The sequence below is a fragment of the Lagopus muta genome, chromosome 2 (assembly GCF_023343835.1).
Source record: "Lagopus muta isolate bLagMut1 chromosome 2, bLagMut1 primary, whole genome shotgun sequence".
NCBI classification, from domain to species: domain Eukaryota; kingdom Metazoa; phylum Chordata; class Aves; order Galliformes; family Phasianidae; genus Lagopus; species Lagopus muta.
In genome coordinates this window covers 78913464-79420545 of record NC_064434.1, presented here as the reverse complement: position 1 = coordinate 79420545, position 507082 = coordinate 78913464, and the positions used below count along the sequence as shown (strand labels likewise).

At 39.4% G+C, this 507082-nt stretch overlaps 7 protein-coding genes and 4 long non-coding RNA genes across 40 annotated transcripts; 5 read left to right on the top strand and 6 right to left on the bottom strand.

Annotated features, from left to right (window-relative positions):
* Window positions 1-8345: 8345 nt before the first annotated feature.
* Window positions 8346-16049, top strand: DLK2 (delta like non-canonical Notch ligand 2). Of its 2 annotated transcripts, none has more exons than XM_048935901.1 (6): window positions 8346-8400; window positions 10647-10748; window positions 11796-11859; window positions 12746-12876; window positions 13358-13502; window positions 13968-16049. In XM_048935901.1, exons 2-6 carry the CDS (start codon window positions 10676-10678, stop codon window positions 14743-14745), a joined length of 1191 nt encoding a protein of 396 aa, XP_048791858.1. In that variant the 5' UTR covers window positions 8346-8400; window positions 10647-10675; the 3' UTR covers window positions 14746-16049. The 2 variants fall into 2 exon arrangements, with proteins under 2 accessions (XP_048791858.1, XP_048791856.1); XM_048935899.1 differs by lacking the exon at window positions 8346-8400 and adding an exon at window positions 8598-8702.
* An 845-nt stretch (window positions 16050-16894) lies between these two features.
* Window positions 16895-36101, bottom strand: ABCC10 (ATP binding cassette subfamily C member 10). Of its 12 annotated transcripts, XM_048937553.1 has the most exons (25): window positions 35724-35819; window positions 34819-35011; window positions 32008-32920; window positions 31225-31368; window positions 30898-31093; window positions 28626-29994; window positions 27475-27702; window positions 27074-27230; window positions 26248-26387; window positions 25979-26058; window positions 25661-25832; window positions 24618-24716; window positions 24218-24407; window positions 23774-23851; window positions 23209-23400; window positions 22637-22772; window positions 22052-22247; window positions 21544-21887; window positions 21204-21373; window positions 20734-20894; window positions 20071-20324; window positions 19613-19758; window positions 19058-19155; window positions 18755-18867; window positions 16895-17389 (listed from the first exon to the last, which is right to left on the bottom strand). In XM_048937553.1, exons 5-25 carry the CDS (start codon window positions 31056-31058, stop codon window positions 17254-17256), a joined length of 4620 nt encoding a protein of 1539 aa, XP_048793510.1. In that variant the 5' UTR covers window positions 31059-31093; window positions 31225-31368; window positions 32008-32920; window positions 34819-35011; window positions 35724-35819; the 3' UTR covers window positions 16895-17253. The 12 variants fall into 12 exon arrangements, with proteins under 12 accessions (XP_048793510.1, XP_048793509.1, XP_048793511.1 ...); XM_048937552.1 differs by lacking the exon at window positions 31225-31368 and having other exon boundaries at window positions 31782-32920; XM_048937554.1 differs by lacking the exon at window positions 31225-31368.
* ZNF318 (zinc finger protein 318) lies at window positions 35905-66533 on the top strand. Its single transcript, XM_048937544.1, has 10 exons — window positions 35905-36359; window positions 41055-41200; window positions 46034-46673; window positions 47710-49137; window positions 50795-50894; window positions 51603-51889; window positions 54743-54946; window positions 55423-55522; window positions 56401-56519; window positions 56954-66533. Exons 1-10 carry the CDS (start codon window positions 36024-36026, stop codon window positions 60296-60298), a joined length of 6705 nt encoding a protein of 2234 aa, XP_048793501.1. The 5' UTR covers window positions 35905-36023; the 3' UTR covers window positions 60299-66533.
* Window positions 66534-68395: 1862 nt separating this feature from the next.
* Window positions 68396-84622, top strand: FAM98A (family with sequence similarity 98 member A). Of its 2 annotated transcripts, none has more exons than XM_048937572.1 (8): window positions 68396-68716; window positions 70987-71135; window positions 72654-72788; window positions 75565-75749; window positions 78137-78217; window positions 79517-79633; window positions 81582-81749; window positions 82700-84622. In XM_048937572.1, exons 1-8 carry the CDS (start codon window positions 68664-68666, stop codon window positions 83477-83479), a joined length of 1668 nt encoding a protein of 555 aa, XP_048793529.1. In that variant the 5' UTR covers window positions 68396-68663; the 3' UTR covers window positions 83480-84622. The 2 variants fall into 2 exon arrangements, with proteins under 2 accessions (XP_048793529.1, XP_048793531.1); XM_048937574.1 differs by lacking the exon at window positions 68396-68716 and adding an exon at window positions 69134-69882.
* Window positions 84623-92024: 7402 nt separating this feature from the next.
* RASGRP3 (RAS guanyl releasing protein 3) lies at window positions 92025-142575 on the bottom strand. Of its 7 annotated transcripts, XM_048937567.1 has the most exons (18): window positions 133117-133249; window positions 119648-119829; window positions 116775-116973; window positions 115227-115326; window positions 114587-114652; window positions 113203-113334; window positions 111816-111963; window positions 110686-110859; window positions 110163-110279; window positions 109589-109864; window positions 104380-104457; window positions 102323-102439; window positions 99972-100087; window positions 98763-98910; window positions 95483-95519; window positions 93946-94071; window positions 93199-93563; window positions 92025-92808 (listed from the first exon to the last, which is right to left on the bottom strand). In XM_048937567.1, the coding sequence occupies exons 3-18, from the start codon at window positions 116842-116844 to the stop codon at window positions 92800-92802; spliced, it is 2079 nt and encodes a 692-aa protein (XP_048793524.1). In that variant the 5' UTR covers window positions 116845-116973; window positions 119648-119829; window positions 133117-133249; the 3' UTR covers window positions 92025-92799. The 7 variants fall into 7 exon arrangements, with proteins under 7 accessions (XP_048793524.1, XP_048793525.1, XP_048793523.1 ...); XM_048937568.1 differs by lacking the exons at window positions 119648-119829; window positions 133117-133249 and adding an exon at window positions 142508-142575; XM_048937566.1 differs by lacking the exon at window positions 119648-119829.
* On the top strand, window positions 97729-109582 carry LOC125689866 (uncharacterized). The gene is made up of 3 exons (XR_007375434.1): window positions 97729-98727; window positions 103515-103792; window positions 104890-109582. It is a non-coding gene; the product is annotated as an uncharacterized LOC125689866 (long non-coding RNA).
* On the top strand, window positions 133352-156972 carry LOC125689867 (uncharacterized). Its single transcript, XR_007375435.1, has 3 exons — window positions 133352-133463; window positions 155681-155863; window positions 156557-156972. It is a non-coding gene; the product is annotated as an uncharacterized LOC125689867 (long non-coding RNA).
* A 160-nt stretch (window positions 156973-157132) lies between these two features.
* On the bottom strand, window positions 157133-338141 carry LTBP1 (latent transforming growth factor beta binding protein 1). 6 transcript variants are annotated; one of them, XM_048937549.1, is made up of 33 exons: window positions 337344-338141; window positions 337024-337094; window positions 322248-322536; window positions 289503-289678; window positions 275197-275364; window positions 255306-255530; window positions 252369-252646; window positions 241842-241944; window positions 237043-237114; window positions 224859-224981; window positions 223327-223494; window positions 220425-220658; window positions 218445-218467; window positions 217393-217492; window positions 216707-216805; window positions 212405-212530; window positions 211178-211303; window positions 210341-210463; window positions 206991-207110; window positions 202754-202876; window positions 200531-200653; window positions 196354-196476; window positions 193715-193840; window positions 186630-186755; window positions 184537-184680; window positions 179903-180085; window positions 178525-178611; window positions 175454-175582; window positions 174001-174141; window positions 171209-171379; window positions 161575-161697; window positions 159393-159542; window positions 157133-158173 (listed from the first exon to the last, which is right to left on the bottom strand). In XM_048937549.1, the coding sequence occupies exons 1-33, from the start codon at window positions 337763-337765 to the stop codon at window positions 158004-158006; spliced, it is 4965 nt and encodes a 1654-aa protein (XP_048793506.1). In that variant the 5' UTR covers window positions 337766-338141; the 3' UTR covers window positions 157133-158003. The 6 variants fall into 6 exon arrangements, with proteins under 6 accessions (XP_048793506.1, XP_048793502.1, XP_048793503.1 ...); XM_048937545.1 differs by having other exon boundaries at window positions 157138-158173; window positions 216707-216802; window positions 337344-338068; XM_048937548.1 differs by having other exon boundaries at window positions 157139-158173; window positions 220425-220493; window positions 337344-338067.
* Window positions 338142-338334: 193 nt separating this feature from the next.
* On the bottom strand, window positions 338335-338819 carry LOC125689868 (uncharacterized). The gene is made up of 2 exons (XR_007375436.1): window positions 338679-338819; window positions 338335-338582 (listed from the first exon to the last, which is right to left on the bottom strand). It is a non-coding gene; the product is annotated as an uncharacterized LOC125689868 (long non-coding RNA).
* Window positions 338820-341591: 2772 nt separating this feature from the next.
* On the bottom strand, window positions 341592-389698 carry LOC125689065 (uncharacterized). 5 transcript variants are annotated; one of them, XR_007375009.1, is made up of 4 exons: window positions 388674-389698; window positions 346095-346228; window positions 345311-345458; window positions 341592-341963 (listed from the first exon to the last, which is right to left on the bottom strand). It is a non-coding gene; the product is annotated as an uncharacterized LOC125689065 (long non-coding RNA). The 5 variants fall into 5 exon arrangements; XR_007375007.1 differs by lacking the exon at window positions 388674-389698 and adding an exon at window positions 379910-380030; XR_007375010.1 differs by lacking the exon at window positions 388674-389698 and adding an exon at window positions 379670-379895.
* Window positions 389699-390138: 440 nt separating this feature from the next.
* On the bottom strand, window positions 390139-494269 carry TTC27 (tetratricopeptide repeat domain 27). Of its 2 annotated transcripts, XM_048935837.1 has the most exons (20): window positions 493956-494269; window positions 491932-492109; window positions 487940-488069; window positions 481517-481657; window positions 478808-478910; window positions 474778-474942; window positions 469604-469740; window positions 466636-466748; window positions 461627-461693; window positions 440770-440883; window positions 423551-423646; window positions 421360-421482; window positions 413271-413498; window positions 409309-409407; window positions 408128-408180; window positions 404193-404358; window positions 398072-398269; window positions 394204-394315; window positions 393510-393610; window positions 390139-390383 (listed from the first exon to the last, which is right to left on the bottom strand). In XM_048935837.1, the coding sequence occupies exons 1-20, from the start codon at window positions 494041-494043 to the stop codon at window positions 390261-390263; spliced, it is 2535 nt and encodes an 844-aa protein (XP_048791794.1). In that variant the 5' UTR covers window positions 494044-494269; the 3' UTR covers window positions 390139-390260. The 2 variants fall into 2 exon arrangements, with proteins under 2 accessions (XP_048791794.1, XP_048791795.1); XM_048935838.1 differs by lacking the exon at window positions 491932-492109.
* Window positions 494270-507082: the final 12813 nt, after the last annotated feature.

Below are 507082 nucleotides of genomic sequence, written 5' to 3'. Positions count from 1 at the left end.
CCCTCTGTTCCCTCCCTGTCACTGTTTCTCTCACAAACATCTCCTGAGCTGATGTCCACGTGGTGGTTATTTGAGCCAAGTCCAGTAGAAATGGGAACAGCTGAGAGAAGTCCTGATAGTATTTCGATGATATTCCCAAATGTATCACATGTACACAGCCTTCAAGTCTGCAATCAGGTAGTGAAAGGCTCAGAGTGCTGCAAGCCCTGCCCACATGGTGCCCTCTCTTACACAATAGAGGACAGGTGCTCAGCAGACCCTGCTTCATGACCTTGGGAATACTGTGCAAAACCGTCTGCTGTGCACCCAGCAAGTACTGCCTGCACTGTGCCACGCGTCAGCAGGGATATTTCAAGAAAGCCTTCAATCCTTGTGCCCCCATAAATTCTCCCAACCCTCCCTGTGCTGGAGTCAGATAACAAGCAGGAGGACAATGGCTCCAAGAATCTAGACTGCCCATCTGCTCCCCACTTCCAGATTCTTGCTTCTGCAGCGCCAGCTGATGAAATTTTCATAGCTGATGAGGTTTCCCATTTCCACAGGGCCTTGCTGCCTTGGAGGGCTCGCAGTTGTGGGCTGTTCAGGTTTCCATGGGTGTGCACTGATGGCAGTGGTGATTAGAGTCCTTTCCTTTCTTAGAGTAGGATCACAGAATCATAGAGAACCTAAGACAGAGGGTCTATGAAGAGGACCTCCAATCTTTTTAGAAGTTTAGGTGAAATAAGCCCTGCTGGATGGAGAGAACTGAACTTTCAGATGGCCTCTGAAAACTTCTAATAAACTCAACTCTTTTCAAGATCAGATCCCAAGGTCAAGCAGCTAAAGGGAGACAAAAGCAGAACTCAGGATGCCTGAGACCAGTCACCTGCTCTGAGCATGAAGAAAACCCTGTGCCCAAATCCAGAAAGCTTTGACTACCAATCCCTTTCCCTCTCTGCCTCCACACACTCCACACTGCCTTTTCATGTATCTGGATGGCTTGTGAGATGGACTCACCACTGCTCTGAGCCAAGAGAAGTGACATGATGCGGAAGCGTGACGTTGTGTTGTATTATATTCATTTATATAACACTATTCATGCCAAAGTCTTGTTCTCTGCGAGAGCCAGTTGCTCGCTAAAGCCTCTGAAGCTCAATTAACAAGCATCAGGTAATTTAACACTTGACTCCCAATAATCCCTTTATTTTAAGGGGCCTCTGGCGGATGCTGAAGCTCTCAGTAAACAGTCCTAGAAATACATTTGAGATTCTCTCAAATACCAGTTGAATTTATGACCCTTAATGAAGAGCAGGGAGGAGTCTATTCAAAATACTTTCCAACTGGCAGCACTTTATATAGACCCCTGTAACTTTATAAAAGGAACCCCTGGAGGGGCAGGTGCCACCCTGCAGAGGGACAAATCCCTCTGAAGTGCCTATAGTGAAGAAGTAGACACCATAAATAATGACTCTCCACCAGAAGGCATGGCAATATTTGTCCCTCCAGGTTCTCTGCCAACCCAGGTCAAGCTGGGAAGAAAATGGACTGGGCCATCCTTTGGTGATCCCTGCCTGCGCGATGTGTGAAGTCCCATTTCTTCCTGCTTGGAGGAAATGAAAGGACCTCAGGATGCACTCACTTCTGTACAGCAAAGTACGACCAGCCTGGGATAGCCAAACACATCTGTGGATGCAGAATTGGATAGACAACCTCCCTGCCAGCATGCCTGGACAATGTACCTACCAAAGAAACACAGCTTACCAGTAAACTAACTGCTAGCAATATCTGAGTATAGAATTCAATCAATTCTTCTACATAAGAGTGGGGCTAAATTTTAATGTGAATGTGTGACTCTCCAAAATCACCTGGAATTTGTTCACGGACAAACAATCATCAGCAACAACAGCTAAAGAACAGAATTGTGCTGACTCAACCAAAACTGCTGTGTTTGTCTTACGGGGCTGCCTAAAGTCATCCACTGCAGATGGGATGTAATTGCATTGGGTGCTGTATAGTCAGAGAAGCAACACAATAACCTACTCTCAGGGTTTGAATCTCAAAACCTCTTACATTTCTCTCAAAGCATCTCTGGACACTTGGGATAAAGGATGAAGGCAGGGCTGAAGAACAACAGCAGCAAAGCACCCACATGGGACCCTGGCTCTTGATCTGCTCAGAGGCTTTGTAACATCATGAATTTTGAGCAGAGAGGGATGCACAGCTTACAGTGGTATTTTAAATGCATGTAAGGGCCCTTTTCCCTAACCTGTACATGTGATGAATGCACTTCCCCATTACAACTGCTTCCTGTGTATGTTTCATATATTTATATGTACATTGAAATATATATATTTATAAATTACAATTATATAAATACATATATTTATACATTATAATATACATAAATATATATATTATATTTATATATTATATTTATAGATGTGTTGAAAAATAAAACAAAAAATAATAAATAGATATCAGTGACCCCTACTGGCCATTTCTAACTAGCCATTACAAAGCACAGCTCGCTGTTGCTTCTTGTCCCCAGTGTCCCTTCCTGGGTGCAGTGACTGGGCTGCGGCAGCCCCCTGCTCCTTGGCCGACCGCTGGCTCTACACTAGGTGCTCAGCCACCTAGCAGGGCCTGCTGCCCACTCTGTGCCCAGCACAGTGCCTCCAGCTCCCACCATGTGAGTCTTCAGGGCTGTGTGGCCTCACCTCGCCTCACCCAGCCAATGCTTTCTGCAAAGCCTTTTTGCCTCAAGGGATGCCAGTGCCAGCACAGATGTACCCTGCAGTGGAGACTGAAGAACTGCCATCTTTTCATGACAGAGAATTAGCCTGGTGAAGGGGCAGAAAGAAATGGTGCCTGTGCCCAAGGGGAAGAGCAGCAGCTTAAATACAAGAGAAAGCCCTATCCAGGAACGAAGGCTGAAGTAACGGTGTCAGCCTCAGATCCAGACTCTAGGGCTTCCGAATCCATTCCCCTTTGTTGAAACTTGTTTAGCTTGTCATGCTAATAAAGGGTTTGAAGTGAACTGAGCTAAAAATATTGGGAGGGGAAGGGGGATGTCTCTTGGAGCAGAGCCTGCGTGGGGCAGCAGGTAGGGGTGAGGTGCAGGCCTAGGGCCTGACATGGCACGGAGCAGAGCACCCACCCGTACATGAGGGGACATGGTGCACACATCCACACCAGGGAGCTGGTGGTGGCACCTCCCTGGGGTGCACAGATGGGGGGAAGGATCCAGGCTCTCAGCCCTTGTTTGCCTCTGAGGGCACGGCAGGGACTTGCAGACTCTTCCAGGAAGAGGCACGTGGTTGTGTGCTGTCTCCTACGGAGCCTTTCTGCATGCCTGGTTTTCTTCTCCAGCTCAGAGGGACTTTTTTTTTTTTTTTTTTTTTTTTTTTTTTTGTGTGTGTGTGTGTGTGTGTGTGTGTGAATTCTGCAGCGCTGCCTTCCCAATGCAGCTCTCGTTGTTTATAGGGACGGGTTCAGGCAGGCTGGGGAGGAATTACCTTTCCCTAGGACACGCTTGGTGCTTGGCTGAGCACACCACTTCCCTGCTCCACGAGAGATGTTGAAGGCCAAGGAGACAGTCAGTCTGCAATTAGCCTCCCCCTCCAACCTTCATCCATGCCCCCCAGGGCTGGTAATTACGGACTCCCATCCTTTGCAGCCAGGGATCAAGTCTTTCGAAGCATGGGCTCTAGCTTTGTGAAATGACCTTGAAATTCACTGCAACGGACTCCTCACAGGTTTCTCTGCAAACACGGAGATAAGCCAACCTCTGCAAACGCCCAGGAGCAAGCTTGGAGATGAGCTGTGAGGAAGCTCCAAACATGCTCTTCAATAGACTCCCATTAAATGCTCGCGTTCTCCCAGTGAGATAGGGAGGTTTTATTGCTAGAGCTGCCAGCTGGAAGAGGACAGGACAGGGCACGGCTGGAGGTGGGCTTCAAGGCACCCTATGGTGCATGCCGGGAAGTGGAAGGCCTGGCAGACATCCTCTGACAGCTTCTCTTTAACACCTGATCTTTCCCAACCTCCCCTGGCAGTGGCAGGTTGCAGGGAGAAGGGGTGCACCTCCTGAGGGCTGTGCCCAGGGACAGCCATGGCAGTGGCTGTTGAATACAAAAAGGGAAGCCAAAGATCACAGGGCAAAACAAGATCCTATGCGGTGAACTTGTGGGGGCTTTCTGTAAGGGGACGGCTCAGTTTTTTGAGCTGTGGGGGCTAAAGGTGATACACTGTTTCTCCAGCCACTCTCCATGTATACCTGACTCCCTTCATCTTCAAGTGCATTCAAAGTTAATTAGTCAAATATATGCATACATATATTTTTTTTTCTGGTGGCTCTCTTCTGACTTCAAGAGAAATAATCAAGTTGTGCTCCAGGAATCTGTATCTCTCAACAATGTGTGACTTTTCCAGCCCCACAGGGCCGTTTTGAGGCTGACACATGGCTCTGAGCAGTAGGAATCATCTCTCTGAAGTACCTCATAGAGCTACTAAAGCAGCTGTCAAGTCCTTGGCCATGGTGACGGGAAAGGCTGGGCCACCGCTCTGTGGCTGCACTCCAGTGGGTGCATGTGAGTGGTGCCTTCTCACACTCAGCACCCTTCCTCTCCCATACACCCATCTTCCTGATTCAGGGGAAGGTAGAAGCCTTACTCCATAGCCTAGAACTCATCTTCAGCACCCTGGAGCAGGAGGGTTTATAGCTCTTTGGAGTTCATCACTCTTTATCCTTAATGTCTATATAAATGTCCAGTGGTTTTTGTAAGCGTACTGAACATCTTCTCCTCCAGCAATGATTTCCCTGAATGAGTACCCTTTTTAGAATAAAGGGGATCCTTCCTATCATTAATTTTGATTGTATTGTTTCTGATTTTGCTGAGTGTCCTCTCAGGCCACAAGGGATCCAAATGAAAAAGACCATCAAGACTCAGCAAAGTTCCCAGGGACTTCAGGGTCACAGGGAATGTGACACTGTGCTTGGGCAACATTCCTGAAGGCTTTGGGAAAACACAAAATAAATCCTGGGGTAGCCTACAGAGGCTGCCCTCACTGCAGCATTAACATGGAGGAGGGTGAATCCCAGAGCTCTCATGGGCTGACGCACCCCTTGCAAAGACCCCAGAACCAGGGGAATTGAAGTTTTATCTTAGAATCATAGAATGGTTTGGGTTGGAAGGAACCTTAGAGCCCACCCAGCCCCGGCACCTGCTGTGGGCTGTCACCACCAATTCAGCTGCCCAGAGCCCCATCCAACCTGGTCTGAGTGTCTCCAGGGATAGGACACCCGCAGTTTCTCTGGGGAGCCAGTGCCAGTGCCACTTCCCTTCCTGAAGCCATTTCTGATGGTCTCATCCTAGGAAGTTCTGAAGGGCTTTTGGAGCATTTATACTACAGCAAAACACAGGGCATTGTGGAACTTGATGGATTCACCAAAACTACACATCTCCCTGTTCTCCATCCTTCCCCAGATCCACCACCAGTCCCGCTGTTGCTGTTGACCACAAGCGTTGCTGTGTTTCCTTCCATCCACCCTCTGCAGGGTGAGAGATTACTGAAATGGTGAAAATCACACAGGAAGAGCCAGGAGCTCCTGCACCCTCGACCTTCACCCTCTCCCTGCCCCTCTCTTGCCCACCCCCTCCACGTCCCTACTGCAGGCACAAACACCTACTGCCCATGGAAGCTATTTCTAAGCAATCCCGGGCATCTGGAGAATGAGGCTCTGAACAAATATTGGAGTGTGCGCGTGCGGTGAGCACACACACACACATCCACACAGAGATGGTGCTGCCTCAGAGTCAAATATAGACCTTGGGGAAGGGGGAACAATGGCTGGGGTTGGGTTACATGGCTGCGGGGCCAGCGAGCTGCTGATGTTTGTTGTGGGCTGGGGTGGGATGGGAGAAACAAGGGGGGTGGCATGGGGGAGAACATTTGTTTTTACCCAGAGACCCCGGGCCGGTGCTGCACAGCAAGCGTTTCAATACAGAGGAAAGGTTCGCCCTGAGCCGCGGGGGAGGATGCTGGTGTAAGCTGGCAGTTCAGAGGTGTTTGCGGCCATTCTCCAGCTGCTTGTGCTGCTCCTCTGTCTCCCTTAAGGGACTGCAGTGGGCAGGAAGGGGTGAGTTTTCCTGGGAGTCTGCAAAGAGAAGAGCTTCTTTCTCTTCTTGCTCTGGGGAAGGTTCCTCAGTGGAGGAGAAGAGGCAGTATCACCCGCTGCTGAAGCCAAGCATCCTCACCCCTCATGTCCAGCTGTCTCCAAGGTGCAGGCTGCAGACACTGGAGGAAAAGCAAGCAGCCCCAGCTGGCTTTGACAGGTAACTTTTTCATCTCACTGGGAATGATGGTACAGGAGGGAGCCTGCAGCTGGCAGGCATGGGGGAGAGACACAAAGGTGCTGTGGTGATGGGGGATTCCCAACCCCACTCTGGGTCTCTTCTCTGTGGGGTTTCCTTCATTGAAGGGAAGAGCACTGGAGGGATTCTTATGGCTAGGAAAAAATCCTTCCTAATTCTGACCCAGCAGCTGTTCCATGCGCGACGCCCCTAGGGATGGCATGGCAGGGATCAGAGCATATTAGAGCCAGGTCAAAGGCAAATGCAGGAATCCCCTCCTCAAATCTCATACCTTGGGTCTGCAAATAGAGTCACTTTGCTGGAGTCATCATGGGCAGCCTGGGGACAGCCAGAGCAAGGCTCGGAGTTTGCCCAAGGATTGGACAAGAGCCCTTCAGTGATGAGAAAGGAGCATGCTTGGGGTTCGTTGTGCCTGGTGTGTCTATCTGCTCCGTTCTGCACCCACTTTTCTATGCTCACCCCTCCCTGTCTGTGGTGCTCACACCAACAGGAATAAACCAAACCCCAGATTCTTTTTCCTCAGATGTGTTCACTTCACCCTCTGAATCCCTGCCATGGTTTCCCTTCTCCACTCCCCTGCCTGGCATGCAGATCTCCAGCAGCCGATTTCCCCTCCCTAGCCTTGGCCACAGATTTCACCTCGGAGATGACTGTTATGGGGAAGCCACGTGTGTGGCTCAGCTCACTGCAACTCAATCCCACCTCCCCCTCCCGCACAACTCCTGTTGTGGATACAGATGCTTCTGGGTACCAACACACAGCGTCGATCTGCAAGAGTTTTTTATAATGTTCATTCAATCAAGGTTTACCTGCATGCAGGTATGGCCTCGCAGTGTGGTGCAGTGCCAGGGCAGATATCCACAGAAGAGAGTGAGAGCAGGATGGGAAACTGCAGGAAGCATCCTAGAGCTGATGCACCTCAGTCAGCATCTGAGCTGCAGGAGACTGGGACCTACCTGATCCTCAGGGCCCTTGGAGCAGTTCCATGGGGTGATCAAGAAAGGGGAAGGCAGGCAAAGAGAAGCACGGTGTTTTTGCCTGACAGGAAAGCAGAAGGGAGGCAGAAAGGAGGCACATGAGGTAGGAACCCATAGTACAGCTCCCTAGAGTTGTGCTGTCTGAACAAGCCGAGGTCTGCAGGCAGATGAAGTGCAGAGCTGGACTTTGGTGGGGCTATGAGAGTCATAGGGGTTGCAGAAGGTGACAAAGAGAGGGCAGGGATGTGGTGAGGAGGCAGGAACTGATAATACCCACACGAGTACCAGGAGCATTAGGTTATTCTTGCTTCTTGGAGGAAAATAGCACACTCTGGGGCCAATGGAGTATGGAAAAGGAGCGGATGATTTCTAATTAAGGATAGCTAGGCCTTGGAAGGTGGTGGAGTAATCTGGTCTGCCAGATTACTGCTCTATAGTGGCAGAAAGGCCATGCAAGGTGAGGAGAAGCACAGGCAGCTGTTCCTCTTAAGGACTTGGTTGCCCAGCCCCTCACACAGGGCTGTCTCCATGTTGGAGCATCGGTCTCTATGTCTCACAAGCAGCAGCAGGAGAAGCACCAAGAACCACAGCTGGGTGGGATGGCTCCTTCCTGGCAGCTTGGCAGGGTGCCTTCTTACTGGTGTGGTTGCCTCACGTTGTTTCTCTACTTTCGGACTTTAAATCGTGGGGCTTGAAAATGGAGGTGTGCTCAGTGGAGGGACCGGAGATGGCACAGAGGGTCTGGGGTGGCATTTTCACTTCTCTCAATATCTTGAAGCTTTGTGAAGCCCGGGGGAAATCTGGTGGGGTTTCCTGGTGCGTAGGCAGAGGTGCTGAGCGGGAGGTGACCAATACGGGAGCCCGGCATTGCGCGACTCCAGCTGCGAAGCCTCCGTGTACGGGGATGTCTGACCCTGCCCCCTGCTAAGGGGTTCCTCCAGGATCCGACTCCCAGCCCGGAGCTGCCACGGTTCGTGGGTCAGGGGGATCAGCCTGGCCCGCGCCGTGACCGTGGGTGGGTGGGAGTCCTGCGTGTGGCCGCCCCCGGAGGCAGCGGGAGCAGGGCAGGGGTGAGCGGGCAGGGCGGGTCGGGCCGAGCCGGCCCGGGGGGGCTGCCTGCGGTTTGGGGCTGCGGGAGGCGGGATGTCCCGGGGAGGGAGCGGGGATGTGCAGGCACACGCAGCCGCTGGCAGGCGGCCGGGGCGCACGGCGGCGGCGGCGGCGGCGGCGGGCGGAGCGGCACACGCGGCAGCTCCCTCCGCAGACCCGCGCCTCCCCAGCCCCGCCGCCGCCGCCGCCGCCGCCGCGCCGGGCATGGCCGCCCCTCGCCGCCGAGCCCCGCGATAGCCCCACGAGCCGCCGCGTCGCCGAGGTGAGCACACCGGGGAGGTGGGCTGGTCTCGCTGCGCGGCCCCCGCCGCCTTCCCGGGCGGCGGGGCCCGGGTGGTGCGAGGCCCCCCGGCCGGAGAGGGGGAGCAGCGGAGCGAGCGCTCCCCGCCCGGACCCTCCTGGGAGTGCGGGGGGATCCGGAGGGGTCGTGAAGCCGCGGGGTCTGAAGGGGCCGGGAGGGCTGAGCCGCTGCGGCGCGGCATCTCCCGGTGCATCCTGCCGTGCCTCGATAGCTCCGGGCCGGGGCACTGGGGAAAAGCCCTCGTTCTGAGGTTGTCCCCGGTCGCCTCCGGCGGTTCCCGGTCATCCGCGAGAGGGTGTCTGTAATTGCCCCCGGGGGGGCCCTCATGCCCCGGGGCACTGGAGGGAATTAGGGAAGAGAGAGTGGGCGCGTCCTGTACCCCAAGGCCAGGCCCGCTGACATCCGCGTGGGCTCCGGTTGCCCCCGGGATGCGGCCACCGAAGGCAGCACCCGGAGGTCTGGAGCTCGAAGGGGCAGCAGTGGGGAGCCTCGCGCAGCGAGCTTTGCAATGACGCGTGGTGATCGGCGGTCGGGCTTTCAACAGCCCTAAGGGATGGGCTGCCAACTGCTCACCCGTCAGCCCTCAATTATTTTATAAGTTTCCTAGGCATTGCTTCGCCCTCTCCTGAAATGCTGCAGCTGTCCATTACTGCCCAGCATTTCAGGGCAGGAAGCGCAGGACAGTCCTGAGAGCACGGTGACAAGGGGAGCACACAGAGGGAGGATGCTGTGATCCCTGCTGGAATTTGGCTGGGACACTGTCTGAAAATGCTGTGTCCTTTGTGGGCGATGGTTTGTTTGTGGCAAGATGCTCTTAACAGCATCACTGCTTTGGGCTCAGTGGGTGATTTTGTCTGGTCCACATGTGTCGAGCCATTAAAAGTGTCCCTAGCATCTTGTCCTGCAATGGATGTAGGTGTGGAGGTGACTTCTCTCCAAATCTGGAAAGTCTTCCACATAGCTATGGACCCAACGCAACCTTCTCTCACTTCACAGTGGGGCTGAGAGCAGCACGGCCTCTGCTCATCACACCCACGCAACTGGATGGAGCCTGCTCCATGCCACGCTCCTCACGGGATGGCTTAACCCCTCCCATCTCATTATAGTAATATCCTTATGATATCACCCTAGAATTTCCTGCCCTAAACAACCCCAGAAGGCTGGGAGGGATTGAAGTGTTTTTTGAAGAGTGTTTAATGCTACTTTACAAGGGCAAGAGGTGGTCAGAAAATCAGGGCTCACAGGTCTCTCTGTGGGGTGGCAGAAGGAAAGGGCTGCACCCAGCTAGTGAGCTGCTCGGGGCTTCAACCCTGGGGCCTATTGCTTCACCCCCTTCCTTACCAATGCTATTTTCCCTGGTGCTACTTACTGCCCTCTCACCACCAAATCCACCCCATTCCCTTCCCTCGTAATTGAGCCAGACGGAGCTTCGCATCTTAGCCACCAGCTTACGAGGTTTGCTTGCTGCAGGCAGTGAGTCTTTGAAAAGCAGCCCATGTGCTGTGAGCATAGGATAGATGCAGTGCAGGAACCTCACACCTCACTTAACACAGAGCTCAGGTCCCCTGATGCAGGGAGGGAAGGGGAAGGTCCCCTTGGCAGCGCTAGTGTTCATAGAGCCTTGAACAGAGCAGTGTAGCAGCCTCAGCTGCTGTGCACTCAGCACTGAGTGTATTTGTTTGGTCTCCCATATGCACGTGTCAGAAGGCTTTTATGTTCTTAGTGCTCCAACGTTGCATTAGAGGAAGGAGTGTGGAAGGACAGATAGGCGTGTGGTGAGAAGCCCATACAAAACCAGATGTTTCAGCTCAGAACTCCCAGGCAGTGGAGAGGAAGGGACACGTGAAGTGATGCTGCAGTGTGAGCCAGAGGCATTTCCTCAGCCAGCTCTTTTTGCCTATGTAGGTGTTCATCTCGGTGGGGCCACACTGACCATGCTCAGGAGCTTCTGTCTCCAGCTCATGTCCTTGCTTTGGATCCTCTTAGCCCATCACCAGCTTGCCCAAGGTGAGTCTCTGGGTCCTGCTCTTCTCTGTCCACCTTTCTAAATCCATTCCTGGCATGGACAAAACTCCTCAGCTCATTGTGCAAAATAGAGCTGGCCTGACATGGAAAACCAGACAATGCTGCTTCATCATCCATCACCTGGGAGGCAACTAATGGTGACCATAAGGCCCTGTTGTGGTGGCAGCTGGGTGGCAGTGCATGAGCAGGCGGGAGGTCCCAGTGCCCCACATCTCACTGTGATAGGCCCTCTGGGAGGGGTAGGGTGAGAGGGGGAGAAGATCCTGACCCCAAATGGCTAATCCTGGATCCCGTGAGGCAAAATCCTGAAGATTATCTTGCCCTACCCCCACTCCAGATAAGTGCTAAATTCCCAAAGCCATCTGCCAGGAGAGGTGCTCACAGGCAGGAGGGACAGTGATACCCAAGCCTGGACCGAGCAGATCCAGCACCACTGCCCTGGTTGGATTTGGGAGGCTCCTGCCTCATGGATGGAGGTTTGGGAGGCTCATGCCTCATGGATGAAGGAGCCTGATCAGGGCGGGCAGTCACTTGTTGGCCTGGGTGCACATTGGGTTCCTGTAGAAAGCACTGAGCAGATGACGGGACAGAGGGGGAGGTTGGGATGAAAGCAGACAAGGAGCTGGAGAAAGCAGGCTGATGTGGACCATGAGTGAGACGTGGCATGGCAAGGCCATGGCTCAGTTACAGCCTCTTTATGGTGGCCTTTAAATAAATAAGCAGAACTGGATACCTGCTCCTCAAGGTGAAGGGCAGTGCTCGGGCCCTGGCTGCAGTCTGCTGCACACAAACAGTTTTTCTCAGGAATGGGAACATCCCAGAGACACAAAGGACCCGTTCTCACTACTTCTGCCTTTGGTGCCTTTGTGCCCTGTGTGTGCCTGAGCCTTCCCGCCCCAATGGTCCAGGTTCTGTAGTACAGGCCATAGGGTCCCATTTTTCAGTTACCTGCAAGCCAGCAGGGCCAGAGCAGACCTGGGGCCACCCATGATCTCTGCTTAACCTCAGCCCCCTGTCCCTGCCTTGCAGGTGATGACTGCAGTGAGCACTGCAACCTGGCCCATGGCAGCTGCGACCAGGATGGGAAGTGCAGGTACGTTCACCTCCCTCGATGCATTTATCTTTCCTCATCCACACCTCAGCTTTGGCAACACCCCACCGAAATTGCCCCAATACCCAGGGACTTCTGCCCTTGTAGTTTTTAGGCTTTCTCTTTTGGGAAAGGAAAGCCGCTCACACCTTCTCTTCTGCACCACAGCCTGTGATACCCAAGGGAAGGGGTGCTTGCTGCCCACGCTCAGGTTTATCCTGAGGTTTATCTTCATGCTGTTTTGTTTATAGCTTTTGCAGTATCTGGTGCCACCTCCGCTCAGCCCTGCTTCCATAGAGATGCCCTCTTTTCTTAGCACTTGCTGAGAGCTGATAGGATGAGGGAAGGCTACTGGGACACCATAGCTTTGCTTGTTGGTAGCTGTGGCCACCACACTGCTCCTCTGGGGCAGAAGACTCGTTGTATCCTGTAGGGCTCTGTTTTCCCACCATGCTGCACCCATAAGCCTGTAGAGTCACAGAGTTGTAGAATATCCCAAGTTGGAAAGGACCCATAAGGATCACTGAGACCAACTCCTGGCTCCAGCTAGGACCATTCAAAATTCAGATCATACTTCCAAGAGTGCCATGACCACTGCCCTGGGTAACCTGTTCAAGGGCCTGACCACCCTCTGGTGATTAACGTTTTCCTAACACCCAACCTGACCCTCCCCTGTAGCTCAGTGCTTTCAACATGCTGGCCACATCATGTGAGAACTTGCATAGTGACCACCCACTCCAGTACAGGACCTCTCGTCCCATCCCCTGAGGCTTCTGGTGTTACAGATGGGGCTTCTCTCTGCCTGTCTGGCTGTGTGGTGGGAGATACACAGGGCTTGTTCAGTAGGTGCAGAAAAGCTGGGTGTCACAACGCTGCCCTGTCCCTTCAGGTGCGACCCAGGCTGGGAGGGCGAGTACTGCGAGGAGTGTGTGCGCATGCCGGGCTGCCTCCACGGGACCTGCCACCAGCCCTGGCAGTGCATCTGTCACAGTGGCTGGGCCGGCAAGTTCTGCGACAAGGGTGAGTCCCTGGCTGTGTGGATGGCTGGCTCTGCAAGGGACAGTGGAGCATCATCCAATCTCATTCCCATGCTGTGCTTCAGGGTGCCGTGGTTAAAGTCCTGCACTGATAGGAGGGATGGCACAGCCAGAAGCCACGTGTGGGATGCCAGCTTGGGCTGCTTTGGCTGTCCCCAGCTGCATGCTGGGAGCAGCATAGCACTGTATCCAAGTGCTGTTATCTGGCCTGACAGTGCAGCTCCCCCATGCCACCACCATGGTGAGCTCCTGCTGGCTGGCACGCACAGCACTGGCACATCACACAGGCCAACAAGGGGTCTTCTTGCCACCTCCAGGCCTAGCTTGCTAATGCCTGATGAAAGGAAGGAGGGAGAAGGTGTGGCCACTTTCCCATCCCCACTGGGTCTGGCAGAGTTTGGGAACTGAAGTGACTGCATTAACTCTCATTTCTCACTCACTCCACCTTTTCTTTCCCCCCTCAGACGTCCACATCTGCGAACATCAGTCCCCATGCCAGAATGGGGCTCAGTGCATCTATGACCGAGATGGGGACTACTCCTGTCTGTGTCCAGAGGGCTTCCATGGGAAGGACTGTGAGATGAAGGCAGGGCCATGTGAGAAGGCAGGGTAAGGCACAGCATTGTGATGACAGACAGCACTAGTTGCAGCTCAGCTTGGCTCGTTGTCTCTAGATTTCCATGCACTAATGGAGTTAAGCCAAAACCATCTTTGGCTTTAGTTTAACTTGGCATGCTGTAGTCCCGCTAGGGCTGTGATCTGAGCAGGTTCCCATCCCTTGTCAATGTGGATGCAATGAGCTGACACCAGTTGTGCTTTAAGGAGCACCAGGAGGACCTGCATCTTCCTCAGATCCTTGGCTTGCGGACTCTTCCCATTGAGCAGTTGCCCTGTGCCTTGGGGACATCCCAATCTTGTCACTATAGAGGCAGAAGCTTTACCACATCCTCCTTTACCGCATCCATCCACCTGCCCTGTGGCTTGGCAGCCAGCTCCAGTAGCGAGTTTCCATCCCCATGGCAGGGGGAGTCGCTTGTTTTCCAGGGCCACGACCTCTCTCCTCTCTCCTTGCAGGTCTCCATGCAAGAATGGGGGGCAGTGTCAAGATGAAAACGGCTTTGCCAGCAACTTTACCTGCCGGTGCCTCGCTGGCTTTGTGGGGGCTCTCTGTGAGCATGACGTGGATGACTGCCTGATGCGGCCCTGCGCCAACGGTGCCACCTGCCATGATGGCATCAACCGCTTCTCCTGCCAATGCCAGGTGGGCTTCGAGGGGCGTTTCTGCACCATTAACATCAACGACTGTGCCAGCCAGCCCTGCAAAAATGGGGCCAAGTGCTACGACCGCATCAATGACTATGACTGCTTGTGTCCGGACCGTTTCACTGGCAAAACCTGTGAGATCTCCATCCCTGAGCCCACCTGGGCTCCCCCCTACCATCCTTTGAACCACGAGAGCGGCTGGGCGATTAGGAGCACCACCAGCGAGATGCCTGAGGTGACACAGCCAGAGCCCATGAGGAGTGCAGTTACGGGGCGGCGTGTGGCCAACCACAGTGAGAAAGTGCCGGGAGGAGGGTTGTTAAAAATCTCTGTGAAAGAGGTGGTGACCCAAAGGGACTCAGGGCTGAGCGAAGCCCAGCTGGTGACAGTGCTGGTGTTTGGGGTGCTGACGGCAGTGCTGGTCCTCATCACTATCCTGCTCATCCTGAGGAACTGGCAGAGGGGCCGACAGCGGTCGAACTGGTGCCAAAGCCCTTCGCAGGCTGCCAGGAAGCTCCAAGATCAGGAGTGCCAGGTGGGCATGTTAAACTCGGTCCTGATCGAGCCCAGGAAAACAACAGAGCTCTGAGCACTCTGAGCCGGGCCCCTGCAGGTCATCATGCTGGCAGACCCCTCGAACTGCACCCCAGGCAGCTGTTCTGGTGCAAATTGGGCAGTAGGGAAAGGCTCCTCGGGCAGTGAGCACATCAACAAAACCCCACGGTGCTGAGCTCGGTGCAATGGGCCCAAGCCATCTCCACCCAGCCAGCGCCTGTGCGAGTGAAGGCAGGGCTGCATGGGGCCAGCCCTGCAAGGGAGCAGCATTGGTACCGCTCCAGTGTGAGCACTTGGAAATGGACTGGGACTGCTGGAGTGCTGTCTCACAAGCGTCTTCTGCTAGGTCCTCTACAACTCATCAGACTGGAACAGGGTCTCCCAGCTCTTTCTGGAGGCTGTAGTTTCAGATGCCGTGTTCCAAGGGCACAAGCAGATGTGGCCTTGTGGCCAGGCGAGCCACTTTGGAAAGACTAGAGATTGTTTAGGGTCTCCTGCCCTTTTTCTGCCCTACGTGATGCTCCTTCCTCTTACCATCAGACTTAGTATTACAGACATGTTCTGTACCTTTCTCCTGATGATCTGTGGTGTCTCCTCTCCCCACTTATGGAGCCGCCCTTTCTGGTATGGACACAGACAACAAAGCTCCTTCCCCAACCCAACGTGCACTTCTGCTTTACTGTTTGCTGATAGGGAAGCGCATGGCCTCTTCCCTGTGGGGCATCCCGGGCCTGAGCTGGTCCTTCTCATGTCCTCACAGGTGAAACTGGAGCTAGCTAAGACTGGAGATGTGCTGCAACTGGCTCAGGAGCAATACAGGATCCTCATTTCCCCTGCCAGTCCCTCCAAAGCACCCTGCTGGCATTAACCTCAAACCAGCCCTTGCAGAGTTTCTTGATAGTAACCAAGCTAAACTCCCTGCAGTGGATGTGTGGACAGGATACGGAGCCAATGATGACTGTAGGAAGCAGATACAGCACTGCATTCTCCTTGCTAAAGCAAGTCTGAGAGGCACTTAGCCTTGGTACCAGCTCTGCTCTGCCTTTTCTGGTCTGGTGTACAGCAAGCAGGGCCTCCCTGCCACAGTCAGGATTTTCTGTGCCTCCTCCTAGGAATGAGGGGTCAAACAGTGGAAATCTTAAAAAATAAACAACAAAACAACCCCTACTACTGGCCTGTAGGGTCACAGAACAGGGTTTGAGGTCATGTAGAAAGAGAGTGGCCAGCAGATTAAGCACTCAGCCAGGAGAGAGTCCTGGGAGAGGGGTCTGGGGCTTCATGAAAAAGATTATTTTTTTAATACATGAATGGATAATGTACCTTTATCAAATAAAACAATTACAAGCCCAGAAACTGTATTAGAGAATGATAAAATAATTTAGGTTGAAGGCATTTCTGTACATCAACCTCCTGCTCTCAGCAGATTCAATTACATCACGTTGCTCAGCTACTTGTCCTGTCCAGTTGTGAGTATCTGTATTTTCACCACTGCCTTCAAAAGTGCAAAACCAGACTGTGGCACGTGGATTGTTCTACCCAATGTTCTGGCCCAAAGTCATCATAAACCTTCTGTTGCCTGGAAGCCCTTAACTTTGCTGCCCTGGCATTGTCCTGCTGGGAGAAGTTCAGAGATCTCAGGGCCTTCTTGATCTTAACATGTCAAAACATCAGAGGCTGCTTAGCTTGAGGCCAGCCTTACCTGTCACTGAGCAAAGAGAGACATAACTGCAGTGGGTAGGGACCTGCCTCAGGACGGTAATATCTGCAAGGCACTGACTCAGTCTTGTCTTTTCCTTGCTTTCCAGCACTCTAAGTGTAAGGGCAAGATGGGAAGAGTAAGCTGATTCTCTAACTGAAAGAAGCCGTGTGTTTGTGCAGCTGGAAGCAGGGGAGGAGTCAAGGGGAGTTTCCCTACGAAAAATGGTGTTGGAATAAACTAGCCTTAAGGGGCCTTTAATGTCATTGCATTCTGGCCTTTCGGAAGGAAGGGTCTCTACTGCAAGCCAGAGAAAGAGCAGTAAGATCCCTGGTTGCAAACTTCTGGGGTGTCTGGAGAGGTCAAAGTTCCCTGGCTGTTCTAGGAAGAAGGAAGGGTTATGTTAGTACAGAGGGTACCACTTCTGCAGCTCACAAGCAAGTCTATGTCTGGAGGGCAAAGGGGAAAGAAACCCAAATAACACAACTTCACAAGAATGTTTCCATTTTATTCTAAATTGCATACATGAGACTGAGCCTCAGATTAGGAGTCACTGATTCTTCAGTGAGGAGTAAAGCCCTCTGTAATCTCAAAGGGAAGCTTTGGAGGGCAACAGTGCCCCACCAGCCAGGCTCACATGGCCCTAAGCACCAGTTCACTTTTCCCAACTATAAGAAAGGCCATGCTTCCATTCCTGAGATACACAGTCATTGTCAGCAGGAGGCAATGACCCCTCCTCTCACTTCAGCAGCTCCTGGCTCTGCAGGGATGGAGCTGGCAGCTGAGGCAAGAGGAAAGGCAGACACAGACCCAGAAGGACTGCCTGACCTCAGCCCCAGAAGGAGGTCACTGCTGCCCACTGTGCAGCAGGCGCTGAAACAAGGAGCCGTCCTTTTTGCTTAGGCAGGCAGGTGAGTCCAGCTCCACCACTCTTCCAGCCTGCATCACTAACACACGATCTGAGTCCAAGATGGTGTTCAGCCTGTGGACAGCAGACACCAGGACACATTAGTGGAGCTGAGGAGGAAGAACTCCACGCACTGCTTTACCTGCTGTCAAGAACAGGCCCAAGACATGCCCAGCACTAATATTCACAGAGCCTCTCCTTATGCACTCAGGGGCATGCTACAGTCCAGTTCACCAGGCAACTTCTGTCCACCACTGAAATACAGGATGTTTCCATCCTCACAGCAGAGTTATTGAGTTGCTTCTGTTTGCCCGTCCAATTAATGGCTCACTCAAAACCGAATGGTGTGGAACAACCACAGGTACAGAATCCCATCATTATTTCTCCCTCCTTAGTGCTCTACCCAATCTCAGTTCTAGGGGAAAAGAGGCTGGGGCCATTTCCAACCCAGTCTTGCTTTACCTTCTGTCACTCCCTCCTCTGCTGGTTCTCCTCAGTAATTGCTCTTTCAAAGAGAGCTTGACCACACCCCAAACACACTCCTCAGCCCACAGTGTGCTTACTTTTCTACTCTAGCTCTGCATTATCTCCCTAGCATTCAAATCCTATTCCCATCTCCTACCTCCTTATCTAATCCACTTAACAAGACCCACTCAATTCCCTTGCAAGGTCTGGCCCACCCTGCCTGTTATCCACCACTCCCACTTGACAACATCCCCTGTCACCTGCTTGCCTGATTTTTATTTTTGTGGTAAACCCGGTGCTGGGAAGCAGTTCCCTTTAGAACACCCTACATACTACTGTATGACCTTCCTCCAAATTCTCTTCCATTTGACAACAGTGGGAGCATTCAGGGCAGAGACCACTGCTTACCCATCCCTTCTCAGTATCCACAGCATTTGTGCTTTGCGCTCCTCTGTCACTGCTTTGACTCTTACATTAGATCTCTTGGCTGTGGAGCAAGCACTGCTGCTGTGTACTGTCTGGGGAATGTCCAGCCTGTCAGGGTCAGATGCAGGCTGGAACCAACACTCGGAGGACTGGAAAACAGAATTACTAAGTGCTCTACTTTCCCTGGCCAGAAGCTGCCTGCAGCCCTTCACCTTTGGTTGTCCTGCAGTGCCCTCTACTGAGCCAGAGCCACCTGCTTCACTCATATGTCCAACTGCTGTTTTTTTGTGTAGGGTATTCCCCCACTGCTCCTTGCCCCATTAGCCAGAACCGCACGCCTAGTTCACCCCCTGGTCCCAGCAGGCAATGCCCAAGAGAGCCATCAGCCATACAGTATTTCCCTCTGCTGTCACCCAGTTTCTAGGTACAGCATTTTAACCGCCTTGTTCTGCTCAACCTTCAGGCATGGCAGGCACAGCCACTGCTTCCTCTGAGGGCATAACACTGCGTCAAAACGAATTTACACATGGAGCGATGGTTTCTCCGTACCTGTGAGCAATTGTCAAAACAGTTTTGTCAGCAAAGCGCTGGCGGATGGTTTGCTGCAGCAGCTGGTCTGTCTTCTGATCCACACTGGCTGTGGCCTCATCAATGCACAACACCTGCCAGGGACAGAGTGAAGGGGACACCCAAACATCACTGAGGAGACCCCAGTCTATGCCAAGGGATAGTGTGACAAGGTAGCACAGGTCATCCATCACCACCACACCCCACTCCTGGAGCACCCTGCCCTGTTGTGCCAACACAGCCATCAGCAACTCACTCCTCGCTTTCATGGAGGCAGGCACTCACCTTGGCCTGTGTCAGGAGGGCTCTTGCCAGACACACCAGCTGCCTCTGACCCACAGATAGACTCTTTCCTCTCTCTCCCAGCTCACTGTCCAATCCACCTGCAGAGGTCAAACTGAGCAGTTATCACACCACGCTCTGTGTAGACAGCTCTCCCAGTCTGTTTTTTTTTTCCCCCACAGCACTCAAAATTCCAATCCCAGTCAGTCCCAAGCCTTTGAAATCAAAGCCTTTCTGCTTGGATGCAAGCAACATCTGCCAGAGACATGAAATGTGCTGCTAGAACCAGGGCTACGGCATCTCTGAGGCTCTGCCTGAGCATCCACTGGTGCCTAGGCTGATCAGCAAGATTCTGCCATCCAATCCACCACCTGACTGTTTCTTGATACTAAATCTCTGGAAATGTCACTGGGCTCTCATTGGTGCTAGTGGGGCCTCATCTAACCAATTCCCTACCACATCTACCTGATCCCTTTTCATCAACTTTCTGACTGGAAGCTTTCTTTCCTCTCCCAGTAGCAGGGCCCACCAATCTCTCCACACTGGCTCCAGACTCACCTATCTGGGTAACAGCATCCCACAGGTGGCACTGCTCTAGCACTTCATGGAGTTCAGCATCTGTCCATTTTCCCTGAGGGTCCAAATTCTCTCGGATTGAGCCACTGAATAAAAACGGATCCTGGGGGATGATAGCCAGTCTAGATCTGCAAGCAAAGGATAGCTGAAGTCACATGGGGTAGGTTCTGCAGAAAAGCAATGGCCTCTTTTTTTTTTTTTTCCCCCCCTGGCATGCCTTGGCTGCATATCTTAAAGACACAGAGATAGGGCTTAAGCCACATATTCAACTTGGTTTCCTCAGTACAGGTCTACAGAAACAACAAAGCAACTTATGAGAAACCACTACAGACAGAGTAAGCCTTTTCCTCCTGACTCTTCTTTTTGGTATCCAATCAGTGGCTTCCAGACCCCCTCCCCTCCACCCAGGCTGGCCCTTGCTCTGCTCAGACCCTCTGTACCTCAGCTCCTCCAAGCCCACCAGCTGGCTGTCAACACCATCCAGGAGAATACGGCCTGCTTTCAGCTCCAGCATGCGGAATAGTGCCAAGAAAAGGGTGGATTTTCCAGATCCTGTGCGACCCACAATCCCCACCTTCTCTCCAGGGTACACCGTGAAACTCACTCCATCAAGTGCATTGGGAAGGCCTGCTCTGTAGGCCAGGATCACTTGCTGGAATTCCACAAGCCCTTGGCTTGGCCAGTCAGCAGCAACCTAAGAGAAGCACCAGAGAAAGACAGAGGATGAATGTGACTGCCATCTTCAGCCCCATCTCCACACAGGCCAAGAGTCACACATCCCTTTGGATAATTGCTTGGCTTTTGAACAGACTGAAGGTGCAGCTCAGATCTGTCTCCTTCTACAACTTTTTTTCCTATCACAGTTTAGCCCTAACACCCCCTTCTGCTTTTCCATCCTTTTCCATCACTCTAGCCTTCAACAATTCCTGCCTGAGGTTTATCCTCCTGGGGGTGTATTGGTAAAGGATGAATAACTGAAGCAGATTCTCTGAGTGAGTGCTTTCCAACCACTCATTGGAACCTTTTGACCTTCCCCAGGAAGAAACCACAAGGCACAGGGCCAGCAGATGGGCTGATCCCTGAAAACATACTTAAGGTTTTACCTGGACCAGTTTATCCTGGGGCTCCATGGGGATGTCTGTGGTATATTCCTCTGTCCGCTCCACGCTCACCATCATGGTTTCTGTTGTAGTGAAGCTGGAAATGAGGCCTGAGAGCAGGTTTGTAACAGACAGCGCATATGAGAGTGCCAGGCCCACAAGTCCTGAGAGGACAAAAGCATACACAAGGATGTTAATGGCAGGGAAGGAGCTGGGATCTTGGAAGGACAAAGAAAAAACAACACAAAAGAAAAGAGAGAAGCCAACATTCTAGAGTCTGGGATCTCACTGTTGCACAGGGACGTGTAAAAGCAGCAACAGGAGCCAAAGCATCACAATGTGGGCAACATACAGAGTGACAAGGAGCAGGAACTCTGGATTTTACTCTGGTATACAGAGACATGCAACTCTGGGCTGAGAGGAATCCCTGGACCACAGTCTCAGGGAGGCGAAGAAAAACCCCGACAGCCTACCTGGATTTCCTATCTGCTTCTGGTGCTGGATGATGGCAATTCCTGCAATAGCTGTAATCACAGCAACTCCAATCATTTGCAAGCGAATGTCCAGCCACTGCATTGCTGTGTTGCTGGCAAAGAGGCAGCGCTGATTGTGTTCTAGGCGCAGCTCATTCTCCAACTCAAACCTGGTGGAAGCACAACAGAAGTTCATAAAGGCTGTGCACCACTCAGCCCTCATTGCTACTGCCCAAAATCATAGGTATTCCTACCACCATGTAACTAGCTCCATGTTAGGATGACCCTGATCTATAAAGCCAAAACTCTGCCTCTCTAGGTGCTCTTTCCTTCCACTCACCTTTGCGTGGCCCGCATGGCTCTAATGCTGCTCAGTCCTGAGAGAGTCTCTGAGAAATGAGTGTAAATGGGGGACAGGGTGACACTGTAAAGACGCTTGAGTTCCCGGGATGTGCGCCGGTAATAGCGTTGGATGGAGAAGTAAATAGCAGCCAGAGGAAGTAAGACCAGGCCAATCCAAGGGAGACCGTAAGTGATTATCACCAGCATGCCCAAAAGCCCATACATGTTAGCCAAGAAAATGTTAAGGATAAATGGCAAGCTGTCATCCACACAGTACAGATCTGAGGAGAAGCGGTTCAGGATCCGGCCTGTTGGTGTGGTATCAAAGAAGGTGACTGTGGCCTGGCAACAGAGGATTGAGAAAGCAAGTCAGCCAGAGGCAGCTAATCAGTTCATCAGATAAACACAGCAGAAATCTACTTCTCACACCCTTACTCCAAACCATTAAAAACACACCAGTGGAGAATGACTTGCAAGAACTCTGTACTGTATTTTCAGACCATTACCTTTATAACTCTCTGGAGCAGTCGTTTGTGAATGACAATGGCAGCACGGATAGTGCCATAGGCAAATAGGAAGGCCCGAAAAATGGTGAAGAGAGAGTTGGCCCCTGCAATGCCCCCATAAACTGCCAGGTAGAAATTCACATCCACCGAAGCATTGGAAGGGACTGGGGCTGTGTTCAGAACTTGAATGGGGGAGCTAGAACAGAGAAGGAGGAAGATTATGAATCTGCTTAGGTCCCCATGGCAGCAAAGTTACACTCAGGGCATCTGAACTGAAAAGCAGACTTGAGGGAAAATTGGGATACTTGAGCCTGATACTCTTTTGCCCTGCTGAGATAAATACTGACTACTTATGCAGCCAGAGGCCTTCCATCAGCCTCTGGTTACAGGCTCTACAGACACCTCATAAATTCCCTGTCTGGCCAGAGATTTCAATTTTTTTTTTTTTCCTTTCTCAAAGCAGTCTTACAGATCCCCTGCCTGCAATGAGATGGTCTCAAGAAGGATACTCACAGGAAATGCACAAAGGCAAAATGAGTAAATGAGTGTGTTTCCTTCAGCATCTCCCGCTCAGCATTCACTTACACAAGCCCAACAATGGAGAAGAGAAGCAGCTTTGTGGAAGGTAGGGAAGCTGAAGAGACCATCACAGATGTATTTGCTGCTTTGGATATGCTGGAGATCCAGTGTGAGAGCCACCAATCTGAGATATTTCTGGATGCTACAGAGAGAGACAGACTGCATAAAGGATTCAATCTTCAAGTCAGCAAAAACAAAGCAGAAAAATTGGAAGGGAAGCTGCTGGGAAATTTCAGTTATTGCGACTCAGCCTCATGCAGTCCCTGTCCTCATTCTGCATTGTTACTAGTAGAACAGAAGCAAGAGAACTGCCATGATCTGCAGCAGTGAAAGGAAACTGCTAAACAAACAGACACACAACTACAGCAGCAAATGAGAGGCCAGATCCTTTTTCCTTTTCCCACATAATTCTCCCCTCATTCCCAACATACTATACTAGTTTGTAGAAAAGGGCTCTTCTTGGTGTGGGGACAATGATCAAACCTCTTACTGTTTTCTTTCCCTGGACTCCACACAGCCAGGAAAAAAAAAGGACAAGAACATTTAAAGAGAGTTGTGTTCTTGGATCATTGTCTCACCTTGCATCAGGAGCAGTGAGAGGAGGATAGATAATGCTAAGCAGCTTCCCATTGCCAACCAATATGCCTTGTAGACCTGAAAATCCAGAGCCCCTTCTTTCTTTTCCTCCTCCTTGTGGAGGAGACATTTGTCCTGCAATGATTCTTCTGCCTCTGTCTCTATAACTTCTTCCTGGTCCTGCTCATCAGAGTCTGTTGGGGCAGAAGCAAACACAAAAGTCAGTGTCGTTGGTACCTCCTGCAGCTGCTCCTTGATGACAACAGAGCAAATCAAGGCCATGAGGAAGACTTATTCCCTCCTCTCTGCCCTTTTGCAATAGGTGCACCAATGCTGGCAGATTCCTATCCAGATCTGAGCCACGAATGGAAAAGCAGATCCAAACACTGTATCAGACCAATAGCTGATAGCCTTCTCTTCCCCTTTGAACACAATACCCATAGATCAGCTCTGCCATAGGTAGTGAGAGCTCTGCTTCAAGGCCAAAAGCCATCAAATATAGGTTCTCTCTGGGTGCTCGGATGATCCGTACTGTCCCAGCCACCCCCAAGCTTGCCAGGTGCAGACCTTTATCATCCCGCCTCTTGTTCACATCCTTGAATTTGGGGACAGATTCCACAAGAGGCAGAATATCAGCTGGTGGGCCTGCAAAGAAACACACGCACATGTTTCAGAGCCTGAGATAAATAGATGATTCTTCCTGATTATTGTTATGAAATGGACCAGGTTTGTTCTCATGACATTTCCTATTTTCTCCCACAGCAACTGCTTTCTTTAAAGTTCTTCTCCATCTATCCCTGCCATGTCCTTCTGTGTTATCAGCTTTCTATGTCTATATCTGTGAGTCTGTATGCTCCCTTCCACACAGTCTTATTCACTCACCTGCAGTGTTCTCAAACTCTTTATCGTTCCTTGTGTTCCCCTCTAGTTACTCCTACTCCCTAACAGCCATCTTTGCTCCAGCCACTCCAAACTGGCACAAATGGATGCCTGTGAAGACAGCCACTGTACCTGTCTTGATTATCCTGCCATTGTCCATCAACAACAAGGCATCAGCCTTCTCCAAAAATTCTGTCCTATGGGTGCAAAGGATTCTGGTCTTGTGTTGGAGAATTCCAAGAATGCACTTCTGCATAAGATGATTAGCTACATCCGCATCAACTGCAGCCAGGGGATCATCAAGAAGGTAAAACTCTTTTTCCTGAGAAAAAGACAAGAGACAAGGACACAGCTGTTGGCCCTGCCTGAGCAGGCAATGCTGGAGAAGTGTCTCAGCGTGGCACACTGCCAGAAACTTTAGGCCAGCATGAAGTGGTTTAAGGCATGCAGCCAGAGCACACTGTACATCTGCATGCTTCCAACTTTACAATCAACTTGGCACAAGGCACAGCAGAACTGCTTTGCTATTTACCTGGTAAACAGCCCTGGCAAGGGCTATTCGAGCCTTCTGACCCCCACTGAGTGTCACACCATTTTCACCCACCTCTGTCTGGTCACCTGCAGGTAAGACCTGAAACATTCAAGGAAATCCGTTTAAAAAGGATAGGAAACCACTGTGGACTAAAGATGAGAACACTGAGATCCCTCTCCTGACTCTGTCAGCAACTCTTTGGATGATAACTTACAAAACAATGAAACAATGCAACAGTACATACAGTGGTTCTGCAGGCAACTGGCAAGCTTGGTAGCATTCATGCCACTAGACTCTTATATTCCAAAATAGGTGGCCACATATAAACTACCCACTGAGTGGCTTCTGGTCCGAGACAACTCCAGAACTGTGCCCAAGGTTTATCTGGGAAAGCAATAGCTGTGCCTACAACAAAATAATGCCAGGGCCCGTTCCCAGCTTAGCAGGAAAAAAAAAAAAACTAAATTTCAGCAGCCAGAAATACTTCCCATAGGCATAGGCTACCACTTGTCAAATAAATACTTTGCCCTTGTACAGTACTCACTGCTTCTGCTGAAGCAAATAGGAGCTTTTAGTACCTGGCACTTCAGAAATTCTCAGTCTAGGTTTTAAACTCAGAAGAGGAGGCTAGCTTCTCACCAGGTCTAACAGCAAGTTTATTGGCTAATATAGCCACGAGCTTCAAACGTATAATACATGCATTATTGATGGAAGGACTCAGCATCTCTGATCCAAAAAAGCATCAGCTGCTGACAGATTCTGTTGAAAAACCTGGCGATGTTCTGATAAAATATCTTTCATCAGAATCAAGGGTTTTTGGCTTAGCACCAAGGAAACCATCCAAAGTGCTAACGGAGCGATCTCACATCTTAAAGAAAACTGGTGCTGAGTACAATCTCGGACTGTTAATCATAGTAAAGCTGAGTGACTGTGACACCGGAAAAGCAGGTTAAAGCCTGCAAGAATGAGAACTCCTCCCAGTGAATATCAGGCAGAATGTATGGCTGAGGAAGCCCAAGAAGTTTTGCAGTTCGGGCACTCACATTCAGGTCCTCAGAGAGGGCACAGGCCTCTACCACCTCCTCATACAGCCTGGCATCATATTGTCGCCCAAAAAGGATGTTCTCACGGACAGTGGCAAATTGGATCCAAGGCTCCTGTGTGGCCAGGCCAAATCCTTGCTCCAGGTCACAAATATACACTTGCCCACCCTGTCTGCAACACACCAGAGATAAGCAGAAAGACAGCAAAGGTAAACTGTCGGTAGATCGAAATGACCAAGAAATACAAATAGCACTCAATGGTCCCCTCCTGCCATGGTGTGGGAGGACCAGGCAAGGAGAAGTCTTAATATTACTTACTTAATGAGTTCTCCAGTGATAGCTGCAAGCAGAGAGCTCTTTCCAGATCCAACCTTCCCAACAACTCCCAGGAGCATTCCCTGTAAAGGGAATTGAAAAGGACCAACCTGATATGTTAATACACAGCATGGACTTCCTCCAGTCCATCTCAACACATTATATGTGTCCTGTACCACTGAGCCAAGAGAAATTCTTCACATATAGCTCGTAAAACCAGGAAAATGTGCCACTCTAGTGCCATCTTTGTTTCCTCCTGCATTCCTGCTCACCTTTCTCACTGAGAGGTTCTCAATGTGCAGTTGCAGACTGCCAGTAGATAAGGGCTGGCTGGTGCTTCCTTCTATGGCTGGCACCCATGAAAAATCTGCACCTCTTATATCTATGGCAGAAGCTGTTCCTGAAGTGCTACCTACAAGGAAGAAGTAGCATTACAGTGCGAATGCCATAGGGCAACAAGAACCTGGCATCATGAATACTATCAGCTTGGCTCCCAAGTGCAAGAGGCAGAAACAGAGCATGGCCAGAATGCCCTGAACCCAACCTCAGAATAAGAAAGACACTTGCTTACTGACTTGTCCTTAAACTTACACCTCATTTTCTCCAATCCTCCATTCTCCAACTCCCAGAGGACACACAGGCTGACCTGCTGGCTCTCAGTGAGACACTGTGAGGATAATCTGGTTTTATTGTTGAAGGTGAAAGACTGGCAGAGAACTAGCATAAGGCAAGGAAGGAGAAAAATGGAACTGTGATGACTCAGGAGAGGCACTCATGCCTACTTGCCAAGGCAAAATTGGGGTTTTTGATGGCTTCATTATCAGAAGACTTTGGATGGAGGAGGGAGCAGCTTCTTTTAAAGGCACACTAGCGGTGGGATTCTTTGAGGACAAGCAATGGCCTATGTTTGGTAAAGAAAAATGTTGTAGCCTTGTATTCTGTTTTTACAGAAATGAAGTGCCAGTACTCTGACAACTTGCGTGGTGAGTCATGGTGTGACAGATGGCTGCCCTCCAGCGCTGCCTTTCACACCTCAGCTCTCTGCTCCAAATGTCTCCTGCCCAAGGTCCCAACCCTGCCAGCATCCTTTGCCATTACCTAGGGCATAATAAGCTTCCAAATCCTGGTCCATGAGTTCAAGGAAACGCTGAATTCGATCCAGGGAAACTTTGGCTTCCAAAGTCCCATTCAACACCCATGGGAAGCTGTTGAGGGGGAGGATGAGCATCCCCACAAGGGCCAATGCTGTGAACACCTGCACGGGTAAGAAAACAACCATGAACCAAAGGCAGTACCTCCTCTGCATCTTGTATTCTCCAAATGGCTTCAAGAGTGAGAGCCAAAAAAAGCTATGGAGAGACACAGGGTGAGATCATTTCCTAGAAAAGCTGTCTCAGGGATGCAGTCCCACTGCAGATTGTCCTCTGCGAGAGACAAATTTGAAGCTCTACTACCTACAGTGAGCAGTGCTGTCAATTGGGACCTCCTCCTTCACTCACCTTTGTGGCAGTGAGTTGGTGACCCATTAGGACATAGGTGATGAAGATGACAATGGAGACAACAACTGGCAGTGCTGCCCACAGATAAACACACACAGCATCCAAGTACTTGATGGCTCGCAACTTCTGCAGCTCTTTAGCTCGGCAGGCATTTATCCTGGTGCTGAAGTGCTTCTCCCAGGCATAAAACTTGATAACACGGATGCCACTTAGGAACTCTGTCATTAGCTGCAGGCATAGAGAAAAAGCACACAGTATCTGCTTAACACACCAAATGCCAGTTAGGCATCTGGGCTGTGCTCAGGTTTGCATTTGACTCCTGCTTAAGGGCCAGGCTACAGATACCAGGAGCCATTTTTTGCTAACAGAAATATGAACTCAAGTGGCAGCTGCTGAGAACTTTGCTCTCATTCATTCCACCAGCTTGCTCAGCTACCTGTGCCTGAAAGGCTCACGAAAAGACAAAATACTATACAACTTCCCAGTTAGCCTGCGTCCAAAGCCAAGCAGGCTCACATCTAACAGCTCAGGTATCCCTGCAACATGTTCCCCTCTCATTCTTGCTCTCACATCAGCATGCACAGAGCAAGCTGAAATATGCCTGTGCCTGACATGAAAGAATAGCAACAAGAAAGATGCCTAGCAAACTCATCTTGAAACACCTGGAAGAGGTCCAACACATCCTGTACTACTACATGCATCTTCTGTCAGGAAGATAAATATTTCAGTAGTTCCAAACAGCTGTGGAAAAGCTGACTGAGGGTGCCAAACTAGAGTGAGATAAAACCACCACAGCCACAATCACTGCATTTGTCCAGACTGCAAGATACCTCAACCACTGACAGCATTACCGAAGTAATGGGATGGAAGCATCTCTAAAGGAAGCAATCTTCTGCATGCAGAAGAGGAACCTTGCAAAGGAACTTCAGTTTGCCCAGAGGGCAAAACAAGCATTAGAGATTCACTATCTTGCGGGTGGGGAATGTACTTTACACTGAAACACTTTCGAACCCCTCTAGCACTTTTCCCAACACTGATTATTCAGTACAGCCTCTTGAAATGCACAGCAAGTAGCTAAAAAGCCAATGTTCCAGGGACAAGTGGGGAGAAAACCTAACAACAAATTCATAAAGCCACCACCTTCCCCTCACCTTGACCCGTGTATCCTTGTGCTTCAGCATCTCTGTGTTGCTCATCATGATGCGGTTGGCTATGACCTTGTTGATGGGCACAAGCAGTAGTGCCAGGGCCAGGCCTCCCAGAAAGGCTACACCCACTTGCTGGTAGAGAAGATAGAGCGTAATGGCAAACTGGAAGGGCAGGCTCCACACCTCGTGGAAGCTGAGACAGAAGTTGACCAACCTACTGGTGTCTGTGCTCATGAAGTTGACAATTTCACCCACAGTGAAGCGGGAAAGGCTGGTGCTGCCAACACGTAGAGCCTTGCGGTAAATGGCAGAGATGACAGCAGCTCGCACCATCAGCATCACCTTCTGCACCTCGTAGCTGAACTGGTTCCGTAAAAGCGCACCCACAAAGGAGCCAGCAAAGAGCCCAAGAGCATAGAGCACTCCGTGGCTCAAGGGCTCCTGCTGTGACTCCATGAAGTTCACCAGCAGGTTCAGAAGCAGAGGGCCTGAGAAGCCGAGCAGGCTACCAGCCAGCTTGAGAAATCCCAAGGAGTAGAAACGAAGCCCAAACGCTGCATGAAGCACTGAGAGGAGTCTCACGGCCTCCTGGGCATGGTGCGACCTGTCCAGGGCATTGCTACTGCCACTGTCTCCAGCAATGATTGGGCTAGTAAGAGACACTGTCTCCTCCTCTACTTGGTGCACAGTTGCTTTCTTCTGCCAGCAGGCATAGAATTGATCGCAGACCCTGGCAGCCTGAAGCTTTCGAGGAAGCAGACAGACATCTTGTGGTTGGTTCAGCTTCCACTGATAGCCACGTTTCATAAGAGGGTTCATCCAAGCATAAAAGAAGCGTGAGAGCCAGCTCTCACCATCTTCTGCCACTCCCTGCTGATCTGACACTGAGATCCCTGGCTCTGAAATGAGCTGATCCTGCTGCCAGGAGCTGTTGATGGAGAGGAATTCATGCCTATCAGCAGCAGGTAAGAGATAGCCAATCACATACGTCAGCAGAGAGGCCAGCTTCAGACAGAGAATGGTGAACCTGGAGGAGACAGCAGGGTGGGCAGGAGACCAAGCTGTCCCACTTTGGCAATACCACACCAGTGTGATGAGGAGGGAAGGCAGTGGTAAGAGAGTGAGGAGAGCCAGGGCTGCAGGGCCCCTAGCAGAGCCGTGAATGGACCTGCAGAGCATGATGAGTGCGAGGCCGTGAGTGAGCCACGTCAGTGCAGCAATGCCACTGGCTAACACTTCCAGGTATACAGGGCCCAGCTCCTGCTGAGAAATGGCGGTTGGGATTATATCAGCAAGGAGCAAGCCAGCAAGTACAAATGACATGGCAATTCTGCATCTCCAGCCTCGCCTGTGAGACATCCCAGAGCCAGATCTAGAGGAGGAAAGAGCAGATAAAATCTTCACAGTTGATATTCCATCATGTCTCAGTCAGCACTCACCTTTCCTCCTCTGCTCATTCTTCCTTCATCCATTCATTCTTACTTCACCTCTTTTTATTCAGTTCCCTAGATATCTAACTTAGACTGTGGACATTGATGAACTAGATCAGGTCAATAAAAACCAATATCTGATCAATACCAGAGGTTCAGATGCTATAGAAAATAACTTTTCTCTACACAAATTTGTTTGCAAACTGATATTTTGTGGTCAAATGAGGCTCCATCCTTGAGGATTAACAGAAAAGCATATTTAACCTTTGGATGATCAAATTCTGTTAGATTTCCCTCATACTTGTGATACTTTCTCCAGAAAATTATCTTCTCAAATCTGCTTTCAATAATGCTGCCTAAGTAAAGTCCAATCTCAGTTGCTTAGCAAAAGATTTCATTATTATTTGGGGCCTTTCAGTATCAGTGAACATTGACATACTTACAAATTCATGATAACAGTAAACAGGAAAACTATTTTGGATTTAGCTGAACTCTTTATTACCTCCCATACATCTTCCGTGCCACCTTGTATTTAGATCCCTGTCAAGAAAACTTCCAGTTTTCACAACCCTCATTCACTGAAATTCTTTTCACTTTTCTCTGTTATTTTATTCTCAATACCCTCTGTTCTTTCTGGATACCTTTCTGCAAAGGATCAGTCAGAGCTAAACACAGTACTTGGTACTTGGAATTAGGACAGATACTGACAAATGTAACGGCATCATAACACTGTGTTTTTCTCTAATGACATACGTGGCACATTCCAGGAGAACTAATTTCCAGCCCTTCCATCCTGCCTCCAGTCCTGCCTAATAATCAAGTGCCAGACAAGTGAGTTGTCATACCTTGGAGTGCCAAGGAAGCAGGCGCTGACCGCAGCAAGGATCACATGAGGAAACACGTTCAGTGCCAGCTGATTAAAGCAATGGCCAACTCTGCCATGAACCCACACAGGGAGTGGATCTTCTGGGCTGGTCCCACACAAACCAGCCAGGATGTTTTCCATCCTTCAGTGGGAACTGAACACGAGAGATGGAGCTCCTGAGGTTGAAAAGAACAAACAGCATGAGGCACGGGACGAGCACAGCCCCGCTCAGGGTGGACTGTGATAAGAAATGAACATAGGACCAGAAACAGCTTCCTGGATCAGGCAGTCCAGGGCTATTGCACACCTGGTGTCTTATCAGCTGCCCTGCAAACCAAGCAAGCTCCAGCTGGAGCTACGCTGCCTCCTGCAGCCACCCCACAGCCTCACTGCTCTGGGAATGCTGTACTTGCTGCACCGCCAGGTCGAGCGCTTGCTTGGCCAGCTCATCCTGCCAAATTAACATCAGGAAACAGTGGCATGCTTGTATCCCGCCTCAAAATATCTTGAGCTGCTTAAACTACCACATACCAGTTATACTTCTACACATCCTCAAAGGGGCGCGGACAAAGGTGCTCCTTAAAGCAGCACGTAACGCCACGCACGCTCCAGCTCACACCAGCGTGCAGGCGGGCTGGGAAAGCGGCAGAATTTGGGAGCTCCGCGCTGTGCTTTGCAGACTGAAATACACGCGGGCCGTTTCGAGCCTTACACCGTCCGACCAAACTCAGCCGAGCACCGAGTCTTCCGGGCCTCCCCCGGCCCGCACCAACGCCGCTCCGAGGCAGGCAGCTCCCCCGAGGGGCCGGCATAGCGACGCGCTGCCGCCGCACGCCCAACTTTGACCCCTACCCCCCGCCGTACCTCGGCAAGGCTCGGCCCTCCCCCGGCTCCGTGCTGCCCACGTGGAAGAGAGAGGCAAGGGGAGCCTCGCGCGCCCCCTTGCGGTCCGGAGGACGCGCTGCTACCGCTGACTTCGCAGCAGGTGCTCGAGATACTCCATTTCCCCAAACCGTCCCTCAGTACTCCCTCTATTAGCGCATCTCTGACAATAATTCATCACCGGTCGCCAATTTTACTTTCAACTCACAGCTCGTCGGAAAGGCAATAAAGCATTCTCTGAGCTAGCAAGCGTTATCAGCGGGGTGCTGAGGTAGCAGAATGCCAGTGACATTCCTGTCCCGGAGCACAGAGCAATCTGGCCAGAGGAGTTAGGCAGCAGAGATAAGAGCACGTACTTGGAGGCCACAGTACTCTCTAATGATAGTTTCCTGGAAAGAAGTATGAGGAGACAAAGACATAGCAGCTGGCACCACCACAAGGATTTCTGCTGTGGGTTTATGAAGAAGGACAAAGCATGAGAAGACCCATCTGAGTGTCTGCCATTCCTACAGGAACCCCATACAAGTTCAGGAACTCCTTCCATGCCACATTGTTCTCTGATCTTCTTCTTGCCATGTAAGATTTATTTTTTCTTTTGGTCAAGCTTTACTGGTTCTCTGTCCTCTCTGCAGATTTCAGTACCCTCTGGTCTCTGTATCCATCACATCAGAAAACTGGCTTCTGCATGGAGACTGAAGTCAGTGCTCACAGATGCACAGACTTAGCTGGAATGAAGACTGTCCTATAAAGCAGCACAAGGCAACATTCACTCTACTATTCATTACTGAGAGTTCTTATTGCCTTAGAATATACAAATCCAAAGAGAGACAAAAATTTCTGCTCTGGTTCACATCAACTTCTTGACATAGCACTATTTTCCTGAATGTCTGTACAACATTGTTTAATTTTTGTCTTTGAGGATTCTTATTTCTTAAGGTCCTTAAAGTGTCAGAGTTGCAAGGCTGCCTTTTCATGTCCAAGCAAGATACTAATCTGTACTAGTTAGGTACCTTTGGTCAAGCTGTGGTTCCTCCCAAAGGCCATTCAGAGGTTTCTAGAGTAAACTTTTCTGTAGAGGCCTTGATAATTAGTTTACATCCTCTGCAGTCAAGGAAGCTTCCCTTCAAAAAATGAAATAAGCAAATTCTCAAGACAGCAAATAGAGACACAAGAGGCTGAAGCATGAGCTGCACACAAGTGAAACTTTCAGATTTCACAGCTCAAACATCTTATTTAAATTCCAAATGAAAAAAATAATAAACTTTTGTAAGACACCAAACTTTGTAAGACACCAAAGAAGTCCTCAGATACCAGGAAAAAGGATCATATTCTCTCCTTTGAATTTTTCCACCTGGGCTGAAAGACTATCAGCTTTCAGACGCCTCTGAGAATACTAATCCACACCAACTAATCTGAAATCACTGGTGCCTGCTCTGCCTAAGCACATTTAAGTAGAAGCAAAACCAGAATCTAAACATTCCTCCTTTTTATGATTCCTTTCAGCTATTTCACCTTCCTGAATACTGCTATGTGTTTGATTTTAGCATTAGAGGAAGTGCTGTATGGCTGCCTCACAGACCTATATCTATTCTCAGCTCAAACAAATGAAGGCAAAAAAACAGTAATTAAGATATGTCTTTCTCGACATTGTTTTTTATTTGTGGCCCAATCTGAATTAACATCAGTTCTGACTTGTTTACTCATTCATACACTGCTACTGCTGACTTTTCTTACTCTGTTGTTTCACTTCTCAATGTCATTTGCTCCTGTGACTTTGAGGCTTCACAAGAATTCAGACACCTTATTACCTCAACTTTGCCCTCAGCATCCAATTAGCTAGCACCTCACCAAGCAACAGCTAATTGCAAGTTCCTCTAACCAAGATGAGTTCTATAACTCCAAATCACAGTTTGGGAGCTGAACTGGTAGCAGAGCAGACTGGTACCTCCTTTGTCCAGTATGGGTCTGGACCATTCATCACAGAGTACTACAAACCTTTGAGAAGCAGGTCAACTCTGCTCAACTTTTGCCCTGAATGCTTTCTCTTGCAAAGAGCTGAGAACTTCAAATTTCCTCTGACCCAAACTTCAGCACTAATCTTAATTTAACTGAATCCTACCATGGGTGCCCAGTCTCCTTAAAAACTTGCTTCACTAAGGCACATGACTGTAAAGTGACACTACAGTAAATACAGAATGAGTTCAGAAGGTGTAAGGTTACATTCAGTAAAATAAGAGGGTGCTATAAAACGTTATTAAGCACAAGTCACGCATTACCCACCAATCAATGGATTTTTCTCATTTGAACTTGTTTTTAATGCCATAGTGAATATCCTGTTTACTTTTTTCCCTTCTCTCCATTCTTCCCTTAAGCAGCTTACTTGCTAACTTGAAGTTTTAGTGAAATTCTTGACCAGTTTGTGGCATCTGGATTCCTTCAAGTTCCACACAGCATTTAAATCTATCACTATAAACCACCAGGCTGCTCTTTAGAGCTCCTTTGGATACAAGGTCAAAAGCAAGCTAGCAAATATTTTAATGTTTTAGAATTAGTTTTAGAATTTAGTAATGCAAAGTAATAGCTTCCGCTATTGATTGGCATTAACTGAGCATATTTCCTTAGCGTGGTGGTTCAACTGTCCCCCACCTTTATAATAGGCCTCTCCATGCTTGGTGCAATTCCCTTCCTTACACAACAAGCCAGTCTTGGCAATAAAATGTGAAAGGTAGAGGACCAGCACATGAAGGCATTCCTTGTGCCTGGCCCCTGCTATCCTATAAACTGCAATAAGCAGCAGATGACAGTGCAAAGGCATCCCCTTACTATATCCAGGCACTTGCTTTTTCCTCCCATCACCTGGGAAGGATCATCTCCTGACAGCCCAATCCATCTGTACCTAGGTCAAAGCCTAAAACAGGCAGTGCAGAACTCATGAACCCAACAAGATCTAGGGGTTACATAACTGGTGAGAAGTACCAGAATATTTCTGCTACCCAAGGGGGCTGATAAGGAAAAGTACCTTACAAGAGTCAAAATAACTACTTATGCTTCCAAGGTAAGTGAAACCCTTAGAACTCTTCCTGGATCACAACAAGCTGTGATCAGCATCTCCCCCAGATTGGGGCACCTCTCAGGTCCTGCAGATCCTCAAGGCCATCCATGGATAGATACCAGCATGAAGTCATCCTGCTGTAGCCAGCCTCAATTAGTGCCTGTAGGAGAATAACAGTATATTGCAAGTATTTGCTCTAAATTTGAGTAGAAGGAAGTTTTAACTATAAGCTAAGCTCATTCTTCTTCCAGCCACCTCATTTCTTACATATGTTTTAATGAGACATTTGTTTCACAAGCATGGGTGCTGAGATATTTTACAGCCACATACTTCATTGCATCTGTAAGAGCATGCTTTGCCCCTTACACACACATCAAAGATACCCTGTTATTCAGTGTGAATCTTGTCATCCACAAATCTATAATCAAGTCACTCTTTAGTTATCACATATTTCACTAACTCACTTCATTAATCTTCAAAGTGATGAAGTTCTGTTAAAATCCAACCCTTTTATTTACCTAATGGCACCAAGAAATCTTAAGCTGCTGCTCAACATAACCGAAAGCCTATTCTTATTTGCAGTGACAACACCGAGCCTGTGTGGTGGAGCGCTCCCTGGGAAAACCCCAAGGCTGGGGAGTCAGCTGTGGCTGCGCCGACCCACTGCCAGCAGAAACGCACAGGACTACCAGACAGACCTCGACCCGCAACAGAACCCGCGCTCTGTTTAGCTGCTGCCTGTCGCAGGACATCAGCACTCCTCCTGAGAAATTTCTCCTCGTACCCAACCTGAACCTGGTGCGACTCCAAGCCGTTATCTCTCATCCTACCGCTGCCACCCGGCAAAAGAGGTAAAATCACGACACAAATACCTGAGCGCAGCGCCACCCCTACCTAGCGCTACCCGCCCCGCCGCGGGACGCACGTGACCGCTGGCTGGCGGCCGCCATTTTGTGTGGGCGTCCCCGGAGTCCCGCCTCTTGTCCCCCGCCCCCTGCCGCGCTCACCCCGCCCCCCCCGTGCCCGCGAGACTGGGAGGTGGGGGGGGCGGCTCGGGAGCGCGCCCAGAGTGGTCGGCGGCGCGCACGCGCGGGGGACGGGGGGGGCCCGGGTCAGAAGGAGTCGGGGCTCCCGCGCAGGCCGCCGGGACCCCCCGGGCCGCCGCCGCCATCATGTACCGCTCTGGCAGCGGCCGCTCCGGCCCGTCGTCCTCCTCGTACTCTCACCGGCTCAAAGAGAGTGGCTCGGCGGGGTCCCGCGCCTCTCGCTCCAGCACATCGGGGCCGGGGCCGGGCCGCGGCCGGCCTCCCCCGCCGCCGTCCCCTACCGCCGCCGCTACCAGCGCTTCGCCGCCGCGCCGCCACCGCTCTCCGTCGGGCCACCGCGGCGCTTCCCGCCGCTCCCCGTCGCCGCATCGCAGCCGGAGGCCGCCGTCGCCGCCGGGAGGAACGGGATCCGGCGGGACGCGGGGCCGCCGGGGGAGCGAGCACGGAGACAGCGGCAGCCGGGTAACCGCCGCTGGGCTGTGGGCGGGCTGCGGGCGGGGGGCGGCTGTCAGGCCTCGGTACCCGATCCCGGCACAGCAGGGCCGCGGGGCAGGGCCTCACCCCGTCCTGGGCCGGGAAGGGAGCGGGGCCCCCCCGCGTCCTGAGGAGCTCCGCGGGGAGATCGGTTATGTAAGTTTTAAATAATGGGTTTTTTTTCGTTTGTTTGTTTGTTTGTTTTCCCCCGTTATATCTCTCTTTTAACGGCCCGAGCCGTTTTAGCTAAGTCTGGAAGATGATGTGTTCACTAAGGGAAGGGATGCAGCTGATCTGTTTCCTCCAGCTGTCACAGTGCTGTGTTATTGTGTAAACCTTCTATTGATGGGAAGGTAACTTTCTTAGTAAGGTGTTGAGTGAGTGTTTTGTCAGAGCGCTTTCTGCTGTCACTGATGTACAAAGGAGGCTCTGCTATAGCTACTGATCTTGAGATAGGCACTGTTTTGTGGCTGGGGCTGCACCACCAGGTGTGCCACTCTTCTTATTCAACCCACGCAAAATCTGACGTGGATACGTGAAGCTGTGATATTGCAGCTGAAATTACACCACCTTGGGTGCTCATGGTTGTACCTTGTTTTTTGTAAATGGCATTCACTCACTCAGGCTGTCTGTTGCCTTTGGTGCAGCACTTGTCCAATAGCTGCTGTCTTTGTAAGTCATAGCTTTGCTGTGTGCTCGTGTTGCTCTGAAATAAAAGACTTTTGTACTGTGATGTTTTAGGTTCCCTGGTCACTTAACCTGGCATATGTACAATTAAATGGAAAGGTGCGCTTACGTTTTCCTTTTGCTCTGCAGTATATTCTGTACTCATACTTGTGTTTGTGAAGTTGCAAAAGTGAGTTGCTTCAAGAGACTGATTTGGCTGAAAGTTAATTCAGCCAGCATCTCTTGTCTGCTGTGACTGATTCACTGCATGGTAGGACCCTGAGAGAGCAGGATTGCCCTTTGTGATGGTGGTGGTTGTTCTTACAAGATTTCCTTGGAGCTGCATCTGTGGAAGAGATGGCAGGTGACTGTGGTGGGGGTAAAAGTCAGCTGTTGGTAGGTGCTGGAGTAACCCATCCTGAAGGCATGGAAAGATAATACTGTGTTTGACAGTGAAGCTGGGCTGAGAAGCTTGCCTCTGGCCATTTACTTTTAGGTGTTGTTCACTATTATCTTAGCCCTATAGATTGTTGAGGGAGTAGCCTTGCAACTTATCTTGCTAATGAGATCCAAGTGGAAAAAGCTATGTTTTTTTTAGTAGAATGTATTTTTCGTATGATTCTTGTCATTTTACATTGTAGCCTGATGTACAGTGACACGGTCACAACAGAGGCGATGGTAAATAGGAATACCGCAGTGGGACTTTGTAAGATTGGCATTATCGTCACTCAGTCTATCTTTTTGCTGTGTCTGCAGTAGGGTGGCAATGTGAATGGGCTGTCACAAAACTTATGATACAGAATGCATTGGTTCAGACTTGGAGAAATTTGAATCAGAAGTGTTTGATTTGCAGCTTCTGATTTCTCCTTCAGAAAACAAACAAACGAGCAAAACCTTACTTTATACTAACACTAAAATAAATAGTGTTTGTCAAGAACAGTGTTATTTTACACCCTTCTGGCTCAAGTTGCAGGAGTCATTGCAGCAAATTGTTACACATTCATGATGTTTTTCTTGCCTGTTCTAATTTCAGGGAGAAGGATTGAAAAAATGATGAATTCTAGAAATTAGGCTCCAGTAAATTAGCCAGTGCTGAATTGATAATCCCAGTAGGTTTGTTGTTTGTTTACAAGAACGCTACTGTGCTTAGGGAAAAAAACTTTCTCTAGGAGGCAGCTCTCACTGTATGAGTCAAAATGAGAAGATTTAATACAACTCTTTAACCCGAATCTGTCATGTGCTGAAGCACAGTGTAACTAATTCTCAAATATATAGCGTGATTATTTTTTCTGTTGAAGTTTTTTCTCTCCAAGAGGTGTTCAGCCAGCACTCCTCCTTATCTAAAAGTGATGTTAATGCATAAGATGTATGTCTGTATTCTTTTTTAGAAAGGCTATTTACAAATTCAAAGAAAGATAGAAGCTGGGATTATGCTGATGTTTTCCAAACAGTGGAGCTAAGTGTAATCAAAATAAAATCAACAGCAGATTCGTTGGGTCAGCATGCTCTGCTAAAGTTTTAACAAAGTGTTTCAACCTGTATGACTTGAGACCCCCTCCACAGAAGCTGAGGAAAAGTGGAGAGATACACAATAGTGTTAACAAGTGGCATTTTGGAGCTGTCACTGAGAGAAAGAGGTTTAAGCTGCAGTGAGGAAGGAGGACTTGAAGGAGGGGAATGTAAGTGTAGAAGATGTAGTACATGAAATGTAGACATTGATAGGATAAAGGCACGAGGTTGGAGAGTGGAAAAGTTACCATCCCTATGCTTCATATGAATTGAAATATAAAAGGAGCATCCTTTGAGATTTCTTGTTCCCTTGTCTTGATTCTGGGCATTGTGTTTTTGAGATGATGGGCATGCATTCCTAAGGTATCAGCATTGGTCTTGTGTGTAACAGAGATGCTGACTGTGTGTCAGATGCTGGAAGTGTGGATGTTGTAAGTTTCTTAGTAGCTGGGGTATGGGAATTGGAAGAGCAGAGCATGGAGTTACAGGTAAGGTTTGGGTGAGTACTGAAAAATGTAATGAGGGGAGAGGAAGGTCAGGGCTGTTCAGTGAGAGTTTGGCAGACTGTACATCTTGCATGGCTGACACATCGTAGTGTTTGTATTTTTGCCACTGACATGTGTGCTTGTTCTTTTTATAGTCTTTGTCAGCTCCTTCGCTTTTGTGTAAGAAAATTAGCTGAAAGTGAAGAAACGGGATATTTTGGGTCAGCAGAGAAAGAAGAAATTAAGAGCTGATATGCAACTGGTGTGTTTTGTATGGTAATGGTAACTGCTGTTCAAGAGCCCGAAGAGGAAGGGAAGAAATCACAGTGCTGGGCTTTGGTAGGAGTGACTGGTGGTGGCACTCCACCATGCAAGTGCTCTTAAAACTTGAATTTTTTTGTCATAACAAAAGGTTCAAATACCTTATGTACCTCCAGTGCAGTCTCTAGATGGTGGTCATATACATCCTGAATTAACTAAATGTAAACTATTTCCTTCCTTTGTCCGAAAGTTCCTTTACATAAGACATAATTGTCACTTCTCTGTCTCCAGTTTCTGGAGATATTGTCATATATGTGCCCAACTTACAGTGAGCCTTGATGGTGAAAAGGTGCCTTTCAAGATGATTGCATCTCCAGAAAGCCCTCAGAATTTAGTGTTAAACAGGGCACATTTGAGCCTTCCAAGTGCATTTGTGTGAGATGCATGCACCTTGTTTGTGTTGTATTTCAGCCTGACTGGTCCTGGATGGTGTTGTACTATATAAAAGAGCATATCATTAGGTTGTGTTCTGATCAGTGCTGAGATTCAGATTAATGGAGAAAAACAAAAATCAGTTTGATTTTATCTTAGAACAATGACATGCACAGTGAGTTCTAGTCCACATTTGTACTGCAAGTAAATTTTGTTAGATGAATTTGAGGCAATGCTACTTTTTTGTTGGAGGTTATGTAATGTTCTTCTTTGTTCTCTTGGAGGATTGACCTCAGTCTGCTGCACCTTCCCAGGGCAGACAGCATGGATGCAGCCAATGTAGTGCATCTGCAGCTTGCTACTGCTGTGAAAGCAATATGAAGCACATGAGTGGTTTGGCAGAACTGAAGCAGGCTCTTTGTTTTCTGTTAACAGGAATATAAACCACAGTTGTTTCAAAACACGGATAAAGTACCTCTGCTTTTAGTCGGCTTCTTATGGAACTCCCCTTACTTTGATCATTCCCAAATTTTAGTACCATGTTCTAAAAGGATACAAAGCACAACTTAACAGTTATGGCATTTGCTGTATTGGACATGTCTCCAAATGGAGATCTGTGCTGAGCAGTTAGCTCAGGTCTTCTCTGCTGTAGTTCTTTGAAGGATAACTTAAATGTGGTTTGGTTCTACTGGTGATAATGGGGTGATGGAGTTTCTGCAGCCACTGACATTTTTAGTATTAGGGTGTGCATTGTATATGTATTAGGTTAGTATTAGGTTATTAGGCTATTGCACTGAAAACGTCATGAGATGAGGAAAACTACTGAAAACAGCACTGTGAGGAAAATCTGTGTTTATACTGGTATATTCTTTGCTTCGTGCTGTTATTAGAGCTGGAAAGGGCCAGAAATCCAGGCACTTTTATTAAGATACTCCTGGCTCTGTTTTTATGCGCTGTTGGTTTAGCTGCTTCTGCTCTAATGAAGAAAAGAGCACAGCAGTGAACGTGGGACTTATTGAACTTATTGATTTTCCACTTTCCGAAATGGTAGCTTATTAAAGATAATCTTTTCCCTTTTAGATTATGTAAATATAGAGCTTATTGTTGGCAGTTGGGGTGAGAAATTAAATGCATTTAGTACCCTCCCTTTTCTTTAGTGACTGTTAGCAATTGAAATACTTGGAACAAATGCTCGCCTAGTTTTGTTGTTGTTTTTTTCAATCGATCCATCCACCCCACGTCTCATGTATTGAGCAGAGTCTCTTGCCTTTCTGTAGCTGAGATTAAAACTCCCTGATTGATGGGCTTGCACTCTTTCTTCAATTTACAGAGACGTTCACCGAGTCTCCGCTCTGAGTCTTCACTGGAACAGAGTTTGCGGATTACTGTTGGTAATGACCGGTATTGCATTGGCACACCAGAGAGAAGGAGGCTGCCTGATAGACTGGGCTCACCAATTGATAACCTGAGTGACAGGTATGGTCCTCCACAGATGGGAACTCAAGCGTGTGAAACAGTAAGAGTATGAGAATGGCTGTACTGAGTGAGGCCAAACATCTCATTGGCCCAGTAGTCAGTCTGTAGTGGGGACTGACAGCGAGTGTGTAGGGAACGAGGGTAACAGGGTAACATGTAGTGATGCCTCCTTAGGAATACTTCCCCAGTCTCCAGCATGTTTTCACATGGGGAGTTTCTGAAGAAGCATTGTTGCCTGTGTTCACATAGTCCTGAACTGAACAAACAAATGTTTGTTCTCTGACTTTTGTCGGCTGTTTCTTGAACCTATATCAACTAAAGTGCCTAGAGGATCTTGCAGGAAGGAGATGCTTCATTTGACATATCACAGCTTCAGTCACCTTCTGTTTCTTATGAAGCAACCTAGTTTTGACATAAAGTAAGGTTGTTTATGGATAGTGTAAATCTTTGATTTCCTAATTTACTGGAAGGAATAACATATTTTCTTGATTTTAGAGTGTAGTCCAGAAGAGAGCCCTAGCATAGCTTGTAGAAAGCCTATTATTTTGGCTTCAGAAAACCTGCGGAGGGGAAGTGAGCACGGTTATATAATCTCATACATGATAAAATGTTAGAATTCTTAGAGTTCCTTCATTGGAACTGAAGTGGAACAGTTAATGGAGAGAAGTCAGTTGTGTTATAAGTACTGATGTGAACACTGAAGTTTAAATATTAGTAAGTACTGTTAGAAAATCTTTGCCTGCAGTGGAAGAACAGGTAGAACCTGGCAGACGAAGTAAACTAAGATCATCCTGTTGAGCAGAAATTGTTTGCTTTACCTTGAGTTGCAAACTTAAAGCTGGAGTAGCTTGTGCTTGAGAGCAACCATACTGCAATTTTAAATCAAGCTCAGGTATACAAAACAAAAGGAACAGTAACATCACTTTTTGATGCAAATATCCCCCAGCTGTTTAAAAAGAAAAAGTAAAAAAAAGTGGGCAGAATAAGTGAATTTCCTGTCTCAAGTGTAAGGGTAAGTTTCTGCAGGTGCAGAAAAGCAAATGAGAGTTTAGTTTTCAGTACTGTCACTTTTATGGCTTTACTTCAGTTCTTCTGAAATCAGTTTTGACTTGTAAATTCCTTGTACGGTCTGCAGTCTTCAAAACAAGTTGAGTGAATATGCCTGGGGAGAGCACGGTGGTTGGAAGGAGCAGGAAATTGTATATAGGAGAACTGGCACTGTGCTGCTCTGGCAAATTAAAAACCTGGTGGTGGTAGAGTTGTCCCATTGCTTCGTTTTCTCCAGTGAGGTTTTATATGTAACCTGTTTTGTGGTTATACTTCCTGGTTAGGAGTAGCACAGCAGAGTTTATTTTAAGATGAGAAGGAAAATCACTACTGTGGGCATCTTTACACTCTCGATAAGCAAATCACTTTCACTTTATCTCTGTTACTGGATGAAAAATGGTAGCAGAGTAATTAAAGAAAAAAAAAAAACAAGGTCAGAGTCAACTCCTAAGAACGTACTGAGGTACTGAAGTGATGAATTGGAATAAGAAGTCAGACAGTGTAGATGTCAGTTTTTAAGTGACTTGCCATTTAAGCATATGTGTGCAGGAGCTCCATGTGGTTAAGTTTACTTTTTGTTTCATTTTGTATTTTACTTTATTTTTTCCCCTCTATACTATTTGTGTTGGCTGTGCTTGACTGAGTGGTACAACTGTCCAGAAGCTTAGCATGACAACATCTGTTAGCTTTCCTAAATCTTACTGCTTATGGTTTGCAGATTTATTCACTATTTGTTATTTTGGTTGTTGTAAAAGGTGATTGGTAGTTGTTTGCTAGGATATTGTATATTATGTATTTTTTCTACTTCTGTGTTACTGCCTTGGTTCAGAGACACTGACTTTATCACTGTGCTTTAGAGTGTGGCCCTTATTGGTGATCATCATTTGCTTTGATACTGGCCTCATCAGATTCTTACTGTACACACAATCCCTTCTCTTTCTCATTAAAAAAAAAAAAAAAAAAGTATTTTGTGAAGTTGTGTTTTTTGGATTTTGAAGTAATTGGAACAAATAATTCTGATTTTTGTTATTCTCAGTTATTTTTCCTACCTACTTGGGTTTGAAGCAATCACTTCTACGAAGGGTTTCAGAATGGCAGAAAGAGTCATTAAAATAAAAAGGAAATAAAATACCAGAGGGTAGAAATCAGGTATGCTTTTGGATTCTCCTGCAGACATAGATTTTTATGATGCCCTAGGAGAATTTCCCAGGCTGTGTGTCCATGTGCAGGTCCATCCTGAAACATCTGTAAGAATGTGTTCCAAGTTTTTATGGCAGCTGGCCTCCTGTGCATGTCTGAGTAAAATGGCAGAATGCTGCTGGTCTGTGACTTTGAGGTGACTAAAGCAGTTTGTCTTCTTTATCAGATTAATATTTTTTTGTTTCCTGGAATCTTGCTTTATCAAAGTGAAGTGTGTATCTTATTTACCCTCCCTACCTTTCATCTCTTTTTCTGTCAGTGTTGTTAAGATATTTATTGCTATCTGAGCTGGCATAAGCTATACAGAGCATCCACCAATTCTTTCGTCTGAGATTAGTGCTGGGGATTAGAACACATCACTGCAGAGAGTTGGTCTGCATTAAGCTGTGTTCTGAAATAGCAAATTTTGGCTTAATATCAGAAGTGACAGCTGGCTTGAATGTAAACAGCTCGTCGAACTTCCAATTCAAAGGCTGTTAAGACGGAGCCCTATTGGTTGCTCACAGCAGAATACCATTGTTTATTTCTGTTTCAATGTACATAACACAAATATGATAAAAAGTAAACTTCCTTACCTCAGTTTTCATTCTTTGAAGCATCATCTCTGTGTCGTCTATGGTCTGTTCTTCTCTGATACTGCGATTTCCAGTAATTCTTAGATTCTACAAGGGAAGGAATTGGGATGCTCAGCGTGGTATCCTCTGCCAGGGATGCAACAAACTTAGTAGACTTTGCTGACTGAAAATTGAATTATGTTTACAGAGTACATATTTCAAAGAGCTGTAGTTTCTATAAGGCAAATAAATCTTTTTCTCATACCTGCATTTAATCTTTGGGTTTTAAATCTGTGTCCTTGCTATTCATAGTGTATTTAGAACATTCTTTTTGTTTAAAGTATAGTAGGATTTGCTGTTCCTGTATTTCCAAAGAATGATTTAGTACTCTTTCCCTTTGTTGCTGCAGTCAGTGTGTTTGGCAAGCATGGGTGCAAACTATTTGCTCAAAAATCAACTGAAGGTGTATGGTGGTATACATCTGTTACTCGACCAGCATGTTTATGTATAGCAGGCTCTAATGGAAGCTGATGGTGACACTAAAGAGAGACATTTGCTTTTAAATAAATTGTTTTATGGACAGCAACATTTATGTACAAAACTTAGTTAGGTCATATGTAGATGTTTTTGTGCTTTTAGAAGAGTGAAGGTGTATGGTTTGTTATGGAAGAGGTAACATCTGATATCACAGTTACTGGTGTATGACATATCTTTGAAGACGTGTCGGGTCAGTAAAGCATCTAATAATTTAGAAATTGCTTTGCAATGATGCAAGTCAGAGATGTGGTGAAATTTCATGTTGGTTTTGTTCTTGAATATGCATGTGCAAACTACGAAGATAAAGAAAAAGATTTATCTTGTCACATTAGTTATTTCTTGGTCTGGTGACTTAAAAAATAGGGTCTGTAAATTATCTGCAGGATTGTTATTTTGGTTTTGGTGGATTCTTCACATTTATTTATTTATTTGTTTGTTTGTTTTGGAAATGTTGTCTCTTAAATCTGTTGAGGCTCTTTTCTTAGGAGGAGGATGAAGATTCAGGCAGGCATATACCTAGTTTATCTCATGCTGACATCTTAATCACACAGGGGAGACATTTTCTAAGGTTCTGTCTCATTGATTTCCCTTAATTGAGCACATTTGCTTCCCGTTCTTGGAGGATCTTGCTAGATTTTTGAAGTATCTGAAAATAAAGACAGCAGTTGGCAATTTTAAAGTGGTTTGTTTTGTTTCTGCCTGATGTAAATGACAATGGCAGAGAAGTTCTCAGGGGCTGAGGGGAAAAGGAGTTGGTTAAAATAGTACTCCTGATTGGAAGTGTCTGTTGGAGTTGGTCCAAAAAAGGACAAGCCAAGAATTATAGCTCACTATTTCCAGGTTGTGCTACTTGTAGTCCGCTGTGTATAATAATGCAGGGGCTGACACAAAGGAATGATGCTCTTACATTTACTGTTCCTGATTCGTAGATACCATGTAAAAAAAACTGTGCTGCTTTTTTAGGTAAAGCAGATTGTGATTTCGACAATCCTGTCTATAGATCTTTTGCAACAAAAGACATTGCTAGAATTTGTGGTCTTTTTCCACAACTGAAGTTAGAAAGAGGATCTGGTTACCTCTGCTAGCCTGAAACACATTGAATAATTCATATGAAATGGGACCGTAGCATCTTGCTGGGAGAGGTGAGGAAAGGGATTGTGGCCTGAAATACGATAGTAATGTTTGGGTTTTTTTTTGAATTTTGCAGTCTCTCTACAGAAATAAGTCCAACCTGTCAATTTTTCAAGGCTCAGCTGCAGTGTGAATTGAATTGTTTCTGTATTTGCAAGTGACTTCATAGGAGAGAAACATAACACTGTTAAAAACAGCAATCCCTTCTGTCCTCTGCTGCTTGAATATATAAAATGTTGCTTCTGTTTAGTGATGGAGATCACTATTCTGAATTTGATTTGGAAATTTCTTACTCTTGAGGGAGAATAAGACACAGTTACTCTGACTGAAGCACTTATGTTTTTGCTGTGCTTCTCTTATGCAGGGATGATATGGCTGATGGTCCCATATTCACCAGAGGCCTCTCAGGCCCTCGGGGCTTAGAGAGATACCTGTCACATGAAGATCAACCTTCAAGTCCCTTCAGCATGAGACACGATGAAGACTACCGCAACCGAGATGTTTTTCTTCATCGTTCAGATTATAGCCCACATTACGGTCGGCGAGAAGAGCTGCCTCGCGGATCTGACAGAGATGGTGACAAATTTAGGAAATCTTTCTACCCATCGAGACCAGATGAGAGGGGACGAGAAATAAAGCGTCCACGGTATGAAAAAGATGAGAAATTGCATTGTATGAGTGGAGAGCATCAAGGTTTCTCATCAGGAACACGAAACTATCGCAGACGAAGCCGCAGCCTTAGCCGCAGTCGAAGTCCAAGCCCGTCATACCTAAATGAAGAATTCCGAGAGCTTGACCGCGCCAGGAGAAAAAGAGAAGAGGAAGAACGTAATAGAAACTTGAATCATGATGTTTCAGACAGTGGTTATGTGATCCCAGGCTTGACTAATGCACTACAGACTTCTGAGCCTCGTTATACATATAGGCCTGAGGAAATACCATCCATGCCTAAAAAATCTATCTTGAAGAAGAGAGTAGAGATGGAAGTAGAGTCTCCTATTCAGGTTTGATCTCTGTCTATGTCTGTCTCCTCATTACTCCTTTCCAAAAGTCACTTCCTGATACAGATTTCAAAAATAGAAAAGTCAGATGCTTACATTCTCCTGTCTTGGAAAGGACAGGTATCTTTTGGTAGGCCTGTACAATTTAGAATTGCATTGGAAATTTTAAATGGTGAAGGCAATCAATCAAGTATTATATATGTATAAAATCTGAGGCAGAATGAAATGTTCTTGTTGAAATTTGTCCCAAAATGCTGAGATTGTGCTGAAAAGCTGAGTCTGAGCTGAGTACATGCCATCAGGGCACTGATAGAAGCTGACTGTCACAGTGCCTTTCTGCTTCTTTATAGACTAAAAACTGCCTGATGAATCCTCAGTGTCTTTGACTGCAAATTTCTTTATTTGAGTGTCCTTAATTTTTCTCTTTAGACTGTAGGCTGATGTTAACCATACTTAAATTGTATCCAAGCCATACCTCTTGAGTTTGAAAATCAGAGTATCAGCAAAGTTGGGACTGCTGCGGTAAATTTATTTTCTTGTGCTTTAGCACATTGCTTTTGGTCTGCTTAGTTGACAGTGTCATCTTTGTATCACAGGGCACTGAAGATTCTGCTCAATGCCCATGTCTATTTCATATGATATTAATTATGCATATCTGAAGAAGTGACTGGAAATATTCCCAGTACAGTTACTCTTACTTGTCTTCAAGTGTTATATCCTAATTGTCTGTGATTAAACTCAAAGCATAGCTGAATTTATGTCAGAGTGTTTCAGCTTAAAAGTTTCATTTATTAAGTTTGTCAAAAAGTTGGTTAAGTATAATTCTGATCTTGTGTGTTCTCTGGGGTGAGCTTTCATTGCTGGACGTTCTAGAATCACAACTATTTTTTTTTATCTTTATTTCTCTTTCAACTGTGAATTGTCTTTTGTAACTCTTCAAATATGATCTTGAAGAGAAATGATCATGTTCTTTTGTTCTACAAGGTACATAGTCCCCTCAGAGAGTGCTGTAGTAAACAATAACTTCTCTGTCTTTCAGCCCGAGGAGTTTTCTAGCAGCCCTGCTCCCAGCAAGGATCTTCCTCTTCTTTCTAGTCATTCACCTTTGCCCCAGAGCAACAACACAGCTCCGTTTTCCTCTGAAGTGGAGAACTTTCTCAAGCGATTTAACAAAGACTCTGTGATGGAGCCTGCAAACAAAGAGTTACATGATGGTTTATATGAGTGGAACCCACTTTCTGCGGCTCCCAAAGACACTTTTACCTATGAAGAGAAGTTTGGAAGCTTCTTAAGTCACAAGGAAAAAATAGAACCCAAATCAGAGCCTGCTGATCGCCATACTGACTTCCTACTGCCTCATGAGAGGGCCAGTCAGGATGGCAGTGGTTTCTCCCGAATTCTGGGCATGATGGCTGATTCTGTCAGTGCTCAGGAGAAGAGGAGGCGTAGTTTTCCTGACATCGAGGATGAAGAGAAATTTCTTTATGGTGATGAGGATGAAGACACTAATAGTGAATCACACCTTGTTCAAAAGCCTCCTGTGAGTTGTAGCAGTGAGGTAATGAACCAGAAGGTGAGCCTACCTCCTCCTTCTCCTGCTCCAGCTGTCAAGCTGGATCCTTTAGAAGAGCCTAATGCTGAGTATGCCAAGATTCATGACTTACTCAAAACCATTGGACTTGACATTGGTGTTGCTGAAATTGGGAGACTAGCCATTCGTACTCAGGAACGCCTTCATGGCAAAAAGTTGGCATCCCGTTCTCCCGATCGTCGCTCTTCAGATACTCGCAGAACAGACCGTTGGGACTTACGTCGCAGCCGAAGTGACACTCGTTCTCCAGAGTCAGGCCAGCAGCACTCAGCATCACCTCCCATTTCTTTCCAGCAGTCTAAAGATCCATCCTCTCTTCAGAAATCAGAATATACAAAGAACAAGCCAGGAGGACAGGACATACCTCCATGTGCACCAGAACAACCTCTTCCTTCCGTTTCTCTCATTCCCTCAGTTCCACCAGCTCCTGCTAGTTTGCCACCTACACCTACTTCTGTTTCCCAATACCAGATTCCCAACTATTCCCAGTTCACTACCACTCAGATGCCCCCAAACTATCCACCTCCCACACTGGCCCCTCCAGGATATGATGCTTATGGGCATTATATGGCTTATGCAGCTCCTGGCTGGACCATGTATCCCCCTACCCAGCAGCCTAATCCTGCATTGCCAGAGGCTCATGGGCTTCTTACTATGGCCATGTCAGCAAACCCTACGCGTCCCAACCTCCGGGTTATTGAGACAGTCTCTATGAGAAAGGATGCCGCCGATGTGAAAAGAGACGGTTCTGTGCTTGTTCGTGTCCCTACTACTCCTACTCATTCCAAAGTGCCCCTTCGTCCATCTTCACACCCTCTCAAAAGTACCCCAGAAAAGATATCAGATGAAAAAAATCGAGCCGCTCAAAAGCAGAAGGTATGCTGTATATTCTAATGTATCCAAATATGTCAGACTGCTTGCCTACTGGGCTAGAAACTTTTCCTCTTTAAATGCACTGATTTTAGCCTGAGTGGTTCCGGTTTAGAAGTAGTTAGATTTGCTTTTGTTAAAGATTTCTAGGCACCTGTCTGTTTATTCTGTAACAATTTAAAAAATATATTAAAAATCCCCCCAAATCACACATTAGCAGGTTATTAATTAGGGCCAAACAAAAGCTTACAGAAAGATACTCAACTTTATTCCACTGAGCTTTCGATATTCGAATCATTGAAGATTTGTAGGTACGCAGATACCTGAAAGGATGGTGTGAAAAAGACAGAGCCAGTCTCTTTTCCATAGTGCCCAGTGACAGGGCAAGATGGTCACAAACTGAAAAACATCTGAACATGGGAAAATGCATTCTTTACCGTGAGAATGACTGAGCACTGGCACAAATTGCCAAGAGAGGTTTGGGGGATAAACAAAGTTATGGTCTGATATATTCCCTTTGCTTTTAGTTTGAAATGATTTAAATAGAAGTATTTAGACAAAAAGCTATTTGAGCAGATGAGTACATTTTAACTGTTTGCAGGAATAATAATTTCTTCAGCTGATGATGTTGAATTTTTGTTGTTAATGGAACTTAGGTGCTTCTGAAAGAGCTGTTAGTTAAAGGTGTGGGGGTTTCCTCCTGTTCTGACATGCACTGGTAGCTCAGCTATGTGTCTTGGCTGGACTTCCAGGTCTTTGTCTGCACTATGGAGTTCTTTGGTATGGGCTTAGTCCAGTTCTTTGCTAAATGCCTTGGAACATGGCAACCTTTGTGCGTCATTTGATGCCCTGTGCTGCCAGAAAAGCCCAAATGATAAAATGGTGCTTTGATAATTTAAAAATAATAAAAATCCTATGGCATTCAAGAAGCTGCCTGGCTGTTGGTAGAAATTCTCCCATTGGTGTATGCAAGATTTATTCGAGGCAGGAATCCTGCCAACACTTACACTGACATAGTAGTAGTGGTTCTCTAGTGAGGACTAATTTTTGGATCAATTTTTGCTTGTTCAAGGGAGGAGTCAGTAGCAATGCTCATGAGTATTGTGAAGGTAAGAAATTGGGACTTGTGTCTTGGAAAATTAGTTAGAAAAAATTTAGGGTGGAAATGGAAAGAACTTCTCATGTTTCAATTCAGCATATTGGCTGGTTTTCTTCAGTGGGAGTCAGTTCAAACTAGTGAAAAGCAAATGGATGAACTCCTCCTGCTAGACTTGACTGAGCAAGAAACAAACTTCATACACGTTTAATTTCAGACACTGATGCTTGCAGAATGTTCTTGGTGATACAGTTAAGATCACATTGAGGCAGAATCCTAAATGATGGCTAAAATTGGGCAAAGTGAAATTAGGAGAGAAGCTGGTGGGCTGTAAGGTCTTTTGTCAGTTATATGCTGTCTGTAGAGGTTCTGTGTGAGTTTTGAAGAGCTGTTCAACATTAGACTTCATGAGCTCTGTAAGAAGATAGTCAGCCAGTCTCAATGCCTTGAGAAATGATCAAACCAGGCAGTTTTGACTGACAAACTGAGTTCTTGCTGTCTTTTCACAAGTCTGATTAACTTACGGTAGGTGGAAAAGGAAATCCAATCTTGTTGCAATCTGTTTAGGTGATAGAAGAGAGAGAAAAACTGAAGAATGAGCGAGAAGCACGGCAGAAGAAGCTTTATTATCTGAAGACTGAACTGGACAGGCTTCGTAAACAGCAAGGTATGGCACATCTCCCCACTTTTTTTTTTTTTTCCCCACCAACAGTACCTGCTAAAAGTGAAGACCAAAGTATATAGGCAGAACTCTTGAGAAAGCAATGACCTAATTACTATACTAAAATTAATTATGTCAAAATCTGACTGTTACGCTGAAGCAAACAGCTGCTCTTCAATCTTCTTTAGTAGCTTGGTAGGTTAAAAGAATTGCAGTTTATGTATTCTAGTGTTTTTTTAGAAGAAATGAGAAATAGCAACTGGAGACATGTCAACATGTCTTTTAATTTTTATGAGATTTATAATTTTTATGGAGAAGAACAAGTCCTCTCTATCTTAATAACTTATGTTATTTTAAAAGTTTTGTTTTTATCAGAAGTAAATACTTTCACCACTGGAAGGTGATCATTTCAGATTATAATGTATGATTAACATGAAAAATAATTTTGCTTGCTTGATCATACAGTAATTATTAAGTTGATTCTTTCTCTTGAGGACTGTGCTGCCTTTGAGAGGGGTGTATATTAAGAAACCCCTACAGAGGTAGGTAATTCAGATTTAGTGATGTATCTACGAGTTGGTTCCATCTTTCCCAGTAAAAATTTAAGTGTAGTATTTTGTATGGGTATTTTACTCGTTGCTGGAATAGTCATATCGATCTTAAGACAATGTTCTTGTTGCATTTCCGACTCTTCTGTTTCCTTGATTGGCTCAGGAGAGATGCTGAGGAAAAAACGACGTGAGAAGGATGGTCACAAAGACCCCTTGTTGGTTGAGGTGAACAGACTTCAAGAGAATATTATGAAGGAGATTTCAGAGCTCCATAAAGAATCTGATGCAGCAGATAAGAAGCAATCTGAGCTTGACAAAGTAGCACAGATCTTGGGGATTAACATATTTGAAAAACCCCGGAAACCATCTGTGGAAACCAAAGATTCCTCAGAGAAGAACAGCAAGTCAGAAAACACAAAAGGTCTGGAGAAGGCAACTTCTTCCAATAAGGTAAAATCTTCTAGGTTATATACTGATGATTTTTCCATTAAGAGAGGAGGGCATTGGGGAGCAGCTGCTCCCAAACATTCAAACCTTCAAGAAGGTTTATTTGATGGCATTTGTTACCACATCTCATATGCTGTTTTTGATTGTGTATGCAGGTGAGAGTAAATGTAATTGGAGTTTATATTTTCCCACGGAGTTTGTGCAATTCAGTACCACTTTCTGTTTTTTATCTTGATTTTGTGAGGTGTTGGATGGATTGAACAGGAGCATAAATGTTTGTAGCTGTTAGGTCTCAACTGCATATTGAGAACGACAGACTTCTTTTCTGTACAATATTTCCAGTATGGCCTGCCAAAAAGGGGTATTTGTCCAAGCTCTTTGTAAGTTTGGAGTGTGTCATTTTTCTCACCAGGTGATGATGTTAATAAATCACAGCAAGAGTTAAACATGATCGTCAGCTTAACATGATTATTATATATATGCTGTATGTTCTTTCTTAAGAAATGTGGGTGTGTGTCATGATGGTCTCTCTGACTTGGTCTCTGAGTGGTGAATACACTAGAAGAGGCTTATCAAGTTCTAGAATTTTTTTTTCACTCTGGAAGTAGTGTATGATGATAGTAGCATGTGAGAGGTTGTACCTGCATTCAGGACAATAATGATGTCACTTTCTGCTGTGTTACCAATTACATCACTGGTACAGATGGTGGGAGATAGTAGATGCTTTTTGCATACACCTGACTTTACAGTGTATTTTTTTTTCCAGAAATTAAAGTGTTATTAGGGTAAGAGGTGAATCTTGTAAACTTTTCCTTATGTTTCATCTTGGTCTGGTTCAGGGAAGTCATTAGACGTCTTTCATTTTAAGGCTTGTTTTTGCATTTTATTTTTGTATCAAAATCTAGTATCCACTTATTTTTACAAATCATTTGCGTCAAACACCACATGGAACAAATGAGTAGACAAGAACATCTGTTAAATCCTACATTGCATTAAGTTGTATTGCTTTCTTTTCTTGAGATAAAGTATGTGTGAATGTGTCTTTCATTATTTTAACTTCCACTGTTTACATTGTCTGAACACATAATGACTTGCTCCCTGTTTATAGTTCCTTATTTTAACATGGAACATAGGTGGCTGACCTTAGACTCTGAGATTCACCTTATAATTCTGATTGTTAACTTTCGTTTTTGTGAAAAGAAAGATAGTGCAGACTTTCAGATGCTGAGACCAGTTTACTTGGCCAATCAAGGGGCAAAAACATTTATGTTTTTCCGCATCTTTGCAAGCTGTTTTGTGGTCTTTTGCTGCTGAGCTCGTGTTTGTGTGTTGTAGTCACTAGTCTTGTGCTAAAAAGATATCCCTGAGCTTTACCCCAAGTTTCTGTTGATGTGGAGGTAAGATACCGTGATCTGAAAGTTGTTTATGTTTTGTTAATTGCAGAAGCACAAACGGGTTAGAGTTGGTTGTCATTCATCTATTTGACAAGTACTGTGTTTTGTAACGCTCTGGTTGAGGTAGTATTTTATAGGATACATATTGTATGGGTCTGTAAATAACATAAAAGATAGCACTTCTTAGACATCATGAACATCCTTCCATGCATTTCTTACTGATCGTAAGTTGATCTTCTCATTGTTTAAGAGAATGTCAGCTTTGCTATGTTCTTGCAAGTAGAATATATGCAAATATTCACTGGACCACTTCTTACTCTAAACCAAGAACTAAATTGTATTGGGATGTGGAAATTTCTGGAGTGCACAGTGGCAAGGATGTCTCTTCATTGTTTGTGTTACTGCTTGTGTTGCATGGAATGGTATTAGGAGAGAACCTGTGCCTGTTTATCAGAAGGAATTTCAAGTAAGATGTTGTTTGTTGGTTTTGAATCTGCTTAAGTAAATTTGTTTGACACCACTACCAAATTACTTGGAAATCATGCAACTGGCTTGGACCTGCTAAGTTTGGAAAGATGCTGTTCTTCCCAGAATGCCACACAGATGAGAAATAATAACATGGTGGGCCATTGTTACTTTGGAACGTAAATGATGACTCAAAATACACTTAGCTCTATCCAGTAGAATGATAATCTCAATTAGCAGGGCTTGTTCATTATTTGTTTCAGGGATTACTTGTTTTGCTGCTCACAGTGTTAGCATACAACAAGATTCTGAGCAAAATGTATTGATTTTGGCTACTGTCCTGAAAGGTCTGTGCATTATTGTATGGCATCTTTCTGTACAAATCAGTGTAAGTATCACATGCTTAAATCACAAGATGCTTTTCTGTATGTACTTAGGTAATTAACAGAACTTTATTACTGTTAAGCAATGAGTCCGTTAGAGAATTCAGGCGCTCTCAAATAATCTGATTAAATGATTGATTTAATTACTTTTAGTCAACTAATTTTTACTTCCTTTTCCATTCTACTTTCATCCAACCTACTTTTACGGTAACTTCTAGATGTTCCTAGCAGAACTTCTAAGTGCTTTTAGGTGTTGCAGGTACTGTTGGCTAGTATTATAAATTGAAACTATTGAGATCCTTGTGTGAAACCCATAAAATGGGAAAGGTGCATGCCTTAGGGGATTTGTTCATTTCGTTCCTTGATTACAACCTACAACCATCCAGCCATTACATCCGGGAGTCTTACTGGAAGTTCTTCACTGTGACCACGCTGCATCTTAATCGGCAATACCAGCTTTCTGAAAGAGTGGATTTAGCCTGGGCGCTGAAAAGCAGGTGATATATACTTTTTTTTGTGTGCGTGTGGCTTCTACTGGAGGCAAGATCTGAGTTCCAGAGCATTATATCTGTCCTACCTTGTCTTAGATAAATATTTCCTTTCGTTCAATTTAGGAATCAAAACCAACTAATGAAAAATCCAGAGGCAGAAGCCCAAAGCCGGCAGAATCCTCTTCACAATCCTCCAAACATCCTTTCCAGTTGGCCAATATTTATGAATATTATGATGCAGGGAACCACTGGTGCAAAGACTGCAACACCATCTGCGGGACCATGTTTGATTTTTTCACACATATGCATAATAAGAAACACAGACAGGTATGTGACAGGCTTCCTTCACTACGTGCATTTCATTTTGCTGTAAATATTAGCCCTGAAACATACATCACAGAACTACATTTTACAAGAAAAACTGAAGTAATGAACGCAAGAAGCTGTTTATCAAATTCAAAGATATTGGACTCAAGCAGTTTGTACAGCTACTGGTGTGTTTCGACTAGTGTAAGCGGGGCTTGTATTCAGTTCACTTGGGACCTAGTGTTTGATATTTTTGTTTTGTGTTTGCCTGTCTTTCGATATTGTTTACGTCTTACCCTCTTCACTGGTTATTCTCACATAAATTACAAAAAGGGAGGGAAAAGTGAAAAACCTAGCTCCTTTGTATAATTGCACATTGATTTTAATGTTCAGTGTTCTGGAAGGATGTTAAAAAGGAAAAAAAAAACAAACAACAAGCATAGTTGCCTTGCTAGTGTAATATGTGAGCCTGTATACCTCTGTCACTGTGCAAATAGACCCTGGATCCTTACAACAGACCTTGGGCTTCGAAGACCCAGAGTGAGACCAAACAAGACTCCATAAAGCGCATTGATAAGATAACTGTTCCTGCCAAAGGTATGTTAATTTTTTTAAAACATGAATTTCTTCTCCCTTAGCCCTCCAGCAGGTTCCAGTTACTCAGAGAAGGGAATTTCAAAACTTTCTGTAGTTACAGGAGCACATATAGATACTGTATTATTAGTAAATGGCAGATGATTTAATTTCCTGGTCATTCTGTGGAAAAGGAGCAAGAATGTAGGAAAACATAGTATGGTTCCTTCTTTTTTCTTTAGAATTTAATTCCTTATTTTGAATACTGGTTGAATGCTGGTACTACTTTTTTCCAATGTAGTCCTAAAGTTGTTTGTACTAACATATTACAATTCAGATCAGAATATGACCACAAAGTCTTGCTGTGTTTGAGCACATCTTGTGAAGTACTCCACACAGCCTTGTAGCAGACTCTTCCATTGAGCACATTTTGTGTAGAGGTGTCCCTGAAAAAGTACTGATGAGTACTTGGTAGGATCTGCAGTATGTTAGATAACTGCAGCAGGTTCTGCAGGCACAGGGATGCACTTTTACTAAACTTCAGTGTTCCTTTTATAAACCAGGGGTTTATTATTTGAGGAGACTATACCACAAAGATGGAAGATAGATGAAAACTACTGAAAGTATTAGCCTATTTGTATCGAGACTGGCTGTTACATTGTGAAGAGCACTGGTATTTTTGAATCACAATAATCAAGCTTCTTCACTCTATATTATTGCTCCTACTAGTGGTATTTACCATACTGTAAGCATAAAATCCACCAAATTCAGTTTCAAAAATGTGAACAGGAACATTGCTGGAGGTTTTGCTGTTATTTTTTGATGCACTTATTTGTCTTTGTTAAAAACTTGGCATCCTTTAAATTTTGCTTCCTCTGAGTGTTTCCTTTGGCCTTTTTCAGGGTCTGAGTTTCTGATTCCCATCACTGGTTATTACTGCCAACTCTGTCATGAATTTTTTGGAGATCAAATCTCAGCTGAGCAGCATGTGAAAAGTCATCCTCACAATGAAAAATATAAGGTTGGTAACTGACGTACCAGGAGTGAGTGATTCCTTTTGTTAGTTTTTATTTGCTCTATCATCTTTTCCTGAAGAATTCCATTTGACATGGTGTATCCAGTTATTTTTTACTGTATTGCAGTGAACTAACTAAGCAGAACTTCCCACTACATAGAGATTAATCTTTCCTCTGCATAAGATTAAATTGTGTTTAAGTACCAGTGTTGATTTTCAAACTCTACAGAATGACAGCACTGCTGGAAGCCACCACTCAATCTACATTAAACTACGGGATGTGGAGTTTGTGGCATCTCAGTTTCTCAGTGGGAAAAAGTTCTCAGCTCTCTCAGTGTTGAGAAGGCACTTACTTAACAAGGCAAAGCTGTTACAGAACTGACTTGATGTTATATTTTTCCTTGAAATAGTTGCTAAAACCGTGCCATTTATTTCCTTAGAAATACATAGATGAGAACCCGCTCTATGAAGAAAGGAGAAATCTAGACCGTCAGGCTGGACTGGCTGTAGTTCTGGAAACGGAGCGCAGGCGTCAGAATGAACTGAAGAGGAAACTAGTTGAGAAACAGAAAGAAGAGAAGGATGAGAAGAAAGCAAAAATAATAAAGAAAGAGGAAACAAAGAACACCCCAGAGCTTGGAGAAGGAGCTAGTGAAACTCAAGACAAAACAGATTCTTCTGGGCGAAAAATGGGTATTAAGCTTAAACTGAAGAAGGAAGAGAAGAAAGAGGACAAAAAAGAAGAAAAGAAGGAGGAATCTAAAAAGGAATCACCGAGTCAGACATCATTTGGGAAATTCAGCTGGAAAAAGGCAGAGAGAGAGGATAAAGCCCCAGGAGTAGCTATTCCAAAGGAGGAGAGCACGGAGGGAAACAAAGAGGAGAACAAGTTTCAGTCGGGGAAACTCCATGCCAAGTCCATTGAAATCAAGCTGTCTGGGAAAACTGTTATTCCACACACCAGCCCGTGGACACCAGTTGCTTATACATCAACGCAGTCAAAAATTCTACCCAACCTTCCAGTCCCCACTATGATTTTCAGGAAGTCTACTACTGCAACAGTTAGCAAACCAGCACCTTTGAACACTTTTTTATCCATCAAATCCTCTGGAGCCACCACCAAACCACTACCCGTGGTAAAAGAAACGAATGCAGATCTTCTGCTGCCTCCAGATATTATCTCAAAAGCTTTTGGAGGAGAAGAGGTAATATTAAAAGGGCCAGAGGAGGATTTGAAAGCGCCAGAGAAAAGTGAATCTTCTCAGACTTCTGATATACCGCCTCCCCCACCTCCTCCACCTGCAGTCCAGCCCACTGCTGTCATTCCTGCAGATGAAGTAGCTCCAGGTGTGTCTGAAAGTGAACAGACAATGTTAGCGATGCCTGTAAGGCCTCCTCCTCCACCACCACCTTCAACCGCCTTTAGTGAGCAGGCAAAAAAAATAGAGAAGCGAAACTCTTGCCTGGCCACTGCCAATGCTAAGGATCTCTATGATATTTTCTACAGTAGTGGTGGAAAGGGTTCAGCTGACAGCAAGCTTGTAAGTTCTACACTTCCAAATGGAGAAAACTCTAACCTAGCAAAACCTGCAGATTTTCCTGCGAACTCTAGAACAGACAGTAGCTTGTCCTCCTTTAAAGAGGACTCTCAGAATGTGGCTACTGAAGTTAGCCAGGCCCACTCAGCTGAGACAGGCTCAGTAATGGAGAAAACTGGTTTTCAGGAGACTTTAATACCTAATTTTGAGATGAGTGCTGACACTGAAAGTGGTATTCAGAAGGATGTAGGTAAAAAATTCCAGGCTCTTACAACAGATATTCAGATTAAATTGAAAGATGGGGATTCTTTACAGTGTAGTAATCAAGTAATGGGCAGTTGGATTCTTGATGAGAATCACGCTGAAAGGAATGAGAAGATATTTCAGCCTCAGCTGCCAGAAATGTCAGTCACAGAACTGCTAGAAGCAAAACCTGCTTCTCATATTCAGATGCCTGCAGAGAAGGGACTTGTGGATATAGCAAGTCAAGTGCAAGCAGGCAGCAAGGAGTTCTGTGATCTGCAGAGAACAGAGATCCAAGAGAGAGTTGAACAGGACGATGCAAATGAAATTGCAGTTAGTAACTCAAATGCCTCTGGCATTTTGGAGAAAGACAAAGAGATGAAAGACTGGGAAATAAAAGCAGTAAAGCCTGAGCTTATGCTAGAACAGATTGAAATTCAAAATCTGGGAGATCCCCATTTGGAAGAGGAAAATTTAAGTGATAGCTGTAGAACTGTATCAGAAACTCATAGTCCACACTTGCTCAGTGATTCTCAGAACATTTCAAAAGAAAAACCTTTACTAGCAGTACTGACAGAGCAAAATTCTATTGATGCCTCCTTAAAAGATGTGAACCCAAACAGTGTGGCTTTGGAAGTACCAGGAGTCCTTGGCAAAACTCGCCAGATTTCAGAAGCCCAAAATAAGATTTCAGAATTGACAAGAAGTCCTGCTGAGTGGGATGCTTCCAGAACCAGTAAAAGAGAAGAACAGGTAATGGCAACCAGTTCTTGTTCTGAAAGTGGTTGGAAATTATCAAACACTCCAAATGTAGAAAAGAAAAATAATTCTAATAAAATTAGTGCTTCAGAATTGACAGAAATAGAGCCAGAGACATCTCTTAGCAACACAAAATCTAGAAGTAGCACATTAGAAGCACAAGAAAAAGTTAGACCAGAACTGTCAGGCCATGCAGTATTAGATAAGCAAACCCAAAGGCAGGAGGTTGCTTGGTTAGTCAATGCCTGCTCAGCAAGCATTGTTGAACTCAGATCCAGTGTAGAATTAGTAGTTGAAGTTGAAAAGAAGTCACTAGGACACACTGGATCTGATGAAATGTTAGGTGATATTTTTGCTAAGAGAGATGCAAAAGAAGGAATGGCGGGTTTTTCTGATCTTGTTCAAGAGTCAGCAGTTGCTTTATCAGCAGATTTCAATCAGCATTTTTCAGAAGAGGCTCTCAACAAGCAAGCAAAGTGTGAGGCTGTAAGAACCTCAGCAGCCAATGACTTTAGTCTGAATACCACTCACTCAGGATTTAATACCAAGCAGTCTGAAAGTCTCTCTCTAAGTGTTAGTGAGGATAACAAGAAAGATTCCTTGAGATCAGAAAATACAAAATGCAGTGAGACCCCCTCTGAGAAAGCAGAGCTAGAGTTCAAAAGCACAGATTTTAATCTGGGAAATACTAAGACAATACATGAAGACATCAGTATCCTTCCAGCAGGAGTTTTAAATACGAATGTGAAAGAAGTTTCAAAACTAGAAACTATTGCATCCGTTAAACTGGATTCAAACAAACTGAGCAAGCTGGGCATTGGAAAAACAGTGGATGAAACAGAGGTTACTGATTATGCCACGCTTACTTCTGGTAGTTGGGAAGATAAACTTTGCACCCAGGTTTCTCAAACAGCTGCATCTCAGCTTGGATTGCAACCCTCAAACAATGACACTATGAAAGCAATCATGCCAGTTCCAGAAATGCAGGGCATTTCTACCATGTCTGAAAGCCTTCGGCAAGTGGAGGAGAGCAAAGGTGGTGCTGCTGAAATGCTATCACTGAGTTGTGATGGAGACAGCAGACAAAGTCCAGCATCTGGTTGTGTGGAAACGTTGCTTCCTGGACTCAAAGAAACTCATGGAAAGGAGGATGGCTTAGGAGGCAAGGGACTATGCGCTATCCAGAGTAAGAAGACTGAGCAAACAGAAACCACTGACAGTAGTTTGGAATCTACAACACATTAAGGAATGACTGAAAGCTTAGCAGAAAGCCCAGTGGGTTGAAATGAACCCAGGCAGCCCCAATATTTGAGGAGCCGGAGCCGGGATGATGTGTATGGGTTTTTTTGTTTGTTTTGTTCCAGTTGAGGTGTTTGGGCGCACTTTGCATCACAAAATCACAGAATATCAGGGATTGGAAAGGACCTCAAAAGATCATCTAGTCTGATCCCCCTGCCTGAGCAGGAGCACCTAGGACATAGTAGCATCGTAGGACACGGCTAAATTGGAACTTAACACCATCAGAAACCAGACACGTATGTTATTCTGTACATAGTCAACTGTGTAAAATGTTTTTTCATGTGAATTTTTTTGCCAATTTCTTTTCTACACTTCTGCTATTAAAATGGAATCTCTCGTTTATAATGCGTGCGTCTTTGTTGTTTATTTTGGGGGCTTCTGTTCTTTGAACATTTCTGGATGATTTCCCGCTCACCTTGCTTCTGTCAGTAGCATCGCAAGTAGTCCGACCTCTGGGACAAGCTCAAGAACAGCAATTTAGAACTTGAGGAAATGGAGACTTGCAGAAGAACTAAAACTGAACATTGTTTTAAACTGTAATGCATGGTTTTGTTTACTTTCATTGTTTGAAATGCAAGAAATGTGATTAATCTTTTGTTTGTTTATCTGTCTTTGTGATTTGTAATCGCTGCTGTGTTACATCTGTACTTAAGCTGTTCCATTGTATTGTATAAACACGTTTATGGATGCCACATCACTAATCAAGGGGAGAAAATCTGTCCGACTGGCTTTTGGAGAAGAAGACTAATCGGTAAGGCTCTGTGGCCTGACACCTGGACCAGACATATTGAGGTCACTTACATGTTTTGAAATGGGCTCTCTTTCATTGTATTGTGATCCAGTAACTGTTTGTGTTAAATCGTTTAGCAGCTGACCAGCTCTGAAGAAGTAGAAGATCAGAACCCTGGTGTCAGGAATTGGACTCGCTTCATGTGATAGAGACACATGCATGCCTACCCTGAACGATCCTAGAGCTAGCAAAAGCTCTGGAGTAACGGTTTTCATTTGTATAGCTCGTTAAAAACTGAAGTATTAAATGTATTTGCTTGGATAAATTGCACATTTTTATTTGTAAATGGTTTAAAAAATAAACATACTGTGTTCAACAAGACTTTTTTTTTTTTTTTTTTTTTTTTTTGTAGCTCTAGGAAAGTGCTTAATTTCAAGTACATTCTGCCTCCTGTGGTAGTTCATAAAATTGAGAAGCTGTAGAGAATGAAGATACTCCACAGTTAGCCTGCTCAGTAAAAACATGATTTATTCCCAGCTGAAGCCAGTGGAAGAACTTCTGTCAACATCATCGCTGGAATTTTGTTTGAAATCTTAAGCCTTTTGTAAAGGAGGGAGGGAAACAAGCAGAGTTCATTCATATGTCTGTAATCACTACCAGCACGTGAACTTTCAGAGGGAGGAAAATGGCATTTTTTCTTCTGTTTCCATGACTGTGTAAAGATATTAAACATTTTTCAGAGTTGTTATTGTGCTTTTTATATTAGAAATATAAGAGTGCAGTCTGAATTTGTAAAGCTAGGTTATGTAGTCAAATAAACCCCACCTAAAAACATAATTAAGAAAGGAGGAACTTTTGAGAGCGTTTTTGACTGCTTTTCAATTTTAAGCAGTTCCGCATTACATTTAAGGAGAATTTGTTAGTATCGTTGCCCTACTTTCTTCAAATAACCATTTGCTGTCAAAAACAAAGAAAACAAGGTTTAATCTGCTTTTGATAATTGGAAGTTCGGTGATGGGTAGAGATTGTTAAAACTCCATTCTTTTTTAAAGTTCTTTGTAGTTGTTTCTCGTTTTTCTATAAATGTCTGATTATATATCTGAGCTTGTTTGTTCACAGTTGACAGCTGAATATTCTACTTTTGTCTTCTTATCAGTTTCCTCAGTGAAGTGCCTGGTTCCTTGTAAATCTAACGTGGCAGACAGGGGATCTAAGGTTGCCTGCCTTGTATTGAAGGATGTCAGTGCAGGGAGGGGAGATAGGAAGGGAAGGCTGGTTGTTTTTTTTTCTTTTCTTTTCCTGCAGATCTGCATTGAAATGATGATGTTTTGGAATACAGACCAGCTGGCTGGTTTCATTTCTCAGATCCATTTTCAAGAAGGTCTCAGTATATGCAGTGGTAGAAAAACTCATTTGTACGATCTACTTCAGACATCCTCATTCAATACTGTCTTACCTGTGTGGGAAGTGCTGTTGATTAACTTTATTTTGGTGGAAAGGACATCAACACAAATCCAATAGCATTGGTGTTCAGCACACAGCTCTGCTGGCCAGTAATGAGGCTCCAAAGGAAAGCAAGAACTTTGCAAATGAGAAGGGAAGAGTCGTTAGCTTGTATTTGCCTTCAGCTTTCCAGAAGCTAAGTGTTCATTTGTTACAAGTTAAATAATACTTCTTTTCATGCCCTTTGGTCAAATAGTTGTCCTGTGCCTGAGTGGACTGACAGTATTCCACATTGAAAGGTTTATTTGTGGTTTCTTCTTTTTTTTTTTTTTTAAGGTAGGAGTACAAAATACTCCTAGAACTGCTGGGATGTGTAGGAACAAAATGAATGGTGGTAGACTGACATGTAGGCATATAGGTGGAGGTGTTTGTTGTTTTCATTAAGGTTTTGTGAAATGGCATGTATATATATATCTATCTATTTTGTTTATGTATCTATTTATTTATTTATTTTTGCTGTGGTTTTCAGAGGCATGCAGTAAATGATTATCTACCGTACTGGTCCCCTGTGCTGGCAGAGCTGTAGCATAGTGCACTGACTGGGAAGCCTTAAGTTCTAGGCTGGCTTTGGATGCTTGACTTCAGATCCTCAGGAGGAGGGGTGAGTTAATGGAGGGGAATTTATTTATGTGTTTGAATAGTGCAATATAACATGATCTCTCCTTCCTGGACTAGTTCTTTACAAGCTGCATAAGGGAGAAGTGCCTTTCTCTTGATTTTTAGAAAGCTGCTGATAGGAAATAAATAAGTCTACTTGAATTTTTCTGTTTTTACGCATCTTCAAAGCCAGCACAAATACCTAGTAAATTACAAGGGTGATGAATCAACTCCAGGCATTTATTTTATACTGCAACTTTTACTTTGCCATGTTGGAGGCTGGCAGAAAGAACGTTCTCTTGGGTGAAGTCTGTGGCAGAACAGTTTTTTTATTAAGAGGCAGTAGAAGAGTGGAAAAGCTGCTGGCATTCTATGTATTGTAAGTTATTTTTGCAGGTTTCTTTTAACATCTGTGGCTCTATTTGGAATGTAGAAACGGCCTTCAAATATTTAAATTTTGCTGAAAACTTTAAAAACAAAAGTTTTCATGGTTTAGACAAAATACTGTATGTTATTATGATTATTATTATTATTCTGGTAGTCCCTTGAGCAGGTAAATCTTGTTTCCAGCTTGCTGGAATCATTTCTTTGAGATTTTACTAAGCAGCGTATGGGCTTTTGGGAGGGTTGTATGTTTATTTTAAATGGCGACTCTGCTGGGGAAGTAATGTATCAACCAGTGTTCTGTTACTAGTTTTTTCAAATACGTGTCTATCTTACTGGTAGAAGTTACAAGTAGCAGATTGAGATATAGGGTCACTGCCACTTCTTAATTCTTGGTAGGAGCAGAAATAAATTAGTATCTAAGTGAAGCTGCACCAAGATCTTAATTTTTCCCCATTACCACAGATAATTTGTATTTGCCTACTTTCTTAGCTATTTTCTTAGACTGGTAAATCCCAAGTGGTTTTGGTTTTTTTTTTCCTTCTTTTTTTTTTCTTCAAAATATCAAGGGAAAGTAATGATGATGGAAGTTATTTATTTAAAGAGACAACTTTCCACCAACCCAGTACATCGCAAGGCATGCTAAAATTATACTTCTTTAGTGTAGTGAAAGGTTTAGAGTTGCAAACTTACTTCTTCTGAGACTATAATTACATGAGCAAGAATGTCTGCATAGCGTGTCGCAGAACACAGACATTTTTCCCCTGAAAAAATGCAGGAGATACCACTTGAGATAGGTTTTTCTGGGGCACTTAATGTAGTATTGTGTTGGTTTATTACTCTTTCAGAACATTACAGAAAGGCGAAGGGAGCAAAATCATTATCTGGGAAAGAATTCATTCCTCTTTTGCCCCCTACACAGAATAAGTACAAATAGGGTGTGTGACCACGCTGAGAATACAGAACAACTTGAAGAGAGATGCAAGTTTATAGTTGCTAGGCCACCTTTTCTGTTAACCAGCATAGATGTATTCTTGGCTGTAACCAACCTGAGCAAAATAAAGCACAAAATAAAGCAAAACAGCTACAGGCTGTTACTTTGTCTTAGAGTAGAAAATGAAGACTCTGTATGTAGTGTTAATTCTTGGGTTTTGGTTTCTGATCCTACCACCACTTCTTCTTAGGCTCTTCTTGGAGTGAGAAGGCTGAATACTTTTAAGTTAGCAATTCTGGTTAAGTTGCTGTAATTGTTCCCAGAATGCTCCTATAGCAACTGGGGATGCAGAGAGCTGAGCCATGAAAATTATTAGAGCAGATGTTGGAGGATGGTTGAGTAGCTACAGCAAATAAAAGCTGTACCAGAGCTACTTCATTTCTTTTACCAATAGGCTTACTGTACAATATTCAGTTTAGAGAGAGCAAAGCACATATATAAGGTATTGTTTTCAATTCTTAATAAAATACTTTGAGAAACTTATTTGTGAAGGAGCTTGAGCTAGCTTCTAAGCAGCAGTGAAATAGTTGAAATACAACCCTGTTAGTTTGATTGGTGAATGTAAAACTTGAAGCAAATAACATTTCAGTGGTAGCAGTAGCTGTGAAGACTAGTAAAAACACGCAAAAGCCTGGTAGCAGCTAGCCAATAAAGAAACAGTAGGCATGATCCTCACATCAGGAAACACATTAGGCTATTCATCTGTCAGATTTGAAAAGCGGAAAGAAAAGAAAAATAGCAGATGATCAGCTGAGAGGACTCGATTTCTATGTACTTGAAAGGTAGGTATCTAGAAATACCTGGTTTGCAGAAGAACAGGACAACGAAGTCCATTAGCAAAGGATCGTTGGTGACTGCTTTTTGTTATAAGAACTGAAGGCTTAATGCAATTATACCCATTTAATATGGTGCTTTTCAAGGACTTTGTACAGTTCATGTCCTTTGGCAGTTAGTTTCAAAGATTATATTACTTCACCAAGTATACAAGAGAGGTTTAAAACCAATATCTTGATTGTACCTCTAGCCAAAACATCCAAGGTAAGATTACAAAAATAATTCATCCTTGTATTTCATGCATTCAGTGCAACAAATGCAATGGATTCAATTTGGCTACTGGGGAGAAATTCCATATCTACGTTTGCTACAGTACTTTATATAATGCACATTTGATGTGTTTGGCATTTGGTAGAAGACAGATGTGGGCAGCCTTCTTGAGGCTGGCTGCAGTGTCTATAGAAGAGAGATCATCAAAGATATTAATATACCTGTTTTCTTCCTCTGAGGGTTAAATTTGTGTTTCAGAACTCAAAGATGTAAGATAAGGTTAAACACTGTACTTAAAAGGTTAGCATGCAAGACCAAAGCATCAAATGCATAAGTTCTGGTATCCTAGTTCTTAAAAAGCCTGGTGTGATACCTGCATTCACTGTATGTTCAACCATAGCTGTTTTCATTCCGTTTTAAGCTTCTTCCTGACTATTTTAAATGATTTGGGGTTTGAAAAATTTCAGTACAGATGGGAAAAGCATCAGAAAGGCCTCAGACTTGGGAAGATAACAGCCGAACTCACCAGATGGTCAGAAAGAGGGATTTTGCTATGAGCACTGAATTTGCTTTAACAAGCACATTATTCCCTTTTTTGGCTTTTGGTTAATTTCCACAGGAGCAGTGAAAATGTTATCTGGAGCTTCTGGGCTTTTGGAGTCTTCTTCTGAGAAGGTGGGTACACATTTGCATGCCTGGAATAGTATCTCTTTGCTTTGGTATGAGAGCACATTCTTTTCATTATTAAAATGGTTAATCAATGTTAGGATTTTCAGTATTCCTAAATGTTGAACGTGGTGTTCATGGGTCTGTCTGTAATGTAAGTTCTTTTGCCAGTGTCCAAGGAGACCGTGTATGTGTAGATACTTTTTTCTCTTGTTTAAACAGTACTATTTTAAAAACAAACATTAAACATTTATGAAACAACAGTGGACCCTGAGTGCTTTTTGTTTAAAAACTTTTCTCTGAAGAGGATGAACAGTGTGCAGACTACTTCAGGATTTAATCCTTGCAAGAGAAGGAGCTTGTTTCTGAAGCTTTTTGATTCACTAGGCTTTCTGGCTCTACAGTATCTCTTGGAAGAGCTGCTCAAAGGAGGAAAAATGGCTTTTTAAAACTACCTTAATACTTAATCTGGAATCTTAATGTTATTTTTGCAACTCAGCAACCGTGCTGAATTGCTCATGCAAACTTTTTTCCTCATATGTTCACAGAAGTCTTAACCCTTTCCACAATTACTCCATCTGAGAGAGATACTGCTGTGTTTCACCAACAAAAATGTCCTAGCAGGAGCTATCAAGTATGTAGAAGAACAAACACAACAGACAGCCTGATTTTTGCAGGTTTATCATTGTGGTTGATTATCCTAGAAAAAAATGTGTGGTTAATTTATTTACCATGTGCAGATACACTCATTCTGTTTTATCACTGTGATGAGAAAACATAAACTAGTTTGCTGCTGTTGTTCAGAGAAAGACAGCACTTCAGAAATAGTTGTATTCCCTACACAAGCTCCATGTCACACTAACGTGATTCCTAGCAGCAGTGCTAGTAAGACTTTCCCATCTGTATAATATGAAGTATTGAATGGTCCAGTCTCTGCTTGCTGCTGCATTAATTTGCTGCTGCAGAGGCTGTTTTGTAAACTTATTTTCATAGTACTGATATCCTGTAGTAGAGGAGTAACGTGAGGGTAGATTCAAACACCCTGTCTAGAAGAGATTGCAAGTACTTTTATCCCTTCCTTTAGTAACCAAAGCTGGAGAGCAGAAGAGATCCAGCTACTCTAGAACATGAGTTTATGTTTTTGCTGATAGTGTACAGATGGCCAGAAAACAGCAATTGTGCAACATCACCAATACCATCCTCTTCCAATCTCTGGCAAACTGGGATGAAGGTCCTTAGTGGCAAATTGAGACATATGTACAATCCCTGCAGTAACAGGCTTGGGCCTTGAGATGCTCAGTTTCTCCAGGATCTGGCCCCTGCACACAAGAGCTGCACAAAGAAGCTGCACAAAACCCTTGCATCAGTGAAGTGTCACAAGTCTTCAGCTGCAGTGTTGAACCTGGGAGGAAAGAAACAGCCCCCCAGGTCCCAGTCAGAGAATAGCTAAACAGAGCATCTCAGATGAATGGACTGAAGGAAAAGCAGGACATCTTTATAGACAAATTCAGCCTAGCCATGGTAAGGCAGCTTGCTGGGAGCCTTAGCTGCGTGAGCCAATTCTGTTTGAAGCTGTAATAGCCCGTGGCTACTCTTTATCATCTGTTATCTAACTAGAAGCAAATAAATGCTCTCATTGCTCCTTTCTCATTAAGCTGTTGGTCCTGAGGAGATGTTTCTCCCCTCAATCAGCAGTTTGACCTGCCTTTAATAGCAGAAGCAGCGATTAGCGAGTTAGCGATGAACTCTTTCCAGCCCCCTGAGGCACTTCAGCTCGGGAGGCAGCCCAGAGAAGGATGCTGGGAGTTGGAGTCCCCGCAGTACGCTCTCTCGCTGAGGCGTTTTGTCCCTCGTGCCGTCCCGTCTCTCTCCGCCCGGCGCCGCTCGTCCCAATGCATTCCAACGTGGTTCCGCGGCAGGATGAGGGGTCCTTCGTTCAGGGCTGCCTTCGTCGGAGCCTGAATAGAATCATTGCCTCCTCGGCTCCTCTCGCGCTTCCGCCCCACAAAAGCAGCCAGATGTTTCTCTCACACCCTCGTCTCCTTTGCGCACCGCGGTCTGACGCTGCGGGTGGGTGGAGAATGCCGCGGAAGGAGGTCGCGCCGGTCAGGCACATATTCGGACAGCCCGGAGGCTTTCCACCGCCTGCCCGCCTCCCCCTCTACCCTGACACGCCAACCCGGCAGTCAGCGGCGTAGCGGCGTGTGAGCGGCGTACGTGGGGCGGTGGCGCGTGCCGGGGGGTTGCTTGCCTCGCTGTGGTGCGCGGCCGTTGTTCCTCAGAGGGGCAGGGAACGGGGCCGGGCGGTTAACGGGTCTGCCGCGGGTAACGGGGCGCCGAGTCCAGCCGTCGTGCCGCTGTCGTGTGGGATTCCCCCCGCTCCCCGCCGCAGAATGGAGTTCGAGCTGCTGGAGAGCGACGTGCTGGAGTCGCTGGAGGACCTGGGGTAGGTGCGGAGTCCCGGGGGCGGGGATACCGGCCGTGCGCCCGGCACGTCGGGCCTTCGGCCGAGCTGCCAGCCCCGCCGGCAGGCCGAGCGGAGAGGCGCGGCGCCCAGCGGCGGGGCTGCAGCTGCGCGGGCGTTCTGGCGCTCTTCCCGCGCGTTGAGTTGTGGCGGTGCCGTCTGCTCACGAACCTCGGTGTGACTGAGGCCGGAGGAGAGGAGGGGGGAAGTCGGGGGGCAGGAAAACTCTTAGTTTTTTTGTATTTTGGACAAATAACGACAACCGAAAAACCGCTCGTGACTTAGCGCTTTTTCTTTGCTTTTTTTTTTTTTTTTTTTTTTTTTTTTTTTTTTTTTTTTTAAACTAATATAGCACAGGAAGCTTCTTTAGCTTAAACTTTTTATTCCAACAGAGTCTGTAAAGGTTATATAAATGTGAAGGAGAGCGAGTAGAGCGTGTCCTGCTATAAGCTTGCACTGCTGGGAGCTCAGGGAGCAGCAGTCGTGACTTCACTGCTGCTGGTTCTGTGCAAACAGCTGTATTTATTCACATTGGCTGTGTTCCCATAAATCACTTTGTTGGAGTGTGACCCGAGCCACAAAGATTATATTTCCAGGCTAAGTTGGTGATGATAGTTCCCCAGCTTGACAAATAGGCTTCTGTTTTGGCAGGTATTGCAGTGACTGAAATGTGAAAAGGTCCCAGCCATGATGCACATGACATGGTCAGCTTCTTTTTTTGCCGTATGTTTGAAAGGGTATTCCTGGCTTCAACGAGCAGGCAGACCTGGCAGTGTAGCACTACTAAGAGAATGTGGAGCACAGGCAGCTCTGGGAATGTGAACAGAAGTAAGAGGCTGCTCACAGTCACAAGTCTGCACATTGGACCGCTAGCCAAGGAGCTGTGTAGCTGAAATCATAGCTAGCGTCAATATTACAGTTAAGATGCCGTATCTATCAACAGAAAATACTAGCAAAAAGGACCTTTAACCTGAGAGATGTTTTAAATGCAGATCCTGCTGAAGCAAAAGGCCTGTCATCTCTTCATTTCTACTTGAATCTATAACTTGATGTTTCCACTGAGTCACGCACACTCCCATGTATGTGTGGGACAGGACTTAAACGTGCCTTGGTTAGTGTGTTGGAATTGTCTGCCCTGCTGTGGTAAGGTAATCTCACCACATTATGTCCCTGCTACAACTTCTCATCAGCTACTAGTAGGTTAACTCTCTGTCACTTGTTAAACTGCTCTGTGGGGGAAAGTTATTTCTGAGAGTAACTCCTTCATTTTGGTTGGATGCTAACAAACTGTTGTGAAGACACACCCTTTATGTGTGACATTAAGCATAGCAACAAAGTGAAAGTACCACTTAAATTTGCTCTTTGCGAGATGTTTTTCCACTGAGATTTGCCAAGAGTTGACTGAACTCACTAGGTTGCTGTGATGTTCTGGGTGAATTTGCTCTGGAAGCTCAAAAGAACGATTTTGGTTGATTATTCTTGCTCTTGGCAGTTTCTGTTTTGGGTATGGTATACAGAAAAATCCTATGTGTTTTCAGCACACTCTGATAAGCTCTGGCTTTGTGCTTCTGCCTGATTCATAGGGCTGTCTTCTCCTTACTTTTCTCTCTCCTCCAATAGGATGTTACTACACAGGTGACCTCAAAACTGATCTTCTGAAACTGGTTCTCTAGAATTGTGCTTTCTTATACATAGGCCTGGTTCTGCTTTATTTTATCATGCAGAGAACAGTGGTCTCCTGTGCATTTTTCTTGTACCCTTTTAAGAATGTAACATTCCCAAGGAGGGTATTTAGAATCACTTTGATAAGACTTTGTATCCAAGTCCTTCCCTACTTTAACACTTAATAGGAAGTGGCAGAAAAGATGCACCAATCTAGTAGTAGTTGTTCAACATGCTATAAAGCAGCATTCAGAAATGATGTTTCAGAACTGCAGTTGCCAAAGGTAAGTATAATGTCTCCAAGAGCTGGAGACAAAGAATTTGCAGCTGTATATGGTAGCCTTCTCCAGGATGAAGCACTCGATTGTAATGTCTTGTGACATGATCTCAGTGCCATTAAGCTAATGTACACAGACAGATTGGGCTTACTCAGACATTTACAGCACAGGAATTTATCTTGCAGTTTTAGATGTTCAGCATTTCATATCTGATGAGGGTGTAGCTCTCAGTATATATAGAGCATAAAATAAATGTGCAACAAATTGGTCGCTGTCAACTTTAATGAACTGTGCTTTTGTTTTGCTTGTCAGTTACAAAGGTCCATTGTTAGATGACGGAGCACTGGCTCAGGCAGTCTCTCGTGGAGCCAGTTCCCCTGAGTTCACCAAACTCTGTGCTTGGTTGGTATCTGAGTTACGGCTGTTCTGTAAACTAGAGGAAAATGTGCAAGCAACTAACAGTAAGTAACCGTAACTCTAGCACAAATGTGCACTTGGTGTGTGTTCTTGCCTGTTGTGTTTGGGTTGATAACTGCTAAATCTAATGTACCAGTGAGTACTGTCTGTATGCTGTCAGATTTTCGGTTGTTCTCCACCTCAGATTTCAGGCTTGCCTAGTAAGTGGCCCGTAGAGGCTGAAGTAATAGCAGGGGTCAAACAGTATTCTGGTAATAGGTTTGTTTAATGGTACAAATGTAGATGTTTCTTAAATTTTGGGAATGGATTTAAGGAAAAATTAGTTGTTTTTTATTAGAGGCTTATTTCAAGCCTTCTGTTTGTAATTAGGATGTAGGAAATATTTACTGTTCAAGGAAACATTCTCATGACTACAGCAGCTGTATTTTCGTGTTATTATTGGTTACCATAACTCTGTCCATGCCATGTATTTTTTCTCCCTTTATGAAATACTCTGCAGAAGAGAGTTTGCAGATGTTTCCTCCACCAAAATAAGAAACAAACCCCCATTTTCCAGAAACATTTTCGGTCAACAAGTTGTGACATTCTGTGGATTAAATTGTTGAATTGTTGTGATAACCCATACTTCTGATTTTCTAGCATATCAACCCCAAATGTGAATTTGGTTTTCAGTCTACTCGGTTCCCAAAGATAGCTGTCTTTTACCTCCGCATGCTGTTTTCTTTATTGCTCTTGATATTTGCATCCCTTCTTCTGGGAGTGTAATTGACTCCCTATCACTAATAACATCGCTTTTCTCCACCTGTAGGGGTGTAAGTTTCTTCCTGTACATCTTGTATAAAAATACAGTTTGGCAGTATTCTTAACACCTACTTCAAATTGTCAACATTTTATTTGTCATATATAATCAAGTCCTTCCTTCATTTCCCATGACTCAAGTTTAGCCCAGGACAGTCTGTAATCTGTGCAGTCTCTCTTCAAAAGAAGACTGTTACTTTATCCCTTTTATTTTTTTGCCCATAATTTGGCATGATAAAATCAGGCTTGTTTCACTAGTAGCACTTAGGTTGATACTTGTATCAGAAACAAAACTTTGGCTTAAATGACTTAATTGTTTTTAAAGGATTTTAGTGCAAAATAAGGTCAGTTGACAAATGCTAGTTGAAATGTTAGCATGTTAGGAAGTGCAAACATAAGCACTCATAAACCGTATTTTTCGTGACCATATGAGGCTTATTTAACATGCTTGTAGTGGGAGCAATTAGTCTACTTAAAATACCCTGTAAAATTTATGTTGTTTTTAGTGTCCCTTTTCACTGTACAATTTGCCAGCGGCTGTCTGTTGTAGCTGGGTTTTCAGTGAAAGGTAATTTTACAGTAATGAGGGACATCAAGCCTCTGAAGAGATTGTGCTCTGTCTTTGAAAAACCCTAAGAACGCATTTGGCTTCCATTGCAAGTCGAATTTTCATGTTAGAAAGCAACTGAAGCAAAGCAGTATTATTTTTAAGAGTTAACTTACTTTAATCATAGCTGTAAACAAATCGTTATTTTTCTTCTAAGGTCCAAATGAAGCTGAGGAATTTCAACTCGAAGTGAGTGGGTTGCTGGCTGAAATGAACTGTCCATACACATCGTTAACAACGGGAGATGTGACAAAACGCCTTCTTAACCAAAAGAACTGTCTCTTGCTGCTTAGTAAGTTGAAATTGCAAGTAAATATGGTTTCTGTGCAAAGACTCATATTCTTACACTTAGTGAGATGCTGTGACAAGGTGCTTTGTTTCCCGTAGTGTATAAAAGCAGCTTCCTAAAATTAATAATTATTTTTTCCCTGTAATGTCTGGTGTCAGATTATTACACTTCAGGGTCTTGTAAATTTACCAGTTGCTCTGTAGCCAGTGCATGAGGATATTTTACGTTAACTCTTCTTGCATTCACTAGCAAAAAGCTTCTCCTGCTTCTCAAAAGCTGCTCTGAAGTAGGAATCATGTGAGACTTCTGGCAGGATTTACCTACTGAGCTTTGTTCAGAAAGGACTAAAAACGTCCACTAGTATCAGATGCATCATCCTTTTAGTGCCCCCATCAGGATGACTTGCAAGGTGCAGTAGGACTTGTGTTTTCCTACACTCCAACAGTAATTGAAACTGCTGTGGAAAAGATCCCAGCTCAAGTTCTTTTGATTATCTCCCTTAACAAACACTCTCAATGTTACTTTCTGCTGCTCCAAAAGGAGTGAACGGTATCAAGAGTGATGTCCTCCTATCACTTTTCCATCCTGTGCATCTGAAAATCTAACTTGCTTTTATTCCTGTTCAGGAATTTTAAGTGTGGAAGAAATAGCACTGAAATTTGGAAAAAGTGTGTGATGTTGATGCACATTAAATAAATAAATAATAAAAAAATTGCAAGTGTCAGAGTTAAGAATTTTAATATTAATTTTAATCTAGTCTTAAATTCAGCATTTGTTTTGTTTCTTCACTTGCTGCTGATTCTATAACTATGCATAGCAGGAATATCATTCTACCTCCAGCTGAGATGTGGGGAATGAATTGCAGTGTAGGTTCCTGTATTGCAGCAGCTGGAGAAGAACAGGTAGTAAGGCTTAAATCTGAACTTGATTTGATAATATATTCAAAAATATCAGGTGAAATGAGGCAATCACAGCATTTAAAGTATTTTGTAGTTCAAATGCGTCTGCCCTTTGGCTTGTTCTGTGTGAGCTAAGCCTTCAGTAAATTTGGCTTGTGTGTGACTGGGCTTATCCCAGAGGTCTTCAGTGATGTACACGTTGGTAATATAAAGTTATGTTCAGAAGTTGCAATCTAGTGTTCCATCTGGCAGGAATACTTTGTTTACTGTTAAATGTGGATTTGAAATTGATGCCACAGTCCTGTTTAACATAATCCTAGTACCTAGAACTTTTGCACAGCTTTCATTACCTGTATCAAACTAACTTACTAGGTGTTCTTTTTTTATGTAAGCCATAAACTCATTTTCTTTTCTTCTTTTTTCTTTTTTTTTTTTTCTCCAGAAAAAGATTTATGCTCTGTGTGTGAATGCCAGGGTATTTTATATTTAAAAAAAAAAAAAAAAAAAAGCAAAAACACAGCATAGCTTATGTCAGTTGAAAGGCAGAACAGTATTCTTATCAAAAGCACCAGCTAAACATAAGTAGGACTGCCTCGGTGAGCAGCATCACTGGAATTCAGTGCAGTATTGGCATATGCAAAAAGAAATTCCAGTTTTGGAGTAGTAAGCTGGTTTTTTAATATTAAAGTTTTATATATCCACAAGTCTCTTTTTATCACTGTAGCGTCCAATCTTTCAATCCTTATTTGAAGAACTAATTATTTAAATTGATGTTAAAGACACCCAGTGTGATTCAAGACAAAAATATTGTTAAATATATTTGGTTTTTCTAATTCAGACCCTAAAACTGTGGAAGCTGCACCTAAAGGCTGTCCGCTAGCTTTTTATTACTGTAACCTACATCACAATGCTGCAATTACAGATGCAGACAATGTTCAGAAATCCTGTGATTTTTCATGGAATGGTTTGGGTTGGAGGGGACCTTTAAGATCATGTAGTTCCAACCCCCTGCTGCAGGCAGGGACACCTCCCTCTAGACCAGGCTGCTCACAGCCCCATCCAGCCTGGCCTTGAGAACATCTCCAGGGAGGGGGCATCTACAACCTCTCTGGGCAACCTGTTCCAGTGTCTCACCACTCACAGTAAAGAATTACTTCCTAGTGTTCAGTCTAAATCTACTCTCTTCCAGTTTAAAACCATTTCATCTCATTCTGTCACTACTTTCTTTTTTTTTTTTTTTCTTTTTTTGACAAAGGAGTTCAAATGTGATGATAGGCTCTCACAGTTCTAATGTTGGGGAGCCATGCATGCATTCTAGCTTCAACTTTATCAGCTGCTGTTTTCTTTTCTGGAATGGTAAACTTGAGTTCTCAACGGTACTTTAAAGAGTGAGGTTGTTTCTCCACTCTGCATCTTTCCTGGGAAAAGCAGAAGGGATTCATCCAGCATTTCACTTTTATTTACTCATGTCCTTGTATCATTTCCCAGAACTTGAAGCAGTGTTTGCATGTTCAGCTTAAAATGCATGTCCGAGTCTCTCATACTGCTTATTTTCTTGTTCCTAATCTCCTGTCCTTGCTGGACAAAGCCTGAAGGAAAAGAGTTGTGCACTGAAATCTGTAATACCTGTCAGAATTTTAGAGATTTTTTTTTTTCCAGGCTTTAATTCATTGCACTGAGCTTTTCTTCTGCTTACGTGTATCTAGCACTGGGCTTAGTGGTTGTTAGAAATATGAGCATTGTGTGGATACCTGAATCATAGTTTTAACTAAGCCATGCCATTTGCACATTAGTTGATTGTGAGCACTTGAGTTATGGTTGGTTCTAAAATATTTTCCTCGGCTATATCTGATGCTGAAATCTAATTTTTCTTGCCCCAGCATACCTCATCTCAGAACTGGAAGCTGCCAGAATGCTGTGTGTGAACGCCCCTCCTAAAAAAGCACAGGAAGGAGGTGGCAGTGAAGTCTTTCAGGAGCTAAAAGGCATATGTATTGCTTTAGGCATGTCCAAGCCTCCAGCCAACATAACGATGTTCCAGTTCTTCAGTGGAATTGAAAAAAAAGTAAGGACCAAAGGAACAAAACTAGAGTGCTTACTGTGTTGCTGTTTCAATGGAAAATAGTTCTGCTACCAAGGAGAGATTTGTCTCTCTTGAAATTCCAGAGCTTGAATTGTGGTGGTTTACTGGGTATGCCAAGAGTCAGAATTTGGAAAATGAGTTTAAAGGCTTTTTCCATGCCAAGGCATGGGGTCACGGACTACCGTATTGTTGCCTTAAAGGGTGAGGTGTTTCTTACTCTGCTCTAGGTTTTAATGTCATGACCTGTTGCAGGAGACAGAAAATGCTGAGCTTAGACCTTGGGAAGAATATTAAGGAGAAATCTATTACAAGATACAGACAGAAGAACAAACTTCTACAGGAACCTCCTGTTAAAAATGTTTAGGTTAAAAGGTGCTGTTGTAACTAAAGTCAAGTTTACTCCTTTTCCCTGAGGCTTTATCAGTTCTTGTGGTTCCATTTTTGTTTCTTTACATGTATGCGTTCTCCAGGTTGCTCTTTGTTTTCTTAAAGTTTTCCTTTTGGTCAAGCAATCCTTACAAAGTTGAAAAATGAAGTGGAATAGACTATCCTGTGTGCAGACACATAGCTTTTCTTCTGCAGGGAAAAACAGAACAGCAGCAAAGAAACTCTGTGAACTTTAAAGAACAGGCGTATTTATGTAGCTCCACAGAACACTCTCTGAGAAGTTAACTCTTTAGTTGCATTGCACTTAACCAAACTTAAGCAGCTGAAACCAGTGCTCCATTTCTTGCCCCCTACTCCCCTCAAGAAAACCAATCATTGGTTTGACTTGTTGAAGAAGGGAATGGTGATTTTTTTTCATCAGTCCAACATGTGGAATGGAAGCAGTTTGTTTTTGTTTCTGGTTTTGGTGTTGTCATGGGCATTTGTCAGTTAGATATATAAGAAATCTGTGCTTCCATTTTCAATGAAAGGTAAAAAAAATACTCATAAAAATGTACAGCGCTAACAAGCTTTGAGAGAGGCTGTAAAAATACAAATTATACAATCAGAATCTTTTAAATCTAATGCTTTGTTTTACCCTGTCACTGAATTTCCTTGTACGCTGTCTTGCTTTAAAGCCAAACTTGCATATACCTTGCAAAATCATTAAGGCTACATTAATGTTATCTTTATGATTTGTATCCATAGGTTCTGTTATTCAAACTGAACTGTCTTTACAGTTTAATGAAGTAAAACATTTAACCTGCAGATCAGGCTCCGAGCAATCTGATCAAACCCTGTTCATTGCAGGAGAGTTGGGCTGGGTGACCTTTAAGGACCCCTTCCAGCTCAAAAGATTCTATGATTCTGTGATGTGTCAGAAATACTGTACAGCTTACGGCCCAAACATTTCAGATGTTTGCAGTGTTTGAGGACAAAGTAAAGCTATCTAATTAATGGAAAACATCATTTTCTATCATTTTCACATTTCATTTCTAATTTTCATTTTCTAATGAGAAAATATTGAGTAGTTGAGAAGAATGTGAAAACTTAGTCAAGTAAAATTTTCACTTTAAGGAGATAGCTACAGCAAGAAATCACCCTCGTGTTTACTTGCTCTTAAAAAGGGAGCCTTGCAATGACAGTGCTTTGTACTGGAGTATGAAAATCAAGCTATGTTTTAATTTGTGTTTGGTTTGGGATACCATCTTTGTGTAATTGTCTTGTTGTTAATGATCCACCAACAACTCAGCTGTTCTGTTTAAAATGTTTGTTTAACAAATGGGACTCAACACCTGTTGGAAGACAGGGTCACCACACATGTTAAATTAACTGCTAGAATGAACAGCTGAAAAGGTTGAAAAATGTGGTTTGCAGTAGTGGAAAAGGGAAGCTTCATAATTCCAACGTACTTTGAATCAAAGTCTTTATCCTTGCTGCTCCATTTCTTCCTTACAAAGTCCTTAGGTTATCTTTCTCAGAACTTCTAACAATATTACCCACATTTTTAAAATCCAAATGAAATATTGAATCATATTGAATACTTCTTCCTTTTGATTGAAAAGAGAGGTCACTTCTTAGGTTCTGTTTCCTGTAGTCCAGACCTTTTTGATACAAACTTTCCTGTTTTTTCCTAATTCAGAGGATGACATATAGAGTATCTATATTCAAGGGGAGCTGTAGCTCATGGAAACTTATTATTTGAAGTGTGTATTTCTGTAATTCTTTTAATTTTTAGATAATTGTAGCCAGGACTGTCAGAGATAGTAAAATAACATTGCTTTGCAAAATAGGTATACTTTGTTCTCTGTCTCAAAGAAAACAACTTGATAGTGGAAGCTGCTTTGTTTTGTCTGCGACCATTTAATAGTCTTCTGCTGTAAGCTGAATCTTGAAAAGCTGTTTTTCAGGCAATGCTTACATTTTTGTATGTCTTCTAACAGCTGAAAGAAACCCTAGCAAAGGTTCCACCTAATCATGTTGGAAAGCCTCTCTTGAAGAAGCAGCTGGGACCAGCTCACTGGGTAAGCAGTTGCAGGTGTTAGAGCCTGTTGCCCTTGTTCTCTTATATAAAGATGAAAAGACAATTTTTTTGCAGTATTTTAAAATGTATGCTGATACAGTAAATCCTCAACAACTGCTGAAAGATCTTTCTTGAGCTCGTGAATCTGTATGAACAGATGTGTACAAATGTTTTCCAAAATAAGGGAGAAAGCTACTGTTTATGGTGGGATTCTCTGCTGAGCTGTGTGCTTGTGCCTTCCTCTCCTGCTGCTTTCCAGTGCTGGATGATGTAGCTTTGCTGAAATAATGTAATGCCCCTTTCTGTAGCTGCTTTTTAGCTAAGCTATGGGTCCTCCTCTCATTTATTTCTCCCCTTCTGTGCTGCTGGAGTAGTCTTTTTCCTTCATAGCCTCTTCCCCATGAAGCAGTGGGTGCACAGGTAGAAGCTGAGAAAGGCTGTACACCCAGGTGGCCGAACCATGATCATCTCCAATCAGGACTTGGTTTTGTCATCTGCTGCTCTAAAAGGATGTTGCCTTGGTGAGGTGCTGCTGCTGAGCAGCACAAAGCTATAACAAGACTGAGTCTCTTTTGAACCTCTTTTTCAAAGACTTGAAGACTTTCTATTTCCAACAGTCTATGTCCTCAAATACTTATATTGCCTGGGCTGAAAATGGACATCCACCACTTCCCTTCAGCCAGGCTTCAATCTGTACAAAAATCATCTCCTTACTGGAACATATTTCAACTGTTGCTCTGACTAGAGCATTGTGTGCTACCATGTGCATTTCTAGTGTTGGCTTCTACCTGTAGGGCACTTAGTTGTCGTGTCTGTATGTGTATTGTGTTTTAATCAAGATCTTCTTACAGTACTTTCCTTTTAGTGCTCTATCTTCAGCCTTAAGCTTGCTTCTTTTTAAACAGGCAAGGGCACTGTGGTCCCTAGGACATAGGTTGTCCTTGCATCTCCTTCCGTTTGTTGCATCTAGTCTTTTCTCACTTTCTGTCTCTCTGTCCTGGGAGTATTGAGAAATGCATCAACAGTGTGCAGCTTTATGTCTCTTATGAGCCACAGACAACTGTGTCTGTTAGAATAGTACAAGACTGAATATGGAGGTAGCAGCCTATGAAGCCTTTGGGAAAACAGTGTCAGCAGACATAGCTTATGTGGACCCATTTGACAAGATAGTTGATTGCAGGCTTAAGCCCTGGTTAATGTTTGTGTGTGTCTGGTACTCTTTTATCCATGTAATTTATTGTCTGAACTAGAAATGTTTTATCTCTAATCTATAGGTTATATTTGCAAATTTTTGTTTCAGGAAAAAATTGAAGCAATTAATCAAGCCATAGTCAACGAATATGAAGTCCGAAGAAAACTGTTAGTCAAACGTTTGGATGTTACTGTGCAGTCCTTTGGCTGGTCAGACAGAGCTAAGGTACAAATAACTTGCCGTGAAGTCCTGGTTTATGGTGATTCTTTATCTTAAGTAACCCTGGAAAACCGCTTTGTTGTTTTACCCTTGGAGCAGGAGACAACCAGAGGAGTTATCTGGTTTTGGTTTAAGTTTCATAAAGCATTTCCTGACAATGTAAGATGATCACCAAATTTTACTCAAAACTGATTTGTTGGATTTAAAAGCAGCATGAGAGACGAGAAGATGGACCATGTATAACATACAAGAAAGCCAGAAAGTACAGAAAGTTACTGTATGTACTGGCTGCTAGAAAAATAGTAACAAAAGATTGTGGATACAGCCATTTGCATTGAGAGGACCTGAGTGCAAATCTCTAAGTGCTGTGCGTGCAATGGTACAACAGCATCTTTCTCTTTATGACCCTTTAGCTTTGTGCTGTTTACAGTGATCAGATTTCCTCAAAGTGTCTGCAAGCACAGCTCAACAGATGCCCCATGTGAAAAGCTGCTAAGGCACTACTTGCACTTTTACCTCATGGTCAGGGTAATATTTTATATGCTGTTCTCATCTTCAAACTGTGCAAGTGGCTGTGACATGAGCTGTGTTTTCTCTAAGTAATGTGATTGTTCTTTTAAAAGTAATTACATGCTTTCCCTGTTTTCTATGTTTTATAGTTAAAAAAAAAAAGATGTATAAAGTATGTCAGGATCTTAAAAATGGTATGTAACTTCTGTTTTCTAGGGCTAAACCAAATCTGCTAACACACTGCTAGCAGTTTTGAGACTGAGGTTTGTTATTAGCCGTAGTTTGTGACCTAGAAGTGTCAAATGCTTTACTTTTTGGGTATGTGATTTATATAAAAGCAACTGCATTTTAATTGTAAAATGTGAGCTGTAAGGTAACGAAGTTAATGTTTTCCTTCACTTTGAATAAATGATTCAGTTGTAATGTAAAATACAAGCTCTTGGTTCTAAAAACTTACTCTGGAGCCGCTTGGAAATACATACCTCCCCTCTTATCAGTTCCAGTCTTCTCTTTTAGATGAAAAATAGAATTTTAGTATTTTAAAACTTGTTCTTAAATTCTTGCCCTGTTGAGAAATCTGTTGGAAAACCTCCTTTGCCTGTTCCCACTGCTGTCAATAGAGGTCCAGCTGTCTCTGCAGCCATTTTGGCTGAGTTTGGATTGCAACCTGTTTTATTTTAACTGCGTCCTCCATTATGCTTTAACCACACATAGAGACATAACTAACAAGTGCAGATTTCTGTTACCTCTGTCAACTGGGTAACTGCTATTGTGCCTTAAGGTATTTGAAATATAAATACTGTAATGAAGTAGAGGAAGAGAGATTAATTGCAAAGCAAAGTTGAGTCTGAAGATCCAGTTTCTAGTGTGGGCTGTACAGTATGCAAGACAGAACTGAACTGAGAGTAGTTGAGAGATTTAGTTATGCCAGTACCTCTTGATGGATTGACTCTGTGATGATGCTGATTGGAAGAAAGACTCCAAAAGAGTGATTGCAACCTTCTTCTAGTGATGCAGGGCTGGGGACTTGGTGATACTATTGTAAATGGAATGGATGTGGGGTAGAGATTTGTGCAGGCTTAAGAGGAGGGCTTGAAATGACTTCCAAATTTGTTCCACTTTTGGTACCACATTAGTGGTAATTTATATACCTATATGACCCTGCTATCCTGTGTTTGCCTGAGAACTAAGTGTGCATGTACTTGGTTGCTGTTAAGATTGTCAGAAAGCCAGTGTCTCTTCAGTTGATTTAGAGTAGTGTTAATATGACAAATGTTAGCATTAATTGTGGTGATTCTCGGCTACACAGTGATTGTTACTGCTTTTATATTCACTTTTTTTTTTTTTTCTACTTGCAGTGACATCTTTTGCAGTTGATTCTTCTGGTGAGATTGCTTTCCCATGTCTTTAGCTGACTGAGTTTTGTTTTTCTTTTCTTCAACAGAGTCAGACAGAAAAGCTGGCTAAAGTCTACCAGCCGAAACGTGCCCTCTTATCCACTAAGTGCACTATTTCTGTTGCAAATCTCTTGGCAGCTCGGCAAGATCTGTCAAAAATTATGAGAACAAGCAGTGGATCCATCCGAGAGAAGACTGCATGTGCCATTAATAAGGTACCCTTGGTGACAAGTAGCTAACATCACTTTTTCTGTCATGAATATTAAATTTACTTGAATGCAGTAAGAAATCGTACTTTCTTTTTATGATTGTAAATGGGAGTTGGAAATAAGGGATAAGAAACTCGACATCTGTGTACTCTAAATTGCACATCAGTGCATTACGAGGAACTGTAGCTTTACTTGTTAAGGTTCAGAGTGCCCCTTCTTAGGGGCGCTGGAAAAAAAAGGAAAGTTGAAACATTTGATTATTTTCAGCAGGAGTTGCCTGCTCTGTCTTATCAGCATTACTGGTGTTCTTGCATTGCTGTTGCCTAATTCTGTCATGATATCCAAAATAACACCTACATAGTAACTTTCTGTACTATATCAATAAAATCTATTAAAATCTTTTGAATGTGTCACAGGTCAGATTCTCCTCTGCACACAAATGAGAGATTCTAGTCAAGTGTGTACTTTTAGTAATTATATAGTAGAAATATGATTTGGACTGAACAGTTTCCGTGTTTCAAGAATTAGGTTTTTACAGGCTCACAAAAGTACACTTATCGAACTTGAAGATCAGGAGCTGTGCACCAAAGTGTACTTTTAAAATTGTGTATTCATACATGCTTTTCTCCATTTTGTAGCTCAGGTAATGTTCTAGTTCATTTAGAATGGAATAGTGGCATAATTTAACCTCCTACTGCAAATAATTTTTGCACCTTTTAGTGTAGTTGGAGTGTGAAATTTAAAAGGAAGGAAGTGGGAAGGCAGATGTGACTATCATCAGATTATATATACACCTTACTAGGAATGCGGCACTGCCCTGCTGCTGATCTGTATTCTGTTGACTTAATTCCATTATCAGTATTAAGTGTCTTTCAAGACAGTAACAAAAATTAACAAAATAACCTGCTTCTGTGAGATCGTACAACTCCTAAGGCAGTTTCCCTTTCCCTTTGCAGGTTCTTATGGGTAGAGTGCCTGACAGAGGAGGAAGGCCCAATGAAATTGAACCGCCACCTCCTGAGATGCCACCCTGGCAGAAAAGACCAGAGGCTGGTCCACAACAAAGTGGTGGCCGAGGAGGAAGAGGTGGCTACGAATCCCCATATGGAGGGCGAGGAGGTTATGACCATGGGGGTCACAGCCATGGTGGTCATGAGCGAGGAGGAAGAGGAGGCTATGACTCATCATATGGAGGACGAGGAGGTCATGAACGAGGAGGTCATGATCAAGGAGGCCATGATCGAGGAGGGCGAGGAGGACGTGGTGGCTATGATCATGGTGGCAGAGGAGGTGGAAGAGGAAACAAACTTCAAGGAGGGTGGACAGATGGTGGAGGTGGTGGCTACCAGGATGGCAACTACAGGGATAGCAACTACAGAGATGCAGGTTTTCAAACAGGTGGCTACCATGGTGGTGGTGGCGGTGGCTACCAAGGAGGAGGCTATGGTGGCTACCAGTCATCTTCATACACAGGAAGTGGCTACCAAGGGGGTGGTGGCTACCAGCAAGACAACAGATACCAAGATGGTGGGTCCCACAGTGACCGAGGGGGTGGGCGTGGAGGAGGCAGAGGTGGCCGTGGTGGTCGTGGTGGCCGTGGAGGTCAAGGAGGCGGCTGGGGAGGCAGAGGTGGACAGAATTTTAATCCAGGTGGGCAATTCGAGCAGCACTTCCAGCATGGAGGCTATCAGTATAATCAGTCTGGTTTTGGACAAGGAAGGCACTTCACAAGCTGAGGTTGCTAAAAACTTTTGCTTCAGCAGAGCTCAAATAATAAAAACCTGGTTTCAGAGTCTTGGTTTAATCACTTTTGAATCCGTACAGGTTTGTACATATGAGGCAGAATCTTTTGGGGTGGGATATTTTGTATTGAACTAAGTATAGCTTTCTATACTTTCCTTCCCCCCCAGTCTATCAGAATTGAATGCATCGTAACTACTCACTGCACTTCACTTAATCGTAAATTAATAGTCATGCTTTTTTGATGTTGGACTGACATCTGCTCAAAACACATTGATTCCAAAACTACCTGCTGTGTTTTGCTTGACGCTTCAATTGGAAAAATTATAAAGACTGGTCTAGTCAGAATTATATGTTTCAGTATACAATGGAATTTCTGCATCCCCTAGCCATTGTTCAGTTATATGACCTAAAATCAGTGCTAAATATTGCTTCTGGATTGCTGTCCTCTTCTTTTAATTGGAGTTGCACACATGCAGGTCCCCACAGCAATTTCCCTCTAACAGACAGGTTTGTTATCTATTATATGAGCTCTGCTGTAGATGTCATGTTTGGTAGCCTTATTTTCCATTAAACAAATTTTTTCCCACCTGCTCAAGTCTGAAGACTTACCGCCGCCAAAATCTGCAAAGATTATTTAAAACTAAGCTAAATTGTGAACTGGTAGTGTACATAGGCCTGTAGTTAGGTGTAGCAATTCAAACTGACCTGCATCCATCCAAAACAAGTTGCTCCTCCTTCAAACTTAATTTTTACTTGAAATCAGCTAGAAAAAAAAAAGGAAGACAAGTTGAAATTCTTTTATTTGCAAGTTAATACCACTGGCTCAGCAGATCTAGGGCAATTTGTTTTGGGGGTTGTCTTTTTAAAGAAATGCACTACGGCCTGGGAAGTTTAGTTCCTGCCTGGAAGAAGCCCTTTTATTATTGCTGCAGAAAATAAAGCCTGGCTGAGTTTGATGTTCTAATGCATTGGTTTGTTTTTTGTTTTTTGGTTTGTTTTTTTTTTTCCTTTACTGAAAGCCACATAATGCTTCTTGCTGGGTTTTTTGTGTACATAAACATTGTCAAGCTGTGAAAGAAAATGGCTGAAGGTTTGCTGTTGTATAAAAGGTGAGCAATAAAAGTATCTGTATGTTCCCCTTTGCTTTGGTTTCTTTTCCTTCTGGTGATGAGAAAAAAGCAGTTTCTACACTAGGTAGGAACTTAGGTATTTCTGATTGCTTCATCAATTTTTTTTTTGTTTTAATCTCTTAGGTGATCTAATCATCTCAGATGTACTGTGCATTTTGCCTCCTTAAAAGCTGTCAGGACAGGAGTGAGTGGGAGGAGTGGATCTTCATTGTTTTCGGTTTGTCCTCTTCCTTTCTGATTTGGTGTAGCAGCACAATCTCCCTTGCTGGAGGTTTCCATGTGAGCTAAGCTCTGCCATCATCAGGCTGTGGCTCCTTCCTATGCCACATGAACATGGTATGCTTCTGGGAGCTCTACTGATGCTGTCTGGGCTTGTGGGCAGGTTAGGTTCTTGCCTGGGTAGCTGTAGTAGAGACTAACCTGATGGCAGTCCCTGGGCTACTTGAAATATCCAGAAGTCTGAATTCTGTATGGATACAGATAGAAGTTCCTTGGATTACAGAAATAATATGAGCAATTGAGGAGTGTGTGCAACACTGGCCTTACTGAGATTTAAGCTGATCCTGTAAATAAGCTGATAAAATGTTATAATCGGTCTCCCTGTGTTTCATTACCTGACCGATCTGAAAAGACCCTATTTATTCTGTACTTATTCTGACCACTAGGTGCTGCTAGTGGTTCACAAGCAAGAAGTGAAGGTCTCCAAAGGCACTTGGGAATCTGTTGATGTCTATTGAAGGTTTTTTAATGCTTCAAACAAATCTAATGAGGCTAACAAGGGAAAAGTTTCTGTACTGAATTCGTGTCATTGGGATCACTGAAATAGATTGATCTGAGTGTAACTACAGTTCAAATCATAAACTTCATCTAAAATGAGTGTTTCTTCATGAAGGTGTTGGTTTCTTGCAGCAACATGCTACAGATAATGCATCTCTGTTGTTGAGAGAGTAATACCTTGTTGTGAACATTAGCTGGTGACTAGTTGCGTTCATGTAAGAATAATCAGTTTTTAATTACAATATTTATTTATTTTTAAGAAGTAGGATTCTTGCAGCTGGGATAGTCTTAGACTGATACAGATAGATTGACAGAAGTAAACAGCCTTTGTCTGGGAATGTAATGGCTTCAAGTTGGCAGATTCTGCTTTTTCTCATACAGCTTTTCATGTAAGGAGACCAGTGTTCTCTGTCAGCACTGCAAACCTGTATCTAGGGAGAGGGAATCCAGTAGGCTCTTTAGAGAGCCTCTGGTTGAGTTGCATCAGCACCTTCAGAGAACTTCCTGTGGCAGAGCTGTCATTTTCTCTGCATGGCTGTGACTTGCTGTACTGGGTGTTCTCAGCTCTGCATGCTGAGATGGTGTGGTGAAATGCTGGGGATGAGGCGACACAGATTCCCTTCCCTCTGGTTTTACCCAACTTGTTCTCAAAATACACAATTTCTCCTCCTTCTTCCAGGACCTAGGGTGAGCTTACCCCAATTTTACTGTTGTTTGAGGGGGAGCAATCTGTGGGGGGAGGGGGAGGGAAGAGGGTGAAAAAGGCAAAACAGGAGGCTTCAGTCTTCCAACAGGAAAGAAAATGCTTTGCTTTTGCCAGCTGTTGTTGTTTTCCTTACTCTGTTGTTTCCTCCCAGTGTGCTGTGACTTCTTTGTTCTCTGGAGAAAACAAACTTTGTGGGGAGAGCAGCCTTTATTAATGAAAGCAAACAGCCGCTGCTTTGTTATTGTCTGTATGATGCCCTGATAATGTTTTGCAAACATAATTCCTGCTATGCTGGAAGGAGTCTCGTGACTGGACGTTGGGAGAGCAGCGATGGCTTGCGGAGGTTATTGGGCTTCTGGTAGTTTAGATATACGTGCTGCATTTCATTGTGCAACGATCGAAAGCAGAACTCCAGGAGATCAAGAAGGCAACTAAGTAAGCAAGTGTTATGTAGTGGAACAAAATGTTTCTCCTTTAAAGATGGTCGTGTTTGACACTCCTCTTTTTCTTCCACAAGTTTTGGGCATTGTGCTCTGTTCTTCCCTTGGCCTTTCTTTTTCTCCAGTAGCTCTTATTCCCTGATGTTTCACTTGCATTGCTTTCCTACTGTCTCTTAGGATGACCCTCTCAAGTGTTGTCATAGTGCAATGAAATGACCATGGGGAGCAGGATGTAGTCCTGGACACACTCTTGCTTCCCACATTAGGATGTTGGTACATGTTCTATTTGCAGTGTGGTCACAGCTGGATTTTCCTTGCAGCTCTAAGAAACCAATAAAAGTTCATTCCTTATTGTGTGCAAACCTGTAATGCAGCAAGGGAAAGAACATCAAGCTGAGCTTTCACCTGCCCTAGGGAGACTTTTGTAGCTGTTTCCTGGCTGGTTTATCATTCAGGATTGGTGTTGGTTGACCAGACAAAGCCCTGAGGTGTGCAGCTTCATGGTGGTGTGTGCCATTACGAGTAGTGGCCCCAGAGGAGCTCCCTAGCTACAGGTTGGATTTCTCAGCTGTACCATACAGGTTATTTGTTCTAACATGATGGGGTCTTTATGAAAATGCTGTTCACTTATGAATTATTCAGTGCGGAAAGTGCCCCAAACACTGGGCTGTGTTTCTTAGCGCCTACTAAGAAGTCAGTCTTATCAGCCATGTACTTCAAATGGGACTGGGAAGAGGCGGGGGGCGAAGCAAGATTCTTGCCAGTATACTGGAGCATGAAATGTTCTGTGGTGTGAATGTGTTCCCTGTGATGGGTTGTGCACCTGGGAAATAAAAATTAAACACTGCTGATTGAGGAGAGTTGCAGAGGGATTAGATGGCTCTTACAAAGGCCTGACGACTCTGTCAGGTGTCCAGGAGACTTGTGTGGGTTCTGGGAGCACAGGTGTTAGCTCAGTTCCCTGTTAGGCCAATGGAGGCCAGCACTAAGTCTTGACTGTGCTCATTTCACGTGGCTTAGCCTTAGTTCTGCCATGTTTAAGACTGCAATGTTGTTACTGCTAAAAACTTCCAGGCCTTTAATCCTGCTGCCAGTTTTTGATCCTGCTATCTCTCATCTTCTGATTCCTTTGGGCGAAAGGCATGCTACAAAAACATGTCTGTATTTGAAGAAGTTGAGCGTGATTTAGCAATCTTGAACAAGGTGGCTTATGATCAACTCCAAGCTTAATTTATCAGTCTCTTAATGTACCCTTATGTTAGGATCACATCAGTGCTATGACCAGCAAGCAGTACGTGATGTGAATGTGAATTTGTTTCCTCTGTGCAGGCTCTCAAAATATTGATGTGTTGTTTTTTTTCTTTTCAGATAACGTGTTTTCAAAGGGACGTAAACTGAAAAAGCAAGTGCCATTGCCAGCTGTAAACATTGCCTTCTCCTCTCTTTGGCTGAAAAAAGTAGTACCTCTAATGACTAAACAAACAAGGTTAGAAGGGAAAAAATATTTTTTCTTTTGTGTTTACTTTGTGCTTTTTACAGCTTGGAGTGCTGTCAGTGTCATTGTTTTCCCCTTTATTGTCCAGTAATTTCCCTTCTCGTCCACGTGGGTTTTTCCCACAACAGAGGAGAGAAAAACAAGTACAGAAAGTAGGAAAACACTATTGTAAAACCAGAGAAAGAGTGAGTCTGCCTGTACTGTGGGCAGGTGGAAGGTCATAACTCGTTTTCACACATGAAGCAGAGATGAAGGTGATAAGGACTCTTTAAACTTTCCGGCATTGGCTTAACTCATGGAAAAAGCAGACTCTGGCTAAATAGAACAGTGCCCCAGCAGTAGCCTTTTGCTGATGGCTTTTCTTTCTCCTAAGACTGGGCTGTCAGCAGCTGTAAATAGCAATTTGGAGTTCAGCACAGATTTTCCAATGAGTTTAGCCTGAGAGAGACATGTTGGCTGCAGTGTTTATTTTGAAAATCCAGTTCAGTTGGTGCTGATAACTAAAAAATTTGTTCCAAAATTACATCTGTTTCTCTGGTGTCCCTGTGTTGGCGAGCTCTATCGGGACTCTTGAGAAGTACTTGGAGCTGTTTTCTGTGCTGTGTCAAAGCCCATCAGTTAGGCTGATGCTGAGTGAAGCAAACCTTTAGCAGATACATATATATATATATATATTTTTTTTTCTGTGATATTCACAGAACAACAAGCCCCAGTTTCTCCTGCCTCTTGTCTCCCTGAAATCTGCATTTGGATCTCCTTCCTTCCTTCCTTCCTTCCCCTTCCCCTTGGTCTCCATTGGGATCCCCTTCCATTCTTGGTGTCACGTAAAGAGGGAGAGCACTCCTAGCACTCTTCTTCCCACACTCAGTCTCCATCTGTCTGTTCTTTGTTCTCTGTGGTGTTGTTTTTCCTGTGTCTAAGTTTCCTCACATGTAGATATTTCACATAAGCGACACCTGAAACATTTGGATCTCGGGTCCCAAGTGGGAAGGATCCCCATCTGGCTGCTCAGGATGCCCAGGCAGGGCTGTTCAATTCCCTGTGGGGAAAGCACTGGTGGCTTCACCAGGATCTGTGTTTGCTTTGGCTTGTGCAGAGGAGTCCCTGAGCCATGGGGGTGACAGCTCACTCCATTTCAGAAATGTGAAACTTTAGGCAGCAGCTATTCCTGAACTGACTCTGCAGCTCAGATTTTTTTCCTCTGCAATAAAAGGAAAAAGGTCCACCTCTTCAAGTTTGTGCTTTGAACTAGCTTTGTTTAGCATGCATGTTATTGTCCCCTTTCCCCTCTCAACTTTTCTTTTCTCTGACTTATGCTGTCTGAGAAATACTGCTTTTAGAAGTTAACTAGTCTAGGAGTTTTATTTATTTATTTATTTTTAATGGAGCTGGAATTATTCCTTTAAAATCCAAAGGCTGACTAAGGTGTGGAGGAAGGAGGGGCACGACCTGGAGCAAGAGACAGCTGAAATACTGACATTGTTTTATGGTTCGCTCAGAGCTAGTTGTTCCCTTGACTCCTTACACAGCGGTCAGGGCTACTTAATAAAGCTGATGGCAAAGCTGAAACTCCTTTATTGATAACACAGGATGTTGTCTAGGTTTTGTGGAAGCACAAATTCCTGGTGGGTTTGGCATGAAGAGCCACATCATCTCTTACAGGGTCTACCCTACATTTGTATTTCTCACCTGCTCTCATTGCTTGTATTCTTTGTCTTTCACAGATAAAAGCTGTAAATACAACTTGGCATATAAGTAAGGTTTGGTGTAGTGTTTCTTCTTTCCATTCTTTCAAAAAAAAAATAAAATAAAATAAATCCCCCCTCTTTCCACCTGGAGATTGAGGCAGGGAAGAATGGTGGCTGAGGAAGTATCCACATCATCTGGATTCTTCTCACTTCAGCTACTTCATTAATCCAATGCACGTGACACTACTGCACCTTCTCCTTGAACTGCTCTCTTTGCAGATAGGGTTTCCAAGAACAGCAGAGGTGTATAGTGCAGTTGGGAATGGTAATGGCTGGCAGGTTTTGCCTTTTGTGAAATCAGGAGAATCAAACAAGAAATTCTTTGTTGCCGTGGCCCGGTTAGGAACTAAAGTTGTTTTTTGTGAGATGAGGAAGATTCTTGCCCCTGCTCAGGAGAAGACATTGACTGTACAGCAGGAGAGAAAAAAGACTTTTTATTTTATGTATTCAGGCTTCCTTCAGTGTGAAGAGCTTGTCTTACACCAGCTTCTTAAAATGTTTGCTCCTGCCCTGCGAGCTCTCCCCACTCTCAGTTGTTTGTAGTGGAACTAAAAAATCAGGATTCTGCTGCGAACAGACTGTTAATGCATTTTTTGTTGAAAGATTATGTTGACTGACAAGTCCAGCTTTTTTTCAGAGCTGGCTATATATATTTCTACCCAATGTCTTTCTTCTTAACACACTTGTTATTCTCCTTCTTGAGATGCTTAAAGCAAAGGGTTTCCAGCAAGAACCTCAAAATTCTCATGAGCCTTTCTTGGACATCCTAATGCTCTTCTTTGAAGGATCAGTTGTGTGTATGTGTGTGTGTGCGCGTAACCTGTGCTTGATCTACAACTTAACTCCAGCTACTGCTGCCCAAAGCATGTAGCTTCCCAAAGGTGCTGGGCTTTTAGGAGATGCATTGATTTGATTTTGCAGTGGACAGAAACTCAAGCAGTCTAATTGTGAGTGGAAAGTTGCCCAGAAAGTGAGAGCTGCTTCTGTAGAGAACGTGACTTTTTGCTTAAGAGCCAGTTTCTCTCTTGATGATGGTATGCATAGGAAAAATGTGTCCTTTAGAAAGCCTTCTTGGAAGGACATAGAACACCATGTCTTTTAACCAACTTAGACAAGAAGCCTGTAAATAGCTTGAGGAATTACTAAGGTTGTATACTAGAAAATTTCTTGTCTAACAAAGAAAAACAGATGGGGGTGTGGATTGTGGGCCTGACAGAATAGGAGAGCAAATACATTTCAGACCAAGAGCTACCACTGACTTTAGAAGCCTGTGAGAAATGGTCTGAGCATTGGCTAGAACTCTTGCATGACTGAAGAATGAGTGAAGAATGGAGTTTCACAAGAACATTTCATTTATGAAGTGTTAAAAGGCTTATCTCAACAGATCCATCAGCAACCTGGATAGCAACTGAATTTCTCTATTCAAATGTTCTACCACATCATTTTCATTGTGTGCAAGCTGTGTGCTGTAACGGTGCCTGAGCAGTCAGTGTGTGGTGACCCATCACCTGACCCATCACAGACAGCACAGGATGCATTTCTGCTAGTCTCTGCTCTTTGCCCACAGCAGGAGAGAGAGAGCTAAGGATGCTTCTAGCCCCACAGTTTGCTGTAGTGCTTATTTCTGAGTTTAAAGCAGTAAGAGCACATTCTGCATTTTCTCCTCAGATTTTTACCATCATTACTGGGAGGGGTGTGAAACAAAGGAAACCTGCACAGCTGAGCAGGCCCCATGTTGGCACAGCACAGTGTACAGTTGGATTACCACAGAGGAGTCAGTCAGGTTTGGTTAGGGAAGCCAATGGAAGCCCTCCTTCACCCTGAGGCCTTGACCCCTTGGTAAAGCATGCAATGACTTGAATTTTGTTGGACATCTTATCCTCGGGTTGCTTTGATTCAGAGCCTGAGTTCCCCATACACATCTATTTCTGTGGGGAGGCAAAGGGAGAAGAAGATGACAACTTATCTGCTAATTTAGACCATGCTGTTCAGGTATGAGCTTTGTCTTGGGCTTTATTTTCCTTGCTTTTTCCATGTGAAGGCTGTACTTTTCAGGCAACTTAATGCTTCTGAGAAATCCCACTTCAAACCTGCTTCTCCAGTCACTGCAGATGGAGGAGTTAGAGCCTACCTTAACAAACTAAATTTGGATATATGCTTAGTGTCATATTTTAGTCTTAACGTGTGACTTGCTATCCTGAGGAAAAAATATGAAGTATTATATGCACATCCAGACACATACTTAAAACTAAGACATTTATTACACGCTAATTCCACCCATAACCAGTGCTGGCAGAGAGGACACCTCTCCTTTGCAGTATCACCAAACACCTGCACGATGTCCTGGAACTTCCTCACTCCCAGCCACATGCTTGAAGGAGCCTCCCTCTGGTAACAGCTATTGCTGTGCTGGATGTGTGCTCATCGTAGCAATGTAAATGTGTCCAAAATTCAAAACCCCAGGTGTGCAAGGGATTTCACTGTAGAGGACTTTATGAAAGGAGTTGTGGGCTTTTCATTTTTGGTGGTTTTTTGTTGTTGTTTTTTTGTTTTGTTTTGAGATTTAATCAACATCCACACCTACTTCTTTCCTTAAGAGATCATTACAAGCCTCTGAAAAAGGAGTCTTATCAAATGAATGCGGATGGTTGGCTTCTGTCCTCACCGCTGTTGTTGCTGGCAGGCATGCTGAGATGATGCAGTACTTTTAAAGGATGCCAAATATATCCTCACTGGCATGGAGGGGAAGTTTCCACAAAATCATACAAGAGAAAACACTGAGTGCAGAGATCTGTTCTGCTGTGTCTGTGCAATGTTCTTCCAAATGGCTTAATCGTGTGCGAAAATAAATAGTGCTTTTTTTAACACCTATCAGCTAGGAAAACAGGGTGATGGCTGAATTTAGAAGTATGAGGTACAGGAAAATTTCCCATGACCAAAAGTGGTCTATGGCAGTCTGTCAACTTTTGCTGTATTACTATTGCCATCTCTGATTTTTGTTGTTTCGGGGTGAGCAGTCAGCTATCCTGTAACCAAAAGAAAACAAACACTTACATTCTAGCAAAAATGATCAATCAAAACATGAGGCCATGAAAGCACAAACTGTGCGTGGAAACAGGTGGAAACCAGGCCCCTAACCTGGACATACATGTTTATCAGAATGCTCCTTCTTATGGACCTTGTGCAGAGTACAAGAAGATTTGGCCAGATATGTTAATGGTTCTCAAAAATAAAAGATTCCAACTCATAACAGCACTGTAACTCCAAGCCAAAACCCCATTTGCAATGCTACAGTAAGTACAAGCCACTGTGTAAAAAAAAAAAATATTCTATGGGTGATTTGGTATTATGACTTACAAGGCTATGGTCTTATGGGTTAGCAGAATGTAATCTGTCCTGACCTCTGTTCTGCTCACCTCAGATTCCTGTCTTTCAGGAAGCGTTTCTATGCCGTTGTGCTCCAGGATGTGCTGAGGAGCCTCAGCATCTATGTCTACGTTGGCCTGCATGCTGGGCTTTTCATTCTCCCACTTTGCAAAGCCTTTGTTCTTCCCAGCTTTGCCGTGGAACTTGGACTTCATTTTTGGGAAAGTGTGAGACCCTGAATCACCCCAGCCCGGTTCGTGCCACAGCGGTTCCGTCTGCGTTGCTTGGCTGGCTGTCGCCCTCTGCAGCCGCACTGAAATCTTCCGGGAGGAGCCGGTGACAAGAGTGATGGCTCTGCCATCGAGGTCCTGCTGTTCTGCATCGACGCTGGGAAACTCAAACACTTCATCCTGGGCTGAACAAGAAGGTAAATTCTTTTCTTTTTAAATATTCTCTTTCAAGATCTTTATAAAGAGATATTTTAAAACTTGGTTAAGGGGAAGGGAGGAAGGGATTTAAGGGTTCAGAAGAAAATGTCTGTTATTCTGGAATGCTTATGGAAGCTTTTAATAGTCAGATCTCTTTCAAGACTAGACTATGTGCCACTGTATGCAATTGCATGATGGTTTGCAGTGGTGTGTTGGTACAAAGGGAAAATTACAAGTGGCAAATAAGGACACTGCCTTTGAAGAGTCATCACAGAGTCATTTATGTTGGAAGGGACCCTCAAAGGTTATCTAGACCAGCTCCCCTGCAATAAGCAGGGAAAGAAAATAGAAACAAAAGAGTGCTCTCACCTGGTGGCAGGGAAGGGCTGCTGGGCAGGGAGCCGTGGTTGCTGCCCACAGAGGTTCCTCGGGAGAATTTCCTGCAGGCAAGCACGAGTAGGTCCCTGCACTGCTTGTGGCAGTTGGCACCGCAGTCTGTAGGAGGGGGACAGTAAAGTCACAGCCACTGGGTGATCCCTCGGGGCTGTCAGCACGTGTGTGCTGGAGGGACTTAGCCAAACAAATATGGTTACAAAAGTGGATCATTTATTGTGTTTAAAAACAGTAATATTATGGCATTCTAGCAGCAGAAGGAAAGAGGGAGATGATATTGTCATCAGAAATGATGACTTCACAAGTGCACAAAGAGCAGTGGTTAAGAGTTCTCATTTCTCCCATCAGTTTGTTGCTTTGAGTGGCACTGAAGGACCCTCCCTACTGTGGTTTTGCAGTGGGTGGTACAGATGGGAACAGGCACTGGCTGCACTTGTTGACCACCAAGATCTGAGCAAGAAGCTCAGCTCTTACCCTCATGCTTCACTGCCTGTTAGTTTTGATTCTGCAGAGCTGCTTTTGCTCTCTCCTCCCTGGGCCGTGGTTACAAGCAATGATGCAGGACAGCACTTAGCTTTGAGATCTCAAGTTGAGTTTACAGAGCTGCTGTGGCAAAACTTTACTTTTACCTTCCTTCCTGCAGCCTGATGGTAAGAGCATAGCCCACAGCTGGCTCTGTTGTAGTTGCTCAGACCATGGGCAAGTTCCCCACCCCTGCAAAGGAGAAGTTCACGTGTGGGATAAGGAGACAGGAACAGGGAGTGTCCTAAAAAAACCATCCTGTCAATCCTTCACCCTTCTCCTAGGAGCCAGGCTAAGACTAACGGGAAGGAGCTTGCCTATAAACATGATCGTGAAGCCCCAGCATTGTGCATAACAGAGCTGCAGCCAGAGAAATAAATAGGGTTGGGCTTTTGGGGTCAGTGGACCACTACAGCTTTCTTGTTCTCATCTGCTTGTTAGTGTGAGCAATTAAAAAATTTAGTGAAGGAAAGTGACAGATATGAGAGTTCTGGGACTTTTTTTTAAGCTGAACTTCTGCAGAAGATCTTGCAATGACATCTGCTAGGCAGTCCAAGAATTAAATATTTGTTTATTTCTAGCTCAGCCACTGATGCATTGCATGGACAGCAAGCCTGCAGTAAGGCATGGGGATGTACATGATATGGACAGTGCTGCCAGCAGACCTTTTCCTGACCCCAGGGTATGTATTTCAGGATGTCTCCCTGCTAGGATAAGGACACTCGGCTTTCCAAGATGCCACTTCTTGTTGGCACAAACTGACACCTTGCAGATCCCTTGAAGATCCCAGGGGCTGCTGAGGGGGGGGCCTTCAGCACTGGTGTTCTCCTGCTACAGTGAGGCTTTGTGGGATGCAGCAACCACTTGCTGGTCACAGCCAGTACGGGCTACTCAAGCAAAATCTGGCTGCCACTTCAGTGAAAAAGACAGTTGACTTCTGCTAAAACCCACCACCTGAATTGTGAAAAATCCATGCAGTATATTTATTTACCTTTACATTTGTAGCCTTGTTTGATTATACCCCAGAGCTGCAAAGACAAAAAAAAAAAAAAGAAAAAAAAAAGGTCAAGGAATCAGAAAAGAAAGCCGGACGGAAAGCGAGGTCACAATGAGGAAGTACCAATGGCTACAGAAGCACAAACAGGATACAACTGCTCTTAACACCCTTCCTGTCAGGCAGACCTCCTCCTCTAAATGTGATAAGCCTTGTGTGGCTTCCCCCTTACTTCTGCCTGCAGTGGGACTACTGGAGAAGCAGCGGCACAGCTGATGCATACTGCCAGGAATGGGTAAAAGAATCACTGTCCTATCAGGCTTACCAAATCCAGCAAAGCACATTCTGCTTCTGGCTTGTTTTGAGCCATCTGAGGGATCATTCCCATGACACATCTGGTCTCCAGCCACATGAATGGGCCTGTACTCTACAAGCATGGCAGACAAAAACACCACTGGGGACAAAGTCACTCTGTGGCTTTGGAGCTGGTTCCCAAACATGGACTGATCCATTCACCTGACTTCTTCCAGTAAGAATGGTCGAAGCCCAAAACAGACAGACAATTCACTGAACTCCTCTTTGCCTCCTCCCAGAGGCTGTCCTTATTGAATGTTGGCCTTCCACATGGCAGCATGTGCGTGTTCTGCTTTTGGGAAGCTGTCACTGTGATGTGAACTTGGAAGTAGAGAAAAAGATCCCCTGCAAACTGTTATCTGCACACTCAGAAGAAAGGTAACTACAACAATGGCATTATAAAAACAAATATTTTCACTCTGAACAGCAGAGGGAGGAGAGTATAGTCCAGTTCTAAAGGAAAAAGATGAGAGACTGTAGTGTTTATTTATCCTGAATTCCCTCAAAACATAAATAGCGAGGGTAAGCACAACTAGACAGTTGAAGCTGCATGTGGCTCCTCTATGAAAGTATGCAGTGTGTGGGAGAAATGTGCTGAGTAAAAGAATGGCCAACAGGAAGAGCCACAGTCCATATGGAGCACAAAAGAAAGAGTAAAAAAAACCTGCATATTGTGTAAGACAGAACTGCTTGCGTTTTTCCAATTAGAGACAAGGATATTGTGTGGAACCATATAAAAAGCCTTGCTGAAGTCCAGGTAGATTACGTGAGTTGCTCTTCATCTACTACTGCCATCCCTCCTTTGCAGAAGGCCACCAAGCTGGTCTTTTCCTGCAGATGCTGTAGATGTGGAGCTGTGGTTGGCCCCTCCTGGAAAAGCCACCCCTGGCTATGCTTTCCCCAGCTCTTTGCCAGATCCACTTAATGGGGTGTGGATTACTTTTCCTGTTGTCAAAGCTCTGCTCTGTTCCCTCTGGAGAGCTTTCTCCTTAATGTAACACGAATCCTGACCTAAAACTTTGAATTCACCTGACACGGCTCTATGACAAAGCTGCCTTCAGCCAGGCCCAGGGTAAGAGGATCTGTGCAAATGTGGACGGCCAAGCTGGAGGGGATGGCTGCTCACTCACCCTGACGTGGGGTGCAAGTCAAGCTGTGGGTCGGAACTGAGACTGGTAGCGAGAGTATTGATTTCACTCTGTGAATGGCATTAGATTGTAGCTTGACCTTTAAAGTTCATCTTGTTTTAATATTAGATGTTTGACTGGTACTGCAGCCAGTGTGCTGTCACATCCATTCATCCTGCTGCACGGTCAGTTCACATTTTTTTGATGGTGAATCACTGCATCAGTTCAAAACAGTTTCCACCCATGGTTGGTTGGACAGTGCTGAAATGCACAACAAACACACAGGGGCTGGTGCCTGTCCTATCAGCCCAGCTCATCCACAGGACAATGCTAGTGAATGCAGTGAGCTGGCAGGAAAAATGACCTTATTTCCATTTCCTCCACCATCCCTTACTTATTTTTGTTCCTGTGCCAGTTGTAATCATGACGACATGGAAAAAGCCAGCAAGCAAACTGATAAGGGAAAAAAATATCTGGTAAAGAGGACATTGCAGGACACTCCTCAGCCCAACTTGGCGACGGAAGCCTTCCAAGCATGAACTAAGTGTCACGAATGCAATGACGTCTTCCTAAGGCAGCAGGCAGCCCAAAACAATAGGCTCAGGCCAGTTCCCAATGTTCTTTCTTCTGGAGTGGAGCTGCAGAGCCTGCCTGCAGGCTTCTGAATCAGCACTGACTCTCATCTCTGAGGCTTCTGCAGTTCCAGTGGAAATGGGCAGAATTCCTTCTTCCCCAGCCTTGATCAGCAGCTGCGATAGGGAACACAAAGGTCCTGGTGTGATGGGTGCCAAGCAGAAGTGAGGGAAAAGGGCCAGTCTGAGATGAGGTATGTTTTTGTACTTGGTGGTGCTGTCATTGTAACTTTCAGCCACGAAGAAGTATGACTGAGTGGGAAAGGTCACATAGCAGAAGCAGGATATTTTGCTGCTGCTATATGCAGCAGGCTAGCATGGAGCAGCAGGGACATGTTCTGGCTTCACACCCTGAGCTGGGCCACATGTGGGCAGAGAGCAGGAGCCCCTGCCCTGGTGGCCTCCAGCCTTTCTCACTCCTCTGGGTGGCTGCATGCAGATGTGCACAAACATGCACATCTGCTGCATCCATAAGTGACATCTAAACTATAATAATTCATGTTTCTGTATGGCACTTGAAGTGGAAAAAGTTGGGAGAGGTTTGCAAGCCACACAAGTGCTCACATTTTGTATACAGCACTCCAATAAATGGCTTCTTATAAGCCATAAGCAGCTTAAAAAAAACCCAAAACATTCAAAAGTTTCTCATGTTATAGAACTGCTGGCAGCCCGTTTCTTGACAAAAATAGAAGTTCTGTTAATTCAGTAGAGAAAGGATAAAGGCTGTTATGGCTGTTCAGAAAATTATGAGTGGAGGTATGATGCCATGTGCATGTCTTGAGACAGAATGGCTTTTGCTTCATCTACATCTACCATTCCAGACATCCATTTTCCCTGGAGTTTGTTTACATGAGAAATCAAGCTGAATTAAAGAAATTAAGACAAACCACGAGGCCATTCATACAGTCCCTAATGTCCCTTAGCTAACGTAGTTTATCTTTTTACCTGCAACAGCAATTCTTACAAATGTCAGTGTACAGGAACCACCAAAACACAAGTGGGTTCTGCAGCTACAACAGGAGGAAATACCTTGTGCTTCTAAATGCAATGAGACATTTGGCTAAGCTGAAGAAACTTCAACAGTGCATGGAGCCAGGTTCACCCCATCTACGCTGGAGTATAAGAAATTGTGAGTAAGATTTACGATTACAAAAACATACTTACAAAACCTGCGCAGTGTTCACAGAAAGTTGGCTTAAGATAGGTCATCTCCTGGAAGTTGTGAATAAACCCAGGTCCCATTTTACACTGGAACTGGGATTTAGCTCTCAGAAAATAAGCCATCATTTCTTCTTTGCTTATGAGTCCATCTCTGTTAGGAAAAAAGTAGAGTAGATCTGTTACTGCTAATGACACTGAACCCAGCAGTAGGTTCTCGCTACAAAAAGCATGCAGCACGCAAAGGATGTTCTTGGAAAATGCTAGAACAGTCCTGGCAGAAGAAACAAGCTTTCCCTTAGAACCCTTGTGGTTCTTATTCTTCATTAAACTTCAAACACCGAATTCATAGCATGGGCCTTGGTCCTTCAGTTGTTCAGGATATCAGAGAATTTGGTGGCACAGAGCAGGCCATCGTGTGAAGGAGACTCCTAAGGCCTATGGCCACCACTGCCTCAGCCAGCCGTGCAGAGCTTATAGGTTGGTGTTAGTCACCAGTCTACCAAATAGCAAATGGAGTGCTCGATGGCTATAGCACAAGAGGCCATGAGATATGGGAAGGTATCTAGACAGGACCTGCACGCTAAGTACTGGATCCAAGTTCCCAAGTAACCCAAGGTTTTACCGAACACAGTTCAACAAAACAAACAAAAAAACCTTTGTATGTTATTTAAACAGAGCTTTTAGCTACTTCCCAGGCTGTGAAGATCCCCAGCTCTGGTAAGCTGTAAGCCTTGGCTGGAGGCATTCAGCAGCCAGACGTATCCACAGATTCATGCAGAGCACTGCAAGGGAACAACAAACCAGGCAGCCTGGGGAATTCAAAATGAAGGGACTGCCCAAACACATCCTCCTGCTGCTCAGTCTTTTGGAGCACATCCTTACATCACAACTGACTCAGTCACACTCAGTCTTTCCCTTGGCAGACGGGGCTGCATCTATTTGAATAGATGCTTTTTAAAGCATCAGATAAAGTAGGACTCCAGTCTGGGTGAAAGTATAGGACCTACTTAACATAAGAAGTTAAATGAGAATAGAATTCAACATTCAGTGATACTAATTTCCTTAAGAGAGAAGACAGACATGAGAGGGTTGGAGGTCTGGAAGACATTGCCTCTTCAACATTTTGTTTTGAAGCATTTGTAAATTAAGAAAAGAAAAAAAAAAAAAGCAAAAAGAAAACAAACTAACAAACCAAGAGAGCTCCAAACTTACTGGTCTTTGTCCAACACACAGAAAGAGTCCAAAAAGGGGAAGTTTGCAGCTATACTTTCAAAGTCTTCCTGAGAAATGTAGCCATCATGGTCGTGATCATAGTTTCTAAAGACAGACTGGAAACAGAAGGAAATTATTGTCATACCACCCAGACTGTCCTGAATCTGTACTCTCTCTTCAACCTCAATCACATTTATATTAATATTCAACTTTACTAATCACATGTTCTATCCATTGTTTTATTCCTATCAATGCTAATTGGCACTTTAATATGCATATTTATTGGACTGCAGAGGGGAAAAAAAAGGCTAACTTTTAAAGAAAACTTGACCTCAGTATTTAACTACTGGAACTCCTCTACACCTCCTCAGTCATAGTTGTGCATGGTATTATTTCTTCTTTTTTTGGAAATGTCACTAAAATTCTGCCCCGTGTGACATACTCCCTTTGTTTTATTAAGAATATCACAAAAAGGAAACCAAGCACAAAACAACCCAACAGCAGATTTCTCATAGAATTGTAGGCATTTTTGGATTCACTTTGCCTTCAGTCAGTCACTTCTGCTCTGCCACAGTGCTGCCACAGTGCTGTTTCAGTCCTATTTTCTTACTAATACTTTGACATCCAGATCACAAGTACGTTCCATCTAACAACTACTTCCTCCCTCAACCAGCTCCCTCTGATCACAGGACCTCAGCTACACCAAGTAGAGATAGACATGGGACCAAATTTAAAGGATTGCATGAACTTTTGCAAGCCCTCTTTAGCTGCTGAAAAATTCCTATATCCTGTCTTACAATAATTGAGGAGATCTGTAAGGGACATTAAAGCATTTTATACTGAGACCAACACATTGAAGCACAACCCAAGGCAGCTAGCAAATGACAAAGACTGGAAAAATGCTGACAGTTGTACGGTGTGATGTGGGTCTCTTTGTGAGCTGTATCTATAACCAGTCTGTGTTTTAATTCTGCGAGACTCAATATCGTGTGTCCTGAACAAGGCTAAAGTTGTGGAACAGGGGCCTGCATTTCCCTTGGCCACTGTATGGGAACTGCTGAGTCACGGCCTGAACCTCTGATTGATCACCTGAGGCGAGCCATGAGTCAGCCAGAGGAGCACAGGTGAAGGCAACTCACTGTGCTGCCGGAAGGGGTGGAACCTGGCTGCACCCCTCCTAGACCTATTTAAGAGCTGGCTACCAGTGGGGAAGGATCTCTTCTGGAGATCCCCTCTTTTGGTGTTTTGTGGTGAGCTCAGCCGAAGGGTAAGCTCTTCCACTTATTCTCTTTTTGTGATCGTTGTCTACTTTGCCTAATTCTCTTGATTATATTGTGATTATAACATCTTGATACCTATTGATTATACAATTATATTGTGATTATAACATCTTGATATCTATTGATTATACAGCCACCATGTTCAGAAAAGATGAAGGAGTTGCAATGGATGTGGTTTAAACAAGGAGAGTTTTGGGTGATTTTTATCAACACATGACAATGGCAACAACAACATAGGAACACCACGTGCAGTTCTGGCATCTTTCTAAGAAAGAAGAAAACATTTTTCTGTTTTTTTGAAAGAGCACCTACAAAGAGGAAACCAAAAAAATATGTGTAGTCTGGTTGAGTGACTAAAGACTTTAATTTACCTTAACTACATAATCCCATTTATTGACCTCTAATATGGACGAGATCAGAATTTAATAGTTCCCCCCAGAGTTAGTTATTAATTTATGAAAAGCAGAAGGAGGTCTTGCTTCATTATCTACAGCGCATTCCTGGTTCCTCACCAAAAGTCCCTCACACGCCAACACAACAGGGTCTCCAACGGGACCTTCCACTATGTAGCTTTGTTTGCATCATTCATCATGCCTCCTTCATTCTGTATCTGCAAGAGTACAGCTGGAACTCTTTGTGACCTCGTACCAGATTTTCAAAGTGACACCAAGACTGTACTGTCTTTACTATGCATAATGCACTTTGGACAGCTTGGCCACCAGGCACTGACATACTGACACCAAGAAACCAGCCTCTTGCCAGCAGATAAGCACAGTAGAATGCTTGGTCCAGGGGAGGCTTTCCAGAGACCTTCTCTGGGCTTAGTGATGTGTGAGTCCTTGAAAATTTGCCATTTTTGCCTCTGGAAACCTGCTTAATAAGTGTTAGCTCTGATTTCTGGACTAAAATAGAAATAGTTCTGAAAGTATCAGCAAGAGCTCAAATTCATTAACAGATATTTAAAATTTATCCCCATCCCAATAATTGCTCAAAAACCTCAAATGAAATTGTTTACAATGATTACAGTATCAAAATGAACGTTCCCTTTGATGTATTCTTTTGAGTACTTACATCCACTAACTTTCTTATGTGCTTGTTGATGACGGTTGGGTCAGGCTTAGGTACCACTCCAGATGCCCACTCCAGTGGCACCACTGGTTTGCTTGGGGTTGTTGGGGAGGTAGGCTGCTAGGAGACCAATCAAACACAACGACGTTAGAATTTGAATTATGAAATGTGAGTTCTCATAACAAGCAGCACCATATGGCAGCACTGCAGCCAACTTCAACAGCAGTGAAACTTGGGGGCAGGAAGGAGAGTCTCTGGACACAATGAGAATCAGGAATAACATAGAAACCTACTCTTCTTCATCTTGAGAGAGCCCCGCCATCCCGAGAGGGAGATAAACAAGCCTAATGAAAAATGTTATATTATTGTGATAATAAGGATATTGTAGACTTTCACACTGAGATGAAAAAGGGTCACAAGGTCATACTATACTGTGTTTGATAGGAAAAAAAAAAAAAAAAAAAGGATGTGCTCTTGACTCACCATATTAGTGTGCTCAGGTGAGTTTAAGAAGAAAATAATCCCTATATCCACAGAACTGAATTCCAACAAGTAACACTCAACACTCAACTCATGTCAATAGCACTTATGGAACATTTTAAATCCTAAGATTAATGTCACCATACAGTGATGAAACAATCTGCTGGCAAATATTTTTGCTCTAAAAACACACAGGAATGCAGCAATCTTTTAGAGACAACGTGTTATACGATAACACACAACATGCCAGTATTGTGACATCCTTACAACTGTGGTTTGATGTGTTCCTTCTCTCAAAAAATATTTAGGTTAATGGGACTCAAAGAATTAGCACACTGGTGCTGGACTACTACAGACTCACAGAGAGCTCCTGCTGCTCTGAGTATACACAGTGGCAGAAAGAAACCAAATCCACTGGAGCATTCCTCTTTCTTCTGAACAATCAAACTCTCTCTCTCTCTCTCTCTATATGTATTTGGTGCCAACGCTTATATGATGGCATTGAAATCCTTCTTATACTGAAGCAAAAAATATCTATGCTAGTGCACCCTCAGTGGCAGAATTGTGCTGGGCAGAGATGCCCATAAGCCATTGGCTGTACAAGCAAAAAAAACCCAACAAACTAGGTAGTCCCTGGGTATTCACTGAACACAGCATCAAAGTCTCCAATAACAGCTGGGTACTCATACTGCTTTGTAATTCTCTTCACTTACAGTGGTGACCCACTCCTTCCACAGCACAGAGCTGTAATTGCCCAACTTTACTGGCAATGAAGGAAGCATGAGGGAGCCAGAATAACTGTGGCAAAGGGAACAGTTGTGGTCAAATTACATCCAATGCGGACAGGAGACTCATCAGCGAAATTCCAGGTATTCACACTGAATTAGTGCTGACTGTGGAACTACTCAATGTTGCCCATCATCCTCCATTGAAACCACACACATGCAGTCTTCAAGCTGGTCTCCAAAAGTGATGAACTATTCTTAAAGTCAGGTAAGTCCTATACTTAATAGCTAAGAGCTTTTGCATCCTTGTTTCTCCTTTTAAGAAGATACAAAAGTATAAAAAGCACTGAAAAGAAAGACCTCCCAGTACTGGTCTCCCCCTCTCACACCCCACTGTGCATTTCCAGCCACCCTTATTTTCAGCTGGTGTCAGAGTGAGAGCTCAGCTTGTGAGGATCATGTGCTGGATGTGACAGGCAGTGAGGGTGCTGAAATGCTCACAGGACAGAGGAAGTCCCAAAAGCTGGTAGCTGGAGAGAGAGCAATACTTTAAACAAAATGTCAACTATTAAGATGTTTACCTCTAACTTAAAAAGCATAATACAAAGTGTACCAATGCAGCCTTATCTTGATAGGCGCTTATAAAGGTTATCTTCACATAAAGCAGAACTCTGCTTTCTAGAGACTTCACTAAACTCTGGCTAGTTTCATTCTTCTTTACATATAGAATCACACACAATAAAAAGTTTAAGGTGAATATGAAAGAAACTGATTAATGGACATTCAAAAAATACAAAAAAGCTTCATGCAGAAATACTAAATAATATGAAAAAAATGCGGTAAAAGATGACCTACAGATTTGGAGTTCCTTGGTTCTAGCACCAGTGAGAGCTTGTAGATGTCATCCTCTGTGTGATAGAGGTCCAGGGACAGCTATGGGTAAGAAAGAGAGAAAGACAGTAACTTTTATTAGACAGGGTCAGATACAACAGGTTTGTTAGCAGAAAGATATCTCCCCCTGGTACTAAACACCAGAGCAGGTGCCCAGGGCCATGCCCAGGAGGCTCTGGGCAGCTTGTGCCTGGTGTTCAGAGGGAGCCTCCTGTGCTCTGGTTTGGCCCACTGTCTTTTTTACTGGTTCTGGCTCTATCCTCATATCCAAGGATACTTCAGTAGTCCAGTTTGGCCCATTCCTGGTCCCCTCATGCTGAGCAACACAAATTCCCTTTCAGCTTCTGTTTCTACGTAAAATTAAAGATTTTTCTTTCATGTACTGATCCTTTTCGCTAGAAGATTTGCTGAGGGAAAAGAAGGGACTTAAATACAGTGGAAGTAAAATGAACATTTTTGCTTTTGCTTTGGCAGCTGTGGTCGTGCAGTGGCACATGTCTGCAGTGAACTCTTCCTTGCTGAGGTGATCCCCGCTGTGGCCAGTTTTATGCAATGAGATGAGCATTGCATGCTTCCTGTGGTCATCTCCTTGCATCAATTGGCTTTGGATTAATTGGCTTGATTTGAAGTTATCATCCATCTTTCAAATCCCCAGTTAAGCTGGAATGTTCCACAGCAGGCAGATGGAATTACTACTGTATAAACAGCTGTAACAGATGATTATTTTCAGAGAACTTGAAGAGCAGACTTAGTAAGGAGCAGAACCAGGCCCAATAACCATCTTGCCTTAGGCAAGGTGATTACATATTGGTTAAATAAGCTGTCTTTTGTATTTAGGCTACAGTTTTGTGCCAACAGATGAAATGCAATGAGTCTTCTTAGGACAGCCTTTACAGTGGCAGTTTCCAGTCTAGTTTGACTCTCCTTGCTGTCCTGTTCTCCTTAGTAATTTGGCAGGGAGGGGTGTGAGGAAAGCAGAGGGGGATCAGAAAGGCATGGCTTTGTTCACATGTGGAACTTATTGAAGAAAAGTTGGGGAGGGTGACTTTCAATTTAGCTGTTTAGACATTTCTCATTCTCTTCACTAGACTGTACAAGCGATGGGGACTTTCCAGCCATTTGCATACAGTCTTAGAACAGGTTGGTTAAATAGCCATGGAGACCTAAAAATAGCCGGGGGGAAAATAGTGGCACCAAATAAGCTGTAACTCAGTATAAATCCACTGTGGACTAATGAAGAGACTGAAGTCCTCTTCCTATCCACAGAAAATGGTGGGACATTTACCCTCAGGCTTTTATTCATATAGTGAAATAAAAACAATGTGGAAATACTGCACAACAGGTAAGAAAATCATAGAACCATAGAATTGTTTCAGTTGGAAAGGGCACTTACAGGTCATCTAGTCCAACTCCCCTATGTTCTAATTATGAACCTGTCCCTAGAGCCATTAATCCTCTTGGTTGCACTGCCAAACTTGTGCTTAGGTTTGTTTTTACCACTTTTGCTTCTTTGTTCCTGTCAGAACGTAGAATGGGTGCAGTCATTGAGAACAGAGCAAGTGTGGGCAATAGCTCAGGAAAGGGCATTGAGGAGCACAGACTACGAGTAAGCATGTAACATGCTCCCAGGCAGCCAAGTCATGCTACGTTCAGGTCTCTTGCCCAAGTAACTTGCCCTTACTTACACACAGCCAAGTGAGAATTCACATCATTAAAGCTTGCTCTCAGCCTTTGCAGCCTCCTGCGCGACTAAACCTGGTGTTTGCCTCAATTGCCTACCAAACAACAAACCATTGCCTTATTTGCGGAGAGAACTCCAGTTCCCCCTGAAAAATGGTCATGCAGCAGCTAACACTGAAAACAGAGAGATTTAAATTCTCTTTTCACCCGTTCACCTTTATCAAGGAGTCTGAGGTTTACTACCACGTTCTCTGGCCCAGCTTTTAAGCCAGTAATCACTCAATAGCTCTTAACACAGCCTCCATGATAACCATTTCCAAAACACTTGAAAGGCTCAGCTTCTCCAAAGAAGACAGATTTTCATCACTGTGGAAAAGAAACACCAAGGCAAATTCCCATATGCCCACTTAGTTGATGAAATGCCCTTTTTATTGCACTGTGCAAGCTGTGGCCCAGGAAGCCAACACCCAGAGATGTACTTGTCATGCCAGCACAGCCCAGATTGGTGGCACTTGCTAAGTGTGATGTAAAAGGATGCAGCGCAAGGGACAGAGGCCAGACAAGAGATTTACACATTGCTTATCAGGATGAAACACCTACTAAAAGCTCTCCCAGATAGAAACGGCTTCTGCTGAGAAAACAGCAAAAGTAAACAAATAGCTGAGCCAGCTGATTGATGTACAAATGAAGAGCACAGCACAAACAATGCATTTACGTGCATTTACCAGTTTTGGAATTAACTAAAAGATGTATTAGAGCAGAAAGACATAGCAATAAACTGAATAATTACTTTCTCTGGCTCTGAAAACTGAGGTTGACTTTGGCAGCAAGGGAGGCTAAATCTGCTAAAAGACTGTTTGCACATCCCAAGGTCAGCTATTTTCAGCCTGCAGTTCTTGTCAGCTTTGGGCTGAGACCCCAGCTTTTCTTCTCTTTCTCTGACCCCAGCCTGTAATTTATAACTTTCTTATTAACAAAAGGATTGTTAGAAATGTTTCATCTGTCACATAAGTTTGTTAATACCGTTCAAGAGACAACTGTAAGTAAAGGGACTGAAATGTATTCATATGGTACAAAGGAGAACCAAACATAACTGGAACGCACTGGAAGAGAAGTTGGAATATTCAAATAGTATGAGGCCTTCCAAAACTCACATCCAGGTGGTATCTGATACAAATTTATTTCTAACCTTCCAGAAGTAGCTGTCTTAAGTGAAAACTCTTACACTACTCAACAAACAGACAGAATTACCCTGGAAAAGTCTTAGGACACCTATGGCCATTTTCATCACTACTGAACAGTTACAACTATGGAATCATGACAGTAGACAAAAAGTGGCAGTTAATTTTAACCCTGATCAGGCCTGGGATTAACACTGCAGCATGCAACTTCAATTATTTACAGTCAGATTGGCTCAACTATTAGAAAGCCAGCAGTGCAATATGAGGAACAAATACATCAGAGCATCATGAATGAAGTAGTACTCTTCTTATGCTCAATTACTCTTCCTGGTAAATGAAATACAGATTGGAAAAAATATTATATAAATATAAATAAAATCTCAGTTTGCTGAAAACAAAAGAAATATTTTTAAAATGGAAAAATGGGTAAAAAACAAGAACTTGTACAACGACGGATATCAAACTGCAAGTCTTAGAAAAATCTGATGCTTTCAGCACCTTTTGAAATGCAGACCGTTACCCAAAAGAGTGGCAGCTAATCAAAATGACAGCAGTAGTTCAGCTTCCATTTCTCACTTCACATTGTCTAATTTGTGCCCTTGGGTGCTCAGTTTCTTATTCCTCAGTTCTCTAAAATCTGATGTTCCACTTCCCCCTACTTGCAGCCAAATCTGTCAGAAACTGTGAACTCGAGATGAGAAACAACGCTCAATCCCTACTGAAACAAAACAAGATGATAAATATCTGTGTATGATCAAATTAGAGAGGCATTACCATGGGCTATAATGTGGCCCCTTCTCTTCACTGCCCCACCAGCTGTGATTAAGATGTGCTCCTGTTTGCTTCATATAAAGTGCGACAGAAAAAGTTTGTCCTATTCCTTAATGAAGTGACACCAGATTGGTAGCTCCAAGCTCAGGCTCATTTTTGTCAGTCACTGTACCTGATCAGTTCCAGAACAAATCCACCACAAAGTACAAACTCTGTATAATTTCTGATAAACGTATCTTTGAGCATTTTAAAGTAAAGTGAAAGGAAAAAATCTAAGCTCCTGCTCAATAGTGCTCACTCAAGGCATTCACATAGAAGGAGACGAGTAATGAAATTCATCTGAGGTCCATGACCTGACAGAAGAGAAGCTGGAATTCAGCTCCCACCTCTCCAGGCAGCAATGAGCACAGCAGTTCAGAGCCAAATTCATTCCCTGGCTTTGATCTAGCTTTTGTCTGTCATTTAAAAGAGACAAGAGAAATCTGGAGAAAAAGTTGATCTAGAAAAGTTCATGCTAGCCAATAAAATAAACAGAATCACTTGAAAAGTTCTCAAATCTATCTTATTCTGTCTCAGACAGACCTTGTTTGATTCTAAGTTTACTTAGAAAAGAATTCTACTGACTTAATGACAGAAGGCAGCTTCTCTTTCAGTCTGGATTAGAGATCTGATGGACAAAGTGAAATAAGAATAGAAACAGCATAAAATGATCACACATTGGGAGAGTCCTTTTTTCTAAAGTGACATCTTTAAAAAACAGCTCTCAAATGAGTAGATGGCTTGCTTTTATCTGCAACATGAACTGTTTTAACGAACAACATTCCTTTCCTCCAAGTTTCACTGCTCCTGTCTTTAATTCCAACTGGTTTTTGCCCCTAATCAAACCATGGTGCTGGATCAAATGCTGCTGCAGTTAAGATCAATGCTAATTTGAAAAAATGTCAGCAGAAGCAGAATTTGGTCAGTAGATTCAGGGGGCACGCTTCAATATCTTTTGAAGTTAAGCATCGTATTTATTATCAAATTACACTAATTGTCTACATATAAAAAAAAAGGGGGACTTAAAATAAATCCCTTTCAGCACTGACACTTGTGGATCTTTTTTCAGGAACTATTTAACATCATACAGGAATACATTTATTTACGGTATAGGAAGAACACTGTATAATTTACAAAGCACAGGGAGAAGGAACAAAGTTACTCCCAAGTTAGAATTTCACTGATGGAAGTATGCCAACACATAGCCCAAACTTTGCAAAAGCCTAAATTCTAAGTAGTCAGAACGTTTTCCTTTTAATACAGAAGCATCTCTCTCTCCATTATTTTTTTTAAATAAATGAATCAATGCAATTGTTTTCTGTTTCTGTATCCAGCCATCACATACTCTCTGAATACATTCACATCTCACATGGACTTGTTTCTATTCTGCGTTGCCTCTTTTTTAAAATAAAAAAAAAATGTTACAACAATGTACACTCAACTTTGTATTGGCATTCAACATCTAAATAACAGAAGTAAATTGGAAGTTGCACAATACTTACTGTTAGCAGGTTAATTAAATCCATATTAGGCTCTAAGTGATGAGAAGCAGTTTGCAGGGAAACCAGTTCGTTCAAGGTGATGGAAAGCTGCTGCATTTTCACTATGTTTACTTTATTTTCATCTATCCAGTCAGGAAAAATGACATGGACAGCAATCAAGTCTTTCAAATGAACTCCTAAAATAGGAATTTTGAAGCCAACACAGTCAGCAAAAGCCTTGCGGTAGTTGCAGTAGTTTCCATTGGAAGAGACCAGCTCTGTCATTTCATTCCAGTCCTACAAATAGCCAGAGAAGCAAGTTCTTGTGAAAGCATTCTTAGCATTTCCTTAATCTGTTGTAATGAGCATAACTTGTGGCTGAGTCAACAGAGTTAATTTTCTCTCTAATACAGGCAATCAAGCAGAGAATCTCTGTGAGTCGATTCTTCTCCGCTGAGAGAAGCCCAAGCCCAGTCCCCTAGGATACCCTCCCAGATCCAAGTATTGTGCTGGTGAGACCTGAACTGCAGAACTCATCAGACCTTCAAGAAGGGATGTTCTGCTCAATATCTGTACATTTGGTTGTCCACCATACCTTTGTGACTTCCGAAGACAGATGAGAATGAGTCTCTTTCAGGCGAGAAATAGAGCTATGGCTAAGACCTCCCACAACTGCCATCAGTGTGTTGAAGTTCTGGAGATGAAGGAGCTTCTGTAGAAGAGATGGATCATGAAAAAATAAAAATAAGGGTATGTATGGCAGCTATCCAGTATCACAGAAGACAAGCTAAAGGAAACGTCCTACCATTGCTGCATAGGAAACAACTAAGCCAAGGGATATAAGGGAATTCAGCAATTATTTTTTAAATTAGATTAGTTCCACAAGAAACACGTGATAATGACAGTTGGGAAACAGAATACAACAAAGAAAAAATACATTTTATTTTTTGTCTTCTAAAAAATGCAGATGTGCCACACCTGGAAGAAATAACTAGCAGTTATGTTGAACAGACTTTTCACTCAGGAAACAGCCCAAAGAGCACCCAGTTCACTTGTTTCCTGTGATCTCTATATTGTTGCTTCATATTGGAGGAAGGAGACTCATAAACAAGACATACCTGTGCAACATTGATAAACTTTGTGATCACTTCTGCCCTTTGCAGGGGTGTCGGCTTGCTGAGAACCATGAGCTGGACCCACTTGGAGATACCATTAAACAAAGCAATAGATCTCTCCAAAGTAGGATTGTTCTCCAGGCAGCCATGGATCACATAGCTTTGGTAGTCTGTGAACTAACAAGGAAAGGGAAAGACATTTTCAGTAAAGTGGTGGACAACCTCAGAGTCAAATTGAAACTTTGATATTTTTTCCCCCGTCAAAGCTGTTCTTGTTTAGAAAGTGACTACAACTGATGCTCAGCAGACCCTGCTGCATATCAGTACTTTCTTAAAATGTTTTCTTTTGTCTTATTTACAGGTCTTGCTGTATCACTTAAAACTTCAGCATTTGAATGCCAGGTAATACTAAGGCATGCATGATGAATATGATTACTACTTCTATGGAATCATTTTTCCCCACAATTTACTCAACACTTAAGACATTTTATTTTGTGCAGTTTTACTTGACATCCTCATACAATTATACTGTATAGGAATGACCTAGTGCTACAAGCAAGAAGCATATAAAAAGGAGCTTTCACTTCACTCCAATACCTGATCAAGAGCATTATTGATGTAAAGAGCAAAATCTGGGCGCTGCTGAAGTCAACAGGAGCTCTTAATAAGAGTCTGAACTGCAACTCAAGAAGCTAACTATACATCAGTTTTCCTATGTCTTCCTCCTACATCAACTGATCAATTTGTAGCACAAGCAGCTAGTTCTGCTAAATCTTGCTCATTCTGATATTGTTCATTCCTGTGTGTTCATGGATATCGTTCCACACAGATGGCTACCACTAGAATTAGATTTCCCGAGAACTTCTGGAAAGTATTCTTCAGCTCTCCATTAAATTTGGATTTTCAGAAGCTGATGATGGAATTTCAGCTTGTGTAGGGAGCTGTAGCAATACTAGCCAACACTGACTTCTTGGTCATCTTAGCTGCTAGAACTGCCTGCTAGAAGACAATATGACAGCATATTCTCTTACACAGTAAATGAAATGTAAAAAAAAATGTTTTGTTAAACAATATGAACGCCCTTTCCTAGGACAGGGTCCTATCTACAAACAACAAAGTTGGAGGCTTCTTACAGAAATTCTCCTAAAAGATTTATGCTCCAGAAAAGTGAGATGTTCAGCTAGTTCAATGGGCTCCAGATGATCAAAAAGTAGGCAGGCTTTTCCTTTCTTAGAAATCTTCTTCCTTTGTGTAACTCTTCTCATCCAGTCATAGGAAGGTCTGCAAGAGAAAATTAGACACAATCCTCATTTCTTTTTGGGGAGTAGCCATCAGTATACATAAAATAATCAAGAGATCTATCTGTGGCTTCTAGCGGACAACACTCAGCATAAGATAACGTTCAGATGTATAATGAGGAGTAAGGATTTCAGAGATCTCCTTTCTGCATACGATGCATGATATCAGGTTTCCATTGGAAGAAAAGGACAATGTACAGGAGGCTGTAATTCAAAAGTGCCTTGGAAATACAAGAAAAATAAGTCAAATTCTGAATAAGACCAAAAAAAAAAAAGCCACCTTCAATAACATCAAGAATTAATTTTAACTCTGTAAGACCACAAGTCCATAAAATAACAGAACGGTAGAAATGCCATCAGTTGAACAACCACAGCAAGGTGTTTGTGCATAACTATGTAAACCGTTTGCTTACAAGTAATGGAATAACTCCTACCCAAATACAGCAAAGGCACTTCATAGAGCAGAAAGAGGTTCCTAAGTTAAAATTTTAAAATAAGATTGAAGAGCTAATATTCATGTGATTTCACTGGCATTCGTGCACAAAATTTTGTAGACTTCACTGAGATTAGTTGGGCCATCCTTCCAGGTTGCTATGCTGATTTTTAAATAAGGAAAAACAATTTTGACTGTGCCATATTTTAAAAGAAAATCTACAATATCAGGTAAGATATAAGAGCCTGTTTGGTGATGTTTAGAAGGTAACTTCTTAGAAGTCATGGTAATAGTAGTATAAGCACTTCAATGCAAGAAAATTACACATGTCACTGCTAAAGATTATTGAATTAAATAATAGAAAATAGCACACAGAAAGGCATTGGAAAAAACAGGCAGGTTACAGATAAGAGAACAAAAAAGCTTCCATAAGAAAATACAAGATTTACACAATGTGCCAATCACTGCGTTACTTGTCATTCTGTATGAAAAGTAACAGGAAGAAAGTAATATTAATCATTTAATTAGCACTAGCTTTTTCAAAAGAATCAGGAAAATTATTTCTTTACCATTTATATTGAATACTTATGCACAGATAAGAGACTGCAGTGTCAAACTACGTGTAGAATTCCAAATTTAGACGGTAAGAGAATTTTTTTTTTTTTGTAAATGATTGTTTGCTTTCTCAAGATTAGGATGGCCCTTAATACTTTCATATTTTGGACAGAATTAGAATTCTGCTGCTACAGAGAACAGAGGTAAAGATGATAAAGCTCATGACATTCTTACATGCTGGAGATATCAATGAGATCGATGTGATCCTCATAGCCAAGCTGGCTGGCTAATTCTCGAAATTCTTCAGTCAAACGAATCAGCCCGAGATCCAAGTTAAATTCTGCAGGAAATTCCAGAATCCAGTATCTGAAATTGACATAAATAAGTTCAGAGACACCTAGGGATTCAGGTGTAATATTTAGTGGCTGTACAGAGATACTCACATTTTAATCAACAGAACTTAAGAATATTTCAGACTGAGTGGTTTTAGGGCAGAGAGGGTGTGCAACCCCAGCCTGCTGATGCTGTACTTCTCTCTGACATTAATGACAAAGACTTCAAAAATAAACAGTCACGGACCTAGAAAAACAGGGGCTGTACCACTGCTCTTTTAGTAGCTGAATCAACAGTCTCAGGTAACTCCAAAATATTCTAGCTTATAACTGACAACAGGATTGTTGACATCATGCAGTCAAATTATCATATAATTTCCTTCATTTAATTCACCACAGTACCATACAAGAGCACTCTTTTGAAATGTCAAATTAAAAGATGCATGGGGTGACACACAAAAGGCAGCCACACCACACCTACCCCAACTCACACTGCCAGGGCACCCAAATGACTTGCATTTGTCCCTTGTTTAAGTGAGACACTGTGCTCAGAAAAAGATTTTCCAGTGAAAATGAAAACGTGAAGTTAAAGTGGCAGCACTACCACGATAACCCTGTAAACAAGGCAATTCCTCTTCTATTTAAGAGGGCAGGAAAAAGGCTTTGTCAGTGCTACTTTCAGTACCTCTCTCCCATTCCAACACAGTGATATAATTTAGTCATTTGTTTGAGGGAAGCAGGTTGTAGCGTGTTAGCTTAAAAATTCATACTTTCTATTTTATGGAGAAATGCTCCTAACCAAGCACAGCCTAACCAGGGACAGCTTTCCTGTAGAAACAAAGTCAGAGACAATTAGGTGCAAAGATCAGAACAAATCTGATCTGTAAAAGCTTTGACATCTCTAACATACTCGTGTCATCATAAATTACGCACAGATTATTTGAACTGAAGCCAACAGCCCAGAGATAAACTTCCTCCACCAAAATAGATGGTATATGGAAGTAAAAAGTGTCACTGTTCTGTGTGGCACTGACCTCACCTCCCTGTAAGAGGTGTCATGCTCAAACACCAGGTAATACACGGCACAAGGTTTCAATCAGCTGTACAGTACATGCACAGTTACATGTCTTAAGCACTGGTTCTGCTGAAACCATTGTTTTCAGAGCACAGTAATTCACACTTTACTACAGACTAGAGATCAAATAAAACAATAACTTTTTTAAACATTAGGAAAATAAATTACAATTATAGTATTCACAGCAAATAGAAAACAGAAGCGTGCCTACCTCATGAAGTAGCAGATTTTTAGTCTGAATTCATTGCAGTTCTCCCCACTGGCATCTCTATATGTATTCTAGTTAAAGAAAGCTTTAGGTGACTTGATTCAGTAATGTGGTTTTTATCTACATCAGACAGTGACTCTAGACCAGTTGAACAAAACCAGTATTAAAAACTTTCCTTCAACAGACAACTACAGCATCATCTGATATTCATTCACTTACACAGTATCTTAAGACAACGACAATTTCTTGGCTGCCATTTTGGTTTTTGCCCTAGCAAAAATGCCTCTATTGCACTGTTCTGAGTACTCTGCTGAACAATTTTGAAGACACGTAGGTACTGAGCTACCACTGAAAGCTCGTATTGGTCCAATACCAGCCTGCCATTATAAATTTGAAAAATTATCTTGGCAACATTTTTCCATTTATTCAAAGATAATTCAAAGCATGCCTCAGCAAACTTGTTCTTATGGAAAATATCTACAACCAAAAGCCGAATGAAGCTCCCGGATTTCCATGTTTTAGGGTGAAAGAGTCAAACTCTGTTTGTTACTAATTAAGTAACAAATTTTTACATGCAGTGGCAGAAACAATCTGCTTTCAACACTGCAGTGCTGACTTGCAAGACTTCCTGAAAGGATATGTAGACAGAAGCTTGACAGCCAGCTCTGTGGAAGGCAGGTACCAGCGATGCATTAGAAGAAAGATTCTCGGCAAATGGCTGGAGCATTGATTTCCTCTGTCATCTGAAAAAGAGCAACAAGGGAATGAACTTCTTAGCTGCGAACAGAGAAGCGTGTGTCATTCAAGTGGAGATAAAAAAATATCAGAAGTTAAAATCTTGGGCCATTATTTACCAAACAGGACACAAAAGCAAAGCACACAAATCCTCCTTTAGAGGAAACTATTGCTAGACTGTAGTGCTGTAGGGAAAAGAAAGTCCAGACAACAGGCATGGACATGTCTAGCATATAAGCTAAATGAGTGCAATGAGACAGTGGGTAATACAAATAACAAATCTAAAGTTAGTCCACTGAAAGGGCAGGGAGATGGTTTATCCAAAACCACTTACAAGGTTTGTTTAGGTGCAGCTGCATATTAACCACTAGATTGTTTAAAAAGAGGGATCAAAAGCAACACTTCAGTCCATATGCGGATCACACCTCCAGCTGCTGTACAGACTCTCCCAGTTTCTGCAGTGTAGCCACTGAGGCTGTGGAAGTTACTCCCTGGCTGGTTGCCTGGCTGTTCACACTCCATAGCACCCACAATCCTATGTTATTTTCTCTCTGTTGCTATTTCAGTAGACAGTAGTCTGCATGTGTGTATGAAACAGGAACCACATACAGACTAGAGCTGTCAAGAGAGCATGCATACATAGAAGAGAGATACTACTCCCAAGAGACATGAAGTATATTGGTTCTGCTACCTCTCACTAGGTATACAGGACAGCAGGTCTGATCATGGTCTACAAAAAATGGATATACAGAGATGCAGTATGCTCAGGAGCCAAATCTGGCCCTTAAATATTTAATTCCTCTCATCTTCGGATGCTTCCTTCTCTCCAAAAGGGAAAAAAACTCCAAACCAACAGCCCTCAATCAAATCAAAGTCTATCTTGTGTTCCAAGAGACTTTAAATGTAGCTCTGTGAATTAAGAACCCATTTCAAAGCATATAAGTATATCCATGAACTATCTGGCTATAGGGTGACATAATTCTTGATTAATGGCACTGTGGATCAAGGTCTACTTCATCACTTCTTTCCTTCAGACCTGGTACACTACATTTAAATAAGAGCAAAATGATTACATGAGCCTTGAGTCATATTATTTCCAATTATTGCATGATGATTTGAAAAACGTTTCAGAGTAACAACTGGTCAGAAAAGCAGCTGTGTAACCACTCAAGACAATGCCAGAAATAACTCCTTGAGTCATTCAACTAAACATTTGTTTAGTTTTAAAACCACTATACACAACATTGCGCTTTACCTGTATTAAATTTTCTTAACACAATATGCATATGACTAAAATTCTGGCCTGCATAATTCTGGGACTAAATGAAACATGGAAAATTTTACAGAATGGAAATGTTTGCCAAGGGAAAGACTGCCTAAATCAGAGAACAGCAGGGGTTATGCTACAAGATGAATTCAAAGAGCAACAGCAAAGCAAAGTATTGAGAACACTTACCAAACATTTCAATACAAGCGTTCAAAAGCTCATCTAATGTTGCAGCCTTCCCAAGTGTGTTTGACCCCATTGTTCTTTAATCGTTGTCAAAAAATAAGAGGCATTTTCACCAAGTAGAAAAATGCTTCTTCAGTTCTTCAGCTGCACAGTTTTTTCATTTTACTGTTGGTTGCGTTCTTATCTGGGCTTCCAGGACAACCTGCAGAGAGAAAGTAAAGGAAATCATAGCTATATGGCTACATGAGAGAGTTATCAGGATGCAGCGTTTACAGTTCAATTCATCTTTTCTGCAAACTGTTTTTATCCCCTCACATGACACAGACCATGTGAAAGACTGCTGTAAGATTTCTATACATTCCAGCTTGTGTTTTTAAGTGTTTTCCAATTGTCCACTAGCACAAAACACATCCCTAGCAGGGGTCATAACACAAACCAGATGGCAAATGAGGACATGCATGTATGCTGACGCACGCTTTGTTCAGGTCATTCTGTTTACACTTGATAAGTCACTTTTTGTTAATAACGCTGCTTTTGTGTTCAAAACATAAACATTTGCTTTTCCTAAGGTTACAGGCCCATAGCTGATAGCTTTTTATGCTAATGGTTTTAATTGGCATAGGCCACATAGAATGTTTAATGAAGGTCATAACAAACACTAAACTTGGAGGCAATTTTTCAAGGAACCTGGAGATTGAATGCTACAGCTTTTTAAAATAGATCTTTCTATAGGAGCTGAGCATGCACAGAAGGCTGAATGTGTACAGAAACTTCTAGAATGTACCATACATCTACTATGCATTTAATTAGCAGATATCCATTTACGCCTGAAAGATGCAAAAAATACTAATCCGAGATTTCAGAAATAATTACAGATCATGTTTAAAGAGTTGGTATTTCAAAATAATTTAGTCGACACTTTAAAAATAGGATTGAGGAAAGCCATTGAAGATTCTTTCTATCCCTTGAAAACTGCTGCACATGAAATGTAGGAGGGGAAGTAATTTGATCAGATTTCTTTAACCATTCCCTATAACATATAGCACAGGGCAGCACCATCCCTGTCTTCTGTTAACAGCGTTAAGGCACCCTTATAGCAATCAACAAATAACACTCCATGTAGAATAGCAGTACGTTTATTTTCAATTGTATGACAGCTATTTAACTAGTAGATACCTAGATTCTAACACTACAGTCTACTCCCTATCTGACCACTAATGGGTTTTATGCTCATAATATTGCTAAAAGAAGGATGTAACATTTCCACTGGAGGAAGAATTGGCTGACTGGGGCTAAGCCACATATCCTCAGCTGAGCCAAAACATTATATCATATCTCTTGATCACAGCCTCCAACAACCACAACCATTACATCATTATTTGTGTGATTAAGCACTGTTGTTCTATTAGAATGAGAAATGTCTAGATTGTGCCATAAATAGTATCCAACCACAACACCACATCTAGAGATGGATGAGAAGAGCTCACTCAGCAGCTGCTCCATGTCAGAGCAGTCAGGTCCAACTGCTCCATAAAGGACCCAGTGTTGGACAGAGCTGAGCCATGAGCAGTGCTGGTTTTGACTCTGAGAGAGAAGATTTAAGAATGGGAAAAAACTGTTGCACTACAGCAGCTGGGAGAGAGGAGTGAGAGATGTGAGAGAAACAGCCCTGAAGGCACCAAGGTCAGTGCAGGAGGAGGGCAGGAGGTATTCGAAGGAGTTTCCTGCAGCCTAGAAGCAGCCCATGGAAGAGCAAGCTGTACCCCTACAGCCTGTGGGCACCACACGGGACAGATCTCCACCTGCAGCCAAGGAGGAGCCCAAGGTGCTGCAGTGGATGAGGCCTGAAGGACGACACAGCCCATGGAGAGCCCCTGCAGGAACAGCCCTGGGTCAGAGCTACAGCCTGTGGAGAGGAACCTGTGGCGGGGCAGGAGTTTCACCAGTCCTGTAGCACTTGCCTATGAACCAAACCGTGTTCTTAAGCATGTCATGCTTTATTTGATGACATTACCATTATGTGAGGCAAAATTCCTTAATAAGTGAAAAGCAAAAATGTCTGCAGCAGTGTGTCCAGAGGTTAAAAGTTTTTAATGGACTGACCTACTAAATGCAGACTCCCTTACAAGTCTCAACCTCACCACGACCACCACACTGAACAGTCATTTGAACAGAAAGCTTTCCTTAACATTCTCATGCAGCCTAATTGTATTTATTATTCAACATTTTGGAAGTGCTAAGATGACACTGGACTGTCCTGAAAGATATGCTTAAAATGAACATGCAGGCTGTGAGCTCCTGTGGCAGATGCAGTCAGGTGTAACGCCTTATTTTTTAAAAGAAACAGGATACACTGTCAGCTAACTTGTGGTCTCATGCAAAAGCATTGAAGGGCAAGAACAGAGCTGGGGGCACTAGTCAAGTTTTAACTGTTGGCTATTATTAATAGTATAAACAGAAGTCATCACTTTTATTGCTGGAGGCTACTAAGGGGAGGTCCTCACCTGGAAGCTGCAGGGGTTTAACATAAAACCCTGATGTCAAGCCAATATAAATCACTGCACAGGCACTTTCACATGAGTCCCATACAAGCTACATTGGTTACAGGTGCAAGCTAACCCAATAAGCTGGGTTTAAATAGGCTTACATTTGACAAATGGGGTAATATTTATTTAGCTGAACTGAATTAAAACAGCTTTTTAGCCAAACCAAAGTAAACGTAGATGTAACATTTTCCCCCATCAGTTAAAAATGTGTTATTTTTCTTCTGCCTAGGGACAACAAATAGAGCCACGTGTAAATAGTTCAACTTTGACACACAGGCACCTCTATGGGTCTCAGTAAACTTTCCAGAGACCTGCATACAGGAAACTCACATTCTTTACAAGATTAGGACACTCTTTGGAAGTTTAAGTAAGTTAGACTTCTCCTCTTCTTCCCCTCCTCAAATGAATGCTTGCATTAGATGATTTCCACCACCTGGCTGCTGGGCAGAAACTGCTGAACGTGAGCAGCTGAACAAGGAAATCAAATCAGTAGCAGTGCACAGAAAAATAAGCTGGAAAAAAAAAAATCAAGAATCTCATGAGAATGTTTATGGTAACTGCCCTTACTGCACTTTTTTTTGCTTTACCTTGTCTTGTTCACATCCATGGGAAGCTCTTCAGGACAGACCTCATCTACCATCCTTTAGATGGAGTGGAGGATCTCAGTAGGAGGCCTTTCTTGCTATTAGTCTCCAATAGATTAGTGCAAATACCATAATAGGAATCCAAAATGGGACACATAAGGCTACACCTTTGCCTACACTGGTGCAGTCCAGACATCTGTCTGGGCTCAAATTGACACATGTTGCCTAATGCATGGTTCCTTAAGTTTATGCTACCGCACAAGCAATTAAATATTTCTTGTAGGTTATCAGTACTGGTTTATTTATTACAGTACGTGCAACTCCATGTCTAGAAAACTCTAAGGAAGTGACATTCTTGGTCAAGTTTCTCCAGCTGACACATGCAAAAATTGTTCTAAGCAGGAAAGCACAGTGACAGTGTGGGCTGTCAGGCATCCTAATGCCACTGTTTCTGTCACAGTCCATGACTTCAAGCATCACATGCTTCAGAATGGCACATTGGCTTACCAATGACATTTGTCATGTGGCGTGGAAACACAGAACAAGGGGAAGATTGTTGCACTGCCCCTTGCATGCAGGATATGAGCCTTGCTGGGAGCAGGAGAGGAAAGAAAAGCAAATCTGAAAGTCCTGGGATCTTCCACTGTGATTCACCAGTATTTATTCACCTTTGCTACACACCTTCAGACAGTAGTAGTCCAATTAACCAGGAGATCCTTGATAATCGCCTTCGCCTTATTACTTTAATTCACTTTTTCTGGATCAAAGTGGAACTTCAAAATACACTAAACAGAATGTTTACTCCACCTTTCAAAGGAAGAGAGGACGGGACATGACTAAATGCATACTGCTGATGAGTAGCTAGAGCCAAACCTCATATTAACAAGAGACATCCACTGCACAGGGGATGTTAGTGATTCTATGCCTCTATGAGCTCTGCAGGATAAAGAGTCAACTTCTCCACTTCATTCACCTACTGCAAACTAGCCAAACTGTCCCCAGCTAGCAGCCAGGCACCCATATCCACTTGCACTCCATTCCCTGCTGTGCAGATTACACTTTCAGATTAGTGCTTTCAGTGAGATACTGAACAGCGTGGGAAGTCAGGATCAATGCAGAACAGTTTCTACCTGCTGCTTTTTCTCTTTCACTCTTGTCTTATGCTCCACTGTGGCTCTTTTATTGGCTGTAGCCCCTTCACAAGAGTACCGGCTCCATCATGAGCTTATCCATGGTCTCAGTTCTTTCAGGGATGTACCTGCTCTGCCACAGAGCATCTTCCAGTTCTCTAACCTTGCTATTCTCTCTGTTCTTTCCTCCTCTTCATGTTTTCTGTCCCTGCTCAGACTTTTTCCACCAAGAGCCTGGCTGATGGGCTCAGCTGTGGCCCAGAGTATGTCCTGGCTGGAACAGCTATGTCTGGCACAGGGCAGCCTCTGGCCTCTTCCTCCCACAGAGATCCCATCTGCAGCCCCCCCTGCTGCCAAGCCTTTCCATTGGCATCTAACACAGCCTCTAAGGGATGAGCTTTTGCAGCCCTAAGATAAGAGCAAGCAAGTTAAAAATTGTGAAATGTATTTCATTGTGTTCAGTTCTGAGAGAAGAGTCCTTTGGGCTAACTACTTTCAAGTCATTGCATGCCACTTAATTAACACAGATAGGTGTTATAAACAATTTGGAGGCTTTCTGAAGGAACAGGGGTTGAATGAATTGGACCATAGTTGAGAAACCAAGTGGCAATATAGATCTGCTCATATGCGTTACCAAACGATTAGTTCAGAGCCACGTAATACCTTGTAGACATTCATAAATTAGAGTACGGAGTACAATACATACTGACCTAAAACAAAAGAGAAGCTTACAGAAATCACGAGGAATGCTAATGGATAGTCACAGGACCAAATACTTTCAGTAATCAGAAAGTCACTTGATCAAGACCCAAGCTGCTTAGACATCATTTTGTTTAGCATTCTTACCTCTTACTGGGAAATGTAACCAAGATTCTGACATAACAGAAATAAAAATAGGTTTCTTCATATATAAGCTCTGTAAAATAATGGGTAAATTGATAGCTGGATTTCTAAAAACAAAGATTTCATTCTCAATTGCAATTTTAGTGTTATGCAATGTTATCTAGTATACAATTATCTACCATACTTGGGCTTTTTCCCATTCACTTCTCTATTTGCTTCTGCAATTTACTGTGTTGGCCTTTGTCTCTGTAGCTGTAAGTCCAGCTTATAACGGCAGTAAAATCTGAATGTGCATCCTTGAATTATTTAATGTGCTGGAATACTACCTTATTTCCCCTCTCCATTGGTCAAGGTACTACAATTGCCCAGGAAGGCATTGGGTTCAAAGAAAGATCCAAAAGTGGACTTTATTTCACCTTCAAAATGAAGAAAACTTCTAGCCACACTTCTCAGTAGATAGCCATTAAAAGGTGTTCTGCTGTACCCAGTAAAGCAAAAATAAAATTTCAAATATCAGACATTTCATTAATGTGCATGACACGAGGGGACAGAGATTTTCTGAGAATATTTGCCCTCCAGACATGTTAGAGATCTCCACCACCAAAGCATAACTCATCAAGAGGGGAGAGCTAACAGCACTAAGAATCCATATGCTTCTATATCCTTTTTTTTTTCTTCTCAGAAACTGAATCAGTACACTATCAGTACTTCTTACAAGTTATGTTTTTACTTGTATGCCTCAAGAAAAACTCTTAGCAATTACCTTTATTACTGACAGACTTGCTTACAACTTTTGACAGCCTTTTGTGAATAAGCTTGTTTTATTAACCTAGACAAGACAGGGGGGAGAAAAGGAAGCCTATATTCTTGACTGATCACACTGTTGTACGCTTTTAGCAGACTGGTTTTTCTTTTCCCAAGAGAAAACATTTATTTTAAGCTATTTTAAAACACATACAAGAAAATAATCATATCTTCAGTTTTGAAAGATAAAGGGTCAGTATTCATTTCCATTTATCTGTAACAAAATACTTTAATATTTTACCATTATTTACTACTGCCAGTTTTATTCTCTTAAAACCAAGCTAGAAAATCAGACAGACCTATTAAATAGCTCACTAAGAAATCCTAGGTCCTATTTTCCTATGTCTTCTGTTATATTCAGTGTGGAGATTTCCTTTTTCCCTCACTAGATAATTTTTTCTTATTTTTAAGTAAGTCAAAATTCTCATACAGTAGTACAGTCCCTGAGCAGTGTCTTTTATGAAGCTGTTATATCTTCCAAGATTTATGACAGGTTTAAGAGTCAACACTACTCCCAGTTTCAGGCTAGCATTCAAACAATGTTAAAGCAAAGGGAACTATAAGAAGCTTTAACTTTGAATATAAGTCAGTCAATTTGGTATCAAAATTTTTGTCTGACAAACCCATGGTTTCCAAAGCCTTTTTTTTTTTGTCCTTTCGAATAAGCTTTCTCCCTACACCAAATTTAGTAACTTCCAGTTATTTTCTTTCCCACTGTAGATGGACTATCTGTTCCTGGCTCAAAACATTCTAAAGCCCACACTGACAGCTGCATTGCAGATTGTGTGTATATATATACATATACACACACACACATAATGCTCATACATTATAATGATGCCAAAAGAATTACAGCCATTTATGGAGTATCTCAAGCATGTAAATCTCAGCAGAGTTGCAGTGGTCACTCAGACAAAGAGATTATTGCTAAGTGCCCTGGAAAGCAAGATGTTCAAACATATTCTCTCTCCCCTCTTCCATCTCTGCAGCAACATTGATATCAAGAGAAGAAATCTGTAATCACAGATACCAGTACAGGGAAACTTCTACACCCACCTGTCTCCCATCTTTCCCAGCATCAATGATTGTACCTGATTTTTCCCTCTTCTTGTTTCTGGCATTTTCCTAGCTGAAGAACAACTGCAGTTACTTTACATCTAATAAAAACAAGGCCAACGCCTTATGAAGAGATGCTAAGCATGCCTTTATTTTTATCTCTTGAGCACCGTTATCCCATACATCACATTTCTCCCTGCAAATTCACAACCTGTGCTCATCCCAGTGTGAGGAGTGATCTCCTCCTGTGAACACAGTGAAAATACGGGGCAACTTCAGAAATATCTTGACCACATGGCCTGGGAAAGTACTTACTAGTGTGCTAAATTGAAGGTAGCAGCTGGCAAAAAAAATAAAGGCAGGAAGAGGCGTTCAGGGACTTAAGTAAAAGGAAACTGGATGACTGAGATGGAGCAAGACAGTTATGAGGACAGAGGGGCAGGACAGGACTCTGGCTCCCTTTTATCATTTGGCTGTTACAATGATCTTATGCTGAAATCATCCTTTCCTTTTGCCTTTGATGTAGAGAGTAGTTCACATGTAACTGCTATTTCCCCACAGATATGCTAACAGGTCCCAGACAAGAAGAGAAGACTGAACCGGTTGCTAACAGTCAGTAAATCTTCTCATTCCCTAATGGCAGCATCCCATTTATTTAAGAGCAATTGCTCTTTGAAGAAAAAAAGCAAATCAAAATGGCACACAAGAAAACAGTAACAGACACACATGACAGCAGTCAGTAAGTGCACAATCCCAGGAACTCATGCAAATTGCTGTCTGTTCCATGCTCACGTGAACTGGGGATGCCTGCCTGCTACAATGCTGTGGCTCTGCACCCACAAAAGTTGATGACAACTCAAAGCTCACAATGAAGCAGGCGTGTGAAAAGCTGGTGGAATAAAAACACAGCCTGGAGGTCAGGAGGGATACAGCACCTTCCTTTGGCGAGCTGTCAGCAGATGCTGGACAGCTAAATACACAAGTGGTTCCCTACATCTAGGCATTTTCTGTAAGTTTCTCCTGGGAAGAAGTGGCAGAAGTGAAACAGTGGCAGGCTTCTGACTTCTTAATGGTGCAGAGAGAATAATTTAAACACAAACATATAGTGTTAAAGTAGTTCAGAGGTTTTAATATTAGTAAGCCTCTGACAGAGAAGGGCAGAGAAGAGACTATTGTCACTTCCTAGTGTGTCTGATTAGACTTGGAACTTATTTTCAGAGGTAACAAAGCAATGAGCAGATGACTGACTAAACACTGTTTCCTTAATGAGAAACACACTGGTTAGCATGATCCTATGAAGACATGCAACAAACTTCTCAAACTCTTTATGATACCAGAAGAAATCCACAGAGCACAGGATATGAGAACAGCATCACTACAGTTAATGGCGACAGCTATGCTTTTGGAACAGTGGGTTTTGTTAATAACCATGCACATTCCTAACAGGACAATTTGCAGCCAACAAGTTAAATATTTTATTTAAAAAAAAAAAAAAAAAAAAAAAAAAAAGCAACACAGGCATTTCTGATCAAAAGGCCTGAAACACAAACAAGCTCATACCTGTCTCAAATTAAAAAAGAGTAAAAAGCATCTTACAAATCCAGCTTTAATAAGTAACACATTCAACAAGTACCTTTTAACTTCAGTACGCTAAGTTCCTTTTGGTAATTAACTATTTATTATAACAAGGAATATTTAACCCAGGATTGCAGCTAGACAATTATCACCCCTCTTGAAGCCACAGATCACACTGCTACTATGGACTTCAGAGGAACACATCTCACCAGGAATTCCAAAAGAAGACTGAACTGGAAAAGGGATGCAGAGCCCAAATCCATGCTCCCTCTCACTTCCAGGACCATAATTCTCAGCCTGGTCTCTGCCTTCTCACCTCCTCTCACCTCTGCCTTCTCATTCTCCTTCCCACTCCATAGAACTTCTGGCCTCTTTCTGCTTTTTCAGTGTTAAAAATACCAAATGCTTATCTATGGCCTTGAGAAACATATCAGAGTCAGTAAAACCAAGCAGCTCCCCAACTGGGACATCATTTTAAATCTTTTCAGGATTTGTACACCAGAAACTTCTCTGCCTTGCCAATATTAGGTAACACTGGTCACACCTAGAATGCCCTTCCCATACTGAACAGGCACAGCAGCAATGCTGAAGCTCTCTAAGACCTCTGAACACATTAAAACTGTGAAAGACACAAGATCTGTTACTGTTTTTAGTGGAAGGATTGTAGTCCCCCACTTGGCTGAGACAACAGAGTGGATTTGCCAGAGTAGGTTCTTCCTGCCCCAGAACATTAACAAACAAAATTCCATATTAAATGAAATATCTTTGGGCTTTAGAGAGAAAGCAAGTAAGAGGGTGACTAATTAAAGAATACTTGTTCTAGAAGAGAAAAAAAATATTGCAAATTCTAGTTCTTGTTCCACTGCCTAGTTGAGATAAAAATATATGGACAGTCATAAGGGCAGAGCCTGGAAACCAAGTGTTTTAGGAAGGGTGGCATCTGTTCCAGGAAGTACATGCTCATGCGTTTGGTAAAGTAGAGCATGAGTAAGCAAGCTAAAGTAGGCAAGACATCTTTAACAGATGAGACTTTTTTGAGTGTTTTAAGGAAGATATTTCATGAACAGTGTGATAAAACCAGAAAGTCAGGGCTATTCTGATTTGAACAGAAGAAAAAAAAAAACAGCTGGTAAACTGACTCAAGCTCTAATCCAGCAAAGATTTTATGATGCAATTTGCACCACTGGCAATCTATTACATCATAATATCATGTGCACAAACTGCTTGTCTGCCTTCCCACTAGCAAAACCAGAAATTTCTGAGCAAGCTCTGGGTTCAAACACTGAGTTGCTGCAAAAAAGGAGTTCACTGATGCATGTTATATGAACCAGATTATGGACTGGGCTGAGCTAATTAAATGATGAGTTATGAATGGAAGCCCATCTATAATAACAATATTTCAGACTGAGGAGATTAAATTTGGTGAGACCAGAGCCTGTGCTGGAGAAATATTAAGCCTTTTCAAAGATTACAAAGAAGAATGTAGCATCACAACAAAGAAAATATGCAACCTTGAGTCATTTATCAAAGGAATCAATGTGTGTAAGCAAGCATGCAAATGTGCCCACTCTAAGTCAAATTCAATCTGCTTTACTGTATCATCTACTATTTACTCAAATAATGGACCCTAAGGCTGTTTTCTACTTGGGAATCATCAACAACCTTCAGGTACAGTAAGCAGAATACACATCAATAGGAATGGAAAATTCTTGTTCATCAAGAAGAGCCTTTTCCTGCACACATTTCCCATACTTCAGGTTCTCCTGCACAAGCCCACCGCCACTCAGAGTGAAACACCTGTTTCCATAGTAAAGGCTGAAAGAGAAGCAGTTTTAACAGTGACTGATGGAGTTGTATATGGAAATGCAATTATATTTAACATAACATGTAGTATAGTATGTATCTACTGTTATATACTAAGCTTGGTACAACCTGGGTGGTAGACTAAAGCAGATGTACTGTTGAGTCACCAATTAATTTTAGATGATATGGTTATTTTCTGTTTGCAGGAACTAAATATATTAGGTATCTGAACAGGAATAGCTCAAGTTTCACTAATTTTGCACAGTTTAGTAGGTCTGGTGTTATTCTTCAGCTACTGAAGCCTTCCTCACTAGCCGGAGAAATTCCAGATCATTAATAAAGATAATATGCACTAATCACAGGTGTGAGAATACAGTGCAGAGAGAGTCAAACCATTTCACCTATTTGAATGCGGTCAGAGGACACAGCAGCAAGGGGAGCGGCTACTCAGAGTGAGACAGCAGATGGCCACCAAAACAACCCAAGTAATTCTCAGGGGAGACCGAATTTTCTGCTGAGCAGTAAACATCAGTTGTGTGGGTATTTCCACACACCCACGCTGTGATCCTGACCACATACACACTTATTGTAAGGCAAACCTTCTGATGGGACCACTCATGACTTCTGGTCAGCGAATATCCATGTGTTTTCAGAATGGCCCCTGTATCTGAACTGGACTTGCCAAGTCAGTGTGTTGATCTTGCTTATAGCTGACGTTCTTTTAACTTCGCTGCAAGAAAAAAATTTGCCCCTGCCTCAGTGCTTCTGATCTGGTAATCAGGTGGCTTTCAGACAGGCCATTCCAGTAAGCAATTGAAAAAGTAACACTGCATTGACTATTCACATTGAATAGAAAACCCACACTGAAGACCAATGATCAGAAAAATCTGAAGACCTGGGATTTTTCTATCAGCTTTTTGATTCAAATGCTTGGGAACTAGATACTGCCATTCGTGAATTAAAAGAGAGGGTCAACATGAAAACATTTCTATCAACTCCAGCAATGAAAAGCAATTGCACTACAAACATGTTAACAGAAAGCATTCTTTGGAAGACGTTTGGAGTACCTATAAAAACGTTGCATAATCAGACTCAGACAGCTTAGCAAAAAAGAAAACCACAAATACCCCTACAGTATTTTTAAAGGTAGTTTCCTCTCTTTATTCAGGAACATCCTGGGAGTGGCTCCTGTGCATAATAGCATTTTCAACTACAGCGAGGAGCTGGCAAAACTGTGGTTACTCTAGATGTTTTCTTGTAGAGCACAAACATGCCCATTCAGAGAACTGCTCTAATAATTTCCTTGGAGTAAAGGAAAAGAATTTAATGGGAATCTTGAAAAAGGCTCTAAGTGATATGCATATGCACTGAACTTCTGCAGAGGTACAGAAATACTCAGGCTGTTATCAAATCTCCTCTACTGTGTAATTAAAAAAAAAAAAAATCATCCAGGATGAAGATTTCTGCTAGGTATCAGACTTTCTAGATACGTACCTATGTCAGTAGTCAGTCTAGATCTGTCAAAGGCAAATGCAAAGGCTGGGCACTTCCCATAACAAAGGATGCAGAAATCCAATCTGTGTGCTATATCATGCCTATGCAGAACTGCCTTGACTAACACAAGCATAATTTGGGGGTGCGAGTGTGATATTCAAAAAGCTGAGCACATGTGTTTCTGGGAGATCATTATACTAAGTTATAAAAGTTATAAAAGAGTGGTAGTACAGCGGCTATGTCTTTCACTCCAGTGTAAAATCAGTACGTGCCCCAACAGCATCCTAAGATGGGTACTCCAGTAACAGAAGTTGCAGCTGGAATTCATCAGAAAAGCCATAAAGTGAGAAAAGCTTGAAGACTGCAATATGCACACTCTGTGTTTAACAGTAACTATTGCTAAAAAAGTGGGCTGATAAGGACAGAAACAACTGCAGCCTTGAGAATCTTGTAATGCTGATCAAGCTTTCTTTACTTTGTGAACAGAGGGTTTAAAGGGTTAGCTGTTACCCTTGAATTTCATTCAAAATAAGATATAATAATGATAGCTGGGCACTGTAAATACAGCAGGGTTGTTTACCTTCAATTTTGCAGATCTCAGAGGTTATTTTCCTTTATTGTAAATAACCTTAAAAACCAATAGCATAGAGGCACAAAACTGAGCTTTCCTCACTGTTTCTTTGAGATAATTCAGTGTTAGCTTTGACAGTGTGTTTCAAGACGTACCTTATACTACCTGAAGTGAGCTCAGTGGTGCAGTTATAGAATTTTTACCATAAAATCTTCAGTAGTTTCCTCTTATGCTTTGCTCACTTCCCAGTGATGCCTGATAATAAAATCAGCTGCACAACATATACATGCAGCAGGTTTGTGATGCAGCTGTCGCAGGACCATATGGCTTTACATCAGTCTTTTGCACCAACCCTGGCACAGTGGTTGTTCTAGAGAAGAAGGAAAACAGGAGCAGCACTACTGAGCTACTATTTTTCTGGTGGATTTGGGGTTTAGCTTATGTTCAAAGCATGGTCCATCACAACAGACAGGTCCATGAGACGCCGCTGTAGCCAGCATCCCTAGAGGACTACAGGCTCCTGAGTGCAAAGCCAGGAGGCACCTCAGAGCCCCATAGCCTGCAGCACTCCTGTCTTTGCGTGCCATTTGTGTGGGAAGGCTGCAGTGTAACCACAGTCTGTAGTACTCCAGCTCAAGGTTCAAAGGCAGACTACCCTCTGATACAAGAACAGGCAGGAAGCCAGGCAGACTTCTGGTTTTGTGAACAATTGCAACTGATTGACATTTTCCTATACAATTTCCAGTTAAACAGTAAAGCCATAAACTATGGTTTAGAGGAGAATTAGAAGCCGTTAGGGAGAAATAAAAAATGAAAGTTCTCTTTTTGCGTGAGAAGCGAATGAGGATTATTCTGCTCATCTTTAAAGGACAGACAACATGATTCACTAAACTAGAGTTCCAGTGTTTACTCTTGATCCCATTCTGAAATGTAGGTCTTCCCTTCCTCAACAGGATCCCACTAGTCTCCCTTCTCCCAGCCTTCCCCAAAGCACCTGGCAACCCTCAGCCTTATCACATACCTGATGCCCCACTACCTGTTCATTTGTTCCAATTCTTTCTCAGTCTTACTCAAAAAAACAAAAACCCACACCAAAATGAAAAACCTCTCCACAATAACTCATCTCTATATAAATAATTGATCAAAAGTTCCTTTACGAATCCTGCAATTCTTGTATTTTTAAGCAAAACTTCAGAGCTTTCAAAATTTATCAGATGGGGAAATCAATCATTCATGAAGCAAAAGCATAAAAAATGCAAACATCTAAAAATAAAGTGAATTAAAAACCTGGAGATATTTAGGAGACTCACTCCCTGTTTTTAGGGAGGATTTTTTAATCTTCACAAGCCAGTTATGAGTTATTATCAACAATCAATTGTATCTTAATCAGTGCATCTTCACTTTTCTCCTGTATTTCTCTGCTACTACCTTTCTCTTTCAAAAAAAACATTTGTCTTTCAACCCCCAAAACTTGCCAGTCACAAGCAGCTTTCTTCAGGTTGATCACACTATTTCAGTCGAGTACATTTGTCAATTCCTTACATGACTATTTTTAAGCCAAATGCTGAAATTGCTGTATTCCCAACTGGCATCTTTACCTATTCACTAGCTCTACAAAGAAAGGAAAATTAACATTGATATTAACAACCTCTTCATAACATCATCTGTGTAAATAAACACAATTTTCCCTCCCCAACTAGCATGAGGAGAAAACACAGTACCTGTCTTGTTCCTGCAACAGCAAAAACAATACAATCGTTAATCACAGATCAAAAAAAAATAGACGTTTAGAGCATGAATGACTGCTTATCAATGAGGCGACAAAAAACACGCCTCTCTCTTAAGTGTTTTCACAAAAGGTCTCAGATGAAAATAGGAAAGCAGTGGTAGCTTAGAAAAAAATAAAAACAGGGAAAATCACTTACTGTACTTGGTTCTGCAGAGGTATTCAACACAAACATCACCCTTCCTTGTCCAGCTGCCAAGTGCTAAAGCATGAAATGAGCAGCTGTTTCCTTCAAGCTGGGGCTGTGTGTCTTAACTAGTCACATGCCCCTCCTGATAAATCTCACTGCTGTGCCAGGAGGTCAGAATCTGAAGATCATTATTCCCCCTATTAGAAAATCCTTTTCATAATAGCAGCCTTTGCTAAAACGCTTGACTGGAACGTGGCGCTATGTGTTCCATAACTTCTTTTTTCCCCCTTCTAAATGACTAACGCCCAACAGTAGATAAGTCTTAATCAACAGCAGGGGCAGTACGAATGGAAAGTTAAACAGATCTCTGTTGATTGCTTCAATTTTGCACCTGACTTTATGATCTGCTGCATTTAAATTCAGTCTTCCTGTCAGGAAGAGAACATTTTAAAGCACAGTGGTGTTCTTAACATCTTTAAGACTTGGTCTCTCCACTCATCACACAAAATAAGGGAACAATCACGCTTTCGGAGATTAGGCATATTTAAAGGGCAACATCACTACCTCTTATGTTTACATAGTAGAATGATGAGTGCCTTAATAACACTGCAGATAATTTTTATTTTGGTGCCTACTATTTTTGCAGCACAGCCCCATTGTGCCAGACATTGCCTGGTCACACAGGGATACCTCTTCTGGGTTGGGGGCTATCAGTCCAAACTGAGTCAACAAAATGGAAAACAAAAGCATCCTTATCCCCATGTTCCTAAATGTAGGACAAATGAAAGTGCAAATCTGAAGTAAAAAAAAAAAAAAAAAAAAAGACAGATTCTAATGGAATTTTCCAGGGAGATACGTGGCCATATATTTCTGAAATATAAGTGAGATTTTGGAGCCTAATTCCCTACAGCTTGGCCACATATTTAAATATATTCAGGTGTTAGAAGGTAAAAGCATGCAGTCAATGGAATTTTGAGGGTGAGATGCAGAACTCAATTTTCTGAAAAGTTGAATTTCCAACACGCATATAGGAAATACCAGGCTGAAACTCCAGTGGTAGCTTATATTGAAAAACCTGACCAGCACACTGTTTCTGTACCTCAATATGGGGTGCAGTAACGATGGACGGTATCTTATGGTTTTGCAAGTAAACCAGACCTTGCAAGATCACAGTCCCACTGAATTATAAAGGCATTTTCCTGAAAGACAAGCTCTGCTAATGGTATTGGAGAGCTGAACAAATTCAAAGGATTGCTCAGAGCCAAAAAGCTACCCATTTATTTCAATTATTCAATTTTAATTGCATATCTAACTGGCACATTTGTCAGAAATCAACAAATGCCCTCAAGTTACTGAAGATGAAAGCTGCAGGAAAAAAAAAAAAAAAAAAAAAAAAAAAAAAAAAAGAAAAGAAAGGGGGCAATTCAGGTTTCTTGCATTGACCCTACCCAGCTCTTCACATTATATAAGCTTGCACATGGTTATGAAACCACACAACCTTCCGTGCTGCCAGCACAGCCTGAAGCAGGGAAGAAGCCCTTGTGATTATTATCCATGCATTTGTGCGTCTCTTGTGGGTGAAACCACTGGGTTTCCTTGGAAAGATTTAATGAAAAGCCTCCTAAACCTTCTCATCACCCAGCAGCATGAAGGGGTAGCAGCCTGTCACAGGACCCTGTCTGTAGGTTCAGTGCTGCAGGAACCCCATGGCCACAGCCTCAGTCAGGGGTCTCCTAATGCCCTGAAACTTCAGCTGTCCTTGGCCACGTGGCAGGGTGCCTGCTTTGTCCTGGCTCATCTCTGCACCTGCACCCTGCTAACACGTGTCCACAACGGACAAACGAGAACGAAGCGTTAGCTCAGCGTTTCTTCGTAGCCAGGGAGACTCCTGGGTTTTCTCCCTAAGGACGGTTCTGGTGCAGCAGCCTTCCTCTCTTGCTGGCACCAGGGCAGAGGCTCTGGGATGCTCCCAGGCAGCCATTGGGGCTCTTGCAAACACAGAGATGTTTTTAGAAGGTTTTACCTTTCAGCCTAACCGAAATGGCATACTCGGAGACCCCTCGTACTCCTACGGTCCCTCGTAGCAGCAAGGAGCAAGGTGTTGCACGCTGGCCCCACAGCAGCCCCCAGCGGTCTGAGTTCCCCAGTGCAGTACAACGCGACCCACCGCAGCCACCTGTGGCCCGCTCCTCGGCGGCCATTTTCCTGCAGCCACCTGTGCTCCTCAATGCAATGCACCTGGAGCGCCGGGTCGGCCATCTTGTGCGGTGCTAAGTGGGGCTGGCAGGGATCGTCTGTTCGTCTGGCAGCTGAGCATCGTGCACGGAAAGCAAAATTACACCAGGTTTCAGCTTTGCCCTTGTAAGCAGGGTAAGTAAGCGTGGCATGAGGAGGGATGCTTCTGGAAAGGCAGTTCAGTGGCTAAGTAACTGATTTATCCTACTGCATGGTAGGGCTTGGCAATATGGCAGCGACTTGCTCCCCTTGGAAGCTGCTTCCCTCTGCCTGAAGACGTTGATCTGGCCTCTAAGTAGAGTGCCTCCATGCATGGGCTCTGTATGAGGTTTTTAAGCTGCTGAGGATGTCTTAAAAGAACGAAGGAGGTTGCAAAAAGGAAGGGTTTAAAAATGAGAAACAAGCCCATGAGGAATGAGTGCCTTTAAGTTCAGGACACTGGGAGAAGGATAATTTCAAAGAGGTACTCAGAGCTGTCCCTGCAGAACTGGGTGGCAGGCTACACGCCTTACTGGTTATGCCTCAGGGCATAGCCCATTGACCACATGAGTTACCTTTGGTAAATGCCATTTCATTCTTCCTAAACACTGCTGTCATTTGAGATCGAGATTAATTGAATTTTATACATGGTTTTATAAAAGAAAAGATCATAAATTTCATTAGAAAATTAATTATAAAATTACTCTCCGCTGATACTTCAGAAAGAATGATTAAAATGTGTTCTGTATAATGATCTGTCTATCTGCACATAGTGTTGTGATTATGTTGTTCATTTCATGGATTATGCAGTATCCACAGCACTCTTTCAGATCTATTCAATATTCGAAGTTATAAGGTAGCTAATATGGACACAGCAAATCTACAAAAATGGTGTTGTATTCCTATCTCTATTAGAGTACATCTTCTCTGTGACAAAATAAATAAATATGCAACAGTGTATTCAGTTTCTTCTTATGCTAAGAAAACAGCTCAAGGCTTGATAGAAAAGGATGTATTTTTGTTTGTGGTAACTGATGTTTTACGTAAAAACTAAGAAATGAACATTCCTCAGAGGTGCCATGAGAAATAGTGAACAGTAACAAAGAAGCATGGTATGAAATTGTGATAGTATGTTTCACAGCTGCCTTTCAACTGCTGTTACTGCTATCTGTTTGGATGTGCTTGCCTATGTTTTGCTTATGTGTCATTTCATTTCCAAATTTGGCAGTTATACAACATTTATCTCAGCATCAGTGCTTTGAAACTGTGCTAAATCTTGGAAAGTATAATTATTTTCTGAATATGGCAGTTACAAAGTGGCCTGAAAATACCTTTTTATGTTGGTGCGTTCTGCAGTTTGTTTAACAGGAATTAAGATTCTCAATGGACACAATTGTACCCTCTGAGAATGTGAGTCAGGTTATGCTAACTGCAAGTCTGCAGTATTGCATTTGTTTCTTAAATGGCTGCACTATGATTTGGCTGCTGTCTTTCAGAATATTTGGAATGTATAGCTAATAAACAGTGGCTCATTTTCTGGTCTGCCTCATTGCCGCAAGTACTATATAGCCTTCACTATCAGCAGATATGAATGAAAGCAGACCATGGAAGTGTTTACTAGACAGGATGTTTTATAAATACCGAAGTGCAATTAAAAAGCCTGCTATAAATAGTCTAACATCTCTCATGCTAAGCTGCCAGCTAAAGGGCATCTGAAGAACATCATGGAAAGGAAATTTTGCTGAAAATATTTTGTGTCTCTCAGCGTTCCTCTGCATTCAGTCAGTTTTAAGCATCTATAGGCAATGCTGCGTGCCTGGCAATCTGTGAATTCTAAGTTCTTCAACATTATGCTCAGTGCTCTAGGGGGCACAGCAGTACAGTAAATGTGATCTGTACCTCCCCTTTCACATGCAAAGATACACCCAATATTTATGTTGTGGCTGAGAAATTGAAGACAAGATTACGTCATCCTTGAGTCCAACTCTTGAAAAAGTCTCTTCTTCATATCAGCAATTATAAGTCATAGGTGGAGCCTATAGCAGTACCTGGAGTTGAGGTTGTGATTGCTTTTCATCAGAAAATGAATGCTTTTGTTTACTTTTTAGCTTATGATAATGTAGGAATATAAACTGAAATTCTCTGTGTTGCCTGAATATTCTTATGTGTGTTAATCATATGCACATGTTCAGCTTAGAATTTGCAGTTTGTGTACTTAATATCTGTGTACTCAGAACTGCAAGTTAATAGTAACTGTGTCTTAGCTCATGCAGTATTTTCTCTGAAGATGTAATCTCTAATCTCTTTTATCTCCCTATACAAATTTGGCATGAAACATAGCGGATAGTTTTCATTTTTCTGTACTTTAGTCCTGAGAAATGGGATGAGCATAAATCAATGTGTGAATAAAGTAACTTCTTATCCATGCAACATTTAACAACAACAACAACAAAACCCAAAACAAACAAACACACCCCCTCTCCCCCCGCCCCATACTCAAATAAAAAAGCAAACCCACATGGAATTGCATCTTAAAAACATCTCTTGATGTTCAACCAAGATGTTTGGGTAGACCAGGATGGAGTTCCTATAGAAAAAACACCAACTGGGCAACAGCATGCATATGAAGCATTTTAGTTTCAAGTTTCCCAGTGTTTTTAGCAAATTTATCTTTGTTAATAGATTCTTTGTTGTTTGATGATAAAATTGCGTAAAATTGTTACTTGTTAGTTTATCCATGATGCTTCTCAGTCAGCATTGTGACTTTCATTTTTACAAAAGCAGCATGAAATAGCTATCAGTTGCTGAGGATCAGCTGAATCAGTGTGCATTTCTATCGTTGTTGATTTTTTAAAAGCAAATGAGAATTTTTCTTTTTTTGTAATATCTAATGTAAGTACAGAGAAATACTGACAAATATAAATTGTTTAATTGAATGCTGAGGAGTAGTGGTGATGCCTTTGCCCAAGACATAGAGTGAAATTGGCCTGTGCAGTCAAAAGAAGCTCTGTGGGCTTCTTTGCTGGCAGTTAACAGTATCTTCACTGTTTAGTTGTTGTAGTTTACAAACAACAGAACAAAACAATAAAAGCTTTTCACTATCTACCTTATATAGCAGTCTGACTAGGGTGGATATACTTGTGTCAGAAACAGAGCTTGAAGACTGTGCTTCCTCACCTAGATGTGGTATCACCACTTAAGCACCAATCCATCATAAAGGGTGCTATTTCCAATACTACCCTGATTATTCTGACTGTGAAATTTCTAAACAGACTTGTGTGTTTAGAAGAGATTTGTGTTCTAGATTTCTCTGACCATCCTCACCCTAGGTGGTGTTTCACACAAAGATGGGGCAGTGCTGCATTGTTGAGTGCACTGCGGATAAGTCTGTTGCAGGGCAATGGTGAGTTAATCAGCAGCTTCTACAGTTTAAATGCTTCAGCAAGTGTTTTTTTTCTACATTGATCTAAGCAAGATTACAAGTGAACAAGAGCATGGCATCAGTATTTTTTTCTGAGTTCTTCATTACATCGTCTCTCAGATATGAAGCAGAATGTTAGTTGCATGAAAAGTTTTCAAGTCAGTAAACATATGTTAAGTAATACATTTGTTTCTATTTTACAGAAAGTACCAGCTTACTTGTCTCTCCTATTATAAACTGAACTGATTTCAACTTTGGCTTGTGTAAGTCACCTCTCAGTGTGTTTTTTTCACTCAAAATTTATGTTGGAAAGACTGCTATTCTACCACATCTACCACTTTTTATGTGAATCCCCATGTTGTCCATCTCAAACAATTTTTCCATGACTAAAGTACAAGGCATTTATGAGCTTTTTCAGTATACATAAGAAGTGAAAAATGTTTTTTTCTGTAGTGTAAATTTTGATGTATATGTTGACACCACCCAGTGATTCTTGGTTTATCAAGTTGATCTTCTCAGTGGGGCAGCGTGAGCTGATGCTGAGCACTGCTGAGCATCAAACTGAAACAATACCCAGAGCTGGAACAGACATCCCAGCTTGCAGATTTATGTAGTCCTTTTACATTGACTGTACAGGAGTGGAATAAGGGAGTCTGGTGAGAAACAAAGCTGAAAATCAAACCTCTTTCCTTCTGCTTCCTTGAAAGAACCTGAACAATTCTTTTTTTAAAATCTGTTTCTGTCATTAATAGTTAAAAACAAAACAGAACAGTAATCATGCATCACTCCTTTGTTATCAACAGCAATTTAAGCTTCTGCTTGCACTGTAAAATGAGGCATAGATCATAAGTGCCTAGCTTGGTAGAACTGACAGGCAGTCTTCACTAACATGTAGAATGTTTATCAAACTATGTTATCTGTCAATCTGTATGAGCTCAGTAGTGTTATGTGTGAGCATTTTGGAGTCTATGCTTCCAAACTTCCTGTGAGATGAGTGAATTTGGATCCATCTGTGCTTTCTGTATGTTATGATGTACCCAGTGCAAAGATGAGAGAGGCTGTTGCTTCCATGCTCGTGAGTTGAGGAGATCTGCTTATTATAGTCAAAACAGTTAATATTTTTGTATGCCAGAGTCCCTTGGGGCCAAGGTTGCTGTATGCATTACGCTTTGAATATGGGCCTTTCTCTGTTGCTGATGTTCCCACTTCATGTCTCTTAATGGTATGAGGACACTACTATGCTTTTTCATGGTGCTCAGGGATGTGATTTAGCAGAGGGTTGTTAAGTTGTGGTTGGACTTGATGATCTTCAGGGTCTTTTGCAACCTGAGCAATTCTATGATTCTGCTTTCAACTATTGCTTAAGACACTTAACCCTCCTACAGTGAATATCACAGAAAGATGTACAGTATCCAGAATTCTGTATATAAACTGTATTGCTGTATAAAACCATAGTGTTATGTGAAGATAGAGTGGAGGTTCCTTCTTTTAAGAAAGAAAGAAGGGACTAGCCAGGCCTGTGAGGAAGGTCAGTCTGTTTGGAAGAGCTCAACATTAGTTCACTGTCCTCCATTGCCTCTTCACATTTCTGAATTAAGGATTACTTTATTGTTCAGTTGAGTTTGAATGTTTTTTCTTCAGTTTTCCTTTCCCCTTTCTTAATGAGCCAGCTTATCTTTGAAGATCTATCTTTAGCCTCCTGAGATTATTGTGGTGCAGTAATAATCCAAAATAGCAGTGAAACATTTTATGAAACTCTATTGGAAAAATGAAGTATGCTAGGATATAAAGGATGCTGAGAATTCTAAGCCAACTAAATGGAAGCGTTGGTTCTTTTTCGTTCTTATTACAATGACCTACAGCTTTATAATGTACAATCTCTCGTGAATTAACTAGCTGGATAATGCCAGGGCCTGTTAGCTTGACAAAACGTTAAATTCACCACAAATGGAATTATTGTGTTGTGTGACTGAATCATCTTATAGAGCAGCTTTGCATCACACCTGGGTGTTCCTTTGTTTACGGTTCACTCCTGCTTTCTTGACCATCACTTCTTTGCAGCATTGGTAGTGGCCTGGCAGGTTTACATTTTCATATTCTTGGAGTCATGTGGTCCTGCATTACAGAAATGCTAGAGCAGTGCTGTATTTTATGTTGCACAGTTGGTTGAGTCCTTCAGTCACTGGGGGAAGTGACTGCACAGTCTGTTAGGGGACCACAACGAAGAGGAATACTTCTCAAAGCCAATGTGCCCTATCTATGCAAGAAGTGAAGGATGCCTACGGGGTTTTGTATTTGCAAGCTATTTGGAGAAGTCTTAGTGTATCATGTGGTGTTTTTGATTAAACTTTGCTCAGAACGACTTTTGCAAAGCTATATGTCAAATAGCAGAGTTCTGCTTTGTTTAGATTTCTGTGAATACAATCACTTGGGATGTATAAAAGCTTAAGCTTTGTTAAGCACTTAGTTGCATGAAGTGTGGGCTTCCCCATCCCTAGCTGAGTTTTCCACGTAGCCCTGGAGGCTGTATGTGCCATCTTCTCTGTTCTGCTGCAGTGTTGGACATCTTTGTAGTCAAAGGATCTTTGAATCCTGGAAACAACATTATTTGTGGGCAAGGTGTATGCAAGGCAGTCATCTTGTTCCTCCTCCCATTGTTTTTTTTTTTTTGTTGTGCATGTTGTATCCTTTGTGACACTGCTATGCTGTTCTATGTATATGGAATATAAAACCACTCTTGCTGAGGCTTGTAAAGGTGGTATCAGGTCAAGTTTCCCATTTCTTCTTGTCTTTGCTTCCAATACTAACTTGCTTTGTTTTGTTTTGTTTTGTTTTTTAAACTTGTGTTTAAGTTTCTGATAATAAGAAATTTGATAATTTCCTCTTGCTATACGTCTCCATTTGATGACTGCTGCTATGTCTTGTGACTGGAGAAGCAGACTCCTTATCTTGTAACAATATTTGCACATGGCCGTGTGGTAAATAGGAGAAGGTAAGACAAAAGATATCTGCACATTGGATAAGGATTGTCTGGTAAAGCCGCTTTTTCATTTATTCTTGTTTATGCAACAATACTTTTCAAGTCCACTAAAGGCATAGGTAGCTAAAGTTAATGGTAATATCCCTTCAGGGAGAAGCAGTCCTTCACTGACCTTCACTCTTGTGCAGAAGACTGGTACAAAGCCTGTGCACCGTTCAATTCTCATTTGAGCTGGGGGATTGGTGTCAATTCAAGCGGTGGTCACTGTTGTCAGTCTCCATTTGCATGTAGAACATCATGAACTGCTCCTTAAGCTTTTATCTTGAGTGCACTACATCCACATGTTCTGTTGCAAGCAGGCTAGTTTTTGAGTTTGGTACAAGAGTTATGGGAAAATCAGTGTACTGTGTTTGAAGTCAGACCAGATGATCTAATCACTCTGCCTGCCTTTAAATTTTATCATCCTGTTGAAATAATTTTGCTTAAAATCAATGGGACAGCTCATATGCTTAAATTTAAGCACCTGTATAAACATTTGCACGAGTCAGGATGTTATTCAGCACATAGTCATAATTTCTTTGATAATGCTTGAAAAAAAACAGCTTATTTTTTATGCTGGCATTTCTATTGTAAGTGTTGTGCAGCTGCTTCTTTTTGAAGAGCAATCTTGATGCTGTTGTGGATTCTGATTTCTTCACATGTTTTGGCTGGGCTTCTTTTCTGTGTTCTCTCTCCCCTACTTCTGCTTATTAAGTGAGACTGTACTGTAGACTGTATATGTGACTTCAGAAAACCTTTGTTTCTCTGGGTAGCTCAGTGCTTCCATGTCTTTGCTGGGTTGTTTTTTTTTGTTAGTTTGTTTTTAGTGTTAGTGGACTTGATGGACTTAGAGCACACAGCTCCCTGAGGTAAGAGAGCCTGCTGTAGTAGAATAGGGGCTTAGAGAGAAAAATTGGGTATACTATTGCAACTGCAAGAGGAATAACAAATCCTGCTAAACCTGACCTACGTACCTGGTTGTTTCTGTTACCCAAAATGCATTTTTGATGTCAGGTGAGTTATCCTTGAGTCAGACTGCTCTTTCCTGGGAAGCTCCGTAGCGCGGGGTGCCCACATTGATGGCAGCTGACTGGCATGCAAATGATTTCATACTTCAACCTTGCACTTTTTAATTAAACCCCCTCAAAATTCAGATTGCTTGTTTTGTCTCCCTGCAGGTAAATCTCTTTCAGAAACTGAAAGGAACTTTGCCTGAAGGAGGGCATGCTAGCATGCTATGCTCATAACTCAAACTGTAGCCTAAAAGGCTTTTTCTTGAAAATACCTACAGAGGCTCCTACTTGACTCTCATTAGATGTTTTATCCTTTACAAGGCCATGCTTATAGCCTCTTGGAAATGAGAATTACTGTAAATAATCGAGTACTTTGAAGTCAGACAAAGAGAAGCCGGATCCTTTCTGTGAGTGTTATCTAACATCTGTTTCATTGGAATTGCTGCTTGGCACCTCCTTGGATGCAATTTTCAGCTGAATGCTGCTGTTTACAATTGCCCTATCGCAGCTTTTCACCTACATGGCTGACATCCTGCCTTGCTATCTTCACTAAGACAGACTTCAAACATAACATCCTACGGGGATACAGTATAATAACTACTCACCGTGCTTCCTTTTCACTAGGGGCAACTTTTCACAATGAGCCACTAATCCTAAATAACACTGAAATAACACATGAATAATCTGAATAGCACATGCACAGAGGTAGTGTATTAACACAGGTGAGATTCCTAGAAGGTTACCCTCACAGCTAGTTCAAAGGCAATAAAACTTTGTTGCTGAAATCCTGAATCTGGTATTCTGCAGCTTCTATCCTCTCGCTTTCAAAGGGCAACTTTCCTTTGTTAGCAGAGGGCGTGTTTAAAATAGAAGAAAATAAACATGATCTTAAAATATTTTTTCCTCTTAGAAGCCTGTCTCGGTGATGCTAATTCAATTAATTGATATGGTCTGCAGACCATTGTGTCTTAAAATGAAGCTTTCTATGTATGATGCCACGATAGATATTTGTCTCTATCTGAAAATAAGCATATTACAAAAGCCCACTCGCATTTGGCTGTTAGTTTTAATTAGACCTCTGAGTGGTAATTACATGGTGTTACAAAAAAGCATAAAGAATGCTAGATATTTATATGTACACATGGGGTATTGTTATGCATTTACCCACATACCTAAATATGTGCCATAGTAAAGTCTGAGACTGTAGAGACTTTCAGTGCTTCAATTTTGGCGAAGTCCCTATCTTCATATATACCTCATGGGTCTGAGACTCAATTTTCACAACACTTTAACTATAAATTGTATTTATGTTTATACATTCATATAATCTAAATGAACACATCTTACATAAACATACGTTTCATATAATTCTCCCTCCCTCTCTTTTTTTCTAAATTTTTATTTGAAGCCTTACACAGAGCTGACTTCTTTGGGGCAGGCAGCTTGCATCAGTCTTTCTCTAGCACTTTGTCACAATGATAAGATAAATGAGATGCAGGTGAAGAAAACAGCAAGGAGATCATGTGAACATATGGCACGGGCATCTTTCACTTCAGGAATAATCTGAGGAATCTGTAATTGAATTCAGGTTTCTTTCTTTAAAAATTAGACATCCTGCCAAACCTTTATCTGAAAATCAGATACAGTTCCTTCTCCCAAGCTCGTGCTGTTTTCATTTACTAGTCCGGTCGCATGTGAAAAGACGCAGAGAATGCAGCCAGCAGAAATGCCAAAAGGAGACACTTACCTTAATCTGACAGATGTCTGACTTTCTGAGTGCTGCTTCAAAAAGCTCTTTGCGGCCACAGGGTTGAGATGCACAGGGTTGAGGTTATGTGCTGCCCGGTGGTGTCCCATCCATGGCTGCACCCAGCTGTGGCAGGGCCTGTGGAATGGAGCAGGGTCCTGCTGCGTTGGCTCCCAGCAGCTCACTGAGGCTGGGGCTCTTTTGAGCTCAATTAGTTCTAGATTGTTTGGCTAAATGGCAGCCACACTTCCTTCTATTCTTTCCCAACTTAGTTTTCCTGCCTCCAGTGGTGCTTTTTCCTTTCTTTGGTCTATAAATAGGCCTGCCACAGCACAGTCTATAGCAGTAAGGAAGGCAGGAAATGCGCTTAAACAAAGGAAAGATCTTAGGGTTGGGTTGTTGGTTGTGGGTTTGTATTGTTTTCTTTTTCTTCCCTCCCCCCAGTATAAGTAAAGGAATTTGATAAAGGTAGCTTTGCAGATGCAGTTGTCTGATGTGAGGTAAACACTTGTACTGAAGCACACTAGGATGTCATTGATTGTTTCAAAGGCCCTCTCAAATTTTAGAAAATAATTTCCAGTTTGACATTATACACAATTCAGATAATACTTACCTGGCTTTTTATGTTTTCCCTATTCCCGCTTTTTCTGCTGTCTGAATCTAGTCTGGGGTAATTGCTGTAAAAATAAACAAATCAACAAAACAAACCCCTTTCTGCTAATCCTTATAGCGATGGTTTCGTGTCAGCATAGCAGGGCACTCTGTTAAGATTGTGACACATGGTTCAGGGCTGGTGAATTAGTGTGGGCAGAGACTTACAAGAGTGATGTTGCTATGTGCAAAGTATTTCTTCTGGTTATGATTTGTATGTGAAATACATGCAAATCTTGAATCTTGCTAAATGTGATGAAAGTTAAAGACCTGTGGCACGTGACGAATTTAGAAAATATGATACCTTTTGTTTTATGTGTATTATGTGATCATCATTGTTATTTACTAGTATGGAGTTTAGGAATGAAATTGCAAATCTGTGGAAGTTTTAAGGAGATTAAATGATGTCAGATGTGAACGTCTGTGTTCAGATGTGGACTCCTCAGTGCAAAAGAGACATGGACCTATTGGAGTGCATCCAGAAGATGGCCACAAAAATGATCCGAGGGATGGAACACCTCCTGAAGGAGAGGCTGAGGGAGCTGGGGCTGTTCAGCCTGGAGAAGAGAAGGCTCAGGAAGACCTGAGAGCAGCTTTTCAGTATTTAAAAGGGACCTACAGGAAAGAAGGGAACAGACTCTTTCGCGGGGTCTGTGGTGATAGGATGAGAGGAAGCGGTTTCAGATTTAAAGAGGGGAGATTTAGGATGGATATAAGGAAATGATCTTTTACAGTGAGGGCAGTGAGGCACTGGCACGGGTTGCCCAGAGAGGTGATGGAAACCTCATCCCTGGAGACACTCAAGATTAGGCTGGCCAGGGCTCTGAGCACCTGATCCAGCTGTGCATGTTCCCGTTCATTGCTGGGGAATTGGACTAGGTGACCTTTAAAGATCCCTTCCAGCTCTGATGATTCTGTGATTCTGGACCAAAGGACCTTGTATAAATACAAGAGGATCTTCAGGAAAGTTCCTGTCTTACTGAGAGCTTCCCAAAGAAGCTAAGGCTAACGCTAAGGCTGCAGAAGCGGCAGTGTGTAAAAGCTGACTGAATGTGGAACAGACCTGACTAACTCTCTTTCTGAAAAGTTCATTTCTACAGTGTAACAGCATTCAAGTATGAAGTCGCTTAGCAGTATTTCACTTGTGCCTTTTTTTCAAATGGATTTAAAGCTTAAATCTGCTCAGTGAGTTGCTAGTGATTACAGACTTGAACTTGCATCACGTGTTCTCTGCACGCTCTGGTGCAGTCAGCACCAAGCACAACCAGTGCCCTGGAGAGGCTTAGTCTGGGTCAGCACAGTGCCAGCAGTGCCCAGCTGCAAAGCCTGCTTGCACCGTGTTTGAGGGCAGCCTTTCTTTCAAGCGCATGCACCTTGTCTCCATGCCAGTCAAAACATCTTGAAGGCATTGCAGATAGAAGGCAAGGTTGAAGCAGGATTCCTTTCCTCTGTCATTTTGACTTTGCACTTCTTAGCCACTGTGCAAACTTTTTCATTCTCACTTCATGCTTGAGGAGAGAGCCTGCCTTGAGAGGTCTTGAGAGTTTCTAGTTCAGAATGTCCTTGGGGACAAGGTAGCTCATGGAGCTACAAAAGAGCTAGGAGCTGGGTGAGAAAGAGATGCTGAGGGCAAACGTTCATAAGGTTCAGTCAAATTGCTCTGTGTCAAAGCAGAAGAGATATATGTTCTCCAAGCTCCATTTTTCCAAATCTTTTGTATGCACCAGACTGTAGGATAAATAATGGCTGTGGGAGTAGATGCAGAGCAGAATAACACTGTTGTGCCCCTTCCCTGAAGGAACGCTTTTGGTACTCTGGAATTCAAAGCAGCTTTCACTGCTCGTTTACACTTTGTGCCTTGAAAATACATGCATGCCTGCGTGTGTTGGGTATGTAAGCAAACTTTTCTTTTTGGGGAGTGCCCATATCCAGGGTCAGCTTGTTCCTGACATGAATTCTTCACAAGAATTAACAAGCTCAGAGTGAATGATCCAAAGGCAGTGCATCGTACTGGATGCCGTAAGGAGGCTTTATACAGATCATCTTCATTTCTGCCAGTGAGCAGCAGGACAAGACTCTGGAAGCTTTGATACAGTTTCCTCTGTACTGCTAATGACTGCATTACTTTAGCTCTGCACCTGGCTTTCCATAGCTGGAATGGTAACAATGGTATCCAAATTCCCATGAAATTGGAGTACGGGAGCTTTTAAGAACAGCTTCCAAAACAAAAAGCTGCAATATCTGAACCTTCTCCTTTCCTCCTATGCTGCCCTTCTTTTGTGCTGCTGAGCAGCGTTGTGTCATGCCCAGTCTTTCCACTGACATCAGTGGGGAATAGGTTTGACATAAAGTCCTGCTCAGCGTGAGCCAGACAGCGTTATCTAGTTTGTCACATCTATATTCATAAAATAGCTTGAATTCTTCATAGTGTTGTTTCTGTCCCTCTTCTTTCCTCAGCTGTCTCCTTGCCTCCATGTTTCATCACCTTATGGAGTATGTTGCAAGAAATTACATAATCTTCCCTGGTGAAGCTATACGGAGAAACAACAAACAGGTTTTTGTCTTTTATAGCTCATGTTTAGTCTACCTAATTTAATGCCATGGAGATCACTTGTCTCAGAAGCATTGAGTAAGTTACAAGGACGCTGATTTTTCTTTTGATTTCCAATCCTGTCAAACACAGATGGTCTTTCTGGACTGCAGTGCGGGCTGTGGGCCAGATCCCTCGCTTCCACAAATCTGAGCTGATCCGAGCTGTCTGGGGAATCTGGCCAATTGGTTTTAATGGATCTGTGACAGTTTACAGCAGCTGAGGATATGTGAGTTTAAGAGCCTTTCTAATTATAGCTTATGTTCACAGTATAGAAAGTTTATTGTTTTCCTCCCCTCCACCATTCAAGCAAGCCATCACAACATAAAAATATCCTGACTGATCTACTGCTTGCAGCTGTGGGGCAAGCTGAAGAACAGTTCATTGTGATCTGAAAAAAAAACAGTCAGGGAAAAGTACGGGTCAGACTCAAGCTGTGAGTCAACATACACATAGAGGGTAATGTGCTCATCGTCTGTCCTCTGTGTTTGTGGCCTCGTGAGGTTAGTGCTGCTGCTGCCTGCAATCCCTCATGCCTTCAGCTATTTGTGTGTCTTGGGTTGTGTGGTTATGAAGGGAGAGAGAGAGCAGAAGGCTGTTCTATTTCTCACCTTCTTGCTTATCAAATGCAGTGTGTTTCTCTGTACTGTGAACAAAGAGCATGATGGCAGCATAACAGTGAAGATTAAGCTTTACTGAAGAACTGCTGAAGTTGTTAAGGTCTAAACCCTATGCATGTCTCCATCTCTTCCCTGTGATAGATTGCTATCCAAACAATCAGAGGCTTAAAGCTTTTGGGGAGATGATGACAGCAGGAAACATTACCTCTGTGTTATGGACAAGGAAATTGAGTAACTTGCCAAAGGTCTCACAGGAAGTAATACTTTTATCTAGGATGCTTATTCTGCTAGTTGTTCCTTCTTTTTGTATTTTCTTTGTATTTTACTCATCTCTTGTTCCTGTTTCAGCCCCATCTTTCTATTCCGTGTTCTTTGTATTCTACCTCTGTCCTGTTTAGTGTATGTATAATTTATTCTGGCGGAGTTGATTTTTGCTTGCAGCCAGCTCACAATTTCATGTTATGTTCCCACTTGTAAAATCTTCATGCATGTGCCCTCGAGCTTTCTTCTCTACTTGTGAAAAGCTGCTATAAATAACTGCAGCATTACCACCCTATGCTCCAGAACCCATTTGTCCCTCCATCCTGGGGGTCAGCAGGTGGCGGTTCATTCCAGGGAGGTAAAACAGGGTGCTTAAAGCTTCAGTGAGTTCTAGAACTGTCAGAAATGACATCCAGTAAGTTCCTCTGTAAAGCCTGTGCTGTGCATCTTCATGTGTGGTTTCTCTGCTCTCCCGGCTGCTTGATGCCATGCTGCTTGTCCTCATTCCTGGCTGCATCCCTTGTAGCAGCGGGGTGGGCAGCTGCCCTCAGTATTGTTAGAGTTATCTCATATACCTGCTTACTGCTTCCATCTGCATCCATCGTATTTTCCTGTTTTATAGGTCACTGGAGAGAGAGCCTTTTTTAGAGCACCTTGCACAACCATGTGCCCTTTTTTGATTTGCATTTGCTCTGACTCAAAGGCATTAATAATGGTTAGAAGCCCTCAAGCTTTACAGACCCAGACTTCAGCTTGTAGCTGTTTAATCTCAAAAGCCCACTTTTCTACTCCTGGATTTGTTTTAATGTGTGTATTTTAGAATTGAAATTTCCAAGAGAAAAAGTTAGAAAACATATGGCAGTGACAGATCACTTCTACATTGGTGTAATGCACTGATAAAGGAGCAAGAATACATTATACAGGCAAGGCATCTGTAGCAAAAAGGCTTTTATTATGGCTTCCAGAGCCTGGGTGTCCACCGTTGTATTTACCCTTTGTAGGCAGGTGTAGATTGAGAAAGAACAGTCTTTTAAAATGTCTGAAGTTTACGTGCTTTGCTCTTAGGCAGGTAGGGTTAGCGTTTTTTTGCTAACTTCCTCTTGCAGTGATACATTGAGCAAGGTTAGTTACTTCACACTTAGGACTGTGCAAGTTTATTCCCCCTTTGCTTCTTTTGCCGCAGTTTAGAGGGTTCCCATCTTCTAACCAAACTTTTCTAGTTTTCAAGGAACCAACAGTCCTTTAGCTCCCAGTCCAAGAGAAGTACACAGGTCAAGTTGTGCTCGGCACTGTCGTGCCAGCTTGTGCAGGGCCCTGGTGAATGCCCTTTGCTGATGCTTGAAGTAGGGCATTCTGTCCCAAATGGGTCTTTGAGGCATAGCTGCAAGCAGCGCAGGTCTCTGTTTGAGTCTGAGTCATACTGATGAAGGTGCTCTCACTGGAGTGGTAAAACAAGCCCCGTCAGTCACAGGAACATGGACCTCTTTCTATCATGTGCTCTTGGAGTGGTTTTGTCCTGCATTAAGTGACATCTCTTCTTCAGTGCTAAATCTGTTGCCTGCACCTGTCTTGTTGTGCTGCAGCCTCCTGTAATCTTGCTAAAGGAAGAGTTGCTCTTTCCTGGTCCCTGCGGTGCTGGCATGTCACCCCCTGGCTGGCAATAACTGGGCCATTGGGAGGCCCAGAAGCAGGCATAGGGGCTGTGAGGTTTCTCCATGACTTCAAAAGGATGAGGATTACACCAGAGCTGTCTGTCCTGTAGTGTTGGGAAGATGAGTGTCTGCCTGTGGCTCTTTGTTCAGCATTCCTAGGAAGTGTTCCAGTGCAGTTAATGTTTTCTGTATCTGCTTGACCTGCCCAGAGGAGCTCACTTTACATGAGCTAGCCCAGCTGTTCGCAGCCGGGATAGGAATGTTGTTATGCAGGGAGATTAAATAGTTTATTTCTCATCCATCAGGATGAGGCCTCAGACAGCTAGTCAGCTGGGCTTCTAAGGTGACAGCTTTTACCTTGGGCTAATGGATGCTTTATAAATAGCCGTTGTTAGACACTAATTGCTCTGCTGGAACCTTTACTCGTTCAGCATGTTTTTATTCTCATTTCTAGCCCAGGCTTTTCACTGGCTGCCATCAGCAGTGTTCCCTGTCTGAGGCTTCACAGTTGGCTCAGAACTTCACTGCAGACATACAGATGGTGTCCTCTTGGAGCTATTTCTGGAGATGCGCTGTTATCCTCTGAGCTGCTGATTTTTATCATCATTCCTTAAACCCGAAGAGTGTGGCACGTCAGATGCTGTGCTGACCTCTAGTGACAAAGACAGAAGAAAAAGCGTCTGCTTTTAACACCTATGAATGCCAAAGCTTCCCCATAGTTCTCCTTTCTGCAGTTTGCAGCCCAAACAAATCATGAGGGTTTCATCTCTCCTTGTGTATCTCCACATTTTGATGATATGTGCTTATATTTCTGCCCAGTTGTTGAACAGCTGCTGCTGAATCCAGATCTGCTAGTTGTGCAACAGGAGAATTCTATGATCATTTATAAACGTTTATAACATAATAAGTTAATGTTTTTACAATCTGCTGATACTCCATTTATGGAATCATAGAATCCTTAAGGGATTCCTTAGGGGAAAAGACCCCTAAGATACTCTTATCCAACTGTCAGCCCATCCCTCAGTGCCACAGCTTCTATCCGCAGTTCCATCCCACACCTCCCTGGGCAGCCTGTTATGATGCTACAAGAAAATGATTTATGTAAAGCTAACTTAACTCCCATAACTCAGAGTTTGAAAACATTGATGTGAATCTTCCTTTTGTCTCTTAAGTACATGTATGCTTTAATTCACCTTTTGCATTGTCAGTGGGGAACTTGATAGGGTTTGGTGAGATAATATTTGTTTTGAAACACAGAAGAAATTTGTATTAGCAGATTGCTTCACTACTTCTAGATCTCTTTCAAAAGGTTTTAAACTTTTTGTGAGTTTTTTTTTCTATAAACACAGAAGTGTGTTTTTCTTTAAACACTTTATTTGGCACTGTTTTAAATTATTATTATTATTATTTACTTCTATAGAGTTAGGAAAATGTCTATCTTCCTGTTTTGTGAGCTGAGTTATTCCCTGTGTGAGTTCCCAGAAGTCAGAAGAATTGTACCAAAATCAGATGAGAAAGCATTAACACAGATCATCCAGCGGAGGGCCACAAAGATGGTGAAGGGTCTGGAGCATCTCCCCTATGAAGAAAGGCTGAGTGAACTGGGTCTGTTCAGCCTTGAGAAAAGAAGACTGAGAGGGGACCTGATCCAGGTCTATAAATATCTAAGGTGTGGGGGGCAGAATGGCGAGGCTGGACTCTTTTCAGTGGTGAGTGGAGACAGGACAAGGGGAAATGGCCAGAAACTGGAGCATAGGAAGTTCCGCACAAATGTGTGCAAGAACTTCTTTACAGTGAGGTGACGGAGCACTGGAACAGGCTGCCCAGGGAGGTGGTGGAGTCTCCTTCTCTGGAGATGTTCAAGACCTGCCTGGATGCCTACCTGTGCGACCTGCTGTAGGGAACCTGCTTTGGCAGGGGGTTGGACTCGATGATCTCTGGAGGTCCCTTCCAACCCCTACAATTCTGTGATTCTGTGATTAACAGACAGTGTTAATACAGAAGAAGAAAGAGAAGGAATGTTAGGGAAAATTTCAAAGAATGGAAGCTATGAAAGGAACGTAAGGGAACGGAGAGATCTGCTGCAGGGATCTTTTGGGCCTGCTCTAGATGCTGATGAGAACATGCACAGGGAGCCCTTGCTCAGGGTGCCATCAAGTGTCTTGTAGCTGTTTTGAGTTAGGTATTTAGACAGGAAAATACTTAGTATTAGATTTTCCTGGCTTGTCTTCCTTATGGTGCATGTTTGCGAGTGTTTTGTTTTAGTCTAGTATGTGGTAGATGTAACGTTTGTAGCTGGTGCTCAAACATAAACTAAGTTTTACGGGATGAAGTAAGGGCCAGCTTGGCTGAAAGCAGTTATTGCTGCCTTGTGGTGGAATCACCCAATACCAGAACTATGACCAGATGTTAAATTAATATGTATAGCTGGATGCACTGTGTTATTTCCTTCACTAGTGAAACCCTCAAAAACTTCTTTAGCATTAATCGACTTTGTTTTATATTCAGTGTAATGAGAATGGGATAGCATTGCAAGAAGCAGTGTAGTTAATGTAGTTCTTTTGTGTCTTGAAAAATGACTTCTACGCATGAGCAAATGTGAATGAAAGTTCCACATTCATTCAGCTCGCTGTTGGAAAAAACAAATGATTTCCCTTTCCTTTCTTACTTTATTTTTGAAACTTCCTTATCCTGTGTTTGCTGTGTAGCTCCATTTGGTGATGTTGCAGGCCAGAGTACGTTAGCTGCTAAAAGCATATTTGAAACTTCTTGCTTATGGTAAAAAAAAAAGGCAAACATGCATGTTGCAGCCCCTTGGGTAGTTTTGAGAAGAATATAAATATGATGTGATGGTGGTATCCTCTGTTTCTACGAGGTGAGAGAACACTTTGAGATGATGCTATATTCGTGACGGATGTGATCAGCTTACCTTGGCAGGAGATGTCTCAGCACCGGATTGTAGCTATCACTTTCACCACATGGCACATCTGTATTTAGGGACTGAAAACTACTTTGTGGATGCCTGTACCAGTAAACAGGAAGGAATTAGTGCATAGGAGGCTGAGACTTTGGTTGTGAGCTGATGACAGGGTAGGCTGGAGGGGAGGGAGTATCAATGGAAAGGAGTATCAAATGGGACAGAAAATAGGGCATGCTTTTGCGTATGGCTGCCTGCAGCAAGGAAGATGAGTATGGATCCACGGAACAGTGCCCACTTGTAGCAAAAGAGGGACCACTGAAATGACTGGAAAATTGACTTAATTTTAAGGTGGAAACAGACTGTCTTTGGCTGGGGATAGTGGAACAGGTCCTACCCACCCTTTGGGGCAGTTATCTCCTGGATGAGAAGTGGCATAAATGAAACTTCTATTGTGAAAAAAATAAAATTATTGCTTAGCTGTACTCAAATCTTTCCTGCAGAAGACATTCCTCATCAAACACTCATAGTGGGATTTTTCAGAAGAGATTGGCCCAGCCTTTGCTCTGCCACTGAACTCCATGGAGATGCCACAGGCTTTGGTGGGAAAACAAGCTAAGTCAATCTGGAGTGCTTTGGAAAGTCCAGTCTGGAATGGATCCTGGCAGCATAGCTAGATAGGGATTGGAGGTGATGCTGAAAATGTCACGTAGAAATTTTCCATGCTGGCTAACAGTATCCTCTTCATCCCCTCTGGTTTAGAACTAATGGAAAGCAGTGTGTGGAGAAGCATGACTTTCAGGGAAAGGAAAATCAGCATAGAAAGTAATAAAAATACCCAGATTTCCTCTCTCCTCTGTGCCTTTCGTCAGGACAAAGGCTTCACTGCAGAACTTTCCTTCTAACCTGAGATTGCTGCTTAACTCTTCATGTACATAGTGCTCCTTCAGGACAGGATACTGCTGAAGTGGGATGAGCAGGTCTGTGTCTTCCCCAGAGTGAAAGGCGGGCTCCTGGCACTTTCTCAGATGTGGGAGAGGAAGGGGAAGAGCATTATAGAATTATAGAATGGCTTGGGTTGGAAGGGATCTTAAAGATTATCTAATTCCAGTCCCCATTTCACATCCTTTCTGTCAGGTTGCCTGTCTTACATAGGGTTAGGGCACAGAAGCTGCTGTATCAGATCACGTCCTCTTGACATGGAAAAAATGTAGTTTGGAAGGGACCTCTGGAGGTCTCTAGTATAATATTCCACTTCAGGCACGGCAAGATTCAGAGTTTGGTGAGGCTACACAGCTGCCGAGGTGCAGGGCTGTATTTCCTGCTTGGTGTACAAACACAGTCTTTGCTGGCTGTGGAGCAGTGACCCAGGAGGCTCCAGGTTTTGTGGTTCTCCTGCTGTAAATGCAGTGACTGGAGCCCAGTCCTTGGCATTTTCCAAGGCTGCTGTTGTTCTCTAACAAGCTGACACTGTTGTCACTCAAAGGGAAGTCTTCAGCAAACTGCTCATTTTCCTCATTCACATAGATTTCAGATCTTCTGATAGGAAAAAGCCATACAAATAACAAATTATGATTTCAGGAGTGAAAATTATGATTTCATATATGGCAAATTCACCTTTCTATTTATTTATTTATTTATTTTGCTTGACTGGCTCCCTTGGCCAGCTTGGTGTTAGTCCCCACAGCAAGAACAAACTGCTCTTCAAAGTGGGTGGCATTGCTGAAGAACAATACTGTAGTCTCTTTAAGAGGCAGCAGTGGGGTTTTTAAGTTTGGTGTGTACTTTAAAGGCATGCTGTGGTACTGTTGGTGGCCAGGTCTGGCCCATGCCATGCTCTACTGGGATCTATCACCTTTCCCTTTGAAAAACTGGGAGGGATTGCCAAAGCCAGGATTCTCTCTGCTGCTACAGCTGCCATGTGGACATCCGTCCAGGGGCAGTGAGGGATTCAAACTGGATCACTGTGAGCTAATGTCCACAACAACTGTTTGGAGCCCTTAGTGTTTTGGGACTTCTCTTAGTCAGGAATTTGTCTATGTCAGTTGCCTCTGAGCAGCCGAATATTTTCATGACTGCCAATTTTGTCTGTTGAATTCAAGCAATTTTTCCTGCTGTGACAGTGTTTTTCCCAAGGAATATTAGGGATCACTTTGAATACTGTTTTAATTTTGGCTATTTTTTCAGTGACAAGCATCCTGACAGGAAAGTGTCTGTTCATATCTAGTGTCTAAGTGAAATGCCTCTGTCAGTGCCATAGTGCCTTTGTTCTCTTTAGCTCCATTATAATGCTACTGTGCTAGCAGAATTCAGTTTTAACCACATCAGCAATCTTGTAACACCACTTTTGTAGCAAGGAAATGGCTGGCTGGAGAAGGACTATATATTAAAAAAAAAAAAAAAAAAAAGAGGTTGATATGGGTATAAAAAGCGTTGGTGCCATTTGATATAAATTGTAATCAGTTCCAGACTGCTGCACTCAAACTTGAATCAAGGAATTGTACTTAGTGGTTTTTGTATTTTTAGGGTTCTCACCTAAACCACAGCCCTTGTAACCAGTAAATGGCTACAGCCATGGTGTCCAATCCCTCCTCTTAACGATGTAAAGAAAATGTTTATTTAACTATGAATTGAAATTGTATTCCTGAGCCCTGCAGCTTTTCAGGTGAAGTGCCAGAACCAGTCACACTACACTGGGGCAAAGTAGGTGGGCTCAAGGCCTGGGTTCAGATAAACTGGATTTCACTTAATTCCTTCAATTGTATTTTGTTTAAGGCATTTCTGAAGGCCTGGAGCCAGTCAACATGGGAAAAACACTGGGATCTGAATGGAATTTAGGCCGGTTGATATGCTTCTGGCTCCCTCTTTGTCTTAAGTCAAATAACGTGTAAAAAGAGGCAAAAGGAAAAGGCAGAAACATGCAGAAAGTAATAGGCTTGTGTAGTGTCAGCAATGGATAAGTGCAGATTTAATGAGGCTGTTGAACCAGAATATTTCCAAGCTGGAGGCATGGTTTGGGTCAACTGCTGCACCTTTGAGTCAGGCAGGGGAGATGGAAGGACACACCAAAACCTCTGCTGTGTACTGCTGATAACAGCAACAGATAGGCTAAGAGCTTATTGAGGCATGGGTTGTCTGGCTGGTTTGGGTTTTTTTGGACCCAGAGTGAGTGTGTGTCTGCCCGAACTTACTGCTACTGGTAGCTTTTAACCCTGTGACCAGTTTCAGCTATATGTTTAAGGAAGAGAGGACCAGAAGGAGGGTAGTTTGAGGCCTTCACATTTTAATGAACAGCTAGAAAGCAGTAATGCTTGCTGTGAGCAGGCCAGCTGTTGGCGTGGCAGCGGCTGCATCACTGCTCGTGTGGCCATCAGCCCTTCCAGCTGCAGACCTGTGCCTGGTGGGTAGGAAGATGCAAGGAGCTGGAGCTGGCCTGCTGAGGGGAGCTGTGGGGAAGGGCTGTAGGAAAGCAGGCTTTGTTTTAGTGTTTTTTGCTCATGGAATGACTTGGGTTTGTGTTTTTTCTCTGAAGTCACAAAGCGACTTGGAGTGTATATTGTTTGAGAATGGCAAACTCCCAGGCTATTCTAAACTTGTTGTTTTAAAAAGATGCAATAAATCAGCAAGGAGTCAATCCTTGGCTCAGAATTACTTGGTCCGCACAGTGTTTGTCCTGAAGCAAAGGCTTTTAAGGGTACTGAAGTTTAACTGTCATTTCCTTAGCTGTCGCACTGGGATTCTCCTGGGAGCAGCAGAGATTCACACTGCCATCCTAACTCCCTAACTTCGGGAGGGTTGGAGCAGTACTGAGATGTGGAAGCCTGAGGCTGCAGCGCTAGCTGTGATGGCAGCACAGGGGTGTAAGCCAGCTTTCACAGATGAGCCCAGCCCATTTCTGAGGCAGGAGGAGGCCATCCGGGGGAGAGAGATTGGGAAATTTCACGACAGCCAAATGCAGAACAGAATTCTTTAATCCAGATTTCAGGGTAACACCTTTCAGGAAGAATTTCTTTTAGCAAGGATTATCAAAGATATATAAAAAAAGAGAATATAATCTAATGTGCAAGTACTCAGCTCCTTACAGCATAGTTCTATAATGTGTTGATGATGGGAAGCTCCTAAAAGTTTGGGGAAAAGCCACAGATCTTCAGAAGAGTGCAGCTTCTTCGCATGTGAAAGAGCTGCTCTGTTCTCAGAAGTACAGCTCTCTGTTGTTACTGTGCTTTCAGTTTCTCCACTTTAAATTCTTGAGCATCCGTTTCAGGCACTTCTCTGCTTCTTGAGGATATGTGGATTTTCACAAAAAAGAAGGATGAAATAAGCCCCAGCAAAACTCCTTTCAATGAAAGGAAGGTTCTGGTAACCTTGGAGGCAGATTTGATCAGTCTATAGAGTTACATACTGGAGGGACAATGATTTAGTGAAACTGTTTCTGAATTCTGAATCCTGCTCAGATACAGAATGTGTTCTCTTAAATTTCAGGATGCCTCTTTTTAATGAAGTAGTGGACTCAGCTCTTGTGGGCAAATCATCATTGATAAGGAGAGAAAAAGAGACACAATATGTGAATTTTCAACTGTCATCACAGAGAAGAATTTCCATCAGTACCTTAAACAGAAGTTGACTGGAAGGAAGCCACAGCAGTATGTTAAGAGTTTTCAGTGGGTATGTCTCAGCTATAACTCTGTGTATTGGTTTTTGAGATTTTTGTGCATCTCACACTCTTATTTGAGAAAATCTAAGGAGATAATAGGCTGTAGGAAATTTAAATTTAAGCAGGACAACTATGAGCCCTTTAGCCACAGCATTTCCTAGCATGATCAGATTTTTCTTCTTTTTCTGTAACCACAGCAGGTAAGCAGGTAATTTTTCTTCTAATTTTAGATAAGCTGTAGCGTTCTTCTTCTGACTGAGGAGAGAGTCTGGCCCTCCATCCTTTTCCTGCTTAACTCCAGAATAAAGTTGTACATGTTTGATACTTTGCAAGTAGTCTTTTCCTTGAAGATACCTCCTGACATTTTTATTTGGGACAGTTTCCTTCATTTTTCATAAGTCTGATCTTAAATGTACAATGTCTCCACTTGTCCTAGTGTCAGACTTTGGCAGTTACAGAGGAGAGGCCCTGAGAAGGACCCATGCTTCCACAGTGAACAGGGACAGGGGCTTTAATGAGACCTACTGAGCGCTTAGTACTTAAAAGGATGCAGCATACAGCATTTTTAGTTCTGTGACTGACCTAAATATTGTAAAGTACTCAGACATGAAACAAGTGTTCCTTTTCTTTGGTGAAATGAGAAATAAAAATCAAATTTTCAGGCAATTTAAAAGTCTCATTTTATCCTTTTCCTCTTAATGCAGGGCAAGTCTGAAAGACACAACAAAAAATGTTTCATTTGGAAAACATCACAAGGACCTGCTGTAGGATTGCCAAAGTAAACTGTTTCATTCTAGAGGAGGTCGAAGTGAAACATCTGTCAGTCTGGTAATCTTTGTGTCCTTCCACTGAAAAATGGAGCCGATGGGAAGGTACAGTTCAGCAAGCAAAGAAAAGGAAATTCTCCCTCTTCTCTTAACTATTTCTGAAAACTGAGCCATCATAGTGAAGAGCCTGATTCGCAGACTTAGTGGGAATTACGCCTGAGCCAGGTAGCAAGAAAAGTTCCATGGAAGACAACATCCAAGTCAAACAATTTCTGTAGGTCTGGGTTTGAAATCCTCACCCTGCAAGTCTTAACTTCAGCCATCAGCTCACTCAGTTTCTGGTCTTATTAAAACAAGATGAGAAGAAGAAAAACAGCCAGGCACCTCCCTCGCACTGCTGCAATGTAAGTTAATTCTAGTACTGTAAACGCCCTAGGGTTACATTCATGTAACTTAAATACCAATAAGGGAAATAAAAAAGCCTACAATTAGTAAATAGCTTTTTCTAAAAAAAGGTGATTTTATTGAGTTTTAATATACAGCTTTAATATGTTAGGGTAATCATACAAGATCTCTCGTGTTCAATTTACACATTACAATACAGACGTGAGCTAAAATCTTTTGTTTTAATGTACAAAAGGAATCCAATGTTGTCCACTAGCAGCTTTGAACTTGGCAAGAAAGGTTCTAGAGACTTTAAGTGCAGTAACAACCATACAGAATACAAAATGAATACAAGGACTTTTCTCCAAGGTATATAAACATTTGAAAACAAATGGTGCCTGCTCCACAGGGCAGACAACTGGCAAATTAAAACAAGTCACTGACCAATGTTCCAGAGTAGAAGGAGCATTACCCTGTGTAACAGTTCTTATAAAATATCCTAAGAATATCTGTATCAAATAATTTGTACTGATCAGAAAAAAGGTCTGAGAAGAAACAGTAGGCAAGGAACTGAACAATCAAAAATGACATAGTAATATAAAATATTTCCATCACTATTTAAATGCCAAATTAAATCAAGCAATAGTAAAAACAAAACAGAAACAAAAACAACAACGAAGAAACAGAAAACTAAAGCTCTTCTGTTTAAAATAACAGCACTGTTTTTGCTTATTTTCAATGATTTTTTTTTTTTCTTATGAACACACTATATACTTGATTATTTCTTTCATACAGAGTAATGTGTCCATTTGGTTTGGTCTGTCACTTCAGTGAAGCTGACCAGCAGTCAGCCCATCACGTCTCACCTTTGACACATATTTAATGCTTTTTTCCCCTTATGTTCACTACTCTGGTGCCTCCTCTTCTCAAGTTAAATACTTTTTCTTCTTTTTCTTTATACAGTGCAGAGTATATGGGCTTAGGATATGGAGATTTTCCTCTACTCCAGTTCACTGTCTAGTTCTGAGTTCAGTGGTGTGCAGTAGTTTGGCTTGTCTGAAGGTACGTACCCTGGGAGACACAAACACTTGTACGAACCTTCTGTGTTAATGCATTTGGCGTTCTTGCAGAGAGACATCCTGTTGTTCAGCTCATTGCACTCATTCACATCTGCAAAAAGTGGACAGCAAAACACACGTACTTCAGCATGTAGGTAAAACATTTATTTCCAGCATTGGCAGGAGCAGAGTAGGCTGTAGGAGGACACTGAGAATTATGTATTCAGTTGAGATCAGGTGGTAATGGGCTAGCCCAAAAACTGTAACACACAAACCTTTTGTTGGGAAGAAGTGGTAGTTACCATAGGAAATCAGTGTATTTGAAAACCTTAAATTGTTACATTACTTAAGCGGTGGCACAAAACTTCAATAACCACTTACAGGTTTCCATTTGATTGCATGAAAGTAGCTTTATAAGAAGAGTGTTGCTGGTTCTTAGTATAATATCTGTATTTCAAAAGCAAGTATTTCAGGCCTTGCTGGTGCTGCCAACAAGACAGGTATGAACAGCAAATTACCTGTAGTCCATAATGTGCAGCATTTGGCCTGAAACATCCAGAGCTAAGGAGGCCAATTTGCTGTAAAGTTCTAAAGGTTACAAGGCGTGCAGGTAAGCTTACCATGATACACCTAGGAGACCAAAGCTGTGCGTTACACAGCACACTGCTGGCAGGGTTAGCACGGACACTGACAAATACCCACACACCCCCTGTGATAGGCTGTAAGCTGAGAAGTGCTGGTTGTTTTGCTTCATCTTCTACCTGCCGCTTCACCTTTCCCTGTTTTTTAATTGTATACACAGTCACTAGATGTCCTGGTTGTCTGCTGTGCAGATTGACTAATTTATGAGTGAGAGGACAGACTGTTTATTTTCACTGCTGAAATCAGTGAGAGTTAGTGGACCATGTCCTGCCAAATGGATATCTGAATATTTGGGAGATAATGCTTAAAAGCTGCTTTAAAAACTCGCTCCTGAAATTACTCTTCTGCTCTGGATCCAGATCTATTCTCTATTGAAAAAGCTTTGCTTTCCATGCTACAGTGTTGCATTGTTGATACAAGTTTAAGCTTCCTTGCACAAGGGTGTGTCTTTTCATTTCTAGGCTCTTAACTGAACACAGCTGTCACGAACTGAGGAACAGCACCGCAGTTACTTCTGTAGCCCTTGCAGTAAATCAAGATTAAATCGGCATATTTAATAGAACATCAGTAATCATCAGTATCCTCTTTTTTTTTTTCTTTTTTTTTTTTCTTAGCCTCTGCTTAGGTCAAGTGACCGAATAAAACTGACAGGCTAAAAGAAGAATAAGTAGTAAATACGCTGTGCTCACCAACACAAGTCATCTTGGCCATGTCCAGGTGATAACCATCAAAGCAGTCGCAGGTGTAGCCTTCCTGGACTCTCACACATCGGCCATTTTCACATCCGTTCAGAATACCACACTCCTCTGCTTGTAACTCCTCAAAGCTGTTCAGAAAACCTGAGCGAAGAAAGAATTACCAACAAGTAAGTTAGTTATTGCGCTGCTGAATGAATATATACACCCAAACAGAGTGAGACTGAAATTCTCTTGGAGGTTTGCTGGAATGTTAGTTGACTTTGCAGAATGTAGGTCAGCTTTAGCAGAGCTACACCATCTGGAGTCATAAATGCACTAGAAGAGTGCTCTGATGTTTCAAGATGAAAACTGAATGACTTAGTGAGTGCTGTATTTTAAAATTGTGTTTAAAAACCCGAGGGTTGGCTTTTTGGTTTGGGATTTTTTTTTATTTTTTTATTTTTTTATTTTTTTTTTGTAAATGAAATGGCATGCTTTGTCTATTTTTTAAAGGATAAATCAATGTTTTCTCAGTTGCACATTTTATTTTAATATTTAAGTATATCAACTTTTGTGTAAACAAAGGTAAGCAGTGGTAGTGCAGTCTGGGACAAAAGTTCTTTACAATAGTATTCTAGAAAAGTGAGGTGTGCTTATGGGGGAAAATACTTAAATTTGATTGCCTTAAGGAAAGTAAGAAGAAATCAGATACTGCTTTACTATTGTGGGTTTGGTTAATAACTCTTTGGCTGGTACTTCAGCAATCAGTGCCAGTACAAATACTTGTAATCTACCCGTCGTTCCATGTCATAATTCTCAATGGTGAGTAGCCAAAGGCTCCCTGTTTCATTATGAATTTATGTATAAAGAGGGATATGTATTTAAAAAAAAAAAAAAAGACATTTTTTACACATTCAGAGATTTTCTGTAAGACTGAATTGCTCCTCTTAGTTCTGCGTAAGTTTTTCAACCAGCTTTCAGTTCACTGAGCTGTTTGTAACAGGACTGCAGATGGCAGCCCATCACATCAAAAGGCCTTCTAAGGAAAAAAGCTGGAGCGTGCGAGACTCTGTTGGCCTACCAGCATAATGAATATATAGCACAGAAGTGGAGGTGAAACTGGGGCTGGAATGGAACAAAGTATAATACATCTCCCCATCTGTCCCATAACGTATGATTAGTAGAGTGAACGCACAAACCATCGGTTTATGTAAAACCTGGTTACTTATTCACTGTTACAACAGTTGTAACCAATTTGCAAAGCCACCTTGCAATATAAATTTCTCTCCCTTTCCCGCTGCTTGTTCTGTCTTTTTCTATACATTTCATCCCGTCTTGGTTCTCGGGTCTCTCTTTTCTCTACTGCCTTGCTCTTTCTACTCTGCCCTTTTGTACTATCCTCCACATATATCCTTCAACTTCGGCTATACATACCACTTTTCTGTGATGAAAACGTTGGACCTACACCAAGTGGCTGCTTCTGAAGAATATACTGAGGTCTGTAAGGATTTATTTCCCTCAGGCCTTAACAGGAAGCTGGGCCAGATCCATCAACAGCCTGGACATTCCTGAAGGACATCTGAGATGTTGTACACAATCCCTCACATCCTGCCTGCAGCCCATTCCTGAAGGTTGTATGCATGCATGCTCTCTGATCATCCTTTCTGTAGTTTCACTGCAGAGAGAGAACAGCTTGCGCGCTCTCCATTTCTTCCATCTGAATTGTGCTGGAAAATCATGAAATACTGGCATGGAGGTATTTTTTTCTTTTTCCCTTTTTTTTTTTTTTTTTTTTTTTGTGTGTGTGTGTGTATGTGTGTCTCTTTTCAACTAAATGTACTCCAAAGAACTCTGTCCCAAGCTCCAGTGGAAAATTAATTTGTGAGAAAGAAAACTGGCGCTCCTCTCTACCTTCAGCTGTAAATCTGTTGGTAAATATAAATTTAGTGCATTTGGCACAGAATGTTCTACTGTATTAAAAATTAAAATTGCACTCTGAGCCCAAATGGACTCTTATACAACACAGGCTCTTGAACCAAAACACCTGACTGAAAGCTAATGTCATAGGAATAAGTAAAAAATAAATAGGACACATTACTCAGAAGCAAACAGAAGAATAAAGCCAGCTACAGGGAAATAATCCAAGTTACAACCCTCATTTCAAGCATTTTACATAACAGAGAAACTTGCTTACGATCTTCAATGAAGTATGGATTAGTTTCTGGAGTGTAGTGCTCCTCAAAGTCAACCAAAGCATCTTGTCCATATGGCCGTCGAGATCCTGGAACAGGAATGTTGCACAGCTGGGCATAATCCTCTGAGGGGAGAAAGAAAAGAGGATATAAAACTAATCACACTTGTAACACAGTCTGCGTTGCATTAGTCGCAGTGTATTGTGGCACATATTAGCTGGAAATAAACTTATCTTCCTAGAAACACCATAAATCTGCGATTCCCACAAAGCATTGTCTCTTCAAGAAGAATGTCATTAAAATGTAACGAGCCAAATGCAGACTATTAAGTCATAATGGGATAACACCAGGGATAGATTTCAGTCAGTAACTGCACCAAAAGTTATGGGTCATGTTCTTCTGGTCTGCTCTTGCCTTGAGCCGAGGGATGCTGTGTGTCCCACTGCCAGTGCACCCCTGACCAGAACTAGCTATGCTTATGCTCTTTGCTGGTTTAATAAAGGCTCTCCCAGCCCTTGTCTGCTAGCAGAAGACATCCCAAAGGAAGCAAAAGAAGCTGTATTTCTGGCAGTGCCAGCCAACCTGCAGAAATCACAGAATAAAAACCCTTCCAAAATAGCATGCACTCCTTTGCAAACCATTCTTCAAACCACAGGCTTAATTGTTAATGCTGTTCAAGGTCTGCTTTGGCTGCAAACCTGACAGGGCAAGGGGAAATGTATGGGAGAAATAGCTACACTGAAATTCTGCCTCTTGAGCGAAAACATACCAAAGCAGCTCTTCATTTTAGGTGTCAGAGTCTGAAATGCTGGTGTACAGAGTTTGATCTTCTTTTTTTTTTTTTTTGATTTATTGTGCTCCCTCAGTTTGTCTCCAGTATTTTTAGTAAATGGTAACTTATTTGAGACTGGAAACTCTGTTAAAATCCAGTAATCCAGGTGCTCCCTTATGCTTGCTACAGACTATTTAGCATCTGTTTCTGTGAAGATTGCCTGGTGTTCTGAGAATCAGGCAGAGTAAGGACGGGAACGAAAACCACCAAAAAGAGAGAGAGGAAAAAAAGCCCTAAGTAGATACAAAATCCAAGAATTGCAGATGGTTACAAAGCCAGAAACCTCATGCTGTGTTGAACTGTCCCAGACAGCAAATAGTCGGATATATCCAGACTGCCTCCAGACAGCCCAGAGGACAGCCCCTTTTGCTGCTCAGCACTGTCTTCTGGTTTTCCTAGGTACTATCATCTCCTTCACATGGGACGGCTTCACACTGTACCAAAAAGAATAAGGTGCTCAAAAGTCTGCTTGAATCCTGTGGCCAGCAACTCGGCTCTTGTGAATGTAAAATACTATGCTGAGTGCAGAGCTTGTCATTGCATTTTGTAAAACTGCCACTGGGTTCCAGCCCACGTCTGCAGAATGCTACTTAGAAATCCTTCTAAACCTCAACCACCTTCTGCTCCAAGCACGAGGGTTTTCTCCATTTTGCTCCTTTATATTATATTTAGACACAGTACTCTGTATACCTGAACAATCCTCTCCTCCTCACCCAGGTAAAAAAGGACACTGCCCAACAGAGATATCCTATGGTACTCAAACAAAACACAGCCAGCATAAAAAAAACCTCGGTATATAATGTTACCTACATTCCTTAATGCACAGCTTCCCACTGAGTTACTATAATAACGAAAAGTTCTAACAGTTGTTACCAGAATCACCTTATTTTTTCCTTTCCCCTCATTTTACTTCAAAGTACAGGAACAGCTGGGTTGTCATCTCGGACTGACTCTTCCATTCTTTTATGCTGAACTACTGATCCTTTGCTGGTCACGTGAAATGTCTGCCTTTTTAGGTTTCATTATAACTAAATTAGCAGCAACAAAATGATGAAGAGTTGTCTTAGAGTTTACTGTAAGATTTGCATTTGTTACAATGAGTTTTAACTGTATCAATGTCTTCCACAAGGCTATACTTACAACTGTAATACGCTGTTAAACTCTTGGAGTCCATCATGCTTAATTAACCATTTGTTAATGCAATCTGATCTTTAATAGCCCATATATAACCTGTATATACAGTTCTAGTACAGAAGCTTGCAAAGCATTTAAGTAGTCTTAACTTCACAATGTATACATCTATAGTACCTATATAGAATGTACACGCTTGTTTTGATACATACTGTGATGATTTCAAAATTACCTATAATAACCTTTGTGTACTGTATGCTCTTTTTAATTGTCCAAGTAATAGTTGATTCAGCTACTAGATAAAACCAAGGAGAGCAACAGCAAGCCACCTAAGAAATCATAAGCAGAAACTCAGTACCAATAACCAAATGCACCATGTAGTCGTACTTGCTTTTCTCCCTAGGGAAGGAAAGGGTGGGCAGAGAGGAAAGTACAAAGATTGGAAGGCTCTTAGGAGGGACATGCTATGGAAAATCTTGAGAACTGGCGTTTTGAATCAAAGTTAGTTAGAGACTTGGATGCCTTTAGATTCCCTCTTTGGATGATAGAACAGCATGATAGTTACAGGATGATAGTTACTGCAAGACAGATGTGTATGTATAATTGTTGTTGTTTTAAACTTTTCCCCTTGCTATGCTATGTTCCTACAGTTCCAATTAAAAATATATTTTGGGTCACCGCACTGCGCTGGTCACAATTTCCCAGGGAAGCAATTTAAAACAAAGTGCTATAAGATACTTTGGTGAAGACATATGAATAGTGCACAGAAAGCTGCAGCAAGTGTACAAATGAGTGAACAGCATGATGCTGCCCCGGGGAGATGTCTGGAGGAGGATGACATCATGAAGGCAGGAGGGAGGCAGAGAACAAGGAGCAATCTGTAACAACCTCTGAATTACAAAAACATTTCAGCTGTCATAGAAATTAATGCTCGCTTTCAAAATAGTCTTTCATATAAAATGATGGAAAAAAGTGTTTTCTATAATCACAGTCAATGCTAGAACTTTTTTCACACAGATTCATTTTCTCTGCTAGCTCATCTTCTGGCTGCGATCAGCAATAATGATGCAACTACTGTTACAAGGGGCAATTAAAAGGAGTTAATCTGTGTTGCCTCATGTTTTTCTGTCTTTTTCTCACAACATTGATATGAAACATTGAGACAGCTTATTGTATAACATAGCAGAGCTATCATAAAAGGAAGCTGATTTATACTTCCAAAATCATAAAGGACATTTTCTAAGGCAGATGCATGCACATGAAACAAATATGTTATGGGATTACAGCTAGATGCTCATGCATACTGGCACAGATGTTAGCCATAATTGGTGGTGAAAGCTGGGCTGACAAGACGACAGAACATAAAAGGGATGGATGGACCGCTTTGAGATTCTTGTTAGCACAAATGCAGCTGCACATATAATTTGCATAAAGTTGTAACTGCACAAGCTTGTGCGGGCCTTGCTTGCACCTGGAGTCATAGAAATACTAAACTCTCTAGTCAGAAAAAACATTCCCTATTTCATGCATCTAAGACAAAATACTATATTAAAAAGGCGTTTCTTGACACAACCGTGATTGAACCACAGCCAGTCCTCCCTCCTGCCTATAAAGCAAGCTTTATTTCTCTTCCAGCTTCTTAGAACTGTCATCATTGCACAAACTAAAAAGCAGCCAAGGCTATCAACATCATGGCAATCCCTTCATGTTATTTAAAAATGCAACAGATCGACTATGGAAGACGTTACTGGGGGGAAGGACAAAGCCAACAAAACATGTATTACATGTAATGAAGGTACCTTCCCAATCAGAGCTTCTGGACATCAGTCTGAATAGGCTGAGTTTCTGCTGTCTCAGGAGATTGCATCACTTGTGAACTGAAGCTGAAAATATTTCTGTAGTACCTTTAGACTGTGCTCTTTGACAATTTAGATAATTTTATCAACATCTTTCACAAACAGATGCTGAGGTTTGTGGTAGACTGCACTCATATATATGCTACAACTCTTGGTACTCAAGAAAACATGAAGGGTACTAGGACTTTTCATGACAGAACAAGTTTTTGCATGAAGAAACTCTAATTGAAATTGCTGAGGAAAACTCTCAGTGGATATAAAGCTCTGGTTAAAATTGAAGGAAGTACCAACCTCATGATATTAAAATCTTCCTTATGTTCCTCATCTGAGGCTGCTCATATTTCCTAAAACAAGCTTTTCTCCTACTGCTTGTGGTAGATTGTTAAAAGTCAGAGTGTTTCTGCCACAGCTTTGCAAATGGCCTTCTGACTCCTTGCTGACTTACATATATGCATGGAATTCCATGAGCAAAACACTTCCAAAGTTATTCTACTACACTTCAGAAAAAAACATTGAAAATCATTGACAGAAATGAAAGCAGCCAAAAATCTGCACAACGGAGCACAAGACTTTAAATATTCAAGACCCAATCACTACTATTTTCTGTGCCCCAAAGGTAATTCATTTGTCCAGGATCCTTACCAGAAAGGAAGCAGGCACAATGCCATCCTAAATGGAAAGATGAACAATGATCTCCAGAAATCAATCCAGTGCCTCCCTGCTGATCTTTACCATCTTGAAAGAGTACAGATGGAAACTCATCGTTTATACACATTGGTTTCCCTTGTACTTCAAGATCTTCATGAGGGGCACCAGCCAGAACTCAGAGGGAACAACATGTTCTCATAATATGGAAGCTCAGCCCAGAACTAACTCAATGTTTACGAAGGATACACAAAGTTCCTTGCCACAAAAATGCAATCCAAATAATCTGTTCTGCCAGAAGCCATGAAGTTCAACCATCATGTGTAGGCATCTCCATGGTCTGCACCTGAGTTAGTCATCCAGTGCTCCTTCTTAGTCCACTGAAAGACATAACTACTTTTAGGACACCATCTCATTCTGAAGTAGATGTCTGGAATAGTTCAGACAAATCTAACCATCAGGGTGCTTATTTCTTTTTCCTGGTGGAATGGGAAGCTGGTAGGACTGAAACACATGTAGGTTTTCTGTATAAAAAGCATGAAATTGGCCAAGAGGAATCCTACATTCTCCTACATAACACTCCAGATGACTCACGTTAGCCACTGCCCTTGGTAGTTCTCTCAGTAGTCTGGGCTTTGCCTATACTACAGTGGAGATAAAGAGAAACTTTAAGTGTAGCACAGGTCTTCAGCAGTTTCTGAACACAAAACACAATCAGAGAATTGTAGGATGGTTGGAGTTGGAAGGGACCTTAAAGCCAACTAGTTCCAGACTCCCTGCATGGACATAGGCACTTCCTGTTAGGAAAGTATAAACTCCTGTAACATCTAGTGACTGGAGTTTTCATTGCTATTTCTGTAGATCTTCTAAACATAAAATGGTTCCAGTTAAAATGCGTACCCACGAAATGTCAGAGTAAAATGCTGAAAAAGTGTAAGTTTAAACAGGTAAACAGGCTGAAAAATGGAACAGCAGTATTCTCTACAGTTGCACAAATGTCCTAATGACATTATCTTAGTAGTCAGACCACCAAGTTTTATACGCTATATATTTTGCTATAGATGCAGCCATGTATCCTCATCCTCAGTAAATAGTTATTAAAATGTCTGTAAGAAATGCAGAGCCCCAGTCCTACCTCCTTTTTCCATATCAGAACTTCTCTTGGCAGCTACCTACATACAGGAAGAGGAGACATCCCCCTTAACAGGCTGGCATATCTTTAGTTCAGGGGCATTAACTCCACCTTCCTAGCATCCTAAGCTGCTTACCGAAGCAAAGGAGGCACTGCACTGCAAAAAACAAAGTCCTAGGCAGGTTTCTGAAAAACATTTTACAAATATAAAAACAGACAGTCTCCTTAAATTAAACACTGACCCTGACACACTTCCTTACTCCACATTTTCTAACTTCTATCCCCTCCCTTCAAACTTACTGTACCATGAAACAACACACCTTGCCTAACATTCATTTCCATCCCGTAAGAGTCTCACAAGAGCTTCTGGAGTCTCAGCAGATTTTTAATGCGGGTGTTACATGTTCAGGTTAGCATGAGATGTCTATGGCCTAATTCTGGATTCCAGATTTTTTTTCAGTCTTGGCCTATTTCTCCGTTTTCTGGCAGGGATACTTTGACCCAGCTGTTAAACCCATTGGAGTCTGTCTTGATGCCAATTACTAGAGCATGCACTCCATATGGAAACTGTTGGGTCTTCACAACACTAACAGTAAATTGAGTGAAGAAGCAGAGCATCTAAAGGCAGGTTGGCTGACAGGCTTTTTAAGGAATGGATGCTTTACTTTTGTTATCTAAAACAAAAATACCCACTTTCGCAAACTTCATCAATCTGTCAATTATTAGAGATTGCAAGTGATATTTAAAACTTCAAATGGGTTTTTAAGAAACTCAAAAGTTTCTTGACGACAATAACTGAAAGTTCTTTGGGCAAGTGCAGCTTAAGATTGCAGTAATTCCAGGAAAGGAACCAAAACTTTTAAATTTTCAAGACTTTGGTATTGGATGCAAACATTGAAAGTCTTTTTCTGTAACATAATGATATCATAAGATTGTAATGTTAGAAGCAATGTAATTGGAATCAACCTGTCCTTGCTTCCTTCTTTTAATGACAAGAAGGCCTATCCTGCAAAATTGTTAATGCAAATAAGATACATTCAATCACATCACTATATTTGATGTTTGCACTATTTTTGTCAGGAATTTGAATTAGTATTTTTAGTTTATTCCTTGGTGGTGCCTTCAAAATACTTACTAGCCTTACCTCTGGTAATACGTTGCTGCTCAGTTGCAATACTTAAACTATTGCTAATTCTTTTTGTCTCAGTCTCCAAATACACAGCGTCATTTTCAGGGGTAATTGTTTGATCAAGCACCAGAAGGTAGGAAAATCCCCATCACTAGTTTTCAAGAATGTGAGCAACTACATAAATTCCATGCTGATGAATGGATGGATTTCTTTTTCATTTATGTGGATCAACTCTTTATCTCCCCACTGTTTCTATGCTGGATCTTATTCAAACAGGAAGTTTAAATCTTGTAATGAAAAATTCAAGTGCTTTCAGAAAAGGCTGGGACACCATATGCATTTGTTTTAGAAGGTGCTTAACATTCTATCGCTCATAGCTGTAGCCCTGTATTTCCTTCTAACTGCAACATCTAGATCCTTGGGTATAAGATAATTAAAATAATTATGATACTTATGTCCTTAACTGTAAATCTTAAAGAAGTTATATAGGCAGAGTATAGATAATGTAAGAAGAAACCACAGATCAGCGAATGATCTAGTTATCTAATCCATTTCATGGTGAAAGTCAGTGGTAATGCATCCCCATCTCTTCTTTTTCATGTGTCACAAATCTTCAGAACGCCCCTAACTTGGAAAATAAGCAAACACCTTCAGTAGTAAATTTGGCCAACACAATACACAGCTATTTAAAAATGGAGAAATTCCAGGTTCCCCAGCCAGGACCTGAACCTGTGACCTGCTGGCCCAGAGGTGTGAAAGCACTCTCTTGAGCCAATGATATCACTTTAAGTGCTACAAACTGAAGACATGTCAAATGAATCATTTATTCAGTTCAGTCAGCTTCAAATTTTTCTTGGTAAATGTTCCTGAAAACGGAGAAGGTTTCCAGGTTTGTGTGTGTGCACGTGCACATGTGCAAGGACACATGAGCATGTACCACCTACACTAAGGAATGCTGGTGATTTTTTTTTGACATACTGAAGATTCAGTATGCTTTTGTTCTTTTTAACTCTCTATATTCCAATCCAATTTAAGTTGTCTGAGATCGAAGTATGCCTTGTACTTTCATTTAAGGCAGATATTTTGCAGTGCTCTTCAGCTTTGAGAATCATCCAAGTGACTTCTGGCATCTTGTTACCCATCGTGATCCTTCATATCATTTCTTTAAAGAACTACTCATGTCCTTTCTAGTTAGTTGGGATCTGCATCCTGCTGTTGTCACAGGGTTTCTGCTCCAGAATCCTGTGGATTCTGGATGGATTAAAACCGATGTAATTTCAAGTCTAAACATGTTCAAACTGAATTTGTTCCCTCATTATCTTAACATGGATACCATTATTTAAAAGCTAGTGGGACTTATCTATGATGTTGATATAGCAGAGCCTTACCATTTACAACCCTTATTCTGCATTTAAGTCTGGCTTTTTCCATTTACCCTTTTAAGATGGGTTCTCCATTCCATGACCATTGTGGTAGTTCTCTGTTCTTTTTCAGGTTTACTCTACTTTATTCTGCTCTGTCTTTCCATCTGAGGAGCTCCAGGTCAACGCAACAATTCTCACCATGAATTATTGCCTTGTGTTTTTTTTTTTTTTCTCATTCCATTTCAATTGTTATTCTAGCCAATGTAGTAATTTCATTCTGTACACGTCCAGCTTATGTCATATTGTTTTTCTTCTTCAGTCTCCTGAAGAAGAGTGAGCATTAACCAGTAGTTACTCTGGCCAACACCAAAGTCAGATTTTTTTTTTTTCCAGTTACTGTACTTCCAAAGCAAACTCAAACACAGAAAGATATATATGAACAGTTCAAGGAACTTGCAAGTGAATTCTGAAAAGATAAAACCCAGGCAGACAAGAACACAGCTCCATTAGTACTTTGATAAGCTCTTCTGTGTACTTTGAACCATGTTACTGAACGACACTTTGTAAGAAAGTCACATCCAAGCTAAGCACTTCAACAGTTTATATGGAAGAAACAGTGATTGCATACAAGTTATTATGGTACCAGATTCTACAATACCAGGGCTGTTAAAGGTACAGATGTATCACCTCATGAGCTGACATACAACTTTGTTGCTTCTAGGGGTCTCTTCTCCAGTTTTCAGCTCACAGAAAATGTCTGTGTCAGTAACAACATATCTCTACATCTGTTTAGCTTTTGTACTCGCCACAAGACATAGTTTCTACTTGAAGTATCTTGGAACAATGTCTAATTTCTAAACGCTAAACCAAAATGTAGTCATAAAAAAATATGACCTGCTAGTCAGTTTGTGCTCTAAAACACTCTTTAACATCCTTGGAAATCCTTTAGTCCTTATTGTACTTCATTTCCCTTACCTATCTTAAATTGCTTCTCTAAACATTTCATAATAAGCAAGCATGTAACCATATAATAACAACAATTTCTTTGATTTAGTGATTTGAAACCACTATTTAGCAGACCCTTATCAAGCAAACATCTATTTGCAGCCAGCCTGGCAGAACATCACACTGAAAATATATCTGTATGTGTAATACCTGCAACAAAAATTGGAATCATTTATGTAGCCTGCTGAGTATTAGCATGTGTGCACATGAACTATGTGTATCTTTCCAGAGGTAGTTTTTAATTTCTCTTTTGTGGTAAGGAATTCTGCTACTCTTAAGATACCCTCCTATTTTCACCAGGGTCCTACACTGCCAGTCACTGAGAGATTCACCCAAAAGAAGTGGGTCCAATAGATTCCAAAAAATAAAAGCAGTACATTTTCAAAACCTGGACCGTAATGGCTTCCCCTTATTCAGGGAGAACAATTTCCATTAGCTTTTGAAGGGTTGTGGGTTTTTTATTCATTATTAGCCCAGGTATAGATGCAAGAGATTAAACATGTCAGAGTTTGTTCCAAGAATGGAAACGTTCATTTCCTTACCTGATTCTTTCATCGGACACAAGGCGCATTGCATGCCCCAGGCTTCACCATACAAGCAGCAGCACTCAGTGTATGTAGTCTGCTTTCCAACCAGAGGTCGACTACAGACAAAATCGTCACTTAGATGCTGCCAGCAAAGATCCTGGTAGACCTCAGTTTCTTCAGTTTGTTCTGATGGAGAAGACAGTATTACATCATATTTGCAGCACTATTGTTTAAAAAAAAGATACTGGCATAATACAGTTTTGTAAATACACACTAGAGATTAACCTAGCTTTACTGCTTGTGAGTCCACGACAAGACGGACTTTACTAAATACAAATTTAAGCATTTTTAAGCAAATTTAAGCAAATTTAAGTGGTTGGTGACTCATCCCTTGAGATTTTGATTTTTCAATGGCATTATTAGACACAAAATACACAAAAACTAAAATTTCCGAAGGAAATAACCATTCATTAATGATAATAATTATTAGTAATTATTAACAGTTAACAATAGTTATTAATAATTAGTTATAGGACTAGAGGGAATGGTCTCAAGTTGTGCCAAGGAGATACAGATCGGTTTTGGGAAAAATTTCTTCTCTGAAAGAGTGGTCAGGCACTGGAACGGGCTGCCTGGGGAGGTGGTGGAGTCACCATTCCTGGAAGTATTCAGGAGAAATTTAGATGTTGTACTGAGGGACAGGGTTTAATAGGAAATACTGGTGGTAGGTGGACAGTTGGACTACATGATTTTGGAGGAATATTGCTGAATGCTTAGCACTGACTCAGCTTTGCTGTCATGGAAGTTTGCATAGATCTAAAAAACAAAAAAGCAGTGTTTGGACAGTGGTGAATATTTGGAGAATTACTGGAATGAACCTTTAATAAGGGTTACTTTACTTTTCTTACATGACTAGCAATAGCATCAGAATGAACCGTTACTGTTAGAACAGAGCTGAACAACAATTTTACATGGGCTCAACAGAAGACTGGATTAATTCTTGGAAGAATCCCATTAACTAAACAAACTGCATCAGACTAATGAAATCCCATCAGCTGAAAATAGTTAGAGGCTGGGAGAATGTTGGGGGTGGGGGATGAGGGGAAGTACTGTTTATCTGCTCTCTTCTGGTCCCTAATAATCCACGTACAGCTATTGTTAGAGACGGAATACTGCTGTGAACTACTGTCACATTCTTACCAACATTAACAAAACATGTATTTTTGTTGGAATATTTGGAATATGTTTTGCTGGAATATTTCAGAGGCATACTAGTTTTTACAAAATTCTCAGCAGCAACAATTACTTCCTAGTCGTAGCAATCTGAAAACTTGATCAAAAGGAGAACAGAAAACTTAATGTACTTGGAAAGTAAAAACCACAGCACAATTGTTTTATAAAAACATCTGAAAGGTTTTGATTTTGTTCCAACACAGAACAAAATATAAGAGTTGTCACAAACCAAAATCATGCAAATATTAACTACATTTTTACATGATACAGCCACAAGATGCAGTAGTGTGCAGGTAAGTATACAACAAAAATCTACAGTGTGTTCTGCAAGTGTAAAGATCTAGGTAGATACTCGCTAAGAACTTGCCAGAACATGCAGTGAAGAGCAGCACTGGTTATCTGCAACCAGCTCTAAATCCTGTTGGTACAAAGGAACCAGCGTGTGCTGTCCTCTGCAGCAGGGAGGACAGTGCCAGTAGTGATACAAGGCTTGAGTGCTTTATGCTGGGTGAAAAGGTCATTGATGTATTCTCCACAGTATTGAATGATGGAACACCCTTTTGGGCCCTTTTCTCTTCAAATCCTAGATGAAAGCAAAGAACAATCCTGCTTTTTGTTTGTTTAACTCGAGACTGAACCATAGGAATGCTGTTGTCCTTTCACAGTTCCAGGCAAGAGGATGACTACACTGCTCCTCAAAAATACCAGTTCTGTAATTCTGCATGACTAAATCAGGCACTTGGTCTGTATATCCACATTTCCTTTCACAGAAGCACCTTAGGAAAATTTATTGAGAGTTACAGGGACCAGAGGTCTGGATTATGGTTATGCAATGCCAATACTAATAAAAAACATTGTGAGGTTTCTTTAAAAGTTGAGCATGGCATAGGCTAAGCTGTACAGACTGAATAAATGCTCTGGATTTCTGAAACATTTCTAAGAATCTCAGAATAGCTGACATCTTTTTCAGAAATCAATCAGTGTCCACTGAAATCAAAAGAATGCGAAAAATATTATTTAAGTAGCGTCACTGCAGCTCACAGCTTGAAAAGTGAGCCTGATGCAACTCAAATATTAATCAATTGAAAGCATAGATATAATTTAAGATGTTTTCTTCTATATCTTGTTATTCCTGGTTTTATTCCAATGGTAGAAGCTCACAGTCATTCATTCTGAATTAGAGTGGACTAACTCCAGAGTTAGCCTACAGCCAAATCCCAGTCTCACAAAGCCTGCAAGCAAGATGCACCTCTTTGCGTACAAAGCTGTAAGAGGCCAATGCAGAGCTGGTGAATCAGCAGTGGAAAACTCCCCAGCCCAAGCCTAATTTTAATTGATACTTTCAGCAGTCTCCTGTCTAACATGGCAAGGTAGAGCCCTGTGAAGTCCTACAACATGTTGCTTTCTGGATAAACAGGTGATGAACTAAGCAGTGCCCTCCAAAATCCTCTTGGGAAAAAAAAGAGCAGGCTCATCCAAGCACGACCCATACTAAGCTTACTGTGGTCTGTAGCCACGTCAGCACCACCTTATAGAGGTGTACTCACTCCAGGAATATATATAATGGATCATACCACTTGAATCTGCTGGTCTGATGCATCGCTTTTCTGTTGCGTCCAAAACCATTGGGTGTGTACAGAAACAGTTGTAAGATCCTTCTGTGTTAATGCACTGGCCATCAATGCAGCTGTTTGGGTCCTGACATTCATCCGTGTCTTAAAATGGAAGGAAATGTATCAAGGAAAGCCAGCACAAAGCAGTTGTATCGTGTTAATCAGTGTTTATATTTTCTTACAGTAGGAGTAGATTTCCCTGCATGTCTTCTGTTAAGTACTGAAATCCTGCCTGTGCCCATGAAGAAGAACAGACAGATGAGCAGGATGGTGATCTCTAATCCTCAGATACCAGGAAGCATCTGGATGAGGAGGTTTGCTGAGGTAGGAGTGCCAGGCATACCCTGCATCCAGCACAGCTGCAGCTGGTTCACAAGTTCCTATCCTTGTGGGATAGTACTGGCAGGCATTAGAGGTGGGCATACTCTCTGAGACCCTTCATGAGCTCATCAGAAGGACGGATTAAGTTATCTGGCCACAACGTTTCTTAGTTTGGATTGGAGAAGAAAAGCAGAAATTTAGCCCAAAGGGAAGAACAGGCCATACTTAAAAGAAATTACCTTAAATTAGCAAAGAAAAACAAAAATAAAACCAACCAAACTTTGTAAAGAAACAATCTTAGAAACCCAAGGTGAAAGACTCTCTTACTGTGATTGCAAAAATTACTTCCTTTCATTATGCTATTCTGCACATTTTACAAGGTTATTTGCTTACAGAATAAAAGCAAGGGTGACACTAATTTTTAGCTGAATACCAGAACCAAAGGAGTACAAAATTCTGTGGACTAAACTGAGCTTCAGAGACCTGAACTGTAATTTCACATTGCATTTTAACTCCTTGTGGAAAATAATCTGTCCTTAAAAACAAACAAACAAACAAAAAACCCATACCTCTGTTGATTTATTATACTAAAATCAGCACACTTAACAAATGTATGGTGGGCTTCACCACACTGACTTCAGATGTTTGCCCCATGTACAAAGAGCAGAAAGCTAAATATTAGCTGGTGTAGTAAAGCAGCAGTGTATGTTTGTAGGGAGGGAGCTACCTCCAATCACTGTGCTGCCTGGATAAGGGCTGGTAGCAGCTCTAAACTACACTCAAGGGAGCACAAGGAGCTGTTTTGGAGATGCAAACTCGTGGGAGCAATTTGCTGAGAAAGGAAGCAAATAAAGCAATCTCTGCTCTACATGCCATTACCATGTCAGCCAAAATTGCTGCCCAGCCAAGCAGAAGGGAAAAGAAATGACCCAGTGCCTCTGAAAAAGCTGCTATTACAGGAGTTTGGAGGCCCTGTGTACCTCTCCCCTTACTGGGAGTACTGCAGTTCTGGTGGGAATTCAGCTGTTTGAGTCTGCTTGTTTTGCCCATCTGCATACCATTACAGTGACAAGACCATTTTAAATAAACTTACCAAAGCACTGGAGCTTAACAGGGTCATAGTATGTGCCTTGTTTGCAGTAGCACTCATAACCTGGCTGTGTATTCAAACAGAAGCCATTTTTACAGATTTCTTGTCCAAAGAGCTGGCATTCGTCAGCATCTGAAAAGAAAACATTAAAGGCTGCATTATCATAATTATTACAAGGCCACACAGAAGAGCAGAATGGAATAAAGCCTGTACACGTCTGTTGAAGTAAAGTGCACTTTAAACAGTGGGGCCTAGCAGCACAGATATTCATAGAAAAAATAAATCTGATATAAAAGAGGCAAAATAGAAAAGAGGTGGCCAAAACAGAAAAGAGAAATCTTGTGCACTATAACTTTCTCTTGTCAGAGTAACTCTTATGGCACATACACATGGTAGATGAACTGCACAGAGTAAAGCCTGTGACACTGGGAGAAGCCTGCAGCTCCTCTATCTAGCCTTCAGGCAAGCAAAACAGATTCAATATGGCCAGGCCTATGCTTTTCAATATAATTTGCTTTATGCAAGGGATTCTCACCATGAAATCCTATCAAATCACATCATATTACTACAGAACTAACTAAGCAGTTATGCTTATTGACTTTCGTCGCTGCTCTCTTTCTTTCCCCGCAGTTTGGCAACTGCTGTGTGTAGCAGAGAATCCTCCTATTGGCACTTAGAGATTTCATTATGCAAACGTATCAAAAAGTTCACTGGAGACTTCCTTCCCCGTAGAAATAATCGTGTCTGTTGCAAAATGCAGCACTGCAGCTCTTAGAGCCACCAAGTGACAAAGAGAATCCATTAGATCAGAAAGAGGGTGTTTTTCCAACCCTCTTTCATTTGCTCAACCTATCTGCTACACTGCTAATGCACTCTGTTGAAGCTAGGTTGGTATAAAAACACCAATAACAAGCACAGTGTAAAGTAGGTGATTTTCTCTCAATACCAGTTGTCTCAATCCACTGTCTTCTATAGACTTACTCCCCACTAGGGCAATATATACTTCAGCCTCAAACTGTCATTTCCAGTTGTACATCAGTTTTAAAGGCAAATTATTCAAATACTTTTTGAGAGGAACTGAAAGAACAATAAAGCTATTTATTTTTATAGTTACTCTTCCAGCCCCTAAGTGGCTTCAAACATTAAATATTTTAAGTTGGACTGTTTAGCAGCAACGCAAAGATTAATAAGAAATATTATTTAGCTGGATGTCTGTACACGTATTTCTTTTTGCTGTGGAACAGAGGTATGTGTCTGTCTGGGGAAAAGTGGGAGAACCTGGCTGAGCATATTCACTTCTGACAGATAATTTCAAATGAAACAGGAGCTTTTCCTATATGGAAAAGTTTGCTGACAAGAGCAACAGAAACACAAGTTAGTGTAACAGAGCAAGATCACATTATTAAAAGGACTTGTCCATTTATTGTCTGTCCTCTGTGCCGTTCCTAAGGTTATTAGGAAATAAACTTATAAAAACAGAAAGAGTCTCATTATGGCAAGGAGTAGCTGAGGATATTTCCAGATTGAAATATTTCCGCCCTCCAGTATTCATGGCAGCTAGAGATGTTACCAACCCTGAGGTAGCACAACAAAACCAATGAAGATTTGGTTTGACACATCTGGACATCGTGTGCACACACTGTGTCCCAAATCTACAGAAATCTCTACACAGATAAATAACATGCTTAAACAATCCTCAAATAAACATACCCTCACAGAATGTTAGGTGCTTCAAGAGAAGCTCTGTAATAGTATCCTGACTTGTCTAGATGGAAACGGTCAGCCTAGCCATCTCATGCCATCAATCATAGGTCTGGAGTGATCCCATGACATCTTTTTCTTTACTCACTCTAAGTTGGTCAACAAAGAGACACCTCTAAAGAGTGAAGATCTTACACAAGAACCCAGTTTAAATGCCCAAATTAGTTTGAATGAATCTGGATATTAGTGCCTCACAACTTTCAGTATCTTTTCCATGTCCCTGCGAAGTAAAGGACAGCATGTTCCTCAATTTGTGAAAAGCAAGGAAAGGTACAAATAAATACTTCACGAAGACAGCACTGAAAGATAGAAGGAGGGCAGAGAATGGAACTATTCACTAACCGGATAGGAAAAATGACCTATCAGTATCCTGGTCGTTGAGGAAGGATAGTTAAAAAATGTACAGATAACAATCATACGAAGAAAATATTTCACCATCAGTTTTGTCATCTCTCAGATTTAAGACTGACAGAGCTGGGATTTAGCTGGAAGCAACTTTGGCCAATGTTTGTCAACCATGTGACAGTATGCCTCTATTAATAGTAGCTCTTTAAAAAATATCCAATTTTACTGCATTTTTATGTGATGTGAACACATGGTAATCTCTACATAAATTCTTGATTTGTAAAACAGTGATTCTAATAGGAAAAAATATATACAATTTGTATACTTTTTAAAGATACTGCAGTTACTGCGTAACACAAACACAATAACAACGATTTCATTTTAGCTAACTAATACAGTGCATGACACCATATGCTGAGGAAAATTGATTTCACAAATATGAGTGACCACTTTTCAAACAGGAATTTCCCTGATCTCGCTCTTCTCTTAGTGATGTCCACACCCACAGGCTCAGATTTCTGTCGCTCACATTCTCTACAGTCTTTTGTTCAGGAATAATTCCATGAAGTTCTGTAATGAGAATCTCATTGCTGAGCTTCCGTCAGTTTTTATATTCACTCTTTCTTCTAAGTCTAATTTTAACAGAACACCTCCTCCCAGCTGCCCACGCATTTATCTACACAGTTCAGGCTGCTTTGCGTTTTGTATATAAATGACTATTTGAGGTTTACAGTCTTGGCATCTAGTCTTACAGTATATAGCACTTAATACAAAATAAACTGGAATATCACAGAGACCGTATAATTGATATTCTGTCTGTCAAATGATGATCTTCAGCACTGTTCCGTATCACAAGCGGTTTTTGTCACCTACTAAAATTTGAATCAATATGTTTACATTGCTAGCTCACATTTCTAGTTAATCAACTACCAGAAATTCTGAAGGAATTGATACAAATCAGCACTGACCTTTGTAATTCTCAGCAAGAAGCCCATAAGATGATTCTTCAGAGGGAATGAAGCCTTTCCCTTCAGGACACAAATCAGTGAATTCAGCTACGAGAGAGGGAAAAAACAAAAATTATGCTGTCCAGAAAAACCTACTAGCATATACTTGTTATATACATGTTTCAGGGTAGTTTGAGAAATCTGAGGCAACATACACATCTATGCCATCATGCAAACCTTCAGCTAAATGGGTGATGCTAATTCTGCAGCTCAACTTTTTGCTGCTCCCAGAACTACTAGCAGAGGAAGCTTTGAAAAACAGAGCTAGGATACCCAGCTATCACAGAGCTGAATGTAAACTCACGTATCTAGCTTCTTGTCTGAAGAATATAGTCCTCATTGGGTTACATGGTGCATTGGTGTTATAACAATGTCAGTAGCAAAATTACTGTAATTAAAGCGAGTTTTGGCCTTTCTGAGCTACACTGCAAGTTGTAGTGTAGACACATCCCAACTGAGATACAACCCTCTGTGCATGTACTTCAGTGAAAACAGTAATTAACTGCAACAGGAGAACATCGTATGGATAACAGAGGATAACTGTTTAAAGTGTCTTGGAGACTGTACAGAATCAAGTAAACCTATCCAAGCAGAGTGTTTACCTAATGTGCTTCATTACAGTTTCACTGATCTTAAACTACAGCTAAAACAGGAACTAAACAAGATGATGCATACGAATAGAAATTAATCTTTAGTATTTAATATAAAGAAGTTTATGCATGTTCTCTTTTAACGTGATTTTTTCCAGATGGTTCTGAATTTCAGCCATCACTGTTTATATTTCAAGTATTGTTTTCAGTATTTGTGACAAGTATCATATGGCTGTGTTTTTCTAATTTAATATTAAGAGGTTACACAATAGTCTGCAGACGGCATGATTAGCTGTACTGATCAGTAAGTAGGAAAATGTAAAACTATCATCATAATATATCAGTAATTCATAGTAATGTAGAAACAAGATTAAGAAGAATAACTACAGACTCAAAAACGTGATGCTTACCTTTGTTTTCCAGCTTGTGGAAAAAAAATCTAACTAAAATGATGTCATTGCATCTATACCTTCTGTGATAATCCATTTTTGTTTAAAATCTATTGGAGATAATGCTGCATGGTAACATTTTATTCCTATGTTTACTATGGCAAAGCAAATGGATTTAGACTAGATCTAATTATTCCTATTGACTTTTCCTCTACAGAAATATCTCCTGAAAAAATCATGGCAATATTCTACAGAATATGGAATCTAATGTGAAAGCCTTCTCTGACAGCAAAGCATACTGAAGTTAACAAAAATACAGTGCTTCAAAAATTTACATGTGGATGGACAGCTTCATCTTACCAGTTCCAAAGACAGGGCATGGGAAGATTTCACAGTTATCACCCCAGCCAGCACCCAAAGTACAGCAGCATTCTTGTTTGGTTACATTGGACGCAAGCACATTGTCACAGAAGTTAGCATCGTTCAGATTGTAGTAGCACTCCTTCTTTCCATCTTCATGTTGATCAGGCTCCATTGGCAATTCTAAAAGTGAAGAGAACATCTGAGTAAGATGTTAGGTGAAATAAATAGATTTGTTTTACAGGAGAGTCATGTGAGTCACGGTTCTGAAGTCACCACAGTGAAGAATAGTGTTGCCTGGTTGAGAAGAAAATAGCTGCAAACTCTGTTTTCACCTTTTTGTTCTTGGGAAGAATGATGGGAGTTCATAACTGTTCTTTTTCAGACCCATTCTGAAATTTTTCATACTTGCACTTCCTCACTTTCAAGCAGATCTACCTGCTGTCATGGCTAACTATCTAGCTATCGTGCCCAACGCTGTGCTTTTCATGTATGAACCTTGATGCCCTTCACACACGACCAAACATTACACAACCTCATTTTACAGATAAAGAAGGTAAGGCATAAACTGGAAAGAACTGATTCTCCAAAGAATGAACATTTCCTTTTGATTTTACTGGGGAAAAAAAGCACAGTCCATATTTGAAAACAAAGCCCTTTAAGATTTTGGCAAAAGTAACCGTGCAACTCTGCAGCAAGCAGAGGAATATAATACAGATGTCGAGCTAACTGACTCTGCATTTTACTTTAAAATAGGCTTTACAGGCATCCAGCCAAGAATTAGTATTTTTTGTCCTTTGCAGTTGAGTGGGTCCTCTCCTACTATATATACATAAGGACTTGAGGAAAAACACTCTTTCCCATAGATCCAATAAAAGACATTAACAGTCAAAAACTTTTAAAAGCAAGGCACTCCTTAAATACGCAAAGGAGTGAGTTTGAAAAGAAATACACAGTTTAAGCTCCTATATTTTCAGAATCCTGTCCATCTAACCTTGCACTTGCATAAAAGTTCTCTTCAAGAGCTCAGTAACAGAAACTATCACATAAAATTGTTAATCGCACTTGATCAATATGACAAACTCTTTGTGTGCCATCTGTAAGGTAACTGAGCAGCTCACATTTATTAATCAAAGCAAAAACTTTGTTCTTTAGTTTTAGATAAGCCCTGAGGTGATTTGTTCACTCCATTTTCTTCTTGTGAAATGCCTCATGCCTAGCACTTAGTTTAGAAATACTGAAATTCATAAAAACACACTACAAATAATTGCATATTGATTGATTTTCCACTGTTTGAAATTTCATCTGTTTCTTCTCAGTCTGTTGCACAATATGCCAAGTGGCAGAGAACTGTCAAGCAATGTATCCAGGTGGGAACTAAAACTCAAGAAGATACTCAAGGCTGCCAGCGTACAAACTCATTGTGTAGCTGGGAGAACCACGTACACTTCATCACTGTGTCTGTTTGCCCCTTCCTCTGGCCATCTCACGGAGGCAACGCTCAGCCTCTTTGCACAAGTTACAGAATGCATCTTTTTCCTTGTCCCCTCACATAAGAAAAAATGGCTGTGAGGTGGGATCTCAAAGGCAGTGATTGCCTAACAGATGCTGAACGAACTCCAGCCTAAACGGCAGGATGCAAGCAGGTGAGACAAGGCAGCTTTATTGAGCATGCAAATAAAAGATTCATTTTCAAAAAAGCAGTAAGGATTGCCTGTTACTGCACTCTAATAGTATGAACGTGTGTAATAGTTCTTTTGGCTTCTCATTCCAAACAGACAATTAGATTTATTTCTATTTTCCTCAGAAAAGCACCCGTGTCTGTTTTTGGAGATTGAGGAGCTGGCAGACTCCTCTCCTCAAATGTAGTACAATGTTGCCACCTACAAGGCACATTTTCCTTTGCTCCTTTGCCAATATAACTAAGTTGTACATTAAAGGAAACACCCAGCTGAGTGCTTATTTCATCTTTGTTAGTTTAGTCTGTGGTCTCCCCTCATCAGATAATTACAATTTTCCATAATGTGCTGAATTTCATAAAGTACGGTGGTTTTGTGGTATCAGCTGCTGTCCAATAGGAACCAAGTTAAGACTATCGTGTGTCACAGAAACTAGGGAACTAAATCTGTTATTCCAAGGTGAGAGAGCAGTACTTGAGCTACCAAATTATACATTTTCTTTGGCTGTCTGCCATCTGTCTAACTGAATCAAAGCCAAAAGCTTTTAGCAGGAGAAAATGCATGGCACTTTTCACGCTGTTTACCAGAGAAAGAACACCAGAAGCTGCCCCAAGAGGGAGAGGAGACAATCTCATGGTGTGATTGTTTATTCCCATTTTACATATGATGTGTTGGTTTTTCCTCCCATTATCTGTTCAGCAGCTTAAAGGTCTGTTGTTTACACAGCTGTGTCTGAGGGTTAGTCAAGCAGGCTTCATGAATGTTTGGAAAGCAAATGAGACACAAGTTTTATTATTATTATTTTTTTAAATCAAGATGAGCCTACGTCTACAAGCTTCTAATTTCTTTCATACACTATTAACCATTTAGTAAACAGGTTGTTTTTGAAAGTGGTTTCAGCAAGTATTTGGACCAAATACGATAGGAAATGGACTTGCTATTTCATACTGTTGCTTGTTTTGTGTTTTTTGCTGTTGCTAGAAAACGTAAAATATCCCTCTATCTAAGGCACTCAGGTAAAGTAATTTTGTCAGGTTGATACAGCTGTTAAATTAGCAGCCTGGAAGACAGAATCTATCTGCTGCTAGATGCAGCAAGAAGTATTTGTCAGAAATAGATTTATAGATCTTAATGTAAGCTTGATCTAACAATATGCTTCAGTATGTGACCAACGCAAAAATGCGCATTAGCATTACAGGATTCAGTGGGTAATTAGGACATTAGTATGTAATTAGACTGTAGCATACACATTTATTTATCTAGGTAACGGTCTGAGACAAAGCCTTAAAATAAATTTACCTGATGAGATCTTTTCTACCTCATACTTATCTCTTAATTGCGCACAGAATCAGTGATGTAGTTGTTAAAGTGAAAATGTGGGAATCGTTACAAAATCATGACTTCTAAAACTTCAGCAAAGACTCGAGTGATTGAGCATGAGTAACACCCTTTCTGAGCTCCATTTTCAGAAATAAAGTAAAAATGCATTGGTATGTGCCTACAGTCAAGGTGTAATCTTACAGATTTCTCAACTGGCTCCGCATGTGGCAATCTACACCACCTCTACACCATCTACACCACGCGTGTGTGCAATGCATTACAGACACAGGTATATACGTACGCAATTCAGCAAGTAGTAAAAGTGATGCATGTTTACAAATGGTATCTGAGACCACGTCCTCATAGATGATGGAAACTCAGATTGTGATATAGCTCAACCACTTCCCTGGGGAGCCTATTCCAGTGCTTAGCACCCCATTCTGTAAAGAAGTTTTCCCTGACATCCACCTAAACACACCCTGGCGCAACTTGAGGCCATTTCCCCTCATCCTGTCACCTGTTGGGGTTCCTGCTCCAGCTATCTTCCTTTTTTCATTCCTGTAAGCCTGAATTTTTCTCATGGGATTTTGTAGAAGTTTCAGCTTGTCAGTCAGCTGTTTATGGCATTTCACAGGCAACATCTTGAGTGCTGCTGAGTGCTGTATTCAACAATCTAAATACTTGTTGCACTTGGGTCACAGATGTTTCAACCTTGTTTACAGGTCAGTGATACCACAAAATAGCCACAGCTTTTTAAGTTCTGAAGTCTGCATCCAGCAGAGTCAGTTTTTTTAAAGCGTTCAGAAGCTACAACTGACTACAGTGTAAGAAGAAAACAGAAAAATACTAAGATTTACATTCCAGAGGGGGGAAAAATGTGCAAGTTAATTCCTTTGTTAACTGTTCTCTGTTGCTCCCTATACTGAGTTGCTTCTAGATCAGTCTAGAATACTGGAGGCAAATCTGTGAGTTCAAAGTTTGTTCTTAAAGAGTGTATTTGCAGTAGTATTTGCAACATCCAGAACACCTGAATGAGACCTCACAAATCTTTGAAGATGGACACTGAGGAAAAACAGGACAAAAGATGGAGTAAAATGTGCAAAGGGTGCACAGGCACCGACAATTCAGTGTTCAGGCTTTCCTAATCACCTTTTCTGAGGCCTCACATTGGTACTATTTAATGCTATGAGAAGACCACTATATACAAAGTTTATTTTTAATCATATTCTCCCTTGAACGTTGCCTAAGAATACCAAGAGGTCATTGTAAAGAATAAAAAATAAAAAGAATAAAAAATCACTCATGCTGTACAGTTGATGTCGTATCACGTTTCATTGTCACAGCACAGCAAATATGAGATTGTTTGATCTTAACTGCTCCAGGTGTTCACTGTTATTACCAGGGCTGTTGGTATAAAAAACTTTAACAGGTACTTCTGGTATATTTTCACTGCTAACGATGCATTGCAAATATTATTTAGTCCTAGACACGGCTTCTCTCATGCACACATATTAAGGACAACAAAGTTTTAGTTTTCTGTTATTAACACAAGAATTTCTACCAACTTTTCCTTTGCACGGGTTACATATTCACTGAAAATCATGCCAAGCATTCAAAAATCTGCTGGTATTTTACCTGGTGAGGTACGGAATCGACACTGTCCGGTCATGGGATCGTACTCCTGGTTTTCATCAGAACACAGGCACAGGAAAGAACCATCGACGTTTTCACAGAGGGCTTCGCCACATACCCCGCTCAGCATTTCACATTCATTCACATCTGGGTGAAAAGGCAGAAACATAAATCAATTCAAAGCCATTACTGACAGTTTATTCTTTTATCTGCTGTATCTGTGCCAATGTTGTCTGCCAGATTTCAGATATGATCTCTGGGGAAGGATTAAAGCCTCACTAATACCTAAGTGGGCTCATAAACAAGTAGTTAGGCCCTTTGAAATAAAGGTACATGAAAGCCACTGTGCAGTTTATAAAAATATTGGTGCTGTTTGGGTCTGCTTGTAGACTGGAACACCAGTTTTCTTTTGTTTCTTTTTGGGGGGATTGCTTTTTCATTTCTAAATACTTTATTTTCAGCACTGTTTCCTTGAGCTTTAAGATTGAGTCTCATTTCATTTGTTTCCTTAAAAGAGCTACTACAACCAAACTTGTTCTCTTTATTATCAAACTTCCAGTAAATGCAGGGAGTGAAATAAGTGCTGTGATACAGACTGCGCTATAAAAAGACAGTTTACTTTTCATCTCAAAATCCCATTTTTCCAGTGAACATCTACTGAACAATGAAATCTCTGCCTGCACTTCCACTGCATATGTTCTGTATCTGTGTGAGTCCCCACAGGCTGCTCTGCAGCCCACAAGAGTTATTTTCCTACACAAATTTCCTCTCCCACCTTCAGATGCTCCAAAGTAATAACTGTGACTGGCCAACTATTAAACAAACAGAAAAATCCACATATTTTTAACATGGACTCCACATACCTACTAATTAGTCTACCCTAAAATGCTTACTGTTGATGGGAGTGTTGTCTGCTGTTTAAAGAAAGGTCAACAAATGCTCTCAGTATGACTTTATTCCCTTTTAGGCTGTGAAAGTTTACCATGGAAAACTACTTAGTGTTTCTACTAGTGGCAGAATCTGAAAGTTATAATTTCTTCACTATGGTTCAGAAATATCTATAATTGAGTGCAGTCTAAAGTGTAATTTGTGAGGCAGTCTTTTATCCTTTTTGCAGAAAGAATGAAAATCTACTCTTGTGATCGAACACTGCTTTGTATTTGTTTATTTTTTATAAATACGCATTTTAACTTTGAAGAACGTTGCCTGGCCAGGAACTTACATTTTTCCTAAAATTCTTTTGCTAAATAACCTTCATTGAAATGTATAAATATTTTACAATTGTCCGCCGTATTTACAGGACTGTGTGTATATTAAAGAAGGTAAGAACTGAAAGACTGAGTTTCGTCTTAATTCTGGCTTGAAGAAATTGTTTAATGAGTACCTTTCCTTGACCTGGTACTAATTTTCTATTAGAAACTTGTGCTGCCTCAGACACTTGTTAGGACCAACCACTGCTATTAACAACAGACAGAGAAACCTATTACTTAAAAAGAAACAGGCGCTATTTACACATGTATGAAAATCTCACATCTTTTCATGGTGATGGGTGTCTTTCCTGGGGCTTGAAGTCAATGTTAAAATATGTTCAAACACAGTGTGCCTAGGGAGGCGTGCCATCTAATTCAGTCTGCATGTACCACATGCCAGACTTTATTTCCTGTAGGAGGTACTACAGAGTTCTGGTTATTCAGTTGAGAGACTAAACAGATGTTGCATTTAAATAGACTAAAGCATTAAATTCACTCTGTCAGGATTTATACCTGTGCATGGTTCTGACATTCAGAAACAGCATGTTTTCTTGTGTTTTTATCTTTTTCTAGGAGAGAAAATGAGTGGTTCAGCTTATTTACTGTTGGTTTCTGTACAGTTCCAGTAACAAGTTCTCCCCACATGGCTAAACAGTTATATTTCCACCTGGCACAGTGTTCAGTGAGCAAAGCACAGCTCAACTTTATTTTGTTAGCACATGGCACAACTTCAGTAAAAATGGTGAAAAAAGAAACACGTTCTTGTCAGGAAATGCATTTTGCTTATCAGCTGCTTTTTACTTGCTAGAACCTTACAAGAGAGACCACTTGCAAGTGGGAACTCACCTGTACACCCTTGCCCATCCTGTGAGTCCTGATAGCCCTGGTAACAGAGGCAGCGGTAGGAGCCATCCATGTTTTCACAGAACCCGTGGCTGCCGCACACTGTGCCATTCACACATTCATCAACATCTGCAAAGAAGTATTTAACATCAGCCATGTGACAAAACAGACATTCACGAGGAGTGCAGGAAAACAACTAAAGGGCTGCTTTTGCAAACAGATAGCTGTAATGCCTCTGCACAGCAGAAAGGAATACACGAAGGACAGACCCGAAATCCTCAAGTGAAGTAGGAAAACATAAGATTTTGGGAATTGTTTCACTGTTAATTTCACTGGAAATACCTCATGTCAGACAATGATTTTCTTTCAGCCGCCTCACACATGTTTCACCAACCTGGCAACCTTGGCATGAGGCTACATAGCACAGAATAAGACACAGTTTAAACGCAACCATCTCTGCATTTCCTACAGGTTCTGCCAGCATAGTGTTACACAGTCAACAGCATATGTGAAAATGAACCCCTCGTGCAAGAAGTGCTCAAGAGTATGGTTACATTCCTTTTGCAGAAGTGCTGAATGCAGGCCAAAGAGTTTATGTGGGACTGAGAAGTGCTGAACATATCTCATTCTGGCACTTGGCACAGAAGAAAATTTTGTGGTGCATGTGTAAGTGGCAAATATCCACAGCATGCACCTTCTGGTTTTAATCCTCAATGTTTACACATATGAATAATCTTATGTAGGTAGGCAAAGTAATTACAATGCCGGCATGCTTTCTATACCAGCCCTTTCATTTGTAGTTCCCATTTGTGGTTTACTGGTCTTACAAGTCACTGCATGAGTAAGTCTGTTCTTGACTCAGCTGCCCACCAACCTGTAATGAAGCAGAGCTCTTTGTGACAGAATGTGGTTTATTTTTGTAAGTGCATTACAAGTGCTAGGAATATATTGTTTTTATCTTCACTTGAATCAAGACCTAAAACCAAGGCTATGACCATCTGTGGTCATTTAAGATGTCATTGTGTGTTTTTCAGGAGGAAGAACATTAGCTCAAAAAACTGAGAATCTGCCAAGATACTAGGATCAGTACCTTCTGCTTTCTGAATTCCTCTGCAGTTTGAAGTGGAGAAGTTGTTGCTAAATTTCTTTCCTAGAATTCATTGTGACTAGTAAGTAGGGTTGCTGTTCACCCAAAATTATGTTCTCTGCTGTGCCTCTGAGATAATCACATTTTAAATGGTAAAAAAAAAAAAAAAGAGACTCACTTTTGATTTACCTAGTTATTAGCTAGATCATTAATCCTGCTTATTAGAGCAGACCATGTGATGGAGCCTACCACTACTGTACCTTGAGCCTTAGGCACTCACTGAACTCATGGGCTGGTAGGACTGAACCCTGCATTGACACAGAGGATGTGTTTGAACAGGTGAGCAGCACTTTTTGACAGGTTTAGAACTGCATATCAATTTTCAAGACCAGAAGAGAGATCCACAACATATAGCCTGGATTCTTAAATTAATAAGTTAAAAAAATACCTCTGGTTGTTCTCTTTTACTGAATAAATTGTGGAACTGTACTTTACATAAAGGCCTCTAATATAATTTTAAGGTTGTGTAAGTGAAGGAAAACTCACCTCTCACTGAATTGATCCACTGGTTAACAACATTCAGCTAAAATGCAAATTTCATGCAAAAACTGGATGTACTAAATACTCTGAAATCTTTCAGACATTCATGAATATGATCAATTGTATTTTAAAAACATTTGCAGATGGAACTTGTGGAATATTTTATTTGTTTTGTTGGTTTTGTCAGTAGAAGTTTTTATGAGCTTCACGCCTTGATTTATTAAACAGACAAAATAATTAATTCTATAAAGTGCAATTTGTATTTGGCAAAGAATACAATTGCTACTATGTTTATTCTGAAAGAACTGAATGTAAAAATTAAGAGTGCTTTTTGGATACTGGACTTTTTGAAGTCTGCCACTAACCCTCCTCATTAGAATTAATTCAGCAGTAAGAGCATATAACATATATCTCCACTAAAGACACCGTCAAAGGTGAAAGGTCAAGTATTCCAATGATGGAATAGTGAAACGATGCATATAGAGTTACTGGGAGAATGGAGATGAAACTTGTACACCAGCAGTTACAGTTGTGTTTTTGTGAACCTTCACTTTTGCTACTGAGCACTAGACCTGCATGACATATTTCAGGTTAATTTTTAGTCTCATGACCATCTGGAGTTTCATGTATCTGGTAAAAAAAAAAGTCTTAACACTATATCTTTTATTCAGAAAACCCTGTTAGGGGAATTCAAATTGAGTAAGCAGTGGTGGATTGACAGCCAGGAATTTAAGAAAACAGACAATAATGCAGTGCTTGTATTTTTAGTGGCCAGCTATAGTTTAATATAACAGACGTTCCTGAGCCACAGGACGTTCACACTGCTGAAAGCCCAGACAGGAGAGACTACAACTGGGGATTTTGGAATGACATGAATTATAGTGTTTCTTTTACTGAATACCTAAATATTAAAGAAAACAGATAGGAGAATGGATTGTGCTCTTCAATAAACTAAGGTCACTGACTAAGGTCATTGAAAATCTGCAGAAACAAAATTTGGGATTGTAGCAGGTGTCCTAATATAGTATAAATAGCACATACTATATCCGCAGGAGATGGCTTTGTTTTTAAAAAAGTACACAGTCTGAACATGACTGGATCTTTCAGTGCATGGGAAATTACAGAGAAGGTCCAAGCACCAAATATTTTTCCTTGTCTAGACAGCTCACTCAAAGGATGCTTGTTTTACAGCCGGAAAGGGCATTTGTTCCTTTAATGACGCTGTAAAGCATGAGCCTTGTAATTGGCAATTCTCTTGCTATATAGAGACAGAGCAAGGGAAAAAATTAAATATGAAATAAATACATCCTATGTCTATGCAGTGACTAAAATAGCTCTCTAATTATAATTGTTTTAGAATGCATGACTCAGTGCTGCCTGCTATAACCAAAACTCCTTTGATCTAAAATCATAGAGGTGTGAAGAAAGGCAGTGCTCATGTACTCAAGCCTGATCCTACTCAACTCAACAAGCCGTTGCTGTTTTCTGCCAATGTGAACAAGGTGAAGGCATATTTAACCTCAGGCACAAATATTTAAATCTCACTGGTATCAATTTACATTGCAAAATTTCTGTCGGATCAGTTTTGTATGCTGCTTAGAAGAACAGCTGTGATTCTGAGACTTCCAGGGCTGTCCTTAACACTCCCAAGTTAAAATCAGGACAGTGAATATCTGAATAAAGAAAGATTGGTCATCTGGAGGCAATGATTGAAATATTGTGATATGGTAAGATAGACTCTTGTTTTTCCCTTTGTGCTCCTATTTCTTTACTGTCCTGTTAAAAAGCAGTTGTTGCCCTAACACTTCTCTAATCAGGAAACGTTAAGAAAGTTGGTGAAGTTTGTGATTATTCTTTATTCGTTGTGAAACAAAGCTCACAGGGGCACTCTGGAGATGAATGCCTGAATCCAACTTTGGCAAAAGCTTTCTTACCTCAGTATTTAATCAGAGACTTGTTGAAAATTAAGTTGCCTACTGCATAAAATTTGCAAGATGGCAACTGAGGGCAAACAGACATTGGAAAGCTCTAAAGGAATATGTAAGTTATTTTGGAATGCCTGCTGATGCTGACAGTGGGGCTATGGGCTTGGAGCAGAGAGCAGGAAAAGTGAGGGAGCCACTGAGAAAGATGAGATTTGACATGAAAACAGAAGAAGCGCTTGGTGCAGGGCATTGACTTTAGCATCAGAGAACCTCCAGGTTGAGTTTTTGCCAACACAGTTCACTAGCAACCAGCTGAGTAAGGTATCTTTATAGGAACCCCAGAGAGCTCCACAGGGAGCTATGGAGTGCTCTAAGAGCCTCCTGTTCTTACAGCACGGCACAGTGAAATTGCTGAGCCTGGGGCCATGAAGCAGTGAAATGTCACCACCACAACAAAAGTTTGTCTACACCATGGAAGCAGACACAGTCTGCACAGCTGTTCAGTTTGCTTTGGCCATAGCCATAAAAACTCCATACCAGAACTGAACCACACAGGCTTCTCACTGTTTTATGTTGTTATTGTTTCTGACTCTTCAAAGAATTATTAAATTCATACAAAAACAGCTTGGAGATACGGAAAATCTGTTCTCCAGGTATGGAAAAGCATCCGAATCCAGCAAAATTTCCTCAACTTCTTTCTCTGATGGCATAAACAGTTATCCTCACTCACTTCACTGGAGATAAATTCAGAGGCACCTCATGTAAAGAACAGTAGCTTCTGCAGATTGAAGCCACATCCTTTCTCAGTACCTGGAACGTCACACATTCTGTTTCTAACCTTATTGTTTCTTTTTGCAAGCTGACTCTTGAAACTGACATCAAAACCAAAGATTAACTAAGCAGTGAATGTTAATTAAGCTCTAAAGTAATCAGTGCTTCCCTTAAATGATTTTCTTCAACTCTAGAAATGTTATTACTGAAATGACAGAATGGAGAAACTAGTTACAGTAAAAAATGAGTGCTGCTGCTTCAGAAGACTAGAAGTACCTCTGTTTCACCAAGTTATTAAAATACTTTTCCAAGTGCTGAAGTCTGATCTGTATTCCATACACACCAATTACTTGTGAAGCACAGTGACCTGGTTTTGTATTTTTTTTTATTCTTCACTAAAAATGTTCCAAAACTACTCATGCTCCTGGAAACGGATCTATCTGCTGATTTCATCCCTTTCTATTTAGTAAAACCCAGGCTTTTAAATTTTAATGGAGATTACCTATGTACTGCTGTCTCATATGTGATAGTAACTCTTCACTAAGAACTACTTATTAACTGTCAGAAATCAAGACAGAGAGGATTCAGTTTCTGGTCTGCCCCCTAAAATCAGACTTCTTAAGTTGTGTTTCTTGTGTTTCTGTTCAGCGTTGTCTCTTTTAATTTCTGAGAGCTTGATTCCACAAGGCTGGTATATGTTCTTCTAACTGATTTGGAAAAAATGTTTGGTTTCTACTAAAAGCAAGCTACATTCTTCTCTTTCTTTTTTAAAACTATGTTGAACAGTGAGGCAAAACACCTGCTGCTACTTTTCTTGCTGAGAAACCAAAGGTGCTTAACCATATCCTACATAAAGAGAGGGTAAAATGTATATGTGCTGTCAAAAGAGTCTAAGAACATGATTTTTAGCAACTGGTTACCAGAAAAGTTGGAAATTGCCCCATTGCTTGAAATCATACAATACTAGCTTCTCCATCTGTCACTGGGCCTATTCAGAGTCATCCTCTCCAGTCTAATTGCCAGGCTTTTCTATAATGTTATGACAAATAAACAAATATTTAGAGATGAAAAAGCAACAAAATATCTACAGGAGTTTTTTGTTATCAGCAACAAGTAAAGCACAAATAGTGTGTTTGATGTCATGCTGTATCTAAATATGTAGAACACATTCTCTTACATCAGCATAGCAATATTCCCTTACCAATTTGATTTCCTTATCAAATTACTTTAACAAGTTCAGCTTGAATAATAATTCTGTCTTTCCTCTGCTAAACGTAGAGTGAGTAAATGTTACAGAAGTTTCCAAGCATCTTCTCCATAGAAGGAAGAGTCTTTGCGTTAGACCTAAGCAAACTGATGAGAAGAGCTGGCCCATGGAAAATCAATCACATGAGAATTTATTGGCTTATAATCTAGGATAGGGAACAGCTTGCTTATGTTTTGGATGTTGGGGATCCACTACTGCAAGGTTTTAACACTGAGCTATCCCTGCCCAGATCATCTTCTCTGTGTGCATCCTGCTGATCTACTACAGCATATACAGACTTTCTCCTCTTCAGAATTATTACTTTCCACACAAGGTTTCCTGCCTTGAAAAATCCTTTCATCCATAAGCACAGCCATTCTTCATCCAGCTAGAGGAATTTACATTTTCTGCCAGTATCACTGCCACAAAACCACGTATCTCCTTGGTATCACTGAACTCAAGTCTCCTGGGTCAAATTAAGTGCCATAGAGTAGCAATCATTAGAAAGAGTGTGCTTTCTATTAGGAACAAGGTATTTTCTCATACAATAACCAAATAACAACCCTAGTAAATTGTAGTAAATTCTAGACTTCTGGCTGATGTTTCTCAGTGGTGTTATTGCTTTTACAACCTTATTTGAAAAATACTCGTATGAGCACACCTGCATATGAAGTGTAAGCTGTATCACTGTAAAGATCTAACCACTAAGATTTACTTAAACTTTTGCCATTCCTAAGTGTATGAAATTCTATCATAGGTAGCATTTTACTACAGTTTCTTACTGGAGCTTTGTTGCATGGATGCCTCAGCTGGTTGCCAAGGTGTTGATAAGGAAGGTTCTGTTGTCTCACATCCAACTATATGAACGTTTAGGCAGCTCAGGCTTGTTGCTAATGCACCTAAGACTCTTTAAACCAAACGACACTAAATATTTATGGCAGTAAGGGTTACCCATCTGAAACCCCTCAGTAGGCTGAATTCTAACGTCTTTTTACTTGTGTTTTATATGTTTTACTTCTCCCTCTGTTGCTGGATGATAGAAATGATTTCTCACTCTGAAAAGATTTTCATATTATTGCAGATGTCTGCTTTCACATATCTTAACATATGAATATTATTCTCATCTTTGCTATCATTGGCCATATTTAGATCTGTATTTCTTTTTCACTGACTTCTTTTGCTCAAAAAATATATATATATATAATTAAGATGGTAAAATTTTTATAACAGAAGTAAAACTTCTAACAGCTTCTAACAAATGTGAGCTCCATTGTGTCTTCCATTTTGTATATTTCATGTTATACTTATTATGATACAGACAGCAATTTATCACATCATGCATTTAAGAGAAAAAAGCCAGAAAAGACCTTTAGATGTCAGATTGCTGAGTTAATAATGGTTCTGGAACATTACATAAAAATGGACTGCTTCCCCCCCACCTCCCCCAGCCAGTCAGCAAATCAGTGGGAATGCAGGGGAATGCAGGGGGAAGCTCACGAGTTACTGTGATTTGTCTCACCTTCACAGGTTCGGCCGTCTGCAGACACAGAAAAGCCCTGCTCACATATGCACTGGTAGGAACCATCTGTGTTTAGACACTCTCCATGAGGTGAACAGAGGTCAGATCTCTCACATTCATTGATATCTGAAAGCAGAGAGATTAACAGCTTTGCAAGCAGCAATCATTCCCATAACACCAATCCTCAGTTTGATTATTCTTAAAAAGCAGCTTTCATTTCTACCAGCTATGCAAATCGTGTTCATTTTCAGGAGCAAGCAAGTCCTGTGGGATCATTTTTAAATACTGTATGTTCAGATGTATGATACTCTCCATGTGTTGCTGTCTGCAGTGAGGACAAGCAGATGAGAATGATTTCTGAAATGTCACTTTGAGTTCTATACAAGCCAACATTTATTCTCTATCAGGAGAATTCTCAGCTGGCTCCATCTTACTGTTTTTTGATTGCTCTGTGTTGGTCAGCTTGTTCATCTGACCCCACGTGTTATCAGTGGGTTTGGAGTTGAATCTTTTAACAGGATAGCAGAATTTCTTCCTCTTCACTGTGTCTTTGTTGTTTAGATTCCAGCTATTGTTACAGCCACACAAAATGCATTGAAGCAGACAACAACTTTGATAGAATGGGTAAGTTATGATTTCAGCATTTAAAGTCCCATGACTGCATTATAAATTTTCTTTAGATACAGACTGATTATATCCTGTGTGTATAAATCCTTCCAGGCTAGTGTCCTGAAGGCATGGCACAAGTGGAAAGAACAAAGCTTGAGGAAGGGCAGCATCTGTATGAGGTGCAGAGGGAAAAGTTTTCTCAGAATTCAAGGTCAATGCAATGAGATACTCTGTGAAGCTCTCTGAATTTGTCTAAGTCCCATAAGGTCAGCATTGACAAGGGCAGCACAGTGCCTTCTTAGCACACACGCTGCTCTCAGGACTGAGCTGTGTGGTGTTTGTTTTTTTTTTTTAACTGCCAGAACAGTCTGTTACATAAGAGTAAAATAATGTATTAAAAAACAGGAAAACAAAATTAACAATGTGAGAGAAATAAGAGTTTGAATTTGTCTTAAGAGAACTCTACATACTTTCTGATTTGGACTCTAACTTTGCTCCTTACCAAAATACACGTTCCTAATTTCTAGTCTGAATTAGTCCAGATGCAGCTTTGCAGACACTGCATTACACTGCATTCTGTGGTACATTCGCCAGTTTAATTCAACAGCTCTCTACTTTGAATTTTGACTTCCTTTGAAGGGAATCAGTCTGTGATCAAATCACCTGCCATTTTTTTCTTCAACAAAATAAAAGTTTTAAAATCACTCAGTCCTTTTACCTCCAGCCATTATCTATTTTGGGTTCATCTCCAAACTCTGGTCAGCTCATCAGCATTCATTTTGAAACGCGAGTTCCCAAGAGCACGTTGCCAAGAGCAGTTGCATCAATTGCAAAATAGAGGTATATAATTTATGCATGCTCCTGCTAGATATTCTGCTTTTTCAATCTTTCAAGCGGTGCATTAGTCCTACTGGCCACAGGGTTGCAGTGAAAGCTCATATTTAGCTACCTATCTCTGACCCCTACATCCTTTTCAGTCAGTGTGCTTCAGAAGGAGATCCACTAAACTACCCATACGACCAAGATTCCTTCTTCAGTATGCACCTCACTATATTAAAATACAGGTTGGATGCTCATATCAAGTTTATCATGTGATCACTCTACCCTAGTGGCCTAATATCTTGGTCTTCTGCCATACCCCTAATCACTCCACTCAAATTCTGTTAATTTTTTTAATGTATTTTTTGTTATTACAGAATTCTGATAAGAACTGATTTCAGCCATTTAAGTTTTTTTTTCCATTTTACCACTGTTAAAACATTCTGAAGGTACTGAGAAAAAAAAAAATAAAATAAATCAGTTATTATATTAGTATGGCTAGTTCTACCCAGTCCACAATACAGGACAAGAAAATACATTCAAGATTTCCATTTTTGACTTGTAAGAGTCTGTTAGATCCTGTAACAGCTCAACTACAGAAAGAACATGCTACCAATTTCCAACTCTAGTATCACGCTTCCTGTCTCATAAAAATGGAAGTTTTTTGTAAAAGGGAATGCTGAGGCATGCCTAGGTGGTGTATCAACACAGTTAGGATTCTTCAGACCCAAAAGCTGAGAAGTACTTCTTCTGGGCTTGGCAATGTTGATTTAGCCTCAGGTAAAACATTCTCTTCCTTCTCATCCTCCACCAAGTGCTGCCAAATGTGTTAGGGATGAGTCATGTTTACCTAATGCGATTTCAAATGAGCTGTACTGCTCTGTTACAACATCAGTTCACAAATGCAGAAGATACCGTCAAATTAAATGCTCCTATCCTACATATATTTGGGATATTGCAGCACTGAATCTCTGTTAATTCTAGCAGAGGTTTTCTTTCAAGTTAGGAAGGCTGAAATTTAAGCTTCTTGAAATAATTTTTCAGTTTGTATTTAGAGACAATGGTATTAAGTGAAAAAATATGGAAATACTACCAATCACAAATAAAAATAATTTATCCTCATTATCATGATTGATGACCATCACAAATTACGATTTTAGACTTGCACATTTATAAAAATGACCCAATTATTTTTAACAGCTATTTCCTACCTTGACATCCCCTATTGGCTACCTCCTGGAAGCCATCTAGACAAGAGCATTTGTAAGATCCGTCGGTATTCACGCAGTTTCCTCCAAGGCAAATATCGCCGTCTTGAAGGCATTCATCAATATCTGAAATAAAAATGTAACCGAGTGATTAGATGACACAAAAGCTGATGAAGCTTTTAAGTGATACTTATCAACTTGAAGCTACAGTGTCCTTTCATAAGTGTGTGACAGAATGCCCTTTCAGTTTCTTGCATCATACTGTCAAACTGCTTTATTTCTAGAAAGCTTTAAAATTTGAGTTTGTGACATTTCTTCTTACCAAGCACATCTAGTATGTGCCATCTGCATCACCAATAAAAACTATCATCAGTGACCGTTATATCAATCTCTCCATTACTTTAATAGTGACTGTGATGTTAGAGTACTACAAAAATCCAACCAGCTGTACGTTTAGAAGATAGATACAAAACATGGCTAGTGACGCAAACCCATATTTTGAAATACGTATCTTCAGACACAGTTAGACCAAAGATTGCTAAGCCTGAAGTGATCTGACTTGGATCTTGTCCACAGCACGTGCAAGCCCAGACATAGCTGGTGTGCCACACCAGACAAGATGTGCTTGTGGGGACTATTCAAGCAACAACCATGTGGACAGGTTTGTAGGACACAGGCCACACTATATGCAGTCAACATCCGTGTGTTAAACATGTTGCTCGACACACAGCAGGGCAAGTTCCAGGCTAGAAATTAGATACAAAGCAACCAAATATTTAAAGAACAAGATACTAGGCATTGTCTCCACCAAAAGTCTTTTCTTTTCATTCAGGAAATGGAGTGCAGGTACAGCATTAACTCAGAAAGCACCTACATTCCAGTGATATTCTACTTCTGGTTTTTAAAAGCAAACAGAAAATAAGAGAACAAAAGAAACGTAAGTAACTTCCTTCTGCCTCCACAGTTCTTTATCTTGTAATTCATTGAGCCTATTGCTATGGCAGGACAGATAATTTCCATTGAAAAACTCCACAAAGTTTGTCCATTGCCTTGGAATATTCTTAAGTTTTTAACCACAAATTTGATCTGAATAGATTTGTAACTTTTTTATGCATTGCAGGAATAATAATTCTAATTAAAAAAAAAAGGGGGGGGGGAGGGATAGACTTAACCTCATTTCTGCACATTAGAATGTGCAGAATGTGTACAATTACTAACTGTTAATTACTGAGTAATTACTAGTTACTCATTTACATACTTGGGATTTAATCTATTTGATTAAAATAAGGAAAAGTAGTAGCTTTCTTGCATAAAAGATTGTTATGGCAGATAAAATTGCACTTAATGCTGACAAACTCACAACCTTTTGATAACCACATGTTTTGTAATCATTTTCAAATAAGAAATAAATTGTGGTTTATTTAAAAAAACAGCAATTAATTTTGACTGGGAGCCTGAAAAAAAACTAACGACTCCCCTGCGCCGAGTTAATGCCAAGTCTCACAACAAGAAAGCATTTTCTGCCAAATTCAGTCAAAACTCATTATTTTCTGTATAGGATGCAAATCTCTTGTTCTCTGATGGAACAGAATGGGCAGCAAACACAGGAGTGGGTACTCTTGTGATTACTGCCCAAGGATCTCAAGGAAAAGCAGAGACAGTAACTAATGCTTGAAATGTTCAGTGCTTTTTATCATCTTTCACAGGTGCATGTCTAGAGCATTTTGGCTAGCAAAATCTTTGAAAGCTGCTGGGAAAACTTGAGCCTCAACTGCTTTAGACAAGCTCTCTTCCAGTCTGTATGTAACTTCAGCTGATGCATGTAAGTATTTCTTAAGCTGAGGAAGAACAAGAAAAGTGCTCTTACAGCATATAAAACGGTTACACAAAGCATTGTTATAGAGAGTAGAACTAGCACTGTCTTTTCAAAGACAGTTTCCAAGTTGCAAAAAGAGTCAGCAGTATCACATGCTTCCAAAAGTAGTGAAGGGATATAATGCAAACATAGAATTTCTTCAAGAAGTTAACAGATTTTGAGCACAACTTTTAATATGAAAATCTTCAGTGAACAAATAGCCTCCGCAGATATTAACAGATAGACTTGATTGCACAGTCTTGTGAATGAGACAAAGTCTCCAGACTAAGAGAACAGCTTTACTCATTTTTCCTGTGTGATCCAATTCCTCCTCTTTTGCCTTAAGAGCTAATATAATTATTTTTTTCCTGAAAATTGCCCTTGAATGGGAACAACAAAGAGATAAAGTATGGATCTCTCCTGACAGCCCATGGCACAGTGATGGAAAGCAGCAGAAGTTACCAGGACTGGTATGAAACACATCAAAACAGTCAGAGGAAATGTGATAGAAACTACAATGGATTTAAATTAACTTCTTTATTTCATTTGCTCTTTCTCACTACAAGATGCTTTAACAAATGATTTTTAAGTTCACACTGTTAACAGCATTTACTAATACATCATTTTTCTCTGCAGACTTAATGGTTTGTAAGGCCTCTTGCTGAAGCAATCAAAATGCTTGAAACAGTTCTGCATCCCTCCCTTCCACCCTCTTCTCCCAATATGCTGAGACAAAAGAAAGAGAATTGTTTCTTTTTTGAGATAGGATAAAGAGATCTCTGGAATCTCATCTGCTGAAGCCTGTTGAGGGCAGCTTAGATGAGTATCTGTCAGGAATAACAGAGCCTGTTTTCATTGGGAGGCAGGCTGGACCAGTGATTCGTTTAACCACACTCTTTTTTGGCTCTTGATACAGCACTTCTACATCTGTCACAACTCTTGAATGTGTTGAAGCCAACAGGGAGCAACATTCTTTGACACAATTTTCCACTGCCATGCATCATCAGCTCACATTTCTTGAAGCTGATGCAAGCGATACTGGTAATTCATCAGGACCTCTGAGATCTTATGTTCTTCTATGACCAGACCCTCCAAACAGGTCAGTACTAAGGGTATCAATATACTGAAGAGATTAAAAGATATCCTCATTTCTTGTTGGTGAGAGCTTCAAGAGCTGCTGCCACTCATTAAACGTGGACAATCCCTCAACATCAGCACTTATAAGTCTAGTCTGACAGAAGCTTGCCTTGAGAAACAGGCCTGAATCAGCTCTGGGTGAAATGCTCTTATATCCTAATCAATGGAAGAAGAGTGTTCCTGATGTACTGCTCTGTATGGGGAAGTGGTAACTGCCTCCTAGATTCTGTGCGAACAATAACCTAACAGCAGAACACACAGTAGGTAGAGCAGCAGTAAGGAGCTGTCTCATTTCCTTGCTATTAGCAGCTACAAAAAGCACACCAGGGATTGAAAAATTATATATGCTAATACTACAACTATAGCAAGAGCTTAACAGAGTTCTTCCTCCTAAGGAGGGAGATAAGGAAGCAATGGAGGTAGAACTGTTTATGGAGCTCTTCAGCAAGAAATTTCACGTGCTCAGGGTCACCACGAGCACTGCAGCAAAAGGCTATACCTATTAATGATAATAATAAAATAACAAACCTGTTTGCTGATTACTGGACATTAAGCTGCCTGACTTGAGAGAAAATAGAATGTGGCTGTTTTCTATAACTTAGCATTTCCTTTCTCCCTACTTGCCTAACATCTTTCACTTCTTGTTTTTAAAAGCATAGCACACAGATTCCCTTCTGAGACAGTGAAAGTTGTGAGCACCAGCAGATCCCTCTGGAGCACATCTGAAACTGTGCATTTCTCTTGCAATTGCACATGTGGGATTGCAGTGACTGGCTACAGGTTCCCAAAACCAACTGAAGAATTTTTCACTTAGCAGGCCCCCACGTGAACAGTGTCTGCTGGCAGAAGCTTTTGTAACAGAGAATCTAACACAGACCTCTGCATAAGCAACAAGATATGAAAAAGGTGAATTGTTTTTGGTATCAGTGCCAACTGCTCTTCTAGCCTTAGTGTTGGCAACACACATACTGATTTCTTGTATGCGGAAAGATTACAGAAACTGTTTCTAAGAAACCATAAATAGGTACCTGTGTAGATGTGAACTGTTAAATAGTTGACAGTGAAGTATCAAGAAGAAAAGAAGCGATGTATTTTTCTGTCCCATTCACAGAAGAGTTCATGCCTATGGCTGAAATACTCAGGATCTTTTTGGAAAAATGAATCAATAGCTTATGTCCACGAGCTTACCTTCACACTGATCTCCAGTAGCAGACAGCACGTAACCTTGGCTACAAACACATCTGAAAGACCCTTCTGTGTTCCTGCAGCGTCCATTGACACACAGTGATCTGTGCTGGCATTCATCTATATCTGTAGCAGAAGAGACAGGGATGACATGACACATCAAAAATACAGATTACTGAGCAAATAGTGAAAAAACATCTCTGAACAAAATAGCAAAGCACGGTGTTATTAGCAAGTATTGCTTCTCTTGATTTTATTTACAAATGCAGCAGACAATACGTTGCATAAAAATATACAAAACTGCAGATGGAACATTTCCCTCGAGGTGACTGCATTCGGTATTCTCTCCCGTAGCGTCATTATATCCCACAGTGGACATGCAAATACACACAGACTCACAAGCACACACAGACATACTGCTTGAGAGCCACTTTTGTTTCTCTCCTCTCTGGCAAAGGTAACAAGCCAACTGCTCCAATGAGTCAGCAAAACCCACAAAATACTTTCCAGCCAGCTCACCACCTTTTAACAGGGTGTGGTTTTAAGATGCACACTGACAGGCCATTCCCCTGTTAACTTGTACGTTGAGGCTCCTTTAAATACTTGCCTTGTAACAGTATTAATCCTCCAAGTATGGGGAAATGTCTCTTTGCTTCCACAACCACTGCTAATCCCTCAGTGCTTCAAGTTCTCATAATGTGGGGTCAGCCTGGGTTACCAAATGGACTTGAACACTAAGTTTAAATTTTCCTATGGAAAAGTCAAAACAGTGGAGGAGAGCAGCACTCTGAATTTAGAACTTACCACGTGTTCTGCATAAGCTAGGAACTGCTTTTCCCTCTCTCATTTATAATTACAATTTCTTAACTAATGTTTTAAATTTATATGACAGGTTGTTAGTCACTTCTAGGATTTAGGCACGGGTGCCCGTTGTTCTGAGAATATTCTATAATGCAAACAGGAGAAAGTTACTCAGAAGTTTTTCTGGTCTCTGTTATGGCTACACAGCCTGATCGCTTTCTTGGGTCGTGGTCCCCTGCAACCAGAGAAGTTTTGAATTTAAGGATCACTGAATTCTGTGGGGCTGCATGAAGCATCTGGGTGCACGTACAGGCCCTGACTTGAGAAGGGTGCACTTTAAGAAGAGCTGTCTGCACATGCCAGTGTAGCTTGGCAAGGGCTCTTTTCCATGAAAGGCTCAGAGGAAGCAGTCAAACTTTGTCTACATACTTTCCCCAAGACCGGTCTGCTCTGTGTCCTGGACAGCACATTTAACTCACTCACGCCATTTAACATTCAGTGTGTTTTGTTTCAAATTTCCTGACAAAGTCAAATGAGTGATTATTCAGTTCTATTGTATTATTGTAGCACCCAGAAGTCCGAATGTGTTTGGTGCTATACACAGACACTTGCGTAAAGGGAAAAAGAAAAAAAAGGAAAAGAAAAAACAATCGACAAGAAACTTGGATTTCTGTGTGCTTCCACAGCTTCTCTGAGACATTCTCTCAGATTTTCGCTTTTGGTGGAGAGGTTGCTAGAGTCCTAATGCCTGCTCAAGGAGGAAAGGGATATTCATGGTTAATATATGTAGTCGATATTCGCTCTCAGACTGCTCAGCTCTGACATCAGACCTAATTTTGATCCACCAGAGCAGCCGTGGCAGGAATGTCATATGTGGAAGAAATGCAGGACCTAACACTCTGAGGTGCAGGTACAGCTCTTGGAAATATTACACCACAGTCCCTCTAAGCATGCTGCTCAAAAAGCAGTGATAGCAAAGCAGGCGTCAGCTCAGCATTTAATTGACACACTTTGGGTTCTAAGCCTGGGTTTTTGATTTCACTCCCTGACATTTAAAAAAAAAAAAAAGTAAAGAAAAGCAAATAAGCAAATCCTACACTAAAAGTTTAAGGCAGCAAAAGCAACAGTCCCCAAATCTCCAAAATGACAGAAATGTCAAGCATTTTGCAGGAACTCCAAACAAGCAATATAAATATTACTAAACATTGCTGATCTGCTTTATAACCCCAGATGTTTTATAAGAAATCACAAAAAACACAGTGTGACCACAGAAGTCATAAAATGGAAATCCACATTCTTCTTACATGCTTGGTTATGCAGTCTCTGTGTGATACATTTGTTGTGTCTCCATTAAGAGGAATGCCATTAGATGAAACATTATTGAAAAAGTGCCACTTTATGAATTTCGATCATATTCCTTCCTACCTTCACACTGATCCTCTGATGCAGAGAGTTTGAAACCTTGGCCACAAATACATCTGAAAGACCCCTCAATATTTTCACAATGTCCATTTGCACAGAGATTGCCATACTGACATTCGTTTATATCTGTGAATATAAAGAAAGCAAAAATATATTGTTAACTTGAAAATACAACCATCTCTCAGATAGGCTTGGGAACTTACTCAACTTCTGTCAGACTTGAGTTGGCCAGTGCTCAAACACAAGTATGCTCACAGGCCACATGATCAAAACACCACTTTCATCCTAGTACTGCAGTTGAGAAATTTTTTTTCCCCCCAATGTGTTTTGTACTATGAATGATGTGCTAATGTCATTCTTACCTAACTGAAGTTACTTTTACCCATGATTTTCCTCACAGTGTCTTAAACTACAGTGACAGTAGTGCAGAGAAGAGGTCAACAAGTGCTGGTACTTTCTTGCATTCCATAGATGCACTCTTAGGAAGCATACATGGCTATGATAAAAGCACTGGCAGCTGCCAATAGCTTCTAACAGTTATTGCTAATCTTTTTGCTATTGCAAGGAACAGTCCAGCAAAATCCCTTGCAGATGTAGGTCAAGCTGACAGGTCTGTGTTTGAAGCCGTTCTCTCTTAAGCTATTTTTAAAATGTGCTCAGAGCCCCCCTACCTGCTGCTGCCTCTCTGCTTGTTCACCTGGTGTTAATATACTGAGGAAAGTACAGAACTCAACCACGTTTCCTGCTGTTGAGTTTTTTGCTGTCTTTTAAAGCTAGGGCAATTAATGTGCAGGAGTTCTCTAGTGTGTAACACAACTGTACACAAAACCCGTGCATGCGAGACAGTACCAGACAATGTTTTTCAAAAGCATTTAAGGGAGCTAGGTTCTAAAGGATGTAACTAACACTGAGGAATTTCAAGGGAATTTCTGCATCTTCAAGCAGACCCCTCTGTAAGGGTAGTCTGTCTTAACAGGCTCTATATAGCAATCCTAATGAGCTAGGCCTTTGTAACAAAAGTTTTAAACTCCTTTCTTTACAGGGGGACTTTTTTTCCCCTCAGCGTTAACTCAGTAGACCACTCTCTGCAGTCAACATGAAAATTGCTACATCACTTAAACATTTTCAGAAATTCTTTCTGAATGCAGTTTGTATAAGGAATAAACAATAAAGCACAAAGATAAACAAACCCAGCCAGAATTCATTCAGTATTCTAAACTGATCAGTCCTTTTTTTCCTAGGGATAGCTTTCACTTCAATGCTTATTTATTTTGAGGGTTTACTTAACAGCAAGCAGGTGTCTCTGTTTCTATGGAAAAAGCTGTCTTTTACAGCTTTACTGATGCAGAAAAAAATTAAATCTCATTTGCTTTTATATGTCAGAAATCATATTACCCTCAAACATATCTTTTGACAACACAAAGCATAGAAAATCTGCTAAAATGAAGTAAAATCACTGATTATTTGAGAGACTTAAGCTATTTAGGCAGCTGAAGCCGAGGGAGAGCAGAAAAAAGATAAAAAGTTTGAATTCATCATCATAGCTTTTATTAGTTACTGTGAATTTCTTCAGAAACTACTTTGCTCAGATTTATTTGTTATTCGTGGCTCTTCACATGGTACTGCACATTTGGAACTCTGACAATGCCCACCTGTCCTCAGAGACAAAGGAAATCACTATTGCTACCTGTATTTCAAATCATCTGTATTTCTTTTTTCCCCACTCACTTGAGCCTTTGTAATACCTTGTCTTGTCTACTTAGCCAGACAGCAACAACAGCATAGGTTCACACGTCTTCTGCTATGGCAGATCTAGTAGGCAGTCTTAGTTCTGCAAGATGAATTTTTGAAATTCCTAACTGTTTCAAAATGATCTCACTGAACAAAATTCAAACTTTGTAATGACTTGATCGCGGGACTTGAAGTTTTACTAAGGAATTTTGTTGATGACAGTACATTAGTAAAAGCTGTTCACTCCCTCAAGAGCAGAGAAGCCCTGCAGAGAGCTATTTACGCCTTGGAGAACTGAGCAACTACCTGAATGGAGTTGAACAAGAGCAAGTGCTGGATCCTGCCCCTGGGACCAGACAACCCTTGATATAATAAGCTGAAGAGCAGCCCTGCAGAAAGGGATCTGAGGATTCTAGCTGTGGCAAGTTGAACATGAGTCAGCAGTGTGCCCTGTCAGCCCAAAGGGCCAACCACATTCTGGGGTTTCTTGACTAAAAGATCAAGAGACTTCCCCACAAAGCCTGAAACAGAAAAGCCAGAAACAGAACCTAAATCTGAGATGAAGTTCAGAGCTGTAGGTGATTCTACTGAAGTCCCTTACAGCTGGGCCAGAAGTGGGTAGATTGGCTTCACTGACCTCTGTATTAGTTTTGAAAGTTTTTGGCCAGGTCTCTCATGCCATATGAGCAGAACATCTTATTTAACTATGTAGCTGCAAAATTCATCACAGTATTAACTATGAGGACGAAATGGTCTAAAAATTGTCATTTTTCTTCTTCCTCATTTATTCATAAACACACCATACGGTACTCTAGACTCTGGTAATATTCATTTTCATTACATATCATGATACATCACTTTATTTTGAAGTACAAATCTGGAGAGAAAATGATTAAAAAAAAAAACAACAACAGTAAATGCAAGTGAACTTTAAAAAATAATTCAAATAGTCCTTGTACAACAGAAATGCTTGACGCAGCCTAGGGAGGCAGGGTGTGCTTATTTTTTAATCTCACCCAATATATGAATCTCACATTGCATGGTCCCAGCTGAACTGCTGTTAATATATTCTACTCAAGACTGAAGTGAATTGATAGGCTTGCCTTTGTTAAACAACAGATATGTTCCTGGTTTTAAATCTTGGAAGGTTAAATTATAAATAGCATTAAAGAACTCTGGAATTGTTATGCTGTGCTTTCTAGGACACCAAGTGCTGGCAGAGGAATGAGCTGAGGCAAATAAATCAATATTAGCGAAACCAGCTCTGAGAAAAATCAGCAGAGCTTCAACTGATCTAAACTAACACTAGAAACAGCTACATTTATGGAACAATGGGCTCAAATACCCATCATAGATATCTTGGCAAATATTTTCCTTCACAGTGTATTTAAATGGTACCATATTGCAAAGCTCTAAGACAAACTATCCATGTTACATTTCCTAAAATGTATATATATAGCTCATCTCCAACATGATGTAAGTCTAGGACAAATAGAAAACTGATCACATCACTAATGACGTGAGATGTCTAGGCTTAGAACATACCACAAAACAAAGGAAAAAAGGGAGTTATAACAGAGTAATAAAAGGAAAAGAAGCATCTGCATCTGAGAACAAATACTTATTCCCTAAATGAGTAAGTTTGTTTGTAAATCAAGAATTCACATCACTCATTCTACTCCTACTAACCTGGTTAGTAAGAATGAAATAAGTGAAAGGTATGCCATCATATACTCAACTAGGCTATTTTCATGTAGGTATAGATACCATGCATATAGTGCACAGGGCAGATTGGACATCTTTCACAATTGAGTTCAACTCCAAGTTTCCAGCAGCAGCACAGGAAATGGCACATAAAACTGAAAGATTTTATTTCTTTTTGCAGAGTGCATACATTTATTCTCTTACCTCTACCTCAACTAGTTAAAATTCATTTGAAAAAAAAAAAAATCTAATAATTAGAACAAATAGACAAAAATATGTGAGAAATCCTCCTAAAAATCTAACTTAGAGTGAGACAAGCTGTTAAAAGATATGCTGAATCATACAAGATATGCTGGAAGTACGGATGATTAAGATAATAGTAACATGATTCACAAGCAAACTCTCATGCTTTATAGAAAAATCTGCCAGGCACAGTGATGTGTCAGAACTCTCTTGATTTTTCAGTTTGTTAAATACCTCCAAGCAATGACTTACTAGCATTTCACCAATAATAAATCCTTTACAGTTACGTATTTTTATTTCAGTAATTTTATTTTGTAATGACAATTGTATGGTTTGTAGTCTAGTCTTTCAATTTATCTGCATTAAAACAAGATTTCCTTATGTCTTCTGTGTCTGAGAAATCAGTCATTTCAAAAAATTGTATTTTCATTTATTATCTAATGAAATGGGTACAGGCATCACAATGCTGTCATCAGGTTTTAACATTTATGAAATAGAAAATACAGCATCACTGAACAAGAACCATAACCAGAGACAGAAACAGTATTAGTACTCAACATACCATGGCACTGTCCATTCCAGCCTCTGAATCCCACTCTACAGGGTATGCACTGGTAAGAGCCAGGAGCATTAATACACTGTGCATCCGGACAAGTAGTTGGGGTCATGCATTCATCAATGTCTTCAAAAGAGAATACAGAAGGAAATACCGGTCAAAACCATAACAGAACAGTGAATAATGAAGGTAATGTGGTTATCCTGACCGCATTAATTCTATACTCACAGATTTAAGGAGTCATGTACTTTCTATGAGATACCCAGGAAGGTACAAGTTGGAACAGACTTAGACCAGTGAAGAGGCATTGCCAAGACAGAAACTGGATCACAGTGCATGCAACAATCTGAATTCTCTATTATACTGCAATTCCTTGGTTAGGCCCTGCACAACACGCAGATCAGATTACCGGCTTAGATGGGAATTAATTCCTTTGTTTACATCAATCATCTAATCACTGAACTGTCTTGAGGTACCTCCTATCATCAGTCTCAGGAAACTCTGGAAGTGCACTGGAATGACAAACTGTAACTGGCTTTGCAAAGCAAAAAAAGTAATCTGGCACTCCTAGTTTACTCATGACAAAGCAAGAGATAGGTTCTGAAAAACTCAAGTATTTGTGGCTAAGCTCTAAGCAACTACTAATAACTTCTTATCCTGCACCACAGAAACCCACAGTACACGAAGCGTATGCAATCTAATAGACTGCTTGCAAACATTGACATTCAAAGACATGTTGCTGTCCAGAGACCAATGGCTAGATCCTCCAATTTAAATTACGTGCGCAGCCTCAATCCAGCCTGCTCCATATCTGAGTATTACTTTATGACATGGTTTAATTATACAGCAGTATTTTTTCCTACAGAATACTTGCTTTGCTCGTTGCAAAGAACTAATGAAATTCACACAGTATAAGTTATCTCTAACTCAAGCTCCCTAAGCACCTGTCCTTTCCCTGCTCCAAGCTTTATACCTGTTGCACCTCCTGCAATTAAGGACCGCTGCTCCCACCACAGATAGTGCAAGGGTGGCAATTTACACCAAGTTCTTGGAAGAAGCTCACAGAGGAAAAATTGCCTCCAACACCTGTACCTTAATTGGACAATGCTCCAACCTCTAGAGAATTTGACATTCTGCCTCCAAAGTAGTCACTGATTGTGTACAAATCACATTTTTTCATAGAATCACAACTGTGCAACAGAGTACTTTCTCATAAAAACAGCAACAGGCCTCTTAAACCTCTAAGTTTCAGACCTGCAAATGCTTCTCGGTGAAACACCTGTGAGATTTTAATTAACAAACTACCTTCCTCTGAAACCCGCTCTCAGAACTGCCTGGACCACATTCAGCTTCAGAACACGTAACATGAATAATGTATTTGGTACAGAATTTTTCTGCCAAAATAAAGTCTAAATGTTGCAAAGCTTTACAAAAATCACAAGATTTTCATAGAATCATAAAGGTTGGAAAAGACTTTAAGATTGTCTAGTCTATCTGTCCATCTACCAGCAATACTGCCCCAGGTGTGGTCTCACCTCTATGCTTCTTATAGGAAACTCACTTGTTTGCAGTGATGTTCCACTATGCCTTTAACACTACTCCATGAACAAGGAGCTCAGCAAGAAGAACGTACACGCAATCTGTATGTCTCCCCAGCTGGGCCCACAACACTGTGTGTGCATATAGCTTGAAGACAGAATTAAGATAGGGCAAGTAAGCGTAAACAAACTGCATGTATTACGTGCAGCTTAGGGATATTTGCTTTTATTTTTGAAGTGACAAGGAGGTAGAAAGGAGTTATTTGTGGAATTTGAAATTTGTTGGTAGGCTGACTATAATGTGTAGGTGTAATGGCACGGCAAAATGATTCTCTGAATGTGTCATTTCCTTGGTTCGATGGATTTAGTGTAGGAGGGATTTTCCCCAAAATAACCTTAAATAACTTTCAGCAGAAAACTTCATTTTGGAGACTACATATCATTACACCACCACACTACTTAAAATACAAGTTAATAAGAAATTTAATGCGCCGTGATATTCTGATTTTTTAGTCTATTTTAGTCACAGAGATTCCCTACTGACAGAGAAGATTTGGAAAAATAGTTTTAAGAGCAGTGTGTGAAGTTTTATTAAATAGGAAAAAAACCTATCTGAATAGAAAAAGGAATGTCTTAGTAATGCTCAGAGCAGCAAATATGTCTCCAGCAACTTTATGTTGCTTATCTGCTAGGCAACCTAATATGTTAAAAATTTTACTGTCACAGGTAATTTAGAATAAAGGATGAACAAAAGCTACATTAAAATAAAACAGCTGTCCGTGGATTTTAGTTCACAGTTTGTACTGAAAATGAAAAGAAAGGGGAAAAAAAGAACAAGAAAAAATGCAAAAATGTCACAGTGGAAATAACGCAAAGTTCAGACGTCCTAGGATCTCCTGCAACATGAAATATCTGCTAGATACATATTTCCAAACTAATAAAAAATATAGTCACCTTATCACTTGTTACCCAATCTGTTTGGAAACAAGAACTTTTATAGTTAGAGGATTCCATGGCAAGTGCTGCCAAAATAACTGTGCTGAGATGAAACAGTATAAGCTGTTCCAGATTTTGTCCACACTGGGGGAATTCCTTTGCAGCATCTTACATCTAGATAAGAGGAATTGAACTGCAGTTACAGACATCAAATAACTGAAAACGTTTCTTGCTTAACCTTGCTCCCTCTGAGAATTCTCCCTTTGCAGATCATGTCTCAGTGCTAAACCTCCCTTGAGCAGCAGGCAGTCGTAATCTTTTCAAACAGCAGTAACATTTGGAACTTGCTGTGATATGAATAAATTGTAACTTAACTTAATTGTCCAGGACATATTGCAAGATAAAACAATCAATGCCCTTTTGAACATTCTGTCATTTTTAGCTGCTGCACAAGGGGGAATTAAATGACCTGAAGGCAAACTAAATGTGAGAGAAATCCAGCAGTAAGTCTAAGGTAAAGAAATTACCCATGAAAGTAAGCACAGAGTAGAATGGGAGAAAAGAACTCCGAACACAAATAGATGTAATGCTACTGTGCCAAGACATATGAAAACAAACAGCAAATGAACGTTGAAATGAATTAAAGAAGATATCAGGTAAAAAAATTAACAAACATGCAAAAGTCTCTGTGGAGTTATTTTAGTATTTCTACACAATCTCCTCCTTTCTTTTAAAAAAAAAGGTAGATGTAAGGTTTGCTATTGAAATCAGAAACAGCAGTCAGTAGGGAAACAGACAACATGAATAAATGCCTCCTCATATTGCATTTGTTTGGCTTGGCAACCATTACTTTGTTACTACTGGTGAAGAGTCCAAACTTACCTTCACATTCACCTCTCCTGTTCATCTGGTACCCACTGTCACAATATTCACATCTATACGAGCCAACAGTATTTATACAGAAACCTTCCCCACAAGTATGAGGTCGTGAACATTCATCAAAATCTGCAGAAATGAAAAAAAGATGTTAAGACAAACTCTGCTCCACCATGAAGTAAACAAATGCTCGCATCATCCCTAAACTCCTCTCTAAGTAAACATTAGTAAATAAGGTTAGATTTTCAAACTGTTTGCAGGTCACAGCCCTAAAATCCTTTTTATTGAGCAGTTTTGTCTTTATCTCGTTGCTTGTAATTGAAGAGAGAATAAGTTCTAGAAACAGTCAGGTGGTAGGAAGAAGGTAGTGATCAACTCTGTGATTGCAAACACATTACTTGCCACTGGGTGCATCTTGTGCTCAAGGCAGCACTAACCTAAGGAAGATCACAGCACCTTCATCTGCTTCTGTTACTCTGCAGCATCCTTGGATGTTTGCAGTTAACGTCCAGAAATATGGTTTGTTACAACTGCTACTGACTGAAAGAGTTGGGAATATTTTTATTTCCCATCACATAAGGTGTTTGTACTAAATGGTAGTTTTCCTAAATAAATATGATACTGAATGTTTTTTTGTCTTTTTTCCAACAACAGATCAGTAGGACAACTCACCCAAATACCCTCCACAATACCTAGTGAGAGACAGTTAAAAATACTTCCTGACATCAGCCCAATACCAATGTCATCGAGGAAAAAATGCAAAAGGAGATTTCAGGGAGGTTGAGATAAGTTTCCCAATTCTTTTTTTTTTTTTTTTTTTTTGTAGAGGAGAGCAGCAATTACCAACGCAGTCAGTTCCATCTTCACTGGCCATGAATCCAGCTTGGCAAATGCATAGGAAACTTCCCTCAGTATTTTCACAGCGTCCAAGGGAACAGAGATGAGGTGTCTGATTACACTCATTAATATCTATAAAAGAAATCATAATATAAGACTGCAGAATAACATAGTTGTGATTCAGTCAATGCTCACGTGACGCTTTTGAAAAGACTGTCCTGTAATTTTTGTAACTATTTGAAAAGATGCACTGAACGGTTTTGGTTGGAAAAAACTACTCTTATTGGCTTAGACTATATGACTTCAGGCATTGGCCTGAAGAACGTGACATGATTACTATTCAAATCACTGCACTGAGTGTAAGCGGACACAGAACATAAATACAATTCAGATGAAATGGAAGGATTTTAAGTTGCCATTTGGCTACATGTGTGCATGCAGATTATTCTTTAAATATGATAGTTGCACGTGATAGTATGTGTATCACTGTGAAGATACTGGATTTCTGGTAGCATGAAAAACTGATGGTATACAATCTGGAAATATGATATAATTAAGCCTTCCTGATCCAAGTTACAGAGAAACCAGCATTCTCTAAAAGGAGGAAAGATATCGATTCAGCTGCTTCCAAATCTGAAATGGCTCATTCAGAGCCAGCCTAGACTACTCCTCATTCTCATCAGAGCTCCCTGTTCCACAATTTAGTAGCTTTGAGGGGACAAAGAGCTCACTTACAGATCTGTTAATGTGCTTCTGGGATGCCTACAGTATTCCTTCTCTTTTTCTGCAAGTGATTGGAAAGGAAAGGCCTAACAAAATGACTGGATTTAGTCCAGATGCAAAAGCTGGTTGTTTGTCAAATCATTCTGAGAAACAGGCACTACTTTGGCTGCTCCTTCTCTGAACAGAAGTGTGTTTTTTCCAAGCAGTTTGGCAATTTTAGATACTTTGATTCCAAACTGAGAAGAGATGGTCTGTCTCATCTCACAAAGGAAAGTCTTTCATTCAACTTTAATTAAATTTACATTCAGTTCTGAGTGGTGAAAAGCTGTATCAGAGACAAGCTGGGAAACTTCATTTGACATACAAGAACTAGTTTCTGTGTAGTTAGGAAGCATTTGGTAGAGGAAGCAGCTCTTGACTGCTCTATAGCAAATCCCTCCTGATTAGACTCTACATTTCAAACATTTCATAACACAATTATTTCAGATCTTTGAAAGCATCCATTCATACCAGAGCATTTTGTCTGCTGATCATTAAGTCTATATCCCTCGTAGCAGATGCAGGTGTATCCCACAGGCAAATTAATGCAGTGTCCTGCTCCACAGATATCAGGATTAACTGTACACTCGTTGATTTCTAAGCAAAGAAAACAAAACTTCAAATTATACTCTCCCAGCAAGTTGCTTAAATGCATAATATTCTGTAATCCAAGAAAAAACTTGGGCCTGAAAGCAACTGCAAATCAACCTTTTGAGTCCTGAGCTTCAGTAATAGGTAATTTATCTGGTAGATAAAGAAAACATCCAGGCTTTTCCTAATGACATCTTTTCATATCTCATCCAAGATCTATAAATGGAAACAAAAACACACTACAAGAATATAAGAAAAAGATATACAATTTAATCTTTATAGAAAAGATTAAGAAAATACGCATGGTGGGTTTCCGATTTTTTTTTCTTTTTTTCCCTTACAGAATATAATACATCTGTTACCAGCTTGGATGTCTTTGTAAGATAAGGATATACAGTAAAGGGCAGCACTGGATGCTCAAAGAGTTGTTTCAGAAATTCTCTGAGTATGCATGTTACTGCAAAGAATACTAATTAATATATCTGGATGTATATTTAGTTAAGGTTATATATGAAATGGTAACTTCTAAGAAATTATATTCTTAGAAGTTATAATTTATGAAAGAAGGATAACAGAAAAAACACTAATATATATCTACAAGGTTAACTATAGAATGCACAACATACTGCACGAAGGAAAATTCTAGAATTCTCCATAAGTCCTAGTGGGTTAAACCAACCATCAGACAACTAGAATCAGTTACTCCAAATGCAAGCATGTAGGTCTCTCCAAAAGTAATGCCTCCTATTTATTTCTGTGGAAACTATAACAGATACAAAGAGCACAATAACACAGTCTGATAGAGCACAGCTGTGGCTATAAAATACTCCTTTTCACACAGACACCACCATTAGCCATGCATTTTCACCAGCAGTGATCAAGAGCCCACATGCTGCACTCAAAAGTCTGAACCAGTGGAGATGACCCACTGTTCACAACCACTATGATAACACAGTTTCCAGGAAAACATTGCCCACACAGTCCATCTTTCTTTGGCCCAAGCAGATGGAAGTCAGAACGTGCCAAACCCTGACTATGAGGTGGGTGTGGTAGGACAGGCCAGTAAATATAGGCAATGTGCTCCACTGTTTTCTAGCTGATATGAGGCCTGGAGTTATTGTGCTGTAGAAGAAAGGTGTCTTCTTCTCTGGTCTGACTTTACAAGTTTGAGTCTTCATCTTATCACAAGGCAGTGGTCAGAATTATTTGTCCAGGTTCCAGGAAACCTAGAAGAATTACCCCTTTCCTATCCCAAAAGACAGTGGGCATCACTTTACATGCTGAGGGTTGCCTCTGGAACTTTTTCTTCAATGGGGAATTCACATGTCACTACTCCACAGAGTCACAGCGGTGATATCATGTCTTGCCACTGGTAACGATGCGATCGATCCAGGAAACTGTCACCTTCAGCCTTGGTTCAGTAGGTCCTGACAAATTTGAATTTGAATACGGTGTTCTTTCTGTTCCTGTGTAAGCATTGGTGGGACCCACTTGGTGCAAGCTTTGCAATATTCCAATGTTGCCACCATTGTTTCCAATGCACTGAAGCTGATGTTCAGCTCCATACACAATTCCCAGATCATAATCCGCCAAGTTGCAACAATGAGATGATCCAGATGCTATTTTGTGGTGTGACAAGCTGCACAAGGCCATCTAGATTGTAGCTCACATTTCACATCGCCATCACCTCTGCTGAAACGCAACACCTACTGCCTCACCACACTAACAACCACTGTTTGGTTTCCAGAAATGTCTAGCAAGCACTGATGAACATCAGTAAGAGCAATTTTTTCCACATGGAGAAATTCGATGACACACCTTTGCTTCATATGCACTTTCATATCAGACTGCCCCTCTGCTGCAATCTGTGACATGGCAACAAAATGCAATATTGACAGGAAGGTTCAACCTCTACTGCCGTATCACCAACACCCATCTCTGACGTCATGGGCCAACATAGTAAGATAGGAGGCATTACTTTCAGAGAAGCCCTCATGTATTACAAGGAGAGGAATGGTCAACACTTCTAGTATTCAAATAACACACTATGTGCTGAGATAATGATAAAATAGGAGTTTAAGAGACGCAATGATAAAGTAGGAATATGAAGACTGCAGGGCATGTTGAACTAGATCAGCAAGCTCTTATCCAACTATATAGTTCAATCAACGTATCTATGAAAGTATCAAAGAGCTAAAATTGGGCTGAATGCTAGAGCATGAAAGCAAATTCACGGATTTGGAGCAAAGAGATATTAAGATCTCTACCGCAATATATCTGACCAAATGAAATTGAACAATTTTTCCACGGGTGCTCCAGAATTAACACTATAAGAGGTACTGATAAACAAACATGGAATCACTTTTAACATATGGGACAAAAGCAGCAACAGAGAAAATTATGCACAAAGTAAGAAATGGTTAGCCATGAGTATGGCAGTACAGATTTCCCTACACACTTGCTGTTTCAAATTTAATGGCATCCAACTTAATGGCAGCATTAAGTTGAGCATCATAAGAAAAAGAAAGTTAAAATACACAGAGAATACTGAACTACAAAACCATGGCATAATTCTAGCATCTCTCATACTGGCAAGCCCTCCCTGGTATAAGAAATGGTTGAGAAAAATCCTACAGTTATAAATGCTGTAAGTAAACAGTGGCAAAATTGGCTTCCATTCACACATGTAACACACAGAATTCTGGGAATTTCCACAGATGGTCTCTTAAACTGGTTGCTTTTTAAAAATGTAAGTAGTTTTTTTCTGGTTAATCAACATTTTGATATTAAAATGTAGTGAACTTCCGCGGGACAGCAGACAGGACAGCTCCACAAACAAGACAGAAGACCTGAAAAGAAGACTCACTCACACAACCTGCACGTATGGAAAAAATGAGTATAGATGGAAAGGAAATGCTGGAAGTTTCAAAGAACAGCCCACAGTTTGCATTTCTTGCAAGATCACATCGGAAATAGTCCGCTTCAGTTTCAAAGAGAAAGGGTCTTTTGTAATCCACTTTAATTGGGAGATTTTCTGTCCCAGATATCTAAAATGGTTTCTGATGCTTTCTAAAAGCTGCCTTGTCTGTCGAAGGACAAAATGGGGATAACAACAAGGATTTTAGTTCACGTATAATCCTTCTCTATCACTGACAAAAAATCACTTATACCACAGTTTTCCAGAAGGAATACAGCCTGTGGATGAAAACTCACCATCCATCATCACATCTGGAGCCTGACATAATCTCTCTTGTTTTTTCTGTCTTGACTTGGAATTTATTTAGTCCACAAACCTTGATTTAGTAGCTCACAGTATAATGTGATATTGCTCCTCAGTGTTTCTTTTGCTCACCCACTCAACACCTTTACTGGTATCTAACGTTAGTCATATTCTCTACCTGCAGAGGTCTCTTCATGGTCTTGAAGGGGAAAAAAAAATAAAAATGCATACACTTCTTCAGTCTCACTTCCTCAACTTTTATACATTTGACTTCTACCTCTGGACAATGTAACACTAGACTTTACTACTCCACTGTCCACTGTATCTATCTGGTTGCTGCTGAGTACTCTTCTAAGAGCAAAGCTTGCATCAGGATGCTCCTCTTGTCACTTTTTGAACCCTCCACCTCCAACAGCCTGGCTAGTCTGTAAAGCTCAGACAGGGCATACGCCAGGCTGACCATACCTGTTCTGCTTGATATTATTCACTTCACTGACTGTATAGTCTTACTTTTATTTTCTGAATTATTGTAGTGCCTAGAAACTCCAGTTATAAATCACAGCTCCTTTGAACACATCAAAATAGAGTTGTGCATCTTTTTAAACCACTGAAAATGCTGTAAATGCATATTTGTCTCTGCTGTTCATGAGTCAATAATTCACACTGACTATTGGTCTGCAGTTGCAGATTGGGCAGTATGAGGTGGAATTACTCATTTTTGTTTCTACCATGTATTTGCGGCCACAAAAATCACAATCCTGGGAGGGCCTGTTCCAGGCTCTGGTGACAGCACCCTAATTTCTGTACTTTTTCTTCCCACCTCTCCATAGAGTACTTCTTTCTGTTCTACAGCAACATTGTCTTAGCTATTCTAATTCTGAAGTAATGTGGAACAAGTTACTATGTCAGGAATTCACAGTCATTTCTTAACTTATTTTAGTACTTAAAAGGAAGCACAATACCTGTAACTTGAGTAGGTGCAATTACTTGACTTGCACTCGAAGTAGAGACTTCAGGAGCAACTTCAACAGGCAGAGGAGGAGATGTTTTCTCAATCACTACTGTGTGACATAGAATGGAAATCAATCATATATAAAAAACAAACAAACCATTCCTAAATCCTCAGACCATCCACACATGATACTGAACTAGCCAGATACTATGAGGCTTTTCACTAGTTTATTCTGCTTAGATCTGGAGTAGAAAAAAATAGTGTAACTGGGTAGCCATCATTCTACTATTTTACATTTCTGAAAAAAACTGAGGTGCTGAAGAAAGCAAGAACAGAAAAAATCTGCATTTGAAGTTACACATACTTCTACAAGAAGGCACTCATTAAGTTTTCTCTTGAGTGGATTATAAGGCTTTAACTCTGCTGACATTCAAATCTCACATACTCATTCCAGGATATCACTTTTGTCTACAGCATATCTTTGTTTCACATTTGACACTTGCATAGCACCCAAACAATGCCAACCTCTCAATTCATCCTGCATCAGCTTCCATGGCTGGTTTCTTTTTTTCCACCCTTTCTGCTCATGAAAAAATTGCTTATTAAGTTGCAGTCAGTTTTTCATTACTTTGTTACCATTGCTATTCTCCCACTCTTTAAAGAGTTGCAAGTACTCTTCACTGAAAGACAAGTTACCTGGAAACTGTGGATGCAGGTTAATAGTTGAAATTCCAGGAGAAAGCTGAGGCTGTCCAGGTTCTAGGATTTGCTTTTCTTGATCAAGTGAAACTAATTCCTAAAAGAATAATTAGAAATTTACTTTCTGAAAATGCTGTCTTAATTCAGCTATCATAAGAAACCACGAACTCCTGGATTGAGAAACTGTTAATATTCTCCCATGAGAGGTTTTGGATAGCTAGTAATTAATCATCAATATAAATATTAAAGAACAAGGAATACTGTTTTTAAACAATGGCATTCAAATTAACTCTGGTTTTATTTGAAGGAACCATTTCATGGAGATTCTAATCCTATCTTTAGCTTCATCACTCCGTAGTTCTCCATCTTCTGGTCTTTAATTGCTTAAAAACAGTATTTAATTGAAATTCAGCATCACACAAAAGTATACAGTCACATCTGTAAATCTTTGACAACTGTGAAAGGTTCTCTCTTAGCTATTGCTCTGAACATCAGATTTTTGTGTTAGATGCTTGTAAGCCTTTAGGAAAAAGGTATGAAGCACAGCTGAAGTTATTCATAATGGATCCTATGATCTTCAGCAGAGATGACCTAAAACTTCCACAATGGAGGACCTAAAAACAAATAAGCACCTGTTCTCCACTAAACATATTTTGATCCTAAAAAACTATGCAACTGAAGTAGGTATTAATGAGTCGCTCAGGCAGGCATCACAAACAGTCCTCACAGCTTCCTGCTGTTCGCCTCTAACTCACTTTCTGTAGACGTCAGTGCCTCTCCTTCATACTGCCTGCAGTTTTCAATATCCTCCTTAAAATACAGACTCCAGGATCAGACAGAACAATACAGAACTTTACCAACAGCAAAGGGAGATTGAAGTCATTTATTTGCTGTACTTCCCTATTTGCCTGTTCTTTATGTATGATAACACGAGCACTTTTTGAGTTGCGTGTCCCCCACAACCCCTAAATGCTCTTCAGAGTTACTGTATCACAGATTGTACACATTGCTGACATTCTAATTCCTACACATATTACATGATGTTTTACCTGATCGGGGGCTGCAGTTGCCACTAAAACCAGAAAGAAAAAAAAGAAAATTAATCAATCTTCACATAGCACCAACTTACACCATTCAATTTTAAACAACTATCACATTTGAAGATGGTTGTTACCATTACAGAAAGCTTTCAGACTCCATCCTTATTCCAAAATTTTGAAAAACTGAAGTACTGTTCCTAAAACAAATGTAAAAGCTAACCTGCAGCCATCAAGGATTCTGCACACCAACCAATGCTTATAATTATTTACTTAGCATTCAGCCTTCTTACAGGTTTCTTTCTTTTTTTTTTTGCTTCAAAACAATTCAAAAAACTCATTTGTAATTTATTCTCTGACTAAACTCTTACAATTCTTAGGTAATATCAGCATCTGTGATTATTTAAAGGTTAGTTAATTCCATTATCATAGTGACATGTAAATAATCAGTAACAATCTTTTACAAATTCATTGTTAAAGAAAAATGTGTTGAAGTAGATTTTTTTTAATGTAAGCAAAAGTATTTTTGTCTTGTTTTTCACAAAAAAATTACTTCGTTTTTAGGAAAGAGGGGTAGAAATGTCATGCAACTTTTCATTTTCCACTGCAGTTTGCTTTTTTTTTTTTTTTTTTTTTTTTTAAATTTGCCTTTTATTGATGAAAATCTGTATAGCTTTATAAGACCTTTTAGGAATGTTTTTCACTTGAAAATCAACATTTTCCATAGGAGAAAAAATCAAACATATCTTTGCACTTCAGTCTCTTCAGTATTAGCAGGGGAGGCTGACTAGCGGACCTGGGAGACCTGCTAATAAAATTTCAAAACTTCAAAATCTGAACACATCCCAAAATGGAATATGAAGTTCAACCATTTACGTGTGTCATGACTGACTCACAGCAAGCATTTGTGAAGGTGGTTTTGGGCTTTTACTTTTTAAATTATTTAACTAAACCTCTTTTTGTCAGATTCTGTGCTTCATGATTTACCAGAACGTGGCAATGCTTCTCATCGCTAAATTGATCTTTGAGGAAACAATACACCACTTTTTAACAGAGAAAGACCCAAAGGCATATCTGAGATTATACAATCCTGCACAGACAGTATTTGAATGATTTATTCTCTCAGATTCAGTTTAGCACCATTTTTTTTTTTCCCCCAAAAGCAAAACCAGGAGCATTGATTCTAACGGGAAATAACTCCTCTTGCATAGAACTCTGCAAAATCAACTGAATGAAACTCTTTCTAGTAATGGCCAGACATACAGATAAGTAGCTACTGCTTGGAAATAACTTATTATGCACTCTGTATCAGCAGGTTTTTCAGGAAAGTATTTCTGATTGCCTATAATTAGATCATGCTAAATTTGTTGGCTGTGTATCTGCAATAGTGTTGCTTTCTGCATTTCTTTGTTTCAAATTCAGGGCAATTGCAGCTGTTCTTAGAGAACTTAAGAAGTTCTTAGCAGAGCTTGTAGAAAACCACAAAGAGTCTGCAAGAATATAAGTAAGGGAATCAGCTAACCATTAAACAGTCCAAAGTGGTCAGGCTGAGGGAGTGCACAGCTGAGGGGGATGAAATGTGGCCACAGGCTGGTTAAGGCATGCCCAAATCAGGTGGTGCTATTCTACAGAGATACTAATGAGCCGTTCACCCTGCCACCCAAATATCAGGGAATCAAAACCTGAGCTGAGTCCTTCGTTATATTTTAGAGATGATAAACACCTTTACACGTCATACATCTGCTATTTCTTATCATAAACGTTAATCAGACTAAAGCAATTTCTCTCTTTCCATAGTGCTCTCAGCATATGCTGGGAGCTATACGTAATTCCAGAAATCTATCCCATAAGATAAATCATCTATTACGCAGAATGATCTGCCTTGGGAAGTGACTCCTTTGTCCTGAGCTGTACACAGCTACTGTGCAAAGAAACATACCGCTGAAGACACATGCACAGAAAAATAGAAAGACTGAATTTTCCCACTCTCACCTTCTTGCACAGCCATGTCAGGCTCACTTTTCTGTGAGAAGGTCAGTGCCTCCACCGGCTCTTCCTTTGCTGGGAGAGGTGGAGGAGAAGTACCTTTAGCAACAGGTTGAGTAATCGGGGTCTTGCCAATGACAGGTGGCTGTACTCTAACTGCAGGGTGATGATATAGCTTGTTTCTGTGAGGGCCAGAAACCGTATAACCCATTCCACCAGGGCAGATTTCCTTAAAAGCAGCTAGATTTGGGATGGGAAAATATTCCTTTTAGGAGTCTAAAAGTGCAATATGTTGACATAGTGGAAAACATAATGAAAACCACTAATAAATTTAATCTGCTACTGTATACACATTTTTATTTCAAAAAATATTTAAAGAGAAACTGCATTGCATACTAGTATGACTGAACGTTCTCCCAAAAGCATGTTCCGGATGCTCATTCCACACTGTAGGTTTCCACTACAGTTTAACATCTTTCTTCAGTTATGTTTAATCCATCATTATGATCTATCAAGATCATTTTTAAAATTAATCTTCTCCAAACAGTACATCCTGAGTGCAAATTTAAATATGCAAATTGCCATTATCATAAGGAATGAAAATTACTATTTGTCACTCCTTTTTTGCAGAAACTAAAGAAAAAGAGTCTCATAATTCTTGTACTAAAGGAACGGAAGAGTATCAATCAGAAACAGTATCCCATGTGATACCCATTAGAAGTCTCATACCAGCCCTGATGCAAATTGTACTGAAACAAGTGAGTCCTCCTAAAGACCTCAGTGAGCTGGATGAGGATCATGGGAAAAAAAAAAAAAAAAGAAAAAAAAAGTAAAACCAAATCACGACTGGAAGAGAGGGGCAACAATCTCATTTAGAAGGCTGCTATATTGCAAGGTAATAAAAGTTAGGCAGCAGAACTTGCTCTGATCTGTGCAAATGTTCTACACGAGCAACAGGTTTTGCAGTCCTAGTGGAAGGCTTTGTTCCCACCAAAGATAACAGTTATGCTCCTATCAGAGACAAGGGACTTTAGGAGTCTGGCACTGCTTCTTTGTTCTCATTGCTATAGGTAAAGCCCATGTCAGGATGAAACACCACAGATGTAGTCTTCCAAGTGCCTGATGTGATTTCTTACAATTTCTTAAGGGATGTACAGGGTGGGACATTGGTAGATTCACAAATATTGCTTTGAAAACACACCAGGATTAAAAAAAGAAATTAGAATCTAAAAGAAAAACACAAAATACTTGCTATAGATACCTCATCAATGAAGTATTTGAATTATATATGAAGTTACAGATTTTTGACTACAAATGATATATTTGCAGTGAATGCAGATAGTATATTAGTACTAGAGAAAGATGAAAGGTGAAACTGATTAAATCTAGTGGATTCAAAATAATGAAATACTTTGGGAAACATTAATATCAAATTTTGGCAGAAGAACACCCAATTGAAGGTGAGAGTTCTGGTCACAGAAGGAAGACAGACAATTTGAAACCCATCCCTTTGGATGTCGGTATAGGAAATCTTAATTTGGGTCATATTCTCTCAAATGCAGAATAGAAAGGTGGACTTGATTCTTACACAACTCATAAAAGTGCTCTCAACACCTGCATATACAAATCTGGCCATTTTCAGTCTCACTGTAGAACTGGCCTACTTCATACAAATATTTTAAAAGATACCAGAAAGAGATGATGACTTTTAAATGCAGTGACTCTTACAGTAACATGGGATGCTGCAGTAAATACATTACCCCATTCTGGAACACCCCACTTTCACACATTTTTCATTGAAAACTCTGAAAGATCATTATGAATTTAACCTGTTACAGAAAGGAACATGTTTTTAAATAACAAAAGTCGCCATGAAATGGGAAAAGTGTTTCCCACATAGCTCATCAAAACTTTCTACTCACAGATTTTCTCCCAAGTCTTTACATTAAGAACAGCCATTAAAATATCAGTATCATATTAAATGATGCATTTTTATGACAAGAAAGCAGTCGCTGTTGTAAAAAAAAAAAAAAAGAAAAAAGAAAAAAGATATATTCTCGGCTCCAGAATATATGGAGTTGGACATGAAGTCTCATGCAATATTCTTATAAAGCATTTACATTAGCATTGCTAGTCACTTGATGAAAATGCATTTTGCTTCATTAAAGGGTTATAAGAAATATTATCTGAAATGAAGCTGGAATTCAAAATCATAATCAGCAAACTAGCAACCCAATAATGGGAAATAATGGCTTTAAATATCAATTGAAATACTCAAAAATTGTGGTTATTTCCATTACATTCCATAAGCCCAGCTTAACAAAGTAAGGAAACTGTTACTTTCACTGCACCTCTGTTAGCCGTGGATTTCCCAAAACCATTAGTTACTTTTCAAAATCTGAATCCTTACAGTATTCCAGAAAGATGCATTATTTGTATATAACAGTGACATCTTCAGCAGCAGATTCGGTATGAAGAGTAAATTACAAAACAAATATCTGTGTTGAAATACTGATCAGGAGGGACATCATATGTGTCGCAATAAGTGATATTCAATGATATTTTTAAGGATATTAATTTGACCATATACTTGGACAAGAAACAATATATACCAATTTTTACCAGACTCCAACTTTGGTCATTTAATTTTTAGGCAAAGTCAGAGAACAGAAAGAACTCTGAAGCAGTGACCAGCAATTTTAACTATCAAACGCTATCATCCTTTCACCTGTGCCTTTAAGAAGTACATCAGTATTCTACTATCACAGAGAAACTGTAATAACAGAACAGTCCTAATTTACTGACAGACACTTACAATTTATTTTCAAATCAATTATTGGATTATTATTATTTTATTTTAAAAAGCACGTGTAACAATTTTTTTTTAATTTTAAAGAGTGGTTCTTACCTGTTCCTGGAAGGGGGCACTTCTCACAGTTTGGGCCCCAGGCTTTTCCAACACTGCAACAGCAAAGCTGCTTGCTGAGCTGCACAGAAAGAGGATGCATGCATTGCTTTCCTGCACTAACAAACCGGTAGCAGGGTCCTTTCTCTTCAGCAACCATAGGACTATCAGCTGCAATGGAAGTGGAAGAGAGGATGGTACCGTTCACTGTTTCCAATATGTGTCTACATGGCTACTGAATCTATGTTGCTTTATCTTATTTATGCTTTTTTTTCTTAGTAATGCTCCATAATTCTATGACTTGTACATGTGTAGAAACAGTATTTTTCATTGTTCCTGTTTTCTAGCTACTAATGTTGTCTGCACTACTATCCAGCCTGATCTCATAGCATGCATTTGGCACTTAATCTTCAAGCCCAGAATGTTAACCAGGAGCTCTGTGCAGAATTCCATTGGGCACACTGCATAGATATAATTTTGCACTGCATACTAGAACACTAGTTAAAATCTGCTGTTGTACCACACTGATGGAAGCATTGGATTATCTGCTTTGCTAGGGCAACACAGGAATGTAATTTACACTTCAAAGAAATCAGAAGTTCTGAAAATTGTTCAAAGTTACTTCTCAGCCCCACATAAAAAATCAAACATTGGGTTACTGAGATTGTAAAGTAAAATGTCTATTCCTTTTGAAATTAAAAAAAAATGGAGTAAAATAAAAATGATAAGAAGATACCTAATATAATCCACATTCTTTCGATCATGCCTTGAGGTTTAGATTTGAAGATGTTTTGTTTTATTGACAATAAATGGTGAAATGAGCAATACCAATTACTCATCTTCCCTAGCACTTAACACAATAAACATTTTTCTCCCACTTAAATTTCATTGTACTTAACCCGTTTGAACTGCTGCAGTCTGTTTGCTTCAACCTGATTTTATTATACTTCACAAATCTAAGGCAAAAATGTCTATAGCTCAGACTTGGAAAAATATGCAGTTTTGCTTACATCAACACTATGTGTAGCAGTCTTTCACCCTTAAAAGCTCCAATGCTTTTACAACATGGGGATTTCAAAACTCTCAAAGAAGAAAAGAGAGGTGTGTGAGGGAGAGGCCTTTCAGCCTTCTATAAAACCATAATGGAAACTACCCAGGCTAAAGCTGCAGAGATGGAAGAGGAGAGTGTAGGATACAGAGCTGACTTAGGCTGGGGAAATAACAGAAAGGGAAAAAAATGTGAAAAAGAATTACACACTGGTGAGAAAGACTCAAGAGGGTAGGAGGCTGAATCAGTCTTTTGAAGGCTTTGAGAAAGGAAAAACAGGACAAGAATCTGGATGGCTGATGGTCCAGGGCTTCCAGGAAAGAGACAAAAAAGAAGCGTGAGTGCTCAGAATGGCTAAACAAGTTGAGTAAGAGAACATGAAAAAAGACAAGTACAGCTTGGAGCAGTAAGCGTCAGTTATATAAACTCTCATAATGAATTGCAACTAAGCATCTATTTCAGTACTTAGATCTGCACTATTACTCACCTATGCATCTTGAAAGGGTAGGATCTGGCACAAATCCCAGTTTGCAGGTACATCTGTAGCTGCCCATGGTATTCAAACACTCACCATTAGGGCACACTCCCTGTAACTGACATTCATTGATATCTGTGGAAAAATTCAAAATAATCAGATACTGAAACAGGATTGCACCCATAGGAACATAAGTTCACAATAATTAACAATTGCTGAGACTTGTTTGATGAAGTTTGCTGTTACCAGGCTGGTTGCGACACTGTCTCTTCCAGGGTGTCACTGAATTATTCTCTAATGTCTCATGCATTCAGGTCTCTATCATGTCTGGTATTGGATCTATAATTTACTTACTCTTAGACAATCATCTAGATACCAGCTGTAACCAAGTCAGGCAAACTAGCATTTTATTCCAGGAGACAGTAACAATGTAGGTTTGCACCAATAATGAAAATCTCAGAAAGAAGGAAAAGAAGGGACTGAAGGAAAGCAAAGGCAAGCACAAGCCCATAATTTGTCTGTCCTGGCTTATCTCTAAGAAGAATAGCAGAAGCACATTGAAATACATCTACTTAAAAATGTTTATGCACATTAATCCTACACAAGACTAAGCTAGGAAAAATTGCCTACACTGCTATATAGAGAAGATTTGAGCACAAGTCTGATATTTCAGTCTGCCTTTTGGAAATTAGGTAGTAGTGACCATTAAAGTACATAGTAAAGTACATAATATATATTAACTTTCCTCTTAGTTTTTATGAACTCTTCACAGGTTTGATGATATCGTATGTTGTGATCAATGATGATGATCAATGATGATAAGAAACTGAATTTGTAAAATGTAACAGGTGTGCTGGAATTAGCTTTTGGAAACCTACAGAAAGCATCTTTAAAATCTTTCACATTACTGCCTTCATTTTACTCCACAGGTTTGACTACCTGTCTGTCAGTGTGTTATGATATGACTTAAATTCACAGCACAACAGAATAGCAGTAGCAAATTCAGTGCTGATCTTATCCCTTAGCTTTTCCACTACTGTACCCAATCTAATCTTGACACTGACTTCACCTCTATGCACTTAGCCACAATTGACAAGGTTGATAATTTATATTCAGTAACTTTGGATGAAATACGATGGAAACAACACAAATTACAAAAGACCAGCTCTGCCTCAAAGGAATTACTTAGTGAAATTCCCAGACTGTATGACCTTCTGACCCCAGAGGGAGCAGACTATTGAAGAAGGAGAATGGTAAAAGAAAAAAGAGAAGAAAAAACTGCTGAAATACTCTAAAGATCTTTAACTAGAGCAGTCTATGCTTTGACACATCCAATCTGAGCAGGAAGGTATCCCATATAAGCAGTATACTGTTTATGAATTTCACTTATACAGAAGATGTAAACTGGACTTGTTTTAATGCACTTGCACATTTTTAGACAACTTCTTCAGTTGCTTAGTCTAATTAGGTTCATTATTTTGCCCTGAAATCTTATAACAGGACTGAAAGAATCTACAGAGTGCCAACTGATTCCAAATACCATCACTGTTTCAATATTGTATTTTCTGTGACTATTAAGAGGAATGAGCTAAATAAAACAGTCCACAAACTGAAGACATTCCTGAAAAATCCCAAAATAGAAACATATTGACACTGCTGCAAAGTTCTTAGGAAGAATGTGTGTATTGTACTCTCCATTTTCAACATATCAGGCTCAACAAGGAAGATATAGATATTATTACAAAATACGGAGAAGCTAATATAAAGCAAATACTGAAACACTCAGAATCCACTGTTGAATTTTCTACATGCTGTAGAAACCTACTGGAATTTTAGACCATAGAAAGGCTTGGGTTGGAAGGGACCTTAAAGACCATCTACAGTCCCAAGTCTCTGCTGTGGACAGTGTTCCCACCCACCAGCTCAGCCGCCCAGGGTCCTCATCCAGTTTGTCCTTGAATCCCACCAGAGATGGGGCACCCACAGCTTCTTCAGGCAGCTGTGCCACTGCCTTGTCATCCTCAGATCAGTCCCGAAATTCTTCAAAATGCTTTTAAAACAAATAAAGAAAAAAAACAGCCCAGAACTTTATGCCATGTTGCTGCTGAGAAAAGCAGGCACTGATTTGTATCAAATACATCAGCAGTACTCTGAGAAAATCACATTTTACAGTTTTGCCTGCTAATAATGAAGGTTCCATACCATGGTTTACTAAAGTGTCTAAATTGCAAAGAAGTAGCCATCTCCTTGTTGTTCATAAATACACAATCATCTTCCTTCCCAAATGATTCAGTTCTATAAAAAAACCTCACCAATGCTGCCATTACTGTCTCTATTAAAATTCTTTCTAGAGAAAATATTCTTGAATGTCTAGTATTTAAAAATATTGTCTTGGATTGTCTGTACTACAGAGACCCCACTCATGTACACACTGTTATTGGTATTTAATGTGAGCGCTGCCATGTGCTCAGCTTAAAACACAGGTAAATAGCAATGAATATTCCCTCCACAGCTTTCCACAGTTCCTGGTATGGACATTCCTCTTGCTAAATTTGTCGCTAACTTTTTATGTTGCCTTCATTGTGCATGCTCTGATGCCTCAGCTGAATTCAATTATAATTAAGTTAATTATATTAATTATAGTCTTTTCCAAGTCATATTTTCTGGATGAGTTCACAGAATTAGAGCTGACACTCTATGTTGAATTGCACAAGCCTATCTAGGGATTAAACAGAAACAAGCCAGAATTTGATTACAAATTTCAAACTTTCTCAAAAAAAACCAAGTAAACCATAAACAAAAACAAACAAACAGACAAAAAAAAAATTCCAAAAACATGAGAAAAGTTTTTAGAACCTATGTGTGGAAAAATCACTTTTAGACTTATCAATTTCATTTCAGGCTGTTGTTAAATGTCACCAACCCAAAATGTTTCTTACCACTTGCCAGCCAGTCTAGCTGTGCAAACTGCACTGGAATCAACTTATTCAGGCAGCTAGAAAAAAAATCTGGTTCAAAATTAAAAGATTTTATTTTTTAAAATCCATCTCTTTTATATATATATATATATATACACACACACACATATATATACATACATATATATATAAACATGGATTTTAAAAACAATGAGAATTAGTTTGCCCCACTGTAAAAACGAGAGAAAACTAAGAAAAAAGGTAATGCGAGGAGCTTTTTCCACACAGCACCTGGCATGGCTTTACCAGAATCTCTCACAGTAGGTGCTGTTATGCATAATTAAGGAATTGATAAAGTGTTGATTTTGTTGGAGTTGCTGCTTGGCAAAGTGAACAATTTGACCCTGCTCAATGAGTATGAACTGCATTGGCATCAGTGACGCAATGTCATTTTACACTGCGCCTTACTGTTTGCTGTTATTTAGTTTTATGCATGCCAAACATATGGGAGAGGTCCTTAGCACTCTGCACCCCTAGATTAGGTGGTTCGTCTCCTTGAGTGTTTGACAAGAAATGAAAGTTTTACTTCTGTTATAGTGGCAACGGAAGCCGTGTGCCATCCCGGAGTTGTTGATGATCCCACTCTCACATACCCATGCTAATGTACGAAAGTTTTACCATAGCTGGACTTGACAATGATGCTGCAGTAGCATACTGATTAGCATAAATCCCAGCTCCTTCCATACCCTCATCCAAGCAAACATCTTGATATTCAGTGAGGTCAGCCACCACGCTGTCCACGAGAGGCACCGCAGTCTTTAAACAACCCAGATGTTGCAAGTCAATCACTTGAAATGCTGTTGGCCTATCTCACAATCTTCCTAAGAGCTTAAAATTCTCTCAGCAACAATTAGCATTTGACACCTTTTTTTCATAGTTTCTTTATAGGTCTACTAAGTGACAGGTAACCTGCTCTTAGAAAATGCAATGCCTTAATGAATCACTTTGCTGCTGCATTTCCTGGGGGAAAAAAGTAGCAGCCACTTCTTAACTGAATGTTTGCCTGTTTGCATGACAAGTGTTAATTTCATACTTAAAAAAACAAACAAACAAAAAAAACCCCAAACCAACCACAAAATCTATCAGAAGCAAAGGAGGAAGATGAGAACAGTTTAAAGTGTTATTCATTTACACAAGCACATGCTAACATTGACTTAGTTATGAAAAATATTATAATTACCATAATTACCATACAACATTTTTCTGAATCTGAAAATAGTTTCATCTTCAAAAACTTTTGCAGATACTAGTAACTAAAAGATGGAAATGAATGGATAAATAAAATATCAAATTTAAAATAATGAAATACTGTTTACTTTACTTGCTTTTCTGTCCTTGCTGATTTCTAAAAAGGGGAACTCAAAGGAATCACATTAAAAATACGCCAAAACACAAAGGTGTTCTGAAAGCACATCACCAGAATCCTATTCCACAAATAGTTAACAGATTTAGATGAAGAACAGACCTGTTTTTAGCCATAAGCACATATACACGTTTGGAATTACATGTTGTGCACATCACAACAGCAAATTCAATGTCACTAGTCTAAGTGCAGACATCATAAAACACATTCTTTTCTTCCAGTAACCGTGATTTAGGGAAGGACTGAATAATACAGGAGAAAGAAAGAAAAGAAAAAAAAGTAAACTTTGTTTACTTTTCTCCGAAAGTTCTTCCTTGCTTAAAGATAAAAAAAAGTCCTGTGGCTTTTCAGCACTTCAGTCTATATTCTGAAGGTCAGGCTCTGTTACTCAAATATGTAATTTGATGATTTATTTATTCAGCTCACTTACATGCACTGCACATTGGGGAATACTGACAATTGAGAAGAAAATACATGAAATGGTACTCTGAAAGGATGGGAGGCTAGAAAAGTCAAATTCTGTTCTGAGGTATTTAACTTTTAAAAAAGCAGTTGGCATAACAGGAAATTTCCCTCTGGCTACTGTATAGATATTGTGTACAAAAGGTCACAGTGCAGTAGAATCACCCTCTCTTTCCTGTATGCCAGCAGATGGAAAAAATCTGTGCTGAAAGGGAGGAAATATTGCAGGAGGTATTACCTTCTCTTTTTCTGCTTGCATTCCTAATTGCTACAATTGCTTCTAAAGTAGGTCAAAACACTCCTGGGGCTGCAACAGCTGTTCTTTGACACTACTTCAGCTCTTTACTGGAAATCTACATTCTCCTATCTTTTCTCGTGCAATGGCATGCCTAACTCAATCGCATTCAGGAAGTGAATCATTTCAGGTTCGTTCCAGGATTAATGACACCATGATGTAGCCTGTGTATTCCTTCTCCAAGGATAACAAACTATGCCAAGTGTAAACACCAAGTCCTAAGAAAAATTCCTGTGCCTACTTACATCCAGGGACTTGTCACTTACTGCTGAAACAATATGCTTTGCTTGGTTCCTGTAAAGCACACTGAGCATGGTGCATCACAAAGCTATAGTAGCCTCCTTTGTAATTTGCCCATTTATTGAAATACTTGATTTGGATTCTTCTGCAAGCAAAAATAAAAATGCTTCAGATCTTAATAGCCTTTGACATATTAACAGCTCAACACAGCCTACCAAGCCTGATGTCCACTACAGCCAAGTTAAATGTTGCAAAGGGATTAGTCGATTAGCAGAGAGCTGTTCTGCTGGAGACCAACATACATAAGCTGATGGTTGGAATATCAACCCTGCAGCATTTCCCTTTGGCAGCCTCCAGATGTAAGAGTATTTAGCAAAAGGACTTCACTGAGTTTTGGCTATGTTAACCATTATAGCAGCTCTTCAGACCACCCAGACCCAGCTGGCCTAATGCAGAATCACAGAAAGCACTAAGGTGGTGTAAAGCTGTCTGCTCCCTCTTCAGCCTTGTACCTCACTTGGAGGTGCAAAGACACTGTCTACCCTTTTCAGATAGCAACAGAGGCCCATATTTGGTCACAGACTAAATGGAATTTGAAACATTCTTTCCTACAAAATGAAATTCATTCTTTCATCTCCATTTTTAATGCACTGAATTCATACTCATCAAAACCATCACAGCTTGAAGTATTTAACCACACTTAAGCATTTACGTTAAAAACAAAATTCTAGAACTGAATGTCCATGTTTATTAATGCATTCTGGTCAAAGCAGTGATCATGTGAGACTATGTGGTTTAAATCTACAGCATTCATTTTAAAGAAAATATTTTTGCACAAGAAATACAGTCTGCAAGTTCAAGAAACAACCAGAGGTTACTACACAAATTTTGAAAATATAACAAAGCAAATATAAACTGAGATAGCCTGTTGTGAATTTTTGTTGTTGTTGTTTGTTTCTGTTTTTTTTTTTTCCAGCGTTTTTTGAAAGAAATCATTGCTGCCATTCATGTGAAGAATGCAGTCAACCTTTACAGGAGCACTGATAACTTTGAGTGACAGTAGCAGCTATCAAAATTGGATTTAAAAACCCTCTACAATATATTGAATTAAGACGTATAGAAACTTGAGAAAAAAGGCTGACAATGACTATGAAGTCATTCAGTATTAATTGATCTCCCTTATGAAACAGATGATCTCATTTTTGTACAATGCTTTTTCTACTTTACGTATTTGGTATGTGACTTCGGTAACAACCTCAACAAATCCACCTCAAAAGACAACGTTAAGTTCAGGTTTTCAAAGTCACACTATGCACAAAGTGCATAAACAGAAGAACATAATTTCTATCCGCACAACTTTTCAGGCTTTTTTTGACTACGAAACAAATTCCCCCTTTCCCTAATGCTGACTTGCCCTGTTTGTTTCACTGAGCTCTTTAAGTAAGAAAATTCTGCATTGTGGTTTAAAAATAAGAAAGAAGAATCTAGTTCCTTCTGCTAGTACTAAATAAACAATTAGCTTTGCGTAAACATTTAACTTAAGATTCAATTTTTCTTTTACTATAGAATTCAGAATAAAGGTGGACTGAAATATCAAAGAAACACAACTTGAGAGAAAAGCTATTTTTGTAAATTAAAAAAAAAAAATCAAGATGCAAAGCTAGTGAATTGGCATGCAGCTGTCCAAAGGTAAGACAGCTGATCACAGATTTTAGAAGACCTTTTTCAAATGATCCTGAGTCAGATTTTTTTTTCCTTGCCTGAGAGTCAAGTGGTCGCACAGATGACAGGACATAAAAACTAAATATGCTACAGCTCCAGCTAGGACAACTTGATATCCAGGATGTTCTTATAAATACTGGACCAAGAAAGAGAACTTGTAGAAACAGAAAGCCTATTCAGGCCACCACAGACCTGATAGCTGCACTGAAATATTCAGACAAACTTGTGGCTAGGAAGGAGTCAACAAGCATTGTAGGCTTTCTCATATCCTCCGTCACAAGCGTTGGGTGCCAGAGGACACAAGCAGTCATAACATCTGCAGCCCACATCTGATTCCAGGCCTAACCACTATGGAAAAGTAAATTTCTGAAGGGGGACCTCTACACTTAGCTATGAAATCAGATCTCTGATTTCTTCAAAACCTCTTGGAGGTATGCAGACTAGCCTTTGTTTAAGTAACTAAGTAATAAAACTGAATGGAAAACCCTTATCTGCATTTGATGCAAAGCAAACAACCTATCTTTCAAAAAGAGCCCCAGATTCTTAAGACACTTTGCTGCATTAAAGTAAAGCAAACCATATAGTTCAATTATATACTGATTAGAATTTGTCAAAGTATTGGGTGACTGAATTAGCAATGACTTAGCAATTAGCCACTGAACATTATTTAGTAATATGCAATATTGTTACATATTATATATAGGTAATATGTAATATAATATTTAGTAAGATTTTCATACAGTAACGTCTTTAATATGTACAGTATCTGAAGCTATAAATTAAGGCTGGAATAATAACTTAAGGGAAGTTCTACTCAATTTCAATGTACTTTAAAATTCCTTGGGAGTGGCACTTGACTGAACGGTCTCCAAATAGGTGCAATATGAAGGCATAATCTTTTATTCCCTTTACAATCCTGAGTTACAACTATACCTACTGACATCTCAGAAAACACTGTTTCAGCTGTAACTTACATTGCAAACCACTACAAAATCTTCAATTTCAAGAAATATATAACGTTCAGAAGAAATATATATATTTATATATATATATTATATATTTCAAGAAATATATAACGTTCTATTATCATTGTTTCAATAATAATCTGATTAGAGAGAACAAGATGAGGCAAAAGAAACAAACAACAAGGTTTGGTTGGCAATGAAACTTTTGCAAAATACTGTTTAAAAATTACAGGGAAAATAACAGTTTCTTATTCTAGGAAATGACCTGCTGATTTCTGTGTGCTAACAGAACAACAGCAGGAGAAATCAATCCAAATCATTTTGTGCTTCTGTGTGGAATTTACTGGAACACAAATTTGCAGAGCCAGACGTTTCAAACACATAATCAATGTCCAAATAATAACCCAGCCCAGTTTCTGGAGATATATTTATTTCACGATACTAACATAATAAAATAACTTATTTGAAAGAAGTTTGTTAACTTAGTAACTAAGCAACAATAATTAGCATTTTTTGATGCTAGTCTCCTTTAAGCAAGAAAATCCATATATGTGAAAAAGAGAGAAAATTACTGTATTTTACAGACAAATGCAGAAGGGCAGAATACACCTTCAAAATTTATTTTAAATCATGATGAAATCAAGGGAAAAAAGCTTCAAGTCCCCCGTGCATATCATTGCAGAATTTGATCCAATAACATATAAATACTAGTTCCTTTGAGTGGTTTACATTGAATGTTAAGCAAATGAGGACTTTTCTTTAAAGTTCAACTTTCTTTTCACTGAAAAACAACAAATATTCAGGTATTTTTCCAGTCCTCCAGATAAGACTTTTGAAAGTGCTCTATTGGCACACGTTCGTTTCCTGAAAAAGTAATCCAAATTGTTTTTACCAGCTGTTTTTTTCATCCTGTTTCAGTTTTCCAAGAAAACCATTAGCAGAAGAAGGAAACACTAAGTATAATTCTAAACAGGGAACCAGAAAATAGGACCATATATGTATTTTGACAAAGAACTTTCAGCTCTGATAAACTCTGCATCGTCTTCAGTGACAGCCTAAGGGCGTCTAGGCGTGTACATGTAATAAATCATTCAATTGAAAAGATAATTACTGAGGGGAAAAAAGCTTTCTTGATTGCAATTATACTGAACTGTTCAAATTAACATACCCACAGATGGCTCTTTGTTGTCCTACATACACATAAGAGAGAAGAATGATTCATTACTTTAGCTCACTCACTTGAAAGGAAAAAAATTCAGGATCTTGTTATTAATCACGCTTATACCACACAGGCTTTGTAAACTAAGGAGGCTTTTGACTGCAAAACCAATGTAGAACAAATGGTTAATTAGGCTTTTAGGCTGGAGTTTTCAAAGGCAGTGAAAGTTGGATGACATCTAGGTGAAAACAGCACTCTCTTTAAGCTGCAGGCAAAGATTCAGAAATATATCCCCATTATTATTTGGTCTGCAGTGCTGGCCCTTTCTGAGCATGGGCACAGCATGCACACCCTTTCAGCAAAGAATAATCTAATTAAAATGTATACTTGCATACGAACATGCTGTGCCGCTCCTTTCCAATTTAATTATAACGGTTATTACAAAAAAATGAACACTCCCTCGCCAGCAGCTTTAACATTTTTCTCTTCACAGTTATTCCTGCTGCTTTGCTCAAGTTCTTGAGACAGAGAGCTATTTCTTCGTTAGCCCCGTTCTCTTTTAGAAAAGTGTGTCTGCTTCAGATAAACACAAAGCGGACATTTTTGCCGTTGAGAAGCACACGTTAATGGCCATTTCAGGACTGAAATATACCCTGCAAGCAGCTCTTTCACAGATGAAGCTAGTTTTCCTGATGACTGCTCAAAGGTCAAAATCCTGACCCTCAGAGAGAAAAATGGTAATCTATTAATCCTGTCTTTGCTTCATGGGCATTCCTTCTCTCTACTCCTTCCTTATTAGTACCGCATTTTCGGAGTATGTTGGTGAGTAAATTACTGAGAAGCCACCCAAGTCTCAATACTGCAAAGTGAGAAAGTTGTAGCAGTCACCACCTCTGCCCTTTCCAGAAAGTTAAGAAATTGTTCCCATCCTTAGTTAATCATCAGTCTCCTTCCTAGTGGGATTATGTGACTCCCACTCTCTGGTTAAACTGTTAAATTTCTGTGCATGTTACATGTCAAGTTTCCATGCATCGACTACAATTATATTCAGAGTCTATGGCTCTCTTTCTTCCAGGATAATGATAGCAGAAATAAAACAAACTCTTTAAAGCCTAACATTTCTTGCAATATTAGTTATTTAGTACAAAAATTTGTCAGGATAAAACTAGCAAAATCCAGTAGAACAATGCCTAGCCTCTCAGGTACTGCTCTATTGCCACACATTACCATGGCAAGACTGAATTCCTTCCTACCCAGAAACATATGTTCTCCTTCTCTGTCAGCCTGTCGCTGCTCTGGGAAACAACTTCCTGGAAACATTTTTCTTCCTGGCAAACTACTTCTAGCAACTTTCACAGGAATCAGACCATTTTCTGTCTGTAGCCCCTGATTTGGGATCTTGGTTTCCATCTAGTAATGTTTGTCAACAACTAGGTAGGAGAATCTTAAAAAGAACTGAATGCTCTATTCTACTTTAAATGTCTGCTGGGTTGCTGCTGTCCAGGAATGCCATGCGTACACTGTCAGGTTTGGGCTCAACTACTGAAGATATCCTAAGTTCCTGTCTCGCCTGGACCATGTTCAGAGGGATGTATGATGCCATGTTCAGAGGGATGTATGATGGTACAGGTGCACAATGTTACCTTTCAGACACTTCATAGCCCCTCTTCTACATATTCTGAAAAAATGTATAGCTAATATACAGACTGAGACAGTTTTGAAATGGCTGAAATATATTCAGCACCTGTTCATTTGACATAAGAAAAGGTGGTCCTTGGATGCCTTATATTCACCTCCACTGCTTCACTTTGCAGTCATCCTCAGTATGATGCCACCAAAATCTCCCCAACCCTTTTGTTAACTAGAAGAATGTTATAATCTCTCTGCAGATCAGGGAAGAAGCTCTTGAGATGCAATTTGCAGCTCTCCTCCATTTAGTTTCTCAGTATTTTGATCCAACCCAATTTTCTCTCACAATCCTCCAAGTGCCCCTAATTCTGCATACTGGTAAACCACTAGGTAGGGAGCTGAGCAGCAGGTAGGCTAACAAGCCTGACAGAGCAATTTTCAGATAGCAGCTCACCTCTCTTAATGCAATGAAAGCAGCAACAAATAATCATGTGTTTAGTGATACACAAACCATATTGTTTTGTTTTCTAAAAATAATTTATTTTTAGCAGGCTGACATACTACTTCTTCATCCACATGCTAAGAGAGCTTTCAGTTAAATTAACTTTACCTCCAAAGTGCCTGCGTGTATCCTTTAACACCAGTTACTCCATTTTATCTTTCCACCTCCACAGCTACTTGTTGGGTGATTTTTCATGGTTGCAGTGGCAAAAATGACTAATAAATTGGGTCACAGGTCAGCATCAGCCACAGCAGAACTCATGTTTCCCTTTCTATCTCTCTCGAGAGCAACACCACAGGACATGCTCTCAGAGCACAAGAAATTAAACATTTTCCTATATGCTCACTTAGTAGTTTGGCTTTTCATATTCACTTGCCAGTGACATTATCTGGCTACAATATCATCTGCATCTCACCTCTGAAGTCCAAAATAATCTTTCTCTATATGCTCTATAGCATGATGGTTATAGGAAATAATCTCTGTTGTGAATTCCATCTGACTTAACAGAGCAAGTCTAAAAGCTCACTGTTTAGCAAAACAATTGAAAGAATATGCATTTCTAATGAAAACTGAAAAACAAAGCAAGCAAATCCTTATGAAGTCATTTCATACACCAAAGAAAATGAAAATATGCACAGAAGTCCTAAAACTTTTTTTTTTATTCTGGAGCAAAGAACACTCCATAATACTGTCAGTATTTGGAAAGAGTTAAATGTGTGTGTGTATATATATACACACATGGATAGATCAATCCCAACACTTTTTCCCAAATACAAATAAATAGACCAGATTCAATCATCTAAGTCATAAATATCATTGAATCTATCACACAAAAAAACAGTGCTTAAAATAAACACAGTCAGCAGTGGACACTGTCGTACCTTGACAAAACGTAGCATTGATCCTCTTGTAGCCTTGTGGGCATTCTGTCATAGGACTGTATCCATGGTAAGCTGAACAAAAAAATTTACATCAGTTAAGTACTGATGAACTGTAGGCTTATTTAGAGAATCTGATAACTAAGTTATTATATAACTCTACGCAGAAATTCAAATACAGGTAGACTTAATTCAATCTTTTTGCATATTTACTGCTAACAATTTCCATTATCCACTCAAATTCGCTCTCAGTTAAAAAGATGACATCTTTGAAATCATCCTCACTGAAATCAAATATTCTAATAATTAGTTCTACAAACCTGCAACAAATACCATGTTGAGAAAAAATAAGGTTGAAGATTTACCCTGGAAAGTCAATGCTTTTAAAAGTGAAAATAGCTTTGGAAAGCAAAAATACATATGTGTGATGTGAAACAAATTATAGCGCACCCTTTGTTTCACCACAGTGAATTTAAATTCTTTGAAATGCATAGGAAACAGAAGCAACTAAACGTCTGAAGCAAGACAAAAAGAAAAAGGGGACACGTCTCTGATTTACCTAAAAATTTTTCTGAGTTTTAGAAGACTGTGTGACTTATTGGCTGATCAGTGGAAACTGCCAAGAGTGTAACAGCACCGCAAAATACAAAGTTCAATTTTGACAAAATAGAAAGTGTTCTGTTAAATAGATTTTTTCTGTTTATTGTTTCTTTCCTCCACTTAAGGTTGCCTTTGAGACTACAGAAAACTGCTTATTGATTCTTCAGTTGTTCTAGCATAATAAAAATGAGACCAGTAACCTCTTTGCATGTTATAAGCTAAGCTCTTGACAAAACCCAGTACTTCAGCAAACACACAGATCTAATGTTTGGCATCGTGATCACAAAAGTGATTTCAGTAAAGAGTCAATAATTGATAATTTGAATGCTACAACAGGATACATTCAACATTTGGTCAGAATTTAAAAGTTAAGCTGGCCAAAAAAAAAAAAAAAAAAAAGCATTACACTACATCCTTAGTGTACACAAACTGTCAAATTAGAACAAAGTGAGATAGCGATTTCACTTGGCATTATTTCACATGTGATGTCTGAACTGCACATAACTGCACATTTATCCCTACAGTTTAGTTCAGAACTGGAAATCAATTCATTACAAGGGGAAACAACAAAAAATACATTTTTAAACTTGTTTTAAAGTTTTTCCTATGCTTTGGAAGAATTTAAGTGATGATCTTGAGAAACAGTTTTTGGAGTAAGGTAATTTTAAATTGCTGTGATTATTTCAAATAATTGCTTAATTAGAACATAACAACATTTTCGATGTGATGAGGGACATGGCTTAGTGAGAACTATTGGTGATAGTTTGACTGGATGGTTGGACTAGATGATTTTGTATGCATTTTCCAACCTTGGTGTTTCTGTGATTCGGTGACACTTTCAAAATGGCTTGAAGCTTTGAAGTAGTTAAACACTAAAATCGTGAGGGGTACAGTGAGGTCTAAAAACATCAGTGAAACACTAACCATTAATGCTGTCAGAGTTAGATTCATTTTTGCACTGATTATGTCCTAATTTATCCGTGCTTCCCATTATAGAGCTCATTCAGTTAATATTAAAACCAAAACACCTAGTTTTTGTGGACATAATCTGTAGTACCCTGTAGATCTAACACAGTACAAGCAGAGCTCTTCCAGTTGCACATGGAGACCAGCCCATAATCTGTGCCAGGCCTTTTCCAGTGCCACAGTGCATTTTCCCTTCCACGGTGACTCAGCTGCTCTAGAAAGTTTAATGGTGGAGTGAGGTCAGAGACTTCAATCTCTCCATCCCTACTCATCCTGCTCCCACACTGAACAGGAAACAGTGGCTTATTGGCAGCCTTCTTCTTCCTTGTACTAAGAGCAGCAACATAAGCAGGTCATAGTAGTGTATGAAGCTTGTGAAGTGATGGCTAGTCATCCATGTGGTAACTGGATGGAGTCCTACATTACTTACCCTTTACTCACTCAGACAACCTGTTTATAATTACTAACTGTTACCAAGAAGCCTGAACAATCATAATATTTCCCATGTAACACAGAAATGAAGTTTGTTTTAAAGGTCTTCTTCTGTAGAAGTTCGCAGAAATAGAGATCTCCAAAAATTCTTCCTTTATTTTAATGTAACACTGAATAATCTACAGACTTAGAGACGCAGGAATTGTCTCAGGCCAAGGCACTCAGCTTTGCAACAGGACTGGTCCCTGACTGAGCAGTGGATATTTAAAGGATATATACAGGATACTTGGGCCTGGATCCAGATTTTAAAGTTCTAGTTGTGTGCCTAAGTTCAAATTGGACATCCATAAAACCCTGAGATGCTGTAAGATCACTTAAACTCCTGCAACACTCCAAATTTGATCACTTAAGTTGTTAGAAATCTGAAAACTTACCATTTACACCCATGCAGATTTTTAAAAGTTATTGCATGATTGAACAGCATTGTGCTTAAATAATTTATAAATAAGATACATAATGATAAATTGCAGATACTTCGATCAAAGCTTCCTGATCAGTTCAGTCAGTGAATGTTCTTAAAGCAACCAACTCCCCAGCCATACTTGTGATATAATGTAATTGGAGATGACACTGTATTTTAATCTGTGGAAAACAGTATACACACATTTCCTCCTCCCTAAGAAGGGCAGAAAGATAATGTACAGTGAGAGCTCCTACCTATAAAGACGAGAAGCACATCCCACTTAATTTCAAACCCTTACTTTCCAGGAATACCTTAACCACAAGAACAGGGTTATTCTAAGTAATAACATACCCTGTTCCCTCTTGAAATCACAGTTACAACTCAAAAAAACAATTCCAAATTAATTGAGTCAGAAGGCAGGGATAAGCACAACTCACACTATTAGTAATTAACAATACCAGGAAAGAGACTGAATTCCCATTCCTGTTCCAAGAAATGTTTCTTCATTTTATGGATTAAGGCATCTCCTCATAGGTATAAAATGTAGACTTGAAACTCTGCTGGCAGATGAAGGAACTCTCAATTGCCTCATCTTGAGAAAATGCGTTAGCCACTAAGGTTTTATATGAAAAGGACAATGATCCTCTCATTAGTATTTACAAAAAATTACTCAATGCATTGATAAAGGCTGGTGGAGGTTTTAGGGCTGTACATCCCAGTTGCATTCAGCCATTTCTCTGTACCCTCTAGGAGGAATCTAGGAGACCGAGATTTCAAAGGTGGTTTGCCCCAGTGTTTCCCCATTGGCTTTAACAGCATACAGAGCATGTTGGTATTATGTAGCTTCCTGAACAACATACTGCCCAGAGTGGATTTCAGGATGGGAAAGTTTGTTTTTTACTGAAGCTATGAAGAATCAGACATGGACTTCCCTTGGAACTAAGCACCGAAAATTTATATTAGTTCTTAGAATCACAGAATGGTTTGAGTTGGAGGGATCTTAGAGATCATCTAGTTCCAACCCTGCTGCCATGGGCAATTTTCCAGAGGCAAATCTGAATCTACTAGGCAATACATTCTGCACATCCACATACTTCTAATGAACAAAACTTTTAGCTGTAATTAAATTGCTACACATTTAGAGAAAGCTATAAAATCGGGACACATTTCACAATTCATAGTGATGTTACACTAATACAAAAGGAATGTCCCTGTGAGCAATTTACTAACAGGGACATTCAGAAATTTACCCCAAGTATGCTCTCTTTTGGAAGCAAAGCAGAAGGTAAACATACTCCAAAACATAAAATTTTCATGTTTCATAAAGTCGTGCAGGCTCTTCTGTGGAAGGAGAAGCCAGAGAAGTGGAAGTCAAAGTAAATTTTCTTCTGGGGTTATATTTATTACATTAGACTTGTGGACAATAGTACCTTTCCAAAATATCAAACACTGAACATGCTTCATGTATCACAATACGTGAAGGAGTACTTCTATAGGAAGTAGCCATCTGTAGGAGTAACAGTGGCCTTGGAGACCTAGATAATGACTGCAGCTTCTTGCGCCACTTTTGGGCCTGTTAACAGGGATCTAACTCCGTTCGCAACTTCACCATTTTATTCTTTCATTGAGTGATAAATATAATAAATGACAGAAGTACTGCTGGTTTTATGCAATAACCGCATAATTCATAAAAGTTTAAGAGGATAGCTGCACTTATCATCTGGAATTTCTTTCTCATTATAACATCATGTCAATTCATAACAAACCAGTGAGGAAAGTCTTTGTCACAGTTAAATTGTCAAGGAAGATACTCCAAAACAGAGCAAAAAACCATGTATAACTGATAATTTAGAGCCTAGAAAAATTTGGCTCCAAACTTGAAAGTTCATCCGCAGTCTCAGGAGGTCATTGCATTCACTCCAACCAGTAACTGGCGCCTCTATAATTTAAAATTTCTGTGCAGACTTTTTAAAAAAAATAAATAAATCCAGCTGGAAGAGGCAAGATGACTCAATGTCATTACCCTTCTTGAGAAAAATGCAACAGTGCATCATTGCCTAAGAGGAAGAAGAGGAAGCAAGAAAAAAAGAAAAAACCACAACCACACTAGCACTGTTGGCTGTGTTGAGTGCCTGCGTACTGTAACTGCTGGCATGCAAGAGAATTCCAGTTTCTGCAACCTGCCCCTAATCAAAGCATGGTGTGTTCTCTCTACTACGTTCTTTTTCTTTTCCTCCCACAAAAAAAAAAAACCAAAACAAAACAAAACAAAAATAGCAACTACTACTTGAGAAAAGAAGTTACAAACTTGTCCAGAGAATAACAACAAAGAAACACTTACATGGCTTCTTGGGACACTTCTGGCATTTGTTAAAACCCCAGGAAGTACCCACTGTTCCACAGCAGTCTTCTTGCTTTGAAAGACCAGGAAGTGCTTTGCCACACTGGAAAAGTTGGGTAAAGAATATTCAGGTTAGTGCTGTTGCATGATACTCACCTGTAGGATCATGTTTCTCTTTCAATCATCTTGGGTCAGCTTCTTGTAACTGAGGCACCAACAGATGACTAGAGCTCTTAGCCAAGTTTAAACAATGCCCATGAATGGCTCTCTGCACAGGAATGAGCAGGTTTGGTTATATTATTACCCTCTTCTGCTTCAAACTCAAAAGGAAGATAAAAGAGAAGAAAATAGATAGTATATTATTCTTCGTCACAAAACTGTCCTCCTCTGCTTTTTCGAAAGCCATGTACATTATTTTAAATAAATTACTCGCTTAAAAAAGTATTATTTTAAAGAGTATAACTGATTTCTATATTGTTATTTCCTATGTTAATAAGGCTCGACTTTCTGTTAACTTATGTTTAATGTTTGTGACTGTTACTGAAAATTGCCAAATTATTACATAAGATTCTGCTATTCAGATAACGAAGAATTAAGGAATACATGACTCTTGTCAAAGTTAGTGAGATGCATTACTCAAAATGCTTCGTGCAAATATTTAAACTGATCTTGCAATCATTTCTAAGCCAATCACTTCCTGTATTTTTTTCCTGATTAAGAAACAAAGTTAAAATGTATTTCTCTATGAGAGATAAAGACATTAAGAAGTACATCTACACTTGTCAACTAGGTTCAAAATCAAAGCACTCAAAGCGTGAGAGAAGTGCATAACAGGTGCACTTTAAAAGCAAATACTGATATAAATAGGCATTGCAGGAAATAATTCAAATGCGTTGAAGTGTGAATTTGCACTAGAGTGAATGAACCTTCCCTGATCTAACTTTTCTTCCTGACTAAATATAAAAACCTCTGAACCAAATGACCACTGGTGTTTATTTTTCAGCTTAAGATAGCTGTCTTGTCCTCCAGCACAGGCTGCATGGCCTTGTGGTTGCATTCACTTCTACTGATAACCCTGTCACTCGGTAGTGGAGATGCATGCTTCTTCTCAGCTTCCTAAAGTTCTTCTAGTATGCAAATGCTCATAGGTCACTGATGTTCCTGAAGTACAAAGTTACTCTATAAGGCTTCACAGTTTGAATACCAGCAGGACAGTAGGCCACCATACAGTACAGAGCTCTAACATATCAGTGGGTTCCCTCTTCCTATGGGGAGGACTGGCAAGGTACCATTCCAAGCATCCTCTCAGCCCCTTTCTCACACATTCCCTAGGAATATTGTGGAATATCTCAGCAACAAAGTGAAAGCAGCATAATTTAAACATCAAATAACTCATGTTTGAGCAGCCAGGAGCATCATCTGCCCAAGCCTCCTATATGAGATGGAGTTTTAGTACCAGAGCAACTTCAGCAAAGTTACTGTGTGCCTCTGCCCATCATACCTATATAATAGGTGGTAGCACCATTTGTGCCTTGAGCCACATTTGGAGATGATACATGCACAGCAGAAAGAACAGAGCACCTGGACAGGTTAGAAGATACTCTGTAGAAGCCTGCTTTCATGCGACCATCTGCAGATGGTCTTGTCCGAAATTTTCCCATGCTCCTAGGGAAAAACAATTGTATCCTGGATTGTATTTGGCAATGTTAAAGCAGTAACATATCTATGCTTTTCAGATGTAGGCCCAGGCATGCACTATCTGAGCAAAACTTTTGGGCTATCTTGCTCTCTGCTACTTGAGAACTGGCAGGATTAGTACATCACTGACCATTTCTGATCTTTCAGTTACACTCCGATCTGATTTCAGAAGCATCTCTCAGTCAGGCACAAAGGCAGGCAAGGTGTGAGAAGAGGGAATTCTGCACACCTCCAGTCTGCTGCAGCACCTCAGCTCTTCTCAAAATGGGAACTAGCTGAGGATTACTAATAATGTCTCCTCCAATTAAAAAAACTAAACTAAAAAAAAAAAAGTATAGAATACACATTACGCCTTTACACAACACTGCTCTTTTCAAGTTACATGCGAAGTGAGGGTGCTCTCAGAAGACTGTTCTACTTTATTTACATCCGCTAAACTCCTTTCAAAGAGCAGGTACTGCTTCTCCCCAGTAGGAACCTCTTAGACTCAAGTCATACTCTGTGGTAGTTTGTGAGAGCCTGCTCCAGCAATTTCTACTCAACTCTCCCTCCCTGCTTTGTGCCTCAGTTTTACAACCCTTCTCCCTCTGAAAAGAAGTGGGAGGAATTGAGGCTGATGCTGCACCTCCCCTTACGATCTCAGAAACTGAGACTTTGGGCAGCCAGGCAGATAACGTAACACCCTGTGCTCCTCGCAAGGTCACAAGCTTCAAGGACACATTCCAGCAGTATGCACATGAAGAGGCAAGACTACACTGACATGACAGCCAACACGCCATCATTAACTAGTATTTTCTTCTCCCCCCTAAAATAGAAAAGGTGTAATCTAGCAATAGTAAATGAAAGGCAAAATAAAGGTTAAAAATTAGAAAGGAAAAAAGGAAAGGAGGAGGAAGATGGACTGAAGCCTATTTTGAGTTTAGGTGTGGTGCTATAGCGTTTGCACTCTACTGAAAATCATGATCTCCGTGGTCATAACTTTTTCAAATTTCCATAAAAAACCATGAGCAAAAATAAGGATGCCAAAGTCTGAGTCATCTGGCAACTGTGGTTTGTAGTCCTGTCAGTAAAAACTGGCAATGTTTAAAGGTGCTGCTCCCACTGCCTCTATGGTGAATTAAAGCTTGAAGAATCGATAATAATTTGGTTAGCGTCCAGATCATTGTAGAAACTGGCCAGCGAGGAAAAGCCAACTGCCACATGGGGCTCCTTGTAGTATGAGGCCTATGTAATTTTGGAGCTATGTATCAGAAAAAATGATTGCTCTGTAAAGTACTAAGCCAAGCAGAAACAGCGCATTCTTCTACGGCTAATAAACCCTAATTTCTCTGGTAACTCTAACAGCACTTCAGACACTCTCAATACTCATGGCACTGCACAAGCTGTTTCCGAGCCAGTAACAATTTCTTACGATGTTCCTCCCTTTCTCAGGCCCTAAGCATTACTGAATTGAAGCTCTGTTTCTAGAGGTCTCAAGAACTTTTAGGTAATTTCTCTCCTCGTCAAAAATCTTATCCACTTCCTACCACTGAGAAGAACTCATTAGTTCTTCAGAAAGTCTATTCCAGTCTCTGAGTCACAAGTGACTGGAAAAGTCACTTGGGGGAATCCATGCCTATTTTTAGTTTGTCTCACTATTCAATACAACTCCAACACATAAGCACAGGACTAAAATAAGCGATGAAGCTAAACACGTGCACATAGCTTGTATTATGCATGAAGGTGACGCCATTTTCTATGCTTAGGTTTACAACTTTCTATCCATCATCCATACATATTTTAAACTAATCCAGCCTTATTCCTGAGGGCTTCTGGAAAACTCCTCACAGAGAGAGAACAGATTTTCATGAATGATACATCTGTCACAAGGTTATGGTTTTGACATGATTCCTATTGGCTCAAAAGGTAAAAAAGACATGAAGGATTGGTATAAAAGAGCTTAAACTGTGCTGAAAGGGGCTCAGCAGTAGCAGCACTATGAAGCACACATGGTACTGCTATAAAACAAAGTTCTTCCAGGGTAAAGCACTCACAGACACTGAAAGTATTGTTTCGAGTCCACATATTTTCTCCATGCGTGCCTGGGCTTCTATGCCAATATTTTATATAACCGGAGGAAGTACCAAATATTCCCGCTGTTCGACTGGAATTCTGGCTGACCCTGTGCTGGTGCACAAAGGCAACCCCAAGCCACATCACCTCTTTGTTCCCTTGTCCAGCGTCTGTCCCACCTCCACGGTGCTAACAGTACTTGAGTTGTGCACCACTACTAATATCTTTTCCAATGCTTGGGAAAAGGAAGGATTACATCCTCGAAATCCCCCCGCTAAGGCAGTAGGAGGAATGTATTCAGCTCCTGTTGAAGTGCAGTAGGGAGCCCAGTCCAGCAATTAGTGTCAGGACAGTCGCAAAGGGCTCTGATAAAGGACCAGAAGGTTTCCTGAGACTCTCACTCCTGCGTGACCCATCTACAAATCCCTGTCACGAGCTATTAGTTAAAACCACAATACAGGCATAAATAAAGGAGTGTCACATGATTAACTATGATTGAAATCGATAGGTGCTTTGCCCGAGTTAATAGCTAATGACTCTGGGATTCAGCTCCAAAGACCGCATTTCACATACCACAATAGCAAAAGAGAATGGATACACTGTTTAACTTTCTGTAAACTATTCAACAGGCACAGACCTTGGATTGTTACTTCTTTCTCCCTTTTTTTTTTTTCCTATAGGTATTACAAAAAGCGTAGGAAACCCCAAACTCAATAAACCCTATTACTGAAACAATTAACAAACACACTTAATTAGCGTACTGACCATAAGCTGAGTGACAGGTTGATACAAATGAAGAGCATTATCCGCTGTAGCACTGGCACACTAGCAGCCATTGTCTCAAAAGCAGAGGAGAGAACTTAAATGCTTCCAGACTTTCTAAAAGAACTGGTAAAGAATTTGCTTTGGCTTAACTAGAACATTCTTCTTAGGCAAGCAAAAATCACCCAGCTTTCTTTTATTCGAGTAATTAGAACAATGTTTGGTGTTTCTGGTATCTCATACATCTTTTAATCTCCTGATACTTCGGGGTATTGATTTTGCAAAAAATCCATTGTGAATGAAGCATCAATCCTGCAAATGAATCCACACTGATTTCTGACAGTCTATTTGTTTAAAAACTTCAGAAGCCAAACCATGAGCTTCAAGGAATTCCAGACAGTTATTTTATTTTATGAGATGGTATTTTTAAGACTATTCTAAAGAAAAAAAAGTACTTTAGAAGTGCTTTAGGAGAAAAAGCACCAAAATGGAGCAGAAAATTTTACTTCCATCATTTTTTTCTTGCCTTAAGAATACAAATACAGAAGTTTATTTCATACAGTTGTCAAAAAATAAAAAAATAAAAAAATAAAAAAAAAATTCTGAAATTTACCTGCAAAGCAAACATTTTATTAAATCTGAAGTTCACGAGGGGCATTCTTATGGCTGAGTGAATAACTTCAGTTGGCATATTACTACTGTCATCACCTCCAGACTACATGTGCTATGAACATACTGCATACAGTAGGGACAGATAAGATTAGGTCACTCACTAAAAACAATCAACATACTTTGCTACTCAGCAGTGATCTAAGTTCTGCTCCTAAAAAGTGTGTGCGTGCTCTCTAAGTTCAGTACACGGTCACTGTGTGTCCTCATGTCAACCAAGTTAAGTAAACGCCTGATGATTTGCAGTCAGAATTTATGGTGATACAGCACTGATACAGCACTGACAGTTCCTAAGTTTTTCTGGCTGTCACCTATCGCTTGTGTGATTTTGTATTTTACCAACTCCAACAGCAGAGAGGAGGGGGGTTGCTCAAATCAAGATAAATGTTTCCTGTAAGAGGCATTACTGAAAAAGAAACAATTTTCATTAAAATGTATCCCACAAAAATGCTGATCAACTGACTTCTGCTTATCAAACATATTTGTTGCTGTTCAGAACAAAGCAGCCCTTGAAACATATCTGAATGCATATGTATAACTATCAAAAAGATGCTTCTCTTGTCTGCTATAAATGATACATTTTGGTTTTCTTTAATAGGATATTTCAATGTTTTATCATAATATACTAAGCCTTGCCTCATAATACCAGAACAACTCTAATTCAGGTTCCCTACTCAATGGGGTCATAATAAGTGCAGATCTTTTCTACAACACTTTTCACGGCATTTTGCAAGACACCACAAAGCATCATTCATTAAACCACTGACAAACAAGGGGTACAACATGTCACCTGAAAACTGTGGTATGCAGTTGATCTGAATTTAATACAATCCCCAAAAAGAGGGTCAGAAGAGAGCATTATTAACTGAAATGATTTCTGTGACCATTTCAGAGAGTGGACCATACATTCTCTGCAACTGCGTCAGTACAACTGAGAGACAGGAAAGAGGAATGAACAAATATAGCAGAGCTGGTTTCCTAGACAGTGTCTCGTCTGGGCGTTTTGGAATGTTGCTTCCATCCAGGCAAGGATATTAAAATCAGTCTTTCTTCAGAATTAAAAAGAAAATAATTATTTTGTTTTGAAGTTATACCAGAAGTCTCCTTAAGTAAAACAGATATTTAAGAAAAACAGCCATAAAGAGTCTCGCCTTAGAGAAATCTGGAATCAGCTTCTACAATTCCTAGCTGTTTTGCAAAAAACACCCTCCTCTTCATAGTTATGCAAAAGAGAGACCAAAACAATTCTGAGAAGACAAACGAACAAACAAAAAAAAAACCAGCCAAAATACTGAAATGTAGGAACCATTAAAAAATGCAAGAAAAATTTTAACAGACTCAAAGTGTACCCAAGGTTAGAAAACATCAGCTTACTTCTCTTTATATAAATTTCAGTAGATAGTAGGTATCTGCTTTCTTTCCTCAATTTAAAAGCAAAGCACTCATAAAGCAAATTTAATGGCATTTGAGATTAACATAACACTTGTTATTAGGTGCACTGCTGACAACGTAGAAGTACTTTGGGAAAGATATCCTGTGTCATAACAAAAGCATATGTATTAGAATTACAGTCAAAAGCAGCTGAAGAGGAAGAACTAAGAAAGAAAAAGAAATTGAACCACCCTTATTCACTTGCTTTTTAAATACAATTTTACAAATCAGTGCTTGAGGATGACTCCATGTTTCAGAAACACAGTATGCCTGGCAGTACAGAACCTTGCAGAACACCATGTCCTTATGGAAGGCACAGAAGCTTACAGTGCTGACCACAACTCAACTGCTCTCCATCTGATGTAGCGTTTTTATCCTATCGCTCCTGTCGTATTTGTTTTCTAACTCCAGGTCTATAACTTCTCAACATCATTTTACACACAACAAGGAGTTCAGGAACAAGTTTGACCCCTGCTGTTTTACAACAACAATCACTTTCTGGTCTGCACCTTAACTGCCTGCTTACGCTATGCTGTGCAAAAATCTTGTTGCTATCAGGAAAGCGTTGATGAACCACCACTGATGTACGTGGTGTAACATAGTAAGCTATCATGTAACGTAGTAAGCTCTCCTGAAGCAATCACTGTAACACCTTCCAGAGGGGAACTATTTGTTAAATGCACTGATGGGAGAAAAGAGGGGCAGCCAGAATTGGCGAATCAACATTAGTTGAAAGCCATTCAGAAGATTATTTACTTCTGACATTTTTTTTCCCAAATTCTAATATTAACATTACTTCTGTAGTTACTCTCTTCATTTTATTTCCCAATGCTGAGGTCAATCCACAGAACAGTCACAATTAAGGAACATATACAAACATGTGTGTATGTATTTATGAAAACATAAATCTTCTTTATGTATTCTAACTAAAATAGGAAATTTCATCTAGCCACTCTCAATCACTGTCCTTCTCTTTTGTCCTTCTAAGCACATAGACCACTGTCTTTTCACAAACCTTTTAGTATCCTTTTCTCATGGTCACTGCTTTTGGCTATAGTCACTTGTGATACCACAGACAAGTGAGCAAATATGAGGTCTAGAAGAATTTCTGTTCTGAATAAGGAGTGAACTAATGCTTGACAATATGATGAGGTTCTTCAACTGTCTGCGGCATAATGTCCTCCAAGCTTCAATTCAGGATGGCTCCAGTTGCTAAATTAAACAGTATGCACTCTGTTGGAATTCGACTGCAGAAAACACACCCTGGCTATTGTGGGATTTGAGTACAGCAACCGGCCTACAGTTTGTTCAGGACTACTGCTTTTTAATAAGACACATTAAAGGAATTTAACTAAGGTGGGGTGAGAAAGAATGCAATGAGAGACAATGAATATTCCACAGAAGGCTGTGGGGAAAAAAATTTAAAAAAAAAAAGAAGAAAAAGAGAAAATGTTATTTTAACAAAATTCAAGAAAGAAGATGGAGAGTGAAAGGAATATTAAAAAAAAATAAAATGATAAAATGGCTACACATACACAAAAAGCAGTAAAGATTCTGATACTTATGGTCCAGGCTAAAAATGTTAAGTTCAGCTAATCCTTATTTTAAAGTTGGTTGATTTGCCTGCAGGAGGCCACACACACATCCTTCCACTCCATTCTGCTCTATAGACAATAAAATCACCTCTGATCTCAGGATATTTAATAAAACATTTCCCAAGCCAACTATACAATCCGCCCTGCAAAAAAATGTCTAAACACTGATAATGGTTGAAAAAGTAAGGATACCAGAATTATCTAGTCTAAACTCCCGAAAGATCTTGCAACATGTTGCTATTAATGAAGAAAAACTAAATTTAGCAGCTTGTCTGTACAAATAAAAAGAATACTTGTATTTAGGAAAGCCAATATTAAAAAAAAAAAAAAAAAAAAAAAAAAAAAAAAAAAAAAGCAAGTTATTTTAGAACGTGCCTATGTAAGAATAAATAACACTGCATATTTTCCAGCTAAAGGTATATTTAAAACATGCAGATAAATAATATTCACTGTCTGACTGCAGGAAAAGCATATTAACATTTCAATTTCAAAATTGAAAGGAGAATAAGTCACTTGAATCTATGTTTTCTGCAAGGTCTTAAACAAATGCTCTACAGAACACTACCCTACAGCTCCATTTATAAATGGAACTATAAAATTAAATAACAAAAAAATCTAACTATGTTCTTGTCCAAGACAGAGACCTAAATATGAATGAAGTTTGTAAAAAATGGGAACACATTATTCTAAACTAAGAGGCAGTCTCCATTCTTGAGAGCACTGCAAAGGCACAGTTTTTCAGGGGAGTATTAAAAAACAAAAACCAATGGAAAAAATCAAGACTGAGCATTTAATAGGTTTCTAAGTCAGGCCTGAAGATGATGCGAGTAGATTTCCCCTTTCCTCCCCTTTTAAAACCATTGCAATGTGAGTGACAAGTACTGCACAGAGCACGTTTTAGATATGGATAAATATTTGAAATATCCCCCTTGTGCCCACACCAGAAAGAACAGACGTGAAATTTACCCAGCATAATAGGTAAAAAATAAAAGGTACAAAGCTTAACATTCAGAGGAAGGAATTTTATCTTCATTAATTAATTAATTGCAGTATTTTAAAACATTACATGATAATGCCATGTTTGTTAGAATTCTCATTCTTTTGAAATAGGGATTGATTTACTTTTTTACATAGGCATAGTGTCTTTCAGTCAAATCCATAAACTTCCAGTTGAACACATACTTCAACTTGCCAGAATCAGACTCCCAAGTTAAGGCTTTAATGTTATTGAAATAGACAAGCTCAAAGATCTCATCAGTATGAACTAACACTGTGGATAACAAATCAAGCATTTAACAGTGAAGACTAGCATTTAATGTTCCATATGCAAAGTTAACTCTGATTTTTAGAAATGCCGAAGGCGGACAATGAGAATAAAAAAATTACGTCTTAAAAATTCAACCTTGGCAAGGTGATAAGCAGTTGGTAATGGTGTCTCACTAACATTCTTGCAAGCTATCCATATATCTACATATATGCGGAAATATATAAATATGATAATGCTGTGTTGCTCAAGAGCCTGAAAGAAAATATGATTTTGAACAGTCATTTGAAAAGTATGAGTGAAATAGTATGTGTGATTATACTGTTTTAAAATGAAGTAAAGTTTTAATGATTTAGCAAACTCTCGGTTGGCTTTCCTGATTTCTCTATTCCATTCAATGGTCACATTTAAATAGAGTCAAAACATTAGCCTATAATACTGACAAACCTAGGTAGTTGTTGAAAAGGAATTTAAGAGAAGACTACAACTCCTTGATAAACTCTGACCGCTGAGATGCACATGCAATTGGGCTCATTAAAGCAAAAAACGGTCCAAGCTGTGGAAGATGGTATAACTTTAAACGTTTGATCAGAAGAGATAGAGCTATGACTTGAGTCATTGTTTTATTTGGAAAAATGGCTCATAAATGGAGAAGAGGCAGCAAAAATACTTTGAAATCAGAACATGGGGGATACAAATCTACAGAAACTTAACATATCTCTTGAAAGAACAGCAGGTTTCAGAACAATGTTACTTTCTAAACTATTTTACAGTTTATTCTCAAAAGAATTTTCTTTTGAGAAAGGATAGTCAAATGCATCTTATCCCTGTAGTTGATGAAGAATCATACAGAATCACAAAATGGCTTGGGTTGGAAGAAACCCCAAATACTGTCTAATTCCAATCCCCCTCCCCTGCCCTGTTGTGGATGGGGTTGCCAATCACTACCCAGATCATACTTCCCAGGAACCCATCAAGCCTGGCAGAATTATTTCAGTCTTTCATAGTGTTGTTTTAAAGGCATTTGTCTCAAAAACCTAAGCAGATATTTCTTACCTGTGTTCCAATAGTCTCCTGGAAGCAGCGTCCAAGCTGAGTTTTAACTGAAACAGGAAACACATGAGGAATGGGTTGTTGATTTGTGTAAGTAGCATGTCCTTTCTGGGTCTTCTGATATGGAAGACCTTGGTAAGAGACCTGTGGATGTCCTGGCTGAGGTACTTTCGATTTTTGTCCTGTTGATGCACTGTCAATTCTTGAAACTTGATGGATCTGAACTGAAGCTTCAGGGGGATGTTTCACATGGATATTCACTATGTTAGGAGGGAACTTCACTAAAATAATTGAAAGAAAAACACAGAAAAGTTAGTAGTAAAATACATACATAAAATAGATCCCAGGCACCTCTAAGACATCTCTTTTTTGTACATCAGAATTTGGATGAATTGATTTAACGAGACAAAAATGTAGACAACCCTCAAAGTTTGGGATTAGAAGGAAGGGTGAATGAATGCATACAGTCTGATTTACAAAGCAAGAAAACGAAAACTTCACGGAGAAAAGAAAGACATTATAGGACTGTAAAGGCTGCTACATAAACATGGATGTCAAACTGACTGGTGCGAGATTAAGATTTGTGGTCATAATGCGTAGAAAGAATCTCATTCAAAGTTCCAAAATTCAAATTCTACCAGGTTATTTTTGGATATATAGTAAGTTTTATTGTCTTTTTCAGATCTATGATCTTTCTCTGGAACACAGAAAACGCTTCAGATTTCATTTCTTCACCTTTATATACCTGCCAAGTCTGGAGTTTGCCCCTGCAATGGCTGCCAGCATCTCAATATCTAAAACCACCACTCCCATCACTAAACTTTGAATCCAGGATTTGGCAGATAAAGAGGGAGGAAATGTTTTTCAGATATATATATATGTATGTATTACATGGTCGTAGTTTTAATTCTAGTTATAGATTGAGAACCTCTGAACATTTAGTGTGCATTGGTCTGTTTACGAGCCTCAAGCCTCTTTTCATTGAAACAAAAATGTCCTTAAAACATTCAACTCAGTTGAGTAGTTTGGGAGAGGATAAGGGAAAGAAATATGTAAGAAGTTTTACTGTTAGTAAGTTGAATAACAAAGTTAACATTTACTGTGTCTGGTTAGAGCTCTCTGGTCAGCAAGTACTGCATAGACCAAATTGAGGCCAGTCAATAACTAAACATCAGACTGCTTCGACAACAGACAAATGTCATGACATTACTTCCTCTAAAATGCATACTGGATTGCTGAGTCTTTTGAATTTCCTCCTTGCTCTTTTAAACTCATCTAGATATTTTTACATCTCACAAATTTCACCCTCACAGCTTCATTTCTTGGAAAGCATACTTCATTTATCTTAGCTGTTTTGTAATAATATTATTTTGTAGAATTTCTTCTTCTCACATTATTTTGATTTTACCAGGCATATTTTCAGTATTAACTGGTCTCTTATAGTTATTCTTAGGGAAAACAAACAAACAAAGCCAACAAACCGAAAAAAAGGAACAAAAAAAGAAAGACCCCCAAATTTATGTCTACTTTGTTCTGCATTTAGGAAAACCTTCAGAATATTCCCAAGAGCAACACCAATAAGAAGGTAGTATTAAGTCAGGAAAATATGGCTTCAGGGTCTTACTGGCTCTTCAAACCTTGCTTGTAGCAGAAAACAACCTAAATCAAAATTTAAGCTAAGTGAGATCTATTTCAGGTAAATGCATGAAGATTCAGAAGGAGAAGTAGTGAAGCCTTTCTAATTCTACTAGGGAAGATGGCTTTTGAAGGGTGATTCAAGTGAGAATAGTTTACCTGTGATAAGAACATAACTAATACTAAATCATTATCTGTATTCCAAATCATAACTGTTTTATGTATGAAAGGGATCTCTTTCACTAGCTTTTCTGCCTGGCATATCTGCCGGGTTTTAAACTGGAAGAGAGTAGATTTAGACTAGATATTAGGAAGAAATTCTTTACTGTGAGAATGATGAGACACCGGAACTGTGAGAGGTTGTAGATGCCCCCTCCCTGGAGATGTTCTCAAGGCCAGGCTGGATGGGGCTGTGAGCAGCCTGGTCTAGATGGAGGTGTCCCTGCCTGCAGCAGGGGGTTGGAACTACATGATCTTAAAGGTCCCCTCCAACCCAAACCATTCTATGATTCCCAAGCAGCATTATCACAGATCTCCTCTCCAGGTTTTGAACTGCTGCACAGATCTGCTGATTAATTTTGATTTCTATTAGCCATTTCAGGATGAAATGTTTTGCACTTTTCTTGAACGAAATTAGCCATTCCTCCCTACAACACCCTCATTTAGGAATGTAAAAGGGAAGCAAACATTTTTAACTGTTGATAGTTCTAATGTGGAATTGAGGGACAGGAAAAATATTTAAGAGGTTAGACTCCTAAGCGATGAGAGATCTATTTTGTGTTTTTAAGACAGGCACTCTAAATCTGAAAATTTTAAAGAGTACTTTTATGTTTCAACATTTTGTCTACAATAATCTGATCTGGAGTTAAACAGCCACAGAAATAAATTTCTGTGCTCCTAAATGTGTTTCTGTCCTTCCCCACACCACCATACCCCATTTCTAGTGAGAAACACTCCGGAGAGCTTTAGGGACTAATACTTGAACATGTCACTGGAAACTATTTCCACCACCTTCTTTACAGCATTTATGTAGTAGTAGAAAAACCTTTTTTCTTTTTTTCTTTTGTTCCTTTGACATTGGTTATACTATCTGGAAAGACAGTTCTGTATAATTGAATGATATCATGGACTCCCTACTTCATAAAGCTGACTATTAAATTAACTTCCAGGACTCTGCCAATTGATATAACAAAGATAAACATAGATTGCATAGTTAGTTTTATGTTAGATTTTTTTTTCAATCCTGATAAGTAAATAAAATCAATTCCAAATGAAAAAAGCAATTATATCAATAAAATAAATTACCTTTTACACCTTGCTGTCCAGACATTGTCAGTGGTAAAGTATGAGTTGAGTGAATAATTTGTGATCCTACAGCCTTATTCATTTGTTGTGGGTGATGATACAGTTTTGGAGTATTGCCATTCTGCACGGGGATCTGACAAAGTTTGCCGGTGTAATTAGGAGGGCACTGGCATTTATCTCTAGAACTGCACTGGCCTCCATTCATGCAGGGAAGATGGCAAATAACTGAAACAAAAGCAGAAAGAAAAGTCTTGTTAATGACTTTAACTGTAATTACAATCAGTATTATCTGACTACATGTCACACGACAGTCAAAGAGGAAAGGAAAAAGGCTGAGACCTTTATTCATCTGACAGTTGAGGAACGACTATCTATCTGACACACTTTGATTGCCTTGTGGAAGAGCAACTTTCCTTCCCCTCCTTCTGCACCCTCTGCCTGGTCCACATCTTCTTTTCGTGAGAAACACAGCAAGAACATTCTTCTTTCAGAGGTACCACTATTTCATTATGCTTTTAAGCAAGACTCTGAAGGAATACTGTGCCTGGCTGCACCTTTATTGTACAGGTATTTCTATTCAGTCAGCCTTCCATTTCTATTACCTTGGACCTCCTAACCTTCTCTGAAAGACAATGGAAAAACTCCACTGGAGAGTAAACTGTACTGAGGAAAACTTCTTTTCACTGTAAACCTCAGCTACTCTCAGGAAAACCACGTCTTACTGAGTGCCCATGTTTTTGCTTGACATTTCTCTCTCAGATAAAATAATTTGTACAGACTTGTTGATGATGTTGATGTACAGACTTGTTATAAAAGTGTAAACTCTATTAAAATAATTTCAGAGACAAATTTCCAAGTCATTAAAATGCTGAAATTCTAATATAAAGAGAAGGCATATTACCCCTGTGCCAGTTAGCATTTGTACATTTACAGCAATGTAAACTATCAGACAAAACATTAAAAAAAAACAACATCAAATGAAAAATGTTTCTTAACTTACATACAAACAGCTCAGTACATTCTAAAAATGTGGTATAGGTCTTTATAATCATGACAATCTAACTGAACTGTCAACATTTTCAAGAATTAAGTGATATAAAAACAAGATTAATACTGTACTTTTGTACAAGGCAAGCTAAGGTCATTTTTTTCAAAAGTTTGAGATTTCTGGAAAAATAACAAGTGTATCCATTTGTTATCTGTTTTAAGATAAGACTCTGGCTGAATGAATAATTTAAGAAAAAAATCTAGACTTGCAGCAATTATGCAAGTAATTTTCTTGGATTGCTATGGCTCAGTTTATATTGAATTACAATGAAAATGTAGAACTGTAGATAAGATCATTAGGAACCTGGAGCTCGTTGGCCCAAGGGGTATCATCTCTAGACCTCCACAGCTTGTTGCCATTATTAATACTAATAACAGTACTGGAAAAAGAATTCATATGTTGTGTGTCACAAGAAGGCAAACAGGACATTGAGCAGCTTTGTAATTCACTTGGCCCAGAAGTGCTACAGAAACACAGCAACTAGACTGCCCTGGAGCAGAGCATCATAGCATTGACAGGATGTGGGATGTGCTCACCTCATCACCAAGATGGGTCAGTACACAAACATAAACAACTAAAACTGTTTTTTTCTGCCCTATTCTGCAAGTGTTTATTTAATATTTTTATTGCCTTATCCCAATTTTCCAGTTCATATAAACTGACCAAAAGTACTTCAAGCCATAGGACTGCAAATCAGCAGCAAGATGCTAAGATGCCTTCAAAAGGCAGTCTAGCCTTCTCCATGACAGGCCTCGATTTTTTGGTCATTAGAAAGCTGTTGTGACTTCATCCAAGCATACAAAAGACATCCTTGCAGAAAAGACCATACTTCAGAACAAAATGAAAGGCAATTTGATCCCAGTAGTAATGAAAGCAATTCTCTCACACCAATTCTTTACGTACTGGCCAAGTGAGCAGGTTTACCTTAACGGCAACAACGCACAATGACTCTCAGATGCTTGCAAAGATCTGCTTAAGCAAGGCTGAGAACACATTGCACAATAACACAGCCTTAAGCAGTATCAGGTGATAGCAGTCAGGCTTTTGAGAGGAGCAACGTGAATCAAAAGGTCTCACTGAGGAAGGCATTAAAAAGCCTAACCCATCAACTTTCCTTCTGCTCTCCCTGGCCCCAAGACGACAAGGAAATGAGCAAAAAACAACCTTTAAATAATACAGACATACTCTGTATTTTCACCAAAGCCAATCAATTTCTTCTGAGTACCTGTTCCCATAAAGCAGCTGGTTTCGGGAAGGCAGCATCACTGGGTAACCCTCCCTGACCAGACACTCCTCTTCTGAAAGCAGACCAAAAGTTCTGCTTCAAAGAGTTGTGCTAAACATTCCGGACAGGAAGATAACAACAGAATAGGACTTCTTGTCCTCTCTCCATAGTGATTTGCAGTGATTATTCACATAAGTAACTTGTGCAATTAATGCAAACAAACTACTTAAAAAACAAGTCTAAAAATTAATAGTGAAGAATGTATCGATTTCCATCTTTTGAGTGTCTGGCCTACTGCATGAAGAATGAATTTTAAATGAGCCTACACTACATATATTCTGAAAACATAAAATTCTGTAATAAAAATAAATAAATATGGAACTATACAATTCTGATTCCTATTCAGCCATGTAAGAACCAATAGGATGCATGTTTGGGCTAAACTAGATAATCTCAAATGGCAAACTTTATGAGTAATAGGGAACTTTGTCAAAAAAAGAAGAAAACGATGAACATTGAACTAACATATTTGGCAATTTTAAATAGGCATAGTAGGCCCACATATGCTACTTCTGGTGCTTCCTCAGGTAGTTTATGGACAGAGAAAGGGCTAAGATTATGACACCAGTGTTGGAAATCACAAGCAACTAATTATATCAGATCTAGGATTACACACAGACCACTCAGGAAAAGTAAGCTGAAAGGAAGTAGGCCTCCAAAAAGGTGGAGGAAGTAAATGCCACTTTTCTTTGACTATGTTTTGGGAATAACAGGTTAACTAAGAGCAAGGAGCCCTGGGGAAAGGACCACTTAAGGCAGAAACAGGATACAATGCCAGTGGATGTTTGAACAGCTAGCTCAACTTCTGATGAGAGTTTTTTCTGTGTTTTATTTTGTCATTGAGGTTAAAGAACTTAAACAAACAGAACGGCTGAAAGCTGCCAGCAGGCATAGGGGACATTCTGACAAAACCATTCTGACAAAACCCAGACCCAGGCACTGGGAGAGACGGTTAGAAGATGCTGGTTTTGCACATACATTCATAACTTCCATTCAGACAAAGGATCCGTTGGAGCCTGATTCTCACTGGGCTCCTCCTCATTTCCTCTGAAAGGGGAGAAAGAAGGAAATAAAAACATTTGTAATGGTGTGAAATCCTCTAGCTGCTCAGAGTCTGATAAAAACACAGACAGACCTGCACAAGATGACATGAGTCTGTTCACATGTGAGTATCTTACAAACAAAATATAGGATTAACAGACCTAAGAAAAGCAACAAATTCTTCACTTTATACAAGTGATGACTAGTAAATCGAATCTCTTAATGGTATATTAAGGAACTGCCAACATACAATTGAACAGATTTAGCAGTTTGTTAATACAAACGAATATTCATCCTTTAGATATATGAAGACTTGTTTAAGCGTCTAGAAACACTATGTTTTTTCCTCATTCTTGAGCAAGTAACTGGTAATCACAAGCTTTGATTTCTCTGGCATCAAAGACCTTGATTACTCTGATCTGGCAGAGGTGCGATGTTTCAGATGCCTTCATAGGGAGTCTAAAAAGGCAGGATTCAGAGAAAAAAAGAGGAACTTTACAACATAAGTCCTGAAAAAGTTACCCTGGCTATGGATTGGACTGTAACAATATCACCTAATTTGTTTTCAAGATACTCAGACGACCTTGAACAGCTCCAAAAAAACTAATTTAATCAAGACTGAATGTTTTTGTTTAATCAAAATGATGTGTAGCAAAACAAATTCCAAGAACTTAAATCCTTGTAATCCTTAGAAAACAGCCTATACTTACAAAAACGAACCCTGAGGATGTACGTAAACTCTCTTCCTACAGCCAAAGTGTTGAAGAAAATTAAGATGACTTTCGAAATGTTCCTCATCTAGCTTTCCAAATCACTTTTCATATGCACCTCAGGGAACAGACGAGTTTATCTCACACTTCCCCTCATCACTGTTTGCTTTTCTGACTTATTTGCTATCAACTATTCCAGTGTAAGCATGATTCAAGTACATCAGCAGACTCTCCAAGAACCTCAATACTGCTCACTAGATCACAGTATTTCCATGAATTAGTTGATTTTGTCTGAGTACTACACAGTTACTCTAAATCCCACGACAGTTTGTGCATCTTTCTTCCATGTTATTAAGCAGACAGAAAATGCAAAAACTGGCACAGATCTTCCAACTCATTCTTCATATGAAAGAAGGGATTGTATGCATGGAAGCGTAGCACTGTCCTATAGAATGATGTTCTTGTAGTGCTGTGGTTCTTCTCCTCCAGACCTTTACCATCTGTGTAGCCTTCCTTTGGACACCTTCTAATAGGTTCATGTCCTTTTCATGCCGTGGCACCCAACCCACAGCCAGTGCTGAAGGTGAGGTCACACAGAGCAGAGCAGGACTACCCCTCTCCCTCAGCTGGTGGCAGTGCTGGACCTGGGGCACCCCAAGGTACAGTTGGCCCCCTTGGTTTGACATGGCACACTGCTGGCTCATATTAAACTTGTTGCCAAACATGACTCCCCAGATCCTTTTTCACAGGGCTGCCCTTCAGCCTCATCTCAGTGTGCACATATATCTAGGGTTGACCTGTCAAATGTGCAGGATCCAGCTCTTGAAACATCAAGTGAGTGATGGTTGTCCAGTCCTCCAATTTGTAAAGACCTTTCTGCAAGGTCTCTGTGCTATCGAGGGAGACAACAGTTCTTACCAATTAAGTGTCATCTGCAAACTAATTTAGTATACATTTTAATCCTGTATTCAAGTAATTTATGAAAACGTTAGAGAGAACAGGACATACAGAAATCTCTGTAGTAAAAAAAAAAAAAAAAGAATTAGTCAATTACTAGTGTAATTAGATTAAAGTAAGCTTACCCAAATGCAGATTGCCCTGAAACTGCATGAATTTAAACATATACTATGACAAGATGTAAACTGATAGGAACAGGGGACAGCAAAATATAATAGAATAAGAGTGTGCTTCCAAGAATGTTCCTGCTGAAGTACTTCATTATCAGAGGCTGATTTTATCAGACTTCCTGGACACCAATTGTGAATAAAAACACTAACATCTATTTTATATACTCCTAGGATTTGATTTCTCCTTATTCTGAGCTCCTGTATTCGTAATTGTCAACACAGTACATTCCAAATGGCTACCTAATGCTCCTTTACATATGAAATCCCGAGCTTCAAGTTTTTCATAAAATAAGCTACTTAAAAAGATACACATACTAAAGTGACTACTGCATTTTAAAATTCACATTTTAGTTCTTATATCTCTCTCCCAGTACATGTTTACAAGTTGAAACAGACCCTATGTCACATCACTCCAGATAGCACGCATCTTTATGTGGTCTACACTGAATGTGCTTCTTTGTACCATCACCTTCACATTGCTTATTAGCAGATGCATAACAACCCTAATAAGGACCTTATCAAATAAATTTTGAATCCAAATGCTGCAATGCAATAACAAATATAGAACCGAAAAGCTGAATGTGATAAAGGAACACTTCAAATGTTTCCTCTTGGAAAAATCTTGGAAAAAGATATACAGCACTGGAGGGACAATCTCATATGGCAACCTACTTCAAACTTCACAGTTTGAACAAAAATATGCAGTTATTAAACTGTTTTCTCAGCTATCACAAATTAACTTTGTTAGAATTATCTATCTTACATTTTCCAACTATTACTACCACAGGATGTTTCAGAAAGTAGCACAGTCCCAGCTGGGAATGGGATTGTAAGTTCTGCAGTTTATCCAGACAAGAAAACCAAATTATTGCCAAAATAAACAAGCTTCACATGTTTTAATTAAAAAAAAAAAAAGACTCAGAACGAAAATCATGTTAGCCACAAAGAACAGCCCTGAAGTTTAACGAAGTTTAACATTTCCAAAACACAATTCTTTCTGCAGATGTTCTTTTCAGTAGGCAAAACCATACTCTTTCATCCCCATCATTATAATAACTCTAGAAACAAGTAGATAAGCAGAATTATGGCATAGTTAGGAACTGTATTTATTCACTTTTATTAACACCTCCACCTCTCAATAAAATAACATTAATAACATTAATGCCAAGCTAATTATCAGGGTCATTTAATTAGCTTATTACTAAGTACACATGCCATTTCAAGATTGTAAATTAAAGATGTAAGTCAACATCACAGTCAATGGATGTACTCAACTAGTAGGGAATTTCTGAGCAAGAGAATGAATCACACTTGAGTAACAATAACACTTTACTTCCCTTTGATCTAATTGCAACCACATTTTTTGATTAGGAAGACTGGTACAGGTCGCTGCCCTTAAAATATTCCAGAGTCTAGAGATCTTTGAGGTTTGGATTCAAATCACTGTTCTCATCTTCAATTCAGTCTCATGACTGAAGCTGGCTGAATTACTAGGAGCAAGTAGCAGTCACTAAAGCTGGCTGAGCAGGCATGATTTTACACTTTAAAACATGCTGGTCAAGGTCCTAGGGAATGACTCTAGCTCTAAAAGGATTCTTCCACTCAACATATAAAATAAACTCCCTGACATCCTTCTCTTTCTGTAACTCTCTCTACTCCATGAAAAATGCCATACGTATTGTACGTATGTACATATTTAAAAAGAAAAAATAAAAGCGAAAAGACACTGCACTAAGGAAGCTCAACAACTACATTGATGCCTGTGTCTAGTTATTTTCTAACTGCTGAATGGTTATATTAGAAAAGAAAAACCTTATGGATACGCTCTCTCTCAGCCCCAGATCACCAAGATGGCCATTGTCAAGTTGCTATTACATAATTCTTTTAAATAAACTTTGTGTTTTGCCATAGACAAAATCTATTTTCCTTGCAATATGTCTGTTGAATACATAGATCCACAAATGAGAACTACAATAGTAGTTTATTATAATTATTATTAACAGATCTGCAGTAACATGATTATAAACAGAAATGAAACAGCAGCTGTTCTCCTAATACTTTCACTGCTGATCTCATGATTTTGGAAGATACACCTCTTTAAATGAAATTGTATTCATAGCAGTTCTTTTCAAGCCCCTCTATGTATCACTATCAGCAACAATTTAACAACTCATGCAGTACATTAAGGCCTAATTAGAGGAATATCTGTGATGTTACTTGATGCAGCACTACATGACAATTATCAAGGAAAGCAAGTGGCAGAAAATCTCACAAATTCAGGTTACCTACATCTTCAGGCATTTTACATGTTCACATCTGCCAACAGCAACTTTCTCATTTAAATTTTTTTTTTTTTTTTTTTTTTTTTTTTTTTTTTAAACTCAGCTGAGAAGTACAGGCTCAGCTCTGGGATGACCATTATCTCCACAAGTAACTGAACTTTATTTGAATTGCTGAAAGGCTGTCTAATGATTAGCATCATTTAGTGATGGCATCAACTCACTGTAGACAAGGTGCAGTACGCATACCAAGTCAGTATCCATTGGAGAAAAACAAAGACGGAATGGAGTAAGTGTTGCCTTTGTTCTTTCCACATTTATTTACATCAGTAATCTCATTAATTCCAGATGCTGTTCTCAAAGGACATGTTTGGCCTGGATCTCTTACGATCCCTCTAGCAAAGACCCCCAAAACTTGCCATGTGACCAACACTGAGGGACTGTCACCCCGTCTGGAACACCAGGAAGGTAGCAGAGTTCTGAAAGAATGCAAGAAGCAACCTGCACATCGCGCTGCAGCATTGGAATGAGGGTCCCAGCCCTCAGAAAGAGCCTCACACTTACTGGAAATTATGTGAATTCAGATGCATGAGGTCAAGCCACGGACCAGGAACCAGCTAAAGAACAGGAAACAAACTATAACAAGAGATGGAGTACAACCTGCAGATTAAACACCGCTAAGGTTGGGTGTTTAAATTAGAGCTACGTGTCTAAATCTCAGTTGTTAATAAAAGCTTCTCCCAGTGTAGTTAAAATAGTCAATGTATGTAAGAGAGCTACTCGACTGACCAATTTTAAGTATCTGTATTGAGAGTTTATTAGAATTTATTATATTATCAAAATTTTTAAATTTCTACTGATGGCAAAGAAGATCTCGGCACACACCTCCAATGTGGATGCTGACATTCATGTTGTGTTGGTCTGAAACCTGAATCACACTGGAAGTCAATTTTTCATTATAAAGACATATAAATAAGTACAAATTTTGGGGCACCAGTCACCCTTCAGTGAAGACACTGGCAAGTATAAGAGATCCTGACACTGAAAACTGGGCAGTGTGTTTAGATCATAAAGGACAAGGTAACAACATATTTTAGAGAAACACACATTTTTGAGTAATCCAAGAAAGAAATTCAAAATTTATACAGGCAAGACAATTTCAGCATACTATTCTTATGTCTTCCTTAGTTTTAAATGAAGAACTCTGAAAAACTTGGGAAAAAAAGCTTGATGGTAGTGCTGTCATAAAGATGCACACACAAAGTCAACCAGCAGATATGCCCCCACGTGTGTCACCTATCACTCAATGCTAATCCAAAGGTTAACTCTCTCACAGGACCCATATCACCTCGTTCCAAGATCACTGCCATCACTGTCTAGATGACTGAAATAAAGACCATCTGATCTACACATGGAAGGAAAAAAAAAGAAAAAAAAAAAACCAAAAAAACAACCCAACAACCTATTACACAGTGCAAGAAATAGGATGTAAAAAAAAAAAAAAAAAAAAAAGACTATTAGACTATTCAATTGTCATCAGAAAAATTCAGAAAATCAGAAAAAGAGTCATCCCCTGTTAAGAGAAATGTGCTAAGGTTGTGGTTAAAAAAGAGTATAGTTAAAACAGTAATTGAGAAACAACTGACACAAGGATCCTGGCTCACTAACATGCACGATTCTCACATTTACTCGTTGAATCTGCTTCTAATATTCTCAATATCTGAGATGACATAAACTCCATTTTTAGAGAGACATGGAGAGAGTGTTAAGTGATGACCTAGTCCTATCCTGACTATATTTGATGAAACTACTGATTATATTAGAGCTGATTCTGACATATTGAATGTAACAAAAATACTAGGCCTAGAAACTGGGTACTAAGGAAAAAAAAACAACAATACTAATTGCTGTGGAATTACTGCATTGCAAATGGCTAATGTCAGACCTTTGAAAATGATGCTAACACATATAGACAAGGTACTCCAGTCATTTATTCAGATTTCTACAGTAAATATAAATTTTAGATACAATTTTCCTCTTTGTTTAAGACTTACGCAATTGAACTAAATTTTCTAGGAAAGCCTAGGTTTGAAAATGGAGCATGGTAGCAACGCTTTAAAGTCATCATTCTTTAAACAATTTCCTGCAGAATACAAGAATATGTGTATAAAGCAATATGGTATGCTGCAGTATTAAAATTTCATGTATATCATTTTAAGCAGTCCTGAGTAACTTATTAATTGCCACTGTCAAAATGAGAATGCTGAAACCAGTTTGCTCTATGTCAGATGAAAACCAGCAGTTCCTATGATCCCAGTACTTTTAAGGCCCTTACTACTCTGTATAGCTTTGTGTATGCCTGTGCACACATAATACAAATGCCTATTAAATGATCTTGTAATATATCTGTTTTCAATAAACAGAGTAAGAGTTCAACAGAATTCAACAATTAACAAGCATCTTCATTGCTACAGGATCCTTCCAGGCTGCATTCTTCCTTTCTGGTGCCAGCTGAGCAGCAGTATCTGCCCTGAAGGACTACAAGGTTAGCAGTAACTGACCTTTAAAGGCACTAAGCTGTTTGTGCCACCAGGTTCTGTTCCGTAACAATACTGCATTAGGCTGTTTCCAAAAGATGCACTGGACTCCTACGTGAAGTAAAAAAGTAGTAACAGCCAGTAGTGTAAGGCAGAGAAAAGAATTGCCCTAAGACATCAGACCACTTGGATACTGTGAGTCAAAATGAAAAAATGTCATGAGAAACATTTAAGCTAAGTGGTCACATTCCTGTTATGCAATAGCTCTGAAGACCAGCAGTTAGGTCATCAGAATCCTTATTATCTCTGAAAACTGAGTAACAAAAATTTAAGCAGAGATCCATCTCACTTAACTTTCCATGCCTCCCTGAGACATCTAAGGACTCAAGTTCTTAGTCCTAAGTCCTAAGTTTCTGCTCAATATTCCCCACCCTGTCAGTAAAGAAAATCTCATCCAGAAGGCTGTTTGGGCCACCAATGGGCCAGTCTATGTACCAGGGTTCTCCCTGTCACTGACTGTTAGGTCCCTAATCCAGGCACCTCCACCATTAGACTTGTTGACTACCAGCCTTAGATCCTAAAGGTCTTTGAGCAATGATCCACTGCATTCCGAACCACAAGACAACATAAAGTTTAGAATAGAAAAAGAAAAGCCAGAATAAATAAAACAACCATTAAAAATGTCAATAAACCTAAACATCAGGAGACTGCTCTCCAATTACTGTAACATCACCATAGTGCTCATTTTGTGTGAGAAAACTGACAAGAAAAAAATCGGAATAGACTTTTACAAGTGGATACCCATTAACGCACAAATAATAGCTCATAATCTGGATGTCTGTGGACAAGTTAAAAAAACACACATAAGCTATCTAAGATTTCCTGGCACTGGCTACATCAGAAGAAAGTGGAAAGTTTTCTAGGGAGTTGACCTAGAGGAGGTGACACAATATGAGAATATTGGGAAGGATATTATTCACAGTTTGTGTAATAAATAAGGTCAGGGAAAACCAGTGAAAAGCAAGAGACTCAAATCCTGGAGCTCTTGAGGAGAAAAGTGGCAAAGTCAGTGTTAATGAGCAGGAAAGCTAAAGTTACTCTGCAGGGAAAGCGCAGTTGAAAATCTGCTAAAAAACAAACAACTTCAACACGTATCATTCTGGTTCTTTTTACAACATGTAATGGTTATACGAATAAATGTACAAGCTACACAATCCTAAATACGATCAGCATTGACTAGTCACTCACAGTTCCAAGGAATTAAATGTGTATGTAAATTCCCTGTGCTGATGCCAGCTCCACTGCCAACCTTCACGCTGCAGTGCTGCAGGGGATGTGTACAGTAATAAAAAAAATTCTCCTGCCCCATATGCCACAATAGGCATCCTGGGACCTATGTAACTTCTCATTATATAGAAAAATGCTGTTTCAGCACCTAACAGAACAGACTGAATTTAATATAATCAAACAATAAGTAAAACAGAAATGACGGCCATATACTGACTGCAGGAAACTAACATTAGATGTATGCTATGAAACTAGTCTCCTTTGGTTCTCTATACCTGTAGTTTCCAGTTTGGGGTGTGCACACACCAGAGGGTACACAAGACTGTCAACCGAAGTGCCTTTTTTCTATCATTAATTTAAAAATATGTTAAAAACAGAGGTCTTTTTAACCTTCAAGTAATTTTTAAATAAGAAAACTTATACTAAAATACATGCTCAAAAATTTCTTACAGATAGAGTTGAGCCATCAAAAACTTTGGAGACCACTGCCTTATTCAATCCATGCACAGTCCCTCTCAGAGGGATATCAGAGAGGCTGAGTTCCTAAACCATGATAGGTAAGAAAAGTTGCTGCAAGTTCTCCTGAACTTAAAATACCTGAATAATGTTAAATACAAAATAACTTTGTAGTTCAGCTTATCATCTTAAAATTAAAGTAGAAAATAACCAGCATGACAAATAAACAAAATATTTAGTTGAATAAGATACAGATGAGAATGCTCTCCGTGAGCAGGCTTCTTACAGCTCAAAACTCTTCCTGCGTGAGAAGCAAACAGTCATTTTCCTTCTATTCATTGACATGACCTCAAGACTTTGTAAGAGGTTTACTTAATACAAGTTTAAAATTCCCACGGACTTCAATTTGATGGAAATCTTCATGTGCCTCACTGAAAGATCACAGTCCCCTTTGCACATATATTCTTTTTATGAAGAGATACAAATCTTAAAAGAATTAAGATGTGTGTAGTGAAGATACAGTTCATGTTCCAAAAGAAAGATCCAGAGATCTCTCTTCATCTGTGCTATAAAACAGGCCTCTTGGTTGCAGAGTGCTACTCAAATCTAAGAGTTCATTATAGGTTAAGAGTGGGAAGGTTAAAGTTACACAGGTAGCACACCGAAAAGAGCTGGAATTCTCTGGGGGATAATAAAAAGAAAAATGGTAGAGAGAGGCTGAATTTGGAAAGACTGTGATAAGCACAGAGCAGTGACAACATGTTCCCTTCTGATTGTGTTACATCCAAAGGGACATGTTAAACACAGAACTGTGTGATAAGGGAACCGTTCATAATGTAAGGTACATTTTAACCAGCAGTGAAATTGGTCAGACTGTTCTGTGCTTGCATAATTCAAAGGGAATTTTTTTTTTTTTAAAAGCCAGTTGGCATATGCTTCATTTTCAGTGAGGTATGTGCAAAGACATTTGGTTTAGCAATAACAAAATTATAGCTGTACAAGGTAGTGTATTTATTTGGATATGCAACAATGTAATCATTCAAATAAATGCACTCTTAGTTCTCTTTCTGTAGCACTTGAAGTCAGATATACATAAGCTAATCCCTATAAATTAAATCCACATACAGTAAAATAAAGCATTATGCTTTTTAACTTTGTGTTCTGTTTTGCTTTAAACATACTCCATGTGTCTCTGAATGGCTGCAGGTGTGGATTTTGTACCATTTCCATTTGTGGTTTTTCCTATGACTGCACATCCAAAAAACTGCGCTCTCTATAATACACAGTTTGGTGAGTGCTTTCAGAGCAGATGGACTTTTGCTTCACAGTGATGGTCTGAAGTCCTTAAGGTGAGCAAAGGGGTGGAAAAGAGTTGCCAACTCAGGCCTAAGTTCAACCTTATTAAGACTGTCTAGCTGAACAATGTATTTTCTTTAAAACAGCATCTGGCCTTTGTTAGAACCAGAGGGGAAGATGTCAAATTTGAGTAATTAGTTTAAGATCATGAAGAAAGCTCCCAGATGCTGTAAACTGTACCGTGGATACCATAACTACTTATTGATGACAAGTACTAAATACAGGGGGGAAGGAAAGCACTCCTTCAGAGCAGATGTGGTTATCAACAAAGATATCATTTGTTTTTGTAATATGAGCATAGGTGACCAAAAACTGCCCTAAAACCTTGAATGCTGGCCAGACTGCAGAGGAACATTTGCATTACAGGCCAAAATTCAAGCCCACCAGTGGTTCAGATTCAGAAAGCCTACACTACACTACCTGGATTGTAAGTAAATCAATTCATTTCCTTGTCCTCTCAAGTTTACATTACAGGACAAATAGAGGCTGGAAAAAATGAATATCTGTTAAACTAATGATCATGATAAGTGATTCCTCCCAGAATCAACATGCAGATGTTTTGCTTTGGCCTTGCAGACTAGGAAATACCATTTTTTACTGCATCTTTAACAAGACAGAGGATGTAAACAATTCATAAAATAGTTCTACTGTTATCCATCTTTCTATTTTACCCTCTTGGTCCAGTGTTTGAGGATGAATACTTGGCCTTCACTTTGCTACAGCTGTTACAATGCTGCCGCGCAAATAAATATCCCAAGCATGGCCATCATTAATAAAGATTATATTTCAAATTACCAGCTAAAACAGTGAATAAAAATGTTAATGTCTTGATCTTGAAAGAGTGCAAGAGTGCTCTGACAGGCTGACCAACTTCCTTGATTACTGTTACAGAAAACTTAGAAGCTAATCTTTCAACCAAGTTATCCAAGAATTCTGAACTTTTCAAGTGTCTGCCAGTGTCTGTTAAAAGAAAAAAATATTTCATCTGGCAGCAAAAAGAGCATAAAACAATAAAGTCTGACAGGCCAGAAATGATAATTACTGCAGGAACAGTAGAAACAAAGCTTTTACCAAATAAGGCTACAAGGTAGCAGAGAAAAAAGGCAAACTGACAGTACAGGGAGAATAGATCGATTCTTACAACATAACCACACCAGAAAAGCATGAGTCTACATCAAATTCTGTGTAATAACCAAGATTATTTCGAAGTAACACTTTGTTCTTAGACACTGAAACTACAAAACTAAAAACAAACCTTGAATTACAGAACCGTTGTTCAGCTGAGCACCTATTCCATAGATGACCTCCTCATCAATTAAGATATCTGATGGAACGTAATCAACTAAAAAGCTAACACATTTAATAAGTAAATAAATAAACCCCACACTTCTCCACAGTGAAGTTACTAAAAAGAATTCCTAAAAGTTTGCATGACGTTTATCAATTATTTTAGATCTGCAATTTGAGAAGATATGTCTATACCTGCTAAGACGTGGTTGAACCCATAGGAATAGTGATTTGCTGGGGAACAAGCTCATGGATCAGACATGGATTATCTACCCATAGTGACATCATAACAAAAAATAAAGCATCTCTTATAACATACCACCATTCTAGCAGTTCTTAATCCATGGGCAGAAAACTGAACAGGGAACACCTCATAAGCTGTCAAAAGAGATTCCAGTTTCTTCCCAGTCAACACAAATACTTCCAAAAACTGCTAGTCTTTCAATCTGCCTTCCCTGGCATACAAGCCCTCATAGGTCATCATTTTTTTCCCTACATCAATTTTTTTCCTACAGCATTACTAACAATAAATGCTTTCTAGTATCAAAAAGTACTGACAGATCTTCCTCAACTGTCATAGTCTTACAGTATCAGTTAAACGTAGTAGTATGGCATGTATCATGTAGAGCAAAGAAACAATAACTCTTTATTACACAGCAAATGACAACAAGAAAAAGGTAGGGCTTGCATCTCATCTCTTAGTAAAGAAATCAGCTTATGTCTACCCCAACTTTAAAAAGAATTCCTTTGGGAAAAAAAAAGCTTAATGCCATTCATTGTCCTTGTATCTCTTGTCATACATTAAGAACAGCTGAAAATGTGTTGGCTCACAAATCACTGCTGTTTTTGAACAACTCTAAAATGCAAAGACATTCCTGTCATTTTATTATAACTCAAAAAGATACATTAAATTCTGAATTACCAACAGGAATTAATGATCATAAATTCAGAATTTCAATCGACTTTTAATAAAATAATAACTTCACCTTTTCACGGTTTGAATAATTATGTTCCAATTATTACTGTTTCCTAGATAGGAAATACTCTTAAAATAATTTTTATGTGGTTGGCTCCTTACTAAATTCCCTTCAAATAATCCATTGCTTTAAAATACACTGGGCAAATTTTCTTTCATTACTTTCATCAGTAGACCAAATAAAACGTAAGTAACATGTTTATGCTCCTTTTTGGATGTTTGTCTGTATATAACTGAAAACTTCTGGACGATCTCAATTATATTCAAAAGCAGTTGTACAGAGTCAATACAGTGCAACAGGAAAAATCTTTGATAAAAAATTCCAGGAGGGAAAGTGGCAACATTTGAATGGGAATATCATTTGAACATTATTCAGTAAGGTATAGGATAAGTAGATTGCTGTGATCCACACTGAGATTCTAAACTTTATAAGTCTCTCCAAAATACAAAGGACCAGACATTTTCATACAGAGAATTGTGCAGGGATCAGAAGCAGGAGAAAACATTATAAGGAGAAACAGAGGTACTGATGCACATTAAAAAGAGACCTAAAAGGGGAAAAGGAGAGCAATAACTTCATCCATCATCTCAGTGATCTTGACCTTTCCACAGTATCTTCTATGATGTTGGGAAAAAAATTTCTTAAACTCTTCTTGGTCCCCACCTGCAGGGAGCTTTTATTCCCTGTTTGGAATGGATACTGCCAAGCACGTGGACACAGAATTTCTGCAGAAAGATATGCACTTCCACTGAAGAGCATACTTTTTTTTTCCCCCCCTAAACTCCCCATTCAGAACAGCTTGAACAAACTGCTTTAAATAAGACACTTCAAATGAAGGGTAAAAAGAAACCTAAGTATTAAAAGGGTGCTTCCTTTATTAAATTCTGTCATTCCTGTGCAATGAATAAGGCAAGGATCCCGTGGAAAAAAAGAAAAAAAAGTAGAATGTAAACCTATAATTAAATACATATGCACAATGGGGCAGAAATTAAAGCGCATGAATAACACTAACTTGGACATTTCTTAATTTCTTACCACTTCATTTTACAGTTACAAATTAGTCACTGTCCTCCCACTCCCTACAGAGAGAAAATTCATTTCAAAAATAGGGTATTTTGGAATGCAGAATAATTTTGAGGAGGAACAGGACACATTACTGAGTAACTTCAACAGTGAATGAGACAGGAAGCTCATATGTTATTCTATATGCATCCTTTCCTACGCACATATACCAACTCAGTTTTACAAGCCTCTGTAGAAACATCAGAACTGAAAAACCATATATAACCTTCACGTGCACCAATCATGCAGAATAATGAGGATCATCTATTCAGCAGAATGTTTCCACTCAGATTAAATGCTTTCATTCTCCAAGACAGAAAAATACGGGAAGTTGGTTTAACTGTGCAATATAACCCATTCACAAAAATGAAGAGGAAAAAAAAATTCATTGAAGCACACAGGCATCAAGGAGATCCTTCCTTTTAAAACACCAAGTTTTCATCACCTTCTTTTGAAATGTTAGAGTTCTCTTTATGAAAACAGGCAAACTCTCAGCTACCTGAAAAGTTACATATTCCCCATTCAGTTTCTTTTTGTGGGTTTTTATTTTTAATGGCTTATCCATATCTAGTAAAATTTTCAGGAAACAGGATTTGTTCCTTGCCTGGACTTGCTGGTACCACGTTTTAGTTGAAAGGATCAACTAAATAGTTTCAAGAATCTGAAACAACCCATGGAAAAACTTGAGCAGCTTTAATACAAACACTGCAGCTTATTCTCTTTGAAAAATCAAAAATCTTCCAAAACTCAGCATAAAAGTTTAAAAGTGAAGCAAAAAATTTTAATTTGGTCATTATTAGAAATAATGAATTTTAAAAAGAAAGCAAAATGATGCCTAATTGCAATCTGACATTAGAGAAGCTAAACTGAATCAAGCATATTGCTCCTGCTAAGCAAATGCACTTAGATTAATGACAACCTAATGATCTAAAGCAGTTTCCTATTTCCCATTCATAGTAGGTACCTATTATTAGACATAGGAGTTAGGTTTCCAAATAGGGCATGCAAATTTATCTTTTCTGAGTCTAAGGAAGATCAAACATTTTAAGAGACACTGAAAACATGCTGCTCACTGCTTTAAGCATGAACTTGCTAACACAACATTCTATTTCATACTTGCACTTCTTAAAGTATCAAATGGTCAGAAAAAGAATTTCCACTCGTTTACTTACTGTTTATCAAAAATAAGTTTGGAACCAGGCCTTAAAAGCAAGAAGCACAAGCAAAACATAATTCAGATCTTAAAATATAGTAAAAAAAAAAAAAAAAAAGAAGTCTCCTAAGATCCAAATTGCTTCTGCTTTATGTATCAGGAGACATCTTGATCAAGACAAGCCTTAGCTAATGAGACACTCATTAAGAAAATGGATACACAAATTATTTAAATAAAATACATCTTAAGCTCACTTCAAAAGCTACTGAAAAGCAGTGACCTATGACACAACTCGACCTACAGGAAGAAGTTCAATTCACTCAGCATTTTTAACTGGAGAACTCTGAAGGCACAGTTTAGATATCCTCCTTATTCCTCTCTCTGTAAAATTGATGACACTCAGAGATAGGGTAGATACCTTTTTTTTTTTAAGGGTCCAAGACAGTTAGCCATAGACAGATTAAAAAATGCCCCTACATTACTAGTGATTTGTTTTTAATCCCTCTTCAAACATACTGCTCCCTTATCTTTCCATCAAAACTATTATGAAGTGGTTTTGTTGAATACTTCCAGCAGGCTATTGTACACACTGAATCACAAATTGCATGGCCTGAGGCCAGGAAGGAAGGTGTGGAACATGCCTTTACAGGTCAGTTTCCACACACCAAGTTTGTAAGTATTTGAGGGAAGGTTGAGTTACAGCACAGATTTACATAGCAGACAAATTACATGACTGCCCATTCTCAACATTTCATAATTTCAATAAAAAATTGGGTCACAAGGGTGGGGGGGTGGGAATGGGAAGAAAGGAAGGGAGGTAATAACCTTATCCTCTCATAAAAGTCGGAAAAAATAAATAAAAAATGTACTTAACTGTGGTTCTTGCCAAAACATCAGTTAAGGAAAAAAATTTGTATTAGCAGTAAACACAAGTCTAAAGTTCTGAAGTATTTGCTTTACCATCCCTTTCTAAAAACCTTTCCTTTTTTAATGCTTCAAATCTACCATAAACGAAGTGTTCTGTATAGCTTTTCTAAAGCAGTCTTTATTATTCTTACTTCAACACATATATATTTTACAAATATGGATGTTATCAAGGAATGTGTTATTCATTTCAGGAGCTTTCATCTACAGTCTGATAGTCTAGCAGAAGTCTTAAGAAAGGGAACTGCTCTTTGTATCGTCTGTCTGGATGAAAAGGAGAATGATTTGAAATAGCTTTTTTCCTCCCTCAGAACATGAAATATAGTACACTTTAAAAAGGGCAGTATTGGCCAGGATCAGCACTGCCTGACATTATGTTTATACTAAAAGGAGACTAAAAATTACAAAGTTCATATCTGGCATTCTTTAAGTACAAATGGGCAAAATAATTAATTTTTAAATTTAATATTTTTTTAAAGAGAAAGATAGAACAATATTTTCACAATCACAACAAAGATACTTCCCAACAGCAGCTATGGATATCATATCATAAACCAAAAAATCTAAAAAGTGATCAAGTATTCATCTATATATCTGAACTTCATTTAGCTTACCAGCCTAATACTTGAAGACAAATTCCTACTAATACCATATACTGCACAGCTAAAATATGCAAATCCACTAACCCAGACAGCTTTCAGGGTTTGTTTTAACACAGTCGAGCACTTACAGGGTTTAGACTGGCACACTGCTGATACTTTTATTGAGCAAGCAGAAAGAATAAACAGAGAAATGACTGGCTTCAATAACTGGACTTAACATTATCTCAGTTTCTAAAAATGACAAATATGAAATTTGACTAATTCTCAGCAGTACGGAAGAAATTAAACTGCCTTTTCTTTTTTTTTTTTTCTTTTTAAAAAAAGGACCACAGTCCTAAGGAACTCTTGAGCAATTTTTTGAAGACAGAACGTTAGCTCAGTTTTTATGGGCATTTGATACTATTCAACTAAAAAGAGCAGGAAACAGAGCTTTTTGTGGAATCTGGTATTTTTTCTTTTTAGAAACACAAACTCTGAGGGATTATTTTTATCAAAAGCTTCAGCTTTTAGCATTCTGTAGCCCTGCAGATAAAAATTCAAATGAAAAATACTTTTTCTTTTCCCCTGTGACACAAAAGAAACTTTTGGGATCATTTCAGAAGGAGACCAGAAAGCTTGTCTAACAGAAAATGGTTCCTACCCAGCAAAGCCCTCCAAACAAAGAGCTGCAGATGCACAACTGGTATTAATAACAAAAATCTCCTCCCTCTGTTAGTCAAGAGAGGACAGCTAAGGACAAATGCAATTTCAGAGTACTTACCTACTCGGAAGTTAGTGGCTGTCAGCGTGTCAGCAGCATGGCCATTCTCACTGATGAGGGTGGTGGTATTTCCCTTCTCACAGTTGTTCTGACAGTTGCCCTTGGTACAAGTCACTTTGCAGATGCTGGGTGTAAAGACCACCTTGATGCGACCAGTGTGATTTCCCACTGTCAGCGGAGGCAAAGAAAAAAAGAAAAGTAAACAGACCACTTTGGTATCCATTGATTTCCTTCAAAAAGTTTTTTGGGAAAAAAAAAAAAAAAAAAAAAAAAGGCGGGGGGGGGAAAAAAAGGCGACAGGTCTCCAGGAGGAGGGCAGTCTGCAGTGCTCTCTCTCATAGATCTCCAGTGGTGTCTCTGAAACAGGAGTAGGAAGCTTAGCAAACAGAGCTCTGGGATACGCTCCAAAACCACATTTAAAGTCAAGTCACTGGAGTGGGATTAGTAATCACAATGCTGCACTTTATTCACAGTCAGACAAAGAGCAATACCAAGGGCATGACAGCTTAAATAGCCAACCCTGACAGGCAGATGTAATGTAAAGAGGCTGGCTGTGCACCTAGGGGTGAATAAACTCTTGTGTCCTCCCGCATACTTTTCCTGTTTCTGCACTTATTAAGTCACTATTTGTAGCTCGACCCCTGGAAATGTTTTAGGCATGCGGCATGTCTGAAAACATCTGTCTCAAATCTCCTGGCACCCCAGCCTGAAGTGGTCAAACCTTGTGACGCAGCTGCCTGGACCCATTTTTTCACAGTTTTTTGGCACCATTTTTCCACAAGTATTTACATATTATAGGCTGTGAGTGGAGCTCAGTCTTTCTTTAAGTAATAAATAGCTCAGTCAGAGAAAAGGGTGAGGAGTGTCAATAGCTGAAAACACTCGTTCTGAGCTCAAAGGAGGGAAAAAAAAGCTATTTTAAAATGTACTTCCATACAGACATTTAAATAACTTATATGTGATGAGGACTGAGTAAACAATAACTTCAAATTAAGCTAATTTGAACAACTACTTGTTATAGAATTTGATTGAAAACCAGATGTATTTAATTCCAAATCTAACAGCAGAAGCCAAAAAAGATTAAAACTGCTAATTAGTAAAATTAAGGGAAAAGAACAGGTGTTATTTACAGTTATTTACAAAGAAAACATTTTGTCCTCTGCACACCTACTAATAACTCCAGTAAGTTCTAGAAAACATAGTATAGTGTCTCTGAGAACACTATAACCATAAATACTTTTATAACAAAACTAACAATCCCTAGAAATGATGCACAGGAATAGAAGAACCTCCCTCCTCCTGTTATAGAAGTTCTTGGACAGTCATACAACCTAGTTACTGAATACCCCTCCAGACAACTTCTATTTTATTTTTAAATCTCAATAAAATGAAGAAAACCTTTCCACTTCAAAAGAATATCAAGCCTCTTATTTTTGGCTCTTCATAAACAAATAAATTAAAGCAATTGAGCCAACTGTTTTGTCTACAGTAAAGGCATTGCTCTATTTGAACAGCAGCTGCATTACAGATGCTACCACCTTATTCAGACTGAAAAAGTGCTTCGAAGCAGATGAACACAGACACAGAAATAAATGTTTCAGTTAAAGGCTAGTACTGTAATTTTGGTCAACTTAGAAGACACTGTGATTCTTGGATGTCACCATATCTTAAAAGGTTATTAATACACCTTTCCCAATGAACAGAGATCTAGTAACTTGGGAACTGTTGAGGCTAGAACTCCTAGGCTTTCTTTTTGTTAAACAGAGCTTCACAAGCCATACTGCTCTCTTTGTATTTTATTTATATGATTTTATTTATATATATATGTACGTATGTATTGTATATATGTGTATATATATATATTTGTGTATATACATACATGATCTTCAATGAGATCTCTATATCTCTGTATATCTTTTCCTAGAAGAGTCTAATCCATTTTCTATTTTACATTTTCAAATGTTTTAGTAACATTTATTTCCTTCAGGATGTGATGTAATTAAAAAAACATGGTTCATTGAGTCACAAAAGTCAGTCTTGCCTACACTATAAAAACTACTGTATTGGGAGACCCACACAAGTTTTCCAGCTTTGGTTAAAAAAAAAAAAAAAAAAAAAAAAGGAAATAAATTGTTATTTCATTCTCTCTCATAATATTTTCTACTACACTGTGGAGTCCTAAGCTCTTAGAGAACTTGGGCACAACCTTAACAACTAATACTTTTTTTAAACAACTCAAATTTCATCTCATAGTTCACATTTCATCACAAAAAAATCTGCAGTATACTTCTTTTGGCAGAAGACATGCTTAATATGAGACTGAATGGAAATTGCAAATTTGCCTCTTGTCTAATTTTGGTGAGAAAACTTTGGAATGTAAATTTGGGAGTAACAATAAGGAAGCAGTAGTTGAATGACACGTTCATAACTACTGGCCAGTATCTACAGAGGTGATTATCCATGAAGCAGTATTAAATGCAGGCTTTTGGTGGACCAAAAAGACCAAAAACTATGCAATATAAGCCCTAGCTCCTACAAATATTTGAATACTTATTCAGCAATGCCTTTGTAAGAGAACCAGTTCAATTCTTATGGCTATTCTTTATGGCTATTGCTTTACCAGGAGCAAGAAATAAGACTTTGTATTATTTTGACACCAGAAGATTTTTCCCACCTTTCTCAGATTTACAAACGATAAAGAAACTTGTATCTTTTCCTCCACTAGCAACTCACTGGTTTTAACTTTCTCATTTCTTCTGGAGATATTTCTTAAGACCTCTGAGCTGAAAGTTAACCAGTGTATGAGGAGCCAGCAGATTCAAGGCATACACACCATCTTCATCATTCTCTGTAGTTGCACCATGGAGACAGAACTATCCTCACACAGTCTGAGGTTCAGAAACCTTAATGGTGAGCATAATACACGCAGATTTAAATTGAAAACAGACTGCAAATCCTCTTGAAAGGAAGCACTTGGCAAAAGTGCTGCAAGGTTAGCGTCTTGGACTTCCTCAAATCCTCTCCCCACCATTTTTTTTTCCCCTTTTTTCCAGTGGGTGGGTGGGAGGGGGTATGTATCTGTGTGTGTGGTTTTTTCTCTTTTCTGTAAAGGGGGAAGATTTAATCCCAAATGAGAAACAATATCCTTCTGTACTACTTAGATGGTTTGGCTGCGTGAATGTTTAAGTCACAATTTCAAGCATGAAAAAAAGCACATAACTGCCATAACCTTAAACTCCTTTCTACTTGGACTAGTTTGTGTAAAAGAGGATACTGCATTTTTAAGGTTGCACACACAGATGATTTTCATCTTTAAATTCCAGAAGCTTTAACTGATGATGCCACTGTGACATAGGTATGAATGGATCTGCAACTTAGATTATCTCAGATTCACTTCTGGAGAAAAATGAAGGTGCTACAGCACCATTACATACCTGAAATCATTATTTTTATACAGAGCGATAAATGTATCAAACTCTCCATAATGAATTTTTAACACATGGAAATGAAACACCTTACTCTGTTCTTAAGTATAACAACAGATTGTGACAAAATATCAGCATGAGACCAGATAAATAAATGAGCTTAATGAAAGAAAACACAAGCAGAATATATAAACACCAAGCAGAATACATAAACACCAAATTAAAAAATTACTGAAAAAAAATATATATATATATATAAAATAAATATATATTATATATAAATTTAAATATATAAAGATATTTATTTATTTATTTATTTATTTTTTAACTAGAGACAAAGTCAGATTGTTGATTTACTAAAGATAAGGCAACCAGCATTTTCTTGCTAATCTTTATTCCTGAACTGGACAGTGAGTTTTGTAATGGTGAGACTCAGGCAATTGCCTCATTGCCCTGCCCCCTAGCCTACATTTACTCATATTTAAGGTCTCTTAGATGCATCTGTCAAAGAAGATCAGTGGAAGAATGTACCCATAATTTCCAAAACCCATGAAACTCTCTTGGGACAGACTGAAAAAGAAAGATGTCTGGATAAACTGATGAGATTTTAGTTGAAAATTGGCATCACGTATGTGTGATATTTTTTCCATCTCTGTAAGTAACTATGATAGAATATTATGAGCACAGCAAGCTCCCGCTGTGATAAATTTATGATCTAACAACAACAACAACTGCAGGATAAATGGAAAATAGAAGTAAGAGGATTTCTTCATAGAATCCCTTCCACCCTTGCACTGTCACAACACACTGATTTTTTTTTTCTGCGTTAGCCAGAAAGGTGGCTAAAAGGAGGCAGCTGGAAAGTTTTAGGTCCAGGTAGTCACAATGGTTCACGCAGCCATTCCTGGGCAGACTTATACAGGAAGAAGATTCCTAAAGAATATCCTGGGTCCCTTTGTTCATAAGGCTGCTGCTCAGCCTTAGCTTCTTTCTAGAAGAATTTGTATAAACACTTTTTTTTTCTTCGTTTTATGACTGCCCTCACAGCTCCAACATTCTGCAGAGATTTAACTAGACAGTATTCAATAGCTGTAGTGGATCTCAGAAGATTTGTGGCACGTCCCTGCTCTGAAGGAAGACAATAGACTAGTGAAAGCAGAACTGGTATTCTGGTAAAAAGACGACTACACTGCACTGTCTCATAGCTCAAGTGGGGCAAAGAGAAGAACATATTTTAATGAGCTGAAAAAAATATTATATTATTGTGTGCATAATGTTCTCATGCTTCACGGTGATTTAATCAAAGGAGTGCATTTATTCACTATAAAAAACAAGCAGGGGTTTATACTGCAGACTTGGCTGGTGGGGCTTACTTACCTCTCACATAATCCTGGCACAAAAATTTCTTCTGACTACTGTTAGTGTTATGGTGGGTTTTGCTGTTTTTCATCTTTTTGGGTTTTTTATTTATTTAAAAAATATCCCAAGGAAACCAAACTACTTGATCTGGAGGCTTCCCATTAATACCTCCAAAAATGACGTGAACTCGGTGTTTTCATAACACTACCTACTTTTGCACTGAAACCAGTGTGTTTTCATACACATATCTACACAGCAACTCATAAGGCCTGAAGGTTCCACCTCTGAAAAAACTTGTACCTGCCTATTCCCTTTGTGACAGGGTTATCTCAGACAGCTTCCTATGTTTTCAAGTAATAGCCATGATGAGTGAGGAGAACTTCAGAACACCAATCTATTTCTCCATATCACAGCCAAGAAGCTTTTAAATGACAAATAGATTCAATATTTTAAATTCTCAGATGACCAATTCCCTTAGCCTATCTTTTTTTTTTTTTTTTCCTTAGTTAAGCACAGATAGAAAAACAGGAAAGAAGTAAGGGGAAATTACTTATTTCCTAACACAGGTGTCTCACTGTTTTACTTTTACCAGTCCACCTGATTTAGTCCTTACTACTAGAAATGATTGTTCAGCCAAAAGGAAAGCTGACATAGTATAAAAACCAACCATGTACGTAAAATTGTTATTAGAACTATTGTTGAATGACGCTTTATATATATATATATATATATACATATATATATAATTTAACAATAAGTTAATATATATGTATTCACTATACATATATATATATATATTTCATCTTCACTTAGTCATAAACAAAAAGAAGTTTTGCAAAGATGAAACTTGGCTATTATAAGTTGAAACTTACTACAAGTTGAAACTTGGCTATTATACAGCCGTTACTAGGCACACAGAAAGATGGAACAGGACTAACAGACCATATGATCTCCCCTATTGCCACTTCCCAGCACAGGATGAAGTAACAGCATTACCCAGAAAGTTTGTCCAGCCTACCCTTAAAAACCTTCTATTACACAGACTCCACAGATTCCCAAGGGAACATATTCCAGTGTTTCACTCTGTCTTATTACAATGACATTCCCAATACCTAATTCACATTTCCCCAACTTTATTTCATCTAAGTTCCAATGCCTTCTCTGATGCTCTCTCACATTCCTGCATAACGTGAAGCACATTTGCACACACCCACTCAAATGTTTTGAGCAAGTAAGGAGCATCTCTAGCTGTCTTTTATTTATAGCTACACATTATTGACATGCATACAAGATACACATTAATGTAATTAATTTCAGCATTCTTTCTACTTCATTATTTCTACAACTTCCACTTTTTCTTGCACTTGCATGATCTTATTACAAGTATTTCAGTAGTTAATAGAGCTTCAGTTTTAATATTTTGTCACTTTTTGAAAACTCAATTCTACTGCCTGTTTGCAAACCAATATGGCTATTCTAAGAGCAAAACACCATCCAGCTATCTGTTATAGTGGTAACTGAACAATGGTCTCCACAGCTGCTTTTTGTTGCCATTCTTGTCATCATTGTTATTGCACACTTCTATATATAGCTATTTCTGTCTCTAGCCATGTCATTAAATCCTCACATCAACATTTCCTTATTGCTCCTTATTGCTCCTTATTTACATGTCCCTTTCACAGTCTTCTCCCACCAATCTGAAATGAGCTTAGACTTACTGCTTGTTTTGCACTCATGATTTCTGACTATTTTCCTCATCTATGCTCCACAGACCAAGAATACTAAACATACAGCAAAAAATTTTCACCCGTTCTAGGAGAGACAAGTAGCCCATTTTTCAGTTCTCTCAATTTCAGTTGTAGAAATTAAAAAGTTAAAAAAGAAAAGTTATAGATACACAGATATTGTATAAAATAACTTGCTACAGAGAAGCTTGCCTTATTCAAGTAGCCTTTCTTCGTCAACCTCAGCAAATTTTGATCAACTATGCTTATAAAAGTGCTATGTTTTGAGTAGATGGCTATTACTTAAATATCAAAGGAGAATATGCAGACACAAGTGCTGAGATAGTTCCAAAGGACATTCACAGTTGCATTTTCATGCTCCCACCCAGGAGGCCTTCATTGCTAAATTCTCTTAGGGACACAGCCCTTATAGAGGAGGTCAAAGGAATTCAGGTTATTTAGAATAGTTTTTGCTCTGTACAAGTGCATTACAGATGAATTATGCATACATTGGAAATTTGATTTCTGTCAGCAGGTATAATGGATCACTTTTTTTTCTTTCTTGCCTGTTCCACCACTTCAAAGATTCAATATGTGCCATCCTAGGCCAGAAAACAATCTAGCTTGGATTACAGCTATTTTCCACATTTAAAATGACACAAAAACAAAACAAATCAATAGTTGGTAGTGAAAAAAAATATGCCTATGATTTCCCTTTACATAGTTTAAGATGTTTCAGAAAAATGTGACTGTGAATAAATGAATAAAAACTGCGATGTGATCTGAAATGATTGACAGAATGGCTTCAAATCTGTTTGACTAAATTTATTGGTTTCTTTGTTTTAAAGGTATTACATGCTAACTGGATCCACAAAGAGATATGATGCTAAAAAACTTAAATTTTAGTTCCTCTAATCAGTCGTAGCCCTTTTGTAGAAGCAGTAAGATAAGTCAATCCCATGGAGAAAACTACCTAAAACAGTACGCTGCACAGGAATATGCCCAATCAATGGATCAGAACAAAAGACTGTGTTCAGTTCAAAATCTTCTAGGGCTTACATCATTTTCTTTGAGGAAGCAGGGGACTCTTCACTACAGCTATAGCAGTAAGCACTACAGCTTTCAGGCCCCACCGTGCCATAGCACTCTCTAGGAGGCTTGACTCAGTTCAGTAGCTTTAATAGAGCTTAGTAGATTGCCCTTCTAAATCTAGAAAGGCAGACTGGAGTGGAATGGAAACTGGGCCATCTTGTTGCCAATCTCTTACTTTTTCAGACTAAAGTGCTTTTGAAAAAGAACTTTAAGCTCTTCAAGAGCCCCACGCTTGAAAATTCACCAACTGCACTTCATGTTTGGGACTGAGACTTCTCCAGCATTAAGCAATCCAGAATGAGATTCATATATGCAAGCCCTGCTTAGCTCCCATTCAGAGTAACCCAATGCTTACTTACCTTAAGTTTATCTGGGCTGAAAGGGTTTTCAAAGACACGGGAACAAAAGCCTTAAAGTCACTTTAAGGAGCAGATAATCATTTTTATATCTAGGACAGAAAGCCATTTTACACACAGCACATTTCTGCAGTAATAAAGCAGAAAGGACTTCACTGCCCATCTCTAACAGTTTTCCAGACACAGGCTGCTGCAGGTACTACTGCAGATACTAAACTCAGCCACATAAATTTAAGATATACATGATGGTTCAGGTGGGCACAGGTGAGCACACGTTCTTAGTGTCACTGACTCATAAGTATTACCAAATAAAGGTAACAACTACTGTCTTCTCATCAATAGGATTCTTTCAAGAAGGTCTGAATTAGACATTTATACACTGGCAATGAGACTCATTCCAACCCAGTATAATTCAACATAAACTATCCATTTTGCTTAAGGCCATTCTCTAGGCTCTTTCTCCAACCAAGACATCATACTTTACTGTGTCTTAAGATAGAATTAAAAGTCTTCAGGTGAAATGCACTATTTCTTTAGAAAACAAATTCTTGAGACGGACACAATTTCCCCCACCCAGGATACATAACTCCTTTATATGAGAAACCAAGTGTTAAGTGTAAAACTGTAAAATTGTTTACCATTTTCAGGAAGAATAAGGAAAAACATTGTACATTACCTAAGTATAATGTAAGTATACCCATACAACATCCTATTTCCTGAAAGGAAGCTACTGAAAAGCACTAAGGAAGTCAACAAACTCTAAACAGCAATAAAGTACATAACATCATGGAATTAATGAATACAATCCTCTCTACAGGCTGAATCACCATTAAAAATCATCTCAGCACTGCGTGAAGCAAAGATCTTTTTTCTTTTCAATTTTCAGAAGGGTGGGATGGGAATGTCCACAGTATTTCTGTGGACGTCACTGGTTCAGTAATCTCACTGGATACAAGAGAACCTTCTTGCAGTACATTCTGGCTACGTTTGTTCATTTCTTCTGGCGTGGGCGATGACACTGACATCAGAGAAGTGCACTTTCACATCTCCTGCGAGTAAAACCAGACGTAGCTACTTGCAATAGTCAGAACTAATCCCTGGTATCCAAAATTGTATCACAACAACTCTTATACTAGCTTAGCTAAGGGACATTTAACATTTAATTGTATGGGTTCAATCTGTCTATATAATCCAGCTGAATTACAATTTTTAAACACATCTTAGAGGTTTTCCCCTACAGAAAATTCTGGAAAGTCTCTTCCCTCTTTCTTCTTGAGAAATCTTTGGATTTGGAGCCAATTATCTTTCATCACAGCAGTTGAGATGCATTTGTCTCAGTCCCCATTTTCCCCTAGCTATAACACATTTTGAACCGATTTTAATGATGTTTGCCAGATCACCAATCTTTTTTCCAACATTTTTCCCCACATTGCTGCTTATCAGTCTTGGCCTCGATATCCCACAGATGGATGATCATCCATCTGTGGGCAAACGTAACATTTAGATTAATTCCCTTCCCTGTCATGTAGACATTCAATTATTGGTGAGCCCAGAACAATAATGTACTTTTTTTTCAGTCCAACTAGAAAGTTACAGTACTTTTGGGGAGTTGTGGTTTTTTGTTTTTTTTGTTTTTTTTTCTTTTTTCTTTTACTGGCTTCCTCATTTGTAAACACTGTATGGACATACACAATTCTGAAGATATTCTGGAAGGGTATTGCTTGTTTGTTCTATTATGTTTCAATATACAGTATCTTCAATATACAGTATATATATTCAATATACAGTATATTCAGTATACAGAGTTATCTCCAAGGATTTCAAAGATCCCTGAAGTCTTTAATAGTTTACACAGTTTAATTATTATTATTAAAGTTATTTTTGTCACTCTACTTTGTAAAGCAAAAACAAAGTAAATGTGCTGCTAGAATCTACAGAGGTAACCGCATTAGTGTCAAACCAGTTAAAGCACTTAATTTATACTTGGACTTTAACCACTTGTTTCTAAGTCCCACTGGAATCAAATACAAACTGTAAAAGGCTGTTATAAATTGCCATCCTTTCAAATAGCTGTATTGTTAATGCTCTTATATGAGAAAGAGGAAAAGGATGCTTTACTAAAATTGTTTGGCTTCTGTCACACACACAAAAGAAAAGAACGCTTTTGTTTGACCCTGATGCTGACTGCACTGAAATTTTTTCTTAAACACTTCAGAACGTCCCTGAACAATTTCCCTCACCTCCTGAAGGAAAACAGATATTCTGCACACACATTAAAATGTCGTGCATAAGAAAAAATTCCTTGACAGTCAAACAGCACCCCATTTCCTTGTCTATCATCCCATATCCTTACTTGCATTTGATTAAGTAAATCACAGGAGCAAGAGCTGAAAATCAGTTCCCACAAGTGACCAAAGTGAATTTGATGTCACGTTCTCTTCTAATAGAATGTGTTGTGATCCTTCAGTTACTGAGATCTCTCTTCTCTGCCTGTTAGTCTTCCAGCTCTTTGTTCTCTTTTTACACATCTCATGCTGCTGGCTATACCTTCTTTAACCACAACACAGCCAGAACATTCCTCCTTCACCACTGAATTTCTCAAAACTTCTCTTTAGAAAAAGTTACCAGAGTCCAACTCTAATATACATACATACATACGTAGAAACTTCAAGGAACATATTGCAATGCTCTAGCTAAAACAAGCCACTGAGATAATTATTTTGTAGATTATGTAGAGCTGTTTCACAAATACCAAGAAAAGTGAAAGAAAACATGATCTACTAAAGACCTGATGCAATTTTCCCCCTAAAGTCAACACAGAGTAGAATCATAGCAGAATGTCACACCACACAGGTGCATTTACATGGAACGCACTGTATCTCTGAACCTGTGTTTTCAATATTAAAACGTTTATGTATTTTAACAGCAGTTTACCCATACTTACTGCTGGTGAAATGGTATTATGATGTAAGTGTTGCATGGTAAAGTCTGGACACAATTCCACAAAAATAGCCTGAACTGGAATCTCCAAGCAACACACTTTTGCCAAAATCAGCCTATGAACTCATCACAAACTAGCATGGCTAAATTCTGTACGAGCTTAAAAAGTGCTTCTCTAAGTTATCAGTGTACTATGCTTGCAAATGCTATTGCTACACAAAAATTCTAAGAGATCACTCTCCAAAGTTCTAAAATGTGAAACATTTTCTTCCACATAAAACATATTTCATCTGCATAAACATATTTGAAATGATGTAAAACCTGGGGCAATATAGTGCACCACTTGTTAAGAACAATTAAAAAATACTTTGAAATGATTTTTTTTTAAAAATATAACTTTGACATGCTTGTTTGTTCAGAGAAAGAGCTTGGTGCTGCCCACAGAACCATGGACAGACTCTTAAAGTTCTGCTATCCATACATGCAGCCTTATCCAACTTCAAGACAGAACATATGCACCACTAAGTCAAAGTAGAAAGCTGCAATCTGTTACTCACTTACCATTATGTAACCCATGCTACATAAATTCCAGACATATTTTTATTTCCTATCTAAAGTTACTCTCTAGTCTTTCTTGCACAAACAAGTCTCCTTGATATATTTTATGAGAAATTTCAATGAAGACCAAAAAAATTCATCCAGATAAAAAGAAAAAAAAAAGTCTCCCATACTATTTAACTGTATAAATTTCACATCCAATTGCAAAATTCACAGGCATTTTCTATCATCCTCCTGAATAAACAGGACAGATTAGACCCGTTTTCCTTCTTAAATTCATATTTATCTTTGGAACAACATTCTCATCTAAACACACTTTATTTACTTCATAGAATGCAGTTCCAGCTATAAGACACTCTTTATACTTCCTCATGAGTTTTGTTTTTAAGTATAATTTCCAATCACCTCAGGTGCTAATTAACATATTTTTCACAACACACCTATAAGGTTGGGAACCAGTGGCATCATCATTTCATACTTAGGAATAGTAGCCTGCTGGGGGCTGTGTGAATGTGATCATATATACAAGCAACATTAACTCCAGCAACACTGGGCAAACAATTTCAGAAACAGAAATTCTGCTTCCTCTCAGCTGGAACTACAAAATGCACCACACCGCTAAAAATTAGTCTTCAGATGTCTCAAGATGGAAAAGGAGACATACTGAACTAGGAAGGCCAAAACACTACGTAGCATTCTATCATGACACAGAACTGCACTGTACTTCTCCTTGATCTTTCATGCTCCTCCTAATCTGTCCCTGGAGACACAGCCATAATACTCAGGGGTGGCAGACACTGGCTTTGCAATTCTATCAGAAAGCGCTTTCAACATCTTTTGTTGAGTTCCATGCAATCCCATGAGAGATCATATTTATGGTCCTGATTTATGACTTCTAAACTTAAACTCTGACTTACTGAATTTTAAGGCTCTGTTGGTATGACACATAACTTAATAGGAGAATTCAGTTTAAATGGCAAAAAAAAAAAGACAGTCTTATTAACTTGTATGTATGCACTGTGCATTCTGAAAGCTATCAGAGAAATGAAATTGCCAAAATACACCATAGTAAGCATATCAGAAGGAACTTTAAATTCATTTGAATCAAAAAAGTATTTAAACGTGACTAATCTTTAACATTTTCTCTACAATATCTCCAACTAGAGATCTGGCAACACTATTACCAGCCAGTCAAACACAACTGCATATCTGTAAATCACTGGATGCCTAGAAGCACCTACTCACGTTTGGCAGCTATGCTCCCAAAGTACCACTAGCCTACATTTAATCCCCTTCCACCTAGAGGTACCTCTATCTAAAAACATCTGAGGACTGACATTTTTTTCCCAGTTTAAGTCTACGCATTTAATGTCACAGGACTGAATTCACCTGTGGAGGTCCTGAACAATAGAAACTCCTGGTTTTCCTTCCCTGATTCATGTTCCTCAGCATACTGCAGAGATCCAATAAGTTAGAAAGAGCAAGAAGCAATGACTCCTTTGTCTGATAAACTGATAAAGTTATTTCCTCTTGATATCATAAAAGAAAAAAAAATCTCACGTTAGCCCATTTGTATTTAGAGGCAATGTGGTACCTGCTAGTAACACTGACTTCATCTAAGATAGGTTGACTCTGCCAAACATCCTGGGAGGACAAGGGCAAAAGCAAAGTTTTTTAGTTTGTTTTTTGTCATAATCTAATTGACACCGTTCACTCCAAGCACCTAGAGAACTACGCACCCTGGGATTTATATGCTCACTGGATAGCAAGAGTTGGAAGAAAGAGACACAATCCAACACTAATGACCACTAATATTGAAAAATTACAGAAAAAACAGTGGCACCTTCTTGTGAAAAGTGATGTTGATGTTGACAATGCAGCGAAGCATCTTCTTGAAACTTCTGAGAAAAAGGTGTCATGCTTTGCAAACAGCATGCTTCACTGCTCTGAAAAGCTTAATCTAAGGCCTAAGGCTGCCACTGTTCTCCATATTAGGGCCAAGACTTATTATCCATCATTGTGTTTAAAAATATAAATGGACAGAACATAAAGATATGCAATACAGACATATATTCATACAAAGGAAGTGTTTACAGGCTTAGAAAAAAAGCCTCTTCCTTACATCGTCAGAGCATATTTTTCTGTGCTGTAGCAGGGTCAGGAGACTTTGAATACCTTAGCTCTCCATCTTAATCTGTTCATTATTTAACTGCAGGAGCTTTTGTCCAAATCAAACCAGCAGACACTGGTTGGTAATACCTAACCTACGATTCATCAAGCTCTTCATCCTTTAAGCCAAAACTTGTCCTCAGATTCCCCCAAAAATGGACCATGAGCCAAGGCCACAAGCTGGGCATCTATGCAATCCTTTTTTTTTTATTATTAAATACGAAGCAGAGACAGTAGTCCAGCCTTCATACTGTGTAGAAGTTCATAAACACATAATAAATTAAATATAGAGAAAAACAGTCACCAATGAGAGTCCTAGACTCCAATTTTCCAAGAAGGATATCCATCATATTGAAGGGAGCTGTCATCCTAAGCTGACTACACTCTCAACTATGCCTACTTCAACAAACGTTGAAGGAAAAGCTATCATCTAGAAACAGCATTATGACAGTCCAACAGTGAACGAGGTTCAATTTTTCTTTTCATCCAGGAAATCTGTTTTATCTCTCAGCAGAATGCACAATATTGAAGCTTTTGCTAATCTCAGAATTATCTTGTCTAATTAACTTACTTTTTTTTTTCTTTTCGTCTTTAAGTATTACTGCAATTCAGGTGAACAGACAAAAAATTTCAAGATCTTAAATAAAAGAGGCTTATAGTATGCTTTTTGCAATTGTACTTACATTGAAAAGATGACGCAAGTTGGTCTTGGCCGAGTCTCAGTGGTAATGAGCCCTCAGTGGACTGTTCTCCTGAAATCACTTTCTTTACTGGATAATATTTGGGTTTGATCACATATTCCTGTGTTTGGCCATGATGAAGATTCATCATCAGTGTCTGAGATGAAAGTGGTATCATCCTGATTAAGGAAAAAAAACAGAAGAGACACAGTAAGTATTAATAAGTTAGACTTCAAACCAACTGGTAAAAAAAAAATTAAGTTCATCTGTACTCCAAGCTCTCAAAAGTCAATTTGGGAAACTTACTAGCTTCTAATTAAGCACCCAATTTTCCATGCATTTAACATTTTAATTGTCTTGTCAGCTCAACAAGCACTTAGGCATATGAAGACTATAGGGATTATATCACCTCTTTTTTGATAAAGAAGTATCATGAAAATGGGAAGAAATCTCAGAAAACAGAGAGAAATGCCTTACTCAAAACCATGAGTTGGAGCTCAACTTTGTTGGCACACATACTTTCCGGACTGGTCAGAGAAACAGCAATGCAATTAAACATCTGTGTTTTGTGCAACTGCCATTGCATACCAGGAGTGGAAAGTAAAAACTGCACCCAGATGGATTTCCCTCTGATCCCTGGAAGTTAGTTTCCTTCCCCACCATATCACTCTACCTGTAAGAACACTGATTCTCTTGTGCTTCCCTTTCCCTTTTGATGAGTTTTTTTTTTCCCTATCTCATCAGAAGGTTTCTCTCTGTTTCCCAGCTCGCATCACTTTCCCATCTTTCTCTTTGTCTGCACCAGTGAGCATCTCTAACAGTTGTCCTATAACCACATGGCTTCCCTTCAGAGCTAAACTATTTCCTTTTCTTATCAAACAAGATAATTCCTCCAAGCTCACTGATTCTCTCACTGACAATTGCAGTTCCTTACTTGCATTATTAGATTCTTCCCTTAAACCTCACTGCACAAGACTGTTCCAATTTTTAGTTGAAATTCCCCTCTCCTTATTCCCAGAAACCACGGTTATTTACCCATATACCACTTATAGCAGGAACTGTTTCTTTGCTAACACAGAAACTGGCCTTCTCACACTCCACAGTACCACTCAACAATAAACAAAGAAGGGAGTCAGTCACATAGCTGCTAGCCACATGCAATGAAAATACAAGCTATTTCAGGGTACTGGGCTACAGGGTTTCGCTGTCCAGCAAGTAGTAATAGGAAGCCTTTGTTAATAAATCCAGCAATAGCAATTCTTTAAGAATTTGTAGATGGTGTAGATCATACTGCAGAGATGTGTGTTCCTCAAGAGAATAGTGTCAACTACTAAACTTAGTAACAGTGGCTATTAAGATTACATTACCAAATGAAGGCATAAAGAGTGGGATGATGTGAGTGCTTCTACTAAGCTAAGGGATTGCTTGGTCAGTAAAGCATAAATATGGGAAAATTATGGGATTTATAACAGCCACCCCTCAAAGAATCACAGCTCTGTAGTGTAAATAGCTGCCCTTAGAAGAAGAAATAGGCAATGCTTCCCCACTGCAGTAAGACTGAGGAAGGTTCAGCTGAGCAACAAGACGGATGACTCCAGAACCATCTACCTACAATTGGAGTCTGATTCCTTAGTTACGTCTTTTGAGGATGCTTAGTAACTGCTGCAGCCAGTGGATTTGTAGTTAGAACAAACAATAGAGTTTTGTTCTACAGACTGTTATTAACTTGGATCAGTTCTAGAAAAGTTTATTTGTTAGTACAGAAAATTAGTACTCTGATAAACAACAGAAACTTTAACTCTTTGTACTATCTCTAGAGTCAAATTTTTCAGATAAAGTGATTATGCAGTATATTCAGGAGAAGTCCTTTTCCAAGATTAAGAGAAAATACTATACTTTCGGTGCTGTCTTCAAGCTTCCCACATACCAGATCAAAGAGAGCCATCAGTGATAGTGGAGGTTAGGTTCAACTTGACAAGGTATCAGCAAGAATGCCTCAACCTGAGAGAAAACCGTGCCACAGTAATGACTGATTTCCTAGACAAGTCAACACAATCCTTCCTGCACAAACTTGTTTCTCCACAGGTTATAAGCCAGTGTATCCATCCACTCCTGCACCTGGACATCAGAGGGCAAGTTTTTTCCAGACGATGTGTAAGCAGGCCATGGTCACAGAAGTCAACATCGTACAGAAGCACACATTGCAGCAAACTTTTAGAGGCTGCTTATATTTGCTTTAAGTTTAACGTTGTTACTTTCTTGACTGTATCCAGAGAGACACTGCCATTTCAATGCCTGCTTCCTGTTAAGGCTGACACATGTTGCAAAAAGTTACTTTTTATTACATATCCAGCCACACTGCAAACCAAGCCCATCAGCCCACAACAGATTCCATCACTACACTTATAATATAAATCCAAAACCTAACCGAATGCCTCATACCATACCAGAGACAGGCGTGCTATACACTAGAAGCTGAAATTTACTAAGACAGTTGTCTCTTACTTCTCAGGTAATCTTCTTCCTTGATTTCATTCCCATTTAGCTTGCTAATTAACTAATATTAGGGCAACACTAGAATACGTTTTGTTCTACAAGAGAGTGGTTTTCTTAGAAGTATATAGAAGTTCCCTACTCTAGAAACTCTCCTTCTTTAAAGGAAGTATCTTCACTGCACATCTATGTTGGTACTCTTAGTTTCATTAGGGACTAAATAAACTACTCTTGTATTAAAGGGAAAGCTTACAACAAGTTTGCAGCATTAAAATTGAAAAGCAGAAGATGAAACCAAGTTTGCAATGAAAAGTGGTCTAGACTCTTGCACATTTTCTGTCAGATTTGATCTTCTTCACACATAACTACCAAAGATCTTGATTTTAGGCATGCATAAAAGTTCTCCCCATGTTTAAGAACAGCTCAGCACCAGACATCCACTGCTAGCATGGATGTGTACTAACTAGCAGCACGTATTTGCCAGTCATCTGACCAGTTGACTAGTCTTGCTTGAGTCTAATTCCTGATAGGGTCAAATATCAAAGCATTTATGAGAACCCTCCGTTGTGACTGCTCTTTTGATGTTCAAATTCTTCTCAACGTGATCTGGCTCTTAAAGATGTTAGTTTATAATCCAAAGGGACGTTGTGAAGCTAACTGTGATGACTGGTACAGGAATCACCCCAGGATCTATTATGCTTTTGGAAAAGATGTTAGCAGCTCTACTACAACTCTCTGAAAATCATTTGGTGCTACAACTGTTAGTGCCAACTTGCCAAATTCCTCCCAGCCTGCAAGCACAAATGTTTCTTCCCTTTCCTGAAAGGCTGAGCTCTGGATCTCTGCCTGAGCCCCTCATGCAGCTTCTGTCATACTGTGGGAACTCCAGTGCTGCATCCACAGTCATATCAGCTGCACCAGGGACCCCCAGTAAAAAGCACAAGACAATCCTTCTCATGGAGTAGTAATGGCAGGCACTGACTTTGTCACTGTTTGAATATCCAAATTAAAGAACAAGTAGCATGATAAAAATTTCCTTATAACTCCTCAGGATTCAAAGCCACTAGAAACAAGTGGTGCTCTGTTGCTACCACAGACAAGGAGATAGTCAAAGTAGGTCTCAGACACTCTTAACGAGGCTTTTAGGACTTAAATGAAAGGCATACTTAACTCACAGCCATTACACTTAAAAAGCTCTCATCTATAAATAACAATCATCACCACAACCAAAATCATTTTATTGCTTCCCAGCTTTGCAACGCTGCTTACTGCACATTTCAACATTACACAACCAAGATGAGCCCTCAGGCACTGTTGCAACAAAAATACTAAAGTACTATTAATGCTCCCCATAGTACAGGTTAAAAAGATGCAATTTATAGTTTCGATCTTTAAATTTTGCACGAAATAGCCAAGACTAAATAAGATTGTTGCATTACGTAGGCTTACGTCACTAATTTGGTTGGTAGTTCACAACTAAATGGTCAAAACTGACATTAACTTCAATAAGCTTGATTAAAAATTTTCCATAGCTGAAGTGTACAGAAGACAGATGTCAAACACGTTTTGATGTCAAACAAATGTCTAAGCATGTTTTCAGCAAACAAAATTACAGACACTAGCTAAAAAGGTTACAAGAATACTGCAGAGGAAGAACAAACATTTCCAGCTAATCATCATGCAAAAAAAAAAGAAAAGCTCTCTTGCTTGATAATAGCAGACCAGGAATGCTATGTATCAGAGTAACTCTGGCAAGCAGAAATGAAACCAGCAACGTTTGGAATGGAAAGTACTGTCTAGACTAAATAAGACAAGCCTATCTCAGACTGCTTTCTTCATTTTATTTACTGTGAGTCTGATACATGCTCCCTGCTTGGCTCCCAGCTAGCAACAATTGAAAGAAAAACAAAGTTATCTGAATTGTTAATAATTTTAACCTAGAAATTAATTCCTTCTTCTCTACCTTACCCCAGATTCAGAATTAACAGCCAAATGGAGAAGAAAACCCAGCACTTTTTAAAATTATGATATGATATAAAGAAAACATGCAGGACAGTTTTAAAGGCATGAGAATAGAACTAAAAGCCTGCTGTCCTGTAAATTACCAGCAGTAAATTACCAGTTCAGCTTGACCTTTGCCAGCTGTTTCTTCCTTTGGTTGCTTGTCTGTTGTTTGTTTTTTTTGTTTGTTTGTTTTTAATATTTTTTTTTTAAGTTTAAGATACAAGAAAAAAGATCTAACTTCTCAGCCAATGAAGAACATACAGAATTTCTTCAAAGCCCCTTAACATTATCAGACCCAGAAAGCATGGCCTATTTTATAATGTACTTCCAGTCACAAAAGATGAAAGAGGAAGTACATTATAAACCTTTTCTTTCTTCTCACCATCACAAAAATTCTGCACCAAGTGTATTTTACATACAAAAAAGTGTTAATGCATAATGAAAACTTTGCCCCTGACTTTCATGGTAAACACTGCAAACCTGATATTGAGGAATGCCTGCCCAAGAATAACATTCATATTTTCATCATAAACCTACCTCAGCTTTATGCCATTGTAATGAAGATTTCCTGAGGCTACAGTTTGCAAATATCAGTGCTTGGATATGAATAAATAATTTCAAACAATGCCTTCAGGTTATACAGTTTTTGTTTGCTTGTTTTACTATTTGTTTTTACTTATGTACCAAGGTACAGGTGTTATTTACACCATGCAGGATCTTACCTGATCATGATCAAACTGATTTGCTTTGGAAGGGAAGTAATGCTATAAATCTTACTAAAGATTAATAAACATACCTCATCTGGTACGAGATTTATAAAAAGAAAGAGTCACATATATTGTAAAAATATCCCTAACTACAAGTTGTGCTCAACTTAAATACAATTTCAGTGGTCAAACTCTTGTTGAAGACAGTTGCAGCAATGATCTACTCTCAAATGTCTGCTAATAAAGTTAGCCTTGTATTTCTAGATTCACCTGTACTGCTTACAGGTTAGACAGAATCCTTTTGCCACCATAAACTGGTGTAATAGTTGAACTAAAGCTCTATGAACTAGCAGTGTTTCCCAATTAAATCACGAAACCATGATTCCGTTGATCCACTACATCTTCTGCATACAATGTAATAAACTGAAATATGTAAACTACAAACGTTCCTCCAGGTTTCTAAAGAGAACTACTAAACTGAATTTTCTAGGATAGTGAGAAAAGATTTATTCCTACATCTAATAACCACAAAAAGGTTTCGAAGAAACCTGGCAGTTGAATATACAGATATGAAGGACAACAAACAAATGCACATGTACTTTCACACAATCCAATGGAAGCTACAGATCTTGCATACAGTTTATGCAAAAGCAGATAAGCATATCTCAAATTAAAGCATTCAAGCATTTAATTTGTAAAACACTCCTGGAAAGGTACTGGATTATATAAATGTTAATTACACTTAATTATTGAGAAGAAGGAAAGCTCTCCTACTAGATCTTTTCATCTGAATACGATGAACACAGAAGTTTGGTCCACTTCCCTCCCAGATGTCATCAAAATACAATTCATGCAAACTTACAAAACCTTCATAGACTGTTAACTAGTAGACCAACACACATAGCAGTATATGTGAAGGCTAGGAAAATATGATACAAACATAAACAAGAAACTGACATGAGTGTATAGTCCCACACTAACAGAAATTTACAAACTTTCTTCTTCATGCACTAAAAAGAACAACAATAAGACACAAATAATTACTTTATACATACATTCACCAACATTTAGCCAGCAAAACTCTTCATGATTCCAGATGAATTAATTCAATGTCTCTATGATTTAATATGGGTTCTCAGCCATATATTTGTCTGTGTATACACACACACACACACTTCCAGCCATCTCTTACACTCCCAGATTTCCAAAAGCCATTTTTTTTGTCTTCTTGAATGTTGCTGGTATTAAACTCCTTAACAATTTCGGATTCTAGAAGACTTGCTACCAAATTCACAAATTTTTGCATTAAAAAGTTGACCTTTAGGGCATTTTATATTGCAACAGCGACTCAAGATGAAATACAGTACTCAATAGCAAAAACATACTTAACCAGATCATTGAAAGCTGAAACTGCTACTGCAAAATTGCTTTTGTTTTCATAGTACTAGTGCCATGTTACAAAACACTATGCCGATGCTATCGGTACCAAAAACTCTGATGAAGATGCATGAACTAGTGATAATTTCTGTCTTATCCACCCATGAGACAGACTTTGGTATTAGAAAGGTATGTTGAAATGACACTTAGAAATATACACTCCCACAGTGGATACTGTACAATAAAGAGCAAAACAAATGAGCACAGCTGCTTCAAAGGAAAAACCATGCATCACTAATCTACTCAAATTCTTGAGCATATTAAACCAAAGAGCAGACAGTTGGCTGATATAATTTACTTGAAATTCAAAAAGACTTTGAAGACATATCTTACAAGAGCCCACTAAGAAAGCCTAAATAATAGAAGTGCTGCAAGCTTAAAATAGGCAAAAAGATAGAACAGATGCACATGTTTTTCTTGGATACATGTTAATTATGGTACATCCTTTTGAAGTCTAACACATACATGGTTTCTTAATGTCTCACTCTAGTTAAATAAGTGGTTTAGAAGTGTATTACGCTTTCAGAAACCCTCAAATTTAATTTAGTCTTATGCACAGTATATATTTAAGCAATTTAAACTCATTTTGAGAATAAACTTATGATCTTGTCTGAATTAAGCATAAGTCTGTCATTTAGGAGTGTAACAAATCAAAAGAACGTATGCCAGTAAAGAAAAATCTTGGACAATCTTTGAGATTCTGATGGTTAAAATAATGACTATGAAGAAACTAATGCAATGAGCAAGTAACTACACCATCAAGACTTTGTGTAGATACAGATATGCCAGCAGAAAGATTTTTCTCAGCTTATATCAAGAAAACTGCTTCGAAAATATGATCTCATTGCTGTAATAACAGCTTCTCAGAAGGGGTCAAAAAAAAAACAAAAAAAACAAGGAATCACTTGTAGGTAAATAAGTTAGACCTGTGTGAAGTAGATGAAGTTGTTTCTCCTGTTCAACAGTGCACAATCTGAACTTAAGCATTACTGATGTCTAGGCTCACTGCAGCCAACCAGGCGAGAGCATAACCACAGCAGAAGTTCCTAGTGTACAAAACTGGATTAAAAGATAAAACTCAAAGTACTTCTGTATACAACGAGCAAGGACGGACTTCAATGCACTGATACCAATAAAGCTAAAACAGAGCCAGTGACATACCCAGGCAGAGGGAAGCTGTTCAGTTACAGAGCAAAATTCTTTAGAAAATGTATGACAAAGATATAAAAATAACCCTTAATCCAAAATAAATTCAGATTATCATGGAAATGTATTTTTCACATTCTGCACAATCAGTTTTATAAAGAACTGTTACGAAATATGGATCATGTTTGCTTCTGAGGATGTAACAAATGTAAATGGAAGATGAGCATCCCTAGAATTCTATTATGAGAAGACTGCATGAAAAAAAAAAAAAAAATCCTAAGCATACAAGTTTCTTAAATAATAATTATTACTATCAAGTCTTCATTTTCTTATTGTAAGGATGTGCCAGCAAATGTGCCAGAGCACGTCAGAGCATTTTTACCCCTCCGTAATGCACGCTGATTTCATATGTAAGTAACTACTAGCAGATGTAGTGTAACACTGACTTTGTCCAACTGTTATAGACCAAAAGTGCAACATGCTCATTGCATGAGAATAAACCATGCCTTCATATGTTTGAATGATGAGATGTTATTCTGTGAAAACCATCTGAACCACATTTACTGAAGGATTTCTAAATTGACAAGAACAAAAAAAAAGTAAAATAAATGCACAATGATAGCAATCAAGCTTAGAAAATTCAAGACTGAGTCCAGACTCCAGCTTCAGTACGTATAGTTCTCAGAAGAAACTCTTTGGCATATTATATCAGGAGTAAGCAGCTCTGACAGACTGCACTGCCTAGAGGATACAATCTCTGCCATTTGCCAGGGACTGCTCATACTAAATTACACCACAGAATTTAGCAATCCTAAAGATGGAGAATTGGGGCAAGAGGGTGGGGAGGGAAGAGCAGAACCAAAATTTGTATCACAGAATCACAGAATCACCCGGGTTGGAAGGGACCCCAAGGATCATGTAGTTCCAACCCCCCTGCCTAGCAGGGCCACCAAACATACACATTCAGATCAGGTTGGCCAGGACCCCGTCCAACCTGGCCTTAAACACGTCCAAGGACGGGGCATCCACAACCTCCCTGGGCAGCCCGTTCCAGGGCCTAACCACTCTCCTAGTAAAGAACTTCCCCCTAACATCCAACCTAAATCTTCCCCCCTTCAACTTAAAACCATTTCCCCTAGTCCTGCTGTTGTCAGCCCTTTTGAAGAGTTTACTCCCCTCCTGGGTGTAGGTTCCCTTCAGGTATTGATAGGCTGCAATGAGGTCACCCCGCAGCCTTCTCTTCTCCAGGCTGAACAAGCCCAACTCCCTCAGCCTGTCCTCATAGGGGAGATGTGTGGTATCCAAGTTCTCCTCCACAGTGGCCACATAATGTCAAGTGATGCAACAGAAACATGCTGCCGGCCACATCTGCCAACACTGGAAGCAATGCAAGGAAGAAAGGGGGAAAAAAGTGCATGTTATGCTGTATCTCTGATGGTGGAAAGACAACTGATGAAAAGTTCTGGAGGTAGAAGTAATGTTTGCATTAGGCCAAGAACACTTACAACATCTAAACTTTCAAAATATGTAACTACTTTCTTAGCTGAACTAGATAAACAACTCAGATGGCCTATTTCTTCATACAACAAAATTGAGTAACAAAGATTATCCTTTGTTTAAATTCATCACAAAAATGGAATGTTTCTATTTGCAGTAAGAAGCAGGAAAGGGGAGACAAGAGCATGCAGTCACACTTACCAAGAAGGCTAACTCCGGGGATCAGGATCTCCCAAAGCCTTGTGACACATATGCAAATAGTTTGAATATCAAATCACACAAATACATTTTCTAAGCAATCCAGGTACTAAACTCATGCACAATCAGAGGACAGCAATTACAAAAGTTATTAGTAAACTTTAGTTAAGTCCCGACTTCAACCACAAAATTCTCTGTTCATTAAAGTGTATGCATGTAATGACACACAATTTTGTTGCACTACTATCTATTTTCAGATGAGTAATTTTGGTGAAATTGTGTTTAAGCCTACAAGGTACTATGTCATAAATAAGAGGCAGCTTTAATACTGTTTGTTTAATCCTTTTTCTATATCAGGGATCTTGTGAGTACAACATCCCTGGTACAGAAAGTCACTTTAGAAGAAGTAAAGAACCAACTAAAGCACAGCTAACCGACTGAAGCTACAAGAAGTAATGAAGATTTATTCACTGTCACATCCTGGAAAATTCCTCTGCAGAAAGAATATTGACAAAGAACTTGGGTGAAAAATTAACAATAAGTGTGCCTTATCTACACTTTTAACTAGAGACCACAGTCAGTAATTAAAATCCACTAGAACACTATTGTCAGCTTGTTTAATAATGGACACCAAATACAGTCAGTTATTCCTATGTGAATAATTGCTTGAATCTTACCAGGGGCAGCACTTAAAGAATATCCCTACTAGATCAGCATCCCAGAAGCAGGAAAGGCACAATACATCTTTTAACTTCAGACATTAAAGGAAGAAAAAGTGCAGTACATCAACATTAACTCAACATATTTATAGATAACTACAAAATTTCATACACCAAGTAAACTGAAAAGCCACATGCAAAGAATCTAGACATAGATGTGGACCATCTTTTTCTCACTTACTTGCTTAACTTTACAGTAGTAAAAAAAATTGTTTGCTGGAAAACTGACTGCTAAAATCTTTCAGAAAGCAAATGCAAATAATATAGAGATGATCATATTTCTGAGGCAGGTTATAATTTTTGGCAAAAATTACAGAACTAAAGGTGATGGTACATTTCAACTGAACTATGACAACATTCAATTGCTAGTGAGTCCAAAGAATGCTGCGATTAACAATATGTTCAGTTATTTTTAAAATAGGTAGAGGTTTACCTAGTGCAGTGATGTTACTGATGAAAGCTGCCTCAAATCTCAATTTTAATAGCAATCTTACTACACTATTTACTTAAGAGATTGCGAAACTAGAATAAAAAGATCAGAATAGATATGCATTTTTTTATCCTTCTCTTTCGTGTATCCACAAAACAACAATCTACGTCACAACTCAGAGAGATGCTGCGAAGTATTTAATGGTGAAATGTTTTTAAGATTGTACAGTGGTCTACACACGTAGTGAGAAATACTGAAACCGTTAAATTGCTCTTAATATGATTTGTTGCCCAGTTAATCCCATGAAGTCCTGATTCCAGTAATGTCAAAAGCAGAACTCTCATTTACTTCATTGCTGGCTGCCATTTCATGCAGGAGTTTGTTAATTGTTAAATGCAGCTTTGAATCTTTGGATTTAAAACTTGTAGATGCAATATGGAGCTGCCTTTAAGCAGCATTAAAACACAAAGTAAAACTACTCTTCATTCCCCATCCTAGTTCCTAAACCCACATTTGCCACCCCAGAATGCAGTGAAATACAAACAAACTTAAGGAACACTGTATCCTCGACTTCAGCCTGTGATCAACACAGGGATAAAGTATACAAAAACAATCAAATTCCTTTTTCATAAAAAGAAGTCCAACTACAGCTCAATTCAGCTTGCAAGAAAGCAGCTATAAAGAATTTCTGACATACATCTGAACCAACAGTGTCTGGAAGAACTTGATCTCCTATTCCAAACCACTTTGCCTACTTTAAAAAAAAAAATTAAAAAAATACTGTGACCAAAAGCCCAGACTGCATTCCAGAGGTCTAGGAATAGCTTGTTTTCCTATTTGCAGTAGGTAAATTTGAAGACTGTGAGGCATTCCTCTGGTTTTTAAGGATGTCTCCGATTTCTCCTCAAAAATTCACTTTGCTTCTTTTTCTCTGCCTTTCAGATTTTGCTTCCCCTACATGCCTTCTTTCTGATCCTGCTCCAGCCCTTAACTCTGGCTCACAGGCCTTACTGCTGCATATACTTTAAGATGCTGAAGTTTGTGACTTGCAGGTTTGTATAATACACTGGCATAAGGCAAACCACATTTCACACTACTTTTTTCCCCTCTGTTGCATAAGGGTTTTTTTTTAAAATGTAAGATGAATACTGTCATTCCAGCAAGTCAGAACTACAAAATGGACAGGTTATAAGGTGTTTGAAATTACAACCTTAGGGCTCAATTTAGCAGTTTCTCTTCACGTTCTTTTAATTCACGTGCTTTGATACTGAAGTGTCTGCGGCGTCTGTTCTCTTTCTTTTTCCTTGTTAATGACTTCAAAGAAATACATGCTTGAACTCCTAAACACATTAAACTAATTTAAATTATCTTAAAACACGCAGTGACTGCTCAGTAAGCCAGAAAATGTAGACTGCATCTGGAAACAACCTACTGCTTAGTGAACTACGTGAACAATCAAATAAGAAATGAATACATTAAGTAAATAATACCGCTGACACACGTATGAGTTGGTTAGAAGTTGCTGCAGCACCACTGCCAGCTAGAAGCATGAAAATAGATTTTAAGAAATTTAGAAATAGATTTTAGAAATTTAGGGGTGTGTGTTGGTTTTTATTTCTCTGTTGTTGTGTTTGTTTTTTTTTGTTTTTTTTTTTAATAGGTGTTTATAACATACTATTTATGCTCTCATATTTCCTAGAAAAACTACCTGTGGAAAGCATACATTTACAGAAATTAGTATGAAACAATTCAGATGCATAACTCAAATCTACAACTACATTGGTTTAAAAACATCATTTTAGCTAGCATCTGATATCCATCTTCTTTAGCTTGATGACTTACTGTCAAAAACCATGCAAATATTGCAAATAATCTCTTCTGTATTGGCCAATGCGTGTCAAATCACAGAGAGACTGGATAACCTTACACACATACTAGAACATATACATATAGCAACCAATCTAATGAGATAATTTATCATGGTAGAAATAACAGCAAAATAAACTAGTACCACCACAAGATCACTCTGATAAAAGCCTATGTGTTGAGAACCATGAATCACAACTCATTCTGTGGTGTCAGCTGCCTTGCAAATTACACATCTTCAGTGGCCCTGTGCAATGCTGTCTAAGGAACTTTTGGGAACCAGCACTTGTAACGGATAGACCTTTTTGAGGCTTATGCTGAGCATCACATCCAAAAAGCCTGTAAGAATTCTGCAGTCCTTGGTTTGACATGAATCAATTTAATCTTTATCTTAATAAAACAAGAAAAAATTTCAAAAAGTTGTGGGTATAACTGCAAACCCAACACCACTGTATGCTTCAGGTCTCTTAGCCACTTTGAACGTTGATGATGGAGAGCACATACTTCCCACTTCCAGTGCTGAAACATTCATGTAGATGGTATTTCTGGACACATTCACAGCCCTTTGGCAGTTCTTGTGCCTCAGAGATGCTGGCTCCAGCAACAAATACTGTAGGTTCCTACCCCTACACATCACCAACAATAAAAAAGAACAGCTGTACAGAATCCCTGAGCTTAACAATGCTTTGGAAAGGAGGAAAGATATAGCAGTTGCTGTTCACGTCTAGTTCTTTAAATGCTACTTTGGGCTTAGTTTCTTTAACTGCCTCAGTCCTCTCTGTCAATTCATGTTTACAGGCATACCAGATGATGTATGACATAATCAGGAATATGCAAACTGTCAGCTCCCCTACGTGCACTCACAGACACATGAGCGAGAAAGATACTGATTCTGTCCCCTTTCAGCTCACTAGAGGATGCAGAAGTCCTATGATCTCCCTTGGTACTTGCTGATCAGGCTGCCTGCCATCATGAGATCAGTTCTCACTTTACTGGAGGAAGTAGCTATTACCACCATTAGGTACTTCCTAAATCTACAATCCACCTTCCAAGGGAGGTATGTCAAGTTGGACTTGGTACATCAATTAACTTCCCTTCTGTTTCAACCAGCAGATTTCTCCTGTGACACAATGGGCAGCCTTAGCTCAAAAGGCTTACGTATATCTAGGTATAGATGTGTATATACATATATATATATATATATATATATATAGATGCGTGTGTTAGCTTTACATGTGTTTGCTCCCACCCCCACCAATATCTGTAACGTATATACACAACACTACAAAGAAATACCAAGTTCAACTTCAAAGAAGAAAAATGCTTGAAAGCTTAACCTTGAAAGGTCCATATCTTTTGCCACAGAGCTTGGAGAAGAAACTAATCTTACAAAAGCAAAGCACAAATCAGCAAGACTGTAAACAGGGAGAACAGCTTTATTTCAAACAGTGCCTCTGATTACAGGAAACATTACACTCAATCACTCTTCCTTTTTTCTCATGCTGGGATTGAGCCACCATGTGATAGACCACATCAGCTGAATCCTTGCAAAATACTGGTATGTCTGGCTTCCCCAGCCTGCAGCTCTCCTATCTGTGTCCAAAAAGCATTATCACTGGAAAGCAGATGAGAAAGAATGGACTTGGATTTTCCTTCTCTCTGCTCTCGACTTCCTTGAAGGCACAGCTTAGTAGTTTCATCAGACCAAATTTGTAACACGAAGGATGATCGTCACTGCCCTTACAAATGAGAGTGTAAACCCTAGAGATTTTACATATCCTGTCTGTGCATATAAATCAGTGGAAGGGGTAAGGAGGTGGTCAAATTCAAATTGAGACCATGAAGTTGTAAATTTCAGTACTATTTTTTCTTCCTTTCTCATTTGTATTTCTGAGAGAAGGTCTGTATCTGAGAGGAGGACAAGTTCTGAGAAAGGAGATGAAAACCACAGCACCCATAAGACAGTAAAATCACAGTGTGGGTTCTTCTCTGTTAAAGGCCTCAATCATTTTGGAGCCCTGAAGAGAAGTTTTTGAGGGTGTCAGTCGATGAAAGACTCAACATGAGCTGACAGTGACCAGAAGGCCAACAACATCCTGAGTTGCACCAAGAGAAGTGTGACCAGCACGATGAGGGAAGTGATTCTGCCTCTCTACTCTGCTTTCGTGAGACCCCACCTGGAGTACTGTATCAAGTTCTGGGGCCACCAACACAAGAAGGACATGGAACTGTTGGAGCAGGTCCAGAGGAGGGCCATGAAGATGATCACAGGTCTGGAGCACCTCCCCAGCAGGGACAGGCTGACAGAATCGAAGCTCTTCAGTCTGGAGAACAGAAGGCTTGGAGCCTTCCAACACCCAAAAGGGGACTTACAGGAAAGCTGACTTTTTATAAGGGCACGTAGGGACTAGTCATGGGGAAGTGGTTTTAAACTGGAAGAGCATAGATTTAGACTAGACATTAAGAAGAAATTCTTTACTGTGAGGGTGATGAGACACTGGACCAGATCGGCAACCACCTCACTGGGCCCCTCCCTGGAGATGTTCTCAGGGCCAGATTGGATTCAACTGAGTAACCTGGTATAGAGGAAGATGTCCCTGACTACAGCACGGAGCTGGAACTACATGATCCTAAACTCCATTTCAACCCAAACCATTCTATGATTCTATGATTTTATCACCATATCAACTGCTATTGTATAATGGCTTATTTTTCACACCTAAGAATCTACATACACTGAAGTAACAGCTTCCATGCAAAGTTCTTGAAGAGCAACTTCCTTACATTTTCCATTTCTGATGGAGCAGAAGGCACTTAGCACTTAGTTGAGAACAAATATTGCTAAGTACCTTCCAGATAAAACTAAAGACAAAAACCCACCAGCACCAGAAAAACCTGTTCAGTTTCAGAAGCACAAGCTACCCAGCAATTTCTAGCAATAAAATTAAAATGAATCAGCTGGATCTTGAAAATGTTTGGATTCTTAGAAAAGACCTTTAAGTTTTCTTGCATTCCCTTCTGCATCTGACTGTACAACAGCCCATAGTTCTCATCCCTACTGTATACTGCATGATTCTCTGCAGTGTAGTTCCCAGTGTTTCATTCTTAATTTTTAAAGATAATGAAGAATAAAAAATATTTCTGGCCTACTTATCACTTGATTTCACAACTGTAGTTTCTATGAACTAAGACTCTCTGTAGGAAACTAACATTTTTTTGTCAGTTTGCCTGCAACTGATGATTTTATTTTACTTAAGTGACCTAAATCAAGAGAATATTATAACAAATAGACTGTACAAGACTTGCATATGACTTAAACTGTGCAAGGCAGGCAAGTGTATTATTCCCTGTCCTCTTCCCAGAACGCAGGAGAAGTAAGAAGGAACAGAAAAGCTGGAAGCTGACACTGGAAGTAACATATATCTCTATTAAAAAATTCAACTCTGTGTAGTAAGTTTGGCAATTAAGATGATATATTTGCAGAAGAACATCATGGTGATACACAGCACAACTGAACGTGAAATTAATAATCTGAAGCACATAACCACAGTAAAGACCATAACTATAACCAACTGCATGTGTTTAAAGGTACAACTGAAAAATTTTCTGACAGCTTAGACTAAGTATGATCAAAAGCTCTGAAGCAAGCACTGTCATTTTAAGAAACTGAAGATTTAAAAATACATGCGCAGTATTTTCTATACAGTTGGAAAAGTTTTCAAAAGCTTTCATTTTTATGCTTTCATATTATGTTCTGTGTAATCAGAACATGAAGTACTTCCGATATGAGTCACTCGTATTTTAGAACTTCATAAATATTATCAAGAGACAAGCTTAGCAAAGCCACACCAAGTTCAATATCTCAAGCAACTTGACAACTATTAAGCAGAGACCTACAATCTACCCCTCTCAGCATCTAAAAGGAACTTTGACTTTGAATTTTTCTTGTGAGAAATGAGATATTTCACACACATTCTCACAGAATTTTCCACCTACTATATAGTAGCCAAATACTGAAAAGAAAAGCTGGCAATTACCACACATTTCTTTATTATCTCTTTGGTCTTGTTCTTTCAGACCAGATAGTTCCCCCCATTTTAATTTTTTAATAACAAGAAAATAACAGACTATTCATTTTACTTAGATAACAACATTTAGAAAGTAAATGGTCTTAGGAGGTGCATTGTCTACAGTGCCATCTAACAAACTGAAAATCATGCCTACTGAACTCTGCACTTCTAAGCCCAAGTTCCTAACTCTTAGAGCATTCTGGACACACTTTGTAACATTTGCTGAGAAGAATTCATCAGCTTAAGAGACTCAAACCGAAATCTGGCACACCTGGTCTTGTTTCAAGAAGGAAGCTGTCTTTTGCCAAACCTAAGGAGGAGTGGATTTTAGCATTTCCACATTGGAACAGAAATATTATATTCCTGATTGCACAGCTTAAAAAACACCACCACACAACAGCTTTATGTTTTAAGACTTCAACATATCTTAGTAAGAACAAATAATTTGCCCATAAAAATAAAATTGAATTAGTTGAAAATGTTGCAGAGTGCACATGAAGTATGACATTCTCAAGAAGGGAGCACAGCCAATGAAAGCAAAGAACACTCATTTTAAAACTGAGACTCACCAGCTAGTTTCCATAGCTACTTTTTAAACAATTGTAAGCTCAATCATTTCTTAGAACAACCTTGTTTACTATGAATAACTTTAAAATGGCTGTTCTAAGAAAAAGCTATTTGAAACCATTTACAAGCAAGCAAAACAGCTAGCAGTGGCTGCAATTCTAAACTTTAAAACACAGAAAAGGGAGAGTATTATCTGCTCTTCGTTTGCCTTAAAGATTTACCTTTTCAGAATACTACTACAGAGTAAACCTCCAATGAGGATTCCAGCCTTGCCATGCAAAATGCTTCAAAAATATACAGCATGGCAGAAATTACAGTGCAAGGATCAAACAGGCCAAATACACACATGAAGAAATTGAGTCAAAGACGAAGAGCTCCAAGAAAGAGGAACAGACTTCCCAAAGAGAAAGTTTCTCTAAGGTCATTTATTTATCTTTAATGACAACACAGTACAAGTAAATATCAGTTAAGTAGATAGCAGCAGTATTACCTCATCCTGGGAAGAGGAAACTGTGCATCTTGTAGAAAAAGCACATGCAGCTCACATTACAGAAAAAAAAGGATAAGACATCAGCATCCTCACAGAGCAATTTAGGTCAAATGAACTGCAGGCTTGTTTGTACCTACCAGGCCTAGCTTATATTCTTATCCTTGGATAAACTTAAAGCACTTATTATAGAAGGTAGAAAATATTTATATGTATTCCAGCAAAGACTGCAGTAGGTTGAAGATTTTCTCCTTTTGCTGTAAAACATTCAAACATTGCAGAGAAAACTGCATTTGCAACAGCGAGTCCAGACTTCTTCGCTCTCTTGGATGGAAGATTCCACATGCAGCTCCTTATTAGAATTATTCAAAGCAATCTATAACCACAGCACTGGAGAAGAAACAGCAGTGTCCACCAAAGCAGTTCTCCACAAGTGTTAATAACTGCCTGACAGCAAGACTATGGAAAACTGCATACATATCCTTTCTTTAAGACCCTGTTAACATAAGCAGTTAGAAGGAAAACCTGCTCCCCAATAGAACGGAAAGCCAGCTACAGAAATAGCTTGGAATAACTTGCATCTCCATTCTCCAGAGGGAATTTGAAAAAGGGGGTGGAATGCCCAACCAGACTAGCTGTTACGTGAGGAAGTACTGACAGACTGCTCTGGAATCAGCCCTCACAAGGTTGCTGCATACAGAATTAGGCGTTCATCCTTTTTTCTCTCTTAATAATAGTAAAATTTGGCAGTGAATGGGAAAAAGTCACCAATTTAAGCACCTTGTTTTCCTTTTACCACCTCATCTTCAGTCCCTATCACCTGAATCTGCATTGGAGATATTCTCAGTGTACAGCTGTAGATTACAGCTGTGGATTACACCTCTTTCTAATCCAACTTGGAGAAACAGATCAATTAAATAAAGTAAATCCAATTTATGGATTTACTGGATTTCTAAACCACACATCAAAAAAACCCACCAAAACATAGATAAGCCCTCCACATTGCAACAGAAGGAAAATACTTCAGTATGTAAAATGTTCCCTGCAGAGAAAAGCCTCTGAAACACTGGAAAAGGGGAGAGTGGCTGATTTCTTGTTAAGGACTTGCATGTGTGCAACAGCTGAAATTCTCAAATAGGCATTATATAATAACAACAACAAAAAAAAAGCTGTTCAAAGCAATAAGGAGGTACAGCCAGGACTGGGGCAAACAACAGTTGTTTGCTACTTTAGATCTTCAAGGTTCTAGTGCATGAAGCAAGAGAGAAACCAGGGCTTTTGATGCAGATCACTACTTATAAGGCACACACAGCCTCACAGTAATTAAGTTGCCAAAAGCATCCATTTTAGAGCCATCCTCATCCACCACACAGAACTCAGAATAGAATCCATATCAGAGATCATTCAGATCATTCTTCAATGAACAGGCTTTATATCCAATAATTACTTCTTTCAAAAGCCTATACAGGCTATAAAACATTTAAATGGTCAAAAAAAAAAATAATAATAATAAAAAAAAAGCTCTCCCAGTGCAAAATTCATACACAGAAATGTAATTTAACTCTGTACTCCCCAATATTGTCAATCCCTAAAAGCACTTAAAGCTAAAAGGGATTCTGGAATCAGATACTATTGTCCAGTGGTCAGTAAAGATGATTACAGAAGTGGCAAATGAAAATGTATTTGTTTCATACTCTAAAAATTGAAACTTTTTGCTAGCAACAATGCAAAAACAAGGAGCCAGAGAGGTAGATGGTTTCAGTGCATAGCCCAGAAGGCAGTGTAAGCACAATGCACATCTGTGAAAAACTGGAATGGAGAAAGTTCCACAGAAGAGAAAAACTCCATTTAAAACATAAGTTGATGGCACTTAAAAATTGTACTGTGATATTCCTAAGTAAAAGGCTGGGAAAGAAAGTGTACATCTCCAAACAATACACCCACTATTAGCAAAAAAAGCATACTCAAAAGAAAGCAGAAGTTAGTAACAGTAACAAGCATTCAGAACAAGCAGTATGTTGTTCAAACAGGCATAGAGCAGGTAATCAAATTGTAGTATTTCATGCAGAAGCATGAGTGCATACAAGTTCAAGAAAGAGAGTGGAGAAAGACCGACCAGTTTTATACAGGCATATTAGGAAGGAAGCATTCCTACCATAGGAAAGGCAAACAAATAGGGAGATGAAAAAAAAAAAAATGGAAGCTGGAAGAGTGATGCTACTTATTAAAGAGAAGCTTCTCAAATTAGATCAGCAAATTAGACAAATCACTAACAGCATCCTTGTAGACTTCAATCTCCACTAGAGGAAACAGTATTAAGGCTGTATTACCAGCTCCTTAAGACAGCAGCAGTGACCATATCTCTGAAGCCACAAAGTAGCTATAATAATATGAAATTTCAGTTAACTCCAAACAAAAGCACAAGAGCAAGACAATTTTTTGTTTGTTCATTTTTACACAGTTAACATCTTCACAGATCAGTGAGGCAGGAACTCAGAAGCAAAAATGAATCTTGGTTTGACCTAACTTGCATACAGAATTCAACTAAAATGTTATCACTGAAGAGATGCTACAGGACTGAACAAAACGAGCCTTGAGTTAACATTCTTAAAGAGGGAATAGAAGTCAGAGGATTCACTACAGCAGTTAAGAGTTTTAAAGATAATAAGTGGGGAAAAAAAAAAAAAGCTGGTTAGAAAAAGTCAAGAAACCAAAAGCCTGCCCAAGGGTCCTTAGACCCAGGAAGCCACGTATTAAAGGATCATGCAGAAAAGGCCAGAGAATTAATTCTCAATTAATTCTTCTCATCTGTGTCCAACTTGAAAAAACTGAGAAATGTCCACATGCTTCCCGCTATGATGGACTCTCATGATCCAATTCAAATTGTAGCATAGATAAAAGTTAGGGAACAGTCAGTTAACAACAATACATCATTAGACCTGACAGGTAGAATCTTGTTTAACTTCTGGAAGCTGTGTGTGAAAACAACCTATTATGTAATACTGTGTATACACACACAGATCTATACATATATATATATATATATATATATATATATATATACACACACACACACATATAAGACAATTATCAACCATTAAAAAAAATAAATGCATCAAACAGGGCTTTGTTTTCCTTATCATTGATGTGGGACATGTTTTTAATTCCATTTGTTACAATCTACGCACAGTGCCTGGAGAAGTGAATCAAACACAGTGAGCTCTTTGGAACTGATATGAGTCTTGACTCAAGCTGTTTTCTTCCTAATTGTCATGATGACTGCGTTGGCTTCCTGACTTAGTTAAGGCATGGCTGAATGATAAGGAAGGTCCTGGATGACTCTCCTTAGTATATTTGCTTGATAAGGATCAAGCATTTAGCTGAAGATGATATTATCTGTATTTTCGGCACCTCAGTAGAGAAAGGACATTGAGGTGCTGGAGCAGGTCCAAAGAAGGACAACAAGGCTGGTGAAGAACTTGGACAATATGCCCTCCAAGGAGTGACTAAAGGCACTGGGGCTGTTTAGTCTGGAGAAAAGGAGGCTGAGGGGAAACCTTATTCCTCTTTTCCAATATCTGGAAGGCGCTTACAGCGAGAGCGGTGTTGGTCTCTTCACTGGTGACAGGACAAGGGGAAATGGCCTCAAGTTGTGCCAGGGGAGGTTTTGGTTGGATAGCAGGAAAAACTTACTGAAATGGTTGTTATGCACCGGAATAGGCTCCCCAGGGAGGTGGTTGAGTCACCATCCCTGAATGTGTTTAAAAACCATTTGGATGTGCTCATGGACATGATTTAGCAGAGGGTTATTTGAGTTAGGGTAGTATGGTTAGGTTGCAGTAGAACTTGATGTTCTTTAATGTCTTTTCAAACCTGAGCAGTTCTATGATTCTACGCTAATAATATAGGAAATTGTGAAGGAGTGAAGTGCAACAACATTCACCCATTATTACTCCAGCACTGATCAGCCATTTCTTGCACTGAAGCTCTCCTCAGGCAAATGGTGCTATGAAGGCAGATAAAGACATAAACCAACCAGCTGTTGCAAACATACCTCCTCCTCCTCCAAACACACATTAACCTCCTGCCAAGATAAGCATCCAGATTAAGCTTTAGCTGCCTTGAGATTGAAGTTGCTGCGTATAATGCAAGTCACTGCATCAAAATGATTATCTGAGAAGCCTTTTTCTCTTAATTGCATTAATGAAAATGCAATGTCTTCAAACACCTGTAAGACCTTCACTTTGCTAAATCATAGTTCTAGTATGGATAAAACAAGATGCTCCCACAGCTAGGCAGTGTCACCTCAGGAACTGTAATAATCCCAACTGTATAACTGTGCAACTGAACCTCATGATGGTGATAATTCATCCTTTCAAAATTACTTCCAATATGTGCTTGTTTTTCTGGTGGGTACTGGTTGAAATTTCTGGCCACAAGCTTACTTACACCAAAAGTTCAGACGACTCCTTTTGACGAACCACAGCTAGAAAACACCATGCCACATGAAGTACACTGTATATGCAGTGACCTTTCAGCAGTACGTTGGTCTCTACCCACCAGAAAAACAAAGATAACCTGGAAGGACCATTGAAAGGACAAAGGCATGATCAAATTCACAAGTGTTCAGATAAAAAACAATCTTAGAAACAAGTTGGAACAAGAGACTGGGCTTTGTCAGCCACAGCACAAAAGGATTCCCTCAAGGCAGTTTGCCATCATCAGCTGCACACTTCTCATACCAAGATGAGTCCAATGAACCTATCAGATAGCCAGCCTATTTTGTAACAGTTGGTTTTGTCTGCCTTTCACACAATACCTAGTAAGGCCGTGGTCCAACACTCCACTTAGACCTAAGTCTGTTACAACCTCAGTAACAGCAAGAATATTCAGTCCAACAGAGTTAACTACAAACTATCGTTTAGCTTGCAGACAGAATCTGCTTCACTGGAGTAAGCTAAACAAAAGACTCTGTGTTTGTGCTCCAGTTGTTAGAAAGCTAAAGAATAGGCCTCAGAGAGAAAGGCCGAAGATCACAATAAAAACTTGCAGAGTTGCCTTTATAAACATTCCAACTCTGCATGGCCAAGAGTATTAAAATGTGCGCCAGCACAGTTCCAAAAGGACACCAGGACTAAGACTGATATCACTGTCATCACAAAATCATCTCCACAAACAGAAATGATTTCAGTCCTGATGGAGACCAGCTATTTCAACTAAACAGTGACTTCAGCTCCTTCAACCCAATGACTACATTCCCCTAGAATGATGAATGGAGGTGCTCTTGAGGGGTGACTCAATGCCTGGCAATGGAAAGAGATGAGTAACTACCTTTGAACCAGTTCTTGTTCTAGCACACATACATCAATAGCACTGCCAAAGACCACAGAAGTGAAAATAGCTGCAGTATCAGAATGGTCTCAAAAGACTTGGGTTTCAGTTCTGGTTGATGCCAAGGATCCCTCACGTATACCCAGTGTTGCCACAGCAATTAAGTCAACCATGCCTTCAAATTACAGCTGAACCACTTTTCAGGCCCAAAATGCTTCTGATCTTCATCAGAGACAATGTGAGGACACAAAGCCTCAAAGAGACCCCTGTGCAGAAACCTCTGACAAAACAGAACACTGTAAATCACTGTTTTGTAATTTCTAGGACAACATAATTATATAATCATCTATATTTTTATGTTTAAGTTTGGGAATCAAGAAGATTCAACACAGCTAATTATTCTCAGAAAAAAATTATTATAAACTATGTGCATGAGAAAGAGACAGAGGAAAATGAGAGGGGTGCCACCATTGTTTTGTTTTTTTTTTTTGTTTTTTTTTTTGTTTTTTTTTTTTTTTTTTTTTTTTTTTTTTAAATTTACTCCAGTATAAAAAGCCAAAGATATAAAGAGCAAAGCAATAAGAACTCCAATACTGTGGGAAAACTCAGAAAAAAAATACCTTGTCTAACAGGCAGATTTGTTCTGGAAAACAGGAGAGAATGTCTAAGCTGGACAACAGCTAAGAGGAACTGCACAGGAAAAGAGGTATTGGGCCACCTGTATCTTTGGTACAGGTGCACAGCCAGCTGCTAATCCATACAACATCAGGTGATGAGTTCAAGGCAAGAAGCCTAAACAGAAATGAAGCATCAATGGCAACCCACGAAGTACAAGCATTGATCACTTTCTCCTCTACATACCCAACAGCTTTAGCTGTGCACTTTGCTGTTGCTTTACTACCCCCCAGCCAAACCCAACACACCAGCAGAACAGGCTGAGTTTTGCAAGGACAGCAATCTCAGGCTAGGAATTCACAAGATAGGCACTAAACGTACCACGAGGAACTGAACATCAGTAATTTTTCTTCTTAGCCACTAGTTACAGAACTAGAAGTCTAAATGTCACTTAGAGAAAATGTTTTGAAAGGGATACAGCGTTGAGTACAGCACCTCGTATCTGTAGCATGCTACATAGAAGTTGTACAGGAGAAGCATAGAGATCAAATGGGGCTGACTGTAACTGCAACTCATTTGCTTTTAATTTTTGTATTAGTAATCTTTCTTCTGAAGCCATAAGAGAATACAATAGAGCTCACGTATTGATTTGTATTCATCTGCCATTTGAGGAAAGAAGGCTTCACTTCAGCATTCAATAGAAAGACAATTACACACAATGAACATAGATGCTTCAAAGAATCTGTTGCCAATAAATGACATATTCCAGGGAATTCAAACCACTCTTCTCAAAATTCTGACATTGTGCAACATGAAAATAAAACCTAAGCAGAAGGAAAAGCAAAGCTTGCCACCTACTGCCCAATGACATAATATGTACTAGTATCTCCTAGCCTTCCTTTCAAGACTCATGTTTTCAAAACTCATTTCCATGACACAGTATGTACAGAATTGTTTCTTCAGCAGTCTTTTTAATAACAGAAAACACCAAGCAACCACAAACAGTATTTTCTTCAAACTGCTTTTAAATGACTTACAAAATGCTCAAAAAGTCTGGGTGCTGTGGTAAATGATGCTTCAAACTGGAAAGACAAAAAAAAAACACCCAAACCTTCTTTTAATATCACCAAGTGGTATTATGGCCCTACGAGATAACTTGGAAAAAACTAGCTAGAGGGAAGGACAGACAGTATTTACTGCAGGCTCCTCTAGTAGAATACTGGCTGGTAAAATGCTTCAACTTACTTCTGAACAGTAATAGATCTTGTTTTTTTCCTGCTGTCATGTTCTTCAGAATCTACATTCATGTCTTCAATAGAAATAAAAAAAAAATATATATATATATATATATATATATATATATCTGTCTCTTGCCATACACTGATAAGCAGTAACATCTCAAAATTCAACTTAAGATGACACAAGTAACAAACCTTCCTAGTAGTGGTTACATTAGCAACTGATTACACACTGAATCCAGCAGTTTCAGATTCCTGTGAGGAATTTATTGTACAGGGATGTATATATCATAGAAAACATTCATGAAGTTTAGACTAAGTAGACACTGCTTTTCAGCACTACTTTTCAGGGATATCACAGTGAATAAAAACTTTTCAGACTATAGCAGTGAAGGAGCAAATGAGTATACTAGAGATGAAGCATGTCTCTCTTGGGGATCCTAAATCATGAGGCAAGCAAGCTATTCATAGATGAGAAATCAATGTGGCATTTGTAATTAATCAGACAGGCTCAACCCTGAAAATATGTCTGTCTTTGTCTGAGGTCAGCCCACATCATTCTCTGAATGAAAACACTTTAACTACCTAGTTATCTGCTACAAGAGTAAAATGGTAAGATCAGTAAAGGTCCTGGAGGGGGGCTCCTTTTGTCTTTGCTATCTATTTAATAAGGTTATTAAAAAAACAACCTCTCAGTATAAGCTATGTGTTTAGACAATAGCAAGTTATACTAACACCCAAGACAAAAAATAAAATAAAATGAGGAGATACCTGCAGTTAATTTTTAAAGAGCTAAAGATCAAATAACAAGCAAGATTTCTGTTACTAAGAACAAAGTGCTTTCTCAAAGTTCAAAATACCACCGACTCATTGATTACTTCAACACATACACAAAAAAATCCACAAAAACCCCCACATTTTCCTAAAGACAGAATACTGTCAAATATTATTTCTACAGTTCAGAAAGAAACCTTACCCTTATTTTTTTTTTCCCCCTTTGGAAATTACAGATGTATTCTAACAATGGACATTGGTTTTGTGAATCACCCTCCTGAGAACTTGTCCCACAGCTGCATATAGGGACAATAAAAGTGACATGAAAAGGATTCCCATTAGCTTAATCAATCACATGTGCTCCACAAAAAACTACTTCAAATACTGTTTTTAGTTCATCCATGTCTTCTATCACTATTCTTGCACAGCATTTTAAGGAACAAACTTTTCACTCCTTTTAGTGAGTAAAATGTATCAGTCAAGTACAAAAATTGGTGAATAGTTGTTTGGATATCACAAACAGTTGTTAATAGAGCAATTCTTTTAAAGCAACTAATCTGAATACTTGAAGACTTTCTAGTACATTTCAAAAGATTTATGACAACTCAACTTGTAAACAAGTAAGCATTTCAATCAAGTAAATGACTCTTACTAGAACAGAAAACATGCTGCCACCTACCCATAAAAACTCATGCATCTTCAACCTCCCAACAAGCTACATGAATATATAAAAAAAAAAACTTCTAATAATTTTAGTGACCATTAAATATTAAATGACAAATTGTTTGCCAACATCTCCTGAAATATTTGCTTGACAAATGGAAAAAAAAAAAAAAAGCAAAATTTAAGTGGAACAGCTACACTAGAAGATCACATACCAACCAGTTCACAACAATAAATTAACACTGAATACTACTCATTAAATCCATTTGCTACGCATCCTTATGACCGGTATCATGGTTTTTGAACTAGAAGAAAAACTGAGAAATGCTATTGTTTGGAAAAGTGGCTTACATTCCTCTTCTCAACTGAACTGAAAGCACTGGTTTAGTTTTAGAAGTAACTCACTTCTCTGAAAAGCAGTAGCAATTATTTCTATGTAGATGGAACGTGCCTACACCATTTGTGTTTTGCAGTTGATAATGTACATTAGTGAGAACATATTAAAGTACCACTCAAAAGAAACTTCTTTGGAGCAGTTCTCTCACACAAAGCACTGTGCAAAGATACCTTAGAAGTCATGCCAGATAGTTCGTGACAGAATTTTCCTGATCCTCCATGGAGCCACCTAGTGTTAATGAAACCCTAACAAGTAAACAGTGAGGTCATTACATTTTAGAAAGTACTAAAGGGATGCAGCCATCAGCTTAACACTGAAAACAGAGCACAAGTCTTGCATTTCTCTGTGACACAAATAGTAGGCTCAAGAACTGATAGACAAACCTCTTGGCTGATCAATGGATTTTAGTTTTAACATCTGAGAAATAGCACTTCACCAGTGTTGCAAAGCATATGCGCTGATCTGAGCTCACAGATTTAGGTATTCTTTTCTTATACTAAATCAGATAGTCAGAGCACTGGGCTATAGGAGTACAGAAACCATGACAAAGGCTCTGAAGACTAAGGTAATTTTCTCTGGCTGTACTTCAAAACATAAAGTCATGGCACTTAACCACAGATTTGTTCAGGACCTTCTGTACAGTCAGACATACATTCTTAAGTGAACATATTAAAACCTGATTTGCACTGAGGAAAAGCAGCTTTAAGAACACCAATACAGAATTATCTTGCCCAGAAGAAAAAAAACCTGATTTTCAAAGAGATCACATCATCACTAGAATTAGAGTTCAATCCTTTCCATAAGACATGGCATCTTCTCCTGAAGAAAGAAGGCAAGGGTAACATGAGTTCTTGGCTTTGAAAGGGCACAATATTACAGAGAGTAAATAAAACTGAACTACAGCTTTTAGAATATAAGCAGCCAAAACAGGACATTCTAGTTTTAGCTTAAAGTTGTTTTGTTTTTTTGTTTGCTTTGGTTTTGTCTGACTTCTACGCCTGAAAGTGTGAATAATTTTTATAAGCCAGACTTTAATAAGACCTTTGACAGTCTCCTGTTGTTTCCCTGTGGAAAAACTGGTTAAATATGGGTAAAATGGATTATAAAGTAGGAGAAAAAGCTGCCAATACTTCCTGACTGAAAAGACACTAATCAATCATATAAAACCCAATAGGCAGGAGGTGAAGTGAGTAACTAGCTATTTTCCTTAGATATCAATACTGGGACCAGTATTGTTGAACATCTTTATTAATGACCCATACAAGAGGAAAAACACAGTCTCAGCAACTATGCACACAATTTCAATCTAAGGAAATAGCTGTTGAACCAGAGGGCTGAGGGATTTTGACAGGCTCACAAGTTCAAAGGCACACAAAGTCCTGAGATGTAACAACCCTAGGCAAAAGTACAGATTTGGAGGTGAAACTGCTGGAAAGCAGCCTTGGAGAAAAGGATTCAGGGCCTTGGTGGACAAGCTGAACACACGTCAGCAGCATGCCCCCACAGCAAAGAACACCAATCATACGTATTGGACTGCATTAGCAACAGCACAGCCAGCAGGTCAAAGGAATATTATTCACCTCTATTTGGCACTTGCAAGACTGCATCACAAGCATTACATCCAGTTTGGGGCTTTCCAAATCAAGAAGGATACTGACACAGTGGAATGAGTCCACCAGAACCGCCAAGAACTGGAGCATAGATTGCATGAGAAGAGAGAACTGCATTTGCGCAGCTCAAGGGGAAGATGTTACTATTTACAACTCTTGAGAACTCATAGGGAAGACAGAGCCAGACTTTAGAGATGGACTCAAAACCACAAAGCGTAGCAGTCACGATGTGCAACAATAAAAATTACAACTAGATAGAGATTTTTTCAGTCATGGCATTTTTATTTATTTTAACCCTGAGGAAGGCCAAACACTGCAGTTGGAGCCCAGAGATACTATAAAATCTCCAGCCTTGAAGCCCCCCGAACTACTCAAAGCTCAACAATGCAAACCTGCTTTAAGCATAAGGTTGGACCAGACTGCCTCCAGAGATCACTTCCAACCTGAATACGTCTGTACTTCTAAACTGAACACTACTCCAAAGTCCCATGCCATCCCTTAAAAACTAAAAACGTTTCTTCGTAAAAAGCCAGGGTCTTTTCAGACAGTAGTTCAATCTCTTGTCAAAACAATAAAATTCAATAAAATACTTACAAGCATATCCTGCCGTCAAGTTTAAGTGCTCTGGCTCTTCCCTATAGAAAGTTTCACTTAGTCTGTACTGCTTTAATATCTTTAGTACAAAGAACAGTCCTAACAGTGATGTCCTCTAGAATTAATTACTCTCACCAGCTGTTAACCTTAAAAAAAAAAAAAGACTGGAGAAGTGTTTTCTTTAAATCTTCACCTGGTCACCAATCTTGTAAACCAATGTTAAAACCTTGCTGTTTAAAAAAAAAAATTACATATAGACAAAGATACAAAAACAACTCTAATACACAGGACAGGAAATGGAATAGGTAGAAGAGCTGCTCTTACATTTTGTAGTAAGCCCCAGCCAAGAGAGTTAGTACAATGCAAAGTCAACAGCATCTAGATTTATCTACACAAAACCATAACTTATGAAGAGACTATAAAAAGAATACATTCATTTTTCAGTTACAAGTGCCCTCCATTGATAATTTCAGTAAGGTTACAACAGTATGCCCAACTCTTCTCTCAGGTTTGCTTATTAATTTAAGTTCATGCTGACCTCACACTTGTCTTTATCCAGCTATTAAGAACTGAGTAACTATTGGAAAATACATTAATTTCTTGAGCAGAGAGGAGAAAAAACAACTTTAATACACAGGTCAATTAGATTCACTAAAATGATCAAATGGCTTGTCTGCAATAGCATGAAACTAATTCCAGTATTCCAAGATTACAGATTTGGAGGGAACCTTTCATAGAGTGTTTCTAGATGCATCAGACACACCGATAATCCCAATTCTGTCACCTAAAGTCTGCACACATCTACCTCTCCTTTGTTGACCTTTGCCCAGTGCAAGAGCCAGCTTTCCAACTTCCAAACTTTCATTATCACTTCACAATCCCATTAACAACTGTCTCTTTGAAGAGGCTGCTATTGGCTGAAGGAACACTGAAACACTTCAGTATATTACTGAGCTTGATGCTAGTGAGTATTTTGAAAACCATAATGGAAAGCTTAAAGGAAAAAAAAAAAAAAAAAAAAAAAAAAAAGCTCCTCTCCCCCTCCCTTCCCATCCATGATTTTTTGCTCCCACAGCTGGTAAATGCTGAAAATCAAACTGTTGGGGCTACGCTGCTGCCAACATGTGAGAGAATGAGAATCGAAGGGGACGCTCAGAGTTACTCGAGAGCTATCACAGCAATTCAGGACCACAAAGCACATCTGTTATTGAGATCAGAGTTACCAACAGGTTTCAATAAAAAGCAGATTTTTGTTTCCAAGACATCATTTGTTTTCAATTACAGCCATCCACGTCTTCTGCTAACATTCTTCAAAGATGAGACCCTGTACCTGATAACATCCATCCCCAGCCCAGGGCTATGGCAGTGCCTGTGTGTTCTAAATCCAAGATATTCCAGGAAATTAATCTCTCTCCAGGTTTCCTTCTGTTCAGCACCCTGTTCTTCAAAAAAAGATCTCTAAGAAGAAAAGTGAACTTCCTATTTCCCTATCATTGCTACTGTAATCCCATGAAAACTCATTAAAACATATCTTGATGAATTGCTAGAAAAATTGCATTGAAAAACAAAAATTGATAGGGAACGGCAAAACAGAAGTGCTGTAGAGACTAGTCTACTGTAGGAGCTTATTTTGGTGTTTCAGGTTGAGTTCTGCTCTGGCTCTCAACAGTCCTTGACAACTTAGCATAGCAAGCAGTGTTTGGATTATCATATCAACAGCATCCACAGCCAATAGCCCTAGTCCTGCCATAGCCTTTCATAGGTTTTAAAGAGTAGGAACAGGAAAAAGCTATTCAAAAAGATTTGAGTAGCATACAGAAAAGACAAAAACCACAAGATATTCAAAGGAGAAACTGAAGTACAAATTAGATCATTTGCTCTGCCCTAATGGTAGAGATCTGACCTCAGTCCTCTTTCAGCCCTGTAAATTGTCCTATTAGCCTACACAAGATCTACTGATAAGATAGCACTGATTTCAACAGTTACATCTAGACATGCACCTTTTTGTCTCATGTGAGTGGTTTGTCAAACAGCTTACTTCCTCCCTGTCTCCTGATAGGGTTATAAGCTGGATTTCTCAGAAAAACAGAGTCTTCAGAGTTATTTTTCCCACTCCACTACTAAACTGCATGAAAATGACTCATCCTTGTGTCATTTCAAAAACTAACAGTCCCATTTACCTTAAAAAAAGTCTCTCTAAACCTAGGAGAAAATCCTTAGGTTAAGAAGGTCGTATTAACAAAGTCCACATAGGCTAGCACTGCTTGTGGAAGTGTACAGAAGTTGTCGGATAACAGATAATTTCTTGAGTTTTCTTGAGTCCAAAGTCAGTTCGTTTGCATCTGGAACATTGTTCTATGCAATCAGGAACAGAGATTTTGGTGAAGCATGACATTTTGCAGCATGCAAAGGCAAGTGCTCTCTAGAAAAACCGAGTCATAGCTTGGTGCTCTACACAAGCAAAGACAAATACGCGTTTGCTATCTCCTTTCTTCATATTTATCCCTGAACTCAGAATTTCCAGCAATAACGGCAGATAAATCTTCACTGGAAATATCCATGAGCTTCTCCTAAGCATCATTTCAGAGGGTGTGGAAAAGGACAGAATTTTTTTCAGGCAAGAGGAAACAACATTTTTCTTTTAATTGAAGTACATTTTACTACCAAATTTGGACAACTTGCCTGTCTTGCAACAGAAGAAAGAGATGCTTGAGAATACTATGCAGAGGGAAGAAGAGGGAGGAAGGCACACAGGAGTAAGTTCTGATAAGAAAGGAATTGCCTGGCTTCTTTGAAATGATTTGCTAGAGAGAGCTTTGTGGAGCTAGGCAAAGAAGCCAGGTGCTGAGGATTAGTAGTTCTGCTGGGTCTGTATGGGTCTGTGAAAAGGGAGCAGTGAAAAGTGTGATGATTTTAGTGGTAATATCCCCTTCATATTAGTGATTCCAATAATGTTATTTCTCTGATAGACCTAAACTGGGCTCAGAGCACTTAAAAAAAATATAAAAATGGGGTGAAAATTTCTGTCTTATGACTTCAAATCCATTTGTTCTTAAAGCCCACTCCACCTTCTAAATTTCTCAAATTACATGCTGGAAAGAGGTTAAGAACCCCAGCGGAACTGAGGTTAAGTTCCTTCTTCCTATTATATGACATATATGAAGCTGGTTTTGCTTATGACTCCACAATAACACAAGCTAGAACATCCACAAGAGGAACTGAATAAGTTTAGGAGGTAGGAATCCAACAAAGAGGCAACCTGAAAGCACTAGATATCATTGGCAGTGTCTGGTGATCTCTATTCTCAGAAGCAGCTTGGAGAGGTGTACTCTGTTATTAGGAGCATGCAACTTCTTTGGTGCAGTCTACAATAACCATACGATTCCATTCTGACTGTGGGCTTTTTAAGATTACCTTTTTTATAATTCTGGACTTGGGAAAGCACAGTTTAATCCCCAGTCCTAATAATCTTTCTCCCGTGGCTAGAAGAAAAATAACTGAATCCTACTTACAGCTATTCAAAAATAACATCTGTTGCAGGAGGGATACACTTTTTGCCTCTGATTTCACCTGAAGCTGAAGGAATAGTAGCTGCTGCAGATACCTAAAACTGTCAACATTCAATTCGATCACCAGGCTCCTGTGCAATCGTCTCCTCACATATCACATGCAGCCGTGAAGCAAGCTCCATACACATTCAAAAAAAGCAACATTATAGGCAGAGAAATTTCAGACTCATTTAAAGTATTTCAGCTAATCAAAGTAATATAAAGTCTGGAAGCAGAGAAAGAAAATTTTTCTATGATAGTCATGTTTCCAGTTTGCAAGGAACATGATTTTATAATTCTAACATACTGGACCTCATTGAAAGAGAAAATAAATTTAAAAACAAACAAAACACTTACTGTGGTTGCATTTGCTGAGGTAATCCAACAGGAGGCTTCTGCTTGATGGTGAATGCCATCTGAGGCATAGGGCCAGCCTTCGGTGGGACTTGCACCTTCTGCGAGAAGGCCTGCTGGGCAGCCTGCTGGGGGATGGGCCACGGGGGAACAACGGGGCTCCGGGCTCCAGTGGAAGACGTGTCTTGCATGACTGTATCCTCACAGGAATTGCCTTTTGTTCCTGGCTTACACACACAGAGCTGAGGCCGCAGACACATCCCTCCGTTTTGGCACGGTGGTGCACAGTTAGCTATAGAAAGACATTTTAAAATGCACCTGTGAAACAAAGAACAGCAGAACATGCAAACCCACCCCACAGTTAAAAAAAAATATATATATATATATAAAAATGTTAATCGAGTATGAGACTGTAACATTGCTAAGCTCCACACAAGCATATAAGTTGGTAGAGCGTTTATTGTCCTCCTACATAACACACGTGTGACATTTGAACAGCTAGAAAAAGCAAAATGACACAGATGTAAAAAATAGGAAATACACAAGTTAAAATCTATATAGCACTATTATAAACCTGCCTACTAGCAGTGTTCTGTACCCCTTCCCTGCATCCTGCTTGTCCATACAGTAACAACCAAATTGCATGCTGATGGAAAAGAATGCAGATTATAAAACTATACTGTTGATCCAAGCTTGGATACATTCTGTTACTATTTAAAGTGATCTGAAGATCACTACAGCCAAATTACAGGTGACCAAATGATATAAAAAGGCATGATGCAATTCAACCCTTCCACTGCCTCAACCATTCCAAAGCAAAGAAATCACCACTGCAGTAACATTTAAAGATGAGAGATGCACAAACTGTTCCTACAATGACATAATTACAACCAGGGATGGTGTTCTTTGAAGAAACAGACAGGTGTTTAAGATTGCCTTGAACTACACATTGCTCTATGTTCCTTTTTCCATCTGTGTGGATGGATAAGTCTCCTCAAAAGACAATTCACTTTCAGATACGTGCCCTCAGACAGAATTAATTACACTGTTTGTATCACTATCCACTGACTATAGAGGGAATTTGAATAATTAACTTAGTCTCAACATTAGACCTTGTTAAAACACAATTAGTTCAGTTCCATTTTGAATGAGCAAGAAATAGAGAAGATGCAAATCTCACAGATGAAATGAAAAAAGCAATAAAAGCAGCTACTGATCATATATATACATAAATTGCCTAAATTCAGGATTTTAGGTGGTTAATCTTAAAATGTTATTCCATTTTAAAAAAAATTTTAAATAACAAAGATGGAAAAAAGACGTTTTCTTATTCAGTGGATACATTTTAATAGTAAAACACAATTTGAACTAAAACATTTATCAAAAAATATATATTTTTTTTCCCCATTTGTCCCCCTAGAGATGCTATTCAGTGAAGCACTTACGAGAAAATATACTGCTGAGCATACTTCTAATATTGGTAGCAGAAGACTTTTTTTTTTTTAGCTCAGATAAAACAATATGCCAGATCACCAAATCTACAAGTCTTACAGGCTTATCTGTATCATAAAATACAACACATGGTACTATACCATATTTCAGTATATCCAATTTCATAACAATTTGGAGAAAAGAAAGCACCGCTCCAAATAAATTGGAGAACTCTGCACTTCAATCAAGTTTCAACACATACACTATATATACAAAGTACACATACAAGTTCACATATGAAAAACATTGCTAGGATGGAAGTGTGTTAATTCAGTGGGACTTATTTGTCAGCTGATATCATTTGATAGAAACATATCACATGTATCATCTGTACACATGGCACTAGATTTCCACAGATCTTGTGCTTTATATGGAGTTCTTCTCTCAGATAACTTCCCCTTCCATCTGTTGTTCAGCAGCCTATCTCCTCTTGAGTGCTGTTTGACTGAACTAGCTTAATTGCACCTTCTGCATCCCCAGCCACAAAAAAAAAAAAAAAAAAAAAAGTAGTCATTCGCTTATTTGTATTTCTGGTTCCTTTAAAAAGCATGGATTGTGTCTTTGACTGCCAAAAGACTGAAGAAAATTTTCACTGAGAACTTGAGAAGGGATTTACAACAAACATATGTTGTTATTTATAAGCCAACTCTTCCTTGAGTCTTGCCTTTAAGACCCAGATTTTGCTAGGCACACAAGAAATTCACACAACTGCAGTGGATCATATGTTTGAAAAATAGATTCTGGGACTCTAAATTGTGAAGGAATGGGGAAAAACCTGAATTTGTTATGAGCTACCATTGAATACCAACCACTGAAGAATACTGCAAAAAAGCAGAAAAAGCAGGTATCTAACTGCCCTAAGCACCACGATGCACCAGAAATCTGAAGAAGTTACAGGCTAGACTGACTGCAACATTACCATAATTTGGAACCATGTATCAGCTGAACAAAGCCTAAGCCTACAACACTCATTGGATTTCCCTTATTCTAATCCTCCTTGACTTGATTTTTGGAAGAACTAAAGATCAAAGATCACAAGACCCCTCTGGAAGATTTTTAAACATGGAAATTACAAAGCACACATTCAAAAGGACCTTTTCAAAGTTCTTTTTAACATGGTTCTGTAAATAGGACACCTGTATTTTTAGTTACATACAACTACAGGCAAACCAGGCCACTCCAAGACACCTCCTTCATGACTAAATAGGAACTCTCATTCCAGTATTGCTCTAAAAAATAAATAAATAAATAAATAAATCTCATCATTGCAAGGACAAACCACACAGAATCTTATTACTGCTGGGTAACTGGTCTCAGTGCTACTACTGAGGTCCAGCTGGAAAGGAAGCAAGGAACACAGCATCTCCTACTTGATGAAATAGAAGAACAGCTGCCTCAGCAACTCTCCTCTCTACTGCATGCAAATCATTGAATACAGGCTGCTAATACAGAAAACAAACCAAACAACAATCTGCATTGCATTTTGAGTTGTTGAAAAATAATCTGACAGTTTCTATATGTGACTTCGTCTTCCTGTCTAGATAGAATCACACTACCAGACAGTGACAACACAATAGTTTCAAACAGAAATAACCAAGTAATACAAACCTAGGAGGTGCAGGTGACTCAGATGTGTTCATTAAGAACACTGCCCACATAACCAGTGATAGAACTACAGGGAATAGCCTCAAGTTGTGCCAGAGGAGGTTCAAGTTGGATGTTAGGAAAAGATGCTTCTTCAAAGGAGTGGGGAGGCAGTGGCACAGGCTGCCCAGGGAGGTGGTGCAGTCACCATCCCTGGAGGTGTTTAAGAAACATTTATATGTTGTACCGAGGGACAGGATGTAGCAGGAAAATATTGGTGGTAGGCAGATGGTTGGACTGGATGACCTTGGAGGTCTTTTCCGACCTTGACGATTTGACAATTCTGTGCATTATTCCTCACTAACATCACTATGATAAAAGGCTTTGAAGAGACTCCAAGAGCAGAGTAGTGACTCAGACACCTTTGTCATCCTGTAATAACAGCATAAAGATCACAGTGAAATAATTTTGGCACAATCTGGAGTGTTTTAGAAAGAAATAACAATCTTCCGCAAAAGATTTAGAAGTCTCATTTTTACAACATGAAAAAGCATTCATATATTAAGTATATTTACTGAGATTTATGGACTTCCATCTTTATTGACCTAGAGGCTTCTCAACAGCTTATTTCAAGAATAGAAATCAAACACAGAATTAAGCTCATAAGACCATCCCAAAAAGGTAGGAGGAAATACCTTCTCTCCTAGGACATCAATCACAGTTGTGCATTTCCTAATTTAAAGTAAAATAATAATTTATGCATGCACAGAAAAGAGCACTGAGAAAACAGCCGCTCTTTTTGTTATTGTTAGGAACCAACCTATGCTTCAAAAACCTAAAAAGTCTTCAGCTTCCACTCATCAAAGTGAACCTAATAAGGTTGCAGTGAGTTTTGAACTATGCAGACGAAAACACAAACGGTTTTGAAATTACTATTTCTTTTTTAGCCCGACTGGAAGATTCTCACTTCACTTACAGTGACATAAAACCAGAAGGTTTCTCAAATTTATGTATAAAGCATACAAAGCTCCACAGGACAAACTGCATTACTCCACCAACAAAACGAGCATCAGCAGTCCCAGCAAATGTTAAGAGATGCAGTCTGAAATGTGACCAGTGACAGCAGGCTTAAAAAACTGACCCACGAGATCTTCACAACAATCCACCCTTCGGCTGAAGTTCATTAATGTTGTGTAACAGATCACAAAGTGGGATACAAGATCACAGTTTTAGGAAAGAATTAAATGAGCTTTTAATTGATACAATGCAGAAGTTTATTTTTAAAAATGGTCAAAACAGCTGCCATGTGCCAAATGTATGACCTAATTACTTTGTTTTAAGACAACAATAATGGCACATTTAACTTGAAACACCCTCATTTTCCATAGAGCTAAGCTTGAAAAAACTGGTGTGTGGAAAAAGTCGATCATGGAAAAAAAAAATAACGGGTGGATACACCTCTGTTAAAGGTGGTGGGTTTTGTGACATGACTGCAAATTCAAAATGAAGCTCAGTAAGGATGCAAGTAATGAGATTAGCCTTAGAGAGTGAGATCAAAGATGGGTTTATTTAGTTCAGCCTGCTCTCCTCTTATTAACATGGATGCTTAAGAATGGGTATAAAAACTGGGTGAGAGATAACATTTTGTACCATTACAGCCTTAAAAAAATTAGACAATTTCTGAGCAGGAGTACTGTTTGCACATTTAATAGCTCTCAACAGAGCTTTCCATTAGGAATTCACCAATCTGTTTTCCAAACTAAAACTTCTTTTGCCAAGGAAGTTGGCCAGGTGGGAAGACTGGGTACATACAATATAACAAACCACCCCTGCTTTCCAAAGGAGTGATTTGGTGAAGGAACATGAACCTACTTTGGGTTATTTTTTGCAGGAGTTAAATAAAGGAAGTTTGTCCCATAAGCAGCAGAATTAGTACAGGCCTGCCAGAAAATAACAAGCGGGACTGTGATGATCAAAGGCAGGAAATCACCTTTTTGTATGTCATGCCTAAACATTCTAGAACTTCTAAGTACAGAAAACTTGGACAAGCAAGCATAAGCAAAAGGCTGCAAATTTATAGGTAGGGAAGAAAAAGCAAGCAGGACATCACCTCTTAAGTGTACCAAGTAGGAACAGCTGGTGGCAGTTTGAAACACTAACCTCACACCTGTGGCAGAGAGGGAGTAATTAACCCAGGGTATCATTGCTTTGAAAGTCCCTGAACCACAAGACACTGCAGTTTTCTGTAAAACTATCTCAACACGCTGACTGTTTTAACGTATCTTTCCCTACAGAACTACTGCTCACCTCTGTAAGCAGAATGGTTAGATGGGCACTCACCAGCCCTAGTATGGCTGTATTTATGCCATTCTTTGACAGAAGCAGTCACAGAACAACAGTGCTGCCCTTAGGCCTTAGAAGATCCTTCCAACACATCTGTGTTATAGATCTGGGACTGATTTACATGTACATAGGTCATTCTCAAAGTAGCACCCCCTATTTATTTCAGTGGAAACTACAACAGATATGAGGAGCACAATAACATAGTCTGATCAAGCACAGTTGCAGCCACAAATCACTCTTTTTCAACACAGTCACCACCATTAGCCATGCATTTTCACCAGCAGCGATCAAGAGCCTGCATGCTGCACTCAAAAATCTGAACCAGTAAAGATGACCCACTGCTCACAACTGCTATGATGACGCAGTTTGTAGGAAAATGTTGCCCATGCAGTCCATCATTCACCAGCCCAAGCAGATGAAAGTCAGAACGTGCCAAACCCCGATTATGAGGTGGGTGAGGTAAGACAGCCCAATCAAGATAGGCAATGTGCTCCACTGTTTTCAAGCTGGCGTGGGGCCTGGCATTATGGTGCTGCAAGAGAAAGGTTGACTTCTTCTCTGGTCTGACTGTGCAAGCTCAAGCCTTCAGCTTAGTCAGCACTGTGATAAAGCAGTCAGAATTGATGGTTTGTCTGGGTTTCATGATATCCACAAGGATCACCTCCTTTCCTGTCCCAAAAAACATCACACATCACTCACTGAGGGCTGTCTCATGAACTTTCTCATCAGTGGGGAATTTACATGTCATCACTCCACAGACCACTGTTTTGACTCCGGCTCCTAATGGTGACACCATGTCTTGTCACCAGCAAGCAATCCAGGAAACTGTCACCTTCAGCTTTGGTTCAGTAAATACTGACAAACTTGCACATCACTCTCTGATCCTGTGTGAGCACTCATGGGACACATCTGGTGCAAACTTGGTGATATTCCAGTGTTGTCACCATTGCTTCCAAGATATTGAGACAGATTAAGATCATTAAGCTCACCACTTTGATTTTACATTAATTTACATTCACCTTCTCCAAACAATGGCATCTCACTTCTATCCTTGCATCTCCTGATCATATGGAGAACTGAAATTTACAGAGAAGTATTTTTAAATGCGAAATTCACAAGAAAGTTTAAATGGTGCCAAAAAAATTCATGCACCACTAAATTTTTTGCCTCAGTTCTACCTTTAAGAACCTCCTGTCAAACAGGCGCTGTTGGTTTGTATTTAAATGACCACAAACATTTACCATATTTCCTAAGCTCTAATGCTTTGATATGATGAACTACAATGAACAGTTGCGAGCTGTGTTATTTCTAATGAGCTCATCCAATAGAACCTTTCTGTTTGAAAACAGATTTTAATAAGAGGGTGCTTTTCCCTTTCAACTGCATATAAGCAAGCACCAGTTTGGTTGTCAGGAGAATGTGCTGACTTCCAACAACTTCCACCACTGCAAATGTCTCGCTATCCATACTGCCAAATATTGCTAATCCTTTATAACAGCCTAAGCCTATGTTGTGAACTGTTATCTTTAACAGGAATGTGTAAAGCCTGTCAGACAAAATATATGCTAGAGCACAATAACAGAAAACAGTCATTGGAAGGAGGCTTAGAAGTGTGTGAATACTTCAGATTCCAGTATAAAATGGTCAAGCAACAATGCATGTATCAAGTGTACATAAAAGGGAAAAGCAACACTAACATGAATATACCTGTGCTTAGAGCAAGGTTCCAAGTTCTGCTATGTTCAGCATGGGAACAGACTATTAAGGGCATAGCAAGTACTGTCATCTTTTTCATTAATCAAGATTTCTATTCCTCAAGCACACAGAAAAACCAAATCTAAGTATATCTTGGTTGAGTGAGCATCCTAAACTAAATCTGTGATACAAAGGCAGCTCCTGCTGTGTTGAAAGACAGAGCAATGATCCCCCACCAGTACCAAAAGAAAAGAGGAGAAAGGCCTCCTTTCTCTTGAGAGGCTATGGGGATTCTGAATGGGAAGAGGCGTCCTGCACCGGTTCCCTCAGAGGAATTTGAATACAGTGCCAATATCCCAGAGAAGGGCAAAGTTTACAATGGCTTCCTGTTCTCCCAATTGCCCCACTGAGTAGCTCACTACTTGCTATTAGACTTTTATATACTGGATGCCACATCTTACATCTTTGTAAGCACTACATATGTCAGGAATGAGGAAGCAACATAGGTTTTGGATTTCTAGTCTCCAAACTGAAGAAACATTTAGTGCTGACCATCGAGTACTTTTCTGGGGATCCAGTTCTCCATCTGAGTAACTTTCTCCAGATGGTTTTCAACAACTAAATTTTACCAGAAGTGTATCTAATACCTCTACACAGTTGTTGAGGAGGGAAAGATGAATTAGCCACCAAGCTTGAGACAACAACGTTGTAAAACAATCCCATAGGAAGTTAAAGTTACTTCATGTCATTTCTGCTGGTTCTTTAGCTCCAAAAGAGACTGCATGATCTCTATATGATTAATGGAAGAAATATTATGACCATCTGTGTCTTCCTACACAGGAAATTTGTTCTTATCACAACTACATGGTCTTAGGGAATTCTTTCCCTAAATATACTTCAAAGGAAATCATGCATCATGAAGGAATTCACTGGTCCACTTCAAACATCTGATGCATTCCTACGTTGACATGGACAACTACCATAAATAAATATAACCTCCAAGAAAGGGGGGAAACACACAGACAACAACAACAGCCTTTGTCACACAGTTTAAAAAAATAATAATAAAATAGTTGCTCTGCCAGCACAATGAGCACATAGCACACTTGATTATTTTCCTACCTATCTTCATATGCTATAATAGATCAGAAATTAATGATAACTATACTCAAATATGTCAAAAGTCGAACTTCAGCAAAAGGACATTACTTTAACAGGCATAAGAACACAACGTGCTAATTGATATTGGCATTTTCAATCATGTATTTACTGGAGTTTGTGCAGTCTAACTTAATTATTTGCACTATGTAATCTATGAGATGATTTTTAGTATTTAATGATTTGTGATCAGAATTACACATATTCTGATATTACAAACAATTAAGATTCTCACATGCTACACATACTTCTTTCAACCACTATAAATGAAATAAAACACTACAGAATGGAAGAGAAATTCCATGTTATGTGCTGTTTTTGCTTGCTGGAGCACTTAATGATGAATTCTGCAATCCTTTTAATTCTTTTAACTTTGCTCATTACGTTGTTTATTCATTTTGTTACAAAATACTTAGTAAGAAATACACAGGAAACTGAACAAACTAGTAGAAATTCAATAAAGCAATTGAAAAATTTTAACTGGATGCAGGATTCGGACAATTGAAACATTACAGAAAAGAAATACCAAAGACTACTAATCAAAAAAAGTAATTTACATGCTAAGAACAATAAAGTTTTTCTAAGCCCAACCAATCCTTAATAAGAGTATACTATGCAGTTAACCTTCTTCTCAAATCCAGGCCTAAACTGCCATCTAGAGATGATTAAAAACTGATTGGAATTAGGAAAAAAGCAAGCCTTGATACAGGACACAAGTCAATTCCCTCTATTAGTGAGCAGCTCTCTGAAACTCTGCACTGATGCAGAGACGACTACCTGCTTTTCACATGAGAACATAACCTACCAGAACTATTTGAAGCTCCATATTTAAATGAGTATCTTGACTTGTGAAGACATGAAATCCTTGATCCCCTGTGCACAGTACGAAATGCAGAGAGACACTGGAGCTCTGCATTCTTTCTGCAGTCAATGGAGAAGATCCACTTTCTGGGAATAAATTAAGCTACACAAGGGAAATACTGTTGCTCCTAAAAGCAGAAAAACCCAAACCCAGCCCAGCTTTAGTCTGTACTGATTACTGATTAGACTCACCTGGCAACATGAACCACCCACAATCCTCTAAGGCTCAGCTCTGCAATAATTAAACAGGGACTCAGCTGAGGGTGGTCTGTGCCCTTCTCCATCCACACTCATTAACTCCCTCACTCCCAGGCAGGCTGAACCTGCATCAAGGAAGTATCTGTTTCCAAGAAGTTGCACTTCACAGCGAAGCTACAAATGAAGTGATCTCCAGAGGTGCTGCACTCAGCTCTCCCAAGGCTCCCAGGGGTGCAGTACCCCATACCTTGCTATACCTCCCCCTTTCCAATGGTTAGGAGACATGCTGACATCAGCAGCATGGCTGCTTGGCTGTGCTCTCACCTGCACTGGTCCCTTCCAATCCTGGCCGTTCTGTGATTGTGTGAGAGGCACAGAAGAAAGCACCCCACCTCCTTCCCTTCTCTACTGCCAAGAAGAGCAGCCATACAGATAGGAGTGCCACCATCTGAGACGTGCCACAGGAGAGGTACCCATGCTGAACAGCAGAAACAGCCCCGGGCTGCATTTTGTGAGGGGCCACTGGGTACTGCAGGGGGTGCTCCACTGCCAGATGTGCCTGCATCAGGTAGAGCCCCGAACAAGGACATAGCTAATGTACTTGCCTCATATTGGTGTTCATTCCAAGAGACCAGAATACAGCAAAATAAAACACTGAATCCTGAAACACACCATGGGCCTCAGGTCTTCACGATTTGCTCTTATTAGCATACGCTGCTTGCTTGTATAGGCAAAACCAATGGTAACAAGAATATAGATTCTCCCTTTATCTCACCTCCCAAGGAAGGTGAAACTGTTATTGAGGGCTGACCCCCTAAATAAAAGCCAGGCTATTTCTTTCATGAAAAATATAACAGTTATACTTACGTGTTACAGTAGCAACCCACAGCAGAAGCAAAACAGAGCCACAGAAGCAATGGCTTTCAGTTTTTCAGTTTCAGAGTTTTTAAAAGCAACATCAAGGACCAGATTAAAAGGGTGAGTTAAGTGAGGTCAAGGTAGTTCCGTCTCTTTAAAATGCAAACATTTCATTTTGATTTAGACATAGTTTGAAGAAGACTGATACAACTTTTACTGAGATGATTTCAGTGTGAAGGGAAAAAAAACATTTGTTAAGAGCACGTTATAGTCAGGCTTTGTATACACAGTGTAAATAAACAGAGCTTGGTAAAGCTCTAAGCCATCAAACAGATGAAGAACAAGCCTTGGAAAACATTTATGACCAGAAACCCTTCAAGAAGCACAGCTGCAAGCATTTGAAGCACTCACTCCAGTGATCAGAAGTACCATCCTCCTGGATACCACCATTTCTCAGAGCCCACTGAAGGCAGAGAGAGAAGAGATACTAAGCAACCAATACAAAAACACTTAGTAGCACACAATTTTACATCCACGTATGCTACTAAGCTTCCAAGTCTGGATCCCAGCCCTAGATCAGAACAAGATCTAAGCACGCAACCTTTCCTTCACCTCCCCCAAGACAACTCAGGAGCATGATCTGGAAGCAGCCTCAGGCGTGCTCCTGGCAGACCTGGCAAAGCCAGGTGTCCACAGCACCAGTTACATCATCAAGCGCCCTTGTCCTGAAGGAGCTGCAGCTCACCCAACAGCAGCCACAAGCATAGCCTGAGGTTTTGGGGACCGGACAGCTCAAACCATAATGGCAATACACAACTGGAGGCCACAGATTTGGGAACTGAACAAAGTGGACCTTCCTCAGAGCAAGCTGGTCTTTCTGCAGCAGAAAGACCGCTTTCTGAAAAAGAAATTAAATCTTATCCAGCGCATTTATTTAACGTGGAGTCTGGAAAATTTTCAAAATGAAAGAGAATAAACATGATAATCTTTCAAAATTGAAAACGGATTGCCTTTTCTGATGATCTTTCCAAAGTGTCTGGGCATCTGAGACAGGAAGAATTTCATAGCCCAGTTCAGAAAAATCTCACCCAGATCCAACTCCCAAACCCTCACTTTGCACCCATCCACAGAAAACATGCACACACACATACAGCACCCTGAGGCAACAAAGATGAGTCTTCTCTCTTTCTTAAGCCATGAGGATAGAGCAGGTGAACTCTGCATCTGAGCAGATTCTCTCCATATTACATACACTTTAAGCATGACCTTGCTAGGTTCACTTTCTCACTCATTTGCATTATGAGCCTTTCTTACACTTCTGCAGGAAGTTCACACTTCAGCATTCCTGTAACAATCAGCTCTCCCTCCTACTATCATTTGTTAATTTGCCTCATGATGTTAGCAAAAGTTACAATTCCTCCAGCCTATTCTATTTACTTTTTTTTTTTTTAAACTATCCAGTTTACACTGAGTACACATTCTATATTAATGCTCCCAACAAAATACATTACATACTTCAGAAGATGTTTACTATTAAAACAAGGTGGTCCCATTAAATCATTTTTTGGAGATATCAGATCCTGTGTACAATGAGCAATTTCTTTCTTGACTTCCCAACATGTAAATAAGTTCTTTGTAATCATTATGAACAAGCAAAGGAGCCTAATTTGTAGGAAGCAATATTAACTAATACAAATTTAGTAGCAAGTAACTAAGTAAGAGACAAAGGCTTCCAACAGGATAAGAAAGCATTTGAGAGATAGGATTTCCAGCTTTTATCTTCCAGTCAATGATTGGTTATAACTTGTCCAAGGTCACATTTAACCTACAGTTTAGTTTCCGTAAATGAAACAAATAATGTTAAACCCACATTCTGAGCTTCATTTGCCTTACAGCCATGTTAGAAAGCTAATTAACATTTGTACAATGTTGTGGTAGTACAACAAGTTCTAACAAAGCACAATGTCTCCAGCTCTGGTGGTATCTTGTAATTGCTCTTGCACAGATCATAATTTCAGATAACGATGACTGTAAGACAATCCGTCATAAACATTTCCACGTGCTTATAACCTTCCAAGGTGTTTATTGCTGTGGTTGAGCCTTTGCCACCTTTGTCTTTACCCAAAGGTGGATGTGCCAAACATTGCCAAAAGATTTTTGAAGGTTTGAAGTAATTTTCCCAGCACAAAGCAGCTCTGAATACTTTTAAGGCTGAAGTCTATGATTTCAAATCTGAATTATGCAGTTCTTCACAAGAAAAGACACACCAAGATTGAAAAAAAGTTAAGATAAAACTTGACAATGTAAAACTGAAATGTTAAGCACAGCGTGGAAAAAAGCCTGTATGCCTGTGACTGGATATGAGAGCCACTCTTCTGCAGGTAGCAAACAGGAACACAGAAGTTCACCTCCTGAAGACAGACTGAAGTACTTGAAAGACAACATGAGCATGGCCAACATAACTGCCAATTCAGCTTCCAGCTAAAGTTTACAGAGGACTTTGAGAAGTACACTCTTCTCCTCCCTCCATATTGTGCCCTATGATCTGCACAGAACATTTCAAATTTGCTCCCTTAAGAAAACATATCGCAGTTATCACTGCACCTGGCCAGGCTGCTGCTGATCAGGGACAGGAGTCAGCCAAGGGAGGAACAGCCCCAACCCCAGGTGTAACAAACAGACCATGATCACCACCACCACCACAGGAAGGAGGGGAAGGCTAACAAAGCCTGCAGGACTATGCCTCTCCACTTACACCCCTGCTTCTGCAGGTTACAGGCAGGCTTATTGCCACAGGTGCAGCATAGCAGAAACACATGGTGCTTGCTGCAGCCTGGGGTTACACCTGAGCTCATAACTCTTGTGATCAGAGCTGGCTCTCAGCACTCTGCTTCTGGAAGCATGATGCAGACAAATGGAAGTTGGCTCTGGAAACAGGCAGCATGGGCCTGGGGTTTATTAGCTCAGGCTTTGCACCATGCAAAAGAATATAAGCTGGCCCTAGAGGCCAAATAGCTTATTAAAGTGATACTGAGCCCGAGGTAATAAATGCTGACAGGTCCAAACTGACTCTGCATGACTCAGCTCAGGTGTGTCTGCATCTGTGGTACAACTAGAAGAGTCCACCCCAAAACTGACAGTTCTCTATCCAACCTCAAAAATCACTTATCCCTGTAGGAAACAAAGGAGTTAACGGTTGTTCTCTAATAGGGTTTCTGTTCTTCTGAAAGAACCACTGGGAGGCTCAAGAAAAGGAGGTATCTGGCTTTACAACTCTGAGACTCATCTTCCACAGCTCAACCAAGTTAGTGCTATCTCATCGTTTTCTTAAGTTACAAAATCATACAGTTTTAAAACATTCAGTGCTTCACTCAGCTTCCCAGAAAGGTACAACAAGGAAAATCCAAGCCAAGTGTGATGCTGCTGCTGGGAGGCATCAGAGCAGGCAGCAAGAACATTTTGTGCAACGGAGAGCCCAATATTACAGACAATATGAGAAAGATCCCCCAAACCCTGTCACCCTTTCTTTTAACTCTCTCTGCTAATCCATTCCTCCAATAACTGTGTGAATAGACCAAGTAATTCACAGATTTAAATGAGATTCTTCAGGGCTATCCCGTAACAACCCAAATGGCCTGGCTTAGTCTGTACTGAAGGACCAAAGAATGGAAATGAGTTTAAAAAGAAGACAAAAAAGAATAGCTGAATGATGATAGGGGGGTTGAAAAGATGGAATGTAACCAAGAAAAGGCACAGAAAACTACTTTGTTTATTAGCAGAGCTTGAAAGTTAACTGCACTGAAGTTACCTGCAAAGAAAAGTTACTGGAAGACAGAAAGAGTGAATCCAAGCCACAGAAAGGAACATTTTTTTGCCCAACACAATGAAGGCTGAAGTGCTTGAGAGAGCAGCACCGAAATTCTGAAAAGTCAGAAACTAAACTGCCATCTTGTGAAGTTACACTTTCCCCACTTTGGTTTGCCATCGAACCAAGGTACATATTTTGTAGGCTCTGTGCTCAGCCCCAAAGCCGTGCTGTGAGAAACGTAGGCTGCAGGAAACCATTCCGCTACTTTCACTTGCAGCAAGCAAGAGAGCCGAGGCAGCTCACCTAACCCCATCAGCACGCACTGCAAACGTTCGTTTAGATGACTGCCTTAAATGCACGTCTGAGTTGGTCAGGGAATGAAGCGGCTCTGTCCTTAGGAACCGCCATAAGGACACCGTCAGCAGCAGCTCCGGCAGCGCGCAGTCACCTGTCCTCTCCGCGCATTACAGATGCAGCTGCTCCCTACTGCGAGAAACCCCACCCAGGGACAAACGTCCCCCCGCACGGGGGACTCCCGCGTCCCCCTCGCATCCCCCTCACATCCCGACGACCGTTCCCTGCAGCTCCCCGTGGGGCAGAGGCGCGCATTGCGGAGCCGAGGCAGCGCTCCCACAGCCGCGCACCTCACGGACACCCGCAGAGGCTTCCCGACCGGGGCTGCTATTCCCTCCTCCGTAACCTCGCGGCGGCGCAGCTCCGTGCCGGCCACGTGCCGCCCGCCTCCCTCAGGAGGGATTCTCCCCGTTCACCCACAATACTCACGTTTGATGCACCTCTGCGAGCCCGTGGCTTTGCTCCAGCCATGGCAGCACTGCCCTCCGCAGACGTTGACCCTGCGGGAAGAGCAGAGAGGGACGACGGTCCGGAGGGGTCCCCATCGGCCGCCGGCCCCCGCACGGCCGGGACGGGAGACAAAAAGGCGGGAAGTGCGGAAAGCCGCGAGGAGCCGGGACGGCCGGGGGATGAACGCGGGGCCGCCCCTCGCCCGCTCGACGCCTCGTGTGCCCGAGGGGAGCGGGCAGGTAACGGCGCGAGGCGCCGAGAGCGGAGCGCGGCACGGCACGGCATGCGGGGCACCTTACCCCGGTAGCGACGGCAGCGGGTGCTTCTGGCGGGGCGGCGCGCCGCTGCTGTTGCCATGAGGTCCCGGCGGAGGCTTGGGCCGCGGGCCGAAGCGGGCCGGCTTGGCGAAGGAGGAGGCGGCGGAGTTGGAGTGGCTCTGCCCGACGGGGCCCAGGCGGAGCTGCACTCCCGCGCCTCCCGCTTTGCTCATCCGCCGCGTGCGCTCCGCAGTGCCGTAGCGCGCGTTGAGCTGCACGTTAAAGGTGCGCTGCTGCTGCCCCGCGAGGAGGGCCGGGCGCTGCTGCCGGCCGCCGGCCGATCCCGCCTGGCTGGGGTGCAGCACGTAGGTGATCCTTCGCAGCCTGCCCTTCTCGGCGGCGGCGAGCGCCGGGGAGAGCAGCGCCCAGGCGCACAGGAGGAAGCCCCATCCGATCCGAGCCATCTCTGCGGCCGGAGCCCCCGCCAGCTTCGAGACCCCCGGCGCCCGGGGGGGAGGCGCGCGCGGCGGGGCGCGGGGCCGTCCTCCTCCCGCCGCCCCCAGCCCGCAACGGGGCCGGGAAAGGAGAGCGCCCCGAGCCGGCCCCTCCCGCCCCGAGCCGCCCGCGGAGTTCAGCGTCCCGCGGAGCGGGAGCACATCGCTGGGGAACGGCGGCGGTGCGAGCGGCGGGCCGGTCAGGGAGGAGGAGGAGCGGGGGGCGGTAGCGACGCGGAGCAGATGCGAGCGGTGCCGGGCTCCGCGCGGTCTGTGAGCCGGCCCGGGCTGAAAAACGCCTTTAAGAGTCGTGCGGCGGGCGAGCGAGCGGGGGGAGGGAGGGGACGGCGAACGGGAGGAGGGAAGGGGCGCCGCGGCCCCGGTGCCGGCCCCGCGTTGGCCCCACCGTGACGTCAGGGGGCGCGGGGCCGGCGCCAGGTAGCGGCGCGGGGGGCGCCGCCGGTGCGGGTGCCACGCGGATGGCGTAAGGGACGCGCGCAGGGCAGCGCACCTGGTGCGTTCGTGCGCGGGGCGGCGAGCGGCGGTAGCCTCGGGGTAAGGGCCCGTCGGGGTCGGGCAGTAGTGTCGGGGAGCCGAGGCTGGGAGCCCCGAGGTGCTCCGTCGCTGCGCAGGTGGGAGCGCAAGGAAAGCACCGAGGCTTGCAAGAGGTCGGGCGCGCTCCTCTGCCCGCGCGGTCGGAGCCGGGGGCTGGAGACCACTCGGCAGAGCCTCGCGGCATCAGGGGCGCCGTTCTCTTTTGTTCGTTGTCGTTGTTGTTGTGTGTTTCCTAAAGAACAAAACACAAACCCGGAGCGTGCCCCAGGAATTAACGTGTAAGCAGAACCGCCTACGTTTATCGACAGTGTATCTTAACTGATGCTACCTTGTAGCGCTGTAAATAAAGTTTGCAGAATGCCGTGAAGAGTCCATCTTTGAAAATACTCAGAATCTGATGCCTTGGAGTTCTTCCCCCCCCAACCCCCCCCCCCAAAAAAACCTCTCGGAGAATCAAACAGCTTGTGAATGCAGCAGCTTGGAATCCAGGTCTTCTTCCGCAGGTCCTCCTCTGCTCCTTTCCAGAGCTTTAAGGACACTGACCCTGCCTCCAAACACATGAGATTTTCCTCTTAAACGCCATTGGCAGAGCCGGCACGGGGAGCAGGAGGGTTTCGCATTGACAGGATTCCAGGCAAAAGCCAGAGTTAAGAGCACAGCGGTCCCTTCCTCCTTAGTTCCCATCTATTTAAAACTGCTCTAAAATAGATGTTTTAAATAGATGAGAGATGGGAGCTCTCTGTAGCCACCGCATAAGGGAGCCACATCGACAACAAAGGCTCCCGCCTCAGTGCCCTGAGTTTAAGGAGAAAATGGCACCGGAGGCTCAAAAATCCGCACGGGGCTACAGTAGAGCCTGAACTCCAGAGGTTTGGAAGGAAGCTGAGATAAAGTTTAAAAGATCCACCTTGAAAATAATTCAGAAATTAACTGCTGAGACCGCTGCCTCCTCCCTTGGCGAACGTGTAGATCTGCGGTGTTTTCTTTAACATCCTGATCAGCTGAACTGCTCACACTTCCAAAGGATAATTACTGTCAATCCTAAGCACGCTAAATATTTTTACAGTGTTTGGGGAACAAAAAAATACCTTGAAACCAGAGAAGTGGTGAGAAGACTGAGTGAGCAGCGTGACACTGATGTGGCACTCGGGATTGTTGCTCTGCACAAGGCCGCTGTCCTTCAGAAGTTTTCCGGCATGAGATCACAACTACTTGTGTGGCTGGGGTTGTTGTACAGAGGGCAAAAGCTGCATCATTCCACAGCAGGAGCCAGTTGCTTTTAAGAAATGTGGGTTTTAAGTCACGTCACACAGAGTGCAAGGGCGGTGTATCACTGGCTACTGTACAACAAATGGTGAGGGATCGCAAGAGAAATAGATCCACGAAGGTGGATGCCTTGCAAAAAATGATCTAGGTTCAGAAACATTACTGAAAAAATTCTAACTATTAGCTGAGATTAACTGGTTAAGATCAAGCCTTCCTCACAGATTCACACAGCAGATCTCTTTGTCTTCTCCCTTTTTTTTTCCTCTCTTACACGGAAATCCACACATTTCTTGTCTGTTTGTCTGGTTTTGGTCACTTTTTTTAAACTTTGTTTCCTTCCCAGCTCTGGAAAGTTTAGGAGTTAGGGACCTGGTTTGGCTGCATTAACACACTGAGTTGACCACAGAAGTTCTAAGAGCTAAAAAGAACCTCGGTGCTGCTGCAGTCAAAAGCTCAGCTCAAATTTTTTTTAGCATATAGAAGTCCCTGCTTCTATAGACCAAGACACATCTAACCAGCACCAAGTGGCTGTGTGCTGCCCTTTCAGAAACAAGCCAAGAATTTACTACAGCTCCTTGAGCAAACAGTATCTGCAAGAGAGAAAACTCCTCTGGCTGCCTCCTACCTCCAAAAGAAAAGGTATCAACTGGGCGTGCTATTAGATGCAGGAGTTAGCATCCTGCACCACCTGCCAGCTACACCACTTCTGTTCCTCTCCCCTTCTGATTTGCGTCTGAAGGGTGAACACAGAGAAACACAGAGAAGGGTCCTCAGTCTGTACAGCTTGCACCAGAGAGGCTGTGCTTTGGGTGCTCTGTGATTAGGGTTTGGCTGAGGTGGGCTGAGCTGGTTGGAATACCATGAGCAGGAGACTTGCTGTCTGACAAGATGGCAGGATTGTTTCAAGGGTTAAAGACTTAATGAACCAGGGAGAGACTTAATGAACAAGTGTGAGGGTGACAGTATCTGCAGTAAGAAACAAAATAATACTACTCAAACCAAAATGAGAGAGCTAAGCCTCCATATACACTTCTGTTTCATTCTCATTACTTTGGGGCCAGCTCCATGAGGTGTGTGCAGAAGGCCTTCTGAACAAAGCTGGCAGTGCTCAGACCTTCAAATTCTTTCTCAGCAAACAAAGGGGACAGGACTGTGGCCTTGTGTCTCATAAACTGTGGGCCTGGGACCCTGGTTTGCCAGGCCCTTAGCAAGAGGCTGCAGGGTATATGCATGCTATGTTGAGGGTGAAGTGACCTAAGCGTGGCTGATCACAGACTTACATTTAGGCACTGGAATGGGCTGTCCAGGGAGGTGGTGGAGTCACCGACCCTGGAGGTGTTCAAGGAATGTTTGGACATTGTGTTGAGGGACATGGTTTAGTGAGAACTATTGGTGATTGGTGGATGGTTGGACTGGGTGATCCTGTGGGTCCTCTCCAGTCTTGGTGATTCTATGATTCTATGATACGCAGCAGTGCCACAAAGTATTCCTGCAACCTGACGTCCAGGTTAGCCAGGCAGCAGCTGAACCATCAGAAGTTCTCAGTGTGTTGCACTGAAAGGCCAGCTAGAGGTCCTGGTGCTTGTCTACACCCACTGGTCAGGACGCCTGCAAGAAAAGTGGAGCTGGGAGCTCATGATACATGTGAGGGTTTCACTTGTACGCTCTGACCAGCCCTAGTTATGGCTACAGAAGAGCACTTTTACAGTAGCGAGGGCCCACAAGCTTCAATAACATTACTCCAAACTTTTGGGAAAAGGCAGACTCTACAATTTCTTGTAAACTAAAAATCAGCTGGCAATCGGTTTCTAGTGTACTCAAGTGTCTGCAAAGAAGTCCCTGTATTTTGTAGGTTAAATCGTACCTTTAGCCACAGCTTCCTAGATGTATATGTTACTCTAATCAAGAAGGTATTTCTTTTGAATGAAAGTGAACAGTTTAACTTTACTGTCATCAGAGTAGGGAAAAGAATTAACTGACCTTTATTACGTCACTAAAGCGCACATGACTCTAAATACATAGATTAAGTAGATTTGCAGAGCAAGACCACACTGATGGTAACACAACTTCTATGAAGTATTTTTTGTACAGAACTGTACCTTTCAGCCTTCAGGCAGAAACTGTGTTTACTCCATGGTCAGCAGTTCCTGAGTGCTACCACCATATAATTATTAATGTTTCACAAAAAGTCCAGCTTTCTTGGTCTTCATGTAGGCATTTACATTCACTTCCAAGGAACTCAGATGGTCAGACTCGGCGTGGACTAATGTCTGAGGCCTTGGAAAGAAGTGGCTTGACTTTGCTGAAGCCATTCACTGCTGGTGGCCCTCTTCCATGCCTCGTGAATCTGTAATGATAAATCTTTTTGTGCCTCAGGGCAACTTACATTATGTTACCTTGGGTAAACACTCTTATGCTTCCCCCTCCATCAACATGCTACCATAAATGCACCTTTGTAGCACCTTCCCCATCTCCTCCTCAGAAAGAAGTCTTCCTCTCCCCACTGCGATCATGGTTCCGTTGCATTGGACGCAGTACAAACATGCCAAGAGATGAATGATACCAGCTTTCCCAATTGGGAATCACAAGTACCTGAAGCAGACTAGTTTTTCAGAGATGAACAAGCTTTTATGATGAGATTTACAGCTTGCTCTGTATATGAATTCACATCTTGGAACAACATGGGTTCTGTGTGGTATTCGGTGTCTGAAGTGGTCAGATTGACACACAGGTAGTGCAGTCTGGATGGGAAAAGGAGACAGACTAATGATAGTCAAAGTACTGATCATCTTTCCCCTTGGACTACTTCCACAAGAGGCTGCTACAAGGACTATATTTTTTTTCTTTTTTTTTTTTGGGGGGGGGGGGGGGAGGGTGGGTGGGAGAGGCATTAAGTCACAATGAAATTTGGATTCATTTTGGCAAAAAATGTAATGCCAGTCTGTCACTGTTGACCACTGCCATATCCAGCAAAATACTAGAAGCAAGTAGGATTTGGCTCATTTTCAACTTGCTGACATAACTGTCATACTAAAATTAGTTGCACAGATTTGCATAGTCTTGAATTCCATTTTCCTGAACTAGCAGAAATCTCTACTGGGATATTTGGCAGTTTCACAGTTACCCTCACATAAAATAACTGATTCAGAAATACAAGATTTTTTTTCAAGATACGAAAATCTCCTTACTATGCTGTTACAATTATTTTCCCCCTCAGGGAAATAAATATATCTTGTCTACAAAACAATTAAAATATCCATTGAACTTTTAAAATGTACTATTCCTCACAAATTGCTCATTTCTTTGAGCAATGCCCTGTACACTGAAAATAAATAAACTACAGAGGAAATTAGGTGGAAAGGAGCATAAAACTGAAAAAATACATTTAACTATTTCACTTTACCTTCAGGAGAAGACATGTTTAAACTAACACATTCTTCACAAAAGCAAAGTAAATATTACAACTAATATTTGAAAACTCTCGCAGCATGGCTATGTCATATGCCAAGAACACTAACCTCTACAAAAATAAACTTCAGCAGTGGATCCTGGTTTTTCACTGTCGCACTATATGCTGCTCACATGTATGAAAACTAAAGGAAAAAGCTTCATATTGGCAAAATAGAGCTCCTCCTGACTTGAATTAGCTTTGAAACGTCTTAAAGTTCTCATAATTATACATAATTGAGGCAGACAAGCCCATCAGCTTTAGGACAAGGGATGAGAAGTACATGGAAGCAGTCTGAGATGAAGGAAAGAGGAGCCATCGTTGATGGGAAAAGCACCCATGACTGCAGCAGCTACTTAATGATGTCAGAGGTAACATTTTCACATCCTTGCCTGTGCCAAGCTTCCAGCAGGCCCCAACAGCTTGGGATGACCCTAGATGGGCAGCTTGGGGCCCTGCTCTCCAGATCACAGAGAGAAAAGAAGTCCTGCTCAGACTGCTGTGCTAAAAAGTAGAATCTGAGCTCAACAATCAGAGTAAGCAATTGTTCAAAGACCATCTGGGCACACAGAACAGCAGATTCTGGTTCTTTGGACTAAAAAAAGGGCAGAATACTACTTTTAATGATACACTTGGAGCAGCTTCCAGCCACACCAGTGCCGAGGTTGGGAATATGTGTATAGGTTCCTCTGTCTGCTGCTTTTTGAAAGCTTGTGGTGGAAGGTGGTGAAATGAAAATTACAAACTTTTTTTTTTTTTTTAAAAAAAAGGAGGTAGGGAGAAAAATGCTAGTCTTTCATTTCCATCACTTTTTCTCCAATAGCAAAAGGTGTCTGCAGAGGTGTTTAATGTCAGTCTGTAGTGTGTCTGTCTGAGGTTTGCATCAGGATGCTTGGGCACTGACCCTGCTCTGAGGAGGAGTTAGCCAGAGGACCTCTGAGGAGTCTCAGTTACCCTCTGAGCATATGCCAAGTTGTGGCACTGTGCCTAACAACCTCAGGCAAAAACAGACAAAGCTTGTGCCCATTTTGGGTGGGATAGAAACCTGTTTCAGGAAAGTATGCCTGCAGGGTAATGGTATGCAAGGCTGCAGGCTGCAGTGGGGAACTTGTGAACTAGAGGAGACCAGAAGAGCTAGGTTATTCCAGAAAGCATGAATCAGATCCCAGTGAAAAGTTAAACACCTGGGCTTAAACACAGTGCTGAGCACAGTCTGATCTTGCCACAAGGCTGGTTGTAATGCAAGTATACTGTAGAGAGGCAAGCTCAACTAGTACAAAGCTTTGTCTGTATCAGAGAAGATTGAACGTGACCTGGTAACTAAGGGGCTTAGCCAGGAATGGCCTGGTAGGGGTTTAAAAACCCAAACAATTAAAACATAGTTTACAACAGGACAAATGAAGGTGATGTGAATGATTACTTTGAGCTCCTGTAGAGCTGCTGAACTGTAGCTGTCCCAAATAGTCTGCAAGACTCTGGGCTAAACAAAGGCACAAGGAGGTCAGAGGAAGCCAGTGACTTAAGTTGTCCTTATCATAAAAACATCATGTTAGATTCCTAATGGAAGGATTTTCTTCTTGAGGCAAGCTAAACATACATAACAGTAGCTCAGATGCTGCTGCATTCCCTGTGCAAAGGGGCAGCAGCAGGAAGTCCTGGGTCAGAGTGACATGGGGACAATGACAGAGGGACTTGCCCAGCAGTTTTCAGCAAGAAAGAGTGTGTTCCTAAACTGTATGCACAGCCCACAAATAGGTGGAGCAGCAGCACAAAAAAGTGATCCAAGGGCTTCAATCTCAATGAGCTGCAAGCAGTGGAAAGATTTCTTACTGATTTCACTTATCTTTGGATTGAAGAATGTAGACAAAGACTATGGAATGTAGAGTAATTCATGTGAAAGCTTTAACCTGCTTCAGAGTCTGTCGTGTCATGAGATCCTTTTTCCATTCCTGTTGGTGACAGGCAGTTTTGCAGCTTTTTGTTGGGCTCAGAGCACAGAGGTTGAACAAAGGATGAATATGAAAATGATGAGATTTGTATTCACCCAGGATTTAAAATAAAGTTTTATAATTTCCAGGTTGTAATTTGCTGTGATTCCCTAAAGCAGCAGCAGATGAATCTAAACAGTGCATGGCCTGTGGTCTGTCCGCAGCATGCCCACATCGTCCTGCTCTCAGACATTCCCGTGACGGCCAGCCAGTGAGTCACTCAACCACAGCTCCTCATCGCCAGCAAAGGGAGCTCACCTGACAGGCAGTCGTACTCCTCCCCTCGTTCATGCACTCACTCACTTCTGCCAGGGGGGTTCCTCACCCCAGCACAGGCGGTGTCTCCACAGAGCTGTGCTGAAGGTCTCTTCAGAAGCCTCTCCTGTGATGTCTGGGGGCTGATTCACTAGAAAACAGATTTACAGAGCAGTGAAACATCACACGCAGCAGTTAGGAACAGCATGCACAGAGTCTCAGCTACATACATCTGCATTCCAATCTGGAAATAACTTGATGATGTGCCTCAGTGGTAAAAGGTCTGAGAAATTTTTGTTTGAATCACATGTAGCTGACTGCAAAGAGAAAAGCCATTCTCTTTACAGATTACAGTCAGCTGGGAAAGTAAGCATTCAGAGCAAACGCTCTTGAGTGATGTAGCCCCTTTTTCTCATTGTAGTTTTGTTGAGTTTTACTCAGCAGCACACAGTGAAAACCCTCTAGATTCAAGATCCATGCATAGATGAATTTGGTACCTTTGCCTAAAAGATAGCAAATAGCTTTTGTATTCAAACTTACAGTTTTCGGGTTGGAAAAAAAAAAGTGTTTCTATTCTTTTCTTTCAAAACAAGCATAGAACTTTCAAGGAGCACAGTTTCCACCTATCAGAGCACACACAATCTTGAACTGAAAATACGCAATCTGAAGAAACAAAGAACAACAATATTTGTACAAAAGCTTCTTGTCTATTTCTGTTCTAAGCACATTGATGGCTATAGCTGTCCTAAGATCAACTAATTCCTATACTCCTTCTAAGCTGACTTACCTGCAGTGTCTCTCATTTTCCATGAGGCCGTATCTATGGCTGACAGTGATCTGTATTCTCCAAAATGGCAAGTTTGATGATTCCCAGAGAGGTAACTTGCAAGAGTTTTTCAAGCAGAGGTGATTTCACAGCAACTGCAATAGTGAAAATGAGAAATTATGACTGCCAACTACTGAAATTGAGAGAAACTCCCTCCAGTAGAGAGAACATGAACAAGGACCATATGTAAGTCCTTAGCATTGATCAGCAAAAACAATGATGAGTTGGTTTTTTTGAGTGTTCACCAGTTTTGCTTAAGTACTATGTCACATTCTCAGGATCTATAAGAATCTTCTGTGATTCTTTACAGTACAGTTCATCAAATACTGATATTTTCTGTTTCATCATTTAAAGCAGCTTTTGCAAGCCAAAACTGTACAGCTGTTCTTCAGTCAGTTCATCATCTTTGTTATCACATATCTTTCACAGTCTAGAATAGATCTCTACTAAATAACTTAGTCCTGCTCAAAGATAGGGCTGACACGTTGAATTCCTGCTACTTGTTGTTCTATTATTTTCAAATTGAATGTTGATAAAGATTTTTTTCTTAAAGAATTCTGCTCTGTTCAGGAGAAATTGGGGAGTTCTGCTTAATTTATGCGTATTTTAGACTGCTGTAAGAGCTCTGATCAGCAGCTTTGGTAAGTGTAAGTATGCCTTTTTCCTTTCTATTAGAACATGTTTGTATGGATTAGCTGAGGCTGAATTTGCATATAAAGTACCCCTCTTTAGCAAGTACTTTTCTGGTATTTAGCTCTTTCCAACTGTTTCTACAGTAAAAATTTTGAAGCGCACTTAAGTGTTGTTTACAGATAGATGGCTTATGATTCATATTAGGAATAAAACTCAAAGAAGTGTTTTGTCTGAATTCTCTAAGTTTTGCATGGAAAAGAATAGTGCTGCAAGAGCTGTAACAGATTCTCTGCTCCTCAAAGCAGGGATCATTTTTTTTTTTTTAATTGTTTGGTAAAAGTCTGCTGTAAACAGATGTGTAATGGTTTGTCTTAGGTACTGAAAAGAAGTCACTGTGACCACCTAGTTAAATACTATATATATGCTGAGCACTCCATTAGCTAGTTTTCACTAGTTTTAAAAGAAAGATGATTTAAGGCATCTTTTTCTTCTCTTGCTGTGTACTACTCTTCATTACATGTCAGCCCTTATCCTGTAACATGAAAGCTTATCTTCTCAGCAAAGGAGGCTTTGAGTTCTCTCTCACTGGTAAAGTAGTTTAGCACTATGCCAAACTGGAAACTTTCACCCTTCCCCTGGGGTAAATAAAATCTCTATAGCAAGAGTTCAAGTCAAGCAAGTTCTTTGCTAGTTACTCTTTCCATGAGTCACACACTTCTCCTGAATCTGCCCAGCTCCTTGTTTCAGCAAAGCAAGATCAACATAACCCTAATTGTATTTTATAGCTGAAAAGGATACTAATTTCTAATACTAACAAGAACAAAAGCCCTCTTCAGTTACAAACCAAACTTTTTGCGTCTTTGCCTTCTGCAGTTTCTTTCTTCACTTTCCCATAAAGCTTAGCTTTCCTCTCGCTGTTTTCCTAGGTCTGGCTCTCTAATCAAAACAACGTGCTTACCTTTTAAGTTTCTCACATAGATTATTTCTCAGCAGCTACCAGTCTAACAAATATTTTTCACTGGAGGGAGATGCTCTTTTCTTAAGCTATCTGGTCACACATGCATTAGGGAATTACACTGGTCACATGATCATCCTCCACAGTGCTCCAGTGCATAAGGCTTAGACTGAAATCAGCAGTGGTGTGGGGGTGTACACAGAGCTCGGTTTCAAGGGCCAGCACTGCCTGTTACAGCCCTCTTCTAATTTGTAATAATATTCTTACCTTGGGGAAAACTAATGCTCTTTGAGTATACTGCTGACCCCACAATCAATTAATCTTGCACAGTGTCTTAACTATTCTATACAGCCATTGTTTCCATATTCTAAGAAGAATAATAAACATTATAGGAAAACATATTTTTATTTTTATAATTAAAAGAAAATCGGAAATAGTATCTCAGAGGGTAATCTGTTTTGTCCATAATGGGAAATAGAGTACAATGAACAGCATCTTCCAGGGCTATGTATTATGGCACATGGGAAACCTTTTTTGAAAAGGAAGAAAACAAGATGTTTGAAAGTACAATGAACACTTAAACTGAGCGTGTGGGTGAGAAGCTGTGAGCTAGTTTTCGTCACTGATGGTGCTGATTCCACATAATATAAATCCATTTGAAATACTGTGCAGAGCAAGCAGAGTGGTCCCAATGGTGAGGTTTGATTTTTATCAGGTATTATGTGCACCAAGGTCTGTGTACTGTCAAAGAGGATCTTGTCATAGACAATAATCCCACTGAAGCTCTTGGAATGTTTTCACAGTTCCATTTTCCAGGATATCCTCAGAAATAAAGCTGGTGATGTCTAGGCATTGTGGAGGATGAGTTATATTCTCCTGACTCTCAGTAGTAGGTTAAGTCACTAGGTAGCCTGTTGAAATGCAGTTACAGTAATATTTTGGCTGCCTAAATCTGTAATGTAAAGATGTTCGGAGTCACAGGTTTATGAGTGCACTATTGTAATGCAAGCTATAGCGCAATGTACTTTCAACTGCAGGCAATTAATTATTATTTGTTTATCCTTATTTGTTTTACTAGGCCTCTTTATTCCTACCTACAGTTTTTTACAACATACAAGAATAAGCATTATTAGCATTTATATCTAACAAATGCCAATATACTCAGAAAAAGAGCCAAGCACCATAAGAGGTTTTGCTTTGTTTCAAATGTACAATGGTGTAGAAAATAAGCATATGTTTTCTGTTCCTTTTTATCACTTTAGAGTGTTGTCTGGCTTTTCCAAACAGTATATATAAATACTATTATATAACCCCAAGATAGGAAAGCACTTGTTTAAACATGTGCATGCCTACAGTATCATAATTTGCAGAGACTCAGAGTTGGCACCATGTTCTGACATGGAAATTTAGGGTTGCACCACATGTACTAAACAATTGCTCTAATGTTTGAAACACAATGGCCATACTGTTTTGTTTCCAAGTTCCTTTAGGAAAAATCAGTACAGAGTTTTTGGTACAAAATTACCACTCTAGGTACAATAGAAAAGTATTCAGTGTATTATTTCTGAATACAGACATTACTTACAACACTGTAAAAATAAAAATAATTTTTAAAACCCTTTCAAATTAAAGCTTAGGCACAACATTTCTAGTGCTACTTGGGACTCTGAGATTCAGTAGGAACGTAGCGGTAGCCTATGGATGCAGAAGTCACAGGTGGAAAGCTAAAACACAAACAAACAAGGCCTCTGTAGAAAAAAATAAATCTCCAAGTTAAATATGCCAGTTTCATTGTTACAAACTACCGAGTTGACCAGGCACCTTGTTCTACGACAGCCAGAGGAAAACAGGTTTTGGTACCATATTGAAAGGTAACAGTGGAAAGAGGGAGGAAAACAGCCTGGTAAAAGATAGTTCCTAGAACTGGATGCAGTTGCACCATGGATGGCTGTGTAACTCTGCACATCCTGCTGCTCTGCCAGCCCTCAGAAAGTTCTCACAAAACCTCAAAGACTTTCCCAGCTCAGTCTTGCAGATTTTGACACCTCTCAACCCCTCACAGCACTGTAGGGACCACAAACCAGCCATGTCTGCATATGAGCTGAAATAAGGCAGAAAGGTTTTGATGATGGATTTATACTAATCTTGTATCTTGATAAGAAGCCATCTCTCAGCTTTCCTGGTGATCAGAACTGTCATCTAGACTCAGGAAAACCTAAATGTATGGAAAAATTGCACTGACCAGAGTTCCACATAGTACAAAAGAACACAGCAGTCTGTCAGGAAATTTCTCTGCTGGGCTATAAGAAAGCAGCTCAGCTGTTCAATTTTTTTTTTTCCTTTTTTTTTTCTGACAAACTTGAAAAACGTGAGCCAAAAATCAATCTTTGTAGCTGTAGAGAAACTCTATGGTCCCTGTTCATGTGGCTCTTCTAGAGAGAAACTACTGATAGAGTTACAGGAATGCTACAGCAATTACTTGTGCCCTGCACTTTAGTAGTTTTCAGCAATAACTCCACAGCTAACTGGGTTTAAACCGACACTGCTATGGCACCCTATCTGCCCCAGGTTCATTTTTAATGCTGTCTAGTTCTATTAAGCAGCTAATAATACTCGCACCTATGCAACACTTTTCCTTTATAGACTACAACAGACTGACACAGCTGTACCCCTGTTTCACACAGGGGAAAATTCAGGGGAAGTGAAGCCGATGCTGGACTTTCTAACGCATGCTGCAGTTTGGGTGGCAAGAGGCTGACGGATATTACTTGTTTTTTTCCTCTGGTGTGCTGGAAAAGGGTTTAATTAGCCACAGCAGACTTCAAGTGTGCAGGCACTTACAGAGCTGCAGGGTTCCCACACATCCTGCAGGTGCAGGCTCGTGCTTTGGGCACTAGGGGCTCAGCAGGTGCCAGGCTGCACCCTCCCACCATGGCTCCGCTCAGCCCCAGCACATCACTGCAACCTCCACAGGTTGGTTTCAAGTCACAAAGATAAGGAGAAATAAAAAGGAGGGGGTTGCACAGCCTTGGAAAAATTGTGGGTGGCCCAGGGGGAGGCAGAGAGGGAGGCTGTGTAAGGAACAGGGTGCGCAGTGCTGAAACTTGCAGGATGGTGAGTGGAAATGCATTCAGGGAAAAAAGAGAAGGGGGACACTCTTCTACCCAATATACTCAAGTTTCAATCCAGCAAAAAATGTCATTTGAATCAGGGAGCTGGAATACAAATGAGGTGCAGTGTGCACCTGCACCAGGCAAAATGTCAATTAAAATTGTGCGGGCAGATTTACACCTGGAATTCCCTATTCTGAGTGCCTGAATTGTATGCCTGAATTGTGCAATCCTGAAGCTTTTCAGCACTGACATCTTTCTGCATTCCTGCCCTGTGCTGGAAACAGAGTTATAGGTTGGTTCTCCTGATTATTATGCCCACGTAGGTGAAAGCTTAACACAAGAGGAGGCTGAGCTCCTACCACTGCATGTGAACAACGACCATAAGGCAAGATTCCAGGGCTAGATGGGTCAACAGTATTTTTACAAGCAACCCCACATCATCTAATTGTCATCATACACAGATCAACTTTCATGTTCACAGAATGGAGAGTTTTGGCCCTATTACTTCCTTGTAAGGCCACCACTGAATTTCAGTGCTCTGAATCCAAGACACCATCCTCTTCTAAATTCCAGTCTTAATTTATCCACAGCCAGTTTATATCTGCTCCCTGCTTTTGGTGTGAGAATTTTCTTTCCATCTTTCTGAAGTTCAGGGCCTTTCCAGAGTGGGTAACAGGTATGCGAACTTAAGGACCAGTCTATTGGTACGTCATCCATGGGTTAGTACATTGATACAGTATTCTGCTACATTGATACAGTATTCTGTACTTGAAAAACCCAGTTCTGGATGTAAAAGAAAGACTACGCATCTGCCACACTTTCTACAGCTTGCAATTCTAACTAAAAATGTATTAATTTCCTTTACGGAGGTGTAGACAGTGTTCTTGCCTTCAACTACTGATTTTAATTAACGTTACAATCAGCTTTAATGTTTAAGAATTATTTTAAGCAGACTAGAAGATTTATCAGTTAAATAACTAAGCTTTAGCCTTAACAAAACATTTACATAACAGGGAATTAAGGTTTAAATAACCTATTAGTTTAGAGAAATCACACTTCATTCCTAAGAAGACACTAAATATGCAAGAAGTTAGTTTGATAGGGAAACTTATCACCTTAAAACAAGAAATACTGGAAAGTAAATAGTTACTTGATAACTAATCTTATCAAGGCTTGTGCTGAACAAGAAATACATGTTAGGCCCTTCGGTTGAGTGCAATTTAGTTTTAAAGTGGTTTAAGTTTCAAAGCATTTTATATTTACTAGTTAGATTGATAGATCAAAAAAATCAACAATGAACAAAAGTATACCCTAAGAATAGGCTATCATGCTATCATTCTTACATAGCATATGCATCCAAATCCTCCAAAAAACATAATCTGACTCTCTAAAACAGTTACAAGAAATCCACCAGCAGCTGCCTAGGTTCTGATTTGTTTGCAAAATTAGATTATTAATTTAGGTGCAACTAAGAAGGTATATTTGGCCCTCCCAGTTTAAATCTCAATCTCCAAGTAATGTTCCTGTTCCCTATTTTGTTATGATACCCTATTTACCAAGAAATTCTGAGTTGCTGGAAAGCTGTGCTGTCAAACAGTTGGCACAGCCAGTCAAATGCAGGACCTTCTTTTTAAAATTAATATTGCTGTTTGAGGCCACAATGTGTGTGTGGCTCCAACTCAGCTGTTCAGGATAAGGGAGTGGACAAAGGCATGTCCTGCCCTCTCAGACCTTGCTATACTGCTTCTGCTTTGGGAAGTGACAGAAGGGCACAGGCTGGGGGATGCTCCTGGGAGCTGACGGACAGAGAGACTTCCGTTTCCTCAAAGCTTCTGACCTCTTATCGACGTGAGCCCAGGCCAGGCCAGGAACATGGGGTGCGGTGAGGAAGCTGTGGGCCACAGCTCAGCTTCACTGCCCACGTGCCTGCTGTATGAGGGGTTGCTCCTAGCAGAAGCAGGCCCCTCTGAGGGCTCCTCTCCTCTCCAGGACTTTTCCTGGAGACTAAAAAGTCAGTCATAACCATTGTAGGCAGAGAAAAAATTCCTGCCTAGCAGCTAGGAAGGGGAAACAAGAAAATAAAGTACAGGCACCCCCCACCCCCTTTGAATCTTCAGTGACATCTGAGTGAGTGTACATAAAGAAGAGCGCCGTTGTAACTCTGTCAGCATGGGAAAGCAGGCAGAAGGCAGGGAGCATGCACACGGGAGGTACATACAAACTCCTAAAAATAAGAGCCTATAAATGCACTCCAGAGTCAAAAGTAAGTGAAATGTTTTCAGAAAATTCTAAAGGGAAGAGTGGAAGAAAAGCAGAGCAGCCCTCTGGGAACTCTGCTTTCTTAAGTCATAAAAATCTCTGTTTTCCCTGTCTGGAAAAGTTGTGCACAATGCTCAGAACAATATGTTTTTATTTTCAGCCTTGTAGACCAAATAGCCATGAAAAAAAAGCTCAGTGTAAACTGCTATGAGTGGGCAAAAAGTCCCGCCTTTTAGTTTTGTGACACATTTTTAAAAGCTGGAGTTTGAGACACAAAAGTAAAATCATTAAGCAAAATTAACAAATAAACAGAGTATTTCAGAAGTGCATCTATTTAACTAAAACATGCTTTCCTAATTGCTGTAGGCTTTTTATGCCGTATGTATAAATATTTCATGTCCATTTATGAAATTCACAGAAATTCAGAATCTCAGAATGGTTCAAAAATGGAGATGACAAATGTGTTATTAATAAACCATACATATATATTTTACTGAATGAAACGGCTTGAAAACAAGCCAGACTTCCAAAATGGAAAGCAAGATACATTTTTTGCTCCTTTTTTTTTTCTTTCTTTTTTTTTCTTTTTCCTGAAGGCATCCGACTGTGCAGGAATGCTTTGTGGAGAATTTAAAGACGGACAAATAATCAAAAACTTGGTAGAGGACAGAGCAGCAGACTGCATTAATTAAACCACAATTATTTTTGTGGCACTACTTGGTTTTGCACGGCCATGCAGTATATTCACACATATTGTGTCTAATCCTACTGTCGTGAGATAGACAAAACTCTAGACAGCAGGAATTTGGCTTGGCTAAGTCAAGCACAGTGACTTATTTCAGATGCTGATATCTGCTTCTTAAAAAGAAGCATTGTTAGCTTTTCCGGTATGTTCTATAGCCGTACTGAATGAGACTCAGATTACGTGGGTGTGCTCAAGGGAAACCTTTAGACAACACCCAAATATTGCAGACATTTATAAAGCCATTAACAAAGCTTTGCCTGGATGTGTTGCTGCATCTCCAGCTGAACTGGGTCAGAGACTGAAGCCCCTCGGAACCCTCTCAGCTGCTCCCTGTTGCTTTTTCCTTTTTCCCCTTCCAGAGATTACCCTCCTCTGAGATCTGCCTCTGTTACTGCACGTGTAGGTTGACATTGTGAAATTCTGCAGTTGCTGTGAGTGCTTCATCATTAATACCCCTCAACAGGTACTCACCTTATGGATAAGATCCTGATTTTATCTCTATTACTTCAACTAGGGATCGGCCTTTTAATTCTTCGTGGGTGGTAAATGGAGTGGAGTGAGCTTGATCAGAGGGCTTGCTGAAGCTGGCACCCACCACAGTGGCTAAGGCTGGTGTAGGAAACCAAAGATTATAGAAGCAGAAAATAAGCAGAGGCACCCTTTTCCATGAGGACTGGCAAGCCCCTCCTGATCAGCCCTCTTGAGAAGTGGAAACTTCTGCTCCAGCTCACTGAGCTAGCCCTTATTCTCAAACTCTGCTGCACCCTAAATGCAGACTTCCTTAGATGCCAATCAAAGGCAACATTTTATTCCTCAGTTTGACACAGCACGGAATGGATGTTAAGGAACAGATACAGATAGGATTTCACCACATTTGTTTATATTTATATTACGTGTGTGGCAGGGTTCCCTAGAAATCTAACAAATTGTAAGTGGGGGAAGAGGTGATAAGAGGTCGGGGAGCTTTGGCAGGCTGCTGCTGTAAGCCAGTGTTTGCTGTGCATATGTCATGTGTAGATCCTGTGCAAAGGTCAGAGCAAGGTAAATATTACAATTCCTAAAAGGTCTTTGCACAATTAACATTTGAAAAATAATATGCATTATATAAACTGCTATGTTTTAAAGAGGCCAGGAAGAGGAGAAGGTAGCCTGCAGCCAGGAATGTGCTAATTAATGTGTACAATAGAAATATTAACCAAGTGACCTTAGGGGTGGGAAGGAAGGCAAGAGGAAGGGGAAAAACATGACACAATACCCTTAGCATTATGTTAGAATCCAGCACCATGAGAAATAGGACAGATAGACAGGAAAACAGCAGTTCTGCCATCTTGGCTACAAAAAGCTGTCCTTACTAAGAGAATAGCTCTGCACCTAAAAGCTGTGTATAACAGGATGACTCACTCTAAGCCCCAGACAGTGCACCCTGAGGTTGGGGTGAACAGAACAACCGAGCCTTCAGCCTCGTGAGCCCTTGGAGACCTTAGAGAAGATATTCATCATACGTGTGACATGCATATGCAATGAATATTGTTTAATAGTGAGTTTTGTTTTCCTGTCTTCTCATCGTAGATCAATGGCTTAAAGTGAACTTGTCTTTTTAACCTCAGTCTACAGGAAAATCTGACTGAGTAATCTCACATATTAAAGCATTCTGTTATATGCAAGCATGGCAATGTTCAAAATTTTTCCTATAACCATTGTCCCTATCTTTGTTTTCCAGGATACTGTAATGGTACTACAGTGAGCCTCAACTTAGCCTCTCCTGAGCAGCCTGTGTGGCTATCTCTAAGTGTGAGCTGAGGAAGCACCTGCCAACATGCTGCTTTGGTCAGGAAAATCCTCCAGCAGACTGGGTGAGTCAAGCACAGAGCCTGCCAAGTACTGTGCGTTACAAGGGAGTTTCTAATGAAGCAATGAAGCCTATGCATTGCTTTCATTTTCTTGCTGCTATGGAGGAGCGTCCTTAAGTTGTGGCCCCATCTCCTGGCTTGTTCCATTTAGATCTACCAACTCATTTTCCTTTTCTGCTCTTAGCTGATCTTGCAGATGAACTGCTCTGGGCTCTTCCTGCCAAAAAACTCAGTTTGTCTCTGCCTCCTTTTCCCCAGCAACACCCTTCCATGTCTGTGAAATTCCTCATCCGGTTGTTTCTGTCCCCTCTTCAAGACCTGACATCTTTATCAGCCTCTCATGCTTGGGCTGTTGGGACATACAACGCTGTGGCTTAGGACTGGACTGACCTGGCAAGAGCAAGGAGAGGTGCCAGCAGTGTCATGAGGAAGAAGGATGGAGAATTTTAGCCAACTTATGACACATGAAAATATTGCCTTAGAGTAATTCAGAGCTCTCATAGCAGTTTGGATATATATACAACCCTCACACCTGCCCATAACTTGCTTGCATACTGTATTTTTCTAACCATTTTTTTCCTTATGCTTAGAATAGCATTTTGAAGTTGCTCTTAGTCTCAGCAGCAAGATGAATAGGAAGGATAGATTTAATGGATAGTTTGCACAAAGGGTAGGATTCAAATATCAGCTCCTAGTGTTACAATTATCTAATTTTTTTTTTCCATGCAAGGACCCAGTCAGAGGAATTCATGCCCATACCAAAATTCTTTCAATACCTTTGCTGGCATCTGTAGATTATAGCCTAAACAAAGGAACAGAATGGGTCTTTTCAGTCTTTTAGCAATTCATACGTAAAGTCTTTGTTTCTGGAGCACAAGAATGAAGCTGGTCCCCAGGAATAAGAACAGTAAAGAGAGACCTCAGTGTAATTCTGTTCCTCTTCATGATTAACTGCAGTTAGTGAAAAACAGACATCTCTTTCATAACCTTTAGGTTCCTGGAAATGTATTTGAGTCATACCAATTTGTCAGCAGAACAGGAGCTCCCAGCGTGACAAAGTTAAAAGAGACTATGCTGCTCTTCGACACAGTGAGCATATTCTCAAGGGTGTTATCAGGTAGGATGGCTATCATATGTCTGCATAAATCCTGAGCAATTACTGCTAGAATACTAGAACATAGGCTTAGTGCCTGCAGTTCAAAAGGGACATCGATAAGTTAAAGAAAGTTCAAAGGAAGGCCACAAAGATTAACATGGGAGATGACCAATCTTCCTTGTTCTGAAAGCCCTGTACCAAAATCTTTATTTGTCCAAAAGACAGGAAAGGAACACACAGATAATGATCATTAAAAGAGGACATTGATCCCCCAGAAGACGTGCTGCTCACTGCATATGGGATGAGGAAAGGTTTGTGATAGGAAATGGGCTGGTGACTCACTTCTTCCTTAACACCATGATAGATAGCCCAAACCCATCAGCTGCTGGGCCAATGCAGTCCATACGTCATGGTTTTAGCATAGGATTGAACCTTAACTGCAATGCATCTTGTGTAGCTCTAATGCTGCTGCTTAGCCACCTGGAAAATAAATGTCCTAAATGAGAAACAACATGAATTCAGACTTCATCAAAAATAAGGTTAAGGATTGACATGTTCAGAGACTGATACATGTGTAACAAAACTTTGGTAACTTCTACTCAGCAAAGGATGCTGAAGATTGCTTGTTAAGAATATCCTCATCTCTTAAAGTCAGCAAACTCCTCATGAATCTAATCCAATATTTGGTACTTCAGAGAAGAAATCTCCTAAGACAGCTATAAACTCTTATTCTTCCCTCTCAATCCTGTTTTCCTCTGTAGCAAGCCAGTGCACAAGTACTGCTTATTCACACAGCGCATGACTGAAGTTGAATAGCTAAGAAATCTCATTCAAATTATTCTTTGTTTTGCTATATTGAAAAGAACAAGTGAAAATGAGTGTACCTGTTTTTAAGTTCCTACTTTGAAAATGTTTGTGATGCAGGAATTTATAAACTTAAAACAAAAATACATTCTAAATTCTTAGCAGTCCAACTACTCTGGCTGCCTCTTTTCTAACAGTGGTGTGGAGCTGCCAGTGGTGTACACTCCCAAGTAAACTGTACAGGGCCTTCTGACTTATTGCAGGAAAAAACAAAACAAAACACCAAAAAAAACATCCAGAAGCCTTTGGCCAGGATGACCCCTGCTAGCAGAGGTTTGGAACTTCGATGTGTGTTATGACACAGTGCCTTTTTTCTACAGGCCATAGGTATGCAGAATAGCTGCAAGGAGATGACGTGGGGATTTATGGAAAACTAACTCACTTACAAACATATTTAAATAAAGTTAAATGCATTTTAATGAAACATCACAATCCCTCTCTGAACAGGAATCACATGACAACAAGGAGAGCTTCAGCAGCCACTAACATGGCTAGTGGGGTTTTATAATAACAACAGAATTATTGTATGTTACTATTAAATCCTCTGTCACCATTGATAGAATTAATCAAGTACTCCTCAGTACATAAACGCATTGGCAAATTACTCTTATTCTTGGTCAGCAGTTGTGGTGACAGGACTCTTTCATCCTTTGAGTGATGGATGGTATGTGTTGCTGCTGGGAGACAGAAGACAGAAAGTCAAGTTTGGGGCTTAGGGAATAGCCTACAAAATTCCAGTGGAGCTTGTGCAATGTGTGAGAATCAACCAGATACAAAAGGAAAGGAAAAGCCCTAGCTAGTCATTGTAAGACAAACTTTGGATAGCTATGTGAATTATTTTCCTGCTGACATCACTGATAGCTGCTTATGGAAGTGCCATAATGTTTTCTAAGCATTGTTTGGATTTCTTGGCTATTTTAGAAACCATTTCAACCTCCAGGATGTCAGAAGCAATAACTTGCCAGGGAAGAGAAGACAACACCAAACATCCTCACAACAGCAAAGGGAAATGCCACTTTTCACACAGAGAGGAAAAGGAAAAGCATTCAGGAGAGTCTTCCTCTTAAAACTAGAGATCAGATATCATAACTCTCTGTGTGACGGTCCAACTGATTTTGTTGTCATTAACAACTATATCAAATTAAAAGGGAACCACAGAAAACAGCAAAATAATCTCTGCTTGCTTTCTGCACCTTGACATGCCATACCCAGTATCCCTGTGGTTTCCAGAGAAAGGAGAAAGAGCAGCCTGGGACATTAGGCAGATATTTTTTCTGAGCAGTCAATATTTCTCCCCAATGCTCTGCCCTGCCTCCAACAGCAGGCCTGGTCCTGGCACTTCGAGTGCTGTCCCTGCACTCGCAGGATAGCTGGGCAGTGAGACTCAGTGCGAGGAACTTCACGTCTGTGCTGTGTGGACCTGACAGTGCCACCAACCACATTCCTGGGACCTGACACATGCTGGAACACCTCTTCTATGCACATTTCTCCAATTTTGGCACATCCCAGTGGTTTTCTTAGAAAAATGATCTAACTATGGTCATATGACTTCAAAATGTAAAGCACACATTTTGGCCCCTCAGCAGGATAGTCTTTGAGCAAAAGCCTGTAGAAACATACTCATGTCGTTTTGACCACCAGAGGGGGCCTGCATTTTCCCAGATTCTCAGTAATAAACAGGGAATCGTCTTTTAGGAGAGGAATTAAAAGGCAAGTATGTATTTGTAATGAGGAGAGGACCTACAGGCACTGAGTCATAGTCAACTGACTGCAACACAGTGACAGATGGACAAGGTAAAAAGAAAATAAGCAGATGTGGGATGAGCAAAGAGTGCTGCCACATATCTGCTCTGTAGCTGCTGTGCCCAAAACGTATCCTGCTGAGGAAATTCTTAAGGAACAACAATTTTTTTTCCTGTGACTCTGAATACAAAACACAATGGGATTATTCCATTCATTGTCCTGAATCAGCGCCTTGCCCTGTGTTCATTTCAGGAAAAGTAATATGGCTATAGCTATGAGTCAGGTTTGCAAAACTGTCCTTAGATGTCTTATCAACATATCAATAGCTTGATTTTAACTTCAAAATGAAGCATTTTTCAGTTATTGGTATTTTGTGAACATTTTTTTTTTTATATCTAAGACAATGTTGGGCATCCCAGCTCCAGTTCAAGGAATCTACTTCAGAAAGCATAATTTCCAGCTAACTTCTACTTACAATGAGAAATCCAGGCACAAAATGTTACATGAAAGAGCGGGAAAGCTCAAAGAAAAAAAAGATTCTGTCTTCCCTAAGCAAATGAACTGATATATAACAATATATTACAAATATTATCAATAACAAATATTGCTTTTCATCATTACCTACTTAGTTGGCACTGTACTTGAAATCTCAAAACCACTCGTTATCCTTTGCTTGAACTTTACTGTTTTCTCTCTGTAATATGAACGCAAAGCATGTGTAATACCAAACCCATGCCTGTGCTCTAAAGCAGCTTTCAACAAACATCTATATAATCATATACAGAACAAAGCAGCAGAAATTAAAATCCAGCATTAAATGTTAAAAATCTTGCTTATGTTCCATGACTATTACCGTAAGCTGACTGTATAAAATAATGCCATTAACACCACTATCTAGAATTTAAAGATAGGAAAGTTGTTGCTACTTGAATAACAATAGCTAATTTAGCATATTCTCACTTGGAAACACTGTACAAAGAAATCAAATCTTTCAGCTGGAAACCTCATTCCTAGAGTTACTGAGTAACATATAAATAGGACCACTTAGCCATATAACATTTGCCCCCCACCCTGACTTATTCATCTATCTGTAGCAGATATGAAAGCTTGTGGGTGGCCTGACATGGTCCTCATTCAATTTTATTTAATTACTCACTTGATTTCACTTGAAAGAACTATTAAAATGGCATCTTAATTGCTCAGTATTATCCAGAATCTCTTTCAAAGCCCATAAATGTCAAGGATTAAAAATGATGTCACTTTTCTAAATTCCCTATTCAGGGGAAAAAGAAAAAAAAAAAAGGAACTTCCATCCAGGCCAAAATAAACAAGCAAACACATAAAAATACACAGTCCTTAAGAACGGGATCAGCTCTCCCCCCTCCCCCAGTGCTGCACTACTGCTGCAAGCAGGATCTGGGAGTACGGATGGCAGATGAAGCACTACAGCCACAAGGCCTTAGCAGGTGGGCAGCCACATTTGGGATCCTCAGACCCCATGAGCTGGAGGTTCACAGCCACCATCACGATGTCCTCTAACACAGGAACTGCCAGCCTGAGTCAGACCAAAGATCCATCTAGTTCAATATCGTGCCTCTGACAGCAGACAAGGGCAGGCGCTTAGGAAGAAAATACAAGAACAAGGTATGTGTGTTAGAGTGATGCCCCCACCCCCAAACATCCTCTCTGCTTCCAACAATCAGCAGTTCAGGGATTTCCTGAGCCAGACGTTGCATCTGGATCACTGGTTTTAATAGGCAAATATAAACTGTGATCCCAACGCAACCAGGGGGGAGATACGGGGGTGTGGCTGTAACTGCAGTCTGGGAAACACAGCAGCAAAAGGCAGAGTGGCTTCATGAACACAGAGGTTTCTGAGCCTTTCTGACCTCCATGCATACAAGTGTCATAAATTCCAGGCTGGCATTAAGGAGAATTAACTCCCATCACACTTTATAAAGCTAGATCATGCCACAAGTAGTCTTATGAGGCAATCTGTAGGTAAGCCCTGTTCTTACATGCACAAGCAAACGTACAGCCTACTTCTGCTGATGTTGGTTCTGTTGATGGCAAGGTATATTGAATCTGCCCCTTACAAACCTCTCATGTAAGAGAACTCTGAGTGGATATCTGATTTAAATGAGTTTCAATCTAGCTGAGAACTGGAAAGAACTTGGTGTAGAAGCATGGGGCATTAGAGCAGTTAGCCATGAATTCGCTTCAATTGCTGCAGCCGCCTTGTGCAGCAGAGCTGACATACACAGCTATAAGGAGGAGCTCTCATGGATCCAGAAATAAGATTTATTTTTACCTTTGGGGAAGGATGGAAATGAAGACCATTACCTTCTTTGGGAAGTTGGATTTTATTGTGCTTGATCTCCATGTAAGACTTTGCCTTTCCTTTGTTTTAACTGATTTGAAAGAAAAACAATCTTTTATATCTGTCATAAATAAAATCACCTTCCCTTCATCTCCTGATCAAATGCCACTCACATTTTTTTTCTTTTTCTTTTTTTTGACGAAGATAGCCCCAAAATAACTGAACTTGGCAACTTGGCATACAAATAGTTCTAATCCTGGTGCACACACATGTTCAAGCTTGCAAACAAACTGAGTAAGATAAAAATAAAGGTGTTGGTAATTCTGAGTATGTCTGCCCAGCATCTGCTAAGACTTTCAGCATTTCCTAATTAAACTGCCCTGTGTTTTGTGACTTGACACAGATATACCTACCTGATCTGAATGCTCAGAATGCTCCACAGCAGACAATGAAGAAAAGAAATGCTTTGGTTATCACAGAAGAACTTTGTGGATAGTGAGAGGAAAGGAAGAAATTGCCTAAGAACAGACACTGGAGAGTGTCCCAAATGCTTCTGCTCCTTTCTTCTACTGTAAGTTCTGCAGTTACTCATCACTTGACTCTAAGGGGTTCCAGTCTGCTATTCTGTATCACAATGAATGTTGAACTAGTGGCATCACATTCCATTCCAGTGAAAGTGACTGAAAATCCTTCCTGTCTCATAGGCAGCAGATGTTTTACTCTTCTTTCAACTCCCCTTTCTTTTCCCCTCTCCCACGCCTCTCCTCACTCAGTCACCACCTCTGCCATCCCTGTGTAGCCATGCAAGACAAGTAGAAACGCTGTCTGGAGGGCTGAAAGTGGAAGACATGGCAGATGGAAACACCAAAATCATCCTTTTCTGTAGGCTCTCTGGAAGCAGAGATGCAAGAGAATTTTCTACACTGCTGTTTTATTGTTATTGTTTTTTGGTTTTTTTTTTCCTGTGACTTGACACAGATATACCTGCTTGATCTGGATGCTCAGAAGGCTCTAACGGCAGACAATGAAGAAAACATCTAGCTGTAGATGTCCTGTTCATTGCAGGGCAGTTGAACTAGAACCTTTAAAGGTCCCTTCCAACGCAAACAATTCTATGATTCTACTACTGAGATTTCTGGCTGATTTTAAAACTTTAATTGATCTTTATGCTGTTAGCAAATTCTTTTATAATTATAAGGAAGTAGTGCTACATAAAGTGAAATTGTCAAAGACTTTACACATGGATTTAGCAAGCTAGGATTGTCAGCAATACTCACCTGCACATCACAACCTGTGACTCCTGTTGGAAAGAGAGGTGCCACTGCTGTGTTAACTCACACGTAAATGAATGTATTGCCAAGGCAGCCACGCAGCCCGAGACCTGCCACAGTCATGCTGGGCTTAAGTGGGAATTTGTTGAAAAGAAAATAGTGGGTAGTTCTGGGTACCACTGAGGCATATGCAGGGCAGTAAAGCAGACACTGGCAATCTTCAGAGACCCAGAGATGCAACAGACCATCCATCTGACTGGTCATTTCTGTCATGTGAAAAAGCAAACTTCAATAATCTCTGAATTTTCTGAGCATGGACAGCATCTCAAAAACAATCACAAATACTGTTTTCACTCTGTTGTACAAGTACGTTTTCACTCTGTTGGGTTTCTGATCAAGAAGTGAAGTACAGAGAGACATTGCTAGTAAATAAAATGCTTGCTGTTGTATCTACGTGTCCATTTCATATACTAGAACTTGAATTTTTCTCAAGCACATCTTAAAACTAAAAGAAAGGAATCAATTTTTCTTAGAATCATAGAATCACCAAGGTTGGAAAAGACCTTCAAGATCATCCAGTCCAACCGTTCACCTATTCCCAATAGCTCCCACTAAACCATGTCCCTCAACACAACATCCAGTCTTTCCTTGAACACCCCCAGGCTCGGTGACTCCACCACCTCCCTGGGCAGTCCATTCCAGTGCCTGACCACCCTTTCTGAAAAGTAATACTTCCTCATGTCCAGCCTGAATCTCCCCTGCCGTAGCTTGAAACCATTCCCCCTGGTCCTATCACTAATGACACGAGAGAAGAGGCCGACCCCCAGCTCACTACAACCTCCCTTCAGGAAGTTATAGAGAGCAATAAGGTCTCCCCTGAGCCTCCTCTTCTCCAGGCTGAACATTCCCAGCTCCTTCAGCCTCTCCTCATATGGCCTGTGTTCCAGACCCCTCACCAGCTTTGTTGCCCTTCTTTGAACACATTCCAGGGCCTCAATATCTTTCTTGCAGTGAGGGGCCCAAAACTGGACACAGTACTCGAGGTGCGGCCTCACTAGTGCTGAATATAGGGGAAGTAACCAGTTACTTACCTGATTTACATTCCACACTGTTTAAAATTCAAGGAGTGATGGAACCTTACATCCCCAACTGGCTCATGCTTACTATAGACAAGTGGTCACATTGATCCTTGTCAGGCTTAAGATTCAGTTATCCAAAATTCAATAATGAGAATTCATTTCAAACAGTAGTTACAGCTAACGCTTTAATCAGAGCTGGCAACAAGAGCAACATATTTTCTCACTACGCAGTTGCTGATCACTTTAGGCCTATGTAAAGTAGGAAAATTAATTAATTAAAAACTTGCTTCAGAATACTACACAAAAGATTTAATATAAACTGACTTTTCCCATTCGCCAGATGTTAACAGGATTGTGGGTGAATTTGCACAGGTGATCAAGCTCTTTGAGGGTAAATCTTATAAGACAAATATTTTAAAATATGATTTATTATTTTTAACTACCTCAATTGAAAGCAATAAAATTCCCTGCTCACTGCTTAAGGAATGAGTATCTGATACGGAATGCAGCAGAACTGCCCCCGAACAACTTTGCCCTGACCCACCAAGCTTAGGGATAAAACAAACGAGACAGTTCTTCCCTCCCCTCCTCCTTTTCTGAGAAGTCAGCATTCTCCAGTGAAAATAAACCAGTGTCAGTAAGCGACAATTCTGGAATTCTCCCTGAAAGTTAAATCCCAGCTGAGACACTAAATCACTTCATGAAAATGTGCCCTATTGTGAAACATTTGTATTGGGGTCCTATTGCACTGTCCTTGGGTGCATTCTTTTTTAATAAAACGGGCATTTTCTTCCACTTGGGCACATCATAAAATTGCCACTAAATGATACTTCATGTGGCAGTTCTGTAATAATCAGAGACGTGCCGGTTGGATTGTTTTAAATGTTAGTCCTAATCCTTCAGGCAAATACTAACAGATAGTAGCAATTTGTGTAGTCATCGGAGCATAAAAATGAACTTTTTAAAAATATCTAACACTTAAAAAGCAAACAAACAAACAAAAACAATACAATAGTTTCCTTGTCAGGGCATAAGCAATCTCCCCACAAAACATCTGAGAAAGAATGAAATGGCAAAAGTTTGGACAAATCCAGTTTAGTCATTGTGTGTCTCTGCCCACATGAGGACATTTTGATGCTTCCCCATTTTGCTGTGGCATGAATGCAGTCGCGCTGAAGAAGCAACAAAAGCAGGGAGGTGGGCAAGAGGAGACTGATGTAGCAAACTGAAAAATCCTATCTTCCTGCTACAGGATAGTGTACATCACTTAATACTCTCAGTCATACGATCTGATTTTTGGGTGGTCCTGTATGGAGGCAGGAGTTGAACACTATGATCCTTGTGCATGCCTTCCAATTCAGGATTTTCCATGATTATGATATCTCTCAGTAGATATGCTAGGCCAAAACTGGCAAAAAATTATTACTGAGACAAACACCAGATGTCTAAGTGACATTGCAGATACGCTCACAAAGCCACTATCCACTAACTGTATGATTTGATCTCACATTTTTTAAATTATGAGACTCCATTGCTTGAAGGTGGTACAAAAAGCTGTTGCCCACCTCCTCGCATTCATACACTGGGCAGCACAATAACCCAGCCAGTATGTGTCCTGGGAACCTGAGATCTGGGCAGTGATTTGGTGCTGTTTCGTGGGACAAGCATGCTGGGAGAGCTATCAGGCCCTGTATGATGTGGTCTATCCTCTACAGAGCTACATGTCCCATTGTATCGTCTGGCGTTGTGGCTTTTGGATTTTTTACCCACAAACCTGGAAGATGAGGGCCAGCAGGGCTGCAGGTTTCTGTGCAATGCTTTCTCCTATGCTCTTACCAGGAACACCTGGCCAAGGAGGTCAGACACAAGCTCCATTTCTTACCCAGCATGAAGAGAGCCAAGTCATGTACAGAACTAAGGGACAGAACTTAAGGACCCTGTGGTCAGGACATTCATTTTGGAGGAAAGGGCTATGGTCTTGGTATCCATACCAGAGATCATTTGTAGATTCATTTGTAGATACATGCATATATACACTTATGTAGGCATATAGAATGCCTACATTAGACATATATGCCTACATAAGTGTATATATGCGTATATAACTAACTGAGCTTCAGTTCTTTTCATTCCAGCAAAAACACCCCAAGCACTGCCAGAGAAGTGAGCACCCCTAAAGCTGCAAATGGAGGTGCAGAACAGAAACTCAGGCACATTAAGCAGGGAGGGACTTGAGGAGTTTGGGACAAGCAGGCAGCAAGGTGAGAGCTTTCAGGCCATTTTCCTATCTCCTAGCTTGAGCGCCTCTGTCATGTGTGGGACTGAGTCTAAAGCTCCAAGTTGACAGCAATATCCTGCATGTGTTATCAGATAGGAATGTTTCTCCTCCAAATCTAACCATCTGTATTTGTGGCTACAAATACTTTTATCTGAATTATGCTGTAAATATTTTCCCAGATTGCTTTCAAGGAATAAATAATATGAAGCACTACATCTCTGAAAAATCCAAACAAATATGGCAATTGTTTAGTAAAAGCTAAGTGCTTTTCATGAGAATATTTAAGATAAAGGAATATATGTACTTTTTGGAGCTTGAAGAAAAAGAGATGAGGCTGAAAGATGCATGGAAACTGAATATTCTGTCTTTTGAATACTCTGATTTTTTCTCTTCCTATTTATAATATGATTCAGAGTTTGTTAAAGAAACTGGGAATAGCACAAAAGAGGTGTTAAGAGGTGACAGTTAAAAGGTGATAGTACTAGAGACCAGTCGATTGAAGGTTTCACAGAGAAAACATTAGGAGGTTCTGCATGCCCAAAAGGTTCAACTGCAGTGTTTGAAGATCAGTCACTTACTCCAATAGTTATTCTAAATTTTCAAAATAAAAATGTCATCACAACAATTGCTTAAACAGTCTTCTGATTTTTCCTTCTCTTCCTAGATGGAGAATTTCCATCAAAATATGTAGCTTATTTAAGCCTTTGCTTTTATGCTGATTCTACATGCTAGAAAGGCAAAAACAAATATTAAGCATGTTTTTCAAAATGACACAGAAGAGACCGAGCCAAGTTAGTTAATTATCCTTGTGACCTCAGCAAAATGACAGAGACCAATATTTGGTCTCTGTCAGGCAACATCCTCTCAAATTCTGGAATGACAAACAGCGGAAGCAGTGTTTTCTGTCTCCAATATCTTACATATCACACTGGCAGCTCTGTTAAATCAGCCTGTCATGCTATGTCACCACTAAAGGCTGGCACGCGTCACACAGCAAAGTAATTACTGGTATTAAAACTGCCTGATCTCTCACCCCCGTTGTTGTAACACAACTTCCCCATCTCCATTCTTGATGGAATTCTGTGACTTTGGGAAAGGCCTTCACAAACTCAGATGTGACACGTTTCAGCATTACCCTCCTTTTACTGAGCAGACACACACCTGTCTCAGCACCTGTGTTCACATTATAAAACCAGATGCTTTCATGCCATGCATAATGTCATAACAAGATCCCATGTCTGGAAAAAGTTAAATAAACTCAAATAGTAGAGCACAGTAATTTCTATTTTGAGGAAATTAAACAATTAAACTGCTTACAAAAGGATGCCATAAATTCTCCATGACTTCAAATCTGTGTCAATAAGATTTTTTCATACCTAATTCAAACATTCTCGGCTCAAAGTTAAAACCGTACAGTAAAAGTCCATGGTTCGTGCTATCAGGAAAACTGGAGGAGATTAATATTAATAACCCTCCTCTGCTTCAAAATCAATCCGTTCTCTGGCCAGAGGGGCACTAAGACATTTGGAAGAGTTCTCCAACCTACTGTTTTCATTCATTTCACCATTTTGGAGACATGAGACACGTTATTATTTTTCTGTGTGTGCATCTGCTCCACTTGTTATTTTCTTGACTTTTGAAAAATAAATAAATAAACAAACCAACACAAAATGTTCCCCAAAAGAATTTGCTTACATGATTGTTTTGCCTACTTTGGATTCAATCCTGTTTTTATGCTTTTATTACAAGATATTACAAAGAAATTCTTTTCTTAATTGCTTAACTTGGATTTTTTTCCTGAAAAATCAATAGCTTTTTTTTTCCAAAGATGAGGGACCTCAGCTCAGCAATCAACAGCTATTTCTAATACAGCACGTCCTAATCATCTCTGCAGGCATCACTTACTGTGTTAAGAATTGCCTAACATTTGAAGAAGTAGGATCCTAAAGCTAAACTCAAAAATATGTACTTAGTTAATTTTGCAGATAGAAAACACAGGAAGTTCCATATGAACACAAGGAAAATCTTTACTGTGAAGGTGGCAGAGCACTGGAACAACCTGCCCAGAGAGGTTGCAGGGTCTTCCTTGCTAGAGATATCTAAAACCTATTTGGACACTTTCCTCTGTGGAACCAACTGTAGGGAACTTGCTTTAGCAGAGGGTTGGACTCAATCTCCAGAAGTCCCTTCCAGTCCATACTGTCTATCTGTGAATACAAACCAGCTCCCTCTGACACAGCTGACTGATATTAAACCTATTCTGTTACATAATGTTGAAAGCACATAAACCATCAGAACTCATTTCCTCTTTATTTCCTACAATCTAAATAAGTTAATGCATCTCTCTTTTTTTTTTTTTTCCCCCCATTGCCTACCTTTCATATGGGGAAGAGCAGAAGATAAGAGACCTGTCCAACTAAGGAATCTGCAGACAACGGAATTTGTGGCAAACCTATGTAATGTATAATTCATTTTCCAGATGATATCCTGCAAAACAGGGAGTCTGTGTGCAATAACATCCTTATGTGACTTAATATTTTATTCAACAAACTGATATTGTTATTATTCTTGGCCTATTCCCTTAAGATACTGAAAATGTGTAATGATGATGAGTGTCTTCCCTTAAGAACTTCTGAGCACATTCCTATTTCACTGGAATTTTAAGAGAAACACAGGTGTGAAATTGTACAATCAATAGGCGTACAGAGGTTAGGCTAAGTAGGACTACTGTGGTAGAAAGATAATAAATGAAAAATGCTCACCGGTGTTGTAGGCTTGCAATAAACTCCACAAGAAGCAATCTCCAGAAAGAAATCCTTCCTCAGTAGCAGTCAGCACTTGAATGGGATCTAGGAGAGGTGGAGCAGGCTCCACCCCTTCCAGTAGCACAGGTGAATTGCATTCACCTCTGCTCCCAGGGCTGACTCTTTGCTTGTCTTGAGTGGTGAATCAGAGGTTCAGGCCTGATCAACAGTTCCCATACAGAAACATATTACATTCCTACAAGTTTGCTAAATGAAGCTGAAGAGAATTTTCTATTGGGCCAAGAAGGCCAATGGTACTCCATGGAGCATGAAAAAGAGCACAGCCAGCAGGTTGAGGGAGGTGATCCTGCCCCCTCTGCTCTGTTGAGGCCACATCTGGAGTACCACGTCTAGTTCTGGACTCCAGTGTCTAGTTCAAGAAAGACAGAGAACAACTGGAGAGGGTCCAGTGGAGGGCTAGAAAGATGATTAGGAGCTCTTATGAGGAAAGGCTAAGAAACTTAGGATTGTTCAGCCTATAGAAGGTTGAAGGGGACTTTCATCAATGCTTGTAAATATCTAATGTGCAGATGCCAAGTGGATTGGGCCAGGCTCTTAGTGGTGACCACTGACAGAACAAGGGGCAACAGGAACAAACTGGAACATAGGAAGTTCTGTACGAAGATAAGGAAAAAAATCTATACTTTGAGGTGACAGAGCACTGGAACAGGCTGCCCAGACAGGGGGTGGAATCTCCTTCTTGGGAGATATTCAAAACCTGCCTGGATGCTTTCCTGTGCAACCTGCTAAAGGGAAACTGCTTTAGCAGAGGGTAGAACTCAATGATCTTCATAAGCCCCTTCCAACCTCTATGATTCTGTGATTCTATAAGAAAAAGCATCTAGAAGTAGACTTCAGGAACTTTGCTTCTCACAAAACTCCTTCATATGCGATGACTGAGAGATTTCTATTTTATTTTTTTAAGACAAAAGTGTTTGGGTAGTAGTCCCAGCCCTCTGCACACCAAGTGGCTCCATGCAGGTGTCATCCAGGCTGCAGGTTAACTTCACACAACAGATTGCCTCTGCTTCCTAGGATAATACTGCTGCTGCTTCCAGCCCCAAATGACAAAGGGGAAGACCTGGAGCCCTCCTAACGTGCCAGGAACCTCAGCTCAGGAGTCATCATCTCAATGCTGTGCCCTGTGAGCAGGCCCTGCAACTAGCTCCCACTCCTCCCTAAGTGTTGGCGAGAAATTGCACAATCCATAAAGCACATCCAGTAATTTCAACACCATAGTATTTGTGTTATTTCATTATGTTGTTATGGTTCTGGATTTCATTCTGCCAGAATTCTGTTTTTACCCTTTTTTTTTTTTTTTTTTTTTTACCACAAGTAAAGTACTAAAAAAAAAAAACAATCATAGTCTGTATCTATAAGGAGGAAAAAAAAACCCTAAAAAAATATTAAATTGAAAAATGACCCAGCCTCTATGTCAAGATTTTTCCTGGAACCCATGGGTACTAGATAGACTACAAGAGAAAATGAAAATAAATTTCAAAATATAGCTATAGTAGCTAACCAATCTGGATAGTCCTACGGAAACTTAGAAAATCAAGTTCAAGCTAAAATACAACAGCAGGAAAATCAGATCCTCATACTCTCAGAACACCTATGACAGGATATCTGTTTTGATGGAAAAATTTCCCACTATTTTTTTAAATAATTGTTTACTCACGTAATAAATTTGTATGTGTACAAATTAAGTACTCTTTATCTCTTACCTCACAAATCTTATCTCTCTGATGAAAACCAATGGTACCATGCTCCTTAAATACATTGACACTGGAAATTCAGCTAGCGAAACAAATGTTTAACAATTTTATTGTTCAGTTCCTGAAAGGACTGTGGTTTTCATTAATGCCAAAGCCAGTTACAAAAGTTACTTTTCAGACACTTTGCATAGTAACATGGACTGATGTGAGGTACCTAAATGAAGTTCATGGCAAGAGTAAATCATGGCACATCTGTGTTCCTCAGTTACGAGATATTGCAACTAACTGCTACAGACCTGCAGCATACAGGCAAGCCACAGCTTTTGTGGTTCTGAGCAGGACTGGTGCTTATTGCTAAGAAATGTAAAAGATAATTTCTTATAATAAAAAAGCATGATAATTTGGACACAATCTCTTAAAAAAAAAAAAAAAAGAGATCCAGTCATGACAAACCACTTTTGCTGTAGACTTAAGTGGACACAAAGTAAGCACATGATAAATTACTTAAGATGTAACAGCTGATCATACGCCTGGTCCAGGTAACAGCATGCTGACACTTTCTCTTGCTTTCCCTTTCACGTACTGATGTACTCACTGCGTGAACTGAACTCTTCGCACTACACAGTAATACCTTTCTTCTATTCTCAGTTTGAAGGGAAACATTCCTGACAATACAACATCAATATCTTGCAATACAGAGTGTTAATGATACTGAATGATTTTCTTAGTGTCTTTACCTTATCTCCAGATAGAATGGCCTGTCAAATGTAGTGTTAGATGTGGTTGTGAAACCCAACATTACCTCTGTCCACTGCCTAGAAATACTATTTTTTTTTTCTTGCTTATTCTCATCTGAAAGGTAGATTCTATTGAAGAGTTTGAGAGTAAATACATCCAGCTGTTGCTTGAGTTATGAAAGGCTGGAAAAAAATATGCTTTTCCTACTATAAGAAAACGTTGCCTTTCTCTACACAGCTCGGAATGCCTGCTCTATTAGATTTGGCATATACATTATTTTTATTCTGCAACACACATTGGCATGTGATAAAAAAAAAAAAAAGTGACAAAAATCACTGCTGATTGTACTCAGTCTCCCCAAACACACATCCAAGTGCAATGCATTTCCACTCCCTTTTGAGATTACATTCTTAGTTTCTTTTACTCTACGGGTCAGTTTCACATGAGCAGGCAGCCAGGCCATTATGTGCTGATTTGTGTTGGTTCCTATCCTACCGGGTGGTAAAAGCCTCCCATTAAACGCTTAGCAACTTTTCCTTCTGCTGACCTCCAGAGGCAGGTGAGTGCTCTTAGCATCTCAAAAGAGTGAGCTTCTGCATCCTCAGCTTCAGACGTGGTTGCCTTTAAAGTAGTTTTCAGGACTGCCTGTTCCCTTTTTCTGCCAGAGACATCACTGAAATAAAGCACTGAATCTCTGCCAAAAGCATAATGGGCAAAAAAGCCATGCTCAAGCTTTGTGTCAGAATAGGGATGTCCCACACAGTCCTGCTGAGTGCATGGGGAGCTTTCGCTGTTATCTGAGAGCGAAGTATGAACTACCAACCTAAAAGCTTTTCTCTCCATAACATACCAGAAAAAAGTCCATCACAATAAGGGAGATCAGCCCCAGCCACACAGTACAAAACATGCCACATTCCTGCAGTATATGCCTGTCATTAAAAAAAAAAAAAAAAAAGGATAAGAGGAAAAAAAAAAAAAAAAAGGATAAGAGGAACAGGGATTGTACCCTGAGACCTTGTCTGCATCCCTGCAAGTGTAGACATCAGAGTAGGGCACTCCAGCTACAAAGGGCAAACTGGAGACAGGGAAAGGGTGTGGTGAGGAGCAGGCATGTTCAACAGTTCTTTATTTCTACAGCTGTATAGGAAATCTTAGTTGTTGGCAGACTGCCTTGGCAAGGCACACCTCGTCACCCTTTCGGTGCAGAGAGGAAAGAAAAGATAAAGGAAGCTAAGTAAAAACCCTCTGTGGATTTAGCGACCAGTCCACCTGGAGCCAGAGGAGGGATGAAATGTGGTGTTTGAGTATCTCCCTTACTGTGGCTATAGGCTAGAGATTTCTGCTCTACACTTGAATTGAGGAATAGCTGTTGGCCTAAGTGCTGGAACAGCAACATCATTAGGACGGTGAAACATACAGACAGGCTAGATGCTTCTTCCTTCTCCGCATGGGAAAGAGTTCAGCTGAAATATTCTGCCCCATTTGGACGCTGCACTCCACAGATGGAGCCAAACGGAGATAGTCTTGAGGATAGCAATGGAAACTAATCACAGGTCCAGAAAACCTGACGTAGAAGGAAAGATTGAATAAACTGGGGCTTTTTAGAGAAAAGGATTGAGAAGAGACTTGATAACAGCGCGTAGGACTGAAAAAGAAAGAAGAACAAACTGTTTTCCAGGCCTTGTGTGGACAGGATGAGAAGCAATATGCTTGAACTGCAGCACAAGAAATATGGGGGAAAGAGTTCTCTAACAAAGAAGAAAAAAAAGCAGAGGTCATTATGGGTGGTATTTAAGAAAATATCAGACAAACCTCTATGAGAAGCGATGTTAGTTTAATCAATTCTTCCTTGGTACAGGGAATGGACTTTATAACATTCATAAGACTTTTGCTTGAGAAAATTCCAAACGAGAATTGTTGTAGGTTTTTTCTGTTTGTTTTTTAATTCAAAATAAAGAAAGAAAGAAAAAAAAGGGCCTGAAGAGAGAGAGCTGCATGTGAAAAGCCCTGTATGTGTGCAAAGGAACCAGGAGACTTCTGACCACCCCTTGCTCATGTGAATCCTCACCCCTGATGACCAGCCCATAGACAGAGGAATTCTTCCAGAATAGGCCACCATCCTTTTCCTGTTGGCCAGACATTGTCCTTACCCTCATTTGACTGCAGGAAGCACATTCTGGTGAGCAAGGCAGTTTAAGGAATGCAGGCATGTTAATTATTAGAGCTTCAAAAGATACAAATTCCACTGGGCTGAATTCCAAAGCTCTGAATTAAATGAAAACTTCATCTTGATCTCCCTTAGCCTGCAGTGTGTTTTTAGTGAAAAAATATATATAAAAATACACACAGATGCTTTATCAGTGCAAAACAATAGCACAAAACATTAGAAATATAATATCATTTTTAAAGCAAAAGCTTTTGGTGGGCAGTACTCCTTCAACAAGCTTCCTCTTCACTGCTGTTATAAAAATTTAACAAGAAAATGTCATTGTAATGTTTACACTGCTCTCCATTTAAACAGATGTAAATACATCTCCACTTCCTCTACTGCTTGTTAGGAACTCACATCTCAGTTCTTGTACTGTAACCACTCTATGTAATGGGTGCCACTGAGATTCTGAAGGACATAAGTAAAATTAAAAAAAAGATAATTTCAAAGTATTTCAGAAATGAGCTCCCCTGCCTGTAGCTTCCCATGTTTCCACACTGCAGTTTCTTCATGTTTCTGCTCAGTTTCTTGCAGGAGAGTACATAAAACTGTTATTCTGCTGCTTGCTTCCCTCTCTGTCTAAGAAATCCTGTGAGAGAAGCAAGAAAAACGTCAGATGTGTTCTTTCTCTGGCTGCTGAAAAGCTTTTATTTTAGACAGCACAGTTAGGAAAGGCAGCACAAATACTTCTGCTCCTCTGCCTACTTAGGTTAAGAGAGCACAATCCTGGACAGAGATTCAGAATTTGGTCTGTCTTATCTATTGTGATAAACATGGGGTTTATATTATGATTAAGCATCAGATGGCTCATCCAATAAGATGTTAGATCAGACAGTATTTAAGGAAATTTGGGTGTCTGCACAAAAGGAAGAATAATTCTCTCATGGGAGCCTGAATGCCCAGCTACCATCAACAGCTGGATACACTATAAAACAGCAGAATCTCATTCTGTACCCAAAAAAGTTGTGTGGTAGTTGTTTTTTCCCCCCATTGAATAAGAGCGGAAATCATGGGAAAACTGACTCAGCTATGGGGGCACACTTTAGTTCATGCAGAGAAGAAAACTTCTCCTTGCTAGTCCATGAGTGCAAGATGTCCGAGTGAGAGAAGGTGCAAAGCACCAGGTTTTTCTACTCTTTAGACACTCCGCTTGTTTTCTGAACTACCGCTGTTAAATAAGTGCCTTTGCTAAAGGTTAAAATCTCTGCTATTCACTGCTAGACTGTGATGTGTCTCTTCTCAAGAGGGCTGTGATACATCTTTAGATATGCCACAACTTACAAGTCAGAGCTCCTTAACTACTACTCTTCTGTTTCTACCTTGTCAGATGGTCTGGGGCAAGTCATCACAACCTTCTGGGCCCTACTTTCCCCACATGTGAAATGGAGCTAATGAGACTTCTTTGAAGCCTTTACAAATGGATGACTGAAAAATGCTACTTATCATTCTCAGCTAATTTCTCCAGCAGTTCTTAAAATTGCTGTAGAACCCATCTCACAAAAGTTCAGCTCATTTTAAAAAAGACAAATCAGAAAAATTACAGCAGCTCTGACTCAAAAAAATCAGGTCCAAAACTAAGAATCCAATGAAAATCCTGAGTTTTTCATTTAATTAAAGTACAGACAGCTAACTCACTTCTTACCTCACTAATGACTAACAAGAGTTCCCCAGCATCCAAACAAGGCAGGGTTTGCCGTATGCAGGGAAAAGAAAAGCTAGAGGGAAGTCTCTCTGGGATCTATGAAAAACATAGATGATATGCTTTCAACATGTTCCAAAAATATAAAGGATGAAAAACTGCCTTTCAATATAGCTAAGAGTTCAAGTACTATGAGAGCACCATTAAAATACACATCTATATTGCACCACTGAGGCAGAGCATCACAGGATACATCAGTGTTTTACTTCACTGGTTTTAATACAGGCACTGCTATGTCCTGGCTGTGCTAGGGCTATCTCCTTATGGCTTTACTTTTGCTGTCTAAATGTATACATGAGTACTAGAAGTAAAATTTGGTGTATAGAAAAGAGATTATAAGAAAAAGTTATTTAAACAATAGCAAAGGATAATTATCCAATCAAATACAAAGTTATCTCCACAATTAAGAATGACTGTGCAATTGTAAAAACAAAAACAAAAAAATAGACCTAGTATTTATCAGCACAGGCTTTTATAGTGGGGCTGAAAAGTGAAAACCTATGCAACCTGGATTAGTCAACCAGCAGTGCTGGCTGCAGTCTTGTGGATTCACCTAAAGGAAAAGGAGACAAGCACCATTTGGAAACACATTGTGCACCTGCTGTTCTGTGCACATAGCACTGTAAGCCAGGAGACAAACCACCGAATCTAGCTACGAAAGGTTTGAACCAGGTCTTTCAAGAAAGCAGAATATTCTATCTTCAGCAAAGTGGAAAATCACTGATATGCACTGCAGTACTGCATACCCAAAATGCACTAGCTATTTTTAGTAGTTTCGTGTACAATTGGGGCCCGTGTGATCATTCTGCATATATTCACCTGTGTATTCAAACCAATGATTCCTTAATGAGATTTACAACACTTTAAACACTGGTAGACTTGTGAAAGATAGCTGAATTCCTCCTCTTTTTTTCATGAAAACAGATAGATGGGTAGAGATACTATCACAGTCCTGGCTCTGAGAAAACAAGCAGTTGTGAGTTCATGATATGAGAGAAGCCTCATGGGAGTAAACCCTTATATAAACACCCCAACGATGGGAAAAGCTTTGCCTGGGGCTCACATCCTCTCAGATAGTGAAAGCCAATCAGCCATGAGACAAAAAAACCATAGGAAACCAGGCTCCATTAGTTCTTCTGCCACAAAATTACTTGTTTAACAAAATTGCTATTCCAGGCATTCTGAAGAAATGCACTGTGGTGTAGGCACGTTCAAGTCTGGATGACTTTTTTTCCCCTTTTTCACTAAGTGCTTTTCTTTTTATTAAACTATAAATTGCTTACCTAACTCACTATGAAATGTCCTCACTGCAGTAAATAGGAAGACAAATAAAACAGTGACCTGTGAAGCACCCAACATGAGAGCCGAGCAAATGTTTGCACAACCAAACCGTGACACAAGTCTACTGAGAGCAACAAAGAATGAACAATTTAAACCTCTTGCCTACTTAGCCAAAAAGCGATGCCTTACTTTTTAATGAGTAAATCTTTAGCAGAAAAAACATGCCAAAAGTCAAGCTATTCGGAATTTTCCTTTCAGCAGTATATTGTGTCCTAAAATTTTCTGCAGTTGTTTTGTATACTGAAACATCTGAAACCTGATTTATCATCAGAGGGCCAGTCTTAAGAATTCAGCTGGAAAAAGAAACAACAACCCAACAAGTCTATTTTGATGCCTTACAGCTGGTCACCTCACAATTAAGGCATACAAAGTCATCAGTGATTTTATTTTTAATCATGCATGCATAACTCTATTGCTTATTGGAATTCTTACTCCATTTGGGAGAAGAGGAAAGTTAGTCACAAAACTCCCTCTTCTTGACAGTAAACTTTCTTGAAACACTAAAGCAAATTACAAAACTGTAATAGTCTACCCATCAATTTCTGGATTTAACACATATGTATACAAACACACCCTTAGAATAAACAAAACTCAAATAAAAACTCCATCACAACGCCCTGGAAATCTGCAATACATGACTGCATCAGCTTTCATAACAACATCCTAGACACTTTGACCACAGTCAAGGAATTGAATCTTTTTGGGTTCCCTAGGATTATTAGGCTGAAAAAGTAAGGCCTTCTCTTGTGGCCTGTTAGTAGGCTTTACATTGGTTTATATTTTTCAGATCTGCATCAAGAAACAGGTTAGACATTCAAAAAAACAAAAACCAAACACAACCATCCCAAGTTCACCTCAAACCATTTGGCCAGCAACATAAATCTTACCTGGTTCTGGCTGAAAAGCCTCATTAAACAGGAGGGTGAAGGAAGCAGCAAGTCCTGTATGTTAAATATGACCACTGGAATGGGTAAAGATTCACCCACTGTTCAGAACAGCAATCATTCCAAGGATTCACCACTCTCCCATGCCCGTCATTATTACAGTTCTCCCTCATCTTTTCATCCCATTTTTATAAAGAAACTGTTGAGTGCTGCAGTCACACAGTATGGAACAAATGAATTTCCTTGGGTGAGTCCCTTCTTCATATTGTTTCTGGTTCTGGGAGGACAGCAGGAAAATAATTTCTAGCTACATCCAGACCAAAACTCAGGTGGAGTAGTATTTTCTTTACCCCTCTTAAGCCCCACTCTGACAATATTTTCTCTTCTCTGGTTTAAAGTCCTTCTTCTCTTTCTTTCTGTCTCTTTTTGAAAGTCTCTGTAATGGTTCCCTTGGCACCTTAAAAACTGCTTTAATTTCCTGCCCCCCTTCCCTCAGGCCCATGACATTGGAACTGCTTTCAGCTTGTTCCCCTGCCATGGGAACTGCTTTGCATATGCATATGTTAGATGATAAATATCTCTCTTCAATGTTTACAGATCATTCATCAAGCTGACCTGTAATCACCTGACATTCACTCTTGTCTTATTTTAGTCTCTGCAGTGATTTTTACTGGTATGTTCCCTAATCAAGCATCTTTGCCTGTAAATGGCTAATTATCACCAGACCTGTCACCAGCTAAATCCTGTGGTATCTGAGCATCATTACTGTCAGTCCCTTCACTATTTTTTAAATCATGTGACATCACATTCACTTAAGCTGATTTCATACTTTGTATCCTACATATTCCATGTTCCTCCACTGATTTCGGCCACTATGTAAAAATAAAACAGTCAGCTGTGATGAGTTCTGCCAGTGACATAAACAAGCTCTGTGACTGGAATGGAAATAGCTATATGTAGGCACATATAAACTGAGAAGAGAAACAATCTGTAAGAGTCAGGCATCCTGGGAAACATGAATTAAGGGCTAAGTGCTCCAAGGCAGATATCTGATCCTGCACATTCCAGGCTATCTGGGACCTTGATCCTCCGATTCCCTCCATCCCCCTCTTGTATATCTGTAAATAACATTTCTGAATGTGAACCACCCTGCATCTGGCACAGGACCGCATATGCCAAGCTGACTACACCCTTCCCCTGGGGCATAAGGTCATGAATCATGATAAACACAGCAGTATAGGAATTTCACACCATATAAAGCGATTACTTACAAGTAGCAGCAGTGATTACTCCAAAAACATTTCAGAAAAAATAAGGGAAAAAAGTCAATTAGTTATGCAGACACTGTAATTAGGCTGTAGCCACCACTTATCTCTTTACTCAGCAGGCTTAGTTTTCTCTTCTGCTGCTGCGTTTTCTCCAAGGAAGCTTAACCCCCTGCAATCCTACCCAGTGGACAAACAACATTTAAATTCTCTGCCCCTGCAGCACAGAACTCTAATTCAATTCCTTTCCCTGCTCCCCAGGAAGAAACAAGCCGAGTGGGTTCCTTGTGGGGTACATTCATTCTGCTTAGTAGCTTGAGACTAGTCAGACTTGGAGAGTGTCCAAACTATTCCATCTCGTAGCTCTCCCTTATGCAATTGCTCCAAGCCTAATCCTACTGAGAGCAGGCTGTCAGAAGAGATCCAGCCCTCGTGGGTCTGTGCGTCTTTCTGATGCATGGCACGGATGGCCAGCCATACAGAAACACCCCACATTTGCAAAGATGTGGAGAACAGCTTTTCACCAGCCTCCCTGTTCTGCCCAGCTCACGGGCAGACGATCTGCGTGGGAGCACACACAGCTGGAGCAGAGGACCAGCTGCTCAGTCCCAGCTCGGATGTAGGAACCATGGTATAAATTAAACACTTCTGCAGCAACCCTTGAGGTAGGCTCACCTTGTGCGTTTTTCCACTCCAGCTTAGATGCAGGTACCACCATAAAGTGGGAAATCTTGATGCCTAGTTGCAAATTACACACCTGCCTTTAAGGCCTCGTGCCCCACACAGGGAGGTGCAACTCACACCATGCTCACCCCTCTGTGCAATCAGCTGTGCAACACCAGGCACAGATCTCTACATGACGAGCACAAATCTCTTTCCCTCACTCTCAGTCTTTTGGCAGGAAAGTTTACTTACAGGCTCAGGCTTTCTACATTTAGAAAATCATCTTCAAAGCTGCAAATTGCATGCAGGGACTTTCCAGACCCTTCAGTACTATTGGTAACAGCAACAGCAAGAGCATGCATCCTCCTCCATGTGTTCCTTTGGGCTCATCTTAAAAATACCCTGAGCACAAAAATAAGTCACGCCTGAAGGTCAGTTAAAATGAAATCTTCCAAATGGTGTTGAATGTGCCCTGATAGATGCAGCTGAGAGGACAGGCTGGGGTTTATTCTCAACACCTTTCATATCTCTCAGTACTTATGCTGATGGCAAAGAGGAGCCAAAAGCAAAAGATTCCAAGGGGGGCACACATCACAGATCTCACTCTTCTGTGTAGAGAAAACAATACCTACAACTTTCCTTGCCATTCAGCCATAGGAAGAGTCCAGGTGCTGCTGAATTTACAGGTTCTCAGCAAAGAAGTCTGCTATGGACCAGCTGCCCCACTGGTGCCATCATCTGCAGCTGGATTATATATATAGCACATGGGAGACCGCTAGCATGCATTAATTTCAAATTTCTATTTCTTCTGACAAATAAAACCCTACTATTGTTTTATTTCTCTAAATACATTCTGGACATTTGTATTTGTCCTGTGCAGCTGTGAGAAGCTTCCTTCACTTCATATAGAAGTTACACATCTGTTACATTTGCCATCTGCTATATTCACAGAAAAGTGTAATACATGAAAATAGAATGGAGATAGGAGCAGACTAAATGAAGGTAGAAAATTAAAATCTTTGTTCCAGAGCAGAAGAAAGTTATTGATTTTAGTACTTGCTATTCACTAGTAAGCTTGATGATTTTATGGTTTCCAACTCTTTACCCTTTCCTGTTTAAATGTTCTCCCTTATCAGCCACTTGGAGTCTAAGGACTTTCAACACTGCCTTAATTCTGTCTCGCCCTCTTTTATGTTCTCTTGTCAAGACAGCCATTATCTACTTGTCTTTCTATCTGTGGCTTATTTGTTCTGTCAAGCCAACAACCTTCTCTTTGTCAGCTCCCCTAGGTCACATCTGGGACTTTTTCCATATGTGTAACTACACATAAAACCAGTGACTTTAAGCCCACCTGCAGAGCCCTCTGCCTTTTAAAAGGACATACCTCACATCTCCTGTACCTGCTCAGTGAACATTACAGCAACTTGTATTTCCCCTGTGTGGCAGTCCTTGGGTTGTGGTTTTCCTGGAGCAAGAAAAGTCTAGCCATGTCTAGACTGTTCAAACTAATAGGGCCTGGGAAGATTATGGTAGGCCTGGGCCATAGAACCACAGAGGGTTGGAAGGGACCTCTAAGATCATCTAGTTCCAACTCCCTGTTATAGGCAAGGATACCTCCCTCTAGACCAGGTTGCTCAAAGCCCCATCCATCCTGCCCTTGAATGCTTCAAGGAACCTTGTGGAATTGGTTGTATGGCCTCTGCCATGGTTTTGGTTTAGATCTGCCAACGCTCAGCCAGGCAATACAAGGGCACATTTCAAGTTCGGGCACTGGGGGATCATTTCCAATGTTATTTGAGAGAGAAACATATTTAGCCACATGGGTGTGAGCTGTGCCATGTCAGCATAAAGTAGGATAAATCCTAGCAAATGCTACTGTAAATACCAGTCCTTCCAAAGGGACTGCCTGAGATGCTTGTGTGCACTGCTTACCCCACAGGGGATCTCAGCCATGACTAAGGTCTCAATGTCTGAACCTCGAAACCTGAACAGCAGCGGTGTTTTGCTATTCCTGAGGTCTTATGGGTGCTTGAGAAAGTTTCTGCTTCTTCCCGATCTCATATTACTTTCCTTGTCAAAACATTGCTACATCATGCTTTCATACCCCCAGCACAGAGATGAGCTCAGTGATTCTTCCCAACACCAGTTCTTAAATGCTCTCATCCCATGATATAAAGGAGAGTGGTTTACAAAACAGTATTTATACCCATGCCCTCATTCTGTTGCAATTTAACACCATTTTCAGAGTTGTGCTGAGATCACTGATGGTATCATGTGCAAACAGGACAGTAAATTATAAATCCATCATTCGCCTTTAAAAGGCACAAAAGCACAGACACACAGCAATCCTAAGTCCATGTTTTTGTCAAGCAGCAAAAGGCAAAGCAGTTTTTAAGCTTCTGTCAAATAAATGCTGCTGTGAGAATGTCTGTATATTTGAAATGTCTAATATTATTTCAGTTATCTTCCTCTTAAATCTCTACTTTTTAATTATTTTTCCAAACAAAGTTTGAAATATTCACAAAAGCTAATCATAATTAAGTTTGCAGAAAGACATATTTAAAAGCTGCTAAAATTAAGTTTCAACAGCCACTATATTTTCAGGAATGGTTACTTCAGTTACCAGGTTTGCATCCACCATGATAAATCTACACAGGAGTAACTTTTCCCCAGTGCACCCAACACAGAAATGTCAACAACTCAGGCTCACATGCAGAACAAGCTGTAAGGGGTACTGGAGATTTTCCATTTAGAAAGTACTCTTTGCACTACCAGACCTGAAGTGAGTAGAAGAGCTCTTTCACTCAGTTTCTCAGGGGAAGTTCGCAGCCTCTGCATTTGACAGATCTGAATAACTCTGCTGCTCCATTCCTGAAGTGCTGATGCAATATTTTCTCTGGAACTCCAGGAGAGAAAGTCCAAAGTAAGAAAATTGTAGATTAAATTTTGGTGGCAATAAATCAGAGCATGACAGCTTAAGACAAAAAACTCAAATGCAATTGATTTTTCTGCACAGATACTACCTACCCATCCCCACCATTTGTTTTCACTGATGTAGAATATTGCTGTAGAAATGCCATTACAAAAGGAAGCAGCATCAGCGAGGATATCAAGTTTTCGTCTGGATTTATGTCTTGGAAGGTCAACATATCTGCAGTGATCCAAACCATGTGCAAACAGCATCTGACACTAAATCCTAGTCATATTCACTGTTGTCACAGCAAGCCACTTTCACTGCCCCTCCAAGACTTTCACAAGACAGCAGTCCCTTAAGAAAAACACTTGCAATATGCAAAACAAATTACTGTAAGAAAGTATGAGAAAATGTCAGCCAATGGTCCAAGCACACAAAGGAATTATGTGGACGTATCTATGATTTTTAAAAAACTGATTTGCCACCTCCTTCCAAGTCTCCTTGGCCCAGTGCTCCATGCAAGCCATCAAACTGACCACTCAGCTAAGATCTGCAGGATGGGTAGAACACACAGAGTCCCAGATATGCCACCATGTGTATATACACAGGTGGTCTGTGTTTTTTGTGCTGAGTTAGTTGGAGTCACCCAATCAAAGTGCAAAACTCTTGGTATTATCTGACAGAGCAAAGCACTACAAGAGTATAAGAAACACAGGATGCAAAGAAAACAGGATAAGCAATGGATGAACCTCAGATGACATAAGCTTTCTCCAGGATGTTCAGAAAGCCGTGGAAATTCTAGTGACCTGTGTCAATGCTTCTGGTTAATCACATGCCAAATGTTAGCTATGATTCTAACTAGGAACATCTCAGAATCAGAATTATTTCTGATAATTGTTTCTGCAGTAAAACAGCATTTGCAGACTGAAGTGCATCTATTACTCTGCATCCTTTCTGGAAGGCCTGTCAGCAGTTCAGTGTTCTCAGCATTACTGCTGTTTTATTTCATTTTTATAGTTAATTTCTTAAAATGGACATTAAAAAAAAAGAATAAGCTTGTAAGTACTAAATTATACAGGACTGAATTCAAAGTTCTGGTTGAAATTGCATAGGACACTGATTTCGGACTTGCCACACTTCCCTATTAGCTTTCTTAAGGTTGCTACATCAGCAAAAGTCCTTCAGAAGCACAGACCAAATGCAGAACATGCTTCAGCTACAAGAACTCTGCTTAGCATGACAGTAAGGTAGTTTTGCAGTTACAGATTACAAAAATTATCTGGTTCCAGCTGCTTGTCAAGCTTACAAACTACATGCCTGTTCTCTCTTAGCAAGAGAAAATGCAGACTGACTAGAGCTGCATTCACTCTGCCTGGTTTTAGGACCACATAGAATTTACAGCCAAATTACAGGCCTCTAAAAATAGGAGGTGATAGCACTGACAATAGCAAAACCCAGGCAGTGCAAGACAGACTGCTATAAATACAGCAAATCCAAAAACTGCAGGTATGGCTGGAGCGCTCCCAAGCAGACTGAATCATGCAGACCATATGGGCTGCTAAAAGCCCTACAGTACACTGGTGCTTGCACCTACAGTTTGGTTCTTTTAATTCTGGGCTACTGCCAAGCTACGACTTACCTTCTGTCTCCAACTGCAATCTGTTACTTCTGTTTGGTCTGCTGTCTTTCTTTGGCAACGCATTAGTTTGGTCTCATTATTTACTGCTCAGTTCTCTACTCTAGGAAAGAACCAGGCCTTCCTACCAGTGAGTAGTGCTAATCTTTTTTTCGTATTTCAGAAGTTGCACAGGGGCCATCATCATCCCTGGGCTGCTGCTGTCCCTTCACAGTCTCGGCTTTTGGCAAAGGTTTGTAGTGCTCTAACTCCTTAAAGTCCCTTGTCCTCTGTCTGATCCCCAAGATTACTTAGATAAGGCAGAGGGAAAAACATTTCACTCTACTGAATAGACCCCATCTTACTGCAAGCTACGTTTCTCACACTTTTGTTAGATACCTTCTACACTAATTGCAACCTTAAAAACCATTCCAGCATCTTCTCTACCCAGAACGTATAGAGAAATCTTAAAGAAATTCAGAAGAAAGATTACAGGGAAGGGAAGAAGGAGCATGGCTACTGGAAACTGACAAAATGAAACTGGTTGGGCAGAAATACATAAGAGCTATAAAAAGCTGGTGAAGCTGGTGGTGCTTTTCCAGGGAACACAGGTTGCAAATCTGACAAAACTGAAAGAAGTTCACGTGAACAGGCTAACCCTATTCTAGAGTTCAGGGAAACACCAATGTGGTTTACACAGCAATTGCATTATCACCCTTCAGGGAACAGAAAGCCGTGCGGGTTTGCAGAACCTGGAAGGGGTTCGGAGGTGGATGAAACGACAGCACTTAAAATGGAAAGATTATACTGCTCATTCAGGGGTGACAAAGAAAAAGATCTGAATTGTAGAGTTAACTTCTAAATGGGACTTGCAAAATTTAGCTGACTCACTTTAGCAGTGATGTGATGAACAGGCTAACTTTCCATCCTGAAGAATCTCATGATGTTAATACCAGTTTTCTATTGCATGGCTCTTAGTTGGTATCGTTATGTGTTAATTAAATTCATTTTTGGCCAGGAACTGTTGTAGTTGACTCACAGGTCACTGGGGTTTAAAATAAATAGAAAAAAAAGAGAAGAAAAAGGGGTATGTGACATCACTAGTGACTAAAAGGTTCTTGGTGTGTTCTGTAAAAACAGTGTGGGCAGAGTAAGCTGGAAAGAGACAAAAGACTTTCGTACTTGGGTCACCTTGGAAAACAGGACTACGCACAAAGCAGTTAATCATCACAGCTTTCCAAACCCAAGCCACCCTGCTGTTGCAGAGACCCAGTTTAGGTCTGAATCAGTACTAGTGACTTAAAGTTGTAACCCGCCTTTTATTTACCTGGTAGGGCAGAGCCCTGACTCACTCATGTGTCTTGTCTCTACCCAGCATTCTCCTCTTGCTCAGTGAAGCCAGTCCAAATTCAAGAACTCACTTTTATTGCCTTATACAATGAAATTCAAAGTGTAGAAGTGAGTAAAAGGGCAAATGGTATGAAGATAATAGAAACAAACAAACAAAGCCACCCATTGGACTATTTTCTTTTGTTTGAAGAACTGCAGATACAACAAATGTTATAAGCTGTTCTTAAGAGTAAGAGTGACTCCATTCAGAAGGCAAATCTAACTAAAAATGCTCCCGGGGTCATGAAGTTTCTATTCATATCCTGAAAACCAAACACATTCACTAATAATGATTATTCCTTTGACAAATGTTAGTAGTTAAAAGAAAACCAACAAAAAAAACCCGCACAACCTCTGCCACTGCTTTCAGCCTATAAAGGATTACTCTTTTATTAGTGTAGCTGAGGGATTAGTAGAAATATTTAATGAATGCAGCCACTATATTTGAGCACATCCCTGACTAAGCTACTTGTTGACTGAAACCTATCTATTTATAAGTACTTCTGAATGATGCAAAAAAACCATTATTGCAGTACTACAACAGCTTTCACATAACTTTTTCAATACTTCCTTGCCATTCACATTGTGACATTTGTCTCATTTGTCAAGTTTTATTTCAGAGCCCAAACATGTAAAATGGGTCAGATGGGCTTGCCTACATCTGGCTTGATTTGCTTATGACTTCTGACCTCAAGAGAAGTAACTGTTACTGGTCTGGCACCTCTCAGCAGGAGACACACACACCTTCCAGATGCACGTGTGTACCCAGAAGACCTCAGGGAATGTCAATCGAAGTGATTCTTAAATAACTGTTATCCATGTTTGTGTTGATTCAAAGTAACCACCAGCTTTTTACAATAACAAAAAAAAAAAAAAAAAAAAAAAAAAAAAAAAGATTTATAAGGTTCCAAGTTTTGCAGTTGCAATGGAAACCTCTACTGCGAATATAAAACTAAAAACAACAGAAGTACATTCGTTTACATATTTTAAACCTAACCATGAGAGCAGCAGCAGAAGGCTTTATGGAAATCAGGGGTCAAACAAAGACATCAGCAAGTTCAGATTTAAGACATACAGTGTTTAAATGCATTACATTTATGACAGCAAAGCTTTTTATCCCTGAATTACAGGAAACATTTACAAATTCTCTCCTTATTGTACATTAATAACCAATTTAGATGCTCCATATTCAGACTGACATTAAAGCCTACCTCTGTCAAATTTGAATAGGGACTTTGTAAAGACAGTCTATGAACCTCTAATGGAGAAACACACTGATTTTCTGAGTGCTTAGCACACACTTTAAAGGTCAAATGCCTTTAAGTGCCCCTTCAACAACACAAGCAAACAAGCAGTCATTTTTGAAAATGAAGAATATAAATGCTGTCTAGGCCATCCCTTAGACTAGTAACAAGCATGCTAGAAATGCAGAGACAGGAGGCTGACGTGTTCCTGTCTCTGTACTGAGTACTACTTTCAAGAGACTTACCTACCTGTAAAGGCTCATTCCTCTTAATCTTCAGAATCAAGAGCTCTATGACACACACACATGTGATTAATGTGTGGTTTTGTGCATGTATGCATGCGTAAATATAAACAAAAATCACAAAATTGGTTTTACAAAAGCACTTCTGAAACATGAATCACCTAGCTTAAGCAATCACAGTAAAAGCAATTATATAAATTTTCCTCCAAGCTCCAGTTCAAGCTCAGAGAAGCCAAGTTGTACACTATTAGCTGGAAGAAAAACCACGTACTTGTATATTATTAGCAGGATGAAATTAATACCTTTTTTTCCTATCTTATTTATTTTGATAACAGCTGTAAGAATAGTTTTAACCAATGTACATACATACATACCCTGAAGCTAACCTTGTGAATGTACCCTCTGTATTTGCATACAAGTCGTACACCATTTTTAGACACGGAAAAATATTCCGGGCCTTATTTCATTTCAAGGGATATTTGGTAAAGAGCTCTGCATGAATGCTGGGATGAAAGCTGCTCACCTTTCTGAATGGACAGTCAGTGTGGCCAAAGGAAAATGGAGGACAGTGGGACGTGGCACACATCACCTAGTGTTATTTATTCAGGGAGACCTGCCTGACTCAGTGTGGCCTCACTGGCCCTAAAAGAACATTCCTGTTGCTCATGAGTAGCGATATCCCAGCCCATGAAAAGCTTTTAGCACCACACCCTGCTGCAATAGTGTGCTGACACAGCCCTCTGAGTGAATCAGGAGATCTTCCCTGGCTTCTGAATACCAGTGGTTGAAAATACATTGTAGGTTGAGCCATATTAGGTCAAAGACACATAAACAAACCCTCTTCAGCCATGCGAGCAAATTCTCCTTCATACGTTACATCCTTCATGCTTTACCTTATCTTTATCGCTTTATCTTAACTTTATACTCATCTTCAAGACCCTGAGACAGCTGCTTCTTGAGTAGGCAGAAGCTTTTCTGAAAAATTCTAGACTCGCTCATTTTTCCTCTGCTTCATACCAGATCAGCTCTAATGGCATAGATGACAAAAAGAAAAACCAAGTACATGAACTTCTAATATATAAGCAATTCCTGTGAAATACTGCTTAATCTGGTACACGCTACTCTGTAGTTTCTCTTACATGGCTGTACACAGAGCGCTTGAAAATAACAGACATTACAGAGGTGTTTGTAGGTATGACTACTACATTGGGAAAGGTCTATACAGCTTTGCTAAACCCACAGGGATTCCTTGCTCAGTTGTCATGGGCCTGGTTTAAGTGAAAATCATTTCCATGTTACAAGACAGATGCTCCCTGTGGGATGAAGATCTGGGGGATGAAGATCTGGAAATTCTGCTTGAGAAACGTTCTTCTTTCTTTCCATACTAAAAAAGCTTTTTGACAGCAAGAGCTTTTCTAGTAACGGTCCTTTTTGGTCTCATAGAGCTAAATGCTCTTGCTATGAGCACAGAACATGAGTATCATACAATGTACTGAGGTGGCTTTTGTTTAAAATATCCTCTGTGACAAACTCCTTAACAAAATAATCTCACTTTGCATCTGAGAGAGATGAAAACATCACTAATGTGAAATAAGAGGTAGCAACAACATACCTGTAAATCTTACATCTGGTGCTTGGTCTCACGGATGAAGTGACTGAGATCTCCTAGGATGATGATCTGTTCTGAATAGCCAGTGTCTCCTAAAAGGGTGATCCAGCTCCTGCTTGTCCATCCTCCACTACATTTATGCCGCCTGTACACATTTAAGTTGTATTTCTCCATTTTATTTTATTTTTTTTAAGTCTCTACAGATATTCCCCCTGTCACTAAATACAACAGTACGAACTGCTGTGCTGCCATGACACTATCCAATCCACCCTTCAGCTACACACCATGAATAGCAGGCTTTTCCTGTATTAGACAAAAGACAAAGTTGCTTAGATTCCACACATCTGCAAGGAGAGGGAGGCTCAAACGAGGAAAAATCTGTGCTGAGAAAACATGAAATACCACAGAAGAGACACTCTAATGGAACAGAATGACTTTTTCATACGACCACTTGCTTGAGAGTTGGATATCATCGTGGCTTAAATTCTGCCAAAAGATCTAAAGAGGACTGTGAGCTTTCTGCCACCAAACAGTTCCATGTCCAAACCCTTCCCAAGAAAAATTAATCCTGGGAGCAATAAAACAATTTTGAAGATTTTTCATCTCTGTGAATAAGCAAAGTCATATAAAAATATAATTTTAAAACAACAGTAGTGGTGCGATTCCCTCAAAAGCGATGGTCCATTTTTTGTTTAATTCATGCAGGGCCCTCACTACGTATGTATGAGCAAAATGAAAATATCTCCAGCAAATTCACTCTGTGAAAACTTTAATGTCTCTCCTTAATGAACCATTTCCATGAAACAGTGTTGTGCACTCAAACTCTCCCTCACGAGCAGGTTTGTCCTTTGTCGAAACGATAATTTTGTGGGAGCCTCACGTAATAATCCCGGCAAGTAAACAATCCATTCTCCATTCTTAGCAGCTTTACAGGGATACAAAGCTTTACAAAGACGTGAAGACGCGTTCACCTTCGAGCACTGAAATAACACTCCTTTACTGCTGCTCTACATCCCGGCCCAACGCGCGCTCCCTCACGCCCCAGCTCCGCCACGCACCGCCCGCCTCATGGCCGGCCGTCGCCTCAGCGCCTCACCTATGGCGGTGGCTTTGCAGCTCCTGATTGGCCAGCTGCAGAAAGACGCGCCCTCCGATTGGCTGTGCGCCTCGCTGCTGAGGGTGGGAGGTGTCAGCTCCCGCCTCCGCCGGCTGGTCTTCCAGCTCCTCCGCCCCGGCACCTCTCGCGCTGCATGGCTCGCACCGTGGGTGGGGCGCTGCGCGGGGCCTGGCGCACCCGCGCCATGCGCTCAGCCAAAACTAATCCTCAATAATCGCCTTATAAACACAGCCGGCTCGCTGCCAGAAAATCTGGGCCCGAGGAGGCAGACGCACGACTTTGTAACGCTACAAGAGCAGATAAGGATCTTAAGAGGTCTATTATCTGAAAAAAGCTCACCACAACAATAGCAGTGTTTGGAAAAACGTTTATTAAGGCTGTAGTTGCTTTAGAATTGTTACACTTCATCAGTAAAAAGTTGTAACAAAACAAATACATCATTCTTGTGTCCCAGTCACGACATCCGGTCTGATTCAGCCCTGGTCCCTCAGCTGGTTGCTCAGTTCCTGGAGTTCAGCAATCAAGTTGTCCATAGTCGTCACCTCATCAGCGATCTCACTGCAAATCTCATGGCTTCCTACCTCTACAAAGCGTTGCTGTGCAACAGAGAGAAACGTTAGTTTAAACTACATTTATAGTTTCTCTGTTTCAGGGGAGAGAGCTTAGGAGCCTCCCCACCACTACTCCGCTGCCTTTCACACTGCTATTGCTCTCCCTGTAGTTCATCCTGCGACTAATAAACAGAAGGTGCCTCAAAGGGACCAAATCCCTCTGAGGAGGGGAAGGTTGGGTCTCTGATCTGACTGCACTGCACACTCTGACTCCCGATTGCACGGAATGTTATGGATTTTGCTGTGAAACTCAAACCAAAAACAACTCCTCAGACTGCCAACTACAGCTTACCAATTTGCCTGCTGATTAAATACTATCTGTGGATTTTAGAGGCCATCTTCTCAGTGTCTCATACTGTTGTGTCATTTTCTCCAAAAACCCAAATAAAACTTGTGTACTTGGTGTCAAGACATGTATGGGCAGAGACATGCATCTGTGCATAATTATGTCATATAAGAGAAGACAAAATACTGACACATAATGAAAATAGTTTGTTCTTAAAGACTGTAAGACAATAAAGAACACAAACAGCACCTAATTCAGAAGCCATCATAAAATTCACATCTTTACAAGAAAACTAGGGGGGAGGTAGTCTGAAGCCTTGAGACACACAAGGTCTGAATGGAGATAAACCAGAACAAGTTGCTATTGCAAGACCAGAATCTGTCACTTGAGCAGTATGGAGACTTTAAGAGCTATTGCTCCACATAAGCATAGCAGGGGGACCCAAACATATGTTTCTCCCTTATTATGTAAAAGGGAAGTGAATCACACTTCATCTGTCATAAGAAGAAGCCAACATGTAGAGACAAAAACAAACCCAGAAAACAAAAGTTGTTGTTGAGTACATCTGTCATCGTTGTATCATCAAAACATAATGGAACAATACAGATATATATATCAAGTACTTAAAAAGCCTGAACCGAAGTCGTCAGTGTGTTTCAGAATGTTCCTTGGTTCAGTGACAGGACTATCTTCCACAAAAATAGGAACATGTTTCTGATACAAGTACAGAGACTTCTCTGACTTTCAGCCCTCAAACCTCATGTGACAGAAAAGTTTGGTTCTTTCTGGCTAAAACAGCTCAGTAGAACAGAATGATACAATTATTTATTCTTTTTTCCCATGCAGTTAAAGAGTTCTATTCAACTAGACGCAGCCTGGGGAGACTTCATGCACCAGTGCTCTTTGGGCTTGTGCCTCATCTTTTCCCACAACAGTACCCACATTTCATGCATTTACAATACAGCTCCAGGACCTCTCTCCTGTTGGAAGACCCTGCCTGTCAGATCTGAATGACGCATGGCGCCAAGGTGCAGAAGAGCGCCCAATGTGCTCTACTTCAAAGCATGCGACTGCCCAGAAAGCTCTTTTCAGAAAGGAGCCTGTTAACAACACATTTTCTAGGGGCAGCCTTTAGCAGAGTCTGGCTACGTTATGGGAGTGGCATTAAGCTGGGACTGGATCCGCAGAGGTGGAGATCTAAGTAGAGGTCAGAAATCTGAGAAGCAATGTTGTCTCACCAGTCCAAAACCTCCTAATATGGTCCACCTGCATGTCCTGACAATAACATTTTGGATTGTTGTTGTTTAAAGCCTACTTTCACTGCTCCTTCATTCTTTCTGAAATCGTAACTCCTGAGTCAGCTCTTAGCCTTTTTTGTGTGTTTTTCTCTCTTGAAAGAAAAAATTAAACACAAAACAATCACACACTGATGAGGTGATGAGGCAGGAAAAGAGGACGCTAAAGCAGATTTTGAACACTCCTAAACACCTGTTCAATAGTTCACCTTACAGAAGATGGCTGAGTTTTCAAACCACAATCAACACAAACACACTTTAGAGATTCAGTTAGACTTCAAATAAAAAATGACATATCAGAAACTACGCAAACACAATTAAGTCACACTAACAGCTTTTTATTTAACATGTCAGCTTTCTGCAAAATGGCATAAAACTCAGAGACACCATTACCTGCCAACAACATAGAAGCACCTTCAGAAATTAAGAAAACAGTGCATTAGATTCAATTACTCTTTCCAAACTGTGTTATTATAAGAAAAACCACCAGAGATCTTTTTATCATCTATGTCAAGTAAACTTGTTTCTTCTATAGTCATGGCCAATATTCAGGCTCTTTTTTTTTCCTTCTTAAATAATGTTGTGAATCACAACACAACATATAAATCGTGACTTTTTTCCACTACATTCCTATGACTTACATATATTAGTATCTGTAAGCACAGTTAGTTACGGAGCTCACTTATGTCTGCTTTATATAGCTTTCCTAGGTCCTTATCCTTAAAATTGCAGGATTTAAAAGAAAGCAAGTGAAGTTTAACACATTGATGATGGATCAACACTTTGTAACCTAAGCACAGGTTATAAAACTTACACTCTGTAATTCACATTTATAAAACCCCACACACAGCCAGGAAGAATAAGATATTAAGTGCACTTAGAAAAAAATGTGTTCTGTATCAGACCTCAGTTAAACAACGGCAGTGTCTCATGTTGAGATACACTGTAAAATTAGGATAATAACGATGCAGAAACAGACTTGGCTCTTTGGCTATGGAGGACAAACTACAGCTCCAAAAGCTAAACATAATTCAAATGCAGTAACCTTTTCTAAATAATTACTAGCTGAATTGATAAGATATCCATAAAAAACAAACTAAAATGAGTTTCTTCCTAAATAAATAACTGCAATGCAAAGTAGTCTGGACACACTTCTCTCCCTTTTAGAGGCTTACAAGCCATTCCTTCTCAGACTGCTTCACTCCTCCCCATGATTACTCACACTAAGGAATAAGTCTTGAAAGTGACTGATTTTTTCCAAACATTTCAGTCTGGATGCCCAACACTAAATAGAATTCTAACTCAGTCTGAAAGATAGCACTGAAATTTTATAATAGTAGGTTTATTTCAGTTAAATTGTAGTGGGAAGGTTAGTAAAAGTCTATGTACAAATGGAATCCTTAGCGTAGAAGTAAACATCTTTCTGATGATTGACCAAGACAGAAAGATATTATTTTGTCTGTAAATGACATAAAACCAAAAAATGGGTACCAGTAACTGAATAAAGATACATAATTCAAACATTCCTACCTTTGCTTTGGACGACAAGCCACGTAAGTTGAGCCGAGCTGAAGAAAGTATCTGCAAAGCCTCCTGATTACTGGATTTGTTCTTACTGCATTTTATAGCCACTAGAATTCAAACACAGAGGAGAAGGCCCCCAAAACAAAAGCACATTACTTCAACAGCAATAATCCTTAAGCAACAGCAGTTATTAGAAGTACTTCGATATCATCTATACTTACTGGTTGCAGTATTCCTTTTTGGGATATTCAAAAAGAACACTAAGTAATTTTGGGAAAATCCAAAGCCAGTAAGTCTATAAAAGAATCCTTCTCAAATACATACTACAGCACAGTTTACCCTTACTTGAGTATACATACAAGTACCTATCCTGGAGATGCTGGCACGGCACTGGCAATCAAATGTCATAATTTGAGAACTGAATTACTGACGCATTTACACTTGAGCTATACAACTACTATAAGACATTGCATAAACTATAAGTGCTATAAGATTGGAAAACAAGGAATTATCATTTTACCATTCATGTTTGCTGACTCACATAACACAATTTCTACCTTATTCCAAGTTTGGAATGTTCTATGTTAGAAGACTCCAAATAGTAGGGATAAACATAATAAATGAGGCAAAATTTTATTACTTTCCTTAATAAATATTGGCTACAGTCATCATGCATAAGCTCTTTTCAGATAGGACATACCATATGCAATCTCTATGGCTCCTTTTGCTACTTCCTTAAAAGAAGAAACATCTTTCTCCCAGTCATTTGATTGAATTTCACATTTATGTGCCTTAGTAAGACACTGAAGTGACTGCAAGGAAGGAAAGAAAGGAAAATCAGTATTCATGAAAACAAACTAGAAGACTAATTTAGTTTTTAATGGCTATAAATTTGGTGATCAGTCAAGAAAATAAACATATCTTTACAGGGCTTAATTTTCTGCAAGTTGAAGTAGCATCCTTTTCTGCAATGGTAAGCACCAGCTGTAACACAGATGTTATTCACCAATATTGCATCTCAAGTATGACAAGCATATAAAGTAACATGTATCTCATTTTTATCTTCTAAAAATCTGTCTAGACTGATGGATGTGACCCATATTTGCTACGGCATCATAATTGAATGCACATGAAAAGGGAAAAAGACTTGTACTCACACTGAATAGTAATTTTGTAACAATTAAATGCAGAACTGAATACATCAAAGCATTCTTTCTATGTATGTATTTTTGGTTAGTATTTTACAGACATGACTATTAGTTGCCATACTGTACCAATTCTCAGTGTGAATAAAATAAACTGAGAAAGTAAACAAACAACACTACAGGAGGGTTTCCCATTAAGAAAAAGCATCTAACAAGGAGCAGGAAGATGCATGGAGAGTAAAGGAAAACAATTGCTTTCTTCTGGCACGAGGACAAGAAAAAAAATCCACCAATTCATCTCATTATTGTAACTTCTGTTAACTTTTGATAACTAGAGAACAAATCTCGTAATGCTGTACTGGAATCAGTACCCCAGTACACAGAGGAAGAAATAAGCAGTTCAGTGAATGAAATTAAAAGTTATGTTTGAATGTAAGGAGATTGTGAATTGAATGTAAGTCAGGACATACAGCTACTCCAAAACAATAAGCATTGAACATTCATAGAAAAATCTAAAAAATTTTAGTGAATCTCTGAAATCTAAAAATCTACTTAACTAAACCAAAGCACATGGATCAGCAAGAAAAAAAAAAAGAAACAAATTCATTTTTGTTTTCTTATTGTTTTTGATCTTTCTACAGTGAAAGAAACACCAGAGACAAATGCACGTGAAAAGATGCATGGCTTAGTTCAATAACAACTCTTCAATCACTTATTTTTGAAAAGTTTAAGTATCATACAAAGGAAGAAAAAGCTGTCAGTGCAGTACATGGCAAGAGCACAACAAAGCCTTCTGGCTGCCGAACAACGATGGATGAAATTTAGGGACTGTCAGCCCAAAAGCTTCTGCCTTCTCTCTCCCAGCAAGAGTTCCAATCACTACTGCCCAGGTGACTGAACTGCTCATGCTGAATGGCTGCAAGTGGCAATAAAGGTGCATAAAGTCAAACTAGTGAGATTATTTCTTTTTTGGAACAACCTAGGTTCTAATTGCTGGTAGCACTAAGCAGCAGAAGGAAAAACTTCCAAGAGAACAGTTTTTACAGTAGCCTGATTTTAATCTTGTTGAATGTGTCTGAGCCAGAGCAACAAGCTAGAGCGTTTTGTTGTCAGAGATGGAAAAGAATTCAAAACCTTGTTGGTTGGTTGGTTGCACTTCTGGAACCTGAATTTATCCTGGAAGGAAAAGGTTCTGACCTACCCAAAGGTTATGGAATAAAAGGTTTTCAGAATCCAAGTAGGCAGCTTGGAGGTTGGAAAGAGTCCTTGGTGGGAAAGGTGCGTACTGGGTGTAGGGCAGCAAAGAAAGAAGTTCTCAATGAAGTGGCAAGTCAGCTACAAAAAGTCAACTACTTACAAAGTGTGAGTGTAAATATATTCTAGGTTAAAAAAAAAAAAAGTTAATAGTTTTCACTCCTAACGCCCATCTAACAGATTCAATGTATATAAATAAACTGCTGTAAATCATAGCTGTAGATTCGAGTGATTCATGGTGTCAGATATGACAGCAGAACAGAAAGGTAAGCAAACAAACAAAAAACAACAACAAAATAACATCTCTACAATAGCCAGCCAGACATTATTTCAAATTCAGTTCTGGGAAAAACATAGGCTAAATATAATTAGATATGCACTAAATAAGGCATTACAATATGGAATAATGGTCAAACCTTACATTTGTAAGGAGAAACACAATCCTACGACAGATCTTTTCCCATCTCTTTGTTCTATGTTGCCACAAAACAGAAAATAATACCTTTTCAGAATCATGGACCTTTTCAACAATAAAAATGGGTTGAAAATTGCAACAATATATCTGGAATTCTTCTACATATAATTATATTAACTTAATATTTGACATTAAATGATACTTCTGGCAAGTAAATACTTGTGTTTTTCAGTTATACTTTATAATCTGATATCAAAGAAGCTATGAGTGACTATCTAGTATATTTAAATTGATTTTTATACTAGTTTGTGCTGTGACTGTAGACAGTTTTGCTTTTCCACGATTCATCTCTGTGCATCACACTAGAATACTTGGATTTACATGGGAGCATATCATAAGTATTTATAAACATGACTGCATTTTGCAGGGCAGGCTAGGCCGTATGTTCCATAACAAGTCTGATTAGGAAAACTCAGTTAAAGTCATGTCTACTCCACAAATTGAAACCATGTTTATAACTGGGTTAGTGAAGAACACTGTGATGTAACCAGATTCTGAAATGATTACATTTATAGTATAGACAGAGCCTCTCCTAGTTTGCATGTCTGAGTAAGAATCTGTGGATATATTACCGGATATTGCAGAGTCTGTATTTCTGAATTCTAAATAGGCCAAATCCCTTTTATTGTTTGGTAGTAAAGAAAAACAGGGAAGGAAAAAAAAGGGGAAGACCTGAAGTTACAATGAACTTGAGAAAGGACTAAACAAGGCATTTCACAGGCACAGCCTGAAAATGAAGACACTGAGCAAGGCCCAAGTAATTCCAATTTTAACTGTAAAGGCATACAATTTGTGGGCCCAACCATACGCATAATGCACTTGACATCAAGTGACAAGCAACCTTCCAGACAGACATTTTTGCCCTGGCCAAAGATATACCCCCATTAGGAAACATATTCTGATTGCTGACCTTGTGTATTTTCAGCTGCAGTGAAGATCTCATAACCTGTAAGTACTTTTGGAGTATGCAAGGCTGTTTGAATTTTGGAAATTCAACACCAAATACAAAGTAGTTTCTAGCATACACAAAAGTAAACACTTGCAGCAATACTGAGTGGCTAATTTTGGGAATGAAATCAACTCAATTTCCTGCGAAATGAGAGGAAAAAGAGATGGAAGTTAACATAGCTAAACCATAGAGAGGTAATGGAGGGGGTCCTACAGTTTAACAGGTTAAGAATTACAAAGTTGTATTAATTTCATTTTAAGCTGTGTAAGCGCAAAGCGCTCTTGCACTGGAGACTCTGAGTAACAGATGTTCTTAATGTTCATTTTCTCTTTGTGGATCCAAAGAAGAATTTAGATGGCTTATGTTGCCATTGGATCATGCCATTATGATACATTTTTTCCCAGAAGGCACTATTTTTTCTTTTCAGAATCAAAGATTTCTATTAAAAATAAAAATATAATATAGCTATCAGATTGCTGCCAAGAAAAATTTCAGACTATGAATCCAGGACAATGAATGTGTATTGTGTTAGGATGCTTTACAATGAAACATGATAAAATAAATAATTTTTTTTCAATTTAAAAATGATGTAAAATATCTTGCTTTTGTTGGATAATAAAATGCATGCTGTAGAAACACGATAAGCTTATTGGAACAACAGCATGTCTTATTATAGTACTTAATTTGCTGGAAAACAAAGTTTGTATAGTGTGCATCCATAACACAGAAATCAGAATACATTTACCTTTTCAATATCTTCACTGCTATCATTCTGTCCATTTCCATAAAGTCGGGCATAAAGTCTCCAGATTTCCCCATCATTTGTCACTCGTGAAGTCACTCTGCCCAACAGCTCTTGCAATTTCCCCTTCAATCCACTTGCTGCCTCTCCAGTGCGATCTGCCATTCCATCTACTACTGCCCTGACCAGAATAGCCAAAACCTTAAAAATGCAACAGGAAAGAAGGTTTATTTCAACACAAATCAACATAAGCATCGGTATAAAAAAACAAATGTAGCACCACATAGCAAATACAGTATTTATTAGGGGAATAATTCAGCTAATTTAAACTTCATTTAAACATTTAAACTCCAACTCCATGGTTGGAGAAGATAAAAGGGTGAAAGAGCTAAGACACAAATGATGGGTTACACTGATAGGCTCATGTGAAAGAGAATGGCATAGAAAATTACGGCAGCATCATGAAGATGTTTTCACCTTACAATATAGCTGTAAAAAAGATCAGTTAACAGGCTGAACAGAGCTATGAGGTAATGGAAGACATTGTTATTTACAGGACAGAATCACAGAATCACAGAATCACAGAATTGTAGGGGTTGGAAGGGACCTCCAGAGATCATCGAGTCCAATCCCCCTGCCAAAGCAGGTTCCCTACAGTAGGTCGCACAGGTAGGCATCCAGGCAGGTCTTGAACATCTCCAGAGGAGACTCCACCACCTCCCTGGGCAGCCTGTTCCAGTGCTCCGTCACCTCACTGTAAAGAAGTTCTTGCGCATGTTTGTGCAGAACTTCCTATGCTGCAGTTTCCAGCCGTTTCCCCTTGTTCTGTCTCCACTCACCACTGAAAAGAGTCCGGCCTCGCCATTCTGCCCCCCACACCTTAGATATTTATAGACCTGGATCAGGTCCCCTCTCAGTCTCCTTTTCTCAAGGCTGAACTCAAGGACCTCTGTTTAGTTGCCTTTATAGATATGTACTGGATGAGATTGGAAACTGGAAAGCAACTCATGCTGCCCTGGAAATTTTGTTTAATGCATTTCTGATGAAGTCAGTCAGTTCAATGAAACTTTTTACAAGCACTCATTTGATGACTCTACTATCTGAGTCACTGACTTGAGAATGTGGGATCTGACCTGAAGAACTGCTGAACACTTGCACCTGCTGGTGAACTGGATGGGAGCTGCTCTTTTCATGTATGAAATGCTACCCTGTCCCAAAAGCAGAAAAACAACAAAACTTTGTGTTTTGAAGAGGTGGACACTCAGAATTAGAAGACAGTTTCACTGAATCTTATTTTACAGGAAAACTGAAACAGCAAGTGTAAATCCACAAAGGCACTGAATTAAATCAGAAGAAAATAAAACCTGTATAAGCTGTGGCTTACTGAGAGCTACTTTTCTTGTGTAGCACAGAAGAGAGAGCAACAAATAAAAATACATGGAAGTCTCCTAATGCTTGCATTCATAAATGTAGGTAAAAAAAAACCCCACTCATTTCCCAACTTTAACACTCCCGGATTTTTACTTCTGAAAGTAAAATAAAAATTATCACATCAGAGTATATTACACGTGAAATAAAACATGTAAAGTTTACTATGATACTTCATTGTTCTAATACAACTTTTTAAAAATTACTCAGTTAACTTATATCCTATGAAATAATTACTGACTTTAATGAAAAACAGACAAGAAAAACATCCTTATCAAATTGAAATAGCTGACAATGTTATGAAATAGATACATATGTAACAGAAAGTAAAAAAGCAAAACGAAACAAAAAAGCCTACAAGCACCATAAATATTTCCCCAGTTTTTTTTCACAGGCATTACCAGAAATACCTGAACATCACCTAAAGGCAACCCTCACTCCCAAAGCAAAACAGCATATTCTTCATAAAATAAAGTGTTGAAACTCATAGTGCATTCATGTTTCAGAAACTAAAGGAATAAATCCTATCATTAAATGTATCAGGTATTGTTTAAATATTTGCTAGAGAAACACCAAAAATATTGACATTTTCATTAGTATAACATAGAAGAGGTGTAAGAAGAAACATTAAATTGTGATCTGTTTTGAAAAGGAAGAAAAGCTGGCCCTGAGGATTCATATATGTAAGCATGACTTCTCAATCAATTTCTCAGTCCATAGTATCAGAATTGCTCCTCTAAATCATGAAAGTTCAGGTATACATCACCTATGGTTAACAAGAGCTCTATAGACAGTATTTTATTTGGATGTGAAAAAAGTTTCCTCAGTCAGTAGGATTTAACAACTGAAAAGTAACTCTTATTCCCATAGTTAATGATTTGCTTTCACTTTAATCGTAATAATTTTTTATTTTTGGTTATTCAGCATACAAGCATTAGCATCACAGCAGTTAACATACAGCCAGTGTGAAACCCCAAATTACAGGGCACATTAAATACTAATTAATGATTAACACTACTTGGCTGTGCCCAATTGTTAAACAAAGCTGTTAAGAATAGCAAGTGAATTGTGCTAATTGTCAAGAAGTATTAGCAGTCCAACACAGCTTTCCCTTTTAGACAGTTGCCTTAAGTGTTAGATGTTAATTTATACCTTTGAGGGAGTTAAGCTGCCATTACGCTGAACTAATGAAGCAATGCTCTGCTGCCCAGGATCCTATACAAGTGGTAGGGTTTGTTTCTTTTGCCTCTGTTAATAAACCATGCCACACAGGATCAACCATGCAGAATATCTGTTTAGTATGTCACACCACTTATATTCTTCTTACTCCTTTTCTTTTCTGAATGCTAAAGACCCCATCTGGACATACTAACAAATATAATTGTTTTTAAATGCTATGACTGGTATCAATCTTATTTCAGAATTGCTCTCCAAACAGTTCCTTTCATATAAAAATTCACTTTATCCAACTACTTCCGGAAGCTTAACTAATGCAAATAAGGATTGACAGCACTCAATAAAAACGGAACTCTCAGATACCAGATCCAAAATGACAATGAGCTCTCCCTTGTGCCCTCCCAATCCCCAAATTAAGGATTTATTATAAAGGACAAAGCATCAACTCCTGTTCTCTTTCCTCAGAATCCCCTTGAAACATGCCTTCGCAGCCTCTTATTAAAAAACAGTCTGACAATATGAAAAAAGGACAATATGTAATGGAAAAAATAACAGAAAAACTTTTTGTCAGTTTCTCGAGAATACAAAATTGTGGAGGAACCACTTCTCCATATTTCTGAACTCATTTTTTTCACAGCGCGGGATGGAGATCCGGTTTCTGAAAGCAATGTAGCAAAACTGCTTTTCCACCTGCAAAACAACTTTGTTATTCGCAGAACTGCAGCTTTCCAAGTTAAAAAAAAAAAGTCTTGGCTCCAAGAAAGGGCATGTGGTACAAAGCAACATCATTAGCAGTTGCAGAAATCTCTCAGCTGTATTTTACAGCTCAGACTAATAATTCAGAGGCTTAATTGACAGTTACAACAGGTAAGGCTTTTTCATCAGGTATTTTTCAGTGACTGATCCACCTGCTGAAGCTGCAAATAATTCAGCAAGTCTGTACAATTTATTGCATAACAATAAAAGCGAAGTCTTCAAGTTGTATTTCTCAGTAAGTTCATGAATAAAAAAACAGTTAAAGAAATTCAAAGAATTTTAAGAACTAGTAAGAAAGGAAGGTAAAAAAGCATGCTTTAAATATTATAATGGATTATGAGGAAACAGGGACTTTTAAAGTACTTCCTCTGCCATAATCTTTTATTGTGGTGTTCAGGTTGTTCAAGCTTTTCCTTATTAAATTTTGTCTGCAGAATCTGAACATACATCAATTCATTTTCATGATATTTTAATCTTAGAATCTTTGCCACAATGACAACATCATTATTTAATAACTACAATAATTTATTCTCAAAGCTCCTTTCTGAATTCAGAAATCTGGTGGAAAAAGACAGCAATGATCCAACAGAAATCACAAAGATAGGAATGTGTTACTTTTAATAAAAGAAAGCAGTGATTTACAAATGATTGCTCTAACTACACTAACTGAGGACATTCAAATTACAAATTCAGTTGCACACCCTTATTTGACGCATTCTGAGTTCTAGAAGAAACTCAGTTGAATAAGAGTATTTGTGTACTTTCTTTCCAAATTCCAACTTTCTAATTTACTACTATATAGCTTAATAGCCTATCAGTTAAAATCTGTGACTACTACAAATAAGAAGTACAACCCAAGAGAAGATTGCTCTGTGTTGCATGGAAATCGAGGTGCATGCTTCCATTTACTCGAGTTCCTGATTGTACTTCATTAAAATACAATTGCACAAGAAGCTCACAGCGTATCTTTGCTTAGAGAAGGCTAGTTGGCAAATGGGAGAGGCTCATAAATTGAGCTTTGTAAACAGTCTCAAAAGTTTTACGCGCTTCATTTTTGATCTTGTTTTGTTATGGAAACATTCTTCTCTTTCTTGTGAAGACTACTGATTAAAGTCTTTCTAAAACTCTTAATCAGGCTCAGTTTTTCCTTGGCCAACAGTAAAATGCTTCAACATAAGTTAATTGTATTAGGAGCTATACCGGGAGCCATGAAGCGTATCACATAACAGCACGCAAAGTTAAAACCAGGTTATAATTAAAAAAATGTAGTATAGACAGTACATCTATAATTCTGGGTAAAAATAGTAATGTAAGACTAAAAGTTTTAGGGAAAAGAGGTGAAAATGTTACAGAACAAAACCAGAAATTAATTGGAAGCAATATCCCCAAATACTTTAATTAAATATCCTACATAAAACTTGATAATAACCACTTTAATAGGAGCGTGTATCATCTCCAAATATCTAGAATGAGCAGAAACAGGATGCTTGATTCCTACTCAGACATCAACCAGAATAAAGAATAAAGATATAGTACACCACCTCTAAAACTATTTTTGAATTAGCACATAAGGAAACAAGCCATAAAAAGCATATTATTTATAAAATGTTCCCTGAATAATCACAGACCTCACAAGAATCACAATATGCTAAACAGACTAATCTTTACCTTATATGAGACTGTTTTTCATATATACTTTTTCATGCAAAGAGTTTCAGTGGCCTTTAATATTCAGCAGTACAAAACACAAAATATTTAATTTATACATAATGCTATCCCATGTATGGTTGGCTTCATAACAGTACAGTGCTCATGTACAACATACTCAACAGTAATCTGAAAGAAGCTTTAGTACTCCATCTCCCCGAGGCCTCCCAAACCCATGAACAAGCGATACATTTCCGCTATCAAAACTAGTCAGTTCCCTTTCCTCAAAACTGAACTCAACCACCCAAGATTTACAAACGCTCCTTTAAGTCACTTTATGGAAAAGAAAAGAGACATACCCCTGACTCCAAAGACCAGCTACAGCTGGATTCCCTAACCTTGGAGCTACAAATAAAATCCCTAAACGCTCATATGCAGTTCACTGATAATTCCTCAAGGCACTCTTCAGATTTCCTTTCAGATTCACCTTGCTGTTTTCACTGAGTGCACAGAACCCCGCTTAGATCAGAATCTGGTTTTAGGCCAGGTAATATGTCACTGGCGACTGTTAAAGTAGGCTTTCTGGATTTTATCTAAAGCATTCATTTACAGACAAAGAAATTAACTGAACTACAAATGAAAGATGAGCAAAGTGCTGCCAATATTTTCCTTTGTTCCAGATTATTAAGAATCAATATTCTGCTAACGCATTCAATCCATTAAACATAACTTGCTTTCAAGTGACGTTCTGTAGAATTTCCAAACACATGGGACAAGCTTGCCTTTCTGTATGCTAAATAACGTATACGATTTCTATGCGAGATATGCGACAACAGTGTGGACAGACGGCACCTTCAGTTTAGGAATAGACCTGAAAACTGCCAGTTTCATAGTTACCCTTCTATAAAACCTGAGGCAATCTGAGGATTTCCTGAGGAAAAGGCTTTCCTGTTCATTTTTATTTTAAATACTTAAGTCTTCTAGTGCAGATAAATTTAAATAGCTTGACTACATAACTTCATTGGTATGTGCACTATCATTACTGATACCAGTATCAGCAGTAATCTGTCTTACAAGAAAAAACATACAGAATGACTTAATGTGAAAACTTCCCCACCTGTGTGTCCTTGTACTTTTCTCTTAAGTCCATGAGCCGATGATAAGCTTTAATTGCTTCTGAAAACTCTCCAACATCTGTACTGGTGAGAAGATAATTCTCCCAAATTTGCCAATGCTCATAGTTGCATTTGAGTGCTTCCTGGAGGGTTCGAAATGCTTTGATTCTAAACAAAAAAGAAGAATGTATACAAATATATTAACAACAGCTGGCACAGCATCAACTAAAAGGCTGTCTATTTAAAAAAAAAATCTGTTTAAAACCCAGTTACAAGTTAGAGTGAATAATTTATAATATTGATACTTCCTCATTTTCTCTTGCCAATTTCCTTCTGGTCAGTTCACTCCTCAGTATGAAGTTTTCTTTATGTTAGCTCTCAAATACATTTTACTGAAATTATGTATTACAGAACACAAAAATTCAGTAAAATGCCACCTAAATTTTTTTTTTTTGAATTTTTAACTTAAGCCATGAGAAAAAAAACCTTACAACAGTGACAGAGTACATTACAAAGAATTTAAAAAGCCAACTTCAGAATTCTTCTTTTCACAACTAAATTCGTGGCAAGTACAGTTGACCCATTTTATCACATAAAAGCTACTTAAAAATAAAAGCTTTTATTTTTTGCACATGGCAAATGTAAATACTCATTGCACAGAATTCCAGTGTTTTTAATTATTTTTTCTTATGTTAGCTGGAAGCTTCACTTACACGCTCTATTTCCTTACGCTACTAAGTGCAATTTTGACAGTGGCCTCAAACACTTTTAGCAGCCTTCACCAAACGTGCTGCTCACCGTGCACACTTTTTTAGAGGCAGGTCAAAGTACCGTGGAATAAAAGTGACCAGAATGCTTCCTGAAAAGTCAGTGTCAAGTCCAGAAGCATCTTCTATATAGCGTTTTTCCATATGCATCCACTCTAGGCAACTCTTTACCATTTCCCACTCAAGGAGAGAGAAATGATATTCTCTGCTGAGTAACATAAGACAGTTTGGCCAAATCAAGTGCATGAGTAGAAAGCTACTGACATGCAGTTTACAGAGGTTATGACCTCCTGCAGTAGATGTGGCCAATGCTGACAGAGGAGGAAGAAGGAATAAGAGGCCTTAGTACAACCTGAAGCATATGTCAGTACGGTCTGTGTGCCCACTGTTCAAATTTTATATGTATTGCCAAAAGTTTCAATAGATTTGAGATTTTAAGACAACTTTTGCTAGAGACAGGATGATATGGTTCTTATGACGTTAAGAGATTGAAGCCTGCTTTCAGCTGGATGGTTGTAAAAAGCAGAAAAAGCACAAAGGAGTAATTTTCCTGAGATGAAAACCTGAGTAAAAAACCCGAGTAAAAAATCTTTGCGTATGACATAAATCTCTTTTTAATAAAGACCATATAAAGTTGGCTTATTATCAAAATTTGCAATTTGCTTGCTGTATCAATGAAGTTGCTAAAAGTTCTTTTTCTGAAGAATGACAGCTCAAAGAAACTGTTGGATGAGTTTCAAAATGAAGGTCCAGGGAAGTGTAAATATCCCAACCAGGAAAAAGGGCTGACTAACCAGTGGATCATGAAAAGTCTGGAGTGGCTCAATCAGGGAAAACTCTGAGGAAGTGCCAATCTAAATCCATTGTATGAAAAGACTGACTACTTACACCCAAGGAGAGCTGAGTGACAGGGCAAAATTGTTGAAGAAAAGCAGGTCATTTGTAACAGCTGAGGCAAATTAGTCCATAGGCCAATGAAGTCCTCTACATTCTGTGCTTAAGATAACATGTAAGGATGGAATGTCTTTATCCAGTGCATCACCTGAACTAGTTCACATCCAAACAGGAGCCAGAAGACAGCACCAGTTATCCTGCCTTGGAAACTGAAAATCTTTCACCAAAAAAGGGCAGAATGGTGAAACCATTCTGCTTTAAAGATGTTTGAGATCTACATTTTGGAGACCTCCAAGCACTCAGAAAATTATCTGATGAACTGAATGGTAGAGCCTGCTTTCATCACAATTAATTTTGTCTTGAGGAAATTCAGAATACAGAAAACTTGCAAACTCTTCTTAAAAAGCAAAGAAAACCAAAACACAACAAACTCCCATTCATTTGGGTGTCAGCAACTTGTTTGCATACAGTCTTCAAAAAGACATATACATTTTATATTTGCCTGTTGTGTGAGACTCTGCTAAGCCTTACCCAAATGCACAACTGAAAACTGATGGGACTGACTTAAGAGCCTGGCTGCAGCAAAAGCAAGTAATTAATTTTGGTATCTTTTCTCCCCCCCTTCTTTTCTCAGTCTTCTCCCTCATCGTATTTTTTTTCTCTTCTTCATCAGGCTTGAACTATAAAAATCTAAGCTTTCATCCCCTCCAAAATAGATCATCCAACAAATATCCTCTGGTCTCAAAGTGGATTCAACAAAATCACACAGTCTTCATCTGTAAGTGATTGCACAGCAAGTTTGGAGAGTTTGGAGAAGCTATTGCATAGCAAACACAGGCTGCACTTCTCTATTAGCATATAATGCTGACTTTACACATATTCCTTTCCCACATGATTAATGGGGAAAACAAGCTCAAAAGTTACCCTCCTTTCCCGTTTTAGATAAAAAAAAATCAAATAGTTTGCAATATTTTTATGCATTTCTCATGTTAAATCACAAGTAGATTCACAATTACAAAATTAAATAAAAGTGAAACCAATCACCCATTGGTTTATCAACCTCATAGTTGATGAATAGGCAGAAAAGCAATTTGGATTTTATGTACATACTTATTTTATGTATAAGCCAATACATTGAGCACTAATATCTCCTTTTGAACTTCATGCAAAAACAAAAAAAAAAGGAGCAATCTATTACATGCACTCTTAAGAAGAAACAGCTTCCAGTGAGGAGAGTTATTTTGGACTAAGTCATCTTATTTTTATAATCATCTTTTATATTATCTTGTTTTTACAAGGCTACAGAGAAATTAAAAGAAGAGTATGATTTTATAATTAAATCATGCATTCTTAAGGCAGTGCTGAAGATGTGAGGAACTACTGAAAAGGTAAAGCAAGTTTTTTATTTCTACAACTCTTTTTGGTCTTGAGCAGTCATTTAACCTTCACTTTCTCCTCCTTCCTGTTCCCATTTACATCTTGAATCATTCACTGAATTTACATACAATATTAGCTCCTCCACATGTTCCTTCTATGAAAAACTGCTATTTGTCACTTTTCTATTTTTCCTCACAACTGCATAACTGTGTAAACTGTTACCAGATTTTGAGTAAGCTTTTTTAAAAAATATATATCCTATTTTATTATTTCATTCACTGGGGATAAGTTATAATGTGAAAACTTTTCTTAAATGCTAAGTTATTTCAGGTATTCCGTGTATGAGCAACTTCAATTATACTGAGTTGAAACACAAAATAAGAAAGGCAGTACATTTAGGACAAAGCTTCTTGTACTAATGGTTGAATTAGCAGGAAAAGAACAAGTGAGCTTCCATGTGTGTAGATCTCCATCTGCTTTCATTACATTAAACTGCCTCTTTTTCCTTTAACTCTCCTGAGATTAATGTAGTATGAACTGACATATGTCTGAATATATGATCTGTTTGAAATGGATACGTCTTCTTAAAATAGGCAAATTAGCTTCCAAATTTAATATAAATGTTTTGCACCGGTTATAGATAGTACATCATAATACAGTGAACAAGAAAAAAATGTAAGGTGAGAAGTTGCTACTTTTATAAAGTTTATGAAAGTGCACTTCCTGCAAAATAAACTTATTAATGTTTCAACCCAGAAGAGAGAACTGAAAGGATAAGAATATGAAAAATGAGTTATCCACATCGTAAGAATAAAAAACTCAATTTATTAAAAAAAGAAAAAGAAAAACCAAATATTTATTTTGGAAGAAGTATTTTCTAATTGTTTTGGAGTACTTACTTCTGCTTTAATCTGATGTACGCAGTTGATAAATTGTTCCAGGCCTCAGCATTCTACAATGACAAAAAGAGAAAAAAATACTATACTTGACAAAAATATGTAATTGAGGTACTTCAGAGTATCATGCATATTATCACACATTAACATATCATATGTAATACATGGCAAGAGGCAAATATATACATTAAAATAAATATTACATAACGATAAAATAAATATAACATTATCAAATGCTTTGGCTGAAAAGGATTACACAAAGCTCAATCATTCCTCTGGTAAAACCAGCAAAGCCACATGCTGAAGTAATACCTGCCCATCACCTTTCAGTGCTGCCAATTTAAAGCCGCACCACTGATTTCCAATGGTAGAATCCAGGTATTGCAGTGAAATGTGCTCTTGTTCAAAGGCTACCCTCAGAATTAGGAAGTATTTAAATAATCTTGGGAATGAAAATGGTCATGATGTTGTTGTAGATTACTGTATAGAGACAGGTTTCATCCCCTGTAACTAGGTGTCAGCTGAGCATCCTTTACTCACAAAACCTGCACAGAAGTCAGTCAGCCTGCTCATAGGAACGCAGTCAAGTACAGGAGAAATAAGTGAACACAGTTGAGGAGTAAAATCTACCGTATCGAAACAATAGTGCCAATACATGAAAAAGGCAAATTTCCAGTTAAATACAAGGTTATCCGCACTTTTTTTTCCAAGTTTTTTCAATTTTATTAATAAACTACTCTATCACCATCTGTTGCTCTTTCGTTCTTTTCCCCAAGAAAAAAGAATGCCTGCCATATAACCACTTATTTGACATTTTTTTCCCCACAAGAGCTTTTGATGACTTAAAGGATTAAGTATTTCTATTCAGTGTTTTCTCTCTTCTTACCTCTCCTTGTGTTCCATTCCTTTTTTTTTTTTCTTCCTGCTACAGCAACGTATGGAAGCATACAGGAATTTTCTGCTCAAACTTATTTTAACTTTCACACACACATACTTGGACAAAGTATTAGGTAAGAATTTTTATGATGCCTGATGACAAAAATATATCCTTTATGCACAAGTTTAATTTATTTAGAGGGCCAAAGTTTAAAGAAGTTTTTCATTATTGCTCTGCTTGTTTATAATGCAAACATCCTTGTTGCTTTTAGATAAGCCATCTGAATCGCTTGTTGAAATGTACATACATCTGGTTCCAATGTGACACAGCGCTGAAATGCTTTGGCAGCACCTTCATAGCCTTCCAAAGCGATGTATGCGCAGCCCAAGGAAAACCATACACCTAGCTGGAGAGAAAAATGGATGATTACATATATACATATATATTTCTGCATGAAATAAATCACTTTGCTTTGATGCCTAAATCCACACTATTCTTGGTGGTTTTACCTGATTTTCAGTTACAATATATTACATTGGAATAAACGATATCCCATACAGAGAACATAGATAAACTTTAGGTTCAAGTTTTTCATAAATATCGACAAACAAAAATGTTGACTATACTAAGACCACTTAACCATACATGAAGTGCTCCTTAACAACATATCTGCATTTAAAAAGAATGGAACAGTTATTCAAAGGTTTGAATATTTTGCTTTATCTTATGAAGAGTTCCTGATCACATTGTAGCATTACTAAGTCAAATGGCAAATACCAGGAAACTTATTTTGAGGAAACCACATTTTACAAGAAATACTATTTTTCTGATCAAGATGATAGCTCATATAATAGGACAAGGGGGAATGGTTTTGAACTAAGACAGGGGAGGTTCAGGTTAGATATTAGGAGGAAGATTTTCACACATAGGGTGGTGACACACTGGAACAGGTTGTCCAAGGAGGTTGTGGATGCCCCATCCCTGGGCAGCCTGCTCTGGTGCTTGGGAACCCTGCACATAGCAGGGGGGCTGAAACTAGATGATCACTGTGATCCTTTTCAACCCAGGCCATTCTATGATTCTATGATCTGTAAGGCACTGTTTACTTCTAAGAATAACTGTGACCTCTATGGCAGATATTTTATGCAACTCTCTCCAAATCAGTCTAATTTTACTGTCTTTCAGCCCCAACTTAAAATCAGTAAGAATGTCTGATTCAGTTGGATTAAGCTGGGTTACCTGCTATGGAATTTATTGTTAATCTGGTTCAAAACCTAGCTGAGATCCCAGTATATAAATGTATTACACTCATCCTTGCCATATCTGGCACTCAGGTAGGCAATCTTCAACACATCAAGAAAATAACTGAATAAGTCTAGCAATAAACATCTTTTTGCATTCAGGAGTATACGTGGGATGACCGATCCTTGAATCATGTGGATGCAGAGGTGGTTCTGCCAATATCTCATCCGTGCAATCAGGAATATCTACTTTTCAGCATAGTCAGCCTGTTGCTTTTCTTTCCACAATCCTTAAACTCATCTCTCTGAGAAGAAACTGCATACGGATAAAAAACAAATTGTTTCCCAAATCTCAGAGGGCAAAATTAGAAGGAAATAAAATTAGTGCAGACTCATGTTTTTAGTCTCTTGTCCACTCAGTTTCCAGGAGACAGCACTGTCAATAGCTGCTACCTGGTTAACTCCCCTTTCTCTTCTTTCTAGATTGATAACTCCCTGGACATGAAAAGCGGAGTAAGAGAGTAGAATGATCAAAGCAAGGCAGAGTAAGGGAAACTTCATCCAAAGTTCAAAAAAGGTTTTGTCAAGACTTTGGAACTAGGTTAATGTTCTTTTTTGGAAATTAAAAAAAAAAAAAAAAAGCGTTGGCAAAAGGTTCAAATCTCACTGCTGATTGAAAAAACACATGAAAATGATCTGTGAAATTTTCTCCTTTTCAAAACTGAAGACAGTGACCAGCAGAGGAAGAAAATTTAAGCTTAGACTCTGTTAAAAGTGGTCATCAGGAATTTCCAGACAAGTTTTTATTAAAGTCTATATGATTGTGAAATTATTGAAGTATAAATACATCTCTCATATTAGTGGGAACACAGTTCCAAAACAATTGGTTAAAAGTATAACTGAATACTTAAAAAAAATAATCACTGTAAAGCAATTTCTACTATTTAGATAAGAAAAGTACATGCTTTTCTGTTCTGTTTTGTTTAGAAACTAGTAAGTTCTTTATTATAATACTTGTATGTTGATATTAGTGTTAATTCAGAAACCACTTATCACCTGCAGAATGGAATTAGCTTTTTGAATTAGTAATTACAATTTTAAGAGCTCTAGTTGAGTGAAAGCCTACCTGAGTACCTTCTTAATTACTCAATTTTGGAAGTTTATCTGCCTTGTAATTTAGATTGCTTTGAATGCATCACGCTGACAGAACATCCTGCAGTTTAAGAAAGTACAGAGACTTGATTTTATCTTTTCCAATTAGAGATTCCAGCCAACTCTTCTTTATGTTGCTTTTAATATTAGAAGAGAAATGAGAAAGAAACTTGTTGTGAATAAGGCTCAGCGAATTGTCCAAAGCTTTAAAATACCAGACACGGTTGATGGCAAGCTGATTTCTAAAATATGACCGTCTTCCCAAAATTGAGAGAAATCTCTTGTTTTGCCTCACACCCAGGAAAATCATCCTGAGAATTTGTGAGCCAAATAGTCTAACACAGAATATGATTATTCTTTTCATGTAGACTGGAACACAGTGGAAAATAGTATGGACATAAAAAAGGTGCCATGAATGTGATTTCCAGAAAATTCAAGCATGAATTGACCTGATATACAGAACCATACATTGTTCATTACAAAACCTAACAAATCTGTAATTTAACAATCTGTAAGCTTTGTTTTACACAGCCTTTCTTTCACATTTGGAGAACTCACTGCATGAGCTCTTTTATCTCCTTTCCCGTTCTCCTCCACTAACCCATTGGAATTGTCTCAGCCTACCCTTGTAAGATGCTCTTAGTAAAAGTGCAAGAGAAACACAGCTGTCACCTATTAGGCACACACAGAAACAAGTCATTCTGTGAGCAGCAGTGCTCATGAAGATGGGTTTCAGATATATTTGAACTGTGAGATTTTAATCCCTTTGTTGATTCTCCAAAGTCTAATATTGTGGTTGCCTCATATTGTAGAGACCTACCTCAGAGACCTCCACCAGTTTTGGTTGACAAAGAGTAGATAGGTTTAAAGGAAGTCTCACAGAATGGTTTATCCATCAGATATTCTGGGGAATCACATGCTACAGTTTAAAATGACTTCTTCCAAAAAGATTTCTGACAGCCATCCAAAAGAAAGTCTTTGTGACACAGAGTCCTTATTTTCCTTATAAATTATTCCCAAATCTTTAAACAATTAATGAATGAATTTTCCTAGTATTCCCTTGTAAGTTCTTGAATTTAGAATCACCTCCCTCTCTGCTCTTTGTGTACAAGACATTCCAGAACAGGAATCAACAATTCAAATCTCCACTGACAGAATATACATAGACTTTAGAAGACAGTGATATGCCCGTTCACACTAGTCGTTTACTCAACCTATTTGTCTGAAACAATTAATCTGAATTTTTAATAGATCCTTCCTTTAATAGAACTTCTGAATCTTTAATAGATCTATTATCATGAGCAACAAGAGAAGGAAATGTTCACTTTTCTTATATGGACTGGACTATTTGTCTTCCATTGCCTTTTACTTAAAACTTCCTTTGGATAAGACATAAAATAAAATTGCATCTTAGCAGAGTATTTCTCAGTTTTGAGCCCCACAGGCCAACTTCTGCAGCCCTTCATTCTCTGTGAGTCATCTTGATTTCAGTAAGTCTTGTATCTGAGTAACAGTACAGATTTGGTTAGCACTGGCATTTCCTGAGATATTTAGAGAAGCGGAAGATAAAGGAAGAACTTATGTTCATTTTGACGTCCATTCTAAAGGTGTTTTTATGTTATCTGAAGTTCATTTGAATAAGCACAAGACTGAGATTCGTTGGAAAAAGACATTGAATTTAAATACCAAACAGGTTCTGGATATAACATTTTCAAGACTGAAAACCTTTAAAATTTTTCTAAAGTGGGAGTGTAGTAATTATGCGGAACACAAAACAGTCATTTTAACTTTTTTTGCACAGAACTGCCTTTTTAAAAAGTGTAATCCTTCAAAACACACCAACGAAGATATAGCCACGTCTGTATCATTTCCTGACCTGCATAGGGTTGATCTGCACGGAACGTTCAAAGCACTCCACACATTCCCTGAATTCCCGGTTGCGGAGATGGAGGAGGCCTTTAGAGCGTTGTGCACGGGCACTGCGGTGCCTGGAGAGCTCCCAGGCCTTGTCATAGCATTGGTGATCTTTAAGAACATCACCAAGCAAACAATATAATCCTGGTGTTTCTTTCTTCTCTAGCTCTCGCCTCAATATTTCCTCTGCCTGTTAAAGAACAAAGATAAATCAGTTAATTGCTGCAGAAATTTATTTTCAGTTTATCACTTATTACAAATTCTATTTTAGTACCTTGTAATCATTAATTAAAAAATAAGAAATGGGAACAGTTGGGATATCTTGATCCAACATAGCATTAGAGGAAAAGTCTAGAGCGAACCAAGTTCCAAGTTGTCCTTCAAAAATACATAACAAAACCACAAACAAACACAAGACTCCTGTATCAACATAATATACTGGCCTTTGGTTTAATGGTAAATCCTAATTTTCAGTCTTATGTATCTATTCTCTCAAGACCAAATATCAGTCCAGGGCATCAGATTTACACTCACCATATGACAGTGCAGTATCACAGTTATTGAAGTATGTGCAATTCTGTTAGTTTATCATCTGCAATTATCATTGCAGTCTATAATCTGCAAAGGTTGTAATTCCTTTTTCTGTAATTACTCCTTTCTAATGACAGTTATTTCCATTCTGCAAGAACTGCTCCAAAAGTAATACCTCTTATTTTGTTATGTTGGCCCACACCATCAGAGGCAGATGTTGGTGGTATGGCAGTAGAGGTTGAGATTTCCAGCCAATACTTTGTTACATTTTGTTGCTAATATGTCAGATGGCAGCAGAGAGGCAGTCTCACAGAATGGTGTCTGACCCAGAAGTGCACATGAAGCAAGGGTATGAAATTGAATTCCTCCATGCAGAAAAAATGGCACCCATTGACATTCATTGATACTTACTGAATGTTCATGGAGCCTAAACAGTGGATGTGAGCACAATGAGGTGGTGGATGGAGCTTTTCAGCAGAGTTGACAGCAACAGTGGGTCACTTGTGCTGGTGCAGATTTTTACTAGTGTGGCATGCAGGCTTTTGTTCATCACTGCTGAAAATGCAGAGCTAATGGTGGTGACTGTGTTAAAAAACAGAGCAAATTCTCAGCTCCAAACAGTATCAGATAGCATTATCGTGCTCTTTATATCTATTGAGTTTTCATGGAAATAAGAGGCATTACTTTTAGAGCAACCTACATATTATGTACTTTCATACTCTCATGTAAGTATATAAATGCTTGAGATTAAGTATGTTGAAAATATGTACAGTATTAATGAAGAAAAGACAAGCTGGGTCTCACAGACAATTTATTATGATCTGTAACCAATTTTCAAAAGCTCTTTATCTCAGTGTTGCTATCTCATTCTAACAATAAAATTGTTTCTCTTTTAAGAGATAGTATGCTTTCTGTGGCTTTTTGAAAAGATAAATATGCTAGACAGATGATCTCTTGTTCAGTCCAAAATCTTACCTCAATCCTCCAGTGCAAAAATGTCACACGTAATTCAGCTCAGCACAGATTTTCTATTCAAAAAGATCTGTTTGAACCATATGAACCAAGAGCTCCAATATAGTCTGTCACTGAATTAGAGTTTGACATTGTAACACTTGTCATTTTTCTATCATAGCTAGTTTATCTAAAAGGAAAGCTGCATTCATCCCTGCATGGAAATTATTGCTTTTCTTGCTTTTATGAGAACTGTTTTATTTTCTATGCAAACGGGGTGTCAAAAAACAAATGTCTGCTATACAGTCTTCTTCTCCTCCAATCAGTAAAATTGATTGATCCTGTCTGAAAAATCATCTTCAGAAAAATGACTTCTTCAAATGTTTTGTTTTTGAAGGCTTTAATGTATATTAATGATAACACTTCATTCTTACTGTATTTTTAAACTAGCTCAGTAGGAAAAGTCTGCAAATATTGGAAGTGTACAAAAAATGAAGGATTTGTAAAGGGATCTTTTGCTTGTATTCTATTCAGAAAATGGAATCACATTAAGAAGAAAATTAAGAAATGAACGCTAGAAAAATAACTTACTAGTGTTTTTTTAATGACTTTGGAACAGTTTTCTCAAGAAAAGGAAATCTGATTACCCAAAATTTAGACTTAGCATTAGTAATAGCGTTAGACAATCTAGCCCTACAGGACTACACTTGCAGAGAACGTGGTTAAAAGCCAGCCTACTCCCTCCTCTCTGCCTCCATTAATTGCCATGACAAGCATTAAGGAACTAACAAAAGATTTTTAAGACAACTTTTTTCTAGAGCAAACCAAACATTCGTTATTTGTTAGTTATGTATTTTGTTATACAGTAATCAAATTAGACACCAAAAGGTAAGGGTTTTCATTTCTTCAAATAAAGGAACAAGATCGTAATTCTAAGATGCGAACAGCAGCTGTGAGGTGAAAAGTGCATTGCATTCTGTTGCTTCAGTAGGGCACTCCCAAATTCAGATTGTTATTCTGTGGCCATGCCTAGTACTAATCACACACTAGACTAGTAAGCCAACCATGCCCTAATTGCATTTCACATTTAAGAGCATAAAGACATCATGTTCTGGTCTAAGCTTACAAGAATTCATTGCCAATGTAAATATTTCAGTGCACAGATAAAGCAGAGAATTAAATAAGCAGAAGTCTGATTTTGTCTTCATCTTATTAGCTATCTGATCACCCCTCTGGCACGTTACAAACTTTTTAATTACTTAAATCTTTAAATGCTTATAAAAGGATCATAACTGCAAACTAGAAGTACCATTTTTTCACAACATTTATCATTTCTACGAAAACAGATAATACCTCAGGATTTCTCTTTTTACTAAGAAAAAAATATTCCTTTCTTCTAACTTTATAGTAAACTATTTCAAAGAATGTACTTTGAATCTCTGATAAGAGCTTTGCTTTTGCAAAGAGCAAACTTTGTCTTAACAATGAAGACAAGATCAAGGAACCTTTTTCATTCAGTACATGCAATGTACAGGAAAGAAATGTAGCCATGAGATTTATTTTTACCCATTAAACAATTAAAGTACTGAGATGCTTAATAATTGGATATTTTACCTAAAATTAAAAAAAAAAAAAAAAAAAATCAATTAAAAGCTACTAAAAAAGATCAAAAATTGAAGCTGCATAGCCCTTGCCAACTGAAGAGATTTAACTATAGTAGCACTGTTGTTCACAGAACGGTCTACACTGCAATGAATGGAAATGAAAACTCAGTTCTAAAGTCAGAGGATTTTCAGATGAGAAAGATTTGTGCTGTTATCTTACTTTCTGGACTACTACAGTATATACAGGCATTAAGTAGGAAATGCTTGAATAAAAATTCACAATCAATAAAGAGGGCTCTTGTTTAAACAAAAAATATTTGTATTTCTCACTACAGAGATGCCTGGAAATCAAGTTCAAGATTAATCCTACATTTTGCTACCCAACCCCCCAACCCTAAACTTTCATATGCGATACCCTCCATGTGTTCCCTTTTTTTCTTTTTCTTTTTTGTGTTCTGTTTCCTAAAAGCCTCTATTAAGCCTCATTCATTACAAGGATCTACTAGTTCCATTATTTGACAATTCATTCCAAGTTCAAAGTATTTCCTAAAATGCTTTCATCTTTTCTGCTAGCACATTCTTCGCTAGGCTACCAGACAAGTATGAAGAGACAGAACAGATAAGCATGGAAATGAATGGGAAAAGGGATCCTGAGTATTAATTTTGTGTTTACCTGTAACTTTATGGATGACCTTGGGTAAGCCTCTTTCTGTTTTGCAGCTGCATAGAAGGGATGCTTACCCGCCTTAAAGGTCTGCTATGACATATAATGAAAATCAGTCAAGATCTTGAACCATTCTTATGCACTAATCAGGGTAGTACTACTTACCTTTGCAAATAATAAGCATTTTCTGAATTTAAAAGTAAGCTTCTAATATTATACTGTACATGTATTTCCTTGTTCAAATATTTTTAGAAATCATTCTCATGTTGTGACAAGAAAAATGGCTTTGCAGAAGGTGAATTGCTGGATATGTTGTCTCCAAATAGGCTTCATGCACTGTTTATTCTGATGAGATGATGGGGAAAAGGCTGAAAGTGGGGCTGAAAGAATAACAGCTCTCTTGGTTTTACCCTGGGGCAGCAGCTACAGCCCTCTAGAACTCCTGCAAGGGAGAAAGGCCCAATTCTACTGAAAGAACTGAAAATTTGCATCTCAAGCTCATCTTCCTTATTGTTTTAGCAGAGAAATAAAGCCACTTTCAGTGCGTTATTTCAAGTGATACTGGAGAGAACTCACCTAGACCGAATAAATTTGTTCAATGTAAGTAATACTTTTGAGATCTCTGATTACCTCTCAGAATAGAGAGAAGAGAGACATTTTTCAACATCACTTTTCATTACAAACATGGAAAGTAGTGTCTGTTTTTAAGTAGGTCTGTTAAAGGAATACAAGTGAAATTGTAGAAAGACAACAGTGGCCATCAACGTAGAATGCATTCAGATCTTATAATACCATTTTCATTTGCTTTGTGCCCTGCTTTGCTCACTACTTGGCACTCCTTTGTTTGACTCGTGTTATCACTTTTTTTTTTTTACTGATTATGAAACAAGTGAATCTCCATCATATTTGAAAAGTCGTGGCTGTCAGGTGAGGTCCCGGATGACTGGAGGAAGGTCACTCCCATTTACAAGAAAGGGAGCAAGGAGGACCCCGGGAACTACAGGCTGGTGAGTCTCACCTCTGTGCCTGGGAAGATCATGGAACAGATCATCCTGGATGACATGCCTGATCATATGAGGAATGAGTGTGTGATTCGAGACAGCCAGCACAGCTTCATCAGGGGAAGGTTATGCTTAACCAATCTGGTGGCCTTCTATGATGGAGTGACAGCATCGGTGGACAAGGGTAAGGTGACTGATGTCATTTACCGGGACTTGAGCAAGGTCTTTGACATGGCCCCCCACCACATCCTTATCTCCAAATTGGAGGGATGTGGATTTGATGAGTGGACCAGTCAATGGATAAGAAATTGTTTGAAAGGCCGCAGACAGAGGGTGGTCATCAATGGCTCTATGTCCAGGTGGAGGCTGGTAATGAGTGGCGTCCCCCAGGGGTCTGTCTTGGGACCAGTGCTCTTTAACATCTTTATCAATGACATTGATGATGGAATCAGGTGCATCCTCAGCAAGTTTGCTGACAACACCAAGCTGAGTGGTGCAGTTGACATGGTGGAAGAAAAGGATGCCATTCAGAGGGACCTCGAGAGGCTGGAAAGGTGGGCCTGGATGAACCTGAACACGGCAAAGTGCAAAGTTTTGCACTTGGGATGGAGGAATCTCAGGCATCCATACAGACTGGAAGGAACAGTCCTTGAGAGCAGCCCTGCAGAGAAGGACCTGGGGGTCTTGATAGATGTAAAGCTTAACATGAGCCAGCAGTGTGCCCTTGCGGCTTGGAAAGCAAATGGTACCCTGGGCTTCATCAAAAAAGGGGTGGCCAGCAGAGACAGGGAGATAATTGTCCCCCTCTACTCTGCTCTTGTGAGGTCTCATCTCCAGTACTGTGTCCAGGTCTGGAGCCCCCAGTACAGGAAAGACAGAGCTGTTGGAGAGAGTTCAGAGGAGAGCCACAAAGATGATCAGAGGCCTGGAGCACCTCCCCTATGAAGACAGGCTGAGGGAGAGGGTCTTGTTCAGCCTGCAGAAAAGAAGGCTGTGGGAAGACCTCATTGCAGCCTTTCAATACCTAAAGGGAGCCTACAAACAGGAGGAGGAATCAACTCTTTAAAAGGGTTGATAACTGCAGGACAAGGGGAAATGGTTTGAAGTTGAGGGAGGGAAGATTTAGGATGGATGTCAGGGGAAGTTCTTTGCAGAGAGAGTGGTGAGGTGCTGGAACAGGCTGCCCAGAGAGGTTGTGGATGCTCCGTACCTGGAGGTGTTCAAGGCCAGATTGGATGGGGCCCTGAGCAGCCTGGTCTGGTATTGAATGTGGCCCTGCATGTGGCAGGGGGGTGGAGATTCATGATCCTTGAGGTCCCTTCCAACCCTGGCCATTCTGTGATTCTGGGAATGTAGAGCCATATATATAAAGAACAAGAAAGGATCCACAAAAAAGTTTGCTAAATGTTAGTGATATCTTTCTCTGCAGAGTCTGTACTGCTATATTATTCTGTCAAAATTCTGAACTATGTATTTCCCCAGTGCATACTGTGGAGCTGTGCATACCTTACCTATGTGCCTTAGTAGGTTTTGTTTTTGTTTTTTTTTTCAGTGCAAAATTCTAAAGTAGAAGGTAGGAACACACTACATTCGATGTCCAAGTATTCAGACTTATTGACATTGCTGATTTCTGTCTGTTTTGTTAGGTTTTCCAGAACTTAATGCTTTCTACACAAAAGCAGTTGTGAGCAAAAAATATTTGTATATTTACATGTCTACACATCTATTTAACTGTTTATTCTTTTAGGCACGTGTATATGAAGTTCTTCAAAAACATGTACATCTATCTTGCTTCATTAGATTCACATAAAAGAAAAATTAAGCTGTTTAAAAACATAACGCTTTTGATAAATACAAACAGTTTACACAATTAAAGCTTTTTGATAAGCAGCACAAATAGTTATTCCCCTTGATGTATATGTAATGTTTCTAATTTTCTTTCTTTTTTTTTTTTTTTTGGAATCTGAAGCTGACTTTCTTCCTATCACTACTCTCAGTACTTGCATAACATTTTTTCAAAGCACAGCACAAACCCTCATTCTGAAAGCATTTCTAAGCAGTTTCCTGTGTCAGATATCCTGTCCTATTCTTTGAGTGCCATTTTCATAACTCCCTAAGGGTGGTTTGTGAATGTAACTGGGACAGAATGCATTTCCAGGAAATGGAAAGTATTGACCTCTACTTCTGCACAGTACTGAAAAGATTGTGATATTAGCATACTGCCCCCAAGGCATGCATAATGTGACACAGAACTGACAGCAAAACATAACTGTTAGTTTATAATGAACGACATTTGGAATTGGTGAATAATTGAAAAAAAAAAACCTGTTTTTTCTTTTTTTGTGTATGTGTTAAGTTATAGCTTTCTATCCAATAAGCTTAATTAGCGAAAGCGCACATCTCTGTAAAGGCATACATACATTTATATACTTACACAGTGTGCTAAACAGAGGAATAGAACAGAAAGGAAAAGAAACAAGATAATGGATATTTTGGTTCTGAAGGTAAATATTTCTGAAAGCTATATAAATACTGAAAGCAATGCTTGATATCTTAACTTCCTCTTAATTACAGCCCCTCTGCCCAAGAAATTGTACCAGAAAGAGAATATAGCTACATTTCCATAAAAATAGGCATTGTTTCCAGGAATCACTGAAATCCTCCTACCACAGCTCCAATAGCAATAGTAAAACATTCAATAATAGGAAGGCTGCTACAGTTTGCATTTTTAAACAATTCTGTCATCTATACATTCAGTCAGATGATGGTTTTAAAGCTGTTTTTGCCAGGAGCTGACTGCATGTGACTGCAGCAGTTTTAAAGAAACAGAGAAGTTCAGAAAAATATTAACGCAGGCTTAAAAAATATAAGATAAAGGTGTCTATGTCATGTCTGAGATTCCATCGAGATATACTCCCCAAAGTGTATCCCTAGTTGTTGTAGCTGTTAATTTAATTTTCCTTTAATATTTTCAAAAATCACTCTCACAATCTTCTCTCTGAACGTAGACAAGAAGTTTTCTTGGCAGATTTTTTAACGTGTTAGACTTAACTGTCTTCTTCTTTCCTAGGTTATTTCTTATTCATTCATTTCTACTTCATGTAGTCATTCTCCCAAATCCCCCATTGTAGCACTCACAGGTCATAACAGATCTGCACATCCCGTGTCCTAAATGGACTTTCCTCACAATACCCCTATAGAAATGCATGTCATCAGTGAATTGACAGGTTAAATCAGACAGTCTTTCATATTTCAGATCTCACTGCAAGACTGCCATCTGTAAAAAACAGTTTTTCTTACCTTCCCATGCTGTCCTGCTCTTTCATAGCAGATTACTGCATCTTCCCACATTTCCAGGTCCTCATATATCTGTAAAGCAGAGCTGGTGCACCCAAGCTCAAAGAGTAAGCTTGCAAGCTGACGCTGGAAAAATAAGAAATGCCAAAATTGAAAATAGGTGCACACTATCCTTTACAGTTTTTTAAGATGTTAGAAGAATTTCTGACACCAACAAGAAGCAAAGAGAACATGAAATTACACTCTTGAAACCCCTTGCTGGAGCCTCAGAAAATTTATGTACCTCAAAAAAACAAAACAACAGAAAAATAATTGCTTTGATTTGACTCCAGCTCATGCCAGTAACTCAACTACTTTGAATTAGTTTACAATAATATAAAAATTGAAACACGCATGTGAAGCATGAATTGAGAGAGAACTTCCACTCCTTAAGTGAAGCAAATGGGCTGTGTGGCTGGAGAGCAGCTGCAGCAGATGCTGTAAACACTGAGAGGGGGAAACTAAAACCTAAAGGAAGGTATTAAATCTGCATCTAGCAATGCCTGCCACAGTAATCTGTACCTGTGTAAATACAGATGGATGAAAGTTCTAAAGCAACTTTGCTAGGTGCACTACTAGAGATCAGTTCACAAATAGCCACTGCAAACAGGTATTAGTTTTCAGTCAAATCAATATTGGATTTGAGCTCAGGATCAATTCCTTAGTTGAGTTTGCATCACTGATAAGCCAGCTTCTCTGTTATTTCAAATCCAGCTACTATTATTTCAATGCAGTTATGAAAATAAATGAGTAATTCCTTCAACTGAAAAATAAAGAAGGTATGTTTTCACAACTTTGAAAGTTGGTCTTTTATTTATCTTTTTTTAAAGAAGAGATTAAGATTGCATATAGCTTTTCATCTTTGAAGAAAGAATGACTTATTTACTGTGTGTTAGAAATACACTATTTGGTTTGCAAAAACAAATGGGAGCGTTCTATAAAAGGACACCTTATTTTGCTATGAGATCCCGCACAGTGAACCTCTGCAGTGTTTTTGGTGATCCTGAATAGATTCGCTTAAGTCCTGCATAGATGTCATAGACTTGTCTTTATATAATTGGCTTCAGTATCAGTTGCAAATCTGAGGGATGATCCATATGTAAATAGGTTAGTTGTAAAAACAAACAAACAAAAAAAGTTGGCTACGGTTTTTTCAAATAAATGCATAAACTGTGAAAATTTGTAACAAGGTGATTATTTGTTCATTTGATGCTATTTACTTTGAAAAATGCTACATTTTCCACTGTCTGAAATTAAGCAAAATTTAATTTTTATTAAATTTACAAAAACTAAGATTTGGTAAAATTTACACAGACAATGTCTCTTCATAACCTAAACTAAAAGACAACAGCCATCTTCCATTCTGAGCCCCTATTTTAGTATTTCTATCTTTGGCTTGGGAAATTGGCCTAGATTGAAAAGTGCCCCTTGTGATATAATTTGAAATTATTAGAAGAAAATATAATTGGTAAGAACAAGATGCGTTTAGATTAGAAATTAAAGTGAAAGCAAGAAAACATCGTTAAAAATAAAACATGCACACCTTTGGAGATTTGCAATGATGAATTTAGTAACTAACTTAAGAAAATATACGCATCACCAAATAAGACTGGTATAGAGAATTCTATTCTAGAATGGAGTTTACCTCCAATATAATTTCAGTTTTGGAAAAAACGCCCTTTCAACACTGGTATAAAAGGGCACGTCAAGAAAATAAAGACTTTGTCAGCACTTTTGGCTCTTATTTGGCTGCTTTGATCACAGTCTGCTTCCTGAAAACAACTCAAAGTTAATGATCATTACACGGCAAACAAAAACGCAAGTAATAGTGATCTAAGAGTAATAAATAGCAACACAGTGGAAAATTATTTTCACTTGAGAAATGTTGGGAGCTTGAAAATTTGTCCGTATTTTAAGGAAGTAAAATTGAAAAAGATGAAGCACGCTACAAGCAATTTCTTCCATCCCTCACAGAATAAGAGATATGAAAGCAAAATATAGTAGAACTTAATTTGTTTCCAGAAGAAGTGTTTTAGGTTATGCCTTATTTCTACAATGTTTCAGTGCAAAGTCATAGTATTCTATCCCTGATTTTGAGTCATGCAGTATCAAAAATGTAAGAACCACAGAAGCTTCAAATGAGGTTACTTCACACCTGTATAGTCCAACGTGGAGGCACCTGACAACAGTAGAAAACCTTCATGCGTTCAGATACTGAAGTATTTGCATCCTCAAATTGGTCTGCAAGTGCCTGTAAATAAAAAGCACATTATCACTTAGAATTCACTTAAATTTAATCAACACACACACACACAAAAAAAAAAAAAAAAAAAAAAAGCAAAGCTCTGAGGAGATTTAAAGTACATACAACAGGAATAAGAATCAAATTTACAATTTCAACCTCATCGTTGCACAGGAAAAAAAGTGTGCCACATGTTAGTGCCTTGCCTAATGGATTTCAATTATCAGGTTCTATTTTCATGTCAAACACTGCACTGGTGTGCTTTAAACATGAAATTTCTTATTAAAAAGGAAAGGAAAACATTCTGAGCCATGCTTTTGGAAACACGCTTCTAATTTAGAATAAATTATTGAGGCTTGGAGTGCAATATAATTTAGGCTTTTCTGTTTTGGTGGAGCTCTGGATTTATGAGAAAGAAATGTTTTCTTCTGAAACCCTTTGAAAGAGAATAACATCTTGCATAGCAAAAGTGCAGTAACTTCAGCACGAACTTTTGCTCTGTAAATGTGCTATGAAATTAGTTAAAGTAAAATTCAATAGCAAGAAAAATAAAATGTTAAAACTGCTGAGGCCAGAAAGTTGGGTAGAAATTTAATTTAAGTATAAAGCTCTTTTTCAAAAGCCAGTCATCACAAAAACAGTAAATTTAATGCAAAAAATACAAATAAGGGAATATTAAATTGCTTGCATTTGTATGACTTGTATTCAAGTCTTGCATATAACTCAAAAATTTATAGGAGGACAAATTCTCAGAATTTCCTCATCTTGGAAAATGGACACAAAGATTATCAAACAAAAGGAAAAATGGGATTGGATATGTCGAAATCAAATTTGATGACCAAGATGAGGTGGTTGAGTGTACCCTCAGCAAGTTTGCAGATGACAGCAAGTTGGGTGGTGGTGTTGATTGGCCCGAGGGTAGGGAGGCCATTCAGAGGGGTCTAGATAAGCTGGATTGCTGGGCTGAGGTGAATGGGATGAAATTCAACAAGGCTAACTGCTGGGTCCTGCACTTTGGGCACAACAACAGCATTATAGGCTTGGGGACAAGTGACTGGATGATTGTGAAGAGGAAAGGGACCTGGAGGTGTTGGTTGATGCTTGGCTGAACATGAACTGACAGTGTGCCCAGGTGGTCAAAAGGGCCAAAGCAACCTGGCCTGCATTAGAAATAGTGTGGCCAGCAGGAGCAGGGATGTGATCATCCCCCTGTACTCAGCACTGGTGTGGCCATACCTCAAGTATTGTATTCAGTTTTGGATCCCTCACTACAAGAAAGACAGTGAGGCCCTGGAACTTGTCCAGAGAAGGGCAATGAAACTGGTGAGGAGTCTGGAGCACAAGTCTTATGAGGAGCGGTTGAAGGAGCTGGGATTGTTCAGTCTGGAGAAGAGGAGGCTCAGGGGAGACCTCACTGCACTCTACAGCTTCCTGAAGGGAGGCTGTGGTGAAGACGGTTTTGGCTTCTTCGTCCCTGGAAACGAACAGGACCCAGAGAAATGGCCACAAGTTGTACCAGAGGAGGTTTAGGTTAGACATGAGGATAAACTTTTTCTCTCAGAGAGTGGTCAGGCACTGGAATGGCTGCCCAGAGAAGTGATGGAGTCGCCGTCCCTGGCAGTGTTCAAGAGGCTACAAGATCTGGTCTAGTTTGTGGTAGCAATGGCAATGAGAAGATGGTTGGACTAGGTGATCTTACAGGTCGTTTCCAACCTTGTGATTCTATGATTCTATGAAATTTCTTTCTGAATTCAACCTATATAAGGAATGCAAATAATAGTTGTGAAAAATTAAAATAATCAGTTATGTGATTTAAAACACTAAAAATTTTCTAACTGCTATTGATAGCAACATCATTAGGTGGTTTCATCCTTTTAGTAAGAAAAATAACAACAGGCAACAGCAGTTCAGGCTTTTAAACCTATGTTTAAGCTCCTAGTTTTAAATAGGTTTATTTTAAACATTTAATCTTATTCACAAGTCTCTCATGGAGTTTTCTCCAGAGACCTACCTGTTCCCAGAGACTACACAGATACCTACCCCAAGGAACTGGGGAAAGTGTATTTGTAAAAAATGGACAGACTAATAAAAATCACAATTCTGAGCCAATCCAAAAGGAATCAGATTCAATAAAGCTTTATAGTAATGATTCAATTACAACATTTTCTTGACTGTGAACTATATTAAAAACATTCAACAGTTTTGTACAAACATGTTTTCTTATGCAATACTGCAACAAAAATTAAACTGAAAAATTTCTCAGCTAATTATTTTATAAGATCAGACAATACAGTAAATTACAGTTTAAAATTTTAAAAACAATAATTATCCCAAGTCTGAACAAAGCCAGAAAATCATTTGACCTGTGAAATAACTTCTTTGAGGAGAACAGAAGATGGAAGGTGAAATATGTTCTAACTCAATCACAATATTTTGTTCTAGAAATAAATACATGGAATTATTAGTGCTTTACATATTTTCTGTCCTGTTAAATAAATAACACATTAAAAAAGCTCTTTAATAAGTACTTTAGTAGTTTATGGATACATAATTTCATTGAGTTGAGTTCTTTTTGTAAACATACTGTACAAAAGTAACAAAGCAGATTCACAGTCCAGACTACAACCTTGACAGAACAGCTCTATGCCAAGCCAAGAGCTCTTAAAACCAAGACCACTGGGACAAACCGAGACATAACCAAACCTCTGAAATCCAGTGGTCAAAATAACTTAGTCATTTAGTGAAGTAATGCCAGAAACTATGAAGCAATGAAAACAGATTTCATATAACAATGCAATGTAGTTTTGTTTAATAGGAGAAAATAATTTCTTCTTGATAAGTATGAATATAATGTGGAAAAAATTCAAACTGAGAAAACCTGGAGAAGGAAAGAATGACCAAATAATTAATACTTCATTGGTTGCCAATTTTATCACTAGATAAAAAGTTGTAAGAGCAGTATATTTTTACTTACTATTGCACAGAACCATTATTCAGAACAGCACTTCGACATTTAAGATGATATTTTTGTTTACAAGCTGAAATGCCTTAGAGAAAATAACGAGCAATTCTTTCAAAAAGTTCAGATTTTTGAATGATATATTTCTATTAAGTGATGAAAATCACTGAACAGTCAAGAGCTAACACAAAGGAAAAGCTATTAAGCAAGGATGTATTTCAACATCAGCAAAGAACTCTTCCTCCTCCTATTTATCTAATTTTCTCAAAAGAATTATGACATCACAAACTTAAGGCAAGAAACAGGGAACACTTATAAACTGAGTTACAATTCATGGAAACTCAAAAGACATTCTTACACTGTGCAGAGATGACAAGATCTCCAAACAGGAGTACTTACTGGAGCTTCTACATTATTCAAAATTTGCAGAAGAATGAGTACGTTCTGTGAGAACTCTACAGAAGATAAATTCTTAAAAAGGCAGGAATCTTACCATATTTTTTTCCTCCTTCAAATATCTTAGAAACATTAAAATATGGTAGCTGTAATGACTTTACTATGTCATCCTTTCAATGAAACTATTGGTCTACAGGACTGATCTCATAAACCTCAAGCACCACATACACTTAAACTGACTGGAGGACTACCCGTCACACTTCTCTGTAAGAATAACACTGCTTGATAGCTGCTTTAAAATTTCTTAAAGCTAACTTTAAAATGCCTGAAGTTAACCTGAGAATAACGCAGTCCTGTGAGACAGACCCAGGTTTTTTTTTTCCTAAAACGTTTTAGATTTGATGCATTTGACACTTCTGCTGTTACTCCCTTTAAAAGCATGAGCAAATAAACTTTTTTAAAGTAAAGCTTCTGTCCAGTTTTCAGAAAAGAAAAATCTTGCCTGCAGCAAGCAAGAAGGGTCTGACTGACTTGAAGCCATATAACATCTATTGTTGTACTATGATTCTTTTCCCCTCTTGTGTCAGGTATTAAAATAAATTGCTACACAAAATAAATGATGCCAAATGTTCGTGGTTTGTAATGCAGAATAGGTGCATTCTTTAACAGATGTAGTTCTTCCATAGGAAAGCCACAAACATAAGATAGCCAAGCAGAACCCTTCAGCTTAATAATGTTTATATGCAGTATTTCATTGTTTATGTATGATACTCAAAAATATACATGCCTCTTTATAAGCCATTTAAACCTACTCTGTCTTCCAACTGGAATGCCCTGTTCAAGAAGAATAATCTACTGGAAACACGCTGTACTTTTTCTCTTGCTGAATGACACAAGTTTACCTAACACATACACACATTTGCTTTTCACCTACTTTAAGTTGCAGAACAATATATGCACAAGCAATACAAAAGATAAGAATTTGTTAGTCTGAAGGCAGCAGAGGCCTCCTTCAACTTAACCATAAAATAAAGCATAATGCTTCAAAATAAGCGTTTATGTATGTCACAAAAGTTTTAGTTAGAACTTAAAAATTACATGGTAATTTCTGTAGAATATAAACAACAAATACTTCAAATAAAGCAAAGACTTGCAGAGGGAAATTTCACATGACAATGTTATCAATTCCAAACATGTAAACATTTTCAGCTTCCTTCTACCTAAGGTAGAGATTGTATTCTGTTATACAAGTAGAAATCTTGAGAAACAAACAAAATTAAAAAAAAAAAAAAATTGCCATTGTCTATAAATTATTCCTTGAATTTTTTTTTACTCGGTCTATACAGGCATAATTCTTACATATTACTTAGACATCCTTAGATGCCTGTAATGAAAAAAAAAATTGTTTCTTATCTTGATATCTGTAACCTATTTTTATTTTTTATTTTTTAACCGTAAAGTGCTCTCTTGCTGAAATCTTTTTCATCTGTTCTCATTCACTTGCAAATCTCAAGAACATCTTCAGTTCTTTGGCGAGGGAGGGAGACAGAAGTATGACAAGAAACTTATGTTCGGTCTCTTCTGTGACAAATTTTACAGAACATTTCACATAACACCTCAGAAAACTCACTATTTTCCCCTCTAAAAAAAAAGAAAAAAAAATCATCTTCCTCAGAAAAGTTTCTCTATACAATGAAACCTTGACTGATGATACTCAGTAGTTTCTGTTGAAAAATTACTTGGCAGGAAAAACACATTCTTCCAGTAGTTGAGCCTGACCCAGCAACCGTAGAGTATATGATGGTAAGTACATTAGAAATATGACACATGGGCAAAGTGTTTAAACTTTTGCTATCCCAAAGAAATGCAATCACATATAAAGAAGTCTGTTTTCAATATATACATTTTCTTGAAAGACGTCCAATCCAGTTCTTCACATATTCCTGGAAAGCTCTCTATACATCAGGGAAAAACAAACAAAACCCCTATCATTCTGTGTTAATGATTGATCTACTCAACAAAGAGAAAAATAAGCATCCTCAGCAACTGTTGGCTTGAAATCAATTCCATTTCAAGCAAAAATGGAAACACTCTGAATGCATTAAATATTCCATGCCTGACTGTATGACGCTTTCAAACAGAAGCACATCAAGCTCCCCACAAAAATAGAGTTCTTCCCAGAATCATAAAGCAGGATTGGGTACAGTCTGTTTGGTATGTAATCAATTAAAAACCAAACTAAAGCAAAATTTTCTTTCATCTGGACAAAGTTTTATGATCTGTGCTGGTCACTTGCACCAAACAGGTCGAGGGATGGACTGACTGAAACTGGACACCAACACTTTTGCTGCTAAGGCTTCACAGAGCAGCAACAAGAACTAAGCTTGGGCTCAAGATACTGAAAACCTTGCCCAATAGAACCAAGGGCTGCAGAAACAAAATGACAATCTGTCAGCACTCTTCGGTCTGTTAGCGGCCTTCAGTTGCTTAATTAAGGGTAATCATCTGTCAGTTCTAATGGTACCACTCTCACAAGGGAGAATTTGTGTTGATGATCTTCAAGGAGGAACTAGTGTACTGCTGCCAGAGGAACTAATGCACTTAGCTTTCAGCTGCCCCTTTTTTACATGAGATACTCTAGTCAGGGCCAGAGGGAGAGGACTGGAGGGAGGATAAAAGGGACTTCTCCAGCAGGTGGCTATTGCCTACTTTCTGGACAAATGGTGGATGCTCTGTCCCTGAAGACATTCAAGGTCAGACTGGACACGGCTCTGTGTAACCTGATCTAGCTGTAGATGTTCATCCAGAGATTCACTGCAGAGGAGCTGGACTAGACCTTTAAGGATCCTTCCAATTAAAACAATTCAATGAAAATCCTAGGAGCAGGAGGCTGTTAGGCCCATGGCAGTTCACCTAGCCCTTAGCCTGCACTTTTAGTGTGGAACCACAGAAAGGAAGACAGACTTCAGGGCAGAGGAATTATCCTGGCAAGAAACAGGTTGAAGGCTCCTGTATATAGTTTGGTATTTTTTAACTTCTCAGTGTCTGAATTTGCAACATTAATCATGACCTTTATTTGCACACATTTTATACAGGGAAAAATGGGATAAAGGACAGATAGAGTTCTGTGGTAGAATCATTTACTACATTTCTATTTCTGGGCAACTTCAGTGTCTGTACAGATCTGCATCTGGAAAAATCAGCAGGTATAGCACAGCAATGCACGTATTAGTCACAAACAATATTATTTATACCATTTAAAATCTAGTTCAGGCATAGTAGGTCATATCTCTTACAAAAACAGCTCCACGTGTCAAAACATCCAAATCTTATCACAAAAGCACAGTGTTCTTATGTGCAATGATTTACAGTGCAATGATTTACAACGATCAGATAGTTACAAAGCAATACCATGAAGAAATTGGGAAGCTGCAAAAGCAAATGGAAATGAGGAAAAGAGCCAATATCATGTCATCATAGAAATCTCCATATACCAATCCAAATAATTATTTGAATCAGTGGGACCTAAATCAGTTTGGAAAATTCAAAAGCCAAATATATCCCTCTATTCACAACTATAACTGGAACAGAACATGCACAGAGTGAATTGAGCAGTTCTTCAGTCAGAAATTACATTCAGCCCACACTATTGTGCAAAGCTTATCTCCACTAGCAATGTTTCCATTCAACTGATCCTTTACATACCATAACACCAAATTTTCTGCCTTGAATCATATACAAATCACATACAGTGACCTTATCATATTATTATTATTATTATTATTAATAATAATAACCAACCTTCCACATAACATACCAGAGAGCAAAACCGCCGATATGCTGGAAATTAGTTCTTGGTAGAAACAAATACCTGAAAAAGCACTCATCTCTCTCCACTAGAAAAACACAAACTAATTTAAAAGTATGATCATTTTCATCTTTTGAATTACTTCTCATTTTTGAAAATAACATAACCATCTAAAAAGTTATCATTTTACCTCACTAATTACACAGTAGTCGATTCTTTTTCTATTTTCTTTTTATAGTTCCCTGAAAGTGCATTTCTTCATTATTTCTAAATATATCTCACAAAGACCTGTCACCAATTCAGTTACCTTTCTTACAAGTCAGTTTCCCGCACTTACTGTCAGTGGTATTCAGTACTCTGGGTCAGTGATCACCAATCTCTGAGGTTTACACTGCAGTCTGCTACGATCTCACTCTTAACTGGTGGTTAAGAGCCAAACTGCCTAGAACATTCCCTGTGATTATCTGTGGTGCTGACCTACGTAATAAAAGCAAAACGCTTCCCGTATAATATTCTAAGATCCTACCCCTGCTTGGCCATACAACTACTTTCTGACCCCTGCTTTAAAATTTGAGAGTAATTATTTTGAGGTTTTTAAAGATTTCCTACTGAAAATCTCCTCCGACAATAAATGCATGGGTTTCTACTGAAATCACAGCTTGAGCGCTCTGATGAACCGATAAAGTAAAACATTCTTTTTGCAGCAGGAGAAAAAGCCTTACTGACAAGACTGTTTCGTCTTTTTGATTGTTCTTAAGGGAGGACAAAACTACCAATTATTCCAATTCACAAAGCTGGCTCTGACTTATTACCTATTCCATTTTCTGAAGTATTATAGCACCACCATTTCCATACGTTTTCCACCTTAAATCCTCTCAAAAATAAAAACAGCCTCTTGTTGCTCATTTCCTGAAACAGTTAAAACTGCAGCTAAGCACCTTCTAATGGAAGACATTTTCAGAACAATGCTGGATCGGTTTCTAAAAACACGCAAACATTTGTCTCATTCTTATTGTTCTTATTCCCCAGTGACTGTTTTTGTAGGTCTTCGCTTCATGTCACTAAATAAGGTCCTAACATGTATAAATTAATATTTTAAGATTGAATTAATCTTTATGACATTGAAGAACAAAGATCTCCAACAGTAGCCTATGCTCTTAAGGACTTCCAATCACAGCAAAATAACTTATTCACCTGGAAAGCTTAGCAGGGGAAGACTGAAGGTATATTCCTCAGGGAAAGTTTTAACAGGGGAAAGAGAAATGCCTCATGTACATAGTTCTAAAAGTAATGCCTCCCATTTCATTCCATGAAAACTACAGATACAAAGAACACAAAACCTCTATTAGATAAAGCAAGTTCTCAGCTATGTAACACTACTTTTCAACACAGTCATAACCATTAGCTCTGCATTTCTGCCAGCAACGGAATTTTTATGCTAAATGATGCTTTAAACATGTCTACAATAAATCCTCCTTATTTTGAAAAAAAAAAAAAGAAAAAAAGAAAAAAAAAAAGAAAGAAGGCTATGTGTAATTGAAAGGCAGTCTAATTCTTAATGTTGATGAAAATCATCTTTTAAAGAAAAAGAAAAAAGTCACAAATGGAAGGAAAAAAGAAAGATTTGAATCAAAATAGTTTGGCTGAATGAAATAACACTGAGGCATAACCATTTAAATTGCATGAACTTTTGTCATCTCCCTCTGGCTTCAGTATGCTTTACCTTCAAGGGAAGATGTCTTAAAACATAAAATTATTTGTTAAAATGTCTAGAAGCATTCTTCTCAAATTTTAGTAGCGTTCAGCAATAATAAAACTACACACGGAGCAAATATAGAATACCACGATGATGATAGATTTGCATATCTAATTTTAAAAAATTTAGATAATGTTGAATGGCATTTCTCACATGCTAAATAAAACACCTTTAGACTCTTTCAGATCTCAGTGGAAGTGTGCTTGGCAAACACAGCAAGTGTATATTATACTATCAGTTACACAACATCACAGGGCTTGTAACTAGAAAGACAATCAACTTGCATTTAAAACTTGCTCCTTTCTTAATGCAGTGTTATAGGCAAACAAGAAAAACACTTATCAGCTCCCAAAGGCTTTCTAACTGAAAGAATTGGGTGTTGAGCTAGAAAAAAAAAACAAACTTATAAACCTGCATGAATCTACAGATGCTGAAACCTGTTCTACTTCAATGTTCTTTCACTACAGATACTTTCCCAATGAATTTCTCCTGATAATGCATCTTTAAACTTCGATATCAAACATGTGCTGCTGATACAACAATTACTTATTATAAATGCGAGATTAATATATTTAATAAAAGATCTAAAAATCAATTGGATTTACTAATTTTCCTCTATTCCTTACCTTATGACACAACTACAGGATTTTCAGATGTTGTTCTACAGGTAGTTGACTGCATCAAAAGATACTGCATGCATAAACATTTTAGCACTATGTACTTAGCATAGAACAATGCAGCTAAATCTTCAATTTTCAGTAATTGCTCTACACTTTCTACTCAAAAACAGTTTTATCACTTGACGTTAATTTTATTCCAGAAAACTAGACAGAGCATTTTGATAAATTCTGCCACTTACCTTTAGAAGGTCTTCTATCTGTCTAATTCTATGTTCCTTTGTAAGGAATCTATGCAAAAGTAGTGTGCAGAACTAATGGACAACTAAGACAGCCTTTTTTTTTCCCTCCACATTAATTCAAATGAACTTTTAAGATACAGGAAGATGTTTAGGGTTAGATGTTACAGTTTTAAGACAAAGAAATATGCTGCAGTGGAAATTATTGATTAGGATGCTAGAACTGTGCATGTCTATTTTTCCTAAGATGACTCATGTACTAGATTCTTATTATGAATGCTTTTTTTATTCTATCAGGACATAAATCCCTGCAAACATGTATTCCACTCTGAAAGCAGTAACGCCTAAGAAACAGTAACTGAAGTTGTCAGTACCAGTCTACTAAAAAAAAATCTTCAGTTCCTTCATAATAGGGTGGGGAGGAAAAGCAGACAAGAGGAAATGAGTCCAACAAGCCCAAATGAAATCTAAAGCATTTAGATTTATAAAAAAATATAAAAATTAATACAAAAGAGGTAGAGATCATGATTAGAAGATAACTGAATTCATAAATGTCTGACATTATTTCCTTTTCATTGAAGTACTATACTGTGCAACATAGAGCACCCCCTATGCAATTGTCATTTGGGATGTTCTGTTGTTGTCAAATATTGCTACTAAGGGAAATACAGTGAAATAAATGAGGCATTCAGTACCACTACAACATCACTCGCTATCAAAATACAAGCTTGTTTGGGCAAATACTGAACCTAAAGTTACTGACTGCCAATGCTTATGGTACAGATTTCAGTCTTAAAGTCCATCAATGAGTTAAGACTCCAGAAAAATCCTCTTACAGAGGACACAAATGGTTTAGAAAAGTATTAGTAGTATTTTTATTTGTACAACATTTACTTGTGATTCTATCATTTCATAGTTATCTCACTGTCCTTATCAGACAAGTGTGGCTTCTTAAAAGAGATCTTTCACTTGCCACTTGTGTTACTATTTTTATGACGTATTACAAATTGTAAGCAGAAATTCCCCTAAAATCTCTGGAAGTAGCAAGACTTGTAAGCTTATTCGTGAAGAACAGATTTAAGCTACAGGAGGCACTGCAATCACAAGTGCTTATCCTGCTGGGGGACTTCAACCACACAGATATCAGCTAGAAAAGTAGCACAGCGAGCTGTAGGAAATCCAAGAGGCTCCTGGAATGCACTGAGGATAACTTCCTGAGTCAAGTAATAGAAGGTCCCACCAGGGGGGATGCAATTGTGGACTTGTTGCTCACCAATGCAAATGAACCAATTGATGACATCAGGATTGGAGGCTGCCCAAGCTGTAGGGATCATACTACAGTTGAGTCCCTGCTCCAGAGGGATATGAGACTGGCAAAGAGTAAAATTAGGATGCTAAGTTTTAGGAAAGCTAACTTCCAGCTCTTCAAGGAGTTAGTCAAGCCATCCAGAGGGATGTAGACAGGCTTGAGCAGCGGGTCCAGGTGAACCTTATGAGGTTCAGCAAATCCAAATGCCAGACCTTGCACCTGGGTCGAGGCAACCCTCACTACCGGTACAAACTGAGGGATGACAGGATTCAGAGCAACACTTCCAAAAAAGACCCGGAAGTACTGGTGGCAGGAAGTTGAACACGAGCCAGCAATGCGCCCTTGCAGCACAGACAGCAACTGCACATTGGGTTGCATCAAAAGAAGCGTGGCCAGCAGGCAGAGGGAAGTGATCCTGTCCCTTTATTTTGGACTGGTAAAGCCTCACCTGGAGTACTGTGTCCAGATGTAGAGTCCTCAGTTCAGGAGAGATACAGACTTGTTGGAGCTCATCCAGAGGATGAGCAAAAGCTTAGGCAGAAAAATGTAAATGCTATGTCCTAGAATCTGTCAATATTAGTATTTTTCTTTGCAATTTGCTGTCATCATTTGGGCAAAAAGCATAGTTTTACGCTTCAACATAGCTCAAGGACTGTCCTATCTGACATATTAGTCCTAATACCATCATTTTAGTTGCCAGGACAATAAATGAAGAGAGTGTAAAGGGAAAACGGTAAACACTTTCAGAGCCAAAATTCAGTGGCTACACTCAAAAAATGGGACACATACAATTTTTGGTATCTTTTTGGAAAGTGTACAACACAACAGTGGAACAGTTCAAGATTGAACACAATTCTTGAATGAGCAAAAAGACTTGTTTTTCAAAGTAATAACTGAGAAAAATATGAAAAAACTTTAGCAGAGAAAGAATGGTTACATTCTTTTCCCCACAGTAGTGAATGCCACTGATCCAAACTGGCAAATAGAACAGCATAGTAGAAAATTTATAGCCAGAAATCAGTACCTGGAAAATCATACTATTTAATATTCTCTTTTATGCTAGTGCTACAAAAAGAAAAACTTCAGTTATTCCTGAACAACACTTGGCAGACTGGATATGATTTTTGTTGCTTCTTGTTTTTCCAACAGAAACCGTAATTACATAGTGGAAGAAAAACAGAGGGTGTCAAGCATCACTGTGCTAATTATTCTGAAGTGTGTTAATGTGCTCAGTGCATCCCCAGAACCACTCGTGCCATGTAACATCTTCAATCTGTCAAATTTGTCATCTGTTTAAGCAAAATAAAATGTTTTGAAAATGCGTGATTTGAAATTGAAATCATAACTATCACCAAGAGTTCAGTCTCCCTTGCAATTGCCTTCTGAACTAATAACATTTATTTCTATGGTTCTGGAGACTTTCTGATCTTGTCTGGAGCTCATTAAGAAAAGCTTTTACAAGGCACCTGGCTTTTCTCCTCTTTCTGAAAACTTTTTGAAATGTGTTCCGTTAATAAATACAATTCAAAAGAGCTGAGAACTCTTGGGATATCCACGTGGGATCTCTACAGAACAGAAGAGAAGGTGGCTCTTCCACTTATTACTCTCCTAAAGAGTGAGCTAAATCTCTCTCAGTTCACCAGTGTATTTCTCAAATTTCATTAACTTTCTGCATAAATTTCAACATTCCATAAAACAAATTTACTGGCTAAATTTATCATTCATTTTTCTCCTTTTTCCTCTATTCTCCCATTCAAAAGACAACTAAAGGCAATCATTAAAATCCTATGTAAAAGAGTACAAGACAGAGGTGAAAAAGAGGAACTCTTAGTATAGTGTTAGTATTTAAACTAAACAGACAAGTGTTGTCATTCTCTCAGTCACACTTAGAAGTCTCTCTACACTGCTCCAACCTTGGTTTTCAGATGTTTGAAGATACAGAGATGGGAAAAATCTGAGCCTCAAATCTCTCTGATTAGATACCTAGTGGGAGGAAGACTACTCCCCTCTCTTTTTTGAGCTTTACCCTTAAAATGCTGAATTGATTTACTGTCAAACAACAGCCAAATAAAGCAAAGCACAGGGAGCAAGTTGGCAAGGAAGGGACAGTTTTGTTTTGAAAGGAAAGAGAATATATTTCTATGACAAATCACACAACTTTCTTGCATAACTATTTTAAGACCATCAGTGTGAAAGTAATGAAACTGCAGAGTTCTTCCATTTAGACAGGTTACACCTCACAGAGCACAAAATGCCAGTACTGGATCTACGCTGGCCTTCAAGGTACACTAAAGTATTTTCAGAGTTGAATGAACTGAATAGCAACTACAACGTGTTTCTGGTAAGAACAATTTAAACCAAAAAAGTCAAGATTTCCCCTTTTGATACATACAGAAAAACATTAGTTGCTGGAGAAAATGACACTCTGAAGTACTATTTAAGTGAAAATTACAGAGCAGTTGACACAGAATTCCCAACCACATACATCTGTGTATGACTAAGGATATAAAACAAGCTCTCATGTGACCTTTCAATCTTAGACAAAATGATTGGCCTATAATATTGCTAGTCTGCTCCCTGCTCTCCTGAAGTCTTATTAAAAACACCCTTTACAAGACACATTTCTCTCCCACTAACGGGCAAATTCCTCTACTGCCAAGAAAAGCAAGAGAACCAGATGAAATATCACTGACATCGTATTGCATGTTGGGAAAAAATCGAGCCATTGGCTTACAGGCTTGTTATCGCCAGGTGCAGCCAGCAGTAGAAAATACAATCAGAAAAGGGGCCATGTAACAAGCTGACAAAAGCTCCAGGCATCTAGGTAGCCTGTGTAACCACACAGATTAAGCAGCAGGAAGCAGCTGTAACAAGTCACTGTGGGATAGGCTTTAGTAGGCTACTGGTATACCAGGCACATAGCAGTTTAACCTCTTTTTACTGCCTGAGTAACAACGCTCTCATCACTTGCACACCCACCGTCCCCTGTATTCAGCACAGCACTTTAATTCTTTTTGCTTCATTCTTAAAAATATTTTAAAATTCATGGAGGTGGAAGAGTGCTCGTTTCGAACATCAAGACACTACAATGGGATATTTTCCTTTACATGCTCTAATCTTGTTTATTTCTTTTAAAATCATCCTTCCTTTTTCCTTTCTCGTTTTTTCATAATTCCTAGACCACTCAAAACTCCCTATTTCTCCCTCATCCTGTTACTTGAGCTCTGGCTGCACTTTCAGCAGTAATTTGTGGTTTAGCAGCTTATTCCAACCCATTTTCCATTATTAATCGTTTCTGAGTTACTTCCTTAGAATAGAAGGTAGCTGAAGATCCCAATACTGATGCAGATGATGCAGAAATGGCAGAGTTCTACTTATGCAAAGAGCTATTTATCAAAACCTAACAGTATTTCCTCCTGTTTTTTCTCCCAACTGTTCTTTCCTCTCTTACCATCTTAGTACTTAACCTTCCCCCATCTATACCCATATGGGGAAAAAAGAAAAACAAAACAAAAAAGAAACAACCATCTATTTTTATTTTAATTTAAATAAAAATCATGCTGTATCCAGACACATTTTACTTGGCAGCACCCTTGATCCAGACTTCAATATACACCATATTGGTCATGATTAAATATTCTAGTGGAACATTAAAGTACTCTGTTTAGCTCTTGAACAGTTTCCTTTTCTTAGAAAAATGGTTGAAAAAAGTACTGACTTCAAAAACTTTTAACCTTATTTTTGTAGGCCCAAGCCTCATTTAGGCAAAAAATTGGACAGCAGCATTCAGAAAACGTTAAGAAAAAAAAATCTCTCCTCCTCACTTCCAGTTAGCTACTAGCTGACGTACCTTCCAAAGTACTCAGAATGATTATCTGAAAATCTGTGGTGGTTCCAAAGTCCATATTATCTGAAGTCCAGATTTTTAATGGAATCTGAAAGATTTTCAAAACAATCATTCCAATTCTCTTTGAAGATTTCCAGTTAGGATAGGTATTTAAAAACCATTTGATAACACCTTTTTTTAACAAAGTAGGGATATATTGAATTCTTGGAGAACAGCAGCTATACTCAACCAATATACCCTTCTTTCAAAAATAGATGCAGTTATTTTGAAGTAATTAAAATAGGTTAGACAAACAGACAGGCCCATGAAACACAGTAAAAAAAAAATTATTTGGCACATCAACAAACGATGCCTGGCTTGCTTTATGCCTGAGAAACTGCATACATCTTACCAGTTGTATACTCATAATATAAAGATATTAATTCATTAAAAGGATGCTTAAATTCAGCACAAACAAAAGCTATAGTAGATATATGGGAGTATGGGGGGAGAATGGAGGGATGCAGTGGAGAAGAAAAGGAGAAATAGACTGCCAAATAGACGAAGAACTAGCAAGCTCCTCAGGCACTGCTTACACATATTTATTAAAATGATGTATCAAAAAAATTTGCATTATGAATGGAGAATTCATTCAATGAGAGAATTCAATGGAAAGTTCATCAAGCATTAAGCCTGTATTTTCCAATTCCTTAAAAAGTCTTTGAACTGTTAGAAACTACGATATTAAAAAATTCTAAACTTACAGAACTCAAGAATGAAAACCTTAAATGGAAAGTTATTCAAGTTATTTGATTAATTTAGCACAGATCAATCCTTATACAACTTTAACTATTTTTGGATACTGAGCTAAACAGCTTGATACGGTATCAAATCAACACAAATATATCATGATATTTCAAATATCTAGAAAATTCAGTGAAAGAAATTGAAAACATTAAGATTAAATATGATCTTTTAAATCATATATTCAGTGTTTATAGTGCCTCCCAGAATGTCACAGTGTATGCTAACGAAATCTTTGCATTATGGTGGTTACAACAACAATGAATATAGATAAGTGTACTTAAAACGATAAGGCCTTCATGAGATTTCCATCATGAGAATGTCAAACTGTACAGCATAACAGCTTCCAGGACTCAGGTTTATCAAGCTAGACAAAAATGTTGGAAACGCTCCAACTGCTTCACGGCTTAGGGCATTGAGAATCCTGAGATCATTTCCCAAATGCCACCAGATGCTACATCTTCTCCCAGACTTGGAATCCTGGCTTCCTTGACATCTCCTACTGACCCTAGGAAATTCCACTACAGCAACTCTGTGACCTCCCTCAACAGAAGAAAAATGCAGCAACACATCCAAGCTGCACTTCTTCTAATATTCATGCATTAATAATGATTTGAAATGAAACATCAGCTTCTCAGGATTTAATTGTGGAGCACCATAATCATTAATTTTGTACATTCCTGGCCGCTTTAGTCAGCAGGATTGTTGCCTGACAGACACATAGTAATGCCTGCTGTTCATGCGACAAGAAGACTAAACAGGATGAACGTGACAGATGGCTAACAAAATGTCATATGAAGAAAAAAAATCTTTTATAAAGCCTACACAGTTTTCCTTTGAAAAATTTTTGTCTTAAATAAATCCCACTAGCTGATAAATTTCAGATGGATTTTTTTATTGTTACTATGTTTATTTGAAAACTGACCTACATTTGGAACAAAATTGTTTAATCACTACCTCAAACTTACAATGCAAATACTGAGTACCACATCAAACAGTAAATAAGAAGTGCAGTTTTGGTCACAAATGTATTTTCCTGTTCTTAACACTAGTGATCATTTTCAAGCTTCAGTTTTTTCTACAGATGATTTGTTTCAGTAAAAAACAATTTTAAATATCAGTAGCAGCTTTACATTCGTGAATCCTCACATGAAAAAGTTCCTCAGATATCAAATGAATCGGAAACTAAAGGCAGGAACATGGATTTTAATTTCAATCTTCAAAAACTTTACTATTTTATACATATGTGAGTTTGTCCGAGGACTGGCAGAAATGCATCTAATTGAGACAGAATTAGAAACTTTGGCTCACTACAATTTAGAGAGGAAGCTGCTAACTCCGGCCTGTCTCCATTCTGTACATAAAGAACCCATATTCATAACTCAGACATCTGGGTCACGTCAAGGGAGAAGCCTCACCTGTGTCTGCTTCATTGCTCGTTCCATTCTACGAGTGCTTCCTTTCTCAAGCTTGGTCCGAAGAAGTAAGGCTGAAGTTTGAATGGCCCAGAACTTTGGCTGAGAGAGCAAACACTGTAGAGAAAACAGCAGTTTAAACAATATGATAGTTCATTTTAAAAGATGCTGAAAAAAGTCAAGTTTTTAAACACCATTCTCAAGCACAAATTCTGTCTCCTATTCTGAAAGTAAAATATATGGTTGCATTATTTATTAGATAAAACTAAGGCTGTAAAGATCACTTTTTATTAATTTTCAGTAGAAAAGAAGGCCATCAAATCAATTTTGTCCTACTGCAACACCATGCACAGATATCCACATGGTGCACAATGAAGAAAAGTAGGGAATAAACTGCACAAATTGAAGCGGCTACTCACAATTAAAGAAATATAAAGAACTTCATACTGAGAAGTCTGGTTCAGCCTTCTCCACAGCTCACTACTGGATAGTTATAGACAGCACTGTTTCCTCTCCTTAGCTTTTCCTATGTTAAGGTGGAGAAAAACCATTCTCTCAACCTCTCCTCATACTCCAGGTACTTCAACATTTGCACTGACAGCATCTCTATGTTATATTAGCTGAACTTGCTAGGAATCTTAAGATTATTAATAAAGTTCAAGTGTGCCATGACTTGAGAATAACAGCAAGCTTTGGATGTGATAGATGTACAATGACTAGGCAAAAAACTTTGCTAAAGATATGGGAAGTTCTGTCTTTGAATATCCTGCCTTATACCAAGAACTCAATGCCAATTCCAATGACCAATTTTTAGAAAAACTCGAGAATTATGTAGCCAGTATAACTTGATATTCCTTAACAATATGTAGGTAGTGTGAATTCTTTCCAGAATGGTTTCAAAGTATAACTACTTTTAGATATTTACTTTGAAAAGGGAGACAGCAGGGAAACTTCCTTGCTAACTTTATTGACAATATAAATATGACCCAGCTTCTCTGAAAAATGAAATTTGTCTACAGATATTTGTAAACTGATGAAAGAACCCCAGTGGTTTTATTCTATCCCTTTAAAAGTCTCCTAAAGCATTAAAAAATATGCTTATTTGTTTGAAATGTCTCACAAATTTCTGTCATATTGTAATCTATTTTCTTTCCCCCAGTGTTTTTGCAGGAAAGGAAGCAGAAAGAGACAACCTAAAACAAATTCTCTCCAAGCAAAACTACAGTGGGAAGTAAAAAAGGCAACAGCAAATGAAGTATAACAAAAACAGCATGAATGCATGTACCACCAGAAACTTTAACATCAACTGATCCTTCCTCTTCTGACCGACAAGCCCTGAACAAATTGTTTCATGATTTCTAGTTAGCATTATGGTAGTAAATACCCCAAGGCTTCCATACCATTCTAACTGTGCTGAGAACCTGAAAGTACAAGGCAGATGTAATTACAGTGTTCTATACTGCACAAAATTTTAAGTGCCCGTTTAGAAATTATGATCAATAAATCTGTTGACTGCTCCATATCCCTCCTATCTCATCCACAGAAGTCCAAACCCATATTTTGTTTGGTCTTGAGCCAAATCTCCACTGCAGGAAGCAAGCAAGGCATTCCTGACACAGGACCCAGATTTCTTCAGTGGCCCATTACAGGCAGCTGCTAAAATAAACCTAAAGGGGTTGTTTGGCCAAACACTTGAACAATGCTTATTTTAACTTAAAAAAAAAAAAAGAAAAGAAAAAGCTACTTTTGTGAGAAAGCTTCACTTTCCTCCAATTTTCTCCACTATTGACATTTTGTCAAATTATTGTTTTTCACTAAAAGGGAAGTTTTCCTCTGCTAAATGATTGTTAGACCTGAAGCAAGCACTGTGCCCTGCCAGTCCAAAGGGCCATCTGCACTCTGGGGTGCAGCAGGGCCAGCACTGCCACCAGGCGAGGGGAGGGGTACACTGTGCAGCCTCACAGTCTTTCCTATCCTGACCAAGGATCCTGGGTTGCAAAAGGTATTTATAAAACAAAATGCAAGGTATATCTGCTGTACAGTTATGAATGAATGAAATACAGAAGTTCTCTAATAATTCACTGCAATAAAAAAGCCTCTGCAATTGCCTATGACAATGAGAAACAAGCCTATTTTTCAGTTTAGAAAAGGCTGTAACTGTATCCACCTTGAGTTTGGTTTTACATCAGAACTCCAATGCTCACATTTTCACAACATAATTATACGGTTTAAAACAGCACAGGCACAAAGAAAAGATCAAAAGCATAAATGTAAAGGATACAGAGTATTTACATTTGAGGACTTTTAAAGAATAATTTCAGAACCTGTACCATTGAGTTTTCATTTTACATCCAACTTCTCCACATTTTCTAGACCATAAATGATCTGTCAGTTGCAAAGCTTTATATTTCCACTTCAATCTAATCTTAGACTTTATACTTTTTAAACACGTGAAACAAACAACAACAAAATCAAGATTATGCAAGTTTTGTCAACAGATTGAAGTTTATTGTCTTGTATCAAAGACCGATAAGAAAATAAATAACAAGCAACATACTACTGAGAATCCTCAAAAGTAGATCTGTTCTTATTTTAAGGAAAGAACAATGAAATAAAGAAAAACAAAAGCAGGAAAAATACATGGAGTGAGAAAAAAGGAAAGATTTTCTGCACTGAATGGAATGTTTTTGCATGGGAAAATTCATTATTCCAATTCTTCCCCACATTTCTTTCCTACAAAGAAAAAACCAAACGTTTACCTTCCTCCCCCATCATTTCAATGTGTAGAAAGGAGATACTACCAAAACACCATATAAAACTATTCCATTCAATGTATCATTCTTACCTGGTAAGTGAATGAAACAGTATGAACTTCAAAGTCTTATCAAAAGTAGTTAGCAGTCTAATACTACATCATAACTTTCCTAATATCCTGGTTACCATGTAAGAAAAAAACAGCAGGTAGTATCTGAATTGTGAGACAGGTGGTTATTACAAATGACATTCAGATCAAACTAAATTACAACAGCTTTGCAAAACCTGGATTAACTCTCAGGTACCATTATTCAGCTCCATCCTTATTCAGAGGTTAATCTAGGTATGATGCACTCCCTGATAACTCCTATAGCTTTCTGTTAAAGAAACAGAGAAAGAGTGGTTGTGGAAATTGCAATATCTGTACAAAATTCAGAGCAAGCTAGCAAGAATCTTCAAGGAGGTTTGTGCCACCAATATGTCATACATATCATAGAAACAAATGTACACAAGTACTAGTTGGAAAGTTAAAATCTTGGTTTTAAGGAAACTAAAAACAGAGAAAGCTGCTTAAAGCTGAAAACCAAGAATATAATGCATGTAAGGTGAAACAGAAAAGTAGACCTGAAGTCCACACCAAGAAGTGTCAGTCCCCGCACAATACTGTGTGGTCTATAGTTGACAAACCAAGCAAAACCAGTCTTTTGACAGGCAGACAACTGCATTAGTCAGTCATAACATACAGAAGATTCAAGTTCTTCAGCGGAACACTTCTGCACAACTCTATTTCCAAACACAGGATTTCCTGTAGGAATTCATTCTGATATCTGAGCCAGGAACAGGGCTTGTTGGAGATGCTAGACAAGAAGCTGAAAGAACTGAAGTTGATTACTTTGTAACTGCAGTTCTAAACCATTTGAAAAATTTCTGATTTTCTTCCTCATTATTACAAACCTATGCTTTAAGCAAGCCCATTTTACTATTATTGTGACTTGCTCACTGATAAAACACTGATAAACACCTATTAAAAAAAAATCAGTAGCTTAGCAAACTATCATGGTTGCTATGACAGAGCTGTTATTTGAAAACTGGACTTTCAAACTCCAAATACTTAATTGCAACCAGTTGTGGAATTCCCAAAAGTCTGTACACCAGTCCACTGCAAAATCAAAAGCATTCTGCTTATTGCTCAAATTGTGAGGACGTGTTGAAATGACTTAGTTGAAGGCACTGGCAAGAAGCACCCTGATGGTTACTCCGTTTCTTTGTCCTGTCATCCCTTCCAAAGAAATAGCCTTTAGTTTAGATTCACTCAGGTAATTTTAAATACCACAGCAAACACAAGCAAATAGAAAACACTAGGACGGATTTAGGAAAAAAAAAAGAAAAAAGTCTGATTTCATTAATTACCCATTTCAGTTAACATAATTCATGACCTTTTTGTTCACCTTCCCCTCCTCTTTATCTAGTGAGGATGTATCAAGCTGTAGCCCAATACGTAGTATGAATTTACTTCCCAGAAGCCACACACAGGTTAGTTTCCAAATTACTTATATGGATTAATTAATAATTATTATCAATAATTCATCCTGTTTCATATACTCAAGGATATTGTTGCAGCATAATTTTCAAGAAATCATCCAGATAATTAACACGGAAATATTAATTCTGGAACAGAACTACGGGCAACACAACTTCAAAACTCATTTTATGATTTCCTGAAAGAACAGAAAATATTGTGGAAGGAAGGTTCAGCCTGTACTGCTATACCACCAACATCCACTTCTGAAGTTGCAGGCTAACGTAATACAACAGGAGGCATTACTTTCGGAGCAGCAGCAATATATAATACTTGAGCATGTATGACATGCATTAGCAAAAGATCTGTATTTTTCCTCTATCAGGTCTTCTACTGATTTTATTGAGTTACATCAAAACAGCAATGTTACAGAGTCAATTGTGTGACCACTTCTGATTTTTCTTTTTTAATGTCTCTTCAAATTATCACATTTTTGAATGTTATCTTTTTACATATATTGTGTTTGACATCAGCTAGGTAAATTACAGAGACAGGCAGAAATCCCAGAAGTATTAAAGTGACAAAGTGGAAGATTTACTTTCCTGCACTGGCCAAAACATCAACATATGCCCAGTGCCATTTTCCAGCATTACTTTAATATTCCATATGTATTTCAGTTGGTTTAGACCACACATTCAGTGTGTTTTTTCCAAAGTCTTAAGCTCCAGTGCGTGGCAATGGTTTATTTTGGTCTATAAAACTAATCCTGGGACTGCACAACTAAAATAGCTTCTCACCAAAACAGGTGTTAGCTGATCGTGAGCAGAGCTGGGCTTACAGCTCTTAGCTGCAGCCATTAGAAATACCTTTCAATGTTTTAAAGTCAAGAGCAAGGCCAAAACACCATCAGCGATCCATACCAAAGGACTGGCTTAATTAGAATGTTATTTTTAACATTTACTTTGTCTAGTCTTGTCTGGTAGCCTCCACACTAATGCTGTAACATTACATCACTGTAAATACAGAGTACCTTTTGTGTAATTTGACTGACTCCCTCTGAAATTTATCATATCTGGAGGTAGACAGAATAAATGCATTATAGGAATTACTCAGTAGCTGGCATAATCAACTCGAGTTAAGAGACCAGCACAGTTCTCTATCTCTGAAATACTCCAATACTCTAGATGTGAAGGCTAACAATTTCACTCTGCTTAATGATTTTTTTTTAAAACTTTACTATTTACTATATAAACATTGTTCTGTAGCAAATAGGTAAGCTCCTGATAGCATTTACCCAATGGAACCTTCACATTCCATCTTTCCTATTACTCTAAATATATTTCTCCATGATGACACTGCTTTTAAAAAATTACTTTATTCCTTCTGATATCTACCTTTCAAAGAACAGCTCTCCCTCTGCCCCTTAACTGATGGGAGGTCAGCTTCTAAACTCTGATGGTTTTTGTGCTATTAGAATTCATACGAATTCAGGCAGGAAAGCCTTGAATTTAGCTCAAGTAAGTATTTTACGTAAGTGTCGGTAAGAGGAAGATTCCTTTAAAAGTTTGTTTTGAACAAGCATCAACTTCAGGTGCACCCTGAGTAAGCCTATTACTATGCACTGGCATTATAAAAAAGACTAAGTTCCTAGCTAAAGCATCTAGGTTAAAAGCCCAGCTGAGGTACCTGAAGCCAACAAATCCTCTAGATGGGTCCTAAATAATTTTATCTTCCAGTCTCAGATGTCATTTGGTTGTCTTGACCTTATCATGTGGCTACAGATCCCTCTGGATTGACTGTTTCATCTGAACGGCGGAGAAGAGCATGCTCTGAAGAAAGACTTCCTGTGGATTTCAGGACGGGGAAAAAATCCACACACAAATCCTACCCCACTTCAGATGCATCTCGCATACTAAAAACTATAGTAACAATGCAAGTGTTTATAGACATTGAAATATCAGTTTCAGATTTATGCAAGTAACAGATTTAAGTGAATATGAATTACTAACCCCATTAATGAATTGAAATGTCTCCTTAAAAAGAACAAACATCCCAATTGCATGCAATCCTTCATTTTGTTAGTAAGACAATCAATCATATTCCTGTAGATATCACTTCAAAAGTCACCCAAAGAAAGCCAAGAATATTTGCTATGAGAAGACTACACATTGCTGTACATATACTGAACATATTGGAAAGGGATACTGAAAAGAGTCACGCGTTAAATTTTTTTCTTCAAAATCTGCTACTTGCAGCAAACACTAACAGCTCAACTCTGCAAAAACACTGCAAAGATTATCATTTGTTAGCTGCTCAAAATACTGTTACTAATTTATCACAGATATCAACAAACTTCAGCACTTTTCTTCACCTATTTCTCATGCATAACCTTAAAAGGAAGTATTACCAAAGCAAAACACCACAGCTTCTTCCCAGCTATAAAATGAGGTTATTTCTTCTGTCAAGTCAGTACTCGAACTTCGCATACTTAAGTTGACACAATCTCTTAAACTCCTGATAAAGAAAAATAAAACTTTCCCAAAAGAGAATATCCCCAAACTTCCAGCTTCTTGTTGTTCATCTTGTTTTTCTCCGAAAAAGGCAACACCGGGAACGTTCAAGTAAAATAAGGCTGCCTTACCTGGTCTTAGTTCTTGCAAGAATCATTAAAGAAAACAACCAACTTCCCTTTCCATTCTGCATGGATGTCTCATTCAGAACCTGAAGTCATCCCTGGGCTAGCTGTCTGCTGCACTGAATTTTAATTTTGAACAAAAAGCAACATATGAAATGCCTATATCCTCTGCTTTTCCTACTAGATATAAATTTTGTGCTGCATCTTTCTTTTTTCTCCTCTTGCTTCCATATACACTTATTCAAATACAAGAAGAATATCAAAGAGACTTTCCTCTCCTCCCAAATGTACTTTTCAGTAATGTACAGGGAAATAGTTCAGCACTTGCTAGAACAATGTTTAAATCCAAAACTCAGTACGTATCTGTTTCTTCTTCCTGCTAGTCTTTATTACATCTTCTGAATACACATCAAGAATTTCCTCAGCTTTTTCATAAGCTGGATGTTTCTATGAGTTTTCTTGGAAAATCTCCTGTCTTACTTCATATTCATAACCTTGAGATGCAAACATGCAAATATTGTCTCTAGCGAGAAAATGAAATTAAGAGAGTCATTTGACGTAGACATAAAATCTGATGCATCTAGTCAGAAGCAGAAGAAATACAAGGATGTGATTAATGCCATTCTAGCTAGCTGTGAATGCAATTAATAAATCAACTTATCTGATAAGGCACCAGGCAGAAGGAATTTATGCTACATTTCCGCAGTTAATACTCAGGTGAGTCCCACTCACATGTTACAGATTACACAGAAGAAAATGTGAAAGCAAATGAGCATTATAGAAACATTGTCTTGCAAGGGATGCTTCATATGTTCCACAGAAAAAGTTGCATGAAAGGAGTGCAAGAATTTACACTTCGTGAAGAATTTTCAATGGAAATACTATAAGACTCAAAGTTTTGTCTGAATTTTAATGTAACAAACACAGAAAAGCAAGCTCACATTAGCTCATGTGGACTAAAAATAAACTGGGAGACACCTGATGAGCTATAACATGCTTCTTTAATCGTGCGCAACAGTCCAACATTTAACTCACACGCATACAGGCAGTAACATTCAGAGGAGCTTACGGAAGAAACAAAAACTACTCTTTAAATTCATTTTAGCTATCTGAAAAAATCAACTCAAATTGGGGTCTGCTAGAAAAAAACGCTTTTGTGTTTTTATTCTTTTTGGTCCTTCTATTAGAAGTCCAGTGGTATTATCTGAATTCTACTTACACATCCAAACTGTAAGATCTATCCCAGGTGAGAGGAATTGTTTTAATTTTCTTCTATATTAATTGGCATCAGTGGGCTGATATTTATCAAGTCACCAAGAGCTTAACACTCTGCAAAAATATCATGTGGTTTCAATATTCTAACCTCTTCCAAAAATTTTAAGGCAGTAGTTTTTTGTGTTCCTTAAGCTGCTTTTTGGTTTGTGTTTTGGTTCTTTTTGCTTTGAGACACGCATTCAAGCTCAGAAGTAAGTTTTCCTTGGAGGCTCTCAATTTTATTTAAGAAAAGGAAGAAACTAGAAAAGGAAATGTCATGAAGAAAGAAGATACTATTTTATTTAATAGAATCTGCTTGCAATGACTAGCAGAGGGTAAGCCACATAAGATGTGGCTCCTATTTTCACTTAGAATGAAGTCCAGCCATTTTCCTGACACTTGCTGTATTGCGCCAAACCTATCACTTACGCTGAAAATAACTTCAGCCAGATTTGACTGTAGTAGCATTGTCTTTTTCAGGTTTGTGGTTTGGACCTACTCCTGAAATAGCATGAGTACAGACTTCCACACCACATCATAGTACTGCATTTATTTCCTAAGGCCCAATCTCAACAGCAATAAATCAGGTTTTTGGATTCAAATGGCTAGACCTTTAACTCTTTGGTAGTAGTGATAAGGGTTTCCTTACAATTTAAGAAATACTGAATTGCCCTTATCTATTCAGCTTTGGGATTTTCCTAGCCTGTGCCAAATTTTTAAATACACCACGTGCTCTATTGACAATATCTTGAAAAAAGAAAACCATTAAAAAATTGCTCTCCGCATAGGTAATAGAAGTGAATTTGTCTTAAGAAGTACTGGATGTGTTTCACAGATAGTTTCAAGACTATATGCAATTACATGCATTACATGGATTCAGACTCTGTTTAACCTCAATAAACAAAGCAAATAATTGAAAAAAAAAAAAAAAAAAAAGTGGAAGATCAATCACTGTCAGTGAAGAATATTTTCTAATATGTTTTCGATTCAGATTGACAGTGAGGGAAAAGAACCCTGCGACCCCTAAAACAGGTATTCTCTTGGACACTACCACAGCAGGTGCTTAATTCCCCTGTGCTACTTGCTCCACTGAACTCCCAACTTTGCCCCTAATCTTACTGTGAACATTTTGGGAACAGGCAGTGTAACAGTTTATCTGCTGCTGATTGGAATTTATTCCTCAGAGTCAGTTACAAATTTTCATTCTTATATTTCCAGTATTGCTGCCTTTGTCTACAGTCTGGAATCATGATTTGTCAATGCTTTCAATGTTTTTAATCCTATTCATTTTTAATTGTATTCTTAATTTTGTTTTAAACACTTCAAAAAAAATCAGTCCTACCTAGCTCAGCAAAATAACAATGAGAGTGCACATTAAGGTTCCTGTTGATTTTTTTTCCTGCTTATTTGCCTCTTTGAGCTGTTCAGGGGAAAATCCAAAGCTCTCTGGGCCACCAGAAAATCCTTCAGGCCTGACAGAACCTACATCCTCCTTATGTAACTCCCCAGAGTAGTGGGATTTGTCTGTGCTCCCCCCACCTACTCATATTCATGAACTCACCACTCCTTTTTCCATAGCCTGTCAATAATAATTCCTGTTCATTTGGTGTGGAAGACCTGGAAGAGTAGTGCTTTATGAACTGCAGCTGGTTAATATACTGTACATATTCAAACTTTTACCTTTACTTTTGCAGTGACAACTTCAGGACAAATATTCATTTGCTACAATTATCCTTAAGATACTTTAACTGAGTATCTTCTGCCAGACTGGAAGGCGGGGGTAGCAAAAACACTAATTCTCAGATAGATCTCTAGTTCAATCGTAAGAAATGATACAATACAAGGGAGCCTTAGAAGTTCTTCAGATCCCTCAGTAAAAGGCATGCAATTATCATCTCGTAAAGAGCCAACTTAAATGTTTCCCTAATTTCAGAACTTTCAGATTAGCCAGTGGCATAGCAGGAATACTCTGATAGTCACATACGGCTTCTGCATTCCAAAAATGTTATATGTGAAGTCACCCTATAATGATATTAACTAGTCAAAATCAGCTATTATTTTTTTGTTCCTGTGACAAGACAGACAAGAAAACTTAGTAAGAATGACTTAATCAGTGATTTATAGTAAGTCTTACACTGACTTTACTATTAAGCTGTATCAGAGCAATATATCAAATGTTATGTACACACGCGTGTGTATATATATATAATCAGTTCGGAAAACAGCTGTGTGTAGGGGAACGGTGAGGCACAGCAGAAGAAAATCCACATACTGCCAGACAGGATTCTACAGAGTGTGCCATATCTGGTTTTCCCGTTTTGGATGCCAGCATCCACCACAGGAATTTTGTCTACAACAGTCTCTGTAATTCACAGGTCTATGTATTGCAAGACTTGGGGTTCGCAAATAAGCACAATGTTGAAAGCAAGAGGCATGCCTCAATTACTGTTTGGTGGGTTACACTGCTATATTTGGAGTCTGGAAGTGACAATTTCTGTGGGTGTTCTAGGGCAGTCTCAGCAGTTTCCCAGAAAAAGATAATGTTAACAAGTCTCCAAATCCATTAAAAATATTTGGGTTCTGATTCCTTCCAGTTCCTGACTTCACCACTAGAAGTGTTCTGTCTCATTAAAGAACTACTGTTCCCACTACGGGCAAGAGGATCAAGTTGCTGGAGGTCATCAGCAGTTTGGCATTAAACTTTATATGCAAAAGTTGAGTTTCCAGAAGCAAAACAAAGTTGCAGCCACCTTCCTTTCTGAATCTGAAGACAAAATGACCCTGAAAATAGACCGACTCCGTAAGCAGTACACAAAAACCAAGAAGCAAAGGAGTAGAAGCAGGGGCGTATAAGAAGGGAAGGAACTAGGAATGATGAGTGCAAAAGCAATGGTCAGATACACAAATGGGAAGCGAGAGCTGACAAAGCTTAACTGAGGGGAATATGGCCTGCTGAAGAAAGAACAGCTAAAGAAAGTGGGAAGCTGCCACTGGCAAACATTAACACTGGAAAAAATGAGCGAGACTGTTAGAAGCATGAAAGAAAAACTTGTCTTAGTGTGCAAAACACTCAGTAACATTCCTAAATCTGACAAGGTTACGTAGAGAATTGCTGTACTCTAAATATATTTACCTAGAGACCAAAGGTAAAGACCATGTCTGGGTTAAGTTTAGACTTGAAAGAAGTAAAAAGCATGAGCTGTAATGGACTGAGATGCAAGGAAAGTCTAGTACCTGTTCAGTTGTACTATGCATATAAACAACAGTAGTTTGTTAAAATAATTATGACGAGTGAAGAAGCTGTGAATGTTTTCTTCAATATGTAAGTCACACCCTTTTTAGTAAAGAACCCCTAAACTTTTCATTTTCACAGTTCTGTAGAGATTCAATAGACATAACTTTGTCTATTATTAGGTAGGGGAAAGATACAGGAAAATAAATACATTCACTGCAATTCTCAAAGAATAATCTGTAGGATAAGAAACAGTCTTATTTCAGCATTTAACCATCTTATTTGCTTTCTGAGTCTTACTAATGAGCTACTGAACAGCTTAAAATCAATAAAAGCAATTTGCTAAGTATTCTTCTTTATTCTAAAAGTGAAAGAGTTTCTACTGACATTACTGACATGTATTAAAATAACAAACAAGTGTTCAGTTTTAGCCAATAATAAACTGAAACGGAATACAATATTAATTTGAGGAAATTGCAAATACATGTGCTGTTTCTCTTTGAATGTTTTAGTTCTGAAATCAAGCACCTCATTTTACAATGCTTCTAGGAGCGAGAGAGCAGAAAGATCTTTCACAGTCCATTTTTAGCTAACTGTAAAAGTTCACTCTCATCTTTTGTCTAGACTATGATAGAAGTCATTACTGAATGTGTTGGCCAACATACACTGACAAATGTACTTAAAATCCAGCTGACAAGATATGAAGTCTTTCAGGAAAAGGTGCCAAAGATCCAACTTAACTTGCTTAGGGATTATACAGGCAGGGAAGTGAAGTCTTCCCAAACACATCAAAAACATACTGATATCCAGCTCCGTGATTTTTATTTCAGTTTGGAAAAGGTTTCAAATCTCAGCTTCACAGATAAAAAGCATTAACAAGTGATGCATTTAAGCATTTTACTAGCACTTATTGGAACAGTCTTCATAACTAACAGCCCCACTTGCCACGATCAAGGCAGCCAATCCAAACATGTCAGAAGCATTTATGCCATATCATCGCATCATATCTACTACTTATATCAATTTTACAGAGTAAAAAAAGTCTGAGTTTTCACACAGTAATCATGATGCCCATTTCTGGTATACATCAGGAACCCATAAAATACATTGGCATCATTTTTATTTCCTGGCGCAGTGATCTAATAGGCACTTTATGCAAACTAGTTTCTGAAATTTTCTTGCATATGTGCTGTCACAAATCATTTTTCTAAATAACAATTTGCATATCAATATGACAATTATCCTAGTAAAATACATTTACATATGAAGCATACTGGCAGAATACAGCCTTTTCTTTTCCCTTTTAGTCATAATACGCAGTTTAGTACATGATCAGTACTAGAATTCAAGTGTTAAATAAACACAAGTAAAATAAACATATATATAACCTATGTCTATATGGATTTAAAAGTTCTACAAATTAAATTGAACATCTTAATGTCTGGTCATCCACACCTCAAAATTCCCTTTTACTATTTAAACTTCCTGCTTTAAATAAAAGAAACGAAAGGACATACTGTAAAAATACGAGAACTGACACTGCTTAAACTTTGTCCTTATGCAAGGTAGCAAGTACCATGCTTTTCCACCATGTACTCAAGTTAGCTAAATACTTCTACAAGGACAGCACACTGTGAAAACACATGCCATACCCAAGACCCATATGGGATATGCAGGACTCAAATGTGGATAACAGAAGCACATAAATGGATATTTTCTAAATCTAAGCTGTAAGAATTTGTTTAGGAACTTTTTCCTAAAATTTATAAAAAATGAACTTTCCCCTTGAATTCTCCTCTCCTAACTAGACCAATGGATTTAGAACTTAAATGCTTTTTCCCCATAACATTCTTTAATTGCTCAATGAATCCTCACAAGAAAATGCCACCTGAAAATCTTTTCCAGTCTTTTGGCTACCTAAAATCTTACATCATTGAAAGAAAAACAAGAAGGAAAAAGCATTATGGTCATTTTCATACAGAAGCAGATACAGACATTTATGCCTTATCAAGTTCATCTTATATTTTTCCTGAAGCAGTCAAGATGAAAAAATACATCTCACCATACTTTTTTTTTTTTTTTTTTTTCAAGTGACATTTTAACTATGAAAATGAATCAAAACCAAAACATGATCAAAACACTTCAGACTTTTGTGGGGGAAAGAAAAAAAACTACATATTTCATGACTGCTATTAAGGGCTACAACTTTCTAATCAAACTTGTCCTAAATTGTCTAATATACCAAAAAATCTGTTACTTTTTTTTGGATTTCATTTTAAGACAGAACAAAGACTGTCTGGGCATTGATACAAAACATGCTCTACTTCTAGTTCAAACTACAGACATGATAGGATCAGAGTAAATTAAACTCTGTTGCTTAGATACAGTAATAACTGACCAGTGAACAAGAACTCAGACATCGATTTTTCAGATGTTACCAGAACAAGGAAGATTAGAGTAATGTTTGATATGTTGGGTTAGGAACAGAACAAATAAAGGGACTATGCCAGAAATAGGCAGAGCAGATGAGGGCAATACATAGGCTAAGTAAACTTGAAGAATAATTCTTCCTCATACAGTAAAAAAAAAAGAAAACCAGGTTTAATTTCAAAAACCAAAGACTTGGATTACTCCTTATTTGGTTCTTCTCTCTCCATCCAAACAGGCAGATCTGTAATGTATACACCACCACCTCAAAAAGAGAAATGAATACCAGCAGTGATAACCTCTGAATAGAGCTGATCATCAGAATACAGTCATCAAGGGAAGATAAACTGAACAGAGCAGCAAGAATGTCATAATCCCTTCACACGATACACCAAACAGCATTTTCTCGAATGGGGGATATAATTTCATAGACTCATAGAATAGCTTGGGTTGGAAGGGACCTCCAGGATCATTAAGTTCCAACCCCTGTGCCACAGAGAGCGTTGCCAGCCACCAGATCAAGTACTAGATCAGATCACCTAGGCCCCATCCAACCTGGCCTTGAACACCTCCAGAGATGGCGCATCCTCAACTTCTCTGACAACCTGTTTCAGTGCCTCACCACCCTCTGTGAAAAACTTCCCTTTTTTTTTTTTTTTTTTGACTAAATTCTAATAATTACAACTGATGAAGCACATGAGAAGGGAAAGGGAAGCCTGCGAGATGTCAAAACAGCTGTCAGAAGCTGCCAGAAATAATAAGTGAGTTGCTGATAGATAAAGATGAAGGAGGAGAGGGAGAAGAAAGGCTGCCATGGGAAAAAAATGTTACTGTCATCACATTTGCCTGCTAAACTTTGCAAACTCCTGGACAAGCAAATAATCTACTAATAATTAAACATGATTTTCATGGTGTTTTTTACCACTGCAGTTTCAGTGAGACAACTGAAATCTATTGCTTGAATAGATCTGTACAAATTACAGCTCTATCTGCACAAAAGAGCAGACTATTCTAAAAAGGAAGGGCTATTCCAAATTTCTTCCTGCTCAGAGATGCAAACAATAAATCAGGAATCATCTCCTGTAAGAGATGATGCAAGCAGAGCTGTGGATTCCATGGATTCAGGGAAGAATGCAGACCACAGAGGAGAACAAAGTTGAAGGAGATGAAAGTGTCAATTATGTTGAAATCTGATACTCAGTAAAATAAAACGACTTCAAACAGAATGTTACATAATCCCAGGTTTGGGATGGAATGCAGACTTCCCCCTTGCCCTGAAACACATGCACTACAGCACCTAGTTATTTCACCCTGCAATACCTAAGCACACACAACAGAACACAGGAGAAATAACTGAAAACACACCAGGTTATTTTTCTATTCACAGCACATTGTAAACAAAGCCCCAGATGCTTTGTGAGTCAGCATCCAACAAACTGAGTTGAGCCTCTGCACACGATGCTTTCATGGAAAGGAGCAATTCTCTTTTGCTTTGTTCACTCAGATTTCCCAGTAACTCACAATGGATCTGAAAACATACATGCATTAAATTAACAGCATTGGGATTGTGACGTTACTAGAAAATGATTCAGACTTCTGAATAAGAGAGCTTAGAAAACAAAGCGAAACCTAAAGAAAAAGAATACAATAGCTTTTAGTTCATTAACCTAAAGAAAAATAAGTCTTACTAGCACTACTACCAGGGCTTTGCAGCGAGAAAGTCTTTGCAGTGAGTGTAATAAACTTGTAACCAACAGAGTCTACTCAAAATGAACAACACTGCTTAGAAAAGAAGGAAAGAGACTTTTTATAAAGCCACAAAAATTACAGCAGTAGAGACACATGGCAATCTTAATGAGCTTTTCAATACTCTTGCTGGTTATAAAACAAAGAAAACTGCAGCCATTTTCTCAGCAGAGAAAAATGCACTGCTTTTATTTAAGCTATATAAACAACTTCTCTTTAGAAACCAAATTGGCATGTTAGTTTTAGAGAGATTTTAATAGGAAGACTTAACATTAAAAATCTCATGTGCTGTGATTTGATTGCTCCCTAGTTCCACATTAATATCGCAAATGCAATACAAAAGATGACACAAACAATGCATTTCCATTTCCAACCTCTCTCCTCCCAAAACTCCTTTCTTAGTGAAAAGCAGAAAAAAATTCATAAATGTACACACATACAAGTGTGCACTATTATTCTTTACCATGCTTTTCAAAGGTACCACACACCATTACTTTCTATTCCACTCAATAAATACCCACCTTTGAAAAAAAAAAAAAATAATAAATCCATCCAACTGTTTCAAATTTCTTAGTTAAAAAAAAATAAAGGCATTTCTTATGGAATAAGTTGCTCAACACAGCAACTAACTAGAAAAACAAAGAAAATTAAGCATTTCCCTCTGGCCCATCTTCGGAATACACTGTATTCCTTGCATTTTAACAGACTACTCCACATGCTCTATGTCCTTAATCAGACATTCATATTCTTTATGGCATTAAAGGAATAATTTTAGAATTTTCAGGTATTTGTTAATTTATGTTCTCTGAGTGAAATAAGAACTACTACACTTTTTTTCCCCTCTAAGAAAGGTATCTGTGTCTGTTCTCCGACCAGTTTTTATCACATTAAAAAGAAACCCAGTTCTCTACTCTTCATAAATGATAAGAAATCTCAGGAGAATAACGAACTTAATAACACAATTAAGTTTCCCATGATCCCCATTTTCTCCCTTCTCATCTTGCATAAAGAATACAAATACGGGGCTAAGATACGAGAAGCATAGTAGAAGAGGTTCTGTTTCCCAGCTTTTTCTTGCTTTTTCTCCTCTGTCCGCTACAGTTTAAAATGCTGCTGTCACACCAAATCACTTGATTGTAACACACCAAGAAGAGAAAAAAGCCACATTCCCATACCACAGGCTCAGTGCACTTCACGTTTACCACACAGCTCATCAGCCCTGGACAAGGCAATGTCCAGTGGTAACGTTAAGGACCAGCTGCAGCTCATTAATCATGGATGTTCTGCTGGAGCGTTCTATCAGACGACGAAACCACTAAACTGCTTCTCCTGTACGCAAACTATAAGCTGCAGCATAAACCTTAAGATCTTCTATTGTGGAATATAGTCTTGAACATCAGGGCTTTTGGTTTTTTTCTTTTTTTCTTTTTTTCTTTTTTTTTTTTTTAAAACACTTTTCTCCTGTGTAAGGGAAAAAAAAAGCAACACCACCTAGTAGTTATTCCTTCCCAGAATTCCCAGAGTTCTAGGAGTAAACTAAGCTAGAAAACCCATGTGTGAAAACGTAGGGTTTTTTTATTATTTGATTACTAGCATAATACACTTCCCATTTCCTACACAGAAGTCTCTGGGGGAAAAAAAAAATTAAAAAAATAAAGCTTACCGTTAAGTAAAGCACCAGTAATTCTAACAGAGAAGCACTGGATTTCAGAACTGAGATAGTGTTTTTCTTTACCTTTCTTGAAAATGGCTTTTTAACACAACATTCAGTAAGCTAAACAGAAATTTTGCTGAGTATCATATGCAAAACTGTGTCTCTGAGTCAGTTTTTGTATGGTATTTGATCTCTAAATTTTTTGCGTTCTTCAAAATTCCAGTGTGTTATCTTCATTACCTGAACTCCATTAAAATCATTATAAATCTTTCCCTAAACTCTTAAATATGAAAACAGTAATTCTCTTTAAAATCAAACATGTAATTATGTTTATTCTTATGTACATGAGAGCTCAATTTCTTCTCTTGTAAAGATATCAAATTAACAATTTAAGCAGGAAACAAACCCAAATTTAACTAGTCCAGATATAGCTTAATGGCTTAAAGCTAAAATATTAAGTTGATGACTAGTGAACAGATTTGACTAGAACACTTCAAGCACTGAAGTTCAAATTACTTAACTAAAAGGAGCTAGCCCAGCAAAAGAGTTTACATATAGAAGTAAACAGGATTTGACACACCCCCACACCTCGCTGTAAAAGGTAGCAATAACAACTCTTAGTTAAAGAAGTCAGTACTTCAGGACAAAGTTTCCAAGTGACTTCAATAAATGAACTGCATCAATGTCATCCTTTTGTATTTGACTGCAGTCACCAAGCAGCTCTCAACAGCTTTATCTTTAGGTCTTTACGTAGTTTAGAATACATATATATCTTTAAGGATTAGTAATTTTCAACTGGTGCTGATATAAAAGGGAGTCCAGAATGCTTGCTTCCTAAATTACACTTAATATGAGGTAGGACTATATCATCTACTATAATTCACTTATTATACCTTCCCCCTCATACTACCTGAAAATTAAAGAGTCTGAAGACCACGTGCATTTGTTTTACAACATCCAGAGGAACACAATCTCCTGATGATCCACTGATCTGCTGTAAGAGCCGTAAATGCCTTAAAATTTCTCAAGAGTCCTAAGTTCCCTTGAAATGACTTCCTTTCTTCAGGAAAGATAAATTTCAGCAGTTATCAGATGAATGCATGACAACCATCTAACCAGCCTGCAGATTTAGGAATCCACATGTAGGCTGAGAAGATGCCTGCTCACACACGCACACACACAGAGCAGCTTAAATGATGCTAAAGAAGTTACTGTGGGCAGCACTGATAGAGGGCTCGTTTGCCTGTTTCACTAGGTAACACAAAAGCTTGAAAAATATCTTAAATAATATTTCAGTGGCACTTACTTATTCAGCTAGCAGACACCATAGCAACCGCGCTTGTGTTAACATTCATATACATTATCAAGAAGAACTTACATAAGCTCATACCTGATTTCTGATTTCAGTTTACAGGAAAGATTCGGTGTAACAGTGTTAGAATTCACACATCTTAACCATATTTAATAGCACAGACCAGATCAAGAGAAAACTTAAGATTGAATTGTGTTGCCTACAGCTAGATAATGAGCAAACTTTAAGCACAAATTTAAAAGAATGTTATTCTGACACTGAAGTTTATTATTGACTCTGAATTTTTTAGGTTACTAGCTACATTTCTAAGTCACTGTTCTACATTCAATTCTGTGCTGGTAGAGATCTACATTCTTGGTTTTTTTTTTTTTTTTTTTTGCAGGAGCACAAATTGATAGGGAGACCTATAAATATTTCTCACCTGCATCTCTGTAGATCTGTCCTGGATGCAGTAATTACTAAAGGAATTAATTCATCAGCTCTTGTGATTTTTGAGTAATCAGCCACTAGATGGCAGAAAAATGCAGTTTAATTTTCATACTATAGATAATGCACCAAACAAATCTCTTGTCTATCAGATGTCAAGTAATATGACGCCTCAATGTCAGATAAAAGGTCTGAATAAAGCTGATTATTTTTATCTAGTACATGTGCTACCTTGACTTTTCTCCTCTGCTGTTAAAACTGAAGAGTGTTTTAAATATTTGAATACTCAAGTGTTAAATAAAACTCTCTCTGAATCTCATCATTTTGGAATGTACATGAGGAGAATAGTAGCAATCTCATTAAAAATACTTTGTTATCACAATATCACCCCATTTATTATTAAAAAGATAGATTACGTGGAGAAATTAATTTAGTATCTAAGTGTTTCTTGGCCACTTTTCTACTCAAGAGTTAGACAGTTAGGTAGTGGGAAGAATGAAGCAGAGAATATATAAAAACTCTAGAGAGTTTGGCAGGAAATAAAAAGAGAGAAGTAAAATTCTCAGTTTTCATAGATGACTGGCCCTCAACTAAAACCATATACTAATGAAAGAAAAAAAAAACATCAGCAAAGATTGTTGTAATAAAATTATATGCACATTAGGAAAGTGTTTGCATCTCTATAACCATATTTTTGTAAAATAAAATCCTGTTTCACTATTTTTTCAACAATTTGCAATAATAGGTTAACCAGTTTTCTTCAATCCCACTGTCTTTTCTTTGTATTTCCTTATCTAATTTTTTTCCAGCTATTTCCATTTTTCTAAAAACTAAAACAAAATGGTTTAAAAATAAAACATGAGCAAATATAAGGATATGATCAGAAAGGATAATAATTATCATAGCAAATAAGGGAAATAATAGAAACCAAACTGTTTTACAATCATCCCCTTTGTTTCCTCATTCTGATCTTACATGTTCTGTATTAGTAAGTACACCCCTAAACAAGCATTAATTTAAAAATCAACCTGATAAAAAGATAAGGTTTTTTTTCAGACTTATTTTTAGGACCATGTTTAAACTTATTTTAGTGTCTTAGTTTATTTATATAATTACAATTTCTAGTCATAAAATTCTAACTCAATTGAAATCTATGGGATTTTTGTTGAGATCCTATTTGCCAACTCTAACAAGAACTTATTGTTTCAGATGGCACATGGAACTACTGCGAAAAAAACTGTAAGACTGCAAAATCTGGATGGGAGAGCAAGCACCATATATTGTACAAAAGCTGAATTCTAACACAGTACAAGGAAAGCAAAAAAAGGCAATAAAATTACTAGCCTTTTTCCCTCTGTCTCTCAAATAAATTGCTGTTAAAAAAAAAAAAAACCAAAAACAGAATTGCTGTTGAGAAAAACAGAAGACATGGAGAAAGGAGATACATCATATTTTGTCTTGACCCAAAAAATACATTTTCAAAATAGGGAGCTAGAAATCTCAAGTCTTCTTCGGAAGTTACAGAACTGTTCTGCAGCAACAGGTAAATCAGCCATTGATCTGGGAAGAAACATGCTTGTGTAGAACATTTGATTCTTAAACTGAATAAATCTGGTAGAAGAACTTTGCAGCTTCTTTTGAACTCACATTACAAAATACTGTTAAAGGAAGAGATCAAGTTTTCTGATGTCAGTCTTGCCCTACATGAGGATGACTCAAAATGGAGAATTTTAGCATCTTTTTAGATTCTTGAAATAAAAAATATATTGAAACAATTGAATATTAAAACAAATTTGCTTCATGGTTTCATGATTAATGCAATGGTCAAATTACTGCTTGGTACATAACTTAATACCTAAGTGAAAACATATTTAGAAGAAAGCTTCAGATAAGTTACTTACTGAAGTAAAAGCCAGAAGTTCCTCTTCAGTTAATTTGTGTATTGGATTGTTCTTTTGGAAGTCTATACTGTAAAAAAAAGGAAAAAGAATATAAAATAATGCTGATTTATTCTTTAGCACATAGCTATGTAGAATACATCTCTGAAACTTGCAGAAATCTAAAGGATGTTCTAGAAAAGAGTTACAAATACAAATTGTAGTGCATAGTTGTAATGCTGTAACGTGATGGAAAACACAGTAATACTAGCAGGGTAGCAAAGTCCTAGGCTGCAGGAAGTGAGGATAAGCCCAAACACAGCAGCCATGGACACAGAAACAAAGGAAAAAAGCTGCTCACTCTTGAAAGGCCTCAAAGTAGGCAAGGACCTCCAGCAAGATACCCTCACCTCCACTGCCAACCCTTAAAAATGAGGTCTGGGAAAGCAAGGATCCTGGCTCCACTCCTTCTGGTCATTCAGAGGCACTGCATGCACCTGAGCCCCCCTGGTTTGTTCTGCCTGTCCAGCAGGTGTTCAATCACTGGTTCAAGCCATGACATAGCATTTCCCCTATGACACTGTGCACATACAGAAAGAAGGTGGCCAACACTTCAGAGCAGTCACAGAGGAAAAGAATCATTTCACAGGACAAGGATACTTAACGGTGCCTTTCCCAGGACATACCAACCTGAAATGTCTTACTACGTTCACATTTACAGGATTAAATTTTAGGTATTCTAAACAGTTTTAAATCCATTCCCTATTTTTACAGAGATCTGTTTTCAGTTAAAATTCAAAGGCTAACTGAACACAGATTCTGTAAAGCAAAAACACACTAATGCTCAAAAAGCGATGAAGGACAGTCTCAAACATACACCCTCTGGTCATTCAAGGAATATAACCACAGGAGTACACCTCTCAACCAACTGACATTACTAACTTTTTGTACAGCAAGGGGAACCCAAGAGAATACAGATGAAAATCAGAACTTTTTTTTCCCAGTTGGATGTTACTGTGCTGATAATAAAGAAATTTGGTTTACAGCTCTATATGGGTGTACTGTCTTCTCTGACAACAGCCCATCAACACCTACAAAAATACTACGAGATACCTGCAAGCAGCAGAAAGAGAAGCAGCAAGGTTACAATTCAAGTTCCTTGTGAAAACAAAGGATACAAAGTGAAGATACATCCTAAATCATCCTAAATCGTACCACAGAGTACAGATAATCATCAAACCAATACAATGGCTATGTACGCACACTTAAAATCAGGATTATTATTATTATTATTTTTTTTTTTTTTTTTTTTTTTTTTACACTTTACTTTGTGGAGAAGACTTTGCTGCAATCTAACTTTATTCTTGCTATACAGTTAATTCTTCATAGATAATTACCATTGCTGTCTAACGAGTTTACCCAGTCTTCATACTTCACTATATTTAGCAAGACTATATATAAAGTGAGAAAAGACAACCAGACTGTCCAATGTGTTTTATTTATTCCTCTAAAGAAAATGTATGACAAAGTAGTAAGAAGTAATTCTAAGAGAATGAAGTGAAGCACTCAAGATAGGAAAACAACTGACATCATTCAAGCACTCATATCTTTACATGCCCAGAAGAAAATTAATCATGTGTAGCAAAGAGCCAAAACTGCTTCCTGATGGCATAAGTCTCTTGCACATTCCACCTCCATTAAATGGAGGACTGAAGAAAAAAAAAAGTTCTCATGAGAGCGCTGCTTCAGCGTTTCTGAAACTGCTGTTCTTTAGGTACCACTAATAAACATCCAACTAGAGCAACCCAGGAATGAATGCAGATGAGGTGTTCAGGAAATTAAGCTATTTAACTGAAATACATTTCATTCTGACGAACCAAATGGTCATTTGTTCATAGGACTTCAGCCAAATAAAGGTATGCTGAGAGACTGCAAATCCATGATTAGGCCCACTTTGGAGATTCAATTTCCTATTTCTATTGGAAGACAAAGATCCTTCTTCTCTTCATCCTTTGCAACTCAATAAATCTATCATTCAGTAGTTCTTTTCTTCATGTTTCATTACTGAACTTTCCCTAAACTCGAAAGGGGAGACAACACAAAATCCCAAAATAAACTGAAATGTGTGCTCCATTTTCAAAGTTTTTTTTTTTTACTAGCTATTACAGAATCTAAGGAGTGTATGGGAGCTGCTCTCTCATTTTTGTTGATTAAACACTAACATTTAAAAGTGTTACATAAACTAAAATAGAGAATCTAGAAGAATACCAGGTTCAGAGCTGATAATTATTCAATCCAACATGAGGCAAAAGAATGAGCTGCTCAAGCTCAAATTGTAATTATCTAACTGCAGTCCTTCAGAGTTAGTAATTTCATTAAAATTTCTTTTGTTAGTAACAACAAGAGACCTCTGATCAATTGATCAAATAGTTCTATCCTATAACAACACAAGCACCTAATAAAGCACACTGTGTGGAATGGTGAAAGAGAACGGGCATTACTGATGAGAATTTTTTGAGAAAGATACCCCCAACTTTCCTACACATCTGTAAGGAATAACATTAGTGGAGTAGTTGAAAGATGATTTACACATAAGTCACATTCAGGTAAATGTTTGTCCACTGATTCTTTCTTAAAGACCTCCCATGCCAGATATTCCATTCCTTCTCCATGCACCTTATGGTGATGTTTCACAACATCTGGTACTAGAAGTACGATTGCAGCCACAAGGAAATACCAACTATGCTTTTGGTAGAATGGTGATGAGTCGGGGTTTAGAACAACAAGCAAAGGTTTGGCTGAGTCTTGTCACTTCCATGTTTATTAGCTACTACATTAATGAAGCTTTCCCCTTCTTCCCACACAAAACAGGTGTGTTATCAATTATTTATTTTCAAGTGTTAGACTGGAAAGCAACCTGCCATATATTACTTTTTCTCTCTTTGAGATTTTTTTTTCCCCATGGAAACAGGGAAATAATACAGAATTCTTGTATATCATAAAAATACATTGATTCAGACAGAAAGGTTTCCTTATTCTAGAACAGATTTTTGTCACAGTTCTTTGAAGCGTATAGATGGACATCTTCCAGCTCAAAGCCATTATAAAATGGTTTTAATTTCCATTTCTGCCAAATCCATGTTCAATTCTTTAAGACACATAAATGCGATAAAGCAACCTTGAAAGATAAAGAATGAAATTGTTCTAATGGTTTTCCATACCAAGCCAAATCTAAAGCTATTTTTTTTTATCTGAATCTATATAAAGAGTGGAAATGTAGCTGTGACTTAAGCATTTATGACAATAAGAAATGAACATTCTTTAGGCAGATAAAGAATCTTGGAGTAAGTTCTACTCCACAGCAAGAAAAGTATTTGCTCAGCAAATCAGTAAAAGCTAGACTGCCAGTAGTTTGGAGCTTACAACCAATTATTTAATCCGATTAGTCAGACTTACAAAAGCAGCATAATGGATAAAATTGGGAAGGTGAGATACTACAGTCTGAATATAAGACAATGCTGTGTTAGAAAATGAACCAGACATGAAAATGTTTCTCATGAAGCAGATTATTCACCATCCCACTCTTTACTCCTCTCTTTTTCTCTCCAAATTGGATCTAGATGTGGCCTTGAATAGAAAGAAAGCTTAAATCTCTGGAAATAAAGACAATGAAAATAAAGAAAATACAAAGTCACAGTGCATACTCATGATGTTTTTTCACTGCAGTGAGTGGGCTGAATGGTTAAAGGCCATAGCTGAAACCAGAGATGCAAAACTTCACGCTTCACTTGAATCTAGCCAAGCAAACGTCTGGGCCTTCATAAAGCTGCAGTCTGAGAAATAGGTATAAAAAGAAAACAACTTCCTCTCCTCTAATAATTTTCAGCGCACTTTATGAAACAAGAAGGGGAGAAATAGTTGGAAACTCTGATAAGTGAGTGGGAAAAGTTGGACGGGGTTGGAAGGCATCAAGATTATAACTTGAGCTACAGAACAAGCAAGAACACACTACAAAGGAAAAATCATCAATTTCTGGGTTGCTAGCTGAAGCCACTGAATTTCCTCACTGCCCTTTGGCTCGCCTGTTACTGCTGTTATAATATATAACAAAGATGTATCTTAAAACATCCGTGTGCATAGAGAAAATAGGTCTGTCTGAGACTCAGGACCTTGAACTCTCTCACTGTTCTACTTCCAGCCCCCTTTTGGGCTTGACGAGGTATTTCAGCAGTACTGAGATTCTACTGTTTTGCAAGTTACAGATTAGAAAATTGCTTTTAGTGATAAGAATGATCATTAATAGGGATCATTGTAACAAAGTGACTATTTTTATTTTGCCACACGAATACTTTTGAAACAATCACACAGAAAAAAGTATGATAAAAAACTTTCTCCAACTTAGTAGGCACTTGTTTATCTATGAGAAAACCAGGGTATTGACTGACAGCTAGCTTCCTATTTTCTAAGCTCAGACTGCTTTTACTCTTTTGTGCCACTTCTAAAACCACACAATGCAGAACTCCTTTAAATCAGGAAAAGAAAATGCAAGCACAAAACTAGAGGAACTTTGTGTTACAACTTGTAACTAGCAGCAGACATTCTGAAACTGTCCATGTACTCCCACTGTACTGAAAAGAGGGGGCAGAGTTTTTCTTGAAAGATACAGATGATTTTCACAGCAAGATAAGCATTATAGACTCTGAAAGATATCCTCAAAATTTAAGAAATGTCATCATTTGAAAGAAGCTCAGACACAAAGGAAAAGAGCCTTTCTCCAGGATAAAAGAATGATTTAGTCATTAATGAAACACTGCTGAAAATCTCTTCTGGAGATTAACATTTACTCTGAACAAACTGAAACTGTGTTCTTATTTTTCATTTTTTAAGCTTTTTGGACACACTGTACAAAGAAAGGAATAAAAAAATCCCACCAGCTTCCCACTTTGTTATTTCCTTACCACAAAGATTCGTGTGAAGGGAGGCTGGGAGGTGTATTTATTTATTTCTAAAATGTAATTAAAGAATTAACTTACCAAATTCCGAGGATTACAGCCAGCTCTTCTGCACACAGATCAGGTATGTGGTACTGATCAGCATCCGCTAATTTTATCTCATTAAGCACTGTATCATCATTTAAATCACAATTCTGTTGAAGGAGAAAAATACTTTTTAAACTAAAAACAGTTGTGAGATACGATAAAAAGTAGTTTCAAATAAATGCATGCCTTTAAAATTTGAAAAAAGTTTTTTTCTGAAAAAAGGTAACATTAACGTCAGAAAATGACTGAAATGGAAAGAAATTTGTAATTATCTTGAAACCTACCCTATCATGATTATTCCACTTACTGAGACAATGGAAGAAAGCATAATTAAAACCATCTTTGTTACAAGTATGTTCATTGTTATGTAAAAGGCCAGTGAGTTACAGCATTCAGGGACACTTTAAGGTTACCTGAATATTCTTCTTAAATAACAGCTGAAGGAGAATTCACATTTCAAATGGTTGCACACAGTATTATTTATAACCACCTTCTCTAGTATACATAATCAGTTTTGTCTTGTCTATGTGTCATTAAAGAATTTCTTAACACACAGGTGTTCAGGTTAGCATTCACAGACTGCACTCTAGGACTTATGGATTTATTTTTAAGTCTCAGCAAACTATAACCACGTAAAGCCTACTGCCAGTACAAGGGAATTCTTTACCCTGGGAACAGTTTCTCCCTTCTTTTTGCTTTTAAAAGAGTTTTAAAAATGCAAGAAATACAGACAAAAAAAAAAAAGAAACAAACAAATGACCCACAGAACCTTCAGAACCTCTACTTTTTGCTAGTGAGGTCAAAATGAGCGCCCACAGGAGATTTAAAAGTGAACAGGAAGGCTTTGAAGTGGATTATTAGCATTCAACACCAGGATTTTTATCATCTTATAGATGTAACTAATCACAATTTGACAGAGAATGCTCCGATTGTCACTGTTTTATTTTTAAGAGGAAGTAAGAGATTCCCAATCAAAACATCATATATTGAACAACACTGCCATTTGCTTCTCTTAATCCTTGCCTATGCTATACAGTGGTATCTACCACTTCCAGAGGCAAATGATTTTAGAACAGAACGCTATACTAGTATAATGGCATTACTTTATCAGATGTATCAGAAATTATGATTTATAAAGCTATTAGTTAAAAATTTCCAGCTTCTGGTCTACGTAACTTTTAAATTCCAGCCCGTATAAAAAACATGATTTCTACTTCTAGATTAAAAATAAAAATCAAATCTTATCCTAAAAACATAACGACAGATCTGAGTAGGGTAAAACTAATCAAATGCTTTTTGTTATTTTTTTAAGTACTATCTCATATCAGGTGTCCACATGCAATACCTCAAAAGCCTGAGGTCTTTTCTTACACAGACACACTGTCATTTTAACTGAATGTGCATTTCCAGATCTTAAGAAAGCTGATCTGTGAGCCAAACTTTGGATTTATCATCTCAAGTATTTGTTCTGCAACACCATAGTTTTCCTTCTAGTGCAATCTGAGATATTTTAGCTGCTCAGCACCAGGGGCAAGAAGGGAATTCTTGGCCAGACAACAGTCCGCTAAGTGGTCACATTGCTATACTACAATTTCTGACGGTTTAATTGCAAAATAACCTGTTCAGTCATCTTCCTGAACGTTAACAGAGGACAAGCTTTAGAACTAAGAACTCCATGACAGGAAATGAAAATTAGAAGGTGTGAGTAGCCTCAGCTTGGCCCTTATACAAACTGACAGAGACAATTACAGAATCACAGAATCACAAGGTTGGAAACGACCTGCAAGATCATCTAGTCCAACCACCCTCCCATTCCTATTAGTTCCACAAGCACTAAACCAATTCTATCAGAAAATTCTCCACTAATTCAGGACAATTCCTATTTTGTAGGAAAATACAACATTTTACTTTATCTGCAAATAGTACATGTAAAATAAGATTAGTGAAAAGGGAAAGACAATTCCTCCAATAACTATTCAGCATTCTGTACATCTTCCATAAACTTTTAAAAGAAAGTCTACAAGATACATTGAACAACTAGGCTAAAACTCAAGCAATGCTATTGTCAGTAGCTGTTGGCAAACATAAAATAGCATTAACTTCAATTTTGCCTAACAGGTCTTCAAGGTACATCCAGAGCTGACTAATTTGCAGCCAGACAAAAAAAAAGGCTGGAGCTCACTGTTATGAAATACAGATTACATGAAGTAACATTCTGATAATGAGTTATCAGCAAATACATGGTAGAAAATGGAAAAACAAAAACATAAATTAGTAATTCAAGGCACATATGAACTGGAAAGTCAAGCCTGGTCTCATACCTCTGACATGACAACACTAATAAAATGCGTGAACTCGAAATACCTTAGGCTTTCTTCAAAGCAACACATGGTTCTACTAATACTATTTTGTAGGATTTCTAGCATACAATGTAAATGCACAAATAAAAGGCTTAATTTTTTTTTTTTTTTAAGTAAACCATGCAAAAGGGAACATTTAACTTCTTTTTAGGCAGCTTAAATACTTTAAGACAAAATTTCTTAATAGTTTCTCAGATTTGCACAAAACTCAACTCCCTTCCTGCAGCCAAAAGCACTCAAGTAATATTTAATGCTGCATTTCTACTTTTCAGAAAGAGAATATATGCTTATTTATCCTATCTTTATTTTGAACTACATATTTTCAATTTAGAAATACAGACATCGTTAAATTCTTTTGCTTAACAATCAAAGTCTGTCACGGCATAACCTCTTTATAAAGACTGCAGCTTGAAGAATATAGACACTGCCTCTCATCTTTTTCCCAAAACTTCCAGAAATTGTACGTTTCTTCTAGGCACCATACACTTTCCTCTTGTAAACACCCAAGAAAAAAAAATCTTAAAAACATTTTCATTAAAATAAGTTAAAAATTCTGAATGCACTTTAAGAAATAAGAAAAACAATTCTTCTCAAATACGTACCATAGTTAAGTTTTCTAGAGGAGTAGGTGCTGGGGTTAGCTCACTATGAGGAGGGATACATTCCTCTGATCTTTGGACATCCAATATAAGCTGTGCTACATATTTTTCCTGAAATCGTGTTCTCTTTCCCAAAGCACCTACAGAAAATTAATACAAGTTTATACCAGTGACCACTAAAAAAAGCAGTAATCCCATTGTATTCCCTGAAAAGAAACATATTGTGAACCTGTAATACTTATCAGTGTTTTAACTCTGCTTGATTTGATCGCAATAAACCATGTGCTTTCACCACTAGCCACAACATATTAAAAAAACAGGCATTACAAATATATTAATATATCTAGATGTGTCCTGCAAGTCCAGTTTTAGGTAAAGTCCCCACAATCCACTACACCCACAGTCATCCAAATTCAACAGTTCCCTACTCTAAAATACTAGCAATAAGCTGCAAATAATTGTTCAATTTCCCTGATAAACATTGATGAAAACACAGAAACATTCAGGAAAACAAAAATCTTGTAACATCTTATAAAAAGACAACATTTCCAAATGGAAACAGTTTAATAGAGTCTGACTGCCTCTTTTGATTTGTAGAACCTTTGTAAAAAATGATCACAAACTGTATTTTCCAAAGCCCATTAATTTCATTTCTAGGTCTATATCAACATTTAAGGACAATGCTTAGATGCCTGAACCAAATATGATAGATAGAAGAAAAATAGGGAAGGAATCAAATTGGTTGGTTTTTTTTTTTTTTTCCTTCAGCGTTGCATCTTTTCCATGCTCTTTTTTATCCTTTTCATCTACATTTAATGCACTAAGTAGTGCCTGGCAAATTCAAGGATAAAATTATTCTGGGAGTTATAGAAACCTCTTGAAAGAAATGCAGTCATTAGTAACAGCCAACACAAGTTCACAAGGGGGAAGATCTGCTTAAACTTATACTCCTTTTGTGACAAGGTTGTCACCTAAGTTGATCAACTCTATGTAATCTTTCTGGATTTCAGCCAAGCTTTTGGTGCTGTTTTACATAACATCGTTCTGAACTAAACATCCAGTATACAGCTAGGCAATAACACAGTGCAGTGGGTGAACAGCTGGCTGATAGGCCAAGTTCAAAGGGTTCTAATAAACAGAGTTACATCACACTGGTGGCGAGTCACTAGTGGGATTCCACAGCGATTCTTTAACATTTTCACAAACAAATTGGGTAAAGACAAAACGAGAACATTTGCAGATGACAATAATTTGTCAAGAGCTACTGACTCCCTCGAGGCTAGAGAGGCCTTGACAAAAGGGCTAGGCAATAACCAGCTTCGTGAAGAATGGCTGAAGTCACTTGGCTCAATCATCCTAGAGAAGGCAAAAGAGAGGGAAGGCACCATGGTGGTCTTCATGGTGGCTTTCCCACAAGAGAAGCAGAAGAGGAGGCACTGATCTCTGCTTTCTGATGACAGTGACAGGATCTGAGGGAACAGCATGGAGCTGCATCACAAGAGGGTCATGTTGGGTGTTAAGAAAAGGTTCTTCACCAGAGGGTGGCGGGGCCCTGGAACAGGCTGCCCACAGCAGCGGTCATGGCCCCAAACTGCTGGAATTCAAGCAGCATTTTAACAACACTCTCAGACAATGGGTTTGAATTTTGGGTGGTCCTGTGTGGAGTCAGGAGTTGAACTTGATGATCACTGTAGATCCCTCCCAATGTGGGCTGTTCTAGGATAGCCCACAATTTATTTATTTATTTAGGAAAATACCTTAGTTGATGCTATTATTATAGTATACATATAATTTAGAGACATAAATGTAGTTCACATGACATTTTCTCAATTATGTTTTACAGGCACAGATCATCATTTTAAATATTTTGACTGCATGAAAGTAATCTTAAAGTTGATTGTTTCTTGAGCTCTTTATTAGACACTGAGACAACTTTTACTAGCTTTTAGGATGGCAACTGACATTTACACCAAGTTGAAAGCAAAAACATAGCTGCAGCTGCTCTTCCATTAGAAACCTGTTTCTAAGCTGCAATCAAAGAGCTTTAGAACTTAAAATAACAAAATCCTACAAAGCTAATACCTATAAAAACTGGAATTTGCTTGTTGACTGTTATACACTGCTCAGGAAATGTAAGACATAAGAAAAAGAGAAGTGAACACTGTCCCACTGTTCTTTTTGCAGAGCCAACTGAGATTAAATTCAAGTTTTAAGTTTTGTTATAGTTTTGAAAATTTGCAGAGTATTAAAAGACAATTGAATGTTCATCTGTTTAGTGGATGAAGGCCAGGGGATGAGGCCATCATCTGTAAGATGATCTGGCACAAACACTGCAATAGCAGTCAGTCATCCCTTTTCTTCCTTGAGGCGGAAAGAGAGCATCAGGGAAATTAGTAATTAAACAGATCACTCCTTTTCTGCCAAACACTCCTTTTAATGGAAAGCCCTGTGTTAAAAGTTCAGGAAGTAATGAAAAAGGTCCTAAAAATATCACCTTCTAATCACATTGTGGAGGGAACCAGATGGAAAGAGAGAGACTAGCCAGCAATTCATATTATTTTTACACAGTAGCACTCAATTCATAATTTTAATAATGTTTGTAAGCCTTTATGCTGTAATTCACTTCCTCTCACACCTTACTGTTTAAGCCACTAAATAAAACACTAGCAAAGCTAGCCATGTTACTGTTAAATTTACTTATCACCTAGAAGTTGTGATTGTTTTTTTTTTTCTTTAATGTTTGAGACAGTTACCCCTCCATGCCTTTTTTTTTTCCCCCCAAGCAAAGAATTCTTTGTTATTATAGGGAAAACACTTATCTATTTTCTATATTAAAACAAATATCACATGTATTTATGTTGACAAAAAAAAAAGTGCTTGCTTTATACTGCCAGAAAGAATCACAAAATACAGGGAATCCAAATATCAGAGATTTTACTGTCCCATATTAGAAATTTCCACAGATAGACTACAGGGAATGAAAATAATACGTGGATTTCAGGCTGTAGCACTATCAATTTTTCATATCAGATGATCTTCAATTTATTTTGGATTACCAGTCTCCACTTCACAGTAAGATTCTTATGTGAGAAGGACCACAGCCTTCTTTCATTAGGAACTGTTTCATGGAGTTATTGATGACAGCGACTCATTGTGAGGGACAGAAAGACGCTTTTTAATAAATGATGAATATAGGACAGACATGGATTAATGGAACTAAAAAACTACACAGGCAAAAACAAGTATGATTCACCTGTTTTTAAAATAACACTAGAAAAATACTAATACTGAATTGTTTTTTAAGAACAGCATAAGTTTCTATGCTGTAATAAATTACTCAGCCACTAAGGATTACAGCCATTAAAGAACAAAATACTCAAAAATCTTCCCTAAAAAGGAAATTCCTTCCAAAACTCTTAAAAGTATCTTTACTATAGGCTGAATTTCTACATTAAAGCAAAGTCTTTTTTGATGATGTCATATTCCATGTGCTTAGCCAAAATGTGCATGTCAAATTAATTTGTCTAGAATGCCAGCAATTCCCACATGTTCATTTCATTTGCCTTCAGGTTAGACATCCTTCATAATAAGTCTAATAGATTTATGGAGATAAACCATAGAACTTTTAGGAGTTCCACAACAATATTTTTCCAAGAGACTTTATCATTGCAATCCCTCTGTGGGACTTGCACAAATTCTTGGAACAGTCATAAAAATAAAAAACAATTCCAAAGCATCCAGACTTGTTGTGTGCACCCTCCCTCTTCTCCCCCCCTTCCCTCCCCCTCCCCCCCCCCAAACTCTTCAAACAACAGCTTTTTTACAAAGTTAGATTTAGGGAAATTACTCATAAAAAAACCTAATTATCTCATTTAAGGAATATATGACTGCAAGTTGAGGAATATCAGTGAATAGCCATCTGGCACCTTGATTTTACCTGTTCTTAGTTAATTAAATTTTTATAGTTCAAATATCATGAAAAGCACTGATGTTTTTAATAAAAATCAAGGAAAATATGCCTTTTTTTTTTTTTCTTTTTCAAGAAACACAATTTTACTTGTCACACATGCAGTACGTATTGCACCGTGGAAAGAATAGGATCAACTGAAATAGAATTCATCTGAACAAGGAGATGAAAATTACTCCTATGCTTTAGACAGATACCACCAAATATATTCAACTCAATCACAGTTACACAAAAACATGATGTCACAAGATTTTCATTACAGATTTTTAAAGTTAACCTTTAAAGCCTTAGAATAAATGAGCATGGAGTTCTACAACAATTATATTATTTTTAATTAAAGTATTAAATTGACAAAAGATCTACACGGGGGTAGGAACAGCTCCAATCTAAGCATAAAGAAACAGTAAGCTTTGTGGCATAATAGATTCAGAGGCTGCAAGTTTCAGTTCCTCCCATTAACAAATCTATGGAAAAGTCTTTGTACCCATTTCTTTTTCTATTTCTTCCCACAAATGCTCACAGGCCCTCACACTGAAAAATGGTGAGCTTTGTGACATTTTGTTTACTTCACAGAGCCAGGTAGAAAAATCATCTTTTATCTATATATGTGATTTTAAATAAAGTTACAAGTGCAGTAATCTGATCTTCCTGACTCCAAAGAAGTGATTCTGAAAGGATGATTATATGGTCTCTAAAGCGATTTTGTGATATGTCTGGTGTGAGTAATGTGAGTTTTTCCTACTTATTTCCTGCTGTAACAACAGTCCTGAAAGAAACATTTAAAAGTTACTTACATGGAGGTCTAGACTAATGGCAAGAAAGGTGAAAGACTGAATCATATCATTCCGAGGTCTTTAAAACCACCCCTACCTAACGCAGAGATGCATCCATCACCACACCAATCAGATTTAGGAGTCCCCTAAAAGAGACAACTAGACCTAGACTTTGACTGATAATGAAATGCAACAAGGATCATAATACTATAGGATCAGACCCTCACATTAAGGATGACACTGTAACTCAATGGTATATTTTTCTTCTTTTTTCAAAGCAATGCTAATTCTTAGACAACAAGCAAGTCCTACCTGCTTAGAAGTCAACAATTGTCAAAATGTATTGCTTTTTTCAGACATATTTAAAAAAAAAAAAGAAAATCAACTGTAAGTTAAGTAGGACCAACCACTTTAATAGATTGCGCATGCAAACTTACCTGTTAGATTAATCTTCAGTTTTGCAATGTCTTTAGCCGTACTGAAACATTGTTTAGCTTTTTTGTACTCATAGTAATACAAAAATGTATAGGCACACTCAAGATTGAACTGAACTGCTAAGTGCCAGCCTTCATCACCTGCGAACAAAGCTTCTGCTTCAGTCACTACAAACCAAGAAGAGGAAAAAAAGCTATCAGGACACAAATACTAGAGAATGATATTTTGAAATTATATTTAAAATAGTAAGAGAGGAAGTCTGTCATGATTAAAGTTAACCTTCATACATTTAAAAACACAGTGTATAAAAGACACACCCGTTAAAAGCATTTTTAAAAGTCTTGTATCTCAAGGCTACAACTAGAATAAGAACAAAAGTTTAATATTCACTTGTATTTTACAGTAAAGCTGTGCTAAGATGTTGGTTTTTGAGAAAATATATAACTCTATTGTTCAAGGACATGGCAAAGCACAATAATAAAGCCTGTTGAAGTACAACAAATACCCGCCCTTAGTTAGTACACTTTAAATGAGAAAGTTGAAGTTTGGCCAGTAGATTGAGGACTGAATTGGGACTGCAGACTCTTTGGTCTGGGTTTTTTTTTGTTTTGTTTTGTTTTTTACAATTACAGATTTGCTCAGTGATAACAGTCATATTCTCCACCTGAAAAGCAGACAATACCTTGGGAAATGAATTTGAAAACTTCAGAAAAGATAACTTCATATTTTTTCACCCCTCACAAAACGTAAACACATTAAAAGCACATTTAAGTAATGCATATTACAAAATCATCTGAGTCTTAAATATTTTTGTCCACGTTATTAAACTTCTTTTTTTTGTTTTTCTTTAAAGAGAGAATGCCCAAAAGACCATGATATCTTTCCAGGAAAGGCTTTTTTCACTCATTTTATATAAAAAAAAAATATGTTTCAGTAAACGGTTTAGGACATCAGTCATTTACCTGCTTCCCACACATTCTAAATAACATTCTGACAGTTCTGAAGGAAAAAATAAGTTGTTTTCTATGAGGTATTATGAAAAAAAGAAAATGGAAATTAAATTTTTATTTTTATTCAAATTTAAGTGTAGATTTGCACTGATCTTTTAAAACACTTTGAGTGACTAAATCCTGAAAGTCTATTGTCAGTGCAAAAGAGCTTGCAGGATAACGGATGTGCATGTGCACACATGGAAATGTCACAAGAGTGCAACTTCAAATGATTTTGATTCAATGTCAAATAAAAAAGCAGGTTATGGCCTACAGTAAGACATTACTTCTTCATTTTTCAATAGCTAACAAATTTTAATAATTTGAATATAAAATTGTGCTAAAAGCACATATATGATACAATGAACTAAAAAAATGCATCAATGTTTTCAAATACTTGGAACATTCACTATGGTTGCTATGACAACTAACCTGTGATTTCTGACTGCAAAAAATCCACAACCTTAAAAATTGCTCAACTTTATCAGCATTTATGATTTCATGCTAAAGTAATGTATTGATAAGTGCTCTTACACGCCTGATGTAAATACCATATATTTAAAATGATAACAAAGCTTGATAAGTTTAGGCGTTTGAAACTTCAGAGACCTTTTTGGGAAGCTTCACACCACTACTTGTATAAATAAGCTGCAAAAATCATCTCTCTGCCAACCCATGCCACATTTTAGCATTGAACACTGATGAATGGAAAGCAGCATTAAATGCTCCAGGTTTTGCACAACAGCTGCTGCAGAACAGGAGGGAATCACCACAGCTGTCTTATATCTAGGTGATAATGCTGAACTTACAGTTGAGAGCAACATTTTAAATGGCTTCCCTCACAAATGTCAACTTCTCTTTTTTAAAAAAGAGCAAACAGTCTCCCAGTCAAGCTGATCCAGCAAATAAGTTATTTAAGCCATAATCAAAACCTATTTTGAAGGCTTAGTAATTATTTTATGGAATATAAACAAGGCACTTGTTTGAAGACCCAGATGGCTTTAATGAATTAGAAGTTTAATAAACTGCATCTAGAAGCTACGGGCAGCAAAGCCAGCCTGGAAAAGCTCACTATGCATCCAAGTGTACTTTACATCATCTCTGAAAACCAAACACTGGTCATCAGAAACAGATATCTTGGTATTTATGCAGTATTATAGCTGCACAAACTATTATATTTCTCTACTCCAGCCAGTACCATCTAATCAGTGAATTTAAAGCAACTTTAAGATTCCTTCTCTTTTAGTTTCCTGTCTTTCTGTATTTCCAAGAAGGAAACGTAACAATCAGGTAACTACCACTGATCAGCCTACTACAGATTCCATTTTATCTGCTACTTCACAAAACCAGAAAACGTTTTCATGTGTTCTATACCCTACAGCAAAGCTAACATAACAAAACCATTCCTTCAAACAATAACTGCAGTACTCAAATAGAACTGCAAAACCCCTGGCATCTAAGTATCTTCGATGCTGGACATCTAAGAAACATACATTCAAAACAACAAAAAAAACTGTTCTGGACATGAGTAGGATGAGACTATATACAGTCTTTTTTTTTTTTTTTAATATTACAAACATGTCTCCCTAACCTTCTTTACCTGAATGAAGCACACCAGCATCGTTTGTTTCATAGCATAGAATTCATAGATAATTTTATGTAGCTATTCAGAAAATATACATTCTGAACATACCAAGTGATCAAGCCTCAATACATGAAAACTGAGCAGCAGTAATTTTGTTTCACCCAGCTCATTCCCATCCATCAATATAATCCTCTCTGGAACAGTTAGCTATCTACCATGATGTAATTATAACTATTGATTATTTTTTAGTCTATGCATCAGCAACACTCCCAGCCTTCTATGAATAAAAATTCTGAAGTTTGACTAAAAAAAATACTCAGCAGAATTTAATCTAAGATTCTCATACCAATGCTAGATAACACTAGGCATTAGTTCAACATTCTCTAATGAACTAATAAAAAAACGCACAGTTTACATCAAGTGAAAGAAAACCCTTCCATCCCAGTGCTTTCATCATCAACTAAGAGAATTAACTCATTCCTTTCTTTGCTACAAAGGACCCAATAAAACCTCCTGTTCCATTCCATTACTGTACTAACAACATGTTTGTTACTTATTTGGAAGTCTTCCAAGGGCTAAAAACTACTCCATTTTTTTTATGTCAATTGCATGTCTTGAGCCTATGTATGATTCAGATTTTAAAAAATCTCCATTAAGGTGTGGTAGAAGCAGGGAGGCTTGAAACTTTAGCAATTAAACTCCTTTCGTGAAAGTAAATATATATGACAACTCATTTCTAAATGCAAAAAATATTTCTTAAAATGCTCTTGGTTGGGAGTCTCAGGTTTAGAAAGTTAAATTAAAATCTTCAGCTAACAAATTAATTGCTGAGGGGCAAACAAGCAAAAAGCTTTATCATTTGCTGTAGGAAATGACATTAACCTGTCTATACAAGTGTTTGTTTCTCTTAGAAAAATAAGTGTCAAGTGTATATAATTACATTTGACATTTTTATGTTCTATTTAATGCATTTGTAAACAGCAATATTTATTAGCTAATTTAGTATTGATATTGTCTATTCTCTCTGCATGCAGTGCAAAGTGGTAATAAACCTCCAAATTTATGTTGAGATGCAGTGAACAGGAAAAGAAACTCTCATGAAAACACAGAATTAAAGACATTCACTTCATAACCAAGTAAGATCAGTTAAATAAAGCCATCCTGTGCAGTTTTCATTCCTGAAGTTAGTTTGTGATAAGTTAACAGTGCTAAGCACAGGGAAGGAAAACCTTAGTCTGCAATCTCATACTCTCATACTCATTGTACAGTCTCAAAATCAGCACATGTCATATAAATACTTATCAATTTAAGTAAATTCTTGTCCATCTCTACTCTCTGTAGTTACATATACATCCCATAAGCTTCATATTGCAAAAGTTACATCTATAAATTCTTATCCCCCAACACATCTTACAACTAATGCTGCAAAGTCAACAAACCAAGTCATCAGAAACGTACTTTGTCTTATACATGCCTGGGCAAGAGTAAATAGCTCAGGTGATCTTTCCTCTAACAACTGCTGGTGAATATTCACACATCTTAGAGTCCACCAAGGTAAGGTCTGAAAGAAAATAAGGATACTTCAAGTGAAGAAACTTTTTAAAATTGAAAGAAATAAATGGCTTTCAAATATAAACTATCTACTGCATTGTCATTTCTAAGCATATACATACATGCACAAAAAAAAAAAAGTGACCATAGGCCTAGCATAAAGGTGATTATATAAACAGCTCTTCAATGCTCTAACAGAATTTGATGTGCTCTGCTTCTATTCATTTCTTGAACAACTCTTTGAATCCAGCAAATCTTTAGGACAACTATCTGGTAGGAAACTCTGTAAACAGGAGATAAAAGAAATGCCTGCATGCTTTTTTTGGACCATCCACTTACTACTCTGATATTCCTAGCTCTTGTAACAGAAAAAGACAATACTAAATAAAAAGCTGTACCCTACTTCTCTACTTCTACATCATATTCTCAATTTTAATAAACAGCTATGATCTCACTTTTCAGTAATCTTTCCAGACTACTTAGTCACTTTTTATGTGGAAGCCACTGAATATGTCTGGCCACCCAGCATAGCCTTTGTATGCATTTCTTCTTTTCTACCTAACCTCATATTTTATTAGATGGGGGTAGAAAGGAGACTAAGAAGAACTGCAGTTATACAAACATTTTGCAATCAATTGAAATTATTCATGTTTGTATGTAGAATTTGAAAAAGACAAATACATCACTGAGCCAAGTAATCATGCTACATGGAACTGTACCTAGATCGCAGCTCAAGAAATGCCTGATCTTAGGATGCTGTGTGCACAAAAATTCCCTGGCTTTTTGTAGTAGGCTTTTCCCTTTCTCTCTGCACCAGATGGAAATATGTGGAAAAGCTAACTGATAATATTCTACTCTCATAATCATACCTAAGATAATCATCTGTAAATGCCCACTGGTCAAACCTAAGTGCTAAACACTATTCAAGGAAAGTCATCTAAACCAATCACATATAGTTGACTGTAGTGCCCTTAGAAAGGAACCACCAAAAAGAATAATAGTATCTATTTCAAAAAGTAATGAAAGAATTTCTGATATCAAACTGAACAAAGCAAAGGAACAGAAAGAGATTTCGTGGAAAAAAAAAAAAAAAAGTCACAGCCCAATATTTTATCACATACTTAAAAGCTTAAAGGCAATTTAAATAAGTTTCAAACAACTTCAGCTTACACTTATATAAAGAAATACTTGTTTTTCAAGCAATTGAGTGCTCAGTTCAATGAGACAATTTCCTGAGGACAAATGATTGCCATTCAAAAATTTTACAGTTACAGAGAACGTGTTTATAAAAGTTGCAAGCAAGTCATCTGAACTCTTTCCATTATTCTACAAGCAATGTTATTTTGGGGGAGCTGCATTAAGAATATTTTTGATGACTTACAAATATTTAATTAGCTATATAAAATACATACATATTTTATAAAGTGTTAACATAGGCTCGTTTTGATAAAACAGATTTCAGAGTATACTCTCCTAATTTAAATTTATGTTAACTAATCTTAAGAATAAAAGGTATTAAGAAGATTTTCTCTGAATAAGGATGAAATGAGAAAGAATGGCAAACTTCAGTTGTTACGCTAACCTGTTGAAAAATGCAGTTTTTAATCAGCTGCTACCATTGGACTACTAGTCAAACTTGTAGCCAGAAGTAATTGAATGCCCACTGGGTAGAAGGAGGCCCATAATTACATCAGTCTGAGGGGAGGCAGCATGGGAATTCCCTAAACAAAGTACATCTCTTCCCTCTCTGACTGACTCAGTTGCTGAAATTCAACAGCATTCATCTGTGAATAACAGGGAAAATGATGGAAGAGCTTGGCTTCCAGAAATACCATACAGTCAACATCTGCCAAACAGTTTAAGTCATCATTCATACAAAGACCCAGCTGGGAATGGATGTTGTAAGCCAAGCGTAAAGAGGGACCATGTGGCATTTTGTTCTCCAGCCAAATTCTGTTAAACCAGAATGCAATAAAGAGAAGCTGCTGCTGTTAAGTCCTCCACTTCCAAAGGCTACCAACCTGCCTACTGCTGAGCTATGAGAAAGGCAATGCCAAAAACCCACTCAAGAAGAGATTTAAATCTCTTTTAAATGTATGAACATGAGAGAATTAAGGTAATTCCCACATGGATGCCTGTGAAAGATGTGGAGGACAATGAGAAAAAAAATTACAATTACATCTAGAATTCACAGCTTTGAATCTGTACAGTAGTAGTTAATGGCATCCCAAATCTTGTCAAAAAGGCCATAGAGTACTTTTTATTGGACATTCGGGTTCTCTTCCCCCTTCTTCAATATTGACAGAAAGTAGATGCCTTTTCAAAAGGTTCTTTTCTATTCAGGTTTTTTTTTTTTTTTTTTTTTTTTTTTTTTTAAGATAATGTAGGGATTTTTCTTTTTTGAGGACTACAGTGAGATAATAGGTCATCTTTAAGGAGGAGATACTTGTGTTAAACTGTAATGACTCTCAATTATTTCTTAGAAGAACGAACCTCAGAGTAGCAGAAAAAGAACTGTAAGAAGTAATGGGGACTTAATGAGGCATGAAAAATAAAGAACGAAAAAACACAATTAATGAATACTGCACAGTCAATTATTTGTCACATATTCCTTACCTGAAGAGATGAGAGTTTATGTCTTGAATTCACAAGGATTACCCTAGCTATGAGCAGCAAGATAGGATGAGAAGTCAAGGTATACACTGATTCAGCATCTAGAACCAACATCTTCAGAATTGTGGCATGCAGCATTTTTGGCTGAAACATAAACAAGAAAAGTGTCAAGGAAATGAAACTTAAGTTTATGAACAAACTCATAGAATTAGAGAAAATTACCATTTACATGTTTAAGGAGAAAAGGTCTGCTCAAAAGTATCACGATGTTTGGAATTCCAGCTGCTTCGTAAGTCGCAATGAATTCTACCTTGCCTCTTGCTAGAAAGACAGATCAATGGGATCTGAAACACTCAGATTCCTCCCACCTGAAATCCACATCCTTTTAATGTTAGTCCCATTTAATACTTCCCAGTATGTAACTCTTCCCATAATCTAAGAAGAAAAACTTCCGATAAATAAAAGCCACGTAGCTTGGCATATCAGAAATTAATTTGTTAATAAATTTAGTCAGACTGTACTCAAATACACTACATATTCCTCCAAGTTACATCAATGTGCATTAACTTCTTCTCACCAGAAGGAACTTCCTGTTTGAGTGACATCAGGGTAGCAATATTGGAGCCATTTTTCTATTTCTCCAATCAAAAAGACCTCTCTGTTTTGGATGCTTTTATGTATGACATTCTCTACAGCAATTATTTTTCTAATGGGCTTTAAGTAGCTTTCCAGGAAACCTGTTTCTTGGTGATGACCATTAGATGACAGTCATGTATTCTTCTCTCCCTTTTAATGTAATGAAAGCATTCAAGCAGTTAATCTTCAGATTTGGGCAGATGTCAGTTTACCACTCAACATTTGGTTCTCATATGTGGAGGTTTCTTTTGCAAATTAAGTATGCAAACATAAAGTATGGCTTTTGTTGTCAAATGGCATGAAAGGAAAAAAAAAAAAAAAAAAAAAGAAAAGAATGGAACAAAAGAGAAAGCAAGAAGGTTAAATGACACCTTACACTGAAGTCACTTGTCTGAGAAAGATTTTTATTCTGTCTACACAAACAGGACAGAAGCTACTTAAGTCACATTTCAACTTTTTAAACTAAACTGGTAACATAATTCCTAAGATCTGAAACTCTTCTCAGCACCTTTACCAATAGATTACTCTTAATAAACTGTTAAGCCACATTATTGCACTAGTTCACTTTCTAATAATCACTACTTCTCCTTACAGTAATTTTCAGGCTTTTTTTTTTTTCTGATTTGCTTAAGTTTTTTAAAACTGTTTAACATGTGTTATCATTGAAAATTACCACTGACTTCTTGCACGACCTCACTGCAACCATTTCAATTCTAACGTTAAAAACCAAATTTACAATGGTCTCACAAGCCACTTGGGAAGAAAGAAACTACCCACTGGATGTATATTAGATGCAACCTACCTCCAGTGATCTAAAAATGGAATAGCCTTACCAACATCTCTAACTATTCTTAGTCTTGAAAAGTGATAACTTGGTGCTTCTACAGATTCATTTTGGAAATGCACGTCATAGTACACTTCAAATAAATTCAGTTTAAAATAAACTTGTTTTCCTCTCATTTATTTTGAGTCACTTTAGAATCAAAGTACACATTAAATACCCACTGGGAAAGCAAAGAAGCTACAAACTTTCTAAAGCCTTATAAACCTACTATAGTAACATGCACTCATCTCATTTACGCACTGTAGCAACCAGTAATGTCAAATTCACATTTCAAAGCCTTTCATTAGCTCAGTCCAGCTAGTGTAACATCGGAAGGAAGAGCAAGAAAGGGAAAAGGGAAAAAACGTGTCACAGACTAGCAAATAAGCCAGCAAGTCTCAGAGCCAAAGAACTGTTACGAGTTTTAACAAAACAGTGTTCTTTTCCACAAAGCAAATATCTTTTTACTAAGAAAGTTTAAACCAATATCTTTTCAGTCAACTTATGCTCTAAGACTACATTATCAGTGTGTATTTCTACCATCAGAATTCACTATTCTAAGGTAATCTTTCAGGTGAGAGAACAGCTACATATAAAAAGAGGTGGACTTCAAAGTTTTCACAACTTGAAGGATTGAAAAGTCTGCATTGAAATTCAAAACACTGGCAGAGTAAAAGGAAATTGGGAACTTATCTTCTTATGTCTAAATGCTGAAGTTAGACAGCTTCCATATTTATCTCACATCTCAGAAACCTCATCTGTTTCAAAATAGACACAATTTAACACAGTGCTTCAGACCTCAATTAGATGGTTGAGTCTTTCCTTCCTTAAGCAAACTTGCAATGAAAAACTACAATTACTTTATTTAGGCTGCCTCTTGATGAGCCCAACCACCACAGGTAGGCAATGCAGAGCTAAGGTACGTATTGAAGAAAACAAAGGTAAGCAAGCATAAACAAATCTTCCCAGAGAGCACTTCAAGTGGAAGTACTTCGTTATCAGTGTTGTTGCTTGCATTGCCTGTAAGGCCTATTTTTGCTCCACTGTTAACTAAAGAAGTATTTTTCAAGTGGCTACACTACATACGTATAAGCAATGTAACGCAGAGCCAAGCTGTAGGCTATTTTAGCAGACCACCTTCACTCACAAGATTTAATCTCCTCATTTAGCTTTTACCATCCCATCTCATACAGCCCAGAAGAGGAAGAAATTCTAAATAAAAGAAATTTAAAAAAATAAAAAATTAAAATCTTCAGAACCTTCATCACGTTAGGGCCTGGTATTCAAGCAGCACAACAGTCAACTTCAGTTCCAGTTCTCTTCAGTATGGCGAGCTCATGCTAATAGAAGCCAAGCCAAGCACACAGGTCTAGATCAAAAGAAACTTCCAACAATTTGGGCTGGCAAGGGTAAGGAATCATACTAGATTTGAGACAGTAGTGGCACGTATTACACTGGTGTTTTTCACAACTGTTTGTATCTACAGAAATCTGGTAGCAGTTCAATTCCTTTCAGTAAAAGAATCAAATCATGCATAAAAGCAGCATTAATACAAGCATAAAGAAAAAGATTTACTCCAATTTCAAAACTCATTATTTGAAACCAACCTGGAAGCTAAAAAAGGCCAGCAAGAGCTGTTCGTATATCTATTTGGAAAACTCCTAAGCTATTTACACGTGTTACCCATTCACACATTCAGATCTTCTTCCGGATGGAGTTTCTGTTATCAAATGTATCCTGCTTGTGTATACAAAAATCAGAGAATAAAAAACAAAAGCAGCTCAAAACTCACAACAGCCTAACAGTTTTAATCTTACTAATGTTTTGTCCAGTTCATCAACTGAATACACTGAATTCAATTTTATCAGTTAATGCTCTGTATCTCTGAAAGACAAAGCAGGATAAACATGCTGCAATCTAAACAATTCTGTACCTTTCATTTCTTTACATGCAGACAGACAGTGACAATCCTTAAAGACACAAGGAGCCAATCCCACTTATTATTAAAGCTCAGTAAGAATGTTTTACTTCAATCCCTGCAAATTCAAAGGCAGAACTGAAAGTCTGTTTTAACTTTTTTTTTTTTTCTTCTTTAAATCTAACTTAAGTCAATTACTATGAAAAATACAAAAAATACTCCAGGATGAATCAGGGAGAGTTTTTAATTGGTGTGGTAAAGTCCTGAAGATATTTTAGAAAAATGAAAAAAATCAAAAACACCAGGTGTTTTTCTGTTTAGAAAGTACTCAGTTGGTTTTATGGAGGACTCGCAAACAAAAAGCACAAGCTAGTTCTGCAGGATTTGGTGGTAGTGGATGGTTGAACTAGATAACCTTAAAGGTCCTTTCCAACCTTAATGAGTCTGTGACCTAAAAATAAATCCTAATGAAGTACATGCATTTAAACATAATTCAGAGAAGTCTGGCATCTATTTGGAGGATGGGAAATAACACATACGTATTCATGAATACTGTTCATGGACAATTAACAAGAGGCCCCACCAGCAACTTATCTAAAATAGACTGTTTCATGATTTGTTCTTCATTGAAATTAATTAATCTAATGCAGTCTTAATGTACTAATAAGAAAATAAAATTAGAAATGCATTCAACAGTTGTCTGGGAGCAAAAATGAAACTGTGCCACTGACTCAGAGGATAAACTTTCAAGGGACAGAAGTGACAGCAGTAATATAGCCTGAAAGGCATAAAGTTAAGATGAATTCAATAAAGTATTCTGAAAGTAAGTTTTGAAAATATTCCTGAAATAAATGAGACACTGGAAGGTTCAAAGTCAGTAACACTACCTACGGCAGGCTAAGAGAAATGTGACTTTTTTTTTTTTTTAAGCCTTGACATGAGAAGATCATTTCAGTCTGAAAACTTGAAAAATTGAAGGCCTGTTAAAAAGTTCCAGCACTGACAACATACTATGAAAGATTATACTATCAGAGAGAAAGAAAACTAGAGCTATATTTTGATACACTATTCCTGAATACCTGTGAATTCAAGAGAGAAAATGCTGGATTAAAAGGAGCATGAAAATGTCAGTTTGTTGAGATGCTCATTTTTACAAAGTGTTTATATACTAACAATTCTTGAAAAGTATATACAGAAAGATAATTCAAAGCATATAAAAGTGTGTGAAACAACACACTTAAAGAAGCGGATATTATATTTTAGCACATAACTGTCTTGAGCTCTTGGAAAAAAACAACCTTAACTTCTCAGAAAAAGATGCTATACATAGCTGTCATACACATAAAGCTAATAAATAGCTGAAGCTTCCAGCAATATTGAAGTCTCTTCAATATATATTCAGCACTCCTTAGAAACCAAGTATGCTCACATCCATTTTCTTTTACTACTGATTTAGTTTCTGGAATACAAACACCACAAAAGCAAACACCTGTCAATGAGCTGCATTCACTGCCGTAACTAAGCTGGAAACTTTTATTCCCTCTATTTAGCAGAAAATGCATCCCATTTGTCTATTAACACAGACAATAAACAGGATGGCTGATAGAAGTTAAGAACATTGTGTTTTACAGGTATAGACACTGTTGATGATAGCCATTCTATGACTACCATCACAGGCTGCAGCCTCTGTGTTCAACTGCAGCCTGTAGGTACACACTAATAGAAAGTGTAAGCATTCTTCAATAAAGAGATAAGCATAATACTAAGCTAACTGGATTATAATATTATGTTTATAATACATAATCTTAAAGATTAAAACCAAAGAGAATGGAAGAAATGAGTTTGTATTTCTTATTTTTAACTGTAAAGAAAAACTGAACGCTTCTCCCTCTCACGTTTCCTACTAGCTCATTTCTTACTTTCAAAGATCTAGTACCCTTGATTTCCACTGTTCTTTCTTATTTAACCATTAGAAGACCACATTTGACTTAATAGTATCAAAAACAAAGCAAAAAATAAGTCTATACACATACACACACACACACCATGCCATTCCTGAAATATAACACAGATAGATATCTATGCTAAAGAAAATGCAATAGATACTGTATCTGAATTAAGTAATTTAGAAATACAGCTTTGCAAATGAAGCTAGAGGAAGACTTCACCAGCTATGGAATTCCTGCAAAAACATACCACAATAATGCAACACAAACCCAAAGGTTTTAAATGAACTTGCTTACATACTTGTCAAACTTCCCCTTGCTCCACAATTTACAGCAATTACATTGCTCATGGCTTATGCCTTATTCACAGTCAAATTCTAAACTCAAAATCTCATGTAGCTTTAGCGTTAGCAGAGAATAGCGCATGTGCTTCCCTGACATGCTGCAGTAGTCAGTATCTTACCACAGCTTTAATTCAAGGGGAAAAATAATGCTTGAGAAGCTGTGCTGAACCACAGATACAGGAGTCAGTACAGTACTGCCATGAGAAACATACATAAAACAGTATTATTTGTGTAAAAAGATTTCAAAGTAAATAAAATTGACAATCTTCAGCTTCATCACCTATATACTTCTCTTCTAAAAGCTCTATTTGAGTTAATTAAAAAAAGCAACTCATTTGGCCAGGATACTAATACCGAAACCTCAAGAAAGCCTACCTTACTCTAAGGCAGGAACATTTCTAAGCCATTTATAATTATCTCTCTGATCCAGCTAAAGACACATTCCTAAATATAAAGCTTATTGGATGCTGAAGTCCTTCAAGAAATACTACTCTACAATAAAAGTATTTCCTATCCAAAAGGATAGGAGATTTCCAGCAGGAAATCTCTAACACTGAAGCAGACCAATCCTGTAAGTACTTTCAGTATGTTTAGTATATATTTAAAAAAATCATATAGTTGATGATGTGATGGCAGTCAGCATGATCAGCAACAAAGGCAATTTGTTCTAGCCCTGCACCTCGTGTCTTCTCTGGGTATATGGGTTATTAATGAATAGAAGTCATTGTAGAAGAACAGCTTATTAAAATTCAAGTATACCTCAAGACATTTCTGTAACAATGCAGATGGTAAAAAGTCCTGCAGCTGTAAGTGAACAGGAGGCCCAGTCCAATTGCTTTGAACGAAGAGCTGCAAACTGCCCACACCGAGTAGAAACATCAGCCTCTGCCTGTAATATAAATAAGAGAAACACTTAGCAATAGACCAAATTTGTAATTAAGATTACAAGATCTGATTCATTCCCCACTAATTCAAAAGTTTAAAGCCTTAAAAATTACCCTATTGTTAGGAAAATGTAATTGATGTAGTATTTAAAATACTCACAGGGAACTAAAAGGTTTGGAAACACATTTGCTCCAAGAAATGAGAAGCAATTTACATAGTTTGTATTTTTTAAAACTTACAGCTGTATCTAACTATCAGGTATCAGTAGAAGATAAGCATAGGACAAAGATAATCACATATTTGCCTAATGCACTGTTGTGTTCTCGTATTTAACATCTAAGCCTCAACATTTTCAGAGAACAGATACAGTGTTAGCATACATTCCAAAACAGCATTTGTATTGTTTCTTTGACACAGCTCTTTAATTTCATTCTCTGTAAGAACAAGAGAACAAAATGAGCACCAAAAAAGTTCAGAAGCATCATTCTAGAGCTGATTTGTATAACGTAGCAGCAAATGTCATCTCAATCAATCATGCCTTTGGTTTTCAATCATAACATTTTATTCAAAAATGGAATTATGAGAGTGTTGCAGTCCTGCAATTGAGTATGGCAAATTTTTCTTATTTACAAGACTATACTCTGCTAACACCATTATGATATTACCTCTTTATGCACCCACAGTAAGAAATACCCTATATTGTCTGCAGAAGGCAGGGAAGAAAGATACAGAACTGCAAATGCTTACCTCCCAAATACTGCCTGAAAACAGCTCTTCTGTGCTACCTGTAAAGCAACAGAGATGCTGCTGCCAGTGTCCCATTTATTATGGTGACCTACATAGTTTCATCTTTTTCTTCTATTTCCTTAGTTCTAGGGCTATATCCATCCATTTTGCTCATCATTTCTCTAAGCATTTTTTTTTTTTAAACACTTTACATTAAGTCCAGACCCATGATGTAAAGTAAGATGCTTACATATACACCAATGTAACATACCTGCTGTTTTACCCACAACTGCTCACATTCAGAATAAAAATGCAATATATTTTCAAATACACATGCTCTATTTGCATAATGCTAGAATTTACAAATAAAAAAGTGAGAAATATGAATAGCCAGACTATGCTTTAGATAAAATTACATTACAGATTGCGGTTATTATTATTATTTTTAATAAACTTGAAGCCAAAAATTAAAGAAGTCAAAAATCACAGTCACTGAACAGTCATTCTTTGAATTCAAATGCATAAAGCAAGTTGCAGAAGCAGCAAGAATTTCTTCACTTTTATTTTTCAGTCCATATTTTACAGTTAACAACCATCAGTTGCCCCAAGAGAAGCATCAAAAATACAAGCTGGGAAATCAAAACAAGTCATGGAGGAGAGTGTTAAAGAGAACCCTATGAAGGAATGCTGCAGAGCACCACCAGTCACAGAGTAGATGTATCAGAAATTTAAAAAAAAATAACAAACAAAACCAACCACTATTCTTTTTCCTAAGTTAATTGTATAAGAATACTTGGAGACTTCATTTTTAAGCCATTCCAACCACCACACTGAAAAAACATCTGGGGCAGAGGAAGGATGAAAGCAGAATAGAAATAGTTGCAGCAAGCTTTGAAATACTGTTAAGTATTTGCCTTACAAAACCATGGATTTCCAAGTGGAAAAGTACACAGGCTATTTCCAAACAAATTACATTCTAGATTTTAATCTTCAGATGTTTTGCCCTCAAGCATCTCCGTTTTAGCTTCAGAAAAAGAACCTCTTAAGAATTCTTCTCACACTATTGTAAAACCATACTTTGTACAGTATTCGTATTGTGTTAAAAGAATAAGGTTAGCATCATCCAACTTTCTGTTTCCGACTGAATTCAGCTCCCACTGAGTTTTTTTAATCACCAGAATTACAGCTTTCAGTTCAACAACAAAAAAAAACAACATGTATTTGAAGTAAGACCGATCTACCAGAAGTCACAAGAAAGCCAAAGTCTCACTGAATTATCCAAGCTAGAACTTCCTTTGAATCATTCAATAAGAAAAAAAAAATAACACCCCTAAATAAATAAAGCATTTTTACCATAGACAATAAAAGGTCAACAGCGTGCAAAACTTGCTTTAATTCCTACTACAAAGCAGTAGCAGGGATCAGAAAAACATCTATGTAACACATTTAACACAGAAAGTCTTCCACAATCATCAGACAGATATAAGTGCTACAAGCAGGGCCTACATCTTAAATAAGAAGTGATCTGTCTTCTAGTAGACATTTTTCTGTTAAGATTAACTTAATTTTTTTTTTCCCTAATATACAATGGCACAATTTTGAAAAGTACAGCTTTTTAGTTCTGAATAAAAATCTAACAAACTCTTTTTTCTTGAAAGTTGAACATAGTTCTGCCTCCTTATCTTCAGGCAAAGAGGAACAAGGAAAACTATAATATCAAAGTATTGGAGAATGAGCAACCAAGGAACAAACTGCTTTGCTGTCTGTAGGAGGACAGCAGCAGACAAAAATGGAATACAGGCCAATAAAAACTCACAAGGAGAACAGAAGATGACACATCACCGTGATAAGGATGCGTGTGAGCTGACTGAATGCGTAATACAGAACATGACCATCGTTAAAAAGCTGAACTATTCATAAAAGCTAACTCTTTCACAGTCAGCAACACATTTCAATCAATGATCAATATTAGGATTGAGTTCACATATTTGGTCTGTTTCAAGCCCCCAAAGATTTTTCTTCAATTGTTGAATAATTCAGAGTAAAGTACTCCAAGAAGACAGAAGGCAACAATGCTGAAAACTGTTCAGACTACGTCACTACCTAAACTACAGGCAGTATTTCACACCAAGAGCACAACAAAGTAAGAAAAAGGAGAAAAGCCACCTAGAGACAAAATGCACAGGAACAATCCCTACGCAATCCCAGATCAGAAAACAGTCTGAACAGTCCAGCACATCATATGATACATAACACACCAGCAGATAATCTTTTGGCACTAACAGATCTCAGCTCAGCATTTTAGAGGTGCCAACTATCAGTTTCTTTCTGGCATTTTAGCAAAAACTTGCATTCTCATGCCTCTCACACCAAAACACAAGCACTTATATTGAAATAAGAAGGTAATCTATTGAGCCATGTTTACTTCCTTTTTACCCTCACACACTCTTACCTTTAGCTAAAACTTGTTCCTACACTCATCTTTCGAATACACATAGCTATGTATATGTACAGCTTTCTGCTTCTACTCTCCCCAATTTCTGCTTCTACTATCCCTAGATTTTAGCTTAGTTGCTATTTACTTTGAGAACTGTAAACACTAAAGTCAGATTCACTAAAAGCAAGAATTATTATACACAGTGCAGTTTGAGTAAAACTGTCTTAGAGCCTTATGAAGTAAATAATTAATCCACAAACACAGGCCAGTTATCTTCATGGCCTCATTTTATATCAAGATCAGAACAATCTTAGTGTAAATCAGACTTGAAAAGGTAGACATTGCTTTTATAGTAACATTGCTTGGTACTTCAATTATTCACATTAATGTAACAACGCATTTCGGAGAGAAAACCGTTAATAATAAAAATACAGTAAAACCACCAAACGTATATTTAAGTCTTCATACCAGCAGCTTCAGAGGTGGTCACCACAAATAAGGCCAGTATTTTCAAACTCTCATCAAAACAATATCCAGAAACAACGATAGCCAACAAACGCAACAGGAAAGTGTGGGAACAACCTGAGAAATCTGTTTTCTACTTTGGAGGCCCTGTGTCCCATGTTACAAATTAAAAAAATACCCTTTGTAGAATTAAATATTGCCTCTACTCATCTTCCATATAGTAAATAATCATTTTCACCTTTCCACGTTATCAGCCTCCATAGAACCATCCAGGTACATTAGAATCTGCTTCTCCAAGTAACCTTCAATGTCCTCCTCTGCCACAGAAGATGCACTGAAAACATTCTGGATAGTTGAATTTGAAAATATTGCCTCATATTTCCCATCAAAAATCAACTGCAATACTGATCCACTTTCTGGAAAAAATGAAAATTTAAAAAAAAAAAAAAAATCAGTGTTAATTTCGAAACAATTCCATCTTATAAGAGATATTGCAACCAAAACATATTCATCTCCCCTTCCAAATAATAAATCCTCATTTACATTGCAAGATGCAGGATAAGTGCAGTTGCACTGAAACAGAAGAACAGCAGCAGTCACCAGCAAAACAAATTTTACAGAACTTGTATTAATGTTACAATGAAACACAAACAGGTGAATTAAAGCACGAAACTTGCACAGAAATCTCAGTGCAAAGATGTTAGTGGTCTTACACGTACATTAAAGATATTGAAGAACATAATTTTCACAAGGTTTTCTTCCTCACTTTTACATTACTTTATCATAGTCATGTTCTACAGACAAGACAGTGAATTCAAATGACTTGAGGGCCATTTTAGGGAAATTACAATAAACAATAGGCCAATACTTAGATTTCAATGAATGCCCGTGTAAAGCAACATAAATTACAGTCTTTCTTTTCTTTTTACAGTCTTTTTTCTTTTCAGTCTACAGTTTTTCTTTTTAGGTGGTTAGTAATATCAGTACCTGTCAACACCCCAAGTGCAGCTCATGTAGATGTACCAACTAGTTTTAAACTAGCTAATGCAGATATTGATAATGGTGTACCTGAGGAAATGCAGAGAACTGCACAGGATGTGTGTCTTAATATTAACTTGCAATTAATTCACAATTCCACCTGGGGACTGCAGCTCCTGTGCATTCAGTGTTACCATAGCTACCCTAATACTAGTACAAAAGCCAGTTGATTTAATACTAGCACAGGTATACATCCACACAAGTTACAGCCATGCAAGGGAGAGAACCAAACACCGCTGCAAAGCTCAACCAACAAAAACTACACTAGTAACACTGGATGTATCTGAAGACTGAGTGCAGAACTTCAGTAGCAGTGATGATTTGGCAGAATGATAGACATCCATTCCTTATCTCTATAGACCATGCTGCTGACCACAGTCTAATTTCTTTCTTTGCAACAATGATCAGCCATCCAATGCGAGAAATCCTCTGCAGCAAATGAGTTGCAAATCCTTTAAGCAGTGCATGGAAGGGCATACACAAAATAATAGTTATGCTGTTGGAGCCCTACTGACACGATACCCTTGCAGAGAGCGTAAATAACAGGAAAACCTCCCATGTATGCCTTGGGCTTTAGGGAGAACTTCTTCCGCACAAAAAAGAAGATGACTTACTTATATTTGTTTACAGCTGCTCAGATGGGCATTTTGTATAATAACCATGGGATCTTAGGACACTAATGAAGAATATTGAGGGTCTTCCTTCAAGTAAGACTCCAACATAACTGTCCGTAAGCACGTAAAATTAGTTCACTGTTTAACTTCTAATACACGACAGCACTCAAATCCAAGGTCCTTGACCTCAGAGAAGCACAGGATTCGTTAGGAAGGACCTTAATGCCCATCTGGCTCCAACCAAATTTCAGGTAGGGCCCACCTCAGCGATGACCAAAACATACTTTACGTTGCTTCCTGAAGCACCCCCGAGCAATAGGCATACTGAAGGGCTAGCTCACGTTACGCTTTCTCCACAGCGACTTCACGGCGCGTGAAAGCCGAGGAAAGCACCGCGACGAGGAATCCCGGAGCACCGACGCCGATAGCCCACGGCCACAGCGGGAGCGACAGCAGCCGCAGCGCCAGCCGAGGCAGCGGGACACATAGCAGAGGGCCCGGCCGCCTCCTCTCCTCTGGGCTGATGAGGCAAAGGACCTCCCCAGCCCGGACACGGCCGCTCTCGGAGCGGAGAGCCGCCACCGCGGCTTCGGCTCGTCCCACCCCTCACCTGTCGCCGAGATTTCGCCCTGCTTCCATTTCTGAGACTCCGCCGCGCTGAGGAAGCCCCGCAGCAGGGAGCGCTCGAGGGCCAGCATAGCGCTGCCGCGCTCCCCGCGCTCCGCCTCACTCGCGCTAACGGCCCCGCTCTGCCGGCGTCCCCTCAGCCCATGTGCGGGAAGCGGCCGCAGGAAGCCGCCATGACACTCCCGCCGAGCACGCCGGGAGGACGCAAGGCGCAGGCGCGGCACGGTCTCACGGTCCAGGCACCCGGCCGCGCGAGGAACGAGAGAGCGCGAGGTGGCGCGTGCGCGCGGTGGGCGGGAAAGGATGGGGACACGAGCGCACATGAGGAGGGGTGGGGGGGAGGAGGAGGAGGAGCTGGAGCCCTGAACCCCGCCCCCTCACGGCGCCCCACCCTCTGGAGGCGCTGCGCCCTCGCGCTGTCCGGCCCCTGCCTTGTGCCGGGCTTCGTGTTGCGAGTTCTCTCAGGACGCCTTTGCACTGAGTGTGGAGGTCCGAGAGTACAATTAACAGTATTACTGTGTTAGCTGCGCAGGTGAGAATAGGGACTTAATTGCTGCACCTCCAGCGCTGTGTTCAGTTCTGTCCCCCACCCCCCTCCACTGCAAGAAAGGCACTGGGACTCTAGAGAGTGTCCATAGAAGGGCAACGAAGCTGTGAGGGGTCTGGAGGCCAAGTCTTGTGGGCAGTGGCTGAGGGAGGGAACTAGGATTGTTCAGTCTGAAGAGAGGGCTCAGACAGAGCTCTCTACAGCTGCCTCAAGGAAGGCTGTGGTGAGGTGGGGGTCCTTAAAAAAAAAAATCCTATCTTAACAATTAGAACTTGAGAAGGACCTAGTACAGCTTGTTTACTTATTTATTTGAAACTTCTAGTTTCAAATGTTATCAGATTTCGTAGAATGATAGAATATTCCTTGTTGGAAGTGACTGACCCACAGTGTCCTGCTCCTGGCTCCACACCAGGTCAGCCCAAAATAAGAACAGATTAGCAAAAGCAAAATGTGGTTAAATAAAAATTTCAACTTATTTTCTGACCTGGAACTCCCCAGTTAATATCAGTTTTCACAGAAAAAATAAAAACATATTTGTGTAGTTAATAGAGGGAGTAGCAGACTACAGAAATTAGTAAAATATAGCAAAGAATTAGGTTTCCATGTACTGTGTTAGAAAAGACCATGACATTCATTAAGCTCATTTTATGAACGTGACCATTAAAAAAATAACTGTCTGAAATCAAAATGTTGCCTGCTTTCTCTTAGTATCTGTAGCAATACAGAGGTAATCTGAGCACCGGTTTCCATTTGGCAGCTGATTTGTATATGATATCACACGTGAGGTTTTACTGCCGCAGTGGGACCCATTAGTCAAAATATGATATCTTCATATGTTGTTTTGTGTGCTGTGTCTTATCACAGCTTCATTCTACAATTCAGTCGGTTGACAACTTTTTTTAAGGGTGAATGTAGAAAATTCAACTGCTCCTAACTGCGTGGTTACTGGGCAGTTCTTTCTGTGTATTTCTGACTGTGATTCTGCATTAAAAATGTCAGGAATTAGGCTATTTCTTTGTGTTTAGATGTGACTTCTACTAAGAGAAACTTCTACATAGTGGGTCTTCATTAAATGTGCACAGATTTTCCAAAATGAAGTGGATGAATTCTAAAGAGAGGTTTAATTAAAGAGTAAAACAACATCCTCTGTTTGTTTGTTTTTCTTTTTCTGGCAACAAATAGTGTGTAAACAATTTCTTTAAACAAAAATGTATTCCTCATACTCAATTTGGTCATTTTGTTGTTTTTTTTTTTTTTAATTTTCTCCCACACAGTTCAGTTTTGGGAGGCACCCAGAAACTGTAACAGGTAAATAGGCAGGAGTAGCACCAGCAGGAATCAGTACATTCATTGGAATTTGGAAGTTTATTTGTTGCTATTTTGTCACAGCGTTACTGAAATCTGCTGCTTAAACTTATTTCCCTAAATGACTTGAAGTGAGTGTATATATGCATGTAGTATCTACCTATCTATCTATCTATCTATCTATCTATCTATCTATCTATCTATCTATCTATCTATCTATGTGTCTATCTATCAGTGAATATCTTTTCCAAGACTGAGGGAAAATAGTATGATGTGTTGTGTTGTCTGTGTTATCTGAAGTAGAACAGTTAAAGTCAAGTTGCAAATTATCTGTGTTATTGTGTTGATAAAATGCTCATCTTCTGTTGCAGGATTCTCTTCTAAAGAATTTTGAAACAGATTATCTCTTGTGGACAACAAAATACTACCTGGTCACTCAAAGCCATTACCCATGGGTGGGGAAAAAAGATTTGGTAAGTTTAGAGTTCTTATTATCAGATAGACATTTATTATTATGTTTTTAACAAGAAGCTGCTGTTTGTAAAAATTGCTATTACATGAATTTAAAATTCATCCTCAATTCAATATGCCACGTCTCTGGTGTTGGTGAAGAAGAATGCAAGTGTGTTGTGTGCCATTTTTGGAGAGCAGTTCATTTCTGTCCACAGAGGTGAGGAGGGAGTTGCTATTGCCAAGAAGAAATGACACTTCGTATAGCAGGATGAAAACTTGTAAGATTATCTAGCCACTGTTCTGCAATGTTTAGGAAGGTGTTCAATGTCTCTGTTGAGAGGAGAGAAGCTGCAAAGTTTGTATTGGGGAATTCAATTAGCTTTTCTTTGGCTTGATTAGTTCAGCTAAGTTACTTCTCAGTAACCAATTATTTTATAACGTCTGGTAACATCTTATTTGACGTTACAGTGTCAGAAATGCACTTCAAGCTTGTTGAAAGATCAGCAGCCCCCAAAAGACATCAGCTAAACGTTCAAAATATTCTTCAAAATAACTTCCTGAACATTAATGGCAAACTGTTACCCTCAGGCAGGGAAATTGACTGCAAATGTTAGAAGTTGCAAATAAGAAGGTTTTAGCAAAATAAATGACCATATTGTTGTGGAAGGAAGTGGAGGGAGTATTCATAGTTAAAATACCACTAGTTCCAACTGGCCTCTAGCAGCCTAAAATTTGCATTAAATAAATTTTCATATTCTTCTCAGTTACTCTCTCCCTAAATCTTTGAAAGTAGCAGCTTCTTTTGCTATCTCTCCCAGGAGGAATGAAAACAAGGTGTACATTCTCTTTGAAAACCTTCTTCAAAATGCCTGTCAATGTTTACTATATATTTGTAAAGTGACACAGTGAAAGATTTATGTGATCATTAACAGAAGTAGGATGACTCATTTCCCTGTCCTTCATGACTGTTTTTGCTAAGCCTTTTGTTTCCCCTGGCTGCCTGAAGGAGAAATTCTGACAATGCTGGCATGTTCTGAACAGACTTCCAAGGAGCTGGAGGAAACTGACCCTTTTGTTTACAGTCCCCCAAAGTGACCTAAGGATTCTTCACATCTCATAAATTTTCTGTGTAGTAGCAGTACCTGTGATGCCCTCGACATTTTTTCATTCCTTCTGCACTGTTGTACATTTGTGTCGCCCTCAACCTGTCCTCTTGACAAAGCAGTTGCTTTATAATTATTTTGCATTTTGGAGGAAGATGTTGAATTGTTCATGTTAAATGAAAAAATGATTAAAGGCAAATGGCTAAACAAGAGGTTTTTTTGCTTAGTTTTTTGTTGTTTTGTCCTTATATAGACTTGTGTCTTGATTTTAGGAATTTTGTCTGAATTGCCTAAGGTTATATTGGCGAAGCAGTACCTGTAGCTTTACTGATAAAAAGTGGCCTGAAACAAATATGGATGCTTTACTAAGAACCAGGTGTTGGCTAAAATAGATATACAGTTGATGTAATGAATTTCAGGGGAGGGGGGAGGGTGAAGGAAAAAAACCCTAATCAGAAAGTTATTAGACATATGGAAGTCTATTAAGACCTGGAGAATACTTTCTGCTTTTTTGTGGATTCACACAAAGTAAAAAATATGTCGGTGGCCTGACATCCCAAAGTGGCTTTGAATTGTCTGAATCACAGAGCTACATCATGGTGACTCATTCTCATTGCACAGTGACATCCCTGCTGGGAAAGAACTGCTGTATCTTTCTCCCTATTAGCAATTTCACTTTGTGCGTTTCTGCTTTTTTCTGCCACTGAAGTTTTTGTTTCTTCAGTTGTAGTGTGTCATTTATTTCTGTATTAGAAGCAAGTGCTTACTCCTCCAAATGGAAAAGGAATATAAAATCCTCTGTAGACTCCCTAGGAGTTTTGACAGAACTGAAGTCCCTCCCCCATCAATACACAAGAGGACAGAACATGCACCAGTTTCAAATTTACAGTTTGCGTACAACTTACTTTCACGTGCTTAACACCTAAGCCCTTCACAATGAAGATACTCATCTTACAAAGCAAGTAAGTGAGCAGCCACTGAAAGAAAAACATTTCTAAAATTAGATAATCAACTAGTGACATGAATTCTCCCCAGTCAGTTTCACCCAACTCAGAACTATCCTACCAAGGATGAAATGATATACTTCCATTGCTTTTCCCCCTTTGTAGATCAGTCCTAGAAAGAGTGAAGCAAGGAATGGCACTTGGAGAGTAGATGTTTCACTAACCATATGTTCTTCTGGCCTCTTTGGTTATAGATGAGACACTGAGTTTTTAGGGCAGACTTCCAAATCTATGTGGGTGGAGGGAATGAAGGGGGAAAACAAAACATCCTTTTGTCCAGAAATTTTGATCCCCCGTCCCCTCCCCTCACAAGTACACTCTTATCATCTTCTGTAACCTTGGTGACACAGTGGGTGATCTGTTCTTCTACTAAGTCATTAGAATTGTCACTCATTGCATTTTTCACAAGGACTTTTCAGGTATATTTTAGTATAACTGCCAAATTCTTGTCAACACGCTCAGGCTAGGAGCACATGACTGTTCATCTCTGACAAAAGTCCTATAGGATTTGCTTCTGAAATTGAAAAGCTTGCACAAGATGAGAAGAGATTAGGCCAAAGAAACACAGTGATAGTACTCTCCTGAATAAAACATTCTTACTTAGAATTTCAAGGGAATATCTGTTGGGTCTCTGCTATTATCTATGTCTTGATAATAATAATTCTCAGATCTTCTTGTACAGAATTCTTTTTTTAAAACTTCATGAACCAACGCATTACCTTTTCTTATCAAGAAAATTGAGGCTTAAGTTATGTGATGCAAGTTTTCCTCAAGAGTTGTCATTAAATGTGAGGCTGAGGGCCAATTCCCGTGCTGCGTGCTCTCATTTCAACCTCTAGTTCAGTTAAACTTTGTAAAACAGTATAGCTAGCTTTTTCCTTACTGGCAAATAATCCTTCTTAGAATCTATTTACGAGTTTTTTCTTTCAATAAGAGCTTTTTGGAGAGGTGAAAATGCATTTAAATTTTACATTTAAGTAGTAGCATATTATTATAGAAATCAAGGGTGATAACCTACAATTTTCTCTACGAAATTAAATGAACATGGTATCACAGGGTATCTGAATGTTCAGAGATAAATTCAGATTTCTTGAGACTTCAGGACAGATTTTTTTATTTGATTGTTTTGTTAATTTGTGTGTGTGTGTGTTCCTGTTTTCTTTTTTTTTCTGACAGTGGCCAGAGTTAGAAAGCCAGAAGATTACATCAATTTCTTAGGTTTATTTCTTCCATTAACCAGTGATTTTGAATTTGTCTCTGGTTTCTTTCTCAAGTTTTACTCTTTTCTGTATCAACTACTGTATGAGAAAAGATAGGACAGTATTTAGTCACAACAAACAGACATGAAAAACCTTAGGGAGTTCATAATGGTTTTCTCATACATAAAAACCTGCTGAAAGAGATAAACATTCAGGCTTTTGTGGTCTTCTGAAGGTAAGAATTTTGACTGTGCATTGATGAAGCTTAGTCCTTGTAATGTCTTTTCTTGAGTTTTAATCTGAACCTGTATCAGTATTGAATGATTGCAGTCACATTTAGAGGCTATGAAATAAGGTTTGAAGCTCTACTGGTGTACAAATGGCTTCTGTGAGTAAGGTGCTTTACTGGTCTACTCTTTTGAAGGTGTAGTCAGGAAATTAGGGATGAGATCTCTCAACTGATGATGACCTGATAATAAGAGTGTGTTGTCTAAAATTCTATATTCTAGTTGCAGATTTTTTTTCAAATTATTTCAAAAATAATATTATTATTATATAAAAAGACAAATGATTCAAAGCATCCCTTAAATGTTTCTCAGAAAAAGAAGGCAGACAGAACAAACAGCAAGATAATCATTCTCTCACTTCCCACTTTGCACACAGGCACAACCCCCAGATGAATCAAGTTATTGTGGAGATGACACCTGAGTGACCTTTAAAAGCCTAGGTAGAATTACAGCTTTGATTGGGAATCTCTTCTTTATTATTGGTGTATATTAAAGTTTTGTATTAGTCAGTCTTGATTACACTAGTTGCTTCATCTACTAAAATAATGTTTTATTACTTTTCTGTTAACTTAACATGGTTTTTAACAACTGTATGTTGCTTTCCTTCTTTTCTATATGTAAGTTTATTTTATTTATAGCTCAACTTAGATTGCTGAGGCATTATTAAGACTTACTGGCATGGAGCCAGATTCTGATAGCATCACAGTGGTATAGGTCAAGACTTAATTTAGTCTGGCTTCTGGTGTGAACAGATTCTCCTTAAATGTCATCTCTTTGTTCTTGACATAGAATAATTGCTATTTCTATTTACATCTCATTTTCAAGCTGTAACATTTCAGTGCTAGTACTGAAAAAAGATGGAAAGGCACAGGATAAAGATAGCATCCTTGCTGTTGAATTTTAATCAAAGAACAGAAGTAGGTGTTGGTGACTTGATTTTCATCTTTTTCTCTTAAAAATGAATAAAGAAAAGTAAGATAAGGTATTTATCTTCTATTAATTGCCTCCTTAGCTTAGCAGTATAGGTTGATGTAAACTTTAGTAGTATCAGTATTTATGTTTCTCTGCATGGCCATGGAAACAGATCTGGACAATCTCAAAAGACAAAAATACAAGAATAATGACTTAAATGAAAAATTTCTTGGATCAAAATGTACTTCTATCAAACTTAGAGTTTATCACATACTATTACACATGAGAAATAAACAATAAGTTGTTCTTTCCCTTTTCAGCGGTTTCAAAATTTAGCTGTTATTTATCTTCATAGACTTTAAAGTAATCTTCAGCTTCTCTCAGCAGAATTGCTTCCTTTTCAAAGTAACATGCTTCAGTAAAATTGAATGACTTCACGTGCTTTCCTGATGTAAGAAAAATCTTCTGTTTTGTTTTGTTTATCAATTAGCTCTTTAAAGCTGCATCCTTCTCTTGATAGTCTCTTCTGTGTAGCTTGACAAACAAGTTATGTGAGTTAATGAATTTTGAAACTTTGGACAAGATGAAATGCATCCATGGACAAATATAAGTTTGAAGGGATCTGTGAATCACATTGCTTCTTGTTCTTTAGTTATGAGCCTCAGAGAAGAGTCTGGTTCCACATTTTCTATAACTCTATTCTAGTTATTGGGAAAGGCTGCAGTTACTTCTCTTTTGCAGGCATAACAAGTATGGTGCCCTCAGCTTCCCCTTGTCTTTAACTCCTTTAGTCCTCCTCAATATACCTGTAACTACTTTAGTCGTCCTCAAGTAAAATCTCTCGTTAGTTCTCCTCTCTTCTTCTCTTAGCAAGGGACCCAAAACTAGATTGTGACTTAGATGCAGCTTTATTCTTATAAATGTATGTTTCTATTAAAAGTAAATTGTAAAGAGTACATTACTAATATATTATTGTATTTGTGAAGCCCTCCAGTTTCCAACTTTATGAATCTACTTCAGAGATTTTGTATACAAAACCTGAGTTTTGCAGAGACTGTAAATCCTTGGTAGAGAAGTTATACCTAGCTTGCAGTCATAAATAATATTGTCTTGATCTTTTTGTTTTTAAGCATCTACTAGAATCATTAATAATTTTTCCATCTTTTTCTAGTTTCTTACTTTTCTTTTCAATAGTTTTTTCTTTGAAGTCTTTCTCTACAAAGGCATAAAATGTACACAATTCTCCCTTCCTCTTTCCATCCTCCCCTTTCCCCACATCTCCCCCAGCAGTCAAATTTTTGCTCTTTCCAGGTTTTCAGTCAGTTATTTGGGATGTCTCATGCTGATTTTGTTTAGTAGCATTTGTATCATCTTCTCCTTTCTGCTTTGAGGTTTTTTATGCACAAAAACTTTAATCAGAATTTTTTAGGCACGTTAACGTTTTGAATTATTTAAGCAGATGAAAGAGATCAATAGGTAAGGTCTTAAACATTCTTGATAGCCAGATGCTCCTGTATTTCATATGCAGAAATCTTTCAGCTGCTGCCAGGTTGACAAATGAACTGAGTTTTGAATGCGTCCCCTGTTTACTTTAATGACTAAGAGTTCAGGCATTCCAAACCCCTTGTTCTGTCTCTGTATTCAAGTACATAGGCCTAATAGAAGGCAAGCTTCATATTTATTAGTTAGGTATGTAGTATGTCTCTAATTTAGAACAGTCAGAAATAATTAATTTTAAATGTTTGTAACTATATTCAGGCTTAAACTCCAAACACAGTATCTTCTAACTGCTTCAGTCTTGCACAGTTGCACCTGGGGGAAGAGCAGCTAATTTAAACAGATTTCCTTGGAACCATGGAACTGAAATACAATTCTTTATCGCCTTTGTTACCTAGAATTACTTCTTGAATTTGCTATTAAGTTACTATAAATAAAACTTCAGCTTGTCTTGCCTCAGCTTGTACTGAGACAGCTCAGCTGGTTTTAGATATTACATTATTCTAGCCTTTGCAAATAAACTAAAAAAAAAAACCCTGAAGCAATTACAATAATCTCAGCTATTATTTATGGTAGGGACAGCTATTATAACACACATACACTCATACTGTAGGAAACCTTCACACTCAGAATTTATAGAGTATCTGTTGTGACAATGTAAAGCCTCGATATCTCTGACACACTAGTTGATTGATAATGCAGTATAAAGGAGCAAAATTTAAATGACTTCATAATGGTATAATCACTATTTAAATAATTTATCTGAAATTCAAAACATTAGTTGTCAAGATTTTATTGTTGTGTAATCACTTAGGAATACAACAAGAGGGAAACACCATGAGTCTAAGAACAGCCAAAATCTCTGCCAAAGTATAGTTTGGAAAGGAGCCATTTAACCTCGGGGAAAAGATCCTGCCAGAAACTTGGACTAATAACAGTGTGTTCAGACTCACTGCCTAAATAAATAGACCTTATCGTTTATTGGATGATGATATATAAAAACATATTAAGAAATCCCAATAATGGGATAATACCAACATCTCAGACCTGTACAAGCTTAAAAATAAACAGCTCACCTAATATAAATGAGCACAAACAGTCTATCCCCATTTCTGTTCTTGCTAGCCTTATTTCTCAGGAAAACGTATTTATGCAGTCTTGTCTTGTTGACTCTCCCCATTTAGCATATTCAGAATCTACTGGCCTTGTTCAGAAAAACTTACAGGCATATCTTGTCTCTAAAGTCATTACACTTTTCGTGATTTTATGAAAATGGGGATAGGAGAAAAATATGACGCCTACAGTTGTGTTCTGCATGAGAACTTCTGTGGTATCGTATAAGAGAGAACAACCTGGGGTGCAGGAGAGATGAAGTAAAGAGCAGGAGAAACTCCAATTCAGTTCTGTGGTCAGCTGAGGTAAAAATCAGTGGGAATCCAGATCTTGCTAATCCTTGTGTTTGCAAAACTCCTGATTTAGTTTTATCACCAGAATCCTTAAAACTTCACTTGCATAACATAAATTTGAAAACTTTTTACTTTTCCCAGAGTGCTTTTGTGTCCCTTAATTTCTCTTTGTATTATATGACTTTTTGCACTTAAATTTATTACTAGTTTTCCACTGCCATAGTATTGTGTATTTCTAGGTTAAATTCTGCTTTGACTGGTGATACAAGTCACTGTCACAGTTCACCTTTAGTTCTGTATCACAATTAGTGTTATAATTTTTATCAATAAAAATGCATGGCCTAAAATCTCCAGATTTCAGTTCTGAGATAGAACTAATGACTCTAACTCACACTGATGTCTTCTAGGAAAGGATGAGGAAGATTGGATTCTTACGCACAGTGACTTGTCTGGCCCTAGGATTGTGGAATAACAATACATGTTGCTGTTCGTATTCCTGTTGCTGCATGCCTAGAATTATTCATCTGAATTTGCTATGAGGTCAAGAAAGTCTTTCCACCCTTAGTAGAGTCCATTAAATAGAGGGAACTTTGGGTCAGACTTGTTTCAGACTATCCAGTTTTTCTTTGCTTTCTTTGGTTTCTTTTGGAAAATGTTTCTCTAACAAACTTATTAATCCTACATTTTGTGGTTTTTTTTTTTCCCCCTTAAGTTTTACATAATTTTAAATTCCCTCACTAGCCATCTGCATTCAGCTTTCTGTGGTAATTTAATCTATTTCTCTCTTTTCTTGTTTTAAATGTTAAGCCTTTTTTATCTTTATTTATTCGAATCTAAGAACATTCTACTTAAATGCTTTAGAGTTACATGATTGGCTCAGCTCATACCAGAAGGAAGCTGTCGTACTTGTTTGACCCTCGTACATACTGGGGCATTTTACTGTCAGTTAACATCATTATCTTTTGAAGCTAAATTTCTAAAGACACATTTATGTTTCTCCATGTGTTTCTTTAATTAGACAGCCATCATCTGTCTTCAGGCAGCATGCTGAGTAAGAGACTTACTAGGATTTAGTTATGAACAGGTGGAATACATCCTCAAGAAATCCAGTTTTTGAAGTTTATTGCTTCATAGTGGTTGTCTTCATCACTGCTGAAACATGTTTAGCTCTTAGATGTGTGTCATAAATAATTAGTTTCACTCCGGTAAACCTGTTCTCTTTCTATTGAGGGCTATTTGCTTTGTAGAGATTTTGTGTGTCTGTCACATTATTGCTTGTTGCCACCAATGTGGTCGAGTTTCCAAGATGGAGGATGTTGCTTTGGTTCAGGTACTAGCACAGTCTTGAACAGAAGTTTCTTAAGAAAATACCAGCCAGAGAGAAAGCATGCGTGAGAGAGAGGAGTTAAAAAGGGGAAGGCTTTTTTTTTTTTTTTTTTTAAAGTGTTTTCTACATTGAATTAGATCTGCCAGAATCCTTGGATTGCAAAATTGATCATGATATTCTTTGGACATCTCTTTAATTTCTCCTGGGACGCTCTGTACAATCTTAGTGAAACCTCTCTGTTAGCAGAGAGTAAGAGGGATTTAAGAGCAAGTTAGACTCGTACAAATTATCATTTAAGCAGTAAAAAAAAAAAGTTGGGAGAAGTATGGGTTGTGGTCAGATTCATCCTGCATGCTCATGGTGGTGCAGAAGGTCCAAGGTCAAGCCTTGAAGTCAGCTCAGGTCTTCAGCATGGAGACCAATGTGGCAACTCCTGGGCTCATGGATAAAGATGTGCGTGGAGACCCCAGCTGAGTCTGGTCAGGATTGTTAAGGCCTGTTAGTGACTAAACAGCCTGACAGAAGCTCTTTTGGTGTTTTACATGGGAATATAGAATGTTTAGAAGATGAACCTAGAGATACTGAGGAGGGCTAATGCATTATGTGGCAGATAAAGTGTTCTCATAAACCAGCTATATAAATGGCTAAATCATGTCTGATTTTACTTTATTAGTTCTAATTAAAGAATCTAAATGCTATGTAAATAATGGAGATCACAACAAATCTTCCATCTACATACAGCCAGTATGTTGCAGGAGCTGTATAGTGGATACTGAAAATGGATGAGAAAGTATAGAAAAGTGGTACTGCGAAGAAGCCTGGAAGGAGTGTCTTTCAGTTTGTCCATAATGCAGAGTGAAAGGTAGCATGAATGTGTTTGTGGAAGAAAGGGTAAATAAGTAGTAGAAGTAGATGTTATTAGCTGAGTGAAGGACTGGGATGCATCAAGTTATATATATGTATACTGAGAGCTCTAGTATCTTCTCACAGATTTAGAAGGTCTGATAGATATGTTATTGTTACTGACAAGAAAAATAATAATTAAGTGTAGTATTTTTTGCAGAGAGCCAGGTATCAACAAGAACAGCCTGATAAGTTGTGGCAGTATTTATGGTTGAGGTTAAACATCTGGAGAAGATACTGACCCAGGCAGTATATTTACTTTTCTATTTTGAAGCTTACTTTGTTTCACTGAAATACAGTAAAGCCTTCCAAATGAAGCGTAGTCACACCCTATATACCCCTATGCACATCCAGCCTTATCCAGAAGCGTTTAAGCAGATGACTGTGGTGGAATAAAGATCATTTTAGCCTCATAATTCAAGTACATCTACAAGCCATTTCAGAATTTAAATAAGGTGCCAGTCACAGGTGATAACATGCAGATAAGTGCACTGGTTAGAGCAGCTCCGCAGTGCAGACATTGGGGTGGCAGAAACAGAGAAAGGAGAAATTTCGCTTTAGCAGATGCTGCATACACTTGATGTGAAATTGTGTTAATGCTGGGAGCTTAAGAAAAAAAAATTGTAATTGGTTTCAGCATGTAGTAGGCTGAGGGAATTAGAAAGAGTTTAATACACCCAGGGCTGACAGGCTTAATTTGTCAGCTTTTAGCAATAGGTTTACATGATAATGGGCCTCAGTACAAACGTTAAAAATATACTGCCTTTATCAATGTCAAGGAGTAAAGAAGTATAAATACCCAGTTTTCTTAAAGTAAAAGCAATACAGAGTTGTCATCTGCAGTCTGGTCTTGAACTGAATGCAGTATACAAAATGTGAATACACCGCCTTCTTCATTTGTGTTAGTTTCATCTCTATTATTTAAGCATCACGTTAGCATAGCTTTGGAATGAATGATTGTTTCCCAATTACTGAATTCTAGGTTACATTCCTCTCTTCAGAGAAGAAGAGAGGCAAAGAGCTTGAAAAATAGTTTATGTATTTGTAATGCAGTGAGAAGTGCAACAATGACAGCAGAGCAGCAAGGTCTCAGGCCACAGTGAATTACGATTCACTCATACACACACACAAAAAAAGAAAACCACAAAAGCAGAAGGCACAGAAATA

Bases quoted from the DNA above. Each gene is read 5' to 3' on its own strand.
- RASGRP3 (XM_048937568.1), bottom strand. From the start codon at position 116,844: ATGGGGTCAAACACACTTGGGAAGGCTGCAACATTAGATGAGCTTTTG. The intron at 102,440-104,379 runs GTAGGTCATCTT...TTGGTCTCCTAG, and splicing joins AACCAAGGAACTCCAAATCT to CAGCCTACCTCCCCAACAAC. The intron at 95,520-98,762 runs GTAAGTATGTTT...TTGTCTTTGCAG, and splicing joins GTGAACACTGCGCAGGTTTT to CTCTGGGGTATAATCAAACA.
- FAM98A (XM_048937572.1), top strand. From the start codon at position 68,664: ATGGAGTTCGAGCTGCTGGAGAGCGACGTGCTGGAGTCGCTGGAGGAC. The intron at 71,136-72,653 runs GTAAGTAACCGT...TTTTCTTCTAAG, and splicing joins AAATGTGCAAGCAACTAACA to GTCCAAATGAAGCTGAGGAA. The intron at 78,218-79,516 runs GTAAGCAGTTGC...TTTTTGTTTCAG, and splicing joins AGCTGGGACCAGCTCACTGG to GAAAAAATTGAAGCAATTAA.
- DLK2 (XM_048935901.1), top strand. From the start codon at position 10,676: ATGCTCAGGAGCTTCTGTCTCCAGCTCATGTCCTTGCTTTGGATCCTC. The intron at 11,860-12,745 runs GTACGTTCACCT...CTGTCCCTTCAG, and splicing joins GACCAGGATGGGAAGTGCAG to GTGCGACCCAGGCTGGGAGG. The intron at 13,503-13,967 runs GTAAGGCACAGC...CTCTCCTTGCAG, and splicing joins GGGCCATGTGAGAAGGCAGG to GTCTCCATGCAAGAATGGGG.
- ZNF318 (XM_048937544.1), top strand. From the start codon at position 36,024: ATGTACCGCTCTGGCAGCGGCCGCTCCGGCCCGTCGTCCTCCTCGTAC. The intron at 46,674-47,709 runs GTTTGATCTCTG...TCTGTCTTTCAG, and splicing joins AAGTAGAGTCTCCTATTCAG to CCCGAGGAGTTTTCTAGCAG. The intron at 56,520-56,953 runs GTTGGTAACTGA...TTATTTCCTTAG, and splicing joins CTCACAATGAAAAATATAAG to AAATACATAGATGAGAACCC.
- TTC27 (XM_048935837.1), bottom strand. From the start codon at position 494,043: ATGCTGGCCCTCGAGCGCTCCCTGCTGCGGGGCTTCCTCAGCGCGGCG. The intron at 413,499-421,359 runs GTAAGAAAAACT...GTTCTTTAACAG, and splicing joins GAGCAGGACAGCATGGGAAG to GCAGAGGAAATATTGAGGCG. The intron at 408,181-409,308 runs GTATGTACATTT...TTGTCATTGTAG, and splicing joins GTGTCACATTGGAACCAGAT to AATGCTGAGGCCTGGAACAA.
- ABCC10 (XM_048937564.1), bottom strand. From the start codon at position 31,058: ATGGAAAACATCCTGGCTGGTTTGTGTGGGACCAGCCCAGAAGATCCA. The intron at 29,995-30,897 runs GTATGACAACTC...TTCCTCCTCTAG, and splicing joins TGCTTCCTTGGCACTCCAAG to ATCTGGCTCTGGGATGTCTC. The intron at 19,759-20,070 runs GTACAGAGGGTC...CTTTGCTTGCAG, and splicing joins GTGGGCTTGGAGGAGCTGAG to ATCTAGACTGGCTATCATCC.
- LTBP1 (XM_048937549.1), bottom strand. From the start codon at position 337,765: ATGGCTCGGATCGGATGGGGCTTCCTCCTGTGCGCCTGGGCGCTGCTC. The intron at 224,982-237,042 runs GTACGACAGTGT...ATTTTTCCACAG, and splicing joins CAATGCTACGTTTTGTCAAG to ATATCAATGAATGTCAGTTA. The intron at 161,698-171,208 runs GTAAGGAAATGA...TTCTCCCCTCAG, and splicing joins GTGTCCGATGAAAGAATCAG to AGGATTATGCCCAGCTGTGC.